At 38.6% G+C, this 576,716-nt stretch overlaps 4 protein-coding genes and 1 long non-coding RNA gene across 27 annotated transcripts; 1 reads left to right on the forward strand and 4 right to left on the reverse strand.

Annotated features, from left to right (window-relative positions):
- Positions 1-14,524: 14,524 nt before the first annotated feature.
- LOC108713975 lies at positions 14,525-68,727 on the reverse strand. 15 transcript variants are annotated; one of them, XM_041590095.1, is made up of 11 exons: positions 68,514-68,727; positions 67,200-67,253; positions 49,631-49,696; positions 44,228-44,305; positions 42,940-43,041; positions 38,231-38,305; positions 26,376-26,429; positions 25,766-26,026; positions 20,910-21,089; positions 18,202-18,254; positions 14,525-15,078 (listed from the first exon to the last, which is right to left on the reverse strand). In XM_041590095.1, exons 1-10 carry the CDS (start codon positions 68,557-68,559, stop codon positions 18,220-18,222), a joined length of 951 nt encoding a protein of 316 aa, XP_041446029.1. In that variant the 5' UTR covers positions 68,560-68,727; the 3' UTR covers positions 14,525-15,078; positions 18,202-18,219. The 15 variants fall into 15 exon arrangements, with proteins under 15 accessions (XP_041446029.1, XP_041446030.1, XP_041446027.1 ...); XM_041590096.1 differs by having other exon boundaries at positions 20,939-21,089; positions 49,631-49,729; XM_041590093.1 differs by having other exon boundaries at positions 49,631-49,729.
- A 20,404-nt stretch (positions 68,728-89,131) lies between these two features.
- On the reverse strand, positions 89,132-201,112 carry rpgrip1l.L (RPGRIP1-like L homeolog). 2 transcript variants are annotated; one of them, XM_018257765.2, is made up of 26 exons: positions 200,979-201,112; positions 192,253-192,344; positions 178,659-178,803; positions 173,710-174,008; positions 171,398-171,503; positions 168,181-168,324; positions 166,550-166,655; positions 163,363-163,509; positions 161,724-161,797; positions 148,941-149,086; positions 148,541-148,647; positions 144,867-144,917; positions 142,295-142,474; positions 141,142-141,259; positions 135,715-136,167; positions 135,474-135,625; positions 134,945-135,308; positions 134,518-134,729; positions 128,528-128,605; positions 125,576-125,653; positions 123,919-124,075; positions 120,210-120,310; positions 103,252-103,438; positions 101,722-101,806; positions 97,503-97,636; positions 89,132-90,340 (listed from the first exon to the last, which is right to left on the reverse strand). In XM_018257765.2, exons 2-26 carry the CDS (start codon positions 192,335-192,337, stop codon positions 90,249-90,251), a joined length of 3,801 nt encoding a protein of 1,266 aa, XP_018113254.1. In that variant the 5' UTR covers positions 192,338-192,344; positions 200,979-201,112; the 3' UTR covers positions 89,132-90,248. The 2 variants fall into 2 exon arrangements, with proteins under 2 accessions (XP_018113254.1, XP_018113255.1); XM_018257766.2 differs by lacking the exon at positions 200,979-201,112 and adding an exon at positions 192,748-192,805.
- Positions 186,604-189,722, reverse strand: LOC121402986. The gene is made up of 2 exons (XR_005966921.1): positions 187,477-189,722; positions 186,604-187,315 (listed from the first exon to the last, which is right to left on the reverse strand). It is a non-coding gene; the product is annotated as an uncharacterized LOC121402986 (long non-coding RNA).
- On the forward strand, positions 201,103-399,218 carry fto.L (FTO alpha-ketoglutarate dependent dioxygenase L homeolog). 8 transcript variants are annotated; one of them, XM_018256820.2, is made up of 10 exons: positions 201,103-201,255; positions 228,713-228,790; positions 232,822-233,443; positions 242,583-242,714; positions 250,227-250,306; positions 250,775-250,918; positions 255,414-255,533; positions 296,074-296,198; positions 390,337-390,407; positions 398,919-399,051. In XM_018256820.2, exons 1-9 carry the CDS (start codon positions 201,211-201,213, stop codon positions 390,380-390,382), a joined length of 1,392 nt encoding a protein of 463 aa, XP_018112309.1. In that variant the 5' UTR covers positions 201,103-201,210; the 3' UTR covers positions 390,383-390,407; positions 398,919-399,051.
- Positions 399,219-518,189: 118,971 nt separating this feature from the next.
- On the reverse strand, positions 518,190-522,030 carry irx3.L (iroquois homeobox 3 L homeolog; the record flags this gene model as incomplete). Its single annotated transcript, NM_001090735.1, is given in 4 exon segments — positions 518,190-518,531; positions 519,069-519,141; positions 519,990-520,986; positions 521,562-522,030. Coding segments are annotated over 4 exon segments (1,347 nt in total). The 5' UTR covers positions 521,784-522,030.
- Between the last annotated feature and the right edge of the window lie 54,686 nt (positions 522,031-576,716).

Raw genomic sequence — 576,716 nt, forward strand, 5'->3', positions numbered from 1 at the left:
AAAAAAACTTCGAAATTCGAAGTTTTTTTCCTTCGAATCCTTCACTGGAGCTTAGTAAATGTGCCCCATTGTATGAAGAATAAGGTTATAAAAATCCCAATTTGGATCATTATCACCCTCATGACACTTCTTCATGGAATGTAGGAAATCACGTATACAAGTAGATACTGTACCTAGTATTAACATGTATTTATAGAGTGACAACATATTGCGCAGTGCTGTAAAAGCTATAATTCTCCGCAGGAAAGAAGCTCCATTAACACCGCAAAATAAATTGGCAGAAAAAAAACTCACACAGTGACTATTTACCAGAAATCCCAATATGTCAGGCTCTAGTAACAGCATTGGCTAATTCAACCAAATATGGGTGCACATATAACTAAACAAATATTTAACAAATCTATTCCTCTTTAAGACTCATGGTAATAAGCAGTTAATGCTTTATTTATTTTTTTACACATTATTCTGCTCTAGTGGAGGGGACTGGTGATCTGGACACACAGGTGATTAGGCTGTGCTATCCACTTCTGTTGGGGGTTGTTACTCTAGGTAAAACCATGAGTTGGGACAAAAGAAGTTTGGTAGATGGAGGTCCATCAAGGCTTTGTTTTTGTATTTTTACTGAGACAACCACCATACTGTGCAAGGCCAATATGAACAGCAAAATGAATTGTCCACCACTTTACTGTATAATTGCATGGAGCTTTCAGAGCAATCATTTACTAGGTCCTCAGTATTGCCTTGCCATTACCTTTTCCAATACTGAGCTTCTTCAAGATTCTCTGTTCTTGTCCCCCGATTTTCAACTTGCAATTTCTCGAATTGTGAATGACGTCTGGCTTCAGCAAGTCCTCCATCCAAACCTTTTGTTGCAGGGTAGTATACATTTGTAGTGTTGACATGCTAGCAGAGTCCATGAAGAAAACCTGACTTTTTTGTTTACAACCGCTATCCACAGTGCAACATTCCCAGGAATGAATCAGAACCTTCATTTCCACTCGTAAACTGGAGTTGGTTGAGGCACAGCTCCTGCTGACATCTATGGCACTTGTTTCCCAGTCAGGGGTGTAACAACAGAGGAAGCTGACTCTGCGGCTGCAGGGAACCCAGGAGGTATAGGGGCCCCATGAGACCCTAATTCATATACAATTTCTATATATATTGGTGAAACGGGTAAACCGATAGATACTTTTTCGGGGCATGAAAAATAATTTGCTGTGGGGCCCAGTAATATTTAGTTAAACCACTGTTCCCATTTCCTCTATTTGCTAACCAATTTCTGTCCATCACCGAAAACGTTTAGCTAATCTCAGATGGCCTTTATGCAGCTCAACCACTACTCTCAATTGCAACATTCTCTGAATAATCTCTAGGTATGGAGTGTCAATATCTGTTTGAGTAGTAAGGGATTTTATCGGTATACTTTCAATCTTTGAAAGTTGCTGCATGAAGTTTTGCTTGAGAATGCTCTTTCTCCATTTCTTGCTTAATCACAGGAGGGAGCCATTTATTCTTATGCATATTAACATTCAAATGTTTCCCTAAAGTACTGCATCTTCAGCTGGTAATAGAGAATTTGACAGTCCATTACATTTGTATGTGCAGCCATCTGCTTACATTCAGTATCATAGTCATAACCAGCAAGAAATAAAGCATAGAACTGCATTCCTTTGTTTTTGTGAAGTATTGTGACCAGTGTTTGGTCTTTCACTTTTGTATGAGAAATATGAGATATCAGAGTTTTAATTCCATATTGGAAAGTATCACATGCCAATTTTATTGGCAATGATGCTTTGACACGCACAAGAATGTCATCATATGTGTCCAGTTTATTTTCTTCCTTGAAGGCTTTGTCATACTGTAAACACTGACCTTTCTGCAGCAATGATTTTAAAGGGTATAACACAGTTGCACTAAATCTGTGTTTGTTCAGGACTACCTTTTCTTTAAAAATATGCTAGGATTTTAGTGTAATTTGTATTCAAAATTTAGGCTTCTAAATTTAAAAAAAATTCTTTGATATAGACACCTATATCGGAACCATTCTTTATTTAACCCTTTAAGTGCCACCCCCCCAGAATCTACGTGGAATGACACTTGAAATGCCACAGCACGTAGATTCTACATTTTGCAGCAGGGTTAGGGAATGGAGGAGCGGCTTGCTTGTTTCCCCAGCCCCCAGGCAATGAGCAGGGGCCGGGAACGAGTGGCCCCTGAGGCACGATCGCCCAGGGGCCCCAAATGCAGCAGCAGGCACGTGCAAACTGCGTGCCTTGCTGCTGCTTCCACTTCCTGGACTGTAGCTCTGCCCTCTCCAAATGGATCTTCATGGGAGATGCTGCATTCTCTTCCTCCAGCCCTTCTGAATGATCTGGACCTGCTTCTCCCAGGTTTTTTTTTTTTTTATCGCATTGTCTTTTTTGCCTGAAAAAAACAGTTTTATTGCCATTTCGAATAGCGTATTTCCTAATTGCATTGCACAATACCTTTTGTATGTTATTTCGGTGATTATACTGCAATTTCGGTGCATTTTTAGTCATTTTATTGCATATTTAGCCATTTTATAAAATTTTCAGCTTTGCAAAGGTGTTGTTCCCCTATTTCTGTCCGTAAAACCTATTTGGCCATGCTAAAATATTGAAACATTGATTCTGACTGCTGATTAAAGTAGGCGGGAAAAAAAAAAGCATTGATTTTTGCGGTTTTGTTGGATTTTAGTGATTTTATACCATTTTGCTCTGTTCTTTGTTGCTTCATTTTGTCCATGGAAATTTTGTCTGCTATATAACCATTTGGAGGTCTCTGTGTGCAGAATAGTAAATCTTTTCATATCAGGCATCAAACAGTTCAGTACACCCCTGGCGTTCATATTTTAGATGCTTTATGCAGGTACGTTATGAAATGTGGGGTATATAATGGTGTAAAATGCAAGCTTTATGACTATTTTCAGAAATTCCATAAAAACCGTTATGTTTAGCATTGCTTTGCGGTTTGGTAGTTTTCAGTAGAAATATGCAATTACCTGCTTTAAATTCGTCTGAATGTGTACTTTCAGAAAATATATGGTTTTCTAGGGTCTCCATACTGTTAGGGGGTCTTATGGTGCATAATGCACATACCAGGTGCTTGTATTGTAGCAGTCAGAGTGTCATATGTGAAAATTCATATGTACTATTTTCATTTGGCCATCTCTGTATTCCACCTAGTATGGTAAATCTTTTCATATCAGGCATCAAACTGTTCAGTACACTCCTGGCTTTCATATTTAGGATGACTTTTGCTGGTACGTTACAAAATGTGGGGTATATAATGGGGTTAAATGCTTGCTTTGTGACTATTTTCAGAAATTTCATAAAAAGCGTTATGTTTAGCATTGCTTTGCGGTTTGGTAGTTTGCAGTAGAAAGATGAGAAAGAAAGAAGAATGAGGACCGCACTAGCTCACCGTTTTCCCCGCGATTCAGGTGCTCAGTCTCACAGTGTCCCCACTGTGGAAGTAGTAAAGATGCGAAGAAACAGACGATAGACGGCACTTCTGAAATGGGGTTTATTGGAGTAACTGCTGATGACACCTTACGCGTTTCGGGAGTTATCCCTTAATCATAGGTAAGCAGTACACTTGTTACGGCTGGGTTATTTATACACAAGGTATTAGTGCCCTCTAGTGGGCGTACATAAAAATTACATCTTTATTTAAATCATTAAAACCTGAAACAAGTGAAGCATAAGGACATTTAAAAAGTTTTATCATTTCCTAAAAATTGTATAAATAGTTAAAAGGCCAAACAAACTATCAGGGAAATATATGGGACAGGAGAAGTAATGTTATCATATGCCTCTACTCAAAATTTTACTAGAAGAGTTGGAATGGGAAGGGTTTTTGTGGAGTGTAACTAATGAACACCCCTATGGCCAAATAGGCTTTCTTAATGGGTAAAGGGCCCCTTATATCACACATTAGTACAGATAACTGATGTCATGTCTATAATTTAAACCATTTGGGATCCTTGTATCAAGTTTGAGGATCCAAAAAGCCTCTCTAAGGTTTAATCTGTGACCAATATCCCCGCCTCTAATGGGAATCTGTACTTTTTCAATTACCTTTACTTTTAGATCTTTTAAACCAATGGGTGAGCATGTTTTAAAATGCCGGCCCACTGGTGTATTCTCCTCTTTATTGGTGATACTTCTAATGTGTTCCCTTACTCTATCCTTCAACATGCGGGATGTGCGGCCCACATATTGCTTATTGCAGTGGCCACACTCCAATAAGTATACCACATTCCTAGTGTTACAATTATAGAACCCGCTGTTTTTGAAGGATTGTCCTGATACGTTAGATTTAAAGTCCGGGCCTATGGAGATCACTTGGCATGTTTTACAGACGTTGGCCCCACATTTGTATGTACCTTTCACTTTTAGCCAGTTGTCTGCTATTTTCGGTGGAACCGATGAAACCAAACTTGGTGCCAAAATATTACCTAGAGTGGGTGCCTTTCTTGAAACACACTTAACCTCAGTTTGGGCCAGTATTTCCAACATTTTTGCATCACCATTTAGTATAGGTAGATACTTTTTAATTATCTTACAGATGTGGCCATATTCCTCACTGAATTCCGTAACGAAAAACATTTTCTGTTTATCTAGTCTAGTTTGATCTATATGATCCTGGATTGGACGTCCTATATCATTTCTACCCTCCCTCATTACAGGGGCTATTTTAGCTTTCTCATGTGCGTTTTCTATGAGATGTCTGGGGTACCCTCTTTCTTGCAATCTTTGACCCAAATGTTGCGATTGGAGGTTGAATGTGGCATCTTGACTACAATTCCTACGGCATCTTACAAACTGGCTGTAAGGAATGCTATTTAAGGTATGTTTCGGATGACAGCTATTAAATTTTAGAATAGTGTTACCCGCCGTGGGTTTCCTAAAAATTTCCGTGTCTATACGTTTAGTAATAGTGTTTCCTGTTAGGGATAAATCTAGGAAAGTGATAGTGTTCTTATGGTGATCCAGTGATAATTGTAAATTATATAGATTTTTGTTAAGGTATTGATGAAATTCATCAATTAAATGTGAAGGACCGTTCCATATAAATAGCAGATCATCGATATATCTGCCGTACCAAACCACGTGTTCACGAAAGGGGTTAGCACATCCATAGACGTGGCACCGCTCCCAATGGCCCATATACAAATTTGCATATGAGGGGGCAAAGGAAGCCCCCATGGCGGTGCCACGTCTTTGGAGGTAGTAACCCCCGTCGAAGTGAAAGAAATTATGTGTTAATAAAAACTCCAAAACCAATAAGTTAAAATGAATGAAGTCAGGTGTATAAGTGCGTGATTCTGTCAAAGTGTCAGAAATAACTTCTAACCCCTTACCGTGAGGGATTATAGAGTATAGGGATTTAACATCCATGGAGATCCAGTGATATGTGTCCAACCAAGTAAGAGTAGATAATTTTTCAATGAGGTGTCCCGTATCTCTTATATACGAACCCAAAAGTGGAACTAAAGGTTTTAAGTTGGAGTCAAGCCAGTCTGAAAGCCCCTCATTTATCGATCCAATACTCGCCACGATCGGCCTGCCCTCTGGTGCAAGGATGGACTTGTGTATCTTTGGGAGATGGTGGAAAATAGGAACAGTGGCGGTACTTCTGACCAAATAGTCCTTATCGCGTGTGTCCACCACTCCCAAAGATATGCCATATGACACCAGTTCGTCTGTAGCCCTCATGAATTTTTCCTGTGGATTAAAGGAGAGGGTAGAGTAGGTTTCAGAGTCATTCAGTTGTCGCCTAGCCTCCGCTATATAGTCAACTGTATTCATAACCACCACACTCCCTCCTTTGTCCGCCTGTCTTACAGTAATGTTGGAGGCAGATCTGAGGGACTTAAGGGCTTTCTGTTCCTCAGGGGAGATGTTCCGTTTGTGACTATATGAAATACTAGTATTCAATTTCTTGAGGTCCTGTTCGACCAGATCTTGGAACATGTCCATTGAGGAACATCTAGACTGTAAGGGGTAAAAGTTGGAATTACTCTTTTTATTAGTGAGGGACGTCTTACCAATTAAGGGCTCATTTGGGTCAACTTCCCTAATGCTCTCATCCTCTAACGTACTCAAATCGGAAAGACAGCAGAGCTCCTTGAACGTGTCAAAATAGACTCCCTGTTTGGATGTCCCCCTCTTCCTCAGATCAGTACTGTAATCTATGTGGGGGGGGAATATGTCAACTCCTTCACCACCAGGCCCAAAGTGTCTTCTAAGGGTAAGTTTACGAACAAATCTATTCACATCTAGAAGTGTATTGAACAAACTAAAGTGATGTGTTGGGGCGAAAGATAGCCCTTTACTAAGTACTGATATCTGTGCCGAGGACAAAGTAGCAGAGGATAGGTTAACTACATTCAATAGGTTCGATCCTTTTTCTTGGGGTTGGTTCTTAGTTTGTAGGGTTTTTCTCTGGAACCGTTTCCCCCCTCTTCTTGTCTTCTTCCTGACTTGTCGTTCTTCCTGTTCCAGTCTGCTCTCTCCTGTTTCTTCCTGTTGGTGTACTGGTCTTGGCCATAATAGTTTTTTGGCTTCCTAGTGTTCTCCTTAGGCTCCATTTCATCTAAATCGGCCGCTGTAGGTGTGCGTCTGTTTTGGCGTAAGGATGTCAAATCGTCAGAACAAAAGGAAGTCTCCTCTCCTGAATCACTCGAGAAGGAGACTGATTTGGTGCGGTCACGTTGATAGCTTTTGGACCTAAGAATGGATTTCGGTCTTTTCCATATATACACCATATTATTTTCATAATCAATTCGATCCCTGTTCAGTTTCCGCTTTTTACGTGTACTGACGGTTTGTTCCAAATATGAGAGGTGTTCCTTTAAGTGCTTATCCAGCTCCCCTAGATCCGGCAGTTTCTCCATGCTCGACAGGAGAAGTTGGGATTCGTTTATATTCTCCCTCGTGTTGATTAAATCTTTTTTCTTGTGATTAATGATCAATGCTATCAATTCGAATGAACATCTCGATAGTGCGTCATTCCATTTATTCACAAAAATCTCATCATCTCTGGCGAATGTAGGAAACTTCCTAATTCTTAACCCCCTCGGTATTCTGTTCAGGGCCACATATTTCTCCAATGTTGCAATGTCCCAACATAATAACAGTTCCTGTGACATGTATTTTTCTAAATTTTTAAAAATATCAAGGATGGTGTCATCGGTATCTTCATCCGAATTAACATTGTTAAAGGCTGTTTCAAGCTGATTAAATCGTGACACCCTGTCTTCTAATTTTTCTAAAGCATATAGTTTGTTTGGTACTAAAAGTTCAGCAGGTTGATTATTCGCCATTTGCTCAATAAAAAACTTTTTTATGGCTAATCTCCAATACAATGGTACATGAGTATGGACAGCCCAGAAGGGGGAACACAGAGGAAAAGTGAGTATAGAATCCTTCTTGAGCAGTTTCTTAAACCCGAAAATTCAAACCATATAAATATATGGGACCATAGACAATATGAGCTTGTTGGTTAAATATTGTATAGGCAGTTCATTTTTTCTTTTTTTCCCCTTATTTCCCAATGAAACGTTATTGTGGACGTGGGAGTTGTAATAAGGAAATGTTCAGCGGGCAAAATAAATGTAATCCCATTCAAATCAGTTCGTGTTCTATTTCAACTGGATTATACCTTCTTTGCCAAACGTTGATGATATCAACAGCTCCTAGTGGTTGTACACACCTCCGGAGCCCCCCTTAGCACCACGTTACAAACATTAGTTAGGCAGCGTTTTCAAATGCTCCGGACACTGTAACACCTCACGGGAATTTGCCAAAGTTAATGAGAAAACAATGCAAGCAAGCTCATCTGTGCGCGTATAGCCAGTCACAGTATATCGTAGGCAAAATAATCAATACTGTACCTTGCCTCAGCTGGCTGTTGGCTGCGCAGATGTACGGGCATGTAGACTTTCCTCTGTGTAGTTCAGCACACGCCGTTTCAGTGTGCGCTGTAGCCGCTCCAATGATCAATGACAGAGGAATGGTGCCGCAAGGAAGCCGGCGTTATGATGTTGCGCCTCAGTATGCGCCTCTGTGTAATTCAGCACACGCTGTTGCAGTGTGCGCTGTAGCCGCTCCAATGATCAACGGCAGGAGATTGGTGCCGCAAGGAAGCCGGCGTCGTAATATTGCGCCTCAGTATGCGCCTTGACCCTTCTCAATAGACTTGCCGTGTATGCGGTCGGGTCGTCGGGGGGCCGGTTGGAAAAGGCTGTTGATGGGGGTAGTGGACTCACTCCGCTCCACGCCGTTTATTCAAACCAGGTCCGCCATATACTTCCGGGTCTTGCGGGAGCGTGCAGGTCCTAGGGACTGTAGATCAATGAGAAAGAAAGAAGAATGAGGACCGCACTAGCTCACCGTTTTCCCCGCGATTCAGGTGCTCAGTCTCACAGTGTCCCCACTGTGGAAGTAGTAAAGATGCGAAGAAACAGACGATAGACGGCACTTCTGAAATGGGGTTTATTGGAGTAACTGCTGATGACACCTTACGCGTTTCGGGAGTTATCCCTTAATCATAGGTAAGCAGTACACTTGTTACGGCTGGGTTATTTATACACAAGGTATTAGTGCCCTCTAGTGGGCGTACATAAAAATTACATCTTTATTTAAATCATTAAAACCTGAAACAAGTGAAGCATAAGGACATTTAAAAAGTTTTATCATTTCCTAAAAATTGTATAAATAGTTAAAAGGCCAAACAAACTATCAGGGAAATATATGGGACAGGAGAAGTAATGTTATCATATGCCTCTACTCAAAATTTTACTAGAAGAGTTGGAATGGGAAGGGTTTTTGTGGAGTGTAACTAATGAACACCCCTATGGCCAAATGGGCTTTCTTAATGGGTAAAGGGCCCCTTATATCACACATTAGTACAGATAACTGATGTCATGTCTATAATTTAAACCATTTGGGATCCTTGTATCAAGTTTGAGGATCCAAAAAGCCTCTCTAAGGTTTAATCTGTGACCAATATCCCCGCCTCTAATGGGAATCTGTACTTTTTCAATTACCTTTACTTTTAGATCTTTTAAACCAATGGGTGAGCATGTTTTAAAATGCCGGCCCACTGGTGTATTCTCCTCTTTATTGGTGATACTTCTAATGTGTTCCCTTACTCTATCCTTCAACATGCGGGATGTGCGGCCCACATATTGCTTATTGCAGTGGCCACACTCCAATAAGTATACCACATTCCTAGTGTTACAATTATAGAACCCGCTGTTTTTGAAGGATTGTCCTGATACGTTAGATTTAAAGTCCGGGCCTATGGAGATCACTTGGCATGTTTTACAGACGTTGGCCCCACATTTGTATGTACCTTTCACTTTTAGCCAGTTGTCTGCTATTTTCGGTGGAACCGATGAAACCAAACTTGGTGCCAAAATATTACCTAGAGTGGGTGCCTTTCTTGAAACACACTTAACCTCAGTTTGGGCCAGTATTTCCAACATTTTTGCATCACCATTTAGTATAGGTAGATACTTTTTAATTATCTTACAGATGTGGCCATATTCCTCACTGAATTCCGTAACGAAAAACATTTTCTGTTTATCTAGTCTAGTTTGATCTATATGATCCTGGATTGGACGTCCTATATCATTTCTACCCTCCCTCATTACAGGGGCTATTTTAGCTTTCTCATGTGCGTTTTCTATGAGATGTCTGGGGTACCCTCTTTCTTGCAATCTTTGACCCAAATGTAGCGATTGGAGGTTGAATGTGTTTGCAGTAGAAAGATGTAATTATCTGCTTTAGATTCATCTGAATGTTTACTTTCGGAAAATATATGGTTTTCTAGGGTCTCCAAACTGTTAGGGGGTCTTATGGTGCATAATGCATATACCAGGTGCTTGTATTGTAACAGTCAGAGAGTCATACGTGAAAATTCATATTACATACTCGAGTATAAGCCGACCCGAGTATAAGCCGAGGTACCTAATTTTACCTACGAAAACTGGGAAAACGTATTGACTCTAGTATAAGCCTAGACACAACTACAGCCCTGTCTCCCAGCAGCGCACATTCCACCAAAGCGACCCCCCCCCATCGATCAACCGGACTTCTTTGCAAAGTTGATGGTGACAGAGAATTGCCAAACGAATTACTGTGTGCATTGTTCCACTGTCCCACTACCATGTGCAGAGGGTGCTGTGTGATATTGCCATCACTGTTAATCTTTCGTATAACCAACAGAGGGTGCTGTGTGATATTGCCATCACTGTTAATCCTTCATATAACCAACAGAGGGCGCTGTGTGATATTGCAGTCACTGTTATTCTTTCATATAACCAACAGAGGGCACTGTGTGATATTGCACTCACTGTTATTCTTTCATATAACCAACAGAGGGCACTGTGTGATATTGCGGTCACTGTTAATCTTTCATATAACCAACAGAGGGCGCACTGTTATTCTTTCATATAACCAACAGATGGCACTGTGTGATATTGCAGTCACTGTTATTCTTTCATATAACCAACAGAGGGCGCACTATTATTCTTTCATATAACCAACAGAGGGTGCTGTGTGATATTGCAGTCACTGTTATTCTTTCATATAACCAACAGAGGCTGCACTGTTATTCTTTCATATAACCAACAGATGGCGCTATGTGATATTTCAGTCACTGTTATTCTTCATTTTCAATTGTTGGTATTGGAATGATTAAAAGTGACTGCAATCTTAGCTACTGCCCGCTGACCCGAGTATAAGCTGAGGTAGACTTTTTCAGCACATTTTGGATGCTGAAAAACTCGGCTTATACTCGAGTATATACGGTACTAAGTTAAAGCTTTGAGGCAATTTTCAGATATTTCACCAAAACCGGTAATTTTGGGAAAGCTTTGCGTAGTTTGGAGCAGAAAGGCATGGGTACCCATTTTTAGATTCAGTAGAATGTGTCTTTTCCAAAAAATATATGGTTTTGGGAGGTAAACCTATTTTTCTGTGTTTTTACCCCACCAAAAATGCAGTGTTGATTTTTCAGTAGCTGAAGTAAAGTCCTGGACAATTTGGATGTTCTAACTTCATATTGGGGTCTCTAAATGCCAGGTACTTTGGTAAATCTATGCACAAAGGGGATCAAACTGTTCAGTGGACCCCCAGCAATCATATTCAGTGTGCTTTTTCTTGGTATCTAATATAGTGTGTGATATCGGAGCAGCAAAATAAAACCTTTGAAGGAATTTTTCATTTTTTTGTATTTAGCACTATAAATCTTTTTGCAGAGGTGGAAATACAAGAAAACTCACGAAAAAAAACAATGTATAGTTTTCCTAGGTAAACTATAGGTTTCCTCTCAGAAAATGCCCCTAAAGTGAGAGAGCACAAAATGTGTCTGGCATTTCGCGTAGCCAAAATGGCAATTCTGCTGGCACTTAAAGGGTTAATTTGAAAATACAACTGATTTGAAAAGAAGTGCCATGTATACTGAATGCACCAGTTCCAAAATATGTGTATAGTTTTATAGAGATTTCTTGCAAAAACTCTGAACAGTATGATACCAAATTTCCAAAGCAGTGCTCCAGAAATCTGTTTACTTAAAGGGATTTTTCACCTTACAACACTTTCAGTTCTGTTGATTTTAGATAGTTTACCAATGACTGGGGGGGGGGGGTTGTTATTCCACAGATGCTGAAGAGAAATGTATCAATTAAGGTGGCAAATTGTAACAGTAACTGCACCTCAATCAGAACAATTTAAAGCTTCAATTTTGAAAAAATAGTCAAATATACAACAGAGAATGCAATTTTAAAATCTTTATTTCAGGTGAACAATCTGAAAATAACTGAACTGAAAAAAAGTGTTTGGAAGAAGATGTCTTTAGCATTTTAAAGCCAAAGCTTTTACTAATAGTAGGTTTTCCCTAGCAAACCATACATTTTCGGGAAAAAACAGTATCTGGCGAATCCAAAATATGTAAATAACTCTCTCTATACTCTAAACTGCCAAATTCAAACTTTTCCCTAAATTTATTGATATTTATAAAGAAAAATTCTGACATTATTCAAAAATGACCAAACTGTAAAGCTAAAAATTGAAGAAAATTGTGTGCATCAATAATATAACTGATCCGACAGTGTGTGGCCAAAATAACTGATTCAATAGTTACACTGCCAAATAAACCGTTTCTAGGTATAAAACACGAGAAAAAAATGGCAAAATGTGTATAGATGTGTACACTTCTAAAAGTTGTATGGCATTGTGTATGGGTGTATTTAAGTAAGTGTTCAAAAACTTTATTCAAATGTGTGTTGTATGTATGGAAATAGCCTCCTACATTTCTGAAAAAGGGGGGGGGGGCGCAGGCATCAATGATTGGGTCCGTGCAGATCTTTTTAGATGAAAGTGCATGGGCGGCACAGGGAGGCAGCTGTAGAGGCCCAAACAGCAGAACTGTCTGCTGTTTGGAGGTCCGTCCTGCCTCAGAACCAACATGACAACCCCCTTGGCTCATCTGACATTTACTAGATATACCAAATTTGGATTCATGCTTGGTACCTAAAAGTCCACGAAGATACGGAGAAACTAAAAAGAAGAATATTGAGAAAAACTCAGATCTTGTGTTGGATGTTCATATTTGAGAACATTCATTTAAATAGTTATATAGTAGAGTGTGGCTTCTTTAAAGGGGATGTCTAAAATAGAATAAGTCTAGAAATGCTGTATTTTGTATACTAAACATAAACATGAACTTACTGCACCACAAGCCTAATTAAACAAATGATTTATACTTTCAAAGTTGACCAAAGGGGGTCACCATCTTGTAACTTTGTTAAACATCTTTGCAAGACCAAGACTGTGCACATGCTCAGTGTGGTCTGGGCTGCTTATGGATCATCATAAATTATCAAAACAGCACAAGTCAAATAATATCCGCCAGAGGCTGGTACAGCAAGACTGACTAATAATCAGAATAGACTGCACTGGGTCCTGTGTTGTCATGTAATCTAATGTGGATTTTATAGTTTTTGTAATGTTTGATACAAACTTTCTCCAACTGCAGAACCAGTGACTGCAGCAAAATAATCCTCCAAATAAAAATCCAGGTTGTCTGTTTAAATCTGGCTCCATGACCCAACGTTGTCCCTTCAGCTGGAGTTGGAAACAGTAAAGGGGATGTAAAGGCAAAAATAAAATCTGTATTTGGTGCATCCCTAATAAAGGGATCATATAATAATCTCCCTAATTCTTTATTTACCAATAGGTCCTTCCAGCTGACACAAGGTCATCTATACTCCGCTTAGAAGAAAGAAGGTTCAGTCGAAATATTCTGAAATGGTTTTTACAGTGAGAGCTGTGAAGTTGTGACATTCTCTCCCTGAGTCATACTGGCCGATACATTAGATAGCTTTAAGACGGGGTTGGATGGCTTTTAAGCAATGAGGGAATACAGGGTTATGAAAGATAGCTTATAGTACACTTTGATCAAGTCCGATTACCATCTTGGAGTCAGGAAGGATTGTTTTCCCCCTTGGAGTCAAATTGGAGAGGCTTCAGAAGTATATTTTTTGCCTTCCTGTGGATGAACTAGCAGTTAGGCGGGATATATATATAGACAAAAAAAGGTTGAACTTGATGGACGAGTGTCTTTTGTCAAGCTAGCTTACTATGAAACTTACTATGAAACTATTAGAGCCAGAAGTAACATGACATAATGTAAAAATAAGTAAAAGAAATTCCCAAATGAAAAATTAAATTTGGTGCATTTCTAATGGAATATTGTATGCCTGCACATTAGCATTTATACATAAATGCTGTCATGTTAAGTGCTGCATTACCTGAGCAAGAGTTAAAAGTAAATTAAAGAGCAACATGTTAGTAATATGTATGTTCTCTGAAGGTAAAGTCTAAACCATTGTCATTAGGCAACTGCAGTCCTCCAAGTGATTATTATGTCACAAAACACTCCAAGATATGCACAGATATAAAGTAATTTTAATAATAAAAAGTACAATAATTTCTTCTTCCTAGAATATTTGTTGTTAGCTCAGTGGGAGCTAGATCCTACTTCTATCACACACTTTAATCTCGTCAAAGTAAGCATCTCAAGGAAACATAGGGGCTGATTCACTATGGGTCGAATATCGAGGGTTAATTAACCCTCGATATTCGACTAGGAATTGAAATCCTTCGACATCGAAGTCGAAGGATTTAGCGCAAATGCTACGATCGTACGATCGAAGCATTATTCCTTCGATCGAACAATTAAATCCTTCGAATCGAACGATTCGAAGGATTTTAATCCAACGATCGAAGGAATATCTTTCGATCAAAAAAACTTAGGCAAGCCTATGGGGACCTTCCCCATAGGCTAACATTGGCTTCGGTAGCTTTTAGCTGCCGAAGTAGTGGGTCGAAGTTTTTTTTAAAGAGACAGTACTTCGACTATCGAATGGTCGAATAGTCAAACGATTTTTACTTCGAATCCTTCGATTCGTAGTCGAAGGTCGAAGTAGCCCATTCGATGGTCGAAGTAGCCCAAAAAATACTTCGAAATTCAAAGTTTTTTTACTTCGAATCCTTCACTCGAATTTAGTGAATCAGCCCCATAGTGTTCAAACACAATTTTCCAAATGGTACAATGTCAATCTTTTTCTGTACATTTGTATGGCATTAAGCACATCATGAAATCACACACAGCTAATACAATGAAGTGAGACGTTCTCCATCTGCTAATATACTTGTGGTCGTGGCACAATTCTAAATAATTTTAAAAAAAAAACAGAAAATTGCTAGCTAAAGCCTGATATAGAATGATATTACGAAGGATTCACCTAACACAATCAGGTTCAAAACATTTTATAACAATTCCAATACAATAATTCCTTCTTCCTGGAACATTTGGTAAACTCAAGGAAATATATTGGTCCAACACCATTTTACAAATGATACAATCGTGTTTTGGACATTTGTATGGCATCCAGTGCATAGTAGAATCACACACACAGCAAACGTAGACTTGTAAGGCATTATCCATGTTATCTGTGTCTAATATATTCTTGGCATAATTCTGAAAAAAATAGATTGAGGAAAAAATAAATAAAATTTCCAACTAAAACTGACCGAGAATAAGATTATAAAGAATATATGCAGAAGCTTTAGCTGGACATAGCTTTAGCTGGACATAAACAGGCCAACAGTAGCCAGGGTCGCTGTGCCAATGAGGTGAGTTCAAAAACTCGCCTCAGGTGGCAGCTGCAGTAATATGTATGGGCCATTTGTATGTATGAATAAAATATATCTTTCCTAACATATGGTGCCTAACATTGAAACACACACCTATAAGATTGAGATACCCTTTGTATCATGGTTGGGAAAATCATAGATGGAATCCTCTATGAAGCAGTACAGAGGGCTGTGAAAATGAGGCTCTGAGCAGCAGTGAGGAGTGATTAGTCTCACCTGGAGTAAAAAGGTGGGGGCTCAATTAAGGCTGCTCCCTGCCCAGTCTGAGAGAGAATGGAGAGATACTGGGGCTGTGTTAAAAGTTTCAGTGTAATTGCATGTGACCTGTGTTGTTGAGCATAAGGACTGTATTGCTGGACACAAGTTTTGACAAGGAGACAAGTTCTCTGGTAGCAAGGACTGGCTACCAGCTACTACCCTAAAGTGCTTGGGAGTGAGCGGCTTCCAGGAGAAAAGCACAGGGAATCTCCAAAGGACTGTGAGTTAACAGTTTATTTTGTTTGCTGGACTTATATTGCCCAAGTGGGGCTGTTGATCCTTTCGGAAAAGGACATTTTTTCTTTACCATGACAGCTGGAACTATTTTGTCTTCTGCCTCCTAAAAGATTATGAACTTTTATGTTTTTGTTTAAACTGGTGTGTGGAATAAAATCACATACAAAGATCAGCTGGAAACCTGTGTACTGTCTACTATCTGTGTGAAAAGAGTTGCTGCTGCTGCTACTACCTAAAGAGCGTTTCCCCACACCGTTTAACTTGTCATCAGCCAATCAGAACCATTCCTCATTTTGGTCAATGGGATAGAAACAGTACAACAATGGTGCTGGTTTTGCTGATATTAGTAAAGAAGGTCAGGGAAAAGTCTTCTGAAGGCTGTTCCCTATACAATATATCCTGTTGTCACATTTTGAAATTATTTATCATTTGCTGTCTGTGGGCTGGGTAGTCTTAATAAATTGTTTTATTTCCAGAAACCTCAGTGTTGCATCCATTTACCTGGCAGTGCCAACTGGGTTACCAGGGGAGGCAAAAAAGCCATTCCTAGTACTTTTAAGAGCCGAATTTCCATTTTATTAAACAGGAAATTCATATTTCTAGTTCAAGAAAGCACAATCGCATCTGAACTATCGATGTGGCCCCCCTCCAATGCCTTAAAAGGCAATCCCTCGGGGGGGGGGCCTCAGACAGCTCCTGCATTAGAAAAGGTGCTGATAATAGCTCCTAACTTTTACTCTGATCTACAGTAGGTGACTAAAGAGACATCCTGACCAATGGATATGATATGTTCCTGCACTGGGGAAACATGACAAAACCCCTACTAATTGTAAAACTACCTTTGCTTTAAGATTGGTGTGGCTTCAAAAGTTGGTTTGGTGTTAAAAGAAGTTCCCTGCTGAAAAAAACCTTTTCAGTTCTACCATTATATAAATACTGCCCATAAAATGTGTAATACAGTTATAAATTTCTTTTGATTAGGCAGCGCAGAAATTGGGTGTGTACTGAATGCTATTAATAACAACTACTACTATATTGGACCAACTCCAGTTTGATGACTTATTCAATATTACAGCAAATACGTGAATCTGTAAAGCAGCCACTGTTTGAGTGACTAATATGCAGATTCAATTAGAGTATTTACTATAGGCACACATAGATTTATTAAGATTAAGTTGTTTTTTCCACTAAAATTCGAGTACTCGAGTTGTATTTTTTGGTCAAAACTCATATTTTCGGGTAAAAGAAAAACTTGAATATTCCAGATTTATTATACCTTGACCCTGGAAATAGCTTGAATCCAAAAATACACCTCCTAAAAAATGTCGAGGTTCTGTAGAAGTCAATGGCAAAGGGCCCTGGAACCATGTGAAGCAGTTAACAGCCTGCTTGATGTTCAAGTTTTTTTCGGAGGGTTTTGGCTGAAAACTCAACTCAAATTGAGAACTCGATCAATTGGAGTTTTTCCTGCAGAAAACTTGATGAATTTGAGTTTTCAGGTTGAGGGACTAGAACTCACAGAATCTGGTTTTTGCTATTCAAGTTTTTTCTTAATTAAGATACCATTCTTGTTTCGAGGTCATTTTGAGGTAAAAAAACCTAACATTCAACCTTTGATAAATCAGCCCCACACAGTTACACAGTATAGGGCAGATTTATCAAAATGTCAGTTTAGAGCTTAATAAATAAAAACTCACCCATGTTCTTATCATTCCTTTGGGATTTTTTAACCTCATTTATCAAATAAATACCCATTGATAAATATAATTGTAAGAAGCATATTTGTTATGCTGTGTAAAAAAAAACAGTGGGATAATACTCTATACATTGCTTAAACGGCATAACATTTTTAAGCGTTTTGTCTTAGAGTGACTTCTGCTGGAAGCAGTGTAAAATAACGGCATCAAATCTGGTGTTCACATGGAGTAAAATTACACACATCTTGATAAATTCACAGTTACACAGCTTTTCATACTGTTTTTTTGTGAATTTAGTTTTACACAGCATAATAAATATGCCCTTAAAAATATAGGAATGAATAGAATGTAGGTGGGTTTTTATCCATTATACTTTAAACTCATGTTTTAACAAATCTGCCCCTAATATTTGAGTTTAAGAGCAAATGCACTATACGCATGAAAATGGTAATTTTTGTCATTCTATCAACAATTTTTTGACAAATGACTGCAGTACAATATCTTAACAGTTGACTGTGGTCTACATACATATACATTTTTGAACAAACAATGCATAAAGATAAGAAATAGGCATAATGGAGCACAATAGCTCAACATAGAGCAACACATGGCAGATGTTGTACTATGTTGAGAAAACCATTTAAAACCATTAAAGCCGGCTCCATATGTAAATCAGGCACACTCTCAAATGCAAAAGAGAAAGATTGCATATCTTAAAATTAATCAAATCCAAGACAATTAACATAATTACTTACCTAAAATATGGAATAAGTTCACACATGGTACTTAACATGCTTCTCTTTGTAACCTGGGAATATTTAAAACAAAAAACGAAATTATTTCTACCCAGGAGACACATCATTTGATTAGAACAGAAAAAGCAAATGTGCTTAATTCTTTTTTTTTTTTCTCCTTTGTGTATACTAAGATTTGGGCAAGTTAAGCTATTTAAAGGTTTGTTAAGAAATTATATTAATTATGTTTTTGAGAACTGAATTATGAGCAGTAATCAGCATGGCTTTATGAAGGATAGGGCATGTCAGACAAATTTGATTGCTTTTTATAATTAAGTAGGTTGGACTGTGGGGTTAAAGATAAGGGTAATGTGTTTGCCAGAGTTTTCTCAACTTAGGTCTGTTGGTCTTAGTAATGGTGTTTGTACTTGGATAGAAAACTGCCTAAAGAATTATGCACAAAGGGTGGTTGTCAATGGTACATTGTTTACATGGAGCAGGATTTCTTAGTGGAGTGCCATAGGGTTCTGTATTGGGTCCATTTTTATTTAATTTGTTCATTAATGACTTGGGGAAGGCATCCTAAGTAATCAGATGCAGATGACACAAAAAAATTGTCCTACTTGCCCTGTTATTCATAAAGCCATGCTTACATGATTTCCCCCCCTTCCTTAAGTATCCATTGAAAAAAAAACCCCATCTTGGCCAGTCTTTATTCATAAAAATGTTCTCTCTAATTCAATAATATGCTTTTTGAGCACTGGTTTTCATCATGGTTTTACCAAATTCAGTTCCATTAAGGGTATAAGTGACTTGCATAACCTTAAATTTATCAACATTTAGGGTGTTATTTATCAAAGTCTGATTCTTATCTCTACATTTTCTGCTGCAAACTCAGATGAAATACGCTCGGGATTTTTCCGCTTATTTATTATTACATTTTTCTGAAAATTTGCTTTGTGGGAAAAAATCATTTTTTCTGATTTTTCACCCGAAAACTCAGATTTTTCTGTATTTTTAACCCGAAGACTTGTTGTTATGTTTTTTGCACGAAAACTTCGGGCTATTGCACAAAACCAATACACATCAAAAATCATTGGGACGTCTCTCTTTGATTTTTCCATCCTCTGGGTTTGTAAAATGGAAAATTACACTATTTTCCTGCTAATTTATACCCCTTTAGTTACAGAGATAGGGGACTCCTATGTTTCTCCCCTCATGTGCCGCTTCTGCGCATGGTGTAATAAATTTAAGCCCAATAAATCACAAAGTACTTACAGTGGTGTGAAAAACTATTTGCCCCCTTCCTGATTTCTTATTCTTTTGCATGTTTGTCACACAAAATGTTTCTGATCATCAAACACATTTAACTATTAGTCAAAGATAACACAAGTAAACACAAAATGCAGTTTTTAAATGAGGGTTTTTATTATTTAGGGAGAAAAGAAATCCAAACCTGTGTGAAAAAGTAATTGCCCCCTGAACCTAATAACTGGTTGGGCCACCTTTAGCAGCAATAACTGCAATCAAGCGTTAGCGATAACTTGCAATGAGTCTTTTACAGCGCTCTGGAGGAATTTTGGCCCACTCATCTTTGCAGAATTGTTGTAATTCAGCTTTATTTGAGGGTTTTCTAGCATGAACCGCCTTTTTAAGGTCATGCCACAACATCTCAATAGGATTCAGGTCAGGACTTTGACTAGGCCACTCCAAAAGTCTTCATTTTGTTTTTCTTCAGCCATTCAGAGGTGGATTTGCTGGTGTATTTTGGGTCATTGTCCTGCTGCAGGACCCAAGATCGCTACAGATGGCCGGACATTCTCCTTCAGGATTTTTTGGTAGACAGTAGAATTCATGGTTCCATCTATCACAGCAAGTCTTCCAGGCCAGATGTAACGGGACGCGCACCTTCCAAAAAGTTCAACTTTTGTCTCGTCGGTCCACAAGGTATTTTCCCAAAAGTCTTGGCAATCATTGAGATGTTTTTTAGCAAAATTGAGACGAGCCTTAATGTTCTTTTTGCTTAAAAGTGGTTTGCGCCTTGGAAATCTGCCATGCAGGCCGTTTTTGCCCAGTCTCTTTCTTATGGTGGAGTCGTGAACACTGACCTTAATTGAGGCAAGTGAGGCCTGCAGTTCTTTAGATGTTGTCCTGGGGTCTTTTGTGGCCTCTCGGATGAGTTGTCTCTGCGCTCTTGGGGTAATTTTGGTCGGCCGGCCACTCCTGGGAAGGTTCACCACTGTTCCATGTTTTTGCCATTTGTGGATAATGGCTCTCACTGTGGTTCGCTGGAGTCCCAAAGCTTTAGAAATGGCTTTATAACCTTTGAAATTGAACTCAGGTGTGATAAACCACAGTTAAGTTATTTTTTAACAAGGGGGGCAATCACTTTTTCACACAGGCCCATGTAGATTTGGAGTTTTTTTTCTCCCTTAATAACGTAAAACTTCATTTAAAAACTGCATTTTGTGTTCAATGATGTTATCTTTGACTAATAGTTAACGGTTTTTGATGAGCAGAAACATTTAAGTGTGACAAACATGCAAAAGAATAAGAAATCAGGAAGGGGGCAAATAGTTTTTCACATCACTGTATGTCTGGTATTATTAAACAAGCCTTTCAGCATCATAAGTCTTATCAAATCTAAGATAAAAAGAGTCCAGAGCACTGGATAGTAAGTTGATTAATACAATGTAGGTGCAGCAGAGTTAGGCCAAGTGAAAACTCACAGCATAATGTGACAAAGATGAACACGCACAAGGTAAAGATGATTATGGGGACACAGACTGCTAAAATAATATAGGTCTCTGTTTTACGTCCCCATGAAGTTATGAGACGTGATATGTTGATGAGATGTCTTGTTCCATGCTCTTCCGGTGGCTTTTCCGGCTCCTTGTTACTGGCTTCATCTGGACAAGAAGAAAAGTCTCAACATTGAAAAAAGTAATAGTTGTATCCATTTTCCATTCAATACAGCCTAAAAAATGCATTTTCAGTTGAGAAGGAACCCAATGAAGAACTTGTAATCTGTTCCTTTAATTAAAGGGGTACTTTCATGAAAATAGAAATATAATAAAGGTTTCTGAAGAAACATTTTTAATATAAACAATTATAAATGATGTACCATTTTTTTTTAAAAAAAATCAGTTAAATTTCCACTTTCAGTAGCCTGCTGTGTGCAGCTTTGTGTTAAAGTACATTGATCGATAGACAGTGAGGGTAATTTACAAACACTGGGCAAGTTTTTATAGTGTTTATAAATGAGCCCAAGTTAGTGCTAATACATTATCTGGGCAAAGGAAACACACACAGATGTATTTGACATAAATGTTGACCTATCATAATCTTATAGTAACACCATAACGCTATGGACATAGTTTTTGCATTGTTTAATACATACTTTCTCCAACTTTGCAGAGCCAGTGGCTGCAGCAAAATAATCCTTCAATGAGAATCCCAGTTTATCTGTTAAAATCTGGCTCTGTGATCTTTGTCCCTGCCACTGGAGTTGGAAACATTAAAGGGGATGTAAAGGCAAAAATAAAATCCAATACAAATCTCTACACAGTCGCTAACTGCTCTACAGGGAAACAAACAAAGCTGCATGAGTTCTGCACGGCTGGGAAGTAAGGTGGGGAGTTGCCTCCTGCTGTTAAAAAGTATGATTGTTTCCCTGCAGAGCAACTAGGGACTGTCTGAAGTTTCCTATCCACAGCAGTCAGAGCAAGTAAATGAAGGGGGAATATCACTGCATACAGTCAGGTTTCTTGTAAAAATGGTAGACATTTTTTAATTAAAGTATAATGGAGATAGGTTTCTTTTTCATTAAAGAAAGTAAAAATGGGATTTTATTTTTTTGCCTTTACGAGCCAAATTTGGGTAGTGCCTTAAAGACTGCCCTTCAGAGCATACATGATGCCCCAGCATTATGTTTTCTGCTAAAAACACAGAACAGTAATGGTTGTCACTTAAAATGACATTAAATCATTACTGTTCTCAATTTATTCCCCTAAGAAGTAACATAGTAACATCGCAAAGTAAGTTAGGTTGAAAAAAGACATATGATCATCAAGTTCAACTATTTAAGTCTGTATACAACCTGTATAGCTGCTAGTTTAACCAGTGGAAGGCAAAAAATCCCATTTGAAGCCTTTCCAATTTGCCTTAGAGGGGGAAAAATTTAGCTATAGAAGCACCAAGAACCACCCTATGTGCAGGGCTGGATTTACATAGTGGGCACCCCTAGGCCTGCTGCCATTCATCGCCCCCATACCCTCCTCTTCATTTGTTCACATGAGCAAATTTTCATCATTGGGTCCGAAGCACTGGGGATTGGTGATGTAAAAACCTATAGTGTGTTCTGCCCATATCCAGTGTTCCGCCCCTTAAAATCCTGTTGCCCTAGGTCTGGGTCTTTGTGTCATTTCCACAAATCTAGGCCTGCCAATGTGGCTTAAAGGACCAGTAACATACATTTTTTTTAAACAAAAATTCGTTAGTACACATCAAAAAAAAAAACACCAACACAAAATATACTTTAAAATCACAAAGCCTTTATTAAGAAATAACTTACAGAAACTTCACTTATTAGGTTAATATGTTTTGTTTTACTTTAGTTTTCTTATGTGGCTCTAATAACAGCTTAGGTGTATTCTCTATCATCAAATTATTCTAGGATACCTAACTCTCTAAGCTGTATAAGTTTGTGTTATAGCCCTTCAATAGGCCAATGTTATATATTGCTTGTTTTTGTAAAACCCAATAAAACTTTTAAAACAGACATCTGTGGTGGGCAAATTATTTGAAGGCTTTGTAAGGGATCACATTCAAAATTTTGTCCTAGTGAATGGCATTATGAGCAACATTCAGCATTGCTTTATGAAGGATGGGTCATGTCAGCCAAATTTGATTGCTGGTTATGATGAGATAAGTAAGTTGCTGGACAGCGGGGCCAGCGGGGGATCAGTAGATGCAATGTATTTGGATTTTGCCAAAGCATTTGATACATTGCCCCACAAACAAATGCTTTCTAACCTAAGGGCTGTTGGACTTAATGAAGGAATATGCACATGGATAGGAAACTGGCTATAGGAGTGAGTACAGAGGGTGGTTGTTAATGGTACATCCTCTACTTGGAGTAAAATTCTTAGTGGGGCCCCTCATGGCTGTGTATTGGATCCACTTTTATTTAACTTGTTCATTTATGACTATGGGGTATGTATTGTAAGTAATGTATCAGTGTTTGCTGATGACACAAAACGATGCAGCCCAATTAATTCTGTCCAGGATGTGATACCCTTGCAACAGGATCTTGGCAATCTGGGCAGCTAAGTGGCAGATGAGATTCAATGTTGATAAATATAAAGTCATGCACCACTTATACCCTTAATGGGACTGCATTAGGCAAATCCATAATGGAAAAGGACCTTGGAGTCCTTGTAGATAATAAACTTGGCTGTAGCAAGCAATGCCAGTCAGCAGCATCAAGGACAAATAAAATCTTGAGTTGTATTAAAAGGGGCATAGATTTATGGGAGGAGGTGGTTATTCTTCCACTGTAGAGAGCACATGTAAGGCCCCATCTACCCCATCTAATATGCCGTGCATTTTTGGTTTCCAGCGCTCAAATTGGACATTATTGAATTAGAGAGGGTCCAGAGAATGGCAATTAGTCTGGTAAAAGGTATGGAAAATCTCAGCTATGAAGAAAAACTAGCCAAATTAAGGTTGTTCGTACTGAAGAAGCAGCGCTTAAGGGGGGATATGATAACTGTATAAAACTGCGGGATCGTACAATAATTTCTCTAATACTTTATTTTCCAGTAGGTCCTTCTAGCTGACAAGAGGGCACCCCTTCCGATTAGAAGAAAGGAGGTTCTGTCTAAATATTCGGAAGCGTTTTTTTCTACAGTGAAAGCTGTGATGTGGAATTCTCTCCCCGAATCAGTTGCATAGGATCAACTAGCAGTTAGTCAGGTTATATACAGTATAAAAGGTTGAACTTGATGAGTGAGTGTCTTTTTTTCAACCAAACATACTATGTTAACTGCCACTTTTCTTGTCCATCCAAAAATATGATGTAAAGGGTCCCACACAAAGCATTGCCACCTGACTGGGACTACACATAGATGAGGGTACTAGCACTTGCCACTAGAGCTTTCATTGATGGCCAGGAGGGCACATGAATAGAGGACACACACTTGATACCAGGGAAAAAAAAGATTTAAAAAACATGCAAATTATATGCGGAACAGATAAAAAAACTATTAAAGCTTTGGGAAGGATCCTACTGATGAGGGGCAGAGGGCTATTCTAGACTATAACGATATGGAATGATCAAGAGAATAGATATTTTATTGGAAAGTATTTCAATTCTGAAATTAAAACAAGTGGTCTCAATGTGCTGTTATAACTGTCATTAGTGATTTTGTACTCTTGGCTTTGCTCCTGACTATTTTGAACTAGTTTATTTGGGGGAGCAGGGATGTGTGTATGGGTCACGCTTGGGACATTATGGCCCAAATAAAGACAAGTACAAGTGTGCTCGCGGGTGATTGTCCCGGTTGCAACTTTTGGACTGGGGCCATGGGGCTGTAGTTATGCCACTCTCACTGACAAGATTTAAGTGCTACTAGCCTCGCTATGCAATTCGTGTTTTGGGGTAAAACTATGCAAGTGACAATAATGCAGACCTGAAAATCCAATAAAATTATACAATAAAATCATCTAAAATTAAAATGTAATTTGTGTGTTTACACTTACCAATGTTGTTTGTGTCTGTATGTGTGAGTCTAGAATATCACGTGCTTTACTCAGAAAGCCCCAAAATAAACTATAAAAGTTTGTGTTCTACTGTAATAATGTGTATAACCTGGGATAGGTTGGCAGACAAACGCTGGAGAACAACAAGTGTGCTGTGAAGTTGTCAGATATAGGAAGATGACAGAGAGCTGAAGAGAGTTCTGGGACAATTTGTATGAGCTAACTTCATTTTGAGGTCTTTAAACGCCAGATACTTTGGTAATCCTATGCACAATGGGCATAAAACTGTTCAGTGGACCCGTGGCATTCATACTTAGGATGTTTTCTGTTGGTACCTAATACTATGTCGGAGACAAAATGCTAGAAAGTGGAAGCTTTGAGGCGATTTTCAGGTATCTTATCAAAGCTGACAACTTTTGGAAAGCATTGCGACTTATACAACACCGAGATTTCCTGTAAAAATTAAAATAAATGTATAATGTACATGTTGGCTATACATGCACTTTTTAATACATTTATTTTGATTTTTTTACAAGAAATCTTGGTGCTGCTAGTTTTTCTTAGTATGTGTGTATATACAGGATAAACATACAGTCTAACCACGAATTTATGTCCCCCGAATTTAACATTTTCCCAAATTTTATGGTTTTTTTCCCACGGTCCCTTCATGTTCTAATGCATTTAAATAGGAGTATTTCCCAGGTTTTACGTTTTTTTTTTCCACAGTCCCTTCATGTTCTAATGCATTTAAATAGGAGTATTTCCAGAGTTTTAGATTTTGTTTTCCCGCACTTACAAGACTTTCTTTTAAAGTTATATATACCTTCACAAATCAGCAGTGGGTCACTGTACTTTGTAACAGAACCTTTCTGTGCTTCACAGCTGAGTTCAACTTTGCTGCCAGAAGTTAGTGGAATCAAAATCTTCTCAGGCATCGCACCTTGTTGGGTTTTTGTGTCATAAATTTTAGAATTCCAGAACACATTATATTTAATGGGTGGATTAACAATCACTGAGAAACAAATTATTTCCACCCATGAACTGTTTACTCTTTGGCATTTTATTGTTGGTTTGGATAGTTCAACTGTAAAGAAATTAAAGTATTTGATTATCAAGAACAAACCGTATACAATTTTATACCCTTATCCATAGAAGATTCCAATCTTTCTTACTCTTTCTTACTCTACTTTTACTTTACTCCATCTTTGTAAACACCCCCCTAGTTGCCAATCTAATGTAAAATGCATTTAAGTGCACAGATTTTGGCCATGGACCAAATACTAATTAAGTGCAGGCACATAAAAAACACAAAAAGGAAATGTAATTCTGCGTATTTCTGTATTGTAAAAGGTGATTCTTAGAGCCTAACAATCTTAAAACATTCAGTTTAATAGACTGTGCTGAACTACACTTATTACTACACAAAAGCTCACCAGAGGCTGATGTGACACCCTGCAATATCGCTTGACCATTTTGTTCAGCTGTAGCTGTAAAAAAGAAAGCATATTTTTACAATGGCAGGTAGACAAAATAGCAATGAATACAAGCATCTCATGCAAAAACACATTTGGAGTTGTGAGATTCTGAAAGTTCCCAGTACTGTTATTGTAATAGAGTTCTGGTAGTGTCGTTTTAGCATTGTCCCATCTATTGTGTTTATTATGTTATACTGCAAGGCAATAGAAGAGCATGTAATAATCTCTGAAAAGACACAACACATAAAAAGCAGGAAAGAGACATAAACCTAGGTTATCCTATGTATTTTGGAACTCAAACAGGATCATATTTGGAGCCTGATGGCAATTAGTACTGCACAGGAGCTCACTAGTGGTTGGTGGTTCAATTTCAGAGAAACTGGTTAAAGAAGCTGTAACCACTTGACTATGGTGTGTAGACGCAGCTGTTTAAAATTAAAGAAAGCATCTTTTTACAATGCATCATTTGGATGATGTAAAGAAGATAAGAATGGATGATGTCAGGGAGGCTGAAGTCAAAGATGTACCAAGGTGAGCTAAGTTAGGTTAGTGTAAGGAAAACCGTAGGTCCTCCCCAAGATGGCGTCCAAGATGGCAGCCCCCTGGATCCTGCTGGTCGCAGCACGATGACGTCAGAGTCTTTCCGTCCCCGGATTGGTCGCCGGCGTCGGAACGGACGCCGGCGTCAGAACGTGCGTCAACGTCAGGACGCTGGCGTCAGTGCGTCGGCGTCATGACGTCAGCGCGTCCAAAATTGGCGCCGAAACCTGGCCTATTTAAGGCAACTCCGGGATTCCCTCAATGCCCGATTATAGGTTTAGTTTACTACTCCTGGGTGTGATTCATTACGAACTTCTTGTCTATTGTGTACCGACCCTTGCCTGGAATCCTCGACTTCGAACCTCTTCTGCCTGGACTGATCTTGTTGCCTGTTTGACCATTCTTCTGTCTCATCCTCTTCTGTACTGCGAACTTGGACATTGTTATTTCCTCCCTTGGTCCTCACTACTCCTGAGGCCTTTGGCCTTACATTATAATCGGGCCATGGACCCGTTGGAGGAGAATCCTGCGCCGCCTGATGTCGGTGGAGCGCTTCGTGGCATGGCATCCCGGATGCAGTCCTATGAGGTACAGCAATCTCACTTTGGTCAAGCCTTAGAAACAATTCTTGCAAAGCTATCGGAGCTAACACCCGCTGACCCTATTCCTGCACCCGTACCTGTGGCTCCGCTTCACGTCTCCGAACCCCGCATTCCGGCTCCCCCACTCTACAGTGGTGATCCTGCAGCCTGCCGTGGGTTTATCAACCAGTGCGAGGTCCACTTTGCACTCGCTCCCAGCCAGTTTATTTCTGAACGAGCCAAGGTGGGCTTCATATTCTCCCGTCTGCAAGGGAAGGCATTGGAGTGGGCTTCGCCTCTCTGGGAGAAGGAGGATCCCATTATTGATAATGCCAGAGCCTTCGTCCGGGAACTTCGAGTGGTCTTTGATGCTCCGGGTCGTGCCACTGCTGCCTCCGCACGCCTGTTCCATCTTCAACAGGGAACTCGCTCAGTCTCGGAGTACGCCATTGAGTTCCGCACCCTGGTTGCAGAGACCTCGTGGAACAATGACGGGTATCACGCAGCCTTTTACAACGGCCTGGCGATACGTATAAAGACTGATCTGGTGTCCAGGAAAATTCCATCCCGTTGGGAAGATCTAGTCGCCCTGGCCATAAAGGTGGATACTCGGCAGAGGGAGTTTCAAGCTGAACTCGACAGAGAGCGCTCCCCAACCAAAAGATTCCACAGGTTCCAACCTACTCTGGCTCCTCGTTTTCAAAGACCCTTGCTTCCCAACCCGGCTTCTACCTTGTCTTCTCCTAATCCTGCGGTTCCTGCCTCTTCTTCCCTGCCTTCGGAAGAACCAATGCAGATCGGACGGGCTCGTCTGACCGAACAGGAAAAGCTTCGGAGAAGGGCTGCTGGACTTTGCCTTTATTGTGGTGGAAAATCCCACTTTGCTTACGAGTGTCCAGTGAAGCCGGGAAACGCCAACACCTAGGTAAGACTGGGGAGACTTACCTGGGTGGAATTGGTCCTTCTCCCCATTCTTCTGCTCAACGCTTCCTCCTTCCTATACAGATTCGTTTTGGAACCCAGACGATTTCTTCTGAGGCTTTCCTTGACTCCGGCGCAGCTGGGAATTTCATCGATAAAGTCTTCGCTGAAAGCCATTCCATTCCCCTACGATCTCTGGCTGTTCCTCTTCGTGCACTGGCGATTGATGATCGTCCACTATCCTCCGCTACAATTTCCCACTCCACCGATGAACTTTCCGTTATTGTGGGTTCAATGCACCTTGAAAGATTGTCCTTCCTTCTAATTGATTGTCCTTCTACTCCCATTGTACTTGGTCTGCCCTGGTTGAATATTCATAACCCAGTAATCGATTGGGCCTCATCTCAAATCTCCCGCTGGAGTTCCTTCTGCCAACAGAACTGTTTACCCACCAAATCCATCATTAAAGTTTCTTCTGTGTCTTCCAATTCTGCTTTGCCCTTTGTTTATCAAGCTTTCTCTGATGTCTTCAATAAAAAGTCTGCCGAAGTCCTGCCTCCCCATCGTCCCTATGATTGCCCCATCGAACTTCTTCCTGGAACCATGCCTCCCAGGGGTCGCACCTATCCGCTTTCTCCTTCTGAAACCTGTGCCATGAAGGAGTACATTCAAGAGAACCTGCAAAGAGGTTTTATTCGTCCTTCCTCTTCCCCGGCTGGAGCCAGCTTCTTCTTTGTTGAGAAAAAAGATGGAGGTTTGCGGCCCTGCATTGATTATAGAGGTTTAAATAAAATCACAATTAAAAACCGTTATCCCCTTCCTCTCATCTCCGAACTGTTCGACCAACTCAAAGGGGCTTGTCTTTTCACCAAGCTAGATCTTCGTGGGGCTTATAATTTAATCCGGGTCAGAGAGGGAGATGAATGGAAGACCGCTTTCAACACCCGGGACGGGCATTATGAATACCTTGTCATGCCTTTCGGTCTCTGTAACGCCCCCGCGGTCTTCCAAGAATTTGTGAATGACATTTTCAGGGATTTACTGGGCCAGTATGTGGTGGTGTACTTGGACGATATCCTTATTTTTTCCAAAAATCTTGCTGAGCATCGTCTTCAAGTTCAAGAAGTACTTTCTCGTCTTCGAAAGAACAACCTGTTTGCCAAGTTGGAGAAATGTTCCTTTGAAGTATCATCCATCTCCTTCCTAGGATACATCATTTCCCAACAAGGCTTCAGGATGGATCCAGCCAAGGTTTCGGCAATTCAAGATTGGCCTCTCCCCACCAGTGTCAAGGCTGTTCAAAGATTCATCGGCTTTGCAAACTATTATAGACAGTTTATTAAAGGTTTTTCGTCAAAAATTGCTCCAATTCTTGCTCTTATACAAAAAGGGGGTAAACCGCAGCACTGGCCTCCTCTAGCCTTGGAAGCCTTCAAGACTCTTAAAGAATCCTTTTCGTCTGCCCCAATCCTCAGGCACCCTGAACCTCTCCAACCTTTCTTCATCGAAGTAGATGCCTCGGACATCGGAGCAGGAGCAATATTATCCCAAAGATCCTCTTCTGATGGTAAACTGCATCCATGTGCCTTCTTTTCCAAAAAGTTTTCCTCCTCCGAAAGGAATTATGACGTTGGGAACCGTGAGTTACTGGCCGTCAAGCTTGCTCTAGACGAATGGAGACACTTTCTTGAAGGGTCATTGGTCCCTGTGACCATCTTCACCGACCACAAAAACCTCGAATATATCCAGACCCTTAAGCGCCTCAATCCCCGACAAGCCAGATGGGCATTGTTCTTCTCACGTTTTAACTTCATCTTAACTTTTTGTCCTGGTTCAAGAAACAAGAAAGCAGATGCTCTTTCCAGAAGTTTTATTCCTGAAGATCCCATCTCCGAAGACCCAGAATCCATTGTGCCTCCTACAAAGATCATTGCTGCCCTGTTCCCTTCCCTTGCCTCGCATCTTTTGTCCATTCAATCCTCTGCTCCTGTGGAAACTCCTGTGGGCGTAGCCTTTGTTCCTCCTGAGCTTCGTCAATCCATTTTGATCCAGTCTCACAGTTCAAAACAGGCCGGTCATCCGGGAATTAAAAAGACGACTGAACTTTTATCTCGTCTCGTCTGGTGGCCTTCCTTAAGAAAGGATGTTAAGGATTTTGTTTCCTCCTGCTCCACTTGTGCTGTATCCAAATCAGGACATTCTCCCCCTAAAGGCCTACTTTTACCTTTGCCTGTTCCATCCCGCCCTTGGACCCATTTGGCAATGGATTTCATCGTGGATCTTCCTGCTTCCTCTGGCTACACCATTATCTGGGTGGTGATTGACAGGTTTAGTAAGATGGCACACTTTATCCCTCTCCGGAAACTCCCTTCAGCTCCAGAACTTTCTTCATTATTTATTAAACATATTTTTCGTCTCCATGGTTTTCCTGCTGAGATTGTCTCTGACCGGGGGTCCCAATTTGTTTCAAAGTTTTGGAGGTCCCTTTGTAAAGCCCTGGACATTTCTCTCCAATTTTCTTCCTCTTATCATCCTCAGTCTAATGGAGCGGCAGAAAGAGTTAACCAGGCTCTCGAACAGTTCCTTCGGTGTCATGTGTCCCTGTGTCAGGATGATTGGGCTGACCTCCTCCCTTGGGCCGAATTTGCACATAATAATGCCATACACTCTTCCTCTGAAAAGTCTCCTTTTTTTTGTGTTTATGGTCGTAACCCCCTGGCCTTTCCTCAAGATCTACTGCTCACAAATGTCCCTGCCGCCAACGATCAGGCTGCCCACATGCTGGCCATCTGGCAGGCTACTACGGTCAACCTGGAGAAGAGCTCGCTTGCACAGAAGAGGTTCGCTGACAAGAGAAGGGTTTCTTCTCCTCTGTATGTTCCTGGTGACAAGGTCTGGCTGTCTACCCGCAATATCCGCCTCAAAGTTCCCTCACCTAAACTTGGTCCCAAGTTTATTGGTCCCTTCCCTATCACCGAGATCATCAACCCTGTGGCTGTGCGCCTACAACTTCCTCCTGAGATGCGGATCCCCAATGCATTCCATGTTTCTTTACTTAAACCTGCAGTTTCGTCTTCTTCTTCTTCCTCCCCAGCTCCTGTCGTTGTGGATGGGTATCAAGAGTTCGAGGTAAAGGAGATTTTGGATTCTCGAATTTCTAGAGGCACCCTGCAGTACCTTATTGAATGGAAGGGATTCGGTCCTGAGGAGTGCTCCTGGGTAAAAAGCTCCGATGTCCATGCTCCTCTCTTGGTCCAAAAATTTCATCGGAGATTCCCGTCCAGCCCAGGGGGTCCTGAGGCCCCCCCTGAGGAGGGGGGTACTGTAAGGAAAACCGTAGGTCCTCCCCAAGATGGCGTCCAAGATGGCAGCCCCCTGGATCCTGCTGGTCGCAGCACGATGACGTCAGAGTCTTTCCGTCCCCGGATTGGTCGCCGGCGTCGGAACGGACGCCGGCGTCAGAACGTGCGTCAACGTCAGGACGCTGGCGTCAGTGCGTCAGCGTCATGACGTCAGCGCGTCCAAAATTGGCGCCGAAACCTGGCCTATTTAAGGCAACTCCGGGATTCCCTCAATGCCCGATTATAGGTTTAGTTTACTACTCCTGGGTGTGATTCATTACGAACTTCTTGTCTATTGTGTACCGACCCTTGCCTGGAATCCTCGACTTCGAACCTCTTCTGCCTGGACTGATCTTGTTGCTTGTTTGACCATTCTTCTGTCTCATCCTCTTCTGTACTGCGAACTTGGACATTATTTCCTCCCTTGGTCCTCACTACTCCTGAGGCCTTTGGCCTTACAGTTAGTTAGCTAAATGTAGGCCAGATTTGTGGAGCTCACTGTAGGTGGTAACAGTAGTAGCCCAGCTAGCTTATCAGCTGAGGCTCTATCGAGAAGTCAGAAAGAAGCCAGAATTCCACATCTTCGCAGCTCTCACTGTAAAAAAAACCCTTCTGAATATTTAGAGGAACCTCCTTTCTTCTAATCAGAATGGGTGCCCTCTTGTCAGCTGAAAACCGGTAAATAAAGCATTAGAGATCCCCCTATATATTTATACATAGTTATCATATACCCTCTTAAGCGCCTCTTCTCCAGCATGAACAACCCCAACTTGGCCAGTGTTGTCCCATAGCAGAGACTTTTCTTAACTTTTACCAACTTAGTTGCCCTTTTCTGGATCCTCTCCAATTCAATAATGTCTCATCTGAGCTGGAAACGAAAACTGTACGGCTATACTAGATGGGTCCTTACTAGCTCTGTAGAGTGGAAGAATAACTCTCTCCTCCCGCGAATCTATGTCCCTTTTAATACAGCTCAAGACCTTATTTGACCTTACAGCTGCTAACTTGCATTGCTTGCTACAGCCAAGTTTATTATCTACAGGAACTTCAAGGTCCTTTTCCATTATGGATTTTCCTAGTGCAATCCCACTAAGGGTATAAGTGGCTTGCATATTTTTACATCCCAGGTGCATAACTTTACGTTTATCAACATTGAATCTCATCTAGCCACCCACCTTGCAGTTTGTCAAGATGCTGCAAGTATGCCACATCCTGGATGGAATTAATTGGGCTGCATTAATCACTGATACATTACTGATACATTACTTATGATACCCTCCCCTAAGTCATTAACAAACAAGTTAAATAAAAGTGGTCCCAATACAGAGCCTGAGGGCAAGGTCGGATTTCCCGGGGCGGGTGCCCCTAGGCCGAGTAGTCCTAGCTCCTTCACTACCCCCGCCGAGTGCACATCTTGCAAGCGCTGGAGCACTAGGGAGCTGTACATCCCTAGTGAGTCGCATAAAGCGGCAGGTCAGCCCCAAATCTAGGCCTGCCTGAGGGACCCCACTAAGAACCTTACTCGAATTAGAGAATGTACCATTAACAACCACACTCTGTACCTGATCCTGTAGCCAGTTTTGTATCCACGTGCAAGCGACTTCATTGAGCCCAACCGCTCTTAGTTTAGAAAGCAGTCATTTGTGGGGCACTGTAACAAACTATTTTGTAAAATACAAAAAGATCACATTTCATAAAGCAATGCTGATCACTGCTCATAATGCCATTCACAAGGACAACATTTTGAATGTGATCCCTTAACAAGCCTTCAAATAATTTGCCCACCATGGATGTAAATGTACAAATTTAGGTACCATAATTTGAAGGAGCAAAACTCTCAACCCGTATCCCTTTACTATTACTATACTTTAAAATCTTTTTTGGGTTAGTCTTAGCCTCTGCCGCAATGCACTCTTCATTTCCAATCTTTACTGTTTTACAACATTTATTATAGTGTTTATATTCATTAAATGCTGCTTCTGTCCCCACATTCTTTTAGTTTTGAAATGTCTTTCTCTTTATTCATATTAACGTCTTTACTTCTATATTAAGCCTCATAGGGTGTTTCTTGGTGCTTCTACATTTACTTCTTAAGTGAATAAATTGAGAACAGTAACAATTTTATATAATTTTAAATGACAAACATTGCTGTTCTGTGTATATTAGCTAAGGGGCTGGTCCACAGCTGGTTCAAAGCAACAGATTTGCCATTTTGGTGAAGATGCTGGGGAGGACTACTCCGAACTGGCATATATATGGAGCAGGCTGACTCTCAGAGCACCCTGGGAGGCAGGGTCTCTAATATGTGCAGTGGGGGAATATTAGGAAGGAAAGTTTTATTTAAAGGGGATTCAAATATTAGAAAGGTGGATAGGATAATCTGTTTTAAAGGACCAGTAACGTCAAAAAATTTTACAAAATAATTTGTTAGAATACAACGGAAAAAAACACCAACACAAATTAAAATTTAAAATAGCAAAGCCTTTATTAAGAAATAACTTACAGAAACTCCACTTCCTGTCCTCTTCAGAAATGGCGAAAGGGCGACCATCCATCTGCAGCGCTCGATTTCTCCTCCTGGCTATTCACTGACAGTGTGTCCTCTGCCCGATCGCCTTCTCCAGCTCTTCTTCATCCATTAGCAGTAGGAAGGCGATGTCTCCAAACCCCTCTACTCCGCTCCAAGAATGCAGCCCTGACTGCCGACCCCGTGCCCACTCCGTCACTCTTAAGGCAGCTGGCGGCTGACTATGAATGAAACAAAGCAGCCGGAAAAGAATGCATCCAACACTGAGCCGGCAACCCCAAAAGGACGGGCTTCTCTTGGTGAGCCATGCTGCCCCCCGCCTGCAGCTGCTGCTCCCTCTGTCAAACTGCTGTTGGGCTGCTGAAGGCTGAATCATTAAGCAGCCGGCAGGATTTGGGGGGGACAGGCTTTCGCCCTGGAGCGTTGCAGCCTCCTAATACACTCAATGCGGACCTGCAAAGAGCCGGGGTTATTTTATTTACTTTTATTTACTTTATCGATTTCATGTGCCTTGAGAGTGACGGAGTGGGCACGGGGGTCGGCAGTCAGGGCTGCATTCCTGGAGTAGAGGAGCGGGGTTTGGAGACATCGCCTTCCTACTGCTGCTGGATGAAGAAGAGCTGGAGAAGGCGATCGGGCAGTGGACACGCTGTCAGTGAATAGCCAGGAGGAGAAAGAGAGTGCTGCAGATGGATGGTCGCCCTTTCACCGTTTCTGAAGAGGACAGGAAGTGGAGTTTCTGTAAGTTATTTCTTAATAAAGGCTTTGCTATTTTAAATTTTAATTTGTGTTGGTGTTTTTTTTTTCGTTGTATTCTAACGAATTTTTTTGTAAACATTTTTGATGTTACTGGTCCTTTAAGGACACTTCATGCCAAATTGTCTGCTCTTTACCTGGGTTCTGCATGTGTTGGAATGAGTGGACAGATTATTGGGAGGGGCTGGGGAAGACCCTGAGGTCTTATCAGTTACAGGGGGGGATCCTCAAAAATGATTTAAAAAAAAAAAAAACTAGGTGATAAATTGAGGACAAGGGCTACCAATTTAATCAGGCCTGGATTTTTAGAAAGGCCATCTAGGCCCAGGCTTAGGGTGGCAGGATTTTAGGGGGGGCGGCATGCTGCCCAACCACACCCACAATGGTTCAAAAACACTGGGGTTGTGCTGGAGATTCAATAATTATTTTAATTTCCCATGGGCCAATCCCCATTGCTCCGGTCCAGATGATGAAACTTTGCATGAACGAGTGGAGAGGACAGGGGCGACAAATGCCAGTGGGCCTAGGGGCACCCACTATGTAAATCCGGCCCTGAATGTAATAATCTTAGAGATTATTAGATGCCCTGAGCAACGTTAAGAAGACAGCAGGAGTTTAGAGATATTAATGTGTGGCTGAGAGATTGGTGTAGGGAGGAGGTCTGCAGGCTTGTTGCCAGGGATGGGTTGCACCTCAATGATGATGGGGGAGAAGATTTTAAACTAGACGTGTGGGGGGTGCAGTTAAGGATTCCATGAAAGACAGGTTAGATGAGGTAGTGAGATTTGGCTGGGGTCACTGTTAAGGACAGGGAGGCCCACATGTTGTATTTACAAAATTCTCTCACTGTTTCCAGTACTAAATGCATGTTTTCAAATGCAAGGAGTCTGACTGGTAAAATGGGAGAGCTGGAGGGAAAATATGATGTGTTTGATGATGGTGTTGCCGAAAAATGGCTGAATGAGTTGCATCACTGGGCAGTTAATATTAATGGTTATACAGGGAAATAGAAAAGGAGGAGGTGTATGTATTTTTGTTAGGCAGGATTTAAAAGCTAATATAAAGGAGGAGGATGTGAAGTTAAAAAATTATGAAACCAGAAAATATGCTATACTGGAATTAGTGATTTCTAATGACTCAGAACTTAAAGCAAATGTGCAGGTAATTGAACCCCTGGGCAATAGTGACCATAATGTGATCTTATTTAATGTATGTTGCAAAACACATATACACTGGGACAACAAAAAACATGAATTTCAGAAAAGCTAATTGTAGTGCCTTGAGGGCTGCCCTTCAGAGCATAGATTGGGGCATTATGTTTTCATCTAAAAACACAGAACAGAAATGGTTGTAATTTAAAATGGTATTAAATCGTTATTGTTCTCAATTTATTCCCTAAAGGAGTAAATGTAGAAGCACTAAGAATCATCCTATGTGGCTTAATATAAATGAAAAAAAATTAATAAGAAAGAAGATAAAGTCATTTAAAAACTACAATTCTGTTGAGACAGAAGCTGCATTTAATTAATATAAACACTATATTAAATGTTGTAAAACAGCACTGGAAGGCAAAGATAGGTAATGGAGGAGCGCATTGCAGCTGATGCTAAGACTCACCTAAAAAGTTTTTTTAAGTATATTAATAGTAAAATAATGGGAGTTGAGAGTGTTGCTCCTTTAAATAATGGTACCAGTATTGTTTTAACAGATACAGAAAAGGCAAATGTGCTAAATCAGTTCTTTTCTTCAGTAGAGGAGTCTTGAGTTCCTAGGCTCACTCCATAGCTACACTGTTGGCTCAGCTCAATCTAGTCTGACTCAGGACATGATTCATAAAGCTTTAATAAAAATTAATGTAAACAAGGCATCAGGGCCAGATGGCATACACTCCCGGGTTCATTGGAGAAAAGCTGATGTCATTCCAATATTTAAAAAGGGATTACGATCTCAGTCTGGCAATTATAGGCCAGTAAGATTGACATCTGTGGTGGGCAAATTATTTGAAGGCTTGTTAAGGGATCACATTCAAAATTGTGCATGCCATTCATGAATGCCATTATGAGCAGTAATCAGCATTGCTTTATGAAATGTGATCTATTTGTATTTTACCAAATAGTTTGATACAGTGCCCCACTAAACTAAGAGCTGTTGGGCTTAATGAAGTTGTTTGCACATGGATATGAAACTGGCTACAGGATCGGGTACAGAGGGTGGTCTGTGGTTCACCTTGTTTGATGTACAGTCGATTTACAGTTTACTAATAAAGAATACAGATTTCTTAAATTATACTCCAAATTCAGTGGAACCTGGAATGACAATTTCACACCTAAGCATGTGAATCTGAAGTACTTTTTACTGCAGTTTTATTCCCATAATGTTTCTAACTCCCAGTTTACTTTATTCCACCTTTGTGAATAATCCACTTAGTTCTCAATAATAGAGATATGGTATCTTAGAACACATAATGAAAAATGCTTTGTAGCGTACAGATTCTGGTTATTCACCAAATGCTAACTAATTAGAGGCACATAAAAAGCAGCATGGAAAAGGAAATGTAATTCTATGTATTTCTGTACTGTCAAAGGAGAAAGTAAGCTTTATCGGAAAGGTCTCTATAAATACACCAGTAAACCCTCAAAGTAACAATGATCTGAGTCCTCTGTCAAAAGAAACACTGCATTTCTTTCCTTCTATTTTGTATACATGGGCTTCTGTATCAGACTTCCTTCTTTCAGCTTAAACCTCCAGGGCAGGGCTTGAGCATTCTCAGTTTTCTCCTCTCCCCCTCCCTCCTCTCCTCACTGCTGTAATCTGATCCCAGAGCATTGAGCGAGCAGGGAGAGATTCAGGCAGGAAGTGATGTCACACCAAGTTAATATGGCAGCTGTTATCCTTAACAAACAGCGAGAGCATCTAGAGCTGTTTACTCAAATATTGTAAATCATTCTACAGAATAAATATAGTATTCTAGCTTGCACCATGGTGGCTAATCTATTGGCAATAAACTGCTTCTGTAGCTTTCTTTCTTCTTTAACTGTATCATTTTTGAACTGGACAGTCCCAGAACATTCAGATTAATAAAGTGTGCTCCAAAACAACTCTAGGCTACAATTATTACTCTATAATTATTGCTATACAAGGGCTCACCAAAGGCTGATGTGTCATGACTGTGCAATATCAGAGTAGTTTCATCAGACTTATGACCATGGTGTCTAGGTGAAGCTGTCAAAAATAGAAGAAATGTTTTTTTTAAATGGCAAGTACTAAAAAATTAGTAAAAGCATCTCAGACAAAACATTTTGGGAGCTGTGAACAGCTGTGAAAAGTTAAACCCATAAGGCTTTACCCCTCTCATTCTCTTTCTCAACTTCGTCCTTAATACTAGGTTTATAATCATACCTAACATCATATTTCCCATCCAGAGCTATTAACACCAGCTATACCATCATAATGGCCAAGCTTGTGCTTTAGTAAACATTCATTTAACCCTCTGCCTGCCAAGCACGTACGGCATACCTGCAGGCAAATGCTCAGGCTGCCAAGAACTTTCTGCCAAGAAAGCTGTTCTCTCTGCGTCGGTGGCTTTTGCCACCTCTGCTGAGGGTGGGGAGGAATGACAGCCCCCTGGGCAACGAGGCTGGGGGACTGTCATGTCGGATCTGTGACGTGATCGTCGCAGGTCCAACTTCAAGGTAGCAGACGAAAGTGCATGATGCTTCTGCTACTTCCCTTGCCTCCTCCTCCCTGCAGAGCCACCAATGCACTTCCTGCTGTGAAACAGCTTTGCACGATCGATCTCCAGGGCCCACCAGGGATGGTAGCGATCCTCCTGCTCCAAGAAACAGTAAGTGCACGTTTCTTGGGGTATTTGGGGTCCACACATGCCAGCTGCTTTGGTATATCTATGCATACTGGGCATCAAACTGTTCCATTGACTTTTGTCAATATTTACGGTGTTTTAAAATTTTATGTCAGAAATTATGTGAGATAAATGTGACCAACTGCAATATTTTTAGGCTATTTTCAGAAATGTCATAGAAAACGCTGCCTTTAGTATGGTGCAGTATGGTGGTTTGGAGTAGAAAGACATAATTACCTATTTTTGATTTGTTAGAATGTGTTATTTTTGGGGGGTCTTTGTGCTGTTAGGCTGTCTTGTGGAACATAATATGCAGTCAGGGGGCTTTTGTTCACAGAAGGTGATTCAGCAGCTGAGAAAATTAATTTGCACTATTTTTATTTGGGGTCCACACAAGCCAGCTGCTTTTTTATATCTATGCATATTGGGCATCAAACTGTTCAGTAGACCCTTAGGGGCAGATTTATCAAAGGTCGAATTTTCGAATGCAAAAAATTTGAATTTGAGCTTTTTTTGTGTACTTCGACTAGGGAATAGTCCAAATTCGATTCGAATTTTAAAGAAATTCAAAAATTCTAATATCGAAATTTATTATGTACGGACTCTTTAAAAATTCAACATCTAAAACCTGCCAAATTTCTGTTTAAGCCTATGGGGGACTTCCTAGAACCTATTTGGAGTCAATTGGTGGACTTTGAAAAATCTATTTTTTGGGGGGAAAACCGTTGAATCGAATTCGATTGAATGCACAATTTCGTCGATTGGTATGATTCTAATTCGGCCGAATACGGACCTATTTGATCGAATACAGACTTATTTGAACCTTCGAATTTCGAAGTTTTTTCAATTCGAAATTTGACCCTTCATAAATATGCTCCTTAATGTCAATATGTAGGGTGTTTTACAATTGTATGTAAGAATTTGGGTGAGATAAATGCGGGCAATTGCAGTATTTTTAGCCGATTTCCAGAAATGTAATAAAAACCGCTGCCTTTAGAGTAGCTTTGCAGTATGGTAGTTTGGAGTAGAAAGGCATAATTACCTTTTTTTGATTCGTCAGAATGTCTACTTTACAAAAGTATATGGTTTTGGGGGGCGGGTCTTTGTGCTGTTAGTTGTGCTGTGTATGAAAGAAATTGGGTGAGATAAATGTGGTCAATTGCAATATTTTTAGGTGGTTTTAGAAATGTAAAAACAGCTGCCTTTATCTCCAAATTTAGGAAAGGTTTGCGGCTTGGTGCTTTGGAGTAGAAAGACATGTATATCCAATTTGGATTTGGGGGAATGTTTACTTTCAGAAAATATATGGTTTCTGGGGTGAACTTACCCTTTTCTACCTTTGCCCCCTCCAAAACGATGTAAATGTGTTGATTTTGCAGTACCTGAAATGACAGACCATATGGGGGGTCTTCATTTTGGGGCCCCTATATGCCACGTGCTTAGGTAAACCTATACATATTAGGCATAAAACTAAAACTGTTCAGATGACCCCAGGTTTTCATATTTGGGATGATTTGTCTTGATACCTAAAAGTATGTGGGAAATACGATGCTGCAGGATGGAAATTTTGAGGTGATTTTTGGAAATGTCACCAAAATTGCCAAATTTAAGGAAGGTTTGCAGCTTGGTGCTTTGGAGTATAAAGACATGCATCTCCAATTTGGATTCAGGGGAATGTGTACTTTCTGAAAATATATGGTTTTCTGGGGTGATTGTACTTTTTTCTACCTTTGCCCCCCTTCCAAAAACTATGTAAATGTGTTGATTTGCAGTATCTGAATATCTGAAATGACAGACCAAATGGGGGGGTCTTCATTTTGGGGCCCCTATATGCCACGTGCTTAGGTAAACCTAAACATATTGGACATGTTGGACATTGGTGTTTTACATTGGTATCTAATAATGTGTGGGAGATATGATGCTGTAGATTGGGAGCTCTGAGGTCATTTTTCAAAAAAAAATTCTATAAAAAATTATAACTTTTGGTAGTTTGGAGTACATAGAAATATTTACCCATTATTGATTTGTCAGAATCTGTTTTTTCTGATAATGTATAGTTTTCTAGGGTAAACCTACTGTTTGTGGAGTGTTTTGCCTTGAAATCAGAAGTGTGCTGTTTAGTGGTGTTGTGCTTTGGAAATCTGGTAGTGTACTGTCTGGAGATTTTGATCTCCATAAATCTATATATATTTTGTATTGGCGTGTCCAGGAGACATAGAACTTTCCAAATCGGCTGTGTTCTCGTACATAAAATAAATTATATTTCTGATTTTATGATATCTGAGTTTTTCATTTTATTAGACACTTAGAAGCCTATATCTTTTTACAGAAGTGTCCTGAAAAAAACAATATATTGTTTTCCTGGGTAAACTAAAAGACCCCCCAGGAAAAGCCTTTAAAGTGAAAGCGTACAAAAAGTCTAAAAACTGCTTGGCAGTAGATGTTCTCATTTAGGACACAACGGCTGGCAGGGAAAGGGTTAACACAGATATCAATTGTTGTATGTCTTATATGTGGTCAGCACCAATGCCACCTCTGCCTCTGCTGTCTTTACTGTCACCTCTTCCTGCATCTGTTTGAGCAGGACTCGGGAGCAAGCCTCGCAAAATTGGGAGCATTGGAGGTTGACCTTGGTCCAGGCACCCAGGATTGGTTTCCGCAGGTCCCCAATCAGCAGCTCATTGTTGTCACCGAAGCAACGACAACATCATCTATATATGATGGGGCACCTTCTACAACATTGATGGGTGATTAGCAATTACCTTTTGGAACACCTTGCCAGGGTTACAAAGGGGTGCACAGGCTACAACAGCAGAGAGCAGTGGTGACAGATGAGGTGGTTCTGCTGAGTACTTCTTTCCTTTGAGCAGACAATAGCTTTTTTAACAAGGACAAAGCATGTATGAGCACATCACATCCTGTTCTTTCTGCTCAAATTGACATTAGCTGGCCTACAGAAGAAGGAGGAGGCAGTCTACAAAGAACTTGGTCAATTGCACCTCTTCTACATTGCTGCCTATATGCAGAGTTCCATGAGGGGTAATCTCCAGATAAAAACCATTAAAGCCAGAAATGATCACTGGGTGCAACCCTGCTAGACCCATGTTACAAGGAAAAGCTGTGGGTATTCCTTGTACCCAGTCAGAGAGAGAGGAAGGTGGGTAATTTCAGGGTGGTTTTATGCTGGAGACTGGTGGAGGCCTTCCTCCAGTATACCACTTCTAAAACTAAACTAAAACACTATATATGCATATACTGTATGTGTCAATATAATAATAGTATAAAGGTGTGGGTTGAGATTGTGGCTTCATTACAAAATGGAGATATATTGAAAAAGCAAATCTACTTAATCAATTATTTTTCTCAATGTACACAATTGAGGAGTAAGAATTTAGGACCAAAGTGATCATGGCTCAACATAAACAAGCTGTCTAAAGCTGACACAGGATTTGGTGCTGGTAAGGGACTCTGTCACAGGAAACTTTTCTTTTTATAAAAGACATGAATTAATAGCACTACTCCAACAGAATTCTGCAATGAAATCCGTTTCCTAAAAGAACAAAAAGATTATTTTATACTTAATTTTGAAATGTGATATGGTGCTAGTTGTGGTCTGAAAAACCTTGGTCACACTTTAATGCTGCTATACAAGTAGGAGTGACGTCACCCCCCCCATCTGACAGCCTATTAACAGAATAGAGGGTAACAAGATGACCTCTCTGACAAATGCATTACTAAAAATTATCTCAGTAGTAGTGGCAGATATGACGCCTCCTTCTGTTGCACAGAGTAGGATAAACAATAGCTAAACTGAAAGAGTTTGTTTGTGAAGTGCAGGCTCTTTCTGCAAGCACAGGATCAGACACAACGTCCTGCTTCTAGACATTTTCTCCTAAAACACTCCTGCTAATATTATATATTTTATTTTCTAATCCTATGTATTTCTATATTCTACCAATATCATGTTTGGAGCCTGATGACATACATAAGAGCTCACCAGTGGTTGATGTGACATCATTCTTCAATTCCAGAGAAGATGTAAGTTTATCAGTAAAAGAAGCTGTAACTCTTTGGATAGGAGTGGATGATGCTAGGGAGCCTGAAGTCAGAAAGGTACCAAGATGAACTAAGTACAGTAGTTAGGTCAGCTAATGGTGTACCAGATTTGCGGCGCTCACTAAAGGTGGTGAGAGAGAGTGAAAGTCCAGCTAGCTGAGCAGCTGAGGCTCTTGGCAGTCAGGCACCCAGATATATTGAGCTAGGACTAGGTAGAGTGTGCTCTGAAACAATTCTAGGCTGCAAGCAATTATTGCAACACAAGAGCTCACCAGTAGCTGATGTGACATGACTGTGCAATATCAGAGTAGTTGTAGGCAGCAGTAAAAGTAATTGTAATAACATGACTATGGTGTGTTGGTAAAGCTGGTAAAATGGAATGAAAGAATACTTTGTTTTCCCAATGGCAAGTACAAGAAATACAAGTAAATAAATAGATGCATCTCAGACAAAAAATACTGGGAGCTATGAAAAGCTGTGAAAAGTTGTGAATAGTTCAACCCATAAGGCTTCGCCTCTCTCATTCTCTTTCACAACTTTTTCCTTAAAACTATGTTTAAAATCATGGCTTAAAATCATACTTCTAATCCAGACCCATTAACTAAAGCTCTCCCATCTTACCGGCCAAGCTTTGTGTTAATAAACATACTAGGGATGCACCGAATCCAGGATTCAGTTCAGGATTCGGCCAGAATTTCGGCCTTTTTCAGAAGGATTTGGATTCGGTTGAATCCTTCTACCACCGTCCGCGAGGGAAATCGCATGACTTTGTGTCCCAAAACAAGGAAGTTAAGAAAATTTCCCCTTCCCACCCCTAATCTGCATATGCAAATTAGGGTTTGGTATTCGGCCAAATCTTTCACAAAGGATTCAGAGGTTCGGCCGAATCCAAAATAGTGGATTCGGTGCATCCCTAAAACATACATTTAACACAGGTATCAGTTATTATATTTCTAATATGTGACTATATTTTATCCACATCCATCTTTTCACCCCCATTTTCCCTTACTATACCCAGATCCTCATTTAGATCTTACACAAAACTTCTCGCTGCTCCCTCGCCTTTTGCCTAGTTTAAAATTTCCTTCAGCCTTCTAGCCACGTTCTCCTTAATCCCTTCTGCTAATAACTTTTTTCCCTAATTTTATGTAATCTAATTTTATGTAATCCTATGTATTTCTATATGGTGTTTGGAGCCTGACAACAATTATTACTATACAAGAGCTCACCAGTGGTTGATGTGACCTCATTCTTCAATTTCATAGAATCAGTAATAGAAGCTGTAACCTTTTGATCAAGATGTGTAGCTGTTAAAAATTAAAGAAAGGGGCAATTACTTTTGGATAGGAGTGGATGATGCCAGGGAGCCTGAAGTCAGAGAGGTACCAAGGTGAGCTAAGTACAGTAGTAAGTGGTAAAGTGGTAGGCCAGAATGTAAAGTTCACTAAAGGTAGTGAGAGATAGGGGTATATTTATCAAAGAGTGAAGTTAATAGTTCCGCCACTAGAGTGAATTTCCACCACTCTCCATTCATCTCTATGGGATTTTTATAGGTGTATTTATCAAAGGGTGAACTTTCACTTTTACCCATTGATAAATAGGCCTTTCAAAATCCCATAGAAATGAATTAAGAGCTGCGGAATTTCACTCTAGTGGCGGAACTTCACTCTTTGATAATTTTACCCCCATAGTGTTAGTCCAGCTAGCTGAGCAGCTAAGGGAAATCCATATTTTCTTGCAATAGTTTCTGCAATGATCTGTTCACTTAAGGTAGTGAGAGATAGTGTTAGTCCAGCTAGCTGAGCAGCTAAGGGAAATCCATATTTTCTTTCAATAGTTTCTGCAATGATCTACGTGCAAGTTTAGAAAGACAGCCGGAGTTTAGGGAGCTAAATGCAGGGCCGGATTTACATAGCGGGCACCCCTAGGCCCACTGCCGTTCGTCACCTGTGCCCCGCTTTATTCATGCAAATTTTCATAATTGGGACCTGAGCACTGTGGATTGGGCACGGGAAATTTACAAAATTATTGTATCTTCTGCGCATCCCCAGTGTTTTTGAACCAATGTGGGTGTGATTGGGCAGCATGCCCCCCCCTAAAATCCTGCCACCCTAGGCCCGGGCCTAGCTGGCCTTTCCACAAATCCGGGCCTGGCTAAATGTGTGGCTCAAGTCTTGGTGTAGGAAGGAAGGGTTTGGGTTCCTAGAGCACTGGGTTGATTTTTTCTTAGGGTACAACCTATACAGTCGGTGACGGATTGCACCTCAATGGAAGGGAGTCCACTGTGCTAGGGAAAGAATGGCTAAGAGTTTGGAGGAGTATTTAAACTAGGCAAGGGCGTAGGTGAGATAAAGAATTATGGGGAAGTTATGGAAGACGGGGCAGTGGGATTAGTTAAGGGGTCATGGGGGAGGAGTAAGGGGGGCATACCATTTACCAGCTTAGGAGGTCCCTCTGTTACAAGGAAAACAATTTAATATTACCTTAAGATATAATTCTCCACTAGGTAATACACATTAAAAAAGAAAAAGTAGTAACCTCCGCTGGCAAATGCACGAAGTTTGTCAGGTAAAATTGGAGACCTAAAATTAATTGCATGCTCTAAAAATGTTGATTTAACTGGTATCACGGACACCTGGTGGGATGAAACATGTGACCGGACTGTGAATTTAAATGGTAACACCGGTTTTATGAGGAACAGAGGTATTAAAAAGGGTGAAGGAGTGTGTTTGTATGTAAAGCCTGGATTAAAGCCATGCACTAAAGAAATAACCATTGCTGGCACTAGTGAGGGTGTGGAATCCCTCTGGGTAGAGATTTAGACTGGGCAAAAGGTTACAAAGAAAATTATCATTGGTGTATGCTATAAACCACCTCGTATAAGTGACGAGTATGAAGCCCAGCACTCTTACAAATAGAAGCAGTTTCACAACTAGGTCAAGTTATTACTATGAATGTCTTCAATTATCCAGACATTGACTGGGGTAATGGGGTTGCCAAGACAGAAAAGCTAGTAGGTTTGTAAATATGCTGAATGACAACTTTTTATTCCAGCTCGTTCAAGAACCTACTAGGAATAACTCTCTTTTGGATCTTGTAATAACTAATAATACTGAACTTATCTCTAGCATTTGTGTGGGTGAGCATTTGGGGAGTAGTGATCATAACATGGTCTCCTTTTGAGATTCTGTTGCAGAGACAACTTCAATAAGGGACTAAGGAAAACACTAAATTTCAGACGTGCAAACTTTGACAGTATAAGGGCATCTCTGCAACATATTAAGTGGAAAAAGCTTTTCACAGGGTTAAACAAAAAATGGGAAGTCTTTAAAATGCTGCTTAATAAATATACATGTCAATATTTTCCCCTTGTAAGCAAGGAACGTCGTTGCAAAGCAAAATCTTTTTGGTTCAAAAGAAGTGTTGATGTTGAGGTGGGTAAGAAAATATGTTTTTTTAAGGTTTTCAAGTTAGCTATCAGGCAAGCTAAAATCGATATGGAAAAGGATATTGCAGCACGCAGTAAAAAGAATTCTAAATTATTTTTTAAATATGTTAATAGTAAAAAAAATAAGCAGTAAGGGGTGAGACCCTTAATATCAGAAGGGGTCAGCTGGTTGATGAGAACAAAAAAAAAAAAGCTGAGATTCTGAACTCATATTTTTCGTCAGTCTATGAAAATGAGTCAGTTAATGAAGGTTTCCTTCTTAATAGTCCCAATTCTAGTAATACAACTAATGATGCATAGTTCACACATGAGGAAATTCCAAAGACACTAGAACATGTTAAGATAAACAAAGGTCTGGGGAAAGATGGTATTTCGCCAAGGGTACTTAGCGAGCTTAGCTCTGTGATTGCCAAACCTCTTTACTTATTTTTTTCAGGATTCCTTGAGGTCTGGCATGGTGCCGAGAGACTGGCGAATTGCTAATGTGGTGCCGCTATTCCAAAAAGGATCCCGTTCTCATGCCTCAAAACCATAGGTCAGTTAGTCTGACGTCAGTGGTAGGAAAGCTTTTCGAAGGGTTAATAAAGGATAAGATACTTGACTTCATAGCAAATCATAATACAATGAGTTTCTGCCAGCATTGTTTTATGCATAATAGATCTTGCCAGACTAACTTAATTTATTTTTATGAGAATGTGAGCAGGGACCTCGGTTCTGGGATGGCAGTGGATGTGATTTACTTAGACTTTGCTAAAGCATTTGATACAGTTCCACACAGAAGGTTACTGGTTAAATTAAGGAATATGCCCTGGAACATAGTATTTGTACCTGGATAGAGAACTGGCTAAAGGATAGACTACAAAGAGTGGTGGTAAATGGAACATTTTCTAATTGGACCAGTGTTGTTGTGGAGTACCTCAGGGCTCTGTACTAGGTCTTTGCTTTTCAATTGTTTATTAATGACCTGGAGGTGGGCATTGAAAGTACTGTTTCTATTTTTGCAGATGATACTAAATTGTGCAGAACTATAGATTCCAAGCAGGATGCTGCCACTTTGTGTGTTGGGAGTTTCCTTAAATGAGAATGATCTAGGGGGTTTTGTACTGTAGATAACATATTGTCTAATTCTGGGCAGTGTCATTCTGTGGCTACTAAAGCAAATAAAGTTCTGTCTTGCATAAAAAGGGCATTAACTCAAGGGATTAAAACATAATTATGCCTCTTTATAGGTCCCTGGTGAGGCCTCATCTGGAGTATGCAGTGCAGTTTTGGACTCCAGTCCTTAAAGGAGAAGGAAAGCTACACAGGCATTTTATTGCCAATAGATTAGCTGCAATAGTGCAAGCTAGAATGCTATATTTATTCTGTAGAATGTTTTACCATACCTTAGTAAAAAGCTCTAGAAACTCTCTGTTTGTTTAGAATAGGAGCTGCAGTATTAATGTGGTGTGACATCACTTCCTGCCTGAGTCTCTCCCTGCTCTGGGCTCAGATTACAGTAGAGAAGGGAGGGTAGGGGGGAGAGGAGCAAACTGAGCATGCTCTTGCCCAGGGCAATGAGGTTTAAGCTGAAGGCAGGAAGTCTGATACAGAAGCCCGTGAGTACACAATAGAAGGAAAGAAATGCAGTGTTTCTTTTGACAGGGGATTCAGAGCAACATTACTTTGGGGGTTTACTGGTATTTTTAGATGGACCTTTCTGATAAGGCTTACTTAGTTTTAACCTTTCCTTCTCCTTTAAGAGGGATATAAATAAGCTGGAGAGAGCGCAGAGATGTGCAACTAAACTGGTTAGATGGATGGAAGACTTAAATTGACTATCAAGGTTGGGGTTGTTTTCTCTGGAAAAAAGGCGCTTGAGGGGGGGACATGACTACACTTTACAAGTACATTAGAGGACAGTATAGACAAATAGCAGGGGACCTTTTTACCCATAAAGAGGATCACTGTACCAGAGGCCACCCTTTAAGAATAGAAGAAAAGAACTCTCTTGAAGCAACGTAGGTGGTTCTTCACAGTGAGGACAGTGAGGTTGTGGAATGCACCGCCACGCAATGTTGTGAGTCTGTTAATGCTTTTAAGAGTGGCTTGGATGATTTCTTGGACAGACATAGGGGTATATTTATCAAAAAGTGAAGTTCGAGATCACCACATTTCGCAAGAGTGAAATACCGCCTCTCTCCATTCATTTCTGTGGGATTTTTAAAGGCGTATTTATCAAAGGGCGAAAGTGAAAGTCAACCCTTTAAATACGCCTTTAAAAATCCCATAGAAATTAATGGAGAGAGGTGGTATTTCACTCTAGGGGACTGTGATGATCTCTAACTTTTTGATAAATATACCACATAATATCAAAGGCTATTTTGATACTAAACTCTATAGTTAGTATAGATATGGGTATATATAATTTATGTGAAGGTATGGAGGGTTGTGTGTATGGATGCTGGGTTTTCATTTGGAGGGGTTGAACTTGATGGACTTTTTTTTAACCTGATTTAACTCTGTAACTATGTAATAGTGGATAAACTGAAACATACAAACTCTTATACTTGTAACTGCCATAAGTTCTTCTATTAGTGTCAGTAATAATTAGTTGTCAGTGGTTCACCTTGTTTGATTTACAGTTTTTCCAGAGGATTGCAACAGCTATTCCATATTCCCATGTGGCAATGGTCTGAAAGAACACTAAATATTTATCCTACTGTCTACATTCACATCAAAATATCATTATAAATGGCAAAAAAGGTACACAATTTCAAATGTTTATAAATACAAATTTATGGAACCTGGAATGACAATTTCACACCTAAGTATCCAAAAGCGTGTGAATATGACGTACTTTTTATTGCAGTTTTACTCCCATGATGTTTCTGACTCCCAGTTTACTTTATTCCACCTTTGTGAATAACCCCCTTAGTTCCCACTAATAGAGATATAGTATCTTAGAAAATGTAATGAAAAATGCTTTGTAGTGTACAGATTCTGGTTATGAACCAAATACTAAGTAATTAGGCACATAAAAAGCAGCATGGAAAAGGAAATGTAATTCTATGCATTTTTGTACTGTTAACAGGACAATTTTTGAAGCTGGACAGTCCCAGAACATTCAGTTTAATAAAGTGTGCTCAGAAACAACTCTAGGCTACATTTATTACTCTACAATTATTGCTACACAAGAGCTCACCAGAGGCTGATTTGACATGACTGTGCAATTTCAGAGTAGTTTCACCAAGCTCAGTAGTATAAGTATCTGTAATCACATGAACATGGTGTCTAGGTGAAGCTGTCAAAAATAGAATATTTTTTTTTTTTAAATTGCAATTACTAAAAAATAAATAAAAGCATATCAGATACAACATTTTGGGAGCTGTGAAAAGCTGTGAAAAGTTCAACCCATAAGGCTTTACCCCTCCCATTCTCTTTAACAACTTCTTACTTAATACTAGGTTTATAATCATACTTAAAATCATACTTCTCACCCAGAGCCATTTACTCCAGTTATGACATCATAATGGCCAAGCTTGTGCATTAGTAAACATACATTTAACACAGATATCAATTGTTGTGTGTCTTATACGTGACTTATGGTCCTCACTGCCATATATTTTATCCCCATCCATCTTTCCACCCGCATTTTCCCTTACTATACCCAGATCCTAATATAACCTATCTTCCACAAAATGTCTAACTGCTTCTTCCCACTAGCCTAGTTTAAGATCTCCTTTAGCCTTCTAGCCACTCTCCCCCAAAGCACTCCTGGTAATTTATTAGTATTAGTTAATAAGTTTAGTTTAAGTGAAGATATGTATAGTTAGGCCACCTCTGCCTCTGCTGTCTGTACTGTCACCTCTATGTTGGAGAACTTCCTGCATCTGTTTGAGCAGAACTCAGAGCAAACCACACAAAATTGGGAGCATTAGATGTGGACCTCGGTCCAGGCACCCAGGATTGGTTTTCGCAGGTCCCCCATCAGCAACTCATTGTTGTCACAGATGCAGCAGCAACATCATCTATATATGGTGGAACATTTATGGGTGATCAGCAATTACTTTTTGGAACACCTTGCCAGGGTTACACAGGGCACTGATAGGCTACATCAGCAGAGAGCAGTGGCAACAGATGAAGTGGCTCTGCTGAGTACTTCTTTCCTTTGAGCAGACCACAGCTTTGATAGCAAGGAAAAAGCATGTATGAGCATATCACCCCCTGCTCTTTCTGTTCAAATGGACATTAGTGGGCCACAGAAGAATGGGAAGGCAGTCAAGAAAGAACTTGGTTGGTTGCACCAATTCTATATTGCTGCCTATATGCAGAGTTCCCTGAAGGGTGATCCCCAGATAAAATACATAAAAGCCAGAAATTATCACTGAGTGGCAACCCTGCTAGACCCATGGTACAAGGAAAAACTGGGGGTATTCCTTGTACACAGCCAGACAGAGAGGAAGGTGGGTAATTTCAGGATGGTTTTAAGCTCAAGACTGGTGGATGCCTTCCATATATGTACTTCAATATAATAATAATATAACGGTGTGGGTTGAGATTGTGGCTCCATTACAAAATGGAGACACACTGAAAAAGCAAATATACTTAATCAATTCTTTTTCTTAATGTACACAATTGAGGAGTCAGAGTTTTAGGACCAAAGTGCTCATGGCTCACCATAAACAAGCTGTCTAAAGCTGACACAGTATATGGTATTGGTAAGGGATTCTGTCACAGTTCACTCTTTTTTTATTATAAAAACTCATGAGTTAATAGCACTACTCCAACATAACCCTGCATTGAAATCAGTTTTCCAAAAGCAAAAATAGATTATTTTATATTTAATTTTGAAATCTGAAACCTTTAAGTCAGTGACCACAAAGCGAATGTGGGAACTGCTAAGCGAGTGCTTTTTCTTTTCTCTGTTTGGGGTAAACTGGTAGATACATTTAGTGCATTTATTTTCTTTTTGTGTTTTAGCCTGCGATAGTTTCTAAGGAGAACATTTTTTAAAAAGTTAATATGGGGTTGTTATTTTACTGCTGGTAGCAAACAGCATTTTATTCTCTCTTTCCCTCTGTCTGCTAATTAAGGGGGAGGAGTTAATCAGGTAAATTTTGATCAGGCTTTGTGTTCTGTGGTTTGAAACCTTTAAGTCTTTGACCACAAAGCGAGTGTTGCATGTGATCTAAGTGTTAAGCAGCGTTAAAAACCTTAAGGCGTTTAAAACCAAAAAGGCGTTTGTGAGGAATTGCATGTGGGAGACTGTAAGTATCCAGTGTAACTATGAGTGCAAGTGGGTTTGCTAGTATTACTCAGTGTGTGTCTTGTCACATGTATGTGGTGTTGGAGCAGCAGTTCCGTGCAGTATTTACATGTGAAAGATGTCGGTGGGTTTTCATCTTGGAATCTGAACTGCAGACTCTAAAGGGGGGGAACTTGCAGCACTGGTAGCAGTGTCAAATGTGGAGTTGAAAAGGAGGCTCGCAGAGCAACCACTGGCAGGGGCCAGAAGAATGGGGGAGGAGAAGGTGCAGTGGAAGCTAAGGGAGACAGGTTTGTTACAGTTACGAGGGGAAGTAGGGCACAGAAGGGTAGGGGACTGGTTCACAGCTTGTCCAAAACAGCAGATTCACCATTTTGGCTAGGGAGCAAAGCTCTGAACTGGAGTGTATGGAGCACACTGACTCTCAGAGCACCCTGGGAGGCAGTGGCTCTAATACGGGGGGGGAGGGTGCAAGGAAGGAAAGGCAGGTTATAGTTCTAGGGGACTCAATTATTAGAAAGGTGGATAGGGTAACCTGCCATAAGGACCTTTCATGCTGAAAAGTTTGCTGCTTGCCTGGTGCTAGGGTTCGGCATGTGGTGCAACGAGTGGTCCGATTATTGGGAGGGGATGGGGAAGACCCGGCGGTCTTGGTACACACAGGTACCAATAACAAAGTTAGAGGAGGTGGTGAAGTCCTCAAGACCGATTTAAAAAAAAAAAACTAAGAGTAAAGTTGAGGGTGAGGACTTCCGATGTAATTTTCTCAGAGATATTACCTGTGCTACGAGCAACGCTAAGAAGACAGCAGGAGTTTAGGGAGATGATTGCGTGGCTGAGAGATTGGTGTAGGGAGGAGGGATTTGGGCTCATTTCTCAGTCGACTACAGGGTATTTTTCTAGGGATGGGCTGCACCTCAATGATGATGGTGCAGAGGTTTTGGAAAATGGGGGATTTGGTTTGGGGTACTGTTAAGGATAGGGGAACCATATGTCATATGTTCAATATGGTACCAGTATTAAATGTATGTTTGCAAATGTAAGGAGTCTGACAGGTAAAATGGGAGAGCTGGAGGTGCCGGTGCCGGAGGGAAACTGTGATTAGTATGGTCGAAACATGGCTGAATGAGTCGCATGACTGGGCAGTTAATATCAGTGGCTATACTTTCTTTCGCAGGGACAGAGGCAATAGAAAAGGAGGAGGGGTATGTGTGTTTGTTAGGCAGGATTTAAAAGCTTACTGTATATAAAGGAGGAGGTTATGTTAGAAAATTAGGGGGGAGAAGTCTTATGGGTGGAGTTTTCACCGATTGTAAAGAGTCCAGCAAATTAATTGCAGGCGTATGCTATAGACCCCCTAATGTAAGTGAGGAGGAGGAGGCTAAGCTCCTGATACAAATAGAAAAGGCTGCTAGTTTGGGTAAAGTAATGATAATGGGGTATTTTAATTACCCAGATATTGACTGGAGCAACAGTACTGCCAGATCAGTTAATGGGAACAAGTTTATAAACTTGCTGCATGACAATTTCATGGCACAGGTTGTTGAGGAGCCTACCCAGAAAAAAATCTAGTGATCTCAAATTACCCAAAACTTATAGCAAATGTGCAAGTCATTGAACCCCTGGGTAATAGTGATCATAATGTTATATCATTTAATGTCTGGTAAAAAAAAACAAATATATACTGGGGCAACAAAAAACATGAATTTTGGAAAAGCTAATTTTAGTGCCTAGAGGGCTGCCCTACAGAGTAATGATTGGGGCATTAAGTTTTCAGCTAAAAGCACAGAACAGAAATGGTTGTCATTTAAAATTATATTAAATCATTGCTGCTCAAAATGTATTCCCTTAAGGAGTAAATGTAGAAGCTCTAAGAATCATCCTATGTGGCTTAATACAAAAGTAAAGAAGTTAATAGGAAAGAAGAGAAAGGCATTTAAAAGCTACAAATCTGTTGGGACAGAAGCTGCATTTAATGAATATAAAATGTAATAAATGTTGTAAATCAGTCCCCCGGAAGGCAAAAAAAGGAAAATGAAGAGTTAATTGCAGTGGAGGTGAAAACTAACCCTAAAAAGTTTTTTAAATATATTAATAGTAAAAAGATGAAGGTTGAGAGTGTTGCTCCATTAAATAATGGTACCAGTATGGTTGTAACAGAAAAGGCAAATGTGCTAAATCAGTTCTTTTCTTCAGTGTATACATTAGAGGAGTCTGAGTTCCCAGGTTCATTTTATAGCTGCACTAATGACTCAGCTCAATCTAGTCAGTGGCTGACTCAGGATATGATTCATAAAGCTTTAATAAAAATGTATGTAAACAAGGCTCCAGGGCCTGATGGCATACACCACCGGGTTCAAAGAGAGCTTAGTTCTATTTCTATTTCTGATTTTCTACGATTCGCTTTCATCCGGTATGGTGCCTATGGATTGGGGAAAAGCTGATGTTATTCCAATAATTATTTGAAGGCTTGTTAAGGGATTACATTCAAAAATTTGTCCTAGTCAATGGCAGCAATCAGCATGGCTTTATGAAGGATAGGTCATGTCAGACAAATTTGATTGCTTTTTATGATGAGGTAAGTAAGATGCTGGACAGTGGGGGGCAGTAGATGTGATCTATTTGGATTTTGCCAAAGCGTTTGATACCATGCACCACAAATGACTGCTTTCTAAACGAAGGTTTGTTGGGCTTAATGAAGTCGTTGGCACGTGGATAGGAAACTGGCTACAGGATGGGATACAAAGGGTGGTTGTTAATGGTAATTCTCTACTTGGAGTAAGGTTCTTAGTGGGGTCCCTCAGGGCTTGGTATTGGGTCCACTTTCATTTAACTTGTTCATTAATGACTTAGGGGAGGGTGTTGTAAGTAATGTATCAGTGTCACAAAAATACCCAGCTAAATTAATTCCATCCAGGATGTGGCATAATTGCAACAGGATCTTGACAAACTGGTAATTTGGGCAGCTAAGAGGCAAATTAGATTTGTTGATAAATGTTAAGTCATGCACCTGGGATGTAAACATATCCAAGCCACTTATACCCTTAATTGGACTGCACTAGGCAAATGGACATTGGAGTCCTTGTAGATGATAAACTTGGCTGTAGCAAGCAATGCCAGTCAGCAGCATCAAAGGCAAATAAGGTCTTGAGCTGTATTAAAAGGGGCATAGATTCACTGGAGGAGGGGGCCATTCTTCTACTTAATAGAGCACTGGTAAGGCCCCATCTAGAATATGCCGTACTGTTTCGGTCTCCAGTGCTCAAACAGGACATTATTGAATTAGAGAGGGTCCAGAAAAGCACAACTAAGCTTGTAAAAGGTATGGAAAATCGTAGCTATGAGGAAAGAGTGGTCAAATTGGCGATGTTCACTATGGAGAAGAGGTGCTTAAAAGAGAATTCTTCCCAAAAGTTATAAAACCCCTACTCCCCTACCCTACATGGACCCCTTCCCTCCTCCCCCCCCAGCCTAGCTGCTATTACTTATCCCTCCGTGCAGATTCTGTCCAGCGGAGTTCATGGGCGCCATCTTCTTCTCTTCGGTAATCTTCGGAATGAAGCCAGCGTTTCGGCATGCGTAGTTGGAGCACTTTTGCCCCGAAACTCACAAAAATTGCAGAAGCGCCAGTCTCATTCTGAAGATTACGGAATCGGCTGAAGATGGCGCCTGTGAACTCCGCTGGACAGAATCTGCACAGAGGGGTGAGTAAAGACTTGATGTGCTTGATGGCGTCATGCGCAGACGTTGCGCGTCAACGCTGCACGTTTTGACGCTGGCGTCATGCCGCTGCATCCAGATTGACACACTGGCGGCCAACGACCTTGTGGTTCCCCCTGGGCACCGCCATCTTGGGATGGACCCCGTCATGGATGGAGGCGCCGGATAGAGTTCCGGTTTGTGCTCCTTACAGTAGGGTAGGGGGGTAGGGGTTTTTTAACTTTAGGGTTTAGTTCTTCTTTAAGGAGTGATATGATAACTATGTATAAATATATAAGGGGATCATATAATAATCTCTCTAATGCTTTATTTACCAGTAGGTCTTTCCATCTGACACAAGGTCACCCATTCCAATTAGAAGAAAAGGGGTACCGTCTAAATATTCATATTTTTTACAGTGAGAGCTGTAAAGATGTGGAATTCTCTCCCTGAATCAGTCGTACAGGCTGATACATTAGATTTAAAAAGGGGTTAGATGGCTTTTTAGCAAGTGAGGGAATACAGGGTTATGGAAGGTAGCTCATAGTACAAGTTGATCCAGGGACTAGTCCAATTGCATTTTGGAGTCAGTAAGGATTTTTTTCCCCCTTTGAGGCAAACTGGAGAGGCTTCAGATGGATTTTTTTTGCCTTCCTCTGGATCAACTAGCAGTAAGGCAGGTTAAAATAGAGTTCAAAGGTTGAACTTGATGGACGTGTGTCTTTTTTCAACCTAACTTACTATGTTACTATGTATATTCTTAGTTTACCAGTGTCAGGAGTACCCGTTGGCACTCCCGTCTCCGGAGGTGTATAAATTAAGATGGCGGCACCCATGTTCCACGTGAGACATCACGCGCCCAGTTCGAACTTTGAAATTTCACGTGTTCCATGCCCGAATATAGGCATTGCTGAATTGTGTTCCTGGGTTTCCTAAATTCCTGTTATTGATATTCATGGACTTTTTGACCTTTGCTTGAACTCTGAACTTTGATCATTTGACAGTATATTCGGGCCATGGACCCCACTGAGGAAGCTACACCTGATGTTGGAAGAGCTCTCCATGGATTGGCGTCCTACATCGAATCGTATGAAGCTTAGCAGGTCCGCATTGGCAAGTATTGGACACTCTCCTTTCTCGGATGTGGTCCCACCTCCTCAGTCGCAGGAAATCCTCTAGTCGCAGATGCTTATCCTTCTGCAGCCTCATAAGCTGCTGAGCCACGCATTCCTCCACCTCCCCGCTATAATGGGGATCCTCAAGCCTGCAGAGGTTTCATAACTCAGTGTCTGATCCAGTTTGAGTTTCAACCCTCGCAGTACTCCAGCGAACACGCCAAGGTGGGGTATGTGATGTCACGTTTGGATGGTAAACTGCTTGAGTGGGCAACACCACTTTGGGAGAAGAATTCTCCTCTGACCTTTGATGCCAAGGCCTTCCACCCTGAACTTTTGGAAGACCTGATTGCTCTCACCATCAAGGTAGATACCCGACTTCAAGAGCACTAGTCCGATAAAGAAAGAAACAAAAAATTCCTGCTTGGTCTGGCTTCTCGCTTCTAGAGACCTCTCCTTCCCAATCCTGTGAATCCTCCTCCTGTAACTCCCGCTGAGGAAGCTATGCAGATCGGTCAGATGTGTCTCTCTGAACAAGAGAAGCTCCGGAGACATTTAGCTGTACTACGCCTATATTGTGGTGGAAAAGCCCATTTTGCCAATCGTTGTCCCCTGAAGTTGAGAGGATCCCCTAGCTCAGGTAAAACTAGGGAATTTTACCTGGATGGCATCAAGCCTTCGCCCCAAAAGAACTCTGTTGCCTTTACAGATTCGGCTACCTGACAGGTAGTCGATTCGGCTACCTGGCAGATGTGTCTGCCTTTCTTGATTCCAGGGCTGCAGGAAATTTCATTGATGTCGCCTTTGCCAAGTTCCTGTGAATTCCCTTATTCCCTCTAACAAGGGTTTTGGCAATTGACGATCGACCACTAACTTCGGAGATCGTCTCTGAGACAACAGGAGATCTTCCACTGACCCTCGGATCCCTCCATGAGGAGAAACTGTCTTTTCTTTTAATAGACTGTCCCTTGGCTCCTGTACTGTTGGGTCTACCCTGGCTCCATCTGCTTCTATTGACTGGTCTGCCAACCAGATATCGCATTGAAGCCCTTACTGTTAGAAGAACTGTTTACCCACTAAGTTCATTCGTCGGGTGTCCTTTGCTGCAGCGGACTTACAGGCTTTACTGATAGTGTACAATGACTTTGTGGAAGAAAAGAAGTATGCTGATATTCTCCCTCCTCATCGCTTTTATGATTGTCCCATCAAACTTCTTCCTGGTACCATACCCCCCAGAGGTCAGACCTCGAGGAGTGGCGACACTTCCTGTGACCATTTACACTGATCTTACACTTGGAATTCATCCAGACTCTCAAGAGACTGAACCCTTGTCAGGCTCGGTGGGCACTCTTCGTCTCACGATTCAACTTTGTTCTGACATACTGTGCTGGCTCAAGGAATCAGAAGGCAGATGCCTGATCTCGAAGCATTGTACTTGAGGGTCGCATCCGTGAAGATTAAGAATCAATTGTTCCCCCCACAAAGATCATTGCTTCCCTATTCCCACAACTGGCCAGCCAGATCTTATCTGTCCAGTCTTCTGCTCCGGCCGAAACCCCCATAGGCATGGTCTACAAATTCCGTATACCCATCCTTCAGCAAAGCCACTGTTCCAAACAAGCTGGACATCCAGGTGTCCAAAAGAGCTTTGAACTTGTTAATCATCTCCTTTGGTGGCCAACCCTTCGGAAGGATGTGAAAGACTCTGTGGCAGCCTGTGCTATTTGTGCTTCTTCAAAATCGACTCATTCTCGCCCTAGCGGGCTATTGCAACCTCTACCCATTCCTTCCCATCCTTGGACTCAATTAGCTATGGACTTTATTGTTGAACTACCACCTTCCAAAGGGAACACTGTAATATGGGTATTTATTGGCCACTTCAGTAAAATGGCACACTGTATCCCTCTTCATAAACCTTCTTCTGCCATTGAACTCTCTCAGTTGTTCATTCAGCATATCTTCCGACTTCATGTATTTTCAGCGGAGATTGTATTGGACCGAGGTTTCGAATTTGTGTCCAAGTTTTGGAGATGTTGTGTAAGTATCTGGGTATCACCCTCCAATTCACCATCAGTCTAATGGGGCAGCGGAAAGGGTAAACCAAGTGCTGGAACAGTTTTTGAGAAGTCATGTATGCCTCTGTCAGAATGATTGGGCCGATCTCCTTCCCTAGGCAAAGTTTTCTCATAACAACGCTTATCATGCCTCCACTGGTAGATCACCCTTTTTGATCGTGTATGGACAACATCCGTAAGCTTTCCCTCAAGACTTCCTCTTGTCCAATGTTCCAGCGGCCGATGTACACGCAGCCCACATGTTGGCCATTTAGTCGGCTACCAAAGCCAACTTGGAGAAAAGTTCCTTGTCCCACAAGAATTATGCTGATCAGAGATGGAAATCTTCTCCCTTATATAAAGTTGGGGATAAAGTGTGGCTTTCAACAAGAAACATTCGTCTCAAGATTACTTCCCCAAGTTGGGTCCAAAATTTGTTGGTCCATACTCCATTGTGGAGATTGTTAATCCCGTGGCTGTCAGACTTCATCTTCCCTCTGAGATGCGAATCCCTAATGTGTTTCATGTATCCCATGTGAAATCCTGTTTCTGTCTCCATGCATGGCCAACAAGAGTACAAAAGTGGAGAACAGTTTCTGAAGAAACCACAAAGTGGTGGTCCAGTGGCAGCCCCTGGGGGAGGGGTACTGTCTGGAGCGCCCGTTGGTGCTCCCGTCTCCGGCGGCGTCCAAATCAAGATGGCGGCGCCCATGTTACACGTGGGCTGAGGCCAGTGTCTTGACGCTGGCGTGATGACATCACGCAACCCCTTGCAAACTTTGAAATAAAAGGACTTTCAGGTCACGGGTTTGATGTAGGAATTGCTGAATCGTGTTCCTGGGTTTCCTAAATTCCTGTTATTGCTATTCTTGGACTTTTTGATCTTTGCCTGAACTCTGGACCAAAGTCCAGAGTTGCCGCCAGCCTTCTGAACTTGTGCCTGAAATCCTGACTATGCTTATTCTTGATCCCTTTATACCGCGTATTGGACTTTAACCCCTAAGCTTCTTGGTGCGGATAGGCCCCCTGACACCCTGGTGCTCTGAGCCACGTCAGTTGTGGTCTGAAAAACTCCAGGACTATGATACACGAAACACGTTAGGATATAACATGTTTGTGTAAATAAAGTATTTTGGATTTTACCGCTACCTGGAGTCCCGCTGAGTGCGTGCCTGTTGTATGCACTCATTGATTTGGAGTCTCCCCTTGCTGAGGTTTCGGGGCGCAGCCCCCGGGTCTCTGAAAAGGAGCGGTGAGTGACCCCCAGCGTTTGCACAAATTTATTTAATTTACCATCAAGCGGAGGGTTCGGGCCATGAGCACCCGAACCACATTGCTGATTTGGTGAGCTATTGGGGAATTGTCTTACAATAATTTAAATGAAAGTTGGCGTTTAAAATTGCCCAATAAGTGCATTATAATTGTGTACAGTTTTTCTAAAAAATACGTCCGATGACGTTCGAGCGCTCTAGTTTTTGTGGATTGTACTCTTTAATGTTGCTCTACAAATTGGAGTGATGTCACCCCTCCTTCCCCCCTCCCTGGACAGCCGATTAACAGAATAGAGGGTAACAAGATGAACGTCCCCTGTCACCTGCATTGCTAAAAATGATCCCATGCCCCACCTAGTGGCAGATATAAGAAGATCACTCAGTAGTAAAACAATTAAGCCCAACAATGCCTCTTTCTGTTACACAGAGTAGGAGAAACAATAATTTATCTGAAAGCAGTTCCTTTATGAAGTGCAGACTCTTTCTGCAAGCACAGGCACAATGACTTGAGATGGCTGCCTACAGGCAAACATAACAACAAAAAATAATGTATTTATTGGTTCAAGAAGAAAATTTTAAATTGTAGAATTATTTGCATAGTACACAGTGTAATTTAGTAACACAATCTATACCATAAAAATCAGGACAAAATCCCTCTTAAATGTTTAATCAAAATTAATGTGAACACAGGCCTGGATTCTGATGGAATATAGACTAGGGTACTTTGTGAGCTTAGTTTAGCTCTAGCCAGGACATTTTTTCCTTATTTTTACAGACTCGCTTCTATTAGGTATTGTCCTTTGGATTAGAGGAAATATTTAAATTGGAGGAAATATTTCAATATTAAAAAAAAAAAAAAGTTAAAATCTCAGCCTGGCAATTACAGGCCTGGTCTGCCAGATCTGACATCTTTTGCTGGCAAGATTTGAAGTTGAAGATTTTTTAAGGGATCACATTCAAGATTATATTCTGGAAAATTGTATTATAAGTAATAATCAGCGTGGCCTTATGAAGCATAGATCATTTCAAACAAAAGATAAGTGAATTTTGTTACCTGTGCAAATAACATTTTCACGATTGGTAAATATGTTTGCAAATCTGCACTAGAAATTCACCATGCATTGGTATGCACATGTATGTTTGCCCAGTTTCTGGTTATATGGTAATTAGGATGCAGGGCTTGTTTTCTTGCATACCAGATTGGGAGCTGTTTCAGACTCCAGATTGTGGAAGGATCTGGTCAGTGATGGCACTTTCTTTCTCTTATCAGTCTGTGCCCTCCTGAGGCACCAGCAGGGGCGATCCTGGCCCCTCTGCCGCCTGAGGCAGCAGCAGTTGCTGCTGCCCCCCCCCCCGGAAATTCGCTCTTAAAGTACCAGGAGCAGCATTTTTTCTGCCCCTGGTACCTAGTGGGGTGCTGCCGCCTGAGGCGACAGCCTCAACTTGCCTCATTGGCGAAGCACCCCTGGGCACCAGTAGTAGGGAAATCTGCTTACTTTACAGTCCCTGTGTGTTTTCACCTCTTATATTTCCTCTGGCTATTTTGTCTTCTTGAAGCTTAGTCACTTACACCATCTTTACGACACAGCTCTAGCATGATACCTTAGCAGCTCCTCTGACATTTACTGCAATATCTATGTTGCCTGTCCAGTTCTAGGTTTAACTTGTTGATTGGGTTCATATTGTGTAGGCTGGCTGTCTTTTACCTGAAAATATGTTCTTATATGCACAATTAAGGCAGAAATACTTTTTTGTGTATGATTTTGAGTTTCTGCCCAGGTGCTATAGCCTGCCTCCATAGCTCAAGTGATTGCTTTTCAAGCATCATTTGTTTATCTTTCTGGACCTAGAATCCTTCATGATAAACCAAGCATACCATTGTCACAAGGCTGCTATGTTCTGCCATCCAGCAGGGGCTCTGTTCCTTAGGCATTTGCTTTGTTTTGCCTTGGGATTATCGTCTCAGGATGGAAATTTTGTTCTGCTGTTTCTTTGTTAGTTGGTTCCTTGACACAGAAAATCTTACACTTTGAAAGTACTTTCTTACCCTGGGTAGGATTTAGGTGCCCCAGTCTCTGTTCTTTGGGAATTAGTTTTCTGTTAGTCAGAACAGAACTGATTACATTTGGAATCTGTCTCTGTTCTTTGGGAATTAGTTTTCTGTTAGTCAGAACAGAACTGATTACATTTGGAATCTGTGCCAACTTTCCATAGGGTTTATAGTACTTTATATACCCTGAGGCCATACCTATGAAGGGTCTGTTTTGGGGTTTTTCACTCCTACCATGTGTTTTTTTTCCATGTGCCATGTGATCTGCACTGAAACTAAGCATGCATGTGATGAATGATTCCTGGCGAGAAGGGGAGCAACTATTATACACTTTGATGGCGCAATCCACACGCTTGTCTTGATATCTCTGGATGTGTCAAGCTGGACTCACTTTCTCAGGTGTTGCCTTTGGCAATATGTAATACTGTTTTTTCCACATTCTGGCAGTTTGTGCCCACCTCTCACACACTATATAGTATAAAGTCTGTACTGTAGCATTTTATCCTTATAGAATTTCCTATTTCTGGGGCTTTCACCTAGAGTCTTTTGTTACGGTCACTTTAATAAGTTGCATGATTGTGGGCTCTTTGCATTGTCATGGCATTACAGGTTCCTGTTCAGGTTCCTAAAAGAGTAGCTTGCTATATCCTGGGGAATCTTGACATGGAGTTTGTCAAGGGAAAAATAAAGATTGCTTCATACTTACTGTGATCTTCCTACCCTGGATGAACTCCATGTCAGTAAGGCCTATACCTTTTCTGGAAGCTTTATAAGCTGCACAAAGACGACGGTAGGAAGGTGGGGTTGGTTTTTTTAATATTTGGGAGGGTCCTCCTGATGGGAGCAGGGGGGGAGGGACTATCCCGGTGAATACGGACATGGAGTTCTGCTAAGAAAGAAGGATTACAGTAAGTATGACACAGTCTTCCTTTTTCTATAGTGAGGACTGTGAAGTTGTAGAATTCTCACCCATATACATTAAATAGTTTAACAAAGGGTTGGATGCCTTTTTAGAAAATTAGAAAATACTAAGTAACTTTTTCCTGAACCAACAAGTATAATATTGGTTAGGCAAGCCATCTTAGTTCATTTTGCCTGATCCTGTGCTTTCAGAAAGAGCCTGCACATCATGATGGAATTGCTTTTAAGCAGGCTATTGTTTCTCAAATGTAATCTAACTGGATTTTTACTATTGAGTGCTATTCTCATATCTACCAGTGAACTGTTATTTTATGTTAAGAAGATGTTATCTTGTTACATTCCCATTGTTCTGTTGTTGGCTGCTGGGGGTGGGACGGAGGTAATATCACGCCAACTTGCAGTGCAGCAGTAAAAAAAAAGTGACTGAAGTTTATCAATACACAAGTCACAAGGGGGCAATGGGAAACTGACAACATGTCTAGACCCATGTCAGATGTCAAAATTAAATATTAAAAAAATCTGTTTGCTCTTTTGAAAAACAGATTTCAATGCAGAAGTCTGCTGGAGCAACAACTGATGCGTTTTAAAAAAAACGAAATGTGTTCAAACTTTCTATAACCTGGGTGTTGCCACAAAATGGGTGTGGTCAAAACGCACTGCAGATCTTTTTTAATCCCTCATTTTTTAGCTAAAGTTAGGTTTAATCATTTTTTAGAATCTAGTTAAAACTCTTTTTTTACATCTTATCTCCCACGTCTCATCAGGTACAATTTTAAAACATCCTAAATATGAATTTACATATGCATGCTTGTATAGAGAATGCATGACTCCAAAATCAAAATAGTGCATATGAACTATCTTTGTAGTTACTTCAGCTACTGCAAAATCAACACACGCATTTTATGTGGGGTAAAGCCATGTCATTATGTGCAAGGGTAAAACATCTTAAATATGAATTTTAGTGGTCTTCTGAACAATTTGATGCCAAGTATACAGAAGATTACCAAAGTATTTAGCATGTAGAGACTATAAAATCAAAACAATGCAAATGAATTCAACTACTGCAAAAACTACTTATTTACTGTATTTTTGTGAGTAGAAACAAATTCACCCCAGAAAATAAATATTTTTGGAAAGAACACACTAAGCCTAATCCTAAATGAGTAAATGTACCTTTACAATCAACATTGCCAGACTACAAAGCATTGTTAAACTTAGTAGTTATAAAAGATTAAACATGGTAAATATTAATGACAGGGGTCTTTTAAACAATTTGCTGACCAGTATGTATTGGCTAAACACAACCACTGTATGTGGCAGGTACACACTACCTTATGGGTGTAATTTACAAGGCTTATATGTGAACTACTGCAAACATATGCTGCCTGTTCTATAGTATGTGCAGTAAAGCTGCAAAAAATGAAACATACCCCATTCTGAAAATGTTGGTGCCCATTATGAATAGATTTACCAAAATAAGTGGTATGTAGAACGAACCAAAAAATAAAATTTTGTGCAACGTTTTCATTGGAACGAAGTAAAAAAAAATAACATAGAATGCAATAATGCATGTGAGAGGAAAACCATGTAGTAAACTCTTGCTTTTCCTTGGTCTTCAATTCAAACTGTTTTGTTTAAGATTATTGTTCTGATAGAAAATGTATTAATTTCCATATAAATTTAATCCAGAATGGATGGCATTTAGTATATGATATCACCACTCTTTGGTCATGTGATCTGTGCAAGTTACAATTTGCATAGGTGAACATTATGTTTGATTGTAAGTTTTAAGCAGTGTTGTATAAACCTCCAGGGCCAGAACTAGATGCATTCTGTGCCAGGTCAAGAGGGAAGGGTGTTCAAAGCAAGTACCTCACTGCCACACATGGCACAACCTTCACACACACTCCATGCCCTCTTCTACAAGCCACCACAATACACACAATGCACAATACATTACATTGGTGACAGGGCAGATTTGGTGCTCTGGACTTACATAAGTGCCAAACCTAGGGGAATACAAGCAGAAAAGATATGTGCCCAGTTCCCCTGGGGCAATTCTCCCCAAGTAATGGCGCCGAAACGTTGAAATAAATACTAATAGATTGTTTACACTATAAAGTCCTCAGAGTGCGGTTTTTGGGTATATTTATATGAGAAAATTTTTTGACCAGCACCCAGGCATTTTTGACATTTGTCGTGAGTGCACCAGGTTGGACTAATAATAATAATAATAATAATAATCCAATAAAGCCATGGTCTCATGCACGCCGGTTAATCACTTTATTTTAACTTTGTTCGCCGAATTTCTTTACAAAAAAACATTAACATTTCGGCTCATGGTCTTTGTCAAAAAGCATTACCATGTTTAAAATCAATGAAATGACACAATTTAAAAAACGAATAAATAAGACATTTTAGCCGATTGTGCAAAACAGGTGGAACAATATAATTTGACTTATTATGCTGACCATAAAGTTTACAGATGGTTAAGTGGTGAGAAAACACAAAACACTGGGCCTCATTTATCAACACTGGGCAAATTTGCCATGGGCAGTTACCTATACCAACCAATCAGTGATTAGCTTTTTAAAGCCAGCTGCAAGTAGAACAATGAATGCTGCCGTTTGATTGGTTGTCGTGGGTTACTGCCCATGGGCAAATTTGCCCAGTGTTGATAAATGAACCCCACTGTATCCAAGAAAAATGTGAGGACCTCCAATAATAAAGAAACAAATATATAAATAGTAGAAAAATGTATTATAACGCATTTCGTGCCTATCGGGGCAATTACTCATAGGCTAAATGGCACACCCCTGTACACATGTTATAAAGGGGCTATAGCCAATCACAAGGTTGCAAACACATGTTACCACTCTGTTACAATTTGTGAAGTTCCACCTAGTGGTTAGAAAGCTAATTGTTACATACATGCACAAAAATACAAAAATACAAAAAGATACACCTCAACAAAAAACCAAAAAACCAAACAATAAAAAAAATTAAAAATTAAAAGTTGCAATGCAATTATATTTTGATCAGGTTTTCCCAGTGTATATTTTTTTCTCATATATACGGATATAGTATATTAAGTATATTTGGTACATATCCGACACATAGATTAGCCTTCATTGAAGAACAGACCTTAGTTAAGGAAAATATTTAATAAAATATGTATAGTTTGAGAAATGAAGTGTTCGGGGAGAACAGTAGTTCCTCCAAAAAAAACACGTGACATCAAAGTCACTATTTAGACAAAGGGGTTTCCTACTTTCTAAAAAGAATAGCCACTTGGTTTGCAAGCGGAGTAGTTTAGGCAAAACGTCTCCCCCTCGTTTTCCCCTTACCACTGTATCAATTCCTAAGACAGACAATTTGGCGATATCTCCCCCATTACACTCTTAGAAATGCTTTGCTACTTGGGAATCTCTATGTCCCTTCCTAATATCCAAAATATGCTCTCTAATACGGTTTTTCAATGGGCGAGAGGTTTGACCTACATATTGGATATTAGAGACCTTACATTCTAGAAGATAAACTACAAATGATTATTGCAATTGATATACCATCTAATGATGTATTCACGTCCAGTGAGAAAACACAACCCTTCAGATCCTATACACGCCGCCACAAGAATAGATGTTGGCAAGCTAATCCTTCCCAAACTGTAGATACTAGCTCTGGAGATTCAGATCCTGACGAGGGCAATTCTCAGGTTACATCACACAGTGGAATTACAACCGATAAGGGGCAAGCTCACATTCTCAGCACTCTCAGCATCAGACCCCCAATCTCTCCCCGAGAAAGCCAAGGAAAAGATATCCAACGAGGAGGGGCAAAAAGAGGCAGACCTCGGAGACTTTAATTGCTCCAGTATTTAACTTGTCAAACCATATACGTTCAGAAGGAGAAGCAAAACTGCTCCAGAAGGGGTTAACTTTTGTATCAACTATGAAATTTGATAGATTTCGGTGGGATGTTGACTTGTTTTGCTTTATCTGACAACTGAATTTAAGAGATCACTTTGGCAATAGGGAGGTTACTGGAGATGAAATTCGTGAGAACTTGAGACTTGAATGTGATTTTTGCCTTCCAACTCAGAACGCTGCAGTTAAATTGTTTAAAAATGCTATGGATAAAGAGATTGATTCCATTTGCGCTAGTTCAATAAGCAATTTTAATAACCTATCTAGAGCTGAAATAGAAGCTCTTTCCACATTATGTAATGATCCCTCTTTGGTGATACACCCTGCAGATAAAGGGGGCGGAATTGTCTTGTTGAACTATATCGATTATCGAAAGGAAATTTTAACACAACTGGCAGACACTAATATAATTATTCCTTTTGTATTTAACATGCTACATAACATACAGAACCTTATACCTAATACTCACTTGAAATATAATCTGATGTATATAGAGTGGGAATGGTAGTCGAACCGGAAACAACTGAAAGCAAATAAAATAAAAAGACTAATCAGCTCATTGTGTTATAGGTAAGTTAAAAGGATCTTTATGCAGAATATTTAATCGGTGCAATTCAGGAAAATACTAGGCCAGGTGGCTGTGTAGATACACCCAGACAGGCACTCAGAAAGCAATAGTGTTCTTATGCAAGCAACAAAATAGCAGGGCTACATAAAAATTACACTGGGAAACCATTAACCCTTTAAGTGCCAGAACACTATGATTTTGCTATGCTGCTTGTTACTAGTAACAATGGCACAGCAAAGCTGAAACATAAAATCCAGGGGCAGGTACTTTTATCACTGTATATACTGAATATACTACCACTGCAATGTTCCCTCTAATTCCTTCTCAGCTATGTGGGCAAAAAAACTTTGTGCTCATGTCACAATTAATACAAAATGTTGTTATTCGACACAAAATTCTTTGTGCTCACCACAATTTGTGTGTACACTGGCCTCAAAATTTGTGTGCGCACACACCTTAGACGGAACATTGTACCACTAGTACTTAAAGGATTTAATGACAAGTATATCTTGGTAAATTCCCACAGGCAGCAGCAAACCCAGTGCAATCCCCCCTTACCTTTTGTCTTCTACCTTGTGGCCCTCCTTTTATAAACTCATAGTCAATATGCTGTGCTCAAACTAAAGGATACATGATATGCATCATACTATTACCCAGCATGTTAAAGCAGTACATTGTGTTAGCCCAAGTCTTTTAGGAGGACAACCAGGGTGACAGCACCCGAAAAAAATGTGACATGGCAAAGGGTTACTTGGCATGGGATGTGGCACTGCAGACATGCTACAAGACTAACAAAATAAGATCATATCTTTTACAGCCATAACTCACAGAATCCCAGTGACAACTTTTAAAAGATATCAAATACCACTAAATCTTTAAGGTTTTTTTTTTCAAAAGCAACTGGTTTGACAACCTTATTAATAGCCACAAATAAAGTTTTCACTTAATCCCTGTAATGCTCACCACCATATGCTGCATAACCGGACTTAAGTGTTTTTTAAATTGATTACTATCAACATTGTTACTTGGGGTCTTCCTATGTGGGTTTTAAATGGGTTGCGGTAGAAATTAAAGCAAGAATAATTACATGAGGGAAGCTACAGAATATTAAAAGTGGCAAATGAGAAACAGGAGTCAGGCCTGCATATACATGCCGATCAATTCTAGAGAGCAAAGAAGGGGAATAAAGACTACAAAAGACACAAACAGTCTCACCAATATAGAGTATGTTTCCAAGAATCAGGTACAGTGGTAAAGCCATGCTGTCTTTAGGGTATTCCAGCTTTGCTGTCTGTATTTAGTAATGGTTGTGGTGTCTTATCAGATGTATTCATTGCGACCACTCCCAAGCTGGCTTACAGAGATAAGAACTTAACTAATTATAACATAACCACACAGCTGCATCTAGACAAAGTCACATACAGAGTTCCTGCAAAAAAGACACGTCCATATGTTGAGTTCAACCATTTATATATATATAACCCCCCCCCCATCTGCTTCAGGGGGGATTCCTTCCTGACCAGTCCCTGGTTTAACCTTATACTAAGAGCTTATTTCGAAACCCTTTATTTTCTCACTTGCTAAAAAGCTATCCAACCCAATGAAGCTATCTTATGTATCTGCCAGAACTAATTTAGGGAGAGAATTCCACAATGTCACAGCTCTCACTGCAGAAAACGTTTTGAGCAGTGTGATTATACATCCTTTCTTATAATCAGAATAAATGCCCTCATGCCTGCTGGAAGGACCTACTTGTAAATAAAGCATTAGAGAGTTTATTATATGGCCTCCTTATATATTTATACATAGGTAGTTATCACATCTCCCGTTATATGTGTCTCTTCTCCAGTGCAAACAACCAAATTTGGCCAGTCTTTCTTAAAAACTGATAATTTCCATACCCTTTCTGTGCCCCTTTTGGGTGGGTCTTGAAAGATAGACTCCTGTATTGTATACTCTGAAGAAAAACACAGAATAAGCACATTTGCCTTTTCTGTATCCTTTATAACAGGCATGTCCAAAGTTAGGCCCGGGGGCCAAATGCGGCCCATTTTCAAATTTACACTGGCCCTCAGCCTCCATAATGAAATTAATAATAATGCGGCCCACCAGCACAGTGCAATCAGGAATCACGTAGCCGTAGCAGTAGACACGTACTGGCACATGACGCGCCGCTTCACATACTTCTTTAGGGCTGAAGGTGTCAATAGATATACTGACGTGCCAGTACAGTAAACTAAAGAAGTATACAAGAGCAGCGCATCACTACGTGCCAGTATGTGTCTATTGCTAACACCTTCAGCACACAGGCAGCAGTATAGACCAAGTGGCAGATCATTTCACTAATGTCCCCAAATATTATCGCCATGGCTACACGATTCCTTGTTTAAATGAGTTAAATGATGTTAATGGTTCAAAGAATGTCAGGCTGAATGGTCGGCCCCCACAAATTTTCACCTCATCAAATCTGGCCCTCGTTGCAAAAAGTTTGGACACCCCTGCTTTATAACCTCATTATGGCTATTATCTAATGGAGCCACACTCCAATAGCATTAAACAAAATTGCTGACCTCTTATTTATGATTTTCACAGAATATTCCTTTTGGTTCTGCTTATGCTGACATTTTTTGCAGATAAAATAGCTGCCAGATCCCGAAGATGGTTCTTCATGATCTATTTTTATAAAAGTGGAAGATGAGGAGTCCTGGAAAGACATAAACAGATGGGTGGAAATTGAAAATGAATAATAATATACACACAGACTGGGTACTGATTTGTATGGAAATACAAAGCAGCACTAAGAGCTAGAGTAGGACTTCCAGGCTTTTCTGCAGAAGGAGTTGCCATGTCTGTCATCACAGCATTCCGACCAAATAGGACAGAAGGTGTTATGAAGGAGTACAAAGGAGAAATCAACGAAGTTCCACATACCAGACACAGAACTGTAGTTTTAAAAGTTAGGAATCTTTATTTAATAAACATTAAAACACGCTGCTGGCTATGAAGGAGTAGCCCTAAGTCAAGGAAAGAGAAAAGTGAAGAATGACACAGTCATGGCTTATCCATATGGAGCTAAATATCAACAGAAAATGTGGCATAGATAAGACTGTGATCACACACTCTGTGATAATAATGCTCAGTCCCATGTTACATACGGTTGTACCGACCAGAACTCATCAGTGAAGCTTTCAGAAATTAACATATTTCTGTAACTTGTGATAAGGGTGGGTTTTATATAGGAGACTCAAGGGGGCATATTTACTAAGGGTGAAGTGGCGTCGTTAGTGAAAATTTGCCAGAAATCCCATCCGCAGGGACATCACCAATTTACTAACAGGCGTAGAGGACAATTCGCTAGCGAAAGATACCTTAGCTAGCACAGTTTCATGCCCTATCGCCAGACGAATTTCACTCAAATGAACGCTCCACAAATTTGTGCAAATTTTATAGAATGTTACCTCTTTCACCAGAGTTTCCTTTGCCAGCTTAGACCTGATGAACTGATAAGATGAAGCTACATCCTCCTCAATCTGATGTCAGTGACATCATATCTGGTATGCTGGAAAAGGTTATTATAATGATAAAATACGCTTGTGTTTTTTCATATTTTAAAGCGAAATTGTCTTTAAAAGTTTTAACTATTACACATTTTAATAAGTGGCCACTTCAAGTATTTGCACCAACATCTCTAATAAAGATATATATATATATATGACCTATATGTACCTGCCCTATTCAAATTGACCTAAGTGTAAGAGTACTAATGAAGTTTTACTAGGCAGAAGCGAATGTTAGTGACAGTTTGCTATGAAATGCTCGCGCTGACGAATTAACGCTAGGGTATCTTCGCAAGCATTCAGCATCTGAAATGCAACTTCGCATTTTAGTGAATTATCAAAGTGCGGTGAAGGCTTTGCAGTCGAAAATTCGTCCTTTAGTGAATTTGTCCCCTAGAGTTTATATTTTACTTTGGCTCAGTGATTCATAGTAACCTAGCAAGAGTAAACATAGCTTTACTTTTGTAATAAAAACAAAACCTTATTGGTTGCTAAGGCTAACTAAACCGGCGGTTGCATTGAGGCAATATCTTGAGCTAAATTTCACTTTTTAACACAGTGGTTAATTTAAGGGCTGTTTTTTTTTTTTTTTTTTTCTGTATCTGGGGCAGAATATGGAGGCCATATATAAATGAAAGTCAGTCAGTAAACTTGAGCCTTTTCTCCTTTGAATGGCTGCCATCATGGTTGCACCTGAGGAAAGGGGTTGGTCCCCGAAAGCTTGTGCTTCAAATTTCTGCAAATAAAATGAGATAAAAGCTTCTTTTTTTAGGAGATCTGAAGTGACACTTCCACCTCGACTATTAGGAATAATTTTATCTATTGCTGTCACACTTAAAAAGGATAAATTTCTATTATTGCAATCCGCAAAATGTTTAGCTATTGGAGTAACACACGTATCTTTTGAAATATTAAATATATGCTCTCTAATCCTGTCTTTCAATTTACGTCCAGTTTGACCTACATATTGTTTTTGACATTTAGTACATATTAAGAGATAAATAACATTTTTGGTGTTACAATTAATGTAATGCCATATGTTATAAGTTTTATTTGTTATAGAAGAGGTGAAAAACGTAGTTTTTTTCAAAAATTTGCACGTAATGCATCTACTTGCACCGCATCGAAAACATCCCTTTGTTTGTAACCATGTATTATTTTGTTCTTGAAATTTAATAAAACTAGGGGTCAGTTTATTTCCTATGGTATCTGTTCTCCTAGGAATGAACGTATGTCTTTTTTTTAGTATTTGTTTTAGGATAGGATCTGTTTCAAGGATCACCAAATTCTTTTGAATAATGTTTCTAATCTGATTAAACTGTGGGCTGTATGTTAGAATACACGATATAGTCCCTGTATTACCTATCTCTTCCTTATTAGTATTCAAATTTTTCGAGTTATTATATCTCCTAAACAAATCTTCTCTTTTTATCTTAGAGGCTCTATCATAAGCAAGATCCGAGGGCAATAGATAAAATTATTCCTAATAGTCGAGGTGGAAGTGTCACTTCAGATCTCCTAAAAAAAGAAGCAAAATGGATCTTTCATCTAGCCACTAGACAACCTAATGGGTTAAACTAAGAATTTGATATCTCTTGCTTTATCTAAACAAAGCCCTATGTATTTATTTATTATGTATTTATTGATGTATTGTTATATTTATTGACTTTATCTATTTATAATACTATATTAAGCATATTTAAACATTTTTACATCATGTATCTAAATAATTGAAGATATTTGTGATTTTTTTTTTATATTTTTGTATATATACACACTATATATTATTCTAATATATAGTGTGTATTCTATAAAATGGCCACTAGAGATCACTGTGCCTTAGGCCATTTGCTGTTAACTCCGCCTAAGTGTTTTCCTATTGGCTCATTATCCTTTAAATATTGTGACTGTATCCTAAAGAATTAGCCCATGATTAAGTGTCCTTGTGACACGAAGCGCGTCAGACGTTACTCTTCTTTTATAGATGTGATGTAAAATAAAGTATTATATTTTATATATAATTTTTTGGCTCTTGGAATCTACTTTCGTTGGATGCTCCGGGTTGGTGCCTGCCTAATGTGATGTGTTTGAGTACTCCCCTATGCTGAAGGTCTGGGGCATGTGCATCCGGACCCAACTGGGAAAGCGGTAAGCTTATCCTAGTGACACATTAAGGCCTATGCCTCTCGTGAAATTTTTTGGAAATTCTTCTAGACAGTCCAACTGTGCATTGCTGCATCAACGCAACAATGCAGTTCCAGGGGTGACACTGGGAAGTTACTGACTCAGGGACAATGTTTTCCCCGTAGAGAAACTGGCCCCTTACTACCTCAGGGACAATATATTCTCGGCAGTTAAACTGGTGCATTGGTGCCTTGGCAACATGATTTTTCAGACAGTCCAACCAACACGTTGCAGACTTAGGGACAATGCCTTCCCAGCAGTTATACTGGAGTGTTTCTGCCTCAGGGACAATGCTTCCCAGCAGTCCAACTAACACATGATGTGTCAGGGACAATACCATTCCTGGCAGTCAAACTGCCGGGACAATGCCTTTCCATAAGTGTAACTTGTGGCTTTCTGCCTCAAGGAGAAAGCCCTCACGGAAGTGCAAATGCTTATTTACTGCCTCTGGGACAATGTTTTCCCAGAAGTCAAAGGCCATTGCTGCCTCAAAGACTATGCTTTTCTGGCAGTCCAACTGGCTCATTACTGCCTTGGGGAAAGTGCCATCCATACAGTGCAGCATTCACGTTGCTGCCTCAGGGACAATGTTTTTCTGGTAATGTAACGGTCACATTGCTACTTCAAAGGACAATGTTTTCTCAACAGTCAAAACAGCATGTTGCTGCCTTGGGACAAAGATTTCCCAGCAGTCCAACAAGCGAGAGGTGTGCTACCTCTGGGTAAATGCATATCCAGGTGGGCAACTGGCAAGGTGCTGCCTCTGGGACCATGTCTTTTCTGGCACCCCAAATGGAATGTTGCTGCCTTGGGGTCAATGCTTTCCTGACAGTCCAAATGTCATCTTGCTGCCTTTGGGACAATGTTTTCCCTGCAGTCCAACCGGCACGTTGCTGCCTCAGGGACAATGCTTTCCAACTGGAACAATGCTGCCTCTGGGAAAATGCTTCCTGGCAGTCAAACTGGCATGTTGCTGCCTTGGGGACACTGCTTCATGGCAGTAAAAATTTAACGTTGCTGTGTCGGGAACTATGGTTCCCACTAGTCCAATTGGCACAGTGCTGCCTCTGGGACAATCTTTTCAAGGTTGTCCAACTGGCATGTTGCTGCCTCAGGGACATTGCTTTCCCAGCAATCAAACTGGCACGTTGCTGCCTCTGGGAAAATGCTTACCAGCAGACCAACGGCCACATTGCTTCCTCAGGGACAATGTTTTCCCAGCAGTCCAACTTGCATGCTGCTACCTCTGGAAGAAACCGGTTAACCAGCAGTCCACATTGTTGCATCGGGGACAATCTTTTCCCACCAGTCTAACTGGCACATTGTTGCCTCAGGGATAATGTTTTGTTGGTGGTACAACTGTTACTTTGCTACATCTGGGACATTGCTTTCTCAGCAGTCCAACTGGCACGTTGCTGCCTCAGTGAGAGTCATTTCCTTGAAGTCTATCTTGCATGTTGCTTCCTCAGGTGGAATCCTTTCCCAGCAGTCAAACTGGCATGTTGCTGCCTCGGGGCAATCTTTTCAAAGCAGTCCAACTAGCACGTTGCTGCCTCAAGGACATTGCTTTCCCAGCAGTCCAACTGGCACTTTGCTGCCACGAGGATAATGCTTTCCTGGCAGTCAAACTGAAACTTTGCTGCCTCTGGAAAAATGCTTTCCCTGCAGTCAAACTGGCACATTTGTGAGGGCTACTCACCTTGGTAGTCTAGTGGGCCGGTGGGGACGCCTGCCACGCTCTCAGCATGGACGCCCGTCCTGCCGGTCATCCTTTTCTCAGGCACCGGTTCCCTGGTGCGAGATTTAAGGTGCCAGGCACCAGGGAATTCCACTATGCAATTCATTGCCCGTTGTAGGTTCACCTAGTGAGTTCCTGGGAGCTATTCAGTATCCTGTTTGTGATTTGATTCGTGTTTTGACTCCTGCCTGTCTTGATTCTGCTGTCTACTGTGATTCTGACCCCTTGCCTGGTAAGTGGTAAACCGACTACTCTCTGTAATCTGGCCCGTGCCTGTCTTGACTCTTCTTGATTGATACCCCGGCTTTGACCCTTGCCTGTATGACTCCTATTGAATACTGTCTGCACCGACCCGGCCTGATTTGAATATGCTTCCTGTTTACGCCTTGTACTGTGACCGTCTGCCCTAAAAGACTTTGCTTGCCGTTGTGCCCCTTTGCTCGTCCAGAACCCTTCACTCTTAATAAGACCTGGCGGCATCTGAGGTGAAAGGCAGCTGTTAAAGGCAGAAGCAAGAGCCGAGAACAGGGTGCTTAGCATTGGTTCTGGATTTAGGGTGCCGACCGTGACATTATAACGGGCCAGAATGGAAGATGAAGGTCACACTGCCGCTGCTCCTTCTACTACTGAAGCACTCCTCACTACTCTGCTACAGCGCACGGAGGACCAAAAGCGAAAGCAAGATTATCTGATGCAAGGCTTTCATAACCTGACTTGCAGACTGGACACTATGCAACAGACGCCAAGTCCAGTAGTTTCACCTCCTGTTGCCGTCCAAGTGGGTTCTCATGCCGTGATGGGTAATATTCATAAACCCCATTTCTTTCCCTGAAAAATTTAGTGAGGATAGAACCAAATTTTTTGTCTTTCAGGAGGCATGCAAACTATACCTGAGTTTTTTCCCCTCACTCCTTTACTACTGGGGAGGAAAAAGTGAGGTTTGTAACGACCCTATTACAGGGTGACCCTCAAATTTGGGCTCTAAGATTTTCCTCCTCTGATCCTGCCCATTTTTCCCTTGAAACCTTCTTTAACACCATGGCAATACTTTACGATGAACCGGATCATGCATCATCTGCCGATACCGTGATTCATATAAATTACGCCAGGGAAAACGGGATGCTGAGGTGTATTATTCCGCTGGTGGGCTGTAGAAACTGGTTGGAACAGCTTACTAAACTACACTCTATCTACTAATTTGGATGATCTAATGTCTCTTGCCATCCAAGTAGATAGAAGACAGAGGGAGAGAAGGGATGAGAAGGGTACTTCTTTTCCTACTGGGTTTACTAATGTTAAGCCATTTAACCCCTGTGCCTCTACCTCAGGAGGAACCCATGCAATTGGGCATAACTCATCTAACTCCTGAGGAAAAGGCTCACAGGCTGTCTCAGGGTCTGTGTATTTACTGTGGGGAAAGGGTAATTTTCTTAACCAGTGTCCTAAGAGACCGGGAAACTTCAAAGCCTAAATGGAATAGGGGAGCTCCATTTGGGATGAGAAGTTTCCTCTCCCCAATTTTCCTCTAGGAACATGGTACCTGTTAATTTAACCTGGCCTATGGCTCTGGTTAGGTTTCTGCTTTTGTGGATTCTGGGGCAGCGGGGAATTTTTTGGATGCTGCCTTCGCAGTAAGGTTTAATATTCCTCTAACTCCTTTAAGTCCTCCCATGAGAATCTTAGCCGTTGACAAAAAGCCTTTGGGGTCAGGTTTGGCAACCAAAAAGACTGGGGTCTCGTCCATGTACACTAACATCTTGCACTCTGAAGAGTTATCCTTCTATGTTATTGAGGGTTCTTCTTCTCCTCTAATTTTAGGTTTACCTTGGTTACGGGTACATAACCCACAAATTGATTGGGTAACTGGGGAAATTCTTCAATGGGGTCAAAAATGTAAGGGCTCTTGAATAAGTGTTCCTCAATTGGTGGCAGTCACATCCCTAGAGGGTTTACCCGCAGCTTATGCTGATTTCTGACGTGTTTTCTAAAAAAGCTGCAGAAACTTTACCCCCACATAGGCGTTATGACTGCCCAATTGACCTCATTCCTGGGTCTACTCCCCCTAGAGGGAGAACTTATCCTCTTTCTTTGCCCAAAGCCCAAGCAATGAAAGAGTACATCAAAGAAAACCTTGAAAGAGGTTTCATTAGGCCCTCTAGTTCCCCTGCTGGTGCTGGGTTCTTTTTCGTGGGCAAGAAGGATGGAGGTCTTCGCCCATGTATTGATTATAGGGGCCTTAATAAAATCACCATTAAAAACCACTATCCCCTTCTGCTGATTTTTGAACTATTTGATCAGGTCAAGAATGTTTCTATCTATTCCACCTTAGAGGTGCATATAACCTCATTCGTATCAGGGAAGGGGATGAGTGGAAAACAGCCTTTAACACCAGGGATGGCCACTACAAAAATTTAGTTATGCCTTTTGGTCTTTGTAACGCCTCCGCAGTATTCCAGGAATTTGTCATCAACAGCTTCCGGGACCTGCTGGGGTTATTCGTAGTGGTATATTTTGACGATATTCAAATTTTTTCTTCTAACTTGAGTGACCATCAAAAACATGTCTGGAAGGTGTTGTTCAGGTTAAGGAAGAATGATTTGCGAAGCTTGAGAAATGCCCCTTTGAGGTTTCTTCTGTTCAATTTGTGGGGTTCAATACCTCCGGTAAGGGTCTAGAAATGGATCCTGGGAAGGTTAAAGCCTCTTTCTTTACGTGCAACCCAAAGATTCTTAGGTTTTGCTAATTACTATAGTCAATTCATTAAAAACTTCTCTTTGGTGGTGTTTCCAATCACGGATCTAACCATAAAGGGTGCAGATCCAAGTATGTGGCCTCCTGAGGCTATTCAAGCTTTTGATTTTCTCAAAAAAGAATTTGTGTCTGCTCCCATTCTCTGTCACTCTGATACCACTCTTCCCTTTATTGTAGAGGTTGATGCCTCAGAGGTTGGAGCAGGGGCGGTCCTTTCTCAAAGGCATCAAATAATCAACAAGGTGCATTCTTCTCTAGGACATTTTCAACTGCCGGGGCCAATTATGACATTGGAAATAGAGAATTGTTGGGCATTTGAGGAATGGCAACACTTGTTGGAGGGGGCTAAACATTCTATAACGGTCTTTACTGACCACAAAAACCTGTTGTACATTGAATCTGCTAAGCGGTTGAATCCTAGGCAGGTTAGATGGGCTTTATTTTTTACCCGGTTTAATTTCTCTCTCACATACATGCCTGGTTCCAAAAACACTAAGGCAGATGCTCTCTTTAGGAGTTTTGAATCTAACCTGTCTAAACCTAATGAGTGTATTCCCATCATTCCTGGTGAGTTAATTGTGGCAGCTCTGGGATCAGACCTTACCACACTATTGTCTTTAGCTCCTGTAGAAACTCCATCCGGGAGGTTATTTGTACCTGAGGACTTAAGGGAACAGGTTCTGGGTGAGGCTCATAATTCAAAAATGGCGGGACATCCTGGTATTTCTAAGACTGTGTCTTTATTGTCTCGCAATGTGTGGTGGCCTTCTTTTAAACAAGATGTAAAAAATTTTGTTAATTCTTGCCCTGTCAGAGGTCAAAGTCTTCTAGGAAACTGTCACAGGGATTGCTAAGGCCACTACCTATTCCTGGCAGACCCTGGTCCCATCTGTCTATGGATTTTATTGTTGACCTCCCTTCATCTCAAGGGAAAACTGTGATTTGGGTGGTAGTGGATAGGTTCAGCAAAATAATTCATTTCATTTCCCTCCCACGCCTCCCATCTGCAAAGACTTTGGCTGAGTTATTTATTTATAATATTTTCAGATTACATGGTGTTCCGGTCAATATTGTTTCTGATAGAGGGGTACAGTTCGTCTCTAAATTTTGGCAAGCATTCTGCTCTCTGGTTGGGATTGATTTGTCTTTCTCTACCGCATACAACCCTCAAACCAATGGACAAACTGAAAGGGTTAATCAGACCCTTGAACAATTCGTAAGGTGTTATGTGTCTGACAACCAAACCTCATTGGCTGAGCTATTACCCTGGGGAGAATTTGCTTACAATAATGCAACTCATGCTTCTACTGGTCAATCTCCCTTTTTTATTGTTAATGGTTTACATCCCAAAGCATTTTCTTTTTCTGGTTCATTATCCTCTGTACCCTCAGTCAATTCTTCTGTCAAACAATTTGCCAAGATCTGGTCTGGGGTGCACAAATCTCTTTCTGCAGCTACGGCCGCTCAAAAGAGGGCAGCTGATAAGTCTCGTAGAGAGGCACCCAAATATCAGGTAGGAGACTCAGTATGGTTATCCACAAAAAACATCAAAGTTAAGGTTCCCTTACTCAAATTGGGACCCAGGTTTATAGGTCCATATCCCATTACTAAAATAATCAATCCTTCTTCTGTTCGTCTTAAACTACCTGATAATTTTAAGATCTCTAATTCTTTTCATGTCTCTCTGTTAAAACCAGCCACACAGGTGCGCCAACAGTGCTTTTCTCCCCCAGTGTTGGTAGAAGATTCCTAGTCCAAGAACTCCTTGACTCTCACCTTGTGTGGGGTAAGTTGTGATATCTTGTACAATGGAAGGGTTACGGCCCTGAGGAGAATTCTTGGGTTCCTGTTTGTGATGTAAGGGCTGATCGTCTCAGGAAACAATTTCATCTAAAATTTCCTGAGAAACCTGGGGGTCCAGTGGCCCCTCCTCAAGGGGGGGGGGTAATGTGAAGGCTACTCACCCTGGTGGTCTAGTGGGCTGGCGGGGACACCCGCCACGTCGGTTTTTGGATGTACATATATATGGGATCTGTTATCCAGAAACCTGTTATCCAGAAAGCTCAGAATTACAGTCCCATATACTTCATTTTAAGCAAATAATTCAGATGATCTTTTTCTCTGTAATAATAAAGCAGTGCCTTGTACATGATCCCAACTAATATATCATTTATCCTTATTAGAGGCTTAACAATCTCATCGGGTTTATTTAATGTTTAAATTAATTTTAAGTAGACTTAAAGTATGGAGATCCAAATTACGGAAAGATCTCTTATCCGTAAAACCACATGTTCTGAAAATTCTGGATAATAGGTCCCATACCTGTACAATAAAAATAGCCCAGCATAGCCCAACACTTTGAGAAAGAAAATTACACATCATCCACAATCAACACATCCCATTACAAAGGATAATTTTGACAATAAAATGGTCTGCATAATAGATATGATGTAACAGTGCTGGGGGATGCTGTCGGACATAAAAGAGAATTTGGGGATTAACCAATGGGCAAGCAGCCCTGCAGCCTTCAAAAATAAAGGCTTTAAAGCTGGGATATTATGTAACCACGAACAATATGTATCTTATAGTAAACTCTTACGGCAAGTTTACTAGTAGAATGAATTCCCAAATCTCCTATATAACTTACACCTAGGGGCAGATTTATTATTTTGTGTAAAACAAAATTCGCTGAAAACATGGTATAAAAATCAGTGTGAAATAAATAACTAATTTATCAAGGTGTGCTTTAGTTTACGCAATGTTTGCAGTCGTTATTTTACATTGCATCCGGCGGAAGTCACTTGTGTAAAAAAATGTATGCCGGCTTTTATACGAATCAGATCTGCCCATTGTTCTGTCAAGAGAGAGAGCTTTTTATTGTTTTCATTGTTAATAAATTATGAAGCAGCTGATGCAGGAGGATCACAGTGATCAAACATTATTTTCTCTGAATAAAATTTAATTTGTTACACTTTGTTGCACCCCTTTTAATACTTTGATCTGTCTGACTCCGTCAGTTGTAAGCTTCAAGACTGCTGCTAAGAACTCTCTAGAGCCCTGTGGCCATTGAACCACATGATTGACTGACACATAGCAATATCGGTAACAATTGCCTTCTAGGATATTTTTTTTTTAAAAAAAGAAAAGAAATAGTTTGGTGAAACCTGCAAAGCTATTGTTAAAGTTTATAATAGCGTAGTATATTTGTTTTTATTACTGTTTATTAGCAGTCTGATAGCTGTAAGGGTTTTTAAAAAGGTCAGTGCACATGCCAGCCTATTCATAGCCAAAAGCTTTTTTGCATGGAAATAGGACAAATACCTGATAAACCTTCAGACCTACGCAAGATCCTTAATGCAGCGGCGCAATATTCATAAATTCAATTTTATAACAGGCAGAATTCTTTTCTTTTATTGGTTTCTGTGTTATTAAATGAGACTGTTCCTCACTAATATACTTCCACTCCTAAACCGGCGCTTGGAGCTGTTATTCAAATCAAATAACATGCCCCTTTAACTGATGCCTGGGACCAATAACTGCCAGACCATGATACATCTCCTCTCTACTGACACAAATATTAAAGAAGGCAATAATGCTACTAATGTTTCATAACTAAGTTGATTTCTAAATAACTCAGATCTGTCATCCTGTATAAGGAAGAAAAAAATTGAGGTTTAAAGCCTGCAGCAATTGTGTTAACTTAGCTCTATGTTATTATTGTTGAGTGAAAGTCAGGGATGGAATCGCAGGAAATTGACTAAGGAGATGGGGATCCAAAAAGACTTCACATCTAAAAATGTGTTTAGTGATATTAATTATTGACTCCAACAGTAATACAGTTATGATAATAGCATATCCCTCTATCCTGGGGAAAACAAACGTTCATTGTTTTCAGCTATTGTATTCCTGCTGTAATAATATTTCTATGTTCTTAACCCTTTGAGAGTTCAATTGGAAATTCCTTGCTACTTTATTCTAAGAAATATAAATAATATACATATCAAAATATCTAGTGACAATTACACAATTGTCATTTTGTAGCATATATAATATGAAGACAAGTAGCTCCTTCTTTATAGTTAAGATCTAATAACTTATAACTGATTAATGTATATATGTATGTATGCATGTCTTTACATTCAATACAATAGAAATATACACACACATTCACACCCATCATCTTTTTCGCATTAATTGTAGTAAATTGTTGTAACTTCAACATAAAAAGTGAGAGAGAGAGACAGGGAGAGCAAGAGCAAAGCAGCTACTCCTAATGCCATAGGGGTATATTTATCAAAGAGTGAAGTTAATAGTTCCGCCACTAGAGTGAAATTCCGCCACTTCCCATTCATTTCTATGGGGTTTTTAAAGGCGTATTTATCAAAGGGTGAAATTTCACTTTCACCCATTGATAAATACGCCTTTCAAAATCCCATAGAAATGAATGGAGAGCTGCGGAATTTCACTCTAGTGGCGGAACTTCACTCTTTGATAAATTTACCCCATAGTGTGAGTGCATACCTAACACTGTACCATGGAATTTGTACGGTTTCTGCATGTCAGGATATCTATATTCGTAATCTAATCATAATGTAAAAAATATAACTAGTAACTGCACTATCACATTTCCGGTCATGTTATTGAAGACTTTATAGGATCATGGTATCTGAATACTGTTCGCACTTGTAAGTGGTAGAATTATAACCATGGAGTGTAGAATTCTGACTGACTCAATGTCAATTGCAAAAGCTGAATGATGATGGCTTGTAGCAAAGAGGTATCCAAACAGATTAAAGAGTTGCTTAAATACTTCTGTATTTTATTTTTTTCCCCAAATACAAATTGTTTTGAGTTCCATGCCCTGTCTACTGGAACTCTATGCCCTGTAAAGTATGTGCATTTGTATGTTCTTTGTGTGGTGGGAAATTACCTATATGACCTATAACGAGGGGGTTTTCAGATATTCTGAGCTTTAATTTTCCATTCAGTTACCCTAAAAACCATGCATTGATTTGAATAAGAGACTGGAATATGAACAGGGTAGGACCTGAATATAAGAATGAGTAATCGAAAGTAGCAATAACAACAAATGTGTAGCTCAGTGATGGGGTCAGTGACTCTAGAAAATGAATAATGAAGATCAACTGAAAAGTTGCTCAGAATTTGCTTTTCTATATAACATACTAAAAGTTAACTTAAAGGAGAACCACCCCTTTAATATTTGCATGAAAAACATATTCTTTATGAATTTCCATCCCTTGAGAAAAGTATTTACCCTCTGTACAACAGCGTTTATTCTATAAAAAACTATTGACACACGGATAAGTTAGAAGTAAAAGGCAGAACTGTAACAAACTATAATCTGTCTCTACTTATAATAAACTTTAACGAAGATTAATTTTAGGGATGCGACAAATCCAGGATTCGGCCTTTTTCAGCAGGATTCGGCCGAATCCTTCTGCCCGTCGAAACCAAATCCTAATTTGCATTTGCAAATTAGGGGTGGGGAGGGAAAGCCTGTGACTCTGTCACAAAACATATGCATATGCAAATTAGGGGTGGGGAGGGAAAGCCCTTGACTCTGTCACAAAACAAGGAAGTCAAAAAATATTTCCCTTTCCCATCCATAATTTGCATATGCAAATTAGGATTCTGAATCGGTTTGGTATTCGGGGGTTCGGCAGAATGCAAAATAGTGGATTCGGTGCATCCCTAATTCATTTACTGTTTCTTATTGACAAACATCTTTATAATAAATATAGCAAATTTATTGGTTGTTAATATATAAAAAAAAAAAAAAATGAAAAGGAATATATTTATATATATATATATATATATATATATATATATAAATAAAAATTCAAAGAAAGCACTCACGGCATTGACCATCAGATGTATTTCAAAGTGTATTTATTTGTGCATGGTGCATCAACGCGTTTCGGCTCTGAGCCGTCGTCAGGATCTATGAGAGCCGAAACGCGTTGATGCACCATGCACGAATAAATACACTTTGAAATACATCTGATGGTCAATGCAGTGAGTGCTTTCTTTGAACTTTTATTGATTAATTGGTCTGCACCCGGCGAGAATATTTTGGAATGGTGAGTGCTGTTTGATCCTGTATATATATATATATATATATATATATATATATATATATATATATAGTTGTTTTTTTTAGTTGTGTTAAAAAAAAATCTGCTCAGTCTGACAGCAGGGGGCACTTTTGGTCCATGTACAAATGCACAGAAGTCGACAATGCAAGGTTTTGTTTTAAAAGATTTCTGCAGCTTTTATACATCTAGGAGAAAAATAAGAACATCAAATGTAACTAAAGCTTTGTCTTTGTCTGCACATGGTCTTTGCCTCTGTATGTATTTGCCAGTACTTCGCTCTCTGAAGTTTCCTTGTGAGGTAACTTCGGGCGACTTTGGAAAACTAATCGCTCCTCACCTGTGTGGCTTGTTTGTAAACCAGACAATGTTAGGTTTGCTAACAAACACACATAAAATTACATTGGTTGCTCTGCTTTTTGCCATTATTGCCATTTTCTGCTGAACCAATTAAAATATTCACTGTGACCTGGCAAGTATGATAAGTATTCGAGGCCTTGGTAGAAAAAATTGAGAATTAACATTTTGTCCTATAGAATGTAGAATATTTAAATCAATGCAATGACAGACAATATTATTTATTGCCTTCCACACAGTTAATATGTATGTGATTTATGTATGGATGAATAGTCTATTGTATGTCTTAACTTCAAAGAAAATGTAACTAAATCCATGGAGTACTTGAGGGAGATCATGCCACTTAAATGGTAGGAGAAAAATATCTGCATCAAGGATGTGAGCTAGTGCTTAAGCTAAAATTGCTTAGTTTTATTTTAGTCACTGGTTCTATGACCCTTGACATTTTATGCTAATATTTAAAAAGACTATATCTATATTTGAAGGGGTGAAAATTATGTGACTTCTAAAACATGTTACATGTCAATTAAGCAAATACTTGTTTTAGTTCTAAATATTAAATCATTTTCAAAGAGAAAGAGCTGAATATATCCACTTTATGGGTAAAAAGGTCCCCTGATATTTGTCTATAATGTACTCTAATATACTAGTCCCAATTGGGAGAGGGGAGTGTGTTGTAACCCCTCCCCCCTAAATCACACATTTAAGCTTGTTTGTTACACTGTTCACTTGGCTTGATAAAGGGCTGGAATAGCCCGAAACGTCGCTTGGCTAGTGGCACGAATAAATATTTGATTCACTTATCAGAGTGCTGCTGGATTTTATGTTATGGACTAGGGAAAGTAATTCCAATATTTAAAAAGTGATTGCAATTTGGCAATTACAGGCCTGTTCAGATCATGCAGAAGTCAATGGAAGAGTTGTTTCTTAACACTGTGATCTGAGTTGGATTATCTGATAAAGTCAGGGTTGTCGCCCAATAATCGGATAAAGCAGAGTTTTCTCTGCGACAATTCGATAGTCGCATTTTTAGAGCATCAATCATACGATTCAAATTGCCCCTCGATTTTGTTGCAACATTTTTTTGCTCAAGAACAATTATTGATAAATGAATTCAATTAGTGGATGGGAGTAAGGCTGACTTTGTTTTAATAAAAAAATTTAATGAATTAGAGTTTTAGTAAATAACCCCCATAAAGTTTTCAACCTAACTTCTTATGTAATACTGTACCTGTTGTTTACACTCTCTCCTACCTGCCCGAGCCACAGTGATGCATTTAGGTCCAGTGTCAGCCTAGGCACCTGACCTAAATTTGCCTCCAGTGTGCAGAAGTAATGTCACATGCACACTATCACTTCTGTAACATGACACACTTTAATTCTCCTCATAGCTCCTCCAGTTCTGCACTGAATTTAAACAGCAAGCTCTCCGGCAGCAGCTATGGAGTTTTATATTTTATTACAAAAAATGTAATTGACTATATAGTCATCCAAGGGCTACCCTCCTAAAGCTGCCACCTTAGGCATGGGCCCTCTGGTGCCTAAATATAAATAAGGCCCTGCCAAGCCGGGTAAGAGGCAGGGTAGGTGTGCAGAGTCACAAAGGGATCCTGACTGAATTTGTTCTGGTCTATCAAGGCTTTACATATCTGTCACCTATGTAAGCAATGTATGTGTTTTCCAATAACACAAAACTATGAAATCAAATTAATTCCACTCATGATATGTCATTCTTTCATAGTGATTCAATGTTGAAAAATGTAAGCTTGTGCACCTGAGATTTAAAAATATACCAATCCACATATAAGTTTAATGCAACTAAGTTAGACAAATCCTTGAAGGAGAAAGGCCAAGGTTCCTATACTATGTTGTAGCTAGCAGGGCTTTATCAGACAGAGAACTTGTCAAAGAAATGTAGTTTAATGTATAAAAGGCTGGGCAGTCATGCCAGTAGTGCTGCTCTGCTAAGATGGTTATATTATTAAAGGGCACCTTGTGCCAAATTCCCCCCCCCCCACCCGGAGGTGCAGTATAATTGAACCTGCATTTCAGTTGGGGAAACAATAGTTTGTTTTTTTTTAAAATGCCCCCTATGGGTGGCTTAATGCTGATGGGGGGGGCTTTTTTTTTTTTTAAAAAAAAAACAATTATTTGAAATAGGTGCCCTTTAAGGTAGAAATGCTCTCCTTCATTAATAAAGGCTAATTTAGTTAGTATACAGTACCGGTGATGTTTAGAAGTCAGTCAGAAGATTAGCTTTGACTGGTCATGCAAATATTGACAGTAAATGTCTGATTGAAAGCTATGGGTTACTATTACATTTTTTTCTTCAACTGAGTACTACTGGAATTTAATTTTGTATTTGTACATATATTCTGCATGCATAGTCATGAAACATGTCTCTCTGTCTGGTGTGAATTACATTTGCTGTTCATCCCTAAAGTGACTTGTCACCACAAACCTGAAATAAATGGTATAAACTATGTCTTCATTATTCCATTAAACAGTTTTGAATTTTCACAAACAGGGCCAAATAACTAATTTGCCATCACTTAAATATTAAACATTCATTGAAGCATTCATCCTGTTGTCTAAATGTAATGGTTTGTGACCATTCAAGCAAATATTTAATATACCACTGCAAATTATACTAATCTTTTAACATAGTACGTATTGGAATGCCTTATACATGAATATATGTGAAAGTAAACTGAAGAAAAAAAAAACGAGAGAAGATATTCAGCACCTGGTGACGGTCTATGAATAAGACACTTCAAGCAGTCATTGCATGCAAGGGATATGTAACAAAGTACTTAACATAACTGCATTAATATACCTACCATTATTTTGTCCCAAAAATGATGGTGCCCTGAAACAAGGGGGATTATATAAAAAAAATTGGTAATTTCTACATAGAAGAAAATGTATGCAAAAAACTTTACTAAAGTCTGGAATGTGCACTTTAAAGGACAGGCAAAAAAATAAAATAACATTTTTACTTTCTATAATGAAAAAGAAAGCTATCTCCAATACACTTTAATTAAAAAACGTGTACTGTTTTTAAAAGAAACCTGACTGTATGCAGTGAAATTCTCCCTTCATTTACTGCTGTGGATAGGAATTGTCAGATGGTCCCTAACTGCTGAGCAGGGAAACAATCATACTTATGAACAGCAGGGGGAGCCCCCGCCTTACTTACCAGCCATGCAGAATTCATCAGCTTTGTTTATGACGATCCCTAAGCAGCCCAGACCACACTGAGCATGTGCAGGGTCAGGCAAATATGTTTGACAAAGTTACAAGATGACCGCCCCCCTGTGGCCAACTTTGAAAGCATAAATCATTTGTTTGATTAGGCTTTGTGGTGCAGTAATTCATGCTTATGTTTAGTATACAAAATACAGCATTTCTAGCCTTATTCTATTTTAGACTTTCCTTGTCCTTTAATCACACCTGAATTGTTTGATTTAAAATTTTACACTGAAGAGCAGAGGGGTAAATCGCAGAAAATGTGTCTTTGTTCCAAACATTATGGAGGGCACTGTATGCAGGGTATTTACAGATGGGGAACTAAAGTTTTTTTTTGTTACAGAAACACCACTCTAATGCAATGGTAAAACAAATCATCCTTAAACTTCTCTAACTTCATTACAGCTGCATTACACTGTCTGCAAAGAGCATAAGCACATTGTGTTACAAATGGCTAGTTATAATGGTCAGATATCAGATATTTTACTTTTATATAAAACATCAAAAGATTGAGCACATGTTCCGTTTCAATTTTTTCCAAAGATTCCACAGGAGAGCTTTTATGGCTTGTCAAATATTTATGTAACTGAACATACTCTCTATAATAAAGTAAATGAGACTTTTTTAAAAACAAAAATATTATGGATGTGATCAAAATAAAAACTGCATGTAGATATAAGGGCAAATGCTTAAATACTTCATTCACCTTATAAAGTAAGTTTAGTGAAATGTCCTATTCTTAGCAAGTTAAGTTTATTACTTTTATCTTTCTGTCCAGGCTCTCTCCTACTGATCTAGTCTGCCATTCACCATCCTGTCTAGATGGTAGGATAACTTGGACCCTAGCAACCAAATAGCTTCTGACATTGGAGAAAAATCACAAATAAGAAAATAAAGATCAATTACAAATTAGAATATAATTTTCAACATCATACTAAAAGTAAAATTTTAAGGTGAACCTTTATATCATAAGAAACCATGCTAAAATGTTTTCTCAAACAATTATAGGTGAATTGTGCTGTCTATAACATTATAAAGTATAGGGCAAAACCCAATAAAACTATTAATACGCTTATCTTGCATAGCAACAGGCAGGGGTTGTTAGCAAATGTTTAATGGATTTCAACCACGCACTTTGAAGAGGTAAATGTGAAGCACATATTTTATACTGTCAATTACAAAGGCCAGTTAAATAGGGGCATAAAAAGAATATTTAAAAATTGCAACTGTACCACATTAAATATTCTTTAGGAGGAGTTCACATTTAAATAATCTTTTAGTATAATGTAGACATTGATATTCTGAGACAATTTGCACGTTATGTTTTTTTTTAGTTATTTAGCATTTATTCAGAAGCTCTCCAGTTTGGTATTTCAGCAGTTATCTGGTTGCTAATGTCTTATTTACCCTAACAACCATGCAGTGGTTTGAACAAGAGTTGGAAATAGGAATAGGAGAGGACTTGCATAAAAAAAGCTAAAAATATAGTCTCACAGAGCAAGTTTTTAACTGCCAGGGTAAGTGAGCTAAATTGGAAAGATGAAAACAGGTAGAAGAAGAAGGCAAATAATGAAAAAACTATAAAAAAAATAATGAAAACAAATTGCAAAGTTTTTAGAAACAGGGCATTCTTTAAAATACTAAAAGCTAACTTAAAGTTGAACTGCCCCTTTGAAATATGTCTATGTCCAACATCATTTAGAAGCATGGGTGTTAAATTGCACCAGCTCAGTTACCCATAGCAACCAATAAGATCACTGCTTTCACTTTTAACTTTTAGACTGTTCAAGTATAAATGCTGATTTTTTGCTGATGGCAACTGTACTAAATGAGGCCTTATGTGTCTTGACTATTATTAGGAAATATCAGCGAAAGTGCACATACTTTTTAGAGAAGAGCAAATTTTATTGTTTGATTGCCTGCTTGAAGTGTAGAGACATCTTTAATCTACGGAAGATTCTCATTTATCCAGGTCATGTACAGTATCTAGTGGAATTAAGTCAAAGGCAACTGGACATTTAGGGGCTGATTTATTAAAGGGCGAGTGTTAAGAGTTTTTTTTCCCTTGAATGAACTTGAAACCTGGAAGGTATCTTGCTTAAGAAAAAACTTGAATGTGAAAAACCCGATTATGTGTGTTTGAGTCCCGCAACTCGAATTGATTGATTTTTTGGAGAAAAAAAACTTGAATCGCTTTAATCATTCGAGTTTTCAGGCAAAACCTTTAGAAAAAAACTTGTACATCAAGCAGGCTGTTAACCTCTTCAAATAGTTCAAGTGACTTCTGTCATTGACTTCTACAGAACCTCAACAGGTTTTAGGTGGTGTATTTTTGAATTCAAGCGATTTCCAGGGTTGGGGTATAATAAATATTCAATTTCAGTTTTTTTTTTTTTTACCTGAAAATGTGAATTACTCGAATTTTCCTGGAAAAAACAACTCGAACCTTAATAAATCTGCCCCTTAGAGTTTTTCTTGAAAACGATTCACCACTCATCTGAGTAAACGTGATTCTGATTGTTTAGCATAGCAGCACAGATAAAGATCAACCCTACTGGTACTTGGATAATGCAAAAAGCACGGTCTATTTTAGTCTGAACATTAAAATAAATAGGCTACACATTATGTTTTGGCCTTTTGTGCTAGCCAAAGGTTTTTGGCAGTAAAGATATGTGCTTCCAAAATGCTCTCAGTTGCTTCCCATCTTCTTTTCTGCTGATTTATAGTTCATGCTCAATAACATTCAAATGATGGCTACAGAAAGGTCACACGATGGGGAGCTGCAATGGACGTATTTGAAAGCATGTATCAATACTTTTATAGGGGTGCTGAACAGCTGAGCTTAGACAGTAGGTTCAATATATAAAATAAAGCATTTCAAACCAATATTTTTTTAAACTTTAGTTGTCCTCTTGGGTTGTAGGGAACTTTACTAAAAAAAATTCAATAGCTTTTCTTGATAAAATCATGTACGAAGAGAAATCCGGTTCCATGCAGCATCTTAATCCTGCAATACTGATTGTAGAGCTTCCAGAGCTTCCACCGTCACGGTTAATTTACCAATTACTTCCCCTCCAGAGGGTGAGCTATAAACTGAAATGAAAAATACAAGTTACCAACAAAGTATACTACTTAAAGGGGTTGTTCACCTACTAAACTCTTCTCTTGTTTTAAGATAGTACATAAATATAGACTCTATTCAATTTATTTGACCATTCTTTTAATATTGAGGTTTCAGCTGAACATAATAGCAGAGTTTTATTAAAAGCAGCTGTTTTGGTACAATAGTTGATAATCCACAGATGCTGCTGAGAAATGCATCAGCTTATGTAGCAAATTGTAACCATAGGCGGTGATGATTTTTTTTGTCTGGGTAGGCCAAGTCTAATGTTACATGAACAGTTTTATCACCTGCGATTTTCCACTGGCGGGGAAACAGCTGATTCAGCCCCATATTAGAAGTATTGGGAAAAGTTGCAACTCATCTGTTTTAGCACACAGGGTGTTTTTTTGTCTAAAAAATGCACTACAATCTGAACTCTGTCCCATACATGGACTGATGTAAGAGCTACTAACTGATGGACCGACAGGCTGCATGGTTAAGTACTAAGTAATTTTCTACTTGACATGGACAGAGCTGAGACTATTTTGAAAATAATATGCATAGCACTCTCTTATTATGAATATCATCCACATTACTGGAAACCAGGGCTAATGATTACATTGTTAAACCATGTTTATTGGCCTACTTTCACGTAAAACACAATGTATGCTAAATGTGTCATTTACAGGAAATCTGTAAGGTATGGATGCACCGAATCCACTATTTTGGATTCGGCCGAACCCCCGCATCCTTCATGAGAGATTCGGCCGAATACCGAACCGAATCCTAATTTGCATATGCAAATTAGGGGTGGGAAGGGGAAAACATTTTTTACTTCCTTGTTTTGTGAAAAAAAGTCACACAATTTCCCTCGCACCCCTAATTTGTATATGCAAATTAGGATTCAGATTCAGTTCGGCCGGGCAGAAGGATTCGGCTGAATCCTAATCCTGCTGAAAAATCCTGGATTCGGTGCATCCCTACTTTAAGGAAACAGTCACCAATATCCAATCATAATGGTTCCATTGAAATGTTGGTTAGGTGTTGGCTGAAACTCACAGAGGTTTGAAAGCGTAATATGGTCGCAATGGTAACATAACTACTGCATTACACGGTCACAATTTTTAAGTCTCAGCTAACACCTACCTGAATAGTTCAGTGGAACTACCATTGACCACTGATGGTATTTTGTGCTATGTAACTATTAAACTAGCCCCACATATCAGACAAGCAAGTGGAGTGCAAAATCTCATGATGACATCACTGAAGTCACCAGGTAGGGATTTTTTTTTTTTTCTAAAGACACTAGTCAGCAGCACCCTCTACCCCTCCCCCAGACAAGCTCAAATAGACACATCGGTCTAGAGGATTTTTCTTTTTTTTTTCCTTTAAAATTTTTAGGCAATCAGGTTTAGGGAGCTTAGCCTCCCCAAGCTTTAATGAAAATCCGCCTATGATTCTAACAATTACTGTGGGTAACTGAGCTGCCAGATTAAAAACACCAGTGAGGAACATTAAAGTTTAAACTTCAGTTTTAGTAAAATGGTCTATGACAAATAGAACACAATTAGAAAGTCTTAATTTATGGTTTACTATCTGAAAATGGAACAAGGATGAAGCAGAGCACACTCCTCACTTCTGTTAGAAGATAACCCGGTGCACAGAGTACAGGGTACGGCAATCCCCAAACGAATACTTCCAGGAAAGATACACTGGCACACAAGGTAAATTGCAGTGCAGGGTGACCCCTTGCTGTTTATTTGTGCGGACGTGCACAAATAAACAGCAAGGGGTCACCCTGCACTGCAATTTACCTTGTGTGCCAGTGTATCTTTCCTGGAAGTATTACTATCTGAAAATACCTGAACTAAAAAATATGAAAACATTACATATTATCATAATGATTGCAACATAAAGCTACTGCAAACTTACATTTTCCCAAGCTCTTCTTTTATTTTAACATTATCAATCATTTGGATTTATTAAAGAGATACTATCATTTCTGATTTAAGGACAATTAAACACATTATTTTTTTTTTAAGATGAAGAAATGGTAGATATAATACATCATGTATGGAAGCCATCATAGCAGTTTGCACGGAAAAAGCTGTGCCCTACTGAAAGAGCTGTTAGTCCCTTTAGAAAACCTAAATAGCCTAAAGGAATGTTGCGCAATACAAAAGATAGATTATTAAACTGAATTGGGTTGCATTGTGTGCACATGCAATCTTTTGCTAATCTACTTTGCATTAATCATACCAGATACAGAAATTGTACAGGCCTGGAACTAGGGGGTAGGCAAAATTAATGTCCAAATGTACATTATATACAGGTAGAAACCCTTTCTAAGTAACATGTTTAGTTAATTTTGTAAGTGAAAAGTATTAAACAATTTTTTCATGAATCACTGTGTTGAAACACAACAAACTTTGCAAATATTAAGCCACAGTTACGTTTTATTTAACAAACTTTTTAAAATGGAAACAAAGAAAATCGTAAATGAGCATGTGCAAAAGTGACCCTCTAGTCATCCGTATTTAGTAAAATAGATTATAAATATATTAAATATTATATCAATATATAAATATAATAATATTATAAAGATTATAGATTATAAATAACACCACTTTACTCTTCCATTTCAGACCTAACCGATAAGGTCTTAAAGGAAAAGTGAACACCAAAATAAAAATTTGCCTAATAACAGAAAACATAATTCTAAGCAACTTTACAATATACATTTATTAAAAAATGTCAGTGCTTTTAGTTATTTGTAAAAACAATTGCTATTGAAAGTAGCATTTGTTTAAAGGTGGTTTACCTTTTAATTAACTTTTAGTATGTTATTTTTGAATAGGTCTTTATTGTTTATTTATTTTTTCTTCTGACTCTTTCCAGCTTTCAAATGGGGGTCACTGGCCCCATCTAAAAAATAATCTGTAAGTCTACACATGTATTGTTATTGCTACTTTTTATTACTCATCTATCTATTCAGGCCTCTCCTATTAATATTCCAGTATCTCATTAATTTCAATGCATGGTTGCTAGGGTAATATGGACCCTAGCAACAAGATTACTGAAATTGCAAACTGGAGTGCTGCTGAATAAAAAGCTAAATAACTCAAAAACCCCAAATAATAAAAAATGAAAACCCAATTTCAAATTGTCTCAGACCATCACACTAACAGTTGATTTAAAGGCAAAACAACCACTTTAACTCCTGGTTACTTTTTAAACAATGTTATTAAAAAGTGTAAAAGTTTAAAAGTTCTCCTGCAAATACAGGTCTGTTAATCAGCTGCCTTGTCTTGCATTGCTTCAAAAGTCTGAGGCACCAGGGCAGAGAATATAAAGGGACAGGCAATGCATTCAATAGCAACACATATATACATATGAAAAATTGTAATACTGTACATGCATATTGCAAAGTGGCTTAGAATTATGTTTTCTTTTATTAGACAAAAAAATTTTTTTGGGTTAACATTACCTTTAATGTGGTTAAATTAAAAAGTTGGAAAAAAGATAAAGGAAAAATATAAAAGGAAAAAACACTGTTGATCATTTTTTACTATCACCCTTCTGTGTTTTAATTACTGTGGTTTAATTACTTTAGGAACACTATATTTCTATCCTAACAGTATATCAGTGAATGATGATCACTCTATGTAATGATTATTCCAATATTACAAATAAATCAAGTGCTGAAAATCATCTTCCAACATCTTTCGACTTACAGACCACCAGCCTCAAACAAACAGCTTTAGGTAGAACTATAACACTCCTTTTTTTGTTTCTTGTTTCTGTAACAGTGATGACTGTGGGATGAATGTCCACTGGGATTTCTAAAATCTTTGTGAAATTTTAATGTTGAAATCACTTAAATCAAAACACTCATAAACATCATATTGCACCAGTGTTCGTCTGGCGTCTTGCCTCACCAATAATGTGTTTAGATGCTTCCGGCTTGCATGTTTAAGATCCACCAACAGATTATTAATGATGCTAAAGTCAGGCAACTGTGAGGCCCATCCCAAAACCTTCAGCTTGCTTTCCCTCAAGTGACTTATTTTAAGGATTCTTTACAATCATAGTCTTGTTGTATATGTCATCCCCTTTTTTGTTTCAGCTTTTATTTTTTACATTGGCATACATAATTTTCTGATATTTAGCTAAATCCATTCTTCTTTACATTTACAATACTTCCTTTGCTGCTGTTTTATAATTGGCAAGGTGATTTTTTTAATGCCTCACCTTTTTTTCTCCAAACAAACCTCTGATGATTCCAGACATAGAGTTAAAATTTGACTTCATTACTCCACAGCACTTGTTTCCAGTGTCGGACTGGCCCACCGGGATACCAGGAAAAGTCCCGGTGGGCCCAGGTGTCAGTGGGCCCTCATGCTGTTAGACATTTGGCCTATTTCATGGCCATTCCCTAAATGGATTAATAGATGGAATAAGATTATAGTATTTTAGTATGTAAAGAAAAGAGACTAGGAGAATACTATTATTCTTCCTCTTCTCACTCAACCTGTAGTGAGAGTGGGCCCCTGGTCTAAGGTTTTTGGATGGGCCCCTGGTGTCCCAGTCCAACACTGCTTGTTTCCACAAGGCTTCTGGCTTGTCTAGGTCCTGTTTTGCATACCTTTTGTTTGAGCAAGCAACACTGCACCATGGTATGGTACAACACCTCTCCTGTGTCAGCCAAACCTTCCTGCAGGTTCTTTGCAGTCATGAGAGAGTTTGCCCTTGCCATTCAGCCCAGAATACAAGAATGTTTTCTTGGTCTTACAGATCTTGCCTGAACTCCAACTTCTTTGTGACATTATGGACAGTGGAAATTGTGAGCTGGAATCGAATAGAAGCTCCGCTCACACTCCCTGGCCTATGTGTTGATTGCCCGGTGCACGGTGACGAAGGGCTCGGCATCCGCCAACTGCAAGTAGGTAAGAAATCACTGGTGCTCAAAGGGCAGGTGCAAGCAGGGAACGTCCCTTGCGTTTTAATAGCAGAAAATGCAACGTTTCGGGGTCAGGCCCCTTTATCAAGCTAATAAAATGCAAGGGACTGTCCCTGCTTGCACCTGCCCTTTGAGTGCCACTGATTTCTTACCTAATTGTGAGCTGGAAGCCATTGGAAATATTTTTATAGCATTTCTCTGCTTTGCAGGTGTTGATTAGCTTCATTTATTTCAGATCCTCTCTCAGCTACTTAAAATGATAGTGATACTTCTAGTTTTGTGCTTAGATCCCTACTTTGATATCAATAATAACTATTAATGACAAAATTACGGATAAAAACCCACAGATTAGTAAAATATATTGTTTTAAAAAAAACACTCCACTTCCTCATATGGAGAAGGATACTACTTCCTATAGGGGGCGAGTAGTACTGCTTTCAGCCTCTTATCTCAAACCCACTCCTGCAAAAAATAAAAGCATAATAGGTTTGGATTTTTTTTCAGATGATGCTTTTAACGCATTCCCTCTTACTAGGTTATATATGCGTGTCCCTCTCCTGCCACACATAATCAAGTCAGAATAAGTTAAAAGCACCGTTAAAAAAAATGTGCAGCACAGAGCGGTGCAGAAGAGGAGTTTTGCAGTGCGGCAGAGGAACAGAGGAGTTATTGTATAGTCACATACCTGAACATGAACGAAAGCAGCAGCAGCAGCACTGTGATAAGGAGGCTGTAAATCATGACCACAACACCATTTAACTGTGTCAGTCAAGCATTTAACTTCCGGCCTTGCGGCTCTGATTGACAAGCCCCAAAGGATCATAAGAACGTGTCGGAGTCCGACACTCTCTTAAAGGAGAAGTAACCTATGTCCAATTTACACAGAAAAAGGCCACATTGAGGAAAATGGTCTAAATGACATATAAGCATATTTTGATGAAAATTCAATTGTGCTAAAAACCTGAGAAGTGTCACTATCCCTTTAAAGGAGCCGACAATTGTTAAGTAATGACTCAAAGTTTTGGGTGTCAGAGATTTCAATAAGTTCAGCAATTGTCAACAGATGAAAAAAACTCTTTTTGGCTATTTAGGCTTAATGATATATTTAGGGTCAGGGACCTATCAAAAACAGTGTTTATCACTGGACAAGTGTCAAATCTTTTGCACATACTATACCTCAATAACTTTTTTTTGTTCCAATGTTTTAAAGTTTGTAAGAACTGAGCATTTAACATATGGATTCCTGCAGTTGATATTTTTCACCTACAAAATATATATCAGCTGGTTGTGATTGGTTGCACAGCAAAGACCCATTAGGTTGGGTCTCTATGAAAACAGCACCTCTACCCTACCATTATGGACCTCAAGTTCCCACTTACTGCAATCCCCCAGTCATGCAGTGATCCCCAACCAGTAGCTCGCGAGCAACATGTTCCTCACCAACCCCTTGGATGTTGCTCTCAGTGGCCTCAAAGAAGATGATTATTTTTGAATTCCAGGCTTGGAGGCAAGTTTTGGTTGCATAAAAACCAGATGCACTGCCAAACAGAACCTCCTGTAGGCTGCCAGTTCACATAGGAGGCTACCAAATTGCCAATTACAGCCCTTATTTGGCACCCCAATAACTTTTTGCATGTTTGTGTTGCTCCCCAACTCTTTTTATTTTTGAATGTGGCTCACGGGTAAAAAAGTTTGGGGACCCCTGCATTAGAGTCTGCAGTATTTATTTAAATATTTTTTAAAACTTCTGCTTAAACTTTCTTCTCTGGTTGAAACCATCATGGCGTACTTGGGCACAATGCTGATAGGGCTGTTTACATTGTGATCCAGCCTAATATACATTTTCCCCACCCCCAAGCACAACGTGATGGCTCCAGCCAAATAAGGATGCACAAGATAAGTACAGAGGGTTAAGTAAAAGGGCCTGGAGAGATCTCAGTTCCACTTTAAGGGCAATGGCACACTGTGTATTGTCACTCAAGGAAAATCACATTCCTCAGCAACGACAAAAAGGCAGAAAATAAATTAGTATTGCTGCTGATTCAAAATGCCCATTGCTTAATCATGCTAAAGAAAAATAATATTTTAAGTAAGCTGATTTCTCACAGTTAACAAAACAGCCATGTGCCATTGCCCTAAAAATATAAGCTGCCCAACATATTAAATTAATTAGCAAGACTTGTGAAACATACTTTCAATACTTCTGTTAATGATGTCTTTGCTGCTTTGCAAAATCTCTCTGAGGCTGATGCTGGCAAACCCAATGTCTTCACAATCCAGATCTTGCTCATCTTCAGGTGGGTCACTAACCACTGTAAATTTCACACTAAGAAACAAAAACAGTATGCAAGCTAAATATTTGGGTTCTCCATCTAGTAAGGTGTTTGATATATATTGTAAATAAATATAAAAATACAATAACCAATTGACATGTTGTTTTTTTTCCAATCCGTGAAACAAAATATTTTCATTTTTTAAACTGTAGTTAGAAAGAAACAAAACCAATTGAATCTTCCTCATAAATAGCAAATGTGATTGGCATTCTTGCTGACGGGAAGGCATTTTGGGGAGATTATCCACCCGAAGAACAGAAGATTTGTCGCTGGGCAACTAATCTCCCCCGAATCTGCATGTGAGAAAAGTGAGAAAAGAAAGAAAAGAAAAAAAGGACCCATGGCAGGGCACTCATATCAATGAAATATATTCACTTGCCTAGTAATAGATTAATACTCATGGGCTCATGAAGCGTATTAATCAATGTATGGCCTTTAATAATGTTAAAAAAAAGAACATGATTATAATATAAATGAAAAAGGCGTAAAAAAGATCCTTATAAACAGTTGCTAGTAATGTCATTATTATAATTGTGTTTATTGATATCATTACTATAATTACAGTAAATCAAGTAGTTCATGTAACTATTAAATTGATGACACAATGTGTTTTTTTTTTCAACAATAACAAATGAATACAAACTATGCTTTGTATAAGCACCAGAAACCAAATCTGCACTGCTTATTCTAGATTAGGCCTTACCAGTACTTTGTAAAATAATTACCCTCTTCTCCTATTGATCCAGAAATTTAATATTTTAATTCTTTTCTACTGCTTTCTTTTTCCTATATGAAACATTTTCCATAAAAATATAATTAACCCTTTCACCTGTGTACCAGTGATCACTAATCATTACAAGATTATTTGGTTTTACCCAGCTATGGCCTTTTAAAGGAATTGTTCAGTATAAATATAAAAACTTTGTAAATGGATAGACTGTGCAAAATAAAAAATATTTCTAATATAGTTAATTAGGCAAAATGTAATGTATAAAGGCTGGAGTGACTGGATGTCTAATATAACTAGGGAAGAAATCCAGTAGCACACCGGTAGTATTGAAAAAATCTTCAGTGTTTTATTAGCCCATACATATACACAATAGGGCAACGTTTCGGGCCCAACTGGACCCTTTATCAAGCCTTCAATACTACCGGTGTGCTACTGGATTTCTTCCATTGGATGTGAAACTTGACCCAGCTTGCAGGCAAAGGTCCTCCAGTTTAGCACCTAGACCTACACAGGTGAATATAAGAGGGTAGAGCACTCCTAAATACTTGCTGTTAATATAACTAGGGAGGCACCGAATCCAGGATTCGGTTCGGGATCCGAATCTGAACCCTAATTTGCATATGTAAATTAGAGGTGGGTAGGGAACTCACGTGACTGTTCGTCACAAAAGAAGAATTTTTTTTAGACTTTTTCCTTTTCTGCCCCTAATTTGCATATGCAAATATACATGTGCTCCTGCATCTATGGGTGCTGCAAAGTGCAGAAGACAAATTGTGTCTGCACCATACATCTTAAGTGATAAATTACCCATCATTTCTACAAAGATTATTAGAAATATTATATCTTTTAAATGGACTAGGGGGGGACTAGGTCCTAGTTGTCAGTAGACTTGAGTAAAAATCAAATGGAAAAGCACATTCCCACATGCAAAGTGCTGTTCCAATTGACATGATCTCAGCAGGCAGGGAAAAGATTGATCCCTCCAGGATGTACTTTTGCAGGGGAATCTCTACAAACTGATTATCCGAGCAGCTAAATCGCTGATGACATTTATATCAATGAATTTAACATTCTGCAGTTGGGATTTAAAACTAGGCAGCCTTCTTATACCCTTAATAGGAATAAGATGATTTGATATTTGATGAGAGACATAGGAGTACTTGTATACTGCTGTAGTAAGCAATGCTAGTCAGCAGCAATATTAAAATATTCCAGTAATTTAAAAAATTACTGGGGGCACTCCTTAAAAATAAATTAAATACAGGGTGCAATAGTAACGGCTATTACACAAATAGAGCCTAAAAAAAATACAAGCTTGCAAGGTTGGTGAGAAAGTAAAAACCTCATTCTCACCATCTATCTGCCTAGCAAGCTTGAGCGCTATTATATTGGGACACTTTGGGGCAGATTTATCAAGGGTCGAAGTGAATTAGAGGGAATTTTCGTAGTAAAAAAATTCTAAATTCGAAGTAATTTTTGGATACTTCGACCATCGAATAGGATACTACGACTTCGAATTCGATTCAAAGTAAAAATAGTTTGAATATTCGACCATTCGATAATCAAAGTACTGTCATTTAAAAAAACTTTGACTTCAATACTTTGCCAAATTAAACCTGCCGAAGTGCTATGTTAGCCTATGGGGACATTCTACAGCATTTTTCTAAGTTTTTGAAGTCAAAGTAAAAATCGTTCGATCGTACGATTAAATTGTTCGAACCGTTCAATTCGAAGGATTTAATAGTTCCATTTTACTTCGACCGCAGAATAGCCAAATTCGATGAAAAAAGTTTGAATTTGATATTCGAATTCTAAGTATTTTAATTTGATGGTCGAATTTCAAAGTATTTTTAACTTCGAAATTCGACCCTTGATAAATCTGCCCCTTTGTGTGGTATATATTAATACATGTTTTCAGATGACTTTGTAATTATCCATTTTTGGATTTTTATGTGATATTAAACAATTATTATTCCATACACTATGCATCTGAGTAGAGGATAATAGCATTCCTTTACAAGGCACTGGTATACTCCTATCTAGAATATCAATGCAGAATTCGTCAAAAGAGACACTATAGACAAAGAAAAGTTACAGGAGTATGATTAAATTATGATTTAATTAATAAAGGGCACGAAACATCTCAGTTATGAAAAGGTCAAGAATGCAGGATTTGGCATTTCCCTGGAGTCCTGCCCTAACCTTGGAATGTTTGAATAAACACACTGGAAGTCAAACTGGCTAAAACAGGGTCTGATCCTATAATTCAGACAACATTTGTGGGGCCTATTAATCCAGCAAAATTATTATTATAGGCAAGTACAGACATTTACACTCTCATACTCTGTATTTAGCCCTTTCAAAACAGAACATAAGTGAAGAGTCCTTCCTATTTTCCTAATGCTAAATTAAAAAAAATATATATTGTCCTGCCCGATACTTCTGCCATGTACCTAGGTAGGTAGGTAGGTAGGTAGGTAGGTAAATAGATATGATTTGTCTCCAGGTGCCCTGTTACTGCTCCTAATCCATGTCAGAGATTTTTAACAAAAAGATAATACACATTTTTTGTTAACTAAAAGAAAAGAAAGAAAACAATACACAAGGAATCTGTTCTACAAACCCTTCAATGACCCAAATCTGGATAGTAACTAAGCACAGTAAAATAAAGTTTCCGCTGTAAAATGGGAAAAATGCACACCCATGGTAGCTTATGAAATTTAAGATCAGCTTTTAAGACTGAGGAAAATGCATTTATTTTTAAAGCAATATTTTACTATTCATCTCTTGTGGCAATATTTTATTGTTACTTTAAAATGCTTAATTGCAAGGGAGTGCACAATATGCTTTGAGTTTGTGGTTAATATACCAGTCAACCTCATGTTAAATTGGCTTTTGGATAACAATATATAACATTGATAATTCTGATGTTTTTGGCAACAGCAATCTCAGTAAGACCTAAAAGCAAAAATAACAAAGTTCTCTTAAAAAGCACCATTAGACCATACTGTAGACAATCTGAAAACAAAAAGGAATTTGCCATACATGTTCTATTTTTTAGAAATAAAAACTACACTTTTTCTTTGAGTGTGTGGGCCAAATTGCTTTTATTATATGTTTTTAATAATGTTACTAATAAAATATTCTATGCAGTGAGATCCATCAGACAAGTAATAAAACATATATTAATTGCTTGTCCCATCAAACATGCTTTTTTTCTCACATTTAGATGAGTTTTTATCTTTGTATCAGATATATCTACTTTATCCTTGTTTTCTTTAAGACTATATGATCCATAATAGTTTCCATAATAGTTCTATATTATAAGCATCCCATTGGGTTCCTTACCTTTCATTGCTGGAATTAGGATCATCAAGCACAGACCGTAAGAGGTCCCTGCTTGCCTGATTATTTTCTTTATCCAGATGGATCACTGAAAGGGTGAAAGGGTAGAAAAAAAAAAAGACAACATTTTCCAAAACTCTCACTTCTTAGCATATTGTAAACAAATACAGTATGTCTAAAAATTCAAATGTAAAACATGTTTTGCTATTTTATCTACTGATATCCACAACCCATGGAGGGTTTTTAGCTTTAATTCTTCTTTTAAAACATTTAACTGAATTTTTCATTAAACAAAAAGATTATACAGGTATAGGATCCCTTATCCGGAAACCCGATATCCAGAAAGCTCCGAATTTCAGAATGGCTGTCTCCCATAGACTCAATTTTATCCAAATAATCCAAATTTTTACAAATTATTTCATTTTTCTCTGTAATAATAAAACAGTACCTTGCAATTGATCCCAACTAAGATATAATTAATCCTTTTTGGAAGCAAAACCAGCCTATTGGGTTTATTTAATGTTTAAATGAATTTCTAGTAGATTTAAGGCCTGAAGACCCAAATTACGGAAAGATCCGTTATCCAGAAACCCCCAGGTCCCAAGCATTCTGGATAACAGGTCCCATACCTGTACTATGACAGTTTATACAAATGCAGGTTAAAGAACATGACTCAGAAGCAGTATCTCAAACCAACAAATCATGCCCAGTGGATGAATAAGAAAAGAAAAACAAACTATTGTTTCCAAAAGGATACCATGGCAATATTAGAATAATTGAGAGAGATCTGCCAATCGCAAACCTAAATCTTTATATGGAGCATTTTGAAGATCTGGTTTTTCATAGGTACTGTATCCACAGAATCCAGAATTTGGTTCAGGATTTGGTCAGGATTCAGCCTTTTTAAACAGGATTCAACTGAATCCAAGCACCTAGCCAAACTGAAACGAATCCTTAAATTATGTGACTTTACATCACCCAAACAAGGAAGTGGAAAAAATGTTAATAGTGTGCTGCACACCATTCCTAGACCTAATTTGAATATGCAAATTAGGGTCCAGCTTCAATTAGGTATTCAGCAGAATCTTTTGTGAAGGATTCCAGATTCCCAACGTAGTTGATTCAGTGCATTCCTAGTTTTTTTATGCCATGCAGGTAACAGAAAACTTACAAACGAAAGAACCTAATGCAGGAATTCAGAAACATTAGTGTGTTCATGGCTTTTTTTGTAGACTGGGACTTTTCTCCTCCAGACCTTAATAGGACAATAATTCAACAAACTACTACTTCCAGGTAAATTCAACAGTAAAAGCTCCACTAAAAATATATTTATTGGTCACACATATCTGGTAAAAATTCACAACTATTCAGATCAAGCAATTGGAATTTGACTGATTACATGCAATCCAGCACAAAGAGCTCACACCTAAATGCACATGTAAATGAAATCAAACACCTGAATGTGCATCTGTACAGGTATATTGCTCATAATAATTTTGTCACCTCACATTCATCTTCTTCTGCAGGTCTTACCGTTGCTGTAATTGTAGTATATCTGCAGCCCACTGGCAGGCTTTTGAAGAGACACTGGTGTTTCCTCAGTGACAATGTTGCAAAATCTGTATTCGACAAACAGTCTCTGTATTGTATCATTCTGTGCAACATCGGATGTTGTACTGAGGTTTAGAGAGAATATCTCTATACGAATTTTTTCAAATTGCTAAATGGCAAAAAAAAAAAAGGCATAGGTATTATATGTATTGTTTTTGACTACCAATTAATATGAAATACATTTCACAGTAAAACAAAATATTAAGTTTTTAGCAATATTTGTTTTTTATAGGCTGGTTACCTTGGACCCCTTATCAGGGCAAGACAAAGAGCATTGCGGCCTTTATTTTAGATGGATTACCCTATTGGTGTTTCACCTGCCACTAAATGATAACATTTATATAATCAAGACTAGAGTCTGCAAGAGTTTATTTTCAAACTTACAAAGAGGACAGCCATCAGTGCGGGATGTAATTGGGGTACTGGTGGTACCAGGGTGTTGTTCCCCATTTAATTATTTGGCCATGAAAACGAATATTTAGTATTTTTCATTGTGTCAGAAGGAGCCCCATAAATTACAACTGTACTAGTCCCCAGGGGTATGTGCGTGTTTGATAGTGTCTTTGTTTACAAGCTTTGATCTACAGTCAAATACTAGCTACATTTATAAAAATGTGGCTATACACAAGAATTTAGCCCCAATAAGGGTATAAGTATCTTGCATATTCTTGAAACTTAAAAGCACAGCCATTTCAATTATCATCATTGAATATTCTTTTTTTTTTGCTCAAGACAAGTTTATTAGGGGATAAGCAGTTTACATACAGAGAAATGACATTTTCATTTTGCATAAATAATTCACAGAGGCAGTCACATCTGTACAATAGATGTTACAAAGACAGCAGACATGGACTACATATCAAATTCAATTACCCACCAATAGTATTAGTATTTAATCACAGTTTAAGGGTGTATCCTGCCATTTTTGCCAGCTTGGCCATCCGTCCGCAAGTTGCCCCTGCCGGGTAAGAATAATTCTCTCTTTATTACATACCGAGGACACAGCTAAGTGCCAGGCCTAAGCTGTTGGCGGTGATCTACCTTTCCATTGCATAGTGATTTGCCGCCTTGCCTGGAACAGAGCTCTAGATATCAGTTGTCTATACATAGGGGAAACCAACACTTTAATTCCAATGCCCAATAGACAAAGGGCCGGGTCAGCAGGCAGGACCACCCCAAGTACCAATGACAAGTGTTTTAGCACCCCCTCCCAGTATGCTACAAGGCCTGTACATTCCCACATGGTATGCAGAAGGGTGGCTTGAGGGGCTTCGCATCTAAGGCATGTGGGAGACACATTAGGGTACATCAGATGGAGTTTAGACCTGGTATAATAAGCTCTATGCACCATGTATGTCTGGAGAAACCTGTCGTTATAGTTGTAGGACACGTGTCGAGGGGCCTTAAGTGCCTCTCCCCACTGGTCATCTGTTAAGAAATGAAAATCACTATCCCAAGCATCACGGCTGCGGATTGGGGTGGCCTTGACATGAGCTGACATGGTTTTCAGGTAGATCTTGGAAAGAGTACCCTTTTGATGTGGTTGTAGGAGCATTTCGAGTAATGGTGATGTTTCTAAGCAGATTGGTTTGTTTCTGAATTGTTTACAGAGTGCGCTACCCATTTGTTGGTACACTAACCACTGCCCACACGGCAGACCATATCTACGCCTTAGTTCTGCAAAGGGCAGCAAAGTATCTGCCTCCCAAACATCTGTTATTGACGTAATCCCTTTGGTGGTCCAACACAGCGGAGGGGTTACATGGGACAGGTAATGAAACTGTGGATTTCCCCAGAGTGGGGTGCGGGGGTCTATGTTCACAATATTAAGCAGCTCATTAACCTTTTGTAAGGCTCTGACCTGTACACAGCAAATAACATTTTTTAACCCCTCCTTGGTACCAAAGATAACGTTCCACGGGAACGATGTTGACGTGGCTACAGCTCCCCATAATCTATGCAGAGGTGGGTGGTAGTGCGGTTGTAGAGGTGTTAGGAGATGCGTAAGTTGTGCTGCCAGGAAATAGTTATACATGTTGGGGAGTGCCAGGCCACCCTCCCCCATTGGTCTCATAAGGGTGGACAGCCCAAGAATTTGCCTAGATTTGCCCCAGATAAACTTTCTGAGCTTCTTATTAATGTCATCAAATTTTGCTTTGGGCACCCACACTGGAGAGTGCCACAGCGGATACAGCAATTTAGGCATGACCACCATTTTAACCAGTTGTATTCTCCCTACTGGTCCGAAGGGCAGTTGTTCCCACACCTTAGCTTTCTCATCAAACCAAGCTATCACTTTATCAATATTGTTCTTGGGGTATAGATGTAGGTCACGGGTTATTTCTTGTCCTAGGTAGGTGAATTTCTCCACCATGGGCATCCCCCCCACTTCCCCCTCCGCTACAGGCCCCTGCGGATCAAGTGGAAACAGCACCGATTTGGTCGGGCTCACTTGTAGACCTGATAATTCCCCAAATTTCAAGAAGGCGTTTCAGAGAGGGGCCCCTGTCCCCCAAGTACACTAGGGTGTCGTCGGCATAGAGTTGATTTTTTTCTTCAATGCCCCGTATTGTAAACCCAATGATGACTTTCGACTGCCGGACTGCCTGTGCAAATGGTTCGATTGCCAGTGCAAACAATAGGGGGGACAGGGGGCACCCCTGTCTGGTGCCCCTTGCCAAGCAGAAAGGAGTGGTTAGCTCAGAGTTAATCCTCAATGAGGCCCTCGGGGAGTGATATAACAATTTAACTAGCCCCTGAAATACTGGTCCTATACCAAAATGTGTTAACACTTTCCAAAGATAAGGCCACTCGACCGTGTCGAAGGCCTTTGCTATGTCCAGGGCAGCTATAGCTCTCTGACCTTTATTCTCATGATCAAGAGTAAGGTTCAAAAATAGCCGGTTAGTGTTCAGAACAGCTGTTTTCCCTGCAATAAAGCCTGTTTGGTCAGGATTGACCAGCATTGCAACAACTTTCCCAAGGCGTTTAGCGAGTATTTTAGCTAATACCTTTACATCCGCCGTAAGGAGGGATATGGGTCTATAGGATTCGCAGAGCAGGAGATTTTTGCCTGGTTTTGGCAGCAGGGCAATTGCTGCCTCGTACATTGAATCTGGTAAAATACCCTGAGCTAGGGCCGCATTATATGTCTCCAACAGTAATGGAGCTAGGACAAGCACATGTCGCCTATAGAGCTCAATCGGTAGCCCATCAGCGCCAGGAGCTTTTCCGTTTGGGAAAGACTCTATAGCCTCTACAACTTCTTCCTTAGTAACTCTGTTTTCAAGGAAGTCCCGGTATTGGGGGATGAGTATAGGCATGTCTAGGCCTTCCAGGAATTCGTCTATGTCCTCTAGGGGTTTGGTCAATTTAGAAGAGTAGAGGTCAGTATAGAATTGAGTTAGTGTGCGATTGATTCCTTCAGCATCTCTTAGGGTGACCCCCTCTCGGTTCTGTATGGCCCCTATTGTGGGAGGGGTAGAGTGCTGTTTTGCCAGCTGCGCAAGCATCTTACCACCTCTCTCCCCTTGCTCATATACTTTTGCCTTAGTAAAAAGCAAATTTCTCTGGGCTTTCTGTGTCATAAATATATTATATTCCTGTTGTTTTAGTTTAAGTGAATTCAAATTATCCCCAGTTGGTTGGAGGGCCACCAACTGTTCCGCCTCTACCACCTCTTTTTCAAGGCTCTCCTGCTGTGCATATGCTGCTTTTTTAAATGCCGCTATATCAGCCCCTAACTGCCCTCTGAGGTAAGCCTTAAAGGCATCCCAGACCACTAGTGGGTCCGCAGTACCCCGATTATGGGAGAAGAACTCCTGGATAGCCTTTAAGAGAGACTTTGTTGTCAAGTATGTGCAGCCAAACCGGATTTAGGGACCATCTTAACACTTTTTCCTTCTGCTGTACTTGGATAGCCAGTTCTAAGAGAGAATGGTCCGAAATCCCCCTGGGGAGATATTGAACAGAGATTATTTTAGGCAGTAGGGGCTTATCAATAAGTGCATAGTCAATCCTAGATAGCGAAAGATGTGATTGGGAAAAGCAGGAATATTGCCTAGCCATGGGATTCAGGTACCTCCAAACTTCCACCATCCCAAGTTCAACCACCAATTGCTGTAAATCAGAGGTTTGTGCGTGAAGGGGCTGACCCGACCTAACCCATTTGTCCAGAGCTGGTTCCATCAGTGTGTTGAGATCCCCCATGGCTATGGTATGAGCAAATGGGTGCTGCGCCATAAAATGTGCCAGCTCTACCATACAGTCCCTCTTGTAGGGTGGTGGAATGTAAATTCTTGCTAGAATTAGTTCCATATTGTTAATATGACAATGTATAAAAATATATCTGCCCTTAGCGTCTGATTTAACTGCACCCAGCACAAATGGAACTCTCTTGTGAATCAATATTGTTACACCCGAGGAGTGGGTCGTATAAGTGGAGTGGTAGGCCCACCCAACCCATGGCCTTTTCAGGGCCAATGTTTTGCTCCCTACTAAATGCGTTTCCTGGAGGAAGGCAATTGAGACATGCTTTTGCTTGAGGAAATCCATGACCAACCTCCTTTTTATCGGACAGTTAAGGCCTCTAACATTCCAACTTATCTCAGCCATACTGACCTAAGTGTTTATCCCTTTGACAGGTACACAGTAAGTAATTTCCCCACAGACTTGTAGCTTGAGCATATACAATAAACATTAAACTTCAAAATTCCCCACAATTTCCTCCCTCCCCTTCCACCCCTTTCCCTGTTGGGGGGGCAGAATTAGTCCCGAAACCAAACACATAATGTAAACTGGGGTGGCCCTTAGGCCCGGTCCAACATTCAGACCGTGAACGAACAGTCAAGTGCTTAACCTGGGGGCAGTCGGAGCAAAAAAAAAACCAAAACACACTGCGACTCCCCCTCTCCGGGACATTTAGCTAGATCCACAAGACAGTTCGGTGATGGTACGGTTGGTGAATTTTAGTAAGCCGGCTATGAGGCAACAATTCTTTATAGCCCCAAGAAGATCCGGTAACATGGCAAAGAGAAAAAAAAAAAAAAAAAAAAGGGGGGAACAGGTTGAGTTGCCTTATCATTTTTCCCCTTGCAGCAATTTTAACACCCTTACTGTCCAATGTAGAAGCAAGGGCATAGTACAGTTCACATCGGGATCGGGGATAATGTACATAATTGGACCACTATGGGTAGCCAAGTCTGGGGTGCTGGTATTGCGCAGACCGGTGCATAAAAAAGCTGGGGAATCGGGAAACAGTCGTTGCATCTAATGGTGTCGGGCGAAATACCCAAAGAGCATAATAAAAAGGGGTTATCTGAACAGTACCTGTACCGGGTATCTTGGTCGAGACCATCTTGGGACTGCGTTCCGGGCTATTAGGATGCTGGCACATTCTGGGCATCTAGCCACTTGCTGGCTTCTTGTGGCAAAGTGAAGAAATGCGAGGCACCATTCAACAGAACCCGCAGCCGCGCGGGATACAGCATGGCGTAGACGAGTTTCGCTGCTCTAAGCCTCCTTTTCACTTCAATGAATTTCGCTCGCTGGCGTTGGACTTCTGCGGAGTAGTCTGCATATATGGAGATCGTCGTCGCCTGGAATTGCAGAGTTTCTTTCTTCCGCGCCATGGTAAGTATGTTATCACGGTCCCGGGCATTCAATAACCTGGCAATTAAAGGCCGCGGTGGGGCCCCTGGTGGATTGGGCCTGGTTGGAATCCGGTGCGCCCTTTCGACAGCAAAAGAGGAGGACAGGTTTGCCCTGCCGAAATTGTTTGCCAGCCATTCCTCGATAAATTGCTCGGTTTGCTCCCCCTCCGCCTTCTCTGGAAAACCCACAAAGCGCAAATTGTTTCGCCTGAGACGGTTTTCTAAGTCGTCCATTTTTGCGAAGCCACCTACAGCCATTCTATGCACTTCTGCCACGCGGGCAGGGAGAGGTGCGCAAGTATCCTCCAGAGTACTCACTCTTTGCCCCACCTCAGTAGTTCTCTCCCTTAGCCGCTGCAGGTCCTGCTTGATAATAGAGAGGTCCAGCTTTATTTCGTCAGTTTTGGTACTGATAAGACTGGTGCAGGTGGCCTTGGAGTCTCTTATTTCCTGCAGGATTTCTTGCAGTGTAGGTTCAGGCCCTTTTTGCGGTGGGGGAGGAGAGGGAGACCTGCTGGGTGATCTTTGAGCGCCATTTTGCTTCTCCTCCCGGGCAAACCTGTCCAGCCTGTTCACCGATGTTGAGGCTCTTTTCTGAGCCTTGTTCTGCCCCATGAGGACTCTTTGGGGTAGCTGTAGCCAGTCTAGCTCGTCTGAGGCCGTCTTGAGGAACTTTACAGGGTCTTAAATCAGAATAATTATGGCCCGGAGAGAGGAGCACTCCTGCACACGTCCGTTCACATTGAGCTGCAAGCCACGCCCCATCATTGAATATTCTTAACCCAATCTGTAGTGTAGCACATTAAGCCTTATGGCACACATGACATTTACAAGCCAGATGAGAAAAGTTAAAAGCCTGGGAGTGGTAGCAGATCAGTTGTTCTACTTCCCTCCTGTTTAAACACCAGCAGAGAAAATTACATATTTGCCATTAGCCTTTATACGAATAAGGCTACAGGTCCTGGTGGAATACACCCTTAAATACTCAGTTCAGTTTTAGCCAAACCACTTAATCTGATTATTTCAGATTCTTTTATCTGGTACACTTCATATGGAATGGAGAAAAACTGATGTAATTTAGATACTCCAAAAGGGATAACGACATCTCCCTGCCAATTATAGCCCTGTAAATATGACATCTGTAGAGGGCAAGTTATTTGAAAGCTTGTTAAGCGATCACATTCTGGAAAAACACATTGTAAATAGAAATTAGCACGGCTTCACTAACAGATTGTGGAAAACATGTTTACTTTAATGAGGTAAGTAGGAACTTGAACAGTGAAGTTAAAAAAGTGATCTACTTGGATTTCTCCACTGGCAGAGATCCGTATGGTGTTGCCCTAGCCTAAGTGCTGTAGAAAGGACTGTAGAACTTGGGTATCTGTTCTGCCTAATGAGGCAGCAAGAGATCAGCAAATATGGATATGGTAACTAGTCTCTGATGGGGCAGTTGACTTAGAGAGGAGCTGATATGGCAACAGGGGTAAGGTATACTTCTTTGGATGGATAACAATTTGGATGGAGAGCGCCAACTGTAAGACTAGTGTGTACACATGTACACACTATTGTCAAACTCTGCTTTCGAGGACATTAAAGCTCTTGATTTCATTCTGGCGCAAAACCATATTCTGCACTCCACAATTTCATTTAATTTCCACCTAAATTCTTATACCATCTGACCTGCCATTCATATACACATTATCATCTTTTCCCTTCCCCACAATTGCAACTTCTATTCAAGTTCATATACCAATAAATTTCCTCTCCACATATATGCCATTTCTCCCATCTTATTCTTCTCCAATGTACATAACATTTGTCTGCACTTCATGTCATCTCTTTCTCCCCTAAGTAATATACTATATATCCCTCAAATCAATGACAACTTTATTTCTCCAAAATCTCTCTTAAAGGAGAAGGAAATGTTAAAACTAAGTTAGCTTTATCAGAAAGGTCTATATAAATACACCAGTAAAGCCTCATAGTAATGATGCTCTGAGTCCTCTGTCAAAAGAAACACATTTTTTGCTTCTATTGTGTACACATGAGCTTCTGTATCAGACTTCCTGTTTTCAGCTTAAACCTTCAGGGCTTGGGCTTGAGCATACTCAGTTTGCTCCTCTCTCCCCTTTGCCTCCTCCCTTCTCCCCTCCCTGCTGTAATCTGAGCTCAGAGCTATGAATGAGCAGGAAGAGACTCAGGCAGGAAGTGATGTCACACCAAGCTAATATGGCAGCTGCTATCCAAAACAGAGAGCATTTCTAGAGCAGTTTACTCCAGTATGGTAAAGCATTCTACAAAATTAAATATAGAATTATAGCTTGCACTATTGTGCTAATGTATTGGCAATAAACTACCTTGGTAGCTTTCCTTCTCCTTTAACTATAATCCATTACGAAGAGCGCATGTTCTTGTTACTTTAGTCTCCCTAGATCTCGTTATCTTCTTCTTTTATTTAGTAGATATGTGCTTTTGTAACTGAATATCTTCCATGTATTTTCAATGTGTTATTGCTTTTCTTTACACTTTATCTTTCCCAGTCATATGTATATGGAAAATCTACTGGTTAAGTCTCACAAGTTTTCATGGTGCAAGACTATTTTATGACATACTAAAACACAATGGGATAGATTCAATTCAGTGAGAAAAAGTTATCTCATGGTTGATCACGTGAAAAACCATGGACGAGATTCAAGTCAAGGAGAGATAAAACTTTTCTCCAAACGCTGCTCCAGTTTTTTTCCCCACAGACTTCAATAAAGTTTTTATTTGATAAACCATGAGAGAGTTTTTATGAACTGAATTGCATCTCAAATTGAATCTCATCCATGACTTTTCAGGTGATAAACTTTTTTCTCATTGAACTGAATCTGGGCCAATGTTTGTGAAAAAAACAAAAAACTAACTGCACAGAATCATGTTCGCACCATAACCCTTTTGCTAGAGGCTGAATGGCCCCCTCAGACTTATGTGCTTTTTGGCAAATGTGACCTTTCAGTTGAACTGATACCAAACATAGTATTTTCTGTGCAAGGGAAACAATGCAACTTTATAAATATGAAGATAATTATACACTGGTTTCTGCTTCTCTGGTGTCAATAGAAATATATTTTTATTAATATGCTCTATGAAAAGCTTTGTATACAGCCAACACCTAAGAAGCAGAATAGGCTGTAACTATATATACCTAAAAATCCCGTTCACACTTTTTTCTCCTCTTTAGAACAATAACAATGGAAATAAGCTTTAAGAATATTTATTTGAAAATGTATTTATCCCGGAAAGGAGTGAGTACCCATTTAAAATGACAATTTTCACAGCTGTCAAGCTGACTGAATATTTGATGTGTGCAGTTTTCTCTTCTCCTATAAGAGAGACATTTCCTTTCATCTTGTACCCTAACATGCGTTATCTAAACCCCCCCTAAATCTGAATATTTCAATAAGCTTATTTCATTATTCACTAGGTTCATGGAAATTTTACTAGGGCATCCACATTTCTGTGTCGTTATGCATACAGGTACAAGCCTTCAGCTGGCAATATTACTGTGATTAGCATAGTTTGATGAAATATTTAAAAGGTTTTCTTTTTTTATTATTTTATTACTCGAAAACCTAATACATCAAATGACTGCCAAATGCCATTAAGGTGACACTGTCTGACTGAAATGTGCTTTTCATATTCAAATGTGAAAATGGCTCTATGAAACCAATGCAATTCCCAATAATAGCAGCCTGCAGCTCATGTTTTCACACGCACAGACACACACATATATATAGATATATATACATTTAAAATATGAATGCATATTATTTATTTGTGTTAAGAATCGTTATATAATGAACTAGTTCAGGAACTGGGTTACTATTGTACCTATTATTTGCAATTATTCATGTTGCTGCTGGAATACATAAATTGTATTTCCTACTGTACAGTATACAATTCTGCATCTCATCTGAGTCTGAGGAAATAAAAATGTAGTGACATGTAGAACAAAATCTGTGTTCTTTTATGGCCATATCACAGCAGATTTGTCTTCAATTCACAAATGTAAAGTAGTATGTTAAAAAGGTAGAATTACTATTTACGAGTATAGAAGAGCAGCCCAAACATGGCCACATAGACTCATTGGACAATTCTTTGTATTTTTAACTGAGCTTTTCAAAGCACACTGGCTTGAGTAACAGGTGTTTTCAATTAAAATGCTATACCTATTAACTACTATATCTTATTGTAATGGAATACAGTTACATTTCCTATGACAGGTTAATACGTGTAGGTCACAATATGTTCAAAATCATACATACTGTATGAGCTTAAATGTTCCTGTTAATCTGTTTTCTAGAATTAAGTCTAATGGCACACAAACTATTTTGTTCACCAGACACAGGTACTGCTGGCATGAATTGGAAAGTGGGCTGACCCACACAGAGAATTGGCAGCATTTAATGGCTCACCTGCCACTGTATATAAATAGGAGTGCTTTCCGTTTAAAGATGTCAAAAGAAATGGCAGCCGGCAAGGGTTGTTGTTTTCTGTAAAATGGTATACGAAAAACCCTGACAAAAAGCTGGCCATAGACGCAAAGATCCGATTGTACGAATCCTCGGAGGAGTGTCCAGACATTTGTCAGGCCATGCCAATCGGTCGTTCTGTCGATCAGACAGGTTAGAAGATTTCTGTCGGCTGCCAATAATATCTCTGCATGTATTGCCGATCTGCCGATTTTCAGTGGGAGACTGTCACCAGCTTTGTCGGACATAAACTTTCGTACGATTGCTGTCAGGGGCAAATAAATCATCTGATCTGTTCTTTTACTACTTTATTAAAACTGTGGATTAGTGGCAGGTCGGGATGGAGACGTCCAATCGTTCGTCTGATATTGCAGGTAAATCTACAGGTCTATAGCGAACTTAAATGTAACTTTGTTTTGGAAGTCTATATTTTATCATTTTAACTGCCTCTTTTACCCTAACAAACCAGCCAGTGGTTTTAATGGCAGACTGGAGGATGGGTAGAACTAGCCCAGACTACATCGCAATTAAATTAACAGAAACATCAAAAAATAGTGAATATAATATAATGTAATGTTGCTCTGCTCAAAGTTATGTGTTTGCTATAGAAAGTCTATAATATAGTTTATATAAACAAGCTGCTGTGTAGCCATGGGGGGGGGGGTGTCATTCAAGGAACAGCCATACAACCTGAAAAGGGAGAATAGGCAGATTACTTAGCAGACAACAGATCCTGTCCTAGAATACGGTGATATTCTACAGACTGCATCTTGTAAGGATACATGGTAGTCTGTGGGGTGCTGGGGGCCGGCAGGGATGCAAGTTTTAAATATCTAAAGGTACATCTATCAACGTAGGTCTATTCTGATAGTTCCTGGGTGCTATATCTAGTCTGTTATTCTGTGTTTGACCTTGCCTGACCCCGATTCTTGTCCTGATTGCTGCCTGTCCTAACTCTTGCCTGTTTTCTGACCATTCTCCCGGATCCTGATTTGTACCCGCTACCTTTGTAATACAACCTGGTCTGTGACCTTGATTACGCTCCTGTCTGTCTCGATTTTGTATCGCGCTGCATAATTCGGTATTCTGACTCGACCTGTGACCCCGACTACGTTCCTGTCTCTCAATTGTTTACCGCACAGCTTGGATTGATTCAGCCTGCCCTTGACTACGCTCATGTTCTCCTTTCCAGTAGTATGTACAGTTCCCTTGCTCTCTCAGAGTTCTTCCCTTGGTCCTCTCACATTAAGTCCTGTTTTTGTTTAGGTTCTGTCTAAATATTGGCAAGGGTTTTTTTTTTTTTTTTTACAGTAGTAGCTGTGAATTGTTTTGCTCTATAGAGCTCGAAGAGTTATTACACAAGTGTAGAACACCAATTACACAAAAATTCAGGCATATTAAGAAAGCTTAGATTGTCATGCATTAATTAACTGGCAGTTAACATAAATTAGGTTTGAAAGGGTTAGGAGCTTGCAGGATGGAACCATAGCAAGTATCTAGTAGACGACTCAGGCCTAGGATTTATGTATTGAACAATACATAATAATGTTACAAATGCTATATCATAGTTTATATATTTATAATATATACAAGCAGAGCGGAGCTGATGTCTGAAAACCTCTGCTTCAACTGCTCTCTAGCTGTGTGAAGCAGGGAAACTTTTGAGTACTATCTAATTTGAATTTCACAAAAGATGGTCAAAGATGAAGAACCAATATATTATATTTATTTATATGGGACAGATATATATTACATAGTAATAATGTAATATATATTGATTCTAAACAAACATATTACAAGTGAACAATGACCACAACTACCTCAGTAGTATTCTACTTGAGAATAACAATACGAATAAATTATACAAGCATTCATACTCAATGAAATTCAGTATAGAAAACAACATATCCCATGTGTCAGATATATGTTATTATTCTGATTTACGCATATCTGGCATAATTAGTGTGAAAAATGCTGTCTTATCTTGATGAATTTTACCTTTCTGCCATTTTAAAAGATTGATAAATATTTAAAATAGTTCAAGTATTTCAAAATTTAATGATGCTGAGAAGTTATAGTAGGGCAGAATTATAGGAGTGTTTTATGAACAAAATGGTTTTAAATCAACCTGACAAAGTCAACTGGGACCCTGATGTCGCTTTCAGAATTAATTTGTCAAGTGTTTAAATGTGCGAGGAGCTGAACAGAATTTTGTACTTAGAGTCTCCTTCCCAATAACGGATAAATGTGATCATGGGTATAATACAGTTAGAAATGCCTGTATTACTGAATATTAACACATCACTAAGGTGTAACTTCTTATCCGTTTCCACAATTTTCTTACCTTGTAATTGTATAATTTGCATCTTTTTTTATTGAACATTTAGTTACATAAGGACAATACTTATTAAAAATATGCAGGCAGGCAGGCTTTTATTACTTTGCTTAATAGTATAGTGCATAGGATTAATTACGCCATGTCAAGAGTAGATATGTCAATGTTAATTAGATATGTCAAAGTGCAGCTTAGTTTAATGATGGTAATGCAGGACAGGGTACCTAGTGTAAAGTGGTAAGACTACTTGCAGGCCATAAGTTTTACATCTTTTTATATTTGTCCGGGCAATTTCTGTTTATGTATGTATACAATAGGTATTCTGAGAGAGAGGATTCCAATATGCTCTCTGTCGAGGCCAGATAATTGTGTATTTGCAAATACAGAAATAAAGAAGTTATTAGGGAGACTGCATTTAAATTTCAATTGCAAAAATTATTTAACAGTTAGTTTTTTTTTTATCACCTTGCACAGACATTAGATTCTTTTCTCTTTCCAGGCTGAAGTGTACTGCATTGTACACAATTTAGGTGCAGTTCTCACTGGCTTGTCCAAGGTTCAGAGAGCTTGTGCAATAATGGTGTAGTAGTGAAGTAACCCCTATAGCCCTAGCAGATTATAGATATTTCTAGTGAATATCTGTCATCCAAACCCTATTCTATTATTCTAGGCTGACTATGAATTCTAAACCAGTAAGCTATTTGCAGAAATTATGAAAAGACACAATAAAAATAGAAACTCTGGAGGACCTGCATCAGGGGGATTTTGTAAGAGGGTTATATGAAGTTTATATCTAGTCCCCTTCCATATCAAGGTGATAAAATGTGAGCTGCTAATCCAGAAGAGATGTTGTGATATAAATATAAGGGAGTGCATTATGATAAATAATATTTTGGGAAGTAGGACCAACTTCACCAGATTAACCCTACCTGCAGATAATAAGGGTAGTTTTCCTCAGAGTTTTTTCCCCTTAGAGGAGCCTCTAAAGCAGTGATCCCCAACCAGTGGTTCGTGAGCAACATGTTGCTAACCAACCCCTTGAATGTTGCTCCAAGTGGCCTCAAAGCAAAAGCTTTTATTTTTTAATTAATGGCTTCGAGGCAAGTTTTGGTTGAATAAAAAAGAGGTGTACTACCAAACAGGGCCTCCTGTAGGCAGACAAAATGGCCACAGCACTTATTTGTACACCCAGGAACATTTCAGATGCTTGCGTTGCTCCCCAACTCTTTTTACATCTAAATCTTTCTCACGGGTATAAAAAAGTTGGGGACCCCCGCTCTAAGGTATGCTTGAAAGTAGGGATGCACCGAATTCAGGATTCAGTTTGGGATTTGGCCTTTTTCAGCAGGTTTCGGATTCGGCGAATCCTTTTGCCTGGCCGTACCTAATACGAATCCTAATTTGCATATGCAAATCAGGGGCACTTTATTAAAAAATGAAATCCAACTATAGAGAAACCCAACTGTCCAGCTACCACAACATTTGTAAATTTGATTGACACGATCTATTCTTCAAATATCCATCCAAAATACTACTTATAATTCCACTCTTTTGAATACGATCCCTAAACGAATAACTTGACCACTACAGATCAAACTTACAGGTCTATAATTGCCAGGTTAAACTTGTCATCCCTTTCTAAATATTGGAATTACACGGGTTTCCCCCCCCCCAATCTACTGGTACCATACCAAATTAAAGGAAGCCTGAGAAAATCAGAAAACATGTGCTGGCTAAAACTGAAGTAAGCCTTTCCAGTCAATGCTACTGACCACCGGCTGGTTAGGAGTAAACTAGTGTTTTCTCCAACTTCATTTTTCTGCCACATCTGTCATTTGATTTGGCCACTTCCTTACTTTGCATTGCCAATAATGCAATGCCTGCAAAGCATCAGCCAGTGTTGTGAAGGCTTAGCATCAGTCTTTCAATTTTAATATCTTTATACGCATTTGCTGCAGTTCTGATCAGCACAGAATGCTTTAGCCCTGAACTCTACAGGAGGAGAGGATTATTTATTCAGACTTCTGACCTCCTTTATTCCCCCTCTATAATGACAAGATCTGACTAATTTATTATGAAAGCAGAGGCATAACGATTCGGTGGGGGCTGGTTATAAAATCATTATCTATACACTAAAAGAGAGTACAAGCAGATTATTTCTCTCCAGAGTGATTCATAGAAAAGATAACCTTAAAAAAAAAAATCATAGCTTACATACATTTAGGTGATATTAAAAATAATAAAAGTGTATGCTTTTTTTCCACACACATCCGGTATTAAAAAAAAATTAAAAACCCTATTCTGGCTTGTTGAAGGGTTGTTTGTGACATAATGCAGTTAATTATTAGAAGATAAGTTCTAAAAGACTGAATTTGAAAACACAGTTGGGGGAAAAAAATCATAGCTTACATACATTTAGGTGATATTAAAAATAATAAAAGTGTATGCTTTTTTTCATAACAAAATAGACTACATTTTTTTCCACACACATCCGGTATTAAAAAAAAATAAAAATCCTATTCTGGCTTGTTGAAGGGTTGTTTGTGACATAATACAGTTAATTATTAGAATATAAGTTCTAAAAGACTGAATTTGAAAACACAGTTGGGGGGAAAGGGGGGGGGGGTAGAAGCTCATTATAAAATGCTTATTGTTAGTACTTAGTACTGGGAAGGGTATACATCAGTGACTCTGAAGCCAGAAAAAGAGTTACCTTTTAACAAAACAATACATACTAAAGGTTAAAATGGGCAATGTGCTTTTTAAATAATTTACAAAATATTCGATGGACTGTAGCTGCAATATATTTATACCATTAACCCTTTTAGTGTCAGCTAAATTTTTACTTATGACAACAGAATACAACCTACCCAAGAGTATGTGGTACAGTTATCTTCAGCTCAGGCACGTAGACACTAGTCAGTTCCCTGCCCCCCATCCCCAAGATTGCCCTCTCTGTGCTTGAGGAAGCCCTAAGGCATCAAACAAATGAAGGCTAGTGTCACGTATCTACTCTATTCTCAATGCACAAAGGGGCAATCTTTTTGCATACTGCTATACCAAACAGTCTGCAGATATAGCACACATTAACTCTAATGACTGGGACAACCTCACCCATTCCTATTTACCTTCTGTAATTGTCAATAATGATATTCAGATACAATATCGTACAATACAAAGAATTTACCTTACACCTACATGACTGCATTCCATGTGCCTTAAATTAAATAATCTATGTCTTAAATGTGGGGCTAGCTCAGGTTCATTCCAACATACTGTTCATATATTCTGGACCTGCCTGCTGATAGGTACTTTTTGGGGAAAAGTGGTGGCCTTTTTAGTACAGACCTTTAGTATTCCAAATGTACGGTCCTCAAAGGCAAGCCTTTTGGGACTGATTGAGAACATAGCTCCAGGCAAGCACCTGCTTACCCTCCTGCAGCTTCTATACTTTTATGCTAGTACCTGCGTTCTGATATATAACAATGCTTACTTGATAGCCTGCCCCACCCACTCCTTTTCGTAGTACTTAATATATGCCCTGGAACACTTGTCAGTTGTTCCAACGAGACTGCTTTATTCTTTTTACTCTGTGCGCCAATATTTTGGTGTTATACATATTGTATGCTTATGCAATTGCCAAAAAAAATTGGAATACCATCTGGCTTGAAGTATCTTTTTGGGTGTGCAATGGTATCTTGTACTATATTTATGTTATATCAACAGGAAACAATTTGTCCGATTGCATCTCTTACTTTAATTATTTTTTCTTCAAATGCAATTGTATGTTACATTGTCCTCTATTCTATATTACATATTGACATATGAGGCACACGAGACTCTGAAGTAGGTAGGTGTTAAAACAATCTGGTAGACAATAAAACAGAGAATAGAACCAAATGGCAAATTCAACATAATATTGTATATTTGTGCATATATTTGTCTCCAGAAAACCGTAAGCAACAGGAATTTGATTGTCAACTTGTTTAAGCTATGGTGCCTACTTTAACTTATGTGATTTCTCTTAGATACAGAACAAGTAACCTTTGTAGAGAAAACAATTAAGACGGGTAATTTAATAAAAGACAAGTGCAGTTATCAATAGAAACCAACTACCAATATGAGTGTAACAGTATACAAAGTTCTGACCACTTATTTGGGCAACTGATTAGGTGCAAATGAGCAACGATGTTTGTAAAGTTTGCAGCAGCTCTTATATCCTACAAAATATACTGGACACCTGTAAGAAAGGAAACATCAGATTGCTTTGGGTTAGTAGATCTGGTGGACTTCTCTAACATTTTGTTCAGGTTCACAGTACCCAATAACCCTTTCACGTTACTGAAGCACAGCATATAGTATAAGGAGCGAACCACTTACTGGTTTTATATATTTTGTGGCAGGTATGATGCAGTCATCACTATCTGTTGCTGTAGATTCATTTCCATCAGTTGTCTGCTTTCCATCATGATCTGATGTATCTGACCCAAAGGAGATAACTGAGAATCTTTATCCATTCATTCATTCACAATAAAAAACCTTTTTAGTATTATGTTTGGTATAGCAGAGATAGAATAGCAGCATAATAGATGAGATTGAAAAAAAGACACTGTCTGTCAAGATAAAACACAGTAAATCCTGCTTAAAGAAAAACTATACCCCCAAAATGAATACTTAAACAACAGATAGTTTATATCATATTAAGTGGCATATTAAAGAATCTTACCAAATGGTATTTATACTTAAGTAAATATTGCCCTTTTACATCTCTTGCCTTGAACCACCATTTCGTGATGGTCTGTGTGCTGCCCCAGAGATCACCTGACCAGAAATACTGCAGCTCTAACTGTAACAGGAAGAAGTGTTGAAGCAAAAGAACTCAGTTAATTGGCTCATGTGACCTAACAAGTATAATTTGTTTGGTATGTTTGTGTGCACAGTGAATCGTAGGATCCCAGGGGGTGGCCCTTATTTTTTAAAATGGTACTTTTCTATTTATGATTACCCAATGGCACATACCACTAAAAAAGTACATTATTATGAAAATGGTTTATTTACATGAAGCAGGGTTTTACATATGAGCTGTTTTATGCAATATCTTTTTATAGAGAGTTTGGGGGGTATAGTTTTCCTTTATCTTTTTGTTCTAGAGAAAGGTGAAATACCCTCCTCTGAAGCCATCTCCAATTTTCCTCAAATCCCTAATCAGGAGACTTGTTAACTGAAAAGCTCTGAATTATGGGAGGGTCATCTCCCATAGATTCAATCTAAAAGTATTTTTTAATTTTGTTTAATGATTTCCCTTTTCTCTGTAAAACTTGCACTTGATGCTAACTTCTAGCTGCATGAGTCCATGTCGGTGGTTAATCTATTCTGGTAGGTTTATTTAAGGTTTATATGTTTATAAACAGATTTAAGGAATGGCGATTCAAATTATGGAAAGAAGCCTTATATGAAAAGCATTTTGGAAATCTATACCCTGGGTTGGGGGAAGGGCAACATCTCTAATACATGTGAGGAAGAGTGCTAGGAAGGAAAGGCAAATCATAGTTATAGGGAATTCAATTATTACAAAGGTGGATAGGGTAATCTGTTGCAAGGACCCTACATGCCGAGCTTTCTACTACTTGCCTGGTGCTTGGGTTCGGCATGTGGTGGAATGTGTGGACAGATTATTGGGAGGGAATTTAGGAAGACCCAACATTCTTGGTACACATAGGTACCAATGACAAAGTTAAAGGAGAGGGGAAACAAGGCTGAATGAGTCACATGAATGGGCAGTTAATACAGTTGGCTATACTTTGTTTCGGAAGGGAAAGGGGCAACAGGAAAGGAGGAGGGGTACGTCTATTTGTTAAGCAGGAATTAAAAGCTAGTATAATTGTTGGAAAATGATGGAGCTGAAGCCTTAAAGGAAAAGTAAACCCTTAAAATGACTTCAAACTTGTCACAAGGGTTCACCATCTTGGAAAGTGTCTGCGACACTGTGGGCTGTGAACAGCTGTTGAGAAGCTAAACTGAGGGGTCGTTGCAAATTATCCAGCAGAAAATAAGGTTGGTCTGTAATATAAGCTGATGCTACAGGGCTGATTATTAAAATCTGATGCTAGTTGCACTGGTTTCTGTGCTGCCATGCAGTAATTATCTGCATTAATTACTATGTATATTCTGTGTACTGTATATTGTGAGTGGGTCCCTAAGCTCACTAAGTGACAGCAGCACAGAGCATGTGCAGTGAATCAGCAGAAAAGAAGATGGGGAGCTACTGGGCATCTTTTGAGACACAAATCTTCCCTGCTAAAGGCCTATAGTTGCCTTGGGCTGGTACAGAAATCCAAAACATAATGTACAACATTTCTAGCTCTAGTTGGGCTTTAGTTCTCCTTTAAGGGGTGGAGCTTTTCACTGATTGTAAAGAATATTTGCAAAGAGGAAGATGCTAAGCTGCAAATAGAAACGGGTGCTAGTTTGGGGAAGTTAATTATAATGGGGCATTTTAATTATCCAGATATTGACTGGCTTAACAGTACTGCCAGGTCAGTTAATATGAACAAGATTAAAAAATCTTCTGCATGAAATTTTAAGTCTCAGGTAATTGATGACCCAACCAGAAATCGTGCTATACTGGATCTAGTGCTCTCTAATGACCCAGAATGTATAGTGTTTGAACCCCAGGGTAAAAGTGACCATAATGGGATCTAATTTATGCATGGTGAAAAAAACAAATATACACTGCGGCAAAAAACCCTGAATTTTTTTTAACTCTTTAAGGGCTGTCCTTCAGAGCAGAAATTGCTGTTATTTAAAGGGCAAATCAACTCCAAAATAAAAATTTGGCTAATAATAGAATTTTTAATTAAAAGCAACTTTTCAATACTTTTATTAAACATTTTAAGTAATTTTAAAGTTATTTGTAAAAACAGTATATAATAGTATAAAAAGTATATTAATAGTAAAAAGAGGGTGTAAGAGTGTGTCTTCTTTAAAAAGATTGGTCACTTTCCAACACCTTTTCAGTTAAGTTGTTTTTCAATAGTTCTCCAGAAACAGACTTTTTTTCAATTATTTTCTATTTGCGACTATATAGGTTAATTTTTCACCTTCTTTCTTTCTGAAACAGCTCTGGCAAGGAGGTGGGGGGTTGCCAACTCTGTAAACTGTTCTAGACAGATACATTAAATTGATACAATTCTTATCTTGAGCTCTGCTGAGCAGAACCTGTTAGAATTGATACAATAGTTGCAAATATTCCACAGATGCAGCTGAGAAATGTAGCAATTAAATGTAGCAAATTATAATGTTTGTTACAATGCAACAATTCAGCATCTGCAACTGGATTACTGAGCTGCCAGACCAAGTGTTTGGAAAGTGAGCAACCCCTTTAAATGGTACAGATGCCAATATGGTTCAACAGATTCAAGAAAGGCAAATATGCTAAATCAGTTCTTTTCTTCAGTGTATACAATGGAGGAGCCAGAGTTCCAAGATCAACAGCTGCACTGTTGGCTCAGCTCAATCTAGTCAGTGGACGCAGAAAAGGGTGAGAGATGTGAAGCTGTGTAATTTTCTCCCTGAATCAGTAGCACTAGCTTATAATTAAATATCTTTAAGAAGGGGTTGGAAGGCTGTTTTTTTTTTTGCATAGCTCATGGTACAACTTGATCCAGGGACTGGCATTTTAGAGTCAAGAAATAATTTTTCCCCCTCTGAGGCACCTGAGATGGGTTTTTTTTTTGCCTTCCTCTGGATCAACTAGCAGTTATGCAGGTTATATATAGATATAAAAGTTTGCGCTTGAAGGACGTGTGTCTTTTTTAAACCTAGTTTACTATGTTACTATGTATCTGACTTTCTTAGCAAGAGACTATCATTAGATTTACCATTACCTTAGGTCACTTGCACAGACACATACTTATATATGAACACTGGATAGATTTGCACCTGGGAAGGTTGCCATGGGTAACTACACAGGTAAAAATTTGCCCACGGTTAGTAAATGAGCCTAATTGTATAACAACAACCTTCACCTTCCCCCATTTTTATTCCTGCACCTGAAGCCATAATTCTATAAATGAATTTACAGTGCTACCTTCTCCATCCAAATCTTCAGTTACATCTTCAGAAGAGTCATAACTTTGTTTTTCTATCTGTCCTTCTGAAATCTGGGACAACTCTTCATTTTCTGCCTGACTGTCTTTTATTGCTGTTCCCTGCTGCACATCATCTTCTGCTTTAACCTGAGCTACCTTTAAGAAAATAAGGTAAAAACAAACGTATGTTTACCTAATACTTAAAGTATTGCTCAGAAAACAAACATTAAAAAAAAATTTTTTTTAATCTAAAAAGGACAAAAATGAGAATGTTTATAATATGGTAACATTATGAAAAACATTTTAACTCTAAAGCTAAACAAGAACCACATTTATTACTACATATATTTAGGGGCATATTTATCAAAATTTGAGATTATAATTTGCCACTGAAAAACTCACCCACATTTCTATGGGATTTTTAGAAACATATTTATCAAATGCTGAACTGTGGTAAACTCAAATTTCACATTTTGATAAATCTATCCATTATACTGCTGTGAATCAGAATTTGGAACAGTTGGAAAGTTTAATTTGAATATTGCTGTACATTTAAGGCTACATGGATATTTAGCCACAAAAACAAATTGTAACTAGGAGGGATTTGTATCCCTGGCACACAAAGCATTAAGACTTTTGGATGTCACAATGGAAGATTAATAGGAGATGGCCTCTACAAGTCTAGTGTTATATAAAGCATATAACCTGATCCCAAATATCCCAAAGAGATTGGTTGAACAAGTAAGAAATTGATATTTGCAAGCAATTGTCATGAATATCAATGTATATTATTGTTTGCTTTCAGTGGAACCAGGGGCCATAATCCAAGCCATGGGAAAACTATATTATGCATTTAAAGGAACAGTTCAGTGTGAATATAAAAACTGGGTAATTAGATAGGACGTGCAAAATAAAAAACATTTCTAATATAGTTAGCCAAAAATGTAATGTATAAAGGTTGGAGTGACTGGATGTCTAATATAATAGCCAGAACATTACTTCCTGCTTTTCAGCTCTCTTAACTCTGGGCTAGTAAGCGACTTGAAGGGGGGCTACATGGGACATATCTGTTCAGTGAGTTTACAATTGATCCTCAGCATTCAGCCCAGATTCAAAAGCAACAGATATGACCCATGTGCCCCCCCCTCAAGTCACTGATTGGTTACTGCTTGGTAACCAGGGTAACCAGTCAGTGGAAGCCAAGAGAGCTGAAAAGCAGGAAGTAGTGTTCTGGCTGTTATATTATATTATATCCTGGATACTAAGTCACTGCTTTACTCCTTTATTAAAGTGGAGAATTCTCAAAATAATTACATTAGAAGTAGCACTCTTCTAAAAATTGTCTAGGGATAGCCCCGAGGTTAATTTATTAAAACAAAGATATTCATTAATTAACTTTAACTTCTGAATTACAGCTCTTAAAAACACACCGACTGTTGAGTTATGGAGTAATTAACATCTGAAAGGCAACAGGCTTGACATAAGTGGGTAGGAATGAACAGAATATCAGTTACAGTATAATTAAAACAGCACAATCAGAATAAAGCATTATAAAAAACCAACAAAAATGTTTAATCATCCTGCAACATAAGTGCAGAAATAAATGTCTACTACGGTTTCATTGATCCTGCATGTGTACATATACATAGTACATACCTCTGAAATATTTAAGATGTTGATATGGCTTTTTTTACTTTTTGAGCTTTCTTCAAGAAGTGTCTGGTCAATAAGATTCTGTAACCAAAAATTAAATAATCACTTTCATTTATTCATTTGTACTTATACATAACAGTAACAATATAGACTATACCAAACCAACAATCTATACTGAACAATCTCCAAAATAATTTAATCATAAATACAGTTCAATAAATAATGTGATTATGAATGCATAAATATCACAGTGAATAAAAATGCATAAATTAACCAATAACATGAAAGCGCATTATAAAGAGCAAAACATTTTTGTAAATTATTAGTAAGTGATACAGCTATTTGAAAAATAGATCTGGAGTGAGTACTAATAAACAGACAATTTAATTCAAAAGTTTATCTATCTAATGCTGATGGTCTAGTGGTCTACATAGTCATCATCGACTGATACTTTGGTCAGGTTATCAATTTGTACTTGTCACATGCCATGGCCAGCACAGTGAATTTTAATACAGGTTTTTTTGTATATCATAGAAAAAGTTAAAGGGGAACTATTTCGAAAGTTAAAATTTAATATAGGCTTCCTCATACTGAAGAAACTTTCTAAATGCAATCAATTAAAAATTCTCCATGGTTTCTGAAATAATCAAGTTTATATTCACTATTCCTCTCAGCATCTGTCTGAAGCAGTTTGGTGTCAGATAAATGATCCAATATATCTTATGGGGGGGGGGGCGCTCCCTTTCCTAGCATATGCATCAGAGCTCACTCAAATAACCAATTCCAGTACAAACAAAATCTGAAAAAATAATTGCCTTTTACACAAATTCTGCATGTAGAGAGACATGATGGCTGGAGATTTCTGGTGAGCTCCAATACATCTTCTAGGCAAAAGGAGCCCCCCTATAAGATATATTGGATCATTCATCTGACACTCAACTCCTGAATAAAGACAGAATGAGGAGAAACAGATGCTGTGCAAGGAATAGTGAAGATAAACTTGATTATTTCAGAAACGGTACAGAATTTTTAATTGATTGTATTTAGAAAGTTTCTTATTTCAGTATCCTGAAGCTAATAATAAACTTTCAATTGTAGAGATAGTTCTCCTTTAAATATCTGGCACAATTAAAACCCCTATGACCTGGAGACTGCAGACTACAAGGGGTAGAAGCATACACCTCATAGAATAGTGCTTTCTATGCCCTGTTGATGGCATGTGGGTGGCGCAAGCTAAGGCAAACAGAGTGATGCAATAGCCGTGGTGACAATAATGGTTTGAGCGTATATTTCAATTTGTCCTGTAGAGTGGAATTGTATAATTTCAGTCAACTCATAGCTGGCATTCTCCAGGCTATATGGGTTTGAATTGGTGCTGGAAATGTCTTACATTTTGCTGGAGTAGTGCTGTGAATAACACAATTTTATTGCTTTAAGTGAACAAAATGGATCCAGTTAACCTAAAGGTCATTGATATAGATGGGGATTGATTGAATCCAACATTTTAGTATTCATCTGAATCCCAAATCCTTTGTGAAAGATTTGGCTGAATACCTAACCGAATCCGATCCCTGATTTGCATATGTAAATTAGGGGGGGGGAAGAGAAAACATTTTTGACTTCCTTGTTTGTGTGACGAAAAGTTACATTACTTTTTGGTTCTGTGTTTGGATTAGGCTGAATTTTGATAAAAAAGGCCTTATCTTGGCTGAATCCTGAACCGAATCCTGGATTCTGTGCATCCCTAGCCTAATAACATATATGTTAATCTTATGGGTGAAATTTTTATTAAAAGAGAACATTAAAGGATTTATCAACCTCCCAGGGGGTTGAACAAATGTATACAAGAACACAATATATTTTTTTTTGAGAAAGGTCCCAATAAGGGATCGAAACGTCACGTCGGATACATATGCAATAACACTTTTTTTCAACTTTTTGCAAAATCCTGGTGTTGCTGGTCTTTCTTTCCATATATATATATATATATCTATAGATATATATATATATATCTATATATATATATATATATATATATATATATATATTTTCTTTACCGTGCACACAGGTATTGTTTCTAAACGGAGTGCTGTCCACAACCCAAAAAAAAAAAAAAAAAAAAAAAATTTTTATATATATATATATATATATATATATATATATATAATACATTTGGACAGCACTGTAGCGCAGTGGGAAACATTGCCACCTTGCAGTGCTGGTGTCCTAAGTTTGATTCCAGAAACAGTATCGAAGGTATTACGACAGGAGGGAATTTTTATCATATGCCTCCCTCTGAAACACACTCCATGATACAAGCAAGAACTATCTTCCTCTTATCAAGAACTCTTATTTATATACATTGTGATACCCTGCAGTTGTGTGTAGTGTGTAGCTATGGACCATAGATATGGTCTGAACATATTGATTTATACAAACACATTATTAGGTACAGGTAAGTGTGATTTAGTGTGGTAGCTCAATATTTATTTGGATATATTTGTCTCACATTTCAAGAACTACAGGAATACAGTACTTTCTTGTGAAGCAGATATGCAATTACCATAAATACATTTATTTAAGTATATAGGTTAAGGACAGCTTTCATCAAGCCTACTCTAAATACAGAGAATGTAAATGTCATGGAACCCAGGGTCAGTTAGAGCCTATTTGCTCTACTTTATATACCTGACAAGCTGAATGGCCCCACTGATGATCGGGGCGGATTTTTTGCAGATCTGGCCGAATGACCAGTACAGAGATGATTTCCTATTTCTGTAAGGCTGTTATAAGCTACGGAGTAGCCATGACCAAAGGTTGAACCTCCAATGGAGAACTGAAAATAAGTCCAGCAACCACTGCACTAAGCTATCACCTACTTTGCCACTAAGGGTGTACTTGTTTTATACGACTGTATGTCTTGAAACAATATTGCTTAATTCATTCACAACTTACCAGGCTTTCTGAATTGGCATCAACAAATGAAACTTTTTTATCTGCAATGTTTTTTTGCCTTGGCTTTGGCCTGGGTACCTATAAAGACAGCAAAACTATTACTACTTAGTTAATGTCCCATTATTTATGTCAACATAAACTGAACTATACACTGCGTTAAAAGTAAAGAAAACAAACAAAAACTATGCTTGCATTGATAAGAACAAAAGGCAACTGCAGTCAAAAAGTCTTTACTGAGGGCATACAGCACATGGAGAATATTACAACTTAACGAATAGCAACAGAAATATTTCACTAAAGGGGGTTAAAAGTGCACAAGAAAATGTCCAGAAAAAAGTTATACTTCCATGGTAGCTGTTCTTATGAACACTACATTGGTAGGTGGAACTCAAGGGTGGGACCTGCCTCATGACTATGGTGGCTATACACTTTCAGATCTGCTCGTTTTATGAGGTCGAATAAACCTGATTTGGCCACCCATGTACAGTGTAAAATTAGTGAATTAGTAATGATTGTATGCGTGTGCCCTCATGGATGCCAACTGTAGATTTACTGTGTATTTACAGGGTGCATTCCCACTCCCTTGTCTTTGTTTATAGTTGGGCCATGCACTGGACTAAGGAAGAATTTTCTGAAATCAGGAAACTTCTGCATGCATTGGTTGCACTTATACTTGTGAAACTTCAGACTTCAGACAAGTTAAGGAGGCTCTTGTAGCTGCCATATTATATGCCATATTATATAACCATATTATATTCCAGGACCTGAGCCTCTGACTGATGCAGAAGTTTTTATACTACCCCTGCCATAGTGCTTTCATACAATTATAGTGATCCTCAGGTCTGCAGGCATCATAAACCAGTGTCTCCTTCAAATCAAACTCTAGAGGGCATATTTATTTTGCTGTGTAAAAATGGCAGGATAATAAACCACGTATCGCTATGCTTCACTGTGTAAAAAAAAAACGGTGTAAAATTTTTGTGTTTTTTTTAAGTGACTTCAGCCAGAAGCAATGCAAAATTACATAGTCAAATCTGGGGTTCTGATAGCATAAAATTACACACCGTACAATATTATACTTTATAACTTTTTACACAGTTTTTTTAGTCAAATTAAGTTTTATACAGCATAATAAATATGACCCTAGCAGTCTTGCTTTTCTTCCAAGTGTTCCAAGGTGACCTACATAATATCTTTTTTGCTCTTGGCACTTCAATGCACTTGTGGCTGCAGCCTTCTCACACCTCCAAATCCACCAAGGAAGTCACTCTGCCATCCAGTATGCCATTCAATTTCCAACTCTTGCAAAATATGGTTGAATCTTTATAGGCACCCTTATAGAGCTAAAAATGATTTTATGAAAAGAGGCTTGTCTAGCCAAAGAGTTTAATTTTGGGACTACATTGTCTCTTCCTCTATAATCTAGCCACAGACTAATCTCACAATCAAATTTCTTCTTACAGCCCATGCTGTCATCAACATTGATGGTCTATCCCTCAGACTTTCTGCACGACAGAAGACTGCACTGATTTCCAAATTCTGCCCGCTACTTAAATACATTTGTGGACATTCCAGGGGTAGGAAATATTCTTCAATTGTCTACTTAATTTCTGGTGACCTTTTATGCAAAAAGATGTCAAAGACTTATGGCATATATAGCAGTGTCTGTGCTTCTTTAAAAGCATCCCACTCACTTCTGTGTGCTGTCCTGCTGTTCAGTTCCCTCACAGCTTGGACCCACAATGCCATACATTTTATTGTATATTTAACTATATATTGGATACACAAATCAGGTCATAGTACATTTTATTCCAATACTCCCTTCTGCCATGGATTTCTCTCAATTATTAAGTTAACATACCTTTTGCTTGCAATCCAGTCCAGTGCAGCTATTGAAAGAGTCACTCAAACTCTGAAAGAAGTTTTTATGGCACCACAACTCATTTGACCATGTTTCCTGAACCGAATTTGCACACTATAATGCCTTCCACAAATCCATTACCAATTCTCTATTTCTTTGTGTATATGGCCAGCACCCTCTATCGTCTAACCTCTAACATTTTTGTTAAAAAACTTTTAAAAGTACACCGTAGTTTTTAAATATCAAATTGTATGTTTCTGACTGACAAGGATCACTAAAAAGTTTCACTGAACTGTCCTTTGCCTATACCAGCCTGTTGCATTAGCATATGCTTATACCTGCTCAGAAATCTGCAGGAACATTCATCAATAATTTACAAAAAGTAAGAAATAACATTGTTTCTTCTCCATTAGTAAATGCATACAATCCTAGTAAGGGGCTCTGAAGGGCTTGGAGGTCCTGACAGGAGGATCTATCGATAATCAGTGGGATGATTGGTGCAGAAGACAATGAAACAGCTAAACCTTTATAAGGGGAAAAAAAACTACTGGCAATGTGGCAGAACAGGCTAACAACAAAGACATGTAGCTACCCAGATCTCAAAAGGCTAAATTATTTCTTGTTTTTGTTATGTTGCTCTTATTGACTAGCTCATCTGTAAGAATTGATGGGATGACTGATCAACCCTGACTGCAAATCCCCATAGCTGTTTTAGTAAGCCTCTTGACAAGTGACTCCAGCTTCTCAAACACAACCAACAATTGGAACAGCACAATATCAATGCAGTATTTGGTACAGCAGAAACAAAGTCCATGTTATTTTTTTTTTTAATAAACTCTTGTAGGCACTGCTGGACAGGCAGCAGTATTAGAAAGTAAGAGACCTGCTGCAATGCAGTGTGGCAATATACATAAAATAAATATAATAAAGATTTTTACTAGTAAACCATAGTCATTAGCATTATATTTAAGTTTGCTTCACCCATGAAGCATATTTAACCTTAGGGGGCACATTTACTAAGTTCGAGTGAAGGATTCGAAGTAAAAAAAACTTTGAGTTTCAAAGTTTTTTTTGGATACTGTGACCATCGACTTTGAATCGAACAATTCAAACTAAAAACCGTTTGACTATTTGACAATCAAACAAAAAAGTGATCCCTTGTTAAATAATTTTATCCAGCGGTAGAAGTGGAGGTCTGACCTTAGTCAGTACAAGTTAATGATTTAAAAGAGAAAAAAGTACCCCACTAGCTTCAAAACTCGCTCAGCAGTCTCTAGTAGTTTAAACCTACCTAATTTAAATAGTCTCAATTGCGTGCAAATTTGCTAATTACTTTAAATATGAATCCCAAAAAAGTGCTTGTGCTATGATGAAACCGATTAAAATCCAATGATTATGAATTCATTAAATAATTGTGATACAATTCATTCTATTATATATGCAGGGGTTAAGAAAAATAGGTACACATATACCCTTAGCTATAGCCAATTCTATTTCACGATAGTGTATATCCTTTTACTACAGGATATATTATGGTCTAAGAGTTAATAGTAACCCCCTCCAATCACTTTAAGTTAAAAAAACTTTAAAGTGCAAGTGCTTAACAATTAATGAAGAATAGTAATTTCATCCAGACTGACCAAAAATTCATAAAATTGAAAGTGCTCGATAGTGCTTAGCAATAAATTAAAGTTGAGAGAATTGATTAAATAGAGACCGCAATAAATAGGATAAATATTAAAAAACACACAATGCTCAGGTTCAGAAAATAAGTCAGAAATGGAAAAGAGGAGGAGGTGGAGTTGTCCCAAATCTACTACCTAATTATTTCTATCCCTGAGACACCACAAAGTCAAAGAAGGCAGAGTACCCGGGACTGGCGTTCTGAGTCCTTTTTAACTTTAACTTTTTATATTTAAGTCAATTGGGTTTTCAAAGTAGTGGAGGGGGTGGGGAGGTCTCAATACCTCAACCAGTGCTCGGTTCTTCGCTAATCTATCTGATACTAAAGCTCACGAGAGCCCGTGGATTTGTGTTTTTTTAGGCCTATATAGCTCTCTTCCAGTTTAGGACTAGATTAAAATTTGAGACCACAGTCCCGGGTACTCTGCCTTCTTTGACTTTGTGGTGTCCCAGGGATAGAAATAATTAGGTAGTAGATTTGGGACAACTCCACCTCCTCCTCTTTTCCATTTCTGACTTATTTTCTGAACCTGAGCATTGTGTTTTTTTTAATATTTATCCTATTTATTGCGGTCTCTATTTAATCAATTCTCTCAACTTTAATTTATTGCTAAGCACTATCGAGCACTTTCAATTTTATGAATTTTTGGTCAGTCTGGATGAAATTACTATTCTTCATTAATTGTTAAGCACTTGCACTTTAAAGTTTTTTAACTTAAAGTGATTGGAGGGGGTTACTATTAAATAATATATCCTGTAGTAAAAGGATATACACTATCGTGAAATAGAATTGGCTATAGCTAAGGGTATATGTGTACCTATTTTTCTTAACCCTGCATATATAATAGAATGAATTGTATCACAATTATTTAATGAATTCATAATCATTGGATTTTAATCGGTTTCATCATAGCACAAGCACTTTTTTGGGATTCATATTTAAAGTAATTAGCAAATTTGCACGCAATTGAGACTATTTAAATTAGGTAGGTTTAAACTACTAGAGACTGCTGAGCGAGTTTTGAAGCTAGTGGGGTACTTTTTTCTCTTTTAAAACGTTTGACTATTCGACCATTCGATAGTCTCTTTAAAAAAAAAACTTTGACTACCTACTTCGGCACTTTAAACCTACTGAGCTACAATGTTAGCCTATGGGGACCTTCCCCATAAGCTTTCTAAGCTTTTTTTGATCGAAGGAAAATCCTTCGATCAAGGATTAAAATTGTTCGATCGAACGATTTTTCCTTCGATCAAAGTATTTGAGGTAAATCCTTCAACTTCGATGGTCGAATATCAAGGGTCAATTAACTGTCCCGTTGCTCTAAATCTAACCATTCCATTTCCATATTTTTATTTATTTCATACAGTTAGATACTGTATGTTCACGAGTGCTGACCCAGTATGGTTATTTTATTGCATCTTACTGCAATGAAATGAATCTGTTTCTGGGCATGTGTCCAGGATTATCAGTTTCCTGCCAAATGTATATTTAAAAAATATTTTTGCTGAATGCTGCAGATGGAACATGAGGATATGTTAGTTTAGAATTGAAAGTAAAGAGAGAACAATGTGTAGTGCATATGTGGTAATTTTCTACAAAATAACACTTCTGTGAGTTCCATTTGCTGACAATAACTCTTTCAATAACAAAAGTGACTAATTTAATTTGTGTTTGGCAGAGTTCTATATTCATGGCAAGCAATCATGTATGCTTTATCATTCTAAAGGCAGCATTGTCCTAATATCACAGCCTGAGGGCCATATTTTGTGTTGCTATTTATTAACACTGTATCCTATTGAAGCATTCTCTATAGAAGTAAAAGGAAGCAGGATGAGCACGCACAACATTAAAGGCTAGAGGGAGATATATATATATATATATATATATATATATAAATATACACAAAATATACACATATATATATATATACACATATATATATATATACATATATATATATATATATATATATATATACATATATATACATATATATATATATATCTCAGTGAAAAACGATCAACAAGACGTATAGGTAACTTTTGATTTAAATTCATATTTTGAAAAGAAAATGTTTAGTGTCAGAATCACTTTAAATCAGAAAATCAAAAGAAGGTAAATAATTCAAAAACTATAAAACTGAAATGTTGCTTAGAATTAGCCATTCTAACCTTGCTAAAAAGTAACTCTTCTGGCCTTAAAAAATAATGAATGGGTTAAATGCTATAGGTTAAAAAAAATCATAGAGAATAATCTAGGTAGTTTTTACAATTCACTGCTTCCATCTTTTTTTTAAAACCATAGAAGGACAGAGGAATTCTCGTGGTTTTTAAAGGAAAAAACTTTTTTCCTTCAGTTTTCCTCAGAAACTTATTGTTTGTACATGTAACTGTGTTTTCAGAATAAAAATAATGTTTTTAACATTCAGTGCCAGTGAGTACTTACTATGGGTTCCGGGATAAGTGATGCTTGTTGTGGAGTTTGCATGTCTTCCTCTTTGAGCAAACGGACAGGGATTGTTTTTTCTTTTGGCATTTTATCCACAACCAAGCCTGTTAAGATAGACATCTTTGGAGGAAGATAGGTAGCATTCCACTTTAGGGTCAGCTTTATAGTACCATTAGAATGGCCATTTTCATCTGTCAGCTCAAATGTTCCTGAAAAAATATGAAGTTGATTAGCAGCACATGTTATTCTCCCACAGACTTTCAAAATTGTTGAGTGTTTCAGATTGGGAGAACAATTTATGCAAAATTATTAAAAACAACCACGCTATAAAATGCACTAACCAGGGTACACACACTGGTTAATAAATCTTTTTTGTAATGATACAATTGACTAATTGATTAGAAGAATTTTTGAGAAGTCCTACCTGAGATGCACTTGTCTTGAGCTAGAGAAAGTAGTGGCACCTGGGCTTTCCCAATGTATTTATCAATTGAGTCATTGTCATCAAAGACATAGAGTACAAGGACTTCAGACTTAAGGTACTGGTCTAGGTTACCAGACATTGGCAATGGGAAGCACATGCAGTCCTCAAATTGTGGGCTATTGCTATTCCGGATGATAGATGTGAAGTGGTCGGCAAAGCTGAAAAAAGTGTAGCCAACGTAGGCACTTGGTTTCGGTGAACTTGATCTTGACTTCAGGTTGCTACAGCTTTTTATGGTGATGTATAACTTATTAAGGTTGTCATCTGCTGCAGTGTAGAGTTGAGGCTCTGTAATAGTGATGGACTAAGAAACCCACAGTAAAACACAAAAAAATATAGTTTGATTTACAATACAATGAAATATGAGGGCACATTTTGCATAAGGATGATTAAATCAAACTGGTAAATTCAGAAATGAACAACTAGTGCACAGATATTTATAGAGATAAACTGCAGAGATAAAAGGTACCTGATTATTTCCCATAGGTTCTTGAACATTAGATGAGATATAACCCAGAGCCTTTGCTCTCTCCTGATAAAGACGTATTGCTTGCTCCATGGGTACACGCAACCTGATCCAATAATCTACTGTTCCATAATTACAAGTGTCACCTTGAACTCCTAAAATTATGAGAATTAGATGTTATTTGTAATCTGGAGGCTTCACCCATTGAGAAGGCACTGAGAATGTTAAACAAAATACTACTAACCAACTAGCATTGATGTTGAAAATATACGGCCACTCTTTTCAAGGATTTCATGGAACCTCAGCTGACACAAAGCCACAGTTTTGTAGTCAGTGCCCACAGCAATATGTACTTCGAGTGTTGATGTGCTTTTCTGGATGTATTGCAAGAAAAAGTCATCTACTCGTATCTGATATTGAGAAGTGAAATCATAGACAGGTCGTAGACCTCGCACCACAGGTGTTGTTTGGAGCTCAAAGTCATAGAAAGCAAATGTGCAGAAGGTAGCTGGTTCATGGTCACCAAAAGTTTCTATGGCAGTTGGAGAAAATGCTATTTTAGAGATATGAATCTCTAACAAATTCTCACCACGTTCAAGGTGCACGGTCTCATCAAACTCATCCACATCATCATCTTGTGTAATGTCAGGAGTAAATTTGTATTGTTTTGTGCCATAAGCAATGTCCTTTAGCTGGGCTGAAAACATAAACAAATACAGTTGGGTCAGTAAATGTGCAAAGCAGGTTGACCTGAGAGCAAATATGCATTATTTAATTATGAATTGTATGCTCAGATATGTACACTGCAGTTTTGTTCAACAGACTAAACGGGGGGAGTTCACAAAAAAATCTTATAATATGCCTTAGGCAGAAGCTAAGATGTTTTACAACTGTTTTTAAAATGTTATTGGGTGCCAAGTTAAGATAGCAACTGCAAAGCAGATCGATATTGAGACTAGATTATGATTATGTTACTTATATTGCAGATTAAGCCATCTCCTGTTCCTTTTTCAGTATATTAATCAATTGACTGCTTAGTTGCTAGGGCCATTGTCACTAAATAAAATAAATAAGTATATCTGCAATTTAAGGACTGATTGTATCCAAGTGACACCGGACCCTGGGTTACTTTAAATACGGCACAGGCTACATGCTGCACGTCTCCCTGGTGTTAAAAAGAACAATGCAATGATATTTGCATGTTTATTCGTTTGTAGGGCAACAAACACAAAACAAAAACTAGAAAGAAATTAAAATATTTTACTCCACACAAATACAAAAACGGAGTGTAGAAAATTAGTGACACCTTTGTTGTAAGAAATATTTGGATGTCAAGCAAGTGATTCTTCCTTAATTCGTATGTAACAAGTATGAACCGAGAAAACTTGTTTCTCATACGTTATATTGTGTCTGTCTGCAACACATTGAGCATGGAAAAAAAAAGAAAATAAGAGAGGATTGTCTGAGGAGGAAATACAGAAAATTATAAGAAAGCCTGGAAATCTCAAGGCTACAAGTCAATGTTCCTGTATACACCGTACAGAACTTTAGCAAGAAGTTTGAGGATCATGACACTATAGCTAATCTCCTGGATGTGGACACAAGAGAAATATTGATCAAAGATTACATATAAGAGTTGTTAGCATTGTGTAAACATCCCATAAATACAGAGGAGCAGAAGTAATTAAACCATAGATAAAAAGTATGAAATATCTACAGATTTTGTGATTTCTTGCAACTAAATATAGCAAAATCTGAAAATGAAAGACACCACATTCTACTTCCTCTCCCTACAAGAAAGGTAAAAACAGTGAACTGTTGCTCTTGCTTATAGGGACAGGACGTATTCAGATTTCGCCCTGTTTAGTGAAAGAAATCTCGAAAAACAGATACTTTCAAATCGAAAAAAACAATATGTATGTCAATAAACTAATGTTGAAAAAAATGGGGTATACAGTCTCTAAAACTACTATCTACAATCTTTATAAGCCTCCGTAACATGATGTTGCTTGTGGGTATACAATTGTTGTCTTGTACTCATATCCTTTACTCTGTAAAGCACTGCTACATAAATAATAATGTCTGGGAGTTCTCTGACCACTATTGTACCAGCCTATAATGGTAGTTGTAAGGGGTTAAGCCAAAGCTTTAGATATAGTCTCCTGTAGTAGACATTTGTCACTCAACTGCATTAATCGTGGTTTGTCCTCTCCCAGATCAAGCTCCTAATATACTCTTAGGACCTCCTGACTCCACAGACCAATAGCTCCACACTGCTCTGACAGCCCCATAAGGGCCCTAGCATATGTTTGTTTAAATTCATGCTGAACACAGCAGAATGCAATGATTATGTTTATGACTTTTTGCTATTTCAAAATGCATTTTTTCATGATGTTATATACTGAATATGCAGCAAACGTGTATCATAAAAATTCAGTATGTCACAAGGATAACCACGCCAAAATAACTGGAATTTGTCTTTGTTAAAATTAAATTTCCTGTCAATAGCAATGTGTTTTCACTCTCAGTATCACAAGTCTTGAAGAAGATCCAGTAAAATCTACAAATACCCCTCAGTGTAAGCTGTAAAAGCAGAGCTTGTTTATGATTAACACTGTGAAAATCTAGACCTGGGTAATAACGCATGGCAACCAATCAAATTTTGCTTTAATTGTAGCTGGAAAAAAGCGAATTACGGTTTGATTGGTAAGGGTTAAAGTTGAATAGTTCAGTGTGAAAATAAAAACTGGGTAAATGGATATGGATACATTACATTTTTGGCTAACTAACTATATTAGAAACATTTTTTATTTTGCGCAGCCTATCTATTTACCCAGTTTTTGTTTTTACACTGAACAATTCCTTTAAGGACATGTGCAACTTAGCCTAGTGATGAATGAGCCCCAGTTTGTCTCTCCATGTTTCTTAGCACCTAAACATGTAGCAGTAAACATTTAGCTACAGGCAGTTTATTTAGCTACAGGCACTTGTAGCCATATGCCATATGCTGTCACTGAGAATATCTCTCTAACTTCAAGGACACATCAGTCCCTTTTATCAGCAACCATTACACTTTTGGGTTCACAGACAATCTGTGCCTTTAAATAACATTAATTTAACACTTCCTTTTTTTTGTATGTGATTTTAAGACAGATTCATGGAAAGTCTTCATTTTATCAAAAGAACTGTAAAGCCTCAAAAAAGTAAACCGAGAAAGCAATTCATTTTTGAAATGCCACATTATTCTCCAGAATGCTCTCCACACTAAAAAAAAAACAAAAAGCTTTGTGATTCCATCTCTTCTCACTCTCAGCACTGTTGGCTCTAACTGTCAAAGAACGTAATCTGCCAGCATTTAAGAGATATGTGCTCAGGCAAAGAGTTAATAACACTATAAAGGAGAATCAAACCAAAATGTTAAAAAAAAACCCTACCCTACATAGACCCCCCCTCCCTCCTCCCACCAGGCTGTGTTACCCCGGCAAATGCCCCTAAGTCTTTACTTACCCCTCTGTGCAGATTCTGTCCAGCGGAGTTCACAAGCGCCATCTTCTTCTCTTCGATAATCTTCAGAATGAAACCAGTGTATCGGCCCATGCACAGTTGGAGCAATTTTCAGTTTCACACACGCCGAAACTCACGAAAATTGCCGGAGCGTCAGTCTCATTCCGAAGATAACTGAATCGGCTGAAGATGGCGCCCGTGAACTCCGATGCCTGAATCTGCTCCGAGGGGTAAGTAAAAAGTTAGGGGCATTTGCCCAGGGTAACACTTAGGCTGGGGGGAGGAGGGGGGGGGTCTATGTAAGGTAGGGGGGTAGGGATTTTTTAACTTTTTAACGTTTGCTTCTCCTTTAAATAACAACCATATTTTCTGTGTTTTTACCTAAAAACTTCATTATCCAATGTACTCATTGAAATAATGAACTTAGGGTGCTAAAGTCCCTGAAATACAGAGCCTTTGTTGACCTTTATGTTTTTTTTTCTGTGGAACAAAAGTTAGACGAGAGTAATTGTTTTTACATTACAAGCACTAAAAAGTTTTAATAAACGTACATTGGAAAGTTGCTTAGAATTATGTTTTCTTTTAGTAGGCAAAGTTTTATTTTAAATTTGACTTGCCATTTAAAGTACACTTTTTTAAAGGAGAACGAAAGGCAAACCTTACTTCTTGTCCCATTTTGTAGATCTCATATGCCCCTCCAGAATCGCTATGTTTATTTAACCAAACCACGTTTACTTTCTTGATATAACACAGGTCTGAAGTTGCAGACTGTTGATGAAAACGGCGCCACCATCTTACTATAGGCTTCCCTTTTGCCTTTGGCTACTGTTTAATACTGCGCATGCACCAATATCCCTCCCCCTGAACCCTGGCGCGCATCATCAACATATAATTATATATTCACTGCACAGCACAGACCTCTGCACTTGTGTCCTTGCTGCTCTAAAAATGTTACCCAACTGACAGCTGTCGGGATAATATACAGCTCCCTGCTCTAATACACAGCTCCCTGCTCTAAAAATGTTACCAACTCACAGCTCCTTGCGTGGCACCGTGAAAGGAAAGGTATCCAGCGTCACCATGGAGAATAGGCACACCGATTCCTATTGGCTGGTGGGCGGGCTACTTTATTCCTTTAGTTGTTATGCATTAACAGACACCTCAAATGGTTTCTAATTTAAGAAATAACTTGAATGTAAAAAAACTTGAATCAGTGAGTTCAGGTTAACAACCCGAAAACTCTAATTAATTAATTAAAAAATTGAAATGCTTGAAGATCGAGTTTTGCTTGAACTGACTCCTACATGACCTTGACAAGGTTTTTGGTTTCAAGCTATTTCCAGGGTATAATAAATCTCGAAAAATTCAAGTTTTTAAATAAAAAAATTTTTAAAAAAATTGTTTTTTAATTTTAATCCGAAAAATAGATTTTTGACCCAAAAAAAAGTTTGGGGTGGGTGATCCACAGTAACATCTGGTTCTTCTATGTCCCTAAACTGACTAATTTGGATGGAAGCAAGGAAGTGACCAATCAAGCTTGCCCCAAACTTGCAGCCTTTTCTATTATCAAAAGGAGTGGATACAGTCATCCCTAGCACCTTTGTCTAAAATGGCAAATCTGTTGTTGTGGAATAGCTCTGGATCAGGCACCCTGTTCTTCAACCCGTGGCTCCCCTTTTAACCTTAAGGGAAGGACTCCACGGACGATTCCGCCTCGATCCGACATGCAAAAACGCAGGCGGCACGTCTGCATCCGACAGTCGCGTCAACAATGCGACACGATCCGACAATAGCATTACTTACCTTATTTCCGTCGCATCCGACATGACACCTGCGTTTTTAGCGCAGCGAGTCGGATCGTGGAGGAATCGTCCGTGGAGTCCTGCCCTAATACACTTATCTTCCGCTTTACTTCAAATGTTCCATCTCCACCCTCTACTTCACAGGCCCATGCCAGCAGTTTACCAACACCTGTTGTTCTTCATTTTGTAATCAAGAATACATTATACCGTAAAATATTAAGTGCCTTCTCAAATATTAAAATTAGTAACACATAGTTTAAAAAAAAAAAGAATTTATGTTCATGCTCTTATCCAGTAAATGGAAAACAAGTTCATTACAAACACTCATGGTATTATTATGACAACATTAAAATTGCCATATTTACCTTCCAGCTTGCGGATTCGCGCAGCTCTAACATCCAGGGCATGAGCATATTGCTCTAACTTGATATCATAATCCTGTTGCATACTTTCCATCTTCTTGGTTATCACCTCCACCTCAGTCTAGAAATATAACACCATTAACAGATTATGCATTGCCATGTAAAGAAATTTTTTCTCTGCTTCACAACTGGATACAAGTTCCCGGAATGAAATCTAACAGACCTCTAATATTCTCTTGCAAGAGCAACAGTATATGATGCGGGTTTAGGCATTTTACATGCTGCATTTTTTCCTCTACTCAGTTCATCATACTGAAATAAGACGCTTTGTAAATACAATCAATTATATATTCTGCATTTTTTCTGAAATAATCAAGTTTATCTTCACTATCCCTCTTTCAGCATCTGTTTCTTTTCATTCTGTCTTCATGCAGCAGTTGGGTGTCAGATATTCATTGACAGTTAGATCCAATATATCTTATATGGGGATTCATTTCCTAGCAGATGTATTAGAGCTTACTCAAATAACTGATTTCAAGTACAAACATCTAACAAAATTACATTTTGCAAAAATCCTGCATGTAGAGAGACATTATGTCTGGTGATTTGAATAGAGTGAGCTGTAATACATCAGGCAGGAGCCCCCCATAAGACATATTGGATCTAACAGTCAATGAATATCTGACACCCACCTCCTGCATGAAGAGAAACAAATGCTGAGAGAGGAATAGAGAATATGAACTTTTAATTGATTGTATTTAGAAAGTTTTTTATTAGTGTGTTGAAGTTTATAATAATTTTTCATTTTCAAGATAAGTTGTCGTTTCGGCCCCCTCAGACCAAATCGGCAGCTTATCTGCCTGTGTATAGATCCTTTCTGGTGCTAAACAAATAGATATCAGGCCAATATGTATAAGGCAGGTTTAAAAATTTTGTCAGGCAGCAAACACACTGGCTCATTGATGTGGTCCTTTCCTGATGGGCCCGCATAGCAGATTCTTATGATATGATTGGATCAGCCCAATTCTGCCCAGAGTGTAGGTGGACAAATCAGGTAAAGATCTGCAAATTTGGCTACCTTGACAAATGAGCAGATCCAATAAAATTTAAGAAAATAGATGGATGTTATTGCCACGTCTTTTTTAATTGTCTAAACCTGATAGTCCTTGTTGATTTTGTGCTGCGTGATCAGCATGTTCCGGGTCTTCTCCAGCTCCTGAATTGTCTCTGCATGACTTGCTATTAGTTCTTTCGTTGACTTCTCTGTATCTTTGTTAATATCATCTTCTATGCTATCCAAAAACATATGATCCTTATTCTTTTGCTGTTTTCGTGTCTAAAAGAAAAAATGTTTTACAAGTTTTAAAAAATATGTTGTAATAACAATGCAGTTACTGATATCTGTACACTTCAAGGACAAAGAAAGTATAGCGCACCAGGGCAGTACTGTCCAACTAGCGGCCCCCCTTTGTGTGGCCCTCCATTAAAGTCTACCTACTGTGTTTGCTTAATTTTGTGTAAACTTTAAAAGGTATCAGAATTTAGATTAACTGGCCCCTGTATTGTTCACACCTCCCATTCAGGCTGTAAAAGCCCTGTATTTTTCACACCTGAAATCCACTGCATTGGTCACATCTGTAAAACACAGCAATGATCACACGTCAGACTAAATGCCCACAGTGTTCACATCTCAGATAGACTGTAGGAGCAGCACTGGCATTGTGTCACTGTACGTAGTGCAGTAAGAACTGATTACATCATGATCAATTACTTGCGTGATCCTGATAGGCGTCCCTGTCTCCAACCTTGCTCTGCATGTGCCTTCTCTACCCTGCACTTGCATGCCCCACTCTGCCTGCTTTATGTTGCCTTTGCATGCCCCACTCTGTCTGCTCTACGCTGCATGGGCGTACCCCACTCTGCCTGCCCTACTCTACCAGTGTGTTCGATACTCTGCCTGCCCTACACTGTATGTGTGTTACATATTCCGCCTGCACTGCTATGCCTGTGTGTGCCAGAAGTCCCTTAGGTGCTGGTGGTAGCTGTGCTCTCCACAGGCATATGGATTTAAAGGAGAACTAACCGCCCCCTCCGAGATACAACAGCCTGAATTGCCCTAGATCTGCCCCCTTTACCTCTCTTTTCCCACACAGTGTATCACCTATAAGCAGAGCAGCGGCGTCCCTTGGTACCATCTTCTGTAGGTTTGTATTCTCTTCGGGTCTGTTCGCTGTCACGGAGCTTGCAGACACAGGCGCAGTTGTAGTGGATTCCTGACAAGCCCCAAATGTGTATGCACCTGCAGGCTCTGTATTGGCGTAAGACCCGAAGAGGATATGAATGGATAGAAGATGGTGCCAAGGGACCCCGCTGCACCTCTCTCTCCCCACACAGTGTATCAGCCATTCGGTTTTTAAGATATCGTCTTAACATTTCTTGTGATAACATGGGTGAGATATATAGTAGGTGTGGTTTTAAAAAAGAGATGGTCAACACCGGCTTTCATTAAGTGCCCTCTACCTAGTAGGTCAGAAAAATTCTGGCCAGGCCCAGATAAGTGGAGATTTAGGGGACACCCACATTGGTTCAGAAACACCGGGGATGTGCAGGAGATACAACAGTTTTTTAAAATTTTCTGTGCGCCAATCCCCATTGCTCTGGTCCCGATGATGAACATTTGTGAGAATAAAAGGGAAGGGGGTGATGAACGAGAGTGGACCTAGGGGTGCCCACTATGTAAATAGGTAAAATCGCTGAAGGGGTTCTAAGATGCACACATCGCAGTGATAATAACTGCTTACCTGATACCCTGTAGAAAGTCTTTTGGCTCAATTTGCTTCCTTTTCTGTCTACTTTTCTTCAGACATGGGCAGGCACATGTGCAGTAGAATGAAAAAACCCAGCTTTTGTGTTTGAGTTCAGCTCTAACTCTACTGCGCATGTGCCTCCAGACAGGAATGAAGAGAAGACTGAAGCAGACAAATAATATGAGATGAGGAGCTTTTTCAGACGTACCCTGTGCAATTTTTTATGAAGGATGGGGTACCAAGTGAGCGATTATAATTATGACCTTTAAGGAAGGTTGGGGTTATCCCCAGATGATGCTAACTATGCCCTGATCCAGTGCACTTGGGAGCTAGCTAATCAAAGCAAGTCTGATCTAGGTCTGTAGCCTTCTGCAAATGTACAATGCATTGTATGAATGGATCTTGAATACAACTACTGCCTGGTTTCTAAAAAGTTTTCTTACTCAGCAAGCATTGCAATAAAGAATCTCAGATGTAACTGAACAGCTGATATCAATACAATATATTTGCTGAAATGCACATGTAAAACTAAACCATCCAAATGTTTACAATAGCATAATATTTCTCAGTGCCATGCAACACTGCAAAAAAGGGCCAACAGGGGTTGTATAACTTGCTGCAAAAGAATATCTCCTTTTCAGTCACAAAAGTATGGTAAAGTTTCTTTCCAGTCTACCTGCAAAATGTGTTACAGTGCAAAATATGGAAGCCACTTTACCAGAAATAAATATTTTTAAGCAAGTTCTGTTGGTTAGGGGACGTTGACAAATTAATGTACTTTTGATGTAATGATAAAAAATGCAAGGGATCTAAGTATATCTATGCAGCAAACCAAGTTTCACTCTTGTTTTACAGCTGTAATTGGCATTGTACATGACAGGTCAGTTGAAAACACAGGTAAAAACAGAGCATACGATTTACCTTTATTAGCATTAGAGCCTCACTTAGTTCAGCCAAGTCCACATCACTCTCCTGAAGTGAAAACATATATATATGAAATCAGATGAGCATAAGTGTACCTAATTTACATTCTGAGTACAAGGGAATCTCTGGTCAAGCATAGGCCTCTGCTGAGTGGTTTTAAATAATACAAACTGTTGTGTATTCCAATGCACTGAATTTACTAGAATTTTAATGAAAAAAAGATTTTATTTTTGCGTTTCCACTGATCTGATCAGGAGTTAACTTTAATTTTCTCCACTCTTACGTTTTTATGAATGTGGATGAAGAGAAATATCCCAAACAAAAAGAAGATTTTGGTCTTTAGGACTTCATTTTTACAATTATTGTATTGCTTGCTGCCAGGATTGGTATTTAAACTGGCTTTTTACCAATGAGCTGTATCAAAAACTATATGGAAAATGTATAGTCTATGACCTGAAAATAAACATGAGCAATTAAAAAAAAATATATATATTCATAGCTAAAACTGGTCACCTAGGAAAGCATGTATGCAGTTCAAAAAAAAGTTGATTTAATCAATGTTGATAGAGTCTACTAAAAATAAATTACAGTGTTCACAGCCTAGGGGACTTTAGTTTTGGCAGTCATATTCCTGAAGTTCTTATAATTATAAATAATTGCATAATGATTGTCTTTTAACTGAAACACTTGGCATATTGATTACATTTTACTGAGAAGTCAATTTGACTGGAGTGAATTTATTTTGAGAGGTTCTTATTCTTGAAGCGTTCTGTATTGCACTTCAGAAGCAATGCTTTAGACAGTGGGGCTTATTAATGAGCACTGAATTCTGCCCACAGGCAGTAAATACCACTAAATAGCTTTTTTTTTTAGCCAACAGTATGTAGAACAATGCAAGCAAACATTTGATTGGTTGTCCAGGTGCAGATGTGTCCTGTATTTATAACTGTCCCCAAGAGATTCTAATCTGCAGGTAGGCTGTAGCTCAATACTACCCAGGATTGGAAGTGCAGTTGTGAAACTTGCATAATCTCACCTAGGGTAAGGGTCCGAGGGATACATTAGGCTTTAAAGGAACAGTTCAGTGCAAAAATAAAAACTTGGTATATAGACAGGCTGTGCAAAATAAAAAATGTTTCTAATATAGTTAGTCAGGCAAAAATTGTAATGTATAAAGGCTGGAGTGACTGGATGTCTAACATAACAGAAGACAACTTCATGCTTTTCAGCTCTCTAACTCTGAGTTAATCAGCGACTTTAAAGGGGGGCATAACGACATAACTGTTCATTGAGTTTGTAATTGATCCTAAGCATGCAGGTCAGATTCAAAAGCAAACTGTTATGACCCATGTGGCCCCCCTCAAGTCACTGATTGGTTACTGCCTGGTAATCAGTGGAAACCATGGGGTAGATTTATCAAAGAGTGAAGTTAGAGATCTCCAGAGTCCGCAGAGTGAAATACCGCCTGTCTCCATTTATTCTTATGGGATTTTAAAAGCGTATTTATCAAATTTATCACTATCACCCTTTGATAAATACGCCTCTAAAAATCCCATAGAAATGAATGGAGAGAGGCGGTATTTCACTCTGCGGACTGTGGAAATCTCTAACTTCACTCTTTGATAAATCTACCCTCAAGAGAGCTGCAAAGCAGGAAATTGGGATCTGGCTATTATGTTAGACATCCAGTCACTTCAGTCTTTACAGATTACATTTTTGGCTAACTATATTGAAAAAAATTTTTCTGTTATTTAAGACATCCTCTCACTTTAGGCTTTATAGATTTCATTTTTGTATAACTAACTATTTTAGAATTTTTTTTTTATTTTGTACATCTATTTACCCAGTTTTTATTTTTACACTGAACTTTAAACCAGCATGGGGGACCTCATACAAATGCCCAGATAAAAGCTACACAATAATAGACAGTAAGGGGGAAATGTGAATGGGAGGATTGCAGTAACATCTTGTTTCTATCAGTCTTGGAATTCACGGTCAAAAGAAGCAGGCAAGCACCATTTTATAGACTCTATTATAAAGGCAAGCTTTCCATCATCTCAAAACCTTGTGTATGCACCAGAATCGGGGATCAGATACAAATGCCCATGCAAAACCTACACAATTATAGACAGTAAGGAGCAAGTGTGAATGGGAGCTAGTAAGTTGCAGGTAAAACTTAGTCCCTCTGTAAAATGTATAATTAAGCAATTGAATTCTTAATGAATCAGATGAAAATTAAGCGTAGGACTGGCCAGATATGGGATGACTTTGACGTAGTTGGCCAGCTTAAATATATTGCAATATATGGACAAACAATCCCTGTGTTGTTTAAAGGGTAAGGCATTTTTTAGTAGCAGTATGCACAAAATGTCTCTGTCTTAAATATATTGATAATGGGTTGAGTGCAGAGGACCTCTTGTAGTTGACTATATGTATTTTGTGGTCACACCCTCATTGCACCCCCGCCTAATGGTTTTAAAAAATAGTGGTGAGCACAACTTTCCCTTGTTTGTTATAGTTATACAGGAGCAGTGACCAGCTCCATGTTGTAGCTCCCACCCCTCCCAGCTATAGTCAGGTGATCCCACTGGTGTCTAATAAAAGGGCAGCCAAGTTTGGGAGTTTTACTTTGAAAGCAGCTAGTAAGTTGCAGGTAAAACTTAGTCCCTCTGTAAAATGTATAATTAAGCAATTGAATTCTTAATGAATCAGATGAAAATTAAGCGTAGGACTGGCCAGATATGGGATGACTTTGACGTAGTTGGCCAGCTTAAATATATTGCAATATATGGACAAACAATCCCTGTGTTGTTTAAAGGGTAAGGCATTTTTTAGTAGCAGTATGCACAAAATGTCTCTGTCTTAAATATATTGATAATGGGTTGAGTGCAGAGGACCTCTTGTAGTTGACTATATGTATTTTGTGGTCACACCCTCATTGCACCCCCGCCTAATGGTTTTAAAAAATAGTGGTGAGCACAACTTTCCCTTGTTTTATATATATATATATATATATATATATATATATATAAATATATATATAAATATATTCGAGTTTGGTAAGATTCTATGCCACTTAATATGATATAAACTTTCGGTTATTTAAATATTCATTATATATAATTATAATTATAATGTTTTCCTTTAAAGGATTTCATATGAGGACATTTTTAAATGTTAGTATAAAAGATTTTTAATGATCTAAACTATTAGTTGTAAATTAAATATCGGCCTTCTGCTTTAAATACCAGAAAAAAATATGATCATATAAGACTTGGCAAGAATGGTCTTCCTGTTTTCCCTTTTATGAAATTTAATATACAGTATTTTACCTAAGACCTTAAATTGTCTGTATCATCAAAGTTTAGGGATTTAATTAGTTCAGAACTGTTACTGTTACAATGAATCACAACCCAAATTGGTACATCGTTTTTCAATTCTCAGCATCAAAGACAGATCTGGAAAAAGCATAAATTTGATAAACTTACATATTTATATCTTAAAACACTAAGCATGATTTTAAAATTAAAAAAAAATATTAAATGTAATAAGATATTAGCATATATAAAATAAATTAACATTTGTGGCTAATACAGAACCTAAACGTTACTCCAGTTGGGTATAAAATGGAGGTTCACGAGTGGGGAAAAGGCTTTTTTAAATTTGTTTACCTTTGTGAAAAATTGAAATCTGCTGTGAAATTCATCTAGTAGTTGTTTTTGTTCCAAAATTTGCAACTTAAGCTTCCTATTTTCTTCATCAAACTTTTCTGTTTGTTCTTTAAAGGAGAGACAAAAAAATCAAGTTAAAGCAAATTTGTTACTAATTAGAAATAAACATAAATGTCAGTCAGACAAGTGTATGAATATGATGTAAGGCTATGTTAACCTATATTGTAACAAACCTGACCATAAAAGATTAGCTGCTGGATAAGAAAACATTGGGCCACATTCAGCAGTAAACCTAGTACATTCTACAGGTAAACTTTAGAGTGCATTCAGCTCATCATTTGCAGCATACAAGTCCTAAAAAGAAAATACAGGCAAGTTGAGATTGCCAATATCAATGTACCTTTTTCCTGCCTAAGTTTGTCAAGCATCTCATTTTTTTCTGAAAGATCAGATTTAAGAGCAGTCTCTAGCTGGGCAATTTGGAGATTCAGCTGCTGTTCCTTTAGCTTCCTCTGCTGTTCTTGACTACTGTTCACATCGAAAGCACTACAGGAAGAGAAAATGTGCACAAGACACTTGAATCAATCCAGCATGTGATGTTTTTAATGTAGTCAAAGATTGTAAATACTATTCAAAAGCCAAGGCAGTGATATTTCTTCTTGGGTCTGCACATAAAAATACTGATAAAATTCAGTATTGGTAAAAAAAAAAAAAAAAAAAATTACTGAAAAACTGTTCCTCCAGATACTAGTTTATGGTTATTATTCCTTTTTAAAATTTAATTGTGTGAGATTTTTATTCACTGCTTTAAAGGGGAAGTTCGCCTTTAACTTAACATTTAGTACAGTGTAGACAGTGATATTCTGAGCCAATTTACGATCAGTCTTTTTTATTTTTTGTGTTTTTTTTTTTTAAAATGATTTAGCAACTCTCCAGTTGGAAGTTTTTTTTTTTTTGTTTCAATATTTTTTATTGAAGAAATCGTGCATTACAACATATCTGTTATTATTATTACCATTATCTTGCAGATACATACAGTAGTCAGAGCCAGTTGGAAGTTTTAGCAGCTATTTGGTTGTTAGGGTACAATTTAACCTAGCAGCCAGGTAGAGGCTTCAGTGAGAGACAAGAATATAAATAGTAGATGGACTGAATATAAAGATAACTAAAAAAGAAGAAAAAGCAATATTAATATAATTGTAACAAAGAAATTGTTTTTTGGCTGACAGCATCAGGGATCCCTATTTAAGAGCTGGCAAGAAGCAGAAGAAGGCAAATAATTCAGAAACTATCGTATATAAGCCGACCCGAGTATAAGCCGAGGTACCTAATTTTACCTACAAAAGCTGGGAAAACTAGTATAAGCCTAGGATGAGAAATGCAGCAGATGCAGGTCAGAAGCAGGTGCAGGTCAGAAGCGCAGCCATCTTCAGGGAACAGTGTTGGATAGGGATGTAGCGAACGTCGGAAAAAAAGTTCGCGAACATATTCGCGAACTTGCGCAAAAATGCGAGCGGTTCGCGAACGGTTCGCGAACCCCATAGACTTCAATGGGAAGGCGAACTTTAACATCTAGAAAAGACATTTCTGGCCAGAAAAATGATTTTAAAGTTGTTTAAAGGGTGCAACGACCTGGACAGTGGCATGCCAGAGGGGGATCAAGGGCAAAAATGTATCTGAAAAATCTGCCTGTGTGTGCTTGGAAGAGATAGTGTAGGGGGAGAGCTGTTAGTGATTTCAGGGACAGATGATAGTAAGTTTGCTGGCTAGTAATCTGCTTGATACTGCTCTGTATTGGAGGGACAGAAGTCTGCAGGGATTTGAGGGACATTTTAGCTTAGGTAGCTTTGCTGGCTAGTAATCTACTGTTCTCTTTAAACAACTGCCATACGTTGACCTTGTAGGCATTGTTTGCCCAGTTTTTTTGGACGCAGCCACTGAAGCACAGTTGCCAGAAAAAATATGCCATATAAATGCTGAAAATAGTCATTTTTCGCCATACGTTGACCTTGTAGACATTGTTTGCCCAGTTTTTTTGGACGCAGCCACTGAAGCACAGTTGCCAGAAAAATTATGCCATATAAATGCTGAAAATATAAATTTTTTTGGTTGCAGCCACTGAAGCACAGAGGCCAGAAAAATTATGCCATATAAATGCAGAAAATATGCATTTTTTTGGTCGCAGCCACTGAAGCACAGTTGACAGAAAAATTATGCCATATAAATGCTGAAAATATAAACTTTTTTGGTTGCAGCCACTGAAGCACAGAGGCCAGAAAAATTATGCCATATAAATGCAGAAAACATGCATTTTTTTGGTCGCAGCCACTGAAGCACAGTTGCCAGAAAAATTATGCCATATAAATGCTGAAAATATAAATTTTTTTGGTTGCAGCCACTGAAGCACAGAGGCCAGAAAAATTATGCCATATAAATGCAGAAAATATGCATTTTTTTGGTTGCAGCCACTGAAGCACAGAGGCCAGAAAAATTATGCCATATAAATGCAGAAAATATGCATTTTTTTGGATGCAGCCACTGAAGCACAGTTGCCAGAAAAAATATGCCATATAAATGCTGAAAATAGTCATTTTTTGCCATACGTTGACCTTGTAGACATTGTTTGCCCAGTTTTTTTGGTTGCAGCCACTGAAGCACAGAGGCCAGAAAAAATTAAACCAGTAGGGTTTGCACCCTAGTTTGTAACGGTGGCGGAGGGAGGAGGAGGACGCTAAAGGACAGCTGTGTGTGGAGTCATGAGGCTTGAAGAGAAGGACAGCTGCATAGAAGTCAGAACAAGTCTTCCGGCGTGCAGTAACCCTCCGAGATCCACCCCTCATTCATTTTAATAAAGGTCAGGTAATCGACACTTTTGTGACCTAGGCGAGTTCTCTTCTCAGTTACAATCCCTCCTGCTGCACTGAAGGTCCTTTCTGAGAGCACACTTGAGGCTGGGCAAGACAAGAGGTTCATGGCAAATTGTGACAGCTCTGGCCACAGATCAAGCCTGCGCACCCAGTAGTCCAGGGGTTCATCGCTCCTCAGAGTGTCGATATCTGCAGTTAATGCCAGGTAGTCCGCTACCTGCCGGTCGAGGCGTTCTTTGAGGGTGGATCCAGAAGGGTTGTGGCGCTGCCTTGGACAGAAAAACATTTGCATGTCTGACGTTACAGACTGGCCAAAGGGCTTTGTCCTTGCAGGTGTGCTCGTGGCAGGATTACTGGCACCTCTGCCCCTGGAATGTTGATGAGTTCCTGAAGTGACATCACCCTTAAAAGCATTGTACAACATGTTTTGCAGGCTGGTTTGTAAATGCCGCATCTTTTCGGACTTGTGGTATGTTGGTAACATTTCTGACACTTTATGCTTGTACCGAGGGTCTAGTAGCGTTGCGACCCAGTACAGGTCCTTCTCCTTAAGCCTCTTGATACGGGGGTCCTTCAACAGGCATGACAGCATGAAAGACCCCATTCTCACAAGGTTGGATGCAGAGCTATCCATCTCCGCTTCCTCATTATCAAGGACTGCATCATCCACGGTCTCCTCCCCCCAGCCACGTACAAGACCAGGGGTCCCCAAAAGGTCACCACTAGCCCCCTGGGAAGCCTGCTCCTGTTGGTCCTCCTCCTCCTCCTCCACAAAGCCACCTTCCTCCTCTGACTCCACTTCTGGCACCTCTCCCTGCGTTGCAGCAGGTGCCTGGGTTCGTTCTGGTGATTCAGACCAGAAATCGTGCGCTTCCAGCTCCTCGTCACGCTGGTCTACAGCCTCATCTGTCACTCGTCGCACGGCACGCTCCAGGAAGAAAGCGAAGGGTATTAGGTCGCTGATGGTGCCTTCGGTGCGACTGACCATATTTGTCACCTCTTCAAAAGGTCGCATGAGCCTGCAGGCATCGCGCATAAGCACCCAGTAACGGGGGAAAAAAATCCCCAGCTGTGCAGATCCAGTCCTACCACCCAGTTCAAAAAGGTACTCGTTGACGGCCCTTTGTTGTTGCAGCAGACGTTCCAACATAAGGAGCGTTGAATTCCAGCGAGTCTGGCTGTCAGAAATCAAACGCCTGACTGGCATGTTGTAGCGCTGCTGAATGTCAGCAAGGCGTGCCATGGCTGTGTAGGAACGTCTGAAATGGGCCGACACCTTTCTGGACTGGGTGAGAACGTCCTGGAATCCTGGGTACTTGGAGACAAAACGTTGGACTATTAAATTTAACACATGTGCCATGCAGGGCACATGTGTTAAATTGCCTAGTCTCAACGCTGCCAACAGATTGCTTCCATTGTCACACACCACTTTTCCGATCTGCAGTTGGTGTGGGGTCAGCCACCGATCGGCCTGTGACTGCAGAGATGACAGGAGTACAGATCCGGTATGGTTTTTGCTTTCCAGGCACGTCATCCCCAAGACAGCGTGACAACGGCGTACCTGGCACGTCGAATAGCCTAGGGGGAGCTGGGGGTGCACAGGTGTGGAGGAGGAGAAGGAGGACCCAGCAGCAGAGTAAGAAGAAGAAGAAGACGAGGTAGAGAGCGATGGAGGAGTAGAGGTGGTGGCAGAACCGCGTGCAATCCGTGGCGGTGACACCAACTCCACTGTTGTTGTTGAGCTACCCATTCCCTGCTTCCCAGCCATTACCAAGTTCACCCAGTGGGCAGTGTAGGTGACATACCTGCCCTGACCATGCTTGGAGGACCATGCGTCAGTAGTCATATGGACCTTTGGCCCAACACTAAGTGACAGAGATGCGGTAACTTGGCTCTGCACATGTTGGTACAGGTGTGGTATTCCCTTTTTAGAAAAAAAATTGCGGCTGGGTACCTTCCACTGCGGTGTCCCAATTGCTACAAATTTGCGGAAGGCCTCAGAGTCCACCAGCTGGTATGGTAAAAGCTGGCGGGCTAAGAGTGCAGACAAGCCAGCTGTCAGACGCCGGGCAAGGGGGTGACAGTCAGACATTGGCTTCTTACGCTCAAACATGGCCTTCACAGAAACTTGGCTGGTGGCAGATGACTGGGAATGGGAACAGGTGGTCAAGGTGGAAGGCGGAGTGGAGGGTGGTTCAGACGGGTCAAGGAGAGCAGAGGTAGAGCAGTAAGATGCTGGACCAGAAGGAGTGTGGCTTTTAGTTTGCCTGTTGCCTTTGAGGTGTTGCTCCCAAAGTGCTTTGTGCTTGCCGCTCATGTGCCTTCGCATAGAAGTTGTACCTATGTGGCTGTTGGGCTTACCAAGGCTCAGTTTCTGACTGCACTCATTGCAAATTACAATGCTTTTGTCAGAGGCACACACATTAAAAAAATCCCACACTGCTGACTTTTTGGAAGTGTGCGATCTGGCGGTAACAGTAGAAGTTGGCGGAGTTGGCGGTATTGGCGGCAATGGCGGGTGCGTTGGCCGGCTGAACACAGGTGCCGATACATGTTGTTGCCCTGCTGATCCCTGCGGGCTGTCCTCCCTGCTTCTTCTAAGTCTTATTCTCCTACTGCCTCTCTGACTCTCCGTCTCTCCATCTGAACTACCCTCCTCTTGCTCTCTTCTACTAGGCACCCACAAAACATCAATCTCCTCATCATCATTCTCCTCAGATGCATCAATTTCTTCTGACACATCACAGAAGGAAGCAGCAGCGGGGACCTCCTCCTCATCACTCATTATGTCCATCTCTATCGTGTTCTCTGCCAGAATTAAATCTGGTGTAAGGTCCTCATCTCCTTCATCTTCTTCTGGCAATAATGGTTGCGCATTACTCAGTTCAAGAAACTCATTGGAAAATAACTCCTCTGACCCCAGTGAAGAAGGGGCACCGGTGGTGGAGGAAGTGTTACGTGGGGTGGCCATAGCAGTGGAGGATGAGGAGGATGTTGTGGTAAAGTTAGAAACGGTAGAGGATGGGGTGTGCTGTGTAAGCCAGTCAACTACCTCTTCAGCATTTTGGGAGTTCAGGGTCATTGGCTTTTTAAAACTGGGCAATTTGCTAGGGCCACAGGATTGCATAGCAGCACGGCCCCTAGCACGGCCTCTGCGTGGCGGCCTGCCTTTGCCTGGCATTATTTTTAAAAAAACAACAACAACAACAAAAACTCAGTTGGTTTTTCTGGAAACGATAATACACACAGCTAGATGGCGGGTTGAAGAAAACACTGTGCAAATAATGCCTACAAAGTCAACGTATACACTACTACAGCGGTGGATACGGATTACGTAAAATATATGAATGCTGCTTGAAAAAAAGTAACTCAAGTGGTTTTTCTAGAGACGATAATATTATCAATATTTAGACAAAATGTGAACAAGGTCACACAGCTCGATGGCGGGTTGAAGAAAACAGTGTGCAAATAATGCCTACAAGGTCAACGTATACACTACTACAGCGGTGGATACGGATTACGTAAAATATATGAATGCTGCTTGAAAAAAAGTAACTCAAGTGGTTTTTCTAGAGACGATAATATTATCAATATTTAGACAAAATGTGAACAAGCTCACACAGCTCGATGGCGGGTTGAAGAAAACAGTGTGCAAATAATGCCTACAAGGTCAACGTATACACTACTACAGCGGTGGATACGGATTACGTAAAATATATGAATGCTGCTTGAAAAAAAGTAACTCAAGTGGTTTTTCTAGAGACGATAATATTATCAATATTTAGACAAAATGTGAACAAGCTCACACAGCTCGATGGCGGGTTGAAGAAAACACTGTGCAAATAATGCCTACAAGGTCAACGTATACACTACTACAGCGGTGGATACGGATTACGTAAAATATATGAATGCTGCTTGAAAAAAAGTAACTCAAGTGGTTTTTCTAGAGACGATAATATTATCAATATTTAGACAAAATGTGAACAAGGTCACACAGCTCGATGGCGGGTTGAAGAAAACAGTGTGCAAATAATGCCTACAAGGTCAACGTATACACTACTACAGCGGTGGATACGGATTACGTAAAATATATGAATGCTGCTTGAAAAAAAGTAACTCAAGTGGTTTTTCTAGAGACGATAATATTATCAATATTTAGACAAAATGTGAACAAGCTCACACAGCTCGATGGCGGGTTGAAGAAAACACTGTGCAAATAATGCCTACAAGGTCAACGTATACACTACTACAGCGGTGGATACGGATTACGTAAAATATATGAATGCTGCTTGAAAAAAAGTAACTCAAGTGGTTTTTCTAGAGACGATAATATTATCAATATTTAGACAAAATGTGAACAAGGTCACACAGCTCGATGGCGGGTTGAAGAAAACAGTGTGCAAATAATGCCTACAAGGTCAACGTATACACTACTACAGCGGTGGATACGGATTACGTAAAATATATGAATGCTGCTTGAAAAAAAGTAACTCAAGTGGTTTTTCTAGAGACGATAATATTATCAATATTTAGACAAAATGTGAACAAGCTCACACAGCTCGATGGCGGGTTGAAGAAAACACTGTGCAAATAATGCCTACAAGGCCAACGTATACACTACTACAGCGGTGGATATGGATTACGTAAAATATATGAATGCTGCTTGAAAAAAGTGACTCCGGTGTTTTTTCTGGAGACGGTAATATTATGGATATTTAGACAGAATGGGAACAAGGTCACACAGCTCGATGGCGGGTTGAAGAAAACAGTGTGCAAATAATGCCTACAAGGCCAACGTATACACTACTACAGCGGTGGATACGGATTACGTAAAATATATGAATGCTGCTTGAAAAAAGTGACTCCGGTGTTTTTTCTGGAGACGGTAATATTATGGATATTTAGACAGAATGGGAACAAGGTCACACAGCTCGATGGCGGGTTGAAGAAAACAGTGTGCAAATAATGCCTACAAGGTCAACGTATACACTACTACAGCGGTGGATACGGATTACGTAAAATATATGAATGCTGCTTGAAAAAAAGTAACTCAAGTGGTTTTTCTAGAGACGATAATATTATCAATATTTAGACAAAATGTGAACAAGGTCACACAGCTCGATGGCGGGTTGAAGAAAACAGTGTGCAAATAATGCCTACAAGGTCAACGTATACACTACTACAGCGGTGGATACGGATTACGTAAAATATATGAATGCTGCTTGAAAAAAAGTAACTCAAGTGGTTTTTCTAGAGACGATAATATTATCAATATTTAGACAAAATGTGAACAAGCTCACACAGCTCGATGGCGGGTTGAAGAAAACACTGTGCAAATAATGCCTACAAGGCCAACGTATACACTACTACAGCGGTGGATACGGATTACGTAAAATATATGAATGCTGCTTGAAAAAAGTGACTCCGGTGTTTTTTCTGGAGACGGTAATATTATGGATATTTAGACAGAATGGGAACAAGGTCACACAGCTCGATGGCGGGTTGAAGAAAACAGTGTGCAAATAATGCCTACAAGGCCAACGTATACACTACTACAGCGGTGGATACGGATTACGTAAAATATATGAATGCTGCTTGAAAAAAGTGACTCCGGTGTTTTTTCTGGAGACGGTAATATTATGGATATTTAGACAGAATGGGAACAAGGTCACACAGCTCGATGGCGGGTTGAAGAAAACAGTGTGCAAATAATGCCTACAAGGCCAACGTATACACTACTACAGCGGTGGATACGGATTACGTAAAATATATGAATGCTGCTTGAAAAAAGTGACTCCGGTGTTTTTTCTGGAGACGGTAATATTATGGATATTTAGACAGAATGGGAACAAGGTCACACAGCTCGATGGCGGGTTGAAGAAAACAGTGTGCAAATAATGCCTACAAGGCCAACGTATACACTACTACAGCGGTGGATACGGATTACGTAAAATATATTATGGCTGCTTGAAAAAAGTGACTCCGGTGTTTTTTCTGGAGACGGTAATATTATGGATATTTAGACAGAATGTGAACAAGGTCACACAGCTCGATGGCGGGTTGAAGAAAACAGTGTGCAAATAATGCCTACAGGGCAAATAATGCCTAAAAGGTCAACTTATACACTACTACAGCGGTAGTAAAATAAAAAAAAGTAAAATAAAAAAAAATGAATATTAAAAAAAAAAAATTAAAGTTGGTGCTGCTGAACTACTAGGAGCAGCAGATTAGCACACCAGTCCCACTCCCCAACACTGCTAGACTAATAGCACTGGGCTCTTATAGTAGTAGTAGTAGTAGTAGTAGTAAAACAACAAAAAAATAAATAAAAGCAGTCCTTACAAGGACTACTGTTATTGCAGCAGTCAGCAGATGAGATCAGAAGCAGGACAGCTGCCCACTGCAGCTACATACAGAGCACTGCAGTAGAAGGTAGATTACTAGCCAGCAAAGCTACCTAAGCTTAAATGTCCCTCAAACCCCTGCAGACTTCTGTCCCTCCAATAACAGAGCAGTATCAAAACGATTACTAGCCAGCAAACTTTCAACTGTCCCTGAAATCACTAACAGGCAGCAGCTCTCTCCCTACACTATCTCTTCAGCACACACAGGCAGAGTGAAAAAACGCTGCAGGGCTTCGGTTTTTATAGGGAAGGGGAGTGGTCCAGGGGAGAGCTTCCTGATTGGCTGCCATGTACCTGCTGGTCTGGGGTGAGAGGGCAAAAAAAAGCGCCAACAATGGCGAACCCAAAATGGCGAACGTCGCGCGACGTTCGCGAACTTCCGGCGAGCGCGAACACCCGATGTTCGCGCGAACAAGTTCGCCGGCGAACAGTTCGCGACATCTCTAGTGTTGGACTGGAGACCTGAGGCTTCCACCACAGAGCCCCTGCACTCTCACTTCTAGCCCCCTACCTGGCCCAGACCTGCTCTGGTGCAGGTCAGAAGCTCAGGTGCAGGTACTATAAGAAGCGCAGCTATCTTCAGGGAACAGCGTCGGACTGGAGACCTGAGGCTTCCGCCACAGGGCCCCTGCACCCTTACTTCAAGCCCCCTACCTTGGCCAGACCTGCTCTCCCAGAAAAGACCGTTAACGATGCAGTGCTTCTTCTGCGCATGCATATGCATTGCGTCTTCTGAGCGCACACGGCTCGTTCGTGGAGCCAGGCAGGGGGCCCGAGGAGTGCCGGGAGGGGGGCCCTGTGAAAGTCCGACCCTGCGCCACCCCCTAGAGGCCCCTCTACCCCAGCCACAAACCCGCTCATACCTGTGCGGCAGTTGTGACTGCAGTTAGGACTGGGGGTGTAATCAGGAGGCAACGCTGGCCGTAGGCGAGTGCGAGTCTGGGTCGGCGGGGCCCAAGAAGCGCCACATGTATACTTTCAGTACTGACTCGAGTATAAGCCGAGGTAGACTTTTTCAGCATATATTGGGTGCTAAAAAACTGGGCCTATACTCGAGTATATACAGTCTAACAAATAGAAATTGAAGACTATTTAAAAAGTAGCTAATAGGATATTTGCTAATATACTAAACATTAACGTTAGTGAACCAGACCTTTAATTAATGCAATTATAGATAATTATCTAAGACTTTTTTCTAAAATGTTTTTGTACTCAAAAAAATCATATTACAGATGTATCCATTGTCAAAATCAGGAATTTCACAACATCAATTAAGATGTTAAATAAAAACAGAATGAAAATGTGTCCAATACTCTGGACAAATTTGAAAATACAAAGGAATCTAACCATGCAAGGAATGACGACAGCTTGAAAGAGAAAGTATAGTGGTAGAGAGATAACGAATGTTTCAGGAATTAAGTAAACATATTCTGTTATGCTGTTGCTTAAACCAAAGGCGCCTTGCACAGCCTGTGGTTGGAGAAAGATGAAAGACTCTGTGGGATGAGCATGGATCTTGCCTTAATTTAGAGTCCCAGCTATGTGGAGAGAGAAAAAAATTGGCTCATGATTTGCTATTTGTGGGACTGGAGAAGGAAATTAGATGTATAAAATAAAAAATCTAAAACCTAGTAACTGACAAGACCAGAGTGATTATTATTCAGTTTGTATTGAGCCATCATAAAACAATATATGTAACAAAGTAGTTCTGGCAGTGTAACCTGCCTTAAAAAGGGTAGAACTACACCAGCTAAAAACAAACTGTAATTCTAAAGTGCTTATAATACTATAAAAGAAAGGTCACCTGCTTAACATTAAAGGGAATGTCAACACCCAACATTTTTTTTTTTTGCCTAATACAGAAAACAACTTTGCAATAAACTTGCATTACAAATTTTCTACAGTGTTAAAAGGAGAAGTAAAACCCCTTTTAGTCAAAAGTCCCCAGTGGCCCTCCTCCCTGCCTCCCCCATCTTACCACTGAATTGTGTCCCCTCTAGAAATACTGACTGCACATGCAGAGTCAGGGACCCGAAAAATACCAAATTAAAATAGTACATTTGAATTTTCTTGGCTGCCAATTCGCCTTCTGTGAAGAAAAAACCCTGACTGGGTATTATGTGCCACAAGATCCCCAAACAGTGCAAAGACCCTTGAAAATCATATATTTTTTTATAAAGCACACATTCTGATGAATCCAAAATGGGTACACGTCTTTCTATTCCAACTACCACTGACAGCAATATACACGGAGCACCAGGTTGCTGAATATATAAAATCTTCATTTATTGGGTATAGTTAAAAGCATAGTCATTACCCGCAGCTGTGACACATACCCCACACTTAAGCGGGTAATGACTATGCTTTTAACTATACCCAATAAATGAAGATTTTATATATTCAGCAACCTGGTGCTCCGTGTATATTGCTGTCAGTGTGTACGAAATCGTCTGGATCCGGGGGCGTGTAAAACGAGCTAGCACAGGTGATTGCTGGACCCGAGGCGCAGGTGCGGGTGAGTGTTCCCAGGCAATTACTCCAACTAACAAACAGCAAAGCTACGCTAAAGGTAGCAGTTTTTATGACAATTCTGAACATTACCTAAAAATTTCTTGCACACAAAGGCAAATCTCCCTAAATATGAATGCAGAACAGTGGGCTGCCCAATATGCATAGATATACCAAAGCATGTGGCATGTACGGACCCCAAATATAAATAGTGCATATGAATTTTCTTGGCTGCAACCTCAGCTGCTGCAAACAGAGCTCCCTGCAAGCGCAGCATGTCTCATAAGACCCCCTAACTGTACAAAGACCCCCAGGAAACCATATATTTTTAGAAAGCACACATTCTGTACACAAGCATGGGTAAATAAGTCTGCAAAGCAAACTGCAAAGCTTTGCTAAATACAAGTAATGAACAATTACGCAGGGATAAAAATAACTGATGAAATCAAGTCAGGAATCTCTCTGAACAGATAATCAAAACTACAATACAAGCATACGCACTATTATTCAACATGAACAAACCAATATCACATTTCCTATCAACCATAGAGCCATATCTACTTAATGCAACTAAATTATTGATCCCCGCACAATAAATAAACACAACCCCCTAGGATTCAAGACTTCATATACAAAATAAACTAAATATATGGATTTGGGGAGCTCTCCACAACAATATCTGAACAGGTCACAAAATGTACAGCTAAACGGGTATTCTGGACACTCTTCAAAGACTCTGATTAATACAAATGAATATGTAAGGCTGCTGACTATCTAACCCCCTCTTACTCTTCAGGCTCTCTACACAGCTAACCCCCCTCCCCCTTATTTCCCCCTGCCCTCTTTTTTTCCTCCCTCTCTTTCTTCCTCTTCCCATCCCCTAACTTTTGGCCCCCTCTTCCTTTTTCCCAGCCCTTCCAATGATTACTCACATTAAATAAAGATGACATTACAAACAGATAACGGTGTATCTCCTTTCACATAGAAAAAACAAAAGGACAAGTGGTCACCCCTTTTAGACTTAAGGGACTTTTCACCAGAATTAAAACAAATGGATCTTTACAGTGAGGGTTGGGAGTTTCTGGAATGCCCTGCTGAATGAAGTTGTGATGGCAGATTCCCTTAATGCATTTAAGATGGTCTTGGATGACTTCCACCCAAGTACTGTTATTTTTTCACAAGGTTAAACCTGATGGAAAGTTGTTTTTTCTCATATCAAATTCACAATGCAACTATAGTTCCAGCAAAACAAGGACAGCAATGAAGCATTTAATTCAATTTCTAGTCTGATCTTCTGGCTGCATCATAACTCCCTAGGTATTTATATAATTATTATTTCAATTTTCTTACACATCTTAGCAATACGTTTTTTAAAACAATATTGTGAAATTTTGATATTAATACCTGCTATATATTTTGTCATAGTTTTCCTTCAAAAGATCCCTCTCCTTTTCGAGATCACTTATTCGATCAAGTAGCTAAAATGGGAACCAAAAGAAAGTGTTAAAAAAACATTCCTGGAGTAAAATCAGGGATGAAAGCTTCATATTAAGATGCCTTGCAAAAGTATTTAGACCCTTCAGCAAATCTTTCATTTTACTGAAATATGTTGTTTGCCTCTCTTTACATGTTAGCCAAGATTGGTTGATCTGCTCATGCTGTAAAAGCTCTGATTTGTGTTATCTTGTGTATTTGTAAAGTCTTGTATACATATTGTAAACTCTATAATCTATAAAAATTATAATTTAAAAAATTACTGTTTTTAACTCTTAAGAGCAAAAATCACTGATAGCCTCTAAATAACATCAGTTCAAAATATAAAATAAAGATGGAAAATAAATCCAATCATAGTGTTGACAGAAGGAATTAATTTAGAAATATCTGTAATGGTTGGCTGTACTAAACTGATTGAATATGAAAATTTTAATTACTGGATCTTGGAACACAAAATAGAAGCACTGGTAAATCAGAAAACAAACTGGCATAGATTGTAGGCAAAACAAAGATTTTATACAATCTCATTTCATTGACTTTTGACACGTGCGCAAATGCAAAGTGGTTGGTTTATTAAATGAATGTGGCATGCATAATAATGGTTTTACTAGTGTGGCTTCAAAAATGTGCTGTAACTAAACCCAGCTGCGTGGCAACTTGTCTTTAAAAAGGAGAAAACTAAGAGTATAGTAAAATTAAAATTGTAATAGAATTAGGTCAGGCTTTTTTTGCCTGTAAACAATCTAGTTCAATACTGTTTTTTTTAAGCTAAAACACTATTAATGACATGTAAATAAGTCACTGAATGTCATAACAGTCTTTAGTAATTATTGATTATGGTTTAAAACATTTTATAGTACAGGTATGGTTCATATTATCCAGAATGCTCGGGATCTGGAGTTTTCTGGATAACTGATCTTTCCATAATTTGGATCTTCATACCTTAAGTCTACCAGAAAATCATGTAAACTTTAAGAGGCACATTTATTAAAGGTTGAATTCCGAATTCGTGAATTTTTTTAAACTCTATTAAATTCAAATATTCTGAGAAGTTATTTAATTAAAAAAATCAAATACCTAAAACTCACACGATTTTTACTGACTCAAATGGAATTCAGATCAAATTTGACTAAACTCTGTTCAAATTTTTCTCTGAAAAAAACTCGAATATCAGGAAGGCTAGTAACATGTCCAAATTGATGCCTGGACCTCCCATTGCCTTATACATTAACTTGGCAGGTTTTGGGGGGCAAATAGTCGAATTTGAGTTCTTAAAGGGCCAGAGTATGATAGATCTCGAAAATTTAAATTCAAATTCAAATTCAAATCGAGTTTGGATGATTCACAATTTGAATTTGAGAGTTTTGACCATGAAAAAAATTTAGAAATATACAATTTTAATATACAGTTTATACAATAAGACTGTTTATAATAAAACATTTTAAAACTAATATTCCATAAAATGTGCACTAGGGGTGGGAATTTTTAGGTATCCCATGAGGGTAAATGGGAAATCTTTTTATTCCATTTTACCCAAAGGAGTACAAACCTCTTCCACTCTCCTTTGTGATAATATACTAGACTGCAAACTCTTTTCCAGATTAAAGCTTTTCAAACGCTCTTCCTTTAACTGATTGTTGAGATCATCCACTTGATTTAAGAAAGCCTCTTGACTGGTTTTCATTGACTTTAGATCCTATAAACCAATAAAGGGTGAAATATTAAATTAAGCATCAGTATAACTATTTCAATGGCACAATAAGAACAATCCCCAGAACCAAACACCATAGTCTACAGTAACAATTCCAATTTCATACATGTTCCTAGATCCCTATAATGTTCATATACTAAACCCTTCCATTTTTCTGTACCAACAAGTGATATCACAAGTCTTCAATAGCCCCCTTTTAACAAAATTATTTTTATTTAATGTTGATGCCTAACTGGTAATGTTAAATTTCAGAGGCATGCAAACAGAGGCAGAGAACCCCATATCACTGAGATAAGTAGCAGATTGTTAGCCTCTACAAAACAGATTTGCCTTGATAGGACCAGTAAGCTTAAAGAGATACTGTTATCATAAATATATCTATTATATTATACAGGTATAAGATCTATTATGCAGAATCCTTGGAACCTGGGGATTTTCTGTAAAAGTTTTTTTCTAAAATTTGGATGAACATAAGTCTACTGAATAACTTCATTCCAGTACACTAGATTTAATCGAGTTTTACCATGTTCTGTCTCATTAAACATTCACATTTCACATGAAAATATTGTTTATAAATTCAGTGCCTTGGTTTTTTTTTGCCTCAGCTAAGTATTCTTAGCTTTTGTACATTCAGTGTCAAAGACTGATTAACATTTGCTACACAGCTGTTTGAAATGCCTTTAGTTGATTCATTTTTCACATGGAATACAGGTTCTGAGGGTATATCAAAAATCCCTGCAATAAAGATTTTTGTTTGCCAGAATGGAAACAATGGGTATGCACATTGGGGGGCAGATTTATCAAGGGTCGAATTGAAAATTCAAATTTGAATTTTCAAGTTTTTTTATGGTCAAAACCGTCAAATTAGACTAGGGAGTTATTCAAATTCCAGTTGGTTTTTAAAAAAACTTAGAATTTGATTTTTGAGATTTATCATACTAAGGCCCTTTAAGAACTCAAATTTGACTATTTGCTACCTAAAACCTGCCGAATTGCTGTTAAGTTAATGGGAGAAGTCCAGGGATCAATTCTGAGCTGCCTGCAGCATTCCTGACATTCAAGTTTTTTTAGGAGAAAAAACTTGAATTGAGTTTTTAAAACTCAAATCAGATTCGATTTTCACAGGTCCAATGCATGTACTGGTTCCCTTTTTAGTTACTAGGATCGACTCGAAAACTCCAGACTTACCTAGCCAGCACATGGGACATGGGACTGTCAAACTGAAATGCCCTCTCAAATAAAATTAAGCTTCACTGTAAGCTTGTTCAATAGCACAAACCAACAGATTTTTTAATGACTTGTCTAACTGTGTCATCCGCATGTATCACCAAATTGAAAAATTGATTTTTTTGTTCAACTTTGAGTTAACTTTTAGTATGATGTAGAGAGTGATATTCTACAAAACTTTGCATTTGGCTAATTTTTTATTTGCATTTTTTCAGTTATTTAGCAGTTCTCCAGTTTGCAAGATCAGCAAATCCTAGCAACCATGTGTTGATTTGAATAAGAGACTGGAATATGAATAAGTGAGGGACTGAATAGAAAGATGAGTAATATAAACAAGGTCAGACTGGGCTGGCGGGTCCCCGGGAAAAAACCCAGTGGGCCCCAGCCGGCACAAACCTGGTTCCCCGATCAGCCGGTCCCATAAAAAAAACAAACTGCAGGGTGGCGTGGCGGGTGTGCACATGCGCGCATATGCGCAGAAGTTCGTGCATGTGCATTGGAATTTTTGCATGCTTGCAGCCGGGGCCCAGGAGGTTTAGAACCCGGTGCGCCCCCAATGGTCCAGTCCGACCCTGAATACAAAATAATAATAACAATAGACCTTTTAAAAGCTCTAAAGAGTATGCAAAATGCAATATCTAACTATAAAAGGAAAAAATAAAGGCCAATTGAAAAGTTGTCCTCCTGATACTCCTGAATGCAACTTTCTTATTTTAAACTAACAGTAGGCAGAACTAACTGAACTTGATGGACACGTGCATTTTTCATATGAAAATGCTCCCCCCAAACAGAATATTTTATATAATATGCTTCCTTTTTTTCAATATAGACATCTAAAACTTGCATTTTTAGAACTGCTAAAAATGGGGTAGAACCAGGTCTTTAAAAAAAAAAACACACAGGGGCTCATGAGCACAAGCACTATTTGCAAAGCAATGCAAAACATCAACACTGATGCTATACACAAAAGTACTTTTCTCCATACGTGGTCTTTGTTTGTAGGGATACGGCAGATGCAACTTTTTGTCACCCGTACTTAATCTCCACCAGCACGGGTGGCAAAACGTCCAAAGTTACATTCCTACCAGGATTAATTAAAATCGCTGGTGGTAAAACATAGTCCAACGTAGTCCAATGTTGCCTCGCAAGGTAAAATCTGGCCACTATGCAATGTTACCTCAGGAAGAGTTGCTATCTATATTATATACAATATGTGTATATTTTATATATACATTGTGATTTGTGTATTTGATGATGTTGTATAATTTACATCCCTGTATTAGATAGTATCACAATATATAATGCCCAACTCCTTAAGATTAACTTAATGGCCACGGACCAATAAGAACCTGACACATGTACCTACAGTCAATCTCTAGGTTAACACAATATGTTAAGTTAGTCAGAGAGTCCCTGGAGTTCCTGCAGTGAGGACACAGATGCCAAACCCAATGGAAGGATAAGTATTTTGGAGGCCATGGATTTAAATCTGACATAACCAAACTTGCTATCCATGTAAATATCTGTTACATATTCTATGCAGATTAACTTGGGTTGTATGTGTACGGTACTGTAGACATCTTGTAAATTTTATTAAATATCCCATATAGCCATTAATACTTATGTACATGTGTATATGAGAATACATATACATATTTACATAAATATATCTTTGGTCAACACGATGCACATGCAATATATGTTTTACCACATGCGATTTGCATGAAAGACCTTGTAAATCTAGGTACCAAACATTCCAGGTAAAATATTGCATACATAAAACAAAAACTTAGATTACCTGTTGAAGTTGTCGAAATCTGCCATCCATCTCAGTGAAAGCATGTGTTTTATCTGCCAGCTGTTTTTGCAGCTTTATCATAACAACATTCTCCTTGATTGCGGTTCTGTAAGCGTAAGCACAAAAGATCCACAACAACTGAATAAGTATATTAATAAGTATACTAAGCAGTAGGTAATTTAATTTCATTGTGTCTTAATTATATATTTAATTAATTAATTACAGTATAATTTCATATCTAATTGTATGCCATAAAGAAAATATCTCCAATGCCTGAAGTCTTTTTTTCAAAAGTTATTACTTTTTTTTTTTTAAAACATTTTTTTATTCGAGCAACATTCAGATACAATTACATCCATCTCAAGGTGGTGACACATTAATGTGTACCATACACCAATAAATGGATACTATAGAACACTGACCCCAGAACACTGGTGGCTTTAACAATAAACAGTAACAGTAAATTTTGCCTATTCCCTTCCCCTATTTAAAATAACTCACACCTGTGATTGTGAATTCCAAGACTAAAAGAACCAAGATTTAAATATTCTGTGTAGTAAAAGTCAAGATTATTTGGCTTGACTAATATCATAAAATAGGATTTGTAATTATTTTTAAGGGTACCAGGTCAACATTAAGTCTTTTTTTCCTTGGGTAGGGGCTTCTTTTTTGGGAAAATACCGAGCATTGGAAACTATCAAAAGCAGCACTGCGTGGACATCTTTACTGACTCTCCCAGGCACCTTGCGAAGTATAAGTGCTTGCACAGTAGAGCAAAACAGAAAATGTTACTAAAATCAAACCCTAATGCATAAAAAGCAAGTATGGAGAATGTAAATAAAAACTATACTGTAAGAATCAACTATTTTGCTTATACTAGTTCCTATTTTATCCATAATGCTTGGTCACTCTTTGCTGTCCCACAGGGAATATCTCCCAATAAAGATAACAGTAAGTGCTATTATGAAATTCAAAAGACAAAACTCCACTTAATACCTGCATATGGAGTACCAGGGAGACAGAATAAAATAGTGGCTCTGCATTCCCCTTTCTCTCATTTATTTATTTTTTTAGAAAATCAGAAGACCGGCCCAGGAAAAAAGATCAAAACATATGCTGCCTGGGGTACCAAAAAATTGGCATCCCCAATAATTTTAGAGAGTATGGAATGACTGAAAATAGCTAATGACTAATAATACTTTGCTTACTCCCAAGATATAGCTAGTGGTCCATGGTTATTACCCTATCAAACAACTGTAGTGCCTAAAACAGCCCAGGTTTCACTCAACATTGATAAAACATCCATGTCTGGACTACATGCTGAAGATCGCCATCAGCTGGCAAACAGTCATAACACCTGTCAGACTCCAGGCTTGAGTGAGGGCTATCTCCTTTACTGAATTCCACTATGAATGCCCAGATAACTGGCAACTAGGTGATGTATAATTAAATATACAGCATGACATATGACACACACATATGCTTAGTACATATTAATTGAGCTACTATCTTACTTACATATATATTTTTAAAAAATCTTGCCAAATTATTCAGCCAATACCAGACTAGATCCTGTTACTTGTTCTTGTGTTTTGTTGCTTTGGAGTCTAAAAAATCTTATTGATTCTTACCTCTTCTCTGTGGCTTGTTGTTCTCTAAACTTTAAGAAACTCTCCTCATACTCTTTTTCCTTACTTTGTAGTTCATGCCTAAGGATATCTGTTGAATGCTCCATTTCTTCAATGCGACTACGTAGTGCCTCAACCACATTTTCTCTGCAGAAACAATCAAAACAATCAGGCAAAATCCTACTACTTCCCATGAAATACAGTGAAACCTCAATTGTACATACTCTGATTTTTTGTGGTCCTATATTACATATTCCCCCATATTACATTTTCCACCATTTTTTTTCTCGTCCCCATAAAAACGTAAAATGGGGGTTCTACTGTATTTAGCACTCTTATTTTTTGTTAAAGTCTTCAGCGGCAGATCACTGTATACTATAAGCTAACTGTGGCTATAGAACTTGCAGACAATTTACTCAAAAATCTAAAATTAAGTAGACAACAACGTATTACCTCTAGCAACACATCAGTCAATTAATATCACAGTAAATTTAAACATCTGCAAAAGTTGTACGGTCTTGGAAAAATTAGGTTTATAAGATTAGCTTATTTACTAGAAGTATAAAGTACAAGTATAGGATCCCTTATCCGGAAACCCGATATCCAGAAAGCTCCTAATTACGGAATGGCTGTCTCGCATAGACTCCATTTTATCCAAATAATCCAAATTTTTTAAAATAATTTCCTTTTTCTCTGTAATAATAAAACAGCAGCTTGTACTTGATCCAAACTAAGATATAATTAATCCTTATTGGAAGCAAAACAAGCCTATTGGGTTTATTTAATGTTTAAATGAATTTCCAGTAGACTTAAGACATGAAGACCCAAATTACGGAAAGATCCGTTATCCGGAAAACCCCAGGTCCCGAATATTCTGGATAACAGGTCCCATACCTGTACAGTAAATTGAAAGATGAAAGGCATAATTTACAATTGTGGCACAACTGCAAGGAAAAAAATGTCACAGACAAATTGTTTGTATCTAAATTGTCTCAATTCTAGCGCCAATGTGTCAGAACTATTTCAGTAAAGTACCACTTACCAGGTATTAAGTACAGGGATCTTTTACGCATTTTGACTGTTAAATATTCTGCATTAAATAAATTGCACTCAGTTATTAGTGCAAGCTTCTGTGCCCATGTTTTGTGCTTTTGAGGGCCAGAGTATCTAGGTTTGCAAATATTATTCACCAGTGTAACAAATATTACATATTGGAATCTCAAGGTGTATAGAGTAATTTTTACTGGTATGAAATGATTCACCAAAACGAATCCTGGAATTGCACAAAAATTGCATAGATACTCTGGGTTACCGACACTCTTTCCATTAAAAGGGGTTGTTCACCTTTACATTAACTTTTAGTATGTTATAAAATGGCTAGGAAAAGTAACTTTTCAGTTGGTCTACATTCTTTCTTTTTTTTTTTAAATAGTTTTTTAATTATTTGCCTTTTTCTTCTGACTCTTTTGAGCTTTCAAATGGGGGACACTGGCCCCATCTAAAAAACAAATGCTCTGCAAGGATACAAATTTATTGTTATTACTACTTTTTATTACTCGTCTTTCTATTCAGGCCCTCTCCTATTCATATTCCAGTCTCTTATTCAAATCAATGCATGGTTGCTATGAAAATTTGGACCCTAGCAATCAGATTGCTAAAAACTACAAACCGGAGAGTTGCTGAATAAAAAGCGAAAAGACAAATAAAAAATGAAAACCAATTGCAAATTGTCTCAGAATATCACTCTCTGCATCATACTAAAGGTTATTTAACTCAACTTTTAAAGAACAACCCCTTTTAACTGTTGAACTTAAGCCTGCCTAATATTATAAAAGATAATATCCCAGAAACTGTTAAAAACAGAAAATGAATATAAATTACAATTTTATTTGAGATTAGATCACCTTTAACGGAGAATAGGCTGGTAGAAATGAAAATATACCCAACAACAACACTAAAAGGTGCCAAATCATTTTATCCAGTCTATTTTAGGATTTGTGTGTGAAATAATTAAATTTTGACAATATTTCCTGCCCACAAGGAATAATCAATAAGTCCTAATCTTGACAAGAAGACATAGGTTACGGGTTTAAATACAATTTATGGTGTAATTCGATTTTGCTAATGCGTTTAAGAGGGGCTTGGATCATGTATTAAAAAACCATATCAAAGGCTAGAGTGATTTCAAGATCTAAAACTAGTTTAGTATATCTATGTGTATACATATTTTTATATATGTGAGTATATCAATAGGTCTGTATAGGTTATGTGTGTTATGTGTGTACCAAGTGGTCAACTGAGGGGTTGTCCTATTACGGTTATGAAGTATTGATAAAAAAATAAAATAATAAAAGGGTACCTATCACCCCTAGAATACAGCAGTACAGCAGTATACAGCAGTGGTTCAACTTCATAATAAAATTTGTACATGGCTTTTTGCTGCACTAAACCAGAATTTAAAAAAATGCATTACCGAAAATTAACGGCGTAAAAGAACTCGCAAATTGGCAATGAATGGTCAAAACCGTTTCTTAGTACTCCTAAGTGTATCTTAGGACACATGCGGTTTGATCACTGACTTCTTCAAACGCTGATTTGGTACCAGTGGATAGAAATAAATATGACTGTGCATCATCATTTGAAGCAGGCTGTGCCCAAACTATGTGTAAGATGTGCTTATGAGGATTGAGAAAGAGGAGATTCCCTGCACTGGAGATCTTTTTTCCATTTGAGAGTTGATATCTCCTAAGCCTTTAATTTTTGGAAAAGCATATATATTGAAAAAATGCTTGTTTAGTGGAGGGACAAATTACAAATTTTAATATGAAGATGAACCACCCCTTTAAAGCTCTGAGCAGGTTTGAAAGTCTCCTTTATTTATAAAACATGCATTCAATAAGAGTCAATAAGGCACACTTAACTAAAGACATTTTTAGGGATAAAGGATACCTACAAATGTTATTAGCTGCATGTGGCTGAGTAATACCAGATAACTGCTGCAGATTGTTTTTCTATGCACTTATAGATGGAGAAATTGGTATCCAGACATTTGGCTTAGAGGGGTCACCCTGATACTTAATTTAATCAGTCACACCTTTATGTACTAAAATGAATGCCGTGACATGTTGTGCAATGTCATTGTGTAATTTAGTAATAGAAAAAAAATCAAGACAGAAGCCATTAAAAAAAATTTGAAGGCAAATTCAGATGAATAACATACAAGTTTCTTATCTCTGCCCTGGCATCTTCCAGCAAACTATGTCCATATCTTGGAAGAATGACTTGGGTAGACTTAAAAGTCATGTCTGGATCTTGTATTCGCATTCCTAAAAAGAGGTAATAAAGCATTAGTTGTTTGTAGTTTTTAGGTTTATTTACTGAAAATCTGCATTTCAACACAATGGACTGAACAGCTTTTGAATGATTAGGGGTCATTAACAACAGCTAGTACAGTGAGCAAAGTGCAATCTCCATGTATTTTCTCAGTATTGTTGAGAAAAAACATGGAGATTGCAATAGCAGCTCCACCAAATGCAATTATGGTGGATGTGTCAAAATGAATGCAATTTCGCTGAAAGCTTTATAAGTCCAGTTGCCATCAATTCAATATTCAGTGTGATTGACGTGTGCTTGATCCTTTCGTTTTAGTTAGTTTAGTATGTCTGGTATAATTTTTATGACACTCTTAGTTTTTGCTATGTCATGCCATGGAGCAAACGATGTGTATAAAAAAACGGATCCGCACACACGCTGATGAAGGGTGGGTGTTCCCCCCCCGAAACGTTGATCTTTTGTGGCTGAATAAAAGGGGATATTCCCCGACTGCATTAATCAGCGTGTGTGCGGATCCGTTTTTTATACACATCGGTTGCTAAGGGACCCGGCCGGGTCAACGGAAGGAACGCACCACCAATTGCAGGATTGGTGAACTACAGGTGTGCGGTAGGAGAATTACATTGATGCCATGGAGCAAAGTCTTTAGCAAAAAGAATGTTGCAGATTGCTCTGAATCAAGATACAAGTGCATTGCACCTAATGATGTGTTGTGTGAACCCTGGTGCTACCTGGTGCACTGAAGCTTTGTGCTTCTATAATTATACATTAAAATAAAACGGTTTGTGACAGTGAAGGCTAAAATACTTTTTTTTAAAATACTTAATACATTTAGTGTGATGATGATTTTAAAGTCTGTCTGTGTAAGCACGTCCTGTTGGAAATTTACATTTACATTTTACGGTTATTCTAATCTCTAACAACATCATGTTTCACGTTTGTAAAACAAACTCCTTCTGAAAGGGACAGTTCCACCTAAAATTATATTAACACAATTGTGACCATAATGTGATCTCATGTCTGTCTGTCTGGTGCAAAAAACAAATATACACTGGGGCAACAAAAACCTTGAATTTCAGAAAAGCTAATTTTAGCGCCTTAAGGGCTACCTACCCTTTAGAGCAGTGATCCCCAACCAGTAGCTCGCGAGCAACATGTTGCTCTCCATCCCCTTGGCTGTTGCTCTCAGTGTCCTCAAAGCAGGTGCTTATTTTTGAATTCCAGGCTTGGAAGCAAGTTTTATTTGCATAAAAACTAAGTATAGTGCCAAGTAAAGCCTCTTGTAGACTGCTAGTCCACATAGGGGCTACCAAATAACCAATTATAGGCCTTATTTGGCACCCAATGGACTTTTTCATGCTTGTGTTGCTCCCCAACTCTTTTTCCATTTGAATGTGGCTCCCAGTTAAAATAGGTTGGGGACCCCTGCTTTAGAGCATAGATTGGGAAATTAAGTCTTCTGTTAAAAACACAGAACAGCAATGGTTGTAACTTAAAATTATATTAAATTGTTACTGTTCTCAATTTTTGTAGAATCACCAAGAACCACCCTATGTGGCTTAAAGGAGAAGGAAAGCTTAGTTGTAACCTTTCCTTCTCCTTTAATATAGAAATAAATAAGTTAATAGGAATGAAGAGAAAAGCATTTAAAAACTTCAAGTCTGTGGGGACATAAGCTGCATTTAAGATATGACAATGTTATTGTAATGGTTAACTCAGTCTTTCAAATTAATTTGGAACTGTTATGAAGAATTAGGAAAATGAATAAATGCTGGCATGATATAAGTTAATTAATTTCCTTACTTCCCCTATTATATTATATGTATCATATATACATAAAAATTCAATATATGCAGTAACAGTTGTAAAGTAAGACTGGGCAAAGAGGGTAGGGTAAGATGAGGCATGGGGAAAATAGGGGAAAAAGCTATAAAATGACAGAACAGTGCCAGGAGATAAAGAAAGCCCATCATCTATTTTACAATTTCTCAATCACTGTAGATACAATCACTAAAGTATCTTTCAGCAGCATAAAAGTATAAGCCTCACGGCTAGAGTGAAGATCAAAACAATTAGCACATATGGCAGCTTCTGAAGACTGTCATACAATTAAAAACATACCTGCTAATAAACAACGTATCCCTGTTTTTATATACTACATCCCTACTGAATATGTTTTATCTAAACAGAAAAACATACCTTTGCGGATGCTCTCATGCATTAGAACTCCTTCTGCCACTTTGCGCAAACCAGAGTTAACGCGAGACTGTACATAATTGTAGGGAGAGTGCCTATGGCCCTGTGTTTGCAGTTGCTGTTTAGCTGCTATCAGTCTATGTTGGAGACTCTCTTTTTGCTTCTCTAGATCATGGACTCTCTCTTGAAGCTGCTCAATAATTTCTTCCAACTCCACATCTCTTCCTGACCTTCTTGAGGGTGCAGCCCCTTGTTCAGCTTTCTTCCGGTCTTGCATTAGCCGTATCAATTTTGTTGCCATTCTGGGTTGAGGATAAAATAGTCAGTTAATGAAAATTTCTAAGAACAATACATTATATATAACTATGTGTAAGCAAAATCTTCTTGCCTAGCTGCTGACAGTTTAATGATGTGCAGGAACAACACTAATCTTTCTTAGCCTGGGCCCAACCTTGACCACAGTTGTATTAGGCTCATAAGAGAATTAAGGCTCATAACTGATGATTTCACATGGGGCAAGATCTCCGGTGGTTATTAAGTAGATGGTAGAGTATTACAGGGGTATCACAAGAACAGAGGGGCCATATCAGAAGTTTTGCCTTCGATCCACTGCCATAAGCCATATGCCATATGCCAGCCCCAAACCAACCAAGTTGGACTGCCTGCTCAAAACTACAACAGTTCACTTAAAGGAAAAAAATCATGGTACAATACATTGTGGCTTTTAAAAAATGTTTCTAATATAGTTAGTTAGCCAAAAATGTAATGTTTAAAGGCTGGAGTGATTGGATGACTAACATAATAGCCAGAACATTACTTCCTGCTTTTCAGCTCTATAACTCTGAGCTAGTCAGCGAATTGAAGGGGGGGCACATGGCACATATCTGTTCAGTGAGTTTGCAATTGATCCTCAGCATGCAGCTCAAGTCTCTGACAAGGGTAACCAGTCAGTGTAAACCAAGAGAGCCGTAGTGTTCTGGCTATTATGTAAGACATCCAGTCACTCCAGCCTTTATACATTATATTTTTGACTAACTATATTAGAAATATGTTTTATTTTGCAGAACCTATCTATTTACCTAGTTTTTATTTTTACACTGAACAATTCCTTTAAATATACTAGCTTTACACCTTTAATACCGATTCACTTTAAAATATTGCTAAATCCCTTTATTAAATGTTTAAATTTAGGTAAGCATTTAACATATTGAGGCTACATTTCCAAACTGTGCAGGCTGAACAAAACCACAAGGCCACTCCTTCTCTGCAATTAACAAAAAGATGAAAAGGAATGTGAGAGTCAGCAAAAGAATCAAATAGTTGAAGGGTCCAATACCAAGACCAATAATGCTTTGCAGATTTTGATAGAACTGTTACTGCCTATGAAAGAACCCTTTGAAGATAATTGAAACCACTGGTAGCAATCTGCTTTATAGCATTGACAAATAACAGTTTCCTAAGGCTTATCATTTTAGTGTGGTAAAAGGAAAAAAATAACATATTTTGTCCACATGTCCTTAAGAGCTCTTAGAGCATAACTGACCATGCATGGCAAATTGTGTGATAGGGGACACATTTGCAGTATATGTTAAATTAACTAGCCATTTAATTTAAAAATACCACAAAGAAATGTTCGTAGAATCCTGGCCATTTCCACCACAGATTTCATGTGGTGTTAGTGTAACACAGCCTCCTTTGCAAGAAAAACTGTGTGAGTTATTTGTATACATTGACAGACTAATTAATGTGGAAAACTATTGAAAAGCAATATACAAAGGAAATAAAAGCAAACTGCATTATTTTTAGTACTGAATATATATGACAGCATGCATTTAAAAGAAAATCTGACGAGAATAAATCTAAATCCAAACAAAAGCACAGAAAATGAATAAAAACATAGGAAAGGCAGGTAAAAAAGTGGGTATATGTCATTAGGAACAGGTAATTTATTCACATTGATGTACATGTAACCTTACAGTTTTTCTGTTTTATAAAGCATCAGGCTGCTCTGTTTTCTTGTGTCATATGCAGGTCAGCTCTATGTTTTAAAGGCATGGGATCTCTTATCCATAAACCCAATATCAAAAGCTCAGAATAATGGAAAGGTCACCTACATTCCATTCTAAGTAAGTAATTTTAACGTTTCAAAACTATTATTTTTTTTCCCTCTGTAATAATAAAAGTGTACCTTGTACTTGATGAAAACTAAAATATTCCATACCGATGGCAAAGCAATGGGTTTATTTTATGTGGTCTAAATTACAGAAGAACCATTATCAAGAAAACCCCAGGTCGCAAGCATTCCAGTTAATAGATCCAATACTTGTACTTATATGTATTCTTCAGTATTTCCCCTAAAATACTCCTAATTGTAAGCATATCTAAAGGAAATTGAATTAGAAATCCTGTTAAAGGGGACACGTCACCCAAAAAAAAGACATTTCACTACTCATCCGAGCAGCTTCTTCAGTTCAACTGACTGGTGTGGGAAATTCTCGGCATATAAACTCTTCCACTAATCCAATCACAATGGCACGTTGTAACTCTTCAAAGAGGTGACATCTGAAGAAATTCACAGAGGTGTTGATTCTGTGTAGTTACTGTGATAGGATTATCCAATGAGTCATACAACTCCTAGAAACAGGTGTTACTTGTGAGAGTGGATGTGTGAAGTGTTCTAAACCGCCGGGGTACAGATGTTAGAACAGCATTGTATGTAGCAGACAGGTGGTGTCGAAGGCCCCGCCTCTGTTCAGGGATGGTTTCTCCACCTTGACAAGAATCGCTCTTTCACGCCTTGTTCAAACCAGCGGTCTTCTTTATCCAAGATTTGGACCTTGCTATCTTCAAAGGAGTGTCCCTTGTCTTTTAGGTGTAGAAAGACAGCTGAGTTTTGCCCTGTAGCGTTGCCCTCCTATGCTGAGCAGTTGTTTTGTCTCCCCAATGTATAGATCTGTGCACTACTCGCTACACTGGACTCCGTATACCACATTCCTTTGTTTTTCTTTTGGTGTTGGATCCCACACCAGTCAGTTGAACTGAAGAAGCTGCTCGGATGAGTAGTGAAACGTCTTCATTGATTACTCAGCAAGTCCAGTTGTTTTTAGATTTAACTATACTAGATATACCATGACCTGGATGAATGAAAATCTTCATAGTCAACTTTAATTACACTATATAAATTATTTGAATCTTGTTTCCTCCAGTCTGGGAATTCATAATTATAGCAAGCAGGCAGGAGCCATTTTGTGGGCACTGTTATTAAGGCAAGCCTTGCATCATCTCAAAATCTTGTTTGTGCACCAGAATGGGGGACCTGATGTCCATCCCCTGCACTGGCTACATATTAAACGGTGAAGAGAAAGGGGGAATAAGAGGAGAGCAGCGATTTCTAGGAAGTGCTGAATGGAAAGTGAAAGTAATTGTCTGCCTAGGGCAGGGATCCCCAACCTTTCGAACACGTGAGCAACATTCAGAAGTACAAGGAGTTGGGGAGCAACACAAGCATGAAAAATGTTCTTGGGGTTCCAAATAAGTGCTGTGATTGGCCATTTGGTAGCCCCTATGTGGACTGTCAACCTACATGGAGGCTCTGTTTGGCAGTGCACCTGGTTTTTATACAACCAAAACTTATTTAAAAATAAACACCTGCTTTGAGGCCATTGGGAGCAACATCCAAGTGGTGGAGAGCAACATGTTGCTCACGAGCTACTGGTTGGGGATCACTGGCCTAGGGCATAGAGGAGGGGCAGACAATATTTGATTGACAGCTGAGATGTTTAAATAAGCTTACAACAGCTATGAATGCTTTAATAAAAAATAGAAATTGGATTTCATGTTTAATTAGAAAATGACTTTTATACAGCTTTTTGTGTTTGGGTGACAGGTCCACTTTAATAAATATTAACTTAAAGGGGATATTTCATCTATAACGAGGCTGGGTTTGAATGAGAACCTGGTACTGTACTGAAAGATGAATTATTTAAAGTAACAATTACAAGAAAATTGTAGCTGCACAAAACAAAATTTTTTCGGATGCTATTGTCAGTGACCGCCACATAAAAGCTGGAAAGAGACAGGAAGAAGGCAAATAGTTAAAAAATATATATATATATATATATATATATATACAAAGTGAAAAATGTTGTATAGGATTGGACATTCTTAATTTTAAAGAAGTGGATGAGCTTTATGTTAACTTTACTATGTTCTAGAATGGCTAACTTTTCAATTGGCTTTTTTTTTTAATTATTGTCTTTCTGACTCTTTCCAGCTTTCAAATGGGGGTCACTGACCCCAACTAAAAATAAATACTCTGTAAGGCATTTTGTATTTGGTGTTATTGCTACTTTTTAGTTCTCTTCATCATATTAAAAGTTATTTTAAAGGTGAACAACCCCTTTATGGAATTATATATTATTTGTCTCCCTCTTTTGCCAGATTTCAGATTTTGAAGATTTCAGATGGGGGTCATTAACCGGGCAATGAGCTGTTGAAGCCTAAAATGTTGTTATTTGTCCTTAATTATCAGACCCTCGACTATTCATATTCATGTTTTCAAATGTGAAGAACAACTTTAAAAGTGGACTACCCCCTTAAGACAGGTAGATAATAGTAGCCAATAGTACAACACAGGCCACCAACAAATAACTTTCAAAATGTATTACAGAAAACCCCTACCTGTAAAAGATGCACGTCTATATCATGATCAATTGACACCAAGCATAGGCACCATATGGCTCTGATTTCAAGTCAATGCTGCAAGCATTTCTATTCATAATAATCATCATTAAACCATTTGCAGCATTTTGTCTCCCCAACAAATGCCAACATATTTTAAAGCACTGTACAACAAAAATATATATATACCCCAAACATAGAAATGACAAGGTCGAGAATTTTCATTGTATAAACAATTCAGATTAAAAAGAAAGAAAATTGCCCATCCTGACCTCTTTATTTTATCCTCTTGTTTGTGGGCATGCTGCTTTAGTAACAGATTTTCATCATGGATACGTAAGTATCTGTCCTCCAGCTCTTCTCTGCTGATACGTGATAAAGCTTGCCTTTCCTTAACAGACTGGAATGAAATGCCATCTAACAGGTTTTAAAAAGACGAAAACACAAAAAGTTTAGAATAAGGAAATGGAAAAATTTCTATTTCTTACAAGAAAGTAAATGAAGGACACCAATTTTGAAAGACCACTATACATATACAGTCATATGAAAAAGTTTGGGAACCCCTCTTTGGAGTTTTGTTTATCATTGGCTGTGCTTTCAAAGTAGCATTTTCCTTTTAATATATAAAATGCCTTATGGAAACAGTAGTATTTCAGCAGTGACACAAAGTTTATTGGATTAACATATGCAATATGCACCATAATAAAATTAGACAGGTGCATAAATGTGGGCATCCCTCAGAGATATTACATCAGTACTTAGTTGAGCCTCCTTTTGTAAATGTAACAGCCTCTAGACACCTCCTATAGCCATTGATGAGTGTCTGGATTCTGGATGGCGGTATTTTTGACCATTCGTCCATACAAAATCTCTCCAGTTCAGTTAAATTTTGATGGCTGCCGAGCATGGACACCCTGCTTCAACTCATCCCATAGATTTTCAATGATATTCAGAATATTGTACTTCTCCCTCTGCATAAATGCCTTTGTAGATTTCGAAGTGTTTAGGGTCATTGTCTTGTTGGAATATCCAACCACTCTGTAACTTCAAATTGAAGCATTTGGCCCTGATAGACCTCAGGACCTCACCAAAGATTTAGAAAGGTTGAAAAAGAAGTTGTTAGAACTCCATTCGCATGGTGTATCATTAAGTGAATATTACAAACAGAGGCTTATCCCTCGTGGATTTAGAATATTAAATACACCCACTACTGGGAGAGATGACAAGGAATTCTGCCAGAAATTCTGATCAGGTTTTGTGTGCTCTGGTCGAAACCTTAAAGTGAAATTGTCATGGGTATAAAAAAGTTTTTTTCAAAATTAATCAGTTAATAGTGCTGCTCCAGCAGAATTCTGCACTGAAATCCATTTCTCAAAAGAGCAAACAGATTTTTTTATATTCAATTTTGAAATCTAACATGTGGCTAGACATTTTGTCAATTTCCCAGCTGCCCCAAGTCATGTGACTTGTGCTCTGATAAACTTCAATCACTCTTTACTGCTGTACTGCAAGTTGGAGTGATATCCCCCCCCTCCCTTTCCCCCCCCCCCGCAGCCAAACAAAAGAACAATGGGAAGGTAACCAGATAACAGCTGCCTAACACAAGATAACAGCTGCTTGGTAGATCTAAGAACAACACTCAATCGTAAAAACCCATGTCTCACTGAGACACATTCAGTTACATTGAGAAGGAAAAACAGCAGCCTGCCAGAAAGCATTTCTCTCCTAAAGTGCAGGCACAAGTCACATGACCAGGGGCAGCTGGGAAATTGACAAAATGTCTAGCCCCATGTCAGATTTCAAAATTCAATATAAAAAAATCTGTTTGCTTTTTTTAGAAATGGATTCAGTGCAGAATTCTGCTGGAGTAGCACTATTAACTGATGCGTTTTGAAAAAAAAAATTTTTCCCACGACAGTATCCCTTTAACCTTCTGAATTCAAAGCGAGTGTGGGAACTGCTAAGCGAGTGTTGCATGTGATCTAAGTGTTGCATGTGAATTAAATGTTAAGCAGCGTTAAAAACCTTAAGGCGTTTGTGAGGAATTGCATTTGGGAGACTGTAAGTACCCAGTGTAAATGAGTGCAAGTGGGTTTGATGGTATCACTCAGTGTGTGTCTTGTCACATGTATGTGGTGTTGGAGCAGAAGTTCCATGCAGTATTTACATGTGAGAGATGTCGGTGGGTTTTCATCTTGGAATCTGAACTGCAGACTCTGAGGGGTGAACTTGCAGCACTGAGAGCAGCGGCAAACAAGGGGGAATAAAGGAGGCTCGCAGAGCAACCACTGGCAGGGGCTAGTGGAGTGGGGGGAGGAGAAGGGGCAGTGGAGGCTAATGAGGGAGGAAGGTTTGTGACAGTCAGGAGGGGAAGTAGGGGACAGAAGGGTAGGGGGGCTGGGCTTCTCCAAAACAGCAAATTTGCCATTTTGGCTGAAGATGCTGGGGAGGAAAACTCTGAACTGGCGTGTATGGAGCAGACTGACTCTCAGAGCACCATGGGAGGCAGTGTCTCTAATATGGGTGGTGGGGAGGGTGTGCAAGGAAGGAAAGGCAGGTTATAGTTATAGGGGATTCAATTATTAGAAAGGTGGATAGGGTAATCTATTGTAAGGCCCCTACATGCCGAACAGTCTGCTGCTTGCCTGGTGCTAGGATTCGGCATGTGGTGGAACGAGTGGACAGATTATTGGGAGGGGCTGGGGAAGACCCAGCGGTCTTGGTACACATAGGTACCAATGACAAAGTTAGAGGAGGTGGTGAAGTCCTCAAGAACGATTTTAAAAAAACTAGGTGTAAAGTTGAGCAAGAGGACTTCCAAGGTAATTTTCTCAGAGATATTACCTGAGCCACGAGCAATGCTAAGGAGACAGCGGGAGCGTAGGGAGATTAATGCGTGGCTGAGAGATTGGTGTAGAGAGGAGGGTTTTGGGTTTTTGGAGAACTGGGCTGATTTCTCAGTCGGCTACAGGCTCTTTGCTAGGGATGGGCTGCACCTCAATAATGATGGTGCAGCTGTTTTGGGAGAGAAGATGGCTAGAGGGTTAGAGGAGATTTTAAACTAGGTGTGGGGGGGGTAGGGTTCAGTAAAAGATTCAGTGGAAGACAGGTTAGATGAGATAATGGGCAAAGAAAGGGAAAATGGGGGAGGAGATTTGGCTAGGGATACTGTTAAGGATAGGGAGGACCACATGTCATATGTTCAATACCAGTATTAAATGAAAGTTTGCAAATGCAAGTAGTCTGACTGGTAAAATGGGAGAGCTGGAGGGAAAATATGATGTGATTGGTGTGGCCGAAACATGGCTGAATGAGTCGCATGACTGGGCAGTAATTATCAGTGGCTATACTTTGTTTCGGAGGGACAGAGGCAATAGAAAAGGAGGAGGGGTATGTCTGTTTGTTAGGCAGGATTTCAAAGCTTATATAAAGGAGAAGGTTATATTAGAAAATGAGGGGGCAGAAGTCTTATGGGTAGAGTTCTTAAAGGAACAGTAACGTCAAAAAATAAAAGTGTTTTAAAGCAATGAAAATATAATGCAGTGTTGCCCTGCACTGGTAAAACTGCCGTGTTTGCTTAAGAAACACTACTATTGTTTATATAAATAAGCTGCTGTGTAGCAATGGGGGCAGCCATTCAAAGGAGAAAAGGCGCAGGTTACACAGCAGGTAGCAGATAAGCTCTGTCTGTCTGATGGTGTTATCTGTTATCCATTAGCTAAACTGTGCCATATAGCCGTTTTTCAATTTCCGCCATTCTTACACAGCAGCTTGTTTATATGAACTGTAGTAGTGTTTCTGAAGCAAACAGATCAGTTTTAGCAGTGCAGGGCAACAGTACATGATATTTTCATTACTTTAAAACACTTTCATTTTTTGGTGTTACTGTTCCTTTAACCAATTGTAAAGAGTCCAGCAAATTAATTGTAGGCGTATGCTATAGACCCCCTAATGTAAGTGAGGAGGAGGAGGCGAAGCTCCTCATGCAAATAGAAAAGGCTGCTAGTTTGGGTAAAATAATGATAATGGGAGATTTTAATTACCCAGATATTGACTAAAGCAACAGTACTGCCGGATCAGTTAATGGGAACAAATTTATAAACTTGTTGCATGACAATTTTATGGCACAGGTTGTTGAGGAGCCTACCAGAAAAATGCTATTCTTGATTTAGTGATCTCAAATGACCCAGAACGTATAGCAAATGTCATTGAACCCCTGGGTAATAGTGATCATAATGTTATATCATTTAATGTGCAAAAAACAATATATACTGGGGCAACAAAAAACATGAATTTTGGAAAAGCTAATTTTAGTGCCTTGAGGGCTGCCCTACAGAGTATTAATTGGGGCATTAAGTTCTCAGCTAAAAACACAGAACAGAAATGGTTGTCATTTAAAATGACATTAAATCATTACTGTTCTCAATTTATTTCCTTAAAGTGGACCCGTCACCCAAAAGAATTATTCAAAATCCTATTTTATCACATTAGTCAAGCAAAATGAACTTTAATTACACTATATAAATTATTTGAATCTTGTTTCCTTCAGTCTGGGAATTCATAATTATAACAAGCAGGCAGGAGCCATTTTGTGGACACTGTTATTAAGACAAGCCTTGTATCATCTCAGAATCTTGTTTGTGCACCAGAATGGGGGACCTGATGTCCATCCCCATGTCCTGGTTACACAATTAAACGGTGAAGAGAACGGGGGAATGTGGGGAGAGCAGTGACATCTAGGAAGTGCTGAATGGAAAGTGAAAGCAATTGTCTGCCCCGCCTCTATGCCTAGGCATAGAGGCTGGGCAGACAATATTTGATTGACAGCTGAGATTTTTAAATGAACTTACAACAGCCATGAATGCTTTAATAAAAAATAGAAATTGGATTTCATGTTTAATTTGAAAAGGACTTTTATTATACAGATTTTTGTGTCTGGGTGACGGGTCCACTTTAAGAAGTAAATGTAGAAGCTCTAAGAATCATCCTATGTGGCTTAATACAGAAGTAAAGAAGTTAATAGGGAAGAAGAGAAAGGCATTTAAAAACTACAAATCTGTTGGGACAGAAGCTGCATTTAATGAACATAAACACTGTAATAAATGTTGTAAATCAGCAATCCGGAAGGCAACGAAAATAAATGAAGAGTTAATTGAGGTGGAGGTGAAAACTAACCCTAAAACGTTTTTTAAATATATTAATAGTAAAAAGATGCAGGTTGAGAGTGTTGCTCCATTAAATAATGGTACCAATATGGTTGTAACAGATATAGAAAAGGCAAATGTGTTAAATCAGTTCTTTTCTTCAGTGTATACAATAGAGGAGTCTGAGTTCCCAGGCTCACTTTATAGCTGCACTAATGGCTCAGCTCAATCTAGTCAGTGGCTGACTCAGGATATGATTCATAAAGCTTTAATAAAAATTAATGTAAACAAGGCTCCAGGGCCTGATGGCATACACCCCGGGTTCTAAGAGAGCTTAGTTCAGTTTTAGACCAGCCCCTATTTCTGGTGCAGTGAAAGGTATGGAAAATCTTAGCTATGAGGAAAGACTGGCCAAATTGGGGATGTTCTCGCTGGAGAAGAGGTGCTTAAGGGGTGATGTGATAACTATGTATAAATATATAAGGGGATCATATAATAATCTCTCTAATGCTTTATTTACCTGTAGGTCTTTCCAGCTGACAGAAGGTCACCCATTCCGATTAGAAGAAAAGAGGTTCCGCCTAAATATTCGGAAGGGGTTTTTTACAGTGAGAGCTGTGAAGATGTGGAATTCTCTCCCTGAATCAGTTGTACAGGCTGATACATTAGATAGCTTTAAGAAGGGGTTGGATGTTTTTTTAGCAAGTGAGGGAATACAGGGTTATGGAAGATAGCTCATAGTACAAATTGATCCAGGGACTAGTCTGATTGCCATTTTGGAGTCAGGAAGGATTTTTTTCCCCCTCTGAGGCAAATTGGTGAGGCTTCAGATGGGTTTTTTTTGCCTTCCTCTGGATCAACTGGAAGTTAGGCAGATATAAAAAAAAAAAAAAAGTTGAACTTGATGGACGTGTGTCTTTTTTCAACCTTACTTACTATGTAAGTGAAGTGCTATTTTGAATAAGGCTTCACTAGACCTTATGGTACTGGTGATGAACACATGAGCAATAACTTATCTAAAATCCGTACTGATATTCTTAAGACAGAACTTGAATTTGACAAAGTCTCAAACCAGGCGTAAAGAGATACTTTTAATGGCGATTTATCTCAAAAACTTGATACATGGAGAAATGATTAGCCTTTAAAAAGAAAACTTTACTGAAGGTTATACAAGATTACAAAACTGATAATATATACAGGTGGTCTAAAGGTGATATATTCAACAGAAAACCACGTAGGTTCACCAATCGACAACAATTCAGAGGATCCTCCTCCTCTAGTAGTGCTAGTGATACTGCCGACAGTGACTCCCCTGGTGAACGCCATAAGACTGATTTTTTATCAAAGGGCATAAAAGGCAAACAAAGAAAAAAAACAAGGAGGGGACAGAATAAGTCAAAAACAAGGGACAGACGAACAAACGAATCAGGAGAATTTACAGATAACCCAATCCAGTCCAGTAAAGACACACAGAAGGGACAAACGATATTTGATCTATCCTCTACACCTTTGACAGAGACACAGGCACAGGTTTTAGGTAGGGGTCTTAGTTTTGTCCCTACCACCAATTTTAATCATTTCAATTTTGAGATTGAATTATTTAAATTTTGTCGCAAATTAAATTTACAATCTTTTTTTGCTTCTAATCCCACAGATGAACCGGCGTTATCTGAGACTGAGCAACTGATTCCAAATATGGCCAACCAACTGCGACTTAAATCAACATAAATGCCACCGACACAAAATAGGTCAGTAACAACATTTGCCAACAATGTTAGACGGGATATAAATCATTATGCCAAACAAAAACATCGATATACCAGTAATGTTCCACATAAGGAAATAATCTCTATACAGGAGTTGGCTAATGACAAAACACACATTGTAAAACCAGCAGACAAGGGTGGGGGAATAGTAATTATGGGTTATGCAGAGTATAGAACAGAAGCTCAATCAATTGGCAGATAGTGTATGTTACGAGAAACTATCTGGTGACCCAACCTTCACATATCTGAAGGAGATAAAGAATATGGTAACTACAGCGCTGAGGTCCAAAATGATTGACGAAAAAACTAACGATTCCCTTATTATGCAGAATCCACGCCGACCATGTTTGTATTTGCACCCCAAGATACATAAACCACTAAGTAAACCCCCTGGGAGACCGATTATATCTGCTTCTGGCTCAATTTGCCAGCCAATTGCTCAATTTGTTGATTTTTATCTACAGAGTAATGTATCCATGATTCCTTCCTTCATTAAGGATTCTTTTGATTTTTTGGAGAAACTCAAGATGATTAATATAGATCCACAAACACATACTCAAATTTTATTTTAGTTTTAGATTCCTCGATACAATCTATGGCAGACAGATTTTGGGAGTGTGGATACACTCCTGATGTGATCGAACAAGCAATCTCAAAGGTAAAGACCGACGAGGCTAAAACAGAATCTGCCAAACGCAGAACAGTCTTTGTCTCAAAATACACAATGGCTAGTGGTTTTGTTAAACATACGATTTCCAAACATTGGCACCATCTACAGACAGATGCAATATTGGGTACGTCTTGTCAAGAATCCCAGATGTTTGCATATAAAAGAGGGAAGAATTTAAAAGATCATTTGGTGAAGGCCAATAACAAATCACATTACTCTGTTACACAATTTCTTTCTAACCCTCAACCAGGAAATTATAGATGCTTCAATTGCTCAGTGTGCAACAGTATGTTATAAGATCCATCATTTGCCCATCCACAAACGCTACAGAGATATAAAATTAAACATAGAATTACGTGTCAATGTTTGTGGTTTACATCATTATTTGCCCTTGCGGCCTATATTACACAGGCAAGACTGTACAAAAATTGAAGGATAGGTTTATCAAACATAAAAGTGTCATCAAGTTAGGCAAAGAATCCACTCCCCTAGTACAACATTGTAGGGAACATAATAATAATGTTTCGTCACTACATTTAATGGGTATCGACCAGATAACCTCCTCCGTGGGTGGTATAGATAAGAATACATTACTATTAAGTAGAAATAGATATATCTATGGATTGCACACTCAGACTTATACAAAAGAATCAAAATTTATTATATCATATTGTTAAAAACTTACAAACATCATAGAAAAACCCGACGTGTTTCGACCACCACGGTGGTCTTCATCAGGGGCAAAAAACTCCTCAATATAAGAAAGATCAAAAAGGCAGGAAGATTGTATGTGTACATGCAGTTCAAATACCTTGTGGCATGTTAAGCAGGCTCCCAAACAGACGATGCTTGGCGTGTGACGTCATTTCCGCCCAATTACAGGTGAAAATAGGAAGTGTGCTCACTAAATCTCTATTTGGAACGCATATGCGTTCCACTCGAACATGCGCATTCACGCCCAGTCATAGGCGAAAACGTGCATGCGTTCCATTCAATCATGCGCATTAACGCCCAATTATAGGCGAAAATGGGAATATGCGCACAACTTCTTAGAATGGAACGCATATGCGTTCCACTCTCTGTTGCGCATGCGCATTCTAGTTATTACAAAAATAGCACGCATTAGATCTCAAAATAGGGGAAAAAAATAACAATTTCTCGCACACTTTTCCAAATCCATGTTATGACTCACAATTGCTGCACATCATGTCTGTTTGATGGCCAAGATACAACAAAAAAATGACATCATAACTCATGTTACTGTGCACAATTAAATCACAAATAGGCCATTTCTTGTTTAAGAGCCCCAGATACAGTCTAAGTCTGGTGTCCCATGAGTCTGTTATACACTAGAAAAAATAAAAAAAAATTACATAATTATACAAAAAACATTATACCAAAAAAAACATTTTACAAGATTACGTAACAACCCTAAAGAGACATATTCTTTATTAAATCTTGGATTATACGATTGGATTTGAAGAATATCTATATCTCAAGCAGAACATACCTATCCCGGTTCATCATCTAGTATGGATAGAAAAATTGGATAGAAAAATTCGTACTGGATGAATCAAAGAAAATATCCATAATAGGAGCCGATTAGAGTTGCAGCAGTCATTATCTGCTCTGTAAAAAACAGGACAGATTTAATGAATCATTAAGACCCATAGGAGTCACAGTGTTCAGCCGAAAGATCCATTCTGCCTCCTTTCTCAGTAACAGAGTTTTTTAATCGAGAGTTTTAATCGACCTATTTTAATCACACTTTTGTGTTTGATAAATCTGTCTTTTAATTTTTGTATAGTTTTTCCTATGTAATATAGACCACAAGGACAAACCAGGGTGTATACCACATACATTGACTGGCAAGTAATTCTCTGTTTTATCTGAAACCTTTGTGAAGTCCTAGGATGAGAAAAAGAAGTAGTTTGGATCATACTATTGCAAATGGAGCAATTAAAGCACTTATAGTTGCCTGGCTTTGGGTTCTGTAAAAAATGCGGAGTTGAGTAATGTGCTTTATTATTCGCCTTCACTAGCATATCCTTTAAATTCCTACCCCTTTTATAAGCCAACATTGGGGCCTCTTGACATCCGGCACCAATTATTGCATCAGTTTGCAAATGATGCCAATGTTTTTTAACCGTGTGCGCAATGAAGCGACTTGCTGTAGTATATTTACATTACTATTTAGGAGGGAGGCGGAATGTATGTATGTATATGTATGTATATTTTTATTTGTAAAGCGCTCCTTGAGGGCAAAGCACTGTACAACAAAACAATAAATTGGTAGTAACAAACATGGATATTTCGTTTGAATACAGTTACTCCATCAGGACTAAATGAAATGCTCAATTTATCTTGCTTCCTACAGACTAGATGAAAAACGATTTAATCAAGCATTATCGCTTGCTCAGTCTCAGCACACGTCTGGATGATCTGATGTACAAGTAATGTGTAAGTATAAGTTTCCATACACTTTTTCATTTTTTCACTTTTCTCAATTTTTGTTTTGATTTTTCATTATGAGTTTGTCCTTAGAAGCCTAATATATATAAAGCTATATATATTGGCAAACAAACTTCCCCTACCACAAGACCACAAATTCTGCTAATGCTATTGTACTCTTTAATTCATTTTATGGCGATTATTAATATTCTCTATACGTCCATTATTTGGAGGATGTATTTTGAATATGGATGCTACAAAAAAGCATAGTCATAAGATAGGCAAGACAGTGAGCTGGAACGCATATGCACTCCAAATGTAAGCACACATTGCGCTGAAAGACAAATGGCAGGAAGTGATGTTTACTGATTATTTGATTATAGGACACAGAAATATTGATGCTTCGCTCTTAGAGCTTGATCTCTTATAGATGAGTGGACTTACATAGTTACATAGTTAAATTGGGTTGAAAAAAGACAAAGTCCATCAAGTTCAACCCCTCCAAATGAAAACCCAGCATCCATACATACACCCCTCCCTACTTTTAATCAAATTCTATCTACCCATACCTATACTAACTATAGAGCTTAGTATCACAATAGCCTTTGATATTATGTCTGTCCATAATGGTGATGGTTGGGCAATATACCGACGCTAATGAGAATGTTTCTTTATATAGCTAGGCATGGATGCTAACCTGGAACGCATTTGCGTTCCTAACCACTTCCTGGATGACGTCGCTCTTCCTCTCTGGCACTGGAGTAGGCGGAAATGACGTCAGACGCCGGATCCTCGTAGAGGAAACCTTCAGCATGGACTATAAAACTTAAGAGACTGTAAGGCTCGTTCTGCCTTTTTTCTTTTTTTGTCTATTTGTGCCCCCTGAGGAAGACCCTTAAGGTCAAACCGCATTGGGCTCACCTCTTTATTTAATTTTTGTATAATTTTGTAATTATCTTTTGTTTTTGCTTTTTTGTAATAAATTCACTATTTCTATTTTGTGTCTGATGCTTGAACATTATCCTGAAGAATTTGTTGATATTGGGTTGACAAGGACCCCGGTCCCTGAAATAGCCACACAGCCCCACAGCATGATGGAACCTCCACCAAATTTGACAGTAGGTAGCAGGTGTTTTTCTTGGAATGCGGTGTTGCACCATGCAAATCGCTCAATTTCTGTCTAATCAGTCAAAAGCACTTTGTTCCAAAATTAATGTGGCTTGTCTAAATGAACTTTTGCATACAACAAGTGAATAAGCATGAGTGCAGAAAGGGCTTCTTTCTCATCACCCTGCTATACAGATGTTTCTTTGTGCAAATTGCGCTGAATTGTGATACGATGTACCGATACACCATCTGCAGCAAGATGTTCTTGCAGGTCTTTGGAGGTGATCTTTGGGTTGTCTATTACCATTCTCACAATCCTCCTCATATGCTGCTCCTGTATTTTTCTTGGCCTGCCAAACCTTGGTTTCACAGCAACTGTGCCTGTGGCCTTCAATTTTCTGATAACATTCCTTACAGTTGAAACTGACAGTTTAAACCCCTGAGATAGCTTTTATAGCCTTCCCCTAAACCATGATACTGAATCTTTGTTTTCAGATCTTTTGAGAGTTGCTTTCAGGATTCCATGCTGCCACTCTTCAGAGGAGAGTCAAACAGTAGCACAACTTGCCATTGGCCACCTTAAATACCTTTTCTCATGATTGGACACACCTGCCTATGAAGGCTTAATGAGCTAATCCAACCAATTTAGTGTTGCCAGTAATGAGTATTAAGCAATTATATGCATTAAAATTAGCAAAATTACAAGGGTACACAAATTTTTGCACAGCCAGTTTTTCACATTTCACATAATTTCATACAACTGATTATTGCTTCACTAAAAATATTTGTTAAGAAAACACTCCAGTACTCAGATGTTCCTGGGAAATGAAAGACATAGCACTTTTTTGTGTTGAAAGTGGAGTAAATTATTATGCAGGCTGAGAGGGGTTCCCAAACTTTTTTATGACTGTATATTTATTGAGCAAAACGTAGTGTTTATCTATATGCAGATTAAGTTTGAAATACCACTTCACTGAATGCAACAAAAGGGGACACAGAAAACTGGGCCAAACACTCAATCGGATATCTTACAAAGCCTCCTCTTTACAGTCATGAACAAAACTATTGGCACCTTTGCACTTTTTTCAAATCACACATTATTATAAAATAATGTGACCTACTGTAAAAGATGTTGTCAAAACCAGGTTTCCAAAATTCCTTGTTTCTGTATTAAGGTTACAGACAGTAGAGCAACTATAGAGGACATAGATGGGGAGTGGGAGGTCATTAAGAAAGTGTTAATGGAATGTGGATGGAGTGCTGTGTGAGGGTAGAAAATGATTTTGCTGGGTAGCTCATGCACACAATGTTATGCCCTTCATTATATAATATTTGGTATTCAACATATTCTATTTCAGTTGAAAATGTTATTGACAAAATTATTGCCACTCTAGACTTAATATTTAGTATCACACCCTTTGGAGAGAATAACTCAAATCAAGTACTTCCTATAGCCATGAATGAACTTTCTACTGTAAGGACCACTTTTCCATTTCACTCTGGGGTTGCTGTTTTTTTTCTTGAAGGCTTAATTCTTCCCTTTAAACAAAGGGATGCTGTACTTAGTGAAAAAGCTTGAATGTCCATGTCAACAGGACATGCTCTTGTCAGGCTTTCTTGTGTTTCAATTTAAGAAGTGGGGCTTTCCTTAACCTTCTACTACAGAGCCCTCTTTTGAACTGGTGTCAGATGTTATAGGTTGAAACTGTTGTGCCTTGTGTCTGACGGCCAGCTTGTCTGGCAGTTGATGTATACAAATCACAACAATTCAAAGGATTCATCTCTTTAATCTTTAAATATTTTTTTTTCTTGTGTTCACATCTAGGGAGATTGGCTACAGTGCCATGGGCACATGGGTAGTCTTGAGATCGTCCAGGTTTTCTTACAATTTTCTTCCTCACTTACAGTGCTCTGCTTTTCTCTGTGTTCATTGTAATGCACAGAGATACTTGTTAAATGTCTGATTTTTACCAGTTTGAAATCCAAATATTTCTTAAAACTTCTAAAAGGTACCCCAATTTTTTCCATTCCTTTTAACGATTTATTTGTTAAATCAAATATAATATTTTTATTTGCAGTTTTCTTGTGCTGTTAGACTGCAAAGAAATTACATATACATATATGAAATTCATACCTTTGTTTTTGACACAACTGGCCCATTATGTTTCTCATAGAACTGGCACATTATTGAAAATAGAGCAAAGGAGCGATAGATTTTTTGGATGCCCTTGCCCCTTTGTCTGGTATGCTGCCTACCACCTGCCCTGACTAGGTTTGTTTGCCTGTTGTTCCGATTCTGCTCTGACACTTGACCTAGACTCTGGTATATACTTCTTGCCTAGTGCCTGCTTCTAAGGCTAAGATTGTGTTTCCCTCAGGAAAAAAATAGTTTTCTATAGCACTCTTTGAAATATTTTATCTTTTAGTTGTGGGAATATTAGATTTTTTTTAATGGATTTCCACATATCTTTACTCTTTTACACCACTCCACTGCCAATGCCCTTTCTATAAGTTCTGTGTGTTCTACCACTTTCTGAGTATTACTCCTAAACATTGCAACTACACTATCACTACAGTATGATATTTTCTTACTGCAAACATTTGTTGTTGGAATTAACTCCTTGATGTTGTTGTTTAGACAGTACTGTAATGATAGCTTAAAAGACACATACAACATTTCTTATCATGTAATGATTTTACAACATATTGAACAGGGGGGGGGGTAAACCTTGTATTGGAGCATTTCCTGTAGCAACTGGTCCTAGGTCCCTGACAGGGAGATCTGCTGCAGTCTCATCAGATGGAAGTGCCATTGTAGATCTGTTAGAAAGTAAAAACATGCTGTTAATCAAGTTCAGAATTCAACAAGTTATTCCAACAAAATTTGCCATTGCTTTGTCAGACACAGTATTTGACAGTGTTTTGAGATTTGCAGCAGCTGCTAAACTAAAACATATCAAAGTATAATTCATTGTAACTCAAGCTGGCCATAGATGCAAAGATCCGATCGTACGAATCATCGTACGATTGGACTTTCCCATCTCCCGACCCGCCACTAACCATTCAGACCATTAGCTAAAGAACAGATCAGCAATGTTCTGCCCCTGACAGCAATCGTACGATATCTATGTCCAACTAAAGCTAGTGACAGTCTCCCACTGAAAATCGTACGATCGGCAATACACGCAGAGATATTATCAGCAGCCGACAGAAATTTTCTAACCTGTCTGATCGACCAAACGACCGATCTTCGCCGGATGAAAAATCTCGGGACTCTCCACACACGGTTTGAAAATCGTACGAATCCTCGATTCATACGATCAGATCTTTGCGTCTATGGCCAGCTTTAGGCTGAAAAAAGACACATGCACAACAAGTTTACTCTATGTCTGAATGAAACCTTCCTAACTGCTAGTTAATCAGAAAAATCCTGAATGAAGATTAAATCCTTCGAATCGTTCAAAACGATCAAACGATTTTTCTTCGACCTAAAAATTGTTCAAAAGCCTATGGGGAACTTCCCCATAGGCTAACATTGACTTTGGTAGGTTTTAGGTGGGGAACTAGGGGTTCGAAGTTTTTTTTAAAGAGACAGTACTTTGACTATCGAATGGTTGAATATTCGAACGATTTTTAGTTCGAATACTTCGATTCGAAGCCGAACGTCAAAGTAGCCCATTCGATGGTCGAAGTAGCCAAAAAAATCATTCGAAATTCGAAGTTTTTTTTATTCTATTCCTTCACTCGAGCTAAGTAAATGGGACCTCTAGAAAAAAGTTGTTTAAATGTAAATGACCATGAATTCTGATGGAGAAGCTAATGTAACAGTATTGTTAAGATGTGTATTTTCTTTAATACCCAACAAACACAAAAATGTCATTTTAGAATACTGCACCACTGCACACTCTTCCAAATAAATTAAAGGAGAACTTAAGCTTAACAAAGAAGTAGGCTAAAAAAGCTACAGCCTTTTAGTTGTGAAGATCTGTGCTTCAGAATTTGTTCCATGTAGTTCCCCATTGTCTTTTTATGGACCACAAGCGGCCCCTGGTTTCTTTTAAGGATTTAAGGTGAGAACCAGTAAGGAAGCTAACTAGGAAAGGGCAGGACTGGTACTTTGCAAAGAGTAAAAGACAGATACAAGGCTTCACAGAAAGCAGGCACTGGCACAGGTTAGGGTTAACTTGCAGACAAGACAATGTATAAAGTATATTGCAGAATTGGCAGAATAATAAGGCAAGACAGGGTAAAGGTCCTAGAACATATGAGAGAGCAGAGACATAAAAGGCCAGGGCACAGAACAGCAGAAGTTAACAACATACCTCCCAACATTTTGGAAATAAAAAAAGGGACAAAAAAATTTGCCACGTGTATTGAAACTTTTTTGACCATGCCCGTTTTTGTGGCCACACCCCCTAATTACCATGTTAATTTTATATAATTTGTCAGTGTATGAAAGTTTGAACATATCTGTGTTTTTTGTCAGTTATTACAGTTTTGCTAATGAAGGTGAATTGCTCTTTAAGCTGTGAGTCTAACTTTTCCCAAGGGACCTCTTATCTATATTGTTACAATTACTTATTTACTGATCTCAGAACTGTTACAAAGTATCTTATTTGCACCTGTTAGCTGTTCTGGGTTCTCTGCCAAAAGCCAATTAATTTGGAAACTTTTGTTTCTTTTCTGGCTGTTCAGTGCAGAGAAAGTCTGGACTTTCCAGTACAAATGCGGGACTGTGGGTTGAGCTGTCTAAAGCGGTACTGTCTTGCTGAAAAAGGGGACAGTTGGGAGGTATGTAACAAAGTCCAGGTAGTTCCGTTCTCGGAATTAGCAATGCGCCCCCAACCCTCATGCAGGAAAGGTAAGTGGCAAGGGGCAGCATTGCAGGAGACGCCTCAGGCTCCTTTCTCAGGAACTTCCCTGACGAAAGGGTAGAGTTAGGCTAAAGCACCCCACCAGTAGTCAAAGAGTCAGGCCTAAGAAAAGGACTCTGGCACAAACAGTAAATGTGGGCAAGCCCTGCAGTATTTGCAATTTTTTTGGGCACACCACTTCATCAAGCATATAGATCAGTGATAGGTGCATAAATTAAAAAGGTCAAAATTTGCATAATTAACAAGCCATGCCTTTTAACCATTCTTTAACCCATCTTAACACAAATCTTATTCCAAACAAGTCAAACATGCTTATATAAATAAAATTCCAATAACTGGCCTTGTTTAAGGAAAGTATGATTCAATCACAGTGAATGTGAAAGCAAAAATGCCCATGAGTAGGTATATGACAGTCCCAATCCTTTATCAAGGAAAAATGAACAAATCTTCAAATGGTAGCAAAACAAGGCTTGATTCTTAACAAAAGTAATTCATCACATATTATGATCTAAGTCAGCAAGAAAAGCATGGCATGGGCTATGGTCATCTGTTCCTGGTATATACCGTATATACTCGCGTATAAGCCGAGTTTTTCAGCACCCAAAATGTGCTGAAAAACTCGACCTCGGCTTATACGCGGGTCATACGCCAATCCCTCGCCGGATCCCTCACCTCCCTCTCCCATATATACTCCGTATATACGCCAATCCCTCACCGGATCCCTCACCTCCCTCTCCCATAGCGCATCAGGACTGTGACTGACTGTCACGATCGCCGCCCGGAGCAGGTCCAGGAGCTCCGGGCGGCGCGTCCTTCCCTGCCGGCGTCCTTCCAAAATGGCGGCGCCCATGGCCGCCACATGGGTAGAGGCGCCGGCGCCGCTACCCACGTGGCGGCCATGGGCGCCGCCATTTTGGGAGCGACGCCGGCAGGGAAGGACACGCCGCCCGGAGCTCCTGGACCTGCTCCGGGCGGCGATCGTGACAGTCAGTCACAGAGTCCTGATGCGCTATGGGAGAGGGAGGTGAGGGATCCGGTGAGGGATTGGCGTATATACGGAGTATATATGGGAGAGGGAGGTGAGGGATCCGGTGAGGGATTGGCGTATATACGGAGTATATATGGGAGAGGGAGGTGAGGGATCCGGTGAGGGATTGGCGTATATACGGAGTATATATGGGAGAGGGAGGTGAGGGATCCGGTGAGGGATTGGCGTATATACGGAGTATATACGGTATTTGAAAGAAAATAACCCCTACTTTCAGCACCTGGGTGTGTCATTAGTAACTCCTCACTTCATTGATATTCATAGGCTCACAAAATGGGGTGTGGGGACCAGGGCCCTTTTGTATAAAGTGTTGTGTTATTTCCCAGCACCCACTGCTAGCCCTGTATTCTATATGGATTATCTTCTCCCTACAGGAACCAGCATGGCAGCACCAACTGCTAAACAGGGGCTTATTTATAATAATGGGATTATTGGACCCCCTTCCCCCATCCAGGCCATATTCTCCTAGAAGAGTTTGTGACCAAAATAAGCAGAGGAATTTCAAAGCTCTTGCTGCGGACTGTAAACATTTACATGTGTCCTGCACACTGTTGGGGCCGCAGAAGGAGCCTCGTATGTAGTTGCTGCATCTTTCCGTCTCTCTGCCCCTGGTTGAGTTATAAGTTATTTTACTGTGACTGGTGTGCTTACAATTTTTTTTTTTTAAACTGTGGGCAGGCCTACCTTTCATTGTTATTCAGTGGGTGCAGGTACAGATTGATTTTCAATCAGCCCCTAGGCTTATACACGAGTCAATAAATTTTTCCAGTTTTCTTAGGTAAATTAGGTACCTCGGCTTATACACGGGTCGGCTTATACACGAGTATATACGGTAGTTCCTTGATGATTATATCAGAAAAATTTAATTCTATAATGGCCATATCGTTATAAGAAACACGCAATGTAAAATACTTCATTTAACCCTCCTGGGTATATTGTTCGCAACAACTAAATCCAAAAGCACTCTCTGAAGTAAGCTTCTTATCCTGTCCTTCCTTGGTTACCACCCTTACCAGTATTTGCCACCATAACTGTTATATCCTATGGCCCTTTTTTTGCCAACATAGTTTCTGTTCTGATTAACAGGATCCTGATATTTTTTATGGCTGATTTCTGCTCATTTAAATGGACCTTAATGGGCCTGCTCGTCTGACCAATATAGGTCAAACAACTGTGGCATTTAATGTAATAAATTACCTTCTTACGGCCACAGGTGTGGCAACCACTAATTTGATGTGTAGTACCCTTTGATGGATGTAGCATACAATTATTTGGAATTAGGCCATTACTATAGCCACAGTTACTGCACGGAAAGGTCCTTGTGTTTCTAGTAAGAAACCAAGTCTTTCTCAACTCACCTTCTGAGTTTTAAATTAACTCTCCAATACTTCTTCCCTTTGTATTCAGTGATATTTGGACCCTAGCAACTAGACTGCTGAAATTGCAAACTGGAGGACTGCTGAATAAAAAGCTAAATGACCACAAATAATAAAAAATGAAAACCAATTGCAAATTGTCTCAAAATATCACTCTCTAATTCATACTAAAAGTTAATGTAAAGGTGAACAACCCCTTTAAGAGATTCTCATTGACAAAGGCTAGTATATAAAGTAATCCACCTTGCCCTAAAGAACTGACTATTAGGCAGACCTTTAAGAATTCCCAGTGGATGGAAACCAGGGCCAGAACTAGGGGTAGGCAGAAGAGGCATGTGCCTAGAGCGCAAAGAAAATGGGGGTGCCAAGCACTTACCTTTCCTTTCGCCTACACCTGGTCCGGACCTTTGTTCACCCACTGGCACTCAGCACACTCCTCGGTGCGTGCGATCCCCCACGCATGCATCGCTACATCGGGCACACACACCGGAGAGGGGGCCGTTTGTTCTCACCAGTTGGCTTGTTATAAATAATTGTTATACTGAATATTCACATCAAGAAAGTGTAATGTAGTAGGGTCAGTCTACAATGTGAACTTGGATAGTTGGATGTCCAATATTTGAGTACTCAAGAAAATCTTTGTAATGATGCCAATGTACTGGACCAGATAAAGGATGTATCATCTATGTAACACATGTAGCCATGATTAAATGGGGTATACCCATCATTAGCAAGATTATACAATTTTTCAAAATGATTGATGAAAACAATGGTGAAGCCTTAGAGCTGCAGATAATCATTGTTAAAATAAAAATAATTCAAAGTATCAATGAAACAAGGTTTCAAAGAAGATATCTCCTGTTACTGCATGTATAGAATTTCTTTTTATAAATTATATAAAATATAGGTTGCCACAATGGCCCAATCATCTGATCACCTTCTTAAGAGGTTCTGAAATTGGATCCATAGTATGGTCATTTAGTAAGTCTACCACCTATTTTTCCTATTAAAAAAGGGAAGAAATATTGGAGAGTTAATTAAACCTAAAACTCAAAAAGATGGGTTGAGAAAGACTGGGTTTCTTACCAGGAACACAGGAACCTTTATGTGGCCATTGTATGGGTTAATTCCAGGTAATTGTGTACAAATTAGGGGTTACCACACCTGTGACAGTAAGGATCTCATTATTATATCAAATGCCCCCGTGATTTTGCCTATATTGGCTAGACAATGAGGTCCATGAAGGTCTGTTTAAAGGAAACATATTATGTCTAATATTATTGCCCTTTTACATCTCTTGCCTTGAACCACCATTTTGTGACTCTATCTGTGCTGCCTCAGAGATCACCTGACCAGAAATACTACAACACTAACTGTAACAGGAAGAAGTGAGGAAACAAAAGTCAGAACTCTGTCTGTTAATTGGCTCATGTGACCTTACATGTGGTTTGTATGTGTACACAGTGAATCTTACGATCTCAGGGGGCGGCCCTTATTTTTTAAAATGGCAATTTTCTATTTATGATTACCCAATGGCACATACTACTAAAAAAGTATATTATTATGATAATGGTTCATTTACATGAAGCAGGGTTTTACACATGAGCTGTTTTACTCAGTATCTTTTAATAGAGACCTACATTGTTTGGGGGGTATAGTTTTCCTTTAAGCACATTGCATGTACAAGGCAAGACAGACACTGGCAAAGGCCAGGTATTACTATCAGGAAAATTAGCACACTGTATTGCAGTGCTGGGAGTAATAAGGCAAGGCTGGGTGAAGTTCCTGGCACAAACTAGGTAACAGCCAAGGCACAGTACAGCAAGGCTTAACAATACTAAAAGTCCAGGCATCAGATCAAGGCAGGCAGCACACAGGCAGAATCAGGAAAAGGCAGTATTTGCCAGACATCAGTTCCACACAATAATGAAGTGCTCAACCTCTGTGTATAATCCTTTAGGATCAGGTTCTAGGCAGTGTATTACCAAACCTGCATGCCGGTAAAAAGTTATATAGAGTCCAAGGAACTGCAGCACACTTGAATCAACTTTGCATCATGGTGATTTTATTGGCTCAAACATATAGTACACAAAAGGAAGGCAAAGTTTCCGGCTTTGCTGGGGTCCTTTATCAAGCCTGTTGATAACGAAATGTTGCCTTCCTTTTGTCTACTATATGTTTGAGCCAATAAAATCACCATGATGCAAAGTTGATTCACCTTATCAGTGTGCTGCAGTTCATCGGACTCTGTTACCAGACATTAGATCATGGTTCAAGGAGCACCTTTCACAGACGGAGTTGCCAGGAATTGTACCAATGAAGTGGCACTGGCATAGGGGCATTTAAAGATTAATTTGGAGACACACATTGCAGTGTTAGCATCATTTTGGAGCCACCAGGAAGACCCAATGCCTCCATAGTAAATTATTCATTTGACAGCTTTGACCATAAAAAGCATCCAAAATTCACTATCATACATGTTGTTCATTGATCTTTTTAATTTGCTGTAAGACAATGACTGCAAGAGCTTGTAAATTGGTAAAAGCAATTAATTAAATGTATTTGTCAAACTGTAGCATATAGGAAGGTGATCACAAAAGGGTACCTTCTCATAGGGCTCAAGTAGTGTTTCTTTATACAAATATCGTAAAGCAGCTTTCACTGGCATATATCCCTGTCCATGAAAAAGAATGCAAGTGTAACAAATGTTTATTAGCAATTCAGATAATAGGTGTTTGATTTAGCATTGTCTTGAGGACAGTGGGGCTCATTTATAAATACTGGGCAAATTTGCCCCTAGGCAGTTACCCAGTTTTACTGCTCGACCTGCAGCTGGCTGAAAAAAGCTTATCGCTAATTGGTTGCTATGGATTACTGTCCATGTACAAATTTACCCAGTGTCTATAAATGAGCTCCAGTAGATCTTGTGAATCGATCGAAGCACAAATACAGTGACTAATTTCCAGGTATTAAAGGATAAGTCAACTTTTATAATAAGTGAATGTAAAATTGACTATTGTGTTATTCTAAGACATTTTGCAAAGTACATTCATTATTTATTTTGTTTTTATTTCAAGATATTGAAGGATACATGTATTGTTAATATGAATGAATTTTGTTACAACAGCGCCACCTGCTGGTCATTTTCCCACCAGTCTGACCACCAAGTAGTCAAGGAAGTTGTCAGGAGAAAGAAAGAGGCTGCTCTGATGTTCTTCTGCTTAGTAAAGAGGTGAGAAAGCTTTCTAATTTTATTCCTAAGCAGAAGAACATCAGAACAGACTCTTTCTTTCTCCTGACAACTTCTTTGACTACTTGGTGGTCAGACTGGTGGGAAAATGACCAGCAGGTAGCGCTGTTGTAACAAAATTCATTCATAGTAACAGTACACGTATCCTTTAATATCTTGGAATAAAAACAAAATAAATAATGAATGTACATTGCAAAAGTGCTTAAAATAGGCCCCTCATCAATTTTATTTTCACGGTTTACTTATCCTTTGAAGTATTCTGATGACCATATCACTTTAAAGGGTCAGTATACATCTACATATTTGCTAAAAAATTTAAATTAATTTGGCGTTGAAATGACATTCTGTCCATTGTTTTGAATGACCCATATTTTGATAATATTTTGCATTATAATACTGTACATCCAATTAACTAATACCTCTATATACAGAATAAAATGCACAAGTCTAAGGTTCTTTCTATTTGGGCACGGTCATTAGTTTTCTTTGGACAGCACCACCAGTCTCATAAGGCAAACATTGAACAGTTCTCCGGGTTCTCTACAGGTTCTGATGCAAGATTAAGAATGCATTTCTGTTTATCACAGTAAAAACCATAGAAAAAAATGCTCACCGGTTTAATTTGCACATAAATATATATATATAGACCAGCGACAAGACACAACATAAGGGTCAGAACCCGTAATTTGGTCTCCACGATGTTTAGGGTGGGCAACACAGACCCCTTAAAAAGGGAAAACGACCTGCTACAACAGACAATAACATTTAATAACACAATTGTTTAAATGAATGTTTGGATCGCCAACTCCCGGTCGCTACTTGGGTGCAATATAAATCCATAAGATGAATTTATATAGCCACTCAATTTGGTTTAAGAAAATACTCTGCCCTAGATTTTACAGTTACCTCGAGGCCTTCCACTCCTGCCCAGCGTTCTTTCATTCGCTTCGCAGCAACTGTTGCTATGGCGCCAAATCGGCAAACGTCACTTCCTGTCTGCGGACCGCAGTAGCCTTCAAAAGTCGGGAAATGCAGTCCTTGAGTAGAGGAAATGATGTTCTAAATGACATGCTGCCTACGGTGTCTGAATCTAGAGCGAGAGTTGGTTTTTGGTGGGCGGGGTAAAGTTGTTTAGAGAATGAAGAAGCGTGGGGTACTGTGTGAAGAAGAGAAAGAAGTAAAGGTACGGTTGGGTTGGTTATAGGAAACCTAAATGAGTCAAGGTGCATATTTAAAAGGGGTCGATTTACTACATAGTAACTAATCAGGGCTTCGCGTCAATTTCCTTCTTGTAATATTGCGGTTTGGTAGTGGATTCTTTCAGTTGTGCAAACTAGTGCCTACTTGCTCCGTAATGCTTAGGAAGTAAGTAGACAGTATATTGATTAGCTTGTGTTACTTTAAATAAATTACAGATATACAGTAAAGCCTCGATTTAAATCGATGGGTGGAGTTTTTGATGTTACTAATGTGGTTAAGTAACCTAATATATATTAAAAAGAGACATCCTGTCATGCTTAAATTCTAGCTGTCTTCGTGATGTCATAGTAGCTAATTTTCAGAAGCGAAGGCTCACGCCTCCCGCCCTCCCCCTGCACTCCCATTCCCATGTGTTCACAAATTTCCCTCCAATTAAGATGTGCCCATGTGTAGTGAGCATTAATTGAAGTCTGGGTTACATGTGCCCTTGTGCAGCAAGCATTTAGGGATGTCCAAGTAAGATGTGATAACGTACAGTGAAGAGGAATAGGCTACACCCCATACAAAATGGGCCATGCCCATGTTTTTGAGGGCACACTGCACACACTACTGGTTTGCAAAGTTGGCATCTCTGCCTCCCCTCAACTGTGCGAGGTGTCTTTAAGGAACAATAACACCAAAAAATTAAACAGTTTCAAAGCAATGAAAATATTATATGCTTCCCTACTGCACTTGTTAAACTGGTATGTATAAAGCTGTAAAAGGAGAAAAGGCACAGATGAAACGGCAGATAACAGACAAGCTCTGTAGCATACAATGTAGTTCTTTAGAACATATCTGTTATCTAGTGTGTATCCTGTGTTTGAATGGCTGCCCCCATGGCTATATATCTTATTTATATAAGCTATAGTTGTTTTTCTGAAATAAATACAATCAGTTCAGCGCAACACTACATTATATTGTCATCCTATTAAAACACCTTAATTTTTGGTATTTATGTTCCTTTAAGGTGGACTTGTCACCCAGACATAATTGTCCTTTTCAAATTAAACCTAAAACAAAAACTGTGGTACAGTGTTAGCCAGTAGCAAAAATAATAAATAAAAAAATTGTTGGCCAATATAGGTATCACTTCTATAATACTTTTTGTATTTGGTTTTTTTTTATTTGTTACAAATTAAACCTGAAACCCATTTTTTTTTATTGTTGTAAAAAATTTAAAAACCTTCGCTGTCGATCAAATATTGCCTGCCTCTCCATAGAGGCTGGGCAGGCAATTACTTTCACTTTCCATTCAGCACTTACTAGATGTAACTGCACTCCCCACATTCCCCCTCTCTTGTTACTATTTAATTGTGTAGCCAGTACATGGGGATGGACATCAGCTCCCATTTTTTTTTTTTTTTCGGGTGATCGGTCCCCTTTAACAGTCCTATCCAAACAACAGGAAAAGTACACCAACTCAACTTAAAAAACTACAACACAATGAAGATGTGTGAAAAAAAAAAACCCATTTAATGCACCATAATATAAATAAAAGAAACCTAATCTTCCCCAGGGTATGCCTAGTTAATAGATGGGGAAATACCCTCCCCCAAGCCCATGCAGGCCTAGCCCACAGCTGAAGTTAATTGTTAAAGGTATTCGACTAAGTTAGGGGATGACAAAGCCTACGTATTATGGTACTGGCCAAAAATATTGTCAACTTTGCTCTTTTTTTGAGATAATACTTCTGCTCTTCCAGAATATTGTTGTTTGACCCCCATTTGAGATATTGTTGAAAAACACTATCATGTTGTATATTTTGTTTGCAGTGAAACAGCACAAAAAATGGAAATAAATTACTAAATCTTATCTTATTCCACACAAAAATCCTAAAATGGACTGGACAAAATCAGTGGCAAATTTTAGAAGTAGTTAGAAATAATTTAATTTCCAGCAGGTTATTCAGTAAATTCACCCATCGAAGGTCACTGTACACATTCCAGTTTGAATTTGTGCATAGCACACTGAACCTGAAAAAAGGGAAAAAAGCAAAGAATTGTCGGAGGATTTGAAACAGAAAATTGTGAAAAAGCATTGACAATCGCAAGGCTACAATTCCATCTTTTAATACCTGGCAGGCAGCGGGGACGCTCGCCATCTCACCTGTGGGACGTCCACCGCCTGCATTATCCTGCTCTAAATTGGCATTGAAACCGGCACTTCTGCTTTGCGTGGTGTTCCGGGTAGATCTGGAAATACCCGAGTGCAACGTGACGTCATTGCGCAGTGGTGCAAATTTCAAATATTTAAAGGCTCAATGCCAATTGCTCATTGCCCAATATAGGTCTATTCATATAGTTTCTGGGTGAGTTTATTAAGTATTTCTGTCCAGTTCTTGACCCTGACCAAGCCTTGTCTGCTGCCCGTCCTGACTCTTTGTCTGTATCTTGATCGTTCTTTCGGATCCTGTCTATTACTGCATAACTCTATACCGACCCAGCCTGTGACCCTTGTTCTCCTGCATTAATTCATTGCGGGATCTGAGTATGGGAGGGCTCCACCCGAAGCCAAAGGCTGCTGCTACAGGCAGAAGAGCAGGCTTAGACTGAGACTGAGAACAGGAGGCGAAAAGGTGGTCAGATAGTTCAATGTCTCCAGGGACAGTTACAAACTATTTCTTCGGTGCCAATTCCAGTCCAGGCGAGCAGACCGCTACCCTCTTCTTTGGGTAATCCATTTGTAGAGCCAAAGATACCTTTCCCTGAAAAGTTTTCTGGGGATTGCAGCAGATTTTTTTTTCAGGAGGCCTGTAAACTACATTTCGCTAAGCTACCCCACTCCTTCCCTATAGAAGAGTCAAGAGTTAATTTTGTGATTTTTCTGCAGGGTGATCCACAACTTTGGGCTTTTAGTCTGTGTCTCAGTGACCCAGCCTGTCTTTCCTTTCACATATGATGATCCTGACCATGCCGCCTCTCCCGATGCAGCCATATGTAACCTCCGGCAAGGCAAGCAGCTATTCAAGGATTATTGGACAGAGTTTCACCGTTTTGTCTTTCGGATCCTAGATAAGTTGAGTAACCCATGCAATTGGGTTCAACTCGTTTGTCCTCTGAGGAAGGGTCATAGGTGGGCTTATGGATTATGCCAATATTGTGGGGATAAAGGGCATTTCCCCGACATTTGTCCCAAGAGGCCGGGGAAAGGCAGTGCCTAAGCAGGTCTGGGGAGTCCTGTTTGGGTTTTATCATTTCTATTCCCCAACTATATTCTCTTCTCAATTATTGTTCCAGGTCTTCTTAAATGGGATAAAGGTTGCATACAGTGTTCTGCCCTCATTGATTCTGGGGTTGCTGGTAATTTTATAGATATCACCTTCGCACGCACACACAGGATACCCACGGAGCCACTAGTTCCCTCTCTAAAGCTCCCCATAGACGCGATGATTCTTCTTGCCGAAGACCAATTTTAGGGAAGCCCGACCAATCCTTCGAAATTATCGTGCGGTTAGTGGGATTCGAACGATCGTACATCTTACGATTTTTCGGCCGCCATCTGTCAGGAAATTGATCGGCCAGGTCAAAAAAATCTTTGTCGGTCCCAGTGCAATCTATCTATGTTTGCAGGGCCAAGCAGGCAGCTCCCCTTTGTTTTCCTGGCAAATTGGTCTTTTTAGTTGATGGTAAATTCGTACGATCGTTCTGAGAAGATCGTGGTCTCACGACCAGGATCTGATCTTTTAAAAATCTCAACATCTATGGCCAGCTTTAGACTGGTGGCCATTGACGGTAGTTCCTTAGGCAGTGGGTTGGTATTATTCAAGTCCGGACTTCTGACTCAGTCCTTAGATAATCATTATGAGCAGATTTCTTTCTATGTCAATGGGTGCCTTCAGACTCCTGTAATCTTAGGCCTTCCCTGGTTGTAAAAACACAATCCCCAGGTCGATTGGCTCACTAGTAAAATACTCCATTGGAGTGCATCCTGTGAGTCTTCGTGTTTAACCCTTTCGCCAGCTGTTTTGGTACTTTTATTGCCATACCATTTTTGAACATTTTGTACTCTTTCACTTTCCTGGGGGGAATCCCGAACCAAATCTTGGATTCGGTGCATCCCTATGAGTAATTTAAGGAATTTAGGAACACCAAGGAATGAAACAAACAAATCCTATAATCAGGCATTAAATCTGCATCCTGGGCGTCCTTTTATTTTGAATTTGGCACCAAACTGCGGCGTTGTGATGTCATTGTTTGCGTGATGACATCAACGCGCCAGCGACCAAACCCATACGGCGACCAGGGGCACCACCATCTTGATCTCGCCGTGGACGGGAGCAGGAGCGCCACCGAGCACTCCTGTCAACAATCTACAGCATATCTCCCAGACATCATTACCAATGTAAAACACTGAAGGAGTCCACTGAACAGTTTGATGCCCAATATGTATAGGTTTACCTAAGTATGTGGCATATAGAGGCCCCAAAATGTAGACACCCCATTTGAGCTATCATTTCTGTAATTCCGGATACTGCAAAATCAACACATTTACATCATTTGGGGGGGGGGGGGCAAAAATACCTTCATCCCAGTAAACCATATATTTTTAGAAGGTGCACATTCCCCCAAATCCAAATTGGGTATGCATGTATTTCTAATATAGTGTGTAGAGAAGAACAGGTTTACTAAAACATTTTGCCCGCAAGTAAGCAACAAACAATGAAGTGCTTAGAAACAGAACTGTAACAAATTATATTGGAATGTGAAAAGGTCACACTTTCAACTACAATGTAACAAGCCAACTTGTTCAGGTGATTGTTATAACAATGTAACTAAAACGTAGATTTTAATAATTTTTCCAATAAAAACCATGCTAGCACAACCAACACCGATTCACAGCATATTTTCCTCCATAGCTGTATAGGACCATGTCCCTAAAATAACACATAATTAATTAAAAACAAATGCATAGAGTGGATCAGTGGTGGATAGAGTATTTGGTTTTTAAGGATTCTAATATCCACATTTACACACGGCGACAAAATTTTGAATCCCTTAACAAGCCTTCAAATAATTTGCCCACCCTCGAAGTCAAATTTACTGGCCTATAATTGCCAGGCTGAGATCGTAATCCCTTTTTAAATATTGGAATGACATCAGCTTTTCTCCAATCCATAGGTACCATACCAGATGAAAGTGAATCTGAGAAAATCAGAAATAGGGGCTGGTCTAAAACTGAACTAAGCTCTCTTAGAACCTGTGGGTGTATGCCATCAGGCCCTGGAGCCTTATTTACATTAATTTTTATTAATGCTTTATGGATGTCCCAAAGCACACTTTAAAAGAAGAATACCCAGGAATGGATACAGATAAAATGTTGGACTATTCGAAAGTACAATAATTCAGCACTTGTACTTGTCTGTCATTTTAATTTAAAGGATATGCTGTGTTGCAAAGGAGTCAATATATTTAGCCACAGTTGGGTGTCTGTGTATATATTTTTCATTAATTTTTTTTGTTAGTAACAGGTGAAACACATTAGCAATGTCTAGTTGACTACAGTACTAAAACCAATTTCACCTTGTTTTCTAATTGGCCACTTAAAGTGATACTGACACTAAAAAATGAATTTTAGCATATGAATGTACATTAAATGTTACCTATAGGTCATGTTGATCATCTTTTGCTGAGAGGTTTGTTTTTGTATATAATTGTTAGTTGAAGTTCCTAAGCCTGACTCTCTGACTTTGCCAACCTGACTGTCCCATCTCAGCCTGTTAGTTACAGTTTCTAATGCTAACGGACTCCTTCTGCACAAATATGGCAGCCCCCTCATACAGGAACATGGGGGACAGGTAATGTAAAAGCATCATGCAAATACTTTATGGCAAAGTTAGAAGTAGCTTGCAAAGCCAATATTATAATAGATGTAAAAAAAAAGTTTAATTTCAGGTGTCTCTTTTAAGTCCTAGATGTGTATATGTCTGGAATTGAAATGAAGGCCATAATTACTGTATGCACAAGGTATGTTTTGAGGTCTCATAGGTGATGTGAACCTATTCACATTGGGCATCAAATTGTTCAGTGAACCCCTGGCATTCATAGTCAGGATGTTTTACCTTTGTACCTAATGATATCTGAGAGATAAGATGCTGCAAAGTGGAAAGCTGAGGATATTTTCAGAAATGTCATCAAAACTGCCACATTAAGGAAAGCTTTTTCTGTTTTGAATAGAAAGATATATTTACCCATTTAAGATTAGTGAGAATGTGTACTTTCCAAAATATATGGCTTTCTGGGGTACAAACTTTTTTTCTCACTTTTCAAATTTTTTTTATAAAAATTGATTTTAACAAGAATTGCAGTTTGGTAATGTAGCATTGGTAATGTACTGCTGCAAGTTTTTGGAAATAAAAGTATACGTATTTGGGATTGGCATGTTAAGGAGACTTAGCAAGTTGTATTTTCATGCATAAAATAAATAATGTTTCTGATATGGGATGATATTAGGAATGCACCAAATCCACTATTTTGGATTCGGCCGAACCCCCGAATCCTTCATGAATCGAATCCTAATTTGCATATGCAAATTAGGGTTGGGAAGTGGAAAACATTTTTTACTTCCTTGTTTTGTGACAAAAAGTCACACGATTTCCCTCTCCGTCCCTAATTAGCATATGCAAATGAGTATTCGGATTTGGTTCGGCCAGACAGAAGGATTCGGCTGAATCCTGCTGAAAAAGGCAGAATCCCGAACCGAATCCTGGATTCGGTGCATCCCTAGATGATATATGTTTTAGAAATTTAGAAGCCTACATCTTATTATAAAAGTGGAATTACAAAGAAATTCTTGCATATTTTGAAAGTTTTAAGTTGGCCTGAGGGGGAAAAAAAACTATAGTTTTTCTATGTAAATTAAGGCTAAACTAAGCCCAAACTAAGCCCCTCTAAAGTGAAAGAGCACAAAATGATAAAAAAAAAAAAATAGGCAATAAAAGTTTGCAAGGCTCCAAAATCCTGTCAGTGAAAGGGGTAAACATTTAAGTACCTTATTTTGAATCAGGCATTGACACCTTGTTTGAGCTAGCCATAAGTACCATTGCAAATTTTGTTCTGTAACTGATTATACAAAAAAAGTGACAAAACATGTTTGCTTTTTTGGTGTTGTTTATAAGTAATATATCTATTTTTTACAGTTGATATACCTGGGCACACAGGTCCTTGACAAAGGTCATGCTGTAGTGACCGAAACGTTACACAATTGTTTTATTCAATTACATGCAAAGACCAATTTGTAGGTGGGTTCCTGGAAACAAAAAAACAATTTGTACATTTAGGGGTTTATTTATTAAGGTTTGAGTTAGGTTTTCCATGAAAATGTGAGTTTTCATGGTTATTTTTTTGGTCAAAACTCGCATGTTCCAGTTTAAAAAAAACTCAAAATTTGTTGTTTTTGAAAAAAGCTTGAATTCTTTGAGATTTATTGTACACCAACCCTGAATATAGCTTGAATCTGAAAATACACCATCTAAAACCTGTTGAGGTAGTAGATAGTAGTAATATAGTAACATAGTAAGTTAGGTTGAATAAAGTACATCAAGTTCAACCTTTTAACTCTATTTGAACATGCCTAACTGCTAGTTGATCCAGAGGAAGGCAAAAAACCCCAATTTGAAGCCTCTCCAATTTGCCTCAGAGGGGGAACAAATCCTTCATGACTCCAAGATGGCAATCGGACTAGTCCCTGGATCAACTTGTACTATGAGCAATCTTCCATAACCCTTATAACCCATTCCTAAAGCTATCTAATGTATCAGCCTGTCAACGGATTCAAGGAGAGAATTCCTATAACCCATAAGACTTCCGCCCCCTCATTTTCTAACATCACCTTCTCCTTTATATTAGCTTTTAAAGGGGACCCATCACCCAAAAAAATTATTCAAAATCCTATTTTATCACATCAGTCAAGCAAAATTAACTTTAATTATACTATATACATTATTTGAATCTTGTTTCCTTCAGTCTGGGAATTCATAGTTATAGCAAGCAGGCAGGAGCCTCAGAATAATGTTTGTGCACCAGAACTGGGGACAGATGTCCACCCCCATGCACTGATTACACAATTAAACGGGGAATGTGGGGAGTGCAGTGACATCTAGTAAGTGCTGAATGGAAAGTGAAAGTAATGGTCTGCCCGCCCCTATGCCTAAAGCATAGAGGAGGTTCAGACAATATTTGATTGACAGCTGAGATTTTTAAATCAGCTTACAACAGCTATGAATACTTTAATAAAAAAATAAAAATTGGATTTCATGTTAAATTTAAAAGGACTTTTATTATACAGCTTTTTGTGTATGGGTGTATGGGTCAGGCTCCTTGCATTTGCTAACATACATTTAATACTGGTACCATATTGAACATATGATGTGGTCCTCCCTATCCATAACAGTATCCCCAACCAAATCTCCTCCCAGCCTATGATCGGGTTCGCTCATTCTTCCAATATTTGTTTCATATCCAAATCGCTATATACGAATGTGGAGTCACCACTTTGATCAGGGACTTAATCAGGTTCACTCATTATACCTAAGCCAGGTATGTAGGGTAATACCAGAGTTGGATGGAACAATATACAAAGCCAAATTCTGTCAGCAGTTGCTTGTTGACTGATCGAAAAGAATAGGGAGAGTGTTTAAATGTATTTAAGTTTGTATCACTGTGGTATTATTCACACTTGGGAGCTGTTAAGCTTGAAACATGTTGTGTTGTTGATTAAAGGCACTTTGCAGCAGTACCTCTGCGCACCTTGGTATCATTACCCACTTTTTCTTGGGTATTTTAATACCAGCAAACCCACTTGCACTCCTATTTACACTGGGTACTTACAGTCTTGTAAGTCGCCAGTGGGAAGGCATTTAGGGGAGATTAGTCACCTGAAGAAGAGGTGATTTGTCGCTGGTCTCGTCTACCACCACCCTTAAGGTTTTTAACGCTGCTTAATTCACTTAATTCACATGCAACGCTTATCAGCTCCCACACTCGCTCTTATCTTAAGGCTAAAACACAAAAAGAAAATAAATGCACTAAAAGTATCTACCAGTTTACCCCAACAGAAACTCTAACATTCTATCTTTGATAAATAGCCCCCTTACTGTTGACTGATGTAGAAGAAATAAACTTACCATGTTGAAATTACGTAAAGAATTAGGGATGCATTTACTAAGCTCGAGTGAATGATTATAATAAAAAAAACTTCTAATTTCAACGTTTTTTGGCTACTTCGACCATCCAATTGGCTACTTCGACCTTCGACTTCGAAACTAACGATTCGAACTAAAAATCGTTCCACTATTCGACCATTCGATAGTCAAAGTACTGTCTCTTTAAAAAAACTTCGACCGCCTACTTCGCCACCTAAAACCTACCGAGGTACAATGTTAGCCTATGGGGAAGGTCCCCATAGACTTTCTAGGCAATTTCTGATCGAAGGAAAATCGTTCGATCGATGGATTAAAATCCTTCGAATCGTTCGATTCAAAGGATTTAATCGTTCGATTGAACTATTTTTCCTACGATCGTTCGAACGAATTGCGGTAAATCCTTCGACTTCGATATTCGAAGTCGTAGGATTTTACTTTGATGGCCGAATATCGAGGGTTAATTAACCCTCGATATTCGACCAATAGTAAATGTGCCCCTAAGTGTTGTGGCAGCTAATAATACAATATTGCTAGTGAATCTGACTTGATCTCTATGATCTGCTTTATTTTAAGCTTTTAGCTGCACAGGCTGGTCTGAAATTAGCGTTAATGAGGCAGCCTAATGATAAAATTATTTGCTTCTTTTCTGCTAGGTACAGTATGTTTTCTTTTCTTTTGTTCCTTTACTAAATGTGTCATGAAGAAGTGATGATGTTAAAGTATAAGGGATAGCTGCCGTGAACCATGTCCATTTTCTAAGGGTGATAAAGTCTTTGGCTTTAAAATTCCACTTGTCATGCAATAGATTCAAAAGAAAGGGAAGGGGGGAAGCAGGAATCATTTTATCTTTAGAATCACACAAGTATATCACTCTCTTCAAGAAAACCACTGTAATGATCATATTCACAACTTCACAACGTTTGTACTCACCACTGGGCCCAGACTGGCAATTGGGAAATTCTGGCAAATGACAGAGGAAGTATTGTAGGCTGCCATAGACCAGTGTTTTATGTAGGGCCTTGGGCCTGTTTGGGGCCAGTTGAACCTTTGCATACTTGAAATGTTAGGGCCTCTATTGAATCTCAGTCCAGACATGCACAACGCCACTAATATCACATTGTAATTTACCTTTTTTCTTTTTTTTTGGGGTACTACAAAGCTTTTCAGGAAGGGTCACAATAGAAAGCACTTGTGACTCTTGCATGAGTCACATATGCTGCACCGCAAGCCTTGCTCCCAAGTACCATAAAAAAAAATGTTGGCACTGTGTTAAGGAACAGTTGCAGTTGCTTGATACTTAGTTATCAATTACATGATCTGTTAAGTTGCTTACAGGCATTAGTAATTATCTATCAATGTAGTACATTAATCTGGAATGCCACCATGAAAACCACCATAGCACCAAATATAACTGAACTCAATGTTACTTGATCAGATCATTTACCCACATGACAAATACTGAATTCATCTTCATCCAATCCTGAACCTGTAGGAACAAGACATGACATTTTTAGCAGGCAGGCAAAAACCCTGATTAATGGAGGGCACACTAATATAATAAGTAATACAACATGTGTATTAAAGGAAAACTATACCCCCCAAACAATGTAGGTCTCTATTAAAAGATACTGAGTAAAACAGCTCATGTGTAAAACCCTGCATCATGTAAATGAACCATTATCATAATAATATACTTTTTTAGTAGTATGTGCCATTGGGTAATCATAAATAGAAAATTGCCATTTTAAGAAATAAGGGCCGCCCCCTGAGATCATACGATTCACTGTGCACACATACAAACCATATGTAAGGTCACATGAGCCAATTAACAGACAGAGTTCAGCCTTTTGCTTCCTCACTTCTTCCTGTTACAGTTAGTGTTGTAGTATTTCTGGTCAGGTGATCTCTGAGGCAGCACAGATAGAGTCACGAAATGGTGGTTCAAGGCAAGAGATGTAAAAGGGCAATATTTATGTAAATATATATTCCAGTTTGGTAAGATTCTTTAATATGTCATTCAATTTGATATAAACTATCTGTTGCTTAAAGGAAAACTATACCCCCAAAATGAATACTTAAGCAACGGATAGTTTATATCAAATTGAATGATATATTAAAGAATCTTACCAAACTGGAATATATATTTACATAAATATTGCCCTTTTACATCTCTTGCCTTGAACCACCATTTTGTGACTGTATCTGTGCTGCCTCAGAGATCACCTGACCAGAAATACTACAACACTAACTGTAACAGGAAGAAGTGAGGAAGCAAAAGGCAGAACTCTGTCTGTTAATTGGCTCATGTGACCTTACATGTGGTTTGTATGTGTGCACAGTGAATCTTACGATCTCAGGGGGCGGCCCTTATTTTTTAAAATGGCAATTTTCTATTTATGATTACCCAATGGCACATACGACTAAAAAAGTATATTATTATAATAAATGGTTAATTTACATGAAGCAGGGTTTTACATATGAGCTGTTTTACTCAGTATCTTTTAATAGAGACCTACATTGTTTGGGGGGTATAGTTTTCCTTTAAGTATTCATTTTGGGGGTATAGTTTTCCTTTAAGGTAAGATGCAAAAAGCCAAAGAGCACCCTCCATAAGGTAGCTTAAACCATACAATTTTTCTGTAATGGGCTACACACACAAAAATTACTAATGGTATTATATAAGAAAACTTTTTATATAGAAATCATCAATTACACCATCATCATCATTTATATAGCGCTGTCAAGATACACAGTGCTTTACTGCAGGTATAGCAATTACACATAGAGGTTCAATAAAAACACTGCATATTAATATATAGGGATGCACCGAATCCAGGATTCGGTGCGGGATTTGGCCTTTTTCAGCAGGATTCGCATTCGGCCAAATTCTTCTGGCCGGCCAGACTGAATGCTAATTTGCATATGTAAATTATAGGCAGAGAGGGAAATCACATGACATTTTGTCACAGAACAAGGAAGTAAAAAATGTTTTCCCCTTTGTATCCCTAATTTGCATATGCAAATTAGGAGTTGGTTCGGTATTCAACTGAATCTTTCTCAAGGATTCAGGGGTTTCTGCTAGTTCTTTTTATAGGGAATAGTGATCGGAGTACCAGTATTTTCTTTCAGAGAATGCAGCAACCCTATTTGCAATGATGCTGTGAATTTTTTTTTTTTATAAATGTCTTTATTTGCACCAAACAAACATTACAAAATATCACAATGAAACATGCCAATGCCCTCTGAAGTAGGGCAGGACAAAAAGGTAGGGGGTGGTCTGCACACATTTTTTCGACCACCCCAACAAACAAGAACATACAGAATTTGCTCCCTTGCCCTTAACAAGGAATAAAGTACAATACGAGCCTTCCCCGAACCCCCTCCCCATCATTTCACCTCAGCCTGTCAGGGAAAAGGTTGTCAGGGCCAACCCAAGTGTTTCCTTATAGTCGCAATGACCGTAAAGGGTCCCTCCCCGCTAGCTCCTCAGACATATATCAAGTGGTAAGCCGAAACACGCAAGAGATTTCTAGTTGTCTGGTAGGGGATAGTGTGTATACATATTTGGACCAAGTAGCAAAAAAGGTTGTCACCCTACCCTCCTTATTGAGAGTGGCCTCCAGCCAGTCCATACGGTAAGCAAAATCAAGTTTCACAAGCATCATGTCTAATGAAGGGGGCAGGTTGGAGATCCAACAGTGTAATATGGCTTTTCTGCTAACTGCCGAAACAATGTTTGCTAGTTTCTTATCTATCTTTAAAACTTTTTTGGTATCGCCAAAGATAGCCCAGAGTGGAGTGAGACTTATATTGATATGCAGTGTTAGTTTACAATAACGGATAACTTCATTCCAAAATTGTGTAATCTGAGGACAGGACCAGAGGCAATGATAAATGTCCGCTTTCGGGGCCTGGCACTTTGGACAGGCATCTGACTCAGACCAACCCACTCGTTTTCGCAACTCAGGGGAAAAATACCCTCTATGCAATATATTCAAAAACATTACATGGAAATGACTTGAATTAAGCACTGACATAGATTTGACATGCAAGGTAAATAGTTTATCTCGCGTAAGGTTAGGAATTTGTTGTAACCATTTTCCTACACCCCTCTCAAAGTCCCTGTCTGACAATGGAGCTTTTAAAGTTCTATACAGCAGAGAGATAGAAGGTCGTATCGTAGCAGACCGAAAAATCTTATCAATTGCATTGTCGACTTCCTGGATTGGAATGGCACGGCTCACTACCTGTGCATAGTGTCTAGCTCAGTGGTCCCCAACCAGTAGCTCGCGAGCAACATGTTGCTCTCCAACCCCTTGGATGTTGCTCCCAGTGGCCTCAAAGCAGGTGATTATTTTTGAATTCCAGGCTTGGGGGCAAGTTTTGGTTGTATAAAAACCAGGTGTACCAAACAGAGCCTCCTGTAGGCTACCAGTTCACATAGGGGCTACCAAACAGCCAATCACAGCCCTTATTTGACATCCCCATGGACTTTCTCATGCTTGTGTTGCTCTCCAACTCTTTTTACATTTAAATGTGGCTCACGAGTAAAAAAAGGTTGGGGACCCCTGGTCTAGCTTGTAAGTAAGAGAAAAAGTCCCAGGCCACCAAGGGATATCGGTCTCAAAGTTCTGCTAATGAATACGGAATCAATGGAGTCCGCATAAAATGTCTGATTTGCTTGAGCCCCTGTACTGCCCAAACCTGAAATGGGAGTCCATTGTAATTATTCAAAAATTGTGGATTGCCTAGAAAAGGTAGGAAAGCGGACAAATAGGGAGAAAGAGACAATCTATGACGTGCTGCCCGCCAGGCTCTAATTGTGGTATATATCAGTGGATTATCCTTAATTAACTGTGGTATTTGTCCCTCCCTTAAATGCAGAAGAGAGGCCAGAGAGATATTAGGTAGGAAAGCCTGTTCTAAAGAAGGCAGTGCACAAAACTCTCTATTATTAACCCAGTCTGCCGCATAACGTAAATTGCAAGCCAAATTATATGTCTGAATATCTGGGAGATTTATCCCACCTTGGGACTTGAGCTGCTGGAGTTTATTTCTACTGATCTGAGAATGTTTACCACCCCAGATAAAGTGACTAAGTGCTGTGTTCAACCTAGTCAGATCTTTACGGGTAAGAAATAGTGGGAGCATTTGCAAATAATATAACAAGCGAGGGAACCATATCATCTTAATTAAGTGACATTTTCCTAGATAATTCACTGGTAATTTAGACCATGCAGTAAGTTCATGGGTCAGTTTGGCAATCAGGGGGGAGATATTTAGAGCATACAGTGTGTGGATTTGTGGGGGGATCAAAACGCCCAGAAATTGTATTGCCGCAGTGGCCCACTTAAACGGAAAATGGCCTTGCCAGGTGTTTTGCAGAAGGGGATTGAGGGGCATAGCTACCGTTTTAGCCAGGTTCACCTGAAATCCCGCTACCCTCCCAAAGGTTTCAATACTAGATATAAGGTGAGGAATCGCCACTGACGGGTTGGTCATGAATATCAATATATCATCCGCAAAGGCAGTCAGTTTAAGTTGCTGTGTACCAATCTGTACCCCCTGGAGTGCTGGGGAAGTAAACAGTATCCGCAAGAAGGGATCCAGCGCGAGATTAAATAGTAATGGGGAAAGCGGACAGCCCTGTCTGGTACCTCTTGCGAGAGCAAGCGGAGAGGAGAGACACCCATTAACATAAAGAATAGCCTGAGAGGGGCGGTATAACAACGAGATGGCTTTAATAAAGAGGGGTCCAAAATGCCTGAATTTAACTAATCTAATCAAATGTGAATGAAATACCCTATCAAACGCCTTATCGGCATCCAGGTTAAGCAGAAGTGTTTGTGAGTTTTGCTTCTGGGACTCAGTGAGTACGGCTGCAATAGCGGAGCGTATTGCTTTTACAGATTGCCTTTAAAGCTTTTGCTTTATTGCGCGTGAAGCCGAGTTGTTCCGGTATTATAAGGTCAGGTAGGATATTCTGCAATAGGCAAGCCAACAATTTAGTAAATATTTTGTAGTCATGGTTAAGCAGTGATATAGGCCGATATGATTCCACTCGATCCGGTTGCCTGTCCTTTTTAAGGATCAATATAATTTTAGCATCACCGAATCCGTGTCCAGCTTCACCAGATTGCAGGATATGTTGATACAGAGAGTGGAGAATGGGGGTGAATGATTCTCTGAGGATTTTATAGTATTCGCTTGAGAACCCATCAAGGCCTGGAGCCTTGTTCCCCGCAAGCGACTTGTGAATTTTTTTTATTTAATTCTGTAGTAGCAGCCTTAGTAATGAATTCAACAGAGTGGTAAAGTTAAAAATGTAATTTTAATTCTACCTCTAGGTGTCCTTATGGATCTGAGGAATAGTTTTTGTCCCACTCTGTTCTTTATTGTAACAACTCTTGTTCCATTGAGCAAAGTGCATAAAGTAATATATGCATCCCTGTAGAAAGAAGGTTAATTTTTAGGAACATGCCCTTCTCGCAGTCTGGCCTGTTAGTGTTGTTGGTTGGTGTAATAATTAGCAAATGATTACTATTAACCTCAGTACTTAAAAACACCCTATGTGTAGATGTTCGTGACAAATTCCACATTCTGTGACATAAAGTGTTAGGAGGTGAAAGGTTCAATGAATTTTGTTCTGCTTACTAATAGATTGCTAACTTACTTTCTACTATTTAGAAGATGACAAACTCAGTTGTTTATATTGGTTTAGATTTACTGAACATATTTTAATTTTAGTTAGAATTTGCCTGTTGAATAATTCTTGCCCAAATTAACTTTTCATTGACCAATACACCTTCCCTAATCGGAATAACCAATGTTACACATGTTCAAACCTTTACAAATAACACACTACTTTAGCTTTATTAGAAGGATGAGATAATGTTAATGTGTATTACCCATTGACAGCAAGCCCTCCACATCAAAAACTGCCTGTTATGTCTGTTTACCATATGTAAGGTTTAAAAGGTATCACTACAGAGATTAACTGGCCCCTGCATTGTCTAAACCTCAAATTCAAACTAATCCCCTGCATTGTTCACACCTGTGATCCCCCTTCACACTTGTGTCACCTCTATTGTTCACTCCCCTAAAGCCCTGTACTGTTCACACCTGAGACCCAGACTGAAACTGCCCACATTGTTCACCTGTTCACACCTTGTTCAAAATGCTAATGGCGAACCACCACTGTCTCACTGTATGTAGTACATATTAGAATGGTCCTGATTCCTGTCTCCTGCTCTGCCTTCCATATGCTCCCTGTGTGTGTCATACTTTGGTATTTGTTCTGGGGTTTTGTTAGCATTTGAAAATTATTGTTAGTGGCCCCTAAAGTGTTTAATCATATGCTGGGGTACTGTATAATACACAGGGGAGGAGGAAGCATATGGATTTATGGGTATGTCTCAATATGACTTAACTTTTTTCCCATATGAGTAACATCCCTGCCAGGGCAGGCACATGGTAGTTCGGCACCCTAGGCAAGAGCTTCAATCAGCGCCCCCTGTCCTGCATTACCATTTCCCTCCTTACCATTATGGTTTTTAAATAAAGAGAGCAAGTAAGTGAGTGTGCAACACTTTTTCATTTATATTACTGCCCCCTGTACCAGCAAGCTCAGCAGCCATGCACCATACAGCCCTCCAGCAGCCATCATATTGCCTTCAATCTTTACCTGTGTCAGCAGCAGCCAAAAATAAATCTGATCACATCATATTGCCCCCAAATATTTATGTACCTGTGACAGCGCCCAGCAGCAACAGCAAACATATGGGCCCCAAATCTGTACCTGGCTGTGCCAGCAGGAAGCTTCACACTTTACAGTAATAGAAAGAATGTCTTCAGTTCAGTGCAACTGTGCAAGGCTGAGAGCAGCAAGAGCGAGCTACACCAAGCAGGCCGCCAGCTCTCTGCCTCTCTCTCTCTGTCACCCAACACATCAGTGACGTCATTGACGCGTGTACGCACATCGTGGTGAACTGCACAGAAGGAGCTATTACTTGCCAGCAAGAGGGAGAAGGGGAAGGAGATGGATTCCACCCAACTAGGTGACCATGATTACTATCAGGCGCTGTGGTAGGTCTGACGAATTAATAGCCTCCCCTATGCCTCTTACTGGAACTTAGAGCCCGAATGGAGACAGGAATAAGTCCAGGTAGAGAGTAACAGAGGTGCCGGTAATAGATGTTCAGCAGCACTTGTGTAGAAACCGAGTCGAAGTAGCCAAACAGGGTAAACCGAAAACGTAGTCAAGCCAGGCAAGGTCAGGAAACAGAATCTGCGGTACCGAGGGAGAATCCAAAAGAAGAGTCGATAAACAGGCCAAAATATTCAGGAAACCAATGGATCAGGCAGTCAAAAGTTCAGGAACGCTTAGTGTCAAGGCAAGATCACTTCGCAGTGATTTGCAGGCCTCGGCGTCCTTTTACGCACTGTGCGCATGCGTCAAAACGTTCGCGCGCCCGCGAACCTTCGCCCGCCCGCGCGCCCAACTCGACGCGGACGCACCGATGCGCGAAAACTACGCGACCTCTCGCGAGGGCGCGAATCAGCACCAGAGGACTGACAATTACTGAAATGATTAAATAAACGCTTGAAAAAAGTGCGCCCCGCAATGATGGTGCCCTAGACAGCCGCCTACTCTGCCTTCCCCTAGTTCCAGCCCTGATCCCTGCAGTGAGCACCAACCATCTGTTTTTTTTGCGTGTGCTATTAATGTGGACATGGTCTTGCGGTAACATGGGTGTGGTTTAAAGTGGGTGTGGTCTAAAAACAGGGAGTGGCTCACACTGGCTTCAGTTATCGGCCCTCAACCATGTAGATTGGAAAAATTCCAGCCCTCTGTACCATAGAAGTTGGACAGCACTGCCCTAGAGGATAATATGAGACCCGTGCAGATTTTCATTTCCAGAGCTTCAACAAAATTGCGATTATTACTGTACTGTTTTCTTAGAGAAATGGGTGAACAATGAGAAGGACTGATTTACTTAAATTGAAATCTTATTAATTTTTCTCCTTGGGTGCAACCATTTTTTTGTGAATGAAAATTTAATTTAGTATGAAGTCTTTTTATTGATTTTTTTTTTAAGTCCACTTTTTTGTCACTTAAAATATACAAAAGCATTTTTAGCCTTTACCTCAGGTTTCTTTTTGCCTAGTTAGGCCAATTAAAATCATCATTTTTTGAAATTATATTATCATATAGCAACAGGCCCCTCTAGTTTTTAAAACATTTTTAATGAACATGTATGGGCAAGTGATTTCAAAATAGATACTATCCCCATATGTTCTGATCTTGTGTTGCAAACTGTCAAATTGTTTTGCTTAAAAACTGTGTGTAAGTATTGTGACACATAGACCTGTAGGAGTACCTGGGTCAGTGTCCTGGGGCTGCTTTCCACAGTCTTTTAGGGTAAACAAAGCAGTCACAGAAGTCGCACTTCTTAAATGCAAGTGCCTGCAGTTTATTCTGTTACACAGTCTTTGGTAACAAGCAGACAAAGAACAAGGAAAAATAAACCCTTGCACCAGAGCGCTGGCTAAACACAATTGGCAGCCTAACTACAGTTGGGTGGCTTTCCCAACACCAACTTAACAAAACCAAAATATCATAAAATCATTTTATAGAAAGGAAAGAAATCCTGCAGCAACTTAGAAAACGTAAATGTGATGTTTCAAGAAACTCATCTTAAAGTGGACCTGTCACCCAGACATAAAAATCTGCACCAGAATAGAGAATGGGTTGGAGGTATGTTTTTTTTTTCCCCAGCCATAAATAAAAAAGGTGGGGTAGCAATTTTATTCCACCGAAACTTAAATGCCCATATTTTAGCAGAATATAGAGATGAGCAAGGAAGATTTATTCATGTTGGAAGTGTTGATTTTTGATAAAAAAAATTGCATTTTATTTCGATTTATGCTCCCAATCACACTAATAAATTTTCTTTGCTGATCTTAGTCATAGGATCTCGACTATCCTCAATCTAATATTATATTAGGTGATTTCATTGACACTCACTTTTGGTCTCTAGACAGATCTGATTCCATTAGGGCTAACACATGACCAAATTGACAAATGGGTTACTTAACTTGTCTGATTTGACTGATGTCTGGAGACTTTTACACCCAACAGAAAAGGACTTTACACATTTCTCCTCCCAATCTATGGTGGGGACCAGAATCGATTATATCTTAGTTTCAAATGATATTATTGGTAAAATGATCTCTGTGGATATTGCTCAAATTGCCACATCTATAGGTTTCAGAGATTATGTTTCATGATCTTTTCCGACTACATTAGCAGATCATCCCAAATTTTCAAAGATGCTTTTAGAAAGGTGGGATTTATTTATTTTAGAAAATTCACAACACTCTAGTAATCCCTCTCTTATGTGGGAAACATGGAAATATGTGATTATGGGTGATATTTCAGCCTATAAATTTTGACTTACACGTAAAATTAATGATAATTTTCTGAAGCTGAGCTTGCAACAAAGAGATTACTTGAAACTAATAGTCAGAAATATAAATCCTTAAAAAACTGGATAACCTTAAGCGATTCTATCTTTGCTTAAAGGACCAGTAACATCAAATTTTTTTTTAAAAAAATTCGTTAGTATTCAACGAAAAATAAACACCAAGACAAATGAAACTTTTAAATTTCAAAGCCTTTATTAAGAAATAACTTACCGAAACTTCACTTCCTGTCCTCTGCAAAAAAGGCGATACGGCGACCATCCATCCTGCAGAGCTCGATTTCTCCTCCTGGCTATTCTAGTGACAGTCTGCAGCGCTTTCCCTATTCCCAGCAGTAGCAGGTACTGGGAGAGCTGGATCAGTGGGGTGTGCATGCCACCTGCTCCCCATCGATGTGCCCATCTGAGTGTGCCCGGGGTCGGCAGTGCCCGCTGCTGAATCCTCCCAACAGAAAACGGCACCTCGTCTCCTCCTCAGTTCATGTCTCCTGCCCTCAGCGCCGTGCAGCAGTATGTCCAGCGGCAGCCCCCACAGCATCTTGTCCAACAGGTCCGTGAGGCTGCCCGCTGCCTGCAGGAGAAGGAGGAAGAGCCATGCAGGCGCCTACCCGGTGTCCAGCCTCAACTCCATGGAGTTGCCTTGCTGAGCCAGTGTGTTGGTCTGGTGCGGGGAGTTGAAATCGCTGACTCTGCCGATGAGATACACCGCCCTGCTGTCAGAGATGTGGATGCTGTGATACTGCTTATTATACCGATTATTGGCCACTTCAGGAAGTGAAGTTTCGGTAAGTTATTTCTTGATAAAGGCTTTGAAATTTAAAAGTTTAATTTGTCTTGGTGTTTATTTTTCGTTGAATACTAACGAATTTTTTAAAAACAATTTTTGATGTTACTGGTCCTTTAACACTTCAAGGCGAAACTGGCTAATTTCAGCAATAAAGCTAATAATGGAAGATCTTAAATATGAATTATAAAAATAACTAACCCTCATTTATAGTGTAGATTTTTAGAAAATTGATCTCTTTTCTTCATACAAATTGATCCTTGTCACGAAATTGAAATCTTAGGGATATTACAAATCTAATAGTTTTACATGTAAAGTGTCTCCATTAGTTCAAGGTTATTTTTGATAATTGATACTGCTGTATTAGTTAATAGTTCTCCATTTAAATCTGTAAAACCGCTGAGTGAGGTTTTGGTTTATTTTGTTTTTTATTCTTTCCCTTTTATTTTATATGCTATATTATTTATTTTCCTTTGGAATCTTTGATTTTAAGTATATGCACTTATTTGTTCAATTCCTTGATGTCATGCAGCAATTTATATTATTCTGTTTATCTTGACATACTCAATAAGTGAATCATAATCTATTGTGTTTATGAAAATCCAATAAAAATGTTGAAGACATAAAAAAAAAAAAGAACCAAAATATATATCACAATTACTGGTAACCAGTACCTTTCCTGTGCAGTTGAGCTCCTGCTCTCTCACTCTCTCAGGCAGATTCGGGGAAATTTAGTCGCCTGGCGACTAATCGCCTCTTCTGCGGGGCGTCAATCTCCCGGAACTGCCTTCCCCTTGCCTGCCGCCTGCTATAATGAGAAAACGCCAATGCACTTGCGGCGCTTCGATTTCCGGAGTCGCCTGAAGTTTCCTTGTGAGGCAAAAAAAAATCCAAAAAAACTGAATTAGTTCAGTATTGGTGGTGTAAAGAGTGCAGTGACCAGGGTACCTAGGATGCAGTATTAAGGAATGCCAGCAATGAGGTGAGAGTGAGAATTAGAATTGGAAAGCTCATCTCCAAAAGATAGGATGTAAAACAAGAACATAGAGAAGTAGCTGTAAATATATGGATCAGGGGAGCATGCTGTATATACCAAGCAGCATCACTCTGGCTTGCTTTAAATATAGATTTTTATTTTAACTGTATTAATTAACTTTAATTACTAAGTTCTAGCACTAACAGTTGGTGAAGTAGGTGCCTAGAAGGAAGTTGAATGTTGCAAATAAGCACTGGACCAAAGAAGATTAACACAAAGTGTAGTTATTTATAGTAGAAAGGCTTAATCTTGAAGTGCAGGATTCAATTGAGGTGTCATTCCTCCACTGGCATTTGACTGATCATGAGCATCTTTAGAAAGTGTATTGAACTTGTGTGCCAAGGGATTTTAGTGGATAAGAGAAACTGGTGGGAGCAACAAGGTTGTAAAAGTGGAATCATAGGGCAAGCTATCATATTGATATTGCACTGTAATTTACTTATAAATATTCTCCTTATCCTTTTCTTCCTAAAGGGGACCTGTCATCCAGACATAAAAATCTGCATAATAGTCCTTTTCAAATTAAATGTGAAATATTTTTCACACTGTACCAGGTGAAAAAAGTGTTCAGAAAGAAATAGGAAATTATTGTACTTTTTTTTTTTTTTTTTAAATGGGACTAAGACTGCTATACCATATAACTTTTTTTCAGTTGAGATAGTTCACCAGAAATAAAGACTTTTTAAAATTACTTTCTATTTTCTGTTTGTGACAGTTTTTCTGATATTTAAAGTTACATTTTTTCACCTTATGTCTTTTTAAATGCAGCTCTGACAGGTGGTGTCACGACTCTGTAAACTGTTCTAAATTGATACATTTAGGTGATACATATCTTATCTTTAGCAGAATCCCAGAGTTTCATTAAAGGCAGCTGATATAATTGATAAAATATTTGCTAATATTCCACAGCTTCTGAGAAATGTATCAACTAATGTAGCAAAACAGTTTTGAATCTACACCTGGATTACAGGGCTACCAGACTGAAACACCAGAGACAGGAACATTAAACTTGAAATTTAAATTTTGGAAAAACTTTAAAAAATACAAGATGGAAACTAATTGAAAAAATTTCTTTATTTCTGTGAACAATTTCTTTAAGGCAGCCATGGTAAGTGTGCTAAATATGCCAGGACACCAGGATATTGTGATTTATCAAGATTTATTTGGTGTCTTCACATGGAATCTAAAGAATCTAGGCAAGCAATTGAAAAATGTATTTTAAGGAAGCCATGGTAAGTGTGCTAAGTATGCCAGGACACCAGGAGATTGTGACTTATCAAGGTGTTGCCACATGGAATCAAAACAATGTAGACAAATCCTAAAAGAAGCCATCATAGTCTTTCTTTAGATATATGTATATATGTGCTGAGAACTTTTTGTAGGGTTTGAATGTGATGACAATCATCTTTCTTTAATAAAAATCAACTATTAGATGCTAGTAATGTATTTTAATATTATTAAATTGCATAGTAGATTTGTGGAAGGAGAGCCTCATTGTTCCCCTTTGCAAAACACTGGTAAGGTCCCATCTAGAATATGCAGTTTTGGTCTGAGGTGCTTAAAGGGATATGATCCAGTAATGTATTCAATGAGGTTTGAGAAAAGACACACTAATCAAGTTTAGCCTGTTAGCCTAAATGACACCTGCTAACTGCTTATTGACTCAGAGGAAGGCAATAAAAATCCTTCTGGACTTACAAAAGACAAGTCTCTAAATCAACTTTACACTAGGAGTTAATTTCGGTAACACTGTATTTTTCTAAAAAGGCATCCTACCCTCGAAATGACCCTATGTATCCGCCAATACAACAGCCTCAGTAAAGTGGATCACATCTTTAACAGTTGTTTACTGTAAAAAACAAACAAACCATTTTTGCATCTTAAAATGGAATCGCCTTTCTTCTAATCTGAATGGATGCCCTTGTGTTCATGAATAAAGTATCAGAGAATCAGTGTATGTCATCTTGTATATTTATACAAAGTACTCATATCCCCCATTTAGCATATTTTCTGCAGTATAAACCACTTGGCTAATGTTTAATTCCATTCATTTTATGAGTTTAGTAGTTCTTAATTGGACTTAATCTATTTTATTAAGTTCCCTTTTAAAAACTGGAGGCCAAAGATACACTGCATATTCCACATGGGCCTTACGAGGGCTTTTATAGATAGAGGATGACCCACTGCTTGTGTGAATCTATACTTCTTTAATAGAGGAAAATGCCTTTTTGTCCTTTAATGCAGTGAACTTTATCATTCACACGTTCCCCCAGGTCCCTCAGGATATGCCTAATTTAATCCCATTTAGGGTATAAATGGCTTGCATACTTGTGTACCTCAAATGCATAATCTTACATTAATTGACATTTAATTTTATCTGGCACTTAGCTGTCCAGTCTACCAGTTTGTCCAGATCCCACTGCATGGATGAGACTTCCTGGATTGGCTTGTATAGTTTTGTGTCTTCCGTTTACAATGCTCTTCATCATGTCATTAATGAATAAAATAAATAAATGTGGGCCCAATAAAGAAACTCTTTAGCACCATACTAAGTATACTTAGAAGGTTATTTATTGAAGCCCGAATGCCAAAAAAACTAAAAATGCAAGTTATTTTGACCATAAAATATGACTCAGAAAATCCAGCATCTCAGACATGCCGAGTTTGTATATGTCAGTGGGAGAAGTCCCGAAGATATCTTGATCTGCTCTGGGTTTCCTGCAAAAATATAAGGATTTCATGGTTTTTGGGCAAAAATCTGAAAAATTTGTACGATTCAAATTTCCGGACAATTCTCACAGTTTTTTCCCCGAACTGGAAATTTTTGGGAAAATGTATTAAGTAAAAGGAAATAACCTGTGCAGATTTGGTTGTAGTATATTTCAGAAACTGAGATAAATTCGGACTTGTGAACAGCCCAGAGTGGCTCAACTGTCTTTAAGAATATTATCTGTTAAGAAGAGCTTTGGAAGTTTGAATCACCACTGGTGCTTTCTGAAACCCCAACATTTTCTCATCCCTTATAATATTTGTGAGGACTTGAGGGCAGAGACTTTAAAGGGGACCTGTCACCCTAAGAAATAATTCCAAATCCTATTTTATCATGTTCGTCAAGCAAAATAAACGTTACTTATACTCAGGGCCAGAACTAGAGGTAGGCAGAAGAGGCACATGCCTAGGGCGCAAAGGTGGAGGGGTGCCATGCAGGTACCTTCCCTTGTGTCTCACATCTCGGGCAGCTCCTCTTGTCTTTTTAGTGTGTGCCTGCGATTTTCTTCGCAAACGCACGCACACATTGGACTCGTGTCCCCCACCGCCGGCGCACATACCCTTGAATCCCCATCATGCACACGCTTGAGAAGAGGGCTACGTAGTCAGCCGGGTTGCCTAGGGCATCCGGCTGACTTGGCCCAGCACTGCTTACACTATATAAATTATTTAAATTTAAAGTTTCCTTCAGCCAGGGAATTCACAATGATATCAAGCAGACAGGTGACATTTTGTGGACAATGTTTTTAAGGCAAGCCTTGCATTATCTCACAATTTTGTTTGCCATGCACTGGCTGCTTAATTAAATGTTGAGAGAGGTTGGGAATGCTGGAAAGCCCTCTACTATAGACTCCATTTTTTTTTCAAGTTTTATTGATATTTGTACTGTACATGTGTGAGCATGGCATTTCCAAATATTAAAGTTTGTATTACATATTACAAAAGGTTGGTACATTATGACATTTCACTGGAAAAAACTCTGAAATTTAAATTACATCAAACCTGTGTGAAAGTGTGTCTGTTTAAGTTGGTAAGGAGGACTGCTAACCTTACTCTACTATATAATAATATTCATGCTGGAGTATAGTTGGCATGAGGTCTATACTAGATTACCTATCTTTTGCTTGTGTAAGTGGTAGGGGGTGAGATAGGTTCTATGTAAGAATTTAAATTGGAGTAACTTGTCTTTGGCTCCAAACAAGTATTCGAACTGTGAATCTAGTATTTTCCTTCCAGTACTCCCTGGGATGTCCTGGGGACTCCATTTTAAATGGGTGGTTCACTTTTAAGTTAACTTTTAGTATGTTATAGAATTATTTATTCTAAGCAACTTTTCAATTGGCCTTTATTTGTTATTTTTTAAAGTCTTTGAATTGTTTGCCTTGTTCGTCTATTTCCTGCTTTCAAATGGGGGATACTGACCCCATCTAAAAAAACAAATGCTGAATGAAGCTACACATTTATTGATATTGCTACTTTTTACTGCTAATTTTTTATTCAAGCTCTCTCCTTTTCATATTCCATACTCTGTGTATGGTTGCTAGGGTAATTTGAACCCTAGCAACCAGATTGCCGAAGTTGCAAACTGGAAAGCTGCTGAAAATGCTAAATAACTCAAAAACCACAAATAATAAAAAATAAAAACCAATTGCATATTGTCTCAAAATAGCGATCTCTACATCATACTAAATGTACATTTAAAGGTGAAAAACCCTTTTAATCAAATAAATAATTAAATTTTGTAAACATAATTTCCTTTTTCTCTGTAATAATACTACAGTACCTTGAGATATAATTAAACTATACTGTCCTATTGGGTTTAAAGGGGTTGTTCACTTTCAAGCTACTACCGTATATACTCGAGTATAAGCCGATCCGAGTATAAGCCGAGGTACCTAATTTTACCTACGAAAACTGGGAAAACTTATTGACTCTAGTGTAAGCCTAGACACAACTACAGCCCTGTCTCCCAGCAGCGCACATTCCGCCAAAGAGACCCCCCCCCCAGCGATCAACCGGACTTCTTTGCAAAGTTGATGGTGACAGAGAATTGCCAAACGGATTACTGTGTGCATTGTCCCACTGTCCCACTAGTATGTGCAGAGGGTGCTGTGTGATATTGCCATCACTGTTAATCTTTCGTATAACCAACAGAGGGTGCTGTGTGATTGCCATCACTGTTAATCCTTCATATAACCAACAGAGGACGCACTGTTATTCTTTCATATAACCAACAGAGGGCGCTGTATGATATTGCAGTCACTGTTATTCTTTGATATAATCAACAGGGCGCACTGTTATTCTTTCATATAACCAACAGATGGCGCTGTGTGATATTGCAGTCACTGTTATTCTTTGATATAACCAACAGAGGGCGCACTGTTATTCTTTCATATAACCAACAGAGGGCGCTGTGTGATATTGCAGTCACTGTTATTCTTTGATATAACCAACAGAGGGCGCACTGTTATTCTTTCATTTAACCAACAGAGGGCATTGTGGGATATTGCAGTCTCTCCCCAAGTGAATTGTTGGTATAGGAATGATTAAAAGTGACTGCAATCTCAGATTCTGCCCGCTGACCCGAGTATAAGCCGAGGTAGACTTTTTCAGCACATTTTGGATGCTGAAAAACTCGGCTTATACTCGGGTATATACGGTAGTTGTTTTCCGATAGATCACCAGAAATAACGACTTTTTCCAATTACTTTCTGTTTTCTATGTCACCATTTTTCTAATATTGAAGTGTAAAGTGTCTTTTTTTCACCTTCTAAAGCAGCTCTGGGTGGGGGTCGCCGACCCTGTAAACTGTTCTAAATTGATAATTTAGTTTCCAGGTTGTCTGGCTGTTAGGGTTTTCTTTTCCCTAGCAACCAGACAGTGGTTTAAATCAGAGATTGGAAAATGAATAGGAACAGGACTGAATATGTAGATAAATAATAAAAACTTAACAATAATAATAAAATTGTAGCATCACAGAACAATAGGTTGTAGCTACTGCGTGGCCCCCATTTGTAAGATGGAAAAAGGCAGAAGAGAAAGGCAATTAATACAAAAATATTTATAAAAATAAAGAACAATTTCAAAGTTTCTAGGAATAGGACATACCTATAGCCAAAAACTGCCAATAATGTGAACATGAATGCAAAAGTGTGTTTTGGATAAATTCTTTGTTTTCCATCTTAGAAACGGAAACTTCTTGAACAAATTGGAGATGGACATCTTCCATATCTTTCTTCAAAAGATGACACATTTTATGATTTGGTAGGTAGTAGAAATACATTGGTTGTTACTTAAAAGAGGTATATACGTATATATTTATATAAAGGAATATGGATTGGTGAAAATGGGGGCTTTCCACCTAGCAAAAATAGAATGGTAGATTTTGGTACCATTGGAAATGCATGTAGGGGATCTGTCACCCTAAGAAATTATTCCACTTCATTTTCTATCATTTTAGTAATGAATTTTTACTATATAAATGTAAATTTAGTTTTTTCTTCAGTTTTGGAATTCATGATCTCCGCAGATAGACACTGTTGTGGACACTGTTATGTAGGCAAGTTTTGTATTACCCCAAAATCTTAAGTATGCCCCAGAATGGGGGACCTGATGGCTATGCCAAGGATACACATACAATTACAGTATATACTGTGAGAAGGGAGGGGGAATGTTAGGAGTTCAGTGACATCTAGTAAGTGCTGAATGGAAATGAAAGTAATTGAATGCCCCATCCTTATGTCTCAGGCATAGATACAGGTAGCGTTGCCTCCTGGCCGGTATTTTACTGGCCTGACCTGTAAAAATAATGGTGGTTCCAATGTTATTAATAGGGGAAAAAGATAAATATATAGGAAGGCCGGTATTTTTTTCCAGAAAAGGTGGCAACTCTAGATACAGGACACACAGACAAATACACACACCCTCTGATTTCTAAATAAATTTATATTATGAATGGAGGTTTTAATACAAAAGTTAATTTAGGTTTTGCATAGGACTTTTATTATACAGCTTTTTATGTCTGGTTGATAGGTCCACTTGAAATGAACAGTTCAATGTAAAAATAATTTAAATGTAATGTTACTTTTTTTTTCTAATTTTGATTCTGTACATTACCATAATGAATTTTAAATGAAACAACTCAGATGCAGTTGAACTGCCGCTTTAATTCAGTGGGTTAAACAAAAAGATTGCATAAAAATATGAGGAACTAAAGCCTTTTTTTTTTTTAACACAATCACTTCATTTCAGGGGCTCAAAAGTAATTAAACAAATTAAAAAATGAAAAGAAAATGTTCATTTCTAATACTTGGTTGAAAACCCTTTGCTGGCAATGGCAGCCTGAAGTCTTGAACTCATGGACATAACCAGATTCTTAGCGAGACAAAAAAATGATGCGGTTTGCATCGGAGCTCACCCGGAATAGCTGTGTCTGCCTGGCCGCAGCCTGTGCAAGACGCCGGTTACTCCACGCCGGCAATCAATGCAGGACTCAACATACTCTCGCGTATTCGGCGCCGATCCAGGACATCACGAGGACAGCAGCGTTCGAACACCCACCGCTGAAACCCTCACTTGTGTGTTTGTTGAAATAAAGCCTGAAATTTTGCACGGACGCTGCTGTCCTCGTGATAACCAGATTCTTAAGATGGCCATAGCTCGTTTGGTGACATCGCTGATATGGCACTAACGGCATGGCTATATCGGGGATAATCCGAATGTTTGGCCGTATGCTCGAACGATCGGATTACAATACGCAAAGGGTCTCAGACGGGTTGGTTGGGTTAAAATCACGATATCGTGGCGGATATCGATCGGGAAGACCCATCGGAAACCCCCATACACGGGCAGATAAGCTGTCAAATTGGTCTCAACGACCGATATCGGCAGCTTTATCTGCCCGTGTATGGCCATCTTTAGTTTCCTCCTTTTTAATGCTCTGCCAGGCCTTTACTGCATCGGCTTTCAGTTGCTGTTTGTGGGCTTTTCTGTCCAAAGTTTAGTCTTCAACAAGTGAAATGCATGCTCAATTGGGTTCAGATCAGATGACTGATTTGGCCATTCAAGAATATTCCACTTCTTTGCTTTGATAAACTCCTGGGTGCTTTGGCTGTATGTTTTGGGTCATTGTCCATCTGTATTATGAAACACCTCCCAATCAATTTGACTGCATTTAGCTGGATTTGAGCACCGCAGAATTCATTTGGCTGCTTCTGTCATGTGTCACATCATCGATAAACACTAGTGTCCCAGTGTCAATGGCAGCCATGCACACCCCCAAGCCATCACACTGCCTCCGCCATGTTTTACAAATGATGTGGTATGCTTTGGATCATGAGCTGTTCCACGCCTTCTCCATACTATTATCTTGCCGTCATTTTGGTAGAGGTTGATCTTGGTTTCATCTGTCCAAAGAATGTTTTTTCAGAATTGTGCTGGCTTTTTTAGCTTTTTTTTTTTTTTTTTTTTTTTTAGCAAAGTCCAATCTAGCCTTTCTATTCTTTAGGCATATGAGTGACTTGCACCTTGCAGTGCACCCTCTGTATTTACTTTCATGCAGTCTTCTCTTTATGGTAGACGTGGATATCGATATGCCCACGTCCTGGAGCATGTTGTTCACTTGTTTGGCTGTTGTAAAGGGGTTTCTCTTCACCTTGGAAATGAGTCTGCGATCATCCACCACTGTTGTCTTCCATGGACGTCCAGATCTTCTTGCGTTGCTGAGTTCACCAGTGCTTTCTTTCTTTTCTCAGGCTTTCTTTCTTTCTCAGGATGTACTCTAGATTTTGCCACTCCTAATATTGTAGCAATTTCTCGGATGGGTTTTTTTCTGTTTTTGCAGCTCACGGATGGCTTGTTACACATGCATGGAGAGCTTCTTTGACTGCATGTTGTCTGTTTCAGCAAAATCTTCCACATACAAGCCCCCCCCCTCGGGAACGTAACTAGAGGCGGCCAGGCTCTGGTGTGGGACATGCAGCCGGGCCCCCCCTCCGTACGAAATTTTCTGGCCGTAAATCAGTGGTGCACAAGCTGCCAGGAGGCCCTGAGGGGGTGCAGGCCCTGGCCCAATCGCACCCCCTGCTCCCCCAGTAGTTCCGCCACTGCCCCCCTCAAATCAACTCCAGGGTTTTTATCTGCTTCATTGATAATGAAATAACGAAGGAATTGCCCACACCTGCCCATGAAATAGCCTTTGAGTCAATGGTCCAATTACTTTCGAGCCCCTGAAATGAAGTGATTGTGTTAAAAAAGGCTTTAGTTCCTCACATTTTTAAGCAATCTTTTTGTTCAACCCACTGAATGAAAGCTGAAAGTCTGCAGTTCAACTGCATCAGAGTTGTTTCATTTAAAATTCATAGTGGTAATGTACAGAAACAAAATTTGAAAAAAAGTCTATGTCTAAAGATTTATGGGCCTAACTGTATGTGTGGAACTGCTATGTTTTTGTTACTATGTACACATTACATTAAATAAACCCAATAGGATTGTGTTGGGTTTGCTAGCTAATTCTTTATTAGTTCTGAAGGTTGCTCAGTGTTAACATAAAAACTGGTAAATAGATAGGCTGTGCACACCTCAGTCCTCTAGAGTGAAATTCCACCACTCTACATTCATTTCTATGGGATTTTGAAAGGCTTATTTATCAAAGGATGAACTTTCTCCCATTGATAAATACTCTTTTAACAATTCCATGGAAATGAATTGAGAGTGGCAATCTCTAACTTCACTTTTTGATAAATATACCCCTAGGTTGGCAAAACAATCCTATTGGGTTTATTTAATGTAATGTGTACATTGTAACTAGAACATAGCAGTTTCACACATAAAACATTAGGTGCACATTATTGGTAAAACATTAAATCCATATTAACATACCAAGTAAGAGAGGGGTTATTTCAGTGCTCTGCTGACACATGGTTTCTTCAACCTAACACTTTTCATGCTATTGGGTGCTTTATCTGAGGCAACCTCCTCTCATTGATTGCATTAAACTGTTATGTGTTTGTTATTATGTATGTTTAGGACATATAACATTAATACGCAGTGCTAAACAAAAAGCAGACTTTAGATATGGAAATCCAAAGTAGAGAAAAATCCTGTAGGTCTTAAGCATTCTAGAAAATAGATCCTATACACATCCAACCCTTTCCCTCTGTTATAATAAAAATCAGTACCTTGTAACTAAAAATTTTAAAAAGTTTAACCAATGTTTAAGTGATTTTTCAATATTTAAGGTTTGGCGATCATGGAATGACTATTCCTGTTAGTACTATCTTCTGTTACTTTTTCAGTGGGGATCTTGTTACTCAAAACTTACCCTTCTTCAAGCAAAGCATGTTCCAGTAGACCTGCACCACACAGTCCAAAATGCATTTTTATCCTTACTTCGTAATGGTTGTCTCTTTCAAGACCTTGTGCGTCTGAAAGGTAAAGACATTATTACTCCAGTTTCTCGGATTCTAATAGGTCGCCCAGGATATACCTATAAATACTTAAAAACAAGATTATTTGCTGTACCATGGATTAATGATGAACTCAACACTCAGTACAGTACAAGGAATTTATTGGAAACGTATAAAGCTTTTTCTGACTTGAATGATTTCCTTTATTCCCAGACAGTCAATGAATTACAAAAACTTGGAAAGATCCATAAAGATAATTTTTTCCAACATTCTGAGTATAAAGAGCAAATAAAATCAGACCAAAGGCCCTCTACTTCAAATTATGAAAATGTAAAGCTCCACAGCATGGAATCATTTAATGTAACATTGATAAATTACATGGATCCACAGAATATGTCCTTTCTGAAAGAAGAGCCATATTTTGGCATGGGGAAAATGGCAGTAAGCTGGCACCATGATGAGAATTTAGTGGAGCAGTCCACAGTTGCAGTCTACAACTACAGTTATCAAGGTAATGAATTGGTTGATTGTTTAAATAGTTTATATTGTTTAATTTCTTTGCATAGCATAACATAATTACTTTCATCAATATAATATAAGAGGTACATACTGAATCAAAACTAAACTCTTTGGGCCTCATTTAATTATTTCCCAGATGCATACCTGCAGTCTGAGGTGTTATGTCAGTTACTTCCATGTCCTTATTACTTGTCATAGGCTAAGTGGATACTACAGAGAGTTTTGTAAAACCGCTCTATAATTTAAGGTGGCCATACATGGGCCGATAAAAGCTGCCGACAGACCGAGTCGGCAGCTTATTGGCTCGTGTATGGGGCCCCCCGACACGCTTCCCCGATCGAGATCTGGCCGAAAGTCGGCCAGATCTCGATCGGATGGGACTAAAAATCCCGTTGGATCGTGGCCGCATTTGTTCGTTGATGCAATCCCACAATCCAACCGCCCGTAAAGCCACCGTTAGGATCCGATCGTTGGGCCCTAGGGCCCACGATCGGATCAGCCCGATATTGCCCACCTCAAGGTGGGCATATCGGGGAGAGATCCGCTCATTTGACGACATCGCCAAACAAGCAGATCTCTCCGTGTATGGCCACCTTTACTCATCTGGATGATGTCAGAATAGCTAGTTGACTCTGGAGGAAATTCAGAAGAGACTATAATATATGAAAATAAAGAAAGTTCCAGGACCCAGTACTGTCTTTTTGTAAGACTTATAATTTTAAGCAGCAAAAACTGTTTTTCGAATTGAGGGCACTGAAGTTGTGGAATACCCTACAGGGTGGACCGGGTGAACTTTTGTCTTTTCTCAACCTATGTAACTATGTTCCTCCCCCTGCCTACTTCCTAATGAATACAGCACTGCCGAGTGCAGCCAGCACTGTATCCCTGGGAGAAGAGCAGGAATGGACAACAATGACCCGCGTATACATACACTTAAGGCAGAGCAGACTACAAAGTGCAAAAAATTCAGTTGATCCCTTTTCTTTCAAAGGTGTAACAATAGAATAGAAAAGGTAACAATCTCTGTAGAGCTTATTAGACTGCTAGAAGGGGCCAACTATATCCTGTTTCACAAAATATTGGATATATGTAATTGTAATATATATATATATATATATATATATATATATATATATATATATATATATATATATATATATATATATATATATATATATATATAAATAATATGTAACTTTCATGCATTTTTGTAAAGTGCTGTGTAACTTGCTGGCTCTCTATAAATATGTGATTATAACAATGAAAATCTTCTTCTTTCTTGGCTGTTTGCTGAGATAGCTCAGTAGACTTCCTCTAAAGAAAATCTGCAGCTGAATAAGAGTTTTACTCTGCACATGCCTTTACAGCAATAATTTAAAATCTGTTTCTGAGAGCTTGCCAATAAATAGATCTTGGTATTCTAAGGGGCAGATTTATTAAAATGTAGTCTATTTTCTATACTCTATATAGAATTTTTAGAAGCTTATTTATCAAATGGTAAACGCTAACTTTCACCCATTGATAAATGTGAGCGAGTTTTCCTGTATTGAGCTGTAACCTCACTATCTTGATAAATCAACCTCTTAGAGAGTTCCACTATGAGCCTAAAACTAAGACACTCAGCAGCAGAATGGACATAGTATTGTGGACTGATGAAATTTACATCCTCAGTTCATTAAACGTTTTGTGTCTGACTACAACCTTGCTGATTTGGGGTTAAATTAAAGATCAAGGCTAAAAACAAAAGCCAGACCTGTCAACTCCCTTTTTTCAGGCCTGCGTTTGTGGCAAGGCCACAAAAGCCTGGGCCTGGGGTGGCTCGATTTCAAGGAGAACCAAAGCTTAACTAAATATGTATACAAAAGGGGGGTTGTGGGAGCACTCAAAAAGCTAAGTTAAAATATATTTAAGTATAATTGAAGTGCTACTTTTCAGTGCACATTCCCTGGTCCCGTCTCATAAGTAATTTAGTATAAATGCAAGTACAAATCAGGGGTTTTTAGTTACAAAGTGAGGATCATAAAGTTGATAAGCCACCATACCACGGCAAGGTAAACCCCATACGGTGGTCCCTAACTTGTTTACCTCTGGTCATAGTATAAAAAGTCTTTTACTTCTCTGCTTAGTAGTATTCCTTGTAGTCATTGTATCCAGAACCTTGGTTTCAGTCTGAGGGCTAAATCCTTCCCCGCCAGTATGTGGCTTTTAAGAGAGAGAGAGATTGCTCAAACCAATGCCATTTTTAAAAGCATAGGATCACCATTAGTTTAAAGGGGGGATACTGGGTGCTACAAACCACGTGAAGCTCAGCCACAGCTTCCTGTTACAATACAATATACAAAAAGGGGGGTTGTGGGAGCAATCAAAAGGCTAAGTTAAAGTATATTTAAGTATAATGGAAGTGCTACTGTACTTTTCAGTGCACATTCCCTGATCCCCTGTCTCATAAGTAATTCAGTATACAGTAAGTACGAGTGCATGTGTTTACAAATCAGGGGTTTTTAGTTACAAAGTTATGATCATAGAGTTGATGAGCCACCATAACGCGTCAAGGTAAACCCCATATGGTGGTCCCTAACTTGTTTACCTCTGGTCATAGTATAAAAAGTCTTTTACTTCTCTGCATAGTAGCATTGCTTGTAGTCAGTGTATCCAGAACCTCGGTTTCAGTCTGAGGGCTAAATCCTCCCCCACCAATATGCGACTTTTAAGAGAGAGAGATATTGCCCAAACTAAATATGTTGGCTAGAAATGTTGTACATTATGTTTTGGGCTTCTGTACCAGCCCAAGGCAACCACAGCCCTTTAGCAGGGAATATTTTCACCTCCAAAGATGCCCCAGTAGCTCCCCATCTTCTTTTCTGTTGATTCACTGCACATGCTCTGTGCTGCTGTCAGTTACTGAGCTTAGGGACTGAATCAAAATATACAGTACACCTAGAATATAAATGTCACAAGGCTGATTAGTAATTAATACAGATAAATACAACATGGCAGCACATAAACCAATACAACTAGCATCAGAATTTAATAATCAGCATGTAGCATCAGCTTATATTACAGTCCAACCTTCTGCTGGTTAATTTGAATGACCCCTAAGCTTAGCTTCTCAACAGCTGCTCACTGAGCTTGCGAGTGAATTCCTGGATCATTGCTTCTATTGAGAAGCTGAAACTTTAGGCTGGTGCAATAAATTCACTATAGGCAGTACCCGTGTTGCGTACGAGATTGACTGGCTGACTGTCCCATCTCAGCCTGTCAGTTAATGGGGTGGTTCACCTTCAAACAACTAGTTGTTTTCAGATAGATCACCAGATATAATGACTTTTTCCAATGACTTTATATTTTCTTTGTGTGACAGTTTTTCTAATATTGAAGTGTAAAGTGTCATTTTTCACCTTCTGAAGCAGCCCTGGGAGGAGGGGTCGCCGACCCGGCAAACTGTTCTAAATGCATACATTTAGTTGATACATTTCTTATATTTATCCCTGCTAAACAGAGTCTCTGGCAGCTAGAATTGATGCAATAGTTGCTAATACTCCAGAAATGCTGCTGAGAAATGTATCAACTTAATGTTGCAAAATTGTAACAGTTTAGAGTCTGTGCCTGAATTACTGAGCTGCCAGACTCAAACACCAGAGACAGGGACATTACACTTTAAACTTAGATTTTGGAAAAACAGTAAATAATAAATAATGGATAGTAATTGAAAAAAAGACTTTATTTCTGTGGAACAATCTAAAAACAATTGAATTGGAAAAAGTGTTTGGATGGTGAACAACCCCTTTAAAGTTTCTAATGCTAATGGACTCCTGCTGCACAAATATGGCAGCCCACTCATACAGAAAAATGGGCATCAGACAGGTAATGTAAAAGCATTATGCAAATACTTTATGGCAACGTTATAAGTAGCTTTCAAAGGTAATATTATGATAGATGTAAAAAGATTTTAATTCCTGGTGTCAGTATCTCTTTAAATGCAACTTAGACAGATGTCTGGCTTAACATAGTATTTATTTTTACCTTTTTTGTGCACATTTATTTTTACCTTTCTGTGCTCCACAGTAGACCACACACACCAGAGGGGATTGGGACAGGTGGTTTATTAAAGCTACTAATAAAAGTCAAGCAAATCATAGAATGTTACTTTAACAACCACCGTCTGTAAGTGCGAGTTGTATGTAAGTTGGGTGTATGTAACTCGAGGACTGCCTGTATATAAAATATGGTATTTTTAACCATATTCATTTTTAGGGTTTAGTTCTCCTTTCAGAGGTGGCATGCTGCCCAGCCGTATATTCCTAATGCATGTAGAACTTGATGCACCACAAATTTATCATTTACTTACGCATCTGGGGTCGGGGGGGAACAGACAGACCGTCCGGCCTTGGGGCGCTGGAAATAGATAACCGGCCCTACCTATTTTTGACTTCAGAGGAGCAGTGCTCACTGCAAAATCGTTGACTTCAGTAGCAGTTGCATATTGTCCCATGAATAGGTTGATAGAGTGTATATAATTTGTGGGTGTGGTGTGTCTGCAGCAATGTTGGAATGAACTTTCAGACCAATACCTGCCAACAGTTTGTTCACTGCAAAAAGTGGTTATTTTGATGAGTCAAGATTTTACCTGTAATGCAATGTTTGATTTAGAAATCAATTACTAGTTTCCAACCTTCTCCTTTTTAAATTTTTGACTGGCAGAGGGCAGATTTATCAAAGGTCGAAGTGAATTTTCGAATTAAAAAACTTCGAATTTCGAAGTAAATTTTTGGGTACTTCGACCATCGAATAGGCCAAAGTCGACTTTGATTCGAATTGAAAAACCTTCAAAATTCGACCACTCGAAAATCGAAGTACTGTCTCTTTAAAAAACTTCGACTTCGCCACCTTAAACCTGCCGAATTGCTGTTTAGCCTATGGGGGACCCTCCTAGAACCTATATGAGGCTTTTGGGCAAGTTTTGAGAAGTCAAAGTTTTTTTTTAAAAAATCCTTCGATTCGAATCATTCGATCGTACGATTTTTTGTGATCAAATACGGCCGTTTTTGCTGGAAAAAATACTTTGACTATCGAAGTTAAAAAAAATTTTTACTTCGAAATTCGATCCTTGATAAATATGCCCCGTAGTGTATGTCCAAGAAGTATTACAGCAAACGTGTAATATGAGGGGAACTGCAAAAACAATGTATTCATAGATAAAAATGGAAATTACTAGAATCCTCTGTTTATTGCTATTTGCTTGTTCTACCTAAAAACTATTTTTGAATTCTCCATAGATATGTTGTATCCTTGGTTTATCGTGTGCATATTTGGATGCACAAAACAAGCATACTGTGTTTTGTTTACAGGGGCTAAAAGGTCACTCATGTAAAATTGATTGCACTCTTCATAATTTGCAGTATATCTCATGTAGTTTTGTGATCATATGCATATGTTTTTGTTTTTTTTAAATATTTCAGTATTCCCATGGCATTCATATTTATAAAGTTTTGTCTTCCTTCAGAGGATGTGGCAGATAAGATACCAAAAAACAGCAACGTTAAACTGATTTTATTTTGTTTACAAAGATATACTTAACTATTTTAGTTCTTTTCAGAAAGAAATATATTACGTTTTGTGGGTCTATATTACTAATAGGGCTTATTGCAAGCCATACATACAAATCTATTGCATGTACAGCTGTTGAATTCATTCATCATCAGGCATGCTTGCTCAGGAAACCAAAGGCAAAAACAGTTTGTTTTCTACAATTTACTGCCTACCTGCTGCTGGTTGGGGTGGAATGAGACTGTTTCCTCATTCCACCCCACTGGCTCTGTAAGGTACTACCAGGTTTTAGTAAATAAGCCTGTTTTGGGGTCTCTGCATATTAGCCATCAGTCTTTTCAGAATAACATGATAATATTTTTATATGTAAAATGCTGCAAAGTTCCAATTTTAAGAAAATTTTGCAAAAATTATGCCCTTTTGAATTTGTGTTTGTGTTTTCAAAAATATATGGGTTTGTGGAATTAAAAGACAAGGGGGCAGATTTCCTAAAGGGCGAAGTGACTAACACTAGCGAAAATTCACCAGCGTCATTTCGGAACCATCCCATTTTCTTTATGGGCGTAGGCGTCACTTCGCTAGCGAAGGAGATAGATGCCAGCGTTGCTTCACACTTTAACGCCAGGCGAATTTCCACTCTGATGAACGGACTGAAATTCATTAAGATGCAGATTTTACTAGGGATGCACTGAAGCCAGGATTCGGGCTTTTTCAGCAGGATTTTGGATTCAGCTGAATCCTTCTGCCTGGCCGAACCGAATCCGAATCCTAATTTGCATATGCAAATTAGGGGTGGGAAATCACGTGACTTATTCTCGCAAAACAAGGAAGTAAAAAAAATTTTCCCCTTCCCAATCCTGATTTGCATATGCAAATTTGGGTTTGGTATTCGGCTAAATCTTTTGCAAAGGATTTGGGGGTTCGGCCGAATCCAAAATAGTGGATTCGGTGCTTCCCTAGATTTTACTGAACTTCATTCACCAGACTCGTGTTCGCCAGCTCAGACCAGGCGAAGTGCAATGGAGTGCATAGGACTTCCTCAATTTTTAGTGCAAAATTTTTAAGTCCCAAAAAATGCTGTAGTCGTTTCCATTTTTCTTAGTGATAGCCGGCAAAGGTCCGTAAATTTTTTTATGGGTAACCGGGTTCCCCCCTCCATTTTCTAACATATGGAACATAAACTATACACTAGGCTCATGTGTAGGGCATTATAACAACTCTATTTTATTTATTTAATTAATTATTTATTAATGTATTTGCTGCAACATATACGTCCATGTAACTTAATCATTTCCCACCGTATTAAAATAAGACAATGCTAGCGAATCTTCGCTTTAATTTCCGAAGTAACGCTAGTGAAAATTCGCCAGCATACAGCGCCCTTGACGCAACTTTTCACTTTAGTGAATTGCCGTTGTCCTAGCGAATTTACGACTGTCGAAGTGTTGTGATGGCTGCGAAACCGTTGCTGGTGAATTTTCACTGGTTAGGGAATTTTTGCCCAAGGAGTATTTACAGTGAATAGAATTACTGAGTTTTTCCCTGGGCTAGTGCTCCTGTTAAGAAAAAATTGCACCTGGTCTGGGGATTCTACAACACTGCTCCTTCTTACTTTTTTTCCCAGTGGTTCTATCAGATTTAGATTTGCATATGCACAGTAGTGTAAATTGCAGATCTGTGCACTGCTGCAGATGCACAAATCTAAGAGGCAGATTTATTAAGGGTTGAGTGTTTTTTGTCATGAAACCCTGGAAATAGCTCAAATCCGAATCTAAAACCTGTCATGTCATGTAGAAATCAATGGCAGAGGTTCCTTGAACCATTTGAAGATGTTATTAGCCTTCATGATGTTTCTTTTATTTGTGATAAGTAATAATTTTCATTCAGGGGGTGCTATTTCTGTCATTATTTTGAGTTATTTAGCTTTTTATTCAGCAGCTATCCGGTTTGCAATCAACAATCTGGTTGCTAGTGTTAAAATTAAGCAACCATGCTTTGATTTAAATAAAAGACTGAAATGTGAATGGGAGAGGGCCTGAATAGAAAGAAGAGTAATAAAACCTAGCCATTACAAAAAAATTGTAGCCTTACAAAGCATTTGTTTTTAGGTAGGGTCAGTGCCCCCATTTGAAAGGCAGAAAGTTTCAGAAGAAAAATGCAAATAATTCAAAAACTATAAAAAACAAAGTCCAACTGAAAAATAACTAAGAAATAGCTATTCTATTACATATTCAAAATGAACTTAAAAGAGAACTAATCCCCCCAATAAGAAAAGCCCTATCCACTACCCTAGATAGTCCCCCCCCCCAACCTGCTTCCACCCCGCATAGTACATTACTCATTATTCACTGAGCTATGTGGCGCATGTGAAGTTGGAATAGTCCGGTATTGGTACCACCTGCTCATGGGTGCCATCTTCCGCATCTTTGGTCTTCGGATCCTCTTCCTTCCCTTTGGCAATTTATGGAACTTTTCAGCGCAGGTGGTATGAATACAGGACTGCTCCAGTGTTGGCTGTCCCTTACATAAGAAAACCGAAGATGCGGAAGATGGCGCCCATGAGCTCCGCTGCACTACTCTGCATAAATAAGTGAGCATGATATTCAGGGAGACTTTTTGGAATAATGTACTATGTGGAGAGAAAGCAGGTAGTGTGGACTATCTAGGCTAGTGGATGGTTTTTTTCTTATTGGGGGGGTTAGTTCTCCTTTAAAGGTGAACCACCCCTTTAAGTGGACAAAAGTGAAAGAACTTGTTTTATTAATGGGCGTGGACTGATGTTAGGGATTTTTTTTACAGCATGCAAGTTGCTGTCCTCAAAGGAGTGTCTCGTTTCCTTTACATGTAGATAGACTGCTGAGTTTTGTCCTAAAAAGATAATCATCCTGTGTTGCGCTATTTGCATATTGTGTTATTTAGTCTCCCCAATGTATAGCTCTGTGCATTGTTCACTACACTGGACAGCATATGGAACCTATAATCTGGCATGCTCTTTAACTGGGGCTTTCCACATTTCCTACAATTATATTTACTTCAAAATTGAATATAAAAAAATCTGTTTGCTCTTTTGAGAAATGGATTTTAGTGCAGAATTCTGCTGGAGCAGCACTATTAACTGATTCATTTTGAAAAAATGTTTTTTTTCTCATGACCATATCGCTTTAACAACTTGCATGATGGTTTTGCCCAAAAAATTGAATAATTTGAGTGATTCAACTTTTTTCCTGTGGAAAACTCAATTAAGTATTCGGGTTTTGCAACTTGAACTCGCAGAATCGAGTTTTCCATTCAAAATTTTTCATAAATAAGATATCATTAGAGTTGACAGTTCATTGGAGGTATAAAAAAACTCCTAACATTCGACATTTGATAAACAACCCTCTACATGTGTGCAGAGGATGTTGGAGGCCCATCATGTGACCAAAGATGCTGGGGGCCCATCATGTGACCGAAGATGCTGTAGGCTAAGGAACGAAGGAAAATACATACCAAAAAATAAAGAGTTGATATTTAAAGAAAAACAAAAATGCTCTGTGGTACAGATTACCCTTTTAAGTATATAATCCTCTTTTTACTGCTTTCAGAGAGTTCTAATGACGTAAATGGTGAAGATGAAGATCCTACCAGGTGGCATGTAGGTCTGAAGATTGCATGGGACATAGAGACCCCAGGTCTTCTTATGCCTTTGAGTTCAGGGGACTGTTACCTAATGCTAGGTAAGAGTGATGTCCTTTTTATGATTATATTTATTACCACCTATTTCTTACGAGTTGAATGAAAAAGTATTAAACATAAGTTTGCAAATATCCTGTTGATTGATGGCAAATTTTAGAAAACATAAATAAATATAGGTTACAAAACTTCAGAGGCCCTCCATTTTTTTTATTCTCCTTTTAGTATTTGTCTAATGGAAGTGTTAAAGGAATTGTTCAGTATAAAAATAAAAACTGTGTAAATAGATAGGCTGTGCAAAATAAAAAATGTTTCTAATATAGTTAGTTAGCCAAAAATGTAATGTATAAAGGCTGGAGTTATTTGATGTATAACATGTCAGTCAGGACTCTCTTGGACTCTCTTGCTCTCTTGGTTTACACTGACTGGTTACCGTGGTTACCAGGCAGTAGGGGGGGGGGGCACATGGGTCATATCTGTTGCTTTTGAATCTGAGCTGAATGCTGAGGATCAATTACAAACTCACTGAACAGAAATATACCATGTGGCCCCCCTTCAAGTCGCTGACTAGCTCAGAGTTATAGAGCTGAAAAGCAGGAAGTTGGATTCTGGCTGTTTTATTAGACATCTGTTCACTCCAGCCTTTATATATTAAATTTTTGGATAACTAACTATATTAGAAACATTTTTTATTTGCACAGCCTATCTATTTACACAGTTTTTATTTTCACACTGAACTGTTCCTTTAAAAGGCAGTGGAGAATTGGCCTCAAGTGAAAAAGCACAAAATGTTCAGAAATTGGATAGTAGGGAAATTGGTTAAGGTCATGGGTGTTATCAATGCAAACATTTTTGTATTGCTGTTGCTGACTGACATTGCTTTCTGCAGCTCAGTACGCCAAGGTCATTCCCCATCAAGAATCTTTGTCCCATTTAGCTAACCTTGTATTTATCAACATTTATCTCCTTTGCCTTGATCTGAAGTTTTTCAAGATCCCAATGCAGGTATGACACTTCCTGGATGTATAGGTTTTCGCTTAGTAAACCTTAGTAAGTAAGGTTGAAAAAAGACACACGTCCATAGAGTTCAACCTTTTTTTTTTTTTTCTTATCTCTGCCTAACTGCCAGTTGATCCAGAGGAAGGCAAAAAAAACATCTGAAGCCTCACCAATTTGCCTCCGAGGGGGAAAAAATTCCTTCCTGACTCCAAAATGGCAATCAGACTAGTCCCTGCATCAACTTGTACTATGAGCTATCTTCCATAACCCTGTATTCCCTCACATGCTAAAAAGCCATCCAACCCCTTCTTAAAGCTATCTAATGTATCAGCCTGTACAACTGATTCAGGGAGAGAATTCCACATCTTCACAGCTCTCACTGTAAAAAACCCCTTCCGAATATTTAGGCGGAACCTCTTTTCTTCTAATCGGAATGGGTGACCTTGTGTCGGCTGGAAAGACCTACTGGTAAATAAAGCATTAGAGAGATTATTATATGATCCCCTTATATATTTATACATAGTTATCACATCACCCCTTAAGCACCTCTTCTCCAGCGTGAACATCCCCAATTTGACCAGTCTTTCCTCATAGCTAAGATTTTCCATACTTTTCACCAGCTTAGTTGCCCTTCTCTGTACCCTCTCTAATACAATAATGTCCTGAGTAATGGAGACCAAAACTGAACGGCATATTCTAGATGGGGCCTTACAAGTGCTCTATACAGTGGAAGAATGACCCCCTCCTCCCGTCACTCTATGCCCCTTTTAATACAGCTCAAGCCCTTATTTGCCCTTGATGCTGCTGACTGGCATTGCTTGCTACAGCCAAGTTTATCATCTACAAGGACTCCAAGGTCCTTTTCCATAATGGATTTGCCTAGTGCAGTCCCATTAAGGGTATAAGTGGCTTGGATATTTTTACATCCCAGGTGCATGACTTTACATTTATCAACATTGAATCTCAAACATTTGCCACTTAGCTGCTCAGATTGCCAGTTTGTCAAGATCGTGTTGCAAGGATGCCACATCCTGGATGGAATTAATTGGGCTGCATAGTTTTGTGTCATTATACATTATTTACAACACCCTCCCCTAAGTCATTAATGTCACAAGTTAAATAAAAGTGGACCTAATACCGAGCCCTGGGGGACCCCACTTACTCCAAGTAGAGAATGTACCATTAACAACCACCCTCTGTACCCAATCCTGTAGCCAGTTTCCTATCCATGTGCAAACGACTTCATTAAGCCCAACAGACCTTAGTTTAGAAAGCAGTCGTTTGTGGTGCACAGTATCAAACGCTTTGGCAAAATCCAAATAGATCACATCTACTGCCCCCCCCACTGTCCAGCATCTTACTTACCGCATCATAAAAAGCAATCAAATTTGTCTGACATGACCTATCCTTCATAAAGCCATGCTGATTGCTGCTCATAATGCCATTCACTAGGACAAAATTTTAAATGTGATCCTTTAACAAGCCTTCAAATAATTTGCCCACCATAGATGTCAATCTTACGGGCCTATAATTGCCAGGCTGAGATCGTAATCCCTTTTTAAATATTGGAATAACATCAGCTTTTCTCCAATCCATAGGCACCATACCAGATGAAAGTGAATCTGAGAAAATAATAAATAGGGACTGGTCTAAAACTGAACTAAGCTCTCTTAGAACCCGGGAGTGTATGCCATCAGGCCCTGGAGCCTTGTTTACATTAGTTTTTATTAAGCTTTATGAATCATATCCTGAGTCAGCCACTGACTAGATTGAGCTGAGCCATTAGTGCAGCTATAAAGTGAGCCTGGGAACTCAGACTCCTCTATTGTATACACTGAAGAAAAGAACTGATTTAACACATTTGCCTTTTCTGTATCTGTTACAACCATACTGGTACAATTATTTAATGGAGCAACACTCTCAACCTGCATCTTTTTACTATTAATATATTTAAAAAACTTTTTAGGGTTAGTTTTCACCTCCATCGCAATTAACTCTTCATTTCCTTTCTTTGCCTTCCGGATTGCTGATTTACAACATTTATTAAAGTGTTTATATTCATTAAATGCAGCTTCTGTCCCAACATATTTGTAGTTTTTAAATGCCTTTCTCTTCTTCCCTATTAACTTCCTTACTTCTGTATTAAGCCACATAGGATGATTCTTAGAGCTTCTACATTTACTTCTTAAGGGAATAAATTGAGAACAGTAATGCTTTATCATTTTAAATGTCAACAATTTCTGTTCTGTGTTTTTAGCTGAGAGCTTAATGCCAAAATCAATACTCTGTAGGGCAGCCCTCAAGGCACTAAAATTAGCTTTTCCAAATTAAATGATTTTTGTTGCCCCAGTATATTTTTGTTTTTTGCACCAGACTATAATGATATAACATTATGGTCACTATTACCCAGGGGTTCAATGACTTGCACATTTTCTATAAGTTCTGGGTCATTTGAGATCACTAAATCCAGAATAGCATTTTTTCTGGTAGGCTCCTCAACAACCTGTGCCATAAAATTGTCATGCAACAAGTTTATAAATGTGTTCCCATTAACTGATCTGGCAGTACTGTTGCTCCAGTCAATATCTGGGTAATTAAAATCTCCCATTTTCATTACTTTACCCAAACTAGCAGCCTTTTCTATTTGCATGAGGAGCTTTGCCTCCTCCTCCTCCTCACTTATATTAGGGGGTCTATAGCATACGCCTACAAATAAATTGCTGGAATCTTTACAATTGGTGAAGAACTCCACCCATAAGACTTCTGCCCCCTCATTTTTTAACATAACCTCCTCCTTTATATAAGCTTTTAAATCCTGCCTAACATACCCCTCCTCCTTTTCTGTTGCCTCTGTCCCTCCGAAACAAAATATAGCCATTGATATTTACTGCCCATTCATGTGACTCATTTATTTGGCTGTCGTTCATAAAAAAATTATTTGGAAATTATTTGGGAAAATATTTGTTAAATAGTATCTATATTTTATAAAGCCATACTAATTAATATTATAATGCCATTGTTGAGGGCATAAAATTGCCAAATATTAATGCATTATAAATTAATTTGAAACAGAGACATTGTAGGCTAGAATCCTGCATTTTATTTGTAAAACACTTTTTTTCCTGCATTTAAGTACATTAATAACTCTTTTTATACCTGTCTATTGAAAATTTCTGATCAGCCATAGATGTGTTTAGCAGTTTGATTGACAGAAGTGTTGCTATGGTAACAAGATTCATCTGGCACCCAGCATTTAAACAAACTCACAAACATATGTCCCCCAGGCCATTCATTTTAAGACGGCATCTCTTATTTTGTCCCTGTGTCAAAAGTCGCTTTGCAGGAATAAATAATGCCCCGTAGCTATTCTCTCAAAGCCTTGTATATGCAGCAAGATAGATTGGTTCTCTCCAACAAATCAAGTATAAATCAAGATAAATTGGTGCATGGTTTCACATTTTTACCCCACTTGGCCTTTATACTGGATTCCTTAAAAAAAAAAAAAACTGACCTGAATGCAGCTCATATACAATATTTTCAAGATAATTATTTGGAGTTGAAAGGTTGTCCATAAATAGTTATAACCAAAATGAATTGTAATGATGATCTATGCAACACTTAACCATGAAATAAGCAAGGTGTAGTAAAATTCTAATGTTTTGCAAACAATAATGAAACGTATTTAAATATGTAATGGGTGTCTGACTATTCTAGTCTACATGTGATCTTTCCTTTAAGGTTCTCTTGTAATGCCTAATTTAATAACGCAAATACTTCTCATTTATGCTTTTTAGTAGTATCATATGTGCTGTTTTTATGAATGATTCAGTCAATATTTGGGTAATTAAAATCTGTTTTTAATACTTGCCCCCGTCTCCTAGCCTTTTCTTTTTGTAACAAGAGCTGCACATGAGATGGTCTTTAGTAAACTACAATGAATTTTCCAATCTCCTTGTAAGTTGTGAACAATTCTAAATTAGGGCCACGAAGAGAACACGATTCTGTCTTACTGACGGGCACAGCATAGGCCTGTTAGTGCACAGAGAGAGTGGATTTAATTGCATACCTCCCAACAGTCTTGTTTTTTGCTGGACAGTCCCGATTTTGACAGCTCAGCCTGGAGTCCCGAATTTATCACTGAAATGTCCTGACTTTCTCTTTGATCTCCTGCACTAAACAGCCAGAAAAAGATACAAAGTTTCTCACTTAATTGCCTTTTGGCAGAGAGCCCAGAATACATAATTAGATAATTTTGTAAAAATTTAAGATAAGCAAAGAAGCAATTATAACAATTTAAGATAAGCAGGTCTGTTGGGGAAACTGCAGCTTAAAGGGCAAATCACCTTCATTAGCAAAACTGTAATAACACATAAAACCACAGAAATGTGTTTAAACTTTCATAACCTGCCAAATTTTGTAAAATGGACATGGTAATTAGGGGGTCTGGCCACAAAAATCAGCATGGCCACAATTTCCGCCCAGTAAATCTTTTTGTCCCTCTTTCTATTTCCAAAATGTTGGGAGGTATGTAATTGTGAAAATGCATATTTTGAAAGGATGCCTATTGGCGTTTTTATTCCACAGTAAATACGCTGGCAGAGAAAACGCCTTATATGATATGGCACTTGAGATTCAGCCCTCCCAGTTTGCTTTTATGGCCCTGTTGTGAGACTTCATCCACCATGTTTCAGCAATGTCAGTGACATCATGTTTCTCATAATGTGCTATTATCTCAAGCTTTACAAGTTTTCCAGTCAAGGTTTTTGCATTTGTAAACATACTTTTAATATGGTTCGAAGTTTGCAGATACAATTTCTAGTCTCTCTCTCTTTTCCGATTATTTGCCAACATGTGCTGAACCTTAGCACTAGGCAAACAACAGCAAGTTCAGCATGTATGGTCCTGCCTAAAGATTACCCTGTTTACCTTAATAATAATAGAATCTCTTATAACTACAATATGCCTTTCTAATACTTTCCCCTGCTCCTGTACTAGAACAGCTTTCCATGGGTTGCTTTAGTCAGACTTCTCCATTCATGATTGGTTAGAGATCAGAGCTGTCATCATCTTTCACTTAAAATAGTAAATGGAAAACTGGTTGATGTGGACCAGTCATCCAACAATTCCATCCCCTACTTCCTCTTTTAAAAGGGATTTCCACCCAAAAAACAGCTTCCTGCCTGTCTCTGATCTGTCTCTTTCAGAAATGTCTCTTTTGAGTACTGGAGGCCAAGATTTCATTCTATATTATGAATGAATCATGCATTGTAAAGGGCTAGCATGACCTTCTCCTCCCATGAATCAGTGCCACTTTAAAAACAGGGAAAAAACCTTGATGGCCTTCACTTATTGTTTGCTGTAGCTAAGTTTACCGTCCACAACTACTGCAACTGCATCAACTTTTCATTCTGGTTATAGATAACCTGCATATTTATAAATTCCAAATGTATAACCCAGGAGTGCCCATACTTTACTTATGCGAGGTCTACCTTTAGAGATGTTGTCCCATTATGATCTACATCTATAAAAACATTGTTAGCATTCTGTTCCATGAAAAATATGACTTAAATAATGAGAAAATGTTTATTGCTACATATAAAAACTATTTCTTATGTAACCTTAACATAAATATCTGAATGAAAAGCATGAAACAGTAGTGTGATTTAGACAAGCTGTTTGTTGACAGTGTCTTGAGATGTACTGATCACCAACTAAAGGTCTACTGGTAGATCCCAAACTACCTTTTGGACACCCCTGGTATAACCTAATACTTAGCCACCCAAAATGCCATTTTGTCCATATCATATACCATTGTGGATCGAATCAGATGCTGTGCATTGTTTTTCCTTTCATCAACAAAACAAAAATGCTTTATATGCCCTTCTCCAAGTAATTGATGATCAGATGACACAAAAGTAGACTCAACAAAAGTCCTGTATCAAACCATACTGCTAATTACTTTGTCATGTAAACAGTATATTTCTTAAAGAGATTAATGGCTTTATTTATCAAAATCTTATTTTTTTCTGATTGTTTTAATAAAAAAGTCAGACTAAACTAGAATCCACGATTGGACCTTATTTATTATTAAAAAAGCACAATTTAATCGGATCGGGGACGAAACAAAAAAAATTAAGTGAAAGTCAGAACTGTACAATTTTTTCTTAGTTTTTTCCCGATTCACTCATTTTTTTCTGCCATTTTCCTCGAAAAGCCCTAATTTCTGGGATTTTTGCCCGAAACGTCAGAAATAGTTGGATTTTCTGGCTAATTCCAGTGCAGACCACTGAAACTTCCATATAGGATAGGGACCTCTCCCATTGACTTGTATACAACCGCAATAGGTCTGACATGTTGGATTTTCAGATTCTGACTTTTACCATCCTCAGGGTACAATAAATCTCTAAAAATGTAAGTTTTTTTTTTCACTAAAAATGCAGATTTTATACAAAAAAAACTAGAATTATTGAATTTTTGGTATTCAGACTTTAATTAATAACCCCCTAATGTTTATAAAAGCATTACTGCTCTGACAGTTTTTACCCCTTTCTCCACAGATGACCTCAACAAAACCCACCAACATTGTGTGATTGCTGGGTGCCAGCCTCGGTTCAGTTCCACACACAGAGTAGCAGAGGTATATGTACATATATATTTTTTATCTGTAATTCCTAACCATTACATTTATATAGTTGATGCATTTCTGCGGACAGCTAAAGGGTGACTAAAGCCTTCATTATGAATAATCAGCATGTTTGCAGTGTGCTTCTGCCATAGAGCTGCTGTAAAAACTCAATGTGCAGATACAGTATGGGATCATTTGACTGGAATATAGGTATGGAATATATTACCTGAAATCCTAATAATCTAAAAGCTCTAAATTACAGGAAGACTATTTGCTTTTTTAATAATGATCTCCAGTTTTCCTCTGTATTAATACAACAGTACATTGTGCTAGATCCTAACTAAGATGCATCCATCCATATTGGTGTCAAAACAATCCAGTTGGGTCTATGTAATGTTTAAACATTTTTAAGTATACTTATTTATAGTGATCCACACTACTGGGTAAACTCCCTGAACGTAAATCTTTTTTTTTTTACAGAGCTCTACGGGTACTTTACAATATATCAAGTCACAATGCAACTCTGCTCTGCAGAATCTTCACATGAATCCTGACACAGGAGCAGCAGATTTGAAGAACCTAGAGCCCAATGTCTTAGGACAAACAGAAGAGATTCACAATGAGGTAAGAGAGATATTACTTTTTTATTCTACATAGGCCACTGCAATACATTCTTAAAACGGAATGCTGCTTTAACACTTTTAGTTTTAAAGATTGTAGATTCAATGATCTGTGAATATTAGAAGCTTAGCGCAACAGACCATAGATTCTACCAACTGTAGCACTTTCAAGTTGAGGATACCCTTATTTCCCCTGTCATTCCCCCCATCCTACAATCTCTCACTACACACTTAAATTTACACTTCATTTTTTTGTTTTGGAGGGGGTGCAAGCGCTTTTTTTTTAACTATTTATTGACAGCATGACTAGCAAGAACAGTAATCCCACTGTGCAATTTTTATTTTGGTGATTTATTGCAGATTTCTAATCGAGTTCCGCATTGCTGTTGATTTTTTGATTTGTGCCATACAACGTTCACTTGTGTACAATGGTTTTATTTTGGGGCCTCTATGGGCTACATCACTTTTGTAATCCTAAGCATATTGGGTATCAAACTGATCAAAAGGCCTACATGGTTTATATTAATATGTTTTTGTAAGTAAGGGATATGAGTAAACTGCTAGTTTTGAGGACATAAAAATGATATAACAAGCACTAACTTAAATAAGCTTTTTTTGTTACATTTTGGATTTGTCAGCTTATGCACTTTGTCGAAACAAGTGGTTTTCTGGGGTTAAATGTTTTTAAGACAAAATGCAGGCCGTGTGATGGGTTGACATTTTTTGTTTCAGTAATATCCCATTTGAACACTGGAGACCAAAATGGCACTGCATATTGTACATAGGGTTTACAGAGGGGAAGAATTACCTTCTCCTGTGAATCTGTACTGCATTTATTAGTACCCTTAGGTCTTTCTACATCTAAGATTTGTGAAATGTAGTTTCGTTATGGGTTGCATAATTTTTAGGGATGCACCGAATCCACTATTTTGGATTCGTTCGAACCCCCGAATGCTTTGTGAAAGATTCGGCCGAATACCGAACCGAATCTGAATTTGCATATGCAAATTAGGGGTGGGAAAGGGAAAAAATGTTTTACTTGTGTTGTGACAAAAAGTCACGTGATTTCCCTCACCGCCCCTAATTTGCATATGCAAATTCAGATTCGGTTCAGCCAGGCAGAAGGATTCGGCCGAATCCGAATCCTGCTGAAAAAGTCCGAATCCCGAACCGAATCCTGGATTCGGTGCATCCCTAATATTTTTAAATTCCAGGTGCATAATGTTACTTTCATTGAACAACATATCTCATCTACCACTTAGCCACCCAGATTGCCAACTTGTCCAAATCCAGAATGGCAAGGGTGACACATAACAGATTTGCCTGCATTGTTTTATGTTATTGGTAAATTGGTAGTGGAGCACATTTCATAGTACATTATGACGTGCAAGATATGATGCTGTAAATTCTAGGCTGTGGGCTGTTTTTCAGAAATGTAAAAAAAACAAAACACAACTTTAGCAAAGCTTTGCAGTTTGGAATAGAAATACATATATTCCCATTTTTGGGAATTCATGTGTTAAAAAAAGATATGATTTGCTGTAGTAAATTCCCTGGTAGTGGCGTTTCTGCCTTGTAATGATTAGTTCAGGAGCAATGCTTTGAAAATGTATTACTCTGCTGCTGGGGGATTTTGAGTCGTACAAGTTTGAAGTCTTCATAAAGCTGTACATATTTGATATGTGGGCACTGGGTGTTCATGGGGCTTACCAAATTGGTTATATATTTCAGATATATGATTTCAGATATATGATCTTTTACTGTGTTTTATTTATTTAGAGGACTATATCTTATTACAGAAGTGGGATTAAACAATTTCAGGCAGATTTGGATTTTTGGGTTCTAGTGAAAAAACCCAAACAATATAATTTACAGTTTTTTAGGTAAACTAAATTTACTGCCGGGATGTGTCTTTAAAAGAGATCTCAAAATGGTCAAGAAATAGCCATCATTGAATGCAAATTAAAGGAGAAGGAAAGGCTAAAATTAAATAAGCTTTATCAGAAAGTTCTATATAAATACACCAGTAAACTCTCAAAGTAATGCTGCTTTGAGTCATCTGTCGAAAAAAAAAGAACACAGCATTTCTTTCCTTCTATTTTGTATACATGGGCTTCTGTATCCGACTTCTTGTTTTCAGCTTATACCTCCAGGGCTAGGTCTTGAGCATGCTCAGTTTGCTCCTCTCCAACTCTCCCCCCCCTCTCCTCCCCCCTGCTGTAATCTGAGCCTAGAGCTATGAGTGAGTAGTGAGAAATTCAGGCACGAAATTATGTCACACCAAACTAAAATGGCAGCTGCTATCCTAAACAATTAAAGAGTGCTTCTAGAGCTGTTTACTCAGGTATGGTAAAGCATTCTACAGAATATATATATAGTGTTATAGCTTGCACTATTGTGGCTAAACTATTGTCAATAATCCGCTTTGGTAGCTTTCCTTCTCCTTTAAGTGCAAAACTCATTTTAGGTCAAGTGCACACAAGAGGATCTTATTCAAATCAGTGGGGCAAAAAAACTTTGTTCTCCCCACCCACAGTATTAAGAGTGGGCTAATGTTTTTAGGGTGCAGACAACTGTTAATGGTAGGGAAAACGTGCATAGTGGCAGGGACATCTCAATCAATGTATACATATTCTGTACAGAATGATAATTTTAAACTATATTATACTATAGGTATTCAACTGTTATACAGTTCAGAAAGAACATTCTTGATTGTAGTATCTTTCAAAGAAAACGTATTCAAGAGTTTGTATATCAGTAAATTAATTCCCCACCTTGCAGGCTACTGGAATACCAGGTTAATAAGGGGTGGGGTTGTTAAACGGTCTTGTCACTTGATTGCTCCAATGACTTATTTGTAAACTATGCTAAAAAAAATCATGGACGTGAAATAATTCCTACTTGCCCCAAATACTTATATGTGCCTTATATGTCTAATATATTAGTTCTTCCAAATAAAAAGTATAAATGACTTAATAAAAATATATAGGAATTCAAGACCTTCACAGAGTCTGTAAAATTTTAATAATACAATGAATAATGTAATGATTCAATGAATTAATAAGTGGATTGTACTAGTATCTTTTGTCATTCTATGGGGCATGAGTGATGGGTAATTCACAACTTAAAGTGGACCTGTCACCCAGACACAAAAATCTGTATAATAAAAGTCCTTTTCAAATTAAACATGAAATCCAATTTCTATTTTTTATTTAAGCATTCATAGCTGTTGTAAGCTCATTTAAAAATCTCAGCTGTCAATCAAATATTGTCTGCCCCTCCTCTATGCCCGTGGCATAGAGGCGGGGCAGACAATTACTTTCACTTTCAATTCAGCACTTCTTAGATGTCACTGCTCTCCCCACATTCCCCCGTTCTCTTTACCATTTAATTGTGTAGCCAGGGCATGGGGATGGACATCAGGTCCCCCATTCTGGTGCACAAACAAAATTCTGAGATGATGCAAGGCTCGTCTTAATAACAGTCTCCACAAAATGGCTGCTGCCTGCTTGTTATAATTTTGAAATCCCAGACTGAAGGAAACAAGATTCAAATAATTTATATAGTGTGATTAAAGTTCATTTTCCTTGACTAATCTGATAAAATAGGATTTGGAATAATTTTTTTTGGGTGACGGGTCCCCTTTAATGACACACAATACAGCAAATTGCCAAGATGGTGAAAGGTCCATCCAAATGCAGCCCTTGTAGCTTCTCTCAGAGACCCTTCATTGCTGCCCCTTAATGTTCCCAACATCCATGTGCACACAAATTTTGAGGCTGGCATGTACAACAAATTGCGTACAGGTATATGATGTAGATTACAGAATGTGCGAGACCTGGGGTTTAGATAAGAGATTTTTCATAATTATGATCTCTATACCTTAAATCTGTTAAAAATCATTTTACACATTAAAACAATGCTTTAACACTATATCTGCCTCAGTACCAAAGGATATTAAATATATGGGAATGATGTCAGGAATACAGTTAATGCTAGGGAAATCAACCATCCATGCACTAAACGGCTCCCTTGCTGTAATATACCAATGCCCTAGGAGAAATTTGGTTCACTCGGGAGTGCTGTGAAGTTGGGGAGAATTATTATCTCTTCCAAATGCTCTTTGTCTAGCTTGGTGTGTAAAGGGAGTAGCCTCATACTGGCAGATCACAAGTTCAAAAGAAAATAATTTGAGCAAGGATATTATGTTTTTTAAATTGCTGTACAATGTTTATGCAGTCATGTAGATGTCTTAAATGTACAATGTCAAATCCTGAATTGTTGCAATCCACAAAGTCCACACTCAAGACACTTTCCTCCAAAGTTTTGGCTGGCTGTAGTTCTATTGTAAGCACTGCAGTTGTAAGATTCTTTGCGTACACAGAGGCATATTTATCAAAGAGTGAACATACATTTCATCAAAAGAGTTGTAAGAATTATGTCTCTGTTTTTTTTTTTGAACATATACAGTATAATAATAATTACTTTTTTTCTGATAGGTGGAGTTTGAATGGCTCCGACAGTTCTGGTTTCAAGGAAAGCGTTACAACAAATGCACTACCTTTTGGAAGGAAGCAATGACTGAACTGGAAATTCATTGGAAACAGATGGAGACCATGGTGAGTTATGAAACAATCAGGATCTTATTCAAAAAGAAGAAAACCCTAACATGCAATAAAAACATTTAGAACATGCAGTTCATATCACTTTAGGCAGAGAACAAAGTCTCCCAGTGAAACGATCCCTCCTTATATTACATAGTTAGTTACATAGTTAAATTGGGTTGAAAAAAGACAAAGTCCATCAAGTTCACCCCCTCCAAATGAAAAACCAGCATCCATACACATACCCCTCCCTACTTTTAATTAAATTCTATATACCCATACCTATACTAACTATAGAGCTTAGTATCACAATAGCCTTTGATATTATGTCTGTCCAAAAAATCATCCAAGCCATTCTTAAAGGCATTAACTGAATCAGCCATCACAACATCACCCGGCAGTGCATTCCACAACCTCACTGTCCTGACTGTGAAAAACCCCCTACGTTGCTTCAATTGAAAGTTCTTTTCTTCTAGTCTAAAGAGGTGGCCTCTGGTATGGTGATCCACTTTATGGGTAAAAAGGTCCCCTGCTATTTGTCTATAATGTCCTCTAATGTACTTGTAAAGTGTAATCTTGTCCCCTCGCAAGCGCCTTTTTTCCAGAGAAAACAACCCCAACCTTGACAGTCTACCCACATAATTTAAGTCTTCCATCCCTCTAACCAATTTAGTTGCACGTCTCTGCACTCTCTCCAGTTCATTTATATCCCTCTTAAGGACTGGAGTCCAAAACTGCACTGCATACTCCAGATGAGGCCTTACCAGGGACCTATAAAGAGGCATAATTATGTTTTCATCTCTTGAGTTAATGCCCTTTTTTGTGCAAGACAGAACTTTATTTGCTTTAATAGCCACAGGATGACACTGCCCAGAATTAGACAACGTGTTATCTATAAAGACCCCTAGATCCTTCTCATTTAGGGAAACTCCCAACACACTGCCATTTAGTGTATAACTTGCATTTATATTATTTTTTCCAAAGTGCATAACCTTGCATTTATCAACATTGAACCTCATTTTCCAGTTTGCTGCCCAGTTTTCCAATTTAGACAAATCACTCTGCAAAGTGGCAGCATCCTGCATGGAACCTATAGTTCTGCACAATTTAGTATCATCTGCAAAAATAGAAATAGTACTTTCAATGTCCACCTCCAGGTCATTAATAAACAAGTTGAAAAGCAAGGGACCTAGTACAGAGCCCTGCGGTACTCCACTAACAACACCGGTCCAATTAGAAAATGTTCCATTTACCACCACTCTTTGTAGTCTTTCTTTTAGCCAGTTCTCTATCCATGTACAAATACTATGTTCCAGGCCAACATTCCTTAATTTAACCAGTAACCTTTTGTGTGGCACTGTATCAAATGCTTTAGCAAAGTCTAAGTAAATCACATCCACTGCCATCCCAGAATCGAGGTCTCTACTTACCTTCTCATAAAAATAAATTAAGTTAGTCTGGCAAGATCTATTACGCATTAAAACCATGCTGGCACAAACTCATAGTATTATGATTTGCTATGAAGTCCAGTATCTTATCCTTTATTAACCCTTCGAAAAAGCTTTCCTATCACTGACGTCAGACTAACTGGCCTATAGTTTTGAGGCTGAGAACTGGATCCTTTTTTGAATAGAGGCACCACATTAGCAATTCGCCAGTCTCTCGGCACTATGCCAGATCTCAATGAATCCTGAAAAATTAAGTAAAGAGATTTGGCAATCACAGAGCTAAGCTCGCTAATTACCCTGGGATGAATACCATCTGGCCCCGGACCTTTGTTAATCTTAACATGTTCTAGTCTCTTTTGAATTTCATCATGTGTGAACCATGCATCATTAGTTGTATTACTAGAATTGGTACTGTTAAGAAGGAAACCTTCACTTACTGGTTACTCATTTTTGAAGACAGAAATAATAAATATGAGTTCAGAATCTGCGCTTTTATTTTGTTTTCATCAACCAGCTGATCCCCCTCTGATAGTAAGGGTCCCACCCCTTCCTGCTTCATTTTTTTACTATTAACATATTTAAAAAATAATTTTGGTTTTTTTTACTGCTTGCTGCAATATCCTTTTCTATATCAATTTTAGCTTGCCTTATAGCTTCTTTGCATGATTTATTGGCCTCCTTGTACATTATAAATGTTTCGGCTGTACCAGCTAACTTGAAAGCCTTAAAAGCACGTCTTTTCTTATCCACCTTAACACCAACGCTTCTATTGAACCAAAAAGGTTTTGCTTTGCAACGACGTTCCTTGCTTACAAGTGGAATATACTGACAAGTATATTTATTAAGCAGCATTTTAAAGACTTCCCATTTTTGTTCTGTGTTTAACCCTGTGAAAAACATTTCCCACTTAATATTTTGCAGAGATGCCCTTATACTGTCAAAGTTTGCACGTCTGAAATTTAGTGTTTTAGTTACTCCCTTATAGAATTGCTTCTGCAACAGAATCTCAAGGAGACCATGTTATGATCACTATTCCCTAAATGCTCACCCACACAAATGTTAGCGATGAGTTCAGTATTGTTAGTTATTACAAGGTCCAAAAGAGAGTTATTCCTAGTAGGTTGGAAGTTGTCATTCAGCATATTTACAAACCTACTAGCTTTTTCTGTCTTAGCAACCCCATTACCCCAGTCAATGTCTGGATAATTGAAGTCACCCATAGCAACAACCTGACCCAGCTGTGAAGCCGCTTGTATCTGCAAGAGTAGCTGGGCTTCATACTCGACACTTATACGAGGTGGTTTATAGCATACACCAATGATAATTCTTTTTGTTACCTTTTGCCCAGTCAAAACCTCTACCCAGAGTGATTCTACACCCTCACCAGTGCCAGCTATTGTTATTTCTTTAGCGCGTGGCTTTAATTCAGGCTTTACATACAAACACACTCCTCCACCCTTTTATTAGATATTGTTTTATGTAGACTACCAACTTCTATCTGATTTGGGGCAATAGGGCTGAACTAGTATCTTCCTGATTAACCAGACTAATGTGTAGGATGCCACAGGATCGTATGTATTTAATATGCTACACCTTGTGAATAGTGGTGTGTCTGGGCCTGAACAATCAACAAATTGTACTGTAAGTTGACAGTTATTCCTTTTTGGTTACAATTTAGCAAATTGTAAAAAACAACTGTTTACACGCATATATAAGGGGTGATTTACTACTCCACAGTGAAATTACTAGTGCACTAAAAGGCCATGGACACAACACTTACTCCCATGGAAATTAATCACCAGCGATTGCCCTAAAGGGGGGCACCTGTGTGATACACATTTTTCCCTGAATCAGATGTACTGGCTGATAAATAGCTTCAATAAGGGATTAGTTGGCTTTTTAGCAAGTGAGAAAATACATTTATTGAATAAAGTTCTCAGTACTGCGTTGATCCAGGGACAGGTCTGGTTGCCATCTTGGAGTCAGGAAGGGATCCCCCTCCTCCTGAGGCAAATTTCTCTGGCAGTAAGCAGTAAGTCAGGTTTTATATAGACATAAAAGGTTGATGGACAGGTGTCTTTTCTTAACCAAAGTTACTTTGTTATGTTAACATTTACCTCCCCCTTGATGCAATGCTGTTGAATATAACCAATGCTGCATACAGTGAGACATTGGGGTATATTTATCAAAGAGTGAAGTTAAAGATCACCACAGTCCACTAGAGTGAAATACAACCTCTCTCCATTCATTTCTGTGGGATTTCTAAAGGCGTATATATCAAAGGGTATACAGTAAGGCCCATAAATCTTTGAGCAGAGACAAATTTTTTTTTGGTTCTGTACATAACCATAATGAAATTTATATGAAACAACTCTGATGTGGTTGACCTGCAGACTTTCAGCTTTAATTCAGTGGGTTGAACAAAAAGATTGCATACAAATGTGAGGAACTAAAGCCTTTTTTTAACACAATCACTTAAATTCAGGGGCTCAAAAATAATTAGGCAAATTAAAAAACTTAAAATAAAATGTTAATTTCTAATACTTGGTTGAAAACCCTTTTCTGGCAATGACAGTCTTGAACTTATGGAGATCACCAGATTCTGGGTTTCCTCCTTTTTAAAGCTCTGCCAGGCCTTTACTGCAGCGCCTTTCAGCTGCTGTTTGTTTGTGGGCCTTTCTGTCCTAAGTGAAATGCATGCTCAATTGGGTTCAGATCAGGTGACTGACTTAACCATTCAAGAATATTCCACTTCTTTGCTTTAATAAACTCCTGGGTTGCTTTGGCTATATGTTTTGGGGCATTGTCCGTTTGTATTATGAAACACCTCCCAATCAATTTGACTGCATTTAACTGGATTTGAGCAGACAGTATGTCTCTGAACACCTCAGAATTAATTTGGCTGCTTCTGTCCTGTGTCACGTCATCGATAAACACTAGTGTCTCAGTGCCATTGGCAGCCATGCATGCCCAAGCCATCACACTGCCTCTGCCATGTTTTACAGATGATGTGGTATGCTTTGGATCATGAGCTGTTCCACGCCTTCTACATACTTTTTTCTTGCCATCATTCTGGGAGAGGTTGATCTTGGTTTCATCTGTCCAAAGAATGTTTTTCCAGAACAGTGCTAAAAAAAACCCCCAAAAATCTAAAAAAGCCAGCAAAGTCCAATCTAGCCTTTCTATTCTTGATGCTTATGAGTGGCTTGCACCTTGTAGTGCACCTTCTGTGTTTACTTTCATGCAATCTTCTCTTTATGGTAGACTTAGATATCGATACACCTACCTCCTGGAGAGTGTTGTTCACTTGTTTGGCTGTTGTGAAGGGGTTTCTCTTCACCATGGAAATGATTCTTTGATCATCCACCACTATTGTCTTCCATGGACATCCAGGTCTTTTTGCATTGTTGAGTTTACCAGTGCTTTTTTTTCTTTGTCAAGATGTACCAAACTGTAGATTTTGCCACTCTTAATATTGTAGCAAATTCTCGGATGGGTTTTTTCTGTTTTTGCAGCTTAAGGGTGGCTTGTTTTACCTGCATGGAGAGCTCCTTTGACCGCATGTTGTCTGTTTACTGCAAAATCTTCCACAAACAAGCATCCCCCCCCCCCTCAAATCAACTCCAGGGCTTTCATCTGCTTCATTGATAATGAAAGATTGCCCACACCTGCCCATGAAATAGCCTTTAAGTCAATGGTCCAGTTGCTTTCGAGCCACTGAAATGAAGTGATTGTGTTAAAAAAGGCTTTAGTTCTTCACATTTTTATGCAATCTTTTTGTTTAACCCACTGAAGTAAAGCTGAAAGTCTGTAGTTCAGCTGCATTTGAGTTGTTTCATTTAAAATTCATTGTGGTAATGTACAGAACCAAAATTTGAAAAAAAGTTGTCTTTGTCCAAAGATTTATGGGCCTAACTTTAAGTGAAAGTTCACCATTTGATAAATAGTCCCTTAAATATCCCATAGTGACTCTCCATCCTTTGATGAAGGATCTTGGGAAGACATTCTTGAACAAATACAGAGACTAACATATCTGTAAGGGACTCCACATAGGCTGGCACAAAAATACCAAGGGTACCCATATTTGTGTTTCAAATGTAATGCTGATAGTGGTACTTATATACATGTATTTTGGAAGTGCCCTAAAATTCAGCAATACTGGATTGCAATTCTTGCATTTATCAATACCTTTTTGGGACTCCCAGCTATTTGGACACCAGCATTTTGCCTACTGGAACATCTAGAGGGACTTACCCTTTCATCCTGTGACAGGTTGTGTTTACAGCAGCTCCTACACTATGCAAAGAAAGCTATTTTGCTCACATGGAAAGCCCTAGCATTTTGAATAAAAATTATCAATGACATTCTTCCGAGCCATAAATTGACATATATAACGCGTGGATTCCCAGACAAGTTCAAGAAAATATGGTGGCTTACTGAACCACAAACAGGCACTGCAGCCATATGATCTAGAGACTATGAAAGCTGCTAACCAGGTTTGTGCAGTAAGATACAATCTATTGTATAAAGGGAATTCCCACCCTCTATTTTCCTTTCCTTCTTCTCTTACCTTCTCTCTTACTTTATGTTATGTTCATAAAATCAATAAAGATAATCTTTCCAAAAAAAAATCCCATAGAAATGAATGGAGAGAGGCCGTATTTCACACAAGCAGACTATGGCGATCTCTAACTTCACTCTGATAAATATACGCCATTGCTGTTTGCACTTCATTTTAGGAGTACCTGTGGTAGAAGGTGCAAAGTGTGAAAAAAGTTCTGATAACTTCTAATTTAACAAAACCTTTTACTTGCTAGAACAGTTTAATGCATTTAATGCATTCCTTGTAAATTTCCTGGTTTTTAATTAGAAGTGATGCTGCTGAAATGTCACCCCTCAGAACAGAATAGTCCAACACATTATTATGAATTGACACATTGTTCTGCTTTTATAAATGTGTCAGTTCATTAAAAAACATCCCTGTCTGTCAGAAAAATGTTAATAATTGTGATAAAATTCAATCCTCAAGGATTCCCTAGTTCGATTTTTCATAAATCAGCCCCTTACTCTTTTGTAACCGTATTTTTTCCCCTAATGATATCACCAGCAGAGGGTGCCCTTACCCTGTGAATTTAAAATATGCTTTAAAATGTAGTTGTAACTGCTTAAAATAAACGCTTGCTTTAAGTTGTAGTGTGTAACATAGAAAATGTGTTCTAATTTTATCAATTCATTCTTAATAGAACCTTTAGCAGCACCGTATTTTTCACTGACCATGTTATCATGTGATAGCAGTGTAACTTCCTTGACATTAGATTGTCTGTTTTATACAAAAGAGTAAAAGAACACATTTTTGGTTCATTTTCAATTGCATTTATGTGGTTGACTTTTATATTACTACATATACTATTTATAATTTTTATACAAATATTTTGCTATATGAGAAAACAGAACATACGCATGTTTCTAAAACAAAAATAAATCAGTCACAGCCTCTAAATTATAGCAGTTCCTGAAATGTCAATTCTATCTGTTTCTTGACCTTTAACCATAGCAATATGTAATTATGGCAGCGGCTTGTGATTCTGTGCAGAGTGTTATCTTACATAAAACAATATGCAGAAGGGCCTTTAATTTAATGGAGTTGTAAAGTACAGTGGTAAGGCATTCTACTTCTGATGAATAACTCTGTATCCATACACATATGCTCCATTATTGGGGATGTCATTAACTATCAACTGATTGGGATCTCATTGAAGGTTAATTCAGTACATGAATGGGATCATCAGATATTTTTTTTTTCATATTTCTTTAATGTACATTTAATGCTAGACACCTGCATTACAGTTAGGGTTGCCACCTTTTAGCCCAGTGAAGACCTGCAGTGAGCGAGGCTGTGACATGGAGTGGTGGGCTGTGACAAATAGGGGGTGGGACCCAGATGTGGAGGGGGAGGACCATGACCTCAGGGGTGGGGCTATGACGCAACGATTGGCCGATCGATGTGTCAATATTAGAGAATCCTGCCCAGTTTTCCTAATTTGGAAAACCGGGCAGGCATTTTTGACCCTGGCAAATTACTGGGCTGTCCAGGTGAAAACCGAACAGGTGACACCCCCGTTCGGATCCTGCGTCCTACACCATCGATTTGTTCCTAACTGCATTAAACTTTTCACCTGGCGCCATTTTCCCTGTCCAGCGTCATCGCTTCTGGCTTCCTTTCCTAAATGCGCATGTGCGCATAGTCGCTTCTGCTTTGTCCTTTCTCTGCAGTAGATTTTCTCAACTAAAACTTGATGACGCCAGCTTCAGTTGTAATGAAGAATAGAAAGGGCGCATGCTTCCCGTGTCAAACGCCAAGGCGAATTCTGAAGGGAAGGAGACGAGGTACTGAGCCAGCTGCCGATATGCAGACAGATCAAGGGAAACGAGCAGCTGCTCTGTTAACTTCTCAGTGACTGCAGTGGCAGGTATTTAAACAGTTTCGGACTGGGATGCCAGGGGCCCACCAGAAAACCTTAGACTGTGGGCCCAGTTTCCAAACTATTATTCCTTCTCTCTTCACTCAACCTCTTTATTCTCCTAGTCTTTTATCTTTACATACTATTCTCTATTCTTCCATTATGGAGCCCCTTAAAAGAATAGGGAATGACCATGAAATAGGCAAAATGGTTAGAAGCAAGAGGGCCCACTGGGAGTTTTCCTGGTATGCCGGTGGGCCAGTACGACACTGTATTTAAAGACCACAGTGGGGATTTTTACTGATAAGATTTTTGGCTGGGGGGTTGACATGTCCTTTAAGGTTTCTTTAAGATTTTCTTCTTGTTTTAATGCATCTCTTCTTTTATGAGTACTGACACAGGCTAATATTTTATGCTTTATTGCTCATACAGGTTCATTGTTTATCCATGTTAGACATTGTGTATATGTGTATATGCATAATAAATATACATCCTCGTGGCTTTTGAAATATTTACATTTATGGTTTTCATTCACTGGTCTTACATAAGACTGTCCTTGTTGTACGCAGCTCACATTCTCTGTTAACAAAATTTTGAAAAACTCTACAAAATTTTCTTTACCATGCTTACTTTGCTCACATGAATATATGTACCATACTGTGTATAACAATGTAACCATGCTATCCAGATTTCATGTGTCATAATATCTCTAGTCAGAGTAATACTACTCTCCCCAACCCTGTGTGTATACTAGAAATGCTGCAAACGAGTAGGTAGGAACGTTAAACAAAAATGGGAGCATGGGAGAATTTGTATCTGTAATCTGCAAAACCATTGCTACAACCATTTTCTTGTAACTTCATACCCTACTGTGTGCCTTTATTATGTTTTAAGGTGGCTATAAACCAGCCAACTCATATATGGTAATGCAACTGATTGCCCTGAAGGCCGAACAGTTGTATAACCTAACAATGGACATAGGCTTTTGCATTGTTTTGTTCATTCAGGCCAACCACCTGAGTGAGCAGAACATGAGTAGGTGAAGAGAAGCCATAAAGATTTCTGCTTCTCTTTACCATCTGATTGTTGGAGAATTTCTTTTAACACTGACAGATAATCCTTGATGCACTAGCAGTGCAGGTTTATTGTTATTTACATCCCCAGATGGTGGGGTAGGAAATTATTTTAACTGCCCGACCAAATCTGGGCATGTATGGCCGGCTTAAGGCTTATTGTCAGGAATAACATCATAACCTTGTGCTGGAGTGTACAATGTATAATGAACATTCCATTACAGAACCCACCATTGAGGAAAACGGAGAAACATTCATTAAATATTTATCCCAGATGTTCTTGAAAATGTCTGAATTCTTCGTCATTTACATTACCACTCCCTGTTGGGTAGAATAAAACCCCTTTAAAATGTATGTATTTTGTTTTAAAAAGTCCATGATTTCTGTGCCTTTCAAAGCTTCAAATAGAGATAAAGTAAATTCAAAGTGTGTTCATTTAAAAGGCATGATTCAAGAGCAGCTGGCCTTCTGTGTAGATATACAGATAAAAACCTTATGTCTCTAGCGATGTAAGTCACTTGTGTGCTGTCTGATTTTTCTACTTACTACAAGGGACTATTTTGTTTAGCACATGGATAAAGTGACATTATTTTCTACCTATAGGCATTTGCAAAAATAAACCATTTAGTAAAATATTAGGGGTCCCTACACAAATGTACCACGTTATACAACTTTTGGCAGATATGGCAAATATTAAAGCACCAGTTGTGTAGGTAATCGTTTTTTTTAAATTTAATAGCATCAGGGCAAATCATTTATTGGAGTCAGTGTGTCTTACCATTGTAGAGAAAGCAGGTGCACTTTATTACATTAACAATACTATATGGGCAAAGGTGTATATTAAAATCATAATGGGATCTGTTATCTGGAAATCCTATATATATTTGAGAAAGGCTAGGGACCAAACGTTCGTTTTTTTCCTGTTAAAATAAAAACCTTTTTTTTCTCCCTAAGTCCTGTGTGTGCTAAGCTTCTTTTGAGCCTATATATATATATATATATATATATATATATATATATATATATATATATATATATATATATATATATATATATATATATATATATATATATTAATATATAATATATATATATATATATATGGGCTTCGTTATCTGGAAACCTGTTTGAATGAAATGATTTCCTTTTACTCTATAGTAATAAAACAGTACCTTGTACTTGATCCAAACTAAGATATAGTTAATCCTTATAAGAAGCAAAACCAGTCTGTTGGGTTTATTTAATGTTTAAATGATTTTCTAGTAGAATTTAGGTATAAAGATCCAAATAACGGAAAGATCAGTTATCCAGAAAACCCCAGGTCCCATCATTATGGATAACAAGTCTAAGTATATATATATATATGTATGTGTGTATGTATGTGTATATATAATATATATGTTGAACAACAGGGGCTGGTCTCTGTATTCAATCATTCATCGGTGCATTTTCCTTTAGCATCTCTTTTAAATATGAGCCCTGCAAATTTAGCAAGTGCTTCCTTATACATTTTCTGTAAGAGAAGCCTGTCTCCATTCCATATGAGCAACTTATTTGGTGTATTTATTACAATTGGGTTTTGTCCATTCCAATTTCAGGTACTAGTAAGTATTGTGCATTTCACAACATCCACATGGTGCGGCACTCTTAATCGGTCATATTTACACAAACAGAAAATTTCCAGAAGCAAAGCAATATTTTTTTTAGAAGCACAGATATGGGGAAAAATCTTGAATCCAAAAGGCAAATTTTGAACTTAAAATGTAACAAAATATTTAAAGGGGAACTCCATCTTCCAAAATTTCATAAAGAGGCCCATATAACACAGAAACCCCTTATATAACCATCACATTTACCAGTTTCTTCAAAAAGTTTGAATAAATGCCATTTTCTATGCTGAAATCCATCTGTTTAACAGGTCTTTTCTTTCTGCATCATTTGAAATCCTGACAGGGAAGGCGGGACTAAACACTGATATTACAATTTGTAACAACTTCTCCACAGCTTACAGACAGCATGCAGGAACTACATAAGCCACAATGCATTGCACTGTGATGTTCTGTTCCTTATTGAATGGTAACAAATTAACTCCAGCACACGTGCAATGCTTAAGGGATTCTTCCCGTGTTTAATGTTCAAGCCAACACTACAACGTTTCGAGGGCGTGCCCCTGCGTCACGCCCCCGAAACGTTGTAGTGTTGGCTTGAACATTAAACACGGGAAGAATCCCTTAAGGATTGCACGTGTGCTGGAGTTAATTTGTTACCATTGAATTGTGGAGGGGCCGTCCTCCTATACCCCAAGCACCTTGTTCTAATTCTACTGGAGAGGCCAGGTGTGCAGGTGCATTCCATTGCTTGAACTGTTCCTTATTGAAATCACGTGTTACGGGAATTGTGGGGCTTGGAGGATGCAGGAGGAGGACAGATGGCTGCTGATACAAAGTAACAGTAGTCAGCCAGCTCAGCAAAGTAGTCAGACAGATCAGCTGGAGAGCAGGGGGCTAGGCTTAGGGAACTGTTCCAAACCATTAAAGGAGAAGGAAAATCATCTTGCACTTGGGGATGCCAAATGTTAGGCACCCCAAGTGATTGTATTTACTTTCTAACCCTATTGTACGCTGTAATCCTTGTTTGTTATCCACCATTTATTCCCTGTTTGCTATAACTGCAGTAAAGCAGGGTTCTGCCAGTGAGCACCATGGATCGATCCTCTTCCGTCTTCCTCTTTCTTACTTTTGTGGAGTTTCACTTTAATTCCTAAAATCTTGTATTTTTGAATCTAAATAGACCTGCAAGTGTATGGAAGGGTCGGTATAATTGTGTGTATGAATGTGCACTTGGGTTCACTTGATCGGGTTGAACTTGATGGACTTTGGTCTTTTTTCAACCCAACTTAACTATGTAACAGATGCAATATACTGCTTTTAATGCCCTCTCGCACGATGATATAAAATAAGGCCAATTCAAATTCTAATCTAGTTAGCAGATATACCAGTAAAAATTACTCAGTTTGCAGATGAATCAATCTTAGTTTAGAAAGCAAATGTTTATTTGGAACTGTGCAGATATCAAAACCCACAACACTGTTCAATTCCTACTTATGCTGATATCTTTGTGTCCATAATGTGTCAAATTTTTAATTCTGCATAAAGTACATTTGAAGAGCACACGTTGTAAAAACAATACTGTACTTTTATATAGTGATAAGGCTTTTTTTAAGGTACAATCATCAAATAGGTTAACAGCTCCTAGCATGTACAATTACTTCCAGATGTGTGTTAAAGTATTTAATGCTAACTTCATTAGTTCCCCGTTAACACCATTCTGTTAATAATTACGCAGGAAAGGTTGTAGCTTCAGGGCTAAAATCCTGAATCATTTGCAAGATCATGGACATTGCACCTGTAACATATTCTTAAAGACATACCCAGTCTATACGGAAATGACAGGTTCTGTCTTGTGAATTTTTTCTTTGCCAGCGGTTATTGTGATTATGTGGAATTGAATAATGACAATGCTTGTACTGCATTGTCATTGACAAATAATACATTTAGTTTACATTATTGTATTGCATTTCCATGAAAAAGTAAAAAAAAAAAATAACTAGAAATAAATTGATTAAAACAAATTGGCTTGAAAATAAATACAGTTCACTTCATTTTAGCAGTGTTAACTGTTACATTGCTACTCCAAAATACATAACTTTTTCAATAATGTTGCATATTAACTGAAACATCCTGCATTAATTAGTAGTACATTAGTGGTATACATTCATCTTTGGAAGGCATTTATCTTTGCTGAGTTGAGTTTTATCTCTGCAAACAAGTATAATTTCATCAAAACATTTAACCTTGTGTTTTAGGAAACATTATAGGCATGCCATGTAATTTTTGCTGTTACAGAATATAATGCAGTGCTGTGTGTAGATATTGGGGCTCATTAACGAGTGCAGTTGCAATCAAGCAAAGTTTTGCCATTGCCATTCATTACTTCTACTCATGTCTGGTACTTTTGTCTAAAGCCACTCCTTGTGCTTTCACATAGTTGCTTTCAGCTCCTTTGTGTCTGTCCCACCTCCTTTTGCAAATTTTGTGCAGAGAGCCTATTGTAGGAGGCAAACCATGGGGCTACTGCCACTCTTAAAAGAGCAAGCAGCAGAACTAACTTCAGACATCTATTAGTATAAACTCACCATAGCAAACGACATTACATCAAAACATACCACAAGGCATTGTCATCCCCCTGTCCGCATACCCCGTGTCAGCCACTCCCGATACGTTTTGTGCCACTAGGTGCTTCCTCAGAGCAGGTGTGGCTGTCTTAGGTCACAGCCCTGATTGAAGAATACATATGTCATGCAGAGGTGCAGGTACCAATACTGGCATAGCCACTCGCCAGCAATATACTTTCAAACAAAAATAGATCACCAGTACCTTATTGTGCTTCAAACGGGGTATTCCCAACTTATATTGCAAGGTGCTTCAGACACTGCACACCCGATCAAACATTTTGGGACCCAAATGGCCCTTCCTCAGAGATGAGGTCACATCTCCTACATTCCTGCACATTTATTCCCATTCATATTCAGGGTTTTGCTATTTTATTAATGTATTATATTAAAGCAAAACGAAAAGTCAGGGATTTGGATGGTGTATGCGATACTATGTCAGGGGGTGCTCTATATGTTGGTTGTACTATTAGCCAACTAAAGTAAGATTAAAAGATCATTTAAGGAGTATTGACAATAAGAAGGAGGATAGCCCAAATCTGAAATATAGAGTCTATTCAGGAATATAGGATGTTTGGGATTTACAGCATTGCTGAAAAAAGTGGAGGTAATATAAATATACACTCTTTTTTGGTGTAAAACTGATATTATATTTGGGAATTTTTAGTACACTTTGTGAGATTTATTGAGATGATGTTCAAATAGGGTAATGGAATTGTGGCACATAAACACTACTAAATGTATACATAAACCTTAATTGATTACATTTTAGGATGTTGAAGTATGGCTAAAAATCAGTTGTGCACTATGTTTGGAATATAAATGTGTAGGTGTGCACTCCTTGTTATATCTTGCACTAGATTAAAGAACATGGTCTTTCTCCCTATGGAAATAGAGTAAATAAAGAATTATATTATTAAAGGGTCGTCATAAATAGTTTATATTGTTTGATTTAACCACCCTGAGATATGGATGGAATGTAATGATTATAATGAATATAGTGGTGAACCCAGATCATATATTTAAATGTGCACCTATTCCTTTGATGGAATTGAGGTAAATAATTAATTTATCCATGGTTCTGTAATATATAAAACAGTTGCCCTGTGTTATGGCTATAATATAAAAAATTAATAAAATAGCAAACCCCGGAATATGAATGTGGATAAATGTGCAGGTATAGAAGGGATGTGACCTAAGACTGCCACACCTCCTCTGATGAAGTGCCCAGTGGTGAAAAACGTGTCAGGAGGGAGTGGCTGACATGAGATATGTTTTAATATAATGCCGTTATATTTATATTAATTTTCACATGTTTTGATATTATTTGCTGTGGTGAGTTTGCACTTATAAATGTCTGAAGTGAGTTACGCTGCATGCCTTATTGATTATTGCTCTGTGCTATTGGACCCGTGCACAGTGCTCACTTGTAGATAGCATATATCCTAAATATAAAGTTAATTCAGAAAATGAGAATGCACGCACTCCTGCAGCCGTAACCATTGAGGTAAAAGAGTATCTTTATTTCTTCATGTTAAAAGTAGCGTCCTAACGCGTTTCGTATCAAAAGATACGTAATCATAGGCACATGTCAAATGTAATTTTGTCAGCGCCCAAAAAACCCCAGCATCTGAATCTAAGATTACATGCATTGCTTACTTGCAGCTACAAATATGATAGAATCGTTGGAAAAATTGTCTTGTGAGTAAAAAAAACATGGCAACTTGTGGCCATAATTGTACTTGCCACTCTGCAGTTGTAGATGACCTGCTATTTTGATCATCAGAAAATAATTCATATGACACTGAAGGGCATATTTATTATGCTGTCTAAAACTAAATTCACCAAAAATTGGTGGAATTTTACGCCATTTGATTGTTAGATTTGCAGCTGTTATTTCTCATTGCTTCCGGCGGAAATCACTCTAAGAAAAAATGTATAAAAACGTTATGCTGTTTTTTACACTGCGAAGCCTGGTGATTTGTGGTGTATTATCCCACTCTTTTTTAGCAGTGAGTTTAGCTGAGTATATGGCCCCAGTATTTATACTTGTATTATATTTCTGCTTTATGTTTTTTGGTCGAAACACTTTGCTGCTATTTCTAGCAACATTTTTGGTATCAGGGAGGGTCTTGCAGCAAACACAGGTTTAAATGTAGAATATATTTTGTGCTTTGATGTTGTGTGCTATGTTTTTCTTATAAGTGTTTTGATTTAATGGTATCTGGTTAGGTATTAATATTGCAAACCACTATGGGTTGTTAACTCTCAAGCAGCAAGAAGCACTCCACATAGGATTGGTGAATTGGCATGCAAGAATAAAATACTCATATTTGTAAACTTGCCAGATGTCAAGCATGGATCAAAAGTGAAAGAAAATGCTTACACTAGGGTTTACCTGAGTAAAAGTGGTCATCTTTAAACTGCAGTTTCCATGCAGCTGTGCCACCTTAGTAAATGAAACGCATTTTCACATTTTTATGTAAAAGAATACTGTCTTAATGACTTGTTATTGAGCCTTGTTAACTTACAGAATATATAGAATAACTGCACGCATTTAAATGCGAAGCCCTGCAAACAGGACGTAAAAATATAACAAGCACATATGCAAGCAAACTGAAACCTAATCTTAAAACCCCCGGGAGATGTAGTTTGTTATCCAGAATATCTGGGCAGCCTTTTTATGCACATCAAAGCCTTGTGACTGTACGTTTTTAAACATGTTTTTAATCTTCCATTCTGATGAGCTAGACTCTTTTAGTGGTATTTATTGTAAGATCCTGCTGGTCATGCCTCTTCCTTTTGTCCTGTTTATATGGTACTTCCTTTGCACTGCTTTAGGAAGTATCACTTTCACAAAGCACACTGCTATTTGTGTTTCATTTGGGACTGATCTATGAAAACATATGGCCAGAAATAAGGAATAAATAATTCTTTAATGTATTGTATTGGGCAAGAATCTTTCTTAATATATGGACTGCTTAAAATAAGGAACTACTTTTCTGTAGTTTGATTTGAGGCATTATCATCACTGTTTTGATTATATAGTGTCTAGGTCTAAGCAGAAACAAAATGATAAGTGTTAAAAAAGAACACAAGGACCCTGCTAGCAATAATTATTATTACTGTTTTTAGTGGGCCAAATAATTGGGATTATACAACAGAACTTCCAGTTTACATACAAAAAACAACATCTGATACAAGAGGTTAAAAAAAGGCCCAGGCCAAAAGAACTTGCAAGAGCTTACAAAAGACTTTGACCTCATGGATTGTCACTTTTTTTTTCATGCCCTAATCCTGAGTTATATATACCCCAATTTATATCAGTTCCTACTACAAACCTCTTCTGTGTATACAGTATATAATTTTAAGATTCATAAAACGTTATTAGCTTACAGATAATTGTTTTAGCATTTAAAGGTCAATTATGCTTTAAACTGTTCCTGCTGAGTAGTGCTTAGCACCAGGGAAAACGTTTTTGTAAAGGCTATAGAATTGAGTTGTCCTTATTAATGAGACTTATAAGGATGACTCTGTCTGGTTGGCCATGTCCCCAGTAATATTAGGCCTTGTTCCTTTGGATCACTACTGCATCAAAGTAAAACTATATTTCCTACCCAGTGGAATTTTATCAAAATGCAAAAGGTGGAAGACAACTGTTGCAAATCAAGGGAAAAGTGCAACTGGACCTTGTTGAAATGAGGAGAAATGTCTGTTCCCTATTTGAACAGTGATAATTCTTGTTTGTACTGTCAAACATTTCCATGCAACACGAGTGCTATGTCCTCAGGGGTCACATGCTTAATCTCTGCCCATGGTTACGATGCTGTCCTGCTTTTGTTTTACTTAATGTGCATTAAAACAATGCACTGAAGCAACAAAGGCCTAGGACTTCAACATGCATAGATAACTTGTTATTGCGTTACAAAAGAACATTTTTTTTCTGTTATCACTGCTGTTCAGTGCTTTAATGTAGCTCGGTCAACTGAAAATAATGATTTTCTTCCATTAAGGGAAAAGGGAAACTATGTTTATCTGGTGTGCTTTTTTGACTTCTTATGCTTTATCTTTTACAGTTAGGAGTGTAATGTGTTCCTGGTTTATAATTTTATTATAACATAACTGCACAATAGTGCTAATTTACTTTTTCAAAGAGTTCAATATTAGTGTACCCCCTTAAACAGAGCATTACATTGATTGATTTAAAATCAACAAGAATATTGCAATAATTTAACAAACAAGGGTTACAGAGCAAAAACAAGATCCGAGCACCCTAGTCGAAAAAGCTCACACTTACAATAACTTTCACCTAATTCATTCTAATCTAATTCTATTGCTTCATTATATATGATTCACATGGACTAAGTTTTGAGTGCTGTCCTTTGCAATGAACTTTATATATATATATATATATATATATATATATATATATATATATATATATATATATATATATATATATATATATATATAGCTGCAAAAAAAAAACCGCACTCACAGGACTTGTTCAAAGTGTGCAAAAATAGAAAATCTTTATTTCGACGTTTCGGCTCTGAACTCAAGCCGTCTTCCTCAGAGCCGAAACGTCGAAATAAAGATTTTCTATTTTTGCACACTTTGAACAAGTCCTGTGAGTGCGGTTTTTTTTGCAGCTTTGTGTAATATTTCTAACCAGCACCTGGGCAGTGACTATCGAGGATTTTTGAGTGCACCGGTATATATTTTAGATTTATATACTCCATAGGTCACATTAATAGTAAAGTCTCATTGATGCATAGAATTCTTTTGCAGCTCTTTAGAAATTAAGTGTCTGTTTCAATCCTGTGTTTAGAGACAATATAAAGAAGGTCAAGGGGAAGGGGGCTACAAAAGAAAGGATAACAAAGAGCACTTTCTGGTCCACTTTGTGTGTAGAAAACATATGTTCATCCAAGCAGGCGGCTGCTGGGATAGCGATATTGTATAGAGAACAAAAGCCATGTTATTCTCTTGCTTTTAGACTGTTTTTTCAATGTATTCACAACTGGGCACCATCCTGTCATCTGGGTTTTCTTGCTAGTCAGTCCGTTTGCCTTTGTATTTTTCCCCTTTCAGTAGTTGTTTCCCCCCACATCATATAATTCCAAAAATAAGATGTGACTACAATTGTATGATAGGTGTTTAGAGTCTAGGAAGAATAGTCTTGAATGGAGTACTCGTGGTAAAAGGTTAACCTAACACTCAACCACAGGTTTCAGAATTCTGGATTGGCTCAGGGTTTCAATCCATGAAACTAAAACTAAAACAACCTCTTTTCATCTTTTGTCATTTTATAAGACAAGTACTTGTATGCAAGGCTATAGGTCATTGATGCTTGACATAATACCATTTTTTCTATGATACATTTTAACTAATCTATTCAAGATTGAAATAATGTTAACAAAAATATATCTTTTCACCTCCTTCTGTATCAACTTGCAGTTAGGTTGTTCATACCAGGGGTGATAGCTCCAAATCACACACTTGTACTCCAACATCAGCTGTATCTGTGTCAGTGCACAGACTGGGCAGATTTTGGCCTGGAAACACGAAAACGATGCATTAATAAATTGTTTCCCCCCATCACTGCACTGACTTTCTGTGAGTGCACTCTGATGTTGGTCAGAAGTGCGTGGATCATCATTTTCTTCCCCAGTGTAAATTTGGCAGCAGATAAAATGTCTAGTGTGACATAGCCCTTTTACTAGAACAAAAAAATTAACCTTGATGGTCTTCCTTTCAGCCTCATCTACTTTGTTATCTTTGTATGTACAGTCCTATGAAAAAGTTTTCAAAGTAGCAACTTCCTTTTAATATATAATACGCCTTATGGAAACAGTAGTATTTCCTCAAAGACATAAAGATTATTGGATTAACAGACAATATGCAATATGCATCATAACAAAATTACATAAATGTGGGCACCTCAACAGAGATATTACATCAATACTTAGTTGAGCCTCCTATTGCAAATGTAACAGCCTCTAGATGTCTGGATTCTGGATGGCGGTATTTTTGATAATTTGTCCATACAAAATTTCTCCAGTTCAGTTAAATTTGGTGGCTGCTGAGCGTGGACAGCCTGTTCAAATCATCCCTTAGATTTTTGATGGTTCAAGTCAGGGACTGCGACGGCCATGCCATAAAATTGTACTTCTCCCTCTTTATGAATGCCTTTATAGATTTCAAAGTGTGTTTAGGGTTATTGTCTTGTTAGAATATCCAACCCCTGTGTAACTTCAAAGTTGTGACTGATGCTTGAACATTATCCTGAAGAATTTGTTGATATTGGGTTGAATTCATCCAACCATCGACTTTAACAAGGGCCCCAGTCCCTGAACTAGCCACACAGCCCCACAGCATGATGGAACCTCCACCAAATTTGACAGTAGGTAGCAGGTATTTTTCTTGGAATGCAGTGTTCTTCTTCTGCCATACAAAGCGCTTTTTGTTATGACCAGATGGCTGTCAATTTTTGTCTCATCAGTCCAAAGCACTTTGTTCCAAAATGACTGTGGCTTGTCTAAATGAGCTTTTACATACAACAAGTGACTTTGTTTGTGGCGTGAGTACAGATGTTCTTTGTGCAAATTACGCTGTATTGTAGAACAATGTACAGATACACAATATGCAGCCAGATGTTCTCGCAGGTCTTTGGAGGTGATCTTTGGGTTGTCTGTAACCATTCTCACAATCCTCCACATATGCTGCTCCTGTATTTTTCTTGGCCTGCCAGACCTGGGTTTTACAGAAACTGTGCCTGTGGCTTTCCATTTCCTGATTACATTGCTTAAAGTTGAAACTGACAGTTTAAACCTCTGAGATAGCTTTTTGTAGCCTTCTCCTAAACCATGATACGGAACAATCTTTGGTTTCAGATCTTTTGAGAGTTGCTTTAAGTATCCCATGATGTCAATCTTCATAGGAGAGACAAACAGAAGCACAACTTGCGATTGGCCATCTTAAATACCTTTTCTTATGATTGGACGCACCTGCCTATGAAGTTCAAGTCTTAACACGCTAATCCAACCAATTTGGTGTTGCCAATAATCAGTATTGAGCAGTTAAATGCATTCAAATTAGCAAAATTACAAGGGTACTAAAATTTTTGCACAGCAAGTTTTTCATATTTGATTTAATTCCATACAACTGAATACTACTTCACTAAAAATATTTGTTCAGAAAACACCCCAGTACTCAGATGTTCCTGGGAAATGAAAGACATACCACTGTTATCTTTTTTGTTGTTGAAAGTGGAGTAAATTATTATGCAGGCTGAGAGGGGTTCCCAAACTTTTTCATATGACTGTAATTTGAAACCTGTAAGTTAGAATTACAACCAAGCTACCACTTAATGAAATAGGATGAAAGATTGGATAAGTTTCCTTAAATATTGTACTATGAAAGAAAAAGCTTTATGTACTCAAACACAACCATATCAAGTGGCTATTTATGACAAAATTGTCTAAATACAGAACACATATAGGTACTGACTCAGAAACCCTTTGTGAAATTTGCATTTTTCTGTAATATTAGACAGTACCTTGTATACAAGTCTTCCCTTCTACTAAATAAAAAATCGTACGCCAAAATATTCTTTGTGATATGCTTATTTCAAATCACTGACATTAAAGGAATTGTTCAGTATAAAAAATGTTTATAGTTAGCCAAAATGTAATGTAAAAAGGCTGGAGTGTCTAATATAATAGCCAGAACACTACTTCCTCCTTTGCAACTCTCTTGGTTTCCACTGATTGAGGGGGGCTACATGGGTCATAACTGTTTGCTTTTGAATCTGACCTGCATGCTAAGGATCAATTGCACATCAGCCGTAAATGGGCGCAAGATCTCCCCCAATTCGAGGAGGGAGCCTGGAAAAATATTTTGGAGCAGGTACCCGAAATCCACATCTCAACTAGAGACAGATATATATACATATAAAGTTTCTAAATAGGGTCTATCTAACACTGCACAGGCTGGCAAATATATATCAAGGACACCCTGATGTTTGTGTGAAATGTAATTTTGAACAAGGTAACTATATACATGTATTTTGGGAGTGTCCCAAAATCCAGAGGTTTAGGGCAGCCGTACTTCAGTTCATGGGATCCTCATTAGGCCTGCCCCAAATTCGATCTCCAGAATATTGTTTTCTGGGGCATGTGGAGGTCCTCAGCTTGTCAGCTGGAGACAGACTTTGTCTTCAGCAACTTCTTCATTTTGCAAGGAAAGCCATTCTTCTGACATTGAAGGCCTCGGAACCCCCAACTCTTGGCTTTTGGATCAAGCTGATAGACGACATGCTTCCGAAAACAAAAACTTAGCTACATGGCACGTGGCTGCCCAGCCAAATTCGGGAAAATTTGGGGACGGTGGTTGATTGACCCACAGACTGGCACGTCAGATCAGTAGATATCCTGGACTGAATGTATTGATATGAACCTGTTATATTACAAGATGTAAGAAACCCATCCCTCACTTCTCCCTCTTCTTTTTCTCTTTCTACCTAACTATCACAATCTCTACTATCCATGTTAATATGAAAATCAATAAAGAAAAACTTTAAAAAAAAAAAAAAAGCATCAATTGCAAACTCACTGAACAATTATGTCCCGTAATTGGCCACCCCTTAAGGTCTCTGACTAACTCAGAGTTAGAGAGATGAAAAGCAGGATGTTGTGTCCTGTTCTGTTGTTAGACATCCGCTCACTCCAGTCTTTATAGTTTACATTTTTGGCTGACTATATTAGAAGCATTTTTTATTTTGCATAGCCTATCTATTTATTCAGTTTTTATTTTTACACCAAACTGTTTGTTTAAAAATATTTTTTTGTTTAATGTGACCTTGTTTTAATTGTTGATGCTGTTGATGAATTCAGGTCCTAGTGCATTGTTCACCTCCATTGCTGCTTACGCTAGGCCTCCTGTCACCAGTGATCCAGGTAGAAAGTGAGCCCACCCCTCAAGTTGCACCCTAGGCAGCTGCCTATTTCTAGTTCTGGCCCTGATGTAGATTTTTAAGAATCTGAACCTGGACTTAATAGAATTGGTCAAAAAGTTAATGTAAAGATTCCCTTGTTGAATTTGACAGTTAACTTAAATTCTAATTTTCACTCAACTTTTCATAAATCGGCCCCTAAATGTGTTTAGAAGTAGCCTTTTTTTCCCCTCATGGTTTTTTTTTTTTTACAGTTATTAGAAACCCCATACCTTTATACAGGTCCCCTTCCTCCAAACCATATTAACAGGGCTTCCAGAATTTGTTCCTTTCCACTGTTCCACTGTATCTTTTAAATCATGGCAGTAGGGTTTGACTACATCATATTTGGTGTTCAGGCTGCCTCAAAGTAATGACTGCACAGGATTATAAGCAGTGGTTGGTTTCCAGTGCATATGACCTTACTTGGCGATAAGCACCTACAGTATGGCAGAGATGGAGGCCTCTGGAGAGGGCCTAGTGTTTCATTCTCGTTAAGCATCAATTACAGTTTGGGTGCATGTTTATATCAATTACTATTCCACTTGGCATAAGTTTATAATCACAGTGTTGTGGATGCTTCCAGTAAAGGTGTAAAACAATTGCCTGTACAGAGCCATAGGGGCATATTTACTAAAGGGCGAAGTGACTAACATTAGCGGAAAATTCGCCAGTGTGACGTTATTTCGCTACTTCGCCGATTTAAAAGCGGTCACTGGCGTAACTTCGCTCCCTTACGCCTGGCGAAGTTGGATGTAATTATGCAAATTCACTAAGATGCGGATTTTACTGAACGTTACCTCTTGCGACAGACTTGCCTTCGCCACCCCAGACCAAGCGAAGTTCAATAGAGTAGATAGGACTTCCTCAAAAAATAGTTGAAAATTTTCCAAAAAAAAACGCTGGCGACTTTTCATTTGTCAGGGTGATAGGCTGCAAAAGATTGTAATTTTTTTCTGGGGTTCCCGGCTTCCCCCCTACATTTCCTAACATATGGCACATAAACTATACACTGGGCTCATGAGTAGGGCAATATAAGAACTCTGTCTTATTTTATTAAGGTTTGTCGGGCTTGTGTAGTGTAATGTATTGGCTGCAACATATATACGTCCATTCAACTTTAACTTCCCACCGTATGCAAATTAGGCAACGCTAGCACAACTTTGCTTCACTTGCCGCAGTAATGCTAGCGCTACTTCACCAGCGTTCCGTGCCCTGTACGCAACTTTTGATTTTAGTGAATTATCATTGTCCTGGTGAATCTATGCCTGGCTAAGTGTTGCGATGTGAGCAAAGGCGTTGCTGGCAAATTTTCGGAGGTTAGTGATTTTGCCTCATAGTAGCTTTACAATATGCCACCTTAAAGAGATACTGACACCAGAAAATATCTTTTTTTTTTATATCCATCATAACATTATCTTTGAATGCTAGTTATAATTTTGCCATAAAAGTATTTGCCTGATGCTTTACATTACCTTTCTTACCCTGATGTTTCTCTATGAGGGGGCTGCCATATTTGTGCAGCAGCAGTCGGTTAGCATTAGAAACTCTGACAGACTGAGATGGGACAGTCAGGTTGGCAAAACAGTCAGGTTTAGGAACTTCAAGTAATAGTTACTTACAAAAGCAGAACTATCAGCAAAAAATGATTGTGACCTACATGTAACTTTTAATGTAGATTAATATTTTGAAAATAAAATTGTTAGTGTCAGTATCACTTAAAGTGAATTATTAAAGGTTATAATCTTAAGCAATGTGTAAATATTATCAGTAAAGAGCAAAATGTCATATTTTTCCACTCAAATACAGTATTTTCTTTGTTTCTCAATGAAAAAAAGGAGGAGCTCTTATCCACTTGAGTGCTGCCGGCCCTCACTAAGAATGGGCTCAGAGCAATTTTATCTTAAAAAGAAAAAAAATCATCTCTCCAGCATTTCATGAAATTCATGGTTTCAATTGGACATTGGTCCACCCTTTGCTGTTATTAATGTCTTTGCTTTGCTGGAGTATTTTTCCACTGGAACATTGTTGTTGGTGTTTGCTTTAATCTAGCCCCAAAACATTTGTGAGGTAGGCAACAGATGGTGGTTGATCAGGCCTAAATTGCATTTGATATTCCCGATTATCACACAAGCGTTGGTTGAGTTGGGTTGAGGTCAGGGCTCTGTGCAGGCAAGTTCTCCCACTCCCATCTCCGCAAACTGACATTGTACATGAGTAGTGCCCTGTGTATCACCATACTGAAACGGGAGCTTTCATCAAACTTGCCCCAAAGTTGGATTCACAGAATTATCAAGAATATAATTTAACTCTGTAGGTTTGCTTTTACACCAGCCAAGGATCCAAGCCCAAAACCATGAAAAGTATCCCCAGATCACTATCCATTCTCCAACTATTTTATGACATTTAAACAGGTACCTCATGGAATCCCCCAAACCCTAACCCATCTGTTAGACTGCATGAGTCATCACTTCATGATTGCATGATTCACCACTTCAGAGAACCCTTCTCCAATTAAACAGGTTCCCATTGAATCTAATAGATCTTTACACTACGCCTGCCACTGCATAGCATTGCTCTTGGTGATCTTAGGCTTATGTGCTGCTCATCCATTAATAAAAACAAAATGCTTTCTATAAAACATTCTTGTGCTGACATCCTTCTAGAGACCATTTCAAATTCAGTTATGAGGGTTAAGATTATTTTAAAATGGTTGTCTGCATACCTTTAGCCATATAAAGTAGCCCTATACTTTTGGCAATGTAATGTATAATATATAAATATATCTACAGTGCTGGTGGTCTCCCCAGATAGAAGTGGCTAAATGATGCAGTTTAAACTTCCAGTGTTACAGGCCACCTTAACTGTATAAATATTAATAAAACACAATCAATTTACAATTATACTCAACATTCAATGTATAAATGCAGCAAGACTAAATTGTTGTCTCTGTGGCATTCAGGCTCTGTTAAACTTGCTGGTTCTTTGAATTTAACAGAATGGATTATACTAAATTCCAAATAATAATAATAACAAATCTTTGTATCTAGCATTCCTCCCATTGTTACTTTTTTTACAAATATGGCCTTGTGTATGTGTTTTTTATTAAACATTTTTTTTCAACAAACAGCAATAAGCAAGTGAATCTACATCAATGCATCATTGTTGTATGTCCAATACATGATAGCAGAGCTGTTGTCAGTAGTTATACAAGCCTGGTCTCAGTTATAAGAGCGTCAGTGACCCTATTTGAATATAACACTTTGGTCAGGTTTGCGTAAAGTTCACACATTAGTGTGTAGTTTCAATCCAGTCCCTCCATATCTTATTATATTTCTGTGGTCACCCCCTAGCAGCATATGTTTAAGTTGTATCAGGGGAAGTAGGGATCTGACTAAGTTTACATATCTGTCAAATGTCAAGGATGATTGCACCATCCAGTGCAGTAGTATACATTTTCTGGTATAGCAATTAGTGATGGGCGAATTTGCGCAATTCACCGCCAGCAAATAAATTTGCGAAACGCATGCAAAAATTTGCCCGAAAAAAAAATGGGCGCCGGCGTCAAAAACGGGTGCCGGTGTCAAAAACGAGACGCTGTCGCCGTTTCGCAAAGTTTTCGCCATTTCGCAAATTTTCTGGCGAAACGCCGCAAATTCGTCCATAACTAATAGCAATGTGTGTAATAAAATTCTCATTGCAGCTGTTGGGGTGAGGTCATCTAACACTCCCAGCAAGCGCACCTTAGGTGACTGTAAATTTGGGAGGGATGTTTTGTCCTGTGTAGGCCAATATTTTTGCCCAGAAGGATTGGATAACTGGCATTGCCAGATAAGATGGAGGTAGTTCACCTCTGTGGCATTGCACTTAGGTCATTAGAAAGAGTCATAGGGAGAAGCCTGAGGGGAGTTATGTGGAGCCTATGTATAATTTTGAATTGTATCAGTTTGCCTGTGGTTGAGAACAAATAGCCATAGGCTCTTGTAGTGGCTTCATCCCAATCATAGACATCAACTTCTGGAAAGTCATTTTGCAGGATAGAGTATAGTGAAGTGATGAGGTTTTGGAGGAAGCACCTTGAATTTTGCCTGGAATTTTGCTTGGAAGGCCTGCTTCAGTTGGAGGTATAAATACCAAGGGAGTACCTCCTGGGTTTGGGAATGTCTAATTTCTCCAGTCAGTTAGGAGCCCTTTGCAAGCAAGTCCCCATGTGGGCCAGACTCTGTATGTTGATATGCCTTGGAAGTGGGGGAGATGGGAGTTGACCCAGAGTGGTAGGCCAGCGGAGACGCTTGTAAGAAACATGTAATTCTCCACTGCCATTGATGTTGCTCCTAGTGACCTCATGGTAAGTGCCCATTTTGAAATTTCTGCCTTAAATCAATTTTTGGAGGCAGAATGACACCGGTTTACTCCAACATAGCCTACTGCAGACTAGCAGTCCACATGGTGATATTAATTAGCCTATCACAGTCGTTATTTGGCAACCCCAAGGAATTTTTTCTTGCTTGTGTGGCTCCTCAACAGTTTTTACATATGGCTCACAAAAAATATTAGGCACCTCTCCTTTATATGGTGTCAGTATGACCGGATGGTTTGTTCGGATATCCGCCGATTTGTGGAATGGAATGCATTTCATCAATTCTATCAAGCTTGCTATGGTGGCTTGGGGTGGGAAATTAGGGTTAGATGGGTCAGGGCTGAACCACCACTGGATGTAATAGCCTTGGAATGTGAGGAAGTATAAATACCAGTTTGGGAGAACCAGAGTTTTGCTCTACTGAATTTGGGAAACCCTGGATAAGGGTAGGTTGGCCCATACTGCTAGCTTCTCCTTCATAGTTCTGAAGATTGGGTCTAGGTTGTTGGGGAAGAAAGGCTTCTCCTGTGCACCACAACACCAAGTTATTTGAAAGAGTCCATACAGTTCAGAGGTAGGGGCAATCTATTTGGATCACTTCCCTCATCTATGGGAACACTGGATTTTTGCCAGTTAATCCTCAACCCCAAGAATTGGTCCACCACTAGTCCTACTTTTTACAATAAAAGTTTGATGTCTTTGGATAATAAATCTACAGGAAGGCTTCTTCCTTTTTTGTTAATATAATTCTCCCAAACTGCTTTCAAAAGATTAAGCATATCTTTTAATATATGTGCTACAGGTTGTTGTGCTAACATATGTCTCCTGATCTCCTAAAATATTCAAACCTAATATCTTATGAAAAGCTTGCTTTTGCCATTAGTGAGATTAACATTTCAGCATATAGCCTGTAGATCTAGTCAGGCTAAATGATAGCATGAAACTATATGTGACCTTTGGTTATACTTGGGATACTGTTATGATTTGGAGGTAATGAGTTTATGAAGAAGTTTTGATGCAAAAGAACCTGTTTATTTCTAATCAAAGGCCAAAGTAACACTGAGTGGCTGAATAACAAAATAATTTCCAAGGCCCAGCCAAAATTCTGTACTTGATCCAATGTATTATGTTGCTTTCTTGGATCAGAACAAGTTTCATCCAAATATCACTGGTGGGGGTCGTGCACCTCCCAGTGATTATAAATGCTAACCACATTTCCCGGGCAAGGGGTTCTGGGCCTGCATGTTTTTACATCAAAGAGGAACATTGGTCTAAGTTTAGTGATTACAATTACTGGAGATGCCTAACAAATTGGCACCCCCAGTGATTATGACTTTCCTTTAACAGCCTTGAGGCAATATGTCTGGACAATGGGTAAAACTCTCTCCTGAACAGTATGCAAAGCCTGTACATACTTCACTTTGAAATAAAAATGTATGGTTGTTATGTTGTGGATGTTACAAGGAACTTCATTTTTGTAAAATAAAAGTTTGAATAAATTTAGTATAATATACTTATGAAAAAAAAAGTTTATCTATTGAATAATTATATTCTCCACATTGTATATTTAAAATTGTATTCCCATTGAGGTTTTTGTAAGATTATATGGCTGACATTAAGACCAGGAGTTTTATTATCCATAAAGTGTAAATGGAATTTTACAACTGACAAGTCAAGAAGCTATTTTATGTAAATTTATTTTCCCTATTCAGGTTAGCAGGCTGATCTTGTACAATGCAAATAACATATATGTGTAGGTATCAATTCGACTAGATGCAACACAAACACTTTTTAACCTATACAAAACACATGTTTATATAAGACACCATTCACATTTCAAACATATTTTAGCAAATATGCAAGAGAAATTGTCTCAATTTCCTACCAGGCAGAAAAGGCACTTGTTTTTCCAGCCAATGTTAATGCACTGTACATGAAAGATTTAAGACTTGCTGGAAAGATTTGCTTCTATTTTATTAGAGCTGCCACTGAGAAAGAAAGAGTAGAACTTGAGAGAGGTGCTTCTAGATTTCTTAATGGGCTGTCAGGGGCAAGACACCCGGTCTGGGTTTTACCAGCGTTCTTCCTGTGCATTAAAAGCAACAGAGGCAAAGTAAGCACATACAGAAGTATGAATTACTTGATGCCTTCACTGTTCCACCTGCTTAGCCCTGTCTTAAACAATTAATCACTTAAAAAATCTTTACACTGAATTCAACATTTTACTTGTACCCATGCCACGAGAGAAGCAATAAGGAGGGTGGCCTAGTAGGCATAAAATAACTATTTTAATAAAATTGGCAACTAAATTCAAAGCAGCTGGCCTCTGGACAAAAGCCATGCCTCTACCTTCACAGCAAGAGATATATAAGATGGTTAAATATAAGCAACTTTGTATTTGAATAAACAAAACAAAATGCATTATATACATACAAGGCAAATGTTGAGTTTCATCATTTAGATTATGAATTTCATTTTAACAAAAGTATATTGTGAAAGATAGGGGATATCAAGAAATGGTCAAAGTTTAGACTATGTCAAGGTAACAATCTGGTGGTGGTAGGCATAGTAACAATGTAAATATCTGTAAATAGCCTTCAGTTTTATTTTTTTTCTGGTTTTTGTTCTATTAAAATGCTTTTGCTACTCTCTGTCTTAAAATGTAATTTGCTATCAAGCCCCAGATTTACAGTACTGCACCTCTAGGCCAGCTTCCCTACACCGCCCACCACCCATGTATGCATGTGTGATTGTGACTTACTTACTAGACATCACCCCCCACTCATACATGGGTAATCATTTAGCCTTGGTCTTGGGGCACAGGGATTTAAAGAACTGTCAAATCTCACTATCACCCATTCCCTAGTCTGGAAAAAAAACTTCAAAATACTGGGAGGCATGCTGCCGCTAAAATTGTGCTGCCCTTAGGCCCGGGCGTTTGTAGCCTTCGCACAAATCAGGGCCTGGCTGCTATCAGGTTGCCAAGGATAAATTACCCTAGCAACAAGTCACAAGTTGATAATTGATCAATTTAAAACAACCGTTTTAGAGCTAAAGAATATACGTCCCTGGGAGAATTCCAATGTCTATTTGCATCAGGCAAATGCCCGAGGGGCCGCTCTCTCCTGTATTCAAGTGGGCCGCCCACTGCCTTATTACATGCGGCGCTGCACTTAAACTCTGCCCCGTTTTTTTTTGAGGACTGCCCTGCTGCCTTTAAAGCTAAAACTAGCGTCAGACTGAGGGGGTGGGGACAGGAGCACAGGGCCGGCTGATCGCTGACAGCGTAGGAGCAGCTTTTCCTTCCTGCACGTGTCAGGCTGAGGAGGAGGGAGAGGAGCACAGGGCAGGACGATCGCTCAGCATTTAGGACCCAGGAGCAGCTTTTGCTTGGTGCAGACTGTCACAGAGGTTTCCCCGATCCTCTTCAATCTGAGACCCGCCTCCTGCCTGTTATTTTCCTCTGCCAGTGAAGAACAAGCGATCGCCAGCACAGCAGAACAGCCAATGAGCTGCAGACACTCATTCGAAATTCCCACCCACTGTTGCACTGTGCTGCACTCCTTCACACTGGTAAAACTGTGTAAGACTAATAGTTTGTGGCTGACTGCTTTCCAGATTCCCCCTCTGCCCTCAAACCCCCCCACACACACACACACACCTAAACTATGTGCAGGGAGTATAGTGGTAAGTGGAACTAATGCTTTTTTTTTTTTTACTAAAACTATCTGCCAGTCTTAATTTACTCTCCCCTAAGCATTGCCTTTATCAAGACTCTTGCAGGCATTTGGCTTATTTTTGTTTCTCCCACTGTGACTCCATTAATTATTATATGTATAAATATTATATGTATATTATAAGGGATAATGTACCCCCTACTGTAAATGATAAGGATATTAGAAGTCACTGAGGGGTTGTTCTGTGACCATATAAAGGCACAAGGCTGCAGGCTGAGTTATACAGGGAACTCGGAGTATCACTAATGTATTATAAGGAATAATGTACCCCCTACTGTAAATGATAAGGATATTAGAAGTCACTGAGGGGTTCTGTGACCATATAAAGACACAAGGCTGCAGGCTGAGTTATACAGGGAACTCTGAGTATCACTCATGTATTATAAGGGATAATGTACCCCCAACTGTAAATGATAAGGATATTAGAACTCACTAAGGGGTTGTTTGAACATATCATTTATCGCAGTTTTATATTAGATATATGTGTATATATATATATATATAAAATGTGCATGTGTATAAGCAAAAGACCTGCAAACATTTATGTGTGGGCTGCTTTTTTTTTTTTGCCAGGGCTGCTTTTTACTCCCAGTCCGGCCCTGATTTGCATCATCAATAATGAAAAGCAATTTCACCAAACAATCGTGATTATCAGATAAAATTAGATTCATTGGATATACGTGAGTAGATAACTTGTTCCGGACATATACAAGTGACCAAGATTATAATTCCACATATGCACAAATACCCTTGTAATATAAAAAAAATTAGATCAAAAGAAGAAAATGTTCCAATGCTATCTGGTTCTCTCATCCTAATCCAGTTTGTAGCCAAGAGATTGTGATGAATTGTGTTTAGTGGCACAAAGCGAAAACACATTCAGAATTAAGGGAGCAAGGGAATTTATGGGAAAACACCCTTAAAGGGGTTTGAGATAACTTTAAGTATGATGTAAAGCAGTGCTGTACAACTTCTGTGGTATCAAGGTCTGGAATTATTCTGGCCTACATGGTGGAGAACCAATAATGGAATCCACTGTTAACCACTCCCTATTTTAAACCACACCATAAGACCATGTCCACATTAATTGTGGTAGCACACCAAAAAACCAAATGGTTGGTGCTCACTGCAGGGATATCACTTGTATTCTATGTGTAAAAAGTTAGATCATATTAAGACATATGCGTAAATCAATATGCCTCATCCTCCCCTGTGGATAACACAGCTCCCCCCAGTACCTAATTATGAATTTCATTTTAACAAAAGTATATTGTGAAAGATAGGGGATATCAAGAAATGGTCAAAGTTTAGACTATGTCAAGGTAACAATCTGGTGGTGGTAGGCATAGTAACAATGTAAATATCTGTAAATAGCCTTCAGTTTTATTTTTTTTCTGGTTTTTGTTCTATTAAAATGCTTTTGCTACTCTCTGTCTTAAAATGTAATTTGCTATCAAGCCCCAGATTTACAGTACTGCACCTCTAGGCCAGCTTCCCTACACCGCCCACCACCCATGTATGCATGTGTGATTGTGACTTACTTACTAGACATCACCCCCCACTCATACATGGGTAATCATTTAGCCTTGGTCTTGGGGCACAGGGATTTAAAGAACTGTCAAATCTCACTATCACCCATTCCCTAGTCTGGAAAAAAAACTTCAAAATACTGGGAGGCATGCTGCCGCTAAAATTGTGCTGCCCTTAGGCCCGGGCGTTTGTAGCCTTCGCACAAATCAGGGCCTGGCTGGATGTCTGATTGCAGATGTGAAAATAGAAGACTTGCTGATATTAATAATTTTTCCCAGTTGTGAGGCAAACTGGAGGCTCAGGTTACACAGCAGATAAGGTCTGTAGAACATAATGATGTTATCTGTTATCCACTATTAACCTGTGCCATAAAACCTTTTTTCAATTTCCACCATTGCTACACAGCAGCTTGTTTATATGAACTATAGTAGTGTTTCTGAAGCAAACAGATCAGTTTTATCAGTGCAGGGCAACAGTACATGATATCTTCAGTACTTTAAAACACTTTAATTTTTTGGTGTTACTGTTCCTTTAATGAAGCAAAATAAACTTCACTTATACTTAAAGGGGAACTCCGGCTTCCAAACCAAAATTTGATAAAGAGACCCACATAACACAGAAACCCCTAATATACCTAATATATGACTGGTAAAATGGGAGAACTGGAGGTGCTGGTGGGAAAATATGATGTGATTAATGTGGCCGAAACAAGGCTGAATGAGTCACATGACTTGGCAGTTAATATCAGCAGCTATACTTTGTTTCGGAGGGACAGAGACAATAGAAAAGGAGGAGGGGTATCTGTTTGTTAGGCAGGATTTAAAAGCTTATATAAAGGAGGAGGCTATGTTAGAAAATGAGGGGGCAGAAGTCTTATGGGTAGAGTTCTTCACTAATTGTAAAGAGTCCAGCAAATTAATTGTAGGAGTATGCTATAGACCCCCTAATGTAAGTGAGGAGGAGGCTAAGCTTCTGATGCAAATAGAAAAGGCTGCTAGTTTTCTGAGTCTGAGAAAATCAGATCTAAAACTTTTGGCTTCCTCTGTATCAACTGGCAGTTAGGCAGGTTAAAAAAAGTTAAAAGGTTGAACTTGATGGACATGTGCCTTTTTTCAACCTAACTTACTATGTTACCCATCACAATTACCTGTTTCTTCAAAAAGTTTGAATAAATGCCATGTTCTATGCTGCAGCCCAGCTGATTAACAGTTCTTCTCTTTCTGCATCATTTGAAATCCTGGCAGGGAAGGAGGGATTAAAACAATGATGTTACAAATTGTAACAACTTCTCCACAGCTTACAGACAGCATGCAGGAACTAAATGACCCACAATGCATTGCACTATGATGTTCCGTTCCTTATTGAAATCACATGTGCAGGGAATTGTGGGGTTTGGAGGACGCAGTCTAAGGACAGTTGGCTGTTGATACAAAGTAACAGTAGTCAGCCAGTTCAGCAAAGTAGCCCGAAAGATCAGCAGAAGAGCAGGGGGCTAGGCTTAGGGAACTGTCAGAAACCATAACAAATCATGAAAAATCTGCATATTTTTTAATTGATGTATATTGAAAATTGCTTGAAATTATGAGGTATGTTTTTGTAGAGTTCCACTTTCAAAATTGACAGAAAGGAGGGCCTAATGTATGCCCCTAGTGATATTATAAACAGTGAGAAAGGAGGGAGAATGTGAGGAGTAGAAGAGGCATGCAGTATGTGAAATGATTGATATGTTAGCGGCATAAGCAATATAAGATTGACAAGCAAGATCTTTAAAGGACAAGGAAACCCTCAACATGAGTCTTTGTCATATGTTAGGGCATATTAAAAAGTGCGCATACGTACTTACTGTTCCTCTCAAATATGGGCACTTCCACCAAAGAGAGCCACAGCAATCAAGCCTTTTCTCTAAGCATGACTGACCTCACATATTTTACTGTGCATATGCACACATGTCTGTAGAGCGACCTACAAAGAGACTTACAAAGCGAGATCTAACTATCTAAGCAGGGTATGTGGACGTAATTGTGTGTGCATGCGCTGTCCTCAAGAATGACGCTGGCGGAAGTAAAATGGCATCTGTGATTCTTATGAAACAAGTAAACTCTTTCTTTGGGGGTGTTAAAACAAATGTTTGTGTTTTTGAGTGAAATAAATTTAGCATGTGGCAAGTGGCTCTGGTAGACTGCTGTTTGCCCAGGTTGTTCTTTCGGGAGTTTCCTTGTTCTTTAAATAAGGCATGGATTTTTTTTTAAAATAAAACAATTACGTTTTATTTATTTTTTTAAATAAGGCTTTTATTATACAGCTTTGAATGGGATATGAACCCATGAAAATTAATTCATGTAAAGTTAATCAGCTAAACTGAAAATTAGCACCACTAGGGTTAAATTAATCTATGAAGTGAATGGAAAATGTATATGGTTGCTGGTCACCAAAGAGAGCTGTTGATCTGAAGCCTGATTGGTAGTATAAATATAAAACTCCTGAAATCTACAGTTTATATGCATGTATTTTTTTACAGTTTAGACCACTTTTAAGTAGGAAAAAATACACTCTTTTTAAATGGGCTTTTGTCTTGCCTAATGGAATAAGGCTGGCAAGTGGTAGTTTCCCATGTTTGTATTGAATAGATAAGACTAATATGGAGAGTTATTTAAACATTTTTTACTATAGAATAGTCCTATCAGTGGAGCAAACTATTTCATTGGTTTTCAAACTAATAAAGTTGCTATGCGTCCCTAGCCTAAAATCTACAGTTAGTTTATTTTAAACATGCAGTATACACAGCATTTTGTCCACATGAGCAAAATAAATATGAGTTACATTAAACATGTATAATATGTATTCTATTATTTTAAAAATAGTTTTAAATAAAATATAAGGAATTGTATTCCTTTCACACTTACTAACGTCCCTGTAATTAGCTGAGTTAGTTTAACTATTAGATGTCAGGGCCCGAAGGCTCAGGTTGGAGTTCTAGACCAAGGAGGAAGCAGTATTCCGAACACAGTTTATGGAATCACAGAGGTTAAGAAGAAGAGTATTCAAATCCAGGCAAAAGGTCAGTTCAGGCAGCAAGGTTCTTAATAGTAATATTTGACCTTGAAAAAACATATTGTACAAGAACAGGAACACAATAAGTAGAACCTATAATCAGGCAAAGTCTGTAGGCCTCAGGTTTTCACTAGCTGCCATTGCGCGTTGATACCGAATGTTTTGAAGCCAACTGCATGACGCCGTGTCCGGATTGGTGCGCTGGTGTCCGCCATCCCACGTGGTTCACCTGGCCGCCACCTTCTTGGGGAAGACGCTGAAGTCGGGAGCTCCTGACCTGGATTAGACTGGCTGCTCTTATCTATGTTAAGGTGAGTCTCCGGCATTATGGAGCACATATGGCATCCCTCTCGCCTCCAACAACAGACATGCATGCATTGTGTGTTTGTGTACTCACACAACTGTAGTCACTCCTCCGTCCTGCCATTTATAACGCGCTGCTCTTCCCTATCAATGTCTTTGTCCTCAGTCCTGGCCACAAATCAAGTTGTGATCTCAGCTCCTCTGCCTAGTGCATATTTTACTCCAGTGCTCCGTGCTCCCCCCTCAGTCATTGTACGTTTCTGTCTCCTCCTTCCGACTTCACTTCTCTGTTCTCCTTCCTTGGCCCTTCCGTACTGTTCACATCTTCTTCCTTAAGCTTCCCATTTCGCCTCTCTGTACTTGTAATTTAGTGCTCCTCTGCACACATATCCTCTGATCCAACCTCCCACCTCAGTCCCTGTACTTTTCCTTCTTCTCCCTCTGACTTCAGCCTTATTTGATACTATATTTCATTGCACATATTCCAGGTAATTTTAACAAATCATGTTTTAGCAGGTATTTCCAATATTTATAAAAGCCACCTAGTTATGTTTTTTTTATTGCAGCTAATGATTAATAAATGGGAAGTACTAGATTAGCATGCATAAAATTTAATAGGAACATAAGCATAGGCATAATTATATGAAATTTGCTTGGCGGCAGGAAAAAACATGACTTTTTTAAAGAGTGGAAATGCCTGCTTAAACATGATTGTTAAAATGGGTACCACATTAAATAAGACTGAAGTTGGAGGGAGAAGAAGGAAAAGTACAATGACTGAGGGGGGAGCACAAAAGTAAAATAAGCACTTTGCAGAGGAGTGAGATCTCAACTTGATTTGTGGCCAGGACAGAGACACAATGGCAGAGATCAAAGCATGCTATATGGCAGGACAGAGGAGTGACTACAGCTTTTTACCATGTGTGAGTACAATTTCTGACATGGTGCATTCATTTATACATGAAATTGCCTCTGTGCTACCCTGCAGTGGGATCTGGGGGTATTTATACATGAAATTGCCACAATGCCATCCTGGTTTAGCTGGGGGTGTGGTCACAAAACGGGACATGGCCTATAAAAATTTTGCGGCGAGCTGCGTGGGTAGTAATTTGTGTTATATGTTTCTTCTTTGCCCCCCCTGTAAAATATTCTGCAGACGCCCATGTGAGGTGTTTACTAGGAGCTCTGCTGTGTTCCGTCATATGATGTTTTGTCTAAACATCTGAGTGTTATCATTGTTTGCTATATATTCTGCCAGTGCAAACTGTGTGAACATTATTGGGATTATTTACTAAAACTTCTAATAACTTTTTTTTTATGAAAACAAATCCAACCAAACTCCCTTCCATGATTTGAACTCATTTAATTCGTATTGTACGTTTGACTTTTTGGATTATCAGATGACAAACCCCTATTTTTATTGGCTTATCCAGCTTAGATCACAATGTCAAGAAACAACTCCAGGGACATCTGCCATTGAGCTTTGGAGTATGATAAATCTTAAAAAATTTGAGTTATATATTTTTCCACAAAAAGTTTTCCCCCAAATGCCTAGACCAGAAAGTTTTTTAAATAAATGGGCCCTATGTGTAAATGTTTTCAGAGCATTTTAATTTCCTGTTATTTCTTACCCTGCACTTTTTCATGAATAAATAGCCAAGCACAAAATATTGTTAGCTGACATACATAGCATTAGCAAACAATAATGTTAGATGTTACTATTGTGCCATTGACTACAGTGCTTGGCTACTTCAAGGGGGCTGTGTGATACTGAAATTCAATATTTGTTTGACTAAGGAGTGGTTGTGTATGGATTACTTCTGAATTCATACAAAAATCTCTATTATATGCTGTCATAAATAGTATGTATCCATACAGATCAATAATAGGTAATGTCAAAATTAATTGTGTCCATAAGGATAATATTAGGTCCAAACCTCTAGGTGATCTAAAGAGAGATCTAGTAGAAGGTGTATAAACTGATTCCAGTTTGCCTCAAAAAAAAAAATCTGCAAGGCAATCATACTAGTCTATTGTACTTTTTCCAGTCTCAAGGGATGCCCTTGGGTCATCTGGAACGATCTACTGTAAATAAGGCTCCACGCAGTTGCTGGAATATTTATAAACTGTAATTATTTTCTGTGTGTAATTTCAGTATATATGATAATGATAGCAATTAAAACTTCTGGCCCACACACAGATTTGCTAGTCCATACACAGAATTTCGGGTGCTATAAACGCCATACACAAATTATAATCCTTTCCTTTTTTTTTGTTCTTGCTTAAAGGTCTCAATGGCAAGTTAATTTATTCAGGAAACTGTGAAAAATTAAACTAGAGACCGCAACTGTTTTCCTGTTGTGATTGACCAGCAATGTGAAGGGGAATGCCCATATATATCTAATCTTATGCTGGTTAAGAAGTTCAGGCAGGGGTTTGCGTTCTCTGTTTAAGGTTGATTTGAGATATGTCTATATAGAGCTGTATCTCCATGTCATCATCCAGCTTGGTAACATTGTTGTACGTTCATGTACAATATTAATCCTTTGGTTTTGTAGTAGTACATTCGTAGAATTTCATCCATGGAGGTTCCCCCTCTCTGGGCTTTCCTCTGAGTGTTCTGTGGTTCCGGTCTATTATGATCCGATCAGGCTCTATGTCCAGCAGAATTCTTTGGAATAGTGTTCTTATGGTTGGCTCCAGGTTCGTATAGCTTTCTGGCAGGCTTTTGATGCGGAGGTTATTGCGCCTGGAGTGGTTCTCAAGATCCTCCTGTTGTTCCTGTATAGGGCATAGCTGTCTTTTTATCTCTGAGATTTCATGGATCCCTTATTTTGCCTCCTCATTTTCAGCTACATGTTCCCCCACGCCGCTACCTCCGCAGTTATTTCCAGTATCGCTGTTGCAATACAGTGATTAGCTTTTCAAGGCTATCATATAGGTCTTTGAGCTCTTGTTTGCTGACCTGGTCTGCCGCTTCCAATGCATGTTCTGACGAAGGTTGCTCGTCGCCATCTTGGCTGGCTGAGGCCTGTTCCTTGCATTTGAAAAAGATGGGCACTTCACCGGCTTTACTGAAGGTTTTTGGTTTGCGACCCATCTGTCAGATGTAGATCGGTTTCCGCTTTGTAGAGTGCTTATAAGTCTGAGTTGGGTGCTTATGTACTGGGTGTTCATGAGGTGAATAAGCGGAGCTCACGGATCACGCTACCATTCGGGTACTCTGCCCCCAAGTTTATGCCCTTTTTTATGCAAGATCATACTTTATCTGGTTTAGTGGCCACATTATGACACTGCCTGAAGTTAGACAACTTCTCTACAAATACCCCTAGATCCTTCTCAGTTAAGGAAACTCCCAACACACTGCCATTTAGTGTATAACTTGCATTTACATTATTTTCACGGAAAGGTTGTCTCCCATAAACTCCATTTTAGTCAATTCATCCAGTTTTTAAAAAAAAATGATTTCCTTTATCTCTGTAAAACAATATTTTGTACTTGATCCTAACTAAGATATAATTAATCTTATTGGAAGCAAGACCAGGGTTTTGGGTTTATTTAATGTTAACATGATTTTCTAATAGACTTAAAGTGATACTGACACTAAAAAATGTATTTTAGCATATGAATGAACATTAAATGTTACCTATAGGTCATGTTGATCATTTTTTGCTGAGAGGTTTGTTTTTGTATATAATTGTTAGTTGAAGTTCCTAAGCCTGACTCTCTGACACTCTGACTTTGCCAACCTGACTGTCCCATCTCAGCCTGTTAGTTACAGTTTCTAATGCTAACGGACTCCTGCTGCACAAATATGGCAGCCCCCTCATAAAGGAACATGGGGGATCAGACAGGTAATGTAAAAGCATCATGCAAATACTTTATGGCAAAGTTAGAAGTAGCTTGCAAAGCCAATATTATAATAGATGTAAAAAAAAGTTTAATTTCAGGTGTCAGTATCTCTTTAAGGTATGAAGATACACGTTATGGAAACATTCCTTTTCCAGAAAACCCTATATCCCTCTGTATATCAGTCCCGTACCTGTGTTCTTATACAGTAAATGGTGCTTATTGATATCATTGGTTATAATTAGTGCTTAGTGATGTAATTTCTGTCACCTTGGAGTTCCATAACCTGTATAACAGCACAAGGTCAAAGGCCTTGTGTTTTTATATAGTCAAACTGAAAACTTGAAAACTTGAAAACTGTGTGAAAAGTCCAAACACTTGGCATTGGTTGATTCTAATAGCAGTCTAAAGCTGGCCATAGACGCAAAGATCCGATCGTACGAATCAACGTACGATCGGACTTTCCCATCTCCCAACCTGCCACTAACCATTCAGATCAAAATCTTACCATTCCGATCAAATAAAGTAGTTTAAGAACAGATCAGCCGATGTTCTGCCCCTGACAGCAATCCTACGATAGTTATGTCTGACAAAGCTAGTGACAGTCTCCCACTGAAAATTGTACGATCGGCAATACATGCAGAGATATTATCGGCAGACGACAGAAATTTTCTAACATGTCAGATCGACCAAACAACCGATATCCGCCGGACGAAAAATATCGGGAGTCTCCAAACACGGTCCGAAAATCGTACGAATCCACGATTCGTATGATCGGATCGTTGCCTCTATGGCCAGCTTTAGACAGAGTCCAATAACAGGCTTGGGATCAGGGCTGGCTAGAGATGGGTAGAGTTCAAAAGACAGGCAGAGGTCAAGGCAAGCTGCTGAGAGAAGCAAAGTCCAGTAACAAGCCGTTAATAACAGGAAATCATACTCGAAGCAGGAACTGGTCAAGAGCGCAGAAACAAGACGAGGACTAGGAAACAAGGCAGGAATCCGGCAGGAGCACAACAGAGTAACAGACTGGATCAGACTGGGTAGCTTAATGATCAAACAACTCAATGTGGTGTGAGGCAAGCTTATATAGTCCCGTAATTACTTGTTTGCAGTTACCTGGACCTGGACAGGAGGAGGTAAGATGATTAGTTTGTTTTAGATTAATTTGTAAGCTATTTTTAAAAAAGTACAAAGGAGGCAGGCAGTATTTGTAGCCACAGTTGTGTGTGACTACACAAAATATGTTTATCATTTTTTTACATGCTTGATGGGATTAAAGAGCCCTAGTTTAGGTTGTACTTGCTGCATATGTAAACTTAATTCCTAATATGTGCTGCTGATTTTCTATCATGCATATTTATTAGCTGGAAAATTTACAATAATAATAATAATAATAATAATAATAATAATGAAAAAATATTGGTGTAATGTAGATTTAATGTCCATTTGCCTATGAGCCTTTTCATTAATTTTAGAGGCTTTCCTATTCTTTATTCATTGATTTAATTACTTTGCAGACCAGCCTTGTACTGAAAGCGATTGAAAATGAAAATCTTACAGTGGATGAAAAATGCAATATCCTGAAGAATATTTTGCCTCCACTAGTAGAACGTCAGGATCTGCGTCATGATTGGAGAGAGAGGTGGGAAATATATATATATATTTATATATCCTTTAAAAAAAATGTGTGTATATATGTATATATACTTTTTATATTTTATTTAGACCTGGCCATAATTGTCCAACATTTTGTAAGAACCTTGTAACCTCATACCACGGTCACAGATAAAGGAAAACACTGGTTTTAAGCCAGTCAGCCAAAGTCTTCGTAATATCTAGGGAAGTAAATATGTTTTCATCCCAAATCTCACTCTTATAGACATTCTAGCTGAGCTCTGCAGTGTGTAGAGAACAGGATAAACATACTCATAAAATCTTCCCCTTTCTGGCATTTAGGCTGAATGCCCCTTGCTACAACTTCAAGCCCCCATAGGGGTCAGCCACATAGTTTGGGTGCTAATGCACTATAACTTCTTCCCCCTACCCCACAGAAATTTGATTTCCGTGAAGGTACTGTCTCTTTTAAACGGGACCTGTCACCTAAAAAAATTATTCCAAATCCTATTGTTCACCTGTTCACACCTCAGATTGTAGGGGCAGGATTGGCACTGTGTCACTGTAAGTAGTACAGTATGTACTATCAGGGTTGTACTGGAGCCTTGGGTGCCCACCAGTGCTGCAAAACGAAGGGCCCTCCTGGTAGTCCCCTCGATGTTCCGCCTGCTCAGTCCGACCCTGCGTACTATGCCACTTCAGAGTGGTCCTGATCAGTCAATGGTCCCTCTCTCTTGCATTCTCTGCCTGTTCCTGCCCTATACTGCCTGTGTGTGCACCACACTCTTCCTGCCCTACTCTCCCTGTTTTTACCATACTCTGCCTGCCCTATGTTGCCTGTTTGTGCCCTACTTTGCTTGTGTTTGCCATACTCTTGTCTGCCATGCTCCACCTGTGGGATGTGAACCTAGTAGGGGTTTGTTATCATTTGAAAATTATTCTTACAGTGTTTAATTTTGTGCTGGGAGTTACTGTGCTATCCACAATGGAACTGCTTTCAGATAAGTTATTTTTTCTCCTACTCAATGTAACTGGAAGAGTCGTGGTTTCTGTGAGCTGGACTTGGATTTTTACTATTAAATGCTATTCTCATGTGGGAGCATTTTTACCAGTGTAGGTGTCAGGGAGCTGTTATCCTGTTATCTTCCAATTGTTCTGTTGATAGGCTTCTTGGGGAAACGGGAAGGGGTGATATTACTCCAACTTGCAGTGCAGCAGTAAAGAGTGACTGAAGTTTATCAAGTCACATGGCTGAGGGCATGGAAACTAACAACATGTCTAGCTCCATGTCAGATTTCAAAATTAAATTTTAAAAAAAATGTAGTTCTTTAAAAAAAAATGAATCTCCTGGCAGGAATCTGCTGGAGAAGCACTATTAACTGATGCGTTTTTAAAAAACATGATTTACTGTGTGTTTAATTCAAAAGAATTAGAGATCTAGGGAGAGCATTTTAATTGCAAATAGCAAATTTTAAGGTCTGCTTAAGAGTAACCTATTCTTTTGACCCCAAAATAAGTAAGTGTCTACATCTGAATTATGAGGATTGGAGGTGTTCAAGCTGGATACACCCAAATCTAAGGCTGAAGGTACATAGGGGGTTATTTATCAAAGGTTGAGTGTTAGTGGTTTTTATACCTCGAATGAACTCGCAACTGCAATCGTATCTTATTTAAGGAAAAACTTAAATGGGTAAACCCTCGATTCTGCGAGTTTGAGACCCAAAAACTCAATTTAATCTAGTTTTTGGCAAAAAAAAAAAACCCTCAAATCACTTAAATCATTTGAGTTTTTGGGCAAAACCCTCAGAAAAAACCTCGAACATCTAACTAGGCTGTTCAAATGTTTACCTTCAAATGGTTCAAGGTACCTCGAAAACTCGAATTTTCGATGAAAACACAACTTGAACCTAAAGAAATGTGCCTCATAGTGTTGACTCCGCTGCTCTCAGCCTCTGTTTTGTTTTGCAGGCTGAGAGAAGTGGATCCACTCCCTCCCCCCAGCTCCATTTATCTGCACTTAAGAATGGTACACAGAGCAGAGGTCTGACGCAAAATGTGAAAGCACTCATTTTTATTACTATGCTTTAAAAATGAAGAAAACGAGAAGGAGGAAGCAGGTGTTGTCTGCACTGGATAATGGAATTCTGTGCATTCTCAAGGCTTTGGTGTGTTTCCTGCCTGTGAACACCTACGTCCATTGTGGGGACCTTGTTGATTGTCCAATAGTGATCTACTAGAGCAGTGATCCCCAACCAGTAGCTCGTGAGCAACATGTTGCTCTCCAACCTCTTGGATGTTGCTCTCAGTGTCCTCAAAGCAGGGGCTTATTTTTGAATTCCAGGCTTGGAAGCACGTTTTAATTGCATAAAAAGTATAGTGCCAAGTAGAGCCTCTTGTAGGCTGCTAGTCCACATAGGGGCTACCAAATCACAGCCCTTATTCGGCACCCCAAGGGACTTTTTCATGCCTGTGTTGCTCCCCAACTCTTTTTACATTTGAATGTGGCTCATGAGTAAAAAAGGTTGGGGACCCCTGTACTAGAGAATCCTGCTCCTCACTGCAAGACACATAAACGTCTGCATGAATTTTTGCTGTATGCCTTAAGAAAAAAAGGCTATGCAGTCATGCCTAAAATATTGGCACATTTGCACTAAAATTATGTCTAATTGTTTCTTTACATAGCACAGGCACATACAGAGATAATTCATCATTCACATCAGTCCCTGCCTCAGTGGAGCTTACAATCTAAGATTCCTATCTAATTCTCATGCAGGAAGGTACACTTTTATAAAGAGACAATAAATTATTTCCTGGTTTTATTAAACTGCCTGTATGTTTTTTGTGCGAGAGGAAACCCATGCAAGTATGGGCAGAATATACAAACTCCATGTAGATAGTGCCACTGGAACTGAGGACCCAAGCTCTGGAAGGCAGTGCTATCCACTGAGTTACCATGCCGCACACAAATAATGCACCAGTTCTGCCAGAAATAAAAAAAAAATATGCTAATGTATTTATATCCTTTTTTAAAAAAAAGCTGGAAAAAGTGCTAAATCTGATCTTATTCACAAAGAAATCCTAAAGTAAACTGGACAAAGTTGAAGGCAATGTAAGAAATATTTGGATTTCAAGCTGGTTAATCTTTGTTTATCTGTAAATAAGCTCACCTGTTGCAGGTGCCTGCAATATAAAAAAAAGCACACATTCTACCAAATTCAATCGTCTGTGTAAACCACAGGGAACGTGAAGAAAATAAAAAAAGCAGTTTTACGGTACTGTAGCCAATCTCCTTTGACCTGGACACAGAATAAAAACCAATGACATGTTGCAGAGAAGGATTTTCCAAATTGTGGTGAAAGACAGATTCCAGCTGACATTCAGATACAAAGTACAAAAGTTTCAACCCGCACCAACAGACAGAAAGCCTCTATGGTATGGGACCCAGGAAGACCTCGCAGTTGACATAAAAATAAAAAGCCTCACTGCAGTTGCAACCTTTTAGCTTTTCAAAGAGTAGAACATTTTAGTAAACTGTAGGAGGTACACTGATATGGAAATGCGAAAGTATGCATTTTTGCTATGCTTGCACTGTACAAAAGTAAGCTCTTATAAATAAGTAATCACTGAAGGTTTCCAACATTTACTGTCACAAAAACACAAAAAGCTGATAAAAAATTAGTGGATGAGCGTTTATTGTAGACAAAAGAGATTAGCGGATTGAAAGATAACATGTTTGAGAACTTTAAAGGAACAGTAACATCAAAAAATGAGTGTTTTAAAGTAATACAAATATAATGCAGTGTTGCCCTGCACTGGTAAAACTGCTGTGTTCTCTTTATAAACTCTACTATTGTTTATATAAGTAAGCTGTTGTGTAGCAATGCGACAGCCATTCAAAGGAGAAACGTCTCAGGTTGCACAGCATATAAACTCTGTAGAACAAAATGGTGTTATCTGTTATCCACTATTTACCCTGTGCCATATAGCCTTTTTTCAATTTTCACCATTGCTACACTGCAGCTTATGTATATATACTATAGTAGTGTTTCAGTGCAAGGCAACAGTACATGATCTTTTCTTTACTTTAAAACACTTTCTTTCCTTGCTGTTACTGTTCCTTTAAGCGGTTTGGGAGTAAAGTAAACTTTTAGTTTTATTTGCATTTTTAATTTCCTAAGTGGCACATGGTTAAGGTTACAAGCTGCCTTCTCATTGTCACAGGTTTCTGTAGTGAATTTTGATGTATACCTCTCTACTCTGTGTGAGTCAGATAGGGTGCTTTTTATTTAATTAGTTAGTGACAGGGTCATTTGGACTGCCTCTTGTTTTCCAGCAGAGGGAATTGGTGATGAAAATACCCTTTAGTAATTAGGTAAACATAACCTTTTTAGTATACACATTAATTTATTCTTCGTCCAACTTAAGGGGTTTGTAAAATCCTAACCTAATGGAAATTTATATTTTTAAAAAAATTATCACAAAAAAAATTTCATATATAGGATTATGGGCTATAATAATTGATACAGTAATGGGATATTTAGGTATTTTTAGCAGACCTAAAAGTAGCTAAAAGAAAGGAAAATGAATGCCTGCAATGAATGGCAACTGCTGTTTTTTTTTAGAATGTGACGAAAATGTGTATATAAAGCCATGAAAGCTGTCTGTCCACTAGATTAGATGCAAATCTAATCCATTAGACCCACAGAAAGAGTACATGTGATCTTCAAGGTTCAAAAACATATGCAGACAAACACGTCCCAGTACAAAGACTGTGTTCAGACACCCTTATTCTGTTTTGAACTAGCTTACCGTATATACTCGAGTATAAGCCGATCCGAGTATAAGCCGAGGTACCTAATTTTACCTACGAAAACTGGGAAAACTTATTGACTCTAGTATAAGCCTAGACACAACTACAGCCCTGTCTCCCAGCAGCGCACCTTCCGCCAAAGAGACTCCCCCAGCGATCGACCGGACTTCTTTGCAAAGTTGATGGTGACAGAGAATTGTGCAGAGAGTGCTGTGTGTCATAAAACCATCACTGATCTTTCGTATAACCAACAGATGGCGCTGTGTGATATTGCCATCACTGTTAATCCTTTATTCAACCAACAGATGGCGCTGTGTGATATTGCAGTTACTGTTATTCTTTCATATAACCAACAAATGGCGCTGTGTGATATTGCAGTCACTGTTATTCTTTGATACAACCAACAGATGGTGCTGTGTGATATTGCAGTTACTGTTATTCTTTGATATAACCAACAGATGGCGCTGTGTGATATTGCAGTCACTGTTATTCTTTGATACAACCAACAGATGGCGCTGTGTGATTTTGCAGTCACTGTTATTCTTTGATACAACCAACAGATGGCGCTGTGTGATATTGCAGTCACTGTTATTCTTTGATACAACCAACAGATGGCGCTGTGTGATATTGCAGTCACTGTTATTCTTTGATACAACCAACAGATGGCGCTGTGTGATATTGCAGTCACTGTTATTCTTTGATATAACCAACAGATGGCGCTGTGTGATATTGCAGTCACTGTTATTCTTTGATATAACCAACAGAGGGCGCACTGTTATTCTTTCATAAAACCAACAGAGGGCATTGTGGGATATTGCAGTCTCTCCCCAAGTGAACTGTTGGTATAGGAATGATTAAAAGTGACTGCAATCTCGGCTACTGCCCGCTGACCCGAGTATAAGCCGAGGTAGACTTTTTCAGCACATTTTGGATGCTGAAAAACTCGGCTTATACTCGACGGTAAGTCTTTTATGCTTGTTGCATATTGTTACCACTTGGATTTACTTCAGTTTACTTTTACCATCAAGGTGTTGATGCATATGAAAGTCATTGTGGCTTTTTTTTTTTTTTTTTTTAAAAATACTTCCAAATTTCTTGGTTGATCATATCAAGCTATGGAATATAAACAATTATGGTATTTGGTTGTGTGGACAAATATTTGTGTGTCCCGTCATATATGTTATGTGATTGTCTCTACTTCCTCTGCATATCTGCTTTGCTTGATGATAAAAAAATTTTTTTTTAATTTTTACAAAACATTTTGCAAGTCCAATGTAAGTAGGGATGCACCGAATCCAGGTTTGGTTTGGGATTCGGCCAGAATTCTGCCTTTTTCAGCAGGATTTGGAGGTAAATTGCGTGACTTTTTGTCACAAAAACACGGAAGTAAACAAAATTTCCACCCTTCCCAAAACTTTTTAATTGTTTTTTTTTTTTAAATAGTTTTTGAATTATTTGCCTTTTTATTCTTACTCGTTCCAACTTTCAAATGGGGGTAACTTGACACCATCTAAAAAACAAATGTTCTGTAAGGCTACACATTTATTGTTATCGATTTAGACAATTTTGTCTGCATTAAAAAACATGGTTAAATGTGAAATTCTCAGTTTTGTTTTTTAAATTGTTGAATCATTCCCTTAATGCTTGATGTGACCAGGGTTCTAGGGCTTTGACTTAAAGCAAGTAACAGAAAAGATGCATGCAAAGAGTATAAACACTATCAAAAGCTTGACATTTAAACATATTACTGTAGCTGCTTACATATAAACCGTGTACAATTATATTCAGCTTTTTAAATATCAGATGTTCAAACATCTTCCCACTTCTTTGTAGTTTTGTAAACAAACGTGTATCCACCTCTCTGAATGAATATATTCCAGAGAAAAATGTGTGATCAATCTTATTTTTAATGAAAAAGCATTTTAAATCAATGAATTCTGCGCACACGTTTAACAGAGTTGGACTGTGTTGATTCTATTGATCACAGGTTTTTTAAATCCAGATTATTTCTATAATTTAGGTAAGGTCTTAGATTCTACAAACCTTTGGACCCATTTTGTCTGGCATAAAGCAAATAAAGCATTCCATAGTATGAACATTATGCCCAACATAGTGATGGTAATTTGATGATGGATATGCTTCCTTTTTGAAGGAAGTATGAATTCTGCACAATACCAGAAAATTATCAAATAAATGCAGTTATGCAGAAAGATGGTGACACAAGCACAAAAGCTTGTCTACATCTAAATGAGGAAAAAAATATCAAATTCTAGAAGGGTAGATATCCACCTTTACCAAGGAATAACTCCAGCATTGGGCTGGGTCTATTTAGAGTTGGGATGGGGCAGGATTGCCTTTATTAGGGCATGTTTTGATGCAGATAATTATATTAAAAATGCGGAGTGCCTTGTTTTTAAGTGATACAAGAAACCAATTGCACTAGATTCAAAGGTATAGTAGTGTTGATTTGGAGTGACAGTCCTCCATATCACCAAGGTGGTGTGGAATTACCCTTAGGCTGCATTTAATGCTCTTTCTATTCGACTAGCTGTATATCTATAAATTACAGGCTGTATATCTATAAATTGGTATCCAAAGGGAGATTTAAGGGTGTATTTTGACCCATCTTGAACTACATAACCGATTACATTATTTGGCTCCATATACATTGGTAAAATTCATTGACTATAAATATATAATATCATAAAAATTTCAAGAGCACAGCATGGACATTTTATTCAGACAATTGTGGTTTTCAAGTAAATTATTAAAGTAAGGAAATGTTTAAAGGGGACAAACATTTAATATAAGCTTCATCGTACCGAAATAAGAAACGTTCTAAATGCAATCAATTAAATATTCTGCGTTGTTTCTGAAATAATCAAGTTTATCTTCACTATCACTCAGCATCTGTTTCTCTTCATTCTGTCTTCTTGCAGCAGTTAGGTGTCAGATAATCATTGACTGTTAGATCCAATATATCTTATAGGGGGGCTTCCTTTCCTATCAGCTGTATTAGAGCTCACTTAAATAACTGATTCCAGTACAAACAAAATCTAACAAAATAAATGCCTTTTGCACAAATCCTGCATGTAGAGAGACATGATGCCTTGTCATTTTTATAGTGTAGTTTAATAAATCTTCTAGGCAAAAGGAGCCCCCTTATAAGATATATTGGATGTAACTGTCAATGACTATCTGAGTCCTGTATGAAGAGAGAATGAAGAGAAACAGATGCAAAGAGAGGAATAGTGAAGATAAATGTGATTATTTCAGAAACTGTACAGAATTTTTATTTGATGATATTTAGAAGACATCTTTTTTCAGTATGCTGAAGCTTATGTTAATATAAATAGTTCCCCTTTAATATATATTCTTTTTTTCTCCAAAACTGTCCTGGGTTTATTAAATTCTATTTAGATTAGTTGACAAGGTTTAAGAGATTTATTACTTAGCATATAATAAACAGGTAAGTAATTCCATTAAAATTTCATAAGTACTGCAATATTAAAGAAGGGGCAAAACACAGGTTTTACTGTGTGTGTGTGTGTGTGTGTGTGTGTGTTTTTTCTGCAAAACATATAATAATTTTGTAAATCCATATCAGTTTCTTTTTGTGGGAACATCTGTTCACGTGGACATTTACATTGGCCAGTTTCAAGAAATATGGCTGTTAGCCAAATGCCAAGTATTGTGAATTTGGATTATTTTACAACACAAAATGGAAAGGGTCCATCAAAAGGGATCTGTAATTAACTTAAAACTATGTTTTTTCTGACATGTGCATTCCCACTTCATTTTCCAGCTTTCAACATCAATTAATCCACATGCCACTGCCTCCCTCCTAGTGTTAATTATAACCCTACAAGCCGGTTACAGTTTATTTTATGGCCAAGCATATTGTCTCTCCAAGGCACCCAAACTGATCATAAATTATCTTTGAAGGTACATATAACTGAGGGAGCTGGTTATGGAAATTCAATCCATCTCGCTTAGTTGCTGCAGCTGCTGCTGTCGGCAACACTGATGGGGCGTGATGAAGAAATGATAGGTCAGATTTACATTGTGTATGAAGAGATGATTTAGCCCCATCTGAAATATGGTCTCTTATCTACTCCTCTAGGCGTTAATAGGAAAATTGATCATTTGAGTCCTCTAATTTATTTAGGTAGAAAAAACACTTGCATGAGTTTATACACCTCCATTTGAACAATAAGAAATGTTATTATGCACATTTTTCCCCTTAATGATGTGATCTACTAAATATTGTGGATCTGTACCACATGTATTTGTAGAATATAACATGTATATAGAATATAAACTAGTGATGCACGGAATCCATGATTCGGTTCGGACAGGATTCTGGCTTTTCAGCAAGATTCGTTTCTGCCGAATCATTCTGCCTGGTTGAACTGAATCTTAATTTGCATATGAAAATTAGGGGTGGGGAGGGAATTCAAGTGACTTTTTGTCACAAAACAAGGAAGTAAAAAATGTTTTCCCCTTAGAATTAGGATTCAGTTCGGTATTCTGCTAAATCTTTTGCGAAGGATTCGATCCAAAATAGTGGATTTGGTGCATCCCTAATATAAACACAATATGTGTGTTGGCCTTTGTATTTTTGTTGGCCTGTTGTTTCTCAGAGGTTTCTAAGGAATGTCGTCTGGGAGCAGGGTCAATTATAGGCCCTTTTGAGCCCAGGTCAGTGATCCCATCTTTGGACTCCCGCTTTGTTCCCCCATCAAACATGTATTAATTCTCTCACGACCAAAAGCAATACCATCCATATTAAACCAAACAGCCAAAGACCAATGTACATCATAAGAATGCCTTGGTCTTATGAGCCATATAATGCTGAATGCCTTTGTTTCAAATTCTCTGTATTGTGGTGATGTTTTTGCTGTATCCACACTGAAAATGTATGCAGAAGTAATCTGTCTTTATCAGAGACAAACATGTCTTATCTGAGGTGCTCTGCTCTGTGTCAAATATGACTATATTACAGCTTCTTCATGGCTGTTAAGTTTCAGAAGAAAATAATATATGAAGGTAGTCATATAGTTGTTTTCCTTCTTGAAGTATGCAATGCAAATTTAAATCTTAATATTTAGAAGATAGAGCCTCCTGAAAAAAAAAAGCAAGTAAAATTGTAATCATGATTTAAGTAAAATATATACCTTTTTTTAACCCTTTTAGATGTAAATGATTTGTGGCATGCATTGATGCTGGTGCAAAGCCACTTTTCAACTTTATGTGCTTTTTTACGGTTAGTTTTCCTAGGAAACCAAATATTATTTTTTCAAAGTGTTATAAGCATTATAATATAAATTTGCTTCTATAGAATATATATATGGTTCTAAAATACATAAAAAACTACACTTAAATACTATCAGCTGTATAATTATCACTTATCAGCTCTTTTACATTGGCCAGTAACTCATGGCAACCAATTGTAGAAATGTTGTACAGATTTATATGTAGGATTTTCAGTCTGTCCAGAATAGGTTTACCTAGATTTCAAGCCCAAAACACGTGGTAAAATCCAGCTTTTGGCAAAATAGTTCTATTATTTCTATTTATTTTTAGTTTTCTAAAAACGATTTATTTGGTGGTATACACAAAAAACCATTACATTTGTTTTACACAACCTGTCCTTTTATAAAGCAATGATTACTACCTACAATCCCTTTCTCCAGAATATACTCCAGAACATACTGTTCTACTTATACTTTAAACTTTCAAGTAACTTTCATGATTGCTGCTTTACAACATGCATTGGTGTATTGATATGCTTAAAAAAAACTTCCATTCCCTATGAAATGCTTTTTTTATTAATTCCTTATAATGTCCTTACATCTGAGTTGAGCCACATCCTGTGGTCCCTAATACTTTTACACTTTTTTTCTTGAGGGAATAAATTAAGAACAATAATGATTTAATATTTTGAATGACTAATGTGGGGGGCATTTACTTAAAGCTCCCACTACTTCTATAACATAGCATGTAAATTCTCTGAGATAAGTAGCCTTAAAGTTTTCACCTTCAGTTTTTCATTTAGTTTTCTGAAACTATTATTGAGGAATTCCCCTCTTCCTCCCCTCTGTCATCAATAACAATGCATACCATCCCTTCCCAATATTTGTTGGAGCTGACTCCACCACATACTGAACCCCTAGCACCAGGCTAACAGGAAGTCTGGCATGTAGAATTTGCACAATTTAGTATCATGTGCAAAAATAGAGACAGTATTTTTAATGCCCATCTCAAGGTCATTAAAAAACAAGATACAAGGACAGACGCCTGTGGTACTCTACTAACAACATTGGTCAAATTAGAAAATGCTCCATTTACCACCACTTTTCTATCCTTCATTCAGTTCTCTATCCAAGCACATAACTACTCGGTCATATAATAAGACCCTTCTGGCAGTAAAGTGCGACTCCTGTCATTGCGCTCCTCTGATACAGACAGTAGCAGTGTTGGAACCACTTGGCGGTGAACAGAGTTGCAGCTCACTGGCACCATATAAACTGGGCCTACCCATGATTGCAGCCCTACCAAAATTCCAAGTCAGCTACGCAAAGCACTCCCAACACCCTCAATTAACTCCAACATAACGACAACCCCGAAGTCAACAAGCAGCACATAATTTGCTAAACCGGGAAACCTACGCTAGTCTACTGAGCTTGCACTCCCAAAGCTAAACATCAAGCTGGGTGCATAGACGCATGCTGTCTGTTACATAGCAACACGCCACACAGAGGGTTTACTTCTTTTAGTCTGTGCTGAGTGCGGTCCGCTGCATCTGACCTGCACCTAAAACCTATGTGATCAAGATGGTCAACTGAACAATAGCTTCTTCTGGTGCTTTGCACTAATCTTAGCCTCCTGAATATATTCCAAGGCAACGTTCGCCACTGCCTCTATCGAGTGACGACACTGTACATCTGGCTGCAAGATGGGCAAACATGGGATCAGATCTAAATCTGAAAATAGAATAGATTGATATCTATTCTCCATGCCTCCCAAGACACCAATGCTTCCAATGCACCCTGAACCAACAAATGCAGAACTTCTTGCTACCATTAATGGGATGCATACTTTAACTATAGCTCAACTAGAGACTATAAAAATCGATTTGTCAATGCTATGTCAAGACCTTCAAAACCTCTGGGAACGGACCACTGAGGCGGAACGCAGCATGTCCGCTGTAGAAGACACGGTACAGCCTATCCCAGATGAGATGACGCAATTGTGACAACAATTGAAAGCACTCACTGACCTGGCAGAAGACCAGGAGAACATAAACCGCAGCAATAACTTGCGTCTGGTGGGACTGTCGGAAAAGGTGGAATGGACGACGCCTGAAACATTTGTTGAGAATTCAGTGCGGGAGACCCTGGGGGTGGAAAACTTCTCTCAGATGCTGGTAATCGAGCGGGCGCACCGCATCCACACAAGACCTCCTAGTTCCAACCTGAGGCCATTCATTATGAGATTCCTAAACTACTGGGACAGACGCAGCAGCCACAGCAGCGCGAAAGAAGGGTCCACTCACGTGAAACGGCAACTCCATCAGCCTCTTCCTGGACTACTCACCAGCGGTGCAGAAGCAACGTCTCTCATACCAAGGAATCAAAAAAAGATTACAAGATTCCGGCATGTCATACTCAATGATATACCCTGCTAAGCTACAAATAGTGGAATGGAGATACTACGAGGTTTTTCATGACTCCAGCTGAAGCTTAATACCCGGTGAAGACAAGACAACTCAAGAAACAACCCAAGTCAGCGCCAGTAGCTGTGGTTTGTGAGTATGCACTCCTAGATTTTGCACATCTGACCTAATATGGGGTACTATTTTCCAAGCATATGCTATGCCTGAATGCCCAGAACCTAGTCCTCCCCTAATCTTTCCCATACCGAGGATGGGGACCAGGAGACTTTATAAACATACCATGCAAGTGAAAACCCTATTAACACAAACTGTCATAATAAGATTGTTGCCTTGTGATTACAAGCAAGAACCATGAAGTGCAATGTTGCTGCTCCTCCCAGTGGGATTTAGTTTAGGGTATAGGCCATCTACATTTTGTAGAAGGGCAATGTGGGACAATGGGAAAAATTAGCTGTTAAGTTTATGTTATGTTTCATGTTTTGCAAGCTATGACAGTATTGTATTACCAAGGGTAAATGTAAGCAAGCTGCTACAGCAACTGACTACTTTGGGACATGCACTTTACATATATCACAACATGTGTAATGGGTGACATAACACTGACATCTTGGAATGTGCGGTGATTGAATTCTACATTTAAAAGAGCCCTAATATTTGATTACATGAAAAGATACAAACCTGACCTCCTTATGCTACAGGAAACCCACCTTACGGGTCAGAAGCTGCTTGCCCTAAAAAAGCGTTGGGTTAATCAGGCATATCGTGCACCATACTCCACATACTCTCGAGGAGTATCGATCTTAGTGCGGGAAAAATGTACAGTTCGAGCTATTACATATAAACACCGACCACTATGGCAGATTCATAATTGTACACTGTAAACTAAATATCCAAACAATGGTCCTGGTTAAAATATATATCCCCCCTTTTAAAGCAGAGATATTAGACCTCATATTTACCAAGTTCTCAACTTACTTACCTTGCCCGCTATGTGTAATTGGGGATTTCAATACAGTATTGGATCCCTCAATAGACAGGCTACGCTCTCCCAAGTCGCAATCTTCTTCCCTCAGCCAATGGCTTTCAACTCTAGGGCTGCTAGATATATGGAGACATAAACACCTTAATGAAAGACCGTTTTTCTGTCACAAAACAAGCAAAGGAGCATTATCCCTTATAGACATGGCCCTGGGTTCCCCAGACTTTATTCAATAGGTACAAGAAGTTACATATCTCCCAAGAGCCCTGTCAGACCATGCTCCACTGTCACTGAAAATATGCACAAAGCCCCAACCTCACCATTTCCAATGGTGGCTATCTCCGTTCTGGCTCAACAACGCTGAGTTAGAGGAAGCTTCTTGTTCCATTAAAATGCATTAAAATTTCACGTCAGTTAATCACTTAAAAAAAATACATTAAAAACACGATGTTACTGAAGTAGCAGAGAAACTGACACAGGCGGAGGAGGACTATTGTAGGGAGGGAGATGTAGTGAGCCATCAATCCCTAACTTTTGCATACAGTAACCTGGAGCTGCCACATCGCAAGAAGTGTGCCTCCACTCGCAAAAAATGAAAAGTGATGAGATTTGGGCAGAGGCATCTGAGGGTCTATATGAGTACCTAATCTCCACTAAAGACAAAATGGTGCAATACAGAATAATTCACAGGACATATATCACTCCGCTAAGGCTAAAAGTAATGGGTAGGAATCCTACGGCATCATGCCCCAAATGTAATTCTCCAGACACTGGGTTTTTCCACTTACTATGGGCATGTCCAATGGTACATCAGTACTGGGCGGAAGTAGCGAAATACATTAATGAACAAGCCCTACTACCTGGTATTCTTGCCCTGGAGGTATGCTTGCTGGGAGTAATAGAGGACACGGTTCCACTGAATAAGACCAGAACCCTACTAAAGATGCTATATTTCTTTGCCAAAAAACATGTGGCAATGAAATGGATGATCCCCTTCCCCCGCAGGTACAAAAATGGTCCAACTAATAAACAATATGCTGCCAGTTATCAAACTAACGTATCTGGCCAAACGGTGCCCCCAGAAGTTTGAGAAGGTTTGGGACCCCTGGTTAGAGGTCAAACCAGAGGGAATACAAAGAAATTCACTTCACATAACTAACCTTCAAATAACATTAACTCCCCTCAAAGTTTATTCCATTGACTACTGGTGTATGTCCTGCTCTATATTCCTGCTGTGTATTTGCCTGGCAAACATGTAAGCTTATTTATATGGACATAGCAATGCTAGTTTATGTGTATGTGTTGTGTGTTAATAAAATGTTAAATAAAAACCTTTAAAAAAAAAAAAAACATTTACAAATACGACAAAATAAATATTTGCCTATAAACCCTTTAGGTAGTAGATTTAGAGGCAGCGCATTACTGGGCATCAAATAATGATCGCTCTTCTCCAGATTATTAAAAAGTTAAATCCTTTATTTAAACCTCACTTCCTGTCACATTACAACCGGTTTAAATCACCCCCAACCCACTTGTGTATTAATTAAGTTAATACAACTTCCAAATTCAATATTTAAATCTAAAATATCACGTCAGTTAATCACTTCAAAAAATACATTAAAAACACGATAGTCTGACTTTTACCCAGTTAACAGTCGGGGGGATTTGGTTGATATTTTCCAGGATGTAATAGAGAGGGATTTAGTTAATTTAAGTATGGAAAATAATAGAAAATTGCACAGATCAGGGAATCTCACAATAGAACAAAAAAAGGCACTAAATGAACTAAGTTCTAATAAAGCAATTACTATAAAGCAGTCGGATAAAGGAGGACTTCTGGTCATTATGAATACAACTGATTATGAAAAAGAAGCCATTAGACAGCTAGGCGACACTGATACATATCAAGCTTTGAGTTTTAATCCAAATTCAAGAAAGAACTAGAGAAAATTGCGAATTTTGGGAAACAATTAGGTTTGGTAACAGATAGAACATGGGATAATGTGGTGCCCAAAACACCGCAGACTCCCATTTTTTTATCACCTCCCGAAGGTGCATAAAGGTGAATTACCACCAAAGGGCAGGCCCATCATATCAGGGGGTGGGGTTTCCTCACTTAACCAGGAATGTACTTGCATTATTAGACAATTTGGAATGGGATCATTCCTATGGCTGGGGTACAGCGGATGTTACATCCTTATATTCCAGTATTCCCCGTGAAAAAGGAAAGGTAGCAATAGATTACCATCTTAACAGGTATAGCAATTATTCGGAAGGTGTAAAGAACTTTATTATGGAGGCATTGTGGTACCTCCTTACAGATAACTATTTTATGTTTGGGGGGGTGTTTTACCTCCAGGGGCGTGGGACGGCTATGGGGGCGCGGTTTGCGCCAACATATGCCAACCTCTACATGGGTTGGTGGGAGGAAACCCACGTCCTTGGAGGTGATCATACGCTCCTCCGGCATGTTATCACCTTCCGTCGCTATATAGATGATCTTCTGTTTATTTGGGCGGAAAGTGGTGAATTGTTTGAAGAGTTTATCACCAGTTTAAACAATGAGGCCCTGAAACTTAAATTCACATATAGCTTTGATAGGAAGAACATTGCTTATTTAGATCTGTGGATTAGTGTAGAAAATGGAACGATCATGACAACTGTATATACTAAACCCTTTGCAGGGAATTCTTTATTGAGAACTGACTCCTGTCATCCACGACATTTGAATGATGGAATCCCAGAGGGCAGTTCCTGCGCTTACGCAGGAATTGCAATACAGTGGAGAGATATATAGAGGAGTCTTGCATACTAAGGGATAGGTTTTTCTGCAAAGGGTATAGTTTGAGAGTCTACGGAAAGCTTTCATATCAGCATTGAAATTGGATAGGAAGGATCTAATAAAAGGTAAGGAAAAAATAGATCAGAATAGACAAGTACAAAATAGTGTCTCTATAGAGGATCATTCGGAAAGAATAAAAAAAACTAGAAAGGACACACAGAAAATAATAATAAGCACGAGATATAGTGCACAATTTAATAAGATTAAACATTTATTAAACAAACATCTCCCAATATTATATGGGGATCCAGTGTTCAGGCAGCTACTAGAGCCAGGCATCCAGGTAGTAGCAAGGAGGGCTCCAACGTTGGGTATGACATTGGCACCTAGCATGTTTAATAAGGAAAGTAGATCTAATACATGGCTGGATAATCCTGGAATGTTTAAGAGTGGATCAAAAAGATGTGTCACATGTGGAGTAGTTCAGGTATCAGACATCTTTACCTGTAGTGTAACAAAGGAAACATATCAAATCAGGAGTTATATTAATTGTAACACAAAATCGATTATTTATCTTATAACTTGCCTGAAATGCTATAAACAGTATGTTGGCTGTACAATCAGAAATGTAAAAAATAGGATACGTGAACATCTTAATGATATTAACTCTGAAAAAGCGAATACACCTGTGGCGAGACATTTCAGAGAATGCAATGGTGGAGATACCAAATGGATGTCTGTGCAAGGAATAGAAAGAGTTAGTTTAGGCCCGAGAGGCGGTGATTTACAAGCAAAAGTATTAAAAACAGAAGTTAAATGGATTTTTCGGTTACATACTAGACAACCGGAAGGGCTAAACTCAGTCTTTGACATTAGTTGCTACTTTTAAATTTTAAAACTAATATTCCATAAAAAAACAACATTGTATATGCCTGTAGGAATTGTTTATACATAATCTTGTAATCGCTACTTTAATAAGCTGAAACAAATTAGTTACATATTTCTCATGAGTCTCCAGATACTAACTATTGTGTTAAATAACATCTTAATGATAAATAAATGTAAAAGTGAACTGAATGTCACACAAAAGAAACCCTGTGTATATTTAAGATATGGAATGTGGAATTATATTGTATTTGTACATAGTATTAATTAAGAAGTGGATTTGTTGCACTATCATGTTTTTAATGTATTTTTTGAATTGATTAACTGATGTGAAATTTTAATGAATTAGATTTAAATATTGAATTTGGAAGTTGTATTAACTTAATTAATACACAGGTGGGTTGGGGGTGATTTAAACCGGTTGTAATGTGACAGGAAGTGAGGTCTCTGAGGAAGTGTTGTATCACGAAACGCGTCAGACCTCAGATACTAAGTATGTCTGATTGATATTATGTTTAAACAAAGGATTTAACTTTTTAATAATCTGGAGAAGAGCGATCATTATTTGATGCCCAGGAGTGCGCTGCCTCTAAATCTACTACCTTGCTGTTGGCGTTCCCCCTAGTGACGGACTCGGGGCTGGTTGCACCTGGGTCACTACCATTGCAGGGTAAGAATTTCAGCTTTTTTTCACCGCTGTTTGTATGAAAGAAGACTTTGAAAACCCAGTGTTCCTAATTAAGAGTAGGGTCGGGGGCATTTGGCACCCGGACCAACCGATATTTACGGTGAACAAGGTTTAGTCTGTGATTAATTAAACAGCTGTAATTGGAACCCGCAAAACCGTTTTCTTTTAAAAAAGAGTTAAGCCAGTTTACGGAGCCGGATCTGTTCTCTATTAACCCTTTAAATGCCAGCAGAATTGTGCATTTCCTTTGCACTTCATGTTTCAAACATTTTGTGCTCTCTCAATTTGGGGGGGGGGTTAGTTTACCTTGGAAAACTATACATTGTTTTTTTTGGTGGAGAGATTATGGGATTTATACCAGAAAAATATTTTATGCACAAAAATTCAAAATTGGAAAGCCTCAAGTGTCTTGAATGTGCCAATTCCATATCTGTATAGTTTTATGAAGATTTCTGACTTCTACAGATCAAAAACTCCCAACAGTAAATTACCAAATTTTAAAACACTACAGTAGAATATGGCATACTTTGGATTCCAAAGCCAATAAATCTTGGAACAGTAGGTTTACCCCAGGAAGCCATATATTTTTGAAACGTACAGATTCTGTTGAATCCAAAATGGGTAACCATGTCCTTCTTCTCCTAATTACTAAACATCAAAAGTTTTCTGAATGTATTGGTTTCTAAATACAAATTAGGAAACTTCTGAAAAATCACCTCAAAACTTTCACTTTGCAAGTTCATACCTCCCATATAGCATCTGGCTGCTGCAATACAAGCACCAGGTGTGTGTGTATTATGTGCCATAAGAAGCCCTAACAGTATGGAGACCCTAGAGAACCATATATATTCAGAATCTAAAATGGGTAAACATGTATTTCTACTGCAAACTACCAAACTGTAAAGCTTTGTAGCAGTTTTTATGACATTTCTGAAAATCGTCACAAAGCTTGCATTACAGTCATATGAAAAAGTTTGGGAACCCCTCTTAATTCTTTGAAGCTTTGTTTATCATTGGCTGAGCTTTCAAAGTAGCAACTTCCTTTTAATATATAACATACCTTATGGAAATAGTAGTATTTCAGCAGTGACATAAAGTTTGTTAGATTAACAGAAAATATGCAATATGCATCATAACAAATTAGGTGCATACATTTGGGCACCTCAACAGCGATATTACATCAATACTTAGTTGAGCCTCATTTTGCTGTATTTTGATGTAACAGCCTCTAGATGCCTCCTATAGCATATAACCCTGCTTAACTTAAACTTTGTGAATGATGCTTAAGCATTATCCTTAAGAATTTGTTGATATTGGGTTGAATTCGTCCAGCCCTCGACTTTAACAAGTGTCCCAGGCCCTGAACTAGCCACACAGCCCACAGCATGATGGAACCTCCACTAAATTTGACAGTAAGGTAGCAGGTGGTTTTTCCTGAAATGCGGTGTTCTTCCGCCATGCTAATCGTTTTTCGTTATGACCAAATAACTGAATTTTTGTCTCATCAGTCCAAAGCTTTGTTTTCTCATGATTGCCTATGCCAATTTGGTGCTGCCAGTAATCAGTATTGAGCAGTTACATGCATTCAAATTAGCAAAATTACAAGGGTATCCAAATTTTTGCACAGCCAGTTTTTCACATTTGATTTAATTTCATACAACTGAATACTGTTGCGCTAAAAATCTTTGTTCAGAAAACATCCCAGTACTCAGATGTTATCTTTTTTTTGTTGAAAGTGGAATAAATTATTTTGCAGACTCCCAAACTTTTTCATATAACTGTATATGACCCACATTTCGTAACCTAACAGAATAAAACATAAATTTGAATGCCAAGGGTCTACTGAACACTTTGATGACCAATATGCATAGATATATCAAACTATGTGGCATACAGAGGCACCTAAATGACAATAGTGCATATGACTTTTCATGTCTGACATATATATACAATTGTATATTTCTGAAAAGTACACATTCTGATGAATCCAAAATGGGTAAATATGTCTTTCTACTACAAACCAGAATGCAAAGCCATGCTGAGCCTAGCTGTTTTATGAAACTTCTGATAAACTGTCAGAAAGCGTGAATTTTACCACATTATATGCCCCACATTTCATAACATATCAGCACAAAAAATCCTAAATATGAACTCCAGGGGTCTACTGAACAGTTTTATGCCCAAAATGCATGGATATACCAAACTATGTGGTGCACAGAGACCCCCAAATGGATATACAGCAGACAAAATTTACATGGGCAAAACAAAGTAAAAAGAACATAGATTCTACAATCATGGCACTTAAAGGGTTAAAATTCCTTCCAATGGGTGGAAATTGGTGGTGTTCAAAAACAGGTTGGATTCTTTTATATCAAAGAAGGGGGGATAATTCTAATTTAAAGCGTCTGTCGTAATTGGTTCACTACTAGAATAAATTTCTAGATGGCGTGCTCCAGGCTTTGTTTGCCTTCCTCTTAACTTCTTAAACAAACTAGATTACCAAATGTCTTTTAGTATTAAATAATATTACCATCAAAATACATTACTGAAAAAGGTGCATGTAAAGTGTCTAAAAGGCTGTTTTAGATGTTTTTTAAACCGATTGTATAGCAGTTCCTTATTCCAACTAAATAAATGCATTATATGCTGCCTATCTTCACTGTTAGCCAAGCTGCTTGCATATTCTTAGTCTTTTCATAAACAAGTAATTTGTCATCTGGAAAGAAACTGCCCAGATGTGAATTTAGATTGTTGAGAGATTCTCCTGTTGCACATTGTATTCTTATAGGAGAATCTCCCAACATCAGAACACTGATCAGGGCAGTCACTTGTCAGAATTCTTATTAAAAGCTGCAACAAATCCTCAGCCAGGTGTGTGCACTGTAATTGCTTAGGTAAAAGTAATTGCTTTCCAGAAGTGGCTGACCTGATCTGTGAATCTCAAAAGTTTAGATGCTGTTTTTCAGTTTTAAAATTGAAATGATTATTACACTGTTGGGACAAAAGTTTATCTGTAGAAAAATTGGAAATTTATTTCTTGCTTACGTTGGAAAATGTAATCTGCCAGTGCACGTTACATTAATAATTAAAGAGGGAGCCACAGCACCTCTTTACTTGCAGTTTTGATCGTTTGTGTTCTATCAAACAATAGAAAAAAGGCCTTAGTGTGTGTGTGTGTGTGGCTCTTCATACGCTCTGCAACCTTTTGACCTGTGGGGCCACCTTTAGGTTTAGACTTTTTTTTCTTTAACATTTCAATTGTTTTCTCCTCAAAACTTAGGTCAGTTGCTCGATTGTGGTTTGAGAAGTTACTTGATTGTGGCTAAGAAGTATTTGTGTCAGCAACTGTTTATCCGCAATAGAGAATGTAATGGGTAGTGAACCAATAAGCCTCCGTCTCTAAGGTTTCAGTTCAAGAGAGAAACTGAACATCAACACTGATTAATCATAAAAGAGGTTTGTATCCTGATATTGACAGTGTTTTCTTCTGGAGACTTTAAAACACTGCACCTCAACATTCTATCAAAATTCGCAATATGGCCTTCTAATGTGCAGTTGTGTCCTACAAATGCCAGCATGGGAGGGAAACAAATCTCCTGCATTGTTTGAATTTAATTAAAGATATCAACTTTCTAAACTGCAATGCAACTGCGGGGTCAGCCGTAGATAATAGTTGTCAGATTAGGTTACTCTATATAATTTTGTTTTACTTTATTGAAATGTGCTGATTGCATTACTTTCAACAGCAAGGATGTTTCAAAAATGTTAAGCTTAAATTTTTTGGCTCTGCAAAACAGCAAGCTAGCTTTAAAAAGCCAATGTGTGACATACAATTAATTATGAACTGGTCACTCATGCAGTAGAGACCTGACAAATGTAACCAAAAAAAATTCAATATTATTTGGCTATAATTATTGTTATAAAAATTTTAATTACTCATTTCAATTCTCATACCAGCTGTCTTGAAAAATGTTTTAATCAAACACAAAGCAGATGTCTAGGTTTTTATTGCAGTGTATTTGCTGCATTCAACCATCTTTTATCACTTGTCTAAACAAAGTCTCCCAATGTATTGTTTAAAAATAATTATTGCTGGCCTGAAAAAAACCCTATAAAAAGAAACTACAGGTATTTTAGATATTTAGAAATGTCATGATTTTTATTGTGTGGTTTATAGTATTGTATTATACTGTTTGCCACAAATAATTAAGTTCTATTTCAAATTGTATTCTAATTAACAAATACATTTTGTATTTAATAATGGTGTGTAGACAACCATATTAGTCCATTATGCATGATATTGTGCTTTTAGAAACAGACAGCACAGCACTATGCAAGTCCTTTCAGACTCCAATACAGTAGTAATTAAAGCTGGCCATAGACACGCAGATATAATCGTATGAAAGAACATTCTGTATGATTTTTGGACCTCCATGGGCTTAGACTAATCAACAATTTTTTCACCATTGCGATTGGTTACAGGTTAAAAAATTTCTGTTGGATAACGATAATATCTTTGCATGCATTGCCTATCTGACAATATCCATGAGTGACTGTCACTGCTATTACCTGGTCATAATTTTTGTATGATTGCTGTCTGTCAATTAGTGGCTGGAACATAATCTGACTTGTTTTTCTCTAATGTAATCCTACAATTAAATCTGAATGGTTAGTTTTAGATTGTGGCATTGAAAGGAACGATCGATATCTGAGCGTTCATCGTACACAAAATAAAATCTGAACCTCTATGGCCAACTTAACTCACCTTTTGGTCCTATTTCTTCTCCTTATGTGCTATTCTCCTATCTACCACTAGTTGGGAGCATTTCTGACATGGTATATCAAGTTGGTTCTTGTCCAAGAATGGAATTAGTCGAGCATTTTAATAACCACATGTACTATCAGTGTTAGCGATTAGGGTTGTGGCACACATTTTGGTAGTGGTAAGGGCAGCCTAACTGCCCCATAAAGACTCCTGATACTATTAAATATAAGATGAATCTGTGACTAGAGTTGTCATGCTACTGCTAATATTGTTACCTGCCCATTGTTCTGTTAAACACAGGGCTGAAGGGACTTGGAAATGTAAGAAAATGGTTTGCCTTATGTCAAATTTCAAAATTAAATTAAAAAATTTAATAAAAAAATCTTTTCTCTTTTGAAAAATGGTTATTAGTACAGAATTCTTCTTCAAAATTACTTTTTGTTGGTGCAATTTGGGAAAAAAAGTTTCTTTTAGTGCAAAAAACTTTCGCAAAGAGACGATGCGAACGTTGGTGACCATTTTTGCACTTTTTTTGATTGATTAAGACCTCAATGACTTCCTCGTAAACTGCTTTTGCGAATGCTTGCAGTGTATGTAATAAAATTTCGCATTTGGTTTTTAGCAACAAAATATTTAACGAAACTCCAAAGTAGGTGTTAAAGGTTCGCAGTGCACAATTAATATTCCCCCTAAGTGCATTTTGGGCATTTGGGCTTCCTGACTTCCACTGACCAATTTACAAAGGGGACACTGGCAATAAATATTTATTAATATACTTATTAATCAGATGTGTAAGCTAAATTATAAAAAACTGATCTGATATATATGCTGAAGTCCCTTCTCCAAAAGAATTAATTTAAAATTTATATTTTCTGTTCCACTTTCTGCATAATGGAACTTGTAATTGTTCAGCAGCACAGGATGTGTTTCCTGTCAGTTGTACATCACTATATTTTTTCCAGTGTCCCATCCTCAGCACCCTGAAGCTGAGCACAATCTTAGTACAGAAATTGTCAGAATGGCAGTGTGGCAGACAAAGTACCCCAGGCTGGAGCATTTTGTGAGGAAAAGAAGCAGCAGCCCTGTGACTGCAATCACTGCTGAGGAAGGTTCCTAAAACTTTATCACCCCCCCCCAGTAATTCTCCCCCACTCTGGTTGTTAAAAGGTTAACTAAGGCTGCAGCATTCCCTTAAGCACTTGTAAATCCTTCTACTCCTGTAACCCACTCTGCCCCCTCCCTCAGGAATTTATTTTGCCTGTTGGCTCATGAGCATGCTCCATTCTTTTCAGATTGCTAAACACTCTCCAGTCTAACAGCCAATGAAAGGATAGCATTGTTGGTTCCCCTACAGCTCTAGCAGTCTGATCCTATTTTTTTTCTCCTAACCATCTCTCCTGAGCTCAGCTTAACCATTACAGTGCTCAACCCCAGCAGAACTTTTTAGCAAAGTATGTTGTGCCTGTGTAGACCTGCATTGTGCATTGCATGAACTTTACAGCATTTATGTTCTGTTTGCAGAACAGAAGATTTGACTAAATACTGATCTGAATCTTAATTTTCATATGAAGATGGAGTAAAATTAAAAAAAGTATTACCTGTGAACAAAAATTTGCCTTTTATTTGTCCAGATCTTTAAAACTGATCTTAACTCAAAATTGGATCTTCCTCCGTATCCGTATCTAGCACTTTTGCATTTTAGGGTAATTTTCAGTCTTTATGGTTTCTGAGACATTTTATACTGTATTTGTATTTTATGCTGTATTTGTACTGTATTTGCCTTGTATTTATCCATGGCAACCCTCCCACCATTTTTCGGATTGCCATGGACGAGGAGCATGTCAATGGGATAGGAAAAGACCAAAACTGTCACCTTGACAACGATCTCCCATATGAGAAGGGCGACATGCACGCTATTGCCATTGAAGCCTATGAGGAAGTCGGGTTGCCAACAAAATGCGTCAGGCGGAACAAGGAGCGAGCACCCAACATCATCACCAAGCACCCGGAAAGGAAACATGCGATGGAGAAGCAACGCTGGTCGGGCATGACCATTGCAAGTGCAGGAGAACTATTGACTGGGAATTGAGATGCTTGAAACCTTGCTACAATTGTGAGTGTATTTTTAAAGATTTTTATCAAATAAAATAATTTTACGCTATATTATTGCTCCATTTTTAAAGCTAAAATTTGGGAATTTATATGCTGACCAGGATTAAGTTACTTTGATGGGCACAGAATAGTATTAACCGTTTGTAAGTATCAATCAAAACCACACGTGGTGATTTGAAATTATCATGCATGTGAGCCACCTGAGCGTGTTGTGTATGTGAACTCTGCTCAGCAGAGATTTTGGAAAGTGGGCTAAATAGACCAAAAAGATGGTGTAAATATATTACACTATTTATTAACATTTTGCTATACTGCTCGTTTCCCTGAGCTATTTTAGCTCTGACTCTGTGTTAAGTAAAGGAAGCTTGGTCTGTTATACTCGAAGGAATGCAAGTTCATTGGGAGCCGGCAAAGACAGGGAGACACCAAGAATTTTTGGGTATACTATTCGATATGGTCATGCACAAATACTTCTAGAAGTATGGTATATGTAAGTTCACAATCATCCACAATAAATCATAATACACACACTGAACATTATATTTAATATGCAAAGGAGTGTTATAGCTGTGTGTCATCCTCTGATATAATTTGAGTATTGCACTTACTAATGACTTTGTTGTGTCTATTTATATATACACGCATATATATCTGTGTATTATTTTCATCTGGGGAAGGGATACAGAAAAACCTGTGTTTTTTTCTTTCTTTTTTCGATTGTGCCAGTACCATATCTGCCGTTTCTCCAACCTCTTTGTGTCCATTAAAATGGAAATATTGTGGTTATAGAGGACCTCGGAAAAGCAAATGTGCTTAATTGTTTTTTTTACTTAAGTATTTAAAATAGAGGAGCCAGAGCTGCAGGATACACTCGGTAGGAGTATAGATTTTTTAGCTTTAACAACTTCTTAGCAGCTGACACAAGATGTAGTTCTTATATGTCTATGCAAAGTTCCCATGAGTGCTTAGAGAGTTTAATTCAGTTTTAGCTAGGTAGTTACTTATAGTACCAATGGACTGGAGGTAATTTGTATTTTTCAGTTTTAAAAAGGCATTGATAACACAAATAAATATAATATCTGTAGTGGGCATGGTATTTAAAGGTTTGCAAAGAGATCATATTATGATTAAAGGGCTGATTTATAATTGCTTGTAAAATATTACCAAGTGGTAAACATTACATCTATTCTCCATGCAGGTGATTTGCATCAGCGAATTTTAGCCTTTTTGTGGAGTGATATATCATGGAACCGAATAGTATCCAACTGCTCAAAGCAGTCAAACTCATTCTGACAAACTGACACAGGTATCAGCTTTGATAAATGTATCCACTTTCCTGGCTGTTTGGAGAATCCTTCAGGATTCCTAAATTTGCTAGTTTATAATTCAGCCTCTAGAGAATTGTATTATAATTAGTAATCAGCATGGTTTTATTAAGATATGATCTTGTCAAAAAACCTGAATCCAAAGAATGCTGCAATATGTAAAGGTAATTTAGCAGCAACCAGGTACTACAGCCTATCCTTTTAGCGAGCTACTCAGGCTTTAAATTGGAACTGTCTTTGTGACAAAAAGCCATTAAACTATAGTTCTGGTTCAATAAATTTGAGTATTTTTTTCTTACAACTTTTTACTTCTTAATGCTGCAAACAGCTCACTTATGCTGAGAACCATAGACTAATACATTTCTAATAACAAGCTAATTACAGCATAATTCAATTAAATTATAATAATATAATAATTGTTAACACATTCATTTATCTCTCAAAACTAAAAGATACTGTATATACTAAACCATATGCTATATGGCCAAAAGAATTTTGACACCTGCCTGTCCAACATCCTATTCTCATTAATGGCATTATTCCTCCCAGTACTCTTCTTGGAAGGCTTTTCACTTGACCATTGTTATTGAGATCTACTTTGATTAACAATAATACTATTAAAGGACTCCAGGCACTCTAGAAAGTCCACAGGGCCACAAGTATAAAGTAAAAAAACAGTTTATTTCAACTTAAATTAAAAAGTAATCATCTCCTAATGGCCCACTCTGTTTCAGGGTTTCTCACCCACCCTTGTTCTTTCACTTCCTGCAAGACTTCAGCAGTTAGAAAGTAGGGAAATTGTACTGAATATCTGTGAAACACTTTTCATTAAACATGTTGGTTGGTTTACTGGTACATATGCAGAATGCTCAGGACCTGGGTCTGGATAACTGATCTTTCTGAAATTTGGATCTTCATACATTGTGTACTAGAAAATCATGTAAACATTAAAAAAAACCCAAGAAGCTGGTTTTGCTTCCAGTAAGGATTACTAGGTACTGTTTTATTATTACAGAGAAAAAGAAAATCATTTAAAAAAAAAGTCTATGAGTCTATGGAAGTTTGCCTTTCCATAATTTGGAGCTTTTTTGGATTTCCGGATAACGGATACCATACCTGCATTGTATTTTAAAAATATTATAAACAATATTTAATATTATTGTTTAAATGAACATCTTAATACATCAAATGCCACATTTGTAGCTTTGTGATTTTACATTTGTAAATGAACTTGCTTGAAAGTTAAAAGCGATGTGTAGTAGAATAATTCCAATACAGGCATGGTTGTATATTGTGGTGTTTGTTATCGGTGCTTTGTACTGTTGAATTGCAGTATATATTTATGGGTCCATAGAACTGGCCACTTTTCACCTACACAGTTCTCCGCCTCCCATGGTAGTCTGTTACAAATGAATACACAAATGAATCTTTTATCAGACTTGCCACAGTCTCCTCCTTTGGCCTAATAATATGTTGTATCTGGATATATTACTTATACACAGTAATAAGGTTTTTGAGTTACCACATCTTTTCTTTGAAATACTGGTCCATTTAAACACATTTTCACCTTCTTGTTTTGACAGCAAATGAATATAAATAGATATTGTTCTTATCCCTTTCAAAAGCAAAGTTCACTTCTTGTGAACATAATGGGTCATATACATTTTACAGATTATAATTTTCTCATGAGATATATGAATGTTTAGTATTGTAATACATTGCAAATTCACTTTGCATATTCATCTTTTTTTTCACTTTTTTGAATGGTCTTTTTCTTGCATTTCCTATTACAGATAATTGTAAGATACTGACATATCCTGCAGTGCACTAACTTTGTCCACAAAGCGACATGTATTTCATATACTTTGTCACTAGGGCACAAACAGGTTAAGCGTTGCCAGACTTAGATTTTATCTCTTTGGTGCCTTAAACTATAGGGACACCTTTCCCACCACTCCCCCGGTGTAATACGACAGTAAGAATTTCTCCTTAATAACGGACATTGGATACGAACATCAGAAAACTTTGACCAAAAGGGATAGACTCAATTACCAGTGGCGGTGGGCTGGGGGCTCCCTTAGATTCAGCCAAATGGACCAATTGTGTTCCTAGTTGACCTCTTGACAGCAAAAGAAAAAAAATGGCTGATTAATTCTCTTCTCCCTGTCACGCCTCTCCTACCTCACCACCTCGATAAACTTGTTTAGATTTCCCAGTCTGCAAAGAATGTTAAGTGAGGGTTTTTTGGGGAGGAGGAGAAATTTGATAGGAAAACAATGATGTCCTGGTCCTCCTACAGACACAAAGCCAAAAGCTGTCATTCAATCTGTAGTCGCGGTGTGCAGAATCCAATATAAGATAAATGATTTCTCCTTACACTTCACCTTTCTGCCATAGTGGTTCTCCTACTCACCTGCAGCCAGGCTGACGCCAGGCTAAGTGAGCAATCCTGCAATCAAAAGTATCTTCTTTTTTCCCTTAGATTCAAATTCAGCTTTCTAGTTCACTGCCTTCAGTCCCTCAAGATACATTTCTACAGAGCTGCCTAATTAAACTGTCTGTGTCTGGTCGAAAATCAGTAATTGGACCAGCAGACATTCTACAGTTTGAAAAGGTGCATTCATTCTTTACATGCATACACACAAAATGACAGTGCTAAACATTTCTGTTTTTATAATATACATTTGAATTTTGTGAGGAACTATATATCAATACCCAAATGTGGAAGTCATGTTTAAAGAAGCTATTTTTGAAAGTTACTTAAATGTCATAAATGTTACATTGTTAAAGGATGCACATTAACAGAACTATTATATTTCTAGTTTTGTGAAAAATTTGTTACATTAGAAACTCAGTGTTAAAGATCTGTTCACTAAAATTACTATATGCCACTGTCCCAAATTTTGCTCTAGCATTTTAAAGCATTCAATTATGTAATGAAAGACGTATACCGTAATAAAAAAAGATATTACTTTTGGCCAGGTGCAGTAACCCAAAGCAGTTAATCACCAGATAGCATTTAGTGTTCAACTTTTTGCTTTTAAAAATCTTATAGGTTGCTATAGGTTATGGAACCTGTGCAAACTTAGAGCCTTTTATTAAGCAAGAAAATGTTATTCTATTCAATAAGTAGGGCCTCATGTACATCCTAGGCCCTCTGCAGCCACAGGGCCTGCTTCCTCTGTAGTTACACTCATGTAAATGGGATTCTAATTTGAGCATTTTTAGAGCATAATCTGCCTTTCACCTCTAGTGACAGGTGGATTCCATTCAATCAGCTTCACCTATAGTTGCATTTCCCCCTCTGAGGCAAATTTTTTTGCCTTCCTCTGGATCAACTAGCAGTTAGGCAGGTTAAAATATAGTTAAAAGGTTGAAATTGATGGACGTGCGTCTTTTTTTAAACCTAACTTACTATGTAACTAAATTACAGGTTGCACAGTTACTTACGACTGGCTGAGAAAAAAAACTGTGGTGAATAAACCCTGTGTTCCAAAAGCCTTAGAGAGTTAGTTCATCATTCACACCTAAATTCTGTATCTCATTCACACAGAACATTCACACAATGGGGCCATATTATGTGTATTACAAGTTAATTATTGTCCTTTTGGTTCAAGTGTACGGAACAGAGCATCCTGCTAAACACTCATACAGTCACAATGCACACAAACTCGTCTCATGTCTATGTTGGATTTGATCTCAGGACCCCTAGCACGCAAAGCAGCAGTGCTGACCAATGCTCTTTGTTTAAACTTCTTAACAAAGATATTGAATTTGCATTGATGGGAGAATTGGAACATAGATAACGTGGATTAGGTTGGACTACTATGTGGCTTACATCGCTGCTTTTGGAGCCGTTGAGTGGATGACTATAGTGTGCAAGGAAAGTAGTTAGTATTAATACTTATATAATAATGGACCAAAAGAAAAAGTTACATTTTCACAAATTCACTATTCGAGATGCTATACAGTTCCAAGAGACAGCCATTAGTTATTAAAATGGCATTTTCTATTTAGGATTACCCAAATGACACATTCTGCTAAAATAAATATATATTTATGAAAATTGTTTATTTAGATAGACTGTGTTTTACATATAAGCTGGTTTATGCAATATGTTTTTATAGAAACCTACATTATTCTGAGGTATAGTTTTCCTTTAAATAAGGATAAATAACAGGCAAAGAGAGTCTATATAACTGGCCAGTGGCTGAAGGTAGGAGGCAGGCAGAACAATTCCAAGTTTGGGCCAGGTAGCAGAAAACTAAAAGTCCAAGAAACAAGCCATGTGTCAGAGCCAGGAGATAAAACAGTAATACAGTTATATTTGAACAGGGCAGGAACAGGCTTACAAACAGAAGCCACAAACTCAGAAGGCTAGACCACATTGAACAGTCTCTGTAATCCAGCAATGGTGAGGAGTGAGAGGATTACATAGGCCTTGAAAGGCCCTAACAAGAGTGTAGGTGAAGATTGTGAAGACAGAGAAGTTAAATGGTTATTTAAATTAAAAATAACCCTGAGATCCAAAAGCCTGCCATTATAGAGAAATGCATTGGTCGATTAACATACAGGACAGGGATTAAATCCTTAAAGTGGACCCGTCACCCATGCATGAAAATCTGTATAATAAAAGCCCTTTTTAAATTAAACATGAAATCCAATTTCTTTTTTTTAATAAAGCATTCATAGCTGTTGTAAACTCATTTAAAAATATCAGCTGTCAATCAAATATTGCCTACCCCGCCTCTATGCCTAGGCATAGAGGTGGGGCAAGCAATTACTTTCACTTACCATTCAGCACTTCCTAGATGTCACCGCTCTCCCTACATTCCCCCTGCTCTCTTAACGATTTAATTGTGTAACCAGTGCATGGTGATGGGCATTGGGTCCCTGTCCCCTGGTGCACAAACAAGATTCTGAGATTATGTAAGGATTGCCTTAATAAAAGTGTCCACAAAATGGCTCCTTCCTGGTTGCTATAATTTTGAATTCCCAGACTGATGGAAACAATATTCAAATAATTTACACAGTGTAATTAAAGTTCATTTTGCTTGACTAACATGATAAAATAGGATATGGAATAATTTTGTTTGGGTGACGGGTCCACTTTAATCTCTTACCTGCCCCAGATCGTAGAATACATAACTTGACTTAAGAAATTGTCACGTGTCCTATATATACTACATTTATGGGTTAATTTCTTGACTTTGGGTAAAATGCATTGCATAGCAAAAAAAAAAAAAAGGAAAAACCTTACTGAAATGTATTGAAATCAGTGGCATAACTATAGAGGAAGCAGGCCACAAGGGACAAAGGGGCCCACCAGCTTCACCTGTAGTCACTTCACGGTCAAATTTACGGTCCTGCTGCCTGCACAAGCAGGAGCGCACGTGCATTTGGGAGAGGAGGGGGCAGGTTAGCTAGCAGTTCGTGCTTGGCCCCTAAGCACATTTTTTCGGGGGATCCAGATGCACATCCTTAAGCCACAGATTGAAACTAAAATAAAACAGAAGATGTATTTTCCCCTCAGTATATTATTAGTGGCTAGTTCCCACACAATGGGGTATATTTATCAAAAAGTGAAGTTAGAGATCGCCACAGTCCTCTAGAGTGAAATTCCGCCACTCTCCATTCATTTCTATGGGATTTTAAGAGTATTTATCAATGGGTGAAAGTTCATCCTTTGATAAATATGCCTTTCAAAATCCCATAGAAATGGATGGAAAGTGGCAGAATTTTACTTGAGGACTGTGGCGATCTCTAACTTCACTTTTTGATAAATATACCCCCAAGAATTTTGGCAGTGAAAAAAGAAATAAGGCAGCACTTAAGCCTAAAAGCATTTTCTGCATAAGCACAGCAGATACTGGATATGAAAGTGCAGAGAAAATAATGGCTTTTTATGGGAAAGATGCCCTATTTTCACTAATGTTGGTCATACACTAGCAGATTAGATTAAGTTTATATAATTTATGAATTGTTAATCATTTGGAAATGCAGATTATTCTGATCTGTGATAAGATCTAATTAAACAATAACTTAATATAACCAAGGAATATAACCTCCAGTACTGTCATTTACCCTAATAACAACATTTCTTGCTTTTGGCATAAAATTTATAAACATTATAGACAAATAGCAGGGGACCTTTTTACTCATAAAGTGGATCACCGTAACAGAGGCCACCCCTTTAGACTAGAAGAAAAGAACTTTCATTTGAAGCAACGTAGGGGGTTCTTCTCAGTCAGGACAGTGAGGTTGTGAAATGCACTGCCGGGTGATGTTGTGATGGCTAATTCAGTTAATGCCTTTAAGAATGGCTTGGATGAATTTTTGGACAGACATAATATCAAAGGCTATTGTGATACAAAACTCTATAGTTAGTATAGGTATTTGTATTTGTAATTTATGTGAAAGTAGGGAAGGGTGTGTGTATGGATGCTGGGTTTTCATTTGGAGGGGTTGAATTTGATGGACTTTGTCTTTTTTCAACCCAATTTAACTATGTAACTAACTAACTATGTAACTATGGGTCTTAAAGGAGAAGGAAAGGTTAAAACTAAGTAAGCCTTATCAGAAAGGCCCATCTAAATATACCAGTAAACCCCCAAAGTAGTGCTGCTCTGAGTCCCCTGTCAAAAGAAACACTGCATTTCTTTCCTTCTATTGTGTACACATGGGCTTTTGTATCATACTTCCTGCCTTCAGCTTAAACCTCATTGCCCTGGGCAAGAGCATGCTCAGTTTGCTCCTCTTCCCCCGCCCCCTCCCTTCTCTACTGTAATCTGAGCCCAGAGCAGGGAGAGACTCAGGCAGGAAGTGATGTCACACCATGTTAATACTGCAGCTCCTATCCTAAAGATACAGAGAGTTTCTAGAGCTTTTTACTCAGGTATGGTAAAACATTCTACAGAATAAATATAGCATTCTAGCTTGCACTATTGCAACTAATCTATTGGCAATACAATGCCTCCGTAGCTTTCCTTCCCCTTTAAAGGGGACCTGTCACCCTCAAAAAAAAAATTCAAATCTTATCAAGTTAGTCAAGCAAAATAAACTTTAATTACACTATATACATCATTTGAATCTTGTTTCCTTCGGTCTGGAAATACATAATTATAGCAAGCAGGTAGGAGCCATTTAGTGGACACTGTTATTGAAGGGGAACTCCGGCTTCCCAAACCAAAATTTGATAGAGGCCCACATAACAAAGAAACCCCTAATATATCCATCACAGTTACCTGTTTCTTCAAAAAATATGAATAAATGCAATTTTCTATGGTGCAATCCAGCTGGTCAACAGTTCTTCTCTTTCTTTTCTTTCATTTGACAATGACAGCACTTCCTGATTCTTTATGGTCAGTGGGTCGCAGGTCCGGGTTGCGGATAAAGTACTTGCGGGTCGAGTAGCCGGTCCAAGCGGGTAAGAATGCGAGTTGAGAGTCCTGGTTGTGGATTACAAGGTTGCGGGTACGGGTCCCAAAAAATGGACCCACGTAGGACTTTAGAAGGAGGGACTAAAACACTGATAACTTCTCCTCAGCTTGCAGAAACAATTGCATTGTGATGTTCTGTTCTTTATTGAAATCACGTGTGCAGGGAATTGTGGGCTTTGAAAGATGCAGGCTAAGGACAGCTGGCTGTTGATACAAGGTAACAGTAGTCAGCCAGCTCAGCAAAGTAGTCAGAAAAATCAGCAGAAGAGCAGGGGGCTAGACTTTGGGAACTGTCAGAAACCATTAAAAATCATGAAAAGTCTGCATATTTTTAAAAGTTGCTTGAAATTATGTTTACTTTTCAAGCATAAGTTATGTTTTTGTGGAGTTCCCCTTTAAGGCAAGCCGTGCATCATCTCAAAATCTTGTACCAGTCCAAGGCAACCACAGCCCTTTAGCAGGGCAGATCTGAGCCCCCCAAATATGCCCCAGTAGCCAGGGTCGGACTGGGGAGCCTGGGGCCCCCCTGCCCCCCTACTGTGACATGAATGAGCAGCTCTGCACGCTTGCCCGGACATGCGCAAACGGCGCAAATGTCGGAAGAGGGGGTCTGGCCCGGCGGGGGCCCACTGGGTTTTTTCCTGGTGTCCCGCGGGGCCAGTCCGACACTGCCAGTAGCATCTTCTTTTCTGCTGATTCACTGCACATGCTCTGTGCTGCTGTCACTTACTGAGTTTAGGGACCCGCTCACAATATACGGTACACATAGAATATAAGTGCCACAATATAAGGCTGATTAGTAATTAATACAGATAATTACTACATGGCAGCACAGAAACCAGTGCAACTAGCATCAGAATTGAATAAGCCCTGTAGCATCATCTTATATTACAGGCCAACCTCGACAACCCCTAATCTTAGCTTCTCAACATAGTAAGTAAGGTTGAAAAAAGACACACGTCCAACAAGTTCAACTTTTTTTTTTTTTTTTTATATCTGCCTAACTGCCAGTTGATCCAGAAGAAGGCAAAAAAAAAACCCCATCTGAAGCCTCACCAATTTGCCTCAGAGGGGGAAAAAATTCCTTCCTGACTCCAAAATCGGAGTAGTCCCTGGATCAACTTGTACTATGAGCTATCTTTCACGAGCTATTGCCTCCATTGCTAAAAAGCAATCCAACCCCTTCTTAAAGCTATCTAATGTATCAGCCTGCACAACTAATTCAGGGAGAGAATTCCACATCTTCACAGCTCTCACTGTAAAAACCTCTTCCGAATATTTAGGCGGAACCTCTTTTCTTCTAATCGGAATGGGTGACATTGTGTCAGCTGGAAAGACCTACTGGTAAATAAAGCATTAGAGAGATTATTATATGATCTCCTTATATATTTATACATAGTTATCATATCACCCCTTAAGCGCCTCTTCTCCAACGTGAATATCCCCAATTTGGCCAGTCTTTCCTCATAGCTAATATTTTCCATACCTTTCACCAGTTTAGTTGCCCTTCTCTGTACCCTCTCTAATACAATAATGTCCTGTTTGAGTGATGGAGACCAAAACTAAACAGCATATTCTAGATGAGGCCTTACAAGTGCTCTATACAGTAGAAGAATGACCCCCTCCTCCCGTGAATCTATGCCCCTTTTAATACAGCTCAAGACCTTATTTGCCCTTGATGCTGCTGACTGGCATTTCTTGCTACAGCCAAGTTTATCATCTACAAGGACTCCAAGGTCCTTTTCCATAATGGATTTGCCTAGTGCAGTCCCATTAAGGGTATAAGTGGCTTGGATATTTTTACATCCCAGGTGCATGACTTTACATTTATCAACATTGAATCTCATTTGCCACTTAGCTGCTCAGATTGCCAGTTTGTCAAGATCATGTTGCAAGGATGCCACATCCTGGATGGAATTAATTGGGCTGGATAGTTTTGTGTCGTCTGCAAACACTGATACATTACTTACAACACCCTTCCCTAAGTCATTAATGAACAAGTTAAATAAAAGTGGACCTAATACCGAGCCCTGGGGGACCCCACTAAAAACCTTACTCCAAGTAGAGAATGTACCATTAACAACCACCCTCTGTACCCGATCCTGTAGCCAGTTTCTTATCCATGTGCAAACGACTTCATTAAGCCCAGCAGACCTTAGTTTAGAAAGCAGTCGTTTGTGGGGCACAGTATCAAACGCTTTGACAAAATCCAAATAGATCACATTTACTGCCCTCCCACTGTCCAGCATCTTACTTACCTCATCATAAAAAGCAATCAAATTTGTCTGACATGACCTATCCTTATTAAAATATGCTTGACAAAGGGGTTTTACTCCCCGAAACATTGCATCGCACTCCGCATTAAAATAAATTTTTGAAGATTTCTCACAGTCCTGTGTGCCGTTGGAATTCCTTTGCTGTACTCTGTTGTGGGGCTGCCGAACCTCTGCCAGTGAGCACCAGGCTTATTGCTGTTATCTGTTGGGTGTGCGGGATCCTGCTTTGTTCCTAGCTATCCTTCATAAAGCCATGCTGATTGCTGCTCATAATGCCATTCACTAGGACAATATTTTGAATGTGATCCCTTAACAAGCCTTCAAATAATTTGCCCACCACAGATGTCAAGCTTACTGGCCTATAATTGCCAGGCTGAGATCGTAATCCCTTTTTAAATATTGGAATAACCATCTTTTCTCCAATCCATAGGCACCATACCAGATGAAAGTGAATCTGAGAAAATAAGAAATAGAGGCTGGTCTAAAACTGAACTAAGCTCTCTTAGAACCCGGGGGTGTATGCCATCAGGCCCTGGAGCCTTGTTTCATTAATTTTTATTAAAGCTTTATGAATCATATCCTGAGTCAGCCACTGACTAGATTGAGCTGAGCCATTAGTGCAGCTATAAAGTGAGCCTGGGAACTCAGACTCCTCTATTGTATACGCTGAAGAAAAGAACTGATTTAACACATTTGCCTTTTCTGTATCTGCTACAACCATACTGGTACCATTATTTAATGGAGCAACACTCTCAACCTGCATCTTTTTACTATTAATATATTTAAAAAACTTTTTCGGGTTAGTTCACCTCCATCACAATTAACTCTTCATTTAGTTTCTTTGCCTTCCAGATTGCTGATTTACAACATTGTTTATATTCATTAAATGCAATTTCTGTCCCAACAGATTTGTAGTTTTTAAATGCCTTTCTCTTCTTTCCTATTAACTTCTTAACTTCTGTATTAAGCCACATAGTATGATTCTTAGAGCTTCTACATTTACTCCTTAATGGAATAAATTGAGAACATTAATGATTTAATATCATTTTAAATGACAACCATTTCTGTTCTGTGTTTTTAGCTGAAAACTTAATGCCCCAATCAATATTCTGTAGGGCAGCCCTCAAGGCACTAAAATTAGCTTTTGCAAAATTCATGGTTTTTGTTGCTCCAGTATATATTTGTTTTTTGCACCAGACATTAAATGATATAACATTATGATCACTATTACCCAGGGGTTCAATGACTTGCACATTTGTTATAAGTTCTGGGTCATTTGAGATCACGAAATCCAGAATAGCATTTTTTCTGGTAGGCTCCTCAACAACCTGTGCCATAAAATTGTCATGCAGCAAGTTTATAAATTTGTTCCCATTAACTGATCTGGCAGTACTGTTGCTCCAGTCAATATCTGGGTAATTAAAATCCCCCATTATCATTACTTTACCCAAACTAGCAGCCTTTTCTATTTGCATGAGGAGCTTCGCCACCTCCTCCTCACTTACATTAGGGGGTCTATAGCATACGCCTACAATTAATTTGCTGGACTCTTTACAATTGGTGAAGAGCTCCCACCACAAGACGTCTGCCCCCTCATTTTCTAATATAACCTCCTCCTTTATATAAGCTTTTAAATCCTGCCTAACAAACAGACATACCCCTCCTCCTTTTCTATTGCCTCTGTCCCTCCGAAACAAAGTATAGCCACTGATATTTACTGCTCAGTCATGCAACTCATTCAGCCATGTTTCACCACACCAATCTTATCATATTTTCCCTCCAACACCTCCAGCTCTCCCATTTTACAAGTCAGACTCCTTGCATTTGCAAACATACATTTAATACTGGTACCATATTGAACATATGACATGTGGTCCACACATGTCTTCCACTGAATCTTTTACTGAACCCTCCCCCTCCCCACACCTAGTTTAAAATCTCCCCCAACCCTCTAGCCATCTTCTCTCCCAAAACAGCTGCACCATCATCATTGAGGTACAGCCCATCCCTAGCAAAGAGCCTGTAGCCGACAGAGAAATCAGCCCAGTTCTCCAAAAACCCAAAACCCTCCTCCCTACACCAATCTCTCAGCCACGCATTAATCTCCCTACGCTCCCGCTGTCTCCTTAGTGTTGCTCGTGGCTCAGGTAATATCTCTGAGAAAATTACCTTGGAAGTCGTCGTCCTCAAAATTACACCTAGTTTTTTAAAATCGTTCTTGAGGAATTCACCACCTCCTCTAACTTTGTCCTATGTGTACCAAGACCGCTGGGTCTTCCCCAGCCCCTCCCAATAATCTGTCCACTCGTTCCACCACCCTAGTACCAGGCAAGCAGCAGACCTTATGACAGATTACCCTATCCACCTTTCTAATAATTGAATCCCCTATAAATATAACCTGCCTTTCCTTCCTTGGACTCCCCCCACCACCCATATTAGAGACACTACCTTCTGGGTGCTCTGAGAGTCAGTCTGCTCCATACACACCAGTTCAGAGTTTTCCTCCCCAGCATCTTCAGCCAAAACTGCGAATTTGCTGTTTTGGACAAGCTGCGGACTGTCACAAACCTGCCTCCCTCATTAGCCTCCACTGCCCTTCTCCTCAACCCACTCCACTAGCCCCTGCCAGTGGTTGCTCTGTGAGCCTCCTTTCCTTCCCCTCGTTTGCGGCTGCTCTTAGTGCTGCAAGTTCACACCTTAGAGTCTGCAGTTCAGATTCCAAGATGAAAACCCACCGACATCTCTCACATGTAAATACTGCATGGAACTGCTGCTCCAACACATGTAAATACTGCATGGAACTGCTGCTCCAACAACACACTGACAAGAGACACACTGACTGATACCAGCAAACCCACTTGCACTCATATTTACAATGGCTACTTAGTCTCTCAAATGCCATTCCAAATGCCATTCCTCACAAACGCCTTTTCGGTTTTAAACGCTTTAAGGTTTTTAACGCTTAACTATAACACTTAATTCACATGCAACACTCACTTAGCAGCTCCCACACTCGCTTTAAATTCACAAGTTTAAGGTTTCAACCAGAGCACACAAAGCCTGACCAGAATTTACCTGATTAACCCCTCCCCCTTAATTAGAAGAAAGAGGGAAAAAAATGCTATTTGCTACCAGCAGTAAAAAAACCCTTATTAACTTTTTTTAAAAAGCCCACTGAGCCTGTGAGTGTTGCAGACAGTTTCCAAGATTTTGACCCCCGGTGACAAGTTTGAAGTCCTGGATCATTGCATATATATTTTTAGGATTTACTCCTTTGAATGTTAATGTGAAAAAATGTATGTTGTAAACCTATTAATCCCATCCCACATGTAACTACACTTGATATCCATTTTTATGTATACAAATAAATATGTGAACATGCAAGCTTTGTAATAATAATATTTGTGACCAATATTTTGGCAGAAGACTAGTGATGGGCGAATTTGCGCCGTTTTGCTTCGCCGAAAAATTTGCAAATTTGGAGTGAAATTCACGAAACTGCGTCTCGTTTTTGAAATTTTTTCTACATTTGTTTTTTGATGCCGGCGAATTTTCACGGCCGTTTTGCGAATTTATTAGCCGGCGGCGAATCGCGCAAATTAGCCGCGAATTCGCGTCTGCCAAATGAATTCGCCCATCACTACAGAAGACTTTAACTCCATAGCTAATATATGATAGCATAGTAGTTTTAATATTTTAAAATAAGATACATTCATAAAGTTCAACCTTTTATGTCTAAATGAAACCTGCCTAACTGCTAGTTGGTACTTCAGAGGAAGGCAAAACCCTCGTATAAAGCCTTTCCTAAAAAAACATTCCTGATTCCAAGATGGCAGTTGGACCAGTCTCTGATTCAATTTTGTACTAAGTGCTAATAAACTAATACAGATCAAAATCAACTATACAAGTGCTGAAACGCAATGAATCTTTCCAATAAGGAATATCTAAGCATACATACATAACAGTATTAAGCAATTTTCATAATTACTTGTCACAGTAGAAGAATAATAGCTTCCAAGCATTATAACTGCAGGCTTGTTTGCATACTTGGTTTAGGATCTGTATGAGTGGAAAATTGTCAGCTTCTTTGTGGTTTAATCACCCTTTCCCCAACAGCAAACATACTTGAACAACAAATCACTGAAAAGTTATTTTGCAGATATTAACAGACACTTCTAAATTATGACATGATGAGAAAAAAAATAATGTTCTTGGTCTTCTTAAAACCCAGGCGATTCAAGTATTGTCAGATATTAGCAGCTATAAAACATTTGTGATCCTGACAAACTAATTCTTTCATTATGACAAGCTTTCCAGCAAAATCAAGATATTAATTTGCCATAAGATATGTATTTGTATTATTTTTTGTCTCTTCCAAAGACAGACTGTTCAGCTACTGACAGCAATAGTAATTTTTAAAAAAAATTTTTTGAACTAGCAATTTGTTGTTAGTTGCTTTAGAAGTTTTTTACATACAGGTATAAGAAAAATTCAGGCCACAAATACTGGATACTGTATGTATATTCCTAAAGTTTCTACAGAGATTTCACAATAGTTTGCCATTTACATGGTCGTGTCAGCTTCCCTCTCCTTCCGTCTAGAAGAAAAATCACTTCAAAAGGCTTGTTGATGCCAAACAGCCCCTTTTATGAGGCACATTTTTTAACGGTCAAATTTTGAATTCATGTACGTTTTTAAAAAGTCCCCTAAAAATAGATTTTTTTTTTAACTCTGATTAATGGAATCGACCCAAAAACTCGAAATATAATTCGAATTGAATTTGATTCGAATTTTAAAAACTCAAATGTCAGGAAGACTGCAAACAACTGAGAATTGATCCCGGGACCTCTCTGTCACATTCGGCACCCTATATCCAGAACCCAAGCTAAGCTCCCTGGTGATGGCTCTCACTTCTGCCTCTAACCGCCACCTTTCACCTCGGGAGGAGCCCTCGGCTAATTGGATGCCGCCAGGTCTTATTTGACAGAGGAGCAAAGCTAAGGTTCTGGACAAGCAAAGGGGCACGATTGTCTCACCAGGATACTGGAAGGAAGAACACCACCAGGAACAAGCAGGCCGGGCCAGCACAAGCAGAGCAGAATCGTCAGACAGGCCGGAATCAGTATAGGAGAACATAGAATAGTCAGTGGACAGGCAAAGGTCGGATTGGAGAGGTCAGAGTAGTCACAGGCACGCTAGGATCAGGATTGAAGATATCAAAATAGTTAGGCAGGCAAGGTCAAACACAGGAGATCAAAGAGGAATCACTAAGATTAAACACCCAGGCACTCTACTTATAGAACCTAACAACGGGCAAGGTGCTGTAGACAAAATTCCCTTTTATAGTTTTTGAATTTGGCGCCAATGCGTGATGACGCCATCACGCCGGCGCATAAACCTGGAAGCGTGCCGGCACGCCATAGGGGAACCGGACACAGAAGGGAAAAGACGCACGAGGCTGGCATCCCCGCTGGAAGCATGGCGGGCGCCCCCGCATGCCCAGGAGGAAGCCACTGGACCACCAGGGTAAACATTCTTTACACTCTCCCATTGACTTAAACAGCGATTTGACAGGTTTTAGGTGGCGAATAGTCAAATTTGATTTCTGAAAGGGCCAGAGTATGATCAAGAAAATCGAATTAGAATTTTTGAAAAAACTCGAATCAAATTTGAATAACAAACTAGTCTAATTTGAAAGTTTTTCCACACAGAATTAGAGTGCTCACCTGAACGTAATTACCCTCTCGGGTGCCGGGTGCTAAACAGTCCACAGGACCTCCTGCTCAAGGCTTGATAAAGGGCCCTGCGTGGCCCGAAACGTTGCCAAACTTTATGTCTGCCGTGAGCCAATAAAAACACTTTTCTTCACAAGACAAGTTTGATCGGTGTGCTACAGTTTTCTTTGGATGTTTTAATTTGAAAGTTTTGACCATAAGAAAACTCGAATATTCGAATTTCTCTGCTAGATATTGTATACATACATACTGTACATTTTGTCAAATTCCATGCCAACAGACCCTTATTTCTGAATTTTTAAATTTCACCACTTACAACCTGCATAGCGTTAAAAAAACAAAATAGAATTTAAAAAAAATTATCAAGCAATTGATGCAAGAATACTCAAGTGATATTAAAAGGTACCTGTCTCCCAAAATTGTCACTAGAGCCCACACACTCTTTGATTTTGTGGGTTTTTTTTTTAAAAAAAAATCACGACTGCTATGTTGCCCACACCAAATAAGCACAGCCTACAAGCATGCCCAATATGAACACTTCTCCTGGTGCACTCACTATGCCCATGCATGTCACGTTAAACGTATGTGCATAATGAATAAAAATCCCTGCCATTTTTCTCAGTGCCACAATATGGCTGCTTGCATCAGGAGTATACAGTATACAATACCAAACTGTGTATGTGGCCTAACCAATGTACAATGTTTGTCTTGCCTAAATCAAATTCCCTTCTTATGCATGTAAACATTAACAGAGCTAACTGGCACTGAAGACTGGAAACATTTCTACTGTTATTCCAAAGAATTTGACTGCTAATCCTTTTAATATTAATTTGACACAATTGATACATTTTCATCGAAAAAGGCATTTGCTTGCTCATCTGCTTATTTACCACACACTTTTTCAAACTGTGCTTGAGAAGGCATGGCACAATACCAGTACTAATACTTTCCATCAGATAGATAATATTAGACTCATCTAAGGCTCATCTTATTTTAGACTGTCCATAAGAGCCAGATGCAATTCAATGAAACCATTTATCTCACAAGTCTTAGGACTGGGACTGAATTAGGATAAAAGTTTTTGCTCCTTGAATTTAATCTTGCCTATAAGTTTCATGCAATAAACCTTAAAATAATGTTTTCTCTGTGATTTTGTTTTCTCAAAACAATACAGTTATGTCTGACCTTATTCAGCCCATCCATCTCTGTGCTACAAACAATAGATAGCCAAGTGTCTCTGTGCCTGTACCTTTTTTTTAGAACTGCTTTTCTTTCTGTTCTGTAAGTGCAGGTACTGTGCTGCTCAAAACATTCTTAAAGTTTACATTCTCCTATGATCCAGAAGTCAGTAATGAACTTTCCAATGACAACTGTATTTTCCCAGCTTTTGCCAGACTATGTTAATGAAAATGAAAAGGCATATCAACAAAACTGTGTTATCCCTCTATAATGTAGTTATGTTTTATACCATTCTTCACCAAACAATTAACTGAAGTATGCATAGATTCTGTTCAGTGTTATTCCTTAACATGTTTTTGTTAATGTTTCTAACTGCACCAGCTAGGGCACTATCTGCATGGGTTTCCTCTGATTTTTTTTCCCCCATACTCGAAAATCTTACAGGCAGGATAGTTATTCAACATATTTATACAGCACTTTGCAGAGATTGATCATCATTTACATGAGTCACTGCTTTATACTCACTACACATGTATAAATACATTGGCACCATATAACTAACATATAATAAATAAATTATGAAATGATTATTACTTATGGCATTTAACTAGTGTCTCATTCTGTTAGTCCCTTTCTGTGGACTTCTTAACTGCACCACAAGTGCAATGGATTTTGCCTCAGTGCAGTTGAATTTTATGAAGTTAGGCAGTTTTTGATTGCATTTCCCACAAAGTCTATAACATTGACCAACCTTGATCCAAAACACAATATATGGAATGCAAATTTGAAACCTATTTTAAAAAAAAAATATTTTATCATCTTTTACTCTTTTATGTTCTTTTGCAAACTAATATGTGAGTTAGCTTCTTCTTTCTCTTCAGGTCCCTATGACAACACAAGTATCGCAAACCCTCGGTAGATATTTTTTTCTCACCTCCACATTGCTTGTCCCTTATGATCCTATTTTAACACAAACCCTCCTTTTTGCAGTTTGTCTTCAGACCATATTGCTTGATTTTACCAGGTCTGCAGGTCAGCTGGGATGTAATTAAGACTCTAAGAACAGGCTGTCTTCACCACGGGAAGCCCATGTTAAATGTAGTTGGGATTTAGGCCTGTCAGTTTGGCCAGAGCTCAAGACTGAAAGCCGGGGGGCAGCACCACTTCCTTTTCATATATAATCCCATTACACACAGCGCATTGCACTTGGCAACATTTGCACATTACCTAGTGACTCAGGCTTAGAAGATACTGCTGCTCAATTAGCATATGTTACATGTATATTTTAGAGAAATTTTAAAGACTGCATCAAATTTACAAAGTAAATTATGCATATCTTATGGCTCCGGAAGTCTTATATTGCCCCATCGTCAACTCCCACAACTTTTTGTACAATCTTCTAGTTTTACATTAAAAAGGCAGATAAACTAAACGGCATAAAAACAGTTTTAATTTTTAACAGTTTGGCCCAACCCAGTGTTGCATCTGCTGACAGCTGTCATTGGCATTTGAATAATTGGATTAATTTAACAGAGGGCAAGCAGCTCAGTGATGATCTTACTCACACCAACATATACATATAATTTACAGTGCTTTCCTTCTCTTCCACACAATGTTTTAGTGCAAATGACATGAGTGCTGCTTTCAATAGTTTATCAAATACTATACTTGAAGAAAAACTACATTAAGATGTACATGGGATCATGTGTTTAACTAAGATGTATAGTAAATATCCAAGTGAATAAATTGCAGTGATCTGAAACAAGCTTGTAATTATGGATCTGTCTAAAAGAAATCCAGTTTATGGATCTGGAATCTTTAGCAGATACTTCTTTTAAAATAAAAATATTATAGTGTTTACTAAACGAATAAAAAAAATTGTCAAGGTTTTATGTTTTTTTACCTTACTATAATTTTTTTCCTGCAGCATTTCATAGCAATTGTACAAATTATAATCAGTTGGCACAACTTCAAGCCCCTATATCATTGTTACCCACTGTGGTGACCTTGAAGCAGTTGCTAAGGTGGGCATATGATTTGGGGAGAATGCTTAATTGCTCTCCTAAATACACTTGAAGGCCCAGCTTAAAGGTCAGTTATTGTGATAATGTATTTACTGTCTTTGATATTTTTGTACTGTGGCTGAATGATACACAGATATTTTTCTTTATCTGCTGTAGGGTGGTAAGCTCCAGATTTTTATTACCATAAAAATAGTCCAGAGGAAAAAAAAGAATAAGGATGATTAAATAGAGTATCATAATATTGTTTGGATGTTCAAAGCAGATGTGTTTGTAATTAAAATATAGATATGTGTATATGTGTAGGGATAGATTTGTGTGTGTATATATATTTATTTATATTTGAGGGGTTTAGCTTTATTGACTATTAGTTACATAGTTAATTTAGGTTGAAAAAAAAAGTTAAAAACTTACCTTACCTTACATAAAAATTAAATTGCTTTGAAATTTGCCCCCCCCCAAAAAAAAAAGATTGTCGTCTTCGACAAGGTAGTCTGCTTTGCATTGTATGCTTAATGAAGCTCAGCTAAAGTTAGGATTGTAAACTATTCTTGGCTACACTTCAGTGCTGTGCTCTGAAACCTTCTAAATCTGTGACATTTTTTTCTGTGGGTCACTCACAAAACCCCATGAGTCCCTGTGCCATCTGTGTCCATATTACCAGTATATTCTGTCTTCAAAACCTGATGTTCTTGTCCCCAAGATAAATGTTCTTAATTAGAGGACACCAGTTGTCCTTTACTTTCATATGGGGGAGGACATAAAATCTATTTCCATTTTAGAGGAGTCTATGTCTGTCATTTTCCTACTTTTGTACATTTCTTTAAAAAATTTAAATGTAGTTGATTGACTCAAAAATTCTAGTAGGAGATTTATCCTTTTATTTGATTTGAAGCTTTATTGTATGCATGCGTTTCATATACATTGTATTTATGTGCTTTACAGTGCGGTAAAAGACAATTTATGGAAAACAAACTCAGTTTGACTTACAGAATGTCACATGGCCTTATAAAGGTCCTCCACCCGAAAACTGTTTTTTTGAACTGTGAAAGCAAATTTTATTTTTAATCAACTTTCTGATATACATTAATAAATATTTTCTATGAGTTTGATCTTATTTGAAAATGAAATAGCTATTATACAGCTATTAATAGCTATGAAATAGTTATTAAAATCGATATATGTGTGATGGTTTAGGCTATGGACACACTGGACTGTTTCTTGGCCTGAAGACCACTCACCTCAGCCCACTCTCGTGTCTGCATTAATAGGCACTAGTTCGGCCTTTGTGCAGACACACAGAGTGGATTTTTGTGCACAAATGTATTTGTGACTTTCATAGACGATTACTCCATATACACAAAAGTATATCCAATGAAGTGCAAAAGTGAAACATTGGATATATACTCAAGGCGTATATAGCAGAAGCCACAAACAAATTCCAGCGCAACACTTAAGGGGATATTTATCAAGGGTCGAATTTCGAATTAAAAAACCTCAAAATTCTAAATTACGTCAAAGTTTTTTTTTGGTCGAATAGGTCAGTTTTCGAACGAATAGTTCCGTATTCAGCCGAAGTCCACCAATTGACTCCTGATGGGTTCTAGGAGGTCCCCCATAGGCTAAAACAGCAATTCGGCAGGTTTTAGATGGCGAATGGTCGAAGTCAAATTTTTAAAGAGACAGTACATGATAAATTTCGATATTCTAATTTTCGATTTTTTTTCAAATTCAAATCAAATTTGGACTATTCCCTAGTCAAAGTACACAAAAAATAGCTCAAAATTCCATTTTTTTTAATTCGAAAATTCACCTCGACCTTTGATAAATCTGCCCCTTAGATCTGACAATGGAGAGGAGTACACAAGCTTTTGAAGCTAAAGCATATCTTGATGAACAAGGCATTCGACATACACTCCAGAACAAAACAGTGTAGCAGGAAGAAAGAACCACATACTTTTAGAAATGACAAGGTGTATACTAAAGAATGCCAACCTCCCAAACAAATTCTGGGGAGAAGCAATAACCACAACATCCCTGCAAAACCTTATACCAACAAAATCAATAGCAGCTACCCCCTTCGAGCTGTGGAATGGTAAGAAACCTAGTGTAAATCACTTGAGAACATTTGGTTGCAAGGCATATGTGCACATTCCAAGTGAAAAATGCCACAAACTGGGTGACAGAGATACAGAAGGTGTATTGGTTGGACACAGTGAGCAAAGTAAAACTTACAGAATTCTAAATCCTAAAACCTGCAAATTGACAGTAAGCCACAGTATATATTTTGACAAGTCTTCCTTATCAAAAACCATGATACCTGAATCCTCTGAAGAGACAACAACAGTGTCTGTGACAGAAGGGGTAGAACCACTTGCAAAAACAGGTGACTCTATGAATGGAAAATTCACAAAGTATACCTGAACAACTAAATGTCACAGATGAAACTGAACTGCGAAGGTCAACAAGCACCACAAAAGGGATACCAGCTCCCAGATACTCTTACAAAGCTTACACACAAGAAATATTTGAACCAAACTCCTGGGAAGAGATCAATCAGCTACAAGAGGAAATTGATTCCTTGAACAAAAATGAAACATGGACTTTGACTCAGTTACCTCAGGGTTGCAAAGCAATAGGTTGTAAATGGATATTTAAAGTGAAATACAATGCAAATGGAGAAGTTGAGTGTTACAAGGCTAGATGAATCACCAAAGGGTACTCACAAAAATTTGGTCAGAACTATAATGAAACTTTTGCTCCAGTAGTGAAACATACAATTGTGAGAACACTCTTATGTATGGCAGCCAGCAAAGGTATGCAAGTAAGACACCTAGATGTGAAAACTTCATTTCTTTATGGTGAAATTGGTGAAGACATATATATGGAACAACCACCTGGTTTTGTGAATCCAGAAAGCATATATTTGGTATGCAAGCTTCAGAAGGGCCTATATGGACTTAAACATGCTCCCAGAGCCTGGAATGAGAAAATAAATCAAGTTCTTTTACATGGAGGATTTTCCAGAAGAAAGACAGATCCATGTCATGGACTTGGGTATGGACATACACGAACCAACCCTACTCTTGGAAGACAACCAAGGATGTATTAAGTTGTCACAAACATAGAAGGTGAACCAGCGTACAAAACACATTGATGTGAAATATCACCTTTTGAGGGACTCTCAAGATCAGGGCATGATTGAATTGCAGTAGACTATGCTGGCAGATGCATTAACCAAACCATTACCCAAGGATCATTTTGAGAAACTGATGAATATTGTGGAATAATCTCCTTACTGTTGAGAAGGGGTGTTGGAAAACAACAGACAGATATTATTCCAGTGCATGTTACTTAATGCAGGGAGGGTCTATTGTTACTTAGCAATGCCACGTTTGACCTGTAACCCTGTGTGATTTTCTTCTTCCTCTTCCTGTGTATGCTCTCTATGAAAAGTTCCTGTTGCAGAGATGTTATGCTGAAGTGTTTAAGTTCTATAAGGCAACCAAGTTACTGTTCACACAGAAGTTGGTGTGTCTGTCCTCGCAGAAGCTGGCCATAGATGCAAAGATCCGATCATTCAAATCCTCGAACAATCGGACTTCCCCATCTCCAGACCTTCCACTAACCATTCAGATCAAATAATTAGTTAAAGAACAGATCAGCGGATGTTCTGCCCCTGACAGCAATCGTACGAACAGCAATGCATGCAGAGAAATTATTGGCAGCTGACAGAAATCTTTTAACCTGTCCGATCGACCAAATCACTGATGGGGGACGAAAAATCATGAGACTCTCCACACACGGTCCGAAAATCGCATGAATCCTCGATTCGTATGATCGGATCTTTGCGTCTATGGCCAACTTTACAGAGAAGCTGCACATGCAGTTCAGATCAGCTCTCTGCCTAACACATTCTGCCCAGTGCCGGGCCAGCCTGGGCAGACGCCCTAGGCAGCCCAGCTGGTCTGAGCACCCAACAGAGGCGCATACGCATGCACAAAACCCGTGTGAGTGCGCATGCACGAAAACCCGCGTGTGCATGCGCGAAAACCTGTGTGTGCGCGCATGCGCAAAAGAACTTGTGTGCGCATTTGCGATGCAGAGGAACACACACGCCGGCCAAAGAGGGGACCGGACTAGGGGTAGGAGAGGCAGAAAAGGTGCATGCCTGGCGCCCCTCCAGCTTTGCGCCCTAGGCACGTGCCTACTCTGCCTACCCCTAGTTCCGGCCTTGATTCTGCATGAGGCAATATGCCTCATGGCAGTAGCAGCCCTGTCTGCACACAAGCCATTGCATGCAGACACTGGAGTGTGCTGAGGTCAGCTGTTTGGCTGTTCATTAGCCTGAGTTTATAAACAGGCCAAGAAAACAGCTCACCGTGGCTTTAGCCTTACATTTGCTTCACTCCTGTCCCTGGCTCACCTGATTAAAGCTAATTAAAATAACGAGGAGAAATTACTTATATGAGACCCAGAGAACAGAAAAGTATAAACAAACACTGCTTTTATTAGTAATTACGTTTGCAAGAACAAATAAATCCTTATTCACTCGGGGGTTGCAAAATGTTAGGCTCCTTAAGTGAAGTGAATTGCTAGGTTAATAGATAAAGACTCACACATGCACATTGGTTTTAAAGTTGCTTAGAATAATATTTTCTTTCTAAACACCCTTGTTTTCTATAATCTCTTAGTTGAGAATAGTTGGGTTTTAATAGCATCTGCATTTTCATATGTAAACAGTACAATACATTTTGTTTGGCATGGCTTACCAAGTCAAATGCTTACTGAGCAATTTTCACAAAAATGGCTACAACTTGTTGCACACATTACATAGTTACATAGTTACATAGTTAAATTGGGTTGAAAAAAGACAAAGTCCATCAAGTTCAACCCCTCCAAATGAAAACCCAGCATCCATACACACACCCCTCCCTACTTTTAATTAAAATTCTATATACCCATACCTATATTAACTATAGAGTTTAGTATCACAATAGCCTTTAATATTATGTCTGTCCAAAAAATCATCCAAGCCATTCTTAAAGGCATTAACTGAATCAGCCATCACAACATCACCCGGCAGTGCATTCCACAACCTCACTGTCCTGACTGTGAAGAACCCTCTACGTTGCTTCAAATGAAAGTTCTTTTCTTCTAGTCTAAAGGGGTGGCCTCTGGTACGGTGATCCACTTTATGGGTAAAAAGGTCCCCCCATTGACACCATTCATTAAAGGTATAAGCATCCAGTAGTAATTAGCGAAAAATTTCACCATATACAGATTCACCACAAAATTCTGTGTTTTGCCGTGGATATGTCATTATATGCTTGCCATCTCCCACCTCAACCAAAGGGATCTGAACTGTGTCTATATGAGGACATACAAATAAATATATGGCTTATTCATTATTATAAAACGTCCTGTCATGCGTTTTCAAAACGCATCAGTTAATAGTGCTACTCCATCAGAATTCTGCACTGAAATCCATTTCTCAAAAGAGGAAACAGATTTTTTATATTCAATTTTGAAATCTGACATGGGGCTAGACATTTTGTCAATTTCCCAGCTGCCCCTGGTCATGTGACTTGTGCCTGCACTTTAGGAGAGAAATGCTTTCTGGCAGGCTGCTGTTTTTCCTTCTCAATGTAACTGAATGTGTCATGAGACATGGGTTTTTACTATTGAATGTTGTTCTTAGATCTACCAGGCAGCTGTTATCTTGTGTTAGGGAGCTGCTATCTGGTTACCTTCCCGTTGTTCTTTTGTTTGGCTGCTGGGGGGGGGGGAAAGGGAGGGGATGATATCACTCCAACTTGCAGTACAGCAGTAAAGAGTGATTGAAGAGCACAAGTCACATGACTTGGGGCAGCTGGGAAATTGACAATATGTCTAGCCCCATGTCAGATTTAAAAATTGAATATAATAAAATCTGTTTGCTCTTTTGAGAAATGGATTTCAGTGCAGAATTCTGCTGGAGCAGCACTATTAACTGATTCATTTTGAATTCTCTTTTTTCCCCATGACCGTATCCCTTTAACCCTTTGCCTGCCAAGCACGTACCCCGTACGTTCTGGCAGGCAAGGGCTCAGACTGCCAAACACGTACCTAGTACGTTGTTTGGCACTTCCGTGTTTCTTCTTCGATCTGCGGCTGGGGAGCGCAGGAAAAAGCTGCAGATCACTCGGCAACCCCCTAGGCAATGAGCACCGGGTCCTCTATGGCATGCCGACCCCACCGATCACCCCCCGCACCCGACCCCAAGATGGCCGACATCGGCTGACACGTACCTTGTACATTGTCAGCCTAATTTGGATTTCTTCTGTGATCTGCTGCTTGCAATGGGGGGAAACAACGCAGATCACTTGGCCACCCCCTAGGCAACGAGCGTCGGCCCTTCATCGCCTGCTGGCCCCTCCGATCACCTCCCACATGACCCAAAGCAGTGCCAACGTCGGCTGACACGTGCCTGCCCCCCTTCTATTATGCTGGCGCTGATCTTCCTGGGAACCTTCCTGCTGCGGTCCTCCAGTGGTGCTTGAGAGAGACTTTGCCTGTCCCCCAGGTATAAAATGTACTTTATTGCACTTATTATACATTATTACACTTTTTTTTTTTTTTTCACCTTTTCCCTTTTTCTCCCACTTACTGTTGTACACCCATATACCCACACATATACTCACATATACACACATACACACACATTTGCAAGTGAATATACCTGTATAATCATATTTATTTGCTACATTTTATCATTGTTGCATTTTCTGTGAATTTTTTATTGAATATTCTGTTTTGCTTATGTATATTTAGTATAGCTTTGGTATAGAAAGATGTATTTTACTTTGTTTGATTCATGAGAATATGTACTTTCCAAAAATATATGGTTTTCTGTTTTTTTTTTTTACAGTTTGGTGGTCTTACGGCACATAACGCACAGTTGGGGCTCTGTTTTCAATAGCTGAGTTGGCCAAAGTAAAAATTCATATGCACGTTTTTCATTTGGGGTCCGTAAATACCATATACTTTGGTAATTCTATGCATATTGGGCATCAAACTATTCAGTAGACCCCTGACTTCCATATTTACGGTGATTTTTCTTTGTACGTAAAACATTGTGTGCGATAAATGCGGCAAACTGCAACATTTTTAGCCGATTTTTAGAAATGTAAAAACCGTTGCTTTTATCGCTAAATTTAGGAAAGACTTGCGACTTGGTACTTTGGAGTACAAAGACATGCATACCCAATATGGATTGGGTACTTTCCGAAAATATATGGTTTTCTGGGGTGAACTTACCCTTTTCTACTTTTGCCCCCCCCCCAAAACGATGTAAATGTGTTGATTTTGCAGTACCTGAAATGACAGACCATATGGGGGTCTTCCTTTTGGGGCCCCTATATGCCACGTGCTTGGGTACACCTATTCATATTGGGCATCAAACTGTTCAGAGGACCCTAGGCTTTCATATTTGGGGTGATTTCTCTTGATACCTAAAAGTATGTGGGTCATACGATGCTGCAGGGTCAAAATTTTGAGGTGACTTTTGGAAATGTCACCAAAATCACCAAATTTAAGAATGGTTTGCGGCTTGGTACTTTGTAGTACAAAGACATGCATACCCAATTTAGATTCGTGGGAATGTGTACTTACCAAAAATATATGGTTTTCTGGGGTGAACTTACTTTTTTCTATCTTTGCCCCCCCCCCCCAAAACAATGTAAATGTGTTGATTTTGCAGTACCTGAAATGGCAGAGCATATGGGGGGTCTTCGATTTGGGGCCCCTATATGCCACGTGCTTGGGTACACCTATACATATTGGGCATCAAACTGTTCAGAGGATCCTAGGCTTTCATATTTGGGGTGATTTCTCTTGATACCTAAAAGTATGTGGGTAATACGATGCTGCAGTGTAGAAATTTTGATTTGATTTTTGGAAATGTCACCAAAATCACCAAATTTAGGAATGGTTTGCGGCTTGGTACTTTGTAGTACAAAGACATGCATACCCAATTTGGATTCGTGGGAATGTGTACTTTCCGAAAAGATATGGTTTTCTGGGGTAAATTTACCTTTTTTTCTACTTTTGCCCCCCCCCAAAACAATGTCAATGTATTGATTTTGCAGTTCCTGAAATGACAGACCATATGGGGGTCTTCTTTTGGGGCTTCTATATGCCACGTGCTTGGGTACACCTATACATATTGGGCATCAAACTGTTCAGAGGACCCTAGGCTTTCATATTTGGGGTGATTTCTCTTGATACCTAAAAGTATGTGGGTAATACGATGCTGCAGGGTACAAATTTTGAGGTGATTTTTGGAAATGTCACCAAAATCTCCAAATTTAGGAATGGTTTGCGGCTTGGTATTTTGTAGTACAAAGACATGCATACCCAATTTAGATTCGTGGGAATATGTACTTTCCGAAAATATATGATTTTCTGGGGTGAACATACCTTTTTCTACTTTTGCCCCCCCCCCCCAAAACTATGTAAATGTGTTGATTTTGCAGTACCTGAAATGACAGACCATATGGGGTGTCTACATATTTGGGCCCCTATATGCCACATGCTTAGGTACACCTATACATATTAAGCATCAAACTGTTCAGGGGACCCCAGGCTTTCATATTTGGGGTTATTTATATTGATACATAATGGTATGTTGGAAATACAATGTTGCAGGTTAGAAGTTTTGAGGTGATTTTAGAAAATGGCAACAAAATTGCCAAATGTAGGAAGGGTTTGCAGCTTGGTGCTTTGGAGTAGAAAGACATGCATACCCAATTTGAATTTGGGGGAATGTGTACTTTCTGAAAATATATGGTTTTCTGGGGTGAACGTACTTTTTTCTAACTTTGCCCCCCCCCCCCCCCCCCCGAACTATGTACATTTGTTGATTTTGCAGTATCTGGAATTACAGAACTGATAGCTCAAATGACGTGTCTACATTTTAGGACCCCTATATACCACATGCTTGGGTACACCTATACATATTGGGCATCAAACTGTTCAATGGACCCCAGGCTTTTATATTTGGGGTGTTTTACATTGGTACCTAACGATTTGTGGGAGATATGATACTGTTGAGTGGAAACTTTGAGGTCATTTTTAAAAAAAGTCACCAATTTCTATAAAACATTATAACTTTAGGAAACAATTGCAACTTAGTAGTTTGGAGTAAATAGATATATTTACCCATTTTTGATTCACCAGAATCTGTTCTTTCTAATAATGGGTAGTTTTCTAGGGTAAACCTACTGTTAGTGGAATATTTGGCCTTGAAATCAGAAGTATGCCGTTTGGGGAGCAGTGCTTTGGAAATTTGGTAGTGTAGATTTTGAGCTATACAAGTGAGAAAACTCAATAAAACTCTATATATTTGGTATTGCCGCGTTCAGGAGACATAGACCTTTCCAAATCGGCTGTGTTCTCGTACATAAAATAAATGATCTTTCTGATATATGTGATTGTTCTTTGTGAAACATGATTTTTTAAATTTTATTAGACACTTAGAAGCCTATATTTTTTTACAGAAGTAGAATTACACCAAAATTCTTACATATTTTGAAAGTTCAGGTTGTCTTGAAAAAAACAATATATTGTTTTCCTGGGTAAACTAAAAGACCGCCCAGGAAAGGCCCTTAAAGTGAAAGAGTGCAAAATATCTAAAAACTGCTTGGCAGTAGATTTTCGCATCTAGGACAAAACGGCTGGCAGGGAAAGGGTTAATGTGAGATACAAAGCACCCAGATATCTGTTGGTGGTCAGAATTATTAGTAGTGCCTGTGTATGTAAACTAGTAGTGATATGTAAACTATAGGTACTTTTTGCTTAAACCGCAGTATAGTGTAGTAGTAGATACCATTACCATTCGACCAGAGGGAATGTAACAAATATCAGGCATGTTTTTAAGAATTTGGCAACATGGGAAATTTGTTTCTATTGAAAAAAACAGTTGTAGCACAGTAGATAGTAGGTCCTTCAACAATGTAGGGCAAGTGTGTAGCAATATACTGAGTGAAAAATGCCTGTGATTTTGTCTTCCCTATTTTTATTGGGAGCCCCAAAGCAGAAACAAGGTACCACTAAAAAACACCCATAAACTGTAATGAAGTTTGCTACAAAAATCACATGCAAAATTTTGTTGTTTGCCCAACAAAAAGTTTTGTGAATTTTTCAGTGAAGTGAAACTGGACAGATTAGCTCATCACTAGCATCCAAAGATGCTATTTGTACCTCACTATAATTATGCTCTGCAGCAGTGCATATGGTCCACCTTGTCAGAATCGCTTGCAAGTGCATATATTGATGTAGAGGAAGCCTGGAGCCACAGCCACCTTCTTGCTGGAGGGTTCCTTCTGTGGGCTGCATCAAAAGGTGCAGCAAACTTGCACATTGTGAATATTGCTAAGACATCGTAATAAGACTTAGCGTTGGAAATAATGTAGCCCCTTAAACATTGGGCATAATCAGCTCCCTAATCCTTAACTGCATTTGTTTTGATGCATTAGACATTGCAATGAAGGCAATGCTGCACTCGGCTGCACAGTGCTGCTTCTACTAGAAAAAAATAAGTCCTAAACAGGGCTGCTTTAAAGGGGAAGGAAACCTAGTCGGCGCAAACCCCCCACCCCCCCTCCCGTTTGTTGCCCTTCCTCCTCCCACCTGGCCTACCTGTCCTGCTGGGCAAATGCCCCTAACTTGTTACTTACCCTTCTGCGCAGGTCCAGTCCAGGGAGTTCACAGACATCTTCTTCCACGCAATCTTCTTCCTGCTTTGAACGGCGCATGTGCAGTAGGATCATTTCGCCGGTACGATCTACTGCGCATGCGCATGACTTTTGGCGCATGCGCAGTAGATCTGTACCGCAAAATGATCCTACTGCGCATGCGCCAAAACGCCGTTCACAGCAGGAAGAAGATCGCGTGGAAGAAGATGTCGTCTGTGAACTCCCTGGACTGGACCTGGGCAGAAGGGTAAGTAACAAGTTAGGGGCATTTGCCCAGCGGGACGGGTAGGCCAGGGTGGAGGAGGGAGGGTGGGAAACAAACGGGTGGGGGGGTGGGGTTTTTGCGCCGACTAGGTTTCCTTCCCCTTTAACTATGTTAATGCCACAGTTTCTGCAACCAGACAGGTTAGAAGACAGGTTCAATCAGAAAAAACAAAACAAAGGATATTGCTAGGTATCCCCATCATGGTCATAGCAGATTTTTTGTTTTATTTTTGTCCAGTCCAAGGATTTTTAAGCACAATTGCAATTGTGACCTATGTTAGACCTGGGCAAGAACAAGTCAGAATTAGGGATGCACCGAAACCACTATTTTGTATTCGGCCGTTCCCCAGAATCCTTTTTGAAAGATTCAGATGAATACCAAACCGAACCCGAATCCAAATTTGCATATGCAAATCGGAGGGGGGGGGGAGAGCTGCAGGAAAGAAAACTTTTGACTTCTTGTTTTGTGACAAAAAGTCACATGATTTTAAGGATTCGGATTCAGTTCGGCCAGACACGAGGGTTCGGCAAAATCCGAATCCTGCTGAAAAAGGCAGAATCTTGGCTGAATACCAAACGGAATCCTGGAAGTTGTTAAACAAGGCAGGTTCTAGATAGAATAAGAAAGGGAGAACAGAAGAAAATTACACTGAGCAAAATTTGAAGAGAACAGATTTCATGTTTGAAAAAGCAGCATTAGAAAGAAAACTAATAAATCAGAGACATTTTGAAAAGGTATGAACCTCTGTTGCTGCACAAAGTTAGCCAGTAATGTGTCCAGTCCTCTTCAGTTTCTTTATTAATTATATTGTAAGTCAGTGGGGGTCATTTATCAACACTGGGCAAATTTGCCCATGGGCAGTAACCCATGGAAACTAATCAAACTGCTGCATTCATTGTTCTATTTGCAGCTGGCTTTAAAAAGCTAATCACTGATTAGTTGCTATAGGTAACTGCCCATGGGCAAATTTGCCCAGTGTTGATAAATAAGCCCCACTGAGTAATGTGTCCGTAGACACCTCTAAATTGTGTAAGTATTAAATCAGACCAGGACATTTACTTTCATAAAAATGGCAGATGAAATTCAATAGTCACAATAAGCTTGCTATTTAAAAGCGTATCTAAACAACCCAAAACTGACTAGTGGACCACATTATTTCTTTTGATCGGGGGTTATTTTAACTTGTTTGTATGTTATGCTAGCTTAGGTAGCTGTTTAGCAATTTAAATGACAATGTAATGAGACTACATCTGTTTTGCATACCTATAACAACATGCAGATGGAAAGTATTATAAAAACCAAATATATGCAAAATAATTTTTATTGCCACATACTGTATGTGTACCTAAGGATTTGTGTGTGTTGGAATACACACACATCATATACATGTTTTCTTTTGTAAACATCAGTACAGATTTCATGTGAAGTATTTCATGGGAGCACTCTCTTTACAATTATGATGTAGTCACATAGCAACAGGTGGGGGATTCTTATCAGACTGTGCAGCATAGAAATGAGTAGGGTTGCTACCTGGACGGTATTTTATTGGCCTGCCCTGTAAAATATTAGCCAAAGCCGGGGCCAGTATTACAAATTTACCTGCAGTATATTTGCCGCTAAATTTTGCAACAACCTGCCCCCGACCCGCCCCAAATCCCCGCTTCCATCTGAGGTTTATTTGTATTGATGGGTCCCGTCACTGCCCCACCCCTTTTGCATCACAGCTCCTCCTATAAATCTCATGTGGTACTCTTGCGACTGAATAGCAGTTTAAATTCCATTCTGTATTTCTGCAGAACCAGGCTATATTGGGCCAGTTACATGTGAGTTCATTGGTATTCTAAGCCAGTAATATGACCAAGTCATATTTATGATTGTATTATTTAACTTTACTTGCTGGTTCTCTAGAATTTAAACTGTAATCTGAGTTTAAATATTCTGCTTACCATATCAATCAGGCAACGATTTGCATGACACAAATGAATAGGAGCGTGTTCTCAGCAGAACAAAATGTATCAATAAACATAACAATTAACATGCATGAATCCCAGATGAGTGACCTTAGTAACCCAATAGCTTTCTAAATTATGTACCAGAGAGAGGCAGAAAACAAATAATCAAAAATGACTAAAATCCAATTGCAAATTGCCTCAGAATATAATGGTATACACTACACTACCCCTTTAAATAATTAATAAACAAAAAATAAGCATTAGTTACAGATTACAAAAAAGAGGGAATTGATAAATCTGTTTCCTGGCATTGACTCAATTGCTAATCCACCATACCAGGTCAAGGTGTCAGTATAAATATGACCAGAGATAAATAATTCGGACTATCATATGGGGAGTTGTTAAAGAAAAACTTTACCCCCAAAATTAATATTTAAGCAAAAGATTAGATCATATTAAGTGGCACATTAAAGAATCTTACCAAATGAGAATATATATTTAAGTAAATACTGTCCTTTTTCATCTCTTACCTTGAACCACCGTTTTGTGATGGTCTATGTCCTGCCTCAGAGATAACCTGACCAGAAATACTGCAGCTCTAACTGTAACAGAAAGAAGTGTGGGACGCTAATGACAGAACTCTGTCTTTTGATTGACTCATGTGACCTAACATGTATGGTTCGTTTGTGTGCACTGTGAATCATAGGATTTCAGGGGGCAGCCCTTATTTTTTAAAGTGACAATTTGCCAAAGGCACATACTATTTAAACAGTATATCATTATTAAAATGGTTTATTTATATGAAGCAAGGTTTTACATATGAGCTGATTTGTGCAATATCTTTTTATAGAGACCTACATCGTTTGGGGGGGATATAGTTTTCCTTTAAATCTGTAGATTTAGCATGTTAAAGAATTACCTATTTTAGCACTGTTTATTACCAGATAGGCTTCCTTTTGTCTCTACAGCTCTGTAGAGCTCTGAAGGCTACAATTTTATTTCTATTCAGGCCCTCTCTTATTCATCTTTCAGTTCATCTTCTCATTGAAACAACTAACTGGTTGCTACAGTAAATTAAACCATAGGAACCAGATAGTTCAAAACTGGAGAGCTGCTAAACAAAAACTTAAATAATTAATAAATAATAGAAATTGAAAACCAAATGTAAATTGTTTCAAAATATCAGTCTACTCTTCATCATACATCATAACCAGGTCAGTTGCACTTCCATTACATTTTGCTGATTAAATTATAGCCTTTGAGTGCTCCATCAATCCTCATTTTGCAAATATGTTTATGATTAGCAAAATACCATTCAACATCATAATTAGGGGCCAATTTATCATGCTGTGTAAAACAGCGGAAAAAAACATCACTGGTGATGTTGCCCATATCAACCATTAAGATCTTTAAGATAACTGTTATATTTAAAAATATTAAATATTATATATAAAAATCATTGCTGATTTATTGCTATGGACAACATCACTGGTGATGTTTTTCTCCAGTGTTTTACATAGCATGATAAATAGCCCCCCTACAGGGCTGATTTTTTTTACATAGGTGCAATTACGTAGTAGTAAAAGTTATCTTCAGGTTAACTTTTAGTATGTTCTAGATTGGCCAATTCCAGTATTTTCCCCCATTATTCTAGCTTCATTGCATTCAACAGGAGGTGTTATGCTTGGCGCAATTACATCAGATATGTTAAAACACATGCAGTGTGTGGTTTGAAATCAATTTCGTTGTGGTTAAAATCTTCAATTTTGGGATGTCACAATTTACCAGTGCTCACTGTCATAATGCATGCAATTCTTTATGTGCAAGAGTGCTGCATCTATTGAAACAGACCTCTGTGGGAACGCTGTAGCTACTAACACCAACTATTAAGTGCCGCAAGTGCAAGGAATGTCTATAGAAGCAAGACAGACATCTTTGTGCACTGATAACTGTGGTTGTGCTTTTTGAATGAGCCCTAATGTATTCCTTATTTCACAAAGAACATACATCACAACACACATGCTGTATATATTATATAAGAAATGTTCACTGTCAGTCTGTTCACAGATAGTTTGATAACGAACACGCACTTCCGTTTTCCTACAATATGACCGGAGGGATGAAACAATGAAAAGCAATCTGGATTAAAGGAAAAGGAATGATAAAATCACTGGGAATGCCTGTTTCTTAGGCACGCCCCTCCAGTGATTCTGTTCACCTAGCAATTTGGCTCCCCTCAGTGATTTTACCTTTCACCCTCCTTTAATTTGGAATACATATCAGTAGATGTTGTTCTCTGTAATTTAAAAGTCTTGCAATCAGTTACAGAGGAGCTTTGCAAATATCCAATCCGGTTGATGTTCTACTTATATAAGCAGATAATAATCACCTTCCTTGAACTATGCACACAGTGACAAAACTAATAGAGGTTTTACCTGCCTGGTGGTAAAAATTATGCTTAATGCTATTAATAGGGAAGAAAGATAAAGTATTAAGTAATTAAGATTACCTTATTTGTTTCATTTTTGAGTGCCCACAAGTATAGTTACATGAAAACCCAGCATCCATACACACACCCCTCCCTACTTTCACATAAATTATATATACCTATACTAACTATAGAGTTTAGGATCACAATAGCCTTTGATATTATGTCTGTCCAAAAAATCATCCAAGCCATTCTTAAAGGCATTAACTGAATCAGCCATCACATCACCCGGCAGTGCATTCCACAACCTCACTGTCCTGACTGTGAAGAACCACCTACATTCCTTCAAATTAAATTTCTTTTCTTCTAGTCTAAAGGGGTGGCCTCTGGTACGGTGATCCACTTTATGGGTAAAAAGGTCCCCTGCTATTTGTCTATAATGTCCTCTATTGTACTTGTAAAGTGTAACGATGTCCCCTCGCAAGCGCCTTTTTTCAGCCAAAACAAAACAACCCCAACCTTGACAGTCTACCCTCATAATTTAAGTCTTCCATCCCACTAACCAATTTAGTTGCACGTCTCTGCACTCTCTCCAGCTAATTTATATCTATCCCTCTTAAAGGAACAGTAACGTCAAAAAATAAGTGTTTTAAAGTAATGAAAATATAATGCAGTGTTGCCCTGCACTGGTAAAACTGCTGTTCGCTTAAGAAACACTACTATTGTTTATATAAATAAGCTGCTGTGTGGCAATGGGGGCAGCCATTCAAAGGAGAAAAGGCAAATAAGCTCTGTTTGTCTAATGGTGTTATCTTTTATCCATTAGTTATCCTCTGCCATATAGCGGTTTTTCAATTTCCACCATTGCTCCCCAGCAGCTTGTTTATATAACAAAAGTAGTGTTTCTGAAGCAAACAGATCAGTTTTACCAGTGCAGGGCAACAGTACATGATATTTTCATTACTTTAAAACACTTACATTTTTTGGTGTTACTGTTCCTTTAAGGACTGGAGTCCAAAGCTGCACTGCATACTCCAGATGAGGCCTTACCAGGGACCTATAAAGAGGCATAATTATGTTTTCATCCCTTGAGTTAATGCCCTTTTTTATGCAAGAGAGAACTTTATTTGCTTTAGTAGCCACAGAATGACACTGCCCAGAATTAGACTACTTGTTATGTACAAAAAACCCTAGATCCTTCTCATTTAAGGAAACTCCCAACACACTGCCAATTAGTGTATAACTTGCATTTATATTATTTTTGCCAAAGTGCATAACCTTGCATTTATCAACATTGAACCTCAATAGCTTCTTCAAACCTTTCTGTGCCATGGGTGTGGCCAGCAAACAACACAGCATTCAGCAAATATATGTAACCTGGAACCATAGAATTTGCTGTTTGGCACAATGGAACTTTTATACTGGTGCTGTAGATTCTATTGTGGGTGGGATGTAAAACATTAAGGTAGCCCTTAAAAGCTTCCTAATATTACAGATGATCTTGTACTGAAAGGGAGAGTGGTGGGCTGGCAAAAGGTACTGTTATTCGTTCTTCACATAGTGGTTTTTAGCCTTTTCATAAGGGTTTATTTTAGTTTATTTTCTAATTTGGTACAGAGTAGCCTCCTGTCTATGATAAAGGCACCATATACCCACTGGCTGAGAGACTAGACCTTAACTTTCTAGCCGACATTATAGATCTACAGATAACAAATTATTATAATCCCTTGGTGTGTGATCATAGGCAGTGGGTGTGAGAGTAACAGTTCTGCAACAGCTGAAGTACCCAGCATAAGCCATAAGCCATACCTAAGATTGGTGGAGATTTATTTTTTCTTATAAACTTTGTGTCAAGATTTTGGAGAGTTGAACTCTGCTTTAAATCCTATTTTACCACATGCTATCCAGTTCATTCTCTTCTAAATATACAAGTACAAACAGCTTTTACACATTTTTCTACCTAGAAAATAGCCTGGGGCCTTTGCCAGATACTTTTAACATATGAAAATTGAGCTGCTTTGAACTTGTATGTTTTTGATAAGTGTTCAGAAAGCTTCCTACAGGATCACCTGTGGGCCTTTTTCTCAAATCCTCCTGCCTTTGATTGAATGCCAGCTCCAAAATAATCCGGCACCAGAATTCTGTCTGTTTGCTAAGGGCAAATCTTGTCATTTGTTTAACATCTTCACTGCTTTAAGGCAAAACATATAATTACTAGAGAATCTGCTTTATTTCTGAAATTAAGAAAAATGGCAAAAGTCTGTTTCTAAAAAATACTGCTATTCTGGAAGTGCCACATGAGTCTAATTTTGTGACCAGAATCACACAGATGCTGTAATTAGACTTATGCCAGTGTAAAGCTTGTGGCAAGCAGAATGTGCCCATGTAAGGCCTTGTTACAACTTTATTTTAACTGGGTACAGGGTCTCTCCCTTTACCAATTGGCAGCCACAGTGTCCAATAACATGCCCCGTTGATACTAAACAGCAACTGTACAATTTGCCTTTGGATGCAAACATTTAAAACCCCACTGTCTATAATAGTAGCATGCTGCATAATTAAAACTGAAAATATTTTTGTACCAAAGGGGTTAACTTACTAATTATTAATTTAAAATAAACAAGAGCTGGCTGACATTTTTCACTATGGCATGGTAGCATGTTCGCTATTTGTAATAATTTGATAATGGGGAGTTTAAGACAACTACATTAAAAATACTGTAATAAATCTTAAAATGTCTTTATGGATTTAGCACTAAGCAGCTTTCATATACTAAATGGATCTTACCACAAGCTGAAAAGGCATTCCCCATCCCATACACATTCCAGATGAGCAGACAAGGCTGTGGAAAATTGTTTTATCGTAAGAACAAAAGTAGTAATAATTGCCTGTGAGCAGTATTCAGCCAGGTAAATTCAGAGAGATTTTTTCAAAGTCAATTAATTTTCAGCAGTGGGGATGTTTCCCTGAGGAACCTACCAAAAGTGCTGTGGTTTAACTAATACAATTCAGCACTTTTAGATGAAATACAGTAAAGATTTCCTGCAGCTCACAGTGAGCAGCCAGAGGTCATTGCATAACTTGTCTTATTTAGATGCTATGTATTAATTTACCATAGGAGACAATCCAAGAAACTTTCTGTTCTGTGGTTTATTCATGATATATTTAGTATGAAATCAGTAGACGTAAAGTAATTTATGTGTGTATATATTTGTTCATGTCTTTTTTTATCTTTCTACTTCACCCTGCACTACACTGATATGTTTTTGACTTAATTGTCTTAGGTTTATTTCAACACAGGTGACAGTGTCAGTGGTGTAACAAAAGATTTATGGGCTTCCAGACAAAATTTACACCATGGCCCCCTTTGCTATCATCTTGCATCCAGTGCTGCAGGGCTAGCTGGTCTTCAGTGGATTCTGGCTGCAACAATGCTGGTCTCCCAGTGAGCCCCAGTGCAGTTTATTGGCATATATTTTGCACTGGAAGCACTTAATCTTAAAGATCCCATTAACGCAAGACATGCCCTAAACAATGTTTAGAGTATTGCATTAACCTCAGACATAACAGTAAATTCTCTGTAGAAAATAGATTTAGAGCATTACATTAACCTTTGACATGCAAGCGGCTTAACAGGAGAAAAAGTTGTGAGCTTTTAATTAACCCCAGAAATGCCAGTTAAACTAGTTTTTCCAGGGAAGAACATGCCGACAAGAATAGAACCAATTTGAAAAATAAAGAGGATCCTTTATGGGCGCTGCGGAGGATTCCATTGGACCATACAGGTTAAATTGCCCTTAGGTCAGCCCTTCTCAGAAAGCGAGTAAAAATGAATCTCTTACTCTAAAAGGGCTATCATATAAGTGCCTGGATCAACACTGTAATCATTATGAATATTAACATCAATAGCTTTGTTTACATTTGCTAAAATGATATCCAACCCTCATGTAGCTGTCAAGTAGAGATAATTAACATCACAACTCCAAAGGTAGAAAAACCCTCACTTAAAGAATGATGCAAAACAGAGCCCTACAGCACACCACTCAGGCCAGCATCTGTCTGAGCAAGCAGTATATGCATATTGCCTGGATTAGTATGTTATATGTGACTGTCTTGAACACTGAACTCTCCATAGTTTAGTGTAAATGTCATACAAATTCCCATAGGCCAATGTCAAATGTCCATGTACCACATAATGAATACATGTTAAAATATTGGAAAGCATTATTACCACACTGCAGCCCTTTCTTTCAATAATCATCCCTGGTGTACTTTCAAAAATCATCCCTGACTAACTGGATATCATTTCCCATCCTGATAAAGTGGTAGTTTGTAAAAATATGGAGTATTACTTGCTCTACTAAGTGACTACCTCTTCACATAAATTGCATGCATTAAGGCAGGGGTCCCCAACCTTTTTCACCTGTGAGCAACATTCAGATGTAAAAAGAGTTGGGGAGCAAAACAAGCATTACAAATGTTCCTGGGTGGTGCCAAATAAGGGCTGTGATTGGCTATTGGTAGCCCCTATGTGGGCTAGCAGCCTACAGGTTGGTCTGGTTAGTAGTACATCTGGTTTTCATACAACCAAAACTTGTGCCCAAGCCAGAAATTCAAAAATAAGCACCTGCTTTGAGGCCACTGAGAGCAACATCCAAGGGGTTGGGGAGCAACATGTTGCTCCCGAGCTACTGGTTGGGGATCACTGCATTAAAGAGTGGTTATTTGGGGTGTTATGGTATATCTTACATGCCAAGATTTTGCACCAGACACTACAGAGACCTTGCAGACACAATCCTGAAGCTTTAGGATCTATGTTCAACTATGGATGTGGGGGAGGGGGTTTGTCTATGGCTGCACTACCTCTGGAGCGTATATAGACCTTCTGTGATACAGAAACATTACATCTAAAGATATTAAGCATAATCCAGGCATGTCCAAAGTGCGGCCCATTTTCAAATCTACACCGGCCCTCAGCCTCCGTCATGGAATTAATAATAATGCTGCCCCCCAGCACAGTGCGAATAGGAATCACGTAGCCCTAGCAGTAATAATTTCTTTAGATTATTTGTGATTTGGATTGTTATTTTTTAATTTTAGATACTATTTTCTTCATATTCAGACTGAATAGCTTCCAGTTTATCATTCAAACTATTATTGTTGCTAGGAATTATCCTTCCTGCTCACCAGGTTTTCTTTAGATGCAGCCTTTTCTCTTGCTCTGGGACCACCAAGCTTCCTGACATGGGTCCTTTGGGTCAGACTTGGTTCTCTAGCTCCTCAAAGCATCCCTTTGGGGCCCCTCATGGCGCAGTTGTCTCCCATTTCTAAATTAGGGATGCACCGAATCTAGGATTCTGACTTTTTCAGCAGGATCCGGATTCGGCTGAATCCTTCTGCCTGGCCGAACCGAATCTGAATCCTAATTTGCATATGCAAATTAGGGGCAGGGAGGGAAATCGCGTGACTTTTTGTCAGAAAACAAGGAAGTAAAAAATGTTTTTCCTTTCCCACCCCTAATTTGCATATGCAAATTAGAGTTTGGTTCGGTATTCGGACGAATCTTTTGCAAAGGATTCGGGGGTTCGGCCAAATCCAAAATAGTGGATTCGGTGAATCCCTATATATAATACAATGAAAGTACAAACTGTTAGGGCAAACATTGCAATAAATGAATAAAAATATTAGAAAAATAAATATAAAGCTAATAAATGAGCATTGTAAGTAAGATATCGATGTTTGCAGATGACACAAAACTGTGCTGAAAAATTTGTTCCATCAAAGATGTGGCATCCCTATGGCAGAATCTGAATAAGTGAAAAATTAGATTCAATTTGCCTCTGTAAGGTTATATAATTGGGATTTAAAAAGATTCGATCCACTAAGTTATGCAAATCTTTAAGAAAGAACTAAGGGTACTTGTGGATAATAAATTGATCTATAATTTAACGCCAGTCAGCAATAAGAAGGGACCAGCAAGGTAGTGTCCTGTATTAAGAGGATTACAGATTATAGGAGGGAGTCATTTTTCCACTAGTTCACAAGAGGGTATCAAACCCCAGTGAGAGAGATTGCTAAAGATTGCTACCTTGCTGTCATCCATGCTCGGGCAACCGTGCATGTGCAGTACTGTAAACTTCCCTATTATACTCTACTGCGCAAATATGAATCTAGGCTAGTGATGCCTGAAAAAGGGTTATGTAAAATGTCAGTTCAGTGCTTAGACAGTTTTCCTGGGGTGCCTAACATTAGGGCTTATATCATTTTATATATAAGCGCTAAGGGGACCATACATGAGATTCTCATCAGTAGGTCCTTCCAGCAGAAACAAAGAAATCCCTTGAGAACAGAAGATGGGAGGTTCCATTTTAAGATGCATAGAATGTTTATTTATTTATTTTTTTATTACACAGAGCTTTAAAGCTGTGGAATTCTGTGCCTAAAGTGACTGTATTGGCAGATAAAAAGCACGGGATATGTTTTTTGCAAGCTAGATAATTTTTTTTTTTTTTGCACCCTTTTCTATAGGTGGGAAAGGTCCATATGCTGTGATCATGTGAGATGGAGATAGTGATTTGTTTAAGGGTTTTGTGGCCTGTAATTTTGATGCTTTTTACATTACATTACATTTGACCTCGTCCTTACTATAATGGTGCTAGGGTAGCAATATGTATATCTGTAGATATCTGTAGGGAACATTAGAAATCTGTACATTTTACTTTAATTGACTTGAATATGGCCACGTTTGAATAGGGTTTGAATGGCCGGTAAAAAAATTCTTATAAAATTTTAGGACATCATTTTTTTTTCAGAAAAGATTTTTAAATGTTACAGAAGAACTGTTGTACATTTTACAGGACACATTGTCAAAGTGGTGTTAATTCCGGGAAAACTTCAAATTCAGTGGAAAAATAGTTGCTGCTTGCCTGTATGGGACCATGAAGAAATGGCATATATAATAATAATACTGGTAAAAAAACTATTTCTACTTTTTTAAATCACGCTTTTTTTCATAAATGAATTGAAAGTAAATCTTGCCACACATAAAGATCCATTCATTTGGTGAGGTCACGAAATGAGTAGATCTTTTGCCACCTACATGGAGTGCCAAATCGAGCTGATACCATTTTTTGTCCCCAAGCCAACAATCTCGTTATAACAGAGGCCTATACAGGTCTATCAGGAGAGGACTGCATCAACATACATACAGCCAAGCTTAATTTTGCAGACTGATTTAGTTTATTTCTCCCAGATGAGTGTTCATGGGACAGCTAATGATAATACAAGTTGCTACTAAAACTTTCATACTAAAACTTTCGTGCTATGGTGCACAGGAAGGGGCAATTTGGCAGTCTGCACCTCCCTGAAAAAGCCTAGCCAGAGTTTTTTTAGGGTGATTTCTGCCACCATGCAGGAGATTCAAAAGAATACAAACATAGAATAACTAAAATAACTAGAGGTCAAAACTGGCTAAAAGACAATAGACCAGGGGTGTCCAACCTGCGGCCCTAGTGCCGCATGTGGCCCAGGATGGATATGAATGCAGCCCAGCTTGAACTTCCGCCAGTCCAGGAAACGTCATGTTGCAATGTTACACACAGAGAGCATATGTACGCGGACGCTAATTGTGTGCATGTGTGATCATTCGGTTACTTACAAAGGCAGGTAAGCATTCTTCAGCGGCATCGCCCGCTTTGCTAGGGATATATGCAACACCTACATTTGTGAGCAACTTCTTTCAAGAATGAACACACTCAGTAAAAATTTGAGTAAAATTTGAACCAAATTATCTGATGAGCACCTTGAGAACTGAGCACTGAGAATTGCAACTACTTCCATTCAACCAGATATTGATACATTAGTTTCTCAAACACAAAGTCAAAAATCCCACTAGGTTTATGATACCGGTACCCTCTTTTCTTTTACTTTTATAATAAAATACATCAAAAGTTAGCATTAGTGTTTGTGTGTATTTCGAGCGTGGCCCCAGAATATTTTTCTTCTTCCAATCTGGCCCAGAAAAGTCAAAAGGTTGGACACCCCTGCAATAGACCATAAAAAGTGCATTTAAATGGGGTGTGAGGGCCATATTCTGTTACATTTCAGACCATATAATGAACTGGCCCTCTTTTATGTATTGTTTTTTAGCTGACTAAAATTGGAAGTCTTTAAAATGCTGCTTAATAAATATACGTCAGAGGGGGATCAGCTGGTTGATGAAAACAAAAAAAAAAGTGCAGATTCTGAACACATATTTTTCATCTTGTCTACACAAGGAACCAGTTAATGAAGGTTTCCTTCTTGATAGTCCCAATTCTAGTAATACAAGATGGTATTCATCCCAGGGTACTTAGCAAGCTTAGCTTTGTGATTGCCAAACCTCTTTACTTTATTTTTCAGGATTCTATGAGGTCTGGCATAGTGACGAGAGACTTGGAAATTGATAATGTGGTGCCACTATTCAAAAAGGGATACCGTTCTCAGCCTCAAAACTATAGGCCAGTTAGTCTGACGTCAGTGGTAGGAAAGCTCTTCGAAGGGTTAAAGGATAAAATACTGGACTTCAAAGCAAATCATAAAATCATTTTGTGCCAGCATGGTTTAATGCGGAATAGATCTTGCCAGACTAACTTAATTTCTTTTTATGAGAAGGTAAGTAGAGACCTCGATTCTGGGATGGCAGTGGATGTGATTTACTTAGACTTTGCTAAAGCATTTGATACAGTGCCACACAAAAGGTTACTGGTTAAATTAAGGAATGTTGGCCTGGAACATAGTATTTGTATCTGGATAAAGAACTGGCTAAAAGATAGACTATAAAGAGTGGTATTAAATGGAACATTTTCTAATTGGACCAGTGTTAGTGGGGTTTTTGCTTTTCAACTTGTTTATTGATGACCTGGAGATGGGCATTTAAAGTACTTATTCTATTTTTGCAGATGATACTAAATTGTGTACAATAGGTTCCATGCTGGATGCTGCCACTTTGCAGAGTGATTTGTCTAAGTTGGGAAACGGCAGCAAACTCGAAAATGAGGTTCGATGTTGATAAATAATATAAATGCAAGTTATACACTAAATGGATGTGTTGGGAGTTTCCTTAAATGAGAAGGATTTTGATCTTTGTAGATAAAAAGTTGTCTAATTCTGGCCAGTGTCATCCTGTGGCTACTAAAGCAAATAAAGTTCTGTCTTGCATAAAAAACGCCATTAATTCAAGAGATGAAAACATAATGATGCCTCTTTATAGGTTCCTGGTAAGGTCTCATCTGGAGTATGCAGTGCAGTTTTGGACTCCAGTCTTTAAGAGGGATATAAATGAGCTGGAGAGAGTGCAGACACGTGCAACTAAACTGGTTAGAGCAGGGCCGCCACTAGCAATCACGGGGCCCCGTACAACAAAAGTTGTACCCACACTGGCACCCAAGCCCCACCCCAGATCCTGCCCACTCCACATCATAGTTAAAATACAGACATCAGCGCTAAAAAATTAACCCCCCCACACACACAAGTTATAAAAAGCTATTGATGGTCAGGGCCCCCTTATAATTTAAAAAAATATAAAAAAACATTGGCGCCAGGGCCCCCCTTACAAGTTAAGAAAATTGGGGCCCCAAATTTTTTTTAAAAAAAACATTGGTGCCAGGGGCCTATACAATATTAAAATAATACATTGGTGGCCAGGGGATTAAAAAAATAAAACACAAATTTGTGTTTAGTAGAATTGAACTCATGGCTTCAGGACTTCAACTTCACCTGCTTTCGTGACTTTGGGTCTTTTTGCGGCTTCAGGAATTCAATTTCGTCAGTTTTCGTCACTTCGTGTCTTTTCGTCACTTCGGGCTGTTTTCGTGGCTTCAGGTCCTTCAGCTGTTCGGCTGTTCGGGACTTCAAAGATGGATGCAGGCTTCAGCACTCTCAAGGGGGGCCCGGCTCTTTCAAAACTGCTGCACTGCCGGGCCCCCCTTTATACCTGGGCCCGGGACACTTGTCCCCCCTGTCCCCCCCTGATGGCGGCCCTGGGTTAGAGGGACGGAAGACTTAAATTATGAGGGTAGACTTCAAAGGTTGGGGTTGTTTTCTCTGGAAAAAAGGCGCTGGCAAGGGGACATGATTATACTTTAAGTTAGAGGTCATTATAGACCAATAGCAGGGGACCTTTTTACCCATAAAGAGGATCACCGTACCAGAGGCCACCCCTTCAGACTAGAAGAAAAGAAATTTCATTTGAATCAATGTAGGAGGTTCTTTATAGCGAGGACAGTGAGGTTGTGGAATGCACTGCCGGGTGATGTTCTGATGGCTGATTCTGTTAATGCCTTTAAGAGTGACTTGGACGATTTATTGGATAGACATATCAAAGGCTATTGTGATACTAAATTCTATAGTTAGTATAGATATGGGTATATATAATCTATGTGAAAGTAGGGAGGGGTGTATGTATGGATGCTGGGTTTTCATCTGGAGGGGTTGAACTTGATGGACTTTGCCTTTTTTCAACATGATTTAACTTTGTAACTATCTATGGCATGATAGCTAGTTCCAATCACAAGCTTATGCGGGCAAAGACAACAGTTTTCTTTTTTTACTGAGGTTTTGTATTAAACAAAATCTGAAAAATAACACCAAACTTGCTGCAGTTTTACCGTTACCATGAATACAGTTCCAGTGGAACCTGCTGCAAGGTCAGATTGTGAATGTGATGAAGCGTTGCTCCAACCTCCTGTTTATGAAAAGTCCATAACCTTAAGGGGACTATCACTATATACTGCAACAATCTGAATGCAACTGAGGCAACATTTTCTTCATAAACACCTACTGCAGAATCGAATTGCTTTCCACATAACAGACCAATCCATACAGATCTTTTTCAGTAATCATATATTGATTTTTCTGGAGTATAACTCCATTTGGAGCATTTAATCTTAAAATACAGAAGGCCATCAAGGTGCAGTTGCTACCACCTACACCAGGGGGAGTTTGATTTATTATAAGAGCTAGTCTAGGGGTTGTGCAGAGCAAATTAACATTTTCATTGCCACTAAATATAGAACTATTTTGAAATGCTATGCAAAGTGCAGTGTTAAAGCAATGATACTAAAGAAATACAAATATATATTCCAAATATCCTGTGATAAACAAGGTTGATGCAGTTACTACCTTGCCTGCTCTATTAATATCATAAAGTGGCTTTTTAATTAAAACAATGCACAAAATGCTAATAGAAAAAGCATATGTAGTTAAAATCAATTAAAGCATTTGGGGATTCTTTCTGTACATTCAAATTTAAGGTGTTTGTGTGGTATACATGCACCCTCCTGCTTTGAAACATTTCTTTTTTGCACCCTTAGTGCATTAATAAGAGCAAACCTATGCATGTCCAGCTAATACTATATGACATACATTTGAGTGTGCCAATGTATCTTTGCTGCTATCATCAACAAAATCCTTACATATATCCTACCCATATCTGCAACTGAAGAAGCTGAAAAAATGGGGAATTGCTATTAAGAAGACAAAACATAAAATATTAATGTTTATAGTGTGTTTCAAAGGTATTAAGACCCTTGACCTATTCTGCCATATTATTGAATACCAAATGCTATGCTGTTATATTTTTATTTCCACCACTGAAACATATTTTGTTTTTTTTCTTTAATAATACAGTTTCTATGTTAAAATAATAGATCTCCTTTTAGCAGGACAGTAATTTCAACCAAAATACCAAAATAACACTGTAGAGACTTGAGGACAAATAGGTGAATGTTCTACAAAGTCAAAGTCCTTATTTTAGTCCACTTTGGTATCTGCGGCACTATTTAAAAAGGTGCACAAGCATCAAAGATAGAGAGACTTATGACCCTCATATCAACCTGCAGATGGTGGGCTTGTCCCAACCATTCTTCTATTATTGGTAATTATGGGTAGTATTGTGTGTACCTGAACGCATACATCCATAACAACTTATTTATTAAGCTACAATCCACGTATTGCCAAGTCTTCTAATGAGTAGTGTTTTCACTAATGTTGGCATTTTGAAAACTAAACAACTCATCAAATAAATTTGAAAAAACTTCATCACCTATGGAAAAAAGACTAGTTATCATCTTTCTTCACCCTCTTTAATTACACTTGACACCATAGAGAAACATCTCATAGAAATCTGTAATGTGCTCTGATGAGAAACTACACGGTTGGAAGACCATGTAATTTCTCCCCAATTAATTAAAGTTCACTGAGTGTTTTCAGCAGCCAGATGCCACTGTCTGGCTGCAATAACACTGCTGTCAAAGGTAAAAAATTAAGATCCAAGCCACAAGAAAGCAGTTAAATAAAGAAACCAGATGCCAGGATATTTCTGATGCTATACACCATGTGCTGTGCTTTGGAGTGCTAGTGTTTAACATGATGCTCTATTGCTTCCATTTTAGTTACTGACCACCACCAGCAGTAAAAGCTGATTAGTGTAAGGGTTTCAGAGATATCGGCTAAAAACACATGGGGTGTAAGTGAGCATCATATGGTTACAGATTCTGCCTGATGATTATTCAGAATTAACTAATTTGTACTGCTGTTCATTAGAAAAATGTAGTGTATGAAATTAAATATAATCTGTAAACAGATTTCTTATTGGTCCTACACATAAATCCCCCAACAGTGCTGCTCAAAGCAATTTTTCACAAAACCATTCAAATGTTAGTTATACATGCAATGGGGAAGCACATTTGTTTTACTGAAGAAAAATGTATTTAGACAAAATACATTTAACAGAAACTGGCTTAAACAACAACAGTGAAACCTCAATTTTAAATCCCATCTCTCATTTTACATTGTGTATATATATATATATATATTATGAATAATACTTTTCCTTGATTTTACATTTTCCTGTATTTTATAAAAAACATTTCTGGTCCCCTGAAAATGTAAAATGGGGGTTCTACTGTATATGAGTTACAACAGCTAAGTTGCAAAATAAAAAAGTAACTGTCCAGCTACCTAGGAAATCCTATGTGCACTATTAAAGTTTTCTGTCTGCAAAGAAAGATTTGTCTAACAGTTTCACTGACCATACACTAAAATAATGAACATTTAGCTCACCGATATGACCATTTGCACCCCAAGAATTTGTGCATATATACAAGCAGTGATTGTAGCTGTTTCTGTTTTTAAACTATCGTAAGACTGTACTTTATCGAATGCAAATATGACATTTTGCAAATATAATTAGGCCTTGGGGTAAGCTTTTGTGACAGACACATTCAATATTATGTCAAATATCTGATCAAACCATTATTGTGGGAGCTTTGTAAGCTTCATAAGGTTTATTTGTGAAAACAACATCAAATTCATCCACTGAGTATATCTTCCAGCATAACTAAACCATAATTATAATAATTTCAAGCAGTTTTGGAAATTCAGTCCACTTTAGCAATTATGTTAAAGCAACAGGGCACACTCCTCAGTCCTTGTGTATTAAAGAAAGTACTTGCTTTAGCAAATATTGACTGACTGGTTCTACAGTTGCAATATCTGATGCATTTGTGAAGTTTTTGGCCATATGCATAACCTTGCATAAACACAGTGAATATTGAACGTTATTTGCCAGTTGGTTCCTTAATCTTCCAATTTGTACAGGTCTCTATGAAGTGGAAATGTTCTGCATGGACTCCATTGTATTGTATAATTTAGTATCTATAGCAAAAAACAAGTGTCCACCTACATGTCATTTATAAACAAGTAAAAAGTAATTAAACAAGACAGATCTCTGAGGTACTCCAGTAACAACACCGGTCAAATTAGAAAATGTTCAATTTATCAACATTCTTCCATCTCTCTGTACAAGTACAATTATATGTTTGAGGGCACTATTTTAATTGAATTAGTAACCTTTTGTGTCCACTACAACCCCAAGGTCTACCTCACTGTTCACATCCTCATAAAAGACAATTACATTTGACTGGCAAGATCTATTTTGCACAAAGCCATGCTGGCATATACATATAGTTGTGTTATTTGAATTGTATTCTAGTGTCTTAACTAATGTAAAACTAACTTAAAAGGGGTCATTTACAACCACCGAGGCAGTTTGCAACATGCAAAAAATAAGCATCACTGCTTTCTGCTTATTTATAATCTATAGCTACATATACTACTCAATTAACTTTGCTGTTTGTTAAAGTTTGTATTACAGATTGAAAACATTCTATAGAGGGAGTTAACTTGAAAAATAATATTTTCAAGGTCTTGTACAAAATATTTGATTTAACTTGATTGACACTAGTAGTATTGGTGTCTAGTTGATGCTCAGGTTGACTGTGGTTATCACTCTGCCAAATGATTTAGTATCAGTATCTGTGAGAACTCTGACTTTTATCAATGTTTCTACTGATACCATAGGCATAGAAATAAAAGAGCTCTGATTTCGCTGTTACTTTCGTCTTTATTGGAAGGTGTCTTCTGTTTTTTCCCATTAATGCAAATGCTCACACTTTTACTAGTTGCTTGATGTTCCTAACTTGGTCAAGTAGCAGACTCCTACCTTTTGTCATGCCCGGTTTGCCAAAACCCAGAATATCCCCCAATGTCCCTGTCTAGGCTCTCGCTTAAACCGGGAGTAGCCCTCCGCTAATTGGATGCCGCCAGGTCTTATCTGTGAGAGGACTAGAGGTAGGAGTTCTGAGCAGGCAAGGGAACCAAAGTGTAGAAACAATTGAACGGGGAACAAGCAATGTGTAGTCTGTAACATGCTGGTCAGTACCATGATAGCAGGGAAGTACAAATTCGAAATCCAAGTCATAGTCAGGGACAGGCAAAAAGGTCGGGACAGGCAGCAGATATCAAGAGTCAGGCAAGGAAGTCACACACAGGAATCAATAATTATCGCACCCAGGAACTAGCAACAAAGAACCTACGTTGGGCACTGGATATTTGTTCCGATGGCCCCTTAAATTTTTAAATTTCGGGCCTTGCACAATGCCATCATTATGCCATACGTCATCGTGCAGTGTCAGAGCGCCTTTAGATGTGAACGCACTGCCCATGCATAGAAGATGGCTGCAGGCGTCCCCGCATACGGCACAGTGGGCGTCCCCGCTGCACCACTGGATCACCAGGGATCCTTACACCTTGTTTAGGATACCAGGACGAGTTCAACAGACCTGAGCCTGACATTCCTCTGTTGACTGATATGCAGTTGCAACTCTTTCAAAAGGCAGACCAGCCATCAAATCATAGTTGGAAGGTCCAATGGAAATGTATGAATCAGTGATGGACTGGTACGGAGAGGAGGGGGAGGCTGCACGTCCCACGCAAGGGCCCGCCCCCACTAGTTACGTTACTGGTGCCATGCAACTCAAAGAGCCAGGTGTTACTTGTGATAGTTGCATGAAGGGTGGTGTGAAGTTTTGTGAAATCGCAGAGGTAAAGATGTTAGAACAGCATTGTTTGTATGTAGCAGACCGGTGTTGTTGTAGGCCCCCTCCTCTGTTTAGGTATGAATAGCCTCTTCTACACCTCTTTCAAACCAGTGATCTTCTCTGTCCAAAATGTGAATGTTGCAATATTCAAAAGAGTGCCCCTTGCAGGGCCAGGGCGCACTAGGTAACCCAGCTGCCCCCCGCCCGACTGGGCACGACGGAGTGAAGGAGGGGTGAGCGACGGAGAGGAGGAGACATCAACGGAGAGGGGGGGAGGGGAGAGCGATGGAAGGGAGAAGGGAGAGTGACAGAGGGGTGGGTGACAGAGAGAAGGAAGAGGATTAAGACCAAAGTGTGCAGACTAGGGGTAGGCAGGAGACAATTTTAGAGGTAGATGCCCAACACCCCTTATCATTGCGCCCCAGGCAACTGCCTCTTCTGCCTACCCCTAGTTCTGGTCCTGACCCCTTGTCTTGCCCTGTAGAGTTTGCCCTCCTTAAAGGGCATGTGATAGCCTGGTTAAATATAGGATTGTTTCAGTATTGTCAAGATGGCAAAAGTCGTATTGTGCCCATCAGCAGCCCTGATTTACAGCCTTCTGTTTAGTCTCCATTTACCTTCTCTGTTGGGAAGGAATATGGAGAAAGAATGTACAGATACCCTATGCAATATGAAAAATTTGAGGCCTGTATGTATGTATGTATGTATGTATGTATAACTTTATTTGTAAATCGCTGTTAAGGAGCAATAGTCTAAACGGGATAGGATAAGGGCATGGATTAGTGTCTTGGCTGTTGAAATAAAGGGGTTTATCTTGGCTATATTGCAAAGGAGAAACAGCAGCTTTTGGCAGTAGTATTAATATGATTCGAGAAGGAGAGAGACTGGTCGAAGATGACCCCCAAGCAGCATGCTGAATTGATGTTCTCATAAAAATTAATCTTGGAGGAAAAAAAGCCTAGTGGTGGAAGTCCTGGTATATGTCTAAGATCTTTTTTTAACATACTTTTTTTAACCATACCTTTTTTTTTAAATGTGAAACTATTCACAGAAGCTCAATAGTTTTTATATTATTGATCCATGTATTGACATCCTAAGGAGTATCAATGAGCATTAAATAGAGAGATTAAATATCTTTTTTGTACTACGAGAAATACATTTATTAACTAGTTTAGAACTAGAAACCCTAATGCATCACTCCCCTTGAAATGTGTTGTATAAATGCCATCAATAATCCTCCCCAATTCATGTTCTTTGTTCTATGGACACTTTTTGGCATTCTGTTATTTGTTGTAATTATCCCATTTCCCAACTGATAGATGTGATTAAGTCTATTTAGGGCCGTGTAATGGGTTTTCTGGCTGGCTGAGTACAGGCTAATAAGAACTCCCTCCGTGTCTTTGCTGACAGCTGCCGCGAATCCTGGCTCTCGGCTTTCACCATACAGTTTTCAGGCTAGACTTTTAAGAATACATTCTCTCTCTCAGCTAAACACCATGGGGTATATTTATCAAAGAGTGAAGTTAGAAATCACCACAGTCCGCTAGAGTAAAATACCGCCTCTCTCCATTCATTTCTATGGGATTTTTAACGGTGTATTTATCAAATGGTGAAAGTTCTCCCTTTAATAAATACGCCTTTAAAAATCCCATAGAAATGAATGGAGAGAGGCAGTATTTCACTCTAGCGAACTGAGGTGATCTCTAACTTCACTTATTGATAAATAAACCCCCATGTGTTTACTCAGAATACTACTTAAAAGAATAGGACTATAAGTTTAGGTGCATATAAAGTTAAATGTCCTATCTACTCTGTTTCATTGTAAAATAGCCAAAAGATATGTAAAAGAAAAGAAAAAAAGAAAAATAACAAAAATTAAATGGTGCCACATATTGTGCTACTCATAATAGGGACTCTGTGAAAAGACATGTCGATACAATTGTTGTTGCAGCCTGAAGAAGGCAGCAGTAAGTCTTTAGGAAAAGGGCATACTATACAAATGGAGACAGCCACTATATAATATTCAGCATCAGTCCAGTAAAAGTTCAATTGATACCGAAGATACAATGTTTTAATGCTGTTATGCACCTGTTTAATACCCTAATTTAAAGGGCAATCCTAAGGAGCAGGGTTGTCAGATCATCCAAACGAGACAGCTTTGATAGACAGCTGTGTTAGCCTTGTCAAACATTAGATGTGCTTTCCAAAAGCTAAAGCTATAGAATTTTAAAATTACCCGGTGCACAGTAAAACCAAACACATAAAGATAAGACCAGCACTCATGGAATTCCCTGTGAAAAACATTCTTGTATTAGTGCATGTACAAAAAAAAACTCACCATAGCCGTATGCGATATATAATACAAAAAAATTCAAAAATATCAGCACACAATTTATAATGCAATTAAAATTATATTATAGAAATAATCTTTGCTCAGGCTGAAATTGCAAAGTTTGTGTGCTTCTAAGCACCTTCATCAAGCCATGAGCACATAAGCTCCATACAGTTTACAATACATCAACATTTTAAAGATTTTAAAGGTTAATGCAGGAAATTAAATCACAAGTCAGAATTGCATTACTGATTGCTCTTTTTTAATTTTTGTGTGTGTGTGTATCTATATAATATATACTATGTTGGAGCCATAGGCACACACTACATGGGTGTATTAGGCCCTGGTGACAATAGAATAGTATATAGACAAAATAGGAAAATGCTGTTGCACACAGGGTCTTGAAAAAATCCTTTATTTCATGATCAACGTTTCGGCCCTCACTGGGGCCTTTATCAGGATAACAAATGCAGCACAAACCAGAGGATAAATACCTGCTCACCCTGAACCATGACCAGTAACCACACTCCCACCAGGTGACCAAGTCCAAAAATCAGGCATACTTTTCCTAGAATACTCCATTGTCTATAATGTATCATCTAAAATTACAATAAATACAATACACATAATGAATATACCAAATAATTATTACAGCCGATACAAAACTTTGTATATTAAAATTCATCACATATGATCAGTTGCAAATTGTGAAGGAACAACAACCCTACTTTCTTTCACCGTTATGTTATGACTAATGATTTTATTAAACACTCCTCTTGTTCAATTAAGGACCCCATCTAGCAATTTACGTTCATAACCCCTTTGTAAAAATCTATCATACGTTTCCATTAACTGTAATTCACAAATATCAATATCGTAGTTATTCCACATTGTTTGTAAAAATTGAGAATACGGTACACTATTCTTGGAGCTTACTGGGTGGAAGATATTATAGTACAATATGGTGTTTCGGTCTATTTTTTATGGAACAATTTATATACTAGTCTTGTACCACTTTTAAATACTTCATGTCTAGAAACTGTATGGTGTCACCCCCCTTATTTAGTGTTAACTTTACAGGCGCAGGAAGATAATTCAAAGTAAACACTATATTATCTAGAGTTGGTTCATCACCCTGCCATATGATAAAGATATCGACAATATAGCGATAATATGCAAAAAGTTAATCTTTGTATGTTGGTATAATATATTCATTTTCATAGTTTGGCATAAAGCAATTAGCATATGCAGGGGCCATGACCGCACACATTGCTGTACCTTCTTTTTGTTAATAAAAAGGGTTCTCAAACCTAAAGTAATTAAATTTGAGGGTAAGTGCCAACAATTGCCTGTTTGTCATAGAAACTGATGCTACAGGACTTATTATTAATTGTAATACTAATAGTGCTGGTGGTATTTTACCATATTTACCAGTAAAATACTAGTCAAGGCCATAGCTGGTATTACAAATTTACTGGCAATTTACCCCAAAAACTTTGCCTAACTTACTAGTTCCCCTCCTGATTTGTCCCTCAATGTCACAAATCTACCTAATTTTTTACTAGAAATATAGAAAAGAAGTGTTTGATAAATGCACATTCCATGGTCCCCTGTTTTATTAGTAATTTAGTATATGTGAAAAAACAGAATTATACACTGTTACACTGTTATAATAATATAGTTTATTTTTTTTTAACCTTTCAATTAATTTTTGTGTTTGTCTCAGAGAACATTAACAGAGCTGTCAACCCCCCTATTTTTCAGGAGTTACCATATTATTGGGCACTTGTAAGCTTTCCCCCAGTTTCTGATAATTTTCCATGTTTTTGGACGATTTGGGGAGAAACCCCAAACATTTCAGTGATGTTAGCGTAGTGATGTGTGCATGTGCATCACTGAATCAGAGGCTTCAGAAGATGTGGTGTCACTTCCGGATCCCCACAGGAACTATTAAGATATAAGATAAAATAGATTATCTCACTAATTCTTTGCAGTGTTTATCTATTCTATGTATAGCAACAACAACAGTTCAGAACATAATCAACATAAGATGGCCAGATAGACTGCGTGACAAGCAGCACTGGTCTACCGAGTAAGATTTAATATCTTATTATAATATATATCTTGTTATAATATTTACAGTTCTAAATATTGTGAAATGCTTTGTGCAGTTTATGCTTGTGACAATTTATTCTTTTAAATATCCTTTAAGAGCATAAAAGGATTCATACAAAAATGACCCAAGCCTTGGGAATAGATATGTTGGATGAGTCTAATCACCCAGATCTGCCAGCATGTGCATGGTTGCTTTGGCAAAGATTGTCTTACTCTCATTCCATTGGAGTCATCCCCAAAGTTTATGTTTTGCATACAACATTTGCTGCTCCTGAGATAATTAGTTTTGATGTCAGAAATATCCTCATCACCTGCAATGTTTTTGTCTTTGGCTGTGCTAGTTAAACCATCTTTTTATTCTTTGTCAGCCAGCCTGGCAGCTATGTTGACAGTTATAAAGTTAATTACATGTGCTAACAAGCATTAGGGATTTGAAGGACATGGCATTTTGAGTATTTAAATGGATAATTAGGCTATTTTCTTTGTTTATTTGTTTGTCTTGTGTGCTGGCCCATTGCACACATAAGCATAGCACTTGTATACCCAGTGTTCCTGACATTCAGTGTTCCTTATATTAAGTTTTGGTGGCAAGCAAGATACTTTGTTGTTATTGTTTCATATGAATGAGGCAATATATACTGAATGATAAAAGATTCGATTAGAATGTGTATATTGTGTCTGTCTTAGAATTATCAATTGGCAGAGCTATTTACGAGTTGCTAGAAGCAAAATCATACTGGGTTTATGAGAAATAATGGTATTGGTTTTGTTAATTTAATTTACAGATGTCAACAATGCATAAACCACAGTACACACATTTTAAAGCAGAACTACAAGGGAGATTTTGATGATTTTTGAGAACTAATTTCTTATATATTAAGGGTCATTTATGAATGCAAGTGCAAAATGCCGTTTTGGATACAAATTACCATCGTTTTTACCCATACTGAAGCATTTCAATCGGATTTGAGGCCATGCTTTGAATTCCATCTGCTGAAACTGTGTCCCATGCATCCAAGTGTATGCAATGTTTTTTGACATTTTGATTTTCAGTGGGGGTTGTGTGACTTTTGGAGTGCAGGTTTAAAACAGTGTTTACATGTGATTTGCTTGACACAAATGTGGTGCTCATAACATAGTTAGTTAGGTTGAAAAGAGACACACATCCTTTAAGTTAAACCTTTTTTAGTGTATATAAAACCTGCCTAACTACTAGTTGATCCAGAAGAAGGCAAAAAAAAACAATTTGAAGCCTCTCCAATTTGCCTCAAAGGAGGAAAAAAATCCTTCCTGACTCCAAAATGGACCAGACCCTGGATCAGATCAGTACTATGAGCTATCTTACATAATCCTGTATTCCCTCAAATGATAAAAACCCATCCATCCTACTGATGCAACCCACTGTGAGAACACTTGGAGCTACCATCAGGTCCAGAATGCCAGAAGTGCCAAGGTTTCCCAATGGCAACTGGTGCAGTTGAGCACTATTCATTAGAAGGCAGGGGTGGATGCATTGAAACCATGTGGAAGTGCAGGAGCATGTTTTTACTCTAGTACTTAGTCACTATTGCTCTCCATTTCATACATTGTAAAAAATTGTTGTGAGTGAAAAAGATGATTTGCTAGTGGTTTATTTTCCTGTGGTTTATAAATGACCCCTTATAATGTAGTACTGCATTGATTTCAGAATAGCCCAGCAGAGACTTTTTTTCCACAAGTGTATATTGCAGTGCCTAGTAATTCAATTCCTTTCTCTTATCTAGGGCTTAACTATCGGTGCCATTTAAAGTTATTTTATTTATATTGCATAGAGGGAATGCTTTATTTTAACATACAATTACTTCCATGCAGAGTCGGACTGGATAACAGGTCCCATACCTGTATTTTCATTCAATAAATATTGAACATATTTTTTGCCTACTGTGAATAGTAATAATGTGTTTGTTTGTTATTTTACACCAAACTGGGCAAATCGAAAATATGTCACATTTTACTTCTGGTCCTTATCAGTACAAAAAAATTACCAGTTCAACGAGAAGTGCTCTGTCTAAACACCCCCTACCTCAAGCAACTGCACTATTGATTAGTGTTTGTGATAAGGAGAAGTTTTAATTGTTTAACTGTGTTTTATTCATTGAACAAATGTTGAAAATGAGGCTATACTGTCCATATATATATATATATATATATATATATATATATATATATATATATATTAAACTGCATGTCCAGCTGTATCTTAAAACTTAGCAGCATTGTATTATTTTTCAGAAGAAAATAAATGGTCAGGTATCCTAAAACACTGGTGGCCAAACTTTTTGCAACAGGGCCAGATTTGGTGAGGTGGGGTGGGGGCCGACCATTCAGCCTGACATTCTTTGAACCATCATTTAACTCATTTAAACAAGGAATCACATAACCGTAGCAGTAATATTTGGGCACAGTGAAATGATCTGCAACTTGGTCTATACTGCTGCCTGTGAGCTGAAGGTGTTAGTAATAGACAAGTACTGGCACGTAGTGAAGCACAGTGGCGGAACTACCGGGGGAGCAGGGGGTGCGAGCGGACCAGGGCCCGCACCCCCTCAGGGCAGCCCGCTCACCAGTGAAAGCCGTAGTGTACAGAGGGGGGCGGGGCCCGGCTGCGCGGCACACACCAGGGACCGCCCCCCTCTAGTTACGGCACTGGTGAAGCACCGCTCTCGCATACGTCTTTAGTTTACTGTACTGGCACGTCAGTACTGGCACATCTATTGACACCTTCAGCCTGAAAGAAGTATGTGAAGCACCAAGTCACTACACGCCAGTACGTGTCTATTGCTAACACCTTCAGCACACAGGCAGCAGTATAGACCAAGTGGCAGATCATTTCACTAATGTGCCCATATAGTACTGCTACGGCTAGGCAATTCCTGATTGCACTGTGCTGGTGGGCCGCATTATTATTAATTTCATGATGAAGGCCAAGGGCCAGTGTAAATTTGAAAACGAGCCACATTTGGCCCCAGGGCCTGACTTTGGACATGCCTGTCCTAAAATGTATATTTTACACCAGTTCTTGGAATTCAAAAAAATAAATATTTGCAGTGTCTGACTGGCCTGCCGGGAAAGCAGATGAAAACCTGGTGGGCCCTATGGTCCGGGCGCATAAACATGCAATTTAGTTCAGTGGAGGAAAACAGGGGGCCAGAATGCTGTGAACTATATTCTGCGCCAAAGTAAATTATCATGTTATACTGCATGGTTTGTAAAGGGCTATTTTTAATGAGGTTCAAGCTACTTTAGAAAGATTCATAAGTAGTTTGAATGGGATTACTGGTATTATCCTTTAATTACATAGAGCTGATTTTATACATCTCTTTACAGCAATTTATTAATCTTTTGCATCAGTACCTGTCCCAGGGTTCCTTATTACATTCATGCAACACAAAGTGTGGTCAATTTCATTAGCCACTTAACTTGTGACAAAGTATACCTGCTGAGGGAATAATTCCACATCTCCTTTAAATTCTTTTTAATAACAGGACATTTAGGCCACAATGTACCTTATTCAACCTGACTGTACCAAGTTACAGTTTTTAAAATTAACACCTAAAGGACCAAAATTAAAAAAAGCAAGAGGGTATTTATTAAAAATTATTTTGTGCTACAGTCTCTGTGTGTAAGCTGAAGGTCATAGCAGGTATGATTTATTTTAATACATGCATGTTGCTTTACACTTGTCATAAATTAACTTAACATTTATATTAAATAGTGATTGATTGTTTAGGACCAGTTTACCATTTGAGCAGCATTCTTCTATTGACCTGTTCCTCTTCTCCACTGGCACAGATGCAGCAGTAACTCACGGTATTGATCCAAAAGGCATTGATCACATGCTTTTGGTGACCCAGGGAGCAGAAGCACATGTAAGCTCTGATTTCTGCTACCCTCTCCCAGGGCAATAAACCAATGAGATTTATGAGTGTCAGGTTGTGTACCCCTATTAGCCCTCCTAGTTTTGTTGCCATGTTGTGCCGCTGGCAAAGGAAGCATTAAGAATAGCTCTTTCCTGAATAGGGAGCATAATGGGACGTTGCTTGTCAAAGCAACCTAATGTGTGATCCTGAGAAAGAAATTAATCATATGGGTTGTTCATTTATTTCTGAACTAAGTAATGACAAGCTATTACCATGTCACTGGCCTGAGGCTTGCTTTCACACCCTTGTGCCCAAATCTGAAATGGCAGTTTACACACAAGGCACCAGCATCAGTGTATTCTAAAATTAATGTGCAACATCTTTAAAAAGAACATGAGATCATGTTGATAAAATATTTGTGTAGAGACTGTGTGAAACAATACATTTTACTTTGAAAAGGAAAATGTTAGGTAACATTTATAAATACAATAGTTACCATCAGAGCAGTATTGCTATCCTGTTAATCAGGGGTCACAAAAATATTGTTTTTGCACACTGTATTCGATACAAGCTTGAAATTCAGTTTCACAGAACAGTTAAGTGAAAACTTAAATAACAGCTGTAAAAATAGCAGAATGGTGGGAAAGTAAATAAAATTTCACTGTTGTAACACCCTTATTAATGAAGAATTTCCTAAAGTAAATAAAAACACACCTTTTCACATACCACAACGTTTAATGTTCTAATGGATTTTCCAGCTGATTTAATAAATGGTAATGGATGGTGTAAAATCAGGAGATAGAAGAAATACGCAACTTTATAAATATCACTTTTATTGTAGACCACTTTTTTCACACACCTGTATACATATTCCCCTTATTGCCAACTATGTACTATGCAGCCCATGTATAGAAGGGCTGCACAGTACATACTCCTATAGTGTCTGGAGAAATCTCCCCAACTACAGTGATTCAGCAATCCAACCAGATGTATTGGACATATTGTACCCCCACCCCATAGTGCCAAAATCTGATGTGTTTTCCTGTTTATAATGACTATATTTATGATTTTCCAGACAATTTTAACATGCTTGTATGGCTTAACTTTGTTACTGGGATCCCAAAAGTACATGATTCTTGATGGTTGAGTTTTTTTTGTGGGCATGCAAAAGATTCTGTGATGCACTTCTGCGGGAAATGAGTAACTGGTATTTGGGAGGCACTATGAGTAGGTCATGTTTTGGGATCCTAAAAACTGTCTATTGGATTCCTTCCATATGTGAGTACATGTACAGATCTTTGTACAGTTATTTACATATTGTCATCTATACTTCCTTCCATTGCTTCTCTGTGTTCTTATATAGAAATGGGGAATGGCCATGGTATAAGTATACAAGGCAAATGGCTAAGTGAGTAGGAGGGTCAACTGGGTTAATACATCAGGATTCAATCATTATTACAGCAAACTATAAGGGGCTATGTAGTAAGAAGTGCAATATTTGCTACAGGTCTCATTACCTATAGCAACCAATCAGCACATAGCATTTACTGTTTTAAAAACAAACTCTTATAGGTTGCTATGGGTTTCTGCACATGGTCAAAGTTTGTGCCTTTTCTTACAGCATTGTATATAGGTACTAGTGCTAACTGTCAAATTTTAGCATTATGAATTTTTTTGTATTATGAAAATAGGGTTAACCTTCCTCTTTTTGGAAATTAACTGTAATTGTTGCTGTCTTCTGACTTGGCTGCTGATTTCTAAAGGATTTATACTGACATTAGACTGAAGCTGTTTTAAAGTGTGCAGAAGCTTTGGGCGAATCGCTAATATTGACTTAACATATTTGGCAGAAGACTCACTAAGGGATTGCTCACAATTAATTGCATCCATCAAATGAGGTGTTCATTAATTATTCCATTTCTCCCACTCTCTGTTTGATATGGATATTGCCAGACCAGCTCCTTATGTTACCAAGTAAAATTACAATTATAGACTCATATCTCCTGAGTACCTGTCTTTTCCATGTTCTAAATGAACTAATGCTTAAAAGTACTTGTGTAAAAACCCAGATACTTAATCCAAGACAAATTAAATCTGTTTGTGGTTTATAAATGTAGAAACTGTTGAATAGTTCGGTCTGGTTGATTTCCAACTTTCATTTACTAGAAAAGGTAATACTGTGAAACATAAAGTGGGCAGATGTACTATAGTTGTAACTGGGGAATCCTGAAGAATTCCCAGTAATTTAAGGTGCATTCCAAATGCACTTAAATGGGATAAAGTTATCAAAGTCACACATTTTGCACTAGGTCTAATAATCCATAGCAGCCAATCAGATTTTTTAGTTTCATACAGGTGATTAGTAAATTCTTTTTACTGGTTGGTTGCTATGAGTTAGTACATATAGTGCAAAATTTAAAACATATTTTTTGCATTGACCCATATATTTTATATGAAGAGGGTGACCAGGTCTATATATGTTTTGGGTGATAATTTTTAATGGGCTAATTGATAATATGGTTATACAATGAACTTGTCAGTGCTGTCATTGGAAAGAACCCATAGTCATTCACTGCAGGCTAATTTCCATAATCCAGTAACCATTTATCCTTGCCACAAATCTGGGCCTGCATACGACTGATGCTCTGAAAACTCTACTTTATTGAATTGTTGCCATGAAACTCAGCTTTATTAGATTGGTGTAGACTCTATATTAAGAAAACTTGGAAAAGTAAACCACGAATATACAACAATAAGGGGGTTATTTATTAAAGTCCAAATGCCAAAAACTAGAATGATTTGGGTTTTTTTTTTACTATAAAATCCAAATTTTTTATTGAAAAAAAAAAACTTGAATTTTTCGTTATTTATTATACCCCAAAGATGGAAAAAGTCTGAATCCAATAATCCGGCATCTCAGACCTGAGATATGTAAGTCAATGGGAGAAGTCCCGAGGATATCCTGATATTGTATAAAAATCCGAAGATTTCGTGATTTTCAGAAAATCCAAAAAATTTGTATGATTCAAATTTTCAGACGCTTTTCATGATTTAATTAATAAAACACAGTTATATAAAAACAAATTTGGATACAGTCAAACCTAATTTTGGTTGTGGTTACCCAAATATTGTACAATCCATTAACACTGGATTTTAGAGCTAGATAAAGGATTCAGCTTGTTGGAAGAGAGACGGGTTGTTTGCTTACACACATTTGTTTGTGAACTTCTACACACAGTCAACTGCAGTGCCAAATTAAAGAACCCAGTGTGCAAAATATTGATTGCCTTTTATTAAGCATATGCATCAACTTTTCTCCTTTTTATTACTCTTTTTTTTCCAGCTGCCTGGTTTCATATGCTTATGCTACACTATAGAATACAACATATCTGAGCTTAAACAGTACTGTCACAGTGGTAGAGAGGCATTTCTCCTCTCCTTACCTCCCTCCTCTGCACACTACTGTCAATACATTGAAGCTGTCGTTTGTATCTGTGAGTGTTCCCTTAATTAAGACCTTCTAAGAAAGCCTTTTTGTATTGATTCATTCCATTATCCCATTGATTAAGTGCCCTGGCTTCAGGGTCTTTCTCTTTATTGGGAAGCTGAAGCGTTCATTCGTTAAGCACAGATGCGAGCAGAAAGTAACATATCAGTGCCTGCCAAACTGGCGTGCATTTTAATTACTTTTTGGCAGCCATTCCTTGCAATGCTAGCACAGCCAGTGGATTTTACAGAGTTATATAGTTGTTTTTGCATTGGGCTGATGATCTGATCATTGTGTGTAAATAATGAGAGCTATATAATCAAACGGTCAGATTATTTGACTTCATTATTAAATAAGATCAATGACCGAACAGCAGGATGATGATGCTCACTTACACATACTAATTGTTGAAGTTTAAAGGAGCAGTGATGTCAGATGAAGGTTATTGTTTCTGGAAGCTGAAGAAGAGTAAGCAATACTTACTTTTAGGATTGAATTTACTAATGCAAATTTCAGGCAATGTTAGTGAATCTAATTTTTTACTACATTTAAGAATTACCTTTATGATTCAGACATTGCTAATGGCCATCCACAAAATTACTGTTGCACCTTAAATCAGTTGCATAATGGAAACAAGTCAATGGATTTAAATTCCAAATCCAGTATTGACTTGTGCAACTTCATCTGCACACAGAAAAGTTTCAGAATACTGAAATGCCTATTCCTTGCTGCATCTGGAATTACTTGTGAATTACCCCATAAGAAATAGTGAAATGTAGTCCTTTAGATTTGACATAGCATCAAACAGTTGTAGCTGTATGTGACTGAGCAAATACTGTATTTATATCTAGTGCTGTGTCCTTCACATTACCTGGTCACTTAACACATGATTTTCATGTTGTATATCTTACAATCTCTTGGAGACCAGAGGACTGTTTTTGGAGAGAAACCTTGAGGAAGTAGAAAACAGCATGTATGTTTTTTAACAACTTATATGTAATTAAAGGGATACTGTCATTTTTCAAAATGAATCCGTTAATAGTGCTGCTCCAGCAGAATTCTGCACTGAAATCCATTTCTCAAAAGAGCAAACAGATTTTTTTATATTCAATTTTAAAATCTGACATGGGGCTAGACATATTGTCAATTTCCTAGCTGCCCCAAGTCATGTGACTTGTGCTCTGATAAACTTCAATCACTCTTTCCTGCTGTACTGCAAGTTGGAGTTATATCACCCCTCCCTTTTCCCCCCCCAGCAGCCAAACAAAAGAACAATGGGAAGATAACCAGATAGCAGCTCCCTAACACAAAATAACAGCTGCCTGGTAGATCTAAGAACAACGCTTTGAAAAAAACATGTTTTCCGATGACAGGATCCCTTTAAGAAGCCATGCATATTAAAAACAAATGCTTAAATGCACTGTGCACATGCCTAGACAAATCGTTATTTGGGCCTGTGTACCAATAGGTTACTGCAGAGTCATACTGATATGGGTGACAGTAAACAATAATTATATGCTAAATTATATAACATATGCTATTAATTCTATGTGGAGAAAGGGATACCAGGCAAGTGGGGGGCTGAGGGAACAGAGGGGGTGGTGTGCAGACAGGGGTTGCAGTGGTGAGTTGGCCTGGTGATGTCTAATTCCTAGTCTGAAGTCCTTGTAATGGCATATGTATTATTGCATATTTAGAAGAGAATACAGGGTTACTGATAATATTTGTAGTGCAATATTGAACGTGTGACTGGCCCAGTTGCTATTCTACATCATCCTTTCATAATCAACTTGGAAGTTGCTAGGTTTAAAAACCTGGGGCATGTGCTCCAAAGTTGATGCAAAGTGTGTCAGGTCTCTTTTTTTTCTCCTTTTAAAGATTTACTGGGTATTGGCACTATTTAAACTGAAATCAGGTTGAACTTTGAATTAAACCACTGTTTCAGCTATTAGTCTCTGCAAAATAAAAAAAGTGCTCCAAATATTTTGGCAATGATAGAGTTGTATAATGTGTGTGTATTTTTTAAACCACTATAACCTCCTTCACCACCGTAGTTGCGACATGGCCTTTCAACACTTCAGGAGTTAATATAATGCCACAATATGCCAGGAGAGACAGACATAAATAGAGCAAAGGAATAAGAACAATAATTACTTTGTCTATCTAATTACCAGCAACAAACAAGACATGCAGGGAAAACAACAAACTTCTTGACAGCATCAATCCCATGGCACCAACTGCTTATTACATTTTGTCTAAGGAAAGGAGCGTGCTGCGCTTTTGATTATTGCAACTGTGCCACAGATCAACTGAGCAATTAACGTTGCTGACAATTGGAGAAAGCTTATTTAAAGAGTACGGACCCATAGAGAGAGAGACTGAGAGGATTTTCTTATTTCTGAACATTTGTGTCCCTTTCAACTACTGTCCCTATAATCCCTTGCTTCTGTCAGCCAGAATATAGTATTTTTGCAATAAGCAATATTCTTTTCTTGGGTATTCTATACATAAAACTGAAAATCTGATAATTTAAAACAAATATTTACCTTTAAAGACTACATACTAAAGGAATTATTTGACTGAAAACAATATAGAATGTTTAAACTTCATGAAATGTGGCCACTGGAGAACACCGTTTAGTGTCTGTTACTAAGAGTTTTTCCTAAGGCCAGTATGGCAGCTTCCATTCATAATTTAAAAAAATTGATGCAGCTAAGAATACTTCTGTATAATAATCTATACCAGGGCTGTCCAACTGGCGGCCCGCGACCCCCCCTTCTTTGGCCCCCCAGATGCTGTGTCTGTTTACCATATGTAAGTTTTAAAAGCAGGGCCGGAACTAGGGGTAGGCAGAAGAGGCAGCTGCCTAGGGCGCAACGATTGGGGGGCGCTGGGCAGTTACCTCTTCTGCCTACTCCCAAACCTAGCACTAGAATTTTGCCAGAGTATGGCCCTTCTGCATATTTGAAAGCTGTTGCCACGGACTTGTGCTCTGATAAACTTCAATCACTCTTTCCTGCTGTACTGCAAGTTGGAGTTATATCACCCCTCCCTTTTCCCCTAGGGCTGGAACTAGGAGCAGGCAGAGTAGGCACCCGTCTAGGGTGCAATCATGGGTGGGACACACTTTTAAGGGGAATTTCCTTTCTTTCTTTTTTAAACCCTGATTTGCTTGGCCTTTAATAGTTTTTCAACTTTAAACCCCCTGTTTAAAGTTTTTCAACTTTAAACCCCCTGTTCCAGAAAGAATCACTCCCCAGCTCCCTTTTGGCAGCTGCTGGCACAGGTACATATTTGTGGGCAATATCTTGGCTGCTACTTGCACAGGTAAACAGATGATATGATGGATATTTGGCTGCTGCTGGCACAAGTACATATATGGAGGCAATAGTGTCTATTTTTTGGCTGATGCTGGCACAGGTACAGATTGGGGGCAATATAAGGGATTTTCTGCTGCTGGGTCAGGTACATGGGGCAATATGGTGGCTGCTGGCACAGGTACACAGATGTTTGAGGGTAATATGATAGATTTTTGGTTACTGCTGGAACAGATACAAATTGGGGCAATATGATCGATTCTTTTGGTTGCTGCTGGCATAGGTACAGATTGGGGGTAAAAATATGATGGATGTTTTGGCTTATGCTGGCACAGGTACAGATTGGGGCCTGGGGGCAATCTGAGAGGGATTGACTGCCATTGGTATAGGTACAAATGGAGGCAATATGATAGGTGCTGGCACAGGTACAGGGGGCTATATGACTGGTAAGGTGGGAAATGGTAATGCAGGACTGGGTGGGGGGGGCATTGATTGAAGCTTTTGCCTAGGGTGCAAAAATACCTTGGCCCTGCCTCCCTGTGTGTGCCATTCTCTGCTTGCCCAGTGCTGCTTGTCCTACCCTACCTGTGGGATGTAAGCCTGTTAAGGGTTTGTTAGAATTTGGAAATTGTTGCTAAGGGCCTCTAAGGTGTTTAATCATGTGTTGGGGGGGGGGGGTTGTATTATCCACAGGGGAGGATGAGGCATATGGATTTAAGGGTATGTTTTTAACATGACTTAAATTTTTAACATATGAGTGATGAGGGATTTCCCTGCAGTGAGCACCAACCATTTGGTTTTTTGGTGTGCTACCACCGTTACTGTGGATACGATCTTAAAAGTTCTTGTGGTAATATGGGTGTGGTTTACAGTGGGTGTGGTTTAAAAGGGGGAGTGACCAACAGTGACTTCCATTATCGGCCCTCCTACATATAGGCCAGTAAAATTTTGGCCCTCTGTACCACAGAACTTGGACAGCACTGATCTATACCAAGTATGTTTTTAACATGACTTAAATTTTTAACATATGAGTGATGAGGGATTTCCCTGCAGTGAGCACCAACCATTTGGTTTTTTGGTGTGCTACCACCGTTAATGTGGATACGATCTTAAAAGTTCTTGTGGTAAAGTTCTACATATAGGCCAGTAAAATTTTGGCCCTCTGTACCACAGAACTTGGACAGCACTGATCTATACCAATATGCTTTATATGTGAATGGAACCCGTACTTCTAAAATAGAGGTATTTATTTAGAGGTATTATAATACTCTAATAAAAAACAAAAGAAGTGTAATTTAGCTGGCTGAGTAATGGTCTGAACAATCAATTATAAATAGGCTGTAGCTCACCTTTAGTACATGTATGTGGATTCTCCTGCAAGGTGTCCTGTGTCCACACCCAAATTGATACAGTCAGTATTATAATAGAAAGCAGGACAAATCCAAGGCAGTAGCTATGACTGCAAAGTGCTTTTATTCGGGAAAAAATGCTCCACAACATGTTTCGGGCGTTGGCCCTTTATCAAGTGTGGTCTGAACAGCAATTGCTAATTGCTCTTCCATTGATACAGATCAGAAAATGTATATTTATGAGTTGATGAAATTGTATGAAAGTCATTAAGTAAATTGGCATTCAATTGGCATGTTGCCTCTAAACTCAAATTGAGTCGATTGGATTGAAAAAAATGTCTTAGTGGTATTTTATTATATATATTTTATGATAACTACTTGTCACTCTCTACCTTCTAACATGAAGCAGGCCTGGCAGACAAATAAAGGTGGTCATACACAGGTCGATTATGTAGGCTCCCAACTGATTGACCCAAGGGCCAAGCAAACTGAAAGCATGTGAGAGCCACCAAATGGCATGGTCGTCTTTGTGTTTCTCCACTTGTTCCTGCAAAGAGAAAAGGCTCCTCTTCACTTTCTTTACTTGCTGATGCACTGTATGAAATTTTCAAACCTGCCTGATTCCCAAACCGACTAATATCCATGAATATTAGTCAGGATTAGCAGACCAATGTACACCTACCAATAATGGTAATAGACTTTGTTTTGTTGGATATTATTGGTATGTATATGCCCAACTCTAGTTGTTTTTTCAGTAGTTTGATAAAATTTAAGAAACACATTTATTTAACATGATATTTAAATTATGTATGCATTTGTAAGTGTGTGAGATGCATATTCCTTCCACGATATCTTTACAAAATATAAAACTTTTTTTTAAAAAAAAGTTACTACCCCTTTAACAAAAGTGCACTGAGACATTTTCTTTGTTTGTCCTAATTCCATGTCTGTCTCAGTTATCCTCAAACAGAAAATGCACATTTAATGCTTTTTAGAGCGTTAAATATATCTGGCTAAAAATTGTCATGTATGTCTTCTGGGGGTCTTCAGGTATGTGTCAAGCAGAGGAGAAAGGGTCCCCACAGGTGACTATCAGACCTTCGTGAGTCTGATCACAACATGAAGACTCCATTAACATTCCACAGGGTCTTGACCTGCTCAGCTTTTGTCTGAGATTTATACTAGGCTGATAGCATGCAGTACATTCATGGCGGTAGATAGAAATAACTTCTCTTTTTATAAACACCTATGGGACTTTAGCCAAAGCTCTCTACTTGCCAAAGTCATTGTTGTCAGCGCAGACCTCTTTTGTGCAAAAGCAAGCTAGGCAGGAGAATTATACCTTGGCCTCTTGGGTCTCACGCAGAATCATGGTCAAAGGTAATGCACAGTGAAGTGGCTCCTTTTACTTAAAGTGCTTAGAGGGGGCTGTCATGCTTTTAGGCAGAAATATTGTCAATAGTATTGATTAGTTGATCTGATAAGCTGCTGAGGTCCGTGATGTGTTAAATGTCCTCTTTCTACAGACTTGTAAGTGTGCGAGAAGCATACGCGATGTCTCCCAGTGGACAACAATAATGCAGTTTTGACCCTGATTAGATTTCACAGTGAATGCCAATTCCTATTAAGCCCTAGCTGGTCATTTTTAACCTACTGCTTCATTATCATTGATGTGATATCTGTGTATTCTATACTTGATTTTATGGTGAAGTCAGTTTATTATAGATATACCCAATATTTTAATGTGTATAAATTATCTTTACAAACCGTTTATTTCTCTTGTTTTTAAAGGAAAGCATATCCAACAGCTATGTGTGATATAGAATTAGGTGCACATATCAGACTGTTGAATCTAATGTTTATAAACACACTTTTTATAAAAGGAATATTGTGTAATTCCCCTGATATTAGTTCAAATTCCTTGCAGAGCTGGAAGGGAATCTGACCATATATTTGTTTTTGACCAAAGCAATATACCATCTCAGTTTGCTTAAGCAGTATAAATAGACACTTCCTCTCACTGTGCTACTTTGTATCTGACTAGTCAGAATGTGTAACCTGCTGTTTGCAATAAGAATGAGGTGAAAAACAAACATTACAAATCATTACCTAGTTGGTTATATAGGGAATTTATTTTATATGGGCAATTAATTTTTTTATATACTACAATGATGATTTAAGGTTCCTTTATAGGCAGAAGGAGAAAATGTGTAATGGACTTCCTGGAAGCAAATTATAGTGCATTATATGTATTATGGAACAAGGTAACACAATTTTTTTTATATGGATTTAAATGTATTAATCTTGGGCTAGTACTAATTGTGTGTTTATAAAATATAAGCTGCTAAAGACCAGATACAATTCAGTGTGAAAAAGATAAGTCATTGAATATAAAAAAAAAAAAAAAGATAACTCATTGTTTCTTTCATGAAAACTTGTGAAGTTTATGGGGTAATTTGGAATTGAACTAGGAGATAAAGTATTTCTCGTCAGATTGAATCTGGCTTTATGTGTGCATGGGGGCTGCCATGCTGGTTCTTGTATCTGTACTGAAGTGGTGTAATACAAAGCTAATTAATGGTTGTCTAAGCATAAATAAGATGAAAAACTTTCTATTAAGAAGAAAAAAATGCAATATGTTTTTTAGTTAGTTTTTACTGTTACTTGGCATTTAATGGCACTGAAATCTAATACTTCTATATTTGGGAGTTGTTTATACAGAGGGCTTGTTAGTGGAGTGTGGATTCATTTTGTCTGTGCTTGCACCAACACATGTAGAATATGATTAAAATTTTGCATGTAGCCCTGTTTAATGCAACTAACTGCAGAAAAAATATTTTTAAATGAAAATATATAATATGCTCCACAAAAAAAGGGGCTACTATACTGACACATCAAGTGACAAGCACATAGGGCCAAGTTTTGACAAAAGTTCTCTACATCCTAGGCCTGTGATTTGAACCAGTCCGTGGCTTGTAGGTTCGACCAGAGGGCTTTGTTCATGTGCTGAATTTTCTAGATCTATAAATTACAGTCATATGAAAAAGTTTGGGAACCCCTCTCAGCCTGCATAATAATTTATGCCATTTTCAACACAAAAAGATAACAGTGGTATGTCTTTCATTCCCCAGGAACATCTGAGTACTGGGATGTTTTCTGAACAAAGATTTTTAGTGCAGCAGTATTACATTGTATGAAATTATATGATATGTGAAAAACTGGCTGTCCTAAAATGTGGGTACCCTTGTAATCAGTGCCAGGCCAGCCTGGGCAGACGCCCTAGGCAGCCCAGCTGGTTTGAGCGCCCCACAGAGGCGCACACGCATACGTGAAAAACTGTGTGCGCGCATGCGCGAAAACCCGTGTGCTTGCGCATGTGCGAAAACCTGTGCGTGCACATGCGCGAAAACCTGTGCGTGCGCATGCGCAAAAGAACTTGTGTGTGCACTTGCGATGCAAAGGAACACACACGCTGGCCAAAGAGGGGACCGGACAAGGGGTAGGAGAGGCATGCCGGGCGCCCATCCAGCTTTGCGCCCTAGGCACGTGCCTACTCTGCCTACCCCTAATTCTGGCCCTGCTTGTAATTTTGCGAATTTGAATGCATGTAACTGCTCAATACTGATTATTGGTAACACCAAATTGCATGGATTAACTTGTTAAGCCTTGAACTTCATAGGCAAGTGTGTCCAATCATGTAAAAAGGTATTTAAGGTGGCCAATTACAAGTTGTGCTTCTGGTTGACTCTGGTTGCTTCTGGTTGACAGCATGGGATCCTCATGTTTAGGGGAAGGCTACAAAAAGTTATCTCAGAGGTTTAAACTGTCAGTATCAACTGTAAAAACTGTAATCAGGACATGTAAGATCGCAGGCACAGTTGCTGTAAAACCCAGGTCTGGCTGGCCAAGAAAAATACAGGAGCGGCATATGCGGAGGTCGGAGGATTGTTAGAATGGTTACAGACAACCCAAAGATCTAGCTGCAGATGGTGTATCTGTACATCAAATTTATGCACCTGTCTAATTTTGTTATGATGCATATTGCATATTTTCTGTTAATCCAATAAACTTTATGTCACTGCTGAAATACTACTGTTTCCATAAGGCATATTATATATTTAAAGGAGGTTGCTACTTTGAAAGCTCAGCCAATGATGAGCAAAGCTTCAAAGAATTAAGAGGGGTTCCCAAACTTTTTCATATGATTGTATATATTGATATTAGCATGCTTGAGGGGTATGGCAACCAGCACTGTTTTTGCCATGAAAAGCCACCCCTGGAGTTTTTGTTGTTTCTAGTGTAGAGAGTACAGTTGCCCTCTCTATAAAAGTGGACCCCCTCTTCACCCCAAATTCAGGGTAAATGTGTGTGACTGGGGGAGGTAGAAGGTGTGGTGGCGTCAGCGGCGGCGGTGGTATGATTACAAAATTTATGATGGATGCATTGTGCTCAAACATTTGTTCTCGACACATTTGTTTTGCTGATATATCTTTAAGAAATTTGGTATGTGCGCGGTGGTCAAGAAAGGCAAAGCAGGGTTTAATAGTTTTTATATAATGTATGTTCAAATTTAAGTTCTGGTGGCTAAAGCCATATATATATATATATGTGTCTTGTTTTTAACTAGGGGTTTGGTAGCTTGTTTTTAACTGTTTATTTTTTGAAAATATGGTTTACATTAATGATACATGGTGAATGAATGTGTTAATTGTTTAATTGATTTTGTCTGTGACTGATTATATGAGTTTTGTTATAGCTAATGTTTCCCGCTAGTGAGTGAATATAAGGCATGACTGTGAATCATTTGGCACTTTAAGAAAGGCCTTGGGGAGGCCGAAACACCAGTCCTGTGTAACTAATAAATTACTTATTTTTCTCTATAAAACCTGTGACTGCGAATCTTTCTACAGTTGTTGGAGATATTTTGTTGTTTCTGCACCCAGGCAAATTAATTATTTTTTCGAGAGTGCTGACAACCTTTGGAGATATATATATATATATATATATATATATATATATATATATATATATATATATATATATATATATATATATATATAATATTTTGAATTTTTTTGTACTCTTTTCTGTGAGTTTCCACAAGTATTTGCATTCAAAAATAAATCACAAAGACCTGTCTTCCCCATGAAAGCAGCACTGCCTATGTTTGGCAGTGCTGTATTCACGAATGTTGAGGGGTGCATGTAGGCATCCCTCCTCCCCATACCTGTACCCCGCAGATGCTAAATCTTTTAAAATGATCCACTTTGATTTTGAATGATACCTAAAATCTTTAAACTAGAATTGCAAAGAAAAGTTTTATACTTGCTCCTAAGAGCACTTACAGTTGTTTGCATTGTTTAGATGTAAAAAAACAATGCAGTCATTGTGCTCATATTGCCAGAAACACTACCTTAGCTAGCTCTGAAATGAAATATACTATTGAACTAATAGCTTTGTTCTGTCTGCTGCAGTAGAAACTTGTACCAGCTCCTGCAGCCTTCCCCCAGAACTACAGGTATATAAAGGATTGCAGAACCACCCATGATAGTGGGCCTACAGAATTTCAGCTTCAAATGAGTTGTCCGCTTGTGTGTAAGTCTCAGGTGACTCAGTCATGTGACCCAGATTAGAGGTCAGCTGCACTGAAGTAATCATTTGTCAGACCATCCACTATTACATACTAGGGGCAAGAAAAGGTGCTGCCACTGTGTGTAAAGGCAATGTAATCTCTAGAAATAAATCCTTTGCTAAAAAAAACGGGAATGAGTTTTAAATGTTAAGAAATGGATTTTCGATTTACAGCAATGTTAAAATTGTTTACATATTTTTGTTTCTTCCATAGTGTTCTTGTCCTTGTGTAGCAGTATTTATATTTCCAACTTCTTCAGCTAAGTGTGAGCACGATGAGACAGGCATACAGGCTTAAATGAACCCTGTAACTGTACAAAAAAAAAACTTCTATATGTGTATGCATACACATATAAACTTTCGTTGACTTATCATCATCTCTGCACTTACAGTGAGAAACTCGTCATTGGAATACTTGGCATTTCCTAGATCAATGGCTAGAGCATTACAGTAAAATCTATTGATTAAAAACAGGAGGTATAATGTTGGTCATTTAGAATGTGAAATGAGGCAATGCTGGGGAATAATTTATCTTCTGACTCTGCATTAACCTTTTATTGACTCGCTTGCAGGCTCATAATTAACACGCACTTTAGCTAAAGTAGTTTCTTGCTACCAGTGTGACAGATATCCCCTAATGCAGTTGCCACCTTCTGTATAGCTATGAGATACATTGTATCCTTTATTTGGTGTGTTCCCAAGATGTTAGGTACTATAGGCTTCATTTCAGTGACTCTTGGAAGTTGGAAGGATTAAGGCTCCGAGAACTATAAAACCATGTTGTGGAAGTTTAGTTACATTTACATTTTTATTAATAAACCAGTGCTTCCTTGCATTTCTTATAGCTGACCATGCGTTTATCTTTTTAGTTAATTTGCATATTGTGTATTGGAGAGGAGATACAGCACTTTGCAAAACTTTTATTTATATAAATTATATCTATATATAATAGTAAATGGACATCTGTGAATAAAATTCATCACTTTTTTTCACAAAAACATTGGAGTGCGGGTCTATTTACTATTATGTACTAGAAGCCTTGACCAACGCACCCACCTTGAAAGAAATCCGGTAAGAGTGTGCTCACCAAATTGACTTTACATATATATATATAAAGAATGGCGGCACTCACAGGATTTTCAGGCGAAATAAAGAAAAACTTTTTATTTAACTCGACGTTTCTATCCCTGACAGGGATGTTTCTCAAGAGTATACAAATATGCTGGCTCGGGCAACACACACACACACACACACTGACACATTACATCTTATCACCTCAGAATAATTATATCTAATTCTATGGCCTGGATAGGTGCACTATACTTTCTTTTATAGGGCAAATATTTATCCATAAGGGCCCTCCCCTCCACAGGAGGTCAGAGTAGCAAGTCCACTGTCTGCCCATTCCACCTTGGAAATTGGCCCCAATTTTGGAAAAAAAATTCCAACGATATAGTCACATTCTGATCTGTCCCAGTCACACCATGTCATGCTCAAACATACCCATGTAGCAACCAAATCACCCTGCTCACCAACAAAACATGTCCTATGTCAGGATGTGTAAAATTGGACTGTTGTTTCTGCCAAAGCCCTCCAATGAAACAGGGCTTTTGACAGGATCACACCTGTTCCCCCAGATAACTGCCCAACTCATACAATTCCAAGTAGGAAGACAGAGTTCTTAATTGTATGTGAAGTTTGGGACAAGGTATTTGTATCAAAAGATATCACAAATGGCCATTTGCAACATTAGTAAGTCAGTAATAACTGTATGAATTGGCACATGAAGGACCTTTTAAAGAATGCTATGTGCCATTAATTTATAGCTGCCTTTCTTCTAAGGCAGATTGGAAAACACATGCGGGGGCACATTTACTATGGGTCGAATATCGAGGGTTAATTAACCCTCGATTTTCGACCATTGAAGTAAAATCCTTCGACATCGAAGGATTTACCACATTTAGTTCGATCGAAGGAGCAATCGTTCGATCGAACGATTAAAATCTTAGAATCGAACGATTCGAAGGATTTTAATCCATTGATTGAACGATTTTCCTTCAATCAGAAATTGCTAGGAAAGCTTATGGGGAAGGTCCCCATAGGTTAACATTGGTGCTCGGTAGGTTTTAGGTGGCGAAGTAGGTAGTCGAAGTTTTTTTTTTAAAGAGACAGTACTTAGACTATTGAATGGTCGAATAGTCGAACGATTTTTAGCAGTACTTAGGCTATTGAATGGTCGTTCGATTCGTAGTCGAAGGACGAAGTAGCCAAAAAAAACCTTCGAAATTCGAAGTATTTTTCATTCTAATCCTTCACTCGAGCTAAATAAATGTGCCCCTAAATACCTGTTTTACCATTTTCTGGATGAGATTAAAAAGTAGGATTGTTTTTTTTGGTAGTAGCTGAACTTGATGGATATATGTATTTTTTTTAAGTCACTACATTATAATTAAATGTGTACATGGCAATTTGGCTTCTTCTTCTACCACTTGAAGGCAGGGTGGGGAGGTTTGATAGATCAGTTGCATATTTACACCCACTTATTCATGAGTCCGGGACCAAATCCAGTCTACTGACCATTCCTTTTTGAGTCATGGTAACACCTTCTATTGATTATTTTTCCCTTAACTGACCTTCCAGGGGTTCAGTAAGCCTTTACCCTGCTCATAATCATGATTGTAGGTTTGCAGGCATATCCGATCTTAAATGCGTATTTTTTTTCCTGGTAATTTTTTAGCCTGTCCAAATTCTGCAAATTCACATACTAACAATATACCTATTTGAAATAATGCAAGAGGTATTACATGCATGGGATCTGTTATACAGAATGCGTGGGCCCTGCCACTTTCCTGGAGCATGATTTAAGGTATTTTTTATTGCATATAAAGATGTTAAAGAAGAAAGGCTTGTTTAAATGGGACAGTAAAGAAAATTCAATTGTGGTATTTAGGAAATTACTTCATAAAGGACGAAACAACCCCTATGTGCGAGACTTTTTAAAGTACACTATAAAAGAATGTTTTGCGGCATGAAATAGCTTCCATGTAGTGAAATGCATACATTTATTGGACTACTGAAAATAGTTTGGTTAAGTCTAGCAGCTCAACTATTAAACTTCTAGTCAAGGAGCTCTATTGCATTGTAGTGAAAGGGTTAAAAGACTCTTTATCAATGCAGAAGAGCCTGTACCATGGCCTGCAAATACAACTACTGCAATATTCATGCCAACAGGCTCACCAGTGATTACCAACTGCATGTCCCTGTAATCCCTTTGTTTTAAATAACTAATGAGAAGCATTTAAACTCATTACTCTTCCTGCAGGGGCCCATAGGTCGACTAATCGTATTATTTATGAAGTGATGTGCTCTGTGATAGTACTTAGTGCATGTTAACAGATGCTATTATCTCAGTCTGAAACAAGAGTGCTGGAGATATATGAGAATGTTATACTGTGATTCTGCAGCAGGAGGGTTATGTACAGCAACCTGAGTGTACAGGACCAGTATGGGACCATAAAGCATTCTGTCTCATAAGCTCAGGAGGTAACAAAAGTCATGTTACAAGTCCATTTAGAAATCCTGTGGGACTGCTAAAAAAATGTTTTTATGGTAATTTAAAAAGTTGAAACTTTAGAATTTAATTTTGTGTGCCTTTTAGATTACATTTACAAAATTGCAAAATGTTACACTATGGTTATGGCATTTTGTTGCCATAATAATTATTTGCATAACATAGACAAATGTTGGCAATTTAATCTATCTAGAGCAGTGATCCCCAACCAGTAGCTCGCGAGCAACATGTTGCTCTCCAACCCCTTGGATGTTGCTCCCAGTGGCATCAAAGCAGGTGATTATTATTAAATTCCAGGCTTGGAGGCAAGTTTTAGTTGCATATAAACCAGTTGTACTGCAAAACAGAGCCTCAATGTTGGTTGACAATCCCCATAGGGGCTATTAAAGGCCAATCACAGCCCTTATTTGGCACCCCAAGAACATTTTTCATACTAGTGTTGCTCCCCAACTCCTTTTACTTCTGAATGTTGCTCACGGGTTCTAAAGGTTGGGGATCCCTGATCTAGAGTATATATAGTTTATGGACAATCTCTTATACTCAGTGGCGAGTATTGCAATGCTCATGTCTGACATAACCAACAGTTCTTGGTCAATGCATTGCACTCCATAATACATTTAAGTAATGTAACTGTATCCTATACAATACTAAGTGATGTTATCAGTTCTAATCCATGCTTAGTGATGTATTTTATGCTAGTAACATGATTGAAAATGGTTCCAGATACAAACATGAAATCTACACACATCTGAGCAACTAAGCACACAACATACCTCTATATCAATCAACATAGTATATTGAGTGTGAAACCTGTAATACAACGCTGAAAAATGCAAACAAAAAACAACGGATCTGGGCCTGATTTGACCATTCACACGCTGGACCAGTTCTTCTGATTCAAACATTGGCCCTGGGGGCCAACAATCGGATCATATAGTGTGGTATCTGGAGACCTTTCAGACAAGAACCACATCAATGTGCCAATGCATCCTCGTCCAACTCTGTCTGAATAATATCTGGTCAATTTAGGCCAGAGTTGCAGCTTTTATTGACCCATGTATGGGCAGATTTACTCACTGTCTGCGATCAGACTTAATGTTCAGCCATCCTGGTCTTTGAGCTTTATTTTCTGTAGCATGAGGGACACTTTATATAGTAATTTATTAGAAAAGAGTTTATAACTCTACAGTCTGCAATATTTATTAATTTGTATTTTATTTTATTTTTATATGCAGATAGTTGCATTAGTTATTCACATAAACGAATGATGAAACATCATCTTTTTTCCCCCACTGTGTTGTAGATTAAAAATAATTATAGGGGCTGTCACAAGGATTTTGTGGGTATTAATAATTTATATCAATTTAGTTTGAAAACTTGTATTTATAGAATCACAACTTTACATATTATAATATGATAATACTTTATATAATGTAGAAGCCAACAGCTGTCAACATTGTGTATATTCAGTGACATCTATGTTTCTGAGTAGAAAGAGTAAAAATATGCATGCAATATTCTATTATGTAATTTGGATCTGTTCTTCACTGGCAGTATTTCTGCTTCCTTATAGGTGCAGAAGCAAACTCGCCAAGATGTTACCCCCAGACCAGGTGCCATGTTTCTACCCATACTGGAATGATGACAACAAGACTATGCCATTACCATTTGATCTGCACAATATCATATCTGCCCTTCAAAAAACGCTTGAAGAAAATGAACTGAAACTTTAGAAGCTTGATACCTCTTTGGTTACTTTTTAACTCACGTAAATGTTGCTCCTCTGTTTTTAAGATGCAGTTACCGAATACAATAACCAGCATGCCAAGCATATTTCTGGATGTGTGATATTTAAGAAAGCATATGAAATTTGTGTTTTGTTTTGTGTTTTTTTTTTCAAGAACAAATACAATTATTCAAACAATTACATTGGAATAGTCCCTCAAACATTCGCAAAAATGTTGAGGACACATGGTATTGTAGCTAAAACTTTCAAAAAAGACCATTGCACAGCTTCAGCTGTAATTTTTGTGGCTAAAATTAGCATTTCATGTATTTTTTTTACCAAAAAAAAATTCTGTATTAGATATAATACAGTAAAAGTTATTCTTCCATCCCAATGATGCCAGTAAGAATGTCTCCATACCAGAACAATTACAAATGTTACTCTCATGTACCTATTGATTTTTACATTACAAAATATGAGCAAAATATGTTGGAACACACATAAAAAACAAATGTTAAGTCTCAAGCCACTTTAAAGGGATTGTATCCTATGGTATCCCAAAACCCAGAGTAAACCCCAAGGTTCCGGTCTCACACTTCTGTCTATAGCAGCCACCTTTGGCTTCGGGAGGAGACCTCCTCTACTCCAATGCTGCAAGGACTTAACAAGAGAGGACCAAGGGGGAAGCTCTGTACAGGCAAGGGTACCGTAATGTATACAGGAAGAACAGGAAACAGAGAGAGAGAGTAGTCGTGGAACAGGCAGGGTCAATACCAGTCAGGATCCAGAAGAGTGGTCAAACAGACAGTCAGGAGCAGATAGACAGAAATCACACCCAGGAACTAGACCTAGGTTGGGCAAAGAGTCAGTGCAGTGTAGGAGGTTTTATAGCCAGATTAATGGCTTACACAGATCACATGTGGCCAACAGGTGAGACAAGCCTTGCTTACTTGCAGTTACAAAGCATAGCCATAGGAGTGAACCAGAACCTTAGCTGCATATCTATCCTTCTTGCATAGATACTACAAATGCCACCATAAAGGGTACAGCAGTGGGACATTTCACCTGCAGGGCAAATACATTCACATCTCAATGTCCTTTTAAATATAGACCCAAGAACTGACTAAAATCTTGCCCTTTATTCGGTAATATAAATTTATTTATATGCTCTAAAACTACTATTACATCCAGGTCAAAACTTCACATTCGCCTAAACAAGTATATATTAATTTTTTTTAAATGAAACTCATCTCTCATGTTCAGTCTTAATTCACCTGTATTTAGAGTATTTGGTCTTATAATGGATTTACATATTGCTATCTAAGTAGGCTTGAAAAAGTAGAACCATATATAAGACCTGCTTCCTTTGGCAGCATGGGGGATGGTACCCTGTTAAATGTGACATAGAAATTATGTTGGTTCTATAATAAATACTATATTATTAGATAACATCCTTTGTTGATCAAGAAACACCTAGGGGAACATGTGAATAGCACTATGTTGTAGCAACTAGGAAGAGCCAAGAAGTCATTTTGATGTATGAAATAGATTCACTGCAGCGGAAGATAAATGTCTCCTGTACAAACCATGAGTAAGTCCCATTTGAGAATATGCAGCACAGCTTTGGTCTCTGTCGCTCAAAGGTTGGTAAAATTTAGTAATAATGAAGCTATTAGCCCTTTACATCAGGTTGACTGGTGGGCCTACAAAAGAAGATGCAGTCACTCTAGCTCCCTCCCCACACTATTCTGCAGGGGGGGGCCTAGCTAACCCAAGCAGGTCCCCTTAAGAGATGAGTGATGTGGGAGTCACAGTATGGTCTCCGATTTTCCATTGAAACATATTTACAGTACTCATTTCTTAAAAAAATGCAATTCCCCCTTCATTCTGGTTCTGATCCAATTGCACAAATTGGCTCCTGGCTGAACTACAGTGAAACTATCAGCACTGCTCCTAGTTCTGAATGGCGGAACCATAATTCCAAAGTAATGAAGCCAAATTTGTGCGATCAGTATTCAGAGTGAGTGGAGAATTACAGGCAAGTGATTGCATTTTGTTTTGTATTTTTAGTGAAAGTAAACTGGAAATAGGTTTCTTTTTTTATGGAGAACCTGGGACCATTTGACCACCTGGCTACTAATTTGTGTTTTGGGTTTTTAACCATTTGGAGGGAGGCCTGAAAATGTTATTGTGCGGGGCCCCGTGATTTCTGATCGCAGACCTGTTCAAAGGAAACATTAAAGGACTACACAATGCCCAGACAAAATCAAGTTGATAAATGATATGGAAAATCTCAGTTATGTAGAAAGGCTGGACAACTTTGGATTGCTTAGACTGTGAACAAGTGCAATGTACAGCCCTGGAATTTACTCACAAATTGAGAAAACTTCCCCTGCAATTTGCCCATGGTTTTCTGAAGCAGGCAGGGTGATTCAAGAAAAAAAGGTGTCTCAATTTTATATGGGGCCCTCCCGTAACACAAGTTCGCAGGTTCGTGTGCGCTACTCAAATGAGTGGGTTTTGGTAGGACAAAAAGTTTGAATTTGTTGGATGTATTTTTTTCCATCACAGCTACTATACAAACCCACCAATAATTTTACTGAAAAGCAGGGGTGTAACAGTAAAGGAAACTGACCTTCAAATGCTGGGGGCCCAGGAACTATTGCTGGCCTATGGAACTGATAAGCAGCTACAATTTATGTTCGTTAAAATTGTCTTCTTACCAAAGTTTAAGGGCCACTGCTGGGGAGTTCATGTAAGAGTCGCTCATATAATTCAGTAAATAGATCCCAATAGACTGCTGACATTATTTCATAAGTTCATTAGTTCAGAATTAGTTCATGTATGTAGTTCCATTAATTAATTTGCTAATTAACAGTCAGTTCAGTGGGGGCGGAGAAGTTTGGAGTTTAAACCCTATCCATCTACTTGACCCTGTCAAAATATTCTGCACAGTCATTGATTGCTACATACGTTTTTTGAAAGTAACACCTTTTTGCATAAGTTTAGTGAATTGCTTAAATTTAGGGCCTGAGGATCTTTTTATGGGGCTCAATAATTAGTTAGTAGTAGTTCATATGAATAGTAAAAATTCTTAATGTACCAATAAGTCAGTCAGTTTATTGAGGGTCAATAAGTTTTCTAATTCATTGGTGGTCCGTTGCATTGGCATTTATTGTTTGTTTTTGTCAGCTGTCCCTTAGAAGGTCCACTGTACTGAAGAAAACTCACATGTGTTATTAGCTCCAAGGGGGGAAGAGGTATTATTTAGTGATGGGCGAATTTATTCACCAGGCGCGAACTTGCGCGATTCGCTGCTGGCAAATTTGCAAACGAACGCAAAAAACGGGGGTCGGCGTCAAAAACGGGCGTCAGCGTCAAAAAACGGGCGTTGGCGTCAAAAAAACGGATGCCGGCGTCAAAAACAAGGCGTCGCCGCAGTTTCGTGAATTTGTTGCTGTTTCGCGAATTTCGCTGGAAAAACGGCGCAAATTCGCCCATCCCTAGTATTATTATGATTTGTTGTGTGTGCTAAGTGTGTGTCTGTTGTGGATCCTGCAAGCTTGCAGGTGAAAAAAGGGTTTAGATCTTTAAAGTTGTGGAATCACTTGTCTAAAACTGATGTAACATAGTAAGTTAGGTTGAAAAAAGACACATGTCCATCAAGTTCAACCTTTTTACTTTTTTAACCTGCCTATCTGCCAGTTGATCCAGAGGAAGGCAAAAAAAAACCATATGAAGCCTCTCCAATTTGCTTCAGAGGGGGAAAAAATTCCTTCCTAACTCCAAAATGGCAATCAAACTAGTTCCTGGATCAACTTGAACTATGAGCTACCTTCCATAACCCTGTATTCCCTCACTTGCTAAAAAGCCATCTAACCCCTTCTTAAAGTTATCTAATGTATGAGCCAGTACAACTGGTTCATGGAGAGAATTCCACATCTTCACTGCTCTCACTGTAAAAAACCCTTTCCGAATATTTAGGCGGAACCTCTTTTCTTCTAATCGGAATGGGTGACCTTGTGTCAGCTGGAAAGACCTACTGATAAATAAAGCATTAGAGAGATTATTATATGATCGCCTTATATATTTATACATAGTTATCATATCACCCCTTAAGCGCCTCTTCTCCAACATAAACATCCCTAATTTGGCCAGTCTTTCCTCATAGCTAAGATTTTCCATACCTTTTACCAGTTTAGTTGCCCTTCTCTGCACCCTCTCTAATACAATAATGTCCTGTTTGAGTGATGGGGACCAAAACTGTACGGCATATTCTAGAAGGGGCCTTACCAGTGCTCTATGAAGGAATGACCCCCTCCTCCAGTGAATCTATGCTCCTTTTAATACAGCTCAAGCCCTTATTTGCCCTTGATGCTGCTGACTGGCATTGCTTCCTACAGCCGAGTTTATCATCTACAAGGACTCCAAGGTCCTTTTACATAATGGATTTGCCTAGTGCAGTACCATTAGGGCTCTTACTCGCTTGCGTTCTGACCTGCGCTCCCCTGCGTTCCGTTTTTTGGCGTTCAGCCGCAGGGGAGCGCAGGAATAGACGCATGCCATTATTTCAAATGGGGCTGTACTCACTCAGGCGCGTGTAGGCGCCGAACGCAGGTTCAGACGCAACATGCTGCATTTTTCCTGCGTTCTGCGCCTACACGCGCCTGAGTGAGTACAGCCCCATTTGAAATAATGACATGCGTCTATTCCTGCGCTCCCCTGCGGCTGAACGCCAAAAAACGGAACGCAGGGGAGCGCAGGTCAAAACGCAAGTGAGTAAGAGCCCTTAAGGGTATAAGTGGCTTGGATATTTTTACATCCCAGGTGCATGACTTTACATTTATCAACATTTAATCTCATTTGCCACTTAGCTCCCCAGACTTTCAATCTGTCAAGATCCTGTTGCAAGGATGCCACATCCTGGATGGAATTTAAGTCATTAAATAAAAGTGGACCCAATACCGAGCCCAACAGACCTTAGTTTAGAATGCAGTTGTTTGTGGGGCACTGTATCAAATGCGTTGGCCAAATAGTTCACATCTACTGCCCTCCCACCAGAGCCGGGCCAACCCGGCCAGGCGCCCTAGGCAGCCTGGCGGGCCAAGGCGCCGGCTCTGTGCGCGCTCGACTGCGCATGCGCGAAAGTGCGCTCCAGTGCGCATGCGCGAAATGTGTGCACGCATGCACAGAAGCACATTTACATGGAAGATGCCAGTACCAGTCAAGGAGAGACGGGACTGGACACGGGGTAGGCAACAGAGCAGGTACGTGCCTGGCGCCCCCTCAGCTTTGCGCCCTAGGCACGTGCCTACTCTGCCTACCGCTAGTTATGGCCCTGCCTCCCACTGTCCAGCATCTTACCTCATCATAAAAAGCAATCAAATTTGTCTGACAGATAAAGCCATGCTGATTGCTGCTCATAATGTCATTCACTAGGACAACATTTTGAATGTGATCCCTTAACAAGCCTTCAAATAATTTGCCCATCACCGATGTCAAACTTACTGGCCTATAATTGCCAGGCTGAGATCATAATCCCTTTTTAAATATTGGATTGACATCAGCTTTTCTACACTCCATAGGTGCCATACCAGATGAAAGTGAATTGGAGAAAATCAGAAGTAGGGGCTGGTCTAAAACTGAACTAAGCTCTCTTAGAACCCGGGGGCGTATGCATTACATTTGTTTACATTAATTTTTTATTAAAGCTTTATGGATCATATCCTGAGTCAGCCACTGACTAGATGAGCTGAGCCATCAGTGCAGCTATGAAGTAAGACTCCTCAATTTTATTACACTGAAGAAAAAAACTGATTTACCACAAGCCTAATCAAACAAATGATTTATGCTTTCAAACTTGGCCACAGGGGGGTCACCATCTTGCAATGTTAAACATTTTTGCAAGACCAAAGGCTGCTTAGGGATCGACATAAATTATCAAAACAGCACAAGTCAAATAATAGTCAATAGTCTATTGATGCGGTGACTCCTGAGGGGGGGGGGATGCATGGATTGTCCAATCCCACGGATGTTGGATGTATTGGTGTGTTCTAATGAAAAGTTACTGAAATTAGCTGAAGTTTTTGTTATGGGGCATATTTATCAAGGGTTGAATTTTGAATTAAAAAAAATTCAAAATCCAAATTCAATTTTTTTTTGGGTGGAATAGGTCAGTTTTCGATCGAATAGGTCTGTATTCGGTCGAATTCGAATCACACGAATCGACGGAATAGTGCATTCGATCAAATACGATTCAAAGTTTTTCCCAAAAAAACATTTGATTTTTCAAAGTCCACCAATTGACTCCAAATGGGTTCTAGGAAGTCCCTCATAGGCTTAAACAGCAATTCAGCAGGTTTTAGATGGCGAATGGTGGAGGTCGAATTTTTAAAGAGACAGTACATGATAAATTTCGATATTCGAATTTTCTATTTTTTTTCAAATTGAATTTGAACGATTCAAACTAAAAATTGTTCGACTATTCGACCATTCAATAGTCGAAGTACTGTCTCTTTAAAAAAAACTTCGATCAACTACTTCGCCACCTAAAACCTACTGAACATCAATGTTAGTCTATGGGGAAGGTCCCCATAAGCTTTCTAACAAATTTCCGATCGAAGGAAAATCGTTCGATTCGAAGGATTTAATCGTTTTTTTCCTTCGATCATTCAATCGTAGGAAATGCGGTAAATCCTTCGACTTCGATATTCGAACGATTTTACTTCGACTGTCGAATATCGAGGGTTAATTAACCCTCGATATTCGACCCTAAGTAAATGTGCCCCTAAAAAACTACTTTTTAAAATATGAATGTACTTTAGAAGTTACCTATACATCATGATGATGTTATTGTTAGTTGAAGTTTCTAAACCTGACTGTTTTACGAACCTGACTGTCCCATCTCAGCCTGTCAGTTAAAGTTTTCAATGCTAATGGACTCCTGCTGCACAAATATGGCAGCCCCCTCATGCAGGAACATGGGGCATCAGACAGGTAATGTAAAAGCATTGTGCAAATAATTTATGGCAAAGTTATAAGTAGCCTTCAAAGGCATTATATATACAAAAATTGGGACTGAACCCCCAGCCCATAAGCCCTAAGATCTAGAATACTATAAATGATCACACAGAAAAATAACCATAAATAAAAAGGTAATATTTATTCAACACCATGCCATAACACCCTAATTAAAACAAAATTTAAAACAAGCAGTGCTGCATGTTGGGGGAGGGATCCCTCAAATTATAATTGTTTAGTTCCATGCACTGATTATATGAATCAAGTGTGTTGGAAACTGAATGTGACCGTGTTAGGTACTAAATATACTATACGCATGTAAGGCAAAAAGATTGGGTTAGCCTGCACAAAGTTGGAGTCTATGTAGAAACTTCAATAATGGTATGAGGGCAGGCAACCTGAGTAGAAATAGTTATATCTTTTAGCAGTCATAAGTGAAGAATGGATCCCAGAATCTGTGATGCTCACCATCCCAAATTGTGTGTAAATCCAAAGTTCCAGACATAATTAGCACCCTCAGTGCCCTTGTAGCCGTATTTGGCTTGTATAGCCCAACGTTTTTTATCAAATTGGAATCAAATTTGGACTATTCCCTAGTTGAAGAACACAAAAATAGCTCAAAATTCAACTTGACTTTTGATAAATCTGCCCCATGAGTTGTGGTGAGAAACTGTCTTGCTGAATAGAGCCCATTCTATGTATTCTGGTTGAAAATGTTTCCCGGCCAACTGTGACCACCTCCAACCAGAAGGATTGGATTTTAGGGTATATCCAAAAACAATGTAGAAGATTTGCTTTGGGAGCATGGCATCTGGGACACCTGTCAAAGAGGAGATGTCCCAGCCTATAATGTTTGTCAGGGTTACATTTGAATTATGATGCATTTGCATAGTTTGCAACGTGTTTGGTTTGTATAGCCCAACGTTTAGGAATAGTGAATAAGCGTGGTGACCAAATCCGTGTATGCACTAACCAATGTCCAATAATATTACAGATGGTTAGGTCGGTAATCAAATCCAAATAGCAGGGATTAGAGATTCAGCCATCGGCAAGTTGCGGGCAACAGTTCACCATTGATTGAATAATAAGATAATGAGTCAGTGGAATGTCCCGAACTTTATACCCCCCCATCTATACCCCGCTTGAGAAATGTTGTTGTTAATTATAGCTTTCAAAGGCAATATTATGATAGATTTAAAAAAGAGTTTCTGGTGTCAGTATCTCTTTAAAAAGTGGGCAGTGACATCATCTCCAGGCGCCTAGGGGAGCTACAGCGAGTGGAAGCAACGCGGGTCGGAGCTGACACCAGGCTAATAACACGCATAGTAATTTTTCCCAAGTGGAGATTCGATACGCCTTAAAAATCTTCTAAAATGTGAGTGGAATAATTGTTTTTATTTACACGTTAATAAAAAGGTTTTGCACTACCTTCTGCGCTCTATATTTTCCGACAGCATGGAACAGCCACAGAGCAGACTACCCTGGTTATATTTGAATGCCTAAAAGTCTTAAAACGTTTGTAAGTACCCAACTTATAAGTAAGACACGTGGTGGAAGTAACAAGTAATCAAGCACCTTAAAGTAGAATTTTGGGTTTGGAACTACAACTACCAACAACCCTCTACACTTAGATTCTCTTTATGCTGCATTCTTATTTCTCCTAGCTTTTAGCGCTGACTCATACAGACTGTTATATTGTGATTGCCCCCCGAGGAGAAAACGGGATAAGCTGAGTCAGAACCAAAGGAGAATTCTGGGAACTGTAGTTTTACCACATTGTGTATTTTTTTTTTTTTTTTTTTTTTTTAATTTTCTCTTTATTGATTTTTCACATTATCATGTACAAGAAAGCTTTGAAGTTACAAATATTCTGTTACAGAAAGCATTGGTTTTTCACATTGCCGTTGACCATATAATCAACAGTATACAACCAATAAACCTGTGTCATTTCACACAATTGGTACGATCGTAAGGCACATAGCTTAACCAGGATCACGCCCCAGAATAGGAAGCGACCTCAGAGCATAAGTAGGAAATTCAATAGTCGAAGTACTGTCTCTTTAAAAAAAACTTCGATCAACTACTTCGCCACCTAAAACCTACTGAACATCAATGTTAGTCTATGGGGAAGGTCCCCATAAGCTTTCTAACAAATTTCCGATCGAAGGAAAATCGTTCGATTCGAAGGATTTAATCGTTTTTTTCCTTCGATCATTCAATCGTAGGAAATGCGGTAAATCCTTCGACTTCGATATTCGAACGATTTTACTTCGACTGTCGAATATCGAGGGTTAATTAACCCTCGATATTCGACCCTAAGTAAATGTGCCCCTAAAAAACTACTTTTTAAAATATGAATGTACTTTAGAAGTTACCTATACATCATGATGATGTTATTGTTAGTTGAAGTTTCTAAACCTGACTGTTTTACGAACCTGACTGTCCCATCTCAGCCTGTCAGTTAAAGTTTTCAATGCTAATGGACTCCTGCTGCACAAATATGGCAGCCCCCTCATGCAGGAACATGGGGCATCAGACAGGTAATGTAAAAGCATTGTGCAAATAATTTATGGCAAAGTTATAAGTAGCCTTCAAAGGCATTATATATACAAAAATTGGGACTGAACCCCCAGCCCATAAGCCCTAAGATCTAGAATACTATAAATGATCACACAGAAAAATAACCATAAATAAAAAGGTAATATTTATTCAACACCATGCCATAAAACCCTAATTAAAACAAAATTTAAAACAAGCAGTGCTGCATGTTGGGGGAGGGATCCCTCAAATTATAATTGTTTAGTTCCATGCACTGATTATATGAATCAAGTGTGTTGGAAACTGAATGTGACCGTGTTAGGTACTAAATATACTATACGCATGTAAGGCAAAAAGATTGGGTTAGCCTGCACAAAGTTGGAGTCTATGTAGAAACTTCAATAATGGTATGAGGGCAGGCAACCTGAGTAGAAATAGTTATATCTTTTAGCAGTCATAAGTGAAGAATGGATCCCAGAATCTGTGATGCTCACCATCCCAAATTGTGTGTAAATCCAAAGTTCCAGACATAATTAGCACCCTCAGTGCCCTTGTAGCCGTATTTGGCTTGTATAGCCCAACGTTTTTTATCAAATTGGAATCAAATTTGGACTATTCCCTAGTTGAAGAACACAAAAATAGCTCAAAATTCAACTTGACTTTTGATAAATCTGCCCCATGAGTTGTGGTGAGAAACTGTCTTGCTGAATAGAGCCCATTCTATGTATTCTGGTTGAAAATGTTTCCCGGCCAACTGTGACCACCTCCAACCAGAAGGATTGGATTTTAGGGTATATCCAAAAACAATGTAGAAGATTTGCTTTGGGAGCATGGCATCTGGGACACCTGTCAAAGAGGAGATGTCCCAGCCTATATTGTTTGTCAGGGTTACATTTGAATTATGATGCATTTGCATAGTTTGCAACGTGTTTGGTTTGTATAGCCCAACGTTTAGGAATAGTGAATAAGCGTGGTGACCAAATCCGTGTATGCACTAACCAATGTCCAATAATATTACAGATGGTTAGGTCGGTAATCAAATCCAAATAGCAGGGATTAGAGATTCAGCCATCGGCAAGTTGCGGGCAACAGTTCACCATTGATTGAATAATAAGATAATGAGTCAGTGGAATGTCCCGAACTTTATACCCCCCATCTATACCCCGCTTGAGAAATGTTGTTGTTAATTATAGCTTTCAAAGGCAATATTATGATAGATGTAAAAAAGAGTTTCTGGTGTCAGTATCTCTTTAAAAAGTGGGCAGTGACATCATCTCCAGGCGCCTAGGGGAGCTACAGCGAGTGGAAGCAACGCGGGTCGGAGCTGACACCAGGCTAATAACACGCATAGTAATTTTTCCCAAGTGGAGATTCGATACGCCTTAAAAATCTTCTAAAATGTGAGTGGAATAATTGTTTTTATTTACACGTTAATAAAAGGTTTTGCACTACCTTCTGCGCTCTATATTTTCCGACAGCATGGAACAGCCACAGAGCAGACTACCCTGGTTATATTTGAATGCCTAAAAGTCTTAAAACGTTTGTAAGTACCCAACTTATAAGTAAGACACGTGGTGGAAGTAACAAGTAATCAAGCACCTTAAAGTAGAATTTTGGGTTTGGAACTACAACTACCAACAACCCTCTACACTTAGATTCTCTTTATGCTGCATTCTTATTTCTCCTAGCTTTTAGCGCTGACTCATACAGACTGTTATATTGTGATTGCCCCCCGAGGAGAAAACGGGATAAGCTGAGTCAGAACCAAAGGAGAATTCTGGGAACTGTAGTTTTACCACATTGTGTATTTTTTTTTTTTTTTTTTTTTTAATTTTCTCTTTATTGATTTTTCACATTATCATGTACAAGAAAGCTTTGAAGTTACAAATATTCTGTTACAGAAAGCATTGGTTTTTCACATTGCCGTTGACCATATAATCAACAGTATACAACCAATAAACCTGTGTCATTTCACACAATTGGTACGATCGTAAGGCACATAGCTTAACCAGGATCACGCCCCAGAATAGGAAGCGACCTCAGAGCATAAGTAGGAAAAACGTAAACCAACAGATGATAACACAAATAAACAAAAAAAAAAAAAAAGGAAAATCTCCTCCTTGGGCAAGTCCTTAGCAAGGGTATGACCGTGGAATTTGGACTGAAATATTGGTGGCTATAGTGGCTGTGGCTCCCCCCTTCATCGACCCTTTCCATCCAGGATCCTGTCCCATTTGAGCAGGGAAGTAGCAAGAACAGAGAAAAAAGACCAAGTGATTATACCTGGCTAGGCCAATTCCGGTAAGCCCCTATACATGCTGAGTAGAGTCCCAGGCCGACCAGATCCTGTCGAAGCCGTCCACTGTATTATTACGAAGTGCCGTAAGATATTCCATCCGCCTGATGTAACGGACTCTTTCCAAAAAATCTGTTTCAGATGGGGGATGGGTACATTTCCACTTCCCCGCAATTGCACATCTAGCCCCAGTAAGCAAAGTATTCACCAATTTCTGCAGGGGATTTTTGAGACTAGGCACTCTCTTCCCTAGTATATAAACCAAAGGGTCAGGTGGTATGTCAAGAAGTAGCACTCTTTGCAGCCAAAGTCTCACCATTGTCCAGTAAGTTTGGATGCCTGGACAGGACCAGAACACATGTAGTAATGTCCCCTCCATGTTACAGCCCCTCCAGCAATTGGGGAAGGTTGACAGTGGGAACATCTTATATAGCAGGGAGGGAGTATGATACCAGCCCATCATGATCTTATATATGTTCTCTTTCAGAGTAATACAAAGTGGAGTTTTAGTCGCATTGTCCCAGATATTATGCCAGGTTCCTAACTCCACAGGGTGACCCAAGGATTCTTCCCACTTGTTCATATATGTATGGGGGGCTATAGTGAAATCTTTTTCATTAAACAATGAGTACCATTGCGAGATCAATTTTCTCTGGGAGTAGCCCCCCCTACATATATGCACCACCGAGTTGTTTCCCGGTGTCAAACCATCTGGGCATAGGGATAGGGCCAAATGTCGCAACTGTAAATATTGCAGACTCGTGAGGTGGTCCAGGCCAGGTTCTCCAAGCAATTCTTGGTATTGTTTAAGTTTCCCCGTGAGGGGATGAAACAGTCTACCCAAGTGAAAGAGATCTCCTCTAGTAGCTAATGCATGAAATGCTCTAGTAAAGCCTGGAGGGAACTCTGGGTTCCTAACCAGTGGGGTTAGCTGCGAGGGAGACTTATCAAATTTTAGAGTAGCCATCGCCTTACGCCATACAGATATAGTGTGGGCAGTAGATTTAAGCATTCCCCCCTTGTCCTTGGACGTGAATGGCCTATCGGTCCATACATAAGCTGCTAAATGGGGAGAGTGGACATAGTCCAATTCTATCATGGCCCATTTCGTGGAGGGGAGGAGATTCACCCAGTCCCCAACCTGTTTAACCTGGGCGGCCAAATAGTAGTTTAAAATATTTGGTACTGCTAGACCTCCCGTAGATTTTGAACAGTACAACGTATGTCTAGGTACCCTATGGCGTTTATGTGCCCAAATAAAATTTAAAACCGCCGATTGCATGCTCATGAGTTCCACCTTGGGGACAGGGACCGGAAGAGTGTCAAAGAGATATAAGAGCCTAGGTAGGAGGTTCATCTTTACTGAGGCAATTCTGCCCATCCATGATATTGCATATCCATGCCAACGTTTCAACTCTTGCTTCAGCTGGGCCATGAGTGGGGGGTAATTTTGTTGATAGAGAGAATCATAATTTGGCGTTAAACGTGTCCCTAGATATTTGAGAGATGAGGTTACCCATCGATACGAAAAATTTAATTGAAGTAACTTAAGTTGTGATTGTGGGAGAAGGATAGGTAAAGCTTCAGATTTGTCATTATTTACTTTGTACCCCGAGATCTGGCCATATTTTGACAGTATGTTATGAAGGTTAGGTAGAGAGGTCAAAGGATGTGTCACGGTAAGTAAAATATCATCCGCGTAAAGGCCTAATTTGTACGTTTTGTCCCTGAGTTCAATGCCTTTGATGTCCGGACATTGACGAATAGCTTGTGCTAGGGGTTCAATACTGATGGCAAAAAGTAACGGGGACAATGGGCAGCCCTGTCTGGTCCCGTTCCGCACTTGAAGAGGCCCAGAGAGGATGCCTGGTAGTTTAATCTGAGTGTGTGGGGAGGAGTAAAGGGAATGAAGAGCAGTTAGAAAATGCCCTTGAAAGCCCATAGTTTGTAATGTTAAAAACAGATAGTCCCATCTAAGACGGTCGAAGGCCTTTTCGGCATCTAAACTAAGAACTAACAGAGGGGTTTTTCTCCTATTTGCTATATCTATGAGATTGGCAGCCCTTCTGATGTTGTCACCCGCCCTTCTGCCTAGCACAAACCCCACCTGGTCCGAATTGATCAAACTAGGTAACAATATGTTTAATCTATTTGAAAGTATCTTTGAAAATATCTTCAGGTCCGAATTTAATAGCGAAATTGGGCGGTAGTTAGCACACTTTGTGTGATCCTTACCGTCTTTGGGGAGCAGAGTTATGAATGAGCTCAATATAGTCATAGGGATATGCTCCCCTTCCATCCAATTATTAAATAGTTTCAACATGTGTTTACTTAATTTTCCTTTAAAGGTCTTATAATACCCATACGGCAACCCATCTGGGCCAGGCGATTTGTTGGAGGGCAACTGTTTTAGAGTCCTATTGTAAGTTCCTCCTCCGATATGGGGGCATTATGGTCCTCCCTCCCCTGTACAGTTAATTTGGGCAAATTTGTGGCCTAAAAAAGTTTGGGCTTGCCTGGCCCATCCATCTGTGCTATTAGTAGGGAATAGATTGTATAAGTCTGTATAGTATGCACGAAAGGCCTCTGCAATCGCTTCCGGAGTACAGACATTGCCATGAGCTGTGTGAATAATCTGGGGGGTTTGCAGGGCCTGTTGAGCTCCTAGTTTTTTCGCTAATAATGTATGTGGTCTATTGGCCGTTTCATAATACAGCTGCCTGTACCTGTTCATCAGTTTATCAGCATCCACCATTTTAAGATCTTTCAGGGCATTTCGTAAAGTAACTACTTCAGCCAGAGTGTGAACCGTAGGGGCCTGTAGATGTCTTTTCCAAAGTAGTTTAAGGTCAGACTCTAGCTGCTGGCTTCTAAGTAACCTGTTTTTTTTGTACGCTGAGGCTTGTGCTATACATTCCCCCATAACCACCGCTTTGTGAGCCTCCCACAAAGTATTTAACGAGTCCACTGAGAATTCATTTATAAGAAAGTATTCTTCTATGCCAGATTGTATCCTATCCCTAGAAGAGGACCATTTCAAAATATTTTCATTAAGCCTCCAAGGCCCCCTATAGGCTGTGGGGGAGCCCAGTGACAACATTACCTCTATAGGTGCATGGTCTGTCCAAGTGATCTGGTGTACTGTGGACTTCTGCAAAATGGAACATAAAGGCGAGGAGAGGAAAAAGTAATCTATACGAGTGTGTACTTTGTGAGGGTGAGAATAGAATGTGAACTCCCTGTCTCTAGGGTGCTGTATTCTCCACACATCTTGTAAATAATATGACCTCAGCAATGCCCGGAATTGGTGACACGTTTGTTCAACGGATCGAAAGGAGACCAAAGGTGTAGATCCCAATCGATCCATTGAAGGAGTATGCATCAAATTGAAATCACCACCCACTATCAGATTTCTAGTAACATCAGTGTTGATTTTAGCTAAAATAGATTTCAACTTATGAAGCGGTCTTTGATTAGGGAGATACACATTGATAAGGGTCACAGGAGTCTCAACAAGTAGCCCATGTATAACAATATAGTGGCCCTGCGGGTCCGCAACCGTATGCTGCACGGTGAACTGCACCTGTCTGTGGATAAGAACCGCCACACCCGCCTTTTTCTGTGGCCCCGAGGCTCTCAGGATTAATGGAAAATCTTTGGACTGAATTCTCCAGGGATCAGTTTTGCGGTGATGTGTTTCCTGAAGGAAGATAATACTGGGACCCGAGGATTTAAGGTCCCTATACAGGAGATTACGTTTCAGTGGGGAATTCAACCTATTAACATTTAATGATATTAATTTAGCCATTTTGGGTGTCTAAATTGCAGCATATCAGGGTGCGAAACCGCCCGGGTGACAAAATTTTGCAATAACACATATCCCCCACCATTAGCATATACCCAAAGAAAGGGGAGCCACACATAAAGCCAGAAGCACCTTGCATACCAGAAGAGTGCCCAAAAAGAGAAAAAAAAAAAAGATAAACAACCATCAAACATCCAATTTATTGTCGGTCCGATCGGTCTCTCAATCCAACCAAGCCGGCCGAGAGAAGGGCCTAGAATAGATAATTCGCAGGCCTGGCCTGTAACGGGATATAGAAGAAGGAAGATCAGGGAAAAGGTCGCATCAACTCGTGCTCCATTTCCTCCCAAAAACCAGTGTTGGCAACATAACTATTTTCACTCATAAAGGCAAAAAGAACTGTGAAAAAACGTGGCCCAATAGATGATATGGGCGCAGGATAACTCCGGCAAACCAGCCTCATGGATCCCCCAACTGGTGGAAGAATCAGCTCTGTAGTGGATCCGATGAAATTCAGGTGGGCTCCATCTGTGGGGTAAAAGGTACCGGAGAGGTGCGTGGAGAGCCTTGTTGTCGTCTGGATCCCGGTGATACCGTGCTCCACGATGGAGATAGTCGGCTCTGTTGTTGTTGCGGGGAATGCAGGCCCGAGGGAACATCATCTTTATCTAGCCCCAGCTGCTGTAGGAATTGGGAGGCTCTGTCAGGATCCTGGATGACAAACTGGGAGCCCTTGCGGTTGACTATCAAACGAAAAGGGAAGCCCCACCTGTATGGGATCCGGTTCTCCCTCAGTTTCTGTGTGACTGGTCTCATCGCTCTCCGTTTAGAGAGTGTAAGCAGGAATAAATCATTAAAAATTTGGATCTTAGCTCCCTGGTGAGTATAATGGGATTGATTGCGCAGTTTTAATGTAATAGATTCCTTACTTTCAAAGTAATGCATTCTCACCACAATATCTTTCGATAGGTTGGAATTTGCTGGGGGGTTCCCCAGGGCTCTATGAGCTCTGTCCATCCTCCAAGCTTCTGGTGGAAGATCAGGGTTAATCGCTGAGAACAGGCCCCTCAAATAGTCCCTAAGGTCTTGGTTTGTGACGGAGTTAGGGACCCCCCTAATTCTCAGGTTTTGGCGCCTCTCCCTATTTTCCAGGTCCTCTTGAATCAATTTTACACGATGTATCTCTTCTCTCAAAGAGGTATTTTCATCCTCTAAATATGCCATCCTATGTATAATCTCGTCTGAGGTGTTCTCCAGCTTATCTGTGCGCTCACCCAGGGATGAGATATCCTGCCTGAGCTCAGCCACCGCTGATTTCAGAGAAGCTGTGATACTATGTGACAGTTTATCATGTAAGGATTCGAGCTGCGCAGACAGAATGTCCGTGGTAATAGCTGTCTGAGGAATAGGGAGAGGACTCACTTGTATACCTGGAGAGGCGTCCGCCATTTCCACTTGCTCCGTCTGCCTCAGCGTTGCTGTTTCAGAAGTGTGACTCGGGGAACTTGATGCACTAGAAGACGGGTCAGCGCCATCTTGGATTTCCGTCCCAGCGCGGTGAGAGGCTTTGCGGTTCAGGAACGGCGATAAAGTGCCCTTCGAAGTTTTTGTGCGCCTTTTGCCCATGCCACTCATGTACCTTGTAGCCTCTAATTGTGCCCGGTGCAATTGGAGGCTCAGCTGTTAGCTTTTAGCAGGCTTTAATAGGAAATATGCACGGAGCTCAACCTAATGTGCGACCATCTCCAGTCCCGCACCACATTGTGTATTAAAGGGGTTGTTCACCTTTAGGATAACTTTTAGTATGACGTAGAGAGTTATATTCTGAGACAATTTGCAATTGGTTTTCATTTTTTATTATTTAAGGTTTTTGAGTTATTCAGCTTTTTATTCAGCAGCTCTTCAATTTGTGTCTTAAGCAGGTAACTAGGGTCCAAATTACCCTAGCAACCATGCATTGATTTGAATAAGAGACTGGAATATGAATAGGAGAGGCCTAAATAGAAGGGTTAGTAATAAAAAGTAACAATACATTTGTAGCCTTACAGAGCATTTGTTGTTTTTAGAAGGGAGTCAGTGACTCCCATTTGAAAGCTGCAACGGGTCAGAAGAAAAAGGCAAATAGCTATAAAATTATAAAAAATAAATAATGAAAACCAATTAAAAAAGTTGCTTAGAATTGTCCATTCTATAACATAATTGGGTGTGGCCAATTCTTTGGCCAATATTCATTTTCTCACATCATGCCACAGGATGTTCTGTTCTGTGTGATCACTGACCACAGTTGAAGCCAGGTTTGTATTGGCTTCTTGCATGATATCACTGGCAAGAGGTTATTAAGCACAAAATGGCTCCTGCTTGCCCTGCTTACTGCTTTTATGGCCAGATAAGATGAGGTATGACATTAAGCCTATACTGAGATGGAACAAAACAGATACAGTACTAGCAATGGATGTAACCTTATTGGTTCATGGAGCAGATCATGCCTTTTTCATGAAGGTTACAATTAATTCAGGCACAAACTACAGGAAGTAGGTGAATGGGCTAATAACTCGGTATGGAAAATAGTGCAGTATTGGGCATTCCCCAGTGGTGTATTGTAGTCTTATTCTCCTTAAATTATGTTTCCTTGATTTTGTAATTGGCTGCTTTTTGTATCCTCCAACTTCATGAAGCCAAAATTTATTTGGAGAAATCATAGACTTCAATTTAGTTATAGCCTGGAATACAATCTTCCAAAACACCACCTTCAAACCCCAACTGGAGCAGCTGGGTCAGATGCAGAGTGTTACTGGAAACAGAAATGGTGACCACATCCTGAGAATAATACCAGTAATATACCAGTAATATTAGAATTCCTACACTATACTATTGTGGATGTTTTGTTTTTGTTGCTTGAGTATCGCTAACATTAAATCATGTGAGACTTTGGTTCCTGCTAATAACAAATACTACTTTTCAAACTCAATAGATCTAGAAGGCAAGTCAGTTACACACAACCGACATCCAGCTTACATGAACTGTAAATTGTGAATTCTAGAGAAAGAAAAATTCTAGAGCAAGCCTAGAGAGAGGCAATGCAACAACAACTAAGAAGTGTTCTACTGAAATAAAAATTATAGTTCTTCTTCCCTCCTCTTGTCTCTTGATGCACAAAAGGCGTTTGACAGGTTGGACTGGAGGTACATGTTTGCGGTCTTGGAGAAAATACGTATACCGAAACCTTTCCTTACTGGATTTCAACAACTCTACGCAGCTCCATCAGCCCGAGTGGTGAACATGGGCCTCCAGTCGGACTATATCGAGATTAGGGGAGGGACAAGGCAGGGATGCCCTCTATCACCTTTGGTGTTCGCTCTATCTCTAGAACCTCTAGCCCATGCCATCCGCAATAACCCCGACATCAAAGGCTTCCAAGTAGGCGGACAAATGCATAAGATTAATTTATTCGCTGACGACATCCTTCTTACGCTTACATCCCCTCAAACCTCTTTGCAAAACTTAATCCACACTCTAGATTGGTTCCGATCTCTCTCCGGCTACAAAATCAACCCCACGAAATCGCACGCACTCCCGCTGAAAATGTCAGACTCAGAACTAAAGTTGCTACAACTCAATTTTGATTACAAATGGGAGACTAACTCCATTACGTACCTGGGGATACAACTGACCTCATCTTATGACACATTATACAAGGCCAACTACCCCAAGCTGTTGGATAAACTTAAGAGGGATTTACTCACTTGGCACACCTACCACCTCTCTTGGTTTGGCAGGATTGCTGCAGTCAAAATGACCTTACTACCACGATTGTTGTATCTGTTTAGGACACTCCCATTACACTTCTCTGAACAGTCCGCTCGTACCCTCCAAAAGTCGATATCAGACTTTATTTGGAGTGGCAAAAAACCTAGAATCAAGGCGGAGATCATGACTAAACCGAAATCTATGGGGGGATTGGGGGTCCCTAACGTACACCGATACTATATAGCTAGCAGGTTGGAGGCCATGATACATGTGCATGCCCCAACCAGCGAACCCTGGAAAGAAATTGAAAATCACTTTATCTATCCTCTCCAGCTAGCTCACCTTTTCTGGATACCAAAAGCCTCCAGAAGTGCCTCCCTAAATATTCTACCCACGTCACAACAGGCTTTAGATCTCTGGGATGCGGTATCCATTAAGTCAGGCTTGAGTACTTCTAATTCCAGATTCAGGACCATTTTTCACAATACTGATTTCACACCGGGTTGCTCTCCACTTGACTTTACTCCATGGATAGAGGCAAATTTGACTTCCCTTACTGCCTTTCTGACAGACCAGACAGTGCTCTCGTTTCAACAATGTAGAGAAAAACATGACATACCACACTCACAATTTTTCAGATATCTACAAATCCGACATTACGTGGAAACTGCCCTTAAGTCCGCCACGAATACTACACTAACATATTTTGAAACCATTTGTCACAACCGATCGTACCCGACTCATCTAATCACCAGCCTCTATAGCAACATTGCATCAGATAACACTACTTCTCGCCAACCCTACATGACGAAATGGGAGGAGGACCTTGGTTCTCCGATTTCGGACAAAACATGGTCTTGCATATGGGACATGGCCAGAAAGACATCCATTTGTGCAGTCTCGGCCGAGAGAGCATATAAGATTATATTTCGGTGGTACTATACCCCGTTACGCATCAGTAAACTAAGCGGCAACCCGAACCATGCAACCTGTTTCAGAGGCTGCGGAGAACAGGGATCCTTTTTACACACTTGGTGGACATGCACAGTTGCCCGGGAATTTTGGGGGACGGTTGCCACTTTGCTCTCAGAGGTCTTCCATGTCACTATACAAGCCTCCCCGCACACTTTCCTTTTAGGCATAAAAATCCCAGAAATTCACTCGAAAAGTTCACACAAACTGGCCACGCATATTCTTACAGCAGCAAGATCTCTACTGGCAGCTAATTGGAAAAAGCCGGTAATACCGGGGGTACAGACCCTTATAATAAAAGTTATTCGGATCAGAGCAATGGAGTCCATTCGAGCCAGACTTTTGGACAGAAGTTATGAGGAGGAGGTGGAGTGGCACCCATGGACCCGTTACCTGGAACTGTTTTAGCTTGGGACAAATATGGCGATACGAGGCACTGCACTTGGACGGTGTAGGACACGTTACCTTCACTTCGATGTACTTCTTTGGTTGAACGCACTGCTATTTCTGCTACCTTCCTTCCTTTTCTTTATTTCTTTTCCCCCCCCCTTTTTTTCTTTGTCTTTCCCTTCTCTTCCCCATCCCCCCTTTTATAATTGACGATACAGTCACTTTAGCTTTTCTTTAGCTACTGGTTCAAATGTGGAAACTACATTTATTGATCTGCTGTGTAGCTATCTTCCTTGTTATTACTTCAGCCGATGTCTTTTTGTTGCATTACATTCTGCAGTCTATACTGTATTGGTGTAAATCAATAAAAATTTCAAATTTAAAAAAAAAAAAAAATTATAGTTCTTGAGAAACAAACCCAATAGGTAGTGTAATATACAGTATATATATATATATATATATATATATATATATATATATATATATATATATAGTATATATGTCCTCATATGGAAGCCACATGTATAGACTTTTATACTGACAAATATGCAATATGATCATGTATCCCTCAGTCTGGTTGTGCCTTCTACATTAAACTGGTGCTATGTGGAAGTGGCTTGTTTTTTGGTACAGGTATGGGATGTTTTATCCAGAAAGCTAACATCTCTGAATTACTGGAAGGCCGACTCCCATGAAGACCATTTTAAGCAAATAATTAAAAAATGTTTAAATTATTAACTATGTATTTTTCTTCCCGTATGAGCAGCAGTAGTACTTGTTTTTCTTGTGATATAGTTTTTTGTTCTCAATAAAACATTCATTAAAATTCTTTGCTATGCTAAGTGAAAAGGTCAGAGGAAAATAATAATGTTTTTTCTTTACTCTTAGTTTATTTGCTTTTCGAAATGATTGTCTCTGTGTTTTGTCCAATTTTGCATCAAATGGTTAATCTGTGATGCAAGTTGTACCCCTTGACTTGGGTTTAGAGTTACCTATTTGCTGTGATGGAAATGTCCTATACAAACCCCCTTGCATTTCTCATGGCCAGTCATAATTTGCAGGCTTTCAGGGGTATAATTTATATTCTGTTTGTGATCATTTGGAGTGATTGTCACAAGGGATTACCAACCCTGAGGCCGGATTGGGCTCAAACCCAAACCAGACTATTAATGCAATCCACTGCTTAGACAGTGTGACTTGTTAAGATAGCGTTGACAGTAAGTGTGTATGACTCTGGCTCCAAGTCCCGTCTCCAGCCAGTATAGTTAAAAGACAGAACCAAGAGTATTATTTTACCTTGCTTTCTCCATCATCAAATTCATATCAATGGCATTTGCTACATCAATACAAATGGTATATTGGTCCATTTAGAAGGGGTAAACTTACAGAAACTGTGCAAACCATTATCATATCTAAAATTATAGTATGAAAAATTTTGTTTTGAATGATTTCTTCATTGAACCTTAATGCCAAGGCATAAGATACTTCAATTTAGCTTTTTACTTTCTCTTCTATATTTACATATCCGAAATCACCAAGGGCTTAATTACTGTATAAAGGCATGACAGGTCATAGTATGCCAAAGGTGACTTTTAATTATTAAAAAATATCAACATTTTTTCTTGTAATACACTTGTCACTTATCACAGAGGCTTCTATAAACATCATTAAACACAATTTATTACTGATTACATCACAAAGCTTCATTTGTAAGGATATACTGTATGTTATAGGTTATTCATGGCTGTTTGCATATTTTACTACAACAAATGTATCTATCAATATTATTCTGCAACTGTTGCAATGGCCTCTTCACTCTGCAGTGAAAACTTCTTATCAAGGGAAACCCACCAAACGTTTAGCTGATCCAAAGAAAGATAAATATACACATCTGAGGACATCTCGTCTGAACACATCTTCAATTTGGCTCAGTGTGGTGAAAAAAATCCTTACTTTCAAAATGGGAAATTATTCCAGTACCTAGGTTGACTTTACCAAGTCAGCCACTTGGTAAATTTTCAGTTAATTAAAAGGCATCCAACCCTAGCTTGATCTAATATAGCACCCAGTACAACCATCTCAGCTAGACATACCACTGTAAATGTTCTTTTTTTAAGGAATGCCATTATGTCCTCTGAAAAAATCTACAGTGAATAAGGCATCAAATATTTTACTATATTGTTCCCTTACATATTTACTCATAATGACCTTGTATCTGAATCAAGTGGCAATCCTTAAACCAGCTTTTTATCATTGACATCAACTGATATCTTCTTAACACTAATAAAAAAAAAAGTTTTTGCGCTGAACTCAAATCCAAATGGAGACTATCTATCAGAATCCTCTGCTTCATACACACCAACCAGAAAATGCTTAAAGGAACAGTTCAATGTGAAAATAAAAACTGTGTAAATAGATAGGCTGTGCAAAATAAAAAATGTTATTTTTACACTGAACAATTCCTTTAAGAGCACACAAGGGAAAACTCTCATAGTGTATCAACAATGGTATAGTCGCAAGGTTTCTAAATCCTGCTACCACTTAGCAGGGAATGTGAGTAATATGTATCAGGTAAGGGTTCACCACAGTGCTCCCCCTCCCACCTATATACTCACAATTACAATGTTGAAAGTTGCTTTTCAAAATTCAATTTAATCCCTCAGGAATTTCCTGATGAAGAGGGGGTGGAGCCTCTTGAAACTCGTTGGAAGTCAGGAGCAGTCAGCGTCTTCTCCTTTGGTATTTCTACAGCTTGTACTTTTATCCACTTTGTGAGTAGATATTTGTTTTTACTATTTGTACATCATTAAAAGCTTTAAAGCACAATTGTATCTTCTATTGTTTTCTCTCACACTGACTGAGTGGGTTGCCATTGATGAAACTCTGAGGGATCAAATTGTATTTTGAAAAGTGACTCCTACCTGATACATATTACTCACATTCCCTGCTAAAGTGATAACAGGATTTTGAAACCTTGCAACTATACCATTGGTGATACCTTTTTAAACCTTTGTCAGCTTAATTGATCTTCCTTGGACTTTCTCTGTTTGTTATGTGCCTTTCGATTACTGGAGACCGAAATGCCACTGCACATTCTAGAATGGGTCTTACTCATCTACCACCCATCAGACCATCAGAATGTAAATTTTTTCAGATCCCCCTGCAAGGATGCCCCATCCCTGATATATTGAGTTGTCCTGTTTTTGAGTCAACAAGGCCTCGGTTCATTCATGATCCCTGTATTTATGCCCCTGTGAGTGAACAATCCACTACAAAACTACTCTGTGTATATATTTGCTGTTGCAAACAATATATATAAATGGAACATGACAGGGAAGCTGACCCTTCTCCAGAACATACTGATGATCTAAAAATCTGTCCTAGGCATCCAACTCAAGTTTTTACAATATTTTCTCAGTAGAACACCTTAACTAGTAATTGGATGGTGAATTCTGATACAAATGGAGAAATGTAAATAAATGGGCACTGCTGGATTTGAGAGTCTATACCTTAAAGTACTTTCCCCTGCATGTAATAAAAGGCACTACATTTGCCTAGGTGCAATAATATATAGCAACAAATAGTATGTCTACTTTTAAACACATGACCATTAAATGTTACCTGTTGATTGGTTGCTATGGGTTACTGCACTTGGGCAGACTTAGTGGCTTTTATTAACTCAGTCTGTGTTTAATACTTCTTTACTAAATAGTTTTTCACTTAAGGTATACAACAACAAAGTATAAGTCTAAACAAAATACTTAAGAAGGTAATCCAGTATAAAGAGCATGCAATAGCTTTTGTGATAATTTAATGCAGGAGAGGAACAGACTTTCCTGTTAAAATTCTGTAATTTTTTAGGGTCTGAAAATCACCCTTTTCTAGGATGTTTGTTCTTGACAGCTTTGCTGATATGTTTATTACTTTTGTGGTAAGCTAGAACATGATGATTTTCAATAAGTAAAGTATCAGATGCAGAGCCAAGCAAAGAGATAACTGGTGTATGTTCAGAAAATTGGGAGGTGATTGGGAGGTGGTCATGAAGCTGCATTCTGTCTAGCAGCAGAGTGCTTGCGGCATTTCTGATGAGAGCGTTGTGCGTTCCAGTCTAAAAGCAATCTAACAGAGTTATTGAAAGCTGAGCACAGAAGTCTAAATTAGGCTCCTCGATAAGGAATATTGCAGTGTTGCTTCAGAGAATTAAACTGACAGAGAACCAATCTTAAACAGAGTCTAGCAATATAATGTTGATCTTCCATATTGTTTACATTGTGTGAAAGCCAGAAATTTATACTGTGTCTCTGATAGATAAAGTTAGGTAGATGTAAGAAATTCCTTTACCATCAACAAATGGAACATGAGCAGATTTTTCCAGATCCGTGCCAGGAATGGGCTACACATTTTGAACATTTGGTGAGCTTTCACTTTAGAGGAATTTCCTAAGTGGTTAAATGAATAATATCCCCTAGGAAATGACTTTAATGTGAAAGCTCACCAAAAGGTTCAAACTGGTTTGGCTAATATTTACATAAAGCTAATTTTTGTTTTAAAAACTTCAGAAAGAGATCGAGCATTTCATCTGGTAAGGCTTTTCTTGATTGTTATACTTACTACCAGGTCCGGACTTAGAATTAAAATAGGCCCTGGCATTTCAGGTACACAGAGGCCCAATCAGCCCACACAGAGGCCCAAACAGTCCCCACCAGCCCATTAAATAGTGACTTTCTATGGGACCTTATAGCAGCCCCTCTGGCATTTGCCAGAACCCACAGATTGCCAGTCCGGGCCTGCTTACTACCAAGATCAATAAGATTATTAACTTGTCCCACCACACAGAGCAGAAACTTTGAAAGAAAAGTTGCACAAAGGCATAGTAAGACAATGTATCAGCATTTGCAAGTGAAACAATTTTATGCAGGACAATTAATGTGGACAAACTGGCAGTCTGAGTGGCAGATGCATTTCAGGTAAGATAAATAAAGATGATGCATATGGGATTCAGAGAATATGCAAGTCACTTATACCATTAATGGGACTAAGTTATGCAAATTCTTGATGGAGAAGGATCGAGGGGTACTTGTGAATAATACATTTAGCTGTAGCAAGCAATGCTATTCATCACTGGTAAGGCACACTTTTGGTCTCTGGTGCTTAAAAGTGATATTTTTGAAACAAAAGTCCAAAGAAGAGTGACTAAGCTGATAAAGGGTATAGAAGGAGTTTTTTGAGGAAGGTACATACAATATTTAATTCACTAAAATATCCTTCCAACAGACATAAGGGGAATCCATTGAAATTAGAAGATTTATTTTTACAACAATAGCTGTCAAACTGTGGAATTATCTATTTCTAGTGGTTGCATTAGCAGATACATTAGAAATCTAGCACTTGGTGTCCTTTTCAACCTAAATTACCATGCAACTGTATGCACAGGACATTTTTCTCCTAGAATGTTGGAACCATTTTTTTGACTCATGATCAAAGGTGTAATCAATGGGCCAAAATAATATGGATTCCCCAGTGATTATAATCACTTACCTGATACCTTGGCCTGGTGTTCCTGCACTGGCCTGGGGTATTTTCTTAAGGAGCTCATTTACCATGGTTCTTCTTCCTCTTTTTTTCTTTTCCTCGGGGCCCAGGCAAGTGCATGCTCAGTACAGTGAAAAAGCTGGCTTTTTGCTTTCAAGCTCTGCTTATCACTCTACTATGCATGTGCCAACCTGGACTGAAGAAAAACTGGAAAAAGCTTAAGACGTTGGCATTAATGAGCTTCTACGAAAATACCACTGACTGGTGCAGCTTTTAGCAAACAGAGCAGTATCCCGGTGTATCAGGTAAGTGATTATAATCACTGTGTCCTACTGTGTCTCTTACCACATAGCACTTAAGCTCTGTGTCCTTATATTAGGGTCATGATTGGCCGAGTTCAGAGTAGTCAGGCAGGCAAGCGTCATTCTGCGTGATGATGTCTTGCGCATGGCGCGTAAAACCTGGAAGTGCATGATGCGCGCACCCTAGTGATACCGGCATTCAGTCTGCCTCTCCCTTTGTCTCTCAATCTGGATGGCTAACCTCATAAGGTCATCCAGAGTGGAAGGAGGGGGATAATTAACCCGACTGTCTTTGACACAGAATTGGCTTCGGAGAACAGTATTGTTCCACCCAGTCTTAACTGACCAGTGGCGGAATTCTGTACAGTGCCCCTCAATTACCCTTCTCCCTTGATGGAGTTTACGAATTGCGGTATCGGCAGAGCAGAGGTAGCACGATCTGGGTCATCGTATAATAAGGCCATGGTGTTAAGAAATAGCTCAAGGGAAAACAGGCAGCATCAGAGGTGGGTAACCTAAATTCCCAAACTTGTGGGTCATAATGAACCTTACTTTTTCCTCACCAGAGGAGAAGGAGTGAGGGGAAAAAACTGAGGTACAATTTACATGCCTCTTGAAAAAAGAAACTTACTCCTATCCCCACTAAACTTGTGAGGGAAGGAGACTTTAGGTTAATGGGGACTGCTTCTATTACCCAGCGGTGGACTAGAAGAGGATCCCATGGAAACAACAACCGGTGGTTGGACCACATGAGTTGGTAATTGCTGAACTGCATCCAACCTGACAGAGAGATTATGCATACCTTGCACTATTAAGTCCTGTTTCCTTTCTTGCTCATTTAGGTGCTGTAGGAGTGTAGAGAGGAGCATTTCAAGGGTCAGAGGAGCAGTGGCAGCATGACCTTCGGCGACCATGTTTTTGGCCTGTTGTACTGTCACGATTGGCTCCCTAAATCCAAAACAGGTACTAAGTTCCCTGGTCACAGCTCTATAGCAGCTGCCTTTGGCCTCGGGAGGAGCCCTCAGCTACTCAGATGCTGCCAGGTCTTAATAAGAGAGGAGCAAAGCAAGAGTGCTGGACAGGCAAAGGGGCACATTCATTACCGAGATTTTGGACGAAAGGCTCCAGTTCAGGGAATAGAAGGAAAGATTGGCAGGCAGGCCGGGGTCAGTACCAGCAGAATACAATCAGGGTCAGACAGGCAGTGGTCAGTTAATTCAAGCAAGGTCAATAAGGTCAAGGTTGGTACAGGCAGCTTTCAATGGATAGTCAGGCAGGCAAGGGTCAATATCAGTAGAATCAGAATAGTCAGGCAGGCAAGTGTCAGATTTGGCAGAGTTCAGAATAGTCAGACAGGCAAGGGTCAAAACAGGAGTCAAACAGGACAAGAATCGCACCCAGGAACTAACAAGTTAGACCTAACAAAGGGCAATGAGTTTGAGCTCAAAGCTTCTTTAAATATTTAAATTTTCCGCCACTCGGTGTGATGATGTCATGCACACAGCGCTTAAAACCCGCCAGTGTGCGCCGTGTGCACCCTAGTCACACTGTTATACTGTTATAAATACTGGGGGGTGCCTAATATTTTGCTAACCCCCTGTGATTATATCTTATTTTTCTTCTTTAAATTAGGGTAATTTATCAACATTCAAATGTTACTGCACACCTGAATTTGAATTCTGCTTAAAAAAATTGTATGCATGGAATTTTTTTTTTTAAAAAAAATGTAAAACTCGAATGTAAGACATCCAAATGCTGCTGAGTTTAAAAGCATTTTTACTTCTAGCATAACACATATTTGAATTTTCATAAATAGGCCTTTAATTGTTTATTTTTCACTGTCCAGATATTCAAATCATTACAAAGTAACTTGTTTTAATTATCTTCTTTGTTCTGGTAAATGAGCAACCATATTATTCCTTAACGTATTAAATGTACATTTGTCAATTACACTCTGTTCTTATGTACAATGTATCTATATTTCTAATTTCAATATAAATTTAAGTCACACAAAAAAAGGATCATGAGCTCAAAATGTGAACATTCTCTTGTACTGTATATCGTTGACTCTCTGTGGCTCTGGCAACTTTTAATTTGGTTCTAATACTCACTAACACTGTGTATGAAGATCATTAATTACAGTTAGAGAGTGAAGTACATTTTCTATCTTTAGATTCTTTTCCTATTGTATTGATCAGAATTTGCATGCAATTTGCATACTTGATATATACAGCTCTTCTATTGGAGAGCACTTCATGCATTATACAGGTTAATTTTAGACAGCAACTGAATAATTGGCAGTGATCTCATTGGTTGCCCAACAGTGTTACACCTCTTATGCCTATGATGACTAGTCAAAAAGCGCTGCCCAAAGGCACACTGCATTGCCAAGAAGAGAGTTTTGCTTGGGAATGGGAATTTAGTGTGCAAAATGTGTAATAGGGCACCATGCTTTCCATTGACCATAGTGGGAGTGGATTCTTCAGGGAGTCTCCCTAAGATTCCCCTAAATATGTATGCCATATGGCATTATCATAATTTTACATAAGTGTTAGCCTCTGTACCTGAGGCTCCCATGTAATTTGCTGCACTAGTAGAATAGGCATGCTGAAAACACTTTGCTTGACCAAAAATAAAAATAAATTATATATAATATATTTTAAATATTAAAATAATGCATTTTTGTAATATATATATATTTTTTAACTAATTAGATTCTAATAATTTTCAACCAGGAAACCAACTGTTAAATTAACAATATTCCATCTGTTTTTTTGTATTGCGGCATTTTCCAGGTAAATTAAACTTATTGTCTTAATGTGAGAAGCAAATAAAAACACTGACCCACGCAAGGATGGACTGGCAGCTAGAAATCCTTCTGAAGACAGGTGATTTCTCTGTGTTGACAAAGCACTTACATTTTATGGAACCAAGCTAAATGCCTCAGAAACTAGACATATACAGGCAATTCAACACTGCATCTTGTAGGCTGCTTGAAATTGAATGTCACCCACTGCAATCATCTGAACAGAATTTTATAAAGGGGAAAAAACTACTGAAATGGACAGTAAAATAAGAAATTAGAAGTGTACAAATGATAGGCATGCTTTATTACCTATTCAAGTTGTTCATATTGTCATATATATATATGTTCTCATTTATTTAAACTTGTTTTGAGACTCCGTTGGGCCATGATCTCAAAATGGAGTTCTTATGGAATAATTATTAAACACTGATGATGTGTTTAAACTAGAAATATACAGATTACTTATACACCAGAAAAAATACAGGAGGGTGTATGCACCTCTCCAATGTACTCCAAGAGAAGAATTTACCAAACACACGAGGGCAAGTGTTGCGGGCGAACTCCTGCTTGTTTAACCCTTTCCCTGCCAGCCGTTTTGTCCTAGATGCGAACATCTACTGCCAAGCAGTTTTTAGACATTTTCTACTCTTTTACTTTAAGGGCCTTTTCTGGTGCGGTCTTTTAGTTTTCCCAGTAAAACAATATATTGTTTTTTTCAGGACAACCTGAACTTTAAAAATATGCAAGAATTTTGGTGTAATTCTACTTCTGTAAAAAAATATAGGCTTCTAAGTGTCTAATAAAATGATAAAAATCATGTTTCACAAAGAACAATCACATATATCAGAAACATCATTTATTTTATGTACGAGAACTCAGCCGGAAAGGTCTATGTCTCCTGAACGTGGCAATACCAAATATATATAGTTTTATGGAGATTTCTCACTTGTATAGATCAAAATCTCTAAGCAGTACACTACCAAATTTCCAAAGCCCCGCTCCCCAAACGGTATACTTCTGATTTCAAGGCCAAACATTCCGCTAACAGTAGGTTTACCCAAGAAAACTACCCATTATTAGAAAGAACAGATTCTGGTGAATCAAAAATGGGTAAATATATGTTTGTACTTCAAACTACCAAGTTGCAATTGTTTCCTAAAGTTATAATGTTTTATAGAAATTGGTGATTTTTTGAAAAATTACCTCAAAGCTTCCATTCTACAGCATCATATCTCCCACACATCATTAGGTATCAATGTAAAACACCCCAAATATGAAAGCCTGGGGTCCACTGAACAGTTTGATGCCCAATATGTATCAGTTTATCTAAACATGTGGTATATAGGGGCCCTAAAATGTAGACACCCCATTTGAGCTATCAGTTCTGTAATTTCAGATACTGCAAAATCAACACATTTACATACAGTAGATTGGGGGGGGGGCAAAGTTAGAAAAAAGTACGTTCATCCCAGAAAACCATATATTTTCGGAAAGTACACATTCCCCCGAATCTAATATGGGTATGCATGTCTTTCTACTCCAAAGCACCAAGCTGCAAATCTTTCCTAAGTTTGGCAATTTTAGGGACATTTTCAAAAATCACCTCAAAACGTCAACCATGCAGCATCGTATGTCCCACATACTATTGAGTATCAAAATAAATCACCTAATATGAAAGCCTGGGATCCTCTGAACAGTTTGATGCCCAATATGTATAGGTGTACCCAAGCACGTGGCATATAGGGGCCCCAAAATGAAGACCCCCATATGGTCTGTCATTTCAGGTGCTGCAAAATCAACACATTTACATTGTTTTGGGGGGCGGCAAAGGTAGAAAAAAGTAAGTTCACCTCAGAAAAACCTATATTTTCTGAAAGTACACATTCCCACGAATCTAAATTGGGTATGCATGTCTTTGTACTCCAAAGCAAAAATATTGCAATTGGCGGCATTTATCTCACCCAATTTCTTACATACAATTGTAAAACACCATAAATATTGATGCCAAGGGTCTACTGAACAGTTTGATGCCCAATATGCATAGATATACCAAGGCAACTGGCATGTGCAGACCCCAAATAAAAATAGTGAATATGAGTTTTCTCCGCTGCCGATTCGCCTTCTGTGAACATAGACCCTTGACTTCATATTATGTGCCTCAAGACCCTCCTAACAGCAACGACCCCCCAAATATTTTTGGAAAGCACACATTCTGCCGATTCCAACAAAGATAACGACGTCTTTCTACACGAAACTACCAAACTGCAAAGCTTTTCTAAACATATAGGTTTTTACAACATTTCTGAAAATCACCTAAAAATGTTGCAGTTTGCCGCATTTACCACACACAATGTTTTACGTACAAAGAAAAATCTCTCTAAATATGGACGTCAGAGGTCTAATGAATAGTTTGATGCCCAATATGCATAGATTTACCAAAGTATGTGTTGTGTATGGACCCCTATATGAAAAACTTGCCTATGAATTTTCATGCTAGCCAACTAAGCTGCAGAAAAGAGAACCCTAAGTGTGCGTTATGTGCCGTAAGACCCCCAAACTGTAAAAAAAACCCCAGAAACCCATATATTTTTGGAAAGCACATATTTTGGCGGATCAAACTAAGTAAAATCTATCTTTCTATACCAAAGCACCAAACAGCAAAACTATACTAAAGATACATAAGGAACAATAATGCAGGGATAAAATTGCAATAAAACCACAAAAATAGCGTAAATCAATGAAATAACAAAATAATTGTTCTGACAGCATAATTAGTGGCCAAAACTGATTATCCAATAGTCACGCTGCCAAAATGACACATTTTTTAGCAAAAAAACGAAAGATAACAGTGCAATGAATACGTAAAAAAAAAAACCACCTGTTTGTGTATACATATTTGTGCCCTAATAAAAGTTGTTTGAGTGTGCAAATACATGTAAATTAGTGTAAATAACTGTACAAAAGGGACCAAGTGTGATAAAATAAAAAATACCAATCTTTACTAAAATGTATGTGTAAGTGTATAAATGTACTGTAAGTATGTGTAGGTGCAGGTAAGTGTGTAAAAAAACGTGCACTTACCATTTTTGGAGCCGGAGGATCGCTGTCATCGCTGGAGATGTCCTGGCAGCGTGTCTGCAGAGTTGTTGCGCAGCAGGAAGTGCGTGGGCGGCTCTGCAGGCAGGAAGAAGGTAAGTTGAGTAGCAGACGCTCCATGCGATGCGTCTGCTACTTTGAAGTCGGATCTGCGACAATCGAGTCGCAGATCCGACTTGACAGCCCCCCAGCCTCGTTGCCTAGGGGGCTGTCTTCTCTCCCCACTCTCTGCGGAGGCGGCAAAAGCCGCCGAAGCAGAGAGAGAGCTCAGCTGCTAAAGAACGCACCATGTACGTTCTTGGCAGCCTGAGCATTTGCCTGCCAGCACGTACGCCGTACGTGCTTGGCAGGCAAAGGGTTAATGCACGTCAGTGATGTAACGTTTCGTCAGACATACAGATTAGCATACACATTAAATATATTTATAGTCCCACCAATTAACAATTAAGTGAAAAATTAAGTATATCTTTAATGAAACAATGTGTCCTGTAATTAACATTTAAAACATGTTCTATCAGATTTTCCTTTTCTTTTAAAATCCTTGAGTGAGTGAATTCATAAAGACAATAAAAGTTCATAAAAATTCCATATTGTGTCCATTGCAAAGTGTTCAATCCTTTGTGGAATCTCACGGTTTAAATATCAAAACGCAAAAAAAGTCGCCATTATACATAGGCTGGAATGGGGGGGAGGCTCTCTTACCATGGTTCAAAGCTTTAACTGGATAGTCGTTTGTTCAGTGAAACAATCTATAGAAGATAACGCACACAATGTAAACAAGGGGAATGTTACATTTAGTTAGTGCAGCAGATACAAAATTGATACGTTTCAAAGTTCTATAAATAACAATTCATATTAAACTCCTCGTTTAACCCCTTGAGGTTGTTTTGCTTGTAGTAGCCATATCCAGAAGCACTCCCTTTGTAACAGTTTCTTTTTTTTATTTCCTTTTGGGTACTCCCATGAACTTTTTCCAAAATTTGCCACTGTAATTGACTAATTCTATGTCCCTGTTCGTGGAATGACGTGCCAGAGTGGTTTCTTTTCTTTTCCTTTCTGTGCCTGATTTTTCCTCCTCCTTATGGGGTACATAATTGCGAATTACTGACTCATGTTCATTTAAACGTGTTTTCAAATTTCTGCTTGTTTGAAAAACATAAGCTAGCCCACATGGACATTTGATAATATATATTGGTGCTTTCACATGTGAAGAAACCTTTTACGCTGTGTTTCGTTCCTTTCAGGGGATGTTGAACACAATCACCTAAAATAATGTTGTTACAATGTCCACAGTTTCTACACGGGAAAGTACCATTTACTGTTGGACCTATCATCTTCCTTTCCTTCTGTCTCTGTCGATTGAGTTTTAGATGGTCACCTACACTTCTCCCTCTTTTGTAGGAAAAAAAGTGGCATTTGACTGTTTAATTTACCATATTTTGGATCCCAATATTTAGAGATTGTTTTACGGACTGATTCTGCATGCATGTCAAATGTGCTAATAAAGGGGATTCTACCCTGCACATTAGTTACTTGATTTCTCCTTTGTAGTTTAACTTGACTAGGAACCTTCTATACCTCATTTTTTTATAGTTATTACACTTTCCTCCAAAACTGTTCTGATTTTCCAGTCAACATTTTCCTCTTGAAAGCAAACTGGCAGATTCAAAAATGTTTTCCTTTCTTTGATTATACACAAGCTATATAATTATTGTAATCAATAACATGTATTTATAAAGTGCCAACATATTCCATAGAGTTGTGCAATAAATGGGTGTATAAACTTCATCATCATCATCATTTATTTATATAGCGCTGTCAAGATACGCAGTGCTTTACTGCAGTTATAGCAAACAGGGAATAAATGGTGGATAACAAACAAGGATTACAGAATACAATAGGGTTAGAAGGACCTAGAGATTAGAGTTTACAAAGTAAAAGGTCAGGGTACAATTGAGACATTAGGATTATATAAACATTTTGTCATTTTTGATACAGCAATGATTAATTAAGGTACATCGAATAAGCCTCTTTAAACAGATGGGTCTTTAAGGAGCGCTTGAAAGTTTGGGAAGAAGGAGAAAGTGTGACAGCTTGTGGCAGAGAGTTCCAGAGAAAAGCAGAAGCCAGAGAGAAGTCTTGTAGACGAGAATGGGCAGAAGTGATCAGAGGAGAAGTGAGGCGAAGATCAGAAGCAGAGTGTAGGTTTCGTGAAGGAGTGTATTTGGAGATTAGAGATGAAATATAGGGAGGGGTTTCATTATTAAGGGCCTTGAATGTGAGTGTAAGTAATTTGAATTTGATTCTAGAAGAGATTGGGAGCCAGTGAAGGGACATACATATGGGAGCAGAGTCTAGCGGCCGCATTTAGAACAGATTGGAGTTGTGAAAGGTGACTTGTTGGAATACCTGTGAGGAGTAAGTTGCAGTAATCAAGGCGGGAGATGATGAGAGACTGAATCAGTGTTTTAGTTGATTCTGAACTGAGATATGGTCGTATTCGAGCAATGTTGCGCAGTTGAATACGGCAAGATTTTGCAAGTGTTTGAATGTGTGGTGAAAAAGACAGATGAGAGTCTAAGATAACTCCTAGGCAGCGTGCCTGTGTGGTGGAATGAAAGGTGGTGTTGTTTACGGTGAGTGATATCTGAGGGACAGGGGAAGATCTTGGAGGAAATATAATGAGTTCTGTTTTAGAAAGGTTCAGTTTCAGGTGGCGCTGTGACATCCAGGAGGAGACAGCAGAGAGACAGTCTGTGACTTGGGAAAGGACAGAATTAGAAAGATCAGGAGTAGACAAGTAGAGTTGGGTGTCATCAGCATAAAGGTGATACTGAAGTCCAAATGACTGAATAAGTTTTCCTAGGGAAGTTGTATAGAGCGAGAACAGCAGGGGGCCAAGAACAGAGCCTTGAGGAACTCCAACAGAGAGTGGGAAAGTAGTAGAAGTAGAGTTAGAGAAGGAAACTTTAAAGGAACGGTCAGACAGATAAGATGTAAGCCATGAAAGAGCAGTGTCCCGAATGCCAGCTGAGTGTAGAATGTCAAGGAGGAGTGTGTGGTCAACTGTGTCAAAGGCTGCAGAGAGATCTAGAAGGATTAGAATGGAGTAGTGACCTTTAGACTTTGCCAATAGAAGATCATTGGTTACTTTGGTGAGTGCAGTTTCAGTCGAGTGTGATGGGCGGAATCCAGATTGCAAGGGGTCGAGGAGGGAGTTGTGAGTGAGATGCTGGATCAGGCATTTGTAAACTTAACAGAGATTAGATACAAAACAATACAACAAACGATAACAGAGATAAAGAAGGCCCTGTTCAAAAGAACTCAGCTCAATCTAAAATTAGAAGGGGTATGAGACAGATGTGGTAATTCATTATTGAATCCAGCGTTCATGCTTTAGAAAAATACTGTATTTTGATATAGTGACTTTCCCAGTGTATGCCCTGTCTCTTATGCAATTGTCCCTCCTTTCTTGAGAAATACTCTAGGAACACACTCCAGAACTGAGCTAAGTTTACACAAGGATAAATTAACAGTGCATGGGACCAGTTTTACAATTTGGCTGATTAGCTTTAATTGCATCAAATATTAATTGTTTTATGCAAACTCGTAACCAGCACAGGATAGGTTCAGCTGTGCAGATTCAGAAGGTCTGAGAACATTTAAGGTTATGGCTATAATGCTAATAAACCACCCTTTACTAGCTGTAGACATCAGTGTGAGGTGCTGCAGGTCCCTGTGCAAATTCAGTTGTCTGTTTGGCAGAGGCATGTTTTGGGCCAATGCTTCTGTGTGCAGTATAGTGTTTCTTATTAATATCAGGTATTGGTTAAAGGGTTTCAAAGACCAGGCATCTGTACAACAGGGCCTAGTTCCCGTTATATCCCTGGATTTTATAATAAAGCATACAAATGCAGAGGCAACATTGTTTTACTAGTGGTATTTATTGACTTTTCATTGAGTCAAGGAAGCAAAATATTTACCTTGTTTGCAGGTATATTTGGTATACTTTTAGCTGGCTCTCTGGACAATATTAATGCCCAGTGCATCATTTAATTCCTGGAAAGTGATCTTAGACAGGGCCATGCTTTTAGCATGAAGCTAGTAAGCTATGCTTAAATGGAAATTATGTGTTCCAGCGGAGTTTACATTTACTTAATGCATCTAAAAATTCAGTAAAATATTTTGGCACATATATTTACAATCCTTTCTGTAAATAAATGACTATGAAAAGTATTACTTTTATTATACTTGTATGTATTGATCTAATTGGATTTTTGATATGTTCAGATGTACAATACTTATTTTGACACCTTGTTGTAGGCACGTACAATATTGGGGGAAAGGGCAATATCTGCCTCCAGAGGGGTTAATATTTCTTTTTTTAGAAGATATGTCAATATCTTCTGACCTTTACAATTCAACTCTTATGATAACAGGCTTTGCATAAGCATCTCTATCACCCGGCTTTTGAATGCAGCCTAATCCATAGAGCTCATTTCTTGGCTTAAATATCTCAAGGAGGACCTTCCTATTATCTCCTAGTTATTAAGGGAAATTCTTTGCTTTTCTTATCTCTTTAATATTAAATAGGGAAGTCCTGCTGCTTGTATTATTGCCACCTTCAACTGTACTGCCATGATTTGTATATGTGAGAAATAATTGCTTTTTAACCCCTTTATGCTCCTAACCAGATGATGCTTAGCAATGAAAAGATAGCTACATAAACAGTATGGGATTCAATTATATGATACCAATAATGGCCAGCATTGAGCCAACTAAGTCTTTAAAATCTCATCTTATATGCCATGAATTTATAATTCTCACAATAATAATTTACATTATAAATTAATACATTTCAGAATCATGTTTAGGTACACTTTGCAAATTAAATTAGATATGCCCCAAAGTCATAGCTTTAGAAAAAATAGCTCCATTTTCATACTGGCTAACTTTAGTGATGACAAGGTTTTTTTTTCAAAGTACCCCCTTGCTGCCAAGGACCTGGTTATCCCTTGCTTAACCTGCTAATGTATATGCATTAAGGATAAAAAATTAGTAAATCAGCTAATTTCCCGTGCCACAATTATATAGTAACATAGTAAGTTAGACACACATCCATCAAGTTCAACCTTTTAACCTGCCTAACTGCTAGTTGATCCAGAGGAAGGCAAAAAAAACCCCATCTGAAGCCTCTCCAATTTGCCTCAGAGGGGCAAAAATTGGTTCCTGACAAAATGGCAATCGGACCAGTCCCTAAATCCCATTTGTCCCATTTGTCAGTACTTGCTTTGCAGGATGTACAATTTTTTGCAACTCTTGGAAATTTTATTGTGGCATTCAAATCTGCAAACATAAAAAATAATGAAGTTGATAAAATAGCAATTTTGCACTGATATTGCAGTATAAGTCCATGTATCATACTAACCTAAACAGACAGCCTACAATGGCAAACATACACATATCAACTGATGAGTAGATGGATCCAAACCACCAAGTCATAACAAGTGAGAGCAATCACTTGGGGGCAGTGGTGGAACGACCGGGGGAGCAGGAGGTGCGAGCGGGCCAGGGCCCGCACCCCCTCAGGGCCCCCCAGCAGCTCGCGCACCACTCAGTTCTGCGGCCGTTTCCGGCCGTACAGAGGGGGTGGGGCCCGGCTGCACGTTCTGCGCCAGGGCCCGCCCCCCTCTAGTTACGCCTCTGTTTGGGGGGTTATTTATTGAGGATCGAGTTGTGTCTTCCACAAAAATTTTAATTTTCAAGAGGATTTTTTTGGTCAAAACTCATTTTCGAGAATTTTTTTTTTCAAGATTTATTATACCCTGACCCTGGAAATAGCTTGAATCTGAAAATACACCATCTAAAACCTGTCGAGGTCATGTAGGAGTCAATGGCAGAGGTCCCTTGAACCATTTAAATATGTTAATAGCATCCACTATGCTCTAGCTTTTTTGGAGGGTTTTGGAACTTGAACTCACAGAATCAAGTTTTTTCCATTTGAGTTTTTTCTTAAATAAGATACCGTTTGAGTCGTGAGTTAATTCGAGTTTATTCGAGGTATAAAAAACTGTAACATATGACCTTTGATAAATAACCCCCTTTGTGTGTATTCACATTTTTTTATGTATGCGGTACAATGAAAAGCAAAATTTGATTTGTGGAGAGTTTGGAGACATTACAATATTGAAATTTGCTCTGAATTGGAATAGACTTGAAAAACTGTGATAAATTGGTTACTACCATGAGGGATTGGAATACTGCAGCTCATAATTATTCAAGTCTTAATTTTTTCCACCTACTGTCCGTCAAAGGAAGCATTTTGTTGCCACTGTTGTTGTATTTGGTCCCTGCTCGCAATATAAGTGGGTGTATAACAATACAGACACAAGCCGAAGAGAAAAAATGCTGCTATGCACAAAGATGAGAAAAAGACTGGACCAAGGAATTCAGGAATAAAATTCTAGAAGTAAGGAGCAGCAAGAATGATTTATGGTGCAAAAGACGGTGGGGCTCTGAGAAGAAAGGAGAAGATGACCAGGAAGATATAGGGATACAAATGTGAATGCATCAAGGAGCGGAGTTTCAAAGGGCTTTAAAGGTTATTATTTTGTGTGCTACCCTTTTCATAATAGACAGCCTTGGTATATATTTTAACAGGGGGTGTACAGGTGTCCTCTTAGTAAAAAGCAGAAAGTTTCTAGCCTCAAAGTTTAATTTATTGATTGCAGAGGAGAGAGGTGGGAGTTTGGGGACTGGCAAGTAGTAAGTTGCAATAGTTTAAGCAGGCTCAGATAAGGACACAAATGAGTGTTTTAGCAGTTGCGTGAGACAGAAAGATATGTATGTTGGCAATATTATGAAGAAAAAAACATCATATATAGAAACCTTAAAGGGAAGAGAACGTCCAGGTTTAGATGGAAAGATTTACAAGTTTTAATTAGGTTCAGCATAAGGTGCCATTGCTTGTGCAGCTGAAAACCATATTAAATAGGGCTCAATAGATTATGGCTGTGGAGAAAGTTAGTAATATAGTAAAATCAATTTCAAAAAGTCTATAACCTTCCTAACTGCTGTTTATCCAGATGAAGCCAAAATATCCCTTCTGAAGCCTCTCCAATTTGCCTCAGAGGGGAAAAAATATTACTTTGTATTTCCCAAAAACCCTGTATTTCCTCATTTGCTAAAAAGCCATCCAACCCCTTCTTAAAGCTATCTAATGTGTCAGCCAATATGACTGATTCAGGGAGAAATCTGCAGAAATAAGTCAAATCAACTGTACTGGCTGTGTTTTTCTTGAAGACATTTCACCAGTCATCCAACTGGCTTTATCAATTTAGAATAATTTGAAAAAAGATCTTTCTGCAATAAATACCCTGGAATGTTGCTACAATCAGCATAACCTGTTTATCATAATCAGCAAGGATCTCCTGAAGTTAGGTATTGATTGGATTAGCATGATTGGAGCTTTAAAATTGTATTAAACCTTTCAGGAAGAGATGCCAAAACAGCATTGTATGTGGCAGACAATAGATGTTCCTCCAATCCATAGGAACTATGCTAGATAAAAGTGAGTCTGAGAAAAAAAAATTGAGGCCGGTCTGAAACTCAATGTGTGTGTGCAGAGAGAGGATGGAAGAGCTAAATTGCATGCAACCCTAAAGAAGGAGGGAAGTATAGAGATATGTATAAAGTGACAATGCAAAATATTTAGTGCAAAACAGTTTGCTAGTGAGAGAAAACAGGTTAGATGGGGTAGCAGTGAGATTTTGGTAAAAGGTAAATGATGCAAAGCCAGTAGCATATGGATTTGGGAAAATGTATCTTACAACATGTAAAAACATGAGAGAGAATATTTTGAAAATGGACTTGAACAAGGACAGTTCAATTTAACAGAAGAAACTATCTTTGGAAGTAGTAAGAAGACAGAATAAAAGGACTAATATGGACTTGTCAAGTTCTTCAAGTATTTATTCAAATGAGTTTATCTCTTCATTTATCCAAACCGGCTGCATGCAGACATATAGATATATATTTTACATTAAAAAAATCACAAAAAAGTCACTACAGGGAAAGTATAAAATATGTGTAGACTTTACAAACAGAAATTCTTACCTTGGATAAGGCAAAGCTTCCACGTCACATAGAAGAGCTAAAGTTTTACTACATATATCAACATAAAGTCCTTTCATATGCTTTATGGTTTTCTAGGAAGTCATTTGACATATTGATCAGTTGCCATACATTTACATAAACTGTGGAACTGGAAGACCACCAATTTGTGCAAAAACAGCAAGAAATTAATTCTGGCAACTGCATCAACCTCTGTATACAATATTTGCAAAATGTGCTGCCCAGGGTCCAGTGTGGACTAGGGCTGAATGACTGGATCTGCTCAGTTTGATGTATGGTGGCAATTTCCAGCTGATCAAATGTTGGGTTCCATTATGCAAGGCAGCAACCTAATCAAATTCTTGCACCAGGATGTAAACAGATTATCATTTCATCATGACATGTTTTTGACATCTTAAAAAAACATGCAAGGGAAGAACTAACTATGTTCACACAGCCTGTCATTTTTATTGAAGCATGTGGTTAAAATGAAACTCTTGTACTTATACATATAAGATACTTTCCTGAATCATTGTAAAGGAAAAAAAACTGCTAATGGGGACAAAAAAGCTGTCAGAATCCAGCCTGAGCAGAAAGTGGGCTACCTTGGTGCCTGCAGCACGCAATTAACTGGTAAAGGCTATATTTACACAACAAGGGAGTGCCACTGGAGGAATATTACATGCGGTGCTCATGCAGGTGTATTAGCTACAGACACAAATAATTTTGGAGAACGTCTCTCCGAATACTCTCTAAATGTATAAATACTGCTGGAAATACTGCTAGAAATAAACACTTATAGACAAAACCTTAATTTTTGGAGCAAATGTAATTTCCTCTAAACCCTCATTTTAAACATATCTACCAGCACAGAATCATACAGTAAAAATATAACTCTTGACCTAGTAACCCCTAAACTCAGTCTGGTTTTAAACTCACTGAGCCACCAATGCCCCAATGTATAAACACAGTATGTGTTTGAATGGTAAACAGTTGTATAAAACATGTGTAAGGAATGATTTAACAACCATGTCCAATTAAGAATTTACTGCCAGATTGTCCATGCACACACTGTGCAGCACTGAAATTACTTGATAATTGTCAACTAGTACTGCTCAGCATATTGCTAAGGTGATGCCTTGCTGTTCTATCTTGCAGTATTTCATTTGTTACCATGCCTAGGCTTTCAAGGCACCCTCAGTTTTACTGCTGTGAGGACAAGCCTGACAGTATGATTTCAAGGCCCCTGTTTTTAAATCTTAATCAGTGAGAAATAATTAATGATAGTACACTCAAAGCAAACTTATTATTCATGGTTATCATATTTAATAGACATTGAAACTGGGTTATAGCCATGGGAAAAAAAGGTTACCTGAGTAGATTCTTTTCGTGCAGCTGAGGCTTCTACAAATATATTAAGAATTAGCCTTGACTCTTCCAACGGGATATACAGAAAACTATTTAAAAATATTGATTTGAAATGATATTTTCTAAAGCATATGATGCATAAGAACACCACTAGAAAGTGATTTTTGCTGTATTTGATCTGACCCCATGTCAGAATTACCCACTGAGTTAGTTAACAGGAGATGTGCTGAGTAACCAATTGCAGAAATACGGAGAGTCAAACATGATTTAATAAAAGAACAACATGAACTTCAGCAGAAATGTAATGGAGCAGTAAAAAAGTCCAAATGCAGGTAGTGGTCTGGTCTGGGCAGGTAGTAAAATACAAATTCCATGAGACAGACAGACAGCAGACAATCAAAATCTAGGGTCAAAACCAGGTAGCCAGTATAAGGAGACAGGGCTGGAACTTACTTACAAGACAGGAATTTGAATGGATTGGTTTCAACAGAAAGGCTAATGATCCAGCAGCAGGGTATTGGAGAGGCAGGCTTTTATATACCCTTTATTTGGCTATTGCCTGTTGCTGGATCATAGTTAGCAAGGAACACTGACAGGGGGAAGTCATTTAGATAAAATGGCAGGTTAAAACCATAATGCCTCCTGTGGCTCAGTATGGAGGACCAGGGAGTTTCTGATACCTTAATAGTTTAATAATTGGGTTGTACAATTGTGAAGTTTTGTCAACTGTGCCTTTGCTGAAGGCTAGAATCTTTTTAATCCTCAGCTACTATTGTTATCACATGTATGTGAGCAGCACTAGGAGTTATGCAATAACCATCAGAGAAGGGAAGGGGTTACTAGGTAACAAGTAAAAAAACAATGCATTCAGGGCCACTTTTATAAATGTGCAAGAGGGACATTTGCCTAATGGCCCGCCATCAATTATTGCATCTGCAAATTTAATTAAGCATGACCCAGAAATTACAAACACTTTTTTTTAATCAGTTGGATCAGCTAAGAAAATATTCCTAGTCCCCTTGAGCAGAAAACCAGGTAGAGGTTATACATTCCTAGTGCTTGGAAATTATCAGACAAGGCACTCAATAGATGGATCATATGACATGATGTCATAAAGTAAAGATACACATGGACTGTGGTTCAGTGTCCAGTGCTAATTATCAAATTATCACAACAAAAGTACTAAAAGAACTTTGAATGTTTCATTTTGTCAGGTTAAGGACAGAATTTACCCATCCACCCCAAAAAATAAGTGGCAGTACCCAAAGCGACCCTGAATGCATTGTGCATATATCCCCGACTGTAAAGTTAATGGCATGCAAATGAGCTGTGGCTTCTCTTCCTCATCTGTTCATGCAACTGGCCGACACGGTTTATTGGCATGGCAGTGGGCCACTATAGATGTTACAATACTTGTACAAGATATTACTGGTTCATGTATAGACAACTTAACTGGGGCCCACAGGCAACATATATTGGAATAGTACCACATTCAGGGGCCAAATAGCCTCTCAAAATACAGTAACTACCCACAGGGTGTAATAAAAGAGGAAGCAGAGTCTGTGACTGTTGCAGGGCCCATGCAACATGGGGTGGTGGTGTAAGTAACTGATGAGCAGTTTCAGTTTATCTTTATGAAAAATGCCTTTCCAAAGTAAGGAAAGCATTAAAATAATTATTATTAGTATACCCTGGCTGTTACATAGTTAAGTTGGGTTGAAAAAAAGTCTATCAGGTGAACCCCAGCGCACATACATACACACACTCATACTGACCCTTCCATACACTCACATAAACTATACATATCAATATCTATACTAATTGTTGATGGAAGTGTAAATATAGCACACATCCATTTTTATGATGTATGGATTTACATAAGCTTACAGTTCACTTTCTCACCAAGTGTGAGACAAGAACAGAATATGGCAAAATAAATAAAAATGCACATGAAATCTACAAAATATGTGAATTTATGTTTTCATGGACGGAATACATTTTTGGAAAAGCCATAAAAGCCAGGACCTGGGGATTTAAGGGGGAGGCAGATTCCCCCTACCTTAATTAAAAAAGTTTGGCTTTTACCCTTGGTTCTCTATCAATGATAGTAGAGTGTTGGAAAAGGAGATGGGCTTGTGCTAATAAATTATTTCTTATCATTTAATTTATGCAAAAGAGATGATTTTTTTTTTACAAAATATAATTCATTACAAATTTCTTTATAACCTTACAATTATAGGAAAGGATCTGTATAGTTTCTGTAAAACAATTATGTATTCTCAATGTCACTCTCATTACCATAGCTGACAGTGCAGGTCATTTAAAATGGCATCCCCCCCAAGATGTCTTTGCTGCTCTGTAATTGTTTCTCTTATGTCCTTGATAATGTAAATACCAATATTAAACCATTACAATTCTCCAGGTTCTCGTTGCTCTTGTATGTGTCTGTGTTAATCTCTCATGTCTCTATGTTTTTAAAGGGCAAGGAAAAATCAATGAATCTCTTCGTCAATATGCATCCTTAACACAGCAATACATTAAGTGGGATGTATTGATATTTTCTGACTGAGCTTTTAAAAAATTTGCATAGCAAAGATAATTGGACTCTGGAGACTAGAAATGTCTATTGCCATTTTAATGACCATAACTAGCACTGATTGGTGTTTTACTGATCTCTCCTTGGAGAAAAAAGTACCCTGTAACTGAAGCCGTGTAGAAATTTAAACTCACATTTTACTTTTCTTGCCTACAAATTCACTTCTACTTTCCTGCTTGCAAACGTTCATATGTTTAATGCATGAAAACTATACTCAGTATACTACCATTTTTTTCCCTCTCTTATAACAGCCAATCTGATCCTTAACATATTTATTTATTTTCTTTTTCAATTGTGTTTATTAGCATTTTCAAATAAACAGCATAAGTAAATATAACAAAGGATTGGCTGACATAAGCCCATCAATTAATACAACATTACAGGATTATTACCTATCAATCTAAAGAAAATAAACATTGAATGATGCCTTAGAATGATGCCCAAAATAGGCTACAAACGTTTTCTACTGCGATCAGGTGCAAATATCTAGTTAAATCCACTGGAGCCAGATGCACACACAGAAACGATGTGCACGCATGAGCTAAGGCCCACATTAACCTCGGCTCACTTTACGGGTGTACCGCTATAGTAAATTGAGTGCACCTTACTCTATTATAAGCTTCACTCCCAGTTCATATGCTCCTGATGAGACCTTAAAACCTGAGGGAGTGAGCCTTTGCAGCGATGTGGAAGCAGGGTGTAGTGCAACTGTAACTGTATTCAGGGTGCAAAGAATTGGGCGCCAGTGGTTCTTATAACTTAACCACAGAACCGATTTATTGAGCACAGTATACAATCCTCAGTGGAGTGTACATAAATCAGAACATTGCAGTTTCATACAGTACATTGAACAGGCCCGGACTGATAATATGCCGTTTCGGGCAAATGCCCGAGGGGCCGCTCTCTCCTGTATTCAAGTGGGCCGCCCACTGCCTTATTACATGTGGCGCTGCACTTAAACTGTGCCCCGTTTTTTTTTTGAGGACTGCCCTGCTGCCTTTAAAGCTAAAACTAGCGTCAGACTGAGGGGGTGGGGACAGGAGCACAGGGCCGGCTGATCGCTGACAGCGTAGGAGCAGCTTTTCCTTCCTGCACGTGTCAGGCTGAGGAGGAGGGAGAGGAGCACAGGGCAGGACGATCGCTCAGCATTTAGGACCCAGGAGCAGCTTTTGCTTGGTGCAGACTGTCACAGAGGTTTCCCCGATCCTCTTCAATCTGAGACCCGCCTCCTGCCTGTTATTTTCCTCTGCCAGTGAAGAACAAGCGATCGCCAGCACATATATATATATATATATATATAAAATGTGCATGTGTATAAGCAAAAGACCTGCAAACATTTATGTGTGGGCTGCTTTTTTTTTTTTTGCCAGGGCTGCTTTTTACTCCCAGTCCGGCCCTGACATTGAATAGGCAGTACTCACAACACCTTTGGTCAGTATGATTCTCCTCAGAGATAGGAACAATACATGCAGCTTTGAGGAGGTACACCCAGTTTTCAGCCTTTTCCCTAAGTGGAACCTGAGGGGAATCTATCTACCCTAGGTCTGTATACTTAGTCCCTACTTCTGGGAAATGAGTACCCTGGGATCTTAATCCCACTACAAACCTCGTAGGAGCCTCAAGATGCTCAGCTAAATAATCTGACTGACTGTTACTCCTAGAGTGATCTATAAGGGTGAGTAGCCTATTCTGACTAGACCTGACCTGTCCAGGTTCCACTCGAGCTCTGCCTCCTGCACAGGCTAGAGCCAGCACAAGATGGACCCTGAAAGCATGGCTTCAGAGCCTTTTATACATTAGCACAGTGCCATCTGCTGGTCACTGTGGGAAACAGCAAGGGGCATAGCTTAAGGCAGGAAGAGCAAACAGTACCCCTCCCAACTGTATTTTAGGACCCAGTTAGGTGTCTATAACATGGAGAGACTGCCTGCACAAAATACTAGGGGTGGCTTTTTTACACATTCCTACACGGGCAAATCTCAGGAGCCACTCCACCCACAATACACTGCTGCCGTGGACAAGTAAAGTTCTGAAGGATCCAGTAGGGAACATCCATGCAGAAATGCACTCAGGCTCCACAAACCACAAAGTGGTGCAGCGCCATTGCTGCTAGAGGTTGCAGGCTGTGTCGACCACTACTGCCAACAATTAGACTGCTTCAAAAGGTGGCCAACACCCACAGGCCAGACTGGCAACATCAACAGAATCATAAAGTCGCATCACACAGCCCCCTTCACAGCTGCACCATAGCAATCTCAGCCAGTACAATTCTTGAACCATAAACGGTAATGCTGATCAGGCTGCCATCACCAGCAAAGCTGCAGAGCTTCCTTGCACAGCCTCTCCAGCAACAATAGTTGGGCAGGCCGACAACTGGTAACCGCACATTTATTTACATAGTCTAAACCATCAAGTAAGACTTACTCCCCCTTCCCCTGTGGTTCTTTCTTTTTTTTTTCTCCCTTCCCTTCTAACAGGGCTGTAACAACCACCACTGCCAACAATAAGACTACCCCCCAGGCCAACAGAGTGGTTACAAACGCAGACAGACTCTATCTCTCCAGTTGGTCTCTTCACAGGTGGCTAAACACCCCATCACCACGTCTCATCAATAGCAAACCAATTAAGACTGCACTGGCTTCTGCCTTATGGAAAGATTCCTGGAACAACCCTCACACTCCCTCACCACCCCCGAACAACAAACCAACTCAACAGACGCCACCATCTTCCCCATCTAAACCACCCCAACAGGGGGAAGAGGACCATACACATGTCTTGGTAAGGAAATGATCTCCCACCTCATGCCCCTGATCGACAAAAAATTTGAGGAACTCCAATCATCCATAGATAACACACTGTCAGCCATAGAGGCAAACTCAAAAAAGAGGCAGAACAATGGATAGGCTATTTGATTTCCAAAGTTGCTCGAAATTTCCTCGTGAGGAAACTTCAAGCATACGGAAGGTAGACGGAAGGCAGTTCGGGGAGATTGTCGCCACGCAGAAGAGGTGAATAGTTGCCAGGCAACTAAATCCCCCCGAATCTGCTCGTCTGCCCCATCCATTACTGAAACCATCAAAGGTGGAATTGGGTCCCTGAATGAACACTTATCTGAATATGTTGATGAATTGCTATTACCCAATTCCTGGAGCTTCCTAGTTACCTCAGAGACAGCACTGACTGTATTAATAAGATTCAGACTATCCAATGGAAATCTTCCTATGTATGGGTGTCTTTGGATGTGAGCTCTTTATACTCCTCCATTCAACATGACCGAGGGACCTTAGCCATCAAATTTTGGTTACAACATTCTAACTTGTATCCTGATATCCAAAATCCAGAATTTATTTTACAGGCTTTAGAGTTCCTGTTAAATACCAATTATTTTATGTTTAATGATTCCTTTTACCTTCAGAAGAGGGGAGCGGCGATGGGAGCGCGGTTTGCGCTCTCATACGCGAACCTCTTCATGGGTTTATGGGAAAGACTATTCGTATACGGAGACTCCAACCCTTTTCGTTCGTGTATCATTTATTATCGTTATATTGATGATTTGATTTTGATTTGGAATGGCGATGAATCCTCCATCAAATCCTTTATTAACTATCTTAATGATACCAATTGGGGTATTTCATTCACTAGTGAAATCAATAGACATGAAATTTTGTTTTTGGATATCAGGTTCACAGTCGATGGTGTAAATATTATCACAGATTTATTTCGGAAACCAATAACTCGTAACACTCTACTTCATGCCAACAGTTGTCATCCGACTAGTACTTTAAAGAGTGTTCCGGTTAGCCAATTTTTGAGGCTACGTAGACTATGTACCACCTGGGATTCTTTTAATACGCAGGCCATGTCATTATGGGACCGTTTCGTTAAACGGGGGTATTCCGTCACTGATGTTAAATTGGCCTATGAAAGGGCAGTGGGGACAAGTCATGAGGAATTGTTAAAACCCAAGATTAAACACACAGGGTGTAGACGTTTTAGGACTCAGAGGGGATCCTCTGTTAGAGAATTCCCCCGTATCATCACTACTTATTCGAGCGATAGCTTTTTTGTTCGCAAAATCATCCACAAGTACTGGAAAATCCTTACCCAGGACCCACAATTAAAAAACATCATCCCACACCAACCAAATTTCACCTACAAGAAAGGACGGATCCTGGGTTCCAGGCTATCCCCCAGTCTTTTTACGGATACTGTAACTACCCGATCAACTCATTGGCTAGAGACTAAGGGTTGTTATAGGTGTGGGGTCTCGCGGTGTGGATCTTGTTGGTATATAAAACCTTTTAAGGATTTTGTAGGTAGGGATAACTCTAGACGGCACAAAATCAACTTTTATGCCAACTGTGGCACAAAATTGGTCATTTATTTGATTACTTGTGTATGCGGACTTCAATATGTAGGCAAGACCAATAGACCAGCTAGGAAGCGCATATCTGAACATCTAAACTGCGTCTCTAGAAGAGATAACAGCTCAGCCGTAGCCAATCATCTACTTGACAAACATGCAGGTAATCTATGTATACATTTTCAAATCATAGACAGAGTGGTGCCTGATGTCCGTAAGGGAGATTTGGAGACCTCCCTTTTGAGAAGAGAAGCATATTGGATCTATACTTTAGATACCATAGCACCGCATGGTCTGAATAGAGAGTGGAAGTTGAGCTGCTTCATTGATCATATATCATTAATAAGCGTGCCCTCGGTTGATTTCTTGCCATGCTCCTACCCTATCTCCTGTTTTTGGTCACTTATTTGAATTTTGATATATGTTTTTTTTACTTTTTGGCTACTTTAGATCTTTTGCTTTGTAGAGACTTTTTGTTTTGATTTTTTGTTTTGCCTTGAGAGTTTCCTCCTTAGGTTTAATAGATCCAAATTCTGATATTCAATATATGAACCTGAATCTCATATGGGTTTTGATCATGTACCTTGATACATCCCTATTATATATTGTATATATCTCACATCTCAGTCAAATGTTATTTACATTTGAATTGCATAATTAATATTAATAATTATCACTAATCATTCTGATTTTGGAGTAACTTTTTTATGCAATTGAGTTGTTCTGAGAAACCAATATGTTCTTATTATCGGTAATATATTTATATATTTATAATTATTTATTATGGGCTGTATTAAGTTTCATCTGCTGCTTAAGTTCTTAAGATATATGTTACCATTTAAATGCACAATGTTTATTAATTATATCTATCATATGAATTATTGGAGATTTTTTCACTTACGTATAGTGATCATTTGATTTTAAACTAATATGCATTTTTAATTGGTGTGAGCTTAAAAGTCTTGCACCTGTAGGGGGCGCCTATGCTTCTGATGAAGTGACTTTGGTCACGAAAAGCGTTAAGCTGGTTCCTCTGCCCGCACTTCCAATTTGTGTTTTAACCAGGACTAATAAAGATTCTACGTTTTATTACAAGTTTGGTTCCTCCGGCATCCTGCTTCATTGGCACCTCACACACAGTCAAGTTTTCTTCACATGTGAATTACCGCAGCCAGAGCAGATCTGTGGGAGGCGTCCTCACAGCAGGCTACACTGTCTTCCTGTCGAGTGCGGCAATGGCGTTTGCCCCTATCCGATTGTGAAACCATCAAAGGGCCTGACTTACTTCAGCTACTATCAACAACTATCCACTATGCTACAACTAGAAACAAGTGAAAATGACTATATTGTCAATTATCAAGCACTTCCACAGAATAGGCCCAGGGACAGCAGACCAGAAACAATGACCCAGACCTGTAATTTATTAAAATATTTGTTTTGTGTCTTTACTCCTACCCTCATACTTCATCATCATCATCATCATTTATTTATATAGCGCTGTCAAGATACGCAGTGCTTTACTGCAGTTATAGCAAACAGGGAATAAATGGTGGATAACAGACAAGGATTACAGAGTACAATAGGGTTTACAAACTAAAAGTTAGGGTACAATTGAGACATTAGGATTGTATAAACACTTTGTCATTTTTGATACAGCAATGATTAGTTAAGGTACGTCGAATAGGCCTCTTTAAACAGATGGGTCTTTAAGGAGCGCTTGAAAGTTTGGAAAGAAGGAGAAAGTCTGACAGCTTGTGGCAGAGAGTTCCAGAGAAAAGCAGAAGCCCGAGAGAAGTCTTGTAGACGAGAATGGGCAGAAGTGACCAGAGGAAAAGTGAGGCGAAGATCAGAAGCAGAGCGTAGGTTTCGTGAAGGAGTGTATTTGGAGATTAGAGATGAAATATAGGGAGGGGTTTCATTATTTAGGGCCTTGAATGTGAGTGTGAGTAATTTGAATTTGATTCTAGAAGAGATTGGGAGCCAGTGAAGGGACATACATATGGGAGCAGCTGATGTTGAGCGTCGAGCTAGATGAATGAGTCTAGCGGCCGCGTTTAGAATAGATTGGAGTTGTGAAAGGTGACTTGTTGGAATACCTGTGAGGAGTAAGTTGCAGTAATCAAGGCGGGAGATGATGAGAGACTGAATCAGTGTTTTAGTTGATTCTGAACTGAGATATGGTCGTATTTGAGCAATGTTGCACAGTTGAATACGGCAAGATTTTGCAAGTGTTTGAATGTGTGGTGAAAAAGACAGATGAGAGTCTAAGATGACTCCTAGGCAGCGTGCCTGTGTGGTGGAATGAAAGGTGGTGTTGTTTACGGTGAGTGATATCTGAGGGACAGGGGAAGATCTTGGAGGAAATATGATGAGTTCTGTTTTAGAAAGGTTCAGTTTCAGGTGGCGCTGTGACATCCAGGAGGAGACAGCAGAGAGACAGTCTGTGACTTGGGAAAGGACAGAATTAGAAAGATCAGGAGTAGACAAGTAGAGTTGGGTGTCATCAGCATAAAGGTGATACTGAAGTCCAAATGACTGAATGAGTTTTCCTAGTGAAGTTGTATAGAGCGAGAACAGCAGGGGGCCAAGAACAGAGCCTTGAGGAACTCCAACAGAGAGTGGGAAAGTAGTAGAAGTAGAGTTAGAGAAGGAAACTTTAAAGGAACGGTCAGACAGATAAGATGTAAACCATGAAAGAGCAGTGTCCCGAATGCCAGCTGAGTGTAGAATGTCAAGGAGGAGTGTGTGGTCAACTGTGTCAAAGGCTGCAGAGAGATCTAGAAGGATTAGAATGGAATAATGACCTTTAGACTTTGCCAATAGAAGATCATTGGTTACTTTGGTGAGTGCAGTTTCAGTCGAGTGTGATGGGCGGAAGCCAGATTGCAATGGGTCGAGAAGGGAGTTGTGAGTGAGATGCTGGATCAGGCGTTTGTAAACAAGCCTTTCTAGTAATTTGGATGCGAATGGAAGAAGGGAGACCGGTCGATAGTTAGTGGGAGAGCTGGGATCAAGGGAAGGTTTTTTGAGGATAGGAGTGATTAGTGCTTGTTTGTATAATGATGGAAAGGTACCAGTAGAGAGTGAAAGATTGAATAGGTGGGTAAGTGCAGGAGAGAGTGTATCAGAGATTGGGTGGAGAAGGCGAGAGGGTATGGGGTCAAGGGAGCAGGTGGTGGGTTTTGAGCTGGCTAGAAGTTTGCTAACTTCATCTAGAGTTGCAGGGGTGAAGGAGTGCAAAGTAGATGTGAGTGGACTGCACGTTGGTCTGAGATTGTTGTCGGACGGTATGTTCAGCCTAATGAGATCGATTTTTTCATTAAAGAAATGAGCAAGGTCTTGGGCGGTAACATTAATAGGTGGAGGAGGTGGAGGGGGGCATAGGAGTGAGTTAAATGTGGCAAACAGCTGCTGTGGTTTGGAGGACATAGTAGATATTAGATAAGAGAAGTATTGTTCTTTGGCTAATGATAGAGCTCGGTTATAGCAGGAGAGCATGAATTTGAAGTGGATGAAGTCAGGATCAGTTCGTGACTTTCTCCACCGTCGCTCAGCTGATCTACTACATCTTCTGAGGTACCGTGTTACACTAGTGTGCCAGGGTTGGGGTTTAGCTGGCCGGCTGTGACGGGTGGTAGAAGGTGCAAGGGAGTCAAGTGCTGTTGAAAGGGTATCATTGTAGAGAGAAGCTGCCATATTGGGACAGGAGAGAGTATTAATATGAGATATGGATTGTGCTGATACTGTTGATAATTGTTGTGGTTCAAAGGCATTAAGGTTTCTATACGTGTGGGTAGAGAGAGATGGTTGTGAAGGTGCAGGTGAAAGCAGTATCTGAAAGGAGAGTAGATGATGGTCAGACAGAGGGTAGGGAGAGATAATTAAGTTGGATGGGCAGCATGAGTGGCAGAATATAAGGTCAAGAGCATGACCCTCGGTGTGGGTAGGTGAGTCGGTCCACTGAGAGAGACCAAAAGAAGCTGTTAGAGAGAGAAGTTTAGAGGTGGCAGCAGAAGCAGAGTTGTCAATGGGGATGTTGAAGTCCCCTAAAATGAGAGCAGGTGTCTCACTGGAGAGAAAGTATGGAAGCCAGGCAGCAAAGTGATCCAAGAAGGTGGAGTAGGGTCCTGGGGGGCGATATATGACAGCAACACGCAGAGAGATTGGAGAAAACAAACGTATGCTGTGGACTTCAAAAGAAGTGAAGGAGAGAGAAATCGGTGTAGTTAGATTTTGAAACCTACATTTGGGGGAGAGAAGAAATCCCACCCCACCACCATGACGGCCATCCGGTCTAGGAGTGTGAGTAAGTGAGAAGCCTCCATAGCAGAGGGCAGCAGGTGAAGCAGTGTCTGAGGGGGAGAGCCATGTTTCAGTGATTGCAAGAAGGTGAAGGGATTTAGCTATAAAGAGGTCATGGACTGCTGTGAGTTTATTGCAGATTGACCGTGCGTTCCAGAGGGCACATGAGAAAGGCAGGGAGGGTGCTGGTTTTATGTGAATTAGGTTTGCAAGATTAGAAGTGCGTAAAGACTGAGAGACTGGAAAAGACCTTGTTGAATGCCTGAGAGTAGGAATAAGTGAGGGTACAAATGAGTGAGGTTGGACCAGGGTTTGGGGAGATATCCCCAGCTGCAAGTAACAGTAATAATGAGAGTGAGACAAGGTGTGACCTAGATTTGACAGTGCGAGCAGTGTATTGTTTGATGGGATGAGAGGGGTCAAAGGATTAAAATTGTACATATTAAAGGACTAAAAAGTCCTTTAATATGTAAGAAATTAAAACAAAACAGAAAAGTTATGCGGTTACTGAAACAAATTTCGATATTCTAATTTTTTCAAATTCTAATTGAATTTGGACTATCCCTAGACGAAGTACACAAAAAATAGCTTGAAATTCAAATTTTTTTCATTCGAAAATTCACCTCGACCTTTGATAAATTTGCCCCTTGTGTGTGTTGGAAATGCTGTGTAACCAGTTGGTGACAAAGCTTAGAAAGCCATTTAAACAGTAGGTAAGCCCCAGCAGAGCATGAATGTAAAGGTGAGTTATGACAGTTATGAATGTTTTATAAATATAGCAACTCAGCATACTGACTGAAATAAAATATCCAGAATAAAACAGATAGATACGTTAACTCAGTTTGTTAGGATTTTATGCTTATCCACAAAAAAGGGTACATTTTGTGCTATTTTACGGAGGTGCAGCCCGAGGTAATGGCTGATTCAATGACTTTTATAATAGCTAAGCATTTAAGATAGAAGAAATCAAACACAGGGGGGTTTAATCAGGAGCAATCGGCAGATATCTGCAGGCCATGTGAGCTCAGCGGGTGTTGCAGAAATTGCTTCACATCAAGCTTTTTTGCCGAAAGAAAGTCTGATATGATTTGTATCCAGTGAGAATTTTACAAGAAATTGTATTTGCTATATACTCGGTATTTAGGGTTGCCACCTTTCCAGGAAAAAATGCAGCATTCCTATATTTTTATGTTTCTTAGTATCATTGGCATCAAGCATTACAAAAAAACTGGAAATTGAAAGAGGAGTGGGGCATACAAAAACATCTTCAGTCTCATTCTGCTCCACTCCATAGCAGGGATCAAAGGGGATCTGAAAAAAAACTATGGGTAATGTATATATTATATGCTTCAATTATTGACTTCAAACTGTATTGGGTTATGTAATACTAATTGTCAAAATTGGAACCAGGTCTAATAACCTGTAGCAACAGATTTGCTTTTTCTATCAAGGTGGCAACCTTATTGGCATCATCTTGCTGTGAACTGGAGTGAAATGACTTGCAATCCATATACTGTATGTAATGGAAGCATTCCGTTCAACAGCTAAGCTGAAATTCAGACAAGAAATCAAATTCAGCTAAGCTACGTATATTTAAATTTCCACACTTTAGTTGCTTCTCAACGGTTTAAGAATACCTGTGTTGTGTATTTACCTGTGTTGTGTATTTACTGTAGAAAAGATAAGAATGACTTATTTAAAACAAAACGCATTAAAAGCTGTGTATTTTAGAAGTGATATATAATTGTTTATAGACCCTTCCTTATGCCGCCTCCCCCCCAACAAACGGTTCTGTATACACCACACTGTACAATAAAATCATTGGCCCGATTTGGCCCAGAGCAGAGTTGATCTGGTTGTGTAGCTTTAGAGTGAATCTTGAGAATACGCAAATCAAACTTTTATTGCATAGACTTATTATATATTATCCTCCTGTGGATACATGTGACTGCTACAACCAAGGTTTACACATAGAAAACAGAAAATATGAAAAGGTGATGTAGCATTTTAATTGATAACCATTTGACATTTCACAGTTTACTGTTCAGCATTTACTTGAAACTTTTTCCCTAGAAGCTGTCAGTGAACAATATAGATTCAAATTATAGAACATTTCTAATTACTGTACATTACATAGTAACATAGTAACATAGTAAGTTAGGTTGAAACAGACACACACCCATCAAGTTCAACCTTTGAACCAGGGCCAGAACTAGGGGTAGGCAGAGCAGGCACGTTCCTAGGGTGCAAAACCCCTATCCCCTGTCCGGTCTGCAAAGTCTGGCAAATTTCACTTGTTAGCAAGCTTGCACACGCGTACCAAAGGTGAGGGGGCAATCCCACCAGTCAGCACGCATGTACGCGCTCACGTGCAAGCGTGTGCTGGCATACATGCTCTTGTGCGCGCTCATGTACGCGCATGCTTCAGAGGGGGCGATGGTGCCGGCCGGGTTGCCTGGGGCTCCCAGCCGGCTTGGTCTGGCCCTGCTTTGAACTCTATTTAAGCTGCCTAACTGCTAGTTGATTCAGAGGAAGGCAAAAAAAAACCATCTGAAGCCTCTCCAATTTGCCTCAAAGGGGGAAAATTCCTTTGTGACTAGTCCCTGGATCAACTTCAGGGCCGGACTGGGGGTAAAAAGCAGCCCGGGCAAAAAAATCAAAGCAGCCCACGTGAACACGCAATGTTCTTGTACTCATCCACTCATATATTGGGGTAAAACTGCAAACAATTATGTGCATAAAGAGCTGCCTTTCTCAAAGAGTAACAAATAAAAAAAAACAAATACAAAAAGTATTGTAGAAATTATACCTACTGTATATTGGCTAACAATAAAAATACATTGCAAGCTTTTGGAGCACCAAGGCCTTGTTTTTTTATTTTGTTATTTTTGCTACTGCCTAGGCTAGAGAGCAGGGAGGGGGTCTATGTATGGTGGGGGATTTTAATAAAAACGGGGTTGGTTCTCCTTTAAAGAATAAGTAATAAAAAAATGAGTTACAAGTTTAAAGGACCAGTAACGCAAAAATAAAATTATGTAAAAAATCCCTTCTACCCACCTCCAATAACTCATTTGACCTTGACAGGGTTAACAATCTTTAATTTTTTCCACCTAAATAATGACCCAAAATCCCTCTTTTGGTTGTACTGCTGAAGTTAGTTTCTCTGGATTCACGGGGCCTGCACTGTTCTCCTTCCTTGCATTCCTGACGGTTTGGTTTTGGAGAGTGTGTGGGTAGCTATATTTGCTCAGCCATGATTTATATGCAACAGTACAGGCTCAGTGAAGCTAGAGAAACTAACTTCAGCAGTAAGGGCCGCAGCCAGGCCAGCCATAAATCTTTCAAGGACTGCAGAAAGCCCCGAACAAAGTCAGCGCAAATGTACTCACTCCCTTACTGCTCGCAGAGTATTAGATACAGCAGCCTGTGCAGAAAGAAAAAAAGCCAGTTATCTCTGAGCAGCAGGTCTCCTATACGGTTTGCGCGTCTTTTACAGTGTCTGCGCGCTCCCAGGGAGAGAATGAATCCTCGCGCCTGCTTTCTCCTACATATCATGACGTAGCTGTGTGAGGAGGCAAAGCTGGGTTAAGGTGATTAAGCGGTTGCGGCCGTGCTCTTTCGCCTGTTTACAGGATCACTCACTGGCGAGTGCAGAGCAGTTTCGAATTTGAATTATTGATCAGAGTGGCCCAATTGAATAAAATAAAGAGCGGCCCGTCGGGCAAATGCCCGCACAGACCGATTGCCAGTCTGGGCCTGATCAACTTGTACTATGAGCTATTCCCTCACTGGCTAAAAAGCCACCCAACCCCTTTTTATCTAATGTATCATCCTGTAGACTGATTCTAGGAGATAATTCCACATCTTCACAGCGATCACTGTAAAAAAACCCTTCCGAATATTTAGGTGGAACCTCTTTTCTTCTAATCGGAATGGGTGACCTGGTGTCAGTTGGAAAGACCTACTGGTAAAAAAAGCATTAGAGAGATTATTATATGATCCCATTATATATTTATACGTACATAGTTATCATATCTCCCCTTAAATGCCTCTTCTCCAGCGTGAACATCCCCAATTTTGCCAGTCTTTCTTCATAGCTAAGATTTTACATACCTTTCCATACCTTTTACCCTTTCTCCAAGCAGAGAATGTACCATTAACAACACCCTCTGTAACCTATTCTGTAGGCAGTTTTCTATCTATGTGCAAACGACTTCATTAAGCCCAACAGATCTTAGTTTAGAAAGCAGTCGTTAGGTAAATATTGTTATGTTACCTTATTCTATACGATTTAACTTAGTAGGTTTGGTAATAATGATTCCCTCAATAGGGACAATAATGGCAATAGCACACACTGGGAGGTTTTTTAATACCCATTTGAACCTGAGTGACATAACAGCTATCTGGCAGCTTCCTTCTCCACTATCTTAGGTATGCAAGTAATCAGCATTATTTTAGCTGAGAAGTGATAAGGAAAAACACTGCTGTAAAGGAAGAATTGCCTTTTGATTGATGAAGGGGCAGACAGTGCATGAATAATCAGTGGTCGGCTCACTACTGTGCAATGCTGAACCAATAAAGTGTACCAGCTTTTGGTGTTTTGGGCACTTGAGACAATAACCAGACAAAGGGAAGTGTAATGAAAATATTGATTTTAATTTCTCTGCTTTTCCCTAAATGGATAGATTGAATGAAACCCACCAGGTACAAAGCAGAATCCAATGGTTGGTAAAAAAAATATATCCTAGAGTCTTATAAAGGTACTTTGTATTAGGCCAAATTGTGTAATCTAAGAAAAATCTGTAAGAATAATTCATATATTAAAGAAATTTTCACAAAGCTTTGTCCAGCCACAAATATACCCTGTGGGCCTAAAAACTGCCCATATATGCCAAAACTTGGCTGGCAGTATAGTTTAGTACAACCTAGCTACTGACCCAGGGTCGATTTTGACAGATCATCCCATGAACCTTTTGGATTGCAACTCATCTGTCCAAACCAAAAATGTAATCTACTGCCACACCTTGTCAGCAGGGGGCATGGTGCACTGGAGGATAAGGCAGATTTATTAGGGCTTTTCCCCATTGCAAAAAAATACGGAAAACAATAGCATTTGGTTTTTCATCCATTTGCCATGTGAACTGATGCCCCCTGCTGACAAGCCACCCTGATGGGAAAAAAATCCAGCCATTTATATAACCATGTCTATTGTTTCCATGATCTTATCCACTAGGCACTAAAAGGACATATTGGCTGTGATCTACTCTCATCTGGATCTGTAGAACATGACCATAAAGGGGTGGTTCAAATTTTAATATGTTGTAGAATGGCAAAGCAACGCTTTAATTGGCCTTTTTTTAATTATTTCTTCTTTCCAGCTCTCAGATGGGGGTCACTGACTCCATCTAAAAAAACAAATACTCTGTAAGGCTACAAATTTATTGTTATTTCTACTTTTTTAGTACTCATCTTTCAGGCCCTCTCCTCTTCATATTTCAGTCACTTATCCAAAGAAAAGCATGGTTGCTAGGGCAGCTTGGATCCTAGCAACCAGATTTCTGAAACTTTAAAACTGGAGCTGCTGGATAAAAAGCTAAAGAACAAACAATAATAAACATTAATATAATATATATATATATATATATATATATATATATATATATATATATATATATATATATATATATATATATATATATATATATATATAAAATCCAAAAATAAGGTGCACACTGGGAACCCTTTCAACATCTAAAATGTCAAATTTATTAAATACATGTTAAAAGTGGGTCGAAGTTTTGGTCTGTTCCTAAGACCTTTTTCAAGACCAATAACACACAGTTTAAAACATCATGACAATAAATAGATAAAATCAATTAACACTCACCCAACCCCGTGTCGCCACTATGGGACATGTGATGCGAAGTTCCACCCCTCATCAGAGGTTAAACCAGACACCACCTGAACCATATGAAAAAAAGGAGAAGAAAACTTGAACCAATGTCATTGAGAACACTAGATATAACACTCCATTTGCTACAACAGAATAATAAAAATTTTGCTAATATTTCAGAATCATGTCATTCTTTCTTAACACTGTAACATTTTCACATTTATCTTTGTTTCAAAAAACTTAGGAAAGAGCAATGCTCATTTAACCCTGTTGGTGTCAGAGTGTTCAGCTTCTTTATCCAAAAAAACTCACTCTGAAGCAGCATCTTAGATCTATCGCCCCCTCTCCTTAGGGGGGGGAATATGATTAATTTGCAATATATCGTAGGGTAGGTAATCTATGCCCAACTTCAAAAAAGTGATTTGCCACCGGTTTAATCGCGTGGCCATCTCGAAACGCTGTACTGATTGCGGATCGATGTCCATCCATCCGCAAACGTAAGGTCTGGTCAGTTTTGCCCATGTAAGACAGACCACAGGGGCACGTAATCATGTATATGACATGGGTAGTTGTACATGTAATGTGGTGTCTTATTAAAAAGCGTTTACCAGTTTGCGGATGTGAAAAACTATTGCCCGGTGACATAAATCGACATGAGGTACAGCTTAGGCATTTAAAACAGCCCGGTGGGTCATTTCGTAGCAATGTCTCCTGTTTTTTTAAATAGCACCTGACTGGATCACTTTTTACTAAAAGGTCCCTCAAATTTGTGCCTCTCTGATAGCAGTTCATTATTTGTTCGGGAACCACTTTACTGAGCCCTTTATCAGCCTGAATAATACTCCAATGGTTTTTAACAATCTTATTTATCATATTCGATCCAGTGGAAAATTTGGTGCTATATATAAAGCGAGATTGTTTACTTCTATCACTATGGAGCTGACATCCGATGTCTGGCTGAAACCAGTGCCTGTTGTAGCACACTATCCGGATAGCCGCGTTCTCTAAACCTACCCCACATGTCATGCAACTGTTGTTCTGCCAGAGTCGCACTTGGAGTAAAACTCTGCAGAACTGTGATATCGGCAGTGATTTGATCATTGTCCTTGGGTGGCAACTGTTGTAATGGAGGAGGACATTTTTATCGGTCTTTTTCCGATACAAAGTAAATTCAATATGGTCGTCCTCCCTCCAAAGCTCCACATCCAGGAAATGTATTCGCTCTGCATGAATTTCATGAGTGAATTTAACAGTACTATCTAGAGCATTCAAATCACATACCATATACTGGAACTCTTCCTCTGTGCCACAGCACACGATGATGATCGATGTAGTGACGGAAGAAGAGTATCCTATTCCCGTATTTAGGCATAATCGATAGTTGCTCAAATTGGTGCATATAAAGATTGGCATATGAGGGTGCCATGGCAGCCCCCATCGCTGTCCCTGCAACCTGCAGATAGAAATCGGGTTCAAAACGAAAATAGTTCATTGTTAAGGACATTCTTAGGAGTTCCATAATGAATAGTATAGGGGGTCCCTCATAAGTTTCAAAAGACTCGAGTGAACGTCTCACTGCATCAATCCCAGCCTCATGCGGAATGCATGTATAGAGGCTAACAACGTCCAGACTTGCCATCCAGCATTTTAATCCTGTAGGAATCATTAAAGATTTCAAATACTCCAACAGATGTGGAGTGTCCCTCAAGTACGTAGGGGTATTCTGTACTACAGGTTGTAAGATGGTATCCAAATATATACATATAGGGTGAAATAAAGAGTCACGACTGGACACTATAGGACGCCCAGGGGGTTTCAACATATTTTTATGCACTTTGGGTAAAGTATAGAGGATTGGGCAAATCGGATGTTCCTGTTTCAGATAGTCTCTCAGAGTAAGGTTGATAATGCAATCATTGTAGGCCTTATCAATCACCACATCAACACGAGCCTTAAATTGTATCACCAGATCCCTTGGAATAATTTAGGAGGACTATGCCCCACAAACAAGGGAAAGTTGTGCTCACCACAAATTTTTAAAAACATTAGGCAGGGGTGCAATGAGGCTGTGACCACAAAATACATATAGACAAATACAAGAGTCCTCTGCACTCAACCCATTATCAATATATAGACAGACATTTCGTGCATACTGCTACTGAAAATCCCTTTAAAAAAAACCAGGGATTGTTTGTCCATATATTGCAATATATTTAAGCTGGCCAACTACGTCAAAGTCATCCCATATCTGCAGGTAAGTTGCAGGTAAAACTTAGTCCCTTTGTAAAATTTATAATTAAGCAATTAAATTCTTACTGAATCAGATGAAAATTGAGCGTAGGACTGGCCAGATATGGGATGACTTTGACGTAGTTGGCCAGCTTAAATATATTGCAATATATGGACAAACAATCCCTGTTTTGTTTAAAGTGTAAGGCATTTTTCAGTAGCAGTATGCACAAAATGTCTGTCTTAAATATATTGATAATGGGTTGAGTGCAGAGGACTCTTGTATTTGTCTATATATATATATATATATATATATATATATATATATATATATATATATATATATATATATATATATATATATATATATATATATATATATATATATATATATGCTGATTTATCAAAGATCAAATTTTAGCGTTTTTTGTACCTCAAATGAACTTGAATGACCTTGAAATTTGAATGGTATCTTATTTAAGAGAAAACTCGAACGTCTAAAATTCGAACAAATGTTACCGACCCGAAAACTCAAACGAAATTCAAAACTAGTTTTTTTCGAAAAAACTTTAATGTCAGGAATGATATTAACTTATTCAAATAGGTCAGTGGACCTCTGCCATTGACTTCTACATGAACTCGGCAGGTTTTAGGTGGCAGCCTATTGAATCCGAGTTACTTCCAGGGTAGGGGGATGATAAATCTCGGATTCAAATTAGAATTCCGAAGCTTATTATGTGAACCAATTCTTAGGGGCACATTTACTTAAGTGCGAATTTCCAAGCACTACGTTAGATGTTATTTTGTGACGAATACATCAAAATGCACAATTAAGTCTTGGCAAAAGCAAAATGAAGGCAGATATCCTCTATTGTCCTAGGCAATGAACCCACCCAAAAACAGTGTAAATAAGATATTTATAACAGTTACAACTTGTAAACATAATCCCACTTTAAATATGAAAAAATGCCAGTGTTGACTTTTGCTTATGACTATTTTGGAATACAGCATACAATGTCACTGAAGAAATAATGTTGAGGATGCAGCTTCATTGTATTAATTCACCAGTCAGAGCCTGGCGATATAGATTTTGGTAAAAAGGGGTAACAAATTGAAATTTTCACACTTTGATAAATTAGTGGATTTACAATCATTTGCCTGAGCAAAAATTTGCATGGCGAAACACAGTGAAAGTTCGCCAGTGACAAGGTGATTTGCTATTAACGTGTTTTACTCATCTTTTAGTTAATAGGCAATATCACTGTGAATTGTCTTTTTATTGTTCAGAAAAAACACAGCTCTTTAGTATATATGCTCCCGTCAGACTGTACACTCTTTGATGCTAGGACCCTCCTTTATCACTTATGGCAATCTTAGAAACTATTTATTGCAGGGTTTGTTCTACCTGCATGTACAGTACTATTCATGTATTGTTGCAATGAACAGGGCTGCTTATACAAACAGCACTATGTAAATGGATATACACACATAAGGAAAATGTTATTACAAAAGGACCTAGGTTTGCAGAGCATAAATAAATGACCAACTTTGGCATCTGCTGTTTCCCTTCCAAACAGTAACATTATACATGATTACAGTTTTTAAAGCTTAATAATACTCTTGTGTGTACTCACTGTATCAGTTTAAAATGTTGCAATTTGGGGACTAAATTACTGTGTAAAAACCCAAAATGCATCATCACAGTGCAGCAGTCAACACTTCTCCCTAATATAAGAACTATATTTTTTATGGTCTCTTCACTTGGATAGCTGTTCTGTTTCTGGATCCAGTTCAGCGGCTTGGAAGCACCTCTGTCATCCACCTTCATGTAGCCTGCTGATCTCAGGGGCAGAAGGCAGGAACAAAAAACCAAACAGAGCACGCTCCCAATCATTGAGATTTATTGCTCTCGGCCCTGTTGCTGTATCTGTAACATGTTGCTCTGTTATTTTTAAGGATATTGCCGCTTGGCAACAGAAAAGGATCAGATGTCTGTGTGGCTCATGGAGGAACTAAATCACAGAGAAATTAATGCCTGACAGCTCGAGAGTGGAATTGTGGGACAGCCAGCTGTAGAAGTTCACCAACTGCATTGCTCATGGCCGCAGAATGATGGTTTGGCTCAACTTTGTGTGTCTTGCTGGCCATGAATAAAAAGTGCAGATGAGGAAAATATATTCAGACTCTTCCAACTGTTATTTTGTGAGGCTCAACTTATAAAATACTCTTCATTATTGCATTGTGTTATTCTTTATATATTCCTGCCTGTGGAGTATTTGCTCATTATTTTTTTATATATGACTCTAGTACAGTATATATGTTACACATGACACAGTAAACTCAAATAAAGTAAATTATTATAGAGCATTTTACGTTCTTTTGGGTATATTTTGGACATGAGTTTGTGCATGTATTACCATATATGCAAAACAGGGTTACATATTCATCCAAATCTCATTCCCATCTAGAAGATGGCATGCAGTTTTGGTCTCCAGTGCTCAAAAGGGATCCTTTTAATTAGAGATAGTTCACAGTAGGGCATGTAAGCTGGTTATATAAAGTATTAGTTGTGAAGAAAGACTGGACAAGTTGGCAATGCTTACATTGGAAAAGATACATTTAAGGGTACATATGATAACTATGAATAAAAATATAAAGAGACCATATTATAAACTTGGAACATTGGTACGGTATGGTCCTAGCCAGGATCACAGGGGCTGACTGGAGCCAACGGATCAGCAATTTCATTTACATATAGTTATCCTCACACACAGCATTCCTTTCATGAAGCCTTCAGTGCCACTATCATGTGGATGAACACTAGCAGAGTGCCATGAGCCAGGGACTTTCTCCTTCACCAATGCCACTTCCCTTTTCTGTTTTGTTCACATACAATGCACAAGTTTTTCCCGGCTGTCTCACTACAGCCGTAGGTTCCATCTCACCTACTCATGAATGCTCCCATTCACTAACTGACACACAATTGGCAAGTTACGACACACAAAAAATTGCCAAAATGTATTGAAGTCTATCGGAGACATAGAGTCTATGGCTGTCATTTTAGCAGTGAAATTGAAGAAAAATTAAGCTATCTACTACCTCTCTATCTCTTCCTAGCCTGGAACAGGTGCCCACCTGGTATTGTCTGTCTCTGCTGCTGCTGATCTTAGGCCAAAGAGGAAATGCATTTCCTCCACTTCCTTATATGGCTCCTGATGGTGAATTCTCCCTCCAGACCAACCTGATAAAAGAAAGAAGGTTCCACTATGATATTCAATTAAGGGCTTTAACGTTTGGATGTCTTTTTAGCAAGTGAGGAAATACCAGGTTACTTAGATTAGCTTTTAGCACAAAGTTGATCCAGTTACTGTTCCAAATGCCATCTTGGCATCAAGGAAGAATTTTTTCCTCCTCTGAGCCAAACTGGAAAGACTTCAGATTGGTGTTTTTATCATTCTCTGGATCATTTAGCAGACCAAAACATTGAATTTGACTGACGTGTAATGTTTAAACCTAATTTACTATGCCCTGTCCACCAAGAGGTTACATTAAAGCAGTGATCCCCAACTTGTAGCTCGTAAGCAACATGTTGCTTTCCACTCCCATTGCAGGGAGGCACAAATTTACTCTAACAAAGCCTTCTGCAGGCTAGCAGTTCTCATGGGGCTATCAATTAGCATATCACAGCCTTATTTGGCATCCCCAAGAATAACAAAAAAATAATAAAATTTTTTTGCATGTGTGGCTCGCCAACAGTTTTTACATTTGAGTGTGGCTCACGGGTAAAAAAAAGTTTGGGGACCCTTGCATTCAAGGGTTAATTGGAGCTTTTCAGTAGTTGAGCACATGGTACATTTTACAAGTCAGAACTTAACACACTAGGAAAAACATAAAAGTTGGGATATGTAACTAAACAGAAAATGTACTTGCATTTCTAGGGTATGTCTGTTAATCCTAGATTATTATGCTCATACCCAGCATTATTAAAACATTATAATAAAAACAATGTATTTTCTTGCTATTATAAGTAACTTGGTTATCGTAACCATTTAGAGAATGAGACATGAGTAAGTATTATGGTTTATGATGTTGAGCTTTGACACCTGAATTTACTTTCCCTAGCTTTAATCAACTGGCAAAGAAAACTGCAAAACTGAGTTTCTGTGGCAGTATCATGTGTAAACTGCATAAACAATCTCCATTCTGCATGTAACGCGCTAACACTGCAGAGAGGTATTTAGGAGGTAATAGGTAAGGTGGGAAGCGTAGGGTATACTCCCGTAGATGGCAGGACAGAGTCTTTAAGCCATAGGAAAGCAGGGTTTAATAGAGATTAAACTTACAAAACAGGTGCAACAAAAATACTGGCAGTGATGGGGAAAATAGCAATCAGGAATCGTAGTCAGAAACAGGCCAAGGCCAGAAACAGGGAATCTGCAGCAGTTGGAAGGAACACAGGTAGGGTCGGACTGGAGGACTGGGGCACACCAGGGATGCTGCCTCAGGCCCCCCCTCCACCTGCTGCCGCCCCCACCATACTCCCACCAAAGACTCGCCCCCCATTGAGCACTTCAGAAGGGCCGTCAGGACCAGATTTTTTGTCCTGCCGGCTCAGTCCAACCTTGAACATGGGTCAGGAGTGACAAGAAATGGCAAGCAGGAATCCTAGTCAGAACAGGCCAAAGTCAGTTCCGGGAGCTGGGAATAAGGATGGAAAGTCTTGCAGGGAATACGCAATGACCAAACACCGAGCAGGGCTGAGTTTATAAAGGGGACAAATGGAAATGGGAAACACATGAGGGTAACGAGATGGGAGGAGACCAGGGAGGAAATAGACTGGGAACAGGCAGAGTCAGGCACATATGATAACAGATCAGGACCAGCCCCAAGAGCGACCCGTGGCTCACAAGTTGAGCGCAAGTCCCAAACTGCACACATAAGAGTTTGAGTCCGGGCTGGTCCTGACACTGCAGAGCCAAAAACATGAAACGTTCCAGAAATGTTGCCTTTTTTGTTATTTACATATTTCTTCTCTCAACACAGCAAGCTCTGAATCCTAGCAAACAGATGTCGAAGAAATGAAAGGAACACAGAAATTAACCATTTGTTTACAACTTTTTCATACATTAATATCAAGTTCTTTGGACAAAGAAGCAGTGTGTGAAATGTGTAAATGAGACCATCTTTTGGCCATAAAAAATCACACAAAGAAACAGTTTTGCCACAAGTCTGTGTTGGCAAGGCTGACACAGACTTTCTATAACTGCCAATATAATTTTTTTCCTATCTTCCACCTACAGACTGTATTCTAGCTATCCGCTTGTATCAGTTATGATGAGTAAAAAAACATTTTATAATTGCATCTAGCTCTTCAGCCAGGGGGGCTGTATGTATAATGATAGACTGTGGTTCTATAACTCTTTTCAAAATATGAAATTGGGATGTATGATATCAGCATAACAATTACAGGGCTGAACTGTTGTCCCCTGCTACTCTTAGATAGTGGCTTTGGTTTAATCTTACATGTAACCATTTTGTCAGTCCAAAACAAACATATAAAAAAAAAAAGTTAATTTTACAGTAGCGGTTCACATTTCAGAGAATCCAGCTCTCAAAATCATTTAGGTTAATACTTTCAGTTCTGCATATTCATTTTACTTACAGCATATATCACTTTAGCACAGAACTTTTTGACATATTGATTGCTAGAGTGGCACTCAGCTCGATGCAAAGCTGTTGTACAGAAAGTATTACTATTAATGCTTATTTGTGAATAACTGGCAGACTGACAAAAAATGGCTGGTATAAAAAGGTAGCATTTCATTGCCTGCAAGATGTAAAAAAAAAGGACAGATGCCTCTCCTAAAAGTTTAAATAAAGACATAGTGGGACATTCACTAAGATTCGTAGTTGCGCCAGGCATAACTTCGCCGCACTTCGCCCAGGCGTAGTTTCACCAGCGCCTCGCAAATTCACTAAAATCCGAAGTTGCGAGGGGTAGCGTAAGGCTGCGAAGTTGCGCTAGCGTTGATTCGCTAGCGATGGTTAATTTGCATACAGCGCCAAATTCAAATTTCAATGTAGGAATATGTAGCAGCACTACAAATGCCTGGGAAACCTTCAAAACATCAAATTAAATTTTATTCTGCCCTACACATGTGCCCACTGTATAGTTAAGTTGCCATGAGTTAGGAAATGTAGGGGGGAAGGAGGGGAGCCCCAAAAATATTTTTTGATCTTTTTCAGCCTATCACCCATAATATAGAAAAAACGCCAGCGTTTTTTGGGACTTAGAAATTTTTTTTACTTTTTTTGAAGAAATCCCTATCTTCTCTATTGCGCTTCGCCTGGTCTGAGGTGGCGAAGGAAGTCTAGCGTAAAAGGTAGCGTTCAGAACAATGCGCGCGTTAGTGAATTTGCATAGTTACGTCTGTTGCGCAAATTCGCCAGGCGTAAGGGTGCGAAGTTACACTAGCGAAGTTACGCCAGCGTCCGTTAGTAAATTTGTAAAGTAACGAAAATGCCCAACGCTAGCGAATTGACGCTAGCGTTAGGCGCTTCGGCGCATAGTGAATTTGCCCCATAGAATCTATTATCCAGAATGCTTCGATTTTACATCCCTTAAATTTACATTTTGTTTTCTTAGCCCCTTCATGTTTTAATGTATTTCAGTGGGAGCATTTCCTGGATTTTATGTTCTCCCATTTTAGTTTTTTTAACAGGTTTTATGTTTTTTTCTGGTCCACTGGAAAACCTAAAATTGGGCTTTAACTATACTTAAAATGGTTTAAAATTAAATACCAACAGAAAAGTTTCTCCATTTAAGTTTATGCTTAGTTACAAATCAGTGTTTCACTACCACAATCAAATCAGTTAAAAATGAATAATTATTTACTGAAATACAACACCACAGGAATCAGACAATGGCATATTTTGCCACTTTCTAGATAACAGATCTCTGAGTAATAGATCCCATGCCCTTACTTATTTAGTGACGTTTCAACAACTTAATGTGTTATTGCAGATTAAGTATACAAAAATGTATTTTTTGCAGGTCCACATTTACACATTCCGGCAGAAATTCAGGTTTTGACAGCTAGGTAATATTATGATAGTTTATATCATATTTACAGGATTCGTAGAAGATGGAGCACCAGTGGAAGCCAAGTAGGTACGTTAAAACAGTTGATGTTTATTCAGCATATTGGTTGGATTAGCTCGTTATGCCTTGAACTTGTCCAATCAAGAGAAAGGGTATTTAAGTAAGTTGTGCTTCTGTTTGACTCTCCTCTGAAGAGTGACAGCATGGGATCCTCAAAGCAACTCCCAAAAGATCTGAAAACAAAGATCAGATGTTCAGTATCATGGTTTAGGGGAAGGCTACAAAAAGCTATCTCAGAGATTTAAACTGTCATTTTTAGCTGTAAGGAATGTAATCAGGAAACGGAAAGCCACAGGCACAATTGCTATAAAACCCAGGGCTGGCAGGCCAAGAAAAATACAGGAGCGGCAAATGCGGAGGATTGTGAGAATGGTTACAGTTAACCCAAAGATCACCTCCAAAGACCTGCAAGAACATTTTACTGCAGATGGTGTATCTGTACATCGTTCTACAATTCAGCACAATTTGCACAAAGAACATCTGTATGGAATGGTGATGAGAAAGAAGCCCTTTCTGCACTCACACCACAAACAGAATCGCTTGTTGTATGCAAAAGCTCATTAAGACAAGCCACAGTAATTTTTGAAACAAAGTGCTTTGGACTGATGAGACAAAAATTTTGTTATTTGGTCATAACAAAAAGCGCTTTGCATGGCAGAAGAAGAACACTGCATTCCAAGAAAAACACCTGCTACCTAATGTCAAATTTGGTGAAGGTTCCATCATGCCGTGTGGCTGTGTGACTATTTCAGGGACTGGGGCCCTTGTTAAAGTTGAGGGTCGGATGAATTCAACCCAGTATCAACAAATTCTACAGGATAATGTTCAAGCATCAGTCACAAAGTTGAAGTTACGCAGGGGTTGGATATTGCAACAAGCAGGGGTGCTTCGCCAATGAGGCCAGTTGGGTTGCCCCACTAGATATTAGGGGCAACAAAAATGCTGCTCCTGGTACATTAAGAGCGAATTTCCGGGGGAGGGGGGCAGCAGTAACTGCTGCTGCCTCAGGCGGCGGAGGGGCCAGGATCGCCCCTGGCAACAAGACAATGACCCTAAACACACTTCAAAATCTACAAAGGCATTTATGCAGAGGGAGAAGTGCAATATTCTGGAATGGCCGTCACAGTTCCCCGACTTGAACATCATGCAAAATCTATGGGATGATTTGAAGCAGGCTGTCCATGCTCGGCAGCCATCAAATTGAACTGGAGAGATTTTGACGAATAGTCAAAAATAACACCATCCAGAATCCAGACACTCATCAAAGGCTATAGGAGGCGTCTAGAGGCTGTTATATTTGCTAAAGAAGGCTCAACTAAGTATTGATGTAATATCTCTGTTTTGGTGCCCAAATTTATGCACCTGTCTAATTTTGTTATGATGCATAATGCATATTTTCTGTTAATCCAATAAACTTTATGTCACTGCTGAAATACTACTGTTTCCATAAGGAATGCTATGTATTAAAAGGAAGTTACTACTTTGAAAGCTCAGAAAATGATAAAACTCCAAAGAATTAAGATGGGTTCCCAAACTTTTTCATATGACTTTGTATATATGCACACCTGCACTGTTCTTATCACATAATAAACAAGAAAAGCCATTTGATTATGGAAGGAATATGCATCATAAATACTATTTAATGACCAAGATTGGTGGTCTAGATATAAGCCCTAGAAAAGCTGCTAGCCATGGAAGCCTGAGGTTGTGATAAAGTACAGCAACATCACTACCCAGGTCTCATCAAACTGATGTATAATAACTGTTACTTATTAAAATATGTTCCAAGGTGCCCATGTCTCAGTGTGGGCATGGCTGATCTTTATACTTATTTATTATTCATAATTTGATGCAATATTTAAACTTGCTAAATGAGTGATCAGTTACCCTGTAGCATTTGAGGTAGAAGATATACTGTTGCTTGCATTCTGTGCATTGTTATTTAACAGTGTAGATCGTGACCCAACTGCACATTACTGCTGTGTTCATGCAGATTTGAAACGAAGAGAACCAAATGCAATGGAGTTAGGAAGAGATAATATAAGAACAAATAAGAAATGCAGTTTGCAAACGTGTTTCTACATGCTGTGTTGCCTGTTCCACTGTTACTCCTGACTGTGTTTTCCCAGTGATTTAATCAGCTAATTGTTTAAAAAACAATGCAAATGCAATGCCACAGCATTCATTAATATGGAGGAATAAAAAAACTCACAAAAGGAGCAGAACTAATATTGTTATACCAAACTCTAATGTTTACTTCTAGCTCCATGACCTCATGCTCAGGAGAAACTGGAAATCTCCAGCATGCCAGCGATTAGACAGTCTTCTTCCCAACAGACGCTGTAATATAAATGCACGTAAATTAAATTCTTTCTTGAAAAGAAATCTTTGGAGCGTTTTAGCAAATCATCTCCAGCTTTTATGGCACAACTTCAAGGAGCAGGAGAAAGGGGATCTTTGCCCCTCCTTTCTCCTGCTTTCACATGGCACTGCATCTGCTATAGGAGGATATGGGAGAGCTGGGCACCGCCAAGAATAACACAGAGAGCTTTATTTGGGATTCAGAGTGGATTTTTATTAAACCTGCACAAAGGGGTTTGAAGGTGGGATTTGTGGAGTATCAGTCTCTAGAATGACCCAGAAGCCTTTAATGCTGCTGTGGGTGCACAGCATTTCCATGTTTAATCTTAGCACATACTGAGTTGACTTATTTGGAAACCATTTTCAAAAACATTGTGGTTTAGTATTATGAGGCTCAGACAAGCATCTGGGAGCATTAATGGGCCACTGAACCCCTTATTTTTTAAGCCTATGAGTCTACCCATTGCCCTCATGCCCCTAATAGCTGCTGAGAGCTGCCGAGAGCTGCAGCTCTACAACAGATGGACGAACAGTGACTAGAATATTCCAATAGCATTAGGTTTACCCTCTACTATAGTTATAGTCTATGTGTAAAGGGGTCTAAGCACAGAATCAGCTAGGGCATACTCAAGCCTTCTGATATGGAAAGCATAATATCACAAACAAATAAAAAACAAAACAAACCAAACCAAATAAACAAACAAGAAGGCAGATCCTTTTCTGACATGGAATCTTAAATGTTTGTTTTATGTGCAAAATGAATATGAAGGTAAATGACAAATATAATTGTCTCGATACAGCATATTTAAGATGAACATTATATCAACCCAGCACTGCATAGGATTATAATATTTACCAATTAAAATTCCATGACATTGCCTGTGAAGATGATATAAATTATATTTTATGCATCTTGCATGAGCACCTGTGGTTGGGAAGGCAATTATTAATTTATTAACACATACTGTATACCAGTGAGAAAGATTGGAGCTAATTTTCAGAAAACTGAAAACTGGACTGGAATTTATACAACAGTGTATAAGTGATATCCCTGAATACTTGCATGTCACTAAAAGGTGAGCCACAAAGTAAAACTTGTTTTATTTGTCTCACATTATTTGCCAAGTGGATGTAGAGTTTTCCCAGTAGATTAAAGCAAGAGGCCTGTCATTTCTACTAGTTATTTCCCATCAATATTACTGGAGGCAGATTTTTACCTCATGTAACAACAGAACAGTTACACCTGCTATGAGTTTTGCAGGTTCACTTTTAAGATAAAACAAATTATGCTTACATAGAAAAATAAAAAATATATACTGTATAAAATATCATACAAAATGGAAGGACTTAAAAATGTACAAAGCCTCTTGCCAAGTTCTTAAATATTTACATAATAGTTGTGGAATTAAAAAGACACACATCAATCAAGTTCAATCTTGTGTCCAATCCATCTCTAGATGGACAACTTGAGGCCCTCCAGATGTAGATGAACTATAATTCCCAGAATGACAATTAAAGACTAATACAGAGTTGGGCCTTTTGCCCTGGATAATGGAAACAAAACTACCACATAGTAGATAAAGTTAATGGAAAAAAATCCATGTGGGTCTTATAGTTAACACGGAAGGAAACAATTAAAATTTTACAATTTACCCTTTGACCATTGGTTGCAGTGGGGCATACACTATGGCTGCAACCTTGCTTTACAATTAAACATATTTTTGGTCATTTGAAGCTGCAAAAAAGCTGCAGGCTATAATGGTTATGCTAAATCCTTCCCAAGTAATGTACTGAAATACACATGAAAAAAGTATAAGGTTTTATGGACTTAAAAAAAGTAATAATCCAACATTTTGGGAGGGGGTCTTGACTGAGGTAGGAATATGACAATTTCGGATCAGATGATGGTAACAATGAGAGCTCCAGCATGAATGGTAATTTGGTTTTGTCTGACAGAACCAAAATGTATTGAAAGACATCCAACACAATTTGGCTAGTTAGTCAGTCACCATTATTTATAGAGAAAAATCATTCTAGGTTCTGACCCTTTTTACTACAGCGCAGCCCACAAAATCTTTTCCAGAAGAAATTTGGACAGTATTTGCTGGAGAATAAGACAGCATTCTGGCTCTGTTACATGTATTATGTTAAACCTTTCATTTAGCTATGGATTCATTAACTATTTCACATGGAAGTTAAATCAAATTCCCTCAGTAATGCTAATTTTACCTTTCACCTTAAAGCCACTTTTTTATTTTTCCCTGTCAAGATCCCCACTAATTTCTGTAATTTTATTTATAACAATATTGTGAAAAGAGTGCAGAAATGGACATGCAATTATTGACACAAATGTATTATTGTTGTAACCCGTTAACAGTCAGATACAGTAGTTCATCCTATAATCTCTCTTACTCTAAAAAGTTTACATTGTTTTGGAAGATACCATTTAAAATGCACTGCTTACCACAAGTTAATTTACTTGTAAAATAGACCTCAATGTCCTAAATAATTCAGGATTAAGGAGCAAGATATTTATTTTTCTATATTGATGTCAACCTAAGGAAATTAATTTATCCTCCTGTTAAGCCAAAACCTAATTTGTTTCCCTTGCAAGTAAAGGAAAAAAACAGAATAGTATGCCAAAACAGAACCAGGCAGCCAAGCTTAGAAACGGTATGTGGCCACAAGTGAAACCAAAAAACACAATCCAGAATTGCAGCTTGTCTAACACGCTCCACAAACGGCCATCTCACTGGCAGCACTCACTGTGCAAGCTGTTTGCTCTGAAAAGTCAGGAGCCAATAAAAAGATTCTGGAAAGATTAATACATGAATTCAGTTGCTGATTCTGACCATGGCATGTTACAAATCCGCAATCATCCGTCCAAACGGAAATCCCTCATTGGCCATTTATATGAGATGCAATGTTAACTTTGGATTTTCTGTTGAATGACTGTAACATGTAGGTAGCTACATATTCTTTATTTCTCAACAAAGTAATATTTTGGCTGATATTTAAGCTATTTTTTTTAAGCAAGAATAAAAGTAATTATCAAGTAAAACTTTTACTTAAATCCATTGAGTTAGGAACACATCACTATCAGATACCAATGCAGCAAGAAACATGTAACCTTATAGGGTTCAGTTAAGTATGGCAAGTCAGTGTGCTGTTGCGCCCCTTGTTACTTAGTACTTCTGCTTCAATTTCATGGTTTAGGAAAAAACGCTATTGTATAAGGCTGTATAGGATAGAATCACTGCAAATTATATGCAGAATGTAAGAATTCTCAATGATTTATTATTCATTCACTCTCATGGTGCTGTACATAACACTGTAAATGTCTATAATGCATCCCTCAGTTCCTCAGCTACAGCCAGGAGTCAGACAGTCTAGGCTGGTATGAGGTCTCCTGAATTACAACCTCCACTAATTAAATCACTTATTAACACATACCATAGAAGTAATCTTCCCTAAAGTGGTAGTTACTGATAATGAAAAGACACATTACAGGCATTTTCATTGGACTGCTAAATGAATCCTAAATTAGCTATCATTATTGAACTAACCCACGGATTTACTGTGCTCTGTTTAACAAGTTCATAGCCGTGGAAGATGAATTCTAAAACAAAGCTCCAGGAAAGAGTGTAATAACTTAATAATGAAAGTTATTTATAAACTGAAGATTGCTCAGATTTCTTCTTAATGAAAACACAAGTAACCTTTACATATTTTGTACTGCATTCCCTTACAACTCTTAAAAGTAAGATAATTTAAGATTCTACAAAAACATGGGTAGAATCTTAAATTATCACATACCTGTAAAAATAATTGAACCTTAAACTAAAAAGTGGTGCAAATAAGGAAATATCAAGGACTGGTTTGGCCTGGGTAGGAGCAGGATGGGTGGTGTTTACACAGTGCACAAAGCTAGGAACTTCAGGCAATTTACATTGTACCCCTGCGGATAATAGCCAGGTTTGGGGACTCACTAAAATATTTGATTTGTTTAGAGTAAATCACTGGATCTGCTATGTACAAGTGATGTGCCCAATCGTACTACTGTATATAATGGCAGAGGAAACTATTGTTACAAAAACATGGGTAAAATCTTAAATTATCACATAAAAATAACTGAACCTTAAACTAAAAAGTGGTGCAAATAAGGAAATAGGGACTGCTTTGGCCCGGGTAGGAGCAGGGTGGGTGGTGTTTACACAGTGCACAAAGCCAGGAGACATGGAGCACGTGGTGAAGTCTGTAAAGAATATTATTCACCCCTTTTAACTGTTTACATCTCCTTGGGCACACCCTGTGGGTTAAAGGACATGTAAACCCCTCACACATAAATATAATCACTGAACAGCCTCTTTGAAATCTTTAGATAAGTGCCACTCTGGTTGTTCATGGGTTAATAGTAAGGCTGCAGCATCTCCTTACTCAATTAGGATTCATTCTGCTTCTCTAACCCACTCTGCCCCCTTACTCATTAATTTGCTTTGGCTGTTGGCTCATGAGCATGCTCAGTTCTACTCAGCTCAGATGACTAAACACACCCTCCAGTCTAACAGCCAATGAAGAGTTGGCATTGCAGGTTCTCATAGAAACTCTGTTCTAGCTGTCTGCTCCTATTTTTAAATCATACTCCCTCTCCTGAGCTCAGAGTAACCATTATAGTACTCAATCCAAGCAGCACTTGTCATCATAGTAAAGTCTGTCTGTGTTAGCCTGCATTCTTCATTTGCATGAACTTTACATCGCAAATGTGCCATTTGCAGATATAAATGCACTGATGATGTGTCAGTGGGAAAATGGCCCCTGGGTAAAAGATGCTATTTCTTTTAGGGAAATGTTATGACGCTGGCAAACGTAGGGGATGTACAGTATGCAGAACAAATAATGCCATTTGGATGGGAAAAATGTGCCCAAATTCTATACATGGTAAGAAAATGTATGATTTACAAGTTCAAGTCAGAAAATCGGCAACATAGGGGGTCTATACTCCCAATGTATATGCACAAGGAAAAATTGGGGGACCAGGCAATTGTGGCTTTATTGTTGGGGGAGGGGCGGGTTTTTTTTGTTATGGGAACTTCAGGCAATTTACATTGTACCCCTGTGGATAATTGAAAGGTTTGGGGTCTCACTAAAACATTTGATTTTTTAAGAGTGCTTCACTGTATCTACTATGTACAAGTGATGTGCCCAATCGCACTATTTAATGGCAGAGGAAACTATTGTTATAAAAACATGGTAGAATTTCAGCTTTTTAGTTCTCTACAGCAAAACAATTACTCAGTTACATTTTTTATAAATTTTCTACAAGATTTGCACATCAGTCCCTAACTGTAGTACATGAACTAATGGCATCAGGAAGGGTATGCAAGTACCTCAAAGCAGGTGTAAATTCCAGTGTTCCCCAGCATATTTGTGCCCTGTACTTTACACCTTGCAACCTAAATAGCAAATAGCAGCAGCAACTGGCATTTTAGAGCAAGGAATAAGTACAGAGAAATGTGTATCGAGGTATGAACCTTTGTGAATATGTTTTTAATGGATCATTTTGTACTTACATTAATAAATAAGCCTAACAGAACATTAGTCTTCCCAGGTCATCACTAGGGGGTTCCCTTTTTGTCTGGCCCCGTGATCCTCCAGTTTTTTGGCACAACTAAAGTAGCATCACCAGCTTGTTGATGAAAGGACTCAGTGATGTAGTGGAGTTGAGGAATGCCACACATGAGCAACTCCTTCAGAGTTTAATTACTACTACTGGATAGATGTGTGGAGAATTTACTCTCCTAGATTTTGCTGGTAGCTAAGGTTTGAGGTCATTTAGTTTGCTATTTAGAGTAAATAATTCTATGCTGCTCCAGATATTCTTAGACTATGAGCTAATGGCTATCACAGCAATATTTTCATATATCTGTAACTTTATTAGCAAGGGGAGGCCTAACCCATTTTGGGACCTCAAAGGTGGGTTTTAATGGAAAAATATCTGTAAATCACTGCTTTAGGATTTTAACAGGATGGGCCATTATAATGTTTCAGGGCTAGCTCCTTACTGGCATATTTATTCCCATAAACACACCAAAGATAGGGCAATGCAGGACAGAGGACCCTCTATTAATGCATCAATGCTGGTGCAAAAATGCTAATTATGTACAAATGCACTTGCCCCCCCTGGACTTGTACTTGATAATAAATAATATTCTTGTAGGTACCTATAGGATTAACATGCCCCTATAGCTTTAAATCCATACCATTCCTCCTTTTCCCTAGTTGCTGGGCAAAAAGCCCATGTATCTAGTTTTAATATTTACATAACCAGTGTTATTGGCCAAGAGGTGTAATGAACACTTCCTACCACACTTCCATATAGTGTTTGGAAAGTGGTGGATCTTCCTCTTTGGCTGCTGGTGTACTTACCTACTGAATGTGCCCATTGAGCCTGGGAACACCAAGGCCCAGTAAAGCCATTGCCCTAAAGGTACAGCACCTTTAGTGATTAAGTTGGGTATCATGGAACCCCGTGAACGAGGTTAGCTAGAGACAGGGTTATATCTGTTATAGACTCTCTAGGAGAGTAAGATAGATACAGTAGTTCAGATAGCAAGAGCAGCTGTGTGCTCCATTGAGGATCTGTAGCAAGGAGTAACTTCTCAAGGCTCCTAGATTGCCTTTAGTGCAGGGACCACAATGAATAGGGCATCAGGCTAGACTTCTTCTCCCTTGCCACTCCACTGGGTGGGATTTGGACCACTGTAAGGTATATCTGCCTGAAGGAATTGATGTACTGCTTGACTACAATGCCTTATGAGATTCACATTCATCAGCTGTGTCATCCAACCTGTTCTAGCATATGATGTTACATCTGCCTATTCCTCATCATATGTAAGTATACATTTGACTTGGTACAAACAAACTTTCCATCTTTTGTTTCACCATAAGAACCTCCTGGTGTCCAATCATTTCCTATTTTGACGCATAGTAGCCTGAGAGTTGTAGTTGCACTTCACCCTTATTGGAATCTTCCACTTAGAGAAGGCCCTGACCTGAAGTGCTGAGTCACAATGTAACCCATGCTCCTATCACTAGCTGGATATTAATTACTTTTGGTCTGCTTAGCCCAAATTAGCGTTATATTCTCTTGCTATATATATATATATATATATATATATATATATATATATATATATATATATATAGTCTTTTGTTTTGTTCTTTGTTATATTAGCACATTTCTTACGATTCCCATTAAAGAGCTTCCACAAGATTGCGCAAGGCTTAAATCCTGGGGTTAGCACCCCTTCAAAAATGGATCATCCCAAAGCTATTCAGTTATTCAGCTAATTTTGCTGCCTATTCTCACGCAGTTCCATCCTGTTCCCCAAGTAAGCTTCCTGCCACTCCTCTGTGTGAGGAAGAAAAAAATCAGAACAGGTGGGCATTTGACAAAGTGTGTGTGTGTGTTGTGTGTCTGATAGAGAGTATAAATGTACTTGTGTATAGATACAGACATATGAAAAAGTTTGGGTATCCCTTTCAGCCTGCATAATAATTTACTCCACGTTCAACAAAAAAGATAACAGTGGTATGTCTTTCATATTCCCAGGAACATCTGAGTACTGGGGTGTTTTCTGAACAAAGATTTTTAGTGAAGCAGAATTCAGTTGCATGAAATTAAATCAAATGTGAAAAACTGTCTGTGCAAAAATTTGGATACACTTGTAATTTTGCTAATTTGAATGCATGTAACTGCTCAATACTGATTACTGACAACACCAAATTGGTTGGATGAGCTCATTAAGCCTTGAACTTCATAGGCAGGTGTGTCCAATCATGAGAAAGCTATTTAAGGTGGCCAATTGCAAGTTGTGCTTCTGTTTGACTCTCCTCTGTAGAGTGACAGCATGGGATCCTCAAAGCAACTCTCAAAAGATCTGAAAACAAAGATTGTTCAGTATCATGCTTTAGGGGAAGGATACAAAAAGCTATCTGGGAGGTTGAAACTGTCAGTTTCAACTGTAAGGAATGTAATCAGGAAATGGAAGACCACAGACACAGTTGCTATAAAACCCAGGTCTGGCAGGCCAAGAGAAATACAGGAGTGGCATATGCAGAGGATTGTAAGAATGGTTAAAGACAACCCAAAAATCAAAGACCTGAAAGAACATCTTGCTGTGGACGGTGTATCTGTATATCGTTCTACAATTCAGCTCAATTTGCACAAAGAACATCTGTATGGCAGGGTGATGAGAAAGAAGCCCTTTCTGCACTCACACCACAAACAGAGTCACTTGTTGTATGCAAAAGCTCACTTGGACAAGCCACGGTCATTTTGGAACAAAGTGCTCTGGATTGATGAGACAAAAATTGAGTAATTTGGTCATAACAAAAAGCGCTTTGCAAGGTGGAAGAAGAACACCGCCTTCCAAGAAAAACACCTGCTACCTACAGTCAAATTTGATAGAGGTTTTATCATGCTGTGGAGCTGTGTGGCTAGTTCAGGGACTTGGGCTTTTATTAAAGTCGAGGGTCGGATGAATTCATCCCAATATCAATAAATTTTTCAGGATAATATTCAAGCATCAGTCACAAAGTTGAAGTTATGCAGGGGTCGGATATTCCAAAAAGACAATGACCCTAAACACTTCGATATCTACAAATGCATTTAAGCAGAGGGAGAAGTACATTATTCTGGAAAGGCCGTCACAGTCCCCCAACTTGAATATCATTAAAAATCTATTGGATGATTTGAAGCAGGCTGTCCATGCTCAGCAGCCATCAAATCTAGCTGAACTGGAGAGATTTGGTATGGACAAATGGTCAAAAATACTGCCATCCAGAATCCAGACACTCATCAAAGTCTATACGATGCGTCTAGAGGCTGTTACATTTGCAAAAAGAGGCTCAACTATGTATTGATGTAATATCTCTGTTGGGGTGCTCAAATTTATGCACCTCTCTAATTTTGTTATGATGCATATTGTATATTTGCTGTTAATCCAATAAACTTTATGCCACTGCTGAAATACTACTGTTTCCATAAGGCATGTTATATATTGAAAGGAAGTTGCTACTTTGAAAGCTCAGCCAATGATTAACAAAACTCCAAACAATTGAGAGGGGTTCCCAAACGTTTTCATATGACTATAGCTGTGTAAATACTTATTTTCACATTATTAAATCTTATAGGTGCAAGTTTGGTGTTAGTTTTCCTATTATTATTATTATTAACATGTATTTATATAGCGCCAACATATTGCGTAGCACTGTAAAGTAAATGTGATTATACAACTACATCACATGAATTACATATATAGAATATATGAGTAACAAACATCACAATCAATACAGATACAAAAAGGTGAGGAAGGCCCTATGCATAGGCATACAGTCTAAAGGGAAGGGAGTAATACACAAGGTGTGGGAGTGGGCAAGATCGAATTAAGTGGGTGAGAAATGTGGTATTGTATGTGGTGTTGCGTTTGGTAGTTAAGCAGAGTGAGGGTAGGCTTCTCGAAAGAAGTGCGTTTTCAAAGATTTTTTGAAAGCAGAAAGGTTGGGAGAAAGTCGGACAGACCGTGGAAGAGTGTTCCAGAGGAGGGGTGCAGCCCTTGCAAAGTCTTGAATGCGAGCATGTGAGGAGGTAATCAGAGAAGAGTTGAGTAGCAGGTCAGTAGAGGAGCGTAGTAAGCGAGTGGGTGAGTATATAGAGATGAGTTCAGAGATGTAGGGTGGAGCAGAGTTGTGAAGTGCTTTGAAAGTCAGTGTCATTAATTTGAATTTGATTCTGAAGGGTAACGGAAGCCAGTGCAAGGATTGACAGAATGGCGAGGCAGAGGAGGAGCGGTTGCTGAGGTGTATGAGCCTCGCAGCAGTGTTCATTATGGACTGGAGAGGTGACAGTCTCTGGAGGGGGAGGCCAATTAAAAGAGAGTTACAGTAGTCTAGACGCGATATGATGAGAGAGTGAATAAGAATTTTGGCAGCATCTTGGGTGATAAATGATCGTATTTTGGATATGTTCCTTAGGTGGAAGTGACATGATTTAATAAGTGACTGGATATGAGGAGTGAAAGATAGGGCAGAATCTAGGATAACCCCAAGGCACTGGGCCTGGGGAGAGGGGGTGATAGTGGAATTGTTAACTATGATGGATACTTCGGGCATGCTACTGGTGTTAGTTGGAGGAAAGAGAACCATTTCAGTTTTGGAGAGGTTTAATTTAAGGTAGTTTCCTACAACCATTCTCTCCAGGGCATTTGCCTCAAAGCAGATTGATCCCTCAGTTCCTTATCCCACTATCTCATTGAATCTTTTGATTCTATTCACTTCTCATTTTTACATTGATATTTACACTCTGCTGTTTTACTCCACACTCACCCCTCAGTTTCTAATACCAGTATGCCTCATCACTGCTTTATATATTTGTATAGGTATAAACATGTATAATATTAGATTTATAATATTACTATATCTATATAATACACAAAAGCCATGAATATCTTGTAAATTATATCCTTATAAAAGGTGACTAGTAAGGTCAACAGTTATAAACAGTGAGTAGTGATGTCATTTTTGTCACATGACAAAAATGACATCATACTTTTATATGGTCATGGAACTCCTAGGTGACTTATAATATCCTTATATTTTACTATAGGGGGTACTTTATTCACTATATATTTGAACCTCAGCTCCTCTCCTGCTCCTGTCCTTCTTCTACCACTTTGTTTCCACCTTTGCCTATTCCTCCCCACAATGTAAGTACTGTACTATCATGCCTTCTATTTGGATGACTCTTATCTTTTAACCCTTTGCCTTTTAAACCACCACACAACTCTGATAATAATATCGCTTCCCCTAGATAGCAGAATGCGCAAACATAAATTCTACACCCCCCCCCCTCCTGGAAAATTTTCTGCGGACACCCATGGCCATATGGATTTAGGGTAGATGCATTTATGATTCACTTAGAATGCATAATGCCTGCTCACATTTAACTCTAACAACATTGTTGCAAGGGTATGTGATAAAAGGAAATTAAAACACCTAGGAACTTATTCAGAAACAGTGTACTGTGGTCAAACAAAGAACTGAAGTTCTATTCACTTAAATTACGTGTGTAATTCAGATGTAACTTCATGACCTAGGGTATCATGAAAAATGTTCCAGGACCCTCTTCCAACAATCCCAACTCACCCCCAAGGGCGCATATGTGACCAGTAAACGTTGCTGCTCCCTGGTAACCCACCTGCTCCCTGGAAAGAGGTAATTGAACTAAAAGAAATCAAATGAGAATAACTTCATGGAAACCAAAATAACATATAAATAAAGGCTTTAACAGTTTTGCTTGTTTTTGTTCACAGAACATATAATTACACATATTACTATAAATAACTGTATCTTGTTAATTGTGTTTCGGAGAAATTATAATGATTTTGTACAGTATTGAAAAAGAACAGAGACTCACGACTCTTCTTGTCTCCATCTTGATTACTAAGTAATGGCATGAATATTTCTTTCATTATACTAATTTTGTTTGTATAGGCAAAGCATAACTGCTATCTCACACATTTCGCATTTCCGACCCTCCCGTCACATTTTTTTAGTTAAATGAAAATAACTTGTTCATACTTGGAATCAAGATTTCTAACAATGATGCAATTTGAGCAGATCTCTGTGAAAGAACAGGACTGCTGTCCACAAAAGTCTTATAAGTACTGAATGTGATAGTGCCTGACTTGACAGCACACAGCTGCTGACTCTTAGGCTAATACTACACAAGGGCTGATCTCAACCCACAGAAACGCGCAGGCAGAGAATCAGCCCCAACACTGGCAATAGCTTTCTTCTTTCAGGCCAATGCAATAGTTCTGGGTGCAGGCAAAAAAGAAAGCTAATGTCAGAGTTGGGGCTGATTTTCAGCATGCACTTTGCCATAGGTCATGATCAGCCCCTTATATGGAATTAGCCTTAGACTAAAGGCAAACCTCTAAGTAAAATGGCCTGTGCAAGTGTTTTTTGCTGGCATGCCCACTGTTACTTTTCTATTTAATGACAGGGGAATTTTCATTAACATTACAGGATGATAGTGGCATTTTGACTGTTTTCCGTTGGATGGCCGTGGCAGTAAAAACATCCTGTGCCATTGGCATTAGAAGAAGAGATTGCAGAATGATTGTATGTACTAAAGAACATTTTTCATCTTTGTAAAGTAGGCTAGAATATTTCTGTCAATGATCATACCAAAGATAATTTAGCTTGTCCAGCAATCATAACATCAATGTATCAGGGTGCAATATTTTGAGGTTTCCATAAAAAGGCACCTACATGTCTGCACACACTTTCAAAGTTAAGGACTGCTTATCAATACCTCGGACAACTTCGCCAGGTGCAAATGTGCTACAGGTACGCCAATTCACTATGGAGCGCAAGTACACTCCCGCAAATGGTCGCTTGCATATGACGCTAGTGTAATTTTGTATTTTTGTTGCAAAAACATGAAAATTCTTGCGCTAGCATCTGTTTTGGCAGGAAAATTTGCTCTAGCGTCCAATGAAATTTAATTAAAGGGTATATATGGAGCAGCTGGAGAGTTGCCTTTTTGGGATGCTGCTCAACTTGCTGAAAGACGTGTGCCTGTTTCCACGGTTCTCCAAATGTCCAAGGAATCAAGAGGAGGACACAGATCCTCTATTTTTCAAACTCCTGGTGCTGGTCCTGCTGCACAGTTTACACGATCTTCTTCTTTAACTAGTAATGTAACCTTAAACAGTTTTTCTTCTACTCTTAATAAGACTTCTGACCCTGGTGATGGTCCAAGTTCAGCAGCATCTCCTCCTCCTCTAGTACCCCTTACAGATAATGTAGAATTTTGTGAAAAGGGTCATAGGGCGTTAGCCTTTCTTTTGCAGACAACACTGCATTAGTACATCATGTAGTTAGACACTGACCCAAATTGTTTGGAAAGGACTGCCAGCACACCTCCATGGCTTGCAAAACAGGCTTAAAAGACCAGCAACAAAATTTTTTTTTTTTTTTAAAAAAATGTGTTTCTTTGTAACTAAAAAAAAACACCAAGACAGTTTTAACTTTTAAATCGCAAAGCTTTTATTAAGAAATTACTTACCGATTCTCTGCATGCACTCCTCTTCAGAAACGGCGACAGGGCAACAATCCATTGTGCGGTGCTCGATTTCTCCTCCCTGCCTTCAATAGGAGATAGCCAGGGAGCATAAATTGAGCGCTGCACGATGGATCGTCGCTCTGTCGCCGTTTCTGAAGAGGAGCGCATGCAGAGAATCGGTAAGTAATTTCTTAATAAAAGCTTTGCGATTTAAAAGTTAAAACTGTCTTGGTGGGTTTTTTTTCATTACAAAGAAATGGATTTTTAAATTTTTTTTTTATGTTAATGGTCCTTTAAGCTGGCCATAGATGCAAAGATCCAATCATATGAATCCTCGCTTCTTGCGATTTTCGCATAGTGTGTAGAGAGTCGTGACATTTTTCATCCCATTCATTAGTCATTCGGATGATCGGCTTAAAAGATTTCTGTCAGCTGAAGATAATATCTCTGCATGTATTGCCGATCTGACGATATCGCTATGAGCTTCCCAGTCGGTCATACTTTCGCACGATTGCTGTGACGGGCAAGACATTGTCTGGTTTGTTATCTTTGGTGCATTATTTTATCAAAATGGTTAGTGGCAGGTCGGGAAACGGCACCAACCGATCGTTCGTCCGATTTTCTGGACAGCTTTACGGACAAAAATTGAATCTGCAGTCAATGCTGTGGGTGCCAAAAGAAGCATCAAGAATTGCCAGAAATGTTCGGCTGATACGTAAAGGTTGGTCTATTACATACTTTTTTACAAAATATTTCCAATGCTTATTTTTGTTTTAACATTGCTCCTGTTCATGTGTTTTGTGTTGAAATTATTGTAAAGGAGTTAATTATGAACCATCACATATTTTTCTGTAAATGTTTGTACATAATCATATTGTCACAGCTCCTGAAAAGCAGTATTTTGTTGCTATGGTACATTTAGTTTAGCAACTACATAAAAAACCATGCTTTTGCAAGTGTTTAGAATGTAGTTGCTATAGTACATGTCCTATAGCAACATGTGTATTTTTCCAAGTGTTTAGAATGTAGTTGCTATAGTACATATCCCATAGCAACATACAGTAAGGGGCCAATTCACCAAGCTCGAGTGAAGGATTCGAAGTAAAAAAACTTCGAATTTCGAAGTGTTTTTTTGGCTACTTCGACCATCGAATGGGCTACTTTGACCTTCGACTACGACTTCGACTTCGAATCGAAGGATTCGAACTAAAAATCGTTTGACTATTCGACCATTCGATAGTCGAAGTACTGTCTCTTTAAGGAAAAAACTTCGACCCCCTAGTTCGCCATCTAAAACCTACCGAACCCAATGTTAGCCTATGGGGAAGGTCCCCATAGGCTTGCCTAAGTTTTTTTGGTCGAAGGATAATCCTTCGATCGTTGGATAAAAATCCTTCGATCGTTGGATTCGAAGGATTTAATCGTTCGATCGAACGATTATTCCTTCGAACGTTTGATCAAAGGATTTTCATTCCCCAGTCGAATATCGAGGGTTAATTAACCCTCGATAGTCGACTCTTGGTGAATTTGCCCCTAAGTGTCTTTTTGCAAGTGTTTAGAATGTAGTTGCTATAGTACTTGTCCCATAGCAACATGTGTCTTTTTGCAAGTGTTTAGAATGTAGTTGCTATAGAACTTATCCCATAGTAACATAAGTATATTTTTGCAAGTGTTTAGAATGTAGTTGCTACAGTACATGTCCCATAGCAAGTCCATGAAAACATTTTAAGTACCTAACCTTTCACTATATGCTTACGTACATTTTGCATTTAAATGTAAATAATTAAAAAGGGCTACTTTGTGATTACAACACTAATGTAATAATGTAATTAGTACATGTAATTACTAATTGTATAGTAACCACACTAATGTCATTATCTAAGTGGTAATTTTCAAATCACTATACTACTTTTTAGTATAGTCACAAATTTTGGGATGTTAAAAAAAAATCACCATTTATGCATCTCTTAAAAGGCACTGTTACATCGAGAAATTTAACCACAAACTTATTTTGTTGTTTTTCCAGACAAGTAAAATGCTGAGCATGCTGAGCATAAGAGCATTTAAAGCATACAGTATGAGGAGGACTGGACGAAGACCACCTACAGATTTAGATTTAAGAGATTATGAAGATGAAATTTCAAAAATTCTTGGTCCAGACACAATAACTGGCACGGAAGGAAATTTTAACACAGATGCAACAGGTACAATCAATATATATGTAAATTTGAACCATCTTAGATCATTTATGTCTAACATTGGGATAAATGTAAGATTTCAAGCTAAACACCCAAGAATTCAACCACTTTGGAATAATTTATATCTGTTTTTCTAAGCGTCAAATGTTGAACTACTACTTTCAGCCATTTTGAAAGAGGTTTCTTAAAATACCCTAGTAATGAATCTAATTTTGTTAAATGTTTTATTTTAAGCCTGTTCCTAATGTGTGTTATATGACAGGCATGACCAAAGTGTGGCCCGGGGGCCAATTGCGGCCCTTTTTCAAATTTACAGCGGCCCTCAGCCTCCATCATGAAATTAATAATAATGAGGCCCCCCAGCACAGTGCGATCAGGAATCCCATAGCAGTAATATTAAGGAACATTTGTGAAATGATCTGCCACTTGGTCTATAATGCTGCCTGTGTGCTGAAGGTGTTAGCAATAGACACATACTGGAATGTAGTGACAACTGTTTTCGCATACTTCTTTAGGGCTGAAGGTGTCAATAGACGTACTGATGTGCCAGTACAGTAAACTAAAGAAGTATGGCGTCACTACGTTCTAGTACGTATCTATTACTAACACCTTCAGCACATAGGCAGCAGTATAGACCAAGTGGCAGATCATTTCAATAATGTGCCCAAATATTACTGCTACGATTACTCCATACCTGTAATTTAATGTTAATGTTTCAAAGAATGACCGACTGAATGGTCGGCCCCACACATTTTCACCTCACCAAATCTGGCCCTCATTGCAAAAAGTTTGGGAACCCATGTTATATGGGATGCATTTCTACATGCTTGTGGCTAAAAAGAACTTCTATTCTTGTTGTTCACTTAGGACCAGCTAACACACAGGAGTCTGAGAACCAGCAGCAGAGTCAAGAAATGCATGTGGAGGAGGAAGAGGAACAAGAATGCCACCAAACACTACTAAGTAAATTGCAATTAAAAAATTGTTTTTATTCAGCATAAATGAAATGTCCACGGTACAAGACATTGGTAAGGTTCAATGTAGAGTTCTCATCAATTTCCAAGAAAAATACAAGCAAAGCATAATTATTTGTGTGGCCAAAAATACAAACATGTGCATAAATTATGACCTCATTGCCACATGCATGTTGCATCTTGTCAGGCCTGGTTAGAAGATAGGAAGGTAAATAATTGCGTGTTTGTTAAAGGATAGCATGAAACATTCAAGACAATTGTGCCTTATATTTCTCACATTGCCAAGGTCCACTAGAGTGAAATTACACCACTGTACATTCATTTCAATGTTATTTTTCAAAGACTATTTAATCAATAGATGAAAGTGAGAGTTCAGCCTTTGATGAACGTTCTTTTAAAAATCCCATAGAAATTAATTGAGTAGCAGAATTTCACTGTAGCAGACTTGGCAACCTGACACTTAACTTTTTCCAAACTACAACCCATAGTAGGCTGGCTGATTCCCATTAATTGAGATATGACATGCTAGAAGCTGCCATTAGATAAAAAATATAACACAGAGAGAAGCTTACACATCAGGCACAGCGTGACATGTAGCCATCAAGGGTTCAAGGTCTTTGTTTATATGAGCATATTGATCCAGAATTGCCTGATGGTTCAGTTGAAACATTAGTACAATTTGTTCATCAGACAAATTCTCAAGTAATCTTTCATGGAACATTTGGGCCCTTCCATCTTACATGCTTGTGAGTCGACTACTTCTAAAAGAGTTGTCCCTGAAGTTAGGGGGAGGCCTTGATCAAGCACTGCTTGAATTGTGATGTATTGGTGGAATGCATTTCTTGAAAAATTAAATGAAATATTTAAATGTAAAAATGTAATGTTTGGATTATTTAAATTGTTTGATTTGTAAATGTTATTTTGTTAAGGTCAAAACCACCACATGCTACATTTTAATAGAAAAACACAGGTATTCGGGTCATTTAAGCGGAAGTTGACCTCAATAGTATTATATTATTAGTACAGTAACTTTCAGCACTATCTACATATGTTTGGCAGCAAAGTCATTTAACTACCCACATGTTTTCCTTACAATCTAATAACATCTTTTGTCAAAAAATGTTACCTCTAAATAATAGATTTTGTATGGCAGAACTTTCAATGTAAGAAAAAGTGTAGTTTTGGGATTAATGAAAATACTTTTATACACTGATTAAAGTGAAGTTAGTGAAATGTATTTTAGTAGTCAGAAGTGATTAGTTGTCCAGCCTCAGTAGCATCTCCCTCTGTGGCTATTTGGCCTTGAAACTCTGGCATCAGATCGTCTGAAATGTCCATTGGCATTCTATGTTTCAGTGCAATGTTGTGCAAGATGCAAAACACTATTATTATGTTGGCTACCTTTTTGGGCTCATAGAGTAAGCAGCCTCCAGACTTGTCCATGCAGCGGAATCTGGACTTCAGGACGACAAACGTCCCTTCAATCACACACCGTTTTTCTGTGGGAAATCTTGTAGCGCATCTGTGCCTGGTTTTGAGTATTGAAAAGAACAGTAACAGCAAAAAAATAAACTTTTTTTTTTGTAACTTATAATTTTATTAAAATTTTTCATCAAATAAAAACTTTCAAAACTTTACATTGACTGAGTAACACATGCGTGCCAGCTTAGTTCTACATATGTAAACAAGACATATCGGAATATATAAGTAAATTGACAGTAAATTAACCATTCAAGAGCAAGTTTAGAGTTATCATTATAAATAGATTCTGTCTTAGCTTTCCCATATCCCCTATTCCTGGTTTTACTAAAAATGAGTATGAGTTAGCGACCTTTCTAGCTCCTATTTTGCAGTTCCCATGGAGTCCATATTTCAGGGAATTGTGCCATAGTGTTTTGAATATAGGCTATTCTAGATTCAAAGTTTTTGTTAGTTTCAATTCTGGTGAGTACCTCTGTTAAGGTTGGTGGTTGTAGCATTTTCCATTTTGCTGCAATTGTCGGGCTGCAGTCAATATATGATTTATCAGTTTTTGCATCTTCCTTTTTATTTTGGGAAACGGTTTGCCAAGTATAAAAGTCGGTATGTCCTTTGATATGGATTGCTGTAAGACTGTGCCAAGGAGCTTTGTTACCACCTCCCAAAATTATTGCATTACAGGACATGTCCAAAAGATGTGACATAGCAAGCCTATTTCCCCACATTGTGGGCTAGCCTATTTGCCAATATTTTAGAAAAAAGATTCAAGTCAGAACTGAGCAAAGCAATGGGCCTGTAATTGAAACAGAACCATGAGTCCTTGCCCTCTTTAGGGATAAGAGTAAGATATGATGTCATATTCGTAGCAGGTATTGGAATCCCTTTTAAGTAAGTATCCATTAAATAAGGAGATTAAATATGGCACTAGAATATGCTTGAACAATTTACAATAGCTATAAAGTAGGCCAGCAGGGCCTGGTGCCTTCCCAAAATAAACTTTTTTAAAGTAATGAAAATATTGAGGACTTGCCCTGCACTGGTAAAAATGCAGTGTTTGCTTCAGAAACACTACTATACTTCATCTAAACAAGCTGCTGTGTAGCAATGGTGTAAATAGAAAAAAAGGCTATATGACACAGGTTAAATAGTACCTGCACTCCCACCTTTTGCAGATCATTTATTAAATGTTTGCATAAGCCATTAAGGTACCTTATACATGTCTCTCCTCTCTGTTACATATTTACACACTATATTTTTTTTTGATAATTGAAGAAATTATCAACTTAACCATAGGTGTGAAGTAATTTCACGTCTGTGTCTAATAAATCTGATGCCTGAGTCGAATCGCTAGTACTGCCCACTTCTGATGCCTGCGTGTGTTTTTTTGACGCCTGCACTAAGTCGTCAGCGAAATATTTCATGCAAGTTCAGCTGCATTTACAAAGTAAGTAGTTACATGTTTAGTCCAAAAGGGTTAATGCTTTAATGTTAAAAATGTAGTATAACAATACTTTCTTTGACTTAAAGGGATACTGTCATGGGAATTTTTTTTTTTTAATGAATCAGTTAATAGTGCTACTCAGCAGAATTCTGCACTCAAATCCATTTCTCAAAAGAGCAAACAGATTTTTTTATATGGTCACATGACTTGGGGCAGCTGGGAAATTGACAAAATGTCTAGCCCCATGTCAGATTTCAAAATTGAATATAAAAAAATCTGTTTGCTCTTTTGAGAAATGGATTTCAGTGCAGAATTCTGCTGGAGTAGCACTATTAACTGATGCGTTCAGTATGTGTGCATGTATTTAAATATTGTGTTGTTTTCTTTATGTCTAAATGCCATTATTTTTACATAATTTTGGGTGGATGACTTCAGGCCGTCTCTACAAATGAGCCCGACATTGGAAGGTAATTTCTTGTATGAATGTGTTCCTTGAAGTTTGTTTGCCTATTGCTCTCTTGAAGTGTTAATGAGCTAAAACCCTGTAAAAAATGGAAAACCATGAGATGAAGGGAACAACAAAAACACAACTAAAACACAATCTCTACATATTTTACTTAGAAATCCACATGCCCACGCCAGAGGCAGGCCAACCTCAATCCAGCCAGGAGCCAGAAAGCCAGGCTAGCCCGGAAGCCAGGCAGGAAGGGAGCCAGATGGGAGCAAGCCAGGAACCCACTCTGACTGAGACGTGGAAAGAGCTCCAACTACTGAAAAAAATGGTGGAGCTCCTGGAACAGGGCAGAAAAACTTAAAAAAATGTTTTGAAAATTTTAAAAAAAAATATTCTTGAAAATATTTTTTTTATTTTTCTGAACAAAATGGTGTATACCTGATGATAAATATATGTTGATGCTCAATATATGTTAGAAAGAATGTACATGATAGGATATTGTTGCAACATGTAAGGGGTAAAAATTGATAAACATAATTGCCATAGATTGAACACTCTCCTGTTGTCAGCTACAGGAAAAACAAAAAGGGAGAAGTTGAAAACAAACATGATTGTTATAGTTGAATTACAACACTACAACACATTGCAACAAAGGGGTTTCCAGTTATGAGTGCATTCATGCATGGTCAAATTCTAACATATGTAAGTGACTGTTTACTTTTACACAATTCTTTCAGGTTGTGGACAATCAGGCTCAACAACTGCAAATACTGTGTTGCAAGTTTATTTAACACAACATGTTTCGAGCGGTGGCTCTTTTTCAAGTGTTAGATCAGTGCACATTACACATATGTTTTAAACCCAGTTACGACCCACCCCCTTGACGTGATAGGGTGCATTAAGAGATTGACACGATGAGGTCACTGCTGTTGGGGTTTTTTTGTAGCCTGACCCCACATCCGACAAAGTTCATCTGTGATCTGTGAAGAACTCAATAGTCCTTGGTATCCAAAGTTAGTCCAATAAGTGAATGAAAAAAAGTGAAAGTAGAAGGCTGTCGAATTAGCCTCAAACATACACTTAACCCCTTGTATTGCAATTCAGCCTACAAAAGAGTCCAAGTAGCTTTCAACATTCATTGTAAATTCATATACATGAAAAATCATTATAGGTTTGTAAACCATAATTTAATCGTAAATACATATCTTTCTGACCAAAACTTTTCTTTATATATATATATATTGCGGACCTGCCCCATGTATCTTACCAATCAGTAGTTTTGCTAACGTAGAAAATCTTTTCTATCTTACATTCAGACTATAGGGCAGCCGCTTCCAATCGTTGCTGAAATGGATAAAGAACAAAGTTAATCATTGAATACATGTTAAAGGAAGCATGCAACGCTCCATTGGTCATTCATGCCTGTTGGAATCAGGCTATTTAGTTTTTTTATCCATATTGCCTCTTTTTGTAACATTATTTTCCTAATGTCACCTCCCCTATGTGGTGACTCTACCACCTCCAATACCAACCATTTTAACTGTGATACATGATGTTTGTTCATATTAAAGTGGCGTGAAACGGGGGTATCAGTAGCTGTATCTTTCTTAAAGTTACGAATGTCCCCTTTATGTTCCTTTATCCTTTCTTTCACTTTACGTATGGTTTGTCCAACATACACTATGCCGCACGGGCATTTTAACATGTAAACTACATGCTCTGACTCACATGTTGCATAGCTGTGTAGTTGGATTTTATTGCCTTTTGTCGGATGTTGTACTTTATCTCCTTTTATAATAGAAGGACAGCAGACACAATTTAAACATGGGAATGTTCCTACCACTGGCTTACCCTTAAAGATTTTTTGCATTCGGTTTTGTTTAGGTTCTGCTGGGCACAAAATATCTCTCATTGTATACCCCCTTTTATAGCAAAATAATGGCATGTCTGTAATGGTTTTACTCATAGTTTTATCATTTTGTACAATTGGCCAAAATTTTCTAACTATGTTCTCAACTTTCTTGCTATGTGTCCCATAAGTACTGACTAAGGGGATTCTATTTGTTTCATTGTTCTTAGGTTTCTCTATTAACAATGTTTCCCTTGGGATCTGCTCAATCTCTCTTGCTATAGAGACCAATCTTTTTTTCTGATACCCCTTTTCCGTAAGTCTGTCAATTAACTCAAATGCAGCCTTTTCATAGTTTTTATCCTCTGAGGTAATTCTCCTGGCTCTCAAGAACTGGCCTTTGGGAATAGCGTTAATGCATTTTGGGTTATGAAAACTTGTTGCATTTAAAAGATTATTACGATCTGTACTCTTTCGGTAAAGATCTGTACAGATCTTTCCTTGTTTCAGGGTAAGTTGGACGTCTAGGAAGTTCAGGGACCCTTTTCCTATCTCTGTAGTAAATTTTATGGTGGGGTGGCTGTCATTGGCTTCGTTAACCATTTCATGGAACTTTTCGATCTCGCCCTCCCAAATTACTAGGATATCGTCCACATATCTCTGGTAGGTTACAATGTGCTGTTTATATCTGTGCTGTAAGAAAAACTTCTTTTCCAGATGATAAACAAACAGGTTTGCAAAAGCAGGGGCGACCGCTGCCCCCATTGATGTGCCTTGGGACTGCCAGTAGTAATCCCCTTTAATTCTAAAGTAGTTCTTTTTCAAGACTATACTAGGGGGCGCTATAGTCGTAATGGATAAATCTATGTATGAAAAAGAGGTCATGAGACAAATAAATACCCCAGGTCATTATAGTAAGATACATAAGGACCCTACTAATGACATAAAAAACGAAATATTGTATATGGTGAATGATGCAATGATGAATAATATTATTAGTAAAAAAACTGCAGATTTTTTAACTACTGAATACCCAAGGACCCCGGTGTTGTACTTACTACCTAAAGTACACAAATCCTTGGAAAACCCCCCCGGCCGTCCAATCGTATCTGGAATAGGTTCTGTGTTAGAACCCCTTAGCAAATTTGTAGATTTTTATCTGCAACCACTGGTTAAACAAATACCTAATTGCTTGAAAGATACGAGTGAGTTATTAAGAAGGCTTAACAATTTGGAGTGTCTAAGTGAGCAGTGTACCCTGTGTAGTATAGATATCGAAAGTCTGTACACTTCAATACCACAGGAAGAGGGGTTATTGTATATAGAAGAATATCTCCTAGAGACAAATTTGCCTAACAGTTTAATATACTTCCTACTGGACTGCCTTAGTATAGTCTTGAAAAAGAACTACTTTAGAATTAAAGGGGATTACTACTGGCAGTCCCAAGGCACATCAATGGGGGCAGCGGTCGCCCCTGCTTTTGCAAACCTGTTTGTTTATCATCTGGAAAAGAAGTTTTTCTTACAGCACAGATATAAACAGCACATTGTAACCTACCAGAGATATGTGGACGATATCCTAGTAATTTGGGAGGGCGAGATCGAAAAGTTCCATGAAATGGTTAACGAAGCCAATGACAGCCACCCCACCATAAAATTTACTACAGAGATAGGAAAAGGGTCCCTGAACTTCCTAGACGTCCAACTTACCCTGAAACAAGGAAAGATCTGTACAGATCTTTACCGAAAGAGTACAGATCGTAATAATCTTTTAAATGCAACAAGTTTTCATAACCCAAAATGCATTAACGCTATTCCCAAAGGCCAGTTCTTGAGAGCCAGGAGAATTACCTCAGAGGATAAAAACTATGAAAAGGCTGCATTTGAGTTAATTGACAGACTTACGGAAAAGGGGTATCAGAAAAAAAGATTGGTCTCTATAGCAAGAGAGATTGAGCAGATCCCAAGGGAAACATTGTTAATAGAGAAACCTAAGAACAATGAAACAAATAGAATCCCCTTAGTCAGTACTTATGGGACACATAGCAAGAAAGTTGAGAACATAGTTAGAAAATTTTGGCCAATTGTACAAAATGATAAAACTATGAGTAAAACCATTACAGACATGCCATTATTTTGCTATAAAAGGGGGTATACAATGAGAGATATTTTGTGCCCAGCAGAACCTAAACAAAACCGAATGCAAAAAATCTTTACGGGTAAGCCAGTGGTAGGAACATTCCCATGTTTAAATTGTGTCTGCTGTCCTTCTATTATAAAAGGAGATAAAGTACAACATCCGACAAAAGGCAATAAAATCCAACTACACAGCTATGCAACATGTGAGTCAGAGCATGTAGTTTACATGTTAAAATGCCCGTGCGGCATAGTGTATGTTGGACAAACCATACGTAAAGTGAAAGAAAGGATAAAGGAACATAAAGGGGACATTCGTAACTTTAAGAAAGATACAGCTACTGATACCCCCGTTTCACGCCACTTTAATATGAACAAACATCATGTATCACAGTTAAAATGGTTGGTATTGGAGGTGGTAGAGTCACCACATAGGGGAGGTGACATTAGGAAAATAATGTTACAAAAAGAGGCAATATGGATAAAAAAACTAAATAGCCTGATTCCAACAGGCATGAATGACCAATGGAGCGTTGCATGCTTCCTTTAACATGTATTCAATGATTAACTTTGTTCTTTATCCATTTCAGCAACGATTGGAAGCGGCTGCCCTATAGTCTGAATGTAAGATAGAAAAGATTTTCTACGTTAGCAAAACTACTGATTGGTAAGATACATGGGGCAGGTCCGCAATATATATATATATAAAGAAAAGTTTTGGTCAGAAAGATATGTATTTACGATTAAATTATGGTTTACAAACCTATAATGATTTTTCATGTATATGAATTTACAATGAATGTTGAAAGCTACTTGGACTCTTTTGTAGGCTGAATTGCAATACAAGGGGTTAAGTGTATGTTTGAGGCTAATTCGACAGCCTTCTACTTTCACTTTTTTTCATTCACTTATTGGACTAACTTTGGATACCAAGGACTATTGAGTTCTTCACAGATCACAGATGAACTTTGTTGGATGTGGGGTCAGGCTACAAAAAAACCCCAACAGCAGTGACCTCATCGTGTCAATCTCTTAATGCACCCTATCACGTCAAGGGGGTGGGTCGTAACTGGGTTTAAAACATATGTGTAATGTGCACTGATCTAACACTTGAAAAAGAGCCACTCGAAACATGTTGTGTTAAATAAACTTGCAACACAGTATTTGCAGTTGTTGAGCCTGATTGTCCACAACCTGAAAGAATTTGCAGCTGCTCTAGCCTCTAAGGGACAGAGGCCGTGGCACAGGCCTTGAATCGTGGGTGTTGGTACACTACCTTTTTTTCTACTTTTACACAATTAAGAGGTACAAATAATAATGTTTGTGGGAGGAGCACAACCATCAGCATGTGTTAAATTGGGATTCATTATGAATCGGAAAAGTCGCAAGCGTCTTTCCCTCCAGGATGTGACAAAATTATAACAGAGAAATTATGTAAGTGGCACAACAGTGTGCAAGATGTAGCTTCGTTTTCTCAGTTCGCCTGGTCTAAGCTGGCGAAGGGAACTCTGGCAAAAGAGGTAACATTGTTGAAAATCCGCACTTCAGTCAATTTGTGGAGTAGCATCGGTTCACTGGTGGGAAAATAAGCCTGGTGATTGGGTGGGAAACTGCGCTAGCGGCAGTCTGCTTCCCATCAATAGTCGTCTACGCCTGTTAGTGAATTGCCGATGTCCCTGCGAGTGGCAGCTGGTGAATTGTTACATTTTGTTATAATCCATATTAATTTATATGGAAAAATGAAAAATTTTCTGAAAAGCTAAACTGAAAATGATTATGATATAAGTTAATTGTAAAATGTAAATATAAAATCTCCTTAGTATTGCTGGGTTTTTTTTTGTATTATACTGAATTACAGATACCACAGTATTGGGTAGTGTAATAACAATTTGCACCAGGTCTAATAATCTGTAGTAGCATTTCTGCCACTTTTCATCTTTTAAATAAAGGTCACTGACTCAAGCATCCAAAGAAAACATTAGTTCTGTGAAGCTTCTATTTTATTGTTAATAAACAGGCCCTCTCCTATTAATTTTCCAGTCTCTCATTTGAACCCCTGCCAGGTTTATATGATAAATTGGACACACAAAACAAGATAGCTGATAAACAAAGAGCCAAATAATTAAATAAAGTACAAATGTACATTGTCTCAGAATATCATGGTCTACATCACACTTTATTTAAAGGTGAATTACCTGTTCAAGACTTAGGTTCACCATCTGGAGCCCAAAGCAACATGTAGGGTATTCTGAAGTCCAGTTTGGGTGTTAGGGGTTGTATTGTATGTTATTTTACATATTTTTGGAAGTATACATTTGTAAAACTATGTAGGGAGCTGTAAGATAATGTGGTATCTCTTGTATAAATGCAGCATGTTTAAGTATGAAGTTATACAGAGAGAATAACAGCATGAAATTTCAAATGTATCACTTTAGTCAAATCAATTACAGAAAAACAATGGCATAACTGTAGAATAGCTTTGTTGAATTACTTGGTGCCAGGTAGTAGCTGCAAAGGCTTACACAATTTTAGCATGTATAAAATGAGCATTAAATTCATGGCATATGCAAGTAGAATGCCTGTGTTGCCTGTATCTTAACAATGCGTTCCAGTTTTGGTCATCCAAAGAATGGGAGCCAAACATATTAAAGGGCATGTAAAGGCAAAAAATAAAATCCCATTTTTACTTTCTTTAATGAAAAAGAAACCTATCTCCAATATAATTTAATTAAAAAATGTGTACAGTTTTTATAAGAAACCTGACTGTATACAGTGAAATTCTCCCTTCGTTTTACTTGGAAGTTAGGAAACTTCAGACGGTCCCTAACTGCTGTGCAGGGAAAACAATCATACTTTCAAATGACAGGGGGTAGCCCCACCCCCCCAGGGAGCCCCCCCACCTTACTTCCCAGAGCTCGAGCAGCTTTGTTTGTTTCCCTGTAACAACTGCGTAGATTTGTATCCACAGACCCAATGCAGTCTGTATATTGTAATTATCAATCAGTCTTGCTGTATCGGCTTCTGGCAGATATTATTTGACCTGTGCTGTTTTGATCATTTATGATGATCCCTAACCTCCCAACTGAAGCCCAGACCACACTGAGCATGTGCGTAGTCTTGGGATTGCAAAGATGTTTAACAAAGTTACAAGATGACAGCCCCCTGTGCAAACTTTAAAAGCATAAATCATTTGTTTAAATGGGCTTCTGGTGCAGTGAGTTCATGTTTATACTTAGTATACAAAATACAGCATTTCTAGCATTATTCTATTTTACACTTTAGTTACCCTTTAAAGCAATAGATGTTCTACCTTGCAACTAAATGCTCAACAAATTGCGATTATTCGGTCTAAAAACAGGCATTTTAAGTGGTATCAATAAGTAAAGCATTTATGGAGATATTTATTATTATTTGGGGCAACATGCTTGGGGATATGAAGGTATATATATATATATATTACCAATTACAATACCTAAAAATGGTTAAAAGTTACCTTAACATGTCGTAATACAAACCGTGAAAAATAGAACAGTGTTATAAAATATGATAGCAAGTACCTAAAAGGTTATAATTCATTATAAAATACTAAAATAGTGTTGTATGTAATTTAGAATATCGTGCTACATTATGTGCAAAATCTTACAGAATGTATAAAGTACCTAAAGATATCCATCCCATTGTATATTTATTTCTTTGCCGGGGGCTAAGACACTATCCATTACACTATATTTTAGATTTTAGATTTTATACTCCTGTATCCCCAAGTCAAATAACAATAATCTAAAATCAAATCCAATATAAGAATAAAGACTAGTGTAAAGAGAAATTAATCGAAAGATCCAAATACACCCAGAGATCCCACAAAGTTCCAGTATCGCCATCCAATCAGTGAAGGGAACCCCATATATCCAGGAATCCTCAAAGTTCCATGAGTACAACAGTTATTTTTCAGTCAGGAAACAATTTAATTGCAACGCCTTATTCAGACCCCTAGGGGCCACGCAATCCAACTCAAAAGTCCAAAATGCTTCCCTTTGTAGTAGCCTTTTGTCAATATTGCCTCCTCTAACTGGGTCCGTGATACAGTCTATCAGCATACATTTAAACGCTGATGCTGGATGTCTCGCATGTAGCCAGTGTTGTGCTACAGGTTGTTTCGATATATCCTGTTTGACATTTTGTTTTGGCTTAGGGTCCAAAGCAGCTCGTATTGTGGATCGATGCATACTTATGTAGCAAATAAAGCAGCAGCACTCCGGTATTTTTTGAAAAATTGCAAAAACTTTACTCAAATACCTATGGCATTTGAGTAAAGTTTTTGCAATTTTTCAAAAAATACCGGAGTGCTGCTGCTTTATTTGCTACATGTATACATTGCCCTGGCAGGGGGTATAGCTTGCACCCGGGGCCGCAAGGAGCCTTGTCCGCTTTTGAAGCACACTTTATCTACATTTATTGATGCATACTTATGCATTCCCTCAGCTGTCTGTTTGTCTTCCCACAATATATCAGCCCGCAGGGGCATTTAATAATATAAATTACATTGCGGGATGTGCAGGTGAGCCTATGTCTAACTCTGTTATGAGAGTGTTACACATAACACAATTGCCACACTTAAAAGATCCCAGCTTGTGAAGCCCATGTTGTACATTCATGTACTTGCCTACCGGATCTGTGGATGACAGCAGCTCTTTCAGATTTTTATTTCTCTTATATCCAAAACACACCCGACCATTATGGACTGCAGTTAATTCTCTGTCCATTTTAATGATAGGCCAATGCTGTAAAACATAATTTTTCATAAGTGGAGCACAGGCATCATAAGTGGTAGTAAAATACAAGGCATTTTCTTTTGTCTTAGTTCCTTGTCCCCGGTTAGTGTTACCCCTTAACACTTCCATCCGGTCGAGGCTTAAGGCCCATTTTTTAGTCTCTTGTATTAGTTTTTCCGGATAACCACGCTCCAGGAATTGCAGTGCCATATCACTTAAAGCCATCTCTCTTTCTTGTTGATCACTCGTTATCCTTATCGCCCTTAACATCTGTGATCTCGGGAGGGAATTCAAAAGATGTCTAGGATGGCTACTGCTATAATGGAGGAGTGTATTCCTATCTGTGGGTTTCTGATAGACTTTTGTTTGCAGCTTAAGGAGTTCGTGATCTTTGTATATCATCACATCCAAAAATTGTATAGATTGAAAATCATAATGTAATCTACGGTAAATCTAAACGTTGTAGTTAGTTTATTAAGATCATCCACAAAGCACAATAACTCCTGTTCAGGCCCAAACCATAAGAAAAATAAGTCATCGATATATCGTCTGTAGTAGCCCCCATATTTACGGAACAATTGATGACCCAAAATATTCTGTGTCTCATATTTATGCATGAAAGTATTAGCGTAAAAGGGGGCTACATTAGAACCCTTAGCCATTCCTGATAGTTGCAAGAAGTATTGGGTTTCAAACTTAAAGTAATTCTGACTCAGTATGAACTCCAGGAGTGTAAGTACAAACTCCTCCGGTGGTCCCTTATATAAAGCATTATCTGACATTAAGTCTCTGACGGCCTCTATGCCCTCATTGTGTGGTATGCACGTATAAAGGCTACTAACATCCATAGTAACCATAATAAAAGACAGGTCATTGGAGTCAATGCTGTCAATTACATGCAGGAAATCCGGGGTGTCCTGTACATATGAGCCAATACCTCTAACTAGGGGCTGTAATAAGGAGTCAACATACTTAGCTATTTTTTCTGTTAATGAGCCGACTGCAGCTATTATAGGTCTCCCTGGTGGGTGTGTGAGATGTTTATGGATCTTTGGCAAGGAATATAGTACGGGTCTTACTGGATGTTCCACATATAGTGCCCCACATAGTTTCTCAGAAATCCAACCGTTTCTACAGGCATCCTCCAAAATTTTTTGCAATTGAGCCTGAAATTTAAGAGCCTGAAATTTAAATTTTGGGTTTCAAAAGCTGGGGTCTTTTAAGTGTGGCAATTGTGTTATGTTTAACACTCTCATAACAGGAGAAAAGTTTTTTCACCCACATACGGGTAAAACCTACCACATTAGACATAGGCTCACCTGCACATCCCACAATGTAATTTATATTATTAAATGCCCCTGCGGGCTGATATATTGTGGGAAGACAAACAGACAGCTGAGGGAACGCATAAGTATGCATCGATCCACAATACGAGCTGCTTTAGACCCTAAGCCAAAACAAAATGTCAAACAGGATATATCGAAACAACCTGTAGCACAACACTGGCTACATGTGAGACATCCAGCATCAGCATTTAAATGTATGCCGATAGACTGTATCACGGACCCAGTTAGAGGAGGCAATATTGACAAAAGGCTACTACAAAGGGAAGCATTTTGGACTTTTGAGCTGGATTGCGTGGCCCCTAGGGGTCTGAATAAGGCATTGCAATTAAATTGTTTCCTGACTGAAAAATAACTGTTGTACTCATGGAACTTTGAGGATTCCTGGATATATGGGGTTCCCTTCACTGATTGGATGGCGATACTGGAACTTTGTGGGATCTCTGGGTGTATTTGGATCTTTCGATTAATTTCTCTTTACACTAGTCTTTATTCTTATATTGGATTTGATTTTAGATTATTGTTATTTGACTTGGGGATACAGGAGTATAAAATCTAAAATCTAAAATATAGTGTAATGGATAGTGTCTTAGCCCCCGGCAAAGAAATAAATATACAGTGGGATGGATATCTTTAGGTACTTTATACATTCTGCAAGATTTTGCACATAATGTAGCACGATATTCTAAATTACATACAACACTATTTTAGTATTTTATAATGAATTATTACCTTTTAGGTACTTGCTATCATATTTTATAACACTGTTCTATTTATCACGGTTTGTATTACGACATGTTAAGGTAACTTTTAACCATTTTTAGGTATTGTAATTGGTAATTTTATGATTACATAGCACATGTCACTTTCTGATGATGTAATTTCCTTAATTGATCTATCACTATTGGCTACTTATACCCCTATGGGTGTAGGGTGGAGTTGCCTTGAGAAAGGTCCCTGAGTGGACCGAAACGTCACGTTGGCTGTAACTGCACTTATCTAAATACAAAATTTTTTCACTGAAACCCTTGGAGTTGCTGGTCATTTGAACAGTGTGTATATATATATATATATATATATATATATATATATATATATATATATATATATATATCCGCCATCAGGAGCCTCCCTAAAAGGGAGCCAGGCCCCCCTTGACAGCTCAGAAGCCATGCTGCACCAGCCGAAGTCTGAGCCACCGAAGTCCCAGAGAGCTGAAGTCTCGAAGAGCCGTTTTCCCTAAGAGCCTAAATCTCGAAGAGCCGAAGTCCCAAAGAACCGCAGTCCCAAAGCTGCGAAAAGACCCAACGCCATGAAAGAAGCCGAAGTTGAAGTCCTGAAACCTAAAAGGAGCCAAAGTTGAAGTCCTGAAGCCACAAGTTCAGTTCTACTGAACACCAATATTTTTTTTTTATTTTATGAACCTCCTGGCAAACAATGTATTATTTTAATACTCTATAGGCCCCTGCCACCAAAAAACTTATATGGGGGGCCCTAGCGCCAATGTGTTTTTTTTAACCTATGATGGGCCCTGACCAACAATGTTTATTAAAAAACTTTTATGGGTGGCCGTGGCGCCAATGTTTTTTTTTAAAAAAACTTTCATGGGAGGGTCCTGCCGCCAATGTTTTTTTTTAACTCGGGGGCCCTGGTCACCAATTATGTTTGGGACCTCGGGAGGCCCTAACCACCAATATTTTTTTAAAAAAAAACCTTTATGGGGGGCCCTGGCACCACAGATCTTTTTTTAACTTATAAGTGGGCCGTCACCATCAATGGCTTTTTACAACTTGTGTGTGGGGGTTTACCATTTTTAGCGCTGATGTCTGTGTGGTCTTTTAACTGTGGTGTGGGCAGGATCTGGGATGGGGCTTTGTTGTACAGGGCCCCGTGATTTCGAATGACGGCTTTGTATATATATCGGAAGTGAAGTTTTCATGCATCAATTTTTTTTCTCATAAGTCAGAATTTTTTATCTAAGATGATGTTTTTTAAAAAAGTAAAAAGCCAGGTTTTAGGTGGTAAGATTTTTACTTTTAGGAAAAACTTGATTGTGGAAAAAATCTGACTAGTGAAAAAGGCAATCAATGACTGAAAGGCCAACGGGTTAAAGAACTCACTTCCAGTTTTTGCATTCTTATCCCACAAACAAAGTGTCAATCTAATAATAAATATGCCCCATAGTCATCCATTGAGATGTGGAGAAATGCAGTCATCCATTACATTCTAAATTGTAAATACATTTATATTATAGGTTTTCTTTATGTAAGGTGATGAGACAATCACTGGTGGACTGGGAATCCTTTCAAACATAGAAAGACAATAATAATGACCTCACAGAGATAACTCCATTGCAGGGTGATTTTACTGAATGTAAGAATACATCTGTAATTACATACACTCTTTATAAAAGTATATTTTCTTGAGTACCCTTTTAAAAATGGTACTGCCTCCTAAGCTCAATAAGAAATATTGTTTTAACTGCTCCACATTGTTACTGCATTTATAAAATAAGAGTTTTCATTTGTTATTGCCAGCCTTATTATACCTGTGCCTTTAATACCATACATGGCAAATCTGCTGTCTGAGTATGTTACATCAAAATGTGGCAAATGCATTTTTGTTATTTCATACCTGTGGAATTATGAAAATGTGAGTCTTTCGCTTTATTGAAATAGATATAACAATAAGTATTGTTTTCATTTCAGCTGAGATGCTTCAAAAACAAAGACTATTTGTAGTATGATCACTAATTAACACTTTCTGCTATTAGTCTAACCAGTGTTCCAGTATAATGCTACAAAATATGTTAACAATGTACAAATAAATAAAATGGTCTCCTGGTTTGTAGCTTTTGGACTGTAGTACATTTTCCCTTTTCCTGTTCCCATAGATCTGTCTTTATTTCAGATAGTAAATTTCCATAATTGGTCTGTGTCTTTTGGCAATAAAAACATGAAAGGTCCTGATCTTTTTGGGAATGAATCTTTATAACCTCTTATACCATACAGACCAGAGGAAACCAGATCCTAAATCCCAACGTGAAAGCGGTGTGATTCCGTCTGCTGTGTATAAAAATGCCCATGCCTAATTTGTCCTAAATGCAATCGTATTGTCCCTTTTCCTGATATTATGTTTGAAAAAAATGTCTGTTTGTTCCAGCTTTAAAACTTTAATTTTTTTTTTAACCAGAAAATTCAAGTTTTTTTTTTATTTATTCAAGAAGAAATGTTAACAATTACAAGAAATAATAAAAATTACAGTAAATGCTATATAAAAAAAAAATAATAGTACAAAGTTTGTCAAATAACAGTGAATTGATGGATTACATAGGATACATTTTTGTATAACTCTGCTATCAGGACTAGATTGTATAGGCATTATAATCTCATGGAACAACGAAGGATATTGTTGATTTTGTCCATGAGAGTCCATGTTTTGAGAGAAGACCTTCCATTTGGAATTGAAGTTTAGGCAATTATGAGTATTGTCAAATCTATAACCAATAACTTTGTTGGTGTGAAGGGTTTTTAATTCAAGTATCACCTCGCTCATGGTTGGTATAGATTTTTCTAACCATTTTTTGAAGATGTTTCTTCTATCTGATGCTAGAATTAGTTTTATATATTTTGAAATGTATGAAGCATTATAGTCTTTAATTCTCCATGTTATTGAAGTTAATTTTAAAGTGCGGGTCATCCCTAAGAGGGCAGATTGTGGAGACAATGAAATCTGTGAATGGAAAATGGTCTTTAGATGATTTTCAATATCTTTCCAGAAATTCTTAATTAAAACACAAAAAAAATAATTATTTCATTAAAATGAAGTCTATGGGAGATGGCCTTCCTGTATATATTTGATTATAGGTTATAGATGTATATAGATAGATTACATGAAGATTTGGGCATAATAGGAGTAAATGGAAGTGGAGATGTGTATAGGGGCATCAAACAGGCAGGCCCAAACTTACACAGTATTAAATGTGTTTACAGTTTCTAGTATTTTGACTAGTGAAAGAAATGGAGGTAATTGCACAGGAGGAAAAATGTGTCACTGGCATTGCTGAAACAGGGCTGAGTGAGGTGAAATGGTGACAAAAAATGAGAAGGCTGAAGCCTTATGGCTTGAACTTTTCGGAATGTAACACTTCCTGTAAATTAATTGTTTGGGTATGCTACAGACCCTGTCTCATAAAGGAAGGTAGAAAGGTGCTCAGCAAAAAAAAAATAGAAAAAGCTGCTAGTTTGGAGCAAGTCTTATTATTAATAATAATAATAAAAATAATAATAATAATAATAATAATGAGGAATTTTAACTACCAATATTTTGACTAGAGCAGCAGTAATACCAGGACAGTATAAGCAAGCTTAGAAACTTGGTAGATGACAATTTTATGTCATGATTGTTGAGGACTCAACCAGCAATCATGTCATGCTTGATCTAATGATCTCTAAGTAGGACACTGGGGCTGAAGTAGATGTGATCTTTTGATTCAATAGCACATTAAACTACTGCTTTCTAAATGTTGGTCTTTTGGTCACAGCTATTAATCATCACAGAATTGTGTGTGTCCTTTAGTAATCATAATGGAACTGAAAATGCACAAATTGCCCTAATCATAAATTTATAGATGCTTGAATGTTTGGAATAATAATATACACTCAAATTGATACATGGGTTAAGATGCAATGAAAGCTAACTATCCTTTTCTGATTGATTGTAATTAGTGTCTGGTTATTGACTCCTTACCTGTTCCTAACTTTGCTTGTTTGATGCCTACCCTGCTCTCAACCACGGTTCTGTCTCATCTTTTTTTGGATTAATCTCAGCATTATTTGGATTCCCTGTTGGTCTGCAGCAAAAAATTCTGGGGACCCCACTAAGGCGTAGGTGAAACTGGTCCCCGCAGTGCTTTCCTGCTCACTAAATAGAAAAATCTTTCAAATAGTCCTAGGGTTCCGGTGTGTTACACAGATTGTAACACACAATTACTTATGGCTTCAGAGAAGCTAGCTAATATAAAACATATGCTTTACATATGCTGTAAATGTCACAAAATTACCCAGTAATTTAAAAGGGTATTTCACCTCCAAGTTAACGTTTAGTTATAGAATGGTCAATTCAATTGGTCTGTTATTTGTTTTTACCATTTTGGAATCATTTGCTTCTTCTTTTCCTTTCAGTTTCCAAATGGGCAAATTAAAAAAGAAACAAAAAAACTACTGTCCTGTGAGGTTACAGTTGCTTTGTTACATTTTCTTGTCTAGTTATTTGGGGCCATCTAGTCACATTCTAGTCTTTCCTTCAAACCCCTGCCTGGTTGCTAAGATATTTTGAACCAAATAGCAGCTGAAATTTCAAACTGGAGAGCTGATAAACAAAAAGCTAAATAATAAAAACAACATGAGAAAAATGAAGACCAGTTGCAAATTGTCTCAGGATTCTCTATCATACTAAGGGGCAAATTCATCAAGGGTCGAATTTCGAGGGGTTAAATCCCTTGAAATTCGACTGGGGAATAGAATAGGCAATTCGGGCAAATTTACGCGCTGGCGAATAGTCGAATTGGCGAATATTCGCCAGGCGAATAGGCGCTCGATCGAATATTCGCTCGAAGGATTTTCATTCGATCGAATGCCTTTTTATTCGATCAAAAACTTGGAAAACAAGCCTATGGGACTTTCCCATAGGCTTTTAAAGCAATTCGGTAGGTTTTAGGTGACGAAGTAGGCAGTCGAAGTATTTTTAAAAGAGACAGTACTTCGACTATCGAATGGGCGAATAGTCGCAGCGTTTTTGCGCTCCAGCAAGTACTTCGACTACCGAATTGCAAATAGTCGCAACGTTTTTGCGCTCGATCTATTCGAATCATTCTACTCAGGCGAATTTAAGCCAATTCGATAGTCGAGGAGCACAAAAATTCAAAGTTTTTTTACTTCGAATCCTTCACTCGAAGTTAGTTTAAAGTTCATTTAAAATTGAACAACCTCTTTATGTTGAAAAAAGAAACATTTCTGATCTGATAACTGATCAGGACAGTAAAAAAAAACCATCTGAAACCTCTCAAATGTATCTCAGAGAAAGAAAGATTCCTTCCTAACTTCCTAAGAGGGCAATCAGAACACACCCTGGATCAACTTTGTACTAAGATTTTATTTCAGTAGCTCTGTATTTTGTTCTTGCTAAAAAAACACCCACTCATTCCTTGATATTGTCTAATTCATCTACCATTAACAACCATATCAAGAAGAGAATCCCACAACTTCACAGCTTTCATTGCAAAAAACTATTTTCCCACTTCAAGATGGAATTGCCTTTCTTCAGATCTCAATATATTTCCTAATCATATTTATCTTATACTTTCTCATTCACCTCTTCTATAGTGTTAACAACCCCAAATTGGCCAACCTTTCTCACAACTGAGATCTGTCATACCCTATATCAGTAATCCCCACATGAACCACATGTTGCGCACCAGCCTCTTTGATGTTGCTCCCAGTGGTCTCAAAAGAGGAGCTTTTTTTTGAATTTCTGTCTTGGAGGCAAGTTTTAGTAGCATAAAAACAGGTGTACTGCCAAACAGACCCTCCTGTATTCTGCCAGTCCACATAGAGGCTACCAAATGGCCAATCACAGCACTTATTTTGCTCCACCCAGGATCATTTTATGTTTGCATTGCTCTCCAATTGCTTTTACATCTGAATGTGGCTCACATGTAAAAAAGGTTGGGGACCCCTGCCGTATATCTTCTTTGGACTATGTCTAGTTTAGTATCCCTTTTGAGCACAGGAGACCAAAACTATATATTTTTATCAATGCTTTTTAAAGGGGCAGAATTTCTTTCCCCTCTCACGATGGTATGGTATAAATAACCTATTTAATTAGTTAATTGATGAAGAATGAGTCCTATCTTTTGAATCTTTCTTGTCAGCATTCACTGTTAAAATGAACCTATTTCTGCTACTGCTGATAGACAAAAAAGGCTGACTTTAAAATAAGCATTTTAATTTTAGAGGATTTTCTTCTATAAATCTCTACAATGGCAATAGCTCTAGAAGTGGTGTCAGCAAATGATCAACATGTCTATGGGGAAACAGTTCTTGGAATGCATTCCCCCCTCCCCCACAACACACAATATTCTGTTGCACAAAGGGTATTTTGATCTCAGCTACCAGAAGGACATCTCAGTCATACGTGATTCTTCAATAGGTAGTTTTGGCTACTTAACATTTAGTTCACTCTGTGTATTTTTTTCTGTATACCTTTTTCTAGGACTTGGTGATGTACATCTCTGTAGATCAATCTAGGTATTTTATTTGATGATATTTTTTAAAGAATAATTCCTTTATTAGCCATTAAAGAAAATGCCTGTGTCACAGTATTGTGTGGGACAATAAGGCTTATAAAGAGATTTAGAAATCAAGACAAAGGCTTCAAAGAATATGTAGATGACACCATGATCTTCTGGTTTTTGATAGGGGTAGCTTATGGTTGATTGCTTTGTCTCTGGGTTCAACACAAAAAAGAGAGAGTGACAAACACTCAAATCTTTTATAGTTGCTCACGTCTAAAGAAAAGGCATTTTCTTCTCCATGTGAAAGTTTCACCCACATTTGATAAATTATTCTGCTGCCTTTTGTGCCATGTGTCTGATGGCTTTACCCTGTTGATTTGCTATAATTAACATTTGCTACCAACGTATTACAAATCAGAATATATTATTGGAAATAATGCAATATACATGTATTGGATCTATTATCCAGAATGCTTGGGACCTGGGGGTTTCCAGATAAAGGATATTTTTATAATTTTGATCATCATACCTATGTTTACTAAAAATAATTCAAAACATTAAATAAACTCAATAGGATTGTTTTGCCAACAATTTAAATGTATGCAGCTTACTAAGTATCAAGTACAATGTATTATTTTCATATTACAAAGAAAAAGGAAGTAATTTTTTAAATTTATTATTAAATTATTTGCTTATAATGTACTCTATGGGATATGGCCGTCTTGATTTTTGAACTTTCTGGATAATGGGCTACTGGATAAGGGATCCCCCTACCTGTATTTATCTTATCCAAAATCTGCAACCATAACTTCGGCCTACTGATAATTCGATAAACAATATGCAGTTTGTTTGACCATAAAGGTAAAATAGAACTTGTAAACCTAATTTCACATCTAAACTCTAGCTACCCAAGCCTTTATATAAACAAAGTATACTGAAACAGTAAGGGAGCATTTATGAACATAGCTTGGCTATGAAGCAGCTGTAGAGTGAAGCATTGCCAAATCTATTGGTTGACTCTAGCATAAGAGGTTATATATGGTTATATATTCCAGTTAATCTATGGGTTTCACTGTTATCTAATTGCCAATAACTACGATTTTTACTTTTTGGGGATTTATCATGCTCCAATATTTTTTAACAAGTGGAAATTATGAATATTCCTATGTAGAAAGATATCGGAGAAAGAATCCTTTCTTACCATATTTAATTTACATTTGGGAGTATGGATTCTGATGGGTGGCAATGTTACAGCTGAGCAGTGTTGAGCAATATCACCTCACAGAGCAGAATGGTGCTCAAACACATTTCAGTGCAAAATAAAAATTTTTAAGTTTCCTGACTTTCAGGAAAAATTTGATACATGAAAATTTTGAACTGCTGGGAATTCAGGATATTGTATTTAGGTCCCTCCTCCGGGGTGGACCCCCTCTTGAGGTGAAAGGTTGAGCACGGGGGTGAAGAGGGGGGCACCAGCATAAAAGCTGCCTCAGGGCGGCAGACAGGTCAGGATCTCCCCTGACTGGAACTAAAAAGACCTGGACCATTTGCAATAGGAAAACCTGTGCAGGCATGTTTTTATAAGAGGAGGCCTGGATCTTGACTGTCAGCTCCCTTATTATCATGCTCTGGAACCGATCTGTAATACCACTTGAAATCATATAGGACTTGAACAGAGACCTTAGATTACAGATGAACTTATCTGGCTGATATAAACATATTAAAAGTTTACTTTGTTAGGGTTTTCAAGTTATATGCAATGCTTTGGTCTAGGCAGGTTCAGGCTGAAAAGTCTTACCACTGCAAGGAGGAAGGTATTCAGACTCATTAAAAAGTTCATGAACCACTCTGTGACAGATAGAATGAGTTCCTACCCTATTTGCTCCTACCTAGTCAAATCTCCTTCAGGATGGTAACTGGTTTGTGTGAGAAAAAGGGCTGCAAAACTGTGGTTTATTTTGGATGAAGGTTGTAACGCACTTCAAACCACTAGTTTAATTCCTGAAAAAGAGGAACAGGAAACACTTAAGATATAGCTGATAAGTAACTTTTCTAAATATACTGCATATGACAAAATAACATGGTTTTAAACAGTTTTTCAATTTTGGGTGCTTTCTGTGCTGTATTGTGGGCTATTTGCTTTCCTTCTTTCATATTAGCAAATACACTCCTTGACTTTTTTATAGAGTCATAAGACTCTATAAACATGATGCTCACTTCATCTCCTGCTGGGTAGAGGCCCTAGCCACACCCATTTGCTGCAGCATAATCATCAGGTAGAATCACGTGTATAACATTTTCTTGCCCCAGTGGGATAATTTTACCTTAAAGACTATAGCATGGTGAGCTGGGTTCAGAAACTGCTCTAGTGACCTAAGTTCTGCATAATATGGCACTGGCACTATTGGTATTAATTACCTTAGCAGAGTCACCTTTTCTAACTAGCTGTAAGCAGATTTCTTTATATGCAAAATAAGGACTGAAAAGTGGTAGCGTTATTTGTGAATTTTGTCATCAGACAAATAGAGAAGAAGTCATCATTTATTCTTTCATTTTAAATATAATTCATTTAAAGGTAGTGATCCTAACCTAATTGTTGTATGGCCAATCCTTGTAACACAAATGGAATACATACTTTCTATTGCTGCTTATTGAAACCTACCCCAGTGATGACAAAGAGTAGATCTGCAAAGGAATTAGTAAGTATTTGGATCATATAATACAGTATGTACACTTGTGCCCTACATTCTGGTTGCTAAAAATACAGCTGGTAATGTTTGCATGCAGATAATGGTCTATCACTCTGCTTCTGTGCACCTTGCAGGTTAGCTGCTGTTTTGCATAACTAGATCAGACAGCAACTAATTGACACATTTTAGCACCTAGTGGATTTACATTCCAAAAATGGGCCAGTTTATTTTAAGAATGTACATTAACCCTCATTGGAAAGCATGAACTGAATAGTACATAGTGTTGCTATAAAGACTTAAATGACTAGGTTCTATAGAGAATGCATATGTACATACACATAACCCAGTGACCAATGCTTACTTAAATATTCAATGCAATGTTACAATAAAGGAGCATGAAGGAAGTGTCCAAAAATAACCCTTAAATCTGAACCAGGCTCACCGATAAGGGATTCTGTCATGATTTTTATGGTGTAGTTTTTATTTCTAAATTACACTGTTTACACTGCAAATAATTCACTATACCATGTAAAATGTCATGCCCTGATCCAGCAAGTGTATTTTCTTTTAATGTATAATATTGGTGTGTAGGCAGCCATCTCATGTCATTTTGCCTGTTCATGTGCTTTCAGAAAGAGCCAACTGATTTTGAAAATAACATGTTTTCCCATGACAGTATCCCTTTAACATAGTATGTGCTGTTTATGTTGCATCTAAGGAAAATCCTCTGCTGATGATTCTTTGACACTGACATTTGCATTATCCAAATTTATTTGTGGTTAAAATTATGGCATCTAACAGAACTATTTACACCCCCTTTGTCTAACACTCTCCAATGCATTTTGTTTTCCTGGTCCCTTTGTTGTAGCATCCTACTTCCTGCTTTGCAGCTCTCTAAAGCTGGCCATAGACGCAAAGATCCGATCGTACGAATCATCGAACGATCAGACTTCCCCATCTCCCGACCTGCCACTAACCATTCAGATCAAATAAAGTAGAAAAGAACAGATCAGCTGAAGTTCTGCCCCTGACAGCAATCATCTGAAAGTTATGTCCGACAAAAGCTAGTGACAGTCTCCCACTGGAAATCGTACGATCGGCAAAACATGCAGAGATATTATCGGCAGCCGACAGAAATCTTTTAACCTGGCCGAGCGACCAAACGACCGATCTATGGCGGATGAAAATTTTCGGGACTCTCCAAACACGCTCCGAAAATCCTACCAATCCTCGATTTGTACGATCAGATCTTTTCGTCTATGGCCAGCTTAACTCTGAGTCAGTCAGCGACTTGAAGGGGGGCCACATGGGACATAACTAATCAATGAGTTTGCAATTGATCCTCAGCATGCAGCTTAGATTCGAGAGCAACAGTTTTGTGCCTCCCCCCTCAAGTCCCTGATTGGTTAGTTCCAGTGGAAACCAAGAGAGCTGAAAAGCAGGAAGTAGTGTTCTAGCTAGTAGCTATTATGTTAGACATCCAGTCACTCCAGCCTTTATAGATTGCATTTCTGACGAACTAACTATATTGAAAACATTTAATTTTGCACAACCTATCTATTTACCCAGTTTTTATTTTTACACTGAACAATTCCTTTAAAAAAAATGAAAACATGAACGGGGAGCATATAAAATAACATATAAAACTGTGAGGTCAGGATTTTGTTTTTGCAAGCACTTTGGTCTTTGAACATCTAGTTATGCCCCTTTATGGTAAGTGACATATTACTCTTTGAAATAATGTCAACTTGGTAGAGGTGTTATTTATTTGCAGAGTATGGTGTATGCCCTCTGTTGTGAACTACAATTCTTGGCATTCTCATCTGAGAAGTAGTAGGTTATAAACTCTCTTTGCCATAAGCCCCATCCCCACTCAAAGGGACAAATATTTAGCAAATTGAGTTGGGACAGTCACATGCTTCCATACATCTCCTAATAGAAGTGCTGTTTAACTTTTTCCATAAAATAAGCTTATTACCCATATACAGCATATCATATAACAGGGGGTCATATTATTATAAATAATATAATTATAAATTATAGCAATAAAGTCTAGGGGCAGCTTGGGGCCCTAAACATGTAAATAAATGACATTTTGCCTTAAGCTAGATAGCCCACATGACAGATTATATCATACATTTTGTGGTACACTAAGTTTGTCGTATAAAATTAGAAATAAAAAACAAATTCTATATTAATTTCACTTCAGTTGCTAACATGCTACATTGTGAACATAGTCTCTTCTGACTCTCAGTATGTTCTGAACATTTATTGTTGTGTTAAACCCTCTGAAACCATTATCGAATATCCACACGTCCATTTGTTTTCCACTCAACCGCATATTTTTCCCTTTTCACGCTGGCTGTAAATTAATTAAGTCACATGATAATTGTGTTAATGTTTGAAGAGCTGAGACTGGAATCCCAAATATTGATTTAAATATAGCTCAGAGATCCTTAAGAACATTTAATGACTCTATTAAATATGCATTGGTTACAGAAACATATCTGAATTATGAAAGAGTTATCACACTGTCATTTTTTCTCCCTTTTCTACAACCTTTCAGTGCCAGACTGCAGCTATGTATTGTATACAGCAGACAGTGTTAAAATCTGTGAGCTTCAAAACATGGTCATGCATTTGGGACACGGCCAGAAAGACGTCCATTTGTGCAGTCTCCGCCGAGAGAGCATATAAGATTATATTTCGATGGTACTATACCCCGTTACGCATCAGTAAACTCAGTGGCAGCCCTGATCATGCTAACTGTTTCAGAGGCTGCGGAGAACAGGGATCATTTTTACACACATGGTGGACGTGCACAGTCGCCCGAGAATTTTGGGGGAAGGTGGCCACTCTGCTTTCAGAGGTCCTCCAGGTCACTATACAAGCCTCCCCACACACCTTCCTTTTAGGCATGAAAATCCCAGAAATACACTCGAAAAGTTCACACAAACTAGCCACACATATTCTTACAGCAGCGAGATCTTTACTGGCAGCTAATTGGAAAAAGCCGCACATACCGGGGGTACAGACCCTTGTAACGAAAGTTAATTGGATCAAAGCGATGGAGTCCATCCGAGCCAGGCTTTTGGATAGAAGTTATGAGGAGGAGCTGGAGTGGCATCCGTGGACCCGTTACTTGGAAATGCCTCAGCTGGGGACAAATATGGCGATGTGAGGCACTGCACCTGGACGGTGTAAGACACGTTACCTTCATTTCGATGTACTTTTATGGCCGAACGCACTGCTATTTCTGACATCTTTCTTCCATTCTTTATTTTCTTTTCCTTTTTCTCTTTCTCTTTCCCTTCTCAACCCCCTACCCCCCTTTACATAACTGACAATACAGTCACTTTAGCCTTTTTGAGGTATTGGTTCATCTGTGGAAACTGCATATATTGATCTGCTGTCTATATACCTCTCTTGTTAATACTTCAGCCGATGTCCTTTTGTTGCATTACGTTCTGCAATCTATACTGTATTGGTGAAAATCAATAAAAATTTTAAATTTAAAAAAATCTGTGAGCTTGGGGACACAATCAAAAACATTCCTATTGTGTTATAAAGCTGTAGATAGTATGACTGTTCATTTCCTAACAGGAGGAAAATATTTACTAAGTCCCAGCAGAAGATGAGATATTATTCAAGCTGAAAATAGTTCAAACCCAGTCAGTGCCAGGGGATCTTGCACTGCAGGACATCTTAATAAAAAATAAAAAGTTGCCAAAAATACAGGGGCTAAGATTCAAGTTAGAAAAAAAATCCTGATTTTACATAAATATTTCAAACTGACTTCCATACTAGTGATATGTGCTTCCCAGGAAGCAGGGACTGAAGTGGCAGCTGAGCATGATTTTGACAGGCCCTGTACAGAATAGTATCTAGGTACTTGTGTGCCAGTGTGAGCTTAGAGAACACAATGAGAACTCAATATCAAGGAAATGATTCAGAAAGCACTTACATGAGCTGCTAGAAATGAACTTCAGGAGCTTTCAAGGTATGATTTAAAGGAAGCACTCCCAAGGCATGTGACAAGGAGGAGGTTTGAAAGCCTGTAGATGGCAGTTAGCATGATCTCCTTTTAAAGAAGGAGCATCTTTTTTTGGATTCAAAACCTACATGAACAGCTACTATTTTTTTAAGCATTTATTATGTAAAGAGCATCAAAAGGGCATATAGCTTATATGCTTTCTTTTGAAAAATAAAATATTTCTTTACTCCTTCCTGCTCTGCCTTAGAAACAGAGTATGTGAAAGAAAAAGTACATGATTAAACTCAGTGATAGGTTATATTGGTAATTACATTGCCTTGCAAAAAATATCCCAGACCCATGATCATTTTTCTGAATAGCAAATCTTACACTAAAATTTCATTTTCTGTCATATATTTATCTCAAGGCTCTGAAAGTTCGTTTTTTAAAGTTACATTGTTTTATAGTGAAAAATCTAAGAATATGTAAAAACAGATCAAAAACTGAAATTTGCTTTCTGTGTATTTATTGAATACACACAATTTCACATGCTGTCATGTAAGGTTTGTAGAATTACTTCTTTACGCCTCAATTTTAAAAATGTGCCTCTGACTAGCCTTTTAATGCGTGAGCCATGCTAGTTTTAGGGCAAGGGCAGACCAAGCATATTGAACATTTCTTTCCATCTGAGGCGACGAGAAGCGGATCCGTTGAAATTAGGGGCTTCCTGCAAATGCAGGCTTTTTTTTGTAGCTGCACACAGCGGAAGCTGTACTTTTAAGTGCAAATACAGGAAGCTGCTGATTTCAGCAGATCCGCTTCATTAAGATACTCAAGTGGAAAGAAGCATTCAATATGCTTAAGCTGGCCAAAGATGCAAAGATACCATATTATGAAACAACAGTTCCTACGATTTTCAGACCGTGTGTGGAGTGTCCTGAATTGTTTCTTACCGTGCCGATTGGTCCTTCAATTGATCGGACAGGTTAAAAGATTTATATAAGCTTAAGATAAAATCTCGCTTGTATTGCCAATCTGATATCAGTGGGAGATTGTCACTATTATCTGTTATGATTGCTGTCTGTCAATTAATGGCCCAAACATCATGTGATTTGTTCTCTTTACTACTTTATATTAATGTTAAAGGTTAGTTTCAGGTCGGAAGATTGGCACAGACCATTCGTCCGAAATAGGCTATAATCTGGATGTGTATGGCCATCTTAAATCTGACCTTGCCCTTACACTGGCCAGTAACACAGAAGGCAAAAAGCCAATTCTTTCGCATCCACTCTTTCTTACAGGTGCAGTCACATGCACAATGTTAGCCTGTGAGGAACATATTTTAGTTTGAAAATGCGAAAGTGAAAGCATTTCCACACTGATATTTGATGTATAAAGGAAAAGCCATTGTGAAGCCAAGATTTTAAACTTTTATTAAACACATTTGATCAACTTTTATGAAAAAAGATCTTCTGGCTGATTTCAAATGTTATATTCTGGGAGATTATTTGTTAAAATATTCCAATTCAAATATTGGTGTCTTATGTGCAGCAAACCTCAGACCTTTACTCAGTTCAGTTGCAACTCTATGGGAGAAAATAATGGACATGGCATATTCTGGTAAATACTTTTAACGTAATTTTCAGTAACTTACCTGTAATAAACCATCTCCTCAAAATGGCATAGCTATCCTTTTAATGGTGAAATGTCTCAAAAACATATCCTCTATACTTATTCTCTAATGCCGCCTTCTGCCAAAGCAATCACATCCAAAATGGGATAGAATACAACTATCTGTAAGCACAAGCCTTAGAGAACATTCTTAAAATGTATTTTCCTCAAATAAGATCTGAAAACAGATCCAGGGGCAGACTGTATTTGCAGGTAAGACTTTCAGTCCCAGAAATGAATGTGTTTTAGCAAAAAGATAAATTACAAGCTTACTGGTTTAAATAAATATAATGCAATAACAAAGTAGGGACTGATGGCTTCATGTTACTATGTTATTAAATAAATATGTTTGATGAAGTTTTACTTATTCACGCAGATTTATCAAAATATGAGAATAGAGTTCACCACAGCAAAATTCACCAGCTTTCTGTTAATTCCTATGGGATTTTTAGAAACATATTTGTCAAATGGTGAACCCTGACTTGATAAATACACTTCAAAAAATCCCATAGGAATGAAAAGAAAGTGGGTGAATTTTTATATGGTATACTCTCTCACATTTTAATAAATCATCCCCATAGTTTCTAGGAAATTCAGAAATTGTGCCAGTATAACCTATTTTTTTCTTTATATTCAGTCTTCTCTTCCAATTCTACAGCTCTGATGGACTTTGCCATTTTTACTGGATACTGAAGGTTGATGACATTGGTCTCTGTGTGTTCAGCTTCCACACCAAGTTGTGGGCATGGTGCAGGGCTCTTATAGGGTGAGGGAAATGCTTAGGGCATTATATCAGAGCCTCACATTGCCCTCTGCCAAGTATGCAAGCTGGTCACTCCTGACTGGTATATGCAAAGCTATACTTATACATAATTTGGATAAAAGAAATAAATTAGGGGTGTTGGTACATATAATTATGGGTGGTCGACATGCAGCTACTTAGAACTATCTGAACACACAGCAGACGGGTAATTCTTACAGCATCTGAGCAGTGGTACACTGTACATTTTCTCCAGGGTTTTATGTATCCTCTAAATCTTCATAAAACAAAATTAGACAAATCATCCGGCTCTGTATCAGTTTGTTAAATCTGAATTCAAGGACAGAAAATGTATTTTATAATAATAACATTATTAGGCAGATGTGCTGCACTTGGTGTGTGTGTGTGTGGGGGGTTAGTAATTTGAGAAACATTTTTTATGGAGGTTTAATTAAGTGCCTTGTATCTTTGGATAAAATTTATTATTCTATTTCCAGTTAAGAGATATTATAACAAAGGCCAATGAAAAGGGTCAAATGAGACATGAGCAATAACATTTTGATAATGCCCCTTAGAAAGTCATTGCAGTGAAAATCCTTATCATGCCTTGCAATCCCCCAGGACCAGATACAGGTGGACACACTGTTCCCATGAACAAATGTCACAAGCAGAGCATTTTGGGTATTTGTGTAGCTACAGCCATACACAGCCACGTAGTGGTTTGCAACTGGTCTTATCATCTGTAGTGAAGCGATTGCTACAGAATAATGCCCAGTGCTATAACTATGTAGGAAAAAACAGCACTTTGCGACCGTATTGCAAATGTATGCACCCTGGTCACAAAGTGAAAGCACAGGAGAGCAGCCTGTAGAAACTTGCTCGTTCCGCCAAGAGCCTATTCACACAGTAAATATACTGAACGCGTCCAATGCCGCCGTGGCACTCGCTTAAAAAATCCCAAATCTGTCGAACAAAACTAAGAAATTGTTACAAACTAAGCTCACAAGACAACAAAGCAACATAGTTTCTGCGAGTAAAAGAGGAGGAATACAGTTCCCTTCCCTTGCACTTCTAATGTATTCTGTTTCTATAAAATCCGTCCTGTAAAGGTGGGTGGGATTTCTATACGTAATAAAACGTATATTCCTAATCAAAGATACAAAAAAAACAAGCAAATAACTAAAAATCGTGAGCCTTTGATGCTGTCTTATGGCTCAGGCTAAACGCAACCTTTTCATTTTCAGTTCACACCGGATGCACGGGGGGATAGAACCAGTAGATTAGAACCAATTCCTGTGAGGGGGGACTAGACAATCCTGCTACCTGCCTCATCACTTGTCAAGGCAGAACGAATGCTCGGTTCGATTAATACTTTCCCTAATTGAGTTTCCCCTGAAATGTCTGTTATAAACTAATAAATGATTTCACGGCCTTCCATAACATTATACCTTTCAAGGCGGATTTTTAGGCTGCGTTACTTTGCTTCAGAAAGCATGGTAATAAACTTTAACGAACAGCTCCCACTTAACTCTGAAAGCGGAAATCTGTCCTTATCTATAGCTATAGAGGGCGCTGTAACCCTATAATTCGTATCTCAGGACTAAAGGTTAAATACCTTCAAATCGCTGCTCGTTCTTATAAATAAAACACAATAATAGCGTTTACAATCAATTAGTTCAAATGGATCTAATGATGAGAGGACGCGGACAGGTAAAACCGTGCACTGTATACCCAGCCACTAAAGTGGCGCCCAAATCTAATTAATTAGTAATTGATACTTCCACTTTTAAATAATCAAATTCGCAAGGTGTTTATTTGTATGTGGCTAGACATAGCAGCTGTCGGCGTCTTTGTTAAATATGTTGACACCAGGTTTTTGTCAGGACCAATCTGTTTCTTTCTCAGCTGTAGAGGAAAAACTTTAACTTAGAACTAACTTCCGATTGTAACACAATTAATTAAATCATATTAAAATCAAATCAAATGAAAAACATAGTGCATTCGTTTTTCAAAAAAGAATCACCAGTCCATCAGAATAATCTGTAAAGAAAGTAACATAAAGTGTAGTAAATTGAGAATTTATTAACCAAAAATATATACTTTCTTGTACAATTTGGTTTAAACACATATTTACATTTGTACTATATATACAAAAATGACCGACGTTTAATTAGCACAAGACAAACCATACGAACTCAGCTGCTCTGAATGAGAGTATAGAAACAAATAGTTGTTCCATTTTATCCACAGACATGCTCACAAGGCGTAACTACCCAACACAGATATATTTTACAGTCATTCAAATAGTTTAAAAAAAAGGAAATAAAAATATAAATATAAAATACAGTGTTAGGATGAGGATAAAGCGGAAAGAATCATTGCAGCGTCCAGGTGATTTTGTGACCTAGGAGGAAAGAGATTAAACAATTTATTAATAAACTCGTATATGTAACTATACATGCGCAAATACTTGCCATTATGTTCACACAAGCTCCCTCTTTATATTTTAAGGAAATAAAACAACACTAACATATTACTTAATTGAAATGTTTTTTTCAAATATGCCAGACTTCTAATAACCGTGTTTATGGAGCACATTTATTGGTAATAGCGCTAAAGAAAAAAAACTCACCAAACACTAGAGTGAAACAGTAGTATTCTACCTGACTTGTGAAAATGGGAAAGTTCGCCTAATCCTTTCTAAAACCCACGAATTATCTTATAACTGTAAGAAGACAACTCTATCTCCTCCCATAACAGCTACATCTGATTCCTTAGAAAAGCGCTGTGCTTGTGAAATTATTCTAATAGAACTAAATAATTCATAAGAGTGTTAATATCCTGCCTATCCACCATTTGATTTTAATTCAAAAACAGACTTAAATATCGATATTTACGTCGACCAGATAAAGAATAATTAGTACAATGTATGGTGTCTTACCTCCGTTGCACTGGTTGGAAAGCTGTATTTAATACAGGTATTGTTTTCTCTATGTCCACTGTACTGGGTCGATCTATAAGGGCAGAAATTATAAAGACTTGTAAAGAGCAATTGTGACAGTATGCTATGTGCTCCTCAACCATAATTATAAGGAATGTTTGAGTTCCAACAACCTAATTTATTTAGTAATGCTCTAAATATATTACGTATTAGTATCTATCATCTATCTACCTATCCTATCATCTCTATGATTTCTGTGTGTAACAATAGCTCTCAATATCATTCAATTTGCATTTCATGTTCCAATCTATTCTTGTGCCCCTGGGCTTTTGCTAAATTATTTACTGACCCTGTAGGTCAAATCAAAGCTTCCCTGGGCCAAACAATATTTATTGAGAATAAACTTTCCAGTTCAGCAGCAGCACTGTAAATATCTCCAAGTCCTGTTTTCACATTGTATTTTTGATAACATCATGCATTTATGGGGACAACTCTCTGATATTCAAATAATTTTACAAGACATTTATAGTTCAGGTTTTCGTAGAAATGTAATTATGATTATTTTTAATCATCATATAAGATAGAAAGAGATTGATAGATAAATCTATCTGTATCTGTTAATATAAATACACCCATACCAAAACACACTCACAAGTGAGAATGTTTTGTACCTATCTAGTACTATAGTTGGTAAGGTTGATACACGATTACTCATTATTCAGTACAAAATATTTTGGGTTGTCTGGGGTTGATACACGATTGCTTATTATTCAGTGCAAAACATTTTGGGATTCGGAAGCTGCAGTACAGCCATAAGTTAACTTATTCAACTCTGGGCTGTAAGGATTGTGTATAACAGCATGACAGGCATATGCTGAGTGGTGTGACCTTTCTTTACACGCTAAAGCACACGGTAATCACCTGTTAGAGAGTTTGTGCTGCACTTGGACTCCGCGGCCTTAGGGAAACTTGCATTGCCAGAACATGGGGCTGTGTGAGAGACACCGAGTCCTTGTAGAAAATGAGCCGAGTTCAGTAAGGACAACTGCTGAGCAGAGAAAGCTCTCCCAGTCCAACCCTGGAACCTGCTCCCTGGGGAGGCAATAAGTCTGTGTTGTGCAATCAGGTTTTGTGTGTTCACTGAGCCCCCAGTATTGGGAGAATTGCGTGGGTTATCTGGGGTTGTGGCAGTCTCTGCCAATGACCAGATTTTGGGTTTATGGGCTACGGGCATGTTGTTCTCCTGAGGAGGACTAGGGGGGAGTCTGTTAAGTTTGATCTGCTCACATGCAGGTTGTGGAACTTTAGCATCAGAAGAAAGTGCACACTTGTCCTGAGGCTCCTCATTTAAAAGTTGCCTTTGACCAACCACAGATTTGAGAAGTCTGTCCTCAGGGACATTTAGGTCTTCAAACCCATCCGAGACTTCCGAGTCACTCCTAGTATCAGTTTTAGAGTCCGAGTGTATATCAGTGTCTGGGTCATCCAAATCTTCTTTACTCTCAATGTCCTCAGTGTCGATGTTCTCCAAGTCAATCTCCTCCTCGTCCTCGTGCTTGTCTTCTTCGTGGTCGCTGCCATAGGCGTTACCTTCCTCGTCTGTTCGGCTCCTAGGGGCCCAAGTCATTTTGTTCTCCTTTTTAAGTCTCCTCCTTGCGTTAGCAAACCAGGTGGACACCTGCGTGAGGGTCATTTTAGTGATGATAGCAAGCATGATTTTCTCGCCCTTGGTCGGATAGGGGTTCTTTCTGTGCTCATTGAGCCAGGCCTTAAGGGTGCTTGTGCTCTCTCTGGTAGCATTTTTGGGCCTTGACGGATCTCCAAATTGGTATTGTCCGTAGGGATAAAAGGCTGGGTGAGGGTGGGAGAAGGCGGCATGCTGGACCCCAGGACTGTCCTTCATGTCATACTGTGAACCCTGTAACAAGAGAAAAGATTAGACATACAAACTATACAACAAGCGCGCTGGGCACATGTATCACAGCAGCTTCCTACTTAGTAACTAGTAACTACCGGCCCTTTCTGTAGGAACCCTTGAACCAGCTCAGGTAACTGGCAACTCTGTTCTGTCCCATACTACTGTGTTGTGAGCATTATAATCCATCTCAGATATTTGTTCTCTCGTCTGTTTCTTTTCATGTATCACTGGTATCTGTCACTGTTAGCAAAGACTGCCAGTTAGGCACGTTTGTTAACCCTTGGGATGATAGCAAAGACTTCTGTATTCGTGTGGGAAACGGAGGTGTGTGAGCACGAATAGCAGCCAGCGAACGGACGGACAGAGAGACCATACACACCCACACAGACATTCGCACGGAACATTCTGAAAGTTTAGGAAAGTGTTTCCGCGAGGAAGTAGCAAAAGCGATGGGAACAGTTGTACGGTCACGCGCAATCTTATATAGTAAGTTAGGTTGAAAAAAGACACATCTTGTTATCCAAGGGCCAAAGATGAGGCTGGCACAGTGCACTGGGAGAGGGAAGTGCCCTTACCAGCTGGGGGAAGATGGGCAGCTCCGCGCTGTAGGGCAGGAAGGCTCCATAGGCTTGTGCTGCGGCGGCTGCAGCGTAGGGTGCTCCATACACGGAGGAAAGTACATTAGAAAGAGTCCCTGCCGGAGACAGCTCAGTTCCGCTCCTGGTTACCCCCACGCTCTGTCTGTCCGAGGGGTACAGAGGTCTGATGTACTGGTAGCCCAGCTGTGGGAAGGACATGGTGCAGCCGGAGGCACAGGGAATCCCCTTTTATGACCTGACTTTGTTTCCCCCTCTCCCTACACATCAAGTGACCGAGGAAGGGGGAACCGGGCTGCTAGGGTTCCAGCAGGGATCTCGGTGACTCTGTCCTCTCCCTCTGATGCTATTGATCTGAGTGGACCAGGTCAGTTCCTAACAGATTGCTTCAGATCATTGGCACTCACACTCTGATTGACATTTCAAGCCCAGCGTAAGCTCCTCCCAAGTCTTCTAGTCTCTCTCTCTCTCTCTCTCTCTCTCTCGATTCTCTCCCTTTTATCCACAAGCCTTTCTTAAATATCCACCTCGCCAATCTTCCAGTTAACCTTTCAAGCGCCGCTGGTGTGTGCGTGCGTGTGGAGGAGGGGGCTTACAAAGCCCTTCGAAAGTGAGAGTTTTTCTGGGTGGGGGTTAAACATTTCATAAGTATCCAAAATTAGTACAAAAACGTGTCGTATCCTGTATTCTTATAGCAACCAAAGGAGAACCAAGGACGGGAAAATACACAGGGAAGTCCCATGAACTGGCTGTGGATTTGTTTCTTGTGTCAAGTAAGGTGTGTGTGTATACAGGCATTTATTCGTATTTATAGCAAACCGTGCGATTGTATCGTTATATCTATGCACACACAACTCAAGAAGTATACGATATAAATGTGTTATTTCGTATCTAAGGTTCTCTGCACATATGTATATATAGTATGTGCATATTACACACGTTTATATCCCATAACACAATTATTTTTACTGAAATATAAGGGAACGTTGCTTTAGCAGTTATTATTCTGGCTTGGCCTTTTCCGGAATCCTTCATCCCCTTGGACTGGTTCCCCTTTAGCCCTGGGACCGTATGCAAATGCAGATTAGGGCTAATGACAGAGGGTTGGCAAATTCTCTTGCATTTACATTGTATCTGCAGCGCTTCTTAACTCTTTTACAAAGGGGATATCGAATTAGTCAAAACGATCAATGGTCGAAATAGAGGCTTCATAGTCGCCTAAAAAGGAACTTCAAAGAGTTTGAGGTCCCGGCTTTACATCAAAGCTGGGGGAAAGCAGGCAAATTGAAATCCTAACAAAGGAAAGCCCGCTGCCCTTTGGGCGCTGTGTAAATTTGTAGTGTAAGGGGAGAGACAATAGGAGGCACTTGGATTAAACCCATTAACACCTTTTTGTCTTGGTGTTAAACTGTAATTAGAAAATTTACGATCACTTTACTCTGCTCTCTTGACACAGGATACCTGCACTTGAAGCAGCAATGTGCCGTGTGTATCTGGCAAACTGCGCGCAAAATAGCTCCTAAGGATGCAAGGTGTCTCCCAATGAGGATTAGGGGCAATTTCTTATATACATTTTTTATTACCAGTAGATGATCCTATGGTACTACCGATAAAACAGTTACAGATCACAAAACGTTCGCGTATGATTGATATTAGTCTTTAATACGCTGAATTCCTGGAGATGGCTATGCGATACCCAGAAATAATAATACATCGCTAGGATAACGCTAAACACAATAATGAGTTCTTGATGTGCGCATTGCGCCCTCCCCGTGTGTATCATCTTATAAAACACCAACAAAACCTGCCCAAAGGACCTCGTGTGATTTTACTGTCCTGTCTCGCTCTTCTTAAATTGACCTTCATGCAGTGCTTAATTCCACAGATAATGTTTCGTCTTGTAATAAACACAGATTAGAACATAACAAATTCTAGAATTAAAATTCTCTGAATCAATATCTGGAGATCTAAAAGAGACATCTCTAATCGTATTATGTTTATCCTGCTATCAATCCCTATATGCTAATCTATCTCATCATAATTCAAGATCTTGTGGGATTTAAATCGTTTTATTATTGCTGTGTACATCGTGATCTAGGGAACCGTATGACTTTCGGACATTTAGTTGTTTCTCGTTATATTTTCTCGTTTTATTACTGCGTGAAGATGAGGGAGGGAGAGTGAACATCTAACACCAATTTCATGATATTTGGGCTCTAAGTACTGCTCTGAAAATGGAACATCATTAGCTGCTTACATTTATTTGCAGCTCCCCTTTTGTTTTGGCTGTTAGGACTGATGGTATAAGAGTCTAATTTCTGGGCACTGTACAATATAAATAACCCAAACTCAGGCACAAACAGTAATTAACATTGGAAACACTGTGCATTAACAAACTATTACCTACAGTGGAGACATTTGTGAAATATTTCATTGGTCTCTACATGGTCATATTGTAGCCTTTTCCAGTAATTTCAGTTAATTACAATGCAATGATAAATTATTATAATAACAATTACTTATTTACTGCTGCTGTTGTTGCTGCTGCTGTTATTGCTGCTGTTCAGAAGAGCTGTACAAGTGGGGAAGGGCATATACATCAAAATACACATCATCATTGTACTGATATTGTACAGTACTGCTCCTTACAGAGGTAACTTGACATTTTAACACCTACATTTTGTGGGGGTTAAACACTAAATTACATCTTAAATTAATATGTTCTTTAAATGACACTTTAAAGGCAAAAATGCCTTTACACAAATATAATGTGCTTGATAGCAAAGGCAAAACAAAACAAAAGAATCAGAAAAAGAGAAAAAAAAGCTATATATTAAGCTAATGTAATACTGGTTCTAGTTTTCATGTTAAAAAACCCAAAAAACCAAAACACTAACAAAAACCCTGTACACACAGCAGATCCTACCATGCCTACATCTAAGTTCATAAACCCTAGGTGATGAGTATATTATCAGGACTTGCTGTCTGTGTCATGAAGATAGATTCTTAATGAACCAACAAAATCAATAGAGACTCCCCCTTCACAGTAAGAAGAACATGTGTTTACATGGGTTGGATAGAGGATGCTTGGTACAATAGAGTTTGGGGGTAGTGTATGCAGAAAAGGTCAACTTTTTGTGATCTGATAAGAGCACAAGTATTAGGAGGAATGAGCGTGATGGATTGTACAGGTGAGGCACTGTCAAAGAATGACATCCTGTGTGGAAATGAAGAGGCCAGAGGCTACAGCTTGTAAGATAGGTACTAAAGGACAAGGGGAGTGGTCGGCTAGAACCTTTCAAAACAAAGGGGGCTGATAAATTTATGAGTGAGGCTGAGTTCAGGTCAGTATCAGGGTGAGTAATGGTGTATTAATGGGAAAGAAATGGACAGGAAATGCAGAAAGATCTGGAGAACCAGGGGAGTAAGCAGAAGTAGCAGGAGTAAAGGGAAACATGCAGGAAATGTGTCTAAAATATTTTCAAAGAAACCTATAATGAAATAAATGTGTGGTGTGGTGTGCAGTTCAAAAATACAATTGGGCCATAAGTTATAGTAGTAACTAGGGACACAGAAGTTTACTAGGAGGTTCTGGAATACAAGGTAACATCTGTGACAATGAAATGTAGAAAACAATATTTGTTATATATAACAGCAGTTTGATTGCAAGCTTCATGATACATCTGTTTTCATGGCAACACTCTATATTAGCAATGCAGCTAGGCAATATTTTAAATATAACCATACATACATATTTTCAAACTTATTTCCAACTGAAGGTTCTCATGATGCTCAAAGCTATTTGTTACTTATTGTGATTGAAGAGTCCTTTCATTTTAATTCATTCAAAGCTATTTTATATTAGCCATGAAAACATGCAACATGTATATTTGTCTATTTCCCAATAAAAGTGCACAAAAGTTACTCTTAATGCAATATTTGTGCCTCAATAAAGATTGGGGAAATTAGATTAATATTTATTTTAAAATCAAGTTGCAGAAAGATGTTGCAAAATAAATACTGTCACCTGAAAGAAAGCATGCACATTTTAGTTTTTTAATGCAAAAACAACAACAAAATAATATAGTGAATAACACTAAATTCCATGTAAATAAGTCAAATCTTACATTTTGTAGGTCCTTTATCAGGCCACAATTTAAAAACAAAATAAAAAAAACATAGCTGTATCGTGTTTCTCCCTTGTGTCAAAAGGTTAAATAATCTAATCACCAAAATGTACAAACAGGTTATATTAATCCAACAGTTTGCATGTGAATAGCAAACAGCTGTGCAATGCTTCAATCCAACATTCTAATTACCACTGATGTAGAAAATGTTGCATGCATGCATGAACAATATGTACGTGCATGTGTATCTGCGTATACACACAAATGTGTGTGTACACACCTGGCAAATAACTGCAATTGTGCCCTTCTTTAAAAATAGATTGTTAGAAAAAGAACACTAGCCTGTTATATTCATTAAAGGACAATGAATCTTTTAATAATTAGGAAATATCCTTCTGTTTGACAGGAAATACTGGGCCTAATTCACTAAAAAGCCTTGACAATCACTGGCTGTATATTTCTTTGACATATTTCTTAGAAATTAGTGTTTTTACCTGTAATATTTAAAAAATTCACTGTGCACCTATTTGATATTTATATCTTTTTTATGTGTGTGTGTGGGGGGTATAATTAGCATTTTTACCTTCAACAGCCCTTTATTTACTAAGGTTAAATACATTTTTTTAAGTGACATTAACACCAAAAACTAATCTCAATACAGTCCAAGACCAGTATTATAAAGGGAACATGGGCGCCCGCACATAGGGGCACTTGCCCCTCCTGGACGCACCTTCATTGTGTGAAGCAGAGAGAGGAAGGAAAAGTGAGCGGGGGAGACCCTGGGATTGCATTTTAGGACATCCTCAGGCGAAATCACTGTCCTGTATGCGATCTCCTATGCCAGAGGAATGCAACATCGCCGGCTTTTTCACTCACACATCCTCAAAGGCAGACATCACACCTCCGTCCTGGGTTCTAGATCCTCCCTCCTCAGCCGTCAGCTCTTACTCCTCTCTCCTCAGCCATCAGCCATCAGCTATTACTCCTCCCTCCTCAGCCATCCGTCCTGGGTCCTCGCTTCTCAGCCGTCAGCTCTTGAGGCTAAAAGAAATGGCATCACATGAAAAAAAAAACAGAAGGTTAAAAAATAAAATAAAACAAACCGTGCCAAGAACAAGTAACTATAAGGGCTAAATATGCACACCCTGAGGAGTGAGGAGCAACAGCTGACAGCTGAGGAGGGAGGAGCCAGGTGTGATGTGGGTGAGTAAAAAAGCTTGCTATGTTGCATTCCTCTGGCTTAGGACAGCGCATGCAGGGTAACGATTTCCCCTGACGATGTCCTAAATGCATTCCCTCATGGACGCCTCTGAAAGGGAAAATTAGTTTTATGGGTTTTATTACAAGGGAATGTAACTATCATTCTCATGCATTCATACATCTCTCTATATTTATGTGTCGGAAGGCAATGCAAATTTACTTTTACTTTTGACCTACCATTAAAAAACTTGTTTTTATAAGCTTGATTAATATGACTGCAATGACACAAATGCTAGGCTTTTTATGATATCAAGGTATTTAACACCAAAAATGTTCAATGGATTGTGAATTATTATCTAATGGATTACAACTCACAGCTGTTTGCATGAATATCTCTGATAATACTGACCTTTAATAAATCTAGGCCATCGTTTTTATAGCGTTAATGTTAGAATATGTGGGTGGCCTTTAAAAGACATACATAGCTGGGGTGAGGGGCCCAAGCAGTTTTTAATGCTTACAGCTTTACCTAACTCAGTTAGTAAAAGCACATCAACTCATATTCTTTGGAGACTTTTCATACTGTAAATAGCTATTTGCTTTCTTTTTAAATACACTTTCTAAATACCTTTTAGTTAAGTAAAAATTAGATATGGATTACCATTTTTAGTTTATTTGGTTATAATTTCAGTCTTTGACATACTGCTAGATATCTGACATGGCCGATTCGTAGGTCACATTGGTCTGTCTTTGTTTATGAGCGGGAATGTAGGACAAATAAAGAAGGGTAAACGTAAAGGGATCCTGTCATCAGAAAACATGTTTTTCTCAAAATGCATCAGTTAATAGTGCTACTCCAGCAGACTTCTGCACTGAAATCCATTTCTCAAAAGAACAAACAGATTTTTTTATATTCAATTTTGAAATCTGACATGGGGCTAGACATTTTGTCAATTTCCAGGCTGCCCCTGGTCATGTGACTTGTGCCTGCACTTTAGGAGAGAAATGCTTTCTGGCAGGCTGCTGTTTTTCCTTCTCAATGTAACTGAATGTGTCTCAGTGGGACATGGGTTTTTACTATTGAGTGTTGTTCTTAGATCTACCAGACAGTTGTTATCTTGTGTTAGGGAGCTGTTATCTGGTTACCTTCCCATTGTTCTTTTGTTTGGCTGCTGGGGGGGAGGGAGGGGGGTGATATCACTCCAACTTGCAGTACAGTAGTAAAGAGTGATTGAAGTTTATCAGAGCACAAGTCACATGACTTGGGGAAGCTGGGAAATTGACAATATTAGACTTGCAGTAGGAAAGAGGAGAGCACTTGAACGCAGATTAACTGCTTGTGATTAATATTTATTTAAGCTGCTCTACACGACATGTTTTGGGCTGTAATTGCCCTTTCTCAAGTGTTTTAAACACAGAATCACAGTGAACATTTTAAACACACCCATTACACCCCTTCATTCCCATCATCTCATCCAATCAAGAGTAATATGCAAATTCGGAAAATGTTCAATTTTGTGTCCACAGGTGATTGAAGTAAAAAAGCAAATGTCTTCAAAGTGCTTGAATATTTTGTACAGGAAATGTCCAATCAGTTAAATATATATATATATATATATATATATATATATATATATATATATATATATATATATATTATTTTTTTTATTATAATACACAAGTTTCAATGAGTCATGTGACAGAAATGCCATCAGAACTCACCGTTTATAACTGATGACATCAGAACTCACCGTTTATAAGGATATAATTTACAGGATATTCATGGCTTTTGTGTATTATATATATATATATATATATATATATATATATATATATATATATATATATATATATATATATATATATATATATAGCAATAGTATAAAATAGACAGTTGTCATTACATTGTTAAACCAACTCAGGTGACAGAGCAACTGTTTGGGAGCCATCTTGAAAAGTATATATATATATATATATATATATATATATATATATATATATATATATATATATATACATATATATATATATATATATACCTTTCAAGATGGCTCCCAAACAGTTGTTCTGTCACCTGAGTTGGTTTAACAATGTAATGACAACTGTCTATTTTATACTATTGCTGTCCCCTAGTTGCATATTTTGGTAAGTTTACAGTAAACTGAAATACCTACTTCCTAGAGATAAAATTCCGTTTTTACAAGTTCTTAGGTTAGTCATGCAAGGGATACTAATCAATTTGAAACTAGTGTGCTATTCACAAGGTGGGGCAAGAAAGGGAGTCCAGGAAGCTTACTTTGTAGACTATGACTTGCAGGGCAAACAAAACTGCTCATATATTCAAAGAAAGTGTTGGTCGAACATTGATGGTCAATATGTTAATCAGTTAACGTCTGGTGTTGCTTGTGTTTATTGCTCCATTGTAGTTATTCATCACCCTTTTTATAACAACTTTCCTGTAGCAATTAAAATTAAGAGGAACGTCATATCTCAAATAGCTATTGTTAAGATACACAAAACCTGCCAAACTCCTAGCTAAAAGGGAGCCGAAAATAAAAATCTAAAGCCTCTCCAATTGCCTCAGAGGGATAAAAATTCCCTGTTATCTCCAAGAGGACAATTGGACCAGTCCCTGGACCGAGTGTAAAGAAAACCAACCTGACCAGCCTTTAATCATAACTCAGACTATCTATATCAGGGGTGTCCAAACTTTTTGCAATGAGGGCCTGATTTGGTGAGGTGAAAATGTGTGGGGGGCCGACCATTCAGCCTGACATTCTTTGAACCATTAACATCATATAACTAATTTAAACAAGGAATCGCGTAGCCGTAGCAGTAATATTTGTGCACATTAGTGAAATGATCTGCCACTTGGTCTATACTGCTGCCTGTGTGCTGAAGGTGTTAACAATAGACACATACTGGCATATCGTTTACTGTACTGGCACGTCAGTACGTCTATTGACAACTTTAGCTCTAAAGAAGTAGGTGAAGTGGCGTGTCACTATGTGCCAATACGTGTCTATTGCTAACACCTTCAGCACACAGGCAGTAGTATAGACCAAGTGGCAGATCATTTCACTAATGTGCCCAAATTTTACGGCTATGCGATTCCTGATTGCACTGTGCTGGCCGGCAGCATTATTATTAATGATGGAGGCTGAGGGCCGGTGTAAATTTGAAAACGGGCCGCACTTTGAACATGCCTGATCTATATCTTTTATCATCTTAGTTGTGCTTTTTTGGATTTTTTTTTATTTCAGTAATATCTCTTTTGATCAATTAAGACCAAAATTGCACGGCATATTCTGAACAGGGCCTTAGCAGTGCTTTGTTATAAGGGAAGAATTAGTCTCTCCTTAATGTATTTCTGTCCTAGGCATCTGACTGAGTACATATTGCATACTGCGCATGTGCTGGTTACAAAAGGCAGAGTGATTTTCTGTAATATACAGTATTAAAAAATTCTCTTTGTACCTTGGGCCACTCCCTAATGCTGCCACCTTAGGCAGGGGCCCATTAGTTCCTATATATATATATATATATATATATATATATATATATATATATATATATATATATATATATATATATATATATATATATATATATATATATATGGTTCTGCCTCTTCTCTCGTGAATGTATACCATTACATATGCATAACAGATGAAAGATTAAAGATAATCAGTAGGAAATTATATGAAACAGATACATGTAAGGGAATATGGATTTTGCAATTTTGTCACTTTTAAGAATTATTGTCACACAATCTTGAGGGCAGAAACTTGTTAGTGTTTGCAGTTTTTTTGCCTCTTGGCTGATTGCTTTCCAAACACAAGTGTCTAGATCATGTATATGCAAAAGCACATACATGTCCTATGCCATTAAATGACTCTCACTACTTTCACTTGTTGGGACTGCAGATTTAGAAAGTTCTATTGTTTTTTTGTCACACAAGAAAGAGCACTTTTACACTTCAGGAGTTAAAGGATAAAAATAAATGTGTTTACATTACAAATATATGCATGCGAATACATCATTAAGTCAGTTTAGTAGTGAATAATTGCTTTGAAGTCTAATTTCCTGTGCAGTTATTGGTAACCTATTGATTAGAAATTGCATATTGAGAAGATTTTTTTCCCACAATAACAAAACACTAATAAAAGGGTTACTAAAAGCACTGCAAACACTAAATATACAAATTGGGATCAAGTGTAATAAGCAAACACCCTGAGAATGTAAAGCCACTACTTTTATAAATTAACAGATTTTGGTTGGTTTATGATTAGCATAGGACAATAGGTATGCTAACAAAGCTGTTTGGTAAGTCTTTGTATTTCTATATGAGCTATGAGCAATGTTACGGTGTCTTTCCTGTTATGTTGCCAAATCCTACTGATGTCAAACTACACATTGACTACAATACCACAACTCTGATGGAACCTTATAAAGAGATTATTAGGAGGATTATTGAAGGTGGTAAATAGATTTTATTGTTTTAGGATGCAAGATGAGCCAGGGTGGAAGCTAGGTTAAACAAAATAAAAGGAACAATACACAATTCACCATTTATTATTTCATTGACAAAGGAAATCAAGACAAATATGACAGAAAAATAGCAATTTTAAATTAAAGTGAGAATTTGGGCTAAATATTCTCGGTACATTTATCTCGATTGTATTACAGGATATTCTTGTCCAGGTTAGAAATCTCAGAATAGAGTTCATAACTTTGAGGGATGAACTCTAAGTACCCTAAAATGTGAACCCATGCTGGAAAAGGTAAGTGAGTAAAAAGGCCACTTTTTGGATACTTATGTGTTGAGCACCATAGGGGCATGTGCCAACTTTGTTTGACCATTACTTTTTTGTTTGTACCTGTAAAGTCCCTTTTCAGTAATGTGACATTGATCTAAACCCAAACACTTGGTGGTCATGAAGGAACCTGTTGGGCAATATATGGGTGCAATGAACAATACTGACCCTTGGCATTTTTAACTAGTTAAATACATCTAAAGTAAAACATGTATTGTAATATAAAACTAGATCTTACAGACATTGTAGCAAGCGCAAATGTGCTAACAGTCTAAATTCCTGCCACTAAATGTGCAGGTCACAAAAACATTAAAAGTTGAAAATTGAGGGGCAGATTTATAAAAAAATAAAAAAAACGCAGACAAGGAAAAAAAAAAACTCAGATAAAACTAATGAGACTTTTTTTATTGAACGCTATCTTATTTAAGAAAAAATGCAACGTTACGGGGCCGATTCATGAAGCTCGAGTGAAGGATTCGAATAAAAAAAACTTCGAATTTCGAAGTGTTTTTTGGGCTACTTCGACCATCGAATGGGCTACTTCGACTACTACTTCGACTTAGAATCGAACGATTCGAAGTAAAAATCGTTCGACTATTCGACCTTTCGATAGTCGAAGTACTGTCTCTTTAAGAAAAACTTCGACCCCCTACTTCGGCAGCTAAAAGCTACCGAAGTCAATGTTAGCCTATGGGGAAGGTCCCCATAGGCTTGCCTGAGATTTTTTGATCGAAGGATATTCCTTCGATCGTTGGATTAAAATCCTTCGAATCGTTCGATTCGAAGGATTTAATCGTTCGATCGAAGGAATAATCCTTTGATCGTTCGATCGCAGGATTTGTGCTAAATCGTTCGACTTCGATATTCGAAGTCGAACGATTTTAGTTCCTAGTCGAATATCGAGGGTTAATTAACCCTCGATATTCGACCCTTCATACATCTGCCCCTACATGTCAGTGAGAATCTCATTGTCCCATTCATTTTCAATGAGGTTGACAATCTCGAATGTTTTAATAAACTGGGAAATAAAGTTGTCAGAGAACATTCTCAGTGACTTCTATACAATCTCCCCAGTTTTTACTTGCTGAGATTTACTAGCTACTTTTGCGTGGTTTTATTCTTTAATAAATGATGGCTATTCGCGAGGTTACAAAGAATATTTTCAAGTATATTCATAATTTATGGAGTATGCGTTTTATTCTCGAATTGTGAAAGCTAAAACTCGATTTTTGATAAATCGGTCCCTGAATATACCTGAAATCGTATGATATTCTGTTACTTAAATGCTTAATGTCAGTAACGTAAAGCTGATGACTTAAGTTGATTTTTTTATTATTTCCATTTGTATGAGGCTGTTCTAAGAAACAGATTTAAGAGTTTAATGTCTGTTTCCTTAAACATATTTTATCCAAAAGTTTTTGTAAAGTGATATGTGAATACAATAATGTATGAGCATGCACAATTTGTGTGTGCAAGATCAAACTAAAAATAAGATTTCTTTGTTCATATTTTTTAAGTAACTCCTTTGATATTTGAAGGGTACAGTTTGGCGGCAAAACATTTTACCCTTATCCAGCAACCCATTTTTCAGAAACCTCTGAATTATGGGACAGTTATTCCCCATTTTAAGCAAATACATTTTTTTTTAATAATTTCCCTTTTCTCTATAATAATAAAATAGTACCATGTGCTTGTTTTTAACTATGTTGCATGATCCATATTGTGGCAAAAAAATCCTGTTGGGGAAAAAACCTTATCCAGAAAACTCTGGAACATTCATGCAAGCACTTTTGTGTCTCTAAGAAGATGTAATATTCTCTCTAAGCTCCATGATTATGCATGTGCACATGAGCTATAATATCAGCACATCAACAACTTGTGATGTACACAGAAAATGTTATATTCGTGTACTTGACATAATGGGTGTCCACACATAGGGCAGGGGGGGGCCCTTGCCCGCTCCTGGATGCGCCTTTATTGTATGAAGCAGAGAGAGGAAGGAGGAGGAGTGAGCGAGGGAGACCCTGGGATCGCATTTTAGGACATCCTCAGGCGAAATTGCTGTCCTGTATGCGATCTCCTATGCCAGAGGAATGCAATGTCGCCTGCTTTTTCACTCACCCATCCTCAAAGGCAGATGTCATACCTCTTCCTGGGTCCTCACTCCTCCCTCCTTAGCCATCAGCTCTTACTCCTCCCTGCTCAGCCATCAGCTCTTACTCCTCACTCCTCCCTCCTCAGCCATCTTGGGTCCTCGCTTCTCCCTCCACAGCTGTCAGCTCTTGCTCCTCACTCCTCAGGAACACCTATTTGCTAAAAGAAATGGCATCAAATGAAAAAAAAATGGAAGGTTAAAAAAAAAAAAGAAAACAAAAAAAAACGTGCCAAGAACAAGTAACTATAATCAGGGCGCAGGGCTGAATATGTGCACCCTGAGGAGTGAGGAGCAAGAGCTGATGGTTGAGGAGGGAGAGGCAAGGACCCAGGACGGATGGCTGAGGAGGGAGGAGTGAGGAACAAGAGCTGAAGGCTGAGGAGGGAGGAGCGAGGTGTGACATCTGCCTTTGAGGATGGGTGAGTAAAAAAGCTTGCTATGTCGCATTCCTCTGGTTTAGGACAGCACATGCAAGATATCGATTTCCCCATACGATGTCCTAAAATGCATTTCCCTCATGCCCCCCCTGGAAAATTTTCTGTGGACGCCTCTGCTTGTCATAAAACAGTTCACAATGCGACATTGCAGTAAAAGTAGGCTAAGGAGCATCTTGCCAGTTTTAAATAACTTTTCCTGCCAGCTGGTTATATCCATCAGTTTGATTGGGAAACAAACTGCCTTTGGGGTGATTGCTTTAGATCACCACCTTAAAACAACTCTATGTTTGCCACAGGCAGCGTGTTTACTATTTGTATGTATGGAAAGGCTGCAGGCTGGGAAGGGTATATTACCTCTGCTATTCTCCCAGGGAGAATGATGCATTCAAAAAACTCTGTGATACTGACACTTATTATTTTCTTTTCAAAATATTATTCTATATTAAAAGTTACCTATCGGTCACGTTGATTGTTTTTCGCTGATAGTTCTGCTTTTGTAAGGGAAGTTAAAAAACTTCAAAATTCGACCATCGAATTGGCCAAATTCAATAGTCAAACTTTTCTTTTTGAATTTTTGTGGCCGTTTTCAGTCAAATTAATATCGTTCGATCGATCACAGAAATTGTTCGAATCGAATGATTCGAACGATTAAATTGATTGATCGAACGATTTTCAAAAAAAATACTTTGACTTTTTAAAACTTAGCCAAATTTTGGCTATAGGTTCTAGGAGGTCCCCATAGGCTAACATAGCAATTTGTCAGGTTTAAAGTGTTGAAGTCGAAGTTTTTTGAAGAGACAGTACTTCGATTTTCGAATGGTCGAATATTCAAAGTATTTTCAATTCGAATCAAAGTCGAATTTGGCCTATTCGATGGTCGAAGTACCCAAAAAATACTTCAAAATTCGAAGTTTTTTAATTTGAAAATTCACTTCGACCCTAAGTAAATGTGCCCCTAAGTGTCACTTGCAGCTCCTAAACCTGACTGTTTTGCCAACCTGACTGTCCCTTCTTAACCTTAACCTGTCCCTTCTGAGTTTCTAATGCTAACATAGAGGAACAGGGTAGTAAGAAAGGTAATGTAAAAGCATCAGGCAAATACTTTTATTGCAAAATTATAAATAGCATTCAAAGACAATGTTATGATAGATATTAAAAAAAGATTATTTTCTGATGTCAGTATCTCTTTAACTTGCCTGCCACTTTAGGCAACCATTGTACATTCGTTTAAAAAGTGCTCAAAAGACAATTTTTGCCCCCCTATAGAAAAAAAAAATACATTTTATAGAATCCAATTTTAAAATTCAACACAGAATTATGGTTGGTCGTTTCCCAGAGTATGATACAGAAATCTTTCATTGCACTAGAATTGGAATGTCTAGCCCAACAAATATATATACTGTTAGTTTTCTCATTATCATCTTTTGGCCTACAAACGGACATGAGTGCACATGCATGCTATTACAAATGCACATCCTCTGGCATACTGTTTTTGCCATATTATGTGGCTCATTGTACTGGTTTTCACATGCCCATTGACACATGAATGGTTTTCAACTGGGTTTTTGTATCAAACTGATAAACAATTACCACTGATGCCTAACTCTTTGCTTTATTATTAATCTGAGTATTTTTCTTTGTGAAGTTTTTTTTGGTAACTGATTATGAATTGCCTGCTGCCTGTCCAGACCTCTGCCTGTTTACTAACTTTGCCTTGTTTCTGCCTTGTTCTGAAGTGGCTTGTTTAATCACTATACTTTGCCTGTTTTTTGTCCAAATCCCTGATTGTTTATTGACTATGCCTTCCTTGCTGCCTGTCGACATCTCGGACTATCTTCAGTTTCCTGCACTGACTGCTTATCTCAAACATGACCCTGTCTCTAACAGTGTTGACTGTGACAAGTAGACAAATGTTTTTCGGTAAACATTTCATGGTACATTCTGAAAAAACTTTTATAAAGTCAGTATACACATACTGATAGCCAGGCCAAATGTGCCCAGACTGTGACTTTAGATTTTATTAAGGCAAACTTACAGTTAAAGGCAAATAAAAGTTAATTTTATGCCCACATTATTTCAGTTAATTAGACATACTGGAGTGCAATAACAGCTTTGCATGGTAGATTCATAACAAAGGTCTAAAACAACAAGAAAACAAAATTGTTTTATTTGCAGCACATCTTATTGCACATATAATAAATATTGTATATTCAAATAACTTTTCCATACATTCTACTAAACAGAGAACAGCAGATTTCATTAAGCGTAGAACATCAAAGAGCATCCGAAGTCAAAATAGTCACTAGATCCCAATATATATGTAGGGTAGATATTCTTTATGTCTGCAGTGGGTTGATTTGCATTAGCAAATTATTATATTTTTTCCATTTTTAAAATGTAGTCATATTTTGCTCTTACATGGTGTAAAATTTTCTGGAACTCATATAGCTGTATTACATGTAAAAGGCATATAAGGCAGAAAATGCATTAGAAATAACAAGATACATACACCCAGTGTAAAGTTCGAAATGTATCTGAATAGCAGATAGTCAGCAAAAAGCTTTTGTCAAGGTGAATAAAACAATAAGTTTTCAATACCCCCTTTGTTTTTCATTAAAGGGGAACTAAAATCTAAAATAGAATAATGCTAGAAATGCTGTATTTTGTATACTAAATATAAACATGAACTGCACTAGAAGCCTAATTAAACAAATGATTTCTGCTTTCAAAGTTGGCTGCAGGGGGCTGTCATCTTGTAACTTTGTTAACAATCTTTGCAAGGCTAAGACAATGCACATGCTCAGTGTGGTCTGGGCTTCAGTTGGAAGGTTAAGCTTATGGATCGTCATAAATCAAAACAGCACAAGTCAAATAATATCTGCCATTGGCAGGCACGTTTTAGCCTGTAACACTGGCGCAGAGAGTGAAATTGCGCTCTCTGTGCTATAAAAGCCAAATGATTAGCTCCCCTGTTTACATCTGCGTTTTTGCTGCAGGCAGAGAGCAGCTGATCCACTTCCTTCTGTAGCTTTGTGTAGAGGGAACAGATTTGCTTCTCTCAGCCTGCAGAAAAAAACGCAGGCTTAAAGCAGCGGAGCCAGTGGTCCGTGTGCCCTCAACGTAAGAGGCGAATTCATTATAGGGCGAATTTTTGCCTGCGAAGGCTTTGCCACACTTAGCACCACTTTGCCAGGTGCAAATTCGAAATAGGGTGGGTAACATATAAATCATATAGACTTCTTTATTAGAGATATTGGTGCAAATGTTTGAAGTAGCCACTTATTATTACAAATGTCCAAGGAACCCAAATAAAGACTAGACATGAGCCCATCCTAAAACAAATATGGTATGCCCCTCCTTAACCCCTTTCTTTAACCAGGTGACACCCCAAGGCCCCAGTAACCAGGCACACAAGATGGCAGTGCAACAGGCACAACCTGACTTTATTAAACAGCTGCAGCTGTAAGAGAGGATTGGTTAGAAAATGAGCAATATTATGAAAATTAGTATTCTGCTAACACTGCAGAAACTATGACAATTCACCCAGAACAGCCCTTGTAAAACCCTTCAAACCCCGGTGTGCACACCTAAGTCCCGCAACAGCTGTGCACCGGTGGGGGACCCCCTTACTGGGTTGAAAGTACTGGATGGGCTGCAAATGGCACAGCAGCCTAAATGAATGGCAAATTCACTTAAAATTTTGGCTGAACTGGGAAACTGGATTATGTCCCTGGGTGTAATGCCAACAAAAGATGGTGATGTGTCCCTTGGTAAGGATATTAATGGTGCTCCCTCTGGTGCTGTTGGAAGTGTGCAGCAATGCTGTCAGCTCTCCTTGCACAATATGTCTCACCCTCCAATGGACTAGCAGGATAATGTCTGTTAATATATCTCCCAATGTTCCTTAAACTGGCAGCACAAAGGATAATAACTTACAGTTGAGAAGGAACATTGCTTCTCTCCACACTGTGGCTTTCTCCTTATCAAGATGGCTGACTGTTGTAGGATCACAATGGGTGCTGACAACAAAACAAAAGCAGTCTATCTCTCTGGCTGGCCACTCAGCAGGCTGATTTCTCTTCCTGTTCCTGGCTGTAGGGGCATGGCACAGACTGTCTCCTTTATCATTGGTTGGAGAAAATCCCTTCCTTCCTGCAGGATGAAGCATTAACTTGTTCCTCTGTACTGTAGTGGAAAACACAGAGGACTACATTACCCAGCAGTCTTACAGATACAAACATTAAGGGGCAGATTTATCAAGGGTCGAATTTTTTTACTTCGAAAATTCCCTCAAATTCACTTCGACCCTTGATAAATCTGCCCTTAAGTGTGCTACATAAGATTGAGGAGGATGTAGTTTCATCTTATTAGTTCACAGGGATTTCAGGTGAATTTTCGCTAGCAACGGCCACTTTACCCTATAAGTGTTTATATGAGTCCTTATTGGGCTTGATCTTAGCATTTACCCCTTATGAACGTAACCTTAAAAGGGAACTATCACAAAAATTCTGCATTGTTTCTGAAATAATCAAGTTTATATTCACTATTTCTCTCTCAGAATCTGTTAGTAAGCATTTACTACTACAGACCACTGAGTGCCATATATTGAATTGATTGAATTGTCCCCTTTAGGGTGGACTAACCCAACAGTTAAGATACCATTGGTATAAGCAATCTCATCCATTCACAGTGTATCACAACAAAGTCTATTTAACACAGTGACTAGTGACTGTCAGTGCTTTTAGGCCAAAGACCACACTGTTGATTGTTAAGCTCCAGAGAAAATGTGTTTTAGGAAATTATAGAGCTCTGCTTTATGAACATATTGCTAAAGGAATAGTAATACTCAGTTGAATACAGTTTTGATATGTAGTAAATCACTAGTGAAACCTCAAGTATTGATCCTAGACCCTAGTTACAAGTTAGACTTGTAAGCAAGTGAATGAAGAACTTAAGCAAAGTAAAAAGGGTTGCCACCTGGCCGGTATTTCACCGGCCTGGCCAGTAAAAATGATGGTTGATCCCAATGTTATTTATAGGGAAAAAAGATAAATATATCAGGAAAAGGTGGCAACCTTAACAGCAACTCATTAACTAGAACAGCCTGGTTCACTGGCAGACATGCTACATAGGTCTTGTTTCCTGCAGCAGCCCATATTTAGGGCAGTTAGTCTATATCCATTTTTTTTGCTGCCTAGGTTCTCCTCAAGAGATTTACCACACTCTCTGCTCATTTAAAGGCCCCCATACATGGACAGATATAAGGTGCCAACAGATTAAGTTGGCAACTTGGGCAGTGTATGGGGCCCTCTGACGGGCTTCCCTAAACGATTTTGGGCAGATGTCGATCAGAGGGGGTGTAAAAATCCAGTCGAATTGAGGACAGCATTGTAATGGGCAGGGACACTGCCATCAGGCGGCAGCAACCCACAAGTTACATGGAGTGGCAAAAAGCTTCTCCTGGTAACGTAAACAGCCAAAATTCCATTTTTTTTGGAGGGGCTATTGTACTCTGCACTAGCAAATGCAGCCCAAACTACACATGGAGGGGTGATGGGGCGGCATCCAATAAGTCACCTTAGGACGGCACCTACTCGTGAAACAACCCTGGTAATGGGGAAAACACTGGCAGTAACCAAAGCTCAACCTGAAAAACATGGGAAAAAAGGAATTTGAAATAGATCTTCTTGAAAGGAAAATATGATTGAGATATGAAGGGTATGAATTATATGAGGTATGAAGGGTATGAATATGTTTTTAAAGTAATGAATCTTGTATATGGCAAGTTTCACAAGGTAACAACCCAGCAGATCTAGATTATGGCAAAAAGAATTCTGGGATACTTGAAATGGCTCTACATTTTTCTGGAGTAGAAAATATCTGCTCTTTAGGAAGAAACAGAAATCAAATGCTAAATAGTTCAGTAATTTCTCATCTGCTGCCAATTTCAATGGTACTATAAATTTAAAATTCAATTTCCAAAATGTAATTCTCCCTTTAAAATACTTACCATATAAATAGATTTCTTAGGTCAGCAAGCTCATATACCATTCACTTAACAAATTGTGTTAGTTAAAGCAGCAAATGTAATGATTTTTCCCTAACAAGTACTATGTAAAATACAGTAATCCATCTATAGTACTTTGGCAATCAATATGTTTAGAATTGCAAGTGATTTCTGACTATTAAAAGTGCATTGCATTATCAGCTTAATGAGTTTTGCAACATAGATAAAGATTATATTTTATTCCTGAAAGCTCAAGAATGTTTTAATTATCCCAAAAAGGATACAGCTATTATACATTCAGGATGCTGCTCCTATTTTCAGTATTTATTTATAGATGTGAATGAGACATTTATAAATTAAGATCAGTGTTAGATGTGTTTGTTAATAGACTGTTAAAATCCAGCTTGGTGTGTCCCACATACACCCAGTATTATATCAATAACAATCAGGCATTGATTTTATGAAGTGACATTGGGATTAGAGTGAGTAACTCTGGCAATGCGATCACTGTATTAGACGAAAATTGCCCAAGTAACAAGATGAACATTGATTCAGCATTATGTTTGATCAATAATGAAAGAAGTAACTTCAGGGCTAAATTAAAATGCAAGCTTGCTTTACACAGCCTGAGTCCCAGCCAAATGACAAGGCAAATCAACTGGGATAGCTAGATTTGCATTGAAGACTGCATCTGTACTTTAGCGGTACAGCTAAACAGTCTTTAGCTGTAATACCATTATGAATATGATATTCATATGAATTTTACCACTGTAAAGTCTTTAATAAGTGGTTAATTAGATTTGTGTGTCCTGTCATTTCATGCGTATATACATGTGCATACAACAGAAATGGAGATAGAAATACGATGAGAAGGCATTAAGAGCTGTTGGTTATGAACAGCTTGAAAAAAACGCACAAAATATTATGTAATCAATACTGTATGTGATGCACATATGAGATTAAATATATTTATATATCATGTATAGTTGGGGTTTTCAGGATAAAACTTCTTTCTATAATTTAGACCACCATACCTTGAGGCTACTAAATACATTTAAACATTAAAAAATGACTGCTGTGTCACCAAAATAAGAAAAATAAGGACTTGATGTTAAAAAACATTAAAAATATTTCTGGATAAGATTTTTTTTTGTGTGGATAATAGCTCTCACACCTGTATAACTAACTACAAAGAATATTGAGACTTTCAGTGTTCTGTTCTCAGTGATCATCTGGGCCCTTAGCACTGATATTATATAAAAGAATGATGGCAATGAGAAAACAAAATGCTCTATATAAATAAATAGTTTTATATTTATGTATATTTAGTCCTGGACTGGAGCACACCATTCATATTGAGCAGCTGCCTGGGTGCTGGTTAAATTTCATGCATACAAACCAATCTCGATAAACCCCACAACACAGGACTTATTTGATGCAAAAAGTAGTGAAAAGTTTATTCAATATATATATATATATATATATATATATATATATATATAAACCAAAACAAACCAAAATTTACGAGAATCATACAATATTACTAACTATTAATGATAAGAAAGTTACATTTAGGTTTGTTTTTACTCTTACCTGTTACTATGATACATGTAGAAATTCATTGTTTTATGTATTTATGGGTAAGTTTTTAACTATTTCTGGATTGTAAGACTGCAACAGTTTGAGTCGCTTAGTTTATGACGATGTATGTACGTAGTCATTGTTGTGTTTTCCCGCCAGTAAGTGTATTTAAGCATCCTTCACTGTTTGTTTGGCTACTTTGAGAAAGGCTCTGGAAGAGCCGAAACGTCAGTCCATAGCTCTTTAATGAAATTTTTTTATTTTATTTCTAAGACCTGTGAGTGCTGATCCTTTTTTTGGTTTGTATGACTTATGTTTTGATCGCGCACCCAGGCAAATTTATTTATTTCTTCGTGAGTGCTGGCATTTCCTGGAATTTGTCTTCAAAATTTATTGCCGCGCACCCGTGTATATTTAAACATTTGCTTTAAAGACTTTTGAATATATTGTTTGAATTATTACTGGCGAAGGAAACAACAATGGACTTCACAGTAACGGACATCTCTCTCTGGTCCTAGACTGCCTAGGGCTGTGACAACACTATGCCCATTGAGGATATTATATATCGCTGCCTGTCTGCTATTACTTAATAACTTTGAATAAGTATTGCCCATTTTAGCAAATCTACTCGAAGACACGCTCAACTACCACAATGGTGGGCCTGGCCTGATATCGTCTACTCTACACAGACATCCCACGCTGTTCAGCGAGGAAGAGCCACGATCACATCCACGTTCTGCTCCGGCACCTGGTTAAGGAGGGGGCCCCGAGATGTGAGTTTGGCACCTATGCCACCTATGATCCACTAGATCCACACAAGGATGGGACACCCTGTGAGGTTAACTGCTGGAGGAGAGACGGAGGGGCCGCTACAAGCACCTGGCTGATGACAGCAGCGAATGTGGATTAAGCGTCTAGCGTAATAATGCAATCTACCTGAAGACACGCTCAATTAACACAGTGGTGGGCCTGGCTTGATATCATCTACACAGACATCCCACGCTGTTCAGCGATGAAGCGCCACGATCGCATCCACGGTCGGCTCTGGCACCTTGTTAAGGAGGGGGCCCCGAGATGTGAGTTTGGCACCTATGCCACTTATGATCCACTAGACCCACACATGGATGGGACACTCGGCGAGGTAAACCGCTGGATGAGAGACGGAGGGGCTCCTACAAGCGCCTTGCCGATGACATTAGTGAATGTGGATTACGCGTCTAGCGCAATAATGGTACGCTCCGCGGACAGACAAAACTTCAGGGCCGTCTGTGTTGCCTGGAAGGTTCCTAACCAGGGTATGTAACTGGGATAGATTACCGGTCCCAAAACGCTTCCTGGGAGCTTCAGACTTCTAGGAGGTTGGCCCGTAGTGGGTAGGGACATAATGATTTACTTTCTCACAGACATGGGAGGACTGATGGGGCCTTCGGTCGATCTGCAGTCCACTATAAAACATATGTTCTTATGGAAGGGGACGGTGTAGTATTACACTAGGTGATATCCATATAGCAAATATACTTTATGATCCACACCTATACCTTGGAAGATGGACCGGTGGACCCCATATCCACATATGAACTTTTACGGGTGTATCATTTTATCTGATATGTGTATAGACACCGGATAACGGCATATTAATTGACTATCAATTACTCCATACACTTATTAAGGGGTTATATCAATTTTTTCACTTTATATATTTTTTCATTAGTTTTTAATTTAGAATCTTTAAACTATTTTTGTTTGTTTTATATTCTATACAGGTCTTCTACTGGATGGCATTATAATAACTAACTAAATTTATTTGAAGATCACGGTGTTAACATTTATGCAATGTGTGATGTATTTTAAATGTATTATTAGATATTAATCCACATTGATTTTCTATTATCACAGTGGTGTTACATCTATATAAATAGATTGAGTAGGAAACAATTTAATATTATGGTTTCACATAAACGTAGTGACGGATTACGCACACATGGGGTAATCAATGAATACGCATAATGGCCGATTACCAATTAATGCACATGGGAAATGAGCGATTACAACATGAGTGTGTCCTCCACATGCAGGCTTCCAGTGGTATAATACCATTTAAACATTGAAACTGTTCATCTGATAAGTAGAGTATGGGTAATAAAGTTAAAGAATAATAATAAAAATAACAATAAAATAGTAAAGAAAAGATAATAGTTTGGCAGTATTGACGTGTAAAGGGGATGTGGATAAGCAAAGTGTAGTTGGGCAACAATGACCTTTTGGCAAATAGAGAGATCTAGGACCTTGAGAGGAATACCCATGAGCCATTTATTAGATCCTTTTTCTCATTTTCTAACACTTTGTAACACAGGTCACAGAGTTTAGCAATATGAAGTGATCTTTACGAGAATCATACAATATTACCAACTATTAGTGATAAGAAAGTTACATTTAGGTTTGTTTTTACTCTTACCTGTTACTATGATACATGTAGAAATTCATTGTTTTATGTATTTATGGGTAAGTTTTTAACTATTTCTGGATTGTAAGACTGCAACAGTTTGAGTCGCTTAGTTTATGACGATGTATGTACGTAGTCATTGCTGTGTTTTCCCGCTAGTAAGTGTATTTAAGCATCCTTCACTGTTTGTTTGGCTACTTTGAGAAAGGCTCTGGAAGAGCCGAAACGTCAGTCCATAGATCTTTAATAAAAAATTTTTATTTTATTTCTAAGACCTGTGAGTGCTGATCCTTTTTTTGGTTTGTATGACTTATGTTTTGATCGCGCACCCAGGCAAATTTATTTATTTTTTCGTGAGTGCTGGCATTTCCTGGAATATATATATATATATATATATATATATATATATATATATATATATATATATACATATTTACCAGCTCAGTATAGGAGGAATATTGGTTTTAAATAATATGTTTGGGTCTTATTAAAAATAGCTGCCACAGAATTTCTCTTTTTCATATCTTTTGCCTCTGTGATAAGCTGTTTTTCTGAAGATGGCAATAAGGATTCATAGCTCTTTGATCTCAAACAAGGGAGTTCTTAGTGGGGATAATAGAGTTGTATGTGACACTGAGGAATGACCTATTGCTAAATACATATCCTTTAGCAGTTTAACAGACATGAGATGGGAAGCGCTCAGGCATCATCACACATCATAAGTATTAATATGCCTCTGAAAAATGAAGCTGCCATCATATTAAAAAATCAATCACAGGATCCATTGTGAGTAATGCTCTTAAAGCAATGCACAGCAGAAAGCAGGGATTTCAATTGCGAGTGCTAGCAGGATTAAAGCACCCATGGTGCTGGCCTTTGGCCCAGTTTATCTACTGTTTTGTTCATGGCTAGTTTTATAGCTCTGCCATTATTATTGTAACCGTGACATTGATTTCCACTAGAGTTGCTTATCCTTCTGCTCTGTAGCACGAACCTGAGGTTACCAAATAAAACCTCCTTTGGGTGTGGACAATGGCAAAGAGTAAAAGGCCTGTTTCAGAACTGAAGCTGACGCACAAAAGGGATAGAGAGGTGACTAAATTGGGAACTGCAGGTACTATAGCATGAAGGCAGGCAATTGTGATTACAGATATGTTTTTATTATTTATACAGATAGAACATAAAACTAAGGTCAAATATGAAAAAATATTTTTATAAACATTTAAGAAATATATACATTGTCCCTTACAATAGTATTTAATGTCTTGCAATTATGGCTTATTTAATTTGTGCATACCATACACACGTTGAACCCCAGATAACATAAATACTTACGAAAATGTTTTTATTTTTGACACTGCATACAACCAATTTCTGTAACTTTTTTTGTGCTGTATAAATACATTTCGGTGTGCTGATAAAGAGGTAAAAATGTGTGTAGATGTGAGGTAGGAGAAAATACATATTTTGAAAATATCTTTTAGCTATAAGTAATTCCTGTATCATGGCTCAACTTTTCATGTAGCAAAGCATGGATACACATGTAGATGGTGTGCAGAGCAAAATCCACATTATAAACTTGCATTATAATTATTCTGTTATGTGGTGCCTATTACTGTACAATGTCCTCAACTTATGCATGCTTATCATCCCTCACATATTAATGGGGGTTGAAAAAATAAACATCACGACTAAGCCTAACTTTGGTTTATTTAATTCCTCAACATAGCAATATATTAATACCAGGAGCCATTTATTTCCTTATTAAGAAAAAGTATGCAATATATTATTATATCTTAACATGTATTTATAAAGCATCAACAAATTCCACAGCACTGTAAATAAATGGGGGTGTACACTGAACATACAGATTTACATACAAAACAGCTAATAACTTACACAAGAGGTATCCTGCCCAAACAAGCTTACAATCTAAAATCTGCCAGTGTAATCATTTTAGACAGGCCTGGATTTCTGAACCAGCTGACCCTAGGCCTGAGGGTCCTTGTGCCAGTGTCCTCCCTCTCATAAGCACGCATGCATACACAGGCTCCTGCTGGAGCACTGGGGATTAGGTACACAGGAGATTTAAAAAACTGCAAATCCCCAGTGCTTCCAAAACATTAAAATACTACTGGGTGGCATTCCATCCCTAAAACTTTGCCACCCCTAAAACCTTGCCCCCCTAGGCCAGGGCCTTTGTGACCTTCCCACAAATCCAGGCCTGATTTTATTTATCCCAAACATTACAACATTGTGAAAAAACATAAACAAACCCATCCCATATATTTTTTTTAAAATTGCAATTTACTGTAACAAGCATATTGTATATATAAATCAGACTTTTGGCAGGTTTAATTCAGTAGAATTAGAAAAAAGTTTATCTCATTGTTTATCAAGTGAAAACTCATGGACAAGATTCAATTCAAGGAGAAAAAACTTTTTTCCAAATTCAGTTCTAGATATTTCCCATAAGCTTAAATATAGTTTTCACATGATAAACTGTGAGATAAGTTTTTCTGAATTGAATTGCATCTCAAATCGAATCTCGCCTATGACTTTTCACGTGTTCTTTCTTACTGAATTGTATTTGGCCCTTTATAAGCAAAAATCTCCTTTCATATAAGCATGTCCAATAAGGTTTTATTTGTGAATACACATCTTGTAAGATCACCATATAGCATTCTCTATATACTTATACATAAATACATACATTGAACCTTAAGGGGCAGATTTATGAAAATATTTGATTAGAGTTTACCAAAGAAAACTTAACCCACTTTCAGTTTATTTCTATGAGATGGGTGAAAGTTCATTTATCTTATAAAAATCCCAAAGGAATGAGTAGAAAGTAAGTGATTTTTTCTGTGGTGATACGTCTGACACATTGATAAAAAATGCCCCATAATCTCTCTTCTCACCTTCAAACACTAAGGGGGAAATTTACTAACCTTCAAAAATTCGTCAGCGACGGCTTTGCACCCATCACTACATTTCGCCAGACAAAAATTTGCTCAGACAACGCTATTTTGCTAAAATGCAAAATTGCGTCCAGTGCGCCGAACGCTGGCGAAGATGTGCTAGGGTTGGCTAATTTGCATATGGCGGAAAATGATAAAGTTGAATGCACGTATATGTTGCAGCAAATACATTACATTACAGGGAAGTCCAGGGAACCTTAATAATAAAATAGAGTTGTTATAATGCCCTACACACAAGCCCAGTGTATAGTTTATGTTCCATATGTTAGGAAATGTATGGGGAACCCTGTTACCCAAAACATTTTTAAGGACTTTTGCAGGCTATCACTCTGAAAAAAGTAAAAGATGCCAGCGTTTTTTCTGGTCTGAGCTGATGAAGGCAAGTCTAGTGGAACAGGTAATGTTCAGTAAAATTCATATCTTACTGAATTTGCGGAGTTACGTCCAAATTCACCTGGCGTTAGAGTGCGAAGTAACCCTAGCGTCTATCTCCTTCGCTAGCGAAGTGATGCCTGCACCCATTAGTAAACCAGCAAAGCGTTAGCCACTTCGCCCTTTAGTAAATCTGTCAATATAGGTTTTATTTCAGAAAACATGATGACAGAATATTCTCAAATTACTTTTAAATATTTGTATAACATTTGAAATTAATGAGGGCTCTGTAGATTCAATCACTACTCTTTGGGAGGCCCACAAGGCCACAATACGAGGTCACCTCATCGCGTTAACAGCCCACAAAAAGAAATCCATGACTAATACTTACCTCACCCTACATAAAAAACTCAGAGATACAGAGACTCAATATAATATACTGGGTACTGAATCCTTATTACATCAAATTAGTTTACTGCGAAAGGAACTAGCCACTTTGAAACATAGACAGGTGGAAAAGGCCATTATATGGACTAGACAAATGTTTTATGAAAAAGCTGACAAACAGCATACACTGTTGGCTAGGAAATTGAGGGATCAACAGGCCAAAACTAGAATAACTTCCATTAGGCTCTCTTCAGGTTGTTTGACTAACGACCCAGAACAAATAGGTTCCGCATTCCATGATTTTTATTGCAAACTTTATAATTTACCTCAACCATTTCCACAAGTAGGCCACCATAGGGAACTGATAACTGACTTCCTGGCTTCCCTTGATCTTCCTAAGTTCTCGGTCGAAGACCTGGCCGTGCTCAATGCTGCTATCACTGTAGAAGAATTATCTTATACTCTCAAACAAATGCCCACTGGGAAAACTCCTGGCCCCGACGGCCTCCCTTATAAATACTACAAACTGTTTCAGCATCTATTGACTCCATATTTGCTGAAACTTTTCAACCTGTACTTACAAGGGACTGCCATCCCCAACACCACTTTGACCTCCCACCTCTCCCTTATACCTAAGGAAGGAAAGGACCCCGCGCAATGCTCGAATTACAGGCCCATAGCGTTGTTAAATTCTGACCTGAAGTTGTTTTCTAAAATATTGGCTAACCGTCTCATTTTACCGCGACTTATTAATAGAGACCAAGTAGGCTTTATAATGGGCAGACAGGCTGGTGACAATATCAGACGCACCATAGACCTGATCGAGATCCTCCAGAGGAATCAGGACAAATCAGTGATCCTAAGCTTAGATGCCGAGAAGGCATTCGATAGGCTTAATTGGACTTACCTGTTCTCTTTACTAGGACACCTCAACCTCTCTGGCCCTTATCTCAGTGCTCTCAATAACTTGTACAGTACCCCCCTCACTTTCCTCATACTTCCTGGCCAGTCTCGAAAGCCAATACCTATTTTTAATGGGACGCGACAGGGTTGCCCCCTTTCCCCCCTTTTGTATGCCCTTAGTATTGAGCCACTGGCGGCGGTCATACGGAACCACCCGGACATTTACAGGGGTAACGGTTGGCTCGTCTCATTATAAAATAGCTTTATTCGCGGACGATGTCCTACTTACGTTATCAAATCCATTTGTTTCACTCCCTAACCTTCACAATTTATTAATTAGGTACAGCGTAGTATCTGGCTACAAACTCAATTTAGACAAAACCGAAGCTTTACCCTTGAACCTCACATCAGGAGAGCTGGAGTCATTGCAGACCGCTTTTAATTATAGATGGAAGAGGGACTCCTTATCCTACCTTCGTACCCATTTATCTGCGGCTTATTCCCAATTGTACGACCTAAATTTTAAACCTCTTATACAGCAGACTCAGTTGTTGAAATGGTCTCACTATTCTATATCTTGGTTGGGCAGGGTGGCCGCTATAAAAATGAGTGTGCTACCCAAATACCTCTATCTGTTTGAGACCCTCCCAGTTGCTGTTCCACCCTCAACACTTAAGGAAATACAATCCCTGTTTCATGATTTTGTCTGGGCGAACCGGAGCCATAGAGTGGCCAACTCGGTCCTGATGTCGACTCGTAGTCGAGGGGGTTTGGGTGCCCCTAACATACGGAAATATTATGAGGCCGCTCACCTCAGGCAACTTTTGGCCTGGTCACTTTGGAATTCTTCTACGGCATGGGGCCACATTGAAAATGAGATGGCACGAGATTTCCACTTAAATGCACTTTTTTGGTGTCCCACTACCGTTATCAGGTGCCCTCCCACGATGCTTTCTGCGACTAGGCACCTACATTCGATCTGGCTCAACACCAGGCATAAACATAATCTGATTTCGACCAAGCCATTGCTGACCACGTTCCTGAGGAATCCTGTCTTCCAGCCAGGCATGGACCCGGCGTTCCATCTACGGTGGTCAAAGTTTTCTTATTTCACTATACGGGACATCCTCCACCCACTTACTCACACGATGCTTCCTTTACAAACTATTCAAGACAAAGATTCGTCTGTGAGAATCAGATTCTTTGAATACTTCCAACTCCGTCACTTCGTGGATTCTTTTGCACAATCTGCTGTTAGAACTCGGCCCACAGCATTTGAGGCTCTGGCAGCCAATGGTCTACCACAAAGAGGTCTCATCTCTAGAATCTACTTGATGCTCACTACCCCCCAAACACCATCGCAGCATCGTCATAAATATATGGATAAATGGGACCTAGTTCTTCCACGACCGCTCACTGATTTAGACTGGTCCAGAATATGGGACAATGCGGCACACATGGTATCCTGCATACGGCAGAAGGAGCATATTTACAAGATCTTAACGTTCTGGTACTATACCCCAGAAAGACTTCACAAGCTTTTCCCTGATCATTCTCCTCTCTGCTGGAGAAATTGTGGTGTCCAAGGTTCCCAGTTACATATTTTTTGGGATTGTCCATTTATACAGCCCCTCTGGAAGGACGTCCAGGACCTTCTCTGCTTGTTGCTCTCCCAACCAGTGCCATTAGACCCGATAGTATTTTTGCTGGGCAAACCCTTGCCAAGGATTCACAAGAGTGGACAAGCCCTTGTTAACCAAATATTGACCGCCACTCGGTTAGCCATTGCTGCTAAATGAAAAAGCCGGACGATTCCCACACTGACTGAGATTATTAACAGGGTGAACAGCAACAGGTCTTTCGAGGCTAACATAGCCCACCTCCAACATAAGACAGAACAATTTCTCAAAATTTGGTCCATATGGGACCTTCGAGGTATGGCGCCCGCCCTGCCCCACTAAGTTTCTCTGAGACCATTTCTGAGCTCCCTAACATTTTTTCTTATCTGCTCCTTACACCCTCTCCGCTGCTACAGCTTGAACCTGAACCCAAAGTGCTATAGTTTGAATTATTACTGTTGTACTTTCTATTTGATATTTATTTTTCTTATAGCTGTTCTTCCTGTTTGTATAATCCATGTCTCGCCTTCCCTTCTGGATTTGCGAGCATTTTTTGCTTATTGACATAGATCTGGTAGCTGGCCATAACGGCCCTAGCTCTTGGTGATTTTCTTCTTGATACACTGTATTACTCTGCAACTGATGTCTATTATGATGTTTTGAGCTTTGTAAAACTTTTAAACCTGCCAATAAAATATAAGTTACAAAATAAAATATTTGTATAACAAAATAACTAAAATTCTTTATATTGTACATATCTCGTTTAAGTCCTGGTGGCATCCAAGTAGCTAAAGGGCTCCTCCCGAGACCAAAGTCGGTCACACTACTGGTGAAGCACGAGCCGAGACCAGGGTGCTTGCCATTTGTTCTGGTGTTGGGTGCCGACCGTGACAGTTTGCAGCCCTTGCTTGACTAATTTCTTGTATTATTTAGCTGCTAGCTTTTATGGGTTTTTTAAATTGCCAAGTGATGTTATCTTAATGGGCACTATAGGGGTCCGTTTACTAAAGTGCGGTAAATCTGACTTTAAGTTTCCGCATGTTATCGCTGAGAATATTTTTACGCCAGAATATTCGCAGCGACTAAGTTTACTAAACAGCAATACGCTCAGAAGTCATTGTGATCACTTGCGGTAACTACGTTAAGGAACCAGCTTACGCTAGTGGTAATTTTAGCGAGTTGCGAATTTTCTGGCGAAAAATTAAGTTTTTGCGAATATTTATGCTATAAAATAGTCTTGTTTTATGGCGGTTATTATGGCAATTTTTACTGTGTCATTTATGGCCAGAAATGCATCTTCAAAACTCATAAACTTTATTGACTGATGATAATACCATCCAACAACATCACCAGAGTAACACCAATCAAACATGTATGCATCATATAAACCCTTCTGCCAATAGAATCATAGGAACAAGAAATGATACCAGTCAATCTCTTTGCTTCATTGAAATGCACAGTTTAATGTAGCCAATCACAATGAAACCAAAAAAGTGTAGAGGCTGACGAATCCTTGGACTGTGATGCCCGCTGCCAATAATACACCTCTGAGCTGAAACTGCTGCTGTTGCAACAGATAGAAGCAGAAGCCAAAACATCCTGTCAGCAATAGCTACAGATCTCTCTCCTGTCAGCAAAGAATGATGGGTAAAAAAAAACAGTATTATGGGATATTTCTTGCCCCTTGAGAATTTTCTGGCGAAAAAAATACTTTTACGCCACTACATAGGTGGCGGTAAAAGTTTGCGAATATTCTGGCGTTAATTTTGCCTTTAGCACATTTCGCTGTTTAGTAAACCATGCGTTAATGTGTACGTAGCATTATTTTCAGAGATTGCGACAACTGGCGAACAATTATTCTTGCGCAAGAAAATTCGCAAATTTATATTTACCGCAGGTTAGTAAACTGGCGATAACATATTTGGCGAAAATTCTGTCTATATATTGTGCGAATATTTTTAACGCACTTTAGTAAACGGACCCCTAAGTTTACTCTATATACAGTAACCATCCATTCAAAGTTCATATATTATTGTGTTTATTCAAGTATGCATTTTATTTAAGCTACTTATTTAACATGCACTGTGAGTATGTTATGTATTTTACAAAGCACCAGAGTGTATAAAATTAGAGACATACTAAAATAAATAACAAGGTTAAAGATGTTTGCCACAAATGTCCAAGAGAACTAGGGAATATCTATGCTTGCATAGATTTACAGTATCTTTCAGGTATGAGAAAACAAGGTAACTGTCTTTGCTACAGAATAGCAATTTATAACGCATTTTTTCTTGCCATAGCCTTAGACAGATAGTCCACACCCTGTTCCAACAGCTACCTTGTTTTCTCATACCTGAAAGATAATGTAAATCTATGCAAGCCATCATTCAATAAATATTGCCAGAGGTTGGAAGTTATTAGGATACATCTCCACGTCAATCCTCACAAAACGTTTCTAGCCTAAAAATGTCAGTCAGGTTTTTCTGGATTAATGGTATCTGATTATTTAAAAATAAATACTTTGTAGATGCCATTTTTGCTAGAAAGGAACCCAGTCCATTTTGAAACCCACTTATGTACTGTTGTTCTGGTAAGTACAGTCTAAGGGCTAAACCCATTGGGTGTACTGCAGATTTAGCAGAATCCCAAAATTAAGTTGATCATAGTCAGTAAACCTCAGTATAACATTCATTGAGTTTAAGTAAAAGCCACTTGCATTTTTGTAGTAAGCCTTTTTGCTCAATATATTTCTGTTAGGTTCTGGAACACAGCACATGAATGCTATCTACCCCTCTATGCAGTGGACTTTAATCTTTCTTTGAGCTATGGGCAGCATCATTGTGGGGGCTGCTAGATGTACTTCTGTAGGGCATGTAAAAGATAAAAAATCAGTTTATTTATCATTTTATAATAAACAATTAGAAACAGTTGACAGCTGCCTTTTATAATAAACAAAAGGATTTTTGCAAAATAATGGAGGGTTTACTGTGCTTTGGTAGGCTTCTTAATCATCTCTATTGGATATCAATGCATCTACAGTTTTGGAAAACTCCTTTAAAAAGCAACTGTTCCTAGCAAGTCCTTGTAAGCTTCTGGCTGTCTAATACCTATCTTTTTAATTAAAATCTCACTAGCCTAGAACCCCTGTCCATATAAGTATTAATGGCCATAGATTTAAAAACTAGCTAGGATTTTGTAAATTACCTTTGGTGCTTCCAAACTCCTATGGTTGTTGACTTTAAAGAACTCTGCTGCTTACCTACCACTGTTCATCGATGGCTCCCCAGTTGAGATAGTCAACAGTGTGGAGTTCCTAGGACTACATATGGCAGATGACCTCTCCTGGACCCTTAACACAAACTCTATTACAAAGAAAGCTCAACAACGCCTCCACTTTCTATGGAAGCTAAAGAAAGCCAGTCTTCCCCCAATGATTCTCACAACATTCTATCGAGGCACCATTGAGAGTGTGCTCTGCAGCTACATCATGCTATGGTTTGGAAACTGCACTGTTGCAGAACAAAAGTCTCTGCAGCGAATTGTGAAAACTGCAGAAAGGATCATAGGAGAACCTCTCCCACCCATCTCCCAACTCTACCAGAAATACCTTGTACGACAAGCAAATATCTTAGCAAAAGACATATCCCATCCATCTCATTCTCTGTTCTCTCTCTTACCATCTGGAAGAAGGTTCCGCAGCATTCAAACTATAACTACTAGACACTGCAAAAGCTTCTTCCCACAAGCAATCAGAGCCCTTAACATGATAATATTGAAAAACTAAGTGTTCCCTGCACCTGTCACCTTACCTAACATATATCCTCAAATGCTCTTTTAAATGCACCAAGTGTGTGTGGGGGGGGGGGGGCTGAGTGAAACGTAATTTCGATAAGCTGTATAACTGTTTATATGGTCTGTATTGACAAATAAAGCAATCTTATCTTATCTTATGTTCCAGGCTTTCCAGAATATATGAATTATCCATCATTGTGGGATTCTTAGACTCATGGGTCCTTTCTTTTGCAATATAGATGAACTCTCAGGCAGGCCCGGACTGGTAACCTGTCCGTTCGGGCAAATGCCCGAGGGGCCGCATCTATATTGTGTTCATGTGGGCCGCTCCTGATCATAAGAAACTCATGCCACTGGGGGCCCCGCACCCGACTGCAACGCTGCCCTGCAATAATAATCCTCCACCTACTTGCTCGAAGCAGTGTCCCCCTCTTTAATTTTTCACATGGAACAGTCCATTCTCATATATACGTGCTTGTGCTGCGCACACGTGCGCAGGATTTGACCCATGATGATGCGACGCAGGCCCCATGCGTTACCAGTACCAGCCTCCCCCAGGCGCGCTCAGTCAGGAAGGACCGGTCAAAGAAAGTGTACCGCACCATCAGGCACCAGCTGCTCGCCGGTCGAACTGCCACTGTTTCATACTAGCCTGGCTGGCTGCAGCATCCACCACCATGTCTTTGGATAGGCTATTCGGCATTCGGTCGACTCCTCTTTTTCTCCAGTCAGCACCTGCTGCACCCAAGCCTCCCTCCAGCTCTGGGCCTCCATAATATCTTCCAGTAGTAAGTTAGGGTCAAAGACTCAGTCAGAGACTCCTCTCCTTACCTCACCCCCTGTAACATGACTTTCTACTGCTGTAATATCCATGAATCATTCATAATTCATGGATAATATACGGCATAGCATGTTAATTGTCTGATAATATTTTCTGGTCTGGTACTTCCCTCACACCTCCACCTGTTAGTGCACAATAATTAGTTACAGTTTTTATTTTATAAAATTTTTTGTTTTATGCCTTATTTTTTTATTCTGGGTATTTGTTGTCTTGCCTATGCCTTATATTGTTCTATTCTGCTCCTCTCCTATTCATATTCCAGACTCTTATTCAAAACAGTGTCTGGTTGCTAGGGTAATGTGGACCATAGCAACCAGATTGCTAAAACTGCAAATGGAGAACTGCTGAATAAAAAGTCCATTGAGTGTTTACATGTGGGCTGCTTTGATTTGTTTGCCCGGGCTGCTTTTTACTCCCAGTCCGGCCCTGCTCTCAGGTCCTTTTTAGACAGGGTTTCATTGGGGGCACAATGTTAGATGGTAATCATGGTTCAGTTGTTTTATATTATTAAACAGTTGACTTACTTAGGAAAGTTGGATTCCTGTTTTGAATGACCTTTATCACCAGGTTCTTCAGACACCACACATAATGCAACCATGCTATGAACCCTATCCTGTATAATACTTATAACAATAACTATAACATATGAAAAAGCAATTCAACAGTTTTACATTGCATTCATAAAAACAACATTTATGATAAAAAGGTGATAATTGCATGGATATTGTAATCTAATATACAAACAAGCACATAAATAAATGTTAATATGAGCTTGCAGAAATAGAGTGGACCTCAGAATCATTACCCGAACCAAACTATGCACTCTCTGTCTGTCTAGCTGATTAATGGATAAAGAAAAAAAAAAATTAGCCAATGCATTAAGGAAATTAAAAGGGGTTTTGAGAAAGGATGGCTTTTTTTTTAAACTCACTTGACTGTCAATAATGTTTTATTGCACACACACATAAACACATATCAACACATACACACAGACACACACACATAAATATATATATATATATATATATATATATATATATATATATATATATATATATATATATATATATATATATATATATATAAACATAAGGAATATTATTCACATTTACCTCTGGCTGTTAAAGGTTTAATTTTACTCAAGGTTCCACAGTAGCTGGAGTAGGGGTTGGGAAAAAAAATCAATAGAAATTGTTCCCCCTTGTCAGCAATAAGGAGCTGAATAGATTTTGTGTAAGATGGAATAATTTACTAAAAACATCTCTTAACGTCAGAATTACCTTTCTCAGGGCTGTGAAATGAGTCATCGACACAGTGGATTATTTACAGCACCGTGTGTGTCTATAACCATGTATATATACACATTATTATATATTGAAAAGCTGTCTACTTTACTCCCCAGCCTCTTATAATCCACAGAGAAAGGACAGACAGGGGTTCCCTGGTGGAAATTTAGCAAAGAAAAATCAGTAATGCTCTCAGCATCAAACAGTAAATCCTGAACTTATTTGCCAGAACATTTAATTAAATATTTTGAAAAGAAAACCCCGGGTGATTGATTTGCTTACTGTATCGATCCAGCTGTGGTATGTGGGGAACAGCAGCATTACTTTAAGTATAACAGAGTCTGATTTTCATTTCTAAACACTTGATTCTTATTTAAAATAAAATCACAAGGCATTTACATATTATAGTGGACCTGCAGATAAATGCAAGACTGAGGAAAGGTACTTTTATGCTTTTATCAGGAGTACTACAACACTATTATATAATAATGTATATTTAGATAAATATATAATTCTGCACTGATCTACAGTTTAGTTACCATTCAGGAGTATGTTGGTTGAATTCTGGCCTTTAAAGTTCAAGGTTTAGGACCACAGAGTGCTATTCATTCATATAAACTGCTCTTACTTTGTAGATACAGGTGCCCATCTTAGATAAACTGTAATGTATATAAAAAATGAATAATACACTAGACTAGTTAACCCCTCTCTGCAGATATCCATTATAGTTTGTCTTGTCACTGCATGAAGGGCCAGGCATGGAAGTACCTCACACTGTGTTAAAAGAAAATCCTGGCAAGGAAAGGTTTACAGCTTGTTAAGCTTTTGCCAAGACTCTCACATCTACAGTATTTATGGAATAAAAGCTATGGTAAACTCAGAGGCTTCAGGGATTCAGATTCCTATCAAGGTTTTATCAATCCTATTTTAGTGCAGCATTGATCCTTGCTGAGAATCTAATCTAAACTATGAAGCCCAAATAACAACTTCATTACCTGCAGAGTTCTGATTGGAGATCCTTAATGCCAAGATTAGTGGCAGGCAGCCTTACCTGCCAACATTGATTTGCTCTGTGAAATCACTTGTTAAAAGAAAAAAGAAAAGAAAAATCATATTGGCTTGGTAATTTAACAATTTTTGTTTTTTCCCTCCCTCTTTTTATCTGCTCTCATCAAACCCTTGATTTAATACTTGCATCTTGAGAAAATTAGATATTTTTTTCTTTTTTCATCATTGCAAATCATTTGTGAAAACATTTGTTCTAAAATCAGTGTCTGCTTTCCCTTTTAGCACTGAAAAATGATACCTATTGCAAGGACCAAATAATGGTTTCACAGCTAGTTAGCCTTAAGTAAAAGATACATTGAGCCTATCCTGGAAGAATAGACAGCTCATTTATATAGTTTTTCAGCACAGATTACCCAGGTTAAATAAATGAAACAGTCTCTTATGCTCAGCCATCACAAACAGGCAGAGAAATGGATGAACCCATTTTGCCTAATGCATACATGAATGTTACACCAGTTCCCCCCCATGGTAGGGTTAGAGGTTAATGAAATGCTCATTTCACTGAGCCATATTGTTCTGTTTTCCTGCAAAGTTCTGATAAGTAGCTAACCAACCAAGCTTGTAATTACAATCTTACAGAACCCAGGCAGATCTGTATATAAATCTCACCATCCAATTACAAGATGTAATAATTTTGCACTCAAGCTGGTAATGAGGTCTAATACGCTAGCATTTGATAATCCCTACTGGATGCTGCCTTGATCAGATGTTGGCTTTGTAATTAGACTGGCAGAAAATCATTATTTCATGTTCAAATAGAAAATGAGGTTGGTGGGAAGTTAATTTCTCTACGCTCTGTGAAGCGTAGACAAGAATTTAATGATTTAATTACAATTGTAAGCTCTTTGCATGAGACTTAAATTGAGCTGAGATTTTTTTCGCACAGTGTCATGTTAGTAAGTGGCCGTATAAAAAAGCTTTTGACATTGTCTTGTAGAGACAGGACAACCTGCAGTTTTTGATTTGATTGCAGAAAATAGTTGTGTGTGCACTGAGGTATTTAGTGTTTTGCAGGTACAAGTAATCATCATCATCATCATTTATTTATATAGCGCTGTCAAGATACGCAGTGCTATAATCCCTTGAAAGAAACAGACTGGTACCAGACGCTTCACCTGCAGCATCTTCTGCCCCATTTAGTACAGTTAGCAGGCCAAGCTATTAAGCTTCCTTTAATAACCACTCTGAAGAAAGTAAACATGAAAGTTCTACCAGCCACATAAATGTAAATGGTTGCAGATTGAGAGCTGCTAATAAATGGGGTCATTTTTTCTATTCAGTCCCTGGTTCTGAAGTGGTTAAAACAATTATTTTTCAATAAGTCCCACTTTTCACTGCAGTTTAATTTTTCAATCTGCAGGAAAGTGAAATCGCCCATACTAAATGTTCATATTTGGGTAATTAAACAAAAGCTGTGTATATCGTACCAATTAATGTGGAAGAAAGTTATTACAGAAATTCCATGGTTCAATTCAAAATTGAGTGAAGCTCACATCTACTTGGCAGGGTCTTCGCTGTACCTAGGAAGCTCACGTCATATTACCTCGTTTACCACGCAAGTATAATGACAGATAATAGCAAATTAAAAACAGGGGTTGGAGAAAAAAAAATAAAAACAACCATTACAGTACCAAAACCACCTTATTTAAGACATGATTTTTTTTTAGATAATTGACATCAAGTAGAATATGATGAACCCACAAATTATGGAACATTTTAGCTTTATGTCCACTGTTAGCCGTAACAGCAATTTTGGAGCAGGGATTATAAAGGCAGGATTATCTCTTTGGCTGCCAAAAGAGCCATTAAAGTTATACTACTGTATATTACTCACACATATAGCAGCCAAAATTGAGCTCTTTGTGTATCTGAATGTATTTTTCAATGCCTTCACTAACCTGAGAGGAAGGGAATAAACTGCGAACTATGCAGAGTAGAATACACTGAAAAAGATCAGATGCAGGGATTCGAAAGATGCTTGAAGAGATGTAAATAACAGCGTTAACTATATTAGTAGAAATCTGCTGCAGATCTTCTTAGAGATGCTTGTCCCTTTCCAGAATTCAGATTTTGTTATGTGATCTGATTAATTTCATTTTACCCTCGTTTACATCTAACAGGTTAAAATGCACAAAATGTCACACAGCACAAGAGCATGTCCTTTTATACTTAGCATTTTTACATCCCATAAAAATAGGATTTCATCCCTCTTTAATGTGCCATACCTGAAAGATAAATGTTTCTTTACTAGACACCAAAAAAACAGTCTGTAGGCAATGATTATTGTGCATTTTAGTCATGTATATTTAGAAGATGGTAATGAGGGGTTTTGCATTGTTGTATGAAAATAGTAATTCCCAGTGGTTTTGATAGAAATGGATAACTAAGTGTCCGACGACAGCTGTGCTTTGAAATGATATTCCCAGTTATCACTGCACTCTCCTTCTCAACAACCAGCGATTTGATAAGGTGAACTCCCTGACACTCCATTGAAGCATTTTTTTTTGTAAAATGGTATTTATACAGACTATTGTGCATTTATGGTTTGTATACATTTTTATGAATGCATCAATTTTATTACAGAATGCCATTTAGCAGGAGGCATACATATTTAGTGCAAAAATAAATGTTCAGTGTTTTCATGGCAAGTATCTAAAATCTAAGAGGTATTGTCTATCTGGGGTTAAACCTTCACTTTTACAGATACAGACAGACGAAAATATACCTGTTTAACACCAATGGGAAAAATAGAATTTTTCAAATTTGGGTGAATGGGATTGACCCGCAAACTCAAATTGAATTTGAATCAAATTCAAATGCAATTCAAGTTTTTTCTCCAAAAAAACCCTAGATTTTCAGGAAGGTTGCAAACAAAAAAAAAATCTAATTTGAATTTTTTTAAAAACTCGAATCGAATTTAAACTATTCCCTAGTTGAATTCCACAAATAAAAATCGACTTTGAATTTGAAAAAATTAGAATTTGAAAATTAGAATTTTCACTTTGACCCTTGATAAATCTGCTGCCAGTCCTAAACTTAATTTCCTCTGGGCCACTACTTTGAGCATTTGCAAGAAATAGGCTCACAATTTTGTATAGTTCTTACATAAAGAATTGTAATGAATGAATATGTCAACTAAATTACTTAATGGGTCATTTATGAAGTGGGCTCATCTTTGCCGTCATACTGCTGGCAAATATATGATGGTGGGGCAAATCAAGAAAAAAATCAAGGCCCATTTTGCTTTCAAACTTTTTGAATGATATTGATAATGTTAATTCAGTTAATGCTACTATGGTTGGTAGTATCTTACAAAAAGTGCATCCACTTTTGAGTGTTTTTGAACTGTTATGAAGGTCGGTTTTTATTCCATACTGTATTTCATATTTGCTCTCATTATAAAGAAGCAAAATTTCTCAATATAAAAACATTACTGGATTTAAATCTAGGGCAGTAGTACCAGATTATTTGAATTGATCAAAATCCACCTGAATTGTGGGTATTCCAGGATCCAGGCACCTTCAAGAGTGAGCAACAGAATAGAACACTGAAGACATTTCTTAATGATATTCATGTAAAAATGTGCAGATTCTAAAATACAGTTATAGATATTAGCATTATACTCTTAAAAATTATCAGAAATAAAAGAAAAGGTTTTGAAGGAAAGTGTTGGACATTGTACTAGGTACTAATAATGTGTACAATCCAATGATAAGACTGCTGTCTTTATGCATACTAACACATGGGCATCTAAAGATCTCTGAAAGAAGTGCATTGTCCATTAGGTTTTCCTCATTTCTTGCATTCTGATCAAGCTATAATACAGTATTTATACATCTTTTTATCAATAAAAGTGGTGCATGTTTTGTGGGTAAAAGTGGATTATTAAGATACTGTAGCAAAATATTCACTGTGTTATCAAGTTATACAAAATCCAAAAAGTAATTCTACCGAAATTCCTATTTAGAGATAAACCCTAAATGGAATTTGGCAGGAACTGTTGTATTTTATATATTGAACTTGCTGTAACAGGCTGGATGGTCAGCAACCTTACAACAGGTGAAGTGTCAGTGTCACTGCATATGTTTAGTGTGCTCTTAGCTGCTGAAGCTATGCTTAGGCATCTCTAGTAATCATCAAAATCTCAACAGAATACGAGGTTACATCTGTCCAGAGGGGCATGTTAAAAGTTTGTTAGTCAATGCTGAAGGAAAATGCACTGGTTTATGTTACTGTAGGGACCCATTGGGTTTTCAACCGTACAATGTATAATTGCCCCTATGGTTTCATGCCCTACCAGTGCTTGATTTTCTTGTTAAAACCCATGTAACCATTTGTACTTATTTACATACCAAGTTCATTGACACTTAGCTTGATGACCATATCCTGCATCACTATAACATAGTGCTTTGCAGAGGGTGGTCTTTCCTATTTGGCCTGCAACAGTTGATCTGGGTGGATGTCCATTGAGCCTGGAGTCAACAAGGCCCCAGATGTGTTCTGCCCTAAAAGGACAACATTTTTGTAGAAGTCGGGAAACAGGGACCCCATTTAGCTAGTGTGCAGGATAGCCACTGTTATAGCACTCTCTAGCAGAGTGAGTCAGTAAGCATTTGCTAGCAAGAGCAGCTTTAAGCTCCATCAAGGAGGACAGAAGGGAGTAGCTCTCCCCCAGGCCCTGCTTGCCTGTAGAGACTGCAGTACTGACAAGGGAAACAGGTTCTTATTCTATCCCTGTTCCACATCTGTTGTAGGGATCTGAACCACATGAGGTACTGACAACCTGGAAGGTGTATAGTTTCAACTTCCCCTGCTATTCCTTCAGTGGTGCCATTCTGTCTGTATCTGCTACACCTGTGATGTGCCTGGCATTATTCTGACTACCTCATGTGCTGTGAGTATTCTTAACCCTGTAGCGCTTTATATTGAATAAAGTCTGTTTCGTTATTGTTTTGGAAAGAAACCCTGGTGGCCATATTTCTTTATTGTACATCTTTGGCATTATAGAGGTGTAGTTCAGCAACACCCGCACATGCACCTTCCCCTTAGCTAAGGCCAATCCTGCTGAAAGAAGGTCCAATGTAGCCCATGTTCTTGTATACTAGTTGGTATTGGACTTTTTAAGCTACAATAGACTTACATTACCATCAATCAGCTGTGTAACACACACGGGGCTATTTATCAAAGGTTGACTTTTGTTTTTCCCAAAAGAGTTTTTTAATGGTAGTTTCAGGATAAATTTAATGGTTAATTTTTCAGGATAGAAAAAAAACCTCACATTTTTCGAAATTTCTTATGCCCCGAAGCTGCTGAAAGCCTGAATTAGAAAATACTCCAGCTAAAACCTGTCGAGGTCATGTAGAAGTCAAAGGCAGAGGTCTCTTGAAGCATTTGAAGATGTTTTTTTCCCTTGTGATTTTTGTTTTTTTATGGTGGTTTTCACTTGAAAACTCGATCAATTTTAGTATTCGAATTTTTCCACCGATTGCATTCTATCGAGTTTTTTACCATTGGGGTTTTTCATAAACAAGCAAACATTTGAGTTGTGAGTTAAGGTAGTAAAAACCTTGCAAACCTCACAAACTTGACCTTTTATACAAGACACCAAAAATGTATATTATATATGCAGTATATTGTGAGTCCCTAACTCAAGTGGCTTCTTCATAGCTAAAGGACTATGGTGGCCATCACAATCTATCCTCTTATCCCCATCTTTCTCTTATGTTTTGTAATTTATTCACAATACTTTTGTGTTCCTGATCATTGCTGCATATTTGCTGCTCCATCACACTCTTCTGTACAATTTTTCCCTCTCTTTATTCCCCGTTCTTCCTTAGATTCCATGATTTATACCTTATTTATTCCTTTCTTCTTTTCTTTTTTTTACTTGATCACCCATTCTTTTGTTACAACTTCCGGTTATATTAGCTGTCATAATGCTGCATGCTTTTTTTGTTTTATATGGCCTGTAGCATGCTATTCTTCCTTCAACAGTGATACATTTTGATTAGTTATAGAGATCTTTAACTTTGGAAGTTGTAAAGCTGACCATACATGTCACGATAAAATTTAACAAAATGTTGTTTGTTACCTCTATGTTGGCCTGATAATCTCAGTTGATATTCATGTACAATGAACACTGATTTCTTTGATTTAATAATTTAATCAATCAATGTGCCATATCTGGCATCATATGATGCATTGGCAAACTGAAGAAGAGCCTTGGCTTTACCAAATCAGCATTTTATGCAATTTAAAAAAATCCATCATCATTATGGGAACCTGCTACTGGCTCATGATTTAGGAAGGCAAAGCTACATTTTTCCTCCAGCATTATTATGTGAATATCAACACTTCTGAAACATGACTTTAATGGTGATTCACTGGACATAAATCAGCTTCATGTGTTGGAACATATTGTTTAACTGATAACTTCAGAGCGTGTGGACACAATGGGGCAAATTAACTAAAGGGTGAATTTTTTTTGCCAGACAAAAATTTGCTACCACTACAATAATTCACAAAAATGCAAAGTTGTATCTGGGTAGCTGAACGCTGGCAAAGTTTCACTAGCATTAATCAGCCAGAATTAGTCAGCGCCAGAATTTCATATCGATCTTTCGCTAGCGTTCATTTCTGCCTAGCGAAACTTTGTTAGTACTATCACGCTTAGGTCAATTTGAATAGGGTGGGTACATATAGGTCATACGGACGTTTTTTTTGAGATGTTGGTGCAAATGCTAGAAATGGCCACTTTTTATTACAAATGTTCAAGGAGGCATAATAAAAACAAAAGAGATCCTCTAATGTCCTAGCATGAGCCCACCCTAAAACAAATGTTGGATGCCCCTCAGATGGTTGGGAAAGAAATGTTAATACAAAAATCTTTAATAGTTAGGACTATTGAAGGCAACCCCGCTTTAAAATATGACATAATAAAATATGACGTAAAATTGAAGAGGATGTAGCGTCATATTATCAGTTCTCCTGGTCTAAGGTGGTGAAGGAAACTCAGGAGAAAGAGGTAATGTATGTAACGTTCACACGTTAGTGAATGTGAGGAGTAACGATTGTTTGCCTGAGCAAAAATTTGTCTGGCAATAGGGAGTGAAACTGCGCTAGCGACGGTATCTTCTGCTAGCGAATTGTCATCTACGCCTGTTAGTAAATTGATGATGTCCCTGCAGATGCCGCCCCGGATGTCCCGGCCACCTTGCCCTTTAGTAAATCTGCCCCCATGTGTCCTAATGTATTTATGTTGGTGCTATTTAAGGACACTTGTAACTGAGCTCATTGCCTGGTTATATTGGACTCTTCCTGTATGCCATGACTTAACGGAATTCCTAGCCAATTACTCTTATTTGAACCTCCATTGGCTGCCTAGATCTTTGACTGATTTCAGACTATAAAACCTATGCTTCTTTGCCCTGACCTCAGCATGATCTTGATCTTGAACATGTGCTGTCTGCTTCTGATCTGGATATGTTGACTATGTTTTCTGCCTGCTCCTCAGTGACTTCGCTTATGTTAGTTTCACCAGCTTCTCTCCACTTACATACCTCTTGAGCTGCTTTTGGGACGCCTTCTACTTGAGAAGGCCTCCATCTTCACAAAACATTCCTGGTAAGTCTGATATGAAAAATACAATGCATAATATCAACTGTATGAAATGAGGAGTAATGTAAAAAAAAGTACTTAACTAAGCTCAGTGAGTTTCAGGGTAAGACTACATGGACATTTTTGTCGCATGGTGTCGCAGTGTTGATACGATGCGACACGACTGTCGGACGCTGCATGTTACATTGGATCAACGCTGCGATACCATGCAACAATTCTATCTCTCACCTTATTTTTGTCGCATGCAACTTGTCGCAGCGCGTTGAAAACGTCCATGTAGTCCTACCCTAAGAAGTACAGATTAATCTACTCTGGTGCCTAAAAATGCAAGTAAAACAGGTCAATCTGCATCTCAGAGACCATTCATATGCAAATAGAATCAAACCAGTTCTAGTCTAGTTGGTCAACAGCTTCATTGAAATAATACACAACTGTTAGGTGTCACCTTCTAAATAACAGTGGAACAGTTCATGCTATTATGGCCACAAATACACTATTTCTTATCACTATTATGGCCATCCTGGTTGTGCTTGAACTGCCGAAACATGGCTGAATGAGTCGCATGACTGGGCAGTAAATATCAGTGGCTATACTTTGCTTCGGAGGGACAGAGGCAATAGAAAAGGAGGAGGGGTATGTCTGTATGTTAGGCAGGATTTAAAAGCTCATATAAAGGAGGAGGTTGTGTTAGAAAATGAGGGGCCAGAAGTCGTATGGGTGGAGTTCTTCACCAATTGTAAAGAATCCAGCAAATTAATTGTAGGAGTATGCTATAGACCCCCTAATGTAAGTGAGGAGGAAGAGACAAAGCTCCTAATGCAAATAGAAAAGGCTGCTAGTTTAGGTAAAGTAATGATAATGGGGGATTTTAATTGCCCAGATATTGACTGGAGCAACGGTACTGCTAGATCAGTTAATGGGAACAAGTTTATAAACTTATTGCACGACAATTTTTTAGCACAGGTTGTTGAGGAGCCTACCAGAAAAAATGCTATTCTTGATTTAGTGATCTCAAATGACCCAGAACTTATAGCAAATGTGCAAGTCATTGAACCCCTGGGTAATAGTGACCATAATGTTATATCCTTTAATGTCTGGTGCAAAAAACAAAAATATACTGGGGCAACAAAAACCATGAATTTTGCCAAAGCTAATTTTAGTGCCTTGAGGGCTGCCCTACAGAGCATTGATTGGGGCATTAGGTTTTCAGCTAAAAACACAGAACAGAAATGGTTGTCCTTTAAAATGATATTAAATCATTACTGTTCTCAATTTATTCCCTTAAGGACTAAACGTAGAAGCTCTAAGAATCATCCTGTGTGGCTTAATACAGAGGTAAAGATGTTAATGGGAAAGAAGAGAAAGGCATTTAAAAACTACAAATCTGTAGGGACAGAAGCTGCATTTAATGAATATAAACACTGTAATAAATGTTGTAAATCAGCAATCCGGAAGGCTAAGAAAAGAAATGAAGAGTTAATTGCGGTGGAGGTGAAAACTAACCCTAAAAAGTTTTTTAAATATATTAATAGTAAAAAGATGCAGGTTGAGAGTGTTGCTCCATTAAATAATGGTACCAGTATGGTTGTAGCAGATACAGATAAGGCAAATGTGTTAAATCAGTTCTTTTCTTCAGTGTATACAATAGAGGAGTCTGGGTTCACAGGCTCACTTAATAACTGCACGAATGGTTCAGCTCAATCTAGTCAGTGGCTGACTCAGGATATGATTCAAAAAGCTTTAATACAAATTAATGTAAACAAGGCTCCAGGGCCTGATGGCATACACCCCCAGGTTCTAAGAGAGCTTAGTTCAGTTTTAGACCAGCCCTTATTTCTGATTTTCTCAGATTCACTGTCATCTGGTATGGTGCCTATGGATTGGAGAAAAGCTGATGTTATTCCAATATTTAAAAAGGGATTACGATCTCAGCCTGGCAATTATAGGCCAGTAAGCTTGACATCTGTGGTGGGCAAATTATTTGAAGGCTTGTTAAGGGATCACATTCAAAATTTTGTCCTAATGAATGGCATTATGAGCAACAATCAGCATGGCTTTATGAAGGATAGGTCATGTCAGACGAATTTGATTGCATTTTATGATGTGGTAAGTAAGATTCTGGATAGTGGGGGGGCAGTAGATGTGATCTATTTGGATTTTGCCAAAGCGTTTGATACTGTGCCCCACAAACGACTGCTTTCTAAACTAAGGTCTGTTGGGCTTAATGAAGTCGTTTGCACATGGATAGGAAACTGGCTACAGGATCGGGTACAGAGGGTGGTTGTTAATGGGACATTCTCTACTTGGAGTAAGGTTCTTAGTGGGGTCCCCCAGGGCTCAGTATTGGGTCCACTTTTATTTAACTTGTTCATTAATGACTTAGGGGAGGGTGTTGTAAGTAATGTATCAGTGTTTGCAGATGACACAAAATTATCCAGCCCAATTCATTCCATCCAGGATGTGGCATCCTTGCAACAGGATCTTGACAAACTGGCAATCTGGGCAGCTAAGTGGCAAATGAGATTCAATGTTGATAAATGTAAAGTCATGCACCTGGGATGTAAAAATATCCAAGCCACTTATACCCTTAATGGGACTGCACTAGGCAAATCCATTATGGAAAAGGACCTTGGAGTCCTTGTAGATGATAAACTTGGCTGTAGCAAGCAATGCCAGTCAGCAGCATCAAGGGCAAATAAGGTCTTGAGCTGTATTAAAAGGGGCATAGAGTCACGGGAGGAGGGGGTCATTCTTCCACTGTATAGAGCACTTGTAAGGCCCCATCTAGAATATGCCGTACAGTTTTGGTCTCCATCACTCAAACAGGACATTATTGTATTAGAGAGGGTACAGAGAAGGGCAACTAAGCTGGTAAAAGGTATTGAAAATCTTAGCTATGAGGAAAGACTGGCCAAATTGGGGATGTTCACGCTGGAGAAGAGGCGCTTAAGGGGTGATATGATGACTATGTATAAATATATAAGGGGATCATATAACAATCTCTCTAATGCTTTATTTACCAGTAGGTCTTTCCAGCTGACACGAGGTCACCCATTCCGATTAGAAGAAAAGAGGTTCCGCCTAAATATTCGGAAGGGGTTCTTTACAGTGAGAGCTGTGAAGATGTGGAATTCTCTCCCTGAATCAGTTGTACTGGCTGATACATTAGATAGCTTTAAGAAGGGGTTGGATGGCTTTTTAGCAAGTAAGGGAATACAGGGTTATGGGAAATAGCTCATAGTCCAAGTTGATCCAGGGACTAGTCCGATTGCCATTTTGGAGTCAGGAAGGAATTTTTCCCCCTCTAAGGCAAATTGGAGAGGCTTCAGATGGTTTTTTTTGCCTTCCTCTGGATCAACTGGCAGATAGGTAGTTAATAAAAAAAAAAAAAAAAAAAAAAAGGTTGAACTCGATGGACATGTGTCTTTTTTCAACCTTACTTACTATGTTACTATGTTACTATGTTACTATGTGTAGTCTATCATGACCCAGTGGAGAACAAGCACGGAGCATGTTAATTAATTTTAGCATCTGTGTATGTTGCTGCACATTTAAGACTTGCTCATTATAGTGCAGTCTTGCACTAAAGCTGTAGCTTAGTGTGAGATTTACACTTAGTGACTAGTACATGTTCCTCACTCTGTGAAAGAAGCAGACGAAAAAGATCTGACATTTCTGTGATGATACTAACCACAGACATGTCATCTGGGAACCATGGGAGACATTGGAAAACTATGAAACTACTCAGTTTAGACAGGCAAGTAAATTATATAAATCCTTCAACTAATGGGGATGGGGAAACTAATGGGGAAAACTAATGGGGAAACTGATGGGGATGTCTGACACTCAGCTATTTAAATCATCCCTGGTCATAAAATCCTAGCAGGGACCCACTCCAACGCTAAAAGTTGAAAACAATGAACTAGTGGGGGTAGCGGCATTAGGCGGAGGATAGAGAACAGTCAGAGGCTCTACTCAGGACAACAGGAAGGGTCTATCCCTACATGTTACTTACCAGCACAGTTTGACAAACATATAGTCTCAGAGGTTCACTCCTGCTAGGGTTGCCACCAAAAAAGGAAAATTGGCAGAATCTCCCCCAATTGACAAGGCAATCAGCCAAATGGTGATCGCCATGCCATTGCCCTACCCACGTGATGTGGCATGCCCCATCCATAAAATCACTGACCCGCCCTGGTGACATCATGGTCCCACCCCTGCCAGGATTGTGAGACACACAATGGTGGCAACCCTAGCTCCTGCACTCCCTCTTCTTTCCTGCAGCGCCAGAAAATGTACGTGTGCGCAGGCCCGGACTGGCAATCTCTGGGTTATGGCAAATGCCAGAGGGACTGCTGTATAGTTCCATAGAAAGTTACCATATAGTGGGCTGAGCAGGGCCTATTTTGACTCCCAGTCCAGACCTGCGGTGGTGCGCACATGCGTGCGCAGGAGGTGGCAGGGAGTTTGCACCAGTCCGTCACTGCTTGTAACAGTGGTACAGCTATACAGGCTTCCAAAATTACATAGCATAAAAAGAACCACTTTAGAGTCTAAAGAGACTACCGTTAGGAACACAGAAGATAAAGAAATGAGGGAGCCTGTATGGGCAGAAGTAGGGCATGACTGGAACGCAGGGGGCAGAGGAAGGAAGTTTCAGTTCCAAGACAAGGATAGGTACAAAGAGGGGGGGCTGGGCAGGAGATTGCAGAATAAAAGTGAGTGCGGGAAAAAAGTACTTCCTTTTCCTACCTGGAGCCAGTGCAGCAGGAACAGTCCCACCCTCCCTCCCCTTCTTTTTGTTTTCGTTTTTTCGTTCTTTCACAGGGTCAAGGAGCGCAATATGGAAGAAATGGTTTTGGTTTCATAGGGGGTGTTGAAGAACAATGGTAAGTCAGAACTGGAAACTATTTGTCACTGTTTTTGACGGTGGTCCTGGGAAAACAGGGAGTTAAAAAGGAGGAACTATAATGGGTTCCGGTGAGAAGGAGGAATGATGTATAAATGGCCAACTCGGGCATGGAGTCCCCTGGTGGAAGAATTAGAAAATACCATTTAGTCGGTGTACTGCGGCTGATGGTTAAACAAAAGTCATGAAGGGTGCAGCGGGATGGAGATAAAATGCACAGGATGATAATGCCAGGACCATCTGCCCAGGGGAGTTAGGACAGTTCAGAAATAAGTTTGGGTTAACAAATTGACGGAATGTTATGTATGTTATAATACAATTGTGGTGTATAAAACGGTTAATACCAGCTTATTGACAGTTAAAAATGTTTTGGGCAGAAAATAATTAATAAAGAAGCTGTGGCCATTATTATCCAACAAAAGTCTGGTGTTGTTTTGTCACAAGGAAGGAACGGAACATGTGAAAGGGGGGTTAGGCTGTGTTTGGTAAGTATAAGGTACATGATATTCCCTCCACTCCAGGCCTTTCACAGTCATGCATAAGGGGGGATATTTACTAAAGTGGACATTTTCTTCTTGTTTAATTCTGCAAAAGTTTACCTTAATACATTTTTGTATTTCTTTATATTTATTAAAAATCGAAAGTGCACTGTTGCAAGAGTAATGATGGGAATGGTCTCTTTGTGTAAATTGTCTGTGAAAATTCAACAGTGTTTTCTCCATACAATTGTAGTGAGGAACATTTTCTAAAAAATTTATGGAATAAAACAAAGGTGTATGTGGGATATTAGCATGGAGGAGATAATGTAGTTGCAAAATAGCTGCTCTGTCATTATAATGGTGGTTCACCATACTTAACTTGAAGACATTTCTCTTGGCCAAAATTTGTTATAGTGCTTTTGGTAAATTTAAATTTAAATATTCACAGTTTTGCACTGGAGCAATTTCACCAGGTAAAAAGATGTGAATGTGAATTTATTTAATCAAACTCTACTTTTGGTAAGTTACATAGTAACATAGTAAGTTAGGTTGCAAAAAAGACACACGTCCATCAAGTTCTACCTTTTAACTATATTTCAAACTGCCTAACTGCTAGTTGATTCAAAGGAAGGCAAACAACCCCATTAGCAGTCTCTCTAGGGGGAAAAATTCCATCCTGACTCCAAAATGTCAATCGAACTAGTCCTTGGATCAACTTGTACTGTCAGCTATCTTCCATAACCACAATCACTTGCTTACAAGTTATCCAACCCTTTTTAAAGCTATCTAATGTATCAACCTATACGACTGATTCAGGGAGAGAGTTCCACATCTTCACAGCTCTTACTGTAAAAAAACCTCTTCCAAATATTTAGGTGGAACCTCCTTTCTTCTAATCGGAATGGGTGACCTTGTGTCAGCTGGAAAGACCTACTGGTAAATAAAGCATTAGAGATATTATTATATGATCCCCTTATATATTTATACATAGTTATCATATCACCCCTTAAGTGCCCCTTCTCCAGCATGAACAACCCCAATTTGGCCAGTCTTTGCTCATAGCTAAAAAATTTTTATACCTTTTTACCAGCTTAGTTTCCCCTTCTCTGTACCCTCTCTAATTTAATAATGTCCTGTTTAAGCACTGGAGACCAAAACTGTACGGCATATTCTAGATGGGACCTTACCAGTGCTCTATACAGTGGAAGAATGACCCCCTCCTCCCGTGAATCAATTCCTCTTTTAATACATCTCAAGACCTTATTTGCCCTATAAGCTGCTGACTGGCATTGCTTGCTACAACCAAGTTTATTATGTACAAGGACTCCAAGGTCCTTTTCCATTATGGATTTGCCTAGTGCAGTCCCATTAAGGGTATAAGTGGCTTGGGTATTTTACATCCCAGGTGCATGACTTTACATTTATCAACATTGAATCTCATTTGCCACTTAGCTGCCCAGATTGCCAGTATGTCAAGATCCTGTTGCAAGTATACTGCACCCTGAAAGTAATTAATTGGCTGGATAGTTTTGTGTCATCTGCAAACACTGATACATTACGTACAATACTCCCCAATAAGTCATTAATGAACAAGTTAAATAAAAGTGGACCGAATACTTGGAACCTTACTCCAAGTAGAGAATGTACCATTAACATCCACCCTCTGTACCCAACGCCAGATTTTGTAGGCCTCATGGTCCTAGTGCCCGGCCATGTGGTACTAGCTCCCATATACCCCCTCTCTGTGAGCATGCATGCGCTCCTGCTCCCCAGAAAGCGGCTGGGCAGCATGCCACCCTAATATTTTGCTGCCCTAGGCCCGGGCCTTTGTGGCCTCGCCACAAATCCGGACTTGTCTGTACCCGATCTTGTAGCCATGTGCCGATTTCCTAGCCATGTGCAAAGACTTCATTAAGCCCAAAAGACCATAGCTTATACAGCAGTCGTTTGTGGGGCACAGTATCAAACACTTTGGCAAAATCCAAATAGATCACATCTACTGCTCTCCCACTGTCCAGTGTCTTACTTACCTCATCATAAAAAACAATCAGATTTGTCTGACATGACCTATCTTTCATAAAGCCATGTCGTGGTAAATTTTAGTTTTTGTGGTAAATTTTAGTTTTTGCATCTTTTGCATTTTAGTAACTATGCATGGCATTTGTGGCATGATGTCTCTAGCATGATGATCATGTGTTCTGATTACCATACTTTTATAAACAATTAACATGCTGAATAAACAAGCCACTGGGAAGGATATTGTGGTCTGTGGCAAACTGATATTTGTGTACTCATGCTACAGCTCTATCAAACTCCCCAGTATACTGTAAAAAGACAAAACTGTTGGTGTTGTTGCTAGGAAAATGTTAACATATAAAACTTAGAAAAGAAAACATAATCAGGTATTCCCAAATTTAAAATAAGAACATATTTTTATTTAAAAGCCAACATTTTAGGGTTTATTTACTAAATTGTGCAATTATCATTGCAACCAACCGCAACTAGCTTTGCAAAGTCTACTACAAGTTAGAAAATGAAAGCAAATATCTGACTGGTTGCACTGGGTAGCTACTGGTGCAATTTAGCACATATGTTTATGTTTGTAAATCAGGTCTATCAGTCAGAATGCACACAGGGTTCACATGTGTAAGGGTGGTGGCACATGGGGAGATTAGTCGCCAAGCGACAAATCTTCTCTACTGTGGGCAACTAATCTCCCACTAATGCCTTCCCGCCGTCACGAATATGAATTGCAGACGGGATGCCATACATATCACTTCGGTTTTTTTAAAGTCGCCCGAAGTTGCCTCACGAGAAACTTCAGGCAACTTCGGATACCCAAAGCTATATGAATGCCATTCTGCCGTCGATTCACCTTGCTGGTGGGAAGGCATTTTGGGGAGATTAGTTTCCTGCAGTAGTGAATCTCCCCTTCGTGACATCACCCTAAGGCTGCCTTTACTTTGCCAAAAGAAGTAAATATACTGACTTTTGGTAAATTGGCAATGTTGTGTTAAATTTTAGTTTTAACATTTTGTCTGTATGATTTGTTAGCTGATATATTTTATTTTGGTATGACACATCATAAATCTTGAAAATGTTTTTGCATAAAATTAAATCTTTAGATGTTGTTGATATTTTTCTCCAATCAATGCAGGTCACTCTGTTCGGACAAATACAAATAGTATAAACATAAGCCTTGCAAAATCTTCTCTATTAATTTCCAAGTGCAAGCTTCACATTTTCTTCATAGTTTATGAAACAAATCAATTTTTGTCAATGAAAACACGACATTTAGATGCTGTGCAAAGGGAAAGTAATAACACATGCCTTATTTACAAGAGCCTCAACACAAATTTACTCCTGCTGTGCCATGAAGAGTTGCAAACACTGCTCTGCATTGCATTACACAATGCTAAGGGTTTTAGGTGTTAAATTTGTCAGCACTGCCATATATATAAAAGAACAAGACATGCCACTGTTTGTGCCCTGGCAATTAGCATGCTAACAAGGTAAATTAGCAGACTAAACACAGCAAGTTTTAAAGTCACAGAATTTATGGTTTATTTATGAATCGTGAATTGGATACTTCTTTATGAACTCTAAGGATGCAGAAAGAAGACTGTGTCTTTAATCTGTATTTCTCTGGCTGCATCAAATCAGCAAGAAACTGTGCCTTAGTTGAAACTTACTAATGGTTCAATGTTTTGTGCTTGTGGAATTTTTTAGCATGCTAAAACAATTCTAGCTTGACAATAATCTCAAAAGATAGTGGTTCACCTATTGTTCCAACAAGCTTTAATAGGTTCATGATATGATATACTGAAATTTGTTTGGGGATTGTTTGAAATTTTGTAGTCCATCTAAATATGTTGACATAGTCGCAGACATATTGCCACAATGGCATTGCGTATTTATTTAAAATTTTAAGTACAACATTTCCCCATACAATTAGGCGTGAAAAATTGCTAGAGAATTTACACCAAAAAGAAGTGATGTATGTGGTATATTAGCAAGGAGGAAATGACAAAGATAATGATGCAAATGTGGCTGCTCTATTTTTATAATGAAAGTTTGCTAGCCTGGACCTGGTAAAAATTTGTCTTCATTTTAGTGCTCTTGATAAATTGGCAAATATCTACAGGTTAAATTTCACCTAGTGAAAAGACGTCAATGTTCTCGAATGCAAAGTTAATTAGCCAAAAGTTTTATTCTCCTTTAAGTAAATTTCTGGTGTCGTTGCAAATTAAATTTTTTTATGAAATAAAAGTAAGTACTCGAACATAAATTAAACATAAATGTTAACTTTCACGCTTTTGAAAATATGATCCATATAACATGTAACATTGCATTTTGAGGATACATATATCATACATATATGAGTATAATATAGCTCTCCCTGAGAATTTGTAATTTTTCCATTTTGGGAAAAATTAGGAATACTGTTGGAAATAATTAAAAAAATAAGCAGAACTACCTGAAATAGATATTAAAGAATGAATGCACTGTGCTCGAGAAAGGGAGAAGAGCCCACACAGACCATGACCAACTGGGGAATTGATCCAATAGGCCATCCTAACAACCCTGACACACCCAAAAACAGCAACCAAAACCTTAACAAAAGTTATTTTGTTGGATTGTGCTTTTTGATGACAAAAGTCTGAAAAAGTTGAGGGAAAAAATGTGTGACTTTTTCGAGATTTATTATGCAACAAAACTGTGACAACTCCGAATACTCCAGCTAAAACCTTTCAGAAACATGTAGACGTCAATGGCAGTTCTTCCTTTTAAATCTGGAAGATCTTTCTCTGATTTGTGGTTTTAGAGTTTTTTTTGGATATTTTTGACACTGACGTTTGTGTGAATACTGTGATTTTTCCCATTTGTACTTTTTTTTATTTTGATAAGGCCTCCACAACACCATAGCCTTATAACATTTTTTATTTAAGACTGAATTAGGGGAAAATGCCATCAGCTGCTAAGTCTCTTAAGTCTGGCACAAAAATGACATGCTTTATTGCATCTATCAAGTGAGTTTTTACATTTATTACTTATGTTATAAAGCTGCAGACAGATTATTGAGAATTGTAGGACAATTCATTTTGTTCATGTAGCAAAGCACTTCTAAGCAAAATCTCTCACTGAGTGAATACATTTTGAACATCATTTTTCAGTTGGCAGGGCTTAAGCCCATTCAAAAGATAACAGACCAACTCAAGATGGTATACCAAGAAATAATTAATAAAGAATAAAAGCACTTGAGAACAAGTAAGATAAAAACAAAAAACAAAATTAAAAAAACCTGCTTGAAACTAATGGATTTTTCAAGCTGTACAGAGAGTTTTAACTGAACCATTATGGACTACTTTTCTTTAGCAATGAACAGAATAAGATTTTTGGCAGGCTCATTTACAAAGCAAGCACAAGTGCAAAGTGATAAAATAAATAGACACAAAATAGAACATACATTGCTGCTTTTCTGCATGTATGTTCATGTGTAACATGTCTGTACTTGTGTCCATATATACTACTTTGCAATTTGCACCAATGTGCCCCTTCTGCCTGCTTTAAAGGGCACCTGTTGGGTAAAAATATTATCCCCAACCAAAGGTGCGGGCTAATAGAGCCCGCATTCCAGTTGGGGATAACAGCCATTTTTTTTTTTTAAAAAATGCCAGCGATAGGCTACGCGCACCAGGAGAGAGCTCCCAGTGCGAGCAGCCATGTCAGGTCACTCACATACACATAACACGCATTTCACATCACACGCATGCACATAGTGAGCAATTCTGGGCAGCTTTTCATTATACGCATGCGAGTGACCAAACATGGCTGCTGGCGGGGGCATCCCGGACCTTTGATTGGGGATAACATTTTTACCCAACAGGTGCCCTTTAATGGATTATGCTTAAAGTGATACTGACACTAAAAAAACTACTCTTCAAAATATGAATGTACTTTAAAAGTTGCCTATAGGTCTTGTTAAAGGAAAACTATACCCCCAAAATGAATACTTAAGCAACAGATAGTTTATATCAAATTGAATGACATATTAAAGAATCTTACCAAACTGGAATATATATTTACATAAATATTGCCCTTTTACATCTCTT

This window comes from Xenopus laevis, chromosome 4L, assembly GCF_017654675.1.
Source record: "Xenopus laevis strain J_2021 chromosome 4L, Xenopus_laevis_v10.1, whole genome shotgun sequence".
Classification (NCBI taxonomy): Eukaryota; Metazoa; Chordata; class Amphibia; order Anura; family Pipidae; genus Xenopus; species Xenopus laevis.

Coding starts and splice junctions, on each gene's coding strand:
- rpgrip1l.L (XM_018257765.2), bottom strand. CDS start 192,337: ATGGCACTTCCATCTGATGAGACTGCAGCAGATCTCCCTGTCAGGGAC. Junction 178,804..192,252: donor AGGAAATGCTCCAATACAAG/GTTTACCCCCCC, acceptor AAAACCTGTTAG/ATGGCATTTCATTCCAGTCT. Junction 141,260..142,294: donor AAATCAACAAGGACTATCAG/GTTTAGACAATT, acceptor TTATATTTCTAG/ACTGAGGTGGAGGTGATAAC.
- LOC108713975 (XM_041590093.1), bottom strand. CDS start 68,559: ATGGCTTTACCACTGTACCTGATTCTTGGAAACATACTCTATATTG. Junction 26,430..38,230: donor TCATGACACATCAGCCTTTG/GTGAGCCCTTGT, acceptor TCTTTTTTACAG/CTACAGCTGAACAAAATGGT. Junction 21,090..25,765: donor CCCACTGCTGATTTGTGAAG/GTATATATAACT, acceptor CTTCTTGTCCAG/ATGAAGCCAGTAACAAGGAG.
- fto.L (XM_041589348.1), top strand. Junction 242,715..250,226: donor GGACTGTTACCTAATGCTAG/GTAAGAGTGATG, acceptor CTTTCTCCACAG/ATGACCTCAACAAAACCCAC. Junction 250,919..255,413: donor CAGAAGAGATTCACAATGAG/GTAAGAGAGATA, acceptor TTTTTCTGATAG/GTGGAGTTTGAATGGCTCCG.